Below are 554,381 nucleotides of genomic sequence, written 5' to 3' on the forward strand. Positions count from 1 at the left end.
ACGTACAGTACTGTACTGTACTACGTACATGTACGTAATAAGATAAATAAAATGAAGTTTAACTTACTTTTGGAAGATGTACTCGATGCTTAAGGAGATGATAGAGGAGGATTTTATATCATGAGAGATTCTTCGTCGTCGCTGGAATCGGCTTCAAAAGTTATTTCCTGCTTCATGGGGACCGGCGTTTCTTCCTCCTCCTCCTCCTCGACACGTTGCTCAGCCTCCAATGAGCTCTCACAGCGCCAATCGTCGGTATTAGTGGCAGAAAGAAGTACTACGCCCAATACAAAATCTAACTTACAGCATTTCTTTCCAAACATTTTTCGACATACTGTACGCGCAGAAATGTTCGTATGTACCGTTGTTCGTAACTCGAATGTTCGTAAGTAGGGGAGCGTCTGTAGTCAATTTATAGATTGGTATCGGGATTAATCGGTTATCGAATGGAATCGTGACTTATGAATTGTGATACGAATCGAATCACCAGGTACTAGGCAATTCACACCCCTAATATATATATATATATATATATATAAATACACACTGGGGGCTATAAATATACAGGTTATGGGTATGTATTCATTGTACTAAAAATATGCCTGACAAGGCCCCAATTATCTTGTAAAGATGAAAGAGCACTCAGCAGCTAGAACCCGGTGTCAAAACTGAGTCTAAAAGCAAATAAGAGAGCAGTCATTTCAATACCAAACAGATGCTTATGCGCGTGTGTTCCTTGTAACAACACCATTTTTCAACAAACCCTCGCCATTGTCACACTGAAGCCATCTTGATGAAATTATCCTGGAGCCGTCTGTTATTGTGGTTTGGGTGTCCCGATTGATCGTAAGACTTCATCTTTTGACTGTGCTTTTTGCTCCTGGCAGGTTAACCTGAGGCAAACGAGCCTCGGGGATAGTCGGGATGTAGAGACGATGTCTCTCAGCTGGTCTGGAAACGCCTCGGGAGCCCGTTCTAAGAGATAGATGAAGAGATTGGAAAGAGGTAAGATTAGCTTGTTGTTGTTTTTTTAAATATATATTTTTGGTTTCAGGTTTTAGGGTATAATTTCTATTTCAGGTAGTGTAAATTGAGACAAATGTACTAATTAAGAGGCCCATTTAAGAGAAAAAAAATACTTTTTTTTTTTTAAGTAGAAGTCATCTAAATAATAAAATGTACCAATGAAATGTTCCTAAATTAAATATAAACTCGACTTGTACAGAAACCATTACGACGATACTAGAGTGTTATTTAGCGTCACAGAATATACAGAAAAGGTCGTTTTATTTTTGCCATAGCATACTTGTTTCCTCTGCAAAGGTATGTATTTCGTTTTCCTCGCGATACGCATTGCAGAGCAAATTTCAAATGAAGTGTTAAATGAATCTATGGAAAAGTCAAGGCTTTTTAATCTTGCAATTGGGTGCTTGTTTATCAGTACCAAAAAGCTATGCGTGATGCTGAAGCAAAGCATTAAAAAGGTGCTTTATACTCACTACGAAACATTAAATCGGAGCCTGAATGGCATTCTAAATTTTATGGTCAGTTTATGGTAATTTTTAGCCATTTATGTGTCATACTTTCACGGAACCACACATTAATACTACAAAGTACAATGTATTAGTGCAAGACTTTATTCACAGAAAAATAACGAGCTTCCCTGAGCATTTTTTTTTTTTTCAGATAAAATATTATGTCAATTTCAACTTTTTGCATAATCCACCGTCTGCATTTAACTCATTCACTCCCAACCATTTTCACTGAAGCAACCCCATTCTTTCCCGTCTGTTTTACTGTTTTTTGACTCATTTTGCAAGTCCCACAGAATATTCTGTTCTACTGCTATAAAAACATGCAACCGACCAAAAGAAAGATTAGAGTCTCTTCTTTTTTGTATTTGTATCTGTTAACCTTTTGCAGCAATTAGCATCAGAATATAGCTAAGTTGCATCATTATTCACAAATCAGTTTAAAACTGTGGGTAAATGAGCTCTTCTTCTTTCTTTTTTTTGCTACATGGCCCTGGTTGATCTCTTATACTCTGCTGGCACCTGCTGGCTGTTTTTGTAATAACTACCATTTCTTCAAGCATTCTCTTCAGTTCAGAGGCTGCATCAAAACCTTCTGTATGCTCTAGCATTAAAAAAAAAAAAAAAAAAAAGCATAAAAAACATATAAATATGTCATTGGGAGCATGGTGATATTTAAAATGAGCAAATGAGTTAAGGTGGTTTTATTGTTATTTTTTAAGAGCGGAAATATTATTTACATGCTGACTACCCAAAAATCGAGGAAAGTACTTGACTTTTTGCTTTACCAGCCAGCTGGTTGTCAAAATAAATACATGTATGTGTTAAAACTATTAAATCACTTTGCATATCCTTACTTTGGACACCCCTGGCATAAACTATTTTCTTTCTTTTTTCCCTTTTTTCTTTTTTTTTTTTTTTATTAAAATGTACATTTATAGCTAATTTTGTTAGGGGCCGATTTTTCTCTCTGTGTGTATTTCTTATCCTTCTGAATTTACAATCCTAAACTTATGTCAAAGTTGCATGACTAGGTCTTAATCTCGTAATACCACGTCATAAGAAGGGGGTGACATTTGCAATTAAATTCTCAGGTGCTAATCTCAAACTAGTTAGGCGAGCAAGTGGATCAAATATTTCCTTCGCCCTCCTTATTTTATAAAGAGCTCGCGTATCGTTCCATGTTCCACTGGCCCGGTCACTCCTCAAGTACGAGTTGGCGAAAAGTCAATTACGTGAGTACAGCACGGTAGACTGACTCACTAATCACAAGCCACTTTTTCGGAAACAAATTATTCCCCAGAATGTTCCCAGTCCTTCGACATCATACTTACATACTAGCTTTTCTGCTTAATGGCCATCTTAAGCCATACGGAGTTAATAAACGGCCGCTTTGCTCCTCCATCATCACACGCAAAATGTTGGAAAAATTGGCAGCATGAGGAAATGCAGGCCTAATTTGTTTCTCCTCACCCGTGTCAATGGGATTGTTTAGATACATTTTTCCGCTCGCCCTCTCAAGTACAAACACACAAATCTGCCTCACTGCAGCAGCTGCTGGGCTTGCATCTTATTCAGTGCGGTATTGATTTCGCTCCTGGCATCTTGCCCTGCACTACCCTCATTATTATGCCAACTCTGCCCAGAGTGGAGAAGAGCCAACAACACCGCTGGGTGAGAAATAGTATCTGTTGAAGAAAAAAAAAAAAAAAAAAAGGAACAAATTTCTATTTTGTACTTACTGCTCACCATCCATCCATTTTCTTAACCGCTTGTCCTCACAAAGGTCGCGGGGGTTGCTTAGACCTTGAACTGGTTGCCTTAAACAGTTCTTGATAATAATATGTTATATGTGACCTCATTGGTCTAAACATGACATTCTGATTCATATAACATTTGTGGAAAAAGAGTCATGAAGCAAAATCAAGCCATTTTTATCCATCTCAGCTGGCGACCATTTTGCCGCTTTGAAAATCAGAGCTCACCTTTTTTCTGAAACTGAGCTATGATTGGTTGTTATCCGAGACCTGAGCAACTGTGATGTAAAGTGGCAAAATGGCCGCCCCCTGAGATGGATAAAAACGGCAGGATTTTGCTGCTTAACTCATATTCCACTGACATAATAGTATCGACAATACTATATTTAGACCAGTGGGAGTGCATAAAACATATTATTGGCAACAACAACAAAATTGGGAGGGTGGCTCCCAAAAACATATAAATACATTCTATTTTCGATATTACCATGCTCCCAAAGACGTATTTATATGTTTTTTATTTTATTTTTTATTTTTTTATGCTAGAGCATACAGACGGTTTTGATGCAGCCTCTGAACTGAAGAGAATGCTTGAAGACATGGTAGTTATTACAAAAATGGCCAGCAGGAGTCAGCAGAGTATAAGAGATCAACCAGGGCTTTCTAAATAGTTTTATGAATAATGATGAAATTTAGCTATATTCCAATGCTAATTGCTGCAAAACGGAAACAGATAGAAATATACTTTTTTTGCCTGATGAAAGAAGAGACTCTACTCTTCCTTTTGGTAGGTTTCGTGTTTTTATAGCAATAGAACACAATATTCCGTGAGCTTTGCAAAATCAGTCAAAATCCAGTAAAACAGCCATGGGCAACCAGGGCCATGTTGAAAAAAAGCTCTTTCCCCAACTGTTTTAAAAAGATTTGTGAATAATGATGAAACTTAACTACATTCTAATGTTAATTATGCTGCACAACAGAAACAGATAGAAAAAAAACATTATATAAATATAATAAAAATATACCCAATATTCTGTGGGCTTTGCAAAATCAGTCAAAACCCAATAAAACAGCTGGGAGCGAAGGGGGTTGCTTCAGTGAAAATGGCTGGGAGTGAATGAGTTAAAGCAAGGTGCGTAAATGTACTAAGTAGCTCCAACTTGGTATCTTGCCAAATCATTCTGTGATGTCGTTCGATATGTGAAGTCTGTGCACATTTTACTGTCATGCAATGACAAAATATTGACAAGTCAGGAAATCTACAATGAAATGATATCGTTACTTGGGAAGTGGCCGAGTTTGAAGTCGATCAAAGGGAAGTGTATTATTTGTATTGTGTTGTTTGACTGTACTGTATGTAGTATAGCAACAATATCCTTTGTTATCTGAGGTTTTGTCATTTAGAGGCCTTCCAGTTTGAAAGAAAATATTACGGGGTTGAAAAGGTTTAGTCAGAAAGCTAAAGTTCTCAAAATGTCACGTAATAGTTTAATTTAAAGCTCGTAAAAATTTTGACAATTTTTGTGTTGAACCTGCCTTTGAATATTAAGCAAATTTAAAACTACTGTATATCACAAGCTTCTTCCCTTCTGGCAAGGATTAGCCATAATGATAAAATAGCTTTTATTGTTCAATGTCGACAGTTTTAGCAGTGGAACATAAATCTTTTTTTTCTTTTTCCCAGGCAACATTTAACGTATATTAAATGTCTTCTGTGTTCTCTGGAGTGATCCATAATCTTTTTTGGCAACCTCACATTCAGGTGACGAAGTACTTCGGTTTTCTGCTTGGTCTACAGTTTCTTCTCACATCCTCAAAACATGCACTGTGGCTTAATTTTAGACTCTAAATTGTTAGCGTTAGGAGCACAGTCGATTGATAAATCGGCCAATTGGGCCAAACTTTCCCCTTAAAACGTTATCATAGAAGAAAAACAAAGTTTACGATGCTGTGAAAGTACCCTGAATGCACCATTTTGCTTGTGTAGCATTAGCAGCTAACAAGTGTGTAGCATATGTTATTCTGGTTATTCTGTTGTCCCTAAGCGTCCTTTAAGCTGTTTAACGGCACCCCAGTTGGAGTTAACTGTAAAACTAAACACACAACAATAAGAATTACATCCAGTGTATATTTAAATTCAAAACATGCTTCGTTTTTAAAACATCGCTAGCCTAGCGCTAATGCTAAAAGTGAAGGGAAGGTCCCATTCAAATGCTAACAGAAAGTTAGCATTGACTGAGTATTCGCACACAATTCTATGCATTAAATATCGGTCGGGCCCTAATTCAGAGTTAACAATAAAGTTTTGTTTGACACCAGCAAGTGTAAAAAGTGAAGGTTTGCTTTTGTTGACGTTTGATGGAATCGAGCTTGCCTTCATCCTCCAGGTCACGTTGGCGCTAAGAATGACATCCGCTGTATATTTAAGTGCAAAACATGCTTTGTTTTTAAAACATCGCTAGCCTAGTGCTAATGCTAAAAGTGAAGGGAAGACCCGATTCAAATGCTAACAGGAAGTTAGCATCGACTTAGGGAGTGTTTTTCCTTCAAATAATGAATATTTACACACAAATGCTGCGGGAAAACAATTTTATGCATTAAATCTATATTTTTAAATAATCAGCAGATTAGTCGGTAATCTGTATTTTTTTTTTTTTCTGCCAAAAATCAGTATTGGCATCGGACCCCAAAAAATGCATTTACAGGCAGATGTGTCAAGTCCAGGTCCAGAAAGTAAAAACCCTGCCACAATTTGGCTTTAGCCACAAGTGGCTTCTACTCAACCGGCAGGTAAACAAACTTGCGGAACTCATTGACCTGCCGGTTGAGTAGAAGCTCTTGTGGCTAAAGCCAAATTGTGGCAGGGTTTTTACTTTCTGGACCTGCATGTGGGACCTCTGGTTCCAGGTTGCATACTGAATACAAGCACTGTTTGAAGTCCGTCCCGGAAAGCAGAGGGGGACTGAATTAATGCGAGGATAGCCGAAAACCACCGCATGCAAAATCACCATCTGCGGGGAGGAAGGATTTGTTAGTCTGTCACAGTACACTGCAGTTCCGTGGCTTAATATACTCTTGTAATACTTTTGAAAGCTGTTAAAAGGCACCAGAGACAAAATAAATAATTTCCACCTAACATGAGGATGAAATATACCCAACAGTTTGCCATTAGTGTCGACTCTGTTTGTGATTTAGCACATTACCTCTCACAGATCACAAAAGTGAAAAGCAATCCGGCGTGCTGTCCAAATTGTTTTAAGGAAATGATATCTTAAAGCCATTATTTAAAGTAGGGCTCGGCAATTCATTGATTCATTTATGTTTATTCGTCATGATGATGGGATTTTTTTAATCCGTTTTTTTTTTCAGCGACTTCTGTCGGTCCGTCCGTCCTCACTGACGTGCTTACGGCGTTGTTGAAGAATGACGTTTTCATATTCTCTACAAAGAAAACAAAACATGTTCCGTGCAAGTTAATTCTGTCGTATGTTTTGTATCAGGAGAAATAAATCAAATCCCAGAAGAGGAAAAGACAAAAATAAACTTCAGCATTCCCACATATGTTATTGTGATTTTTATTCTCCACACTTTTTTGCCATGCAACTCCCACATAATTTTTCCGATTTACACTGTTCGAATTTCAACTTGCTTCGAAAATTCACGCCATCCTGAGTATATATGGTCTGATTCCACATTACTTACAGTATTCACGCAATTTAACGTTAAATAAAAACGTTTCCCTATTCATTTTCAATGGGACTGACATTGAACTTTAGCACAGTTGGTAAAGTGCATTGTCCAATGTCCAGTAACCAGGAGGTCGCGGGGATCGACTCCCTCTTGAAGTTCCTTACCGTTAATGTAGTTTTCTTTGTCTTTTTTTTTTTTTCATTTTCCTGTAACTTATCTTTAGATTTACTTTACAAGCATTTCTCAAGCATTCCCACATTCAGCTTTTATTAACTTTCCGCATTCCCATGCAATTTCTGTAGAAAGTGCACTTTTTCTAGTTAGTATATAATATTTTCATAAAATAAAAATCTGATTTTTTTGTTCCTGTCCATATCGCACTGACCTAGCACAGGGCTTGTTGTGTGTGTGTGTAAGAGACCAGAATTTAAACTCCTTTTTAGGGATGTCTGTTTCTTTTGCAGACAGAACTGGGAAGCCAAGCAGATTCATCTTATGTTACATTAAAATTTTAATCCCGCACTGAGCTTCGAGTGGGACTAACCAAGTATAAGCGTCTCATAGTTCAAACAGCATTCCGTCCAATATCCTTGGACGGGGAGTGCCAACAAGGCTGGTAGAGCAAAAGTTCTTTTAGTCTTTAGCTTAATTTCTGTGTCACTTCAAACTTGTTGAAAAACTTTTTCGCGCCGCTTTGCTACTTTTAATGAGCGCCAGATATTAGACACACTGGTTTTGTGCTGGCGGTGGGAAGACGGAACATGGCTAAATCTCCCCATTCCCTGTTGAAAGCTCTATTTTCACTCTCTACTTTTATCTTGGAGAGCGCCATTATCTTTCTCCCACTCTCTCGTCTCTCCGTCTGCTTCTGTTTCTCACTCGCTTGTCTTGTCCGACGCTCACTCACCTGTCCATTTACTTTCCTTATTTACAGTACCGGTTCCCTGCTCACTCGCCTTTTTTTTTTTTTTTTTCTTGGACCACAAATGTATCCTTCTGTGTTGTCACGGGTTTCTCACCTCTGCTCACCTGCGTGTTTTCATTCGATTTGAAAGGCGTCTGGGTTCCAATTCTGCTCGGTAACAACCTCAGCTCTAAAATGACACGCCACGGTTTAGGTGAACGCTATGGGATTTTTTTAATAGGTTTTAAGTGAACTAATGAAAAAAAAATTGAAAAAAAAATTTGAAAAAAATAATAATAATAATAAAATGACACGCCACTTTGAGCATTGCCTTGAGGACCCACGCAGTCAAGCAGTCGGTGTCTTTTTTGCAAAACACAACCGGGGGGGGAAGCGGAGTCAATTTTCCATCATAAAAAGTTGAGGGGTAATGGAAAAAGAATTGAATTGGAAAAAGCGTTTTGAGTTTGATGTTGTTCGCTTTAATGTGGATCCATCTTAGATGTCAGTAAAAAGTGGACTCGATAACCCAAGCTCTTCATTTCAGTGTTAAACGCGCTAGCTGTATCGATCTTAGCAATTAGCATGGCTTCTGCTTTTCTTATCTGATGATGACTGACTTCAGAACCACTCCACAACGTGTTTATGTGCACTAGTAGGCAGCTGAAGCTTGTTGCTAGCTAGCTAGCTAGCTAGCTAGCTAGCTGCCACGGCGTAAGTAACAGAGCTTTCCCTCAACTTGCGACTACCCACAGTAGGTGACGTGAGCCCTCAGCACAGCAAATTTTTCTAGAACCATCTTTTTTTCTTCTTTTGATTCTCACGTTTGCTATTTGCTGCGTCTTGATGAGGCGCTAAATGCTAATTTCGCCTGGCAAACCGTGATGCTAAACCGCTTATTTGGAGCCTTTTATACTGTATACAAAAAAAAAAAACGACATGTACACGTGTATTCAATGAATTCCGAGGAGTAGTTACATTTATTCTAAACTATTTGGTTACAATTATACTGTCTTCGAGTTGCATCCGGCCCTCTGAGGGCAACCATTATGGTGATGTTGCCCTCGGTGAAAATGAGTTTGACCCCTCATTCCTTATAGTCAAGCATTGCGTTGTGCTATTTCTTCAGTTGCTGAAGTTGTTAAGCATCTCAAATTGAATCATTTAAACCTTTACTCGCCCTTCATGTGCACTCTCAGCAAATAATTCTCGGCAGTCCTAATTGTTTTAATGTGTTTCCCGATCAACACATCAGCTGGGAAGAAATCAACATTTTATCCATCCAAATGGTCTTAATGAGTTGATTTGTATTGGAAACATGTTGAATCTCCTTACAACGATTTATTTGCCCTTAGTTCTAATTAGGCAAATGAAGATTCACAGAGTAGGCTCTTCATTTTTAAGCTTCATTAAAGATCTTGATAGGAAATGTCATTAAATTACAATAAATACAGTCTATGACCTGTTGATGAAATATCATTCGACAAAATCGTAACACGAGTGGAATGTTAATGTTATTTAAATGGCAATATTAGAGCGTCTGCACGTCAGTCAACCTTGTCGTTTTGGATTTAAAAAAAAAACGTTACACCCTTATTCTGCTCAGCTCCATTTTCTCCTCCACATCACAGTTAATTAGGCCACACACCCATTTTTTTGGGACTGTAATCTCACGGAAACATTAATAAACCGTTTCTCCACCACTTTTCTATCTTGTGTGATTCTTTTATGAGCATCCGCGACGTCCACGTTTCAGTCAAATCATTGCGGCTAGCTATTAGCTTGCACTTCACATCCTGCTATCAATTTCAGGCCAATTAATGCCTGAAAAGGATTTTAATTTCAGATGGGAAATGTAATTCTATCAAAATATAATCCATGATTGAGGGCATACACACAAATCAATGACTTTGGGGATGACGCTCTTAAGTGCCACGTCTTTATGTGTAAATTAAGACGATTATATCAGTCGTTGACAACAGTGACCTGTTTAGGTCAAGTTAAGCAAGCATGCTAAAACATTTTCCTATCACCAATAAATGAAATAAAGTTTCGATTTTGCATAATGTTGGTACAAAATCTAAATGACAATTTCGCAACATCCAAATGTAACGGACCAAGGTGAACAATATATTATACTTTGCTTTGATTATGATGCAAGATGATAGAGTGTGTGTGTGTGTGGGGGGGGGGGGTTACGCCAAACATCGCAGAATTAACTTTATTACTGATCATTTCAATGAATATTTAGCACATTCACTCTCACAGGTCATGAAATTGCATGAATAGCAATGAACTAATTATTCACGTTTCATTCTTGTTATTTATTATCCGTTGCCATGAGTAAGAAATTGTGTTAATATGATTTAGTGGAAAAGTTCAGAATTGCATTACAAAGTAAGCATATTCAGACTTGGATTATATTACCAAACACATTTCCAAAAGCAGCAAATTGATGAGCTTGTCGATCGAAATTCTGCAAAAGACAAAAGAAAAGCAAACAAAAAGAACCTCGCTACGTGGTGCTATTCCCAATTGGCAAACTTGGAAACTAAAATAAAGATAACAAAGTTTTAAAAGAAATGGTGCTTTCCTCATCTTTAATTGATTTTTTTTTTTATCATACAGTACATTGTAGAGGACTAAAGATCGGTTGACAAAATACCACAATGATATTGATTCATGATTCACATCAGTCTTTTGCACCGAGATGGTGTCGTGATATTTTTCGACAGTCACAGTCAAGACAAAATGAATCGCCTTCTGCTGTTAATTTCCTCAAGCGCTGTGATCCTGGCGGGGGAGTTCAGATGACTAATACATGGTCGGACAGGTTTAATCCAATCTGTTTTTTCACATCTGGCCTTTGTCGTTTCCTTCTTTCTCTCCTCAACCTGTATGACGCGTTCAATGAGGTTGATTTCTACAATGATTCAGAGGTTTTGTTGAACGCTGTTTGTTATTTTGAAATGTGATGACATCCACCGCACAGGATCTGTCTGCCTGTATCTCAATCGAAACCACCTGCGCCACAACTTAGACCTGGTTTCACCTGGTCTAAAATCTCAGCTACCTTCTGTCACAAAATTGTCAGGTCCATTGGGCGAAGTACTGCTTGCCAAATTCCCAAACATTAGTTGAGGTTTCCATCCAATTGCTTGGAATTTTTTAAGCGAATTTACTGAAAAAGCGCAAAAAGGGGACTCGTATACACCATTAACTCATTCACTGCCATTGACGGCTATAGACGTCAAAAACTCATTTTAACTCTTTCTATTCGTTTAACTTTTTTTCCCACTTTTGTTAATAAGAGTATGAAAACCTAGATTTTTTTATTGTATATTTAGAACAGATATAAAATTTGTGATTAATCGTGAGTTAACTAGAGAAGTCATGGGATTAATTAGGAATAAAAAAATTAATCGCCTGATGCCCCTAATTTTTTATATTTTCTTTTTTTTTTTTTTTAAGAAAAGATTATTAAAAATAAAGAAAAATACTTTTTTAAGAAGATAGGGGCGTAGGCGATTAAAATTTTGCGTAATTAATTGCATGACTTCACTAGTTAACTCACGATTAATCACAAATTTTATATCTGTTCTATATGTACAATATTTTTTTTATTAATTAAAATTTCAAATATTACACTCCACAATTACAAAATCAGCATAATCGTAAACAAAATAAAAGATTATTAATACAAATTTTGTGTTGTTTAAATTTATTTCTTTAAAATTACAAATGTAATCAATCTTGCTTGGTCCAAAATGAACTTGCATAATTATAGTATTTCCCAAAAAATTATTTGTCTTGTTTATGCATTTTCTTGTTTTGTACCAAAAAACGTACCAAAATAATCGTGTTTGTAATTACTACCAAATTAATCGTGATTAATATTTTCTTCATAATCGAGCAGCCCTAGGCTGCATAGTGTGCATAGTTCGATAGCACCTAACCTGAGGGAAGGAACTGGAAGAGGTGGTGACCAGGATGTGCAGGGTCCAAAATAATTTTGCCTGCCCTTGTCTTGGTTCTGCATGCAAGCCCCAAAGAGTGGGTAGCGGTGTACCAATGTTTGTTTGTTTTTCAGCATTTCACCATCTGTGATTTTTATTTTATTTTTTTTATTTCAAGCCAATCACCCGCTTAGTGATGACACCGCTGGATGTCTCTTTCCATAAAGGTGCCGACACCCGCCTGCTGTTCCGCGGTGCCTCTCCAACCAGTCTTGTCTTGAGTTTTCCAGGCTGTCAAAGTTCTTCCAGCCTGCTGCCGTTGTCACCTGTGTGGATTGTGAGCTCTCCGCACGGTTGCTGCGTACTAAGACCCGCCCCTTGGTGGGGAAATGGCCACGTAATTATTGAGTGGCTTATTTCATCTATTCTATCTTCCTCCCACAGAGCTTTGATTGTTTTATCCTCCCTCCACTTCTTGTCGATGGCTGACAATAATTAGGTTCTGCTGCTTCAACGCTCAACCTCAATCATGATCTGGACGCACAGATTATCACTACAATCTGCTCTGCCGCCATCAGCATACATTTATCGAGGATCAGCGAGGGAACTGTCCATCAGGTTTCACGGAGGTAGCCAGATTTCTACTCGCCGCTCTAATTGCCATCAACGGTTTGCCACGTTTGATGGACGATGTTGCTTTTTGATCCGTCAGCAGCGTGACGCTGACCATAAGCTTTCTGATGACTGAGTTATCTGGAAGGATATTCATTTTGCTCCCCACCACACCCTCCTGTCCAATTATGAAATGAAAGTGTCTTTATTGAAAGCCGCCCCGCCCCGCCCGCCCGCCGCAAATGTGAGGACAAAGCACTTCTGACTTCGTAACCTCGACGTCTCTCTGTGGGAATACTACATGTGCGTGCGTGTCTACAAAAATAACTTCAGGCTCACTTCATTAACCCCCATTCAATGTATTTCATTATCTTGCAGGCCCAAAGGGAGATTTATGTTCAAGTCAAGTGAGGTGAATGTTGTTAGAGCCTAAAGAGCACACATTGTTCTGTTGAAAAGACGTGGACAGCCCCTCTGAGGTTTGTGGTGTTCAATTAATTAAAAAGAAATTCGTGCGTGAGATTAACTGTGCCACTATAATATCATATTTGGTAATAGTATTTGCATTTGTTGGTCCCAATGAGCTTAATTCTACTCGTTAAAAAAAACTTTTTCTTTCCTGCTACCAAAATCTAGTAAACAGGACAAAAATACGCCACCACAACCAACCAACAGGTTGCCTTTAAAGTGAAGATCCAGAATTTTAAATACAAACTTTTTTCACCATTATTGAAAGATTTTTCAAGAGGGGAAGTATAAACGCTAGCAATTTGAAATTCAATCTTCTACATTGAGCGGCTTTAAGGTGCTTCCGATGAACCCCAAATAAAAATCCGATTTTCTAGTAATATGATAATACTCCTATAAACTGTTTCATAAACCGTACACATTGGGTGTATTAAAATTAGTAGTAATACATTTAATAATAATGCATATATTTGTGGAGACTGGGGTCAAGTTGTATTTTACAATTTTAAAAATGTGTACTTCATATTAAAGATTACATAGCTCTTAATATGAAAAGAAAAATGCACTGAGCTGTCACCAATGTCCTACAAATGCAATTATGCCATCTAGTGGCAGAAAAATGACCAACACAAATTAATGTCACACTCGTTTTTACAGTACTGTGTATCTTTTTAATTTGAACTCAATTTTATGAATTATTTTGAAAACTGTGACTACAATGACTAAAAGATGCAGCCATATTTCTATTAGTTCCATTTTTTTCATTTTTTCCACTTTTATGTTAAGAGTATGAAAACTTAGAAAAAAATATTTTACTGTACATTTCATTGTACATTTAGGACAGATATAAAAATTTGCGATTAATCGTGAGTTAACTATTGAAGTCATGCGATTAATCAAGATTTTAAAAAACTAAAAAAATTCCCGCGGAAATTTTCAATGGGACTGCTGCAAGGAGGAAAGACGCATGTATGTAGTACTTGTAGCAATAGTAGTAGTAGCATAGTAGTAGGACACTTGTAATAGCTAAAAAAGTAGTATTTAAATAGAAGTCCATTCCATTTAATTAAAAAAATAAAAATAATAATAATAATGTGTTTTTTTTGAAAATGTATTTAAAAAAAAATGTAAAAATAATCGCCTGACCTGACACCTTTAATTATAATCCAGCAATTTATAATGTATGTATTAGAGGTGCCAGGTTTCGAACCACTGACCTTTCTGTCACTGGACGACCTCTACCAACTGAAGTCATCCAGCGTCGAAGGGTCGGCAGGTCAAATCTTGGCTCCGACTGTCCACTAAGTTTTTTGTTTTGTTTGTATACGTTTAAGATGGTCTTTATATTCTATTTATAGCAGGGAGGAGTTCCACTGTAGTTGACTGAGTTTACTGATAGCATGACAATAAAAAAAAACAACTTCACATTCACTAGTTATTTTTATTCTATTCACAGACTTCTCACCCCATCATCCTGATACCTTTTTTCTTTCTTTGCTAGTTTTCCATATCTGCTGACTTCTACGTTCCAAGCTCTCATCTCAAAGGGTAAAATATTGGCAGAGACGTTGCAGGGGCACAACAATGCACACAAGAACATCTAAGGGTGTCAGCTAAAATCTGACTGTAGAAAAAGGAGAAGGTGCCGTAATTGAGAAAAGGAGGAGACAGAACGTTTTGATAGCAAGCAGAATGAACCAAGGGGAGCAAAAAGACACATGAGGCAGCAGACCTTCCAATTAGTGTAAAACAAGGAACGGAGGCAGGTAGAGGGATGCTCGGCTTTTTTTCCAGACATTTCTCCAAAGACGGCTACCACAACAAAAATAACTTTTTTTTTTAGACATTCTACGGTTGTGAGTGGCAGAGAAAACAACACACAACAAGATAGATGATGGATCAAAGTTTCACAGGAAAATATTTCGTCTGACCCTGACTCCATTCAAAATAACAATTGCACTACATCCAGTTTGCCTTATTATTAACTATGAGCCGCAACTTTCTCCTCAGCTTCTTCAATTTATGTATTATATCGCTTTCTTCACCTTATTATATCTTTACGACCATGCTGTGTTTTTGCTTATCCATTCGTTGATCATGAATCAGTGAAAAAGAACCATTGTCATGATCCATTTTGATTTTTGGCCTCTATTAATCCAATTAAAAAACATCCCCAAACAACTTACCCTTAAAAAAAATATTTGTTTTTAAAATGTAAAATAAAGAATAAATACCGAGCTGAACTTTGTACATGGTGGCTGAATCAGCAGATGCTAACTGTTACCAGGCTTGGGAAGTAACGGAATACATGTACCGGCGTTACATAATCAGTATGATTTTTATTTTTTTTAAAGAGAGAGGGAGTGCGTGAGAGAGAGAGCGAGAGAAGGAAAGGAGGAAATAGCGACCGGTATTGGCTTGCTGAAGGACCGATTCATCTTTAACAAAGAAAGTTTGAGCTGAGAGTCCCGCGGCGTGCTACGCTGAGCTTCATGCTAGCTTCATGCTAACCATAATGTGAGTTACCTTCCAAACAAATCTCCCTACGTCCCACACAATGTCTTTATATGATCAGATATGAAAGCATTCGACGAGTTGAGAGAAAAAAAGCCCTCCTGACACTTCATCGGCAATCCAACATGTCCACCTCACGTTCTTTTCATCAAAGTTGACGGATAAACGCTAGTTTTAGCCCTCCTCGCTCTTGTAGTCCATTAACGCTGCGCCGCTACTTTCCTGCCGCAGTGGGGCGTGTTCAGAGAAAATAGTCATGTGACGTCCGGATCTCTAGAAATGAAGTTACGGTCACAAATGAAAACAATAGAATGACGGCCGTAATAACCGGACCATGAAGTAGTGAAGGAGTGTTGTAATGAGGTTCCAGGCGTCCATTTTATTTCTCGTATTCTCCTATAATGTTGAGCAACACAACTCTTAAGTCATTTTTCAAATTCATACTATTAGTAGCAAAAAAATAAAAAATTATTATTATATTTGTCATTAGAACTTCATTCTCATTATTGACATCCAGCAGTCCACTTAAAAGGAAACAAACATAAGATTCCATATGTATTGAGCTTTCTCTAATAGGAATACAAGATTAGTTGACCATTCCTCTCGTCTCCTCCCCACTCGCTTGTCTTATTTCTTATTGTGATGTTGGCCTTATGTGCCTCCTTGTTTACTTCATTCAGCTTCCTTTTTTTTTTTTCTCCCTCCAAAGCCTGCATCGTCCCTCATTTTCTCTCCTCACTCTCACTCTCTGCCCTTTCACGAATTGGCCCATGTGACACCAACAGTGCTTAGAAATGCGCATGTGCGAGTGGATGTTTCGACCCGGCGTCAGTAAATGCAACAGCCGGCTTCTTCTCCCTTGCTTCTCACTTATATAAATTAAAATCGTTAATCAGATTAAGGCCGAACTCTCAGGTGTGTGGCAGGTGGCCAGCCTTTCCATTTCTCTGCCGAAGGAGAATGTGAAGGAGGTATGGAGGGTGTGAGAGAAAAACAAATTTCACGCAGAGGAGAATAAGAAATGGGAGGGATGCATTTTAATAGCTGTTCTCTCAAGGAGGATTGAACGTATGAAGAAAAGCAAGTTCATTAATATCTCGTTGTGACAGTGGGTGGGTTTCCATCCACCTATTTTTATGCGAATTTTCAAGAATTGCGAAAAAGAAACAGAAATTCGAAAAAAAAGCCCAAAATTCGAAAAAAAAAATCACGCTTGGAGGCGGTGGTTTTTGAAGCGTATCGAAAAAAGGAAAATGCGCATTTTGTCGATGGAAACAGATTTTGCGAATAAGCGACTGACTACAAGACCGGATATACGTCGCAAGTTTTGACCGATACTACGTCACACGCACGTTTGTAGTCACATTAAATGGCGGATGACAAAGTAAGATGTGTTGTGGGAGACGAACAAACACAATTCTTTCTATAATTCATTAAAGAAAGAAAAAAACATTAATGCAATCTTAGATGGCTTTATTAACTCATTCACTGCCATTGACGACTATAGACGTCAAAAATTCATGTGAACTATTTCTATTAATTAAAAAAAACAACATTTTTATGAAAACCTAGAAATAAATTATTGTACATTTATAACAGATATAATCGTGAGTTAACTATTGAAGTCATGCGATTAATTAGGATTACAAATTTTAATCGTCTGACGCTGAAGAGGAATAAAAAATATTTGTCCTCTTTGCGTGTTCCAAAACTTGAAGACAGATTTAATGTAAGAAAAAACACCTTTGCAAAAATGAATTTAATCTAACAGAGATCTCTGGACATCGTAACAGACTCCAATTCATCACTTAACAGGTGGAATTCAGAGCACCGAATGTGTCTCTTCCGCGTGTAAAATTCTTATAGTTAAAACCGACCGCCTCTCTTTCATTTGTAGACAAAACATACTCTCTGGGTACTTTTCCATGAGCGATGGCGAAAACAGAGTCAGGGGTGCGTGTTCAAAACAGATTCTGTCCTCAAGGACCAAATGTGTTTTCCCACAGAGAAGGAACTTCTAGACTAAATAATATGTCCCAGCTTAAGGTCAAATTATACTGAGCTCAACACTACTTGCTTTACACGTCTATAAAACCTTTCAACATGGTTAATATAAAGAATTAAGATGTTAATAATGTATAACAATGGTTAATATATGAAATGAAGCATTAAAACTGTTAATAATATCTAACAACGCCCCTCATTTTTAATAATTGTTTTAAAAGTAGGGGCGTCAGGCGATTACAATTTTTAATTGTAATTAATCACATTACTTCACCAGTTAACTAACAATTAATCACAAATTTTATATCTGTTCTGACTGTACAATAAAAAAAAATTCTAGGTTTTCATACTTTTGCTAGCAAAAGTGGAAAGAAATGTGAAACGAATAGAAATCGTTCAAATGAATTTTTGACGTCTATAGCCGTCAATGGCAGTGAATGAGTTAACATCAGCTCTCAATGTAACGACACATCTTCACTCACCTGCGGGAGGGAAGCCAACAAGACAAACTACTTCCGTCCAGTCCGTCAAAACCAACATTTCCCACCTGGAACTCCCCATTATCCCAAAGTTCCGTCACTACAACGTCATCTCGCGACGCATAATTGCAAAAGAAGAGTTTTGCGCATTTTCACAAAATTTGCATAAAAATTTCGAAACATTTTGGATGGAAACCTGACTAGTGAGGCTCTGTATGGACCGATTTAAAATGTCTCTTTGTAGAGAAGGTTGAGCTCAGTGGTTACATGTCCACAATTGAAGACAAGACGGAAGGTGGAGGCCATACGTGTGTTTTTAAAATAGTTCTTTTAAATTGAAAAAAGATTTTCCTTGTTTTCGATGAACTAAGACTGTTCTGTATTTCTTGTCCCCATTAAGGTCACTTTGAACTAATTCACCAGGTGTGAGTTGTTGTTGTTTTTTTTTAATAACCAGTAACCACTCATGGTTGGATCATTGATTGCCGCAAATTTCCTCATCACCAGTGAGGGAGAACCAATCGTAATGGAGTGTAATTTGTAAAAAATCTGTGCACTGCAGCTATAATGGAATATAATTATATTGTAATGAAGTTGAAGGATGAAGTCGCTAATGCTTGACAGCAAGTCCCGATGAATGAAAGGCAATCGTGAAAAATACAAGTACCATTTGAATGTGCTTACTTTGGACCACTTTCTAAATATAGTGAAACCTTCTTCTTTTTTTTTTCCATTACAATAACTGGAAATTAAACTCATTAGTGCCAACTCCAGAACCAGTTAACGGTTGAGTTCTGCTCTCTTTTAAACCACAACCACTACTAATTAAACACTGTGTGTTCACCGTCACGTGTAATGGTTGAACTTAGAAAATGACATACAGTACATGATGGACGACAACATGTCCTCATCACTCGGCTTGACATATTTTCACAAATTGGAATCAGCGACCTTTTTGTCAGAGCGTTCCACAAAAATCATCTCATCTGCTCCCAGTGATTAAAAATCCTCCCTTTTTTATGCTTAATCTAAAGGATGAATTATTAATGAAAAGAATCAGGTTTAATTTATGCCAGCCTGCATGCCTTTATGTTTGTCAGGTTTTAGTAAGTGCATCATTTTACATTTCACACGTGTAAAATGCAGGAAGGGATAATTAACCCCCATTTCACAATTATCCCTAATTTAGTGTCAATAATAAAATGTTAGCGTTGAATTAAGCTGAAAGGTCGCGTGAAACCTTGTTAGTGGTTTTGTTGATGCGGTGCGTCCACAAAAAAAGTTTGCGTGGCAGCTGGTTCAAGCTTGATGACCAAGGACAACGTTGGGTTATAATTAATCGCATGTCTTCAATAGTTAACTCACAATTAATCGCAAGTTTTATATTGGTTCTAAATTTACAATAATTTTTTGTTTTTGTTTTCATGCTCTTGTTAACATAGAAGTGGAATTTTTTTTTTAAACTAATAGAAATATGGCTGCCTCTTTTAGTCATTGATCAGTAATTTTATAATAATTCATCAAATGGAGGAATTTTTCTGCCACTAGATGGCATAATTGCGTTTGTAGGACATTGGTGACAGCTCAGTGCAGCTATCTAATCTTTAACATGAAGTAAAATTTTAAAATTGTAAAACACGACTTGATCCCAGTCTCCACAAATATATGCATTATTATTAAAATGATTACTGCTAAATTTTGACGTGGGCGTGTCTTCTGCGTTGCGACTGGAATTCCCCCAGTATAGGCTTTCCAAGTAAGGGGCCGTCATTAGTCGCGGGTTAAAAAAAAAATAGTGGCGTTCAGGGATATTATATTTTGGGAATTTTTATTTGAGTTCGTTTTCATTTTGTTTTGAGTTTGGTTATTTAAATCGAATTAGTTTTCAGGGTGGTTATTAGTTTTATTTTTTTAAATGCTTAGATTTAGTTTTAGTTAGTTTCAGTATTTTTTATTTGATTTTTTTACGTGTATACTTGTGCATAATATTTGATAAACACCATTGTAAAATGAAAACATCACTTTCAAACGTCTTTATTTCAGTTAATAGTGAAATAAATATACTTAAAATCACATTTAATATCATCCCTACAGGGTCATGAATTAAATGAATTATCAAAGACTAAAACAAAGGACATTTTTACTATAATTAGTTAGTTTTAGTTAGTTTAGTAAACATAAAATGTAGGTTTTTTTAAAAAAAAAAAAAAAAAGCATTTTCGTTTTTATTTTATTTCATTATCGAAATATTTTTTGAAAAAAAAAAATTCCGTTTGTTTTCGTTAACTAAAATAACCTTATTATCGGTTATAAAATTCAGAATGTGCAACCAGATTTCAAAGTAGCAGTCGACTTTCAAGGTAGAGTACCAAAGTAGGGTGTCAGTTTCAAAAGAGGGTTTCAAAGTAAGGTTAAGGTTTCCAAGTAGAGTTTCCAAGTAGATCAGCTTCTCAAAGTCGAGTTCGGGTTTCAAAAGGGACATCATAAGCCAGCTTCCTTCCTTTTAACGCCATCTATCAATTACTCCCAGACTTGAAATGCACGCCGCTCGTGACCTTTTGGGAAGCTTTAGCAAGGCAAGGGTTGCAAGGCGATAAGCACGCCACGGAGATTGCGGTGCTCGAACCAGGCTCTTCACACGAGTGAGGCTCCACAACCTTAATGTGAGCGTCACCTCCATCCATCCGTGCATCCATTTTGTGCCGCTTATCCTCTTCGGGGTTGCAGGTGAGATGGAGCCTCCCTCAGATGTTGCTCTCGCAGGTGAACTGCTGAACTATTCCGGCTGACTTTTGAGTCATCACTGCTCAATCCCAATTACATTCACACCTACATGACCTAACATGCATGAGGTCTTTTGTGCGTGTGTGTTTTTTTTTTTTTTTTGATGCAGCTGAAAATACTTCTTTAACCTTTATTTATCCAGTTAAGGCAATTGATAACAGACAATCATTTGCATTGCTGTTTTTGATAAAGAATCAGCAATATACATCTCGAACTTAACTTTTTAATGCCTCCATATGAAGTTGGGAGCTACTTTATCTAACTTAACCTCACCTAACTTCTTTTCTAACTCTTACATGTGTCGTGAATATGTGAAGCAGAAGCAGAGCGGCGCCACGCATATCAATATGCTCTTCATCAATTATTAAACCGGTTCTGAGGAAAAGATGGCGAACAGATCCACATTTTCGACTGTTCCGAAGATTATTTAGTCCAGAAACAGAAAAAGTGTGTGTGTGTGTATATATATATATATATATATATATATATATATATATATATATATATATATATATATAATTAATTATTTAATTTATTTGAAGTTTCCTTAACACCACCAATTTTATTTAACGCGCGATTAATGACCGCCTCTTACTGGGGGAATTCCAGTCGCAACGTAGCAGACACGTCTACATGAAAATTTTGCGGTAATAAATTAAAAAATCATTTTAATAATGCATATATTTGCGGTGACTGGGGTCACGTTGTATTTTACCATTTTAAAAATGTGCAGAGTTTCCCAAGTTACTTCATATTAAAGGTTAGATATCTCTTAATATGAAAACAAAAATACACTGTCGCGTCAGCAAAGTCGTACAAATGCAATTATGCCATCTAGTGGCAGAAGAATTATCTCAACACAAATCAATATCACACTCGTTTTTTTTACAGTGCAGTACATCTTTTAATTTTAACTAAATTTTAGGAATTATTATGAAATTACTGTCAATGACTAAAAGATGCAGCCATATTTCTAGTAGATTAACATTTTTTCCCCCTATATTAACAAGAGTATAAAAACCTCGATTTTTTTTTATTGTATTAGAACATATATAAAATTTGCGATTAATCATGAGTTAACTATTGACGTCATGCAATTAATTGTGATTAAAAATTGTAATAATTTAATATATATATAGATACAATTTTTTATGGAACCCTTGCCATAAGACTGCCCATTCACATCCTATAATTATTCTGTACAGTGGGAAAGATTACAAATGAATCATTCCAGGTTGTGTGAGTGCACGTGTGTGTTCCCCTCCTCAGTCTCATTATGACGCCTCTGAACATTCCAGAGGTCATGACCTTGTTACCTGAAGCCACCACGGACACACTTTTAGCGGCTTTATTTTAATTTCTGAAGCTCCTTGGCAATTAATTTCAGTGCGCACACACACTTAACGACGAGTCAGTCATATGTTCATTTACATATGCTTCTAAATTGCAGCGGAAAAGTTACAAAACTTTTTTTTCTACCATATCGGAACTTTTTTTTATAGAGCGCTTTTTTCACGGAACTTTTGGCATTTCCGGTGCAAAGGTCAAATGGCTTTCCAGTTACCGCTGTCAATACGTTACAAGCTACTGCAAAATAACTTCAAATGTGTGATATGAGAGACTCCAGAGAGACTTTTAAAAGGTGTGTACGTACAAAGATGGCAGTGAATAACTGATAAGCGTTCACTGTATGTTATTTTTGATTTTTTTATTTTATTTTTGCACTATATGTTATTGAGTGTGAGCCCAACAAAAAAAGTGTTGAATTCGGGTCTGACGACCAAATGCTCTGCGAGTTTATTTTCTTGAGTTTGATTTTTTTTTCTCTCTCTCTTTTTCTTTCTTTTTCCCCCCAAATGCTGTGACAAAGCCTGTCATCTCTTTTCCCATCTGCCTTAGCTTACCGATGCACTTCTCTCCCTCGCTTCACTCTGTGCCATGTCTGGTTCAGGTGATATAGGTTTGCTGGCAGCTATTGAAACCTGAGGGATCTTGTCAAGCTATTTTAGTGCATTGGGTGAACACGGCAGTATCTCGTGCATCGCCGACAGGCCAGGTTATGTAAGGGGAAATGACAGAGCTACTTGGCTAAGGTGTCATGTTTGTTCTTAAAACCAATGCTCTTAAGGCCAACTTAAAATGAAAAAATAAAAAATACATACACTAAGGCCTAATTTATTTCTTATCATCTATGACTTATGTGGAGTTGCTAGTAGATAAGATAGAGGAACATGGCTGTAGTTCTCCACTGAATAGTCTGAGGACGCCAGGATGCTAAAAAGCAGCTAATAGTGGAATTGTAAACAAACTGCACTTTTCAGTCACAAGTAAAGCAAGTAAGCTTGTGACAACACATGTAGTAGATGCTTTTTTTTAATTATTTTTTTTCTGGAGAGCTCAGTATTGTTCATTCGGTAATTTTACCGATTTGACATATCATCATTGCGCTCTTTATATATATATATATATATATATATATATATTTATTTTTTATAAATTTTTATTTTCTATGTGGGTGTGCATGTGCGTGCGTGTGTATTCATTAGTTCACCTAAAACCTATTTAAAAATCCCATACCGTTCACCTAAACCGAACACTTCAGAGGAGACCCGAGTAAGGACCAAAGAAAGGAAAGTGAAATCCAGCACCGACCAGACACCACCCACCGGGCCACCAACCAAAGTCCTTCACCAACCCCAGAAACATCCAAATTTCATGTAGTAGATGCTAATCTGGGATCTGTTGCTGTCGGTCGTGTATATTATGGACTATTTTTAGGTTTTTGTGCCTCTGACTATGCCATTCCTAAAAGAACCAAAGGGTCCATTTAGATTTTTTTTTTTATTGTGCATTTTGTTCACTCTCAAGCTCAACATTTTACAGTAAATATGAATCTTTTTGTAATGTGTCAACTACTCTTTACCTTACTTTTGTCACTGTTCTAAAATATGTAAGCGCTAGATTCCATTTTTTGTCATTTATTGCCATTCGGATCAGATAAAGACAACGTATCATTTCCCTCGGGGGATTACTTGACTGATTGGTCGCCCCAAGCATCAGCAATGATTGCGCTGGTGACACAGAGGAGAACATAAATGACAAGTTTCATTTCAAAAGCAGGATCAATGTTTTTCCTTTTTGTACAAACATCCGTCCATTTGATGTACTGTTTGTCCTCATTAGGGTCATGGGTCATGAGGGACATGTTGGACGCAAACATGCTGTAAATGACAGCGTCTTTTACGTGGATTTGCTTTTTAAGGAGATGGTCCTGTGTTTATATGCACTCAGTTTGCCAGAGAAATCAGTAAAAGCTTCAACCGGCCTTTGAAATGACGCTTTGATTCGCACTCCTCTCCATATTTCTTCGTGTACAGTTTTGACTAAGACACGATGGGCTAGCCAGCTAAATTATTAATAAGTCCGATTCACTTATTCTGAACTTTAATGTAAATGTTCTTTCATCCATCGACATCAATAATAAGCAACATTTTTGAAATACTGTACAGTGTTAGCAAGTAAATATCAACATTAAAATGAAAACATTTAGCTACGACGCATATTTCAAAAACACTGATTATATATGTTGCAGTCAATCACAGGAAAAAAATCAAAGCGCAACGCAGTGAGCACGAATTCCAAGCAGAAGCTAAATGTTTTGTTGCTAGCATTAGCATTAGCCACTTATTTGTCTCTTTGAGTTTCATGTTACAAGAAGTAGTTTGCTTCCATTGTTAGCTTTGTTTTTATAGTATAAGCTATTGCTAGCTTAAGTTTTATGGAGTGACCAAAATTGCCAAAATTCAAAACAAATACATGACTAAATAAATAAATAAAAGCGAAAATAAAAACGGATATAAAAAAAATAAAAAATAAATAAATACAAATGTATTCATTTATGTGTTATGGTATATATTGGTTTTATTTCCATTCATATATATTTTTTTAAATAAAATTTTTAAATTATATTTTTTTTATATCTGTTTTTATTTTCACTTTTAGTCATTTATTTATTTAGAATTTTGACAGTTTTGGTTCTCCATAATTTTTTTTTTTAGTATAAGCTAGGTTGACCAAACATCCTGATTTAACCGAGACTCCCAAAGTTGTCCTAGCCATTCATACGACTAGCGAACTGTGAGCGTGAACGGTTAACTGTCAATATACGGACCCTGTGATTGAGTGGCAAGCAGTCAAGTGTGTTGTTTGCCTTCCCGTCCCAAGTCAGCTGGGAAATGTCAGAGATTCTGACGGGAAGCCTGATAGAAGACGGATGGATGGACTGATGGACTGTGTTATGTTTCATCTCTCACATCTTATCCTGAACCTGAAATTACAGAACGCAGATTTTTTTTTTTTCAATTATTATTATTTCAATTGTAATGAAAATCCTTTCATTAGATATCAACTTTCTCATTTTACCATATTTAACTTTTTTTCTTGGCAATTAATTTACATTTTTATGAGTGTGGGCTTCTACTAATGTTACTTTTGCCATTTCGAGAGACCTCGGCTTTAGTCGTATTAAACATGTGGGCCAGGCCACTTAACGGCTTCAGTGACCAACAATATTTCTCACTAATTCAGTTACTCGGCTGAGGCTTGGCTAAAATTAACCATGAATAAATAGCTTTAATGATATCAGGATTTGCATAATTTTGCACTTATTTTAGACGTCTTATTATACATGTAAATATATGTAAATTAGCCAGAAGCCACATACGCAAGTAAGGTACACCAGAGACTTACAATGAATTTACTCTAGCTGGTACATACGGAGACAATGTGCCCAAATTATTAAAAGACATTATTTGGACATGCTGTATTTATAAAAGTCCTTTTGACGTCCATTGTGATTTCCATTTGGGTGTTTTTTTTCTCCCCCTTCAACTCAGTTCACCTCTCATTAGCTCCACCGAGTTGTAAATACAAGGTTTGGAGCATAGATCTTACATATTTATTCATCTGCCTGTATGAAGGACTTTTCCTGATGCGCCTCCCCCTATTTGTTTTTTCCCTTAATTCACCCTCATTTTCACTGAAGCTACCCCCTTCGCTCCCGGCTGTTTTCCTGGATTTTGACTGATTTTGCAAGGCCCACAGAATATTCTGTTCTATTGCTATACAAACATGGAACCTACAAAAAAAAAAGATTAGAGTCTCTTCTTTTATCAGCAAAAAAAAAGTATATTTGTATCTGTTTCCATTTTGCAGCAATTAGCATTAGAATGTAGCTAAGTTAGCTCAACTAGCTCAATAGTCACATTCCTGTTGAAAACACTGGGAAAAACAGCTTGTTGCAACATGGCCCTGGCTGATCTCTTATACTCTGCTGCCACCTGCTGGCCGTTTTTTGTAATAACTACCATTGCTTTAATTGACCTCTTCAGGTCATAAGCTGCATCAAAGCCTTTTGTATGCACTAGCATAAAAAAAATGTATAAATACGGATTTGGGAGTGAAGGACAAAGTATTAAAAAAACATATTTATACGTTTTTTGGGTTTGAATGAGTTAAATACATGAATTATTATTTATTAGTTTTTGGAAGTCTATTTTTAAATGTATTTATATTTCTAAATCCTGTTCTCACTTGAGCTTGTTGTGTTCTTGCACTGCTACTGTATGACAGTTGGTATCTTATTTTGTACGATGTGTTTATTTTGTAAACATGACCTTTTAACAATAATAATAATATCGGTGGCCGATGATTATCGGCAATTATCAACCAATTATTTTATTTATTTTATTTTATTTTTTTCTGGAAAAAATAATAATAATAGACTTGCCGCGTTGGTCCATCTGTTGTGGCTCAAGTTGTGTCTCTCCAAAATATTACCCTCGCACTTTTTTGTTGAATTTTTAAAACATGACTCTTTTGTTTTGGCAAACGCAAAATTAGTTACTGGTTGTCTTTGAAGCAGAGATATCAATAACATTTAGCTTCATGGTGCGTTACACAATGTTTCATTGTGTTTGTACTTATAGTAGGACTTTAAAATAAACAAACAATTATCGGCTTACCTATCGGTTATCGACATCGGCACGTTCAAAATTATTGGTTTATCGGTATCGGTTGAAAAGAGCATTATCGTAGATCCCTAATTATTATTATCGTTATTGTTATTATTATTATTATTATTATTATTAGTCATAGTATAATGAACCGCCTATTCCGTTCTGTGAAACCTATCCGTGCCGTGGGTAAGACACACGCACGCCTTGAAGAAATGTAATAAATATTTGCCGAATTCCCCGCACGTAGCGTATGACACGGCGTCTCACCTTGCATGACTTTGACCCCCGCTCCCCCCCCAACCCTCCCTCCTCCCAAGACTTTCCAAAATAAGGTCCAGCCTCTCTGCCGCCACGACCGTGTATAAAGGTTTGATCGTTGCACGATCGTTGCTGTGTTGCAATTTCGTCTATTTTTAGCTAAGTGCACTTTAGGCCAAAGCAAAGAAGTATAAGAGGTTGACTTCATTTACAATTCAAATGACTTATTTAAACTCAAAAGTGCATTCTGGCTGACTGGATGTACGTAAGTTATCACCTTTGTGAGAAGCATGTGCTTAAAACGGAGTCGGGCGTGTCGTGCTATTAAGTAGGCCTCGTCACACACAAAACATGCGGAGTAGTGCTTGTGAACCTGCTTTTTATTTCTTAATAATAATAATCATAATTTGAATTCATCCAGTTATCCGAATAAAAGGCAAAGAGATGATTCCTCTCGGCAAATCCGCGGCGTGTGTGCTTATATGGCTAGTCAAGACGTGCGTGCGTGTTTGGGGGGGGGGGGGGGGAGTCCTGAGGGAACACGAAATGTAATCACAGGAGGTGATTACTTGCTAGCGCTCAGGTGTGTGTCGATGAGAATGCGCAAGTGCTAGAAGAGCAACAAAATATAATCACGGGGGTTACACAACGGCAGCCAGGTGTGTGTGAGTGTGTTTGTGTGCGTGTGCGTGCGCGTGCGTTTAAAGTGATAAAATGGTTCTCATCCGCAAAGTTACAAATTGCTACTCTTGAGTTATGTCAGGGAGGTCAAAAACATCAGTACACACTCCGGATCTACCCGCGTCGGCACTTTGTTTCCTTCTGTGATCTTCTGTTTGTAAGTTCAATTGGAAGCAGGAACTTTCATCCATACATAAATGTGTGTTTTCTGAAAAACTGGGAAGGAGTTTCACTTAAAAGGGGGTTTGTGGGAAAAGGAAAATGCCGTGCGTTGATTTGAGGGCGGTTGAGTTTTACATACAAGAGACATGAAATCAAAACAATGTCAAATCAATAGCAAGCAATGCTACATGATTAGCCTTGGAAAGCGGTATGCTAAACGTATTGTTTGGTTTGGGATGCAAATTAGCGCCTACAATTATGAGGTCATGGTTGTCGGTCAGCGTTTTTCTTTGATTTTAGTTTGTTAACAAAAACGTTTTTTGCAACGCTCTTTTGCTAGTAAATGTATTGAATCAATTTTTTTGTGAGATGTCTTAAATTGACGTTCAAAGTCGACATGGAAATAAAAACTCACTTGTAAGCAGTGTTGGGAATAACAGCGTTTAGAATCACGGCGTTAGGTTCTTTTTTCATTAACGGACTAATGCTCCCCATATTTATTTTGTTACAATTTATTTTGCCCACCCCTGAATTAGAGGAACAGAAAATTGCCCTCTATTTCATGTAATTTGAACTCATTCACTGCCATTGACGGCTATAGACGTCAAAAATTCATTTGAACTATTTCTATTAGTTTAACATTTTTTTCCACTTTTGTTAACAAGGGTATGAAAACCTAAAAACATTTCATTATTGTAAATTTAGAACAGATATGAAATTTGTGATTAATCGTGAGTTAACTTGAGAAGTCATGCGATTAATTACGATTAAAACATTTTATCGCCTGACCCCCCCTAATTTTTAATAATCTTTTGGGGTTTTTTTAAAAGAAAAGATTATTAAAAATAACTAAACATTAATAAAATTATAAAAAAGAAGAAGAATTTATTAAAAATGTAAAAAATATACATTTTTAAAAATTTAAAGAAAAGATTATTTAAAAAATTAAAATAATACAATTATTTTTTTAAAGAAAAGATTATCAAAAAAATTTAAAAAGAAAGAAATTTAAAAAATGTAATTATATTTTTGTCTTTATTTTATATATATTAAAAAAAAGATTATTAAAAATTAGGGGCGTCAGGCGATTCAAATTTCTTATCATAATTAATCGAACGACTTTACTAGTTAACGATTAATCAGAAATGTTATCTGTTCTAAACGTACAAGCTTTTTTTAATAGGTTTTCATTTTTAAAAAAAAGTTAAACTAATCGTAATAGTTCAAATATTTTTTTTTACATTTATATGGCAGTGAATGAGTTCAGATAAATTGCTATATTTAGATATATATAGCTCTTTCTTTGAATCTTTTCTTTTTCTTCTGAATGTGGGTTATGGTACGATAATAGGCTACTGGGTTGAATGTTATTGTATTAGGACCCAGTCTCACTCGTTACGTTTTTTCTTGAGCGCTTGAGTGTGTGCGTGGGCCCATTTCTGAGCTAATATGCCCGGTGAGTTTGAGACAACGGCTCTCCAATTCTAAGCGCAGTCATTTCATCTACGTGTAATTAGCTCTTGCCTATTGCAGGTCATATTCGTCAGCTGAAGAGAATGAGTGTGCAAAATATTATATTTTATATTGTATTTTAGCGTAGTCCATGAACCGCATAACGGAACTCCAAATGGCTCAAGGTTTCATCAACAGACAAAAATATGTACATGTATATGGACATGCATTTGAAAAGGTACACTCGCATGGGCAAGCATGTCGTCGAGTTAAAAAATATGACACACATTCGCACACTCCATGATGATGAATAAGATAATTAGCCTTCTGACAGGCGCTAGCGGTGCATCGGGGCCAGCGCCAACTGACTTACAGACAGCTTCCTCCCACAAGGCATCGCTGAACTTGAGTCACAAATCCCGGTCAACTCTGTACGCATCACATGCATTAACTGCCATTTGCGATGCAAAAATTGAGTACTGTTTGCTTTGTACATTCAACATCCCCCGTCTTTACCGTGACTGTACATGCTGTATAACTTACTGTCATTTGTACTGCATAATTTAGTACGGTTTAAGCATACATTTTAAATGATTTATTTTTTCCATTTTTATTATTAACTCTTTGACTGCCAGACGTTTTCAGAAACGGGATGTCGCCAGTGCCAGCCGATTTAAGCATTTTGACTGATCTTTCAAGGTCCACAGAAAATGTTGTGTTTGGACTATGGAAACACACATACTACCAAATGAAAGATTGGACTCTCATCTTTCATCAGAAAAAAAAAAAGTTTGTTTCTACCTTGTTCCGTTCTTCAGTAATCAACAATAGAAAATGGTTAGTTTCACCGAAATGCTCTGTTTTGAAACAAAAAGCGGAGAAAAAGAGCTTTTTGTGAAACGATGTTATTTCATGCACTCTAGTGAATTGTACACTTCTTTTTGTCCATGAATGATGCCACAAACACCTAAACAGTGCTTCACTTCTGTAAAACACTTACCACCAACAATGAAAAAGTGTTTTTAGATTGCAAAATACGTTTATTTCCATTCAACAGTGTAACAATTTGACAAAACAATTTCGCAAACTATTTACAAATGTGTGCAACTGTGGTACTACTTACAATTATGTGGATGTTTCAAATACAGTTTTTCTTTTTGTAACACTGCCCTGCGTGCAAGGAGATGGAGCAGGATTTGCACAACAGATACGTTTCACTTCGATTGTCCATTTCGCGTGCAGACGTTACACTTTCTTGGCGGCCTTTTTTCCCGGGGAATAGCAAGTAGCAGACTGTACACACTCCTCCGATGAATATGCATTGGACTCGGGGCACTCTTCGTCGTCCGATTGAACGTCCGCCTGAGCGTGCTCGGTTGTGCGCCGCGTTTTCCGGTGTTAGCATCGCTAGCCGGTGAGGCTTTACGACGTGGTCATAGCCGCCGCGTCAACGCTTCCAACTTCGGCGTCAACCTCGGAGCCACCATCATCGTCATCATCGTCGTCATCACTGTGCTCTTTGTTCGCTTCTTCAGCCATCTAGTTCCGCCTCACGTCTTCTACTGCCGCGTCAATGCTTCCAACCTCGGAGTCACCTTCATCATCATCGATGATGATCATCGTCGTCATCAATGTGCTCTTTAGCACTGGTCGATGCTTTTCGTCTGAAAAAAATGCTCAAGCGTGAGCTGCTTGCAACTGGTCGCCATTTTCGCTTCCCATCCCCAGCCATTGTCCCCTCTAGCTCCGCCTCACGTCTTCTACTGATGCCTACCCAATCTTGTCAAAAGAGAGTCATCGCTGCCATCTAGGGGCCAAAAATAGTCATTAGGCTCACTAGATCTGCTTGAAACTTTCACCACAACTGGCCAAGGCTTTCCTCCACCCGTTTCAAAAATAAATAAAAATAAAATTGGAGAACGTCTTTTAACGTCCTTGGCGGCCCGCCATAGGTTTTTACTAAACGTCATTTAACGTCCTTGGCAGTAAAAGAGTTAATATTGAAACACATGATTGGGGTGCTAGCGTTCTTGTAAATGCACATAAATGGATTAATAAGGGGAGCCGCTTCGATTGGCCGGGAGTCGGCTGCGTTCCCTCCCATGGGGTCACAACATTGCAAACGCCTTCTTCTATCTTCGCAAGTCTGGCAAAATACCAAAAGAAACTAGAAAAAGTGGGAATGCTAAAAGGTGATGGATATATTTGCAATGTACAGTCGAGGTGGGATTCAAACTCGCCACTGAGCAGTATCAGAGACCTGGTCAGGATGATCAGCTGTATGTATGGAAATGGGCGTGGAAAGTCTGTCCCATTGAAAAGGAGTTTTTATTTAACGTTAAATTGTGTGAATACTGTAAGTAATGTGGAATCAAACGATATATACCCCGGGAGGTGTGGATTTTTTAAATTTGTTCAAATTTGAACGGTGTAAATCGGAAGTATGATGTGGGAGTTTTTACACGGCAAAAAAGTGTGGAGAATAAAAATCACAATAACATATGTGGGAATGATTCGCCTTGTCCTGGGTATGAAAATTGCATAAAAGTTCAATTTATGCAACTCTTCCTATTGTGGGACAATTAAGTTGATCTTATCTTAATCTTATCTCATTCACTGCCATTGACGGCTATAGACGTCAAAAATTCATTTGAACAATTTCTATTAGTTTAACATTTTTTCCCACTTTTGTTAACAAGAGTATGAAAACCTAGATTTTTTTTATTGTATTAGAACAGATATAAAATCTGTGATTAATCGGGAGTTAACTAGTAAAGTCACGCGATTAATTACGATTAAAAATTGTAATCGCCCGACGTCCCTAATTTTTTATAATCTTTTTCTTATATTAAAAAAAGATTCTTAAAAATAAAAAATAAAAATTTTAAAGAAAAGATTATTAAAAATTAGGGGCATCAGGCAATTCAAATTTAAAATCGTAATTAATCGCATGACTTCACTAGTTAACTCACGATTAATCACAAATTTTATATCTGTTCTAAAAGTACAAATAAATCTAGGTTTTCATACTCTAGAAAAATATGTTAAATTAATAAATAGTTTAAATTAATTTTTTACGTCTATAGCCGTAAATGGCAGTGAATGAGTTAACTTGCGATGATCTTACTTTAATTAGTAGCCTAAAATAAATCTTCTTTTGTTTATTTAGCTCATTAGCTGCAGTATATCAATACATTAAAAAAGACATGCTGATAAACTTCATCTTTTTGTTTTTGCCATTGTTTTTCAACACTTTCTCATTTAGCCCTACTTAAATTTTCCCAGGACTTTGTAGTCAAAGATTAATCAACGTTTGAAATATATGAACCAACCCGTAGCTGCTTAACTAAAAGCGGAGGAATAAAAATAAATAAAATGCAACAGAGGATTTATTGCAAAAAACAGACATCGCACTTCAGTTGGTTGTGGTTTAAATCGTATAAAAGGAAAAGATGAAGTCCATAAAAATCCAACTGGTCACAGAAAAAAAATACCTTGAAATCATCACAGAAAGAAAAATGCCAGGCGACATCTTAATGCCCCAAAAAAAATACACGACTATCAGTGTTGCAACAGTGGCACTGATCTTCAGCGGGCTTTCATCTCGGGTGCTTAAGCAATTTACATGGTGGACTATTAAGTAACACTTTGAAAGCAGCAGACAGCGCACATAATGGGAAATGCAAATGGAAGAAGATCAAACTCGCCATTGAATGAGAATAGTGACACGACTAAATATAATCATTCATGGAAATCCGACTTGTGGTGAAAGCCTATGAAAGCTTAAAAAGATGGCGCGCAGCAGCGCGTTCTGCCACTCACACTCTAACAGCCCTAACTTATTTTATTTATTTTTTTTACATATGAGATGAAAAAGTTTGTTTTCTTTTTTTTTGCCCTTAGCATCCACTCTCCCCTTTAATCGGTTATCCTCTATCACGATTGTTGAACTTAAAGTTTCGAGTGGTTTATGTGTTGATGTGTCAGCTGATATTTATCAGCTGGCGCTGTAGCAGCTAAGAGAATGAGCACCTTTTGCTCATTAAAATTTGTCAAACAAGCACTTCTTCAATCCCCCCCCCCAAAGAAATTAATGATCTCGAGGACACTTAATCATAGCCCTTCATAAATGTGTCGACTATCTGTCACGCTCTCGTAGACAAACTTGTTTGGCAGACAGCATTTACAAACATCCATCAGATGGTTCTCAAATATAATATCTAAATATCAATATGAACTCAAGTGGTCTATGAAATTCCAGGGCTCCTAGCTGGTAAGTTAAAACATCATTCGGGAGGAGTCATTGAGGCTAATGCTAACATGCTATAGAATACAAAACAAATGAAGTGACAAAGCTTCATTTTTAAACATTGACAACCAAAGAAATACAGATAAACAGAGTGTAAATCCTACTTCTACAGCTGTCAAAATTATTCGATTAATCGATTATCAAATTAGTCGCCAACTATTTTAATAATCGATTAATCGTTTGGGGCCATCGTCGAATTTAAAAGCGTCCAAATTCTCCCATTTCAGCATATCAACAGTAATTGTTGACTGTTTTCTGTAGTCCACCATGTACGAAGACTGATTATCTTCTGTGTTTAAGCGAAATAAAACATTTGTAACATCTGTTTTTATTTTTGGAAAGCAATGACCAAATCGGTAACATCACTATACACCATATCATACGAATACGAAGTACCAAATAACCTTCATTCAGCTCATCATTACAAGGCAGTTAATTTCACCATCCATCAATCTGCTTGGCCATTTTAAAATTCTTCACGTTTTTAACTCATTCACTGCCATTGACAGCAAAAGACGTCAAAATTTTATTTTTTCAATGACAATTTTTTTTGTACGTTAAGAACAGATATACAATTTGTGATTAATCGTGAGTTAACTAGTGAAGTCATGCGATTAATTACGATTACAAATTTTAATCACCTGATGCTCCTCATTTTTAATAATCTTTTCTTTAATTATTATTTTTTTGTTAAATAAAAGATTATTAAAAAATTAGGGGCATCAGGCGATTACAATTTGTAATCGTAATTAATCGCATGACTGCACTAGTTAACTCACGATTAATCACAAATTAGATATCTGTTCTAGTACAATAAAAAAATCTAGGTATTCAAACTCTTGTTAACAAAAGTGGGAAAAATGTTAAACTAATGGAAATAGTTCAAATGAATTTTTGACGTCTATAGCCGTCGATGGCAGTTAATGAGTTAAAAAATGATCATGCTACGATTTGTTAGAGTAGTCCATGCTGTCATAACAGGCAATGAACGATGCCCTTTTGAATGAAATCAATAGTTGACCATAGCTTTGAAAATAATGTATTTATTATATAGCGCCATTCTGCAATGATATATTGAAGAGCAACTGATTTATATGCATCTGGAACTGATCTATAGCATTTGTCCGCAGTTTCCCGCAGGCAGGTGGTGCAGGTGACATATTGCTGAAATCCCTTTTAGTGTCTTGTCAGCATGGCGACAGTTAATTTTTTTCCCCAGAATTAATTGAGGAGAGTCTGGAGATGGTTCACACTGGTTTAGTGATGACTTAGTTTTCTCTTGCGGTGGATTAGCTCTGGGATGGGAAACAAAGTTGTGGGCTTTATATATTATAATAATAATATATATTTTTTATAGACAGCCAAGATTCCGATGTCATGGTTGCGCTTCTCTCTTCCGGTTGAGCATCAACGTGTGCGACAAATATCAGCGGCATGTTGTTAAATGGTGAGCTCCGAGTCTCATTCACTGCCATTGACGGCTATAAAATCCGAAATAGTGTTAATTTCGTCAACGAAAACTAAACGCACATAAAAGTAGATTTAAAATCGCCCGATTATTACCCTTCAAACATCTGCCAAAACAATTTTCCCCTTACAGCGTTATTAACAGTATCGAAGAAACCTGAAGTTTCCGACGCTGTGGAAGTACCCTGAATGCACCATTTTGCTTGCGTATCATGATTTAGCAACTAGCAAGCGTGTAGCATATGTTATTCTGGTTATTCTATTGTGCCCCGAGCGTCCTTTAAGCTGTTTAATGACATCTCAGTTGTAATTAACTGTCAAACTAAATACACCACAATAAGAATAACACCCACTGTATATTTAAATACAAAACATGCTTCGTTTTTAAAACGTTGCTAGCCTAGCGCTAATGCTAAAAGCGGAGGGAGGATCCCATTCAAATGCTAACCGGAAGTTAGCATCAACTTCGGGAGTGTTTTTCCTTCAAATATCGAATCTTCACACACAAGTGGTGTGAGAACGCGTACCCTCAGGTAAGATAACACGACACGGAGGCACAAATTCTTCTTAATGTGTGAAAAATGAGTTATTTTAATAGAATTCAGTCATAACTTTCTTCCGTACTCACTTTAAATGTGTACACCATGGATGAACGGCACCATAGTGCCCCCAAGAGGCCAAAACGCACAGGAACAGTCAGTATTTGTTCCTACTGTTTTTTCACTCGCTATTTCACTTTCTTATTTTTATTTTTGTAATTGTCCTTTCAAGTTATATTATCAGTCAGTCAAAGTGTCACTTCCTAATTTTCCAATTTTCTTTTTAATCATTTTGTCTTTGTGTAACCCCGATCAGTATTTTTTGCCGTGGTATTTTATTGAGAATATTGGTGCTATTGAACTACTGAGAAGAGGAAGTCGTGTTGTGTGAAATTCACTATTTCAGATGTAATTATGTCTTGTTATGCACTTTGGCCATGATAGCAAAATAACACCGTTTTTTTTTTTTTTTTTTGCTTGTCTTTATCGTAGTCTTGAAATTGACTTTATTATAGTGTGCATGTAGCGGGAAATGTATAAACCCCGTTTCAATCTTTCTTTGTGAAAACGACAACGTGGTGTGGAGCGCTGGTTAGAAGCGACCCGCTTCTAGCACTTTCCCCAACATCTGCGACCCAACAGCTCATCCCAACGGAGGGGGGAAAAGGTCTATGGGAATTAAGATGGACTGTGCTCACTGATTCGAACCCATTGGAGAGCAATGCTGTGTGTTTAACGGAAACATGGCCGCGGGGGGGGGGGGGGGGGGGGCTTCCCAGATCAGAGTGACTCGGTACTGAGCTTCAGTTCTGTCCGTGGGGACCCGGGCGGGTATCAAACCGACAGGTGGAAAGAAAGCAATAAAAGGCAGTGAGAGGAAAGTTTACACAATGCTTGATCGAGCATTGTCGGGGGGGGGGGGGGGGGGGTGGCACATTACGCAATGCTTCACCGGAGAGGAGAAGCGGCAAAGTGGCAGCTTAACCGCAGGCAATTTTTGGGTGCTTAAAAAAACACAAAGCTCAAAACAGTTTTTGAGATAATATGGAATGATGGTACAAATAGAATGCCATCGTCTGGTTAGAATTGGTGAAAGCATTAAGAAACGTAAAGATGAAAACAAAAAATGTATATTTTGCGTCATTTTTATATATAGTCTACAGTGTTTGGGACCACAAAAAAAAAAAATAATAATAAAAGACACGTCTCCCTTATTTCACCTTGTATTATTTAACTGATGATCCTGCTCCAGTATGGAACCTGTAACCAAAAATAAAATGCTTGAAACTTGCTAGAATATATTTTCAGTTTACAACCCTATAACGTCAAACGTATCATATTCGATGCAAGACATTTTGAGCCCTCAGTTTCATGAGTATCATATTTCCCCCCCCCCCCCCCCCCCCATTAAAACCCTGACGTATACGATCTGACACCTGCATTGCAAGGATCATCCATTAGAGGGCAGTATCACCCAGATGATTGCATTTCCAGTGACCTTGCACGATCGCCCCAATTGAGAAAGGAGAGACACATATGCTTATTAATATTGGGAAATGTTCTTTCTGATTTTTTGGAAATACTAATATGTGTCATGCATGTTTATTATTATAGTTTTGATAGTTATAAATGTACAAATGTATAGCATTGTGACCGGATGTATCAAATATGATACAAATCAAAAGTCATACAAAAAAAAATATATAATAATAATAAAAAAAAATAATAATAATAATTTTGTTTGTTCAAAAGGACCATTAACTCATTCACTGCCATTGACGACTATAGACGTCAAAAAATCATGTGAACTATTTCTATTAGTTTAACATTTTTTTCATTTCATTTCATTTTTTTATGAAAACCTAGATTTTTTTATTGTACATTTGTAACAGATATAGAATTATCATGCGATTAATTATGATTAAATGCCCCTTATTTAAAAAATTTTTTTTTAAATTAGGCCCATCAGGTGATTAAATTTTTAAATTGTAATTCATCACATGGCTTCACCTGTTTTTTGTTTTTTTTGTTTTTGTTTTTTGTTTTTCAGGAGAGCTCAGTATTGTTCATTCGATTTGACATCATCATTGCTCTCCTTTAAAAATAAATAAATAAATAAAAATAAAAAATTATATGATATGATATGATAAAAAACAATTTCAGTAATTAATCGCGTGACTTCACCTGTTAACTAACGATTAATCACACATTTTATATCTGTTCTAAATTTACAATATTTTTTTTCTAGGTTTTCATACTCTTCTTAGCAAAAGTGGGAAAAAATGTTAAACTAAAATAAATAATTACAATGAATTTTCGACGTCTATAGCCATCAATGGCAGTGAATGAGTTAAATACTCTATTTATAAGGAATCGGAATTTCCTCTCATATATTTCATGGTTCAGGCTTTTTTAAGGCTAAAAACTGAGCTTGTTCACATTTGCTTTTATTTGGGCGGTAAACACAGTTTCATGATGTTCTGCCTGCTGGCGTAACAAGTTCACAAATGTTATTTCCATGGCAAGTGTAAATATGGATTCCAAGCTGTCACAGTCACACATCATTATCTGCCCACCTGTTGCACATACATTAGTGCTGTAACTGTGAACACGTCACAGGTCATAAGCTTGATCGAGCTCCGTAGACAAACACAGACATTTCAATGCATTTTGGAACTTGGGGAAACCCACAGCAGATTTCCATGCAAAAATATCCAATATAACCATCATTTGAACTTTTAGCGGTTCTCTTCTATCCAAATGGGCCTGCCAGTGAGGAGTATGATTTGTTTTTTGTGTAAATACACCCAACAAAAAAAAATCAAGAAATGACCTTTTCAGGAACACTGAACTACTTTTACCCTGGTATTAATCAAAATATGAGTTTGTTCACCCATAGGAATATCATAGCCAAGATAAATGGGCATCTTTTAATGCCAAGGAACCCAAAATAGACGCTCATTAGTAGCGGCGCCCGTAGTCAAGTCTTGGTTTATGCTGTTTAGATATTTTTTTTTTTTCCCTCAATAGGTAACGATCCACAACTATCATCACAGCGTGTCACAAACTGGCTTACTGCCAGCACGATTATTTCAGTTGTCTGAATATAACCGTCCTTTTAACGGGGAGTTTTGTGTATTTAGAAATAATTCAAGTGGCATCAAATTGTGTTGTCAAGTAAAATTCTGGGTGCCTTAGGCAGTAACGAGCTATTATTTGATTGTGCTTTCACCATGAATATAAATAAATGACAATTAACGGCGAGGGTCGGACGCCACAGAACATCAATTGAAAGTAACACGTCAGTAAAATATGCAGAGAGGACGTCTTGCTAAAAGTGCCGCTCGCGTTAGCTTACCTAGATGGATGCCATTGAAGAGGGTCTTCTGCCCAGATTTGGTCATAACTGTTTCAATTTCCTTATTTCCTCAGTAGAACTTTTATCTGTGGGTGTGTCTTTGTGAGTGTTGTCGCGATTTCTGCCAGCATGTCTGGGGGGGCCTCCTCTATTTCCACAACAATAGACCATTTGTCTGTGGTTGAAGTCAATGTGTTAGTAGGATGTCTTTAAAGTATCTCATGTCCGGTGAACTCCGGGTGGGCTGTTTGCTGGGGGCTTTGTGGTACCGCCCTTCAAGATAGTATAAGAATGTTGTAAGTCGTCTGAAATCTTCGCACTTGTGAGAGGCTGCAGCCATTGTCTGCAACTCACTTGTGCCCGGAATATTCTGTAGAAATAAAAGCTTCGAAGCAACTGTTCATCGATCTCCAGCCTGCATTCGAATAACCAACATTCTCACTACCCGAAAGAACACGAACACGCGGAGAAAAATATATTTTTCTTCAACACTATGTGAGTGAGAAAACTAGCATGTATGCCGCCATTTTGCAACCTTTAAAGTGCAGAGTGCTGCCTTCCAATTGGACACCTTTTTAAATAATGGAAATGATTTATTGATTCGGTACTTTTGGCTAACCACAGTTCATTGTTGAAGTGAAAGCTTTTGGTGAGACATTTAGACTTGGTCTCAAAGTACAACTACATATTATGAAAAGTAGGTAACAGCTAAAGATCCCGCCTGGATAGCATAACAAGTTGTTGATCATCTGCTAGTTCTTTCTGCTAGCCTTCGCTAGTGTCACAGTGCTGTAATGGCACCTCTGTCGCGGACCTTCATCCTGTGGAAATACTCGTAAATATTCGTCCGCCTATTGACTGACGACTAGCCTTTGTCGGCTCCATGCTAGCACTCGCTACTAGCCTCTATCTGTAACACTCGCTAACGGGAAGATGCCACTGTTTTTACTCTGTCTATGTCAGGTTCAATCCACCTTAATCCTAAACTCTTGAGTTTTGATGTGAATGATGTGAATGATGGGAGTGACTTCCGGTTTGAAACGGAACCGGCATTTTGTTTGACCTGGTTCCGTAATGCACTTTCTATGCCAGCTACAAACTCAAACAAAGTGGGAACATTAGTTTTTGTGGTTTAAAAGAGACAACATTTCAATCCTGAGATGAGGATGATGCTGTTTAAAAAAATAAATAAATAAGTAGCTAGCGACAACGCTTTGCATTGTAACATTGGAAATACACCACTCGAAAGCTCAACTTGATAGGAGGACTACATTTCCCATGATTCTTAGATATAAAAGCTGGAAATAGTTCTAGTTCCGGTTAACGCCTGCTACCGATTGTGATGGGAAGGAATTTTAATGGGTTTATCATATGAATCGCTATGACAACTGTGCGATTGCCATACACAAGGCAAAAAAAAAAGGGACACCGGGACAGGACCTGCATAATATCGGGACGAAACAATGAGGTTGCTGAAATCCTCAGGGATGCGGGACCCAAGGCTCAAAAACGGGACTGCCAGGGTCACCCTAAAAAAAATGTCTCATTGCTACTTCCATTGATTTTCCAAAAGTCACTCCCATCATTTTGTCTACATGAGAGCCCAGATAACAATATTTTCTGCCAAAATGGACGTCTTCACAGAAACCATCTCAACCCGGAGCCTCTGGCCGTAGGTTCACCTACATTACAACCTTGCATAACTGAAGTCTGTCCCCGCTGCTCTTAACGGACTGCGCGACGTCATCACAACAAACAACACACCCGCAGTTGTGTTGACCGATTCTCTACTGCGGTGGTCAAAGGCAGTCGCTAAAAATACATTCTAGGAAGCTTTCGAAAAGGAAAAAGGCCAGCAGCCCTCTTAGGGCCATTTCATTGCATTTGATAGAACAGCTTTGGGGGAAAGTAGCCTGTGGTGCTGTAGCCAGCATTAGTGTTTACTCCTGCACCGCATTGGCAGGTTTGTATTTTCCAAAGCCAATTAGTTTGACCTGACCTCTCAGGTCTCCAACTGGTCGCAGTACATTTCCTGTTGGCCCCCTCCCCCGTCGGGAAACACTGCAACATAGCCGGCAAACGGTTTCCTTTGACGGGATCTGTAGATGCTCGAGAAGTTACAAAGGTAATTTCAAAATGACTGCAACAATAAGATCACTCTTTCACCTTATGGCCCCAATTTGTTTCTGGGATATTATAGCTGCTTTTGTGTGTGTCTGTGCGTGCGTGTGTGCGTATTAGCCTTAGTCAAGCTATTTTAACGCTAAAGTGAGCCACTCCAACCCGATCCAACCTCTTTTGTTTCACTTTGTGTTTTATATCGATTATTTGACACTAGGGGTGTGAATTGCCGAGTACCTGGCGATTTCGATTCGTATCACGATTCATAGGTCAATATTCGATTCAATACCGATTAATCCCGATACGAATCTATAAATTGATTATTGCGATTTTTTATTTTTTTTTACTCATATTTAGAAAATACTAATCAGTAAACTTGTACATGAACACTGTAAGATTTGTATGGAAATGTATTTATCTGAAAATTCAGCTTGCATAATGCTTAATATAGCATTCTTCCATGCTTAATGTGTGAATCCTAAACCTAATTAAGACATTTTGTTGAATATTCCCATAAAAAAAAAAATTATGTTTAAAAATCGATTCGGCCGCATATCGAATCGATTCGAGAATTGCGCGCTGTAATATCGTGATATATTGCCGAATCGATTTTTTTCTAACACCCCTAGTTGACAGCAAAATGAGCCAAATAATTCTGAGTCAGGCACCAGTAATGTTTATTCTCTGGGCCACGTATAAATATCAGGAAGTGTTGTCGCTCTAGCTGCCGTGTATGACGAGAAGTTTAAATTAAGGGTGAATCCGTCTCCATCCTGCCTTTTTATTTTACAAACATTGTCCCATTAACCCAACAAATCCTCACATTAGACTATAGCTATGCCACGTGTATTTCTCGTAAGTTTCTCAGTTTTTTCTCTCACAAATCTGCCACTTTATAAACTCGCAAATTTACGATTTTTTTTTTCTCGCAAATTTGCCACGCAGTGTTTTTTTCTTGGAATATTGCCCCCACCCTCTAAAAAAAAAATATATATATATATATATATATTTATACAGAGCCCTAATACGCTGTCGTACCAAGACATTCATATCCGTTTCTTTTATTATTATTTTATGCTATTTTATTATATTATTATATTTAAAAAATGACATTCCTATCAGTCACATAGTTTAGTTGGCTGTGACCATGTGACCATTTTTTTTTGTGAAAACATGTCAGTGAGCCGACTTTCCGATTTTCATCTGACGCATCTTTTTGTTTCCATTCCTGCTTCTGCTTCTGTGTGTGTGTTTTTGTTTTGCGTTTTCCTCGGCGGGCGTAGGCGGGCGGAGTCGCTTGCATCACACCTGCTGTCAGTTGCAATCAGCGAGGTAAATTAGCGCAGCAGTGATGGGAGGGAGATGTTGGGTTATTTTCTATTGATTGCAGTCATTGCCTCGTTTCTACTTTCACCCTCGATCTTTGCGTGTCTACTTTTTTGTTCAACTTTCACAGCATTTACTGTTTTGGTTTGTCAGTGGTTACGTGAAGTTTTCTGTTGTTTAGCATTGTCGATCCTTTTGTAGAGTGAGTTCTGTTTACTGTTTGTATTAGATTTGGCCTCTTCTTTCCGCTTCATTCACCTTGATTTACAGTTGTTTCTAATTGGTTCATTTTATTCATGTTATACAAGCTCTTTCATTAATTCCAACTCCAACTGTTGTCCTTTTGCCATCCTAAATGCAGCTATCCACTAGCCCTATTTTTATTTTATTTTTTTGCTAAATCCATTGCATCAACCTTAGCTAAGTACATAAATGTTATTTACCATTACAGCTTTAGATAGACAACATTATTTAGTAGGCGTGGGAATCTTTGAATGTCTCACAATTCGATTCGATTACGATTTTTGTGTCTGCGATTCGATTCAGAATCGATGTTCGATTAAGAACGATTTTTGCTTCAAAATGACTTGATTCACAATGATTTTTTGCTTCAATTCATAGATGTGCAAGGAATTGTCATGATCTACTCCAGTCTGACTCGCTAATGCTAATTAGCGCGCTACTCGCGGCACTTTTATCACTCAAAAGAACGGCTCCACGCTGGGGAAAAAAAAAACTTTTATTGGAATAACTTGATTGTGACTTTTTCCTTCTACTCTCTAATGTGGCTACAACTTAACAGTGTATTAGACCGCGTGGAACCACACTGCCCCTCAGTGGCCAAACCGGGTACAACACAAAAAGAGCTCCAAATAAAGGCACACACAGACAAAGGCAAGATAGTATAAAATAATTTAAATAAAATTGATTTTGGGACATTTATAATCGATTCTGAATTGTACTAAATGAGAATCGATTTTTTTAAAAAAAAATCTATTATTTAGGGGGTTGGGGGTTGATTTGTTTAAAAGGTTTTAAAGCTTAGGTCGCGAATATATTACAGAAATGCTAATTGAATATGAACCCATGAATATGAGGTCAGCAGACTCGGGTCAATTAGTGGAGCCCAGAGTTCAAAGCAAACATGGCGCATCGGCAATTAGCTGTTGTGCTGCACACAAATGGAATAAACTGTCAACAAAACTTAGCCCTAAGTGTAAATGATGCTGTTGAAAACAAACTATGAAGGGAGCCATCAGTTGGGGCAGACCACAGTGCTGTGGTCCCCAATCTGTTTTCGTACATTTTCCAAAAAATGTGCTAGTGGCGATGACTGGAGAGTTAATTACCACACTTCATACTTTCACAAGGTCGCCTAATCTCCTTCCAAGTCATACCCTAGTTTGCTGGCCCACCTATTTAAGCAGTATATTGTCCTACAAATGCATATTCATAAACTATGCAATGTGTTGATCCACAGATGTGCTGTCTATTAGTTTGCAATGTGAAATATGAAAGGCGTGCATATGTGTGGGCTTAGTGTCTCAATTATCTAAAGTAATGGTCTGAATAATGATGTTGCTTTTTTTCGCCATCTGGCCTCAGCGGACGCTGACTTTTTGAAATACGCGAGGGAATGCTGAGGCTGGCTGTGATTGTCGGAGTGTGGGCGTGTTTGCCATCTTTCTGGTCAAATGCTGCTACGCTTGTCTCTATTTGAACAATTTTATTTGGATAAATGCGTATTTGCAATTCGCCATGCAGATTTTTTTTTTTCTCCAATATTTAAAAAAAAAAAATCGGGGGGTGAGGGGGTTAATTTAAAAATGTCTCCCCCCATTTATCCCCTATATTTCGTAAAACGTATAATAAATGTTTATCAGCGTTTTTTGAATATATTTTTGAATTGGTAAAAAAAAAAAAAATAGCGATATATATATATATATATATATATATATATATATATATTTTTTTTTATGTTGTGTGTGGCCTACTGGATCCTACTGGTTTCATGGGCCAGAACGCATGTTAGCATTATCGCGCAGCCTTTCCCGCCTCTCTCTTATCTACTCCGCCTCCTCTTTCATCTAAAGGCACCGCACTACACTTAAAAAGGCGCCGAGACTCACAGCGCTGCCTTCCGAGGCAATAAAGTCCCCTCTCCGCTTTTATATCAAGTCGTTATTGCTATCTGGAACTGCCCATCTCTAATCTCATATCTTCGTCGTCGTTGTTGCTCTCTTGTCTTTTCTCTGCCGTTTTACCCTCTCAAACCTTATTTGGGGTTTCCGAGATATATTTATCTATGAATCGATAGGATATAATTAGGCCATTTGAAACAATTAATGCTGCCAGATTAGGACTCACAAACATAGTTATACAATTTAGAGGAGGATTCAGTTAGAGTTGTTTATGCTGGGAAAAAAAAAAAGGTTGCAGTTGTATTGTGAGAATAGTTTCATATTCAGTATGTAAAAGTACATGAAAAATGTGCATTCTTTTTATTTGAGTTCACAGAAGATAAATGGACTCACAATTTATCTCCGCTACATAAGAAGTTTCTACATTTGTAAGGTTTCAAATGTTCCGATTAGCCACTATTAACTGTCCAATTAGATGACATAATGCTAGCTCAACGTTAGCGGTCGTTAGCAATGCTAATGTGATTTCTGTTTAATTGTTTGTACTGGAGCAGTTGGGATGTAAGGCAAGATGCTTATCGCCTTATTGATGCTCCAGATTTGCTAAATACACAAACGGGACAGCTACTGCCTCACCGCTGAAGATAATTAAACTTTAATCCCATTTGATTGGATCGGGCAACAAAAGAATCGTTTAGCATTGTTGGAATGTAAGAAGATTAGAGTTGGAAAAGGAGACGGGATGAAGTGAGAGGATAAATAAGAAACAATAAAATGAAATTAATGATTTTTCAGTTTGACTCAATTGCCCCTCCCGGGTGACTTTGGCAGCACACCTGTGAGAGATGATTGGTTGCTGCTTTCACAGCTGTGCCGGCGTTTTCCAAAGTCGACTCCGTTTGGCAAGATGGCAAGCGTATCACTGCCAACAAGTCGCAGTGTTTTCACACAATAGATTGTTTATGTTGCCGTGTTATTCTACAAGGGTTTCACATTTCTCATTTCAAATGTTCCATTATACCTTTTGGATCCATCCATCCATTTTCTTCTGCTTATGCAGTATCAGGTGTCAGACTTGACTCCCCCCACCCAGAAACTTCATCCAGAACTATTTGGTGAAGGAATCTTTAAAATTAGCTCGTTCTTGTAAGTCAATAGGTGAGTGTGATAACTAAGTAAAAATAAATACTGTGGTGTCACAGTATTAAAATGACAGCTCTAAAATTATCTAATGAAGGGGTCAATAAAAAAAATTATTTAGTGCTGTCACTATCGAATATTTTTAGAATCGATTAATCTATCGATTATTCAATCGATTAATCGACTCGTCAGATTCATTTAAATTTTGCATTTAAGTGTACTACAAAAGCATTTTTTTCCCCTAATTACTGTTTATTGAACAGTGATTGATGTTTATTTTGGTACTTCATATTCTTATAGTGAGTTTTTGTTTTTGTGTTTTTAAAGGGGGGGGGGGGGGTATTGATGTACTATGTTACCGGTTCGGTCATTGTTTTCCAAAGTAAACAAAAAAAGATGATTGCAAATGTCTTATTTTGATTAAACACAAAAGATAATCATTTTTCTTTCATGGCGGACTACAGAAATCAGTGAACAATTACTGTTCATATGCTGAAATCAGAGGATTTTGACCATTTTGAATTTTAAAAAATGGCTCCAAACAATTATCTTAATTTTTTTAAATAGTTGTCGATTAATCGATTAATTTTGACAGACAGCTGTAATTTTATTTTCAAACAAAATATAGAATATTTGGTATAGAAGAAACATGAGTTAGGGTTAATAAATAAATGTGAGCATTTTTTTTGTTTTATTTCTCCTTTGTAAGTCCCAATGCCCCATCACTTATGAGCTATTTTTACAACAGACCGGTGGGCTATTCATGTTGTCCTTGGGGCTAACTAGTACCTGCAGACACTGTTTTCCTTTTTTTTTTATTTCAGGTCAATTCATATTTATATTCATATTTCCACTATTTCCATGCGAAGTCAGTACCGTCAAAAGAACTTGCCATTCCCATCACAGGATCTTTTTTTTTTTTTTGCACTTAATGTGACGAATCTGGCCTCGTCGTTGCATATTTCAAATGTGCAGCTGCTGTATATTTCCTAAACCAGCAGTCAGTGAAGTATTACTGTGAGCATCCTCCTCCCTTTTGGAGCTGACGCCGCAGAAATCAAAACTTTGCACGACGATTGGCCGAGGCTCTAATTTAGCAGTAATTAGAAAGCTAAACTTGGGAAACGACTTTTGACTAAAGGGATCGCACAGGTGCTTCTGCGCGTGCGACACAATTGGCTGTGCGGTTGCAGGTGGCTAATTATGCATCTCTCTGCCTTTTTTTTTTTTTCATTATTTTTTGCTTCCTCATTAGGCATGTCTAATTAAGCTGAAGGCTGTAATTGTCTCGGCCATTACGGCTATTTAGCCCGTATCAACTGCTTAGGTTGTTTTCAAACACTTGTACACGTTGAAGGGGAAAAAGAAATCGGAGACGCTGCTCGAAAAAAAGATTTCACACACTGAAATGACATATTGCTATTTGTTAGTCTATAACAGTGCGAGTTTTCTTCTCGTTTTTGGAGAGTAATACATAAAGCTGACAATGTTGTATAATGTGTGGAGAATAACTTAATGAGCTTCATAAGAAAAAACACGAGCGCTAGAGCAGCTGAATCGTTGTACTCTTTGTCGTTTGGCAGATGGCAGCGAGGGTGAACAGACTTCGACTGGTGGGCGTCCCATATTTTGTCATAGTTACTAAATTACCTCCCACAAGTCAAATGTATTTTCCCCAAAACACAGATATTAGTTAAATATGCAATATACCTTAGAAAAAATATTTTACTTTAAAACTAGACTAAGTACGCATTTCTGCAGAAATGATGTGGGAATGCTAATAGCTGAATGCTAAGTTGAATGCTTAGAAAGGAAATTGAAATATACGTAAATGATGTGACGATTACAAAGTATTGATTGTAGTCGAAAGATAAATGAATTAAAAATATATATATCACCTGAACTGCAATCTGTCAAAGGTGGGATTCGAACCGTTGCCCACATGTTCACTAGTCAAAGCAAAGAGTCGCCCGAGCGGGGTTTGAAATCCGGTGTGGCAGGCAATTGCTCAAACCACAGCAGAATCCGTGACATTGTACATAATTGTAGTGAATACGTCAGTATATACTGAAAACTTGCCTTGAATTCGAATTTTGAATTTATAGAATGGAGTCAAAACTTCTTAATGACAATTATTAGTATTCAATATTGCATTTGTACTAAGGAGTTGTCCAAGCGGGGTTTGAACCCAGGTCTTCCAGAGTGGCAGAGAATTCCTCTAACTTGTCATGAGTGGGATACGGACTTCCAAACATTTAAGAAATCTCCGTACAGGCACAGAATCAAATGGCCGAATAGTTTTAGGATATCAACACATTGAGAAAACTGAATAATTCAACTAAATTGTCTTTGGTTAAATGGTTCAATAAAATAGTGAGCTGCATCTCTATTAGTGACGGCACGTACAATCGATTGTGGAGGCTGTGGATGCCCCCCCCCCCCCACAGATGCATGACAGGGGTTCCCCGCCCCCTGTCGGCCGCCACTTTATGTGGTGCTAATTGTTTTGTGTGCGGCCAAGAGGTATTTGGCCACTCAAGTTTTTGTAGTTTGACATAGTTAGCCAGAAAAAAATCTACAAAACTGAATTGACGAAAAACACTTTAATGTTCCAAATTCATTTGAATTAAAAGGTCTTGATATATGAAAAAGCTAGACGAGGAAAAAAAAAAATTCCTTCCTGCCTTTTTCTGCCTTAATGAGCCGGCAGCGAGTTATTCCGTCTTTGCAATGCAACGTACATTTGCCCAATTAAAACGGACACTCTCTTTTCTTTGTTTACTGACTTCATCGTAAATATTTGCTCACTCAGGATTTTCCTCACTCCACGTGTTTCTGTGGCTCCACTTATCAGCACGGAAAAAACTTTGTACTTGTGGCATGCGTGTGGTGTGAAATATGGTATGAATACGAAAAAGACTCCCATGAATAGGCTTTACTTTAAGTTGTGTGCAACTTTAATTTCAACCCCCCTGTGGCATTGGAATCTCATCTCCAGACCTCCCGAGATTATTCTCTCTGCGCCGCCTGCTTCGTTGTCGCTCCTCTATTTTGGATTGGCTTTCTCTCTGGCAGTGTTCAGCCCTGCTGCCGATCCACCGTCTCCCTCAGCTTTTCAAAGTCACCGTCGCTCGTGTCCCTCGACTCCACAACTTGCGCACGGCTCACAAAAAATAATGCAAATACAAATCGTCTGAGAATCGGCTTTATTCCTGTTTAAAATGTGAGGTTCTTTTGTAGTTCACTTTGTTTTGAAATTTAAAGGGACAGTGTGTATTATTTGTTGCCATCTAGTGGTGAACTAATAATTCATTGAGTTTCAAAACACTATTAATTTCAATAATATGCACACACAAAAGTCCTATCGCATCAACGTACATTGTTGTTCATATAATTGTAGGTCTAGTAATCGGGAACTCATTCACTCCCAGCCGTTTTCACTGAAGCAATCCCCGTCACTCCCAGCTGTTTTACTGGATTTTGACTGATTTTGCGAGGCCCACAGAACATTGTGTTCTATTGCTATAAAAACATGGAACTTACCAAAAGAAAGAGTCTCTTCTTTCATCAGGAAAAAAAGTATATTGTATCTGTTTCCATTTTGTAGCAATTAGCATTAGAATATAGCTAAATTTCATCATTATTCCCAAATCTATTTAGAATAGTGAGTAAATTAGCTTTTTTTTTAACAAGGCCCTGGTTGATCTCTTATACTCTGCTGCCATCTGCTGGCCGTTTTTGTAATAACTACCATTGCTTCAACCGTTCTGTGCAGTTGAGAGGCTGCATCAAAGCCTTCTGTATGCTTTTGCAAAAATAAAAAATAAACATAAAAAAAAACATAAAAAAAATGCATTAATGCGTCTTTGGGACACTTAAAACATTTAAAATAGAGCATATTTATATATATATATATATATTTTTGGAGCAAATTAGTTCATACTACATAGGCTGACATGTTTCGGCGCCATCTTTCTGCTACGAACAACCGAAGGAGAAGAACTCCGCAAACGTAGTTAGCCTCTAGTTGCATATCGTGTCGGACCCAATGGGTTGACCACCGCTTACCTTCCACAGCTGGGACCAGCAGGTGGTCGTCGTTAAGTCCCGTGATTCGGGTTCCAGCTGCTGGTCTCACAATTTGCTCACGCTAGTTTTTGCTAGCTTCTCCTGCTAGCTGCTTTTGTTAGCCGCTCCAGCTAATTCTTGCTAGCCACTCTCATGGATGGATGGTGGTAGGCTTGCACGTGCTTCATAATTGTTGAATTCTATTATTTCACCACTAGATGGCACTAAATCCTACACACTGTGTCTAAGAAGGCATAAAGTTCTTTCTTGTATTCGTAATCAGCTCATGTCTAATCTCATTCGTTTGAATATTCCGACAAATGTAATGCTTCTATAGTAAAACATGTTGTAAAGTAAATAAAGGGTCATGCGCATTCCCACAAACTTTATTTCTCCTTATAGCCTCCTTTGAATCATGAATTAAATAGTTACAGAGCCTGGCGCTGATGAGTTTTCAAGGAGATTTCAGTGACTTATTCCTCTGGGTGTCTGAGAAATATTCTAATTAAAGAACATAAAAAAAATGTTTAAAAAAAAGTCAAGTCTGTGGCTTTTCTTTTCTTTTGCGTCTGGTTTAGCAATATTAACAAATGACAAATATAGCTCATTGACTTTTGTCAGTGTTATTAAAAATACTTTCTTATTACTCATTTTTAGTTGGCAGATATGCAATTAAGATCAGAAGAATGAAAGCAAATGTGTGAAACTGTGTGATTACTCTTCATCCACCAGCACGTCTACTATGTGAACGTTGCTAAATGGCTGATTTATGTGAGCGGCGCAGCCTACAGTTTCCTCACATACTGTAAAGTGCTATGACGTAAGTGATCAGGATTGTTACGCTTGTGCAGATGGTGTGACAATGAGATATTTCTTCATGATTGTATCAGCAATAATTCCTTGCTTCCAAATTTTCTTCATAATCTGGATTGATAATAATCTGATGCCATCTTTGAGCAGTCATGTGTACTGTATTGGGTTTCATTGTTGTATTGAATGAGAAGGTGTGTCCAAACTTTTGGCCTTAGTGAGTTAACTATTTAAGTCATGTAAGTAATTACGATAAAAAAAAAAAATCGCCTGAAACCCCTAATAGATATGTATATGTATATATATATATATTAGGGATGCACCAAAATGAAACAGTTTGGCCGAAAACCGAAACGCCGTAAAAAAAATTATGCCAATTTTTACTATCATTGCATTTATTATAATTAATTAAAATTTGAATATTATTATTATTATTATTATAAATTATTTATTTAGCACTGGCATTTTAACCAAGCACAATATAAATTGAAATGTGCCCACACCATAGACATGTTGGACAACGGTACATTAAACACCAAATGAGGGTTGAGCATTTTCTGGCGGTGCGATTGCACTTTATAGTCAATGTCGTTCGCACAAGCGGGCACGGATGCGTGCGGCGGGACAAGGTGCGGCTCACTTCAAATCGGCACATTCACATATTCGCAAACGTTAAAAAAATAAATAAATACATTTGTTCGTCGCACCGGCAAAGTCACACACAGCGTCTCCTGTACAGGTCGTCACAGCGATAGCGGTAAGTGTTTCCGTGTTTAAAACTGTTGATAGCAATAGTGCTAACATTAGCTAAAGTATTTAGCACGGCCACAGTGGAAGCGTTCGAGGGGCTCTTATTTAAAAAAAAAAAAAAAGGGGGGGGAAGGCGAGAAAGAGTGGCTCACCTGTACTGCAGTACACGGCAGCTCTGTCTTTTTTTTTTTCGACCCGCTTAGATGTTGTACACCAAGCGACGCCCCTCTCCTCCGACAAATGGCAAAAATAGCCATGTTTGGCTGAAAATTTTTGGTGGCCGAATATTCGATGCATCACTAATATATATATATATATATATATATATATATATATATATATATATATTTATAGTGGCCATAATGGACTAATTAGCTAATGAAATTCTTTATTGTAAAAGTCAAGCATTCAAGACAGATTTCATTTGTGCATTGGCAGCGCACAACAGCGCAGGGCAATTGTGTGCAGCCTGTCGAAACAAAGGAGGGGAAATATTGGACCCAATGGTGGATCTGGATCATTGTGCATGACCACACAGGGTTATTGAGTGCGTTTGCTTTCTTTTCTTTCTTTTATTTGCGTCCATATTCAGCCCATTTGGCCCCATTTGAATGATTCTTTCTGTTTTTGCAAAAAGGTTAGTTAGTGTCTGAGCCAGGTGGATGTTCAAATTGTGAATTGGGTTCAATCTGGTTTCTAGTCCAACATGCCATATTAAAATAAGATGAAGAAAGATCCCACTCAGCCAGAAGAAACTAGAAACAGTGACGTTTTTTCTCCTCAAAATATTTAAATAATTCATTATTTTTTATTCATATTTCGGTGGCTCTGTGAAACACCCATCTCAGAGTTCTGAAATGAAATATTCTTTACGTTAATTGAAGACTCTAAATTATTTGTGATTGTGTACGGTCGTTTGTTTATATGTGCCCTGCAATTGCCTACCGGTTCCGTTGGGACCGCTCAAGAAATCCCGTCCTAAACAAATCCCTTCAGCACCTGTCTTCTATCTCTCCTTTCCAGCTCCGTGGTGTCAAGCTCCCAAAAAGCAAATAAATGAGTCATTCTTATAAACATGCCAGAAAAAAAAACATCTCCAGAAAAAAAAAATAATAATAAACATACCAGAAATACGGGATCTATCAGCACACTCCGTTGCAGCTATATTTCAAATATGCCTGTTTTTCTGAACTATTGATTGATAAAATTCCGACAGGGGTTGTAGCAGTTTCGATTAATACTCCAAAAGTCATGCCATAAGATGTATTAATACCTCAAATGTGACCTAACAAATTGGTGTTTTACCCGTTGTTTGTGTTTTGATACGTGGATGTGGATGCACACACCCACAAACTTTATACGAAGAGGATTAATGGAATGTTTTGTTGACAGGCAAAGGTGCTGTTTATTCTGATGGAAAGGGCAGTCAGGTGAATCTGATAGACAAGACAACTTAATGGGGAAGTTGGGATAAAGTCAACTCAAGTGCATTCAGATCGAGTTCCTTGCATGGGGAAATAACTTGAGTGAGACGGAAGAAGAAATAAAAATAAACAGTTTTTCAAACTGTTTTTTTTAAACAGTCCAGAAAGTTTTTCAAGCGAGGTCGGCAGTCATGATTCTATAGAAGGAGAGTAAACATAACCATGGAGCATTTTACTGTCACTCACTCTAAACAATTTAAAAAGAGACGTTTTCTCATTGGCTGTAGCGATTGAAGTATTTTGAACGAAAAATTTGATTTCATTTACGCCTGACGAACTTTGCCGGAGTGGCTACCGGACTGGTCTGGTGTGCCTTGGACGGAGGTGGCAAATCTATAAATCCAGAAAGTAAAAACCCTGCCACAGATTGGCTTTTGCTCCTTGTGCTACATAGCTAGCTAGCTAGCTAGTGAAGAGGGTCTTCTGCCCAGATTTAGTCATAATTGTTTTAATTTCCTTATTTCCTCAGTAGAACTTCTGTCTGTGGATGTGTCTTTGTGAGTGTTGTCGCGATTTCTGCCAGCATGTCTGGGGGGCCTCCTCTATTTCCACAACAATAGACCATTTGTCTGTGGTTGAAGTCAATGTGTTAGTAGGATGTCTTTAAAGTATCTCTTGTCCGGTGAACTCCGGGGTGGGCTGTTTATTGGGGGCTTTGTGGTAACGCCCTTCAAGATAGTATAAGAAGTCCTCTGAAATCTTCGCATTTGTGAGAGGCTGCAGCCATTGTCTGGAACTCACTTGTGCCCGGAATATTCTGTAGAAATAAGAGTGTTGAAGCAACTGTTCATCGATCTCCGGCCTGCATTCTCACTACCCGAAAGAAAACGAACACGCGGAGGAAAAGATCATTTTCTTCAACACTGGCTAGCTAGCTAGCGATCTCCCTAGCAGGTAAACGAGCACCCAGGGAGCTACAGTAGCTAGGGAGTTTACAAGCTAGCTCCTGGGGCTAAAGCCAAACTAGCAGGGTTTTTACTTTCTGGACCTGGATTTGCCACCTCTGGCCTTGGACTGTGTTTTATCTTGCTTCAGCTCAGTGTGTCCAGAGTCTAGACAGTTGAGGTTTGAATTAATCACATTAGTTTTCATTCAAAACAATTTGTACAGTGTCAATAAGAATTTGTCACTCCTTGGCGAAAATTAGATTGTCTCTTTTTATTGACCCCATAATAATCCAAGCTTGACGTGAACTGAACTGGAGAAAAGGGGAATTGTAAGTAGATGGCTCACTTTGTCTGGGTCAGCAAAATGTTTTGCCGAAGGGAGCGTAACGGCAAGACAGAAAGGAAAATTCTGCTTACAATGAAGTTTCTACTGATGCTGACCACTATGTTCAAAATTGTGTGCTTATTGTTCTTGTTGAAGGGCAAAGAGCCGCCAAAGAATTTTGAAGAAGAGAATGTGTGTTTCATGTATGTGTATTCAATGTGGCTTGGTTCAGAATTGAACCTCCTAAAAAAAGTATTGGAACAGTTAGGCAAGTTGTTAGCAAGAAAGTTTTCTTTTTCTTTTTTGACATCGAGTAGTTTCCTTCCAAAGGCCTAAATAATGCAAAACGCATCATTGGGGAAATCAACTTTGGTCATCTAAAAGCTTGCTGAATTTTCTTCCAAGTCCCCAAGGTAGCGTTATTGCATTTCAACAGCCTTTTTGTAATAAAGTGAGAAGAAAATGACTCTTAGTCCTTGGCGGAGGTCTTCACTCGACCGAGCATCGTTCGAGCATCTGTCCAAACTTATTGCTCAAATTTTTTTCAAACTTAATATGAAAACTTTAAGATGATTGCATAATGCTTGGACAAGTGACACTGAAAGTATCACACAGCACAATACAAAATATGTAGGCTCGGACTAAACGCTCCCTGAGGCGCGCTGACCTATGAACCCTCTTGGAGAGAATTTAAGATTACACCGAATACGATGACATTTGAAAAGCTGAGAACTGCCTGCAGAGACGGAATATGACAGATGAACAGAAAGACCAATTTAGAGGTGAGTTGGAACATCGGAGAATGTGACTATCAAGAAGCCAGACAGAGAGGACTAATGGGAACGTAATATCCGGAGGATAAATCTTGCGGCTGTCAGGTGCTCAGTCATCTGATAACATGAGAGACAAAAGTTAAGACGGCTTCCTTCCCGACCTCATGCTAATTATAGAAACATAATGAACCCACAATCAAAGTAAATGAGTGGAATCTCTCATCTTTGTTGGTGGTAAATAGAGCAGGGTATCAAGAACAACATTTTTCACCTTCACTTGGATGCTGGTTGCTAAATGCTACAATTTATGATATCGGTTCTAACAAAAAGAAATTTACATTCGACATTATGGTACAAATCTTGAGGTTTAACTATTCACTATTCTTTTTCTGAATCAACTAAAATCGGTTTCTTATTATATCACCCCCCCCCCCCCCCAAATGAAAAATCCAATTTGAACAAAATATTAAATTTATCTTTATCCATATCCACTTATCTCATTCAAACTTATTAGACTGTAGCCTACACTAGCTCGTTGACGCAGCGTATCAAACCACGGAAATGTTTTTCTTTTTCGTTTAAAATAACTTACTTCAACCTCAAGGATCCCGCACCATACCCTGACCAACGGCAGAACCCAGGATGTTCCCGTTTAAATCCATCCTTGCTGTGTCGTGCAAGCTCCGTTCTAGCTAGCCTAGCGCTAAGCTAGTTTGTCTGGTTTGTTGCTAGGACAGCGTTAGCCGGCCAAATATTCCCATATGTAAATGTAGTGTGTACGTAGCTTTCCCAACATAGAAGGAATACAGGATATTCCTTTCAAACATTCCGCTGACGACATTATGCTACGACGCATTTTGGTACATAGTTAGCAAACGTGTTAGCCACTCCTCCCAATGTGTACAATACACCAGAAATTCCAAAGTCAAACACATTTTTTTTTTCTGAGACATAGATTTTTTTTTAAAAAAATTACATTTTCACCCTGGAGAACCCAAGAACCATTTTCTTCTTTGGAAATTATGAATTATACATTAAATGACTGCTATAAATTCACTGAACACCAAAATATATGTTTTTTTCAATTGTAACCCTTTTTTCCCTAATTTAGGATTAGGGCGAAATTTGACCCTTTTGGGATTTAGGGGTATCATTTCGAAAAATCAGAATAACAAAAACTGTCAGTAAACTATTTAGAATTTAAGAAAATAATCAATCAAATACACAGCTACATTGAACAATATCATTTTTTTGTTTTATTTGTTGCATTTTAGAACTGGATTTTGAATATACAAACACACTTTGGCCAATGGAAACAAGAACACAGTGACAAAATTACTGCTGGGAAAAAAAGAGGTCTTTGTTATTTGAGTAGCAGAATTTATAGGGGCCAAATTTGACCCCGTGGGTTCTCCAGGGTTGTTAAACTTCTCTATTTTTTTTTTAATGTTGGTACTAGAGCGTAACTGCCCCCTGGATCATCAACACCATTAGCATGCAAATGTGTAGATAAACTAAGCATTACAAGGCTGAAAGTCTGACAGAGGAAGAGTCTACAAAACCACGTCTGATTTCATACAGTGTCAATTTATTGTGCCAGTGCACATAATCAATCATGTCAGTTTAGTGTGTGGGAGAGTAAATCCATAAACTTGAGGCAAATTAGTCAGCTTGTTTCTGACAAAGCAGTAGGTTTTCAAAGAGCGCTACTTACAAGCTCATTAGGAACAAATGATCATAGCAAGACTTTACGTATACAAGCACTGAATTGTGTTAGATTTCTAATAACGAGCAAATATCTGATAAAGATTCGCATGACTGACATTTCCTAACCTACGATGAGGACAATCTTGAAGAAGCGAAGAAAGGAAAAACAACTAATGGAACGTCTCAGGTGGAGGTGTGAGTGTCATTGATCCCCCCCCCCCCCAAAAAAAAATCCCTTCAGGCTTGCTATTGAAATTGAGTTTCTGCAATCCCACCAAGATAGCAAGGCAGAAGGCGAGAGGTGCTTTTGTGGTGAGGTGTGCTGAATGAGGACGAATTGGCACGTAGCTGAGGTGATTTGAGAGTCTGGATCACAGGCCGGCAAGTCGAACGCGCAAGATATGAAGACACAAAAGGGAGACATGCGCCCGGAACGGAGGACACGTTTGAGTGTGCTAAATTACAGATAGAGGTTATCATAGAATATTGGAGCGAAGAGCTTCCATCATCTGGCCGCGAGTAAGTCGAGTCAGTGAATTGCAAACTGCTGCGATGAATGATTGTACGCGCTCACAACACCCAGATCGAGGAAACGTAAAGGAAACAAGGTCAAGCATTGAGAATAAAGTTTAGGAATGTGAATATTTGGATGAAAGGACAAATGTCTGATATATATATAATATATATATATATATATATATATATATAATATCAACAAACGGGTCTATTTTAAAATCTTTTCATATCTAAGGCATGCCAGGTTACGCTTTTTTTGTGAAACGTATGTTCAATAGTTTATTCTTTTTTTTCTTTTCTTTTTTCTGGAGAGCTCAGTATTGTTCATTCGGTAATTTTACCGATTTGACATGTCATCATCATTGCTCTCTTTTTTTTTTCTTTTTTTTAAATTTATTAATTTTTAAAAATATATATATTTTATTTTTTTTGTATGTGGTTGAGTATGTGTATGTGCGTGTGTGCGTGCGTGTGAGTGTGCGTGTATTCATTAGTTCACCTAAAACCTATTAACAAATCCCATACCGTTCACCTGAACCGAACACTTCCAGCCAGAGTCGTGAGGCCGTCAGGAGACCCGAGGAAGGACCAAAGAAAAGAAAGGAAAGTATATCAATAGTTTATTCTCATTGTAGCGTATTTTTATTTGATAGGTTTAGCGCTATTATGCTAGCTTATATCGGCTAAGCATCGGGTAGCGTCTGTCGGAGGAAGTGATCCTACGACAGACAAAAAAAAAAGTTTGAACATTGCTATAATCTGGTGACCGGTGGTTGTGTTATTACTTAGCTACCGCTGAATGCTATCTTGGTTGAGAGTTCAACAGCTGTAAACAAGTCATTGCGCACGCCATTATCCAGTTTATTTGCTAGGTCCCGGCAGCTATTGGAAGCTAGCTTTGTCGTTGACCCCGCGTATATTGTAACATTTGAACATCACCAGAAAAGCTCATCAGTTCATGCAATAACAACTGTGTATATAGAACGCTATTGCTAAACATTAGCCACGTTTGCCTGTCATCACATCGATATGCTTTTTGGACATTATTTCTGGCTCTTCTACCAAGGGTAAGTAAGTACGTTTTGTGTTTAAATAGTGTTATTTTGTCATGTTTCATTTATTCGTTTTTTTGTCATTTAAATGTCCGACTCATTTCAAACTTTGTAGTTAGCTAGCATCCCTCCTAAAAAAAAAAACACGTTCGCAAATGGTTTTATTTTTAAACATACCGAAGCCTGACTTCCTGTCCGGTGCGTGTCATTTCTTCATTTTCATGAAAATGCGCATACGGAATCTGTAAAAAAATAGAAACCTTGTGGACGCAGACTATAATGCTTTCTATTCCATGCGGCGTCCGTACGGATGCCGTTTCGCATCCGTTACACATTCAGTGTGAATTGGGCGTTAGACATGGAAACAGGAAGTAGTTGTAGTTCCAGTTTGACCAAAATAGACGTGATTAGATGTGGATGAGAATGAACACCCATCTATACATAAAGTGCTCCGGATTACAAGGCACACTCTTCATTTTGGATGAATTGAAGGATTTTAATACCATAAAATAGACGGTATCATATATATATGTACAACAAATATGCATACGCACATCCAAACAAACAAACCATTTGTGAACATGTGCAATAATGCAGTTGAGTGCCATATCTTCCTATTATTGTTAACGTTCCCAAACAGGCTAGCATACATATCAGTATACAGCTCACATCCTTGAGCATAAAGGTTGGATCTGGCCTAAGGGAGAGACAGATCTTTAATAGCTCGGCAGCATGAGAGAGAGGGTTCAACATTTGAATCCGCCGTGGGAGTCTGGGAATAGAAATAAATAATGTTCGCAGTCCAGCATACTCGTTTTACCTGCCGTCGAATAAAATGCGTCTACCTGCACAAAACTGGCTTTTCCTGGTATAAATATTCAAAGAACAACATGTTGCCATGTTTACGAAACGTGTGTACATGAAACTCTAGTTTTATTTTTTATTTTTTATTTTTTATTTTTTATTTTCTTATTTTTTTATGTTTTATTATTATTATTATTTTTGTCTTATATATTTATTTATTTTTATGTATTCATTTTTTTTTATTTATTTCATTTCATTTTATTTTTTATTTTTTATTTTTTATTTTTTATTTTATATTTTTTATTTTATATTTTATATTTTTTATTTTTTATTTTTTATTTTTTATTTTTTATTTTTTATTTTTTATTTTTTATTTTTTATTTTTTTTTATTTTTTTTTTTTATTTTTTCCTCCAGAAAAAAAAACTCTTCTTTTAAACATCTGATTCAAGACGCTTGACGACAAAGGTCAAAGAGGTCATTGCATTCTACTGCTCTCAACTTTCAAGTTTCTTATCAGATTTCTACAACTTGTCTTCATCTGTGGAATTTTATGTGGAATCACGTGCACATTTAGTGTTTCTGTGACTGCCTAATTAATTCGAGTACCCCCGTTTGGCTAGTTGAGCCGAAGCGTTAGCACATCATTTAGCAAAGTTTGCAGCTCAGTAGATTTCATATCCAGTCTTTTGAGCGTGTCAAAAAGCCGACATCTTAACAGCAGCACCTGACAAGACATCAATCAGTCCCTGAAGCTCCTTTTTTGTTTACTCTTTCCACTGGTTTGTCTTTTGTTTCTTCCCTCTTGTCTTTCCGCTTCTCAACTCGCCTCTCCAGTGATTTGTTCCGTATATTCACACAGCGAATGTGCACTTAACACAATGTCTATTCAAAAAAGAAGAAATCCAAAATCTATTATTGAGCAGCCTTGTGTGATTGAGCGCTCTCTTGTCTGGGTCTACAAACATCCAGTGTCACATTGGACAGACTGTGAATGCAAAAATCAGCCTTGGGAAATAAAAGCTGTGCGTGTGAAAAAGTTCCATTAAAATGATTAATATTTTTTTTAAGTCTTTGATTAACCCAATACTGAGGAATCAATTTTAGTCTAGCTTACTGCTTATCCAGCTCTGGGTCCCAAGGAAGCTGGAGCCTGTTGACGTGATAGGAATCAACTGTTATGTTACACCTATTATGGCATTTCAAACACACGCATACACGCAATGAACGGCTTTGTCGAAAGCACACACGTGTGCAATGTGAAAAAGCTTTTGCACCTCTGCAAAATATGTGGCGTTTCCAACTGATTATTTCCCGCTATGAAAAATACAACTGTGCCTTCCAGAGTAAGATTATTCTCAGTGAAGACAATAGACAGCCCACGCTGCAGAAAATGTGATTAACTCATTCACTGCCATAAATTGATTTAAAAAAAAAAAAAAAAAGATCATTAAGAATTAGGGGTGACAGGCGATTAAAATTTTGATGACTTCACTAATTACCTCACGATTAATCACAAATTTTATGTCTGTTCTAAATGTACAATTAAAAAAATCTAGGTTTTCATAGTCTTGTTAACAAAAGTGGAAAAAGGTTAAACTAATAGAAATAGATCAAATGAATTTTTGACGTTTACAGCCTTAGCGTGAAATTGATATATATATATTTTTTAAATACCTTAATCAAAAAAGAATGAGGGAGAAAAAAACATAATTTTCAAAAACACATTTAAAAGCATTCATACTAGGGGTAGACTTCACTTTCGTTGGCAATTTACACCACTTGCGTGCAGCATAACAGCCAAATGTGGCTTCACCATGTTTGCTTTGAGAGAAAAAAAAAAAAGGCTTTGTTTAGCGCTGTGACGCAAACGCGGTGCAACGTTACACTTCAGTTCAGATCAGGTTCATTCATTTATACCAGTTTGATGAAAATAAATCAAATACAGTTCAAATAAACATGAAATATAAATAAGTCTGTCTGTATGCATGTGCGTGTTGAAGTTTCTCGCCTGTGATATCCAAACTTCACAGCTTTTCCCGAGATATAAGGATTTTTTTTTTTTTTTTAAAGAAGCTCTTTGAAACCTTATTTTAGATGGAACCAACATTTTCACAAATGTCTTGAGGGAACTGTGAACTTTGCATTTGTTTGCGACAGAGACAGCGAGAGTCGGGAAATCCAGCAAGTTCCATCTGTAAGCAACAATTCTGTCATTTTCTCATCTGAGAGGACTATTTGTAGGAGGAAAAAAAAAAGATTTAGAACTGTTTCATTTATTCTTTTATGTTGTTGCATGCATGAGGAGGTATTGGGATGACAAATGCATTCTTGACTGCTTTGGCATATTGAAATAATTGATCAGGTTGCGTGGAATAATCATGTATTCAAATATTACGCTTCTGGACATACTAGTAATGAAAATGAGTATATCAGTAAACAATATATATTTAACTCTTTGACTGCCAGACGTTTTCAGAAAAGGGATGCCGTGGGTGCCAGCCGATTTAAGCATTTTTGACTGATCTTTCAAGGTCCACAGAAAATTATGTGTTTGGACTATGGAAACACACATACTACCAAATGAAAGATTGGACTCTCATCTTTCATCAGAAAAAAAAAGTTTGTTTATACCTTATTTTCAGTAATCAACAATAGAAAATGGTTAGTTTCACCTCTGTTTTGAAAAAAAAACGTCCTTTAACGTCTTTGGCACTCCTCCATGGGATTTTACTAAACGTTATTTAACGTTTTTGGCAGTTAAAGAGATAATTTTTGAAGGGAAAAAAATCCATCCAAATTAGAGACTTTTATTTTGTCGACTTTACTTTAACTTGTAGTTCTGCACATCGAGTTGCCAGGAGTCAATCAATCAAATTGTGTGTGCGCGTGTGTGTGTGTACGTTCATGTCTGCGCTTAGTTAGTTAAATGCTGCCATCCATCTTCATTGAGAGATATCAGGCCAAGAGTGCGACTCCCTTTATCAGCCATATACACGTCCATCTTTCCCTGTCATGGAGACTGATCGGCCGAGAGCCATGCGGTGGATGAACGCCGGCCTAATTTGCCTTGTCCAGGTGGGACATTTCTCATGGGACTACAGTGTGTCTTTCTCGTTTATGCACTTCTAGCATTATAAGAAAAAAGACAGAATAAACCTACTAAGTTGACAAATACTTGTCGGAGAATAGTGAGGCCTTGCTAATGTTTTATTTTCCCGAGCAGTGGCCCATTTTCAATTTTCTTGAACAAACTTGATAACATTCCACCCATTAAGTGAAATAGCCCTTTAACGATTTAAACAAGACGAATAAGTGATGTCTTATCTGTATCATTAACTTTTTTTACGACTAAACGTTGTCCAAAAAACAATTGGATTTCGAGCATTTTCACTCATCTTTCATCAAGATTGGATTCCATTCTCTTTTTAGAAAAAAAAAAAGTATGTTTCGACCTGATTCCGTTCTTTAGCAATCATCATTTGAAAATACGTAATTTGAGTGACAACAAGCGAAAATGGGGGAAAAAAAATAAGGAGAAAACACGCTTTTATGTGAAAAGAGACATTTTTTGCACAACAGTGACTTTAACATTAATATTTTTTTGTTTCGTGATGCAGTGAATGAATCAAATTTTTTTTTAAAAAGATTATCAAAAATTTTGGGTGGCAGGCGATTAAAATCTTGATTGAATTAAATTTTTTAATCATAATTGATCGCATGACTTCACTAGTTAACTCACGATTAATCACAAATTTCATATCTGTTCTAAATGTACAAAAAAAAAACAATTCTAGCTTAGCTTAGAGGGGGAAAAATGTTAAACTAATAGAAATAGTTCAAATCAATTTTTGACGTTTTTAGCCGTCAATGGCAGTGAATGAGTTAACATCAACTGACGTTTTTGGCGGCAAAGCACAAGCACACAAAGTCTCCATTTAGCGTAAGCTAGCCACCAGTGTTAGCCAACTTAGCTTCAAAATTGATTAAAAAAAAAATTGATACGATAAAATGTGAAACTTCATATAAGTAAGACAGAGTTGCTTGATTTGATAGAAGTTGCCGTATTTTGGTTATTTTTCCTTTATTGAAGTCCGACGCGACGTTGGTAAACTTGGCCACTTGTTAACTAGAGTGAGTAACGACATGTACACACCAGAGCGATTAACGATTAGCTCTAATCAGACTTCACACAATTTGTATTAACTTTTTGCCTTTAAGTAAAAATAATGAGACCAACCGCCACTGATTAAAATGTTTTCATTCATTGTCTTTAACTTAGCATAAATAAGTAGCGAGTATAAGCTAACCGGCAGCTAGCTAGCAAGCTAGCCAAAACACACCCATTATATGAGGCGTGATCAAAGAAGAGTGTTTGTGTACGTGAAGTTTGAAACTGCTATTTTGCGGAACCCCTGCTTAAAAGAGGACATATAAATAGATTTGAAAACAACCCCAGTCTGAAATCACTGTGAGTGATGTTACCGCCGAGGTGTTTTTAATGGATATTGAACAGGGATGTGTGTGGCTTTACAGCCAATAAGCCATCAGAGTCCAATATTCTTCATGGGAGCAGACATCCACTCTTCTTCTCTCCTTGTGTTTCCCTTGTGGTTATTCTGCCCCCGCATTCATCTTCTCATCCCTCTCAAAGCCCCCCCAAACCCCCCCCCCCCCCCCCCGCCCCCCACTGCACATCCCCCACACGCCTACAGTCTTCCTTTCTTTCCTTTGCTCTTTAGCTACTAAGGTTGGATATTAAAATAAGTTCATCTTCTCTGCCTACAGAAACACGACAGCGCGTCTTCAACACGGCACACGTAAGACACGTCGGCCTTTCTTTCAAGTCTTCTGCGACCGTCGTGTTCATTCATTCATTCACTGCCATTGACGGCTATAGACGTCAAAAATTCATTTGAGCTATTTCGATTAGTTTAACATTTTTTTCCACTTTTGTTAACAAGAGTATGAAAACATAGAGAGAAAAAAATATTGTACATTTAGAACAGATATAAAATTTGTGATTAATCGTGAGTTAACTAGTGAGGTCATGCGATTAATTACTGAAATTGTTTTTATCCCCTGATGCTCCTAATTCTTAATCTTTTCTTTTTTCTTTTTTTCTTTTAATTTTAAAAAATTATATATATTTTTTTAAAGAAAAGATTATTTAAAAAATAAGGGCATCAATCAGGCGATTAAAATGTTTAATCATAATTAATTGCATGACTTCACTAGTTAACTCAATCAGTTTATTTCATTATTTTTTAAAAGAAAAAAAGACAATAAAAAGCAAAATTCAAATACCAAGTAAAGCAAAAGAATGAAAGGGGACAGAAAGAAGTAGAACTTGTTTTGTCTGCCCCGATCAACTAAAAACAAAAAAACTCTTCTTTTGTTCTTTTTTCAAAAGTAATTTCTTTTTTTTTTTTCTTTTTTAATGATCTTGTCTTTTCTTTTTCTTTTTAAAAAGAAAAAGAAAAGATTATTAAAAATTAGGGGCGTCAGGCAATTAAATTTTTTAATCATAATTAATCGCATGACTTCACTAGTTAACTCACGATTAATCACAAATTGTATATCTGTTCTAAATGTACAATAAAAAAATGTTTTCTAGGTTTTCATACTCTTGTTAACAAAAAATGGGGAAAAAAATTAAACTAATAGCAATAGTTTGAATTTTTGACGTCTATTGCCGTCAATGGCAGTGAATGAGTTAATATGAATAGACGTCTCAATATCGACAATAACTGGATCGCAATCCAAGTTTTTCTTTAATAGCTGAGTGAAAGCCTGCTAGCTTTGTGTGGCAAGAGTTTCTAACTTATTCAATCTCATAAGTAATATGATCTAAATGTGCAAAAAGACGGACAGAAAACATAGCCGATAAAAATATCATCTCCACGTTGAATATACTGTATACCTGAGAAAAACTCCAAACTTGCTTTTTGGTAGCAAAAATGTCCTTTAGTATCTTTACTTTTTTTTGTAGTTTTATTGTTTAGGGTAGCACTTTGTAAGGAATCGACTTTGGATTAGATCAAGAAAAAAAAACTGCCTAATGCGTCACTTGTATCTTACAAGAGAGCAAACGATATATTTAAAACATAAAACGCGTCATTAAATCTAATGGAGTTCCGCAAGAAAAGTGTCGGACCTTTGGAAAGAGCCCGTTATGTGTGTGCTGCACTTTGGCGGTTTTGTGTTTTGGGGTCAATCGGGGCTTGGACGCTAGTGTGATTGGAAAAAAAATCCGATATTCGGTGCCTTCTTTAGAAAAATTATCACCTCAGCCTTTTAATTGCTTTCATACTTTTTTATCAATACTCAATAAAATGCAATTATTGTGATCTTATACCATGAATTCGATAACTATTGCATATCATGGATTACTGTACGTGTTGTGGAATACTGATCAATCACATGCGACCTTTGACCAACTCTAAGGCCATTTAGAGGCTCATCCCAATCCTTCTTGGCACAGGCCAATCTGCATTTGATTGAATGGGATTCATTCCGTAATTCGTCTTGCCATGTAATTGTCAATCCTTACAACAATGGCCTTCCATCCATACACTGCGCAGACATACAAAAATGGAATATACATAATCACAGCAAGCAGATGTGGTTACGCATGCTAACAGGCGCTCAATCCAAAGTGCTGGAATGGGTGCAATGTGATTAGGCAAATGCGTAATCCTGTACGATTTCATTTCATGGAGCGCCATCAAGCCAAAAAGAGAAAAGGTATGACCTCTATTTTTATAGCTTTTTTTATACCACAATTGGATCAGGTTTGCTAATCTATTATCACAATCGTGATGACAGCTTTACAATGCTTGTGCTCAAACTATAGTAGGCCAAAGATACGATCGATTTGTCACTATGAAAAAGTGGTTAAGCATTTCGGCCTCAAAGTTCTGAGGTTTTCGATTTGAGTTCTGTCTCTCGCAAACCACACACATTGTGTAGGATTTACTAATGAACTTGTGAACTAATAGAATGCAATGATTTTGAAGCACACGCACCTCAAAGAGACCACATTTCACATTCCTCCTACCGATTATTTGAAGCGAGCGAGCGGGATCGACGAGCGAAGAGTGGCTAGCAAGAACTCACTGGATCGGCTAGCAAGAACTAGCTGGAGCGGCTAGCAAGAACTCACTGGAGCACCTAGCAAGAACTTGCTGGAGCGGCTAGCAAGAACTTCCTGGAGCGGCTAGCAAGAACTAGCTGGAGCGGCTAGCAAGAACTCACTGGAGCAGCTAGCAAGAACTAGCTGGAGCGGCTAGCAAGAACTAGCTGGAGTGGCTAGCAAGAAATCACTGGAGCACCTAGCAAGAACTTGCTGGAGCGGCTAGCAAGAACTAGCTGGAGCGGCTAGCAAGAACTAGCTGGAGCGCCTAGCAAGAACTCACTGGAGCAGCTAGCAAGAACTAGCTGGAGCGGCTAGCAAGAACTAGCTGGAGCGGCTAGCAAGAACTCACTGGAGCACCTAGCAAGAACTTGCTGGAGCGGCTAGCAAGAACTAGCTGGAGTGGCTAGCAAGAACTCACTGGAGCAGCTAGCAAGAACTAGCTGGAGCGGCTAGCAAGAACTCACTGGAGCAGCTAGCAAGAACTAGCTGGAGCGGCTAGCAAGAACTAGCTGGAGCGGCTAACAGCGGGAGATGCTAGTAAAAGCTAGCGAGAGCAAAACATAGGGAGACAAATAGCGGGAGCCCGAATTACGGGACCCTGCGACGACCACTTGCTAGCCCCAGCTGTGGAAGGTAAGCGGGCTAGCTACAAGCACCGCCAGAGGCTAACTACATTCGCAAAAGTTCTTCTCCTTTGGTTTTCCGTAGCAGAAAGATGGCGGCTATTACCAGACCTCGTGCGTTGACATGATGGGGAAAAAAAATATTTTTTTGCATATTAATAGTCTGGGCTTTTTAAATGAGGAATATAAAAAGAAAAATCGACTGAGAATTTTTTTTCAGAAACGCATATTGCATGGAAAAACAAGCAGTTCAAATTTCCAAACTCTGAGGCGGAAAGAGGCGGTCCTAGAAAAGAGGTGCTGAAGAATCTAATTGGCACAAAAACCACAGGATGCCGCCCTAACAAATGGCTCCATATTGCAGCCTACCAGCGCTGCGCTGTGATACCGACCATTTTTCATTAACGCTGTGATTTATCAACACGGCTGCTGAGACGGTCATAGCAGGGGCTTTTGATTAAGGCCATTAAATATCAGATATTAGCCGTATGATTTTTCATGCAGCTGGGACGGCTTGAATTTTTTTACTCATTTATCTTCTCTTTTTTTTTCTCAGTGACACTAGACAATGATGGGATCTATTTAGTGGCTCAGCAGGTGGATATCTTATGAAAATAGCTGCTATGCATTTACCACAGTGACCTTTTTCTAATGTGTATTATTCCATCTGCACGATGGCACAAAATCTTTTTTTTTTTTTTTTTCTTTTTTTTTTGCACAAATTTTGGCGGATCCTGATTTTGGTATTTAACTTAGCGGCCGAGTGCCGACCACTTTTCCACCTTGTTGCCACTGTAGTGCTTAGTTCATGTTTATTCATTTGCCATTGTTGCTTCCCTGTGGTCACTTTCTCACCGCAGCACAGAACAAATGGATTATTCCGCTCTCGATGGACTTAGCAAAGCGAGCTCAATAAACCTTCTGCTTTTGTTTGCTTGCTACAATTATTTAGTTCATTCCCATTTCCTAAAGACCCCGATGGCTCCGAGTCTTTTTATGTCTTCTCCCTCGCTTACCAATCCTACTTAGCAGAATCCCGGCTATCATTTGCACACAGATAAACACGCGCGGTATCGATTGAGGATGCCATTGTTTGCTGCTGTTTGGTCAAATGGCTGAGAGGAAAATGGGGGCGGGGATTTTCAGGAGCCTCTCAGTTGATTGGAAAGTCACCTTTCTCGCTAACACATTTTTCAACACGGGCGAGTGTGGGCGGGCAAGAGGCTTTGAGAGTCGATAATGAGGCTGAACGGGGTGCGAGAAAAAGAACGAACCAATGTGAAAGGGCTGTTTTTTAACAACCCTATTCCAACTTCTCAACAATGATTAATTATTTTTATTTGGTACAGATTCATATTGCTTTTTCTTGGTCAATTTTTTATTAAAAACATTATGTATAGAGACCAATATGTTTTTTCAGGGATGATACCGATCAAGGTTATCGGTCGTCAAGGATCGATATTTGGAGCCGATATTCACCAAAAAAAGAAAATATCGGTGTCAAAATTAAAAAATAATCATCATCATAAAAATACACAGTAAATTTAGTAGAGTACATTTTACTCTAAAAAAGAGTCTATTTGGTCCCACTCTAAACAGAATAAAATTTACACTTGGAAGTAGGGCTGTGCAATTAATCAAAATAAAATTACAATTTCAATTATTGCACTTCAATATTACAAAATGGGCATAACCGTAAACAAACGTAAAAGATTATTAATACTAATTTTGAGTTGTTTAAATGTTTATATGTATATATATATATATATATTGAAATGACTAATTCAATCAATCTTGTTTGGTTCAAAAGGAACTTACATAATTATAGTGTTTCAAACTATTTTATTTGTCTTAATATTTTTAAATGTTTAAACATTTTCTTGTTTTGTACCCAAAAAATAATCGTTTGAATAACCGTAATTTCAATTAACAAAATAATTGTGATTTTTTTTTTCTTCTTCCCGTAATCGAGCAGTATTTTTACTTTGCATGAGAAAATTGACCTATCCCATGACAAAAACCTAGTATAGTTTTTTTTTCGGCTTAGAAATTCTAAGTAAATTTTAGAAGGAATTATTTTTCTGTATTTTTTATTAGTAAAAAAAGTTACTCAAGGGTTGTGGAACGAACTCACGACCTTCTGCTTGGGTTGCTGATATCCATAAATATACACAAAATATATTTTATATATATATATATATATATATATATATATATAAGAGATCTTCCAAGTGCAAAATTTACTCTGTTTAGAGTGGGACCAAATAGACTCTTTTAGAGTAAAATATACTCTACAAAATGTACTGTGTATAAACTCCAAATATTAACCTAGTGGAAATGTCTATTAGCATAAGATTGAAGAACAATTTTTGACAACAGACATCTTGTTTATGTAATTCATTGGAGACAGTCAGGTTTCACCAAAAAAGACAATTTAAAATAATAAAAATAATAATAATAATACTCGCAGCAAGTCTATTGCGCACTTCCGAGCTCGTGGATGTTTCAAATGTAAGTAAAAAGGGGAATATGATGAGCCGCCACTATCATATGCATTCAAAGAGGTTCATTTCAGACGGAATAAGCTCAAACTCTCCAAGGGGAAGAGATGATTACCTTCTCTCTTATTGTTGTCATGTCTCCCCTTGGAAAATGCTCTTGTTGCGACATCGACAGGATTAACTTGCTTGCGCAATCTTCGGACACTCAGCTCGAACTTCCTTTCAGAGACGGGAAACGCCGGATTAAAAAGATGCTTCCGTGGTAGGATTCTACTGTTGAATTTGATCTCTCTTTATTAAGTGGACGTTTGAAAAGGGAACTTGCCGTCTTATTTTGCCAATCGGACTATGTTAAGATGACACTTAGTAATCCTTAAAGCCAAATAGTTGATCATCTTCATGTTAACTAGCAGCTGAACATGAGACCGATCTTAAAGTCCCTACAAGCGTCATTGCATATTTCTTTGAATCGAGATTGAATTTTTAGACCAACGATTGAACCTGCTTAGAAAATGGGTGCGCTCTTGTTATCCGCCAAACGTAACCGCCCTCCTTTCAGCAAGATCATGGAGTGAGAGAAAGTATTGTGACAGTGCAAGTTGGCCTTTGAATGGGCAAAAAAAAAAAAAAACGGTGAGCTTGCTGTTTGGAGTCAAAAAGACATGAAATAGCATTTTTGTCTACAACCGCGTATACTCTTAAAAACCCTGGCTGTCAGATTAGCACACCCCTTAGCATTAGCGACTGTAAGACGACACTGTTTTGTGTTTGTTTAAGACACGGCCAATTTTGCAAGGCAACTGGATTCACCAGATTATAGCCAAAATACGCAAAAGCCGTGCCAAGAGCAATCAGTGTCCTAGAGATAATGCAGCTGTGGAGTTTTGGGTTTAGGAAGGAAACCCGGTGAGCCGTGCCAAGTGAATGGATAATGTCAAGCTCATATCTATTCGTCCTTTCAAATCTACAAGACAAAAAAAAAAAAAGGACGGTGCTATAGTGGACTGGTTGCCAGTCAGTAGCGGGTCAGTACAATTATCATCTTTGTAATTGAAATGAAATTAAAATATAGTGTATAGTTCATTAACTCATTCACTGCTATTGACGGCTATAGACGTCAAAAATTCATTTGAACTATTTCTATTAGTTTAACATTTTTTCCACTTTTGTTAACAAAAGTATGAAAATATAGGGAAAAAAATATTGTACATTTAGAACAGATATAAAATTTGTGATTAATCGAGTTAACTAGTGAGGTCATGCGATTAATTACGGAAACATTTTTTATCCCCTGATGCTCTTAATTCGTAATCTTTTCTTCTTTCTTTTTTTATTTAAATTAAAAAAAAATTAAATCTTTTTTTACAAATGTGTGTTTAATCGTGAGTTAACTGAAGTCATGCGATTAATTATGATTTAAAAAATGTATTGCCTGACGCCCCTAATTTTTAATCTTTTCTTTTTTTAAAAAAAGAAAGAAAAGATTATTAAAAATTATTAAAAATTATTTAAAAATATTTTAAAAAGTATTGAAAATTATTTGAAAAAATATTTAAAATTATTTAAAATTATTTAAAAGAAATAAAAATTATTAAAAATTATTAAAAACTAAAATTACTTTGAACAAAAGATTATTAAAAATTAGGAGTGTCAGGCGATTAAAATTTTTCGTAATTAATCACATGACTTCACAAGTTAACTCATGATTAATCACAAACGTTATATCTGTTCTAAATGTGCAATTTTTTTTTTTTTAGGTTTTCATACTCTTGTTAACAAAAGTGGGAAAAAACGTTAAACTAATAGAAATCGTTCCAATGAATTTTTGACGTCTATAGCCGTCAATGGCAGTGAATGAGTTAATGTAAGTATAATAAACACTTTTTTCATCCATGTTTTGCTAAGCGAAACTCTATGAAAAAGGCATTCTGCTGAACGAATGTGATCCTCGGTGAAGAAACGGCGCTCCCAGGCTAGATAATGTACATGCAACTTTGTGACATGCCATCTGTGCTCCAATCATCAAGTGACTTGCTAGGATTCATGTGACGCCTCGCTACCCTCGAGGCCAGGTTTTTACATTCTGTTCTTTCCAAACGATGCATCTGTAACTTTGGCTCCGTGCCTTCACTGAAGCCTTTCATTAGTAGCTTTTTTAGCATGTATATTTTCATGGATTGTTTTAAAATAAACATTGTCATGGCGAGATGAATCACATCTGTGACTTAAAAGATGTCGGCTCCGAGCACCTCTGAAAAAATGCTTTTCATATACTTCTTTAATGTTTCTCTCAACCTCCTGTCATCTTACCTTTCCCTAACGCTGCACTGTTGTTCTAAAAAGCTTCAAAATGTTGGTTTAGTTATACCAAGCAAAAGAAGGCTGTTGTGTTTTTCTGCTCGACATCTTATTAGACTCAGATTAGCTTTAGTTGTGACACTAAAAATGGCCTTAGCTGTAAATGATGCGATTTTCTCAGCCTTGCTCATTGATTTATGACGGCGTATTAGGGCCACATATAAATATATTTGTTTAGAGGGCTCGTAAATTTGCGAGTGTATAAAGTGGCAGATTTGCGAGAGAAAAACTCTGAAACTTACGAGAAATACACGTAGCGCAGCTATAGTTTAATGTGAGGATTCGTTAGTGGTTAATGCTGTTTATAAAATGAAAAAGGCAGAATGGAGACGGATTCATTCTTAATTTAAACTTTACTCGCCATACACGGCAGCTAGAGCGACAACACTTCCTGATCCCCTATCAGCTGACTATCACTAGCCAATCAGAAGCTTGCATACTTTAGGTAAATGAAAGTGAAGCAGACACATCAACTTAGCTATTTGTACAAAAAAATACCAAAATGTATGAATGTGTAAATAATAATTCTGTAAACATAAATGTACAAGTAAATATTTATTTTAACAAATTAACCTAAATGCTGGCAGTACCCAACGCTTCAAAGTGTTAATGCTTAACATGATTAAAGCCATTACTATCTCCTTGTTTGATTTATTTTTTAGCACAAACATCCGAGTAGTAAGCTACGTGTATTTCACTCTAAGTTTCTTATTATTATTTTTATTTTATTTATTTTTTATTTTTTATTTTTTATTTTTTATTTTATTTTATTTTTTATTTATTTATTTATTTTATTTTATTTTTTTATTATTATTTTGAGAGAGAGCTCAGTATTGTTCATTCGGTAATCTTACCGATTTGACATGTCATCATCATTGCTTTCTCTCTTTTTTTTCTCTTTTTCTTTTTTTGTATGTGCATGTGCGGGTGTGTGTGTGTGTGTGTGCATATGTGCGTGCGTGTGTACTCATTAATTCACCTAAAACCTATCAAAAATCACATACCGTTCACCTAAACCGAATACTTCAGAATCCAGCTAGAGTCGTGAGGTTGTCAGGAGACCAGAGGAAGGATCAAAGAAAAAAATACAGCACCAATCTGACATCACCTACTTCCTACCGGGTTACCAACCAGAATCCTTCACCAACCCCAGATCTCTCTCTAAATTTCTGAGTTTTTTTTTTTTTTTTTCAGGAAAAAAATTATTTCTATCTGTTTCAGTTTAGCAGCAATTAGCATTAGAATATATATATAAGTTTCATCATTATTCACAAATCTGTTTAAAACACTGGGGAAAAGAGTGTTTTTTTTTTGCAACATGGCCCTGGTTGATCTCTTATATTCTGCTGCCACCTCCTGGCCCTTTTTGTAATTACTACAATTGCTTTAAGAGTTCTCTTCAGTTCAGGGTTTGCATCAAAGCCTTCTGTATGCTCTAGCATAAAAAAACATTTAAAAAAAAAACGTATAAATACATTTTGGGGACCATGGTAATAGTTAAAATAAAACATATTTATACATTTTCGCCATATGTATAATTAGTTTTAGTAAATAAAATAAAAAATTTAAAAAGCAATTTCTTTAACGAATTTTTTTTTTAATTTTTGTTTTTTCGTTAGTTTTCGTTAACTAAAATAACCTTGAACTGGACTGTCCCGTTTGGTCACCCTACACTAATGAGAATGTGGGACAAGAATGCATAAACGAAAAAGTATTGTATTTAAAATGACTATTAGCCACATGAGACTTAGCAACTATTTGAGGACAACAGTCCAGGTTTGCGAGAGTGAGCAACTGGTCTCTTTCCTGTCCAAGATTGAAAAATACATTTGAGGGCTTACATGACACAAAAACATCCCCAGGCACTTTTGCAGAAGTGGAGCGCAAACTGGAGGGCCATCCAGAATAACAAAAGCTTGTCAGGGAAGAAGTTATTTCCCAGTTTGAACCTGCCTGCAGCCAAACGTGTCCATAAACGTTCGCCGGTTCTTGAAGCAAGACAGTCAACTGCCCAGCAATATGTTTTCATCTTTTTAAGCATCCCCTTAAAAGAGTGATGAAGACACCCCCCCCCCCCCCCCAAAAAAAAAAAAAACTGAGAATGGGAGCCTCAGAGCAATAAACTGGCTGTTGCAATATCCGATGTTTTGGTTTGCCTCGGACATGTCTTTCAAGTGGCATCTTCACAAGTGGAAAGCAAGTCAAGTGCTTGTGTAAACTCGATGAGCTCATAAGAGCTGCTAAAAAATAATAATAATAAATAAATAAATGAGAAGTTTATGTTACTGAACAGCACAAACCGAAATCTTCAAGTCTGCAAGGTAGGTAGACAAACTTTTCTTGGTCACTTATTTTCTGGGTTTGGTCATGTGACGTTCCCAAACTGAGCTGTGGATTGGGCATTTTCTGAGCCCTGAGCAACTGTGATGTCATATTTAGTTGACGGCGAGTGTCAAAATGGCCGCCAGATAGATAGAAATGCGTGGATTTTGCTGCCTAATTTATATTCCACAAACACAATATTAATCAGAATTCCATTTTTAGACAGACTAGTGGGGCTGCATAGTACATATTTTTGTAAAGAATATTTTGGACGACTTCTCCATGATAGGTTGTCTGTATTTAAAAATGTAAAAAAAAAAAATTTAAAAAAAGTTTAACTCTCTATTTTGTGTGCAATAAGTTTGCAGACAAAAATTATGTTTTTAAGGATTTTTAAAAAAAATTTTTTTTATCATTGAGCATTTGATTATCTTGTGACCTACAAGTAATCTTCACTATAACTTGTATTTTAACTCGGTGGCAGTTTTTTTAATGAATGATTTTCCACTTCATGAGAACGGTTAAGTAAAAATCAGCGCGATCAGGAGTGTAATGAATGTATTGTTGAGATTTTTTTTTTTCATTATTGTACAACCGAAAGTGTCTCGATTTACTATACGAAAGAAGAAAAAAAAAAAGATCACAAAAGTAATTGAGGGCAGAGAGAAGCAATGCTACGCTGCTGAATGTGAAAGTGAGCTGCGTGGCCCACCTTCTCACGTCAGGATTTTCTCAAGTGTTTATGAAAGGAAAAGAGAAAAAAAAACATTTCAGAAAAAGGGGAGAATAGTTTTGCATTTTTCCTTATAGCTAGCTTTAAATTCGCTTTGAATTTCGTTTTTTTAAATTTAGTTCATTTTAATGAGTTTTTAGAGCAGGTTTGTTAGTTTATCTGTGATCCTTTGGGGACAAAGCACACGAGGTACTTAGCTTGTTTACACAAACACTTGAAAGTTTGAAAGTCTTTTCTGAGAACTAGCTCTTTAAAACAAGTAGTTGGCGCAGGCTAGCTTTGATACTTGATAGCTGTCAATAAAGTTATCTTTATTCACCAACATGGTAGCAGTAAAGTCTGTCTTCACCAATAAACCAGATCATCAATTAAACTGGAAAAGTGGCTCGCTAGTCGTACACAAAAATTAATTGTCTTTCAGTAATTCATCAAAACTTAATGGCTAGCCTGTTAGCTTAGCGCTACAGCGCGCTACATGCACGTCAGCGTCAACAGAGCACGTCTGCGATTAATCTGAGCGACAGCAAAGTTAATTAATTAGCTAATCCCTCAGTGAACTTGTTAACTAGGAGCGTTTCCACCACATTTATTTTGGAATCGCCCTGAGTGAGAGTCTTTTGTAATCCACCTTCAAACAAAAGCATTGGCGACTTCCGTTGTGCTATTCCAGTAAATGTTGGGTTTTTTTTCGTATCTGTAATTAATTGTTCAATAAATAAATAGCAAATATAATGGATTCTACTAGACTTTATCAAGCATTAGACCTTTTTTTTTTAAGACTTTGGTGAGAAATGACTCAAAATGTATTTTATTATCCGAGTTGGGTACAATAACATTGAAAAATCAAAGTGGTTTATGAGGTGAGGATGAATTGTCCATTTATAAAAGAATAAAAAATAAAATAGCGAGCATGCTCTGTCAGGGAGTTATTCCTTTGTTTATTTCTTTAGTAAAGGCGAGAATCCTGATAGATTTTTTTATTGTAATTTTTGTAAAAAAAAAAAAAAAAAAAAAGTTTTATAATAATGCCATTTGTTCTATCACAAGACGATATCATTTTTTTATGTTGTCTTCAGATAACAATCTGTGCTTCTTTTTCTTTTATGGGTTTTCTCATTTGAATTAGATATATTATTGTCCTGAAACTCTTTGTCAAATAAATGCGTCTGGAGTCTGCCGGAGGGAGTATTTCTTTTCCTCCATCACCTCATGCTTGCTCATGCAGGTTTCGTCGGTCTCTTAAAAAGTGACGAGTACGATTTGAGACCTGCTCCGTGTGGGAAAACTCCCCGAGACAGCTTGTGTTGTGATTCGATGCCATACAACAATACGCTTAATAGCGCTCGCGCGTAGACGGCAAACCGGGAATTGAACTGGAAACTGGCTTTTAAGGCACTCGCCGTCGTAATATGATATTTCTTTTGAAGTCAAAACAGTAAACAGTTCAAATTAGGGTTTCAAACTAGGGCTAGGGTTTCAAATTAGGATTTTAAACCAGGGCTAGGGTTTCATATTCGGGTGTAAAACTCGGTCTAATGTGTCAAATTAGGGGTTCAAACTAGGGCTAGGGTTTGAAATTAGGGTTTTAAACTAGGGCTAGGGTTTCAAATTAGAGTTTTAAACTAGATCTAGGGTTTCATATTAGGGTTTTAAACTCAGTCTAATGTTTTAAATTAGGGTTTCAAACTAGGGCTAGGGTTTCAAATAAGGGCTTCGAAGTAGTGCTAGCGTTCAAAATTAGGGTTTTAAACTAGGGCTAGGGTTCAAAATGAGGGTTTTAATGAGTTGATTGCGAAAACAGATGCCCACGATTAAGCAGCAGAACCTTTCGGCCCAGCAGTCTGTGTTGTGTGTTTGTGTACACACAGTTAGTCTTACTGTGACTAACATCCTCCCTCTTATTATTCACCCACGTGCAGATTAAATCATAATTGGAGTCAATGACTCACGTCTGGAGTCTTTAATAGCTCTACTGGGACATTCCTTTGGCCGTCACGACGCACACACTTACATGCACGCACGCTCCAAAAAATAAAAAATAAAAAGTACATGTAAGGCTAAGGAGTCATCAACAACGCAATACAGCGGCGGCACAAAGATAATAATGCTGCGTTTTTTAATTGACACTGTGATACATTGATTTCAAACAAAATGTTTTTTGGAGATTATTGTCAATGCATGTGGTGTAAAAGTGTTTCTAATATACCTCATGTAGCTAAAATAACCAAAATATGTGAACCCAGTATGATGCAGTGCAATTTTCCCTCCTACCAACAATAATACCTCGCTGACAGTGTCAACCCAAACTGAACATTATTACCTCCGTAAAGGCATTTTTCATAGATGTAATTGCTTGTCATGTTGGATTTCATTGGATTTTTCAGGTGTTTGTGAAGTCTGTGTCTTGACTGAGCGGGAGAATGAGTCATTGTTGCTCCTGTGAGATGCCGTGACTCACTTCTTTTTCTTCTATGTCTCCGTGGACCTCCAAACCTTGTGTGAGGGTTTAGTTTTAATGAAACAAGAAATCTCTTCCCATTCATTTCCCGCTAACGAATTATAATGAGTAAACAGTCATTTATAAACCAAACTGAAATCCTTAATGTGAAGTGCTATCTTGGTTGACGGTTCAAGAGCGCTAAACAAGAAAATGTTCCAACTTACTGTTACCCAACCTTTTTTTGCTCTGTTCCAACAGCTATGTGAAGCTGACCGTGCCATTTACCCGTGATGTAACATTGTAAATATACTGCTAAAATGTTCGGCTCGCGTTGTGTGACCGGCGAGCGGTAACCACCGTGGGTAGTAGGACTACATTTCCCATAATTCTTAGATGCAAAAGCAGGAAGTAGGTCTAGTTCTGGTCAGTGCCTTTTAGCTGCTACTGATTAGATTGCGAATTAGAACGCAAACATGAATTTGAAAGTAAATACGAAGGAATTTAATAGTTAAATTACATTTTAACTCATTCACTGCCATTGACGGCTATAGACGTCAAAAATTAATTTGATCTGTTTCTATTAGTTTAACATTTTTTTTCCACTTTTGCTAACAAAAGTATAAGATAAGATACACTGATTGTCACACCCACCTAAGTGGGGCGAAATTCGTTCTCTGCATTTGACCCATCCCCTGAGGGAGCGGTGAGCAGCAGCAGCAGCCGCGCTCGGGAATCATATGGTGATCTAACCTCCCAATTCCAACTCTTAATGCTGAGTGTCAAGCAGAGCGGCAATGGGTCCCATTTTTATAGTCTTTGGTATGACCCGGCCGGGAATTGAACCCACGACCTCCCAGTCTCTGGGCGGACACTGTACCACTCGGCCACTGAGCTGGTATGGTTAGGGTTAGGAAAACCTAGATTATTTTTATTGTACATTCAGAACAGATGTAAAATTTGTGATTAATCGTTAGTTAACTAGTGAAGTCATGTTTTTAAATTACAATTAAAAATGTTAATCGCCTGACGCCCTTAATTAAAAAAATATATATTAAAAAATAAGGGGCGTCAGATGATTAAAAATTGTAATCGTAACTGAATCGCATGACTTCAATGGTTGAATCACGATTAATCACAAATTTGATATGTTATAAATTTACAAAAGGATCATGTATATTAAGGTGTTTATTTTATTTGTTTTATTATTTAAAAAAAAAACGACCATGCGATTAGTAATTTTATTTTCCTGTTTTCTGGCTCACTTGATGGCGATTGTTTATTGAAGATACAGATTTTACAATGATGCACTATGAATGGCCGCTGGGGGCACCCAATCCCTTCTTGCTCAGGGGCCCCTGGAGAATGCTACGCCACTGGCCGCAGTAAGCCATTTTAAAATAAAGGTCAAATGTTGGGGCGTTTTACGTGTTAAAACTGTATCTTCCATTTCAATAAGTTAAGTTTACAAATAAGTACTCGAACCTCATTACAATGGGCCGTCCCATGTGCACACGGTTGGGCGGACTTCCTGAAAGCTATCTCACAGTCACTGCACACTTCATAAGCGCAGAGTGGGAAATAATAAATGTTTATGAAGTTACACTAAGTACATGTAGTGCATTTTGTATACAGTAACTGAATTGTTTCACATTCCGCTTGCGAGCTTGCTGAGTTTTATTTGATGGCAGTTGATGAATGAATGATGACGCCAAATGTCTTTAACCTCATTTAGATCGCAACAGTTTCCAGCAATAATATGAAATAACAGCGTTTAATGAACATGACAAATAGCTTTTTAGTTTTGCTCATTAAACCACTCCGGAGAAACATTAAAGTTGGTTGAATTAGATCAAGCTTGTTAAAATAAGCGCCGCGCTTCACCTGAAGAATTTTATTAGGGGATATGATTTTCTTTTTTTTTAACAGCCAGTGGGCTTTATAGTTATCAGGAAGTCATCTTTTTGTGAGCTGTTTGGATTGGCTAAGGAGGAATGGAAACGTTTTAGGATGAGCGCTGCGAGTTTGAGGGACGAAAAGTGGAAAAGTGTCAAATTAAACATTCATTTAATTAGTTATAGCGGATGTAAAAAGGTGTTGCTGTTTTTGGCTGCATCTTTGGAAGCACGGTCACCAGAGGTGGCAAATCCAGGTCCAGGAAGCAAAAACCCTGCCACAGTTTGGCTTTAGCTCCTAGTGCTAGCTAGCTAGCTCCCTAGCAGTTAAACGAGCACCATGGGTGCTAGCTAGCTAGCTAGCTCCATAGCAGGTAAACGAGCACCATGGGTGCTAGCTAGCTAGCTAGCTCCATAGCAGGTAAACGAGCACCATGGGTGCTAGCTAGCTAGCTAGCTCCATAGCAGGTAAACGAGCACCACGGGAGCTAGCTAGCTAACTATCACTTTGACGCTAAAGCCAAACTGTTTCATGATCTTTACTTTCTGGACCTGGATTTGCCACCTTTGACGGTCACCACCACAAAGACAAAAAAGAGACACGTTAGTAACATACACAAACCTGCCGCATCACGACAAAAACATTGTGTTGACTGCAAGAATCATTTCACGTATTTTCTGCGGTCGTTTGAAATAATGACCAACATGTTGGATCCTGTTGTTTCCTTCGCTCGCTCTCTCTCTCTCTCTCTCTCTCTCTCACTCTTACTTTCATCTCTTGCTCCATCTTATTTCTCAGCCGCTGGTTGCCAGGGTAACTGACATTAATTAATATGACCATCGATTCGCTGCTTTTCTTATCGCTGTTTGCCTCCGAAAGCCTTTGTTTTGTTTTTTCCGAACGTGGTTTTGGGTGCGGGGTGAGGCCCAGCTGGTTTATGTTCCCCGAGGGAAGGCTCAGTGACCCGCACGATGGGAAACAAACCCTCTGATCTAGAAAGCGGCATAAACACCAAGCCGCCGTGGTACGATCCATCACGCATGCACAGGTATCAGGCCCCCCCCCCCGTCCGACCCCCCGTCGGCATCCCCGCCACATACGCACACACACAAGACATCGCAATGTCAGCCACAGCAACCATGGCAACAAAAGAGCAAGAGACTGTTGGGATTCGCAGCCACTTCACACCAACGCATCATTAACGTCATTTAACGCTCCCCTTGGTGACACTCGTCGTTTTCTTCTCCCGCCGCCCCCTCGCACGCCCACCCCGCCCGCTTTCATCTATCCGGAAAGCAAAGTTTGCGTCTTTCACACTCTCTAGCGCCTCTGCTGGTGAGTCACTGGACGTGGTAAGTCGCCACTTGACGCGGTCTGGCACCCTCATTACGACACAGCTGCGGCGTTGCTCTTCGGGAGTCTCCGCAGGGGTCAAACGCTGACATTTGCACATTTGTCGTTTTTTTTGGAACATGAATGATTCAGCGCCGTGCTTTCACTGCAGAGTGATGTCATTGGAAATAAGCAGCAGGAAATGAAGCACGGGTCTCCAGTTCAACTAATACCTGTTTTAGTATACAGTGCACGGCGGGAAACAATTATGCGTTAGCCCTAATATCCAGGTAGGACTGTGCAATTAATCGAAAATTCAATTACAATTACAATTATTGCACGCCACAATTACAAAATCGGCATCATCAAAAATAAAAAAAATTATTCATGTTAATTTTGAGTTGTTTAAATGTTAAATTTTTTTGTCTTCATATTTTTTGACATGTTTAAACATTTTTTTCTTCTGTACCAAAAAACAAATGATTGTCCTAATCATGATTTCAATTTTAACCAAATTAATTATGATTAATATTTTCTTCATAATCGAGCAGCCCTATATCGGCATCATCAAAAATAAAAAATAAAGATTATTCTTGTTAATTTTGAGTTGTTTAAATGTATATATTTGCACCTTTTACATTTAAAAATGACTAATTTAATAAATATTGTTTGGTCCAAAAGGAACTTTCAAAAAAATGTATTTGTCTTTAAAGAGTTGAAAATAGCTTGCTTGTCTTTAATTTGATTGAACAGACATGACGTTTCTGGGGGGTCTCTTTAAAAGTGATGATTTTGGAGGTAGAAGGATGAGGCCCCGTGTCCGCGTCATGTTCATATATTTAGGGACGGGGGCCCGACATTCAAGCTAAACGTCAAGCCAGGACAGATTTTGCAGCTCTACAGCAACGTGAAAGCGGCACAGGTCAGTCACAAGACAATCACTAAACCTACACTGCCACCTGCTGGTCAGTTGCAGTACTACAAAAACAAAACTACCATTAACGAAGTTACAAAAGACTTTCTTTTGACATTTCCATTTTTAAGCATTATATCAATATAATGTACTTTACTTTTACAGAAGGATTCTAGATGGAGAAGCGCAGTATATTACAAATATATTTATCACTTTCATTACAGTATATGTCAATATTATGTAAGTATGTATGTTGAATAATCATACACACACATTTTATGCATTTTTTTTCACACTCTTCCTGGATTATATTTTTTCAATTACTAAAAATAAGAGCTGAGACCCTGAGCTAATTGCCAACGTGATTTTTCCACTGACTCGCTGTTCTACATTTGACATTGAGACGCATATGTTGCTCGGTTACATAAGATGAATATTCCGGTTGACTTCCTGACTTGATGCCGGTACAAGATAAGTTGTACGGAATGTTGTCCACCTCGAAAAACCTATGAAAAGTGACGCGATCCTGTGTCATTTGAATGGGAGGAAAGAGAAAGAAGTGAAGCAGGAAGTTTTGGAGGAAATGCTGATCTGAGTGTCTTGAAAAAGAGAAAAAAAAAGAAAATCTAAAGGGAATTGTGTAAGCAAAAAAATAAACTGTCAACCGTTTTAAACCCAAAGACGGGAAGGAAGTGAAAACATGAGAACATCAAGTGAAACTGAAAGATTTCTGGTCAGACTGAAAGAGACGTGCAAAGTTATCTGTTGAAGGAAGGGGGGTGGGGGGGCAATCTTGCAATCTTGTCTTGAACAGGCCATACTGTACATGTAGGAACTTGTCAACCTTGGCCTAGTATGTAAAGCTTTTCTCACAATGGAACAACACATTGCTGGGTCTGGTTTACAATAGTCATTTTACAAGTTGTTTTTTTTTTTAAATTTTTTTACCACAAGCTATTTCTCTTAGAGGCCATATAAAAAATGGACTCTGACCTTTATGATTGTAAAAGATAAACTCATAACAATCTGCAACTGCTCTACATTGTAAAAATGAAGGACCTTGGAGGGGGAAAAAAAACATACAAAAGAGTCTTTATTCAGATTTACACAGCGATTCACAATATCACCAGCAGTGTAAAAAAAAAAAAAAACTTTTCACACAGCCCAGTTGTTCACGCTTATACTCAAGTAAAAATTGTTCTTTATAGGCCAAACAGATACATCACTTTTTTTTTCATTTGTGTATTCATAGAGTACATTGCATAACATTTTTTTTATAATTAAACAGCAGACAACCAAAGTTGTGCGTATTGGCTGACAAACGGTTAAGAGCACTGCGAGATGTCAAATTTATATGATATTGTCTTTAAAAGGTCAACTGATGAACTCACTTGCTAATTAACTCGTTCACTGCCATTGACGGCTATAGACGTCCAAAATACATTTAAACTATTTCTAGTAGTAGTTCAAAAAAATTCCACTTTTGTTAACAAGAGTATGAAAACCTAGAAAACAATTATTGCACATTTTAAACAGACATAAAATGTGTGATTAATCGTGAGTTAACTATTGAAGTCATGCGATTAATTACAATAACAAAAATAACCGCATGACACAATTAAAAAATATATATTATTAAAAATGAGGGGCGTCAGGTGATTAAAAATGTTTGATGTAATTAATTGCATGACTTCACTAGTTAACCCACGATTAATCACAACTTTGTTCTAAATGTACAATAAATCAATTTCTAGGTTATCAAACTTTTAACAAAAGTGGGAAAAAATGTTAAACTAATGAAAATATATCAAATGAATTTTTGACGTCTATAGACATCAATGGCAGTGAATGAGTTAATTTCACAGCAATAAAACAAACAACAATAACAAACACCCCTTAAAGACAAATTGAAAAAATACAGACATCGAATCAATACTGTCAATTCATCAAAGACGGGACATTCAAAACACGTTAAGGACTCTTTCATTACACTGAATTTGCTTGAATTGAAGTCTACCTAAAATATTGGCAAGTGAGTTTACACGAACTTTAGATGAGAACATTTACTGCATAGTTGATACAATAAACATTACAACAGTTTTATTTGGTCCTTTGAAAAAATCATAATAAATTTGTTACGTTCATATGCCAGCGGTGAGTAAAAATTGCTGACATGACAAAGGAATCAAAAATAAGACGGCACTTTTGGTAAGGCTATTTCATTCAAACAAAACTACTTGCATAATAGAACCATGTCACTTCCTGTCCTGCCTTCGGTCTACTTTTTTCCTCCTTTGTACAATTTTAGCAAGTATACAGTTGAATTTAACGTTGGCTTACATTTTTGCCTAAATGCATACATGTATTGAAATGACAATAACATGTCATATGTGACCTCGCTAGACTAAACATGACATTCTGATTAATATTACAATTGTGGAATATGAGTCATGCAGCAAAATCCAGCTGTTTTTATCCATCTCAGGGGGCGGCCATTTTGCCACTTGCTGTCGACTGAGGATGACATCACAGTTGCTCTGGCACGGGCAACGACCAATCACAGCTCACCTGTTTTCTGAAGCTGAGCTGTGATTGGTTGTTGCTAAGACCTGAGCAACTGTGATGTCATTTTCACTGAACAGCAAGCGACAAAATGGCCGCCTTCTGATATTGATCAAAACTGCTGGATATAACTGATATTCCACTAATATTAATATATTAATATTAACCAAAATACCTTAGTTAGACTAGTGGGGCTGCATAGAACATATTATTGTCGAGATTTTATTATATTTTTTTTTTTGTAAAATGGCAGCGTTTTGGTGCGCATGTTTCTTCATCTGTTCCATATAAAGTTGACACCAGAAGTATTTCAACAAGTGAATTTTATTTAATAAAATTGTCAAAATACTTCCAAGTGGAACTTCAAGGAGGCATGACTGGCTCAAGACACTCGCGTCATTTAAATGACTTTAAATCACTAATTAAGGTGCACGATTAAACAGTTGACGCCCTGAGGATCCTCCACTTGAGGATTTGTTACGTTATAACCTGAGTAACTCAGTGAGGAATATTTGTAATGTCTCTTATACCTGCAATGCTCTTACCTGCGTGCGTCATTCATCGGAGGCTAAAGCAGAGACACAGCACAATTTCCAAGGCACAGATTGTCGTCGTCGTGTGAAATACACGTACGTCCATTTTGGGCAATTTTTTTTTTTTTTTATGGACATAAGTATTTTGTCCATTTTTTTTTTACGTTTATGGGATGAAACATCCCCAAAACATTTTTTATTTTATTTTTTTATGGACATAAGTGTTTTGTCCATTTTTTCTTTTTTTTTTTTACGTTTATGGGATGAAACATCCCCAAAACATTTATTTTTAATTTTTTTTATGGACATAAGTCTTTTGTCCATTTTTTTTTCTGGGCATAAGTGTTTTGTCCATTTTTTTTTACGTTTATGGGATGAAACATCCCCAAAACATTTTTTATTTAATTTTTTAATGGACATAAGTGTTTTGTCCATTTTTTCTTTCTTTTTTTTTACATTTATGGGATGAAACATCCCCAAAACATTTTTTTTTTTCTGGACATAAGTCTTTTGTCCATTTTTTTTTATGTTAATGGGATGAAACAGCCCCAAAACATTTTTTTTTTTTGGACACAAGTGTTTTGTCCATTTTTTACGTTTATGGGATGAAACATCCCCAAAACATTATTTTTTTCTGAACATAAGTGTTTTGTCCATTTTTGGCATTTTTTACATTTATAGAATGAATCATCCCAAAAACATTAAAAAAAAAATAATAATAAAATAAAATAAAAGTGTTTTTCACAGGACGACGACGATATTAAGAATACACACACACACACACACATAAAGTGCAGAAGCAGCTTGCACGTGATATTTACATTTTCCGATAACGAGACCTATTCGTGAGTCTGTCAGTTCATCCGCGTGTGCGCGGGCGGGATTTGTCCTGAGAGAGTCCGATGCACACATTGAAGCAATTCAAGAGCGAGCATTTTTCTGTACGTTTTCCCTTCATATGATGCTGCTTGATTGCAATTTTCCTTATTTCACGTCAGTTATTTTGAGGATTTGGACTATATAAACAGGAGAATAAAAACATATATATATAAATGTATTTTCAAGAACTTACGCTCCAAAAAATAATGCTCGCTTTTTTTGCAGCGATGATGTTTGAATCATTTTTGAATGCAACTGTATGATTATTCCCGCACATACCGTACAAGTTTGCCTACATTTCCAGCACAGTATGATTTCCTCGTGTGATTGTGCCCCGACCACATGGGGTACATTTGCATATATTATGCTTATGATGATATTCCCTGAATGTGATATTTTGCGTTTGAGACAAACAGCATCTCTCGGCGTTCACTCGATATTTTTGGATGGATTTGCAGTTAAAAGTAGCGGCACAACAAAAATCGGTTTCGGGTTGTCTTGTAATAAAAACAAATATTTTCCTTCATGACAAGTTAATTAAACAGTATATCTTAAAAGGAACCCCGACTGTAATGACAAGTTTGCTCTATATTATTTATTTGGTTGTTACCGACATAACTATGAGATTTATTTTTTAATACATTTTGTAGAAACTTTATTTGGACGTACTTTGTAAAAAAAAAAAAAATTTTTATATCTATCTATCAATTTATACATATATATATATATATATATATATATATATATACACAATATAAATACTATATGAGTATACTGGGCATATGTTATCTTATCTTATGGCAAGTATGAACTGGAGGAACGAATACAAGCTGGTCAAACGGGTTTTATGTTTTATGCGTACTGTATAAGGCCAGCCAACTATTGCTTTCAATCACAGTCGTCTCTCGTCTATTATTCTGCCGTGGTCTTAAGAGGCAGATCACGAGCGACTAACAATGTTTTATGAAGCACTCGGTTGAGTCGCACTGAATTCGAAATTCCACGAGTCATGTTTCGATAAGTGCATCGTCATAATTTAGGGTTGAGACTTAAAACAGGTTTCAGGTTAGTTTTGATTATGGAACGCTTCTGATTGTCAAATTCAGCAAAAGCTTTTTGGTTAACATTGTGCTGTAATATGATTCTATTTATCATCAATAGTAAACGTAGAGAAATACTTTCTAATTTGGATCTTGAGCTCAAAGTGTGGGAAATGTTGCATTCATAATGTTTTTAAATAATTAATTGTAGGGATAGACCGATACAGCGCAGCTATTTGGCATTTTGACGAATATCGGTATCAGCCTTTAAAAAAAAAATAGTAATCTGACAGCCGATCAAAAACATTTTAATCTTAGGGACCTTTCAGTTAACTTTATAAGATATAAGGTAGCCTTTTGGTTTTGTTCAACAGTAAAACAAAGAAATGTGAAAGTTTTCAGTTATTTTTAAATTTTGGGAAAAAAATATTTTACTGTAGAAAACAATAGAGAGCTATGGTATTTATAAGTCCCCATTGAACTTTTTAAGACGTACTGATAACCTTGGGAGCTCCCTGAACATTTTGCTGGAAATTTTAAAATGAATGTCTATTGAATAAGATTTTTTTTTAAAAAATCTACATTTTGAAAAGTCTGAAAAATTGTTCACTAAACATGCTTTAAGACATTACAATAAAGTCAAAATTGGCATTTGTATTTTTTTTTAATTTAAATTTTTCTAGGGGTGGGAATCCTTGACTGTCTCACAATTCGATTCGATTACAAATTTTGGGTCTGCGGTTCGTTTTTAAAATTGCTTTTCGATTCAAAAATGATTCTGCATCAATTTATAAAAGTGCAAAGAATTGTCACGATCTACTCCAGCCTGACTCGCTAATGCTAATTAGCGCGCTACTCGCGGCACTTTTATCACTCAAAATTTCGGCTATTACAAAACTCCTCAAGAATGTTTACAGAGAAGCATTTTAACATTACTCACCGGCATATGCTCTTCCTACGCTGCAAAAAAAAAGCTACTTTTATTGGCATAACTTGACATTTTCCTTCTACTCTCTAATGTGGCTACAATTTAACAGTGTATCAGAACGAGTGGCACCACACTGCCCCTGAGTGGCCAAATCGGGTACAACATGAACAGCGCTCCCAATAAAGGCGCACACAAACAAGGGCAGGACAGTATAAAATAATTTAAATAGAATTGATTTGGGGACATTTGAAAATCGATTCTGAATCGTACTAAATGAGAATCGCGATTCTTATGAGAATCGATTTTTTTTGGCACACCTCTACTTTTGACTGAAAATGAATATCGGCTCCAAATATTGGTCATCGGCATCCTAATTATTATAATTAAAATGAATACACTGAACGTTAGACGCGCTTCCAAGCAGCTACATTGGTTATGACGCAAAGTAAACAAAAAATGTCTACCCTCTTGAATGTTGGCAGTGCATAGCAGAGAATGGCAGAAGCCAAATCCAAATCTTGAAGACGCAGAAACCAGATCAAGTGGTGGCCCAATCCCTGCTCGGTAATGTTCGACTTAAATAAAACGAGGCGGTCTTGAGGTTAGGAAGTGGTGACGTCTGAGGTTTTCATAATGACGCTGGCCCGCATCTCGTGAGTGTGGCCGACGGGTACGGAAGACGTGACAGCGTTGTGGCTGTAAGGCGTCGTTGACCAGCTGTCGCTTTGATAGCTGATGAGGTGGTTGGGGTCTCGCGTGGTGGTTATTCGGCAGTACGGTTTGCTTCCTCGAACGAAGGTGGCCATGCCGGGGAGGGAAGAGGGGGGAACCTTAAGAACTGACCTGCCGTGATCCCGCCTCCAGGCTGGATTGACTGCCTGTCAGTCGAAGCAAAGGGCAGAAAATGCAGAGGATGGTAAAAGTGCAAGTGACCTGTGGTGTTCCTCAGGGGTCAACGTGAAGCCCCATGTTGTTTTTACATTCCGCACTTCACATTATTCACAGATGACACAAGTATTTTTGTTTTCTGGTAATGATTTGAATTTTTTTGGGGGGTGTGGTTGAAAAAGAGCAAAAAATGTTGGAAGGAATGGTTTGATTCAAGCAAAGAGTCAATTGAAACAAACTAAATATATTGTCTTTTCAAAGTGACTAATCAATGTTAAATTAATCATATTGAAAATTCTAAAAAAATAATAATAATAAAATAGCTTATGTGAATGAAACAAATTTTAATAATAGCATAAAACGACTAAAAAATATTATTCATTATATAGAGGCAAAATTATGTAAATCTCTCGCAATACTAAAAGTTAAAGAGTTCTTAAACAAACAGATTGTTTATTTTGTATTGTTCCTTTGCTGTATCTACTAATACTGATCCATTTTTTTTAATTATTTAAAAAAGAGGTATGCAAATTGTAAATAAAGTTACTTACAGGGAACACACAAATCTGCTTTTTATTTAGATTACTTTTAAAATCAAAACCGCCGTTGAATTAAAAATAGCACAATTTCTGTACAACATTAAAAAAACAAACCCGTTATTTTATTTTTTATTTTTTTGTACATACGATTCATCTTCCAAATTCTTTAGGTATTTTGTCAATGTTTAATTTTTGAGGAAATGGTGCAGGGGAGTTGAATGTGCGTGTTCCATTCCATGCAGGTACATTGAACTATAAAGTGGGGCTGTTAATGTTTGATAACGAGAGTTCCTGGACAAGGCCATTCTTTTTTTCTTTTTTTCTTTTTTTCTGGAGACAAGGCCATGATGTGTGTGCGTGGGTGTATGTTTGCATTCGTGTCGAACCGTAGACTCACCTGTTGGGTGTCCTCAGTGTCGCTGTCCGTGCCGCTACCTGTAAAGAGACCAAATTAAAATTTGCACACAGCAAATGACGCATTTTGAACTGAGTGCTGGGAAAGAAGAAACTTCACGCAAGCTGAACACCAAAAAAAAAAAAAAAAAGTGACAGGCAGGACATTATCGGCACTCTCATCAATCACAGATCAGATAACAGTGGAAGAAGGTGAAAGGATGGATTGATAAGACTCGGCGAGAAAACTTGAACGACTGCTTATAAAAGTAAAATTTCGACCCCAACAGAGAAAGTAAAATCCGAAATTCCGTTCAGAAATAACACGATACGCTAATTTCGTTTCATCCGCGCTCGTCTGGTTGCGACAAGATGACAACACGAAACTACTGTCAAGCAGTTCTGCTGCGTTTGACAACTAGAAGCGTCGCGTTCCAACCTTGAGATTAGATATGACGAACGCCAGGATCTGCTGACAAAAACAATGATGTCACTTCTTAACTAAGGACACGTAATCAGCCATGTTTTTTTTTTTTTTGCCTCGTGTTCAACGAAACAAGAAACCAAAAATGTTGTCGTCAACGCTTAATCATTAGAAGAACAATAAAGAAACGAGTTTGTGACATCTTCACTCGCTTGCCAATTTGCTGATGATGTCGCAGTGTTTCGCAACTTCTGGCAACTATTGGGCGCGGTTCTATTTCAGGCTTTTGTGACGCTGGCGGTTGAAACGAAGCGATTACAGTCGTCGCCTAGTCGACTTTACGACTCCCACTTCGACATTTAAAGAAGCTTGAAGTCCACTAATCCTGTATTGCACTCGCCACCTTAGTATAAAGCCCTTTTCACACTGCACTTGTTTAAGCGTGAAATTTTAGAAGCTCTGAAAAAAAAAAAGTTTTTTCTTTTTTTTTTTACTAGAAGTAGCCCTTTTTTGTTGTTGTTTTTTTAAATAAGAAAAGAAAAAATACTGTCGTTTTTTTTCCCACTGACTAAAACGGGGAGAAAAAATTCCACTGGCAGAAACGGGACAGTTAAAAGAAAAAGAAAATTTAAAAAAAAAATGTTTATTATCCATTAGCTGCAACAGGCTTCTTACAGGTACAAATAAATAAATAAACAAATCCACTTTATTTTTGCTGAAGTCAACTAATCCTGTTTTTGGCAACTCATCTTAAAATATTAACAGCCTTTTTCACACTGCACTCGCCACCTTAGTATAAAGCCCTTTTCACACTGCACTTGTTTAAGTGTGAACTTATGGAAGCCCTGAAAACAACGTTTTTGTCTTTCTTTTTTTACCGTAAGGAGCCTGTTTTTGTTGATGTGTTTTTTAAGAAATTGACTGAAATTTGGGCAGGACAGTTAAAAGAAAAGAAAAAAATATATACTTTTTTTTCAATCGACTAACGGCAACAGGCTTTTTACAGTTAAAATAAATAAATAAAAATCTTTTTTTTTTTTCCCTGGCAGTTTACAGAGGACTTTCAACTGGCCAGTCTGTTGGCATCACCTCAGTATAGAGCCCTTTTCACACTGCACTTGTTTAAGCGTGAAAGCCCTGAAGAAAAAATGTTTTTGTCTCTTTCTTTTCTTTTTTTTCCACTGACTGAAATGGGACTGAAACTGGCAAAAACGCGAGTTAAAAGAAAGGAAAGAAAAATTCTTTATCCACGAGCGGCAACAGCCTTCTTACAGTGAAAAATAAATAAATAAATAAATAACAACTTTTTTTTTTTTTTTGCTGATGTAGCGCCAGAAAGTAGAGATGACAGGAACTTGGATCGTTTAATCATGCTAAAATAACTAATGTGGACGCGCTTGTGTGGCCTCTCACCTTGATATGAAGACACGGGAGAGATTTGAAAAGGGTACAAGTGGGATGAGCTAACGGTCTCCTCTTCATTCTCGGTTTTCACTTCGATTGTCTGGCAGACAAATGGTAAGAGCTCGCTTGCAATCACATGATCTTCTTCGCCAGGAATGTCTGCACGTGGACACAGACGATAATAAAAGTGACTTCTTGAAAAGCCAAAGGTAACACAAATAATAAAAACAACATTGTGGCTTTTTTTTTTTTTTTTAAAAGCATTCTGGCACCTTTGGTCGTGTGGGGCATCTCGACGGCATTCTGCGATTCCTGCTTCAAGTTGTCGACTTGCGCAACGTGAAAGAGGAGAGACGTCCTGTCAAAAGACGGAGACGCTACCTGAGAGAGAGCGGAGAGGCGGAGTCAGTACTTAAATTGACGCAACTGATGGATGACCTCGACACAAGAACGCCGTTGAAATGCAAGATAATAATCAACGTTACTCGGCCATAACAATATAGGAGCTTAATTTTTTTTACTTCAAAACAAAACAAAACACTGTTGCCTTGACAGCGCTGTGGAGTGCATGATTGTGTTCATCTACCTCTTTATGTCCTTTGGGCCTACTCTCTTTGTTGCTCCTCTTCTTTCCTAAATGCACATCGAAAGGAAAACACTTTTCAGATACACAAGGAAAGTCACGACACGACCTGCAGTGAATCCTCCAAAGTCGAACGCGCCGTTGCACTTATCAACTCATTCACTCCCAGCCATGTGCACTGAAGCAACCCCCTTCGCTCCCGGCGGTTTGACTGGATTTTCACTGATTTTGCAAGCTCCACAGAATATTCTCTTCGGTTGCTATAAAAACACGGAACCTACCAAAATTCTTTTATCGGGGAAAAAAAATGTATATTTGTATCTGTTTCCGTTTTGCAGCAATTAGCATTCGAATATAACCTACGTAAGTAATATGATAAGTGATAAGTTTTATCAATATTCACATTTTTGTCAAAAAGAGCTTGCCCTGGCAGATCTCTTATACTCTGCTGCCACGTACTGGCCGTTTTTCCTGTAATAACTACCATTACTTAATGGTTTTAATTTAAAGTTTTAAAGCCTTCTACGTGTTCTCGCATTAAAAAAACGTATTTATACGTTTTTGGGGTTTGAATGAGTTACTTTTTTTTTTTTTTTTGGTCTCGCCAAATCGTTGATGGCCACCAGCAACCTTACCTCTCCTCATACTTCTCTCAGAAGATGACAGCATCTTGTAGACTCTGAAGGCATTTGTTCCTTTTTTGATGCTTTTATCCTTCACCTCCTCGATATCAGGCAAGCTGTTCATCGCGCAGCGGAAATTTGCCTTCCAAGTCTTTGGGTCGGGCCGGTCTTTTCCTGGCTGGTACTTACCTACGCATACGCAGATGAGACGTAACATCACGACTACGGATTTATGAGCATTGTAACATGCAACACTTTATTTATACATTTATTTATTTATTTATTTATTTTAGCTTTATAAAAGCTTTTTTTTTGTTTTATTTTTGTTTTTTTAGAATCATCCATTCAATCTCCTTAAAAAATATATAATATAATAATTATAATATAAATATGCTAATTAACTCAAATATTTTGTTTCATAACAAATTTTACTTTACCATTAATGACAAAAATAAAGCCAAGTAAATACCAGTATGTATGGCCCATCTCATGAAGAGAGGAGCGTCTTTCTCCAAATCCCATCCGTGGCGAGCAGCGTGCATCCAAGGGATCTGGAAGATTCTTTTTTCCTACACAAAAAAAAAAAAATCATTAAGCATCATCACCAATGATTTGAAGTTTTTTTTCAGTACATTTACAGGCAGAAAACCCTGCCACAGTTTGGCTTTAGCCATTGATGCTAGCTAGCTTAATAGCAGGTAAACAAGCACCATAGGAGCTTGCTTGCTAGCACCTGGTGCTAAAGCCAAACTGTGGCAGGGTTTTTTTTTACTTTCCGGACCTGGATTTGCCACTAATCAAAAGTAGCGGGCTACTCGTGGAAAAGGTGGCGTTGGCCAATCAGCTCCGAGCTGGTTAAAAAAAAAGTGTTGTATCCACGTCAAGTCCTTGCTTTCCTGGCTGCTCAAAACCGCTAAGTGCTAAGCTAACGTGCTCGTCACAATGTTAGCGGTAGTTTAGGTGTACACTTCACACAGAAGTCTGTCTAGAACGGTTTTAATGTGGAGGATAAACATAAAATGAGTCTCACAATGACAAAGTATCTACAGGAGCTATAAGAAGACAACAGCTACGTAGTTAGCACACGCTCGAAAAACCATAAATGAATCAGTTACAGCTCACGTCATTTCACGAAGCTACAGGTCAAATCTATCCTTATCTTTCGCGTTTAGATAACCCGTTCAGAAATACTCACATTTGATTCGGACACTTTTACTGTGAAGGGATTCAATTATTAGACTGATATGAATTTCAGACCCCATCGCTAAGCCCTCAGTTTCTGTTTGAAGCAGTTAAAGTCTTTCAAATCCTAAAATCGTTCAGCCCTATTGTACGATAACGTTTTGACATTTCAATAGCTTTCAGTTAACCATTTATTTCAAGCGCATGCTCGAAGAGGATGTGTGCAAGTGCATGTACTTACTTTGTTAACCCATTTGAGGCCTGGTATCTGGCAAGAGTTGATCTGTTCCTCCAGCCACGGCCGCATCCTCATTCGATCGACAGGCATGGTGGGATCTGAACACAAAAAAATCGATTCTGATAAGAATCGTGATTCTCATTTAGTACGATTCAGAATCGATTTGAAATGTCCCAAAAATCGATTTTATTTCAATTATTTTATACTGTATTCCCTTTGTTTGTGTGTGCCTTTATTGGGAGCACTGTTCATGTTGTACTCGATTTGGCCACTGAGGGGCAGTGTGGTTCCACGCGGTCTGATACGCTGTTAAGTTGCAGCCACATTAAAGAGTAGAAGGAAAAAGTCACGATCAAGTTATTCCAATAAAAGTTTTTTTTTTTCAGCGTGCAGCCGTTCTTTTGAGTGATAAAAGTGCCGCGAGTAGCGCACTAATTAGCATTAGCGAGTCAGACTGGAGTAGATCATTACGATTCCTATAACATCTATGATTTGAAGCATTAATCATTGTCAATCAAATCATTTTGAATCAAAAATCGTTCTCAATCGAAAATCGATTCTGAATCGAATTGCGCACACCCAAAAATCGGAATTGAATCGTGAGACATTCAAAGATTCCCACCCCTAAATAATATGTTTAAAAAATGCTTTAAATTGAAAAAATATATATAAATGAGTTTTTATGATATCTTTGGGGAGCTCCAAGGCAATTAACTGTAGTTGCCCAATTGAAGTCCGTCTTTGTGAGGCAGAGTGCTGCCTCACCTTGTTCTTCCAGCTGCAATTGATCGGCAAAACTAAATATGGTAACACACAAATAATAAATACATTTAACTGACTATGGGAAATTAAGAGTGCATATTAAAAGTGCCTGACATTACCTAACATTGAAAAGATGATGCTCAGTTATTTGCTCATTTTCGGCTTCCCCTGACTGCAAATCCCTGCAACTAAATAAATAATAACACTTAGTTTATGCTAAAATGGTGATTTGGTGGCATGGTGGTGAATCCTGTCTAATTAAAATAATTTTTATTTTATTTTTTTTACATAAGAAGAAACTGCTTGCTTGCTTTAGATGACCCTTGCCTTGAGTTTGGCACATGTATAAATGCATCTGCATTGTTAAAATATAATCAGTAAGAAATCTGAAATGAACAAACAAACAAAGTGGTGGATTTTAACCCCATGCACACTTCATTTGATTTATAAACGTTGGTGTGTATGTGCAATGTGATCTGATTACAGTCCGCCAGATAAGTCAGTGGCACTCCCCGTGCAAAATGGCACTGAACAGGCCAAACAGGGTGAAGCACTAGTTACATACATTCAACTAAATATGTCTTAATTGTTGCGGTTTGGGGGAAAAAAAACAAGCCTCTAGTTAATGCTTCAATAAGACGATGCACTTGTGGTTTAATCATTAACTTATTTTAACCACGGCGAGTTCGCAGATTGCACAATGTGGGACATTTTACGTTTCTTGCAAAAGAAGTGGTGTAATCAAATAAGCGAGGCATTAGCAAATACACATTTACGAACTTTTTTTTTTAGGAAACAAAAAAAAAACTCAAAACAAATTAGGCTTACTATGTATAAAAAATAAATAAACACAACAAATCGTGTACGTTAGTTTAAAATGGGAAACTGACATCATTCACATTTGCCAAATGACACTTCCAATGTTGCAACATCACAAATTACAAATGAAGTCTATATGACAACACCGTTCCCACTTAAACCACGAGCAATAAATCCTCAGATGGCCAGAAGCAAAAGGATCTGAGCCAAAAGTGAAAGCCAGCCAGTCGACGTATAAACAAAAGCGAGCGTAAAAGGAGCACTTTCGCTTACAAGGCGAGGAAGGACCAGCGAGCAGCCTGCTCGAGAACTCTTGTCAAAAAAGTCCGTCGGCGAGGCAGCAACGGTGCTAATACGCGGAAATTGTGTTACCTGCTCACTTTGTGCTGCTTCTGTCAGAATAACATGCGACAATGGCGTGCGGGGCAATTGCAAAGTAGCGGCGGGATTTTTTTAGGTAGTAAAAGGAAAGTGAGAGCGCGGTTGAGTTGCGTTTCTGGTCCAGAGCGAAAGCAAAACAAGGTTAGCTCGGGTACTGCTGGGGGTTCGAGTTGGAAATCCCCCTCCCACTTCCCCGCTCGCCAACGCGGAAGTGCGCGGTCCCCGCAAGTTTGGCGGCGAGATGGCTCACTGTGCTCGTTTTCGCCAAGGCACCGCTAAGCGATTTTTTTTTAATGGAGAGTTGTTTCGAAACAAAAGCGCTGTGGGGTGCGCGGAGTAGAACGGCAGCGAAAGTAATGCTGCTCAAGCGCCATCGTGGGTTTAAAAAAGAAAAATCGAAACGCAAAATGTTCTGTCAGATGCGACGTCTTGTTTGCGTAGGCGATCTTTGAATTGGATTTCATTTTCACTTCCTCCCCTGCAGCCGCTTTGCAGCTTCCCTCTGCTTTCGCTGCAAATGTTGCAGGAAACGAAAGCAGTGGCAAGACTGAGACAACAGCTCATTTCAACCGGTATATTCAAACCAAACGCTGATTCTGAAGTTTAAACTCGGGCCCATGTTACGGTATGACTGCAAATACGTAAACTTAGCACATGTAAAGCGAATTCTCTTACAGCATATTTAAATTAACAGATGGGCAATTTATATGCAGCAGGGGGTCACTCTCAACCAGATGTATGACAAAAAAAAAAAGAGCTCTTAATTTCCCATTTTCATAATACATTTACTCAATCCTGTACAGTGTGAAATTTCCCGCTATCCTAAACCAACACAAAAAGGGTTGAAGCAAACAAAAAAAAAAATACTCTGCCAGTACAAAATACTTTTTTTTCATTAAAATTGCCATTTAAGGACAGCATGCTCATTTTTGTGCATTTTTTCCCCCCACAAAAATTGACTTACGTAGTAAAAGTAGCATGTTTGTCCTGCTGCATATCATTCCAAATGTGCAAAAATAAATAAATAAATATATATATATAGGGCCTACTCATGTGAGCAGATTAAGACTCAACTAAGCATTGTCTGCCATCTAGTGGTAAAAGGTGATATTACAATTTAAAATCACATTTACATATTTATAGTTCAGCACCCAGAAATTTGAATTTCCATTCTTACCAATAAATACCCGAAGTATAACAAACTAGCAGGAAAAAAAAAACTCACAATTGCATTTGTGTTTAAAAATGAGTGTCATATAATTTTGAGTTTTGATTGAGGTGACAAAAAAACAAACAGTTGACATACATTAATATTTACATACAATATTTACCCATTTAATGAGGTACGGGCAGACACGATTTCCAAACTTCTTGAGATTCAAGAAGAGGAAATGTACATTTTCTAGAAAATGATTTTGTCATGATACATGCTAGCACAAAGAGTCACATACACTGCAGTTTGCCAGCCTTTATTGAGGCATTTACATGACAAAAAAAAGTATGAACACTGAAATAATGATCATCTTGTTGTAATTGAACACAAAACGGATAATCTTGCAGGGAAATTATCTTCCTGAGTGAACAGCAACAGGCGGATACACACGTGACAAATTAACCAATGAAAAGCAAACATTATTTTTAACTTTTGTGGTCCAACACAATGATCTTAAGAAACAAATGAATGAAAGTGGATCTGAATTTTTTTTATATTAGCCTTAACTCATGAGATGGGAGTGATTTTTCAAGGTTTGTTGGCAAATGCCACACTTTTCTGTGTGGAAATGGTTGTGGTGTCTTTTAGGAATTCCACAAGATTCTTTTTAAAATAAAAACCCTTGACTTATTGTATCGGCATCCTAATGGACGTTCTTTCAATTGCGTTGTGAAATGTTCAAACCAAATAGTGACAACAACAACAACAACAAAAAAAGATGACCACGCATTCTCACACACTCAATTTCCCTGTAAAGCACATTTTCATTATCAAGCAACTGTATATGTACAGTTGAGAAAAAAGTACAATAAGAGCAATTAAACTAATTAAAATGAATTAATAGTTAAAAATGAAAAACTGCAGAAGCACGACGATTGTGCTCGAGCTCATTAACAATTTTTTTTTTGCAACTGTTCAGTAGTTTTGGACTAAGAACTGCCATAATGGGTTTATTTGGGGAAGTAAACATCTTTGGTCAACATGGAGACGATGCAAGGAATCTGCTTCTTGCCGGTAAAGCCAGGAAGGTTGGAGCTGGATTCGTAGTGCGTCGCCACCTTGTGGTTGACCCGAGTCATGATCTGCATCAGTTCCAACTCACCTTTGAAACGACGCAACATCTCACACAAGGCCTGCATGAACCAGGAGCCGTTTTGCGTGTTCCTCCATGAGTAATAGCCTGTTGGGTCGTTTGCATTGTTAGGATTGCTTCTTTTGACGTTTTTTTTACGTGTCAAGCATGGTGTTTTCGGGCATTTCATATTGTATTAAAAAAAAAAAAGAGCCATTCATAAAAATTGCTCTCCAAAATCTCTATTTGTAAGATGATGCCGGTTACCTGGCGCTGTGGAATAGGCATACAAGAAGTCGGCCTCCACGGGAATCCTCTCAGACGTTTGCTCCTCCACACTGTCGGTTTGGATCCCACCGTCCAGTTCGGAGCCGCGGCACGCCTGGAAAAAAAAGACAAAGAGACCCATTTGGGTTGTCTTCGTGGACTAAATTAAAATAAAATGTGATCATCCATGATGAGTTTGAGAATACATTTTTAGAATTTTTTGTTACCAACTTTGTCACTTTAAAGCAGGCGTGTCAGGCAATTTTATTTTATTTTTTAAATCGTAACTAATCGCATGATTTCAATAGTTAACTCACGATTAATCACAAATTTCATATCTGTTCTAAATTTACGATAAAATGTACAATAAAATATATATTTTTTGTTTTCAATAATTCATCAAATTGCGTTAAAATTAAAAAGATGTACTGATATTTATTTGTGTTGAGGTCATTTTCTGCCACTAGATGGCATCATTGCCTTTGTAAGACAATGATGACGACAGCTCAGTGCATTTTTCTTTCCATATTAAGAGCTATCTAATCTTTAACATGAATTAACTTGTCAAATTCTGCACATTTTTAAAATTGTAAACTACAACTTGGCCCCGGTCTCCACAAATATATGCATTGTTATTACATTTATTACCGCTCAAGTGTGCGCTTGTAAATTGAACATGCAGTTCTTCTCCATGGTCAGTAGAGGGCAGTCACACTTCTTAAAATCTAAATTGTCCCCCACTTTGCTCCACTGCGCAGTAAACTGTTAAGAATATCAGAGGCAGTGCAACCAGCCCCCCCACCTCCCCCACCCCACCCCTTCCACACCGCCCCTCCCTCACCTCTCACCTCCAACGGCCGTTTTTTGAAGTGCTCCGTTTATCACCTATGTTTCCACGCCCTATATTTATTGAAGCTTATCTGAGCAGACGTTGCTTATCAGTGACATAATTAGATGAAGCAACCATCAAAGCGATGCGTATTTATGCTTCCCGCCCCAAAGACCACCGCTCCACAAGTTGGGTCAGCCGCCTCTGCAAACATGTCACATGAAATCACTCCTTTGTCTAAAAATGTATACATTACATACACAACTATAGAAAACTATAAAAGGTCAAGAGTTGAGTCTAGAAAGAAATTCATTTTGTCCAGATGTTATGATTCAATTCAGAAAATAATCAGGAATAAAAAATAAAAAAATTCAATGTGCCAATTTTCTGAAAGTGGCTACGATAGAGCCAAAAGGAGCAATTTATGGTAAACATTTTATTAACAAAGAGTAGAAGACGGAAACAACAAAATATCTCCCGCCCTTGGTAAGTTTCATTCCATTTGCATCAACACAGCTAAGAAGGTAAAAATAAATAAATAAAAACAAAAATAACGAGGTGGCCGCCCGGAGGGGTTTTACAAACCTGTATAAAGAAGAGCTTTGGTTTCCCCACCAGAGTCCTGCAGCGATTTCCTTTGAACGGTTTTGTCAGATTTTCAAGCAATTCAAATCCATCCGTTCCGAAAATCACACCTTCTTCGCCGTGACTTAGCAACACGCACACAAAGGACGCAATGCTGCTGTGGTCCTCTTGGGATACTGCAAACAAAAACAAACAAAGATGGAGTGACGTCGCACCCGCACCATAACAATGACAAATCAATCCATCAATCAATTACCGCTCAACATGAGAGCCTTCATCTGCTTTACGGTCTGATCAGTGGCCACTTTAATGGTATAGCCGAGTTCTGAAAAAGTCTTCATGGCGAAAGCGGCGTCGACGTCCGTCCCGTTACGAGTGCTCATCCCTGCGGAGATACACAAGCACAAATGCGGTCCGTCGGGGACATGTGCCACTTAGGACGGACGGGGGAAAGAGAGGTTGAGAGGTTTCCCCCCCTCCAACACACCTGACTCAAATGATCAGCTCTTTAGCAAGCTCTGCAGAAGTCTGATAATGATCCTGATCATTTGAATCAGGTGTGTTGGTGGAGGGAAACATCTTATACATGCAGTATAATGGCCATTGAGGACCGGATTTGGACACCCCTGATCTACACCAAGGCCAAACTAAAGTGGGGAGGGGGGGGAAGAGAGATGGGTGGTGCCTTTATGTTTGCATATCCAAATCATCAACAAAATGATAAACAGATCAAGGTTATTAACTCATTTGCTCCCAAAAAACGTATAAATACGTCCCATTTGAAATATTACCAAAGACATATTTATATATTTTTTAAAAAATGCTAGAGCATACAAAAGGCTTTGGTGCAGCCTCTGAACTGAAGAGAACGCAATGATAGTTATTACAAACACGGCGAGCGGGTGGCAGCAGGGTATAAGAGATCAACCAGGGCCATGTTGCAAAAAGCTTTTTCCTGAATGAAAATGAAAATTAGCTATATTTTAATGCTAATTGCTGCAAAACGGAAACAGATAGAAATCTACATTTATTTTCCTGATGAAAGAGGAGACTCTAATCTTTCTTTTGTAGGTTCCATGTTTTTATAGCAATAGAACACAATATTCTGTGGGCCTTGCAAAATCCAGTACAATAGCCAGGAGCGAAGGGGGTTGCTTCAGTGAAAGTGGCAGGGAGTGAATGAGTTAACACGATTGAAAACTTAAAAAAAAAAAAAAAACTGAAATTGAAAAAACATTTTTGTTAATGAAGTAAAATAAAAACGAAAGTGCTGCAACAACATCTTACATTTATAAAATTGTTGTATCAATAATTTTATATATGTATGAATAATCTTTGTTTTCATCGTTGCTGCTTATTATCATACATGAGCTTTTGGGATTCATTTTAAATGTATTTATTTTGTCATTTCCCCAAAAATATATAATTTTGTTTATATTGCAAATGACAAATACTGACATATTAAAAAATAATAATAATAACCAAATAAAAAAAAAATTAATCAAAGACTAAAAATAAATAAAAGCTAACAATCCAGCTCTAAAATTGAATATAAATAAATAAAATAAAAGTCCAAATGAAATAAAAAGTAATTAAATAATAAAAAATCCTCAACTATTATAACCCTGATGTAGATCTGCACTCCTGAAAATACCCAATGTAACTGTAAAGCCACTACAAGTCACATGCCATCCAATTGTAATGAGTCGGCACAAAAGGCTGTAAAACACTGTGAGAAACATCGAATGATGTGACAAGTTCCTCGGGGCTTTTTTTACTAATTCGCACCTGTCACACCAATGCCAGAAAACAGGCCTGACTGACAGTTTGGGGAAGTAAAAAAAAATGTTGGACCAGGACTTCACAAAAGATCGATCAAAGTGGCGATGAAGCGAATTAGACAACCGTGTACTCATTAGTGCACCAGATTGATTTCATGTGCGTGTTTACTTGTGCTGCTGTCGAAGTTCTTATTGTTGATAATCAGGCAGATTCCCACGTTTGGGTAGTCCATCTTGTACCCGTATGGATTGTTGGCTGACGCTTTGCTGATGGGCACGGAGTCCATTTCCTCAGCTTCTTGACTGGATTTTGATGAATTCTTCCTGGGAAAAAAAAAGGTCCGCAGTCCGTCACGAGCAACAGACGACGGTTGGGAAACCTGCTAAACGGCTTTAAACTCAAATCTTCTCTTTAACTCGCTATGACAGCTCAGTGGACTAACTGATGAAGTGGTTTTGTCAGAAAGTTGACTCACAGCAGTTGTTTTTTTCCGTGAATAGAATAAAGGCCTCAGGCGCCGATACACGTGCACGTTGTTCTTTTGACGTTTTAATACACTGAGCATTGACAACACAATGGCTAGATTTGCACAGCAAGAACAAGTGTTCATTCCGATTCAAGGATAAAAAATATATATATATTTTTTTACTAGCAACTAATTCATTATCCAAAACGTTAAAAAGGAAGTGGTTGCATTCAGATGAAAGCGCAGTTACTTAAATGACTTCAAATGTCACCAACTCGCGCCTGCAGAGAATTAGTGTGTCATATTTACCTATTTGAAAATAATTTCAAGGCGTCCACAGTGTCCTCAGGCCTCTCCACAGTAAGAGCATCTACGCTTTCAGCCATGTTTTCTTCTGACTGAAATACATGCAGGTGAAATGTGGACATTGAATCTCTTGAATCTTTCAAAATACATTTCATGAGTTTTCATCTAAAGAAAAACATTAAGTGTGAATAAAATATTTTTTTCCCATTATAGTGAGTAGGGTATCAAATACCTGTAATCAAAAATAAAATAAAATAAAATAATCTTATTGCTCTGATCGAGGGAGAAACGTAGGATCCTGCGGTTCATCATGAGTTATTTTCATTTATATAAAAAAACAAAACTTAAGTGTGAATAAAATATTTTTTCCCATTATAGTGAGTAGGGTATCAAATACCTGTAATCAAAAATAAAATAAAATAAAATAATCTTATTGCTCTGATCGAGGGAGAAACGTAGGATCCTGCGGTTCATCATGAGTTATTTTCATTTATATAAAAAAATAAAAATTAAGTGTGAATAAAATATTTTTTCCCATTATAGTGAGTAGGGTATCAAATACCTGTAATCAAAAATAAAATAAAATAAAATAATCTTATTGCTCTGATCGAGGGAGAAACGTAGGATCCTGCGGTTCATCATGAGTTATTTTCATTTATATAAAAAAACAAAACTTAAGTGTGAATAAAATATTTTTTCCCATTATAGTGAGTAGGGTATCAAATACCTGTAATCAAAAATAAAATAAAATAAAATAATGTTATTGCTCTGATCGAGGGAGAAACATAGGATCCTGCGGTTCATCATGAGTTATTTTCATTTATATAAAAAAATAAAACTTAAGTGTGGATAAAATATTTTTTTCCCATTATAGTGAGTAGGGTATCAAATACCTGTAATCAAAAATAAAATAAAATAAAATAAAATAATGCTATTGCTCTGATCGAGGGAGAAACATAGGATCCTGCGGTTCATCATGAGTTATTTTCATTTATTAAAAAAATAATAATAAAATAAACTTAAAAGATAATAACAGTTGGCAATTAAATACAATTCACAACTTTTGAAGAAAGGGTGCGCTGACGTTTTACACAATCGTAACGAAAAGGAAACTAATGTTGCTGGGGAGTTAGTAAATGACTCACCGGCTGACACAAATCGAAAGAACTTCGGGAAAATATATATAATAAGTTTTTTTTTCCTGCTCTGCTTCCTAGTCAGCACAAATGCAGGAAGCATTTCCAATTCCTCAAAAGAATATTCCGACTCGACCAGCAACTTGAAACATTCCTCCAATTTCAGTTCCTGGCAGGTGTTATAAATAATAATAGCTCAATAATTTCTTTATTAAATCGAAACTTTTCAGTAAATGTTGTGAGGACCAACCAGGGTTCGAACATCACTACATAGAACGGCACTATCGAGCGTAACTTAACTTTTGACTGTCGTTCCACATTTGCGCTGCGTACAACACGGCATTACATTTGGAGCGCAACGAAAAAAGTTAAAGACAAAATATTCACAAGTGTTGACAAATACAAAGACGAAAGTAGACGGTACTTACGTGACGCGACTGTAGTGAGATCTACCTACTTGAACGTTGAGCACGACCTGAAACTCTCAGCCAATTAGGCGCCGTTGCAAGTCTTAACACCTTGACTAAAGGAGACACCTGATTGGACGAGTTTGACTGAAAGAAGACACGTGATTGGGCAACAGGGAACCAATCAACTAGCGCGTGAGTACAGGTCGGGAAGAGACGTTTTAAAACGGCAAAGTTTTTATTTTTTATTTTTCATAAGGCATAAAATAAACACAAGCAGACACAATTGTAGCAGATATTACATTTATCATTACAAAACCACGAATAATTAGCAAATGTTGAGTTGACTCCAAGGTCCAGCACATTATTTGCCATTCCTCTTCATTTTTTCCCCTCCAGTTGATCTTGTGCTTCTTGAATATGTTTGGTTTCCAGTAGTAGAGCTGGTAAACTGGACGCAGCATACTGCAAAAGGAAGAAGATAAAACAAATAATTGAATGTGTCACTGTGGGTGTTTATCATGTCTTGGTTGTGTGCGCGTTTCCTACCGTCTCTTTCTCTGCCGGATGTGCAGAGCGGTAGTCCAGATACACTTTGTTGAGTTCTCGAACATCTTTGAGGAAAGCCTGGCTTCTTCGCAGATCTTCTAATCGGAGTTTGAGGTCAGCTTTCTCTTTTTGCAGCAGGCCCAATTGCCTCTCCGCCCTATTGGATAAATTATTAACAGTGTTAAACTGCCTGAAAGACAAGACGTCATTTTTATTGAGATGATTGAAAATGGATGTATTCTTCTTACATTTTCATTCCACTAAAGCAAAATTAATCTGAAAACCGTGTTTAGACTAGTGAGAAGACAATTTTGCCCCGGGTTTGCCTTGAACTCTTTTGGACATCTAAACTGACTGGAAAGTTCCCGTACCTCCACCTCTCCCTCATTTTATCTCATCAATATTGAAAGTTGTATCATTTGTAGTTGATTATTTGAATATTTAAAAAAAAAAAAAAGAAAAAAAAAAGAGAGAAAAAAATGCCTCACCTAATTAGCTCACTCTTGGTATCCAAAAGTTTCTGTGTCTTTTTATCAATCACGGAGCACACCTGACACACAAAATGAAGCAAATGTCGTCATTCACGCAACTTAAAGTCATATGCCGTTTATTTATTTTTTTTTTATGATCATCAATGATACGAAGGGATGAGTCCACGCTATCATCTTGCATCGTAGTGACTTACGTTACCTTGGCATTTCCCCGTTTCAGAACCTTCAACTCTTTATATGACGCAATCTGAAATAAAATTGCATCACCACAGCGTGAGTTTTTATTCTTGCTGAAACAGACTTATTGATCAAGCTCCTCCTTTGTCACAAAAACAGGCAGCAAAGTGGACTGACCTTTTCAAGTAGTTGCTCCTTGACATTGTTGGAGAAGCAATCGATGGACTGCTTGACTGCCGGCGACTTGACAGAATGCCTGCAAAAACACACTTCATATATTCCTCACAAGTCATTTGATCATAAATATTCACGAACCTGGGTGATAGCACGTAAACCGTTAAAGGGGAAGTCGACCCCAACATTCTAAAACTAGTCTAAATATGGTATTCTGATAGTGGAATATGAGTTAAGCAGCAATAATAATAATAATAATAATGCATATATTTGTAAAGACTGGGGTCAAGTTTTATTTTACAATTAAAAAAAATGTGCAGAATTTCACAAGTTACTTCATGTTAAAGATTAGATAGCTCTTAATACGAAAAGAAAAATGCACTGAGCTGTCACCAATGTCTTACAAATGCAATGATGCCATCTAGTGGCAGAAAAATGACCTCGACACAAATCAATATGACACTCGTTTTTTACAGTACATATTTTTAATTTTAACTCAATTTCATGAATTACAAGTATTATGAAATTACTGCATCAATGACCAAAAGATGCAGCCATATTTATATTAGTTTAACATTGTTTTTCCACTTTTATGTTATGAGTATAAAATGTAAAAAATAATATTTTATTGTACATTTAGAACAGATATAAAATTTGTGATTAATCGTGAGTTAACAACTATTGAAGTAATGTGAATAAAAAATTTAAATCACCTGACACCCCTAGTTTTAATCTTATGTTTTAGTCTAAACACGACATTTGCATAATATGAATAAAGCAGCAAAATCCACCCGTTTTTTTTTTAAATCCATCTCAGGAGGCGGCCATTTTGTCACTTGCTGTCAACTGCAGACGACATCAATATTGCTCAGGTAACAACCAATCATAGTACAGTTTCAGAAAACAGGTGAGCTCTGATTGGTCGATGCCTGAGCCTTTAGCATCAGTGATGTCATCTTCAGTTGACAGCAAATGGCAAAATGGCCGCCCCCTGAGATGGATAAAAATTTAAAAAAAAAAAAAAAAACTGCTGGATTTTGCTTTATAACTCATATTCCACAAATGTAATCTTAATCAGATTGTCATGTTTAGACTAGTGAGGTCACATATAACATATTATTGTAACGAAATGTTTAAGCTTGACATCCACTTTTTTTTCCTCACAATTATATTTACGGTATACAAGCTGCTCATTTGGATGCTCTTTAGCAATGACCGTTTTTATGACGATTCCGGGTACCTGTACTCGCCACAGAAATCGACGAAGGCCTCCATCACCACTTCCAACTCGGTTCCTCCCTGAGATCGTTTCCTTGTCTTCTCATCCCTTCGGACCTTGTCTGCTTTAATAAATAAAATATGCATTGTTACATTAATAAACAGCTGGACAAAGTTTAAAGTGAGTCCAAAAATCCGACAGTATGTTTCAAACATATTTTCTAGGATAAATACTTATCGATATATACACACACCGTAAAAGCAGTATCATGACATCAAAACTTTATTAACAAATCAATACCGACAAAGCTGCCATCAAATTTTAACTCATTCACTGCCATTAGTTCATTTAAAAAAAGATTATTAAAAATTAGGGGTGACAGGCGATTACATTTTTCCATCGTAATTAAGCGCATGACTTCACTAGTTAACTCACGATTAATCACAAATTTAAGTCTGTTCTAAATGTAAAATAAAAAATTCTATGTTTTCATACTCTTGTTAACAAAAGTGGATTTTTTTTTAACTAATACACTAAAATACATTTTTGACGTTTATAGCCGTCAATGGCAATGAATGAATAATAATTTTTTAAAAAGATTATTAAAATTCGGGGCGTTTCAATTTTTTTATCGTAATTAATCACATGACTTCACGATTAATCACAAATTTTATATCTGTTCTAAATGTACAATTTAAAAAAATCTAGGTTTTCATACTCTTGTTAACAAAAGTGGGGAAAAAAGCTAAACTAATAGAAATAGTTCAAATGAATTTTTGACGTTTATAGCCGTCAATGGCAGTGAATGAGTTAAGAACAACATTAAACATTAAATCATTGCCTTTTTACCTGCGGACAATTTTTTATGGGTTCTCGCCAGACTTTTTAATTTCGCCTTCTTTGCGCTTGGATTCTAAATAAATCACAATGAAGCACAAGATTAGAACAAGATGATTCATCAACACACAAAAACAAGAAAGCTGAGGTACAGTAAGTATGTACCCAGCTTGTGTCCTCATCCCCATCAGAAGACAGGACTTCATTTTGTCTCTTTTTGGAGCGAGCGCCGGCGTCTGGTTCTCCCTGAGGACGTAACGTTTGCCAACAACGTCATCATCATGGCGTCAGCAGCACTGCAGATACTCAAATTCTCTGTGAAATACGTTAACGCAAGCAGTTGGGCACGTGGGGAGACGGTACCTGTGAGCCGCTTGACCCATTGGCGGAACCGCTCTTCTTTTTTGCCTTTGCCTGCTCATTTGTCAAAGGCCTTCAAGAAAGACATATTGTGAGTAGTGTTTGTTTATCATTTCTCATGTCTGTACAATACAGTGAAAAAAAAACTGCTTTAAAACCTGATGATTTGGCACATAATTCCGATCCACATGACAGAACCTACCTGGTTTCTTTCACTTTCTGTCTGACTTTCTTCCCCACTCGACTTTTTGCTGTCCGGGTCTCTTTAGATTGGTTAAAATCTTCTTCTATGGCAGTACTGTGCAGAGCGTTACCTAGGCAACACAAAGTAGCATCAGCTTGGCATTCACTGTTTTTTTATTTTATTTATTTGCCTGTTGTACATATGATTTTAGACACAAGAAGCAGATCTGACAAGACAAGGTGGAGGAAATGACTGGACAAGCAGAAAAGAAGGACATGACCAGGATATGGGGAAAACAAACCATGCCTGAAATCAGATAATAATAAAAAAAAATCGAACCACAGTAAATACTGAATACCACCAAAAACATATATAATATTTAAAGACTCACCATTTTCTTGCTGCAGCCCTTCTATGAAAATGGCACTATCAATGGTAGACGTTTCGGTAATATCCAGAAATGTTTTTTTCTGGATGCCAAACATATACATTTTCTTTCAACACAAACAAATTGAGTAACACATTTATCATAGTATCAGTGTCTTTCTTTCAAGTCACCTTGTTTCTAAGTGGCGCAACGGGAGCCGCCATGACTCCTCTGCCCTTTCTAGTACTTTGGAAACAAGACATTTATTTATTACTCAGTTCATACCATTTCAAATTCAAAATTCAGGATTAAAAATAGTTATTCATTTTATGCTACACGTGATAGAATAAATTAATTGTAGTAAAACCCCCAAATATATATATTGGAACCTTTTTTAGAGCATAGCCTACAGAATCACCGACATTCCCATCACTACTAAAATAATAATAAACATGCAGCTATTATTATTATAGCAAGTAAAGTAGGTTAATTAGTCCAATAGTAAACAAAACCAAAAGGCATCAACACGGTAATTTTTACAAGGCAGTGATTAATCTGTGCATATACTAAACCAATTGCCGATATAACAACGTGTTCTTGTTATTCGTAAATTTACCTGACCTCATTTTGGGGTTGAAAGTTGACTTTGAACTACTTTCAAACAAACTCGAATCTAAACCAAACGGACAAAACTTCCCGCAAAATCAGTCAAGTTCCGGGTTGTACCATTCCTAAATTGTATAGGGGTGTTTTCGTAGTCGCTAACGTGACTGGGTGGAACATTAAAACATGTCGACGTCGATTTTTTAAAATAAATATACGTATCAACACGCATGGAACTGTATAATATGCATATTGTATTGTATATTTTGTCATAAATATAAACTCTGGGGTAGGTTGGGAAGTTCAGCATGGCAGACGGAAACAGACGTCTTGCCCTACAAAATAAAAATGCATTTGAAAATCAAAAACGTAATACGTCATTACAATTTCATTTTTGGTGCGTAAAATGAAAACTGTTTTTTGTCTCCAGAAAATTGGCCCCACTCACGGACTTACATATGAAATATGTGAATCGGTGTTCCGACAACCGTTCTCCGTGATGCGGAAACGTCCATTTCTAAAAGGGGTCCGACTAGGAACAATGACTGAACTGCTCGAGCTGCCACACTAGAAAGCAAAAATGAAATTTAAGCAACACACACATTCAAATTGTTTTTAATTAAAAACTTACATTGTTAATACATATAAATACATTAAAAAATAATTATATAACTCACACAACTCATTTGGATTAACACACATTTCAATAATAATATGATGCAATTATAAAGAAATGTAATCACGTTTTATATCACATTAGTTAAAATCACAAAAATGTTGGAGTATTTTTTGCTTTGTCCTGTAATTGTTCCTTTCCTGAGGGTTCCTGGTGCTTATAATGATTTATGTTTTTTTTTCTGTTAGTTGTAGCCTAAATCAAGCTTAGTCATACTGTTAAAAACAAACAAATGGAATGTGCTTGTTCATTGTGCATGTCCATTAATAAACTTATTTAGCAGTGCAAGTAAAGGGGATGCATTTCTTTCATTAAAAGCTACATCACAAAGGCCACAGTATGAGGTCTGGAGTAAAAAAAAAAAATCATTTGGAGTGAAATGGCATGTTCCCACATTTGGCATGCGCGTTCCCTTTCGTGCTTCGTTCTTGGCCGTCTTTCCATCCGCACTTCTTCCTGCTCTCCTACATCTTGAGGCCAGCGTATAGCTCATCTATCTGTGATCTGAAGTACTGTCTCAATTCATTCCTCTTGGCCTTCAGCGTCGGCGTGAGCAGACCATTGTCGATCGAGAACAGCTCGGTATGGAGATAAATAGCCTTCACCTGCAAGGCACGGACAAAAATTTTGCTCCAGAAGATAATCACGTCAAGAGGATAACAACTAAAGCATACTGACAGTTAGATAGAACATCAACTATCACGATGGTTTATGATAAAGAGTCTTTTTATACCTGCTCAAAGGACTTGAGGCCCGCTTCCTTGCCGAGTCGCACCATGTCCTCCAAGATGGCCGCCTTGACATCCTGTCCAGACAGAAAAAAAAAGTCGGAATGAGAGGGAGACCGAAAGAGAGCCGATTGTTGTTATTATTACCGCTCTACTGCAAAGTGCATTGTAGCTGCCTTCCACTCCCATGATCCTCTTGGTCCAACCGCACAGGAAGTCAGGGTCCGGAACTACCACTGCTACCAGAAAAGCCTACGGAGAAGAACAGGGACGCGGTTTTGCAAGATAAGATACCTCATTTAAAAATCATGACATAAAACGGAATCGGTGGAATATTGGCACCATGACAAAATTCCAAGTAGCCCCCGGATGCAGAGTGCAGCTTGAGGCGTGCCTCCACGCTGGGTAAGCTTAAATGTTTGACTCCGCCCACACGGATTTTTCAAAATAGTTTAAACAAATTTTTTTTCAACAAAATTACGTCTTATGACGTAAAGTTTTTCTCTTTTTTTTTTTCAACACATTATGGAGTATCGAAAATTACAAACTCTCAACCCTCAGTTAGCTGGGGCGGAGCTAACTAAATGTTTTGAAGAAGAGGCTGAAGCGCAGTACTGCATGTCCCCAGCAGATAGCGCATCCCTGGACGGTTGAAGTTAGTATTTGGGTTTCGGTCAGTTTTTAATTTTTGTTGTTCAATAAAGTGTTTAAAAAAAAAAAATACAGTAATTGTGATGTGGTAGGGTTATGGTTAGGATCAGGGTTAGATTTAACAAAAAAAAAGAAGGCGCTTCGAGGTCGCAAATCCGTGTGGGCGGAGTCAAACGGTTAGGTCCATCCGACGTTGCGGCACACCTCGATCTGCCAGGGCTTACTCCAAATTTTTTTTTTTTAAATAAATTTTTATATTGTATAGATACTATTCACATGACGTCATGTGAACCCCCACACACACACATTGTGTGCCGTTCACGGGTCCATGGAATGTCGAATGGGAACGGACAAAGAAGTGTCCGGAATTGCAAAGATAAATCGAAAGGATTTCCAACCGACAAAGTCTACCAAAGTGTTATTGTAAGATGGTAAAAATTAGGGTTGTGCCCAAAAAATAAATTCTCATTTAGTACGATTCAGAATCGATTTTAAATGTCCCAAAATCGACTTTATTTAAATTATTTTATACTGTCTTGCCTTTGTTTGGCGCGCTGTTCATGTTGTACCCGTTTGGGCCACTGAGGGGCAGTGTGGTTCCACGCGGTCTAATACACTGTTAAGTTGTAGCCACATTAGAGAGTAGAAGGAAAAAGTCCCGATCAAGTTATTCCAATAAAAGTTTGACCCGCCGCCCATCGCGATCCCATGACGTCAGTAAATACTATCCATGGTACTAATTTGACCCCACTTACCTGTAGACTGTCCCCATGCACAAAAACCTGCGCCACTGCGTCACTCCTCACATAAACATTCTCTATCTTCTCCGGCGCTATGTACTCCCCCTGAGCCAGTTTGAAGATGTGCTTCTTCCTATCCACAATCTTCAGCGTGCCGTTCTGCAAACAAACATTTGAATGATACAAATATTACAATATTTTCATTACTTGTCGAGAATAACGGTAGAGGCGAGTGGATTCCAATCCTTACAGGAAGCCATTTCCCAATGTCTCCAGTGTGAACCCATCCATCAGCATCGATGGTCTCTGCTGTCTTCTCTGGATCGTTCAGGTAGCCCAGGAACACGTTGGGACCTTTCACGCACACCTAACGCGCGCACACACACACATATCGTTAGAAATGTGAATCGGCGCTTGCTAAGTTTTCATATCTGTCACCTCTCCTTCGCCGTTTACAGCGAGGTAGTTCATTTCAGCCACGTCTACCAGCTTGATGGAGTTACAAGGCAGAGGAGCGCCAACGTGACCTGGAGGATGAAGGCAAGCTCGATTCCATCAAACGTCAACAAAAGCAAACCTTCACTTTTTACACTTGCTGGTGTCAAACAAAACTTTATTGTTAACTCCGAATTAGGGCCCGACCGATATTTAATGCATAGAATTGTGTGCGAATACTCAGTCAATGCTAACTTTCTGCTAGCATTTGAATGGGACCTTCCCTTCACTTTTAGCATTAGCGCTAGGCTAGCGATGTTTTAAAAACGAAGCATGTTTTGAATTTAAATATACACTGGATGTAATTCTTATTGTTGTGTGTTTAGTTTTACAGTTAATTCCAACTGGGGTGCCGTTAAACAGCTTAAAGGACGCTTAGGGACAACAGAATAACCAGAATAACACATGCTACACACTTGCTAGTTGCTAATGCTACGCAAGCAAAATGGTGCATTCAGGGTACTTTCACAGCGTCGGAAAATTCGGTTTTATTCTATGATAACGTTTTAAGGGGAAAATAATGGGCCATTCGGCCCAATTGGCCGATGTTTGAAGGGCAATAGTCGTCCGATTACAATTGGCGGCCGATGAATCGGTCGGGCCCTACTCAGAACGAGTGTTCTACCTGCAGTCCAGTCACCAGGCATGGTCATGGTGCAACCGGCGGTACACTCTGTCTGCCCATAGCCTTCGTAGAACTGAGATTGAACAAAACGTATGTCATTGTGGATAATTACTCTTAACTCATTCAAAACCAAAAATGTGTAAATACGTTTTTGAATACTTTGTCCTTCACTCCCAAAAACGTACTGTATGTATATGTTTAAAAAAAAAATATATATATATATATATATATATATATGAATATATAAGAGGTGGCTTAAAGCCATGTTGCAACAAGCTCTTTTTGACAGTGTTTTCACCAGGAATGTGAATATCCATTAAACTTAGCTATTCTGATGCTAATTGCTACAAAACGGAAACAGACACAAATATACTTTTTTTTCCTGATGAAAGAAGAGACTCCGATCTTTCTTTTGGTAGGTTCCATGTTTTTATAGCAATAGAACAAAAAGATTCTGCGGGCCTTGCAAAATGCAGTAAAACAGCCGGGAGCGAAGGTGGTTGCTTCAGTGAAAATGGCTGGGAGTGAATGAGTTAATACAATAGCAACAGAAGACGATGATGAGGAAAAATTAAAATTGTGGTTGTCATAAATTAGAAGCCACTGGTTATTTTTTCAATATGAGAGAATATTGTGAGAAACGGCGAACTGTAGTTACCTGACATCCTAACGCAGCTCGGAGGAAGGTGAGGACAGTCGACGAAATGGGAGCCGCCCCCGTTATCATCAGACGTACGCGACCTCCGAGGCTAGCCTGAAGAGGGCGCACAAAAAATGATGTGCAAAAATATGCTCTAATTGACCCCACTAGTCTAAACACTGCATTCTGATTAATATCGCACTTTCACTCAATTTCAGCCATCTCGACATTACAGCGCCCCCTGCTGTCGTCATAACAGGAAGCGAACTAACCTGAACCTTTTTGAAGATCAACTTATCCCAGATGCTGTCCCTCCTCACGATGCCTTTCGACATCTCCGCCTCCTTCCGACTGTACGCGAAATCCAGCAGCCAACGCTTGACAGAAGTGTTGGCCTGCCCAAAGATCTGTAAAAGTACAATTTTTTTTTTTTTTAAGTCATTTCAGGTTTGGACTAAATAAACAAAACGCTTGTTAAGATCACGCACCTTATCATACATTCGGTTTAGAAGTCGAGGTACCACAGGGAACACGGTAGGTTTGAGTGTGCACAGATCGTCCATCAGAAGTCGAATATCTCCCTGGAAATATCCGATCTTGGCTCCCTGGACCATCATCACTCCCTAGAACGTCACATTTAAACGTGGGTGACAAATACAATGTGAAAATATGCATTCGTTACATCCGTCATTAAATGGCAAGAGACCTTTCGTGTGACTTTCTCGATGTTTTATCATTTTTGAATAGAAGTGAATTTCAAACTTTCTCGGATGTCAGAAATGAATCAAACGTGACATTTAACCACTGAAAAAAAAGATTTTGTTCAAGAATAAAAAAAAATTACATTCTGTTATCGTAGTCAAGAAATAATAATGTGCTTTGCCATCTTTTTCAGTTGGTTTGTAATCCAGAAAATTTATTGATAACAATAATGATTTCAATATGAACTCTTCACTGCCATTGACGGCTATAGATGTCAAAAAGTCATTTCAATTAGTTTAAATTAAAGAGTATGAAAACCTAGGGAAAAAAATGTATTGTACATTTAGAACAGATATAAAATGTGTGATTAATCATGAGTTAACTATTGAAGTCATGCGGATTAATTACAATTAAAAATTTTAATCGCCGGACGTGATTTAAAAAAAAAAAAAAAGATTACAAAAAATTTGAGGTGTCAGTTCAATTAAAATTTTTAATCGTAATTAATCGCATAGATTTACTAGTTAACTCACGATTAATCACAAATTTTATATCTGTTCTAAATATACAATAAAAAAAAATTCTAGGTTTTCATAGTGTGGTTAACAAAAGTGGGAAAAAAAATTTTAACTAATAGAAATAGTTCAAATGATTTTTGGGCAGTGAATGAGTTAAAATATAATTTTGGTATTTCCTTTACAGAATAAAACAAATAAATAATATTTTGTAAAATAAAATATTACTGCTTGCGTGGATTTTTGCCTTGTCAGCAAATAGGACTATTTCGTGGTAAGATTTGAGTTTCACGAAAGAAAAAAAATATTTCAATGAAATTATATGAAAGCAAAAATACAATAGAGTTGTTTCTTAATAAAAAAATAAATGAATACACATACCTGTACAACTCTCTCAAACATGTGAGCCAAGGGAAGAAAGGAAATATGAACATCTCTGGGACCCAATGGACAGGTGGCCTAATAAACACAAAGAGGAGATGCACAGGCATTCCCATTGACACAAAGACACACACGCGACAACACTTTTGAACCTAGTCTTACCCTCTTCAATTTGAGGACCAAAAAAAAATTAAATGATATTGACAGTAGCGAAGCCAAATAAAAGTCATTTTGGGCGAGTCACTCATCTGAATAGATGACTGGATAGCCAATAGGCCAAGACTTTTGAAGCCGCGAGGCCGCCATATTACTCCTCCCAAGAAACCGTCCACTTGTTTTTTTTTTTTTTTAACTTGTTAAAAAATAGTGACCACCCAGCCACAAATCCCGCGCCCCGGGCGGGGCCCTATACGATAACAGCCTACGAGAGCTGTATACGTCTAATCTGTACGTATAGTTTATACAGTAGTCTGCTCGTGAGATGGGTGGAGTAAGATGGCCGCCATGTGGCTTCAACGGCTAGCATGGGCGTGTATGGGTTGCTATCCAGTAATGGATACAGAGCAGTGGGGCGAGTGTTTTCAGCGATGCCGATGAGAAGTCTGAAGACTGGACAGGGAACTTCAGTTTACTTTTTGGGAGTAAGAGCTATACTTTATGAAGCTTGTTAAAACATGTTAAGTTGTATAATGACACCGGCGTCAATGCTGTTGTTGTCGCTACGTCTCCTGGGAGGAGGGGAGGGGCGCACTATTGAGAAAAAACCACAAACAGCCGTTGGGCGACTCCTTCGCCGCAGATTCCTCTCCAATCCCTTTAATTCAATCGATGAATAAGTAGCTGCTAGTCATTAACTCATTCACTGCCATTGACGGCTATAGACGTCAAAAATTCATTGGCACTATTTCTATTAGTTAAACATTTGTTCCCACTTTTGTTAACAAGAGTATGAAAACCTAGATTTTTTTGTTTATTGTATTAGAACAAATATAACATTTGTGATTCATCGTGAGTTAACTAGTGAAGTCACGCGATAAATTACGATTAAAAAATTGTAATTGCCCGACGCCCCTAATTTTTAATAATCTTTTCTAAAAATAAAAAAAAAAGATAAAAAAAAAAATATATATACTTTTTTTTTTAAAGAAATTTTTATATCTGTTCTAAATGTAAAATATATTTTTTCTAGGTTTTCATACTCTTGTTAACAAAAATGAAAAAAAAAAAAGTCAAGCTAATAGAAATAGTTCAAATGAATTTTTGACGTCTATAGCTGTCAACGGCAGTGAATGAGTTCATGTCAAATTTGACATTGGCGCCTTACCTGTGTTATTCTAATGAAGGCGGAGCAGTTGGACACAATATTCCGATGTAGCAACATTGCTCCCTTGGGGTTTCCTGAAAGCACAGTTACATTTATTAGCATATATTCCGCGTGTGTGTGTGTATGTGTGTGTGTGGAGAGTACGAGCGTCACCTGTTGTTCCACTAGTAAAGCAGATGACGGCCATGTCGTCAGGTCTGGGAGGCTGGAGACATTGGAATGTTTCAGTGGGGGGGGGGGGGGGGATCAGTTTCTTTTTTTTTTAAATCATGCACAATTTTGTCAAATGTGCTAACAAGCTAATAGCCGCTTACCACGGGTTGATGATAGTTAGCCTTTCCAATGGCCTGCCCAATGACGGGGGAAAAAAAAAAGACATCAATCAAACCAAAATAAAAGCAAACACAAATAGGAAAGTAGTAGTAAACGAGGAGAGCAAAAACAACATAATCAAAAGGCAAAAAAAAAAAAAAGAGTTGTTGCATGGAACAAACAAAAAGGACCAAATATTAGATATTTCCCAGAAATAAACACGTGCACGTCACAAGCAAAAAGAGCGGCAAGAAGCTCGTTGCTAACCTCCATCTCGCGCAAGCTGAGGACGTCGATTCCAGCTCGCTGGCCTCTTTCCACCAGCTCGCCGCTGGGCGTCTCCATTACGACGATTGTTTTCACAGTGTGCTTTCGGGCCTTTACACAGTCCAGCACCAGGATGACTTTTTCGGCCACGTCGCATATAATTGTTGAGATGGAGGCTGCAAGAACAACACATTTAAAAAAATCAAGTCATTGGTGCAATTTATTATTATTTTTTTTTAAACAAATTGAACCTTTGGCAGTTTTTTTGTGATGAGCGTCCATTACCTTTGTCTATAATGTAGTCGATGGCCTCTGCACCGAGTGTGTCGTAAAGCGGGACAGACACCAGCGAGTAAGTGTAGCACGCCAGCTCGGTGATAGTCCACTAAATTCACCCGCACAAAAAAAAAAAGAAAACGCCAATATGACGGTTTTTATTTGAGCGATTTTTATTCAATTTTTTTTTACCTCAGGTCTGTTTTGAGAGAAGATGCCAATGTTGGCGTCGGTGGTCTTGGCGTGTCCTTTATGAAGAAAAGCCGAGCCAAGATTTTCTGCTCGCTCCATCACCTGAAAACACAAACGCAGCAAGTCAAGTGTTGAATGCAGGGTTTTTTTTTCTCGTGTGAATTTTGGTGACGATTCATTAGCGTTTTTTTTGCGTCATTTAGCTTTTGTACATTTACAATTGTGCTCAAACTAACTGGTTCAACATAACTCGAGCTAACTTAATCTAATACTGTCAAGATCAATCTTACCTTTTGGTAGGGCATCCATTCATACGGACCTTTTGGTTTTCTGGAGCCTAGGAAAGGACCGTTATCTAATAAAAAAAAGAAAACACAAAATAAGAGGGGTTTTTTTTTATACTCAAATTTTGAAGCGCCCGATTTGATCTCATAAAAAGTTCATCATATGTGACAATATTATCAATAGCATGTCTCTTAAGTCATTCACCCCAAAATCTGTTGTATCTGCAAATGTAGTAACTGGATCAGCTAAAAGTTAGCCTAGCGTCCTCTATTTCTTCTTCTACTACTACATTTTCCTTGTATTTTCTGTCGTTCTGGAATTTATCAACTTGTTACGTGCTGTCAGATGGATACATCCAATCACTTACTGGATACTTGAGCGCCCCTCAGAAAGAATTCATACATCGTTTTTGCATCCTCATGTAAATGCGTCAAGAGATCGTCGCCATTTAGCAGAGTTGATTGGTGTACAAACTCTCCACCCTGGACGACAAAAAAAAAAAAAAAGGAAACAACATTCATCATCCAGTCATTCCAAAATCGGATTTATTTACATACGTTTCGACATTTAACTCATTTGCTGCCAGCCATTTTCACTGAAGCAACCCCCTTCGCTCCAGATTTTGGCTGAGTTTGCAAGGCCCACAGAACATTGTGTTCTATTGTAATAAAAACATGGACCCTATCGTAAGAAAAATTAAAGTATCTTCTTTCATCAGGAATAAAAGTATATTTCTATCTGTTTAAAACGGTGGCGAAAAGAGCCTTTTTTGCAAAATGGCCCTGGTTGATCTCTTATACTCTGCTGGCACCTGTGGCCGTTTTTTTTTTTGTAATAACTACCATTGTTTTAAGCGACCTCTTCAGTTCAGAGGCTTCATCAAAGCTGTATGCTATAGCAGTGGTCCTCAACCCTGATCCTCAGGGACCGGTATCCAGCCTGTTTTCCATGTCTCCCACAGCCAACACAGGTGGAGATCGTTATCAGCCTTCTCCAGAGATTGCTGATTAGCTGATGATATGAATCACCTGTGTTGACTGTGGGAGGCATGGAAAACAGGCTGGATACCGGTCCTCGAGGACCAGGGTTGAGGACCACTGTGCTATAGCATAAAAAAATAAACATAAAAAAAACGTATAAATATGTCTTTGGCAGCATGGTAATATAAAATTATTATAAAAATAAAATATATAAAATTAGAACATATTTATATGTTTTTGGGAGCAAATGAGTTAATTGGAAACAATAGTGATTGGTTATCGCATCGCAGCCGTTGACCCCGCCCCCCCCCCCGAAACTCACCGGAATCTCGACAGACTGCACTTTGAGATCACAGATGGGTGGGAGGGCCTTTGGCCGCGTTGCCATGTAGAAGGTGGTCGCAGCTGTGATGGCCCCCATGCTGATTAACGTCGACGTGGACAGACCCCGGAAGTACTGGCCGACGGAATCCAGATCCGGCAGTTTCAGCTTCTGCAAAAACTCCTGGCTCAGCATGATTTCTGATGACGAGGGATCAGGAGTGGAGAATTTTGACCCTGTGGGTGGGAGTGGTTTCGGGGGAACCCTGAGTTGAAGGAGTGTTTGAAGCACTTTAGGCCAGGAGTGTACCTGTAATGTTGGTGCGCATGATATGGCATTAGAAAGTGTATGCTGACAGTTTGTACACACGGCAATCACACAATGCAACAAGTCCATTTTTCCATAATCATTTCTTCTTAAATTGGACATAACAAATGTTTACAGGAAAGCATCCTCCCAGCCTCCAAAGTATAAAGTATTATCCTCAAGCTTTTTTGCCTTTTGAGGACGTCTCAAATGGTTCTGGCAAAAAAAAAATCTTGTCGAACAAGCTCACGCGCGTGCATATGAGGTTACAAACTAGAAGCGCAGGGGTGACATTTGTTTGACAATAAACAGATTAGTGGAATGTTTGCATCCATGTATACGCTTGGGATGGGGAAAAAAATGACCTTTAACCCAGATTCAATTGTAACACAACAACCCCGGACAGTATGTTGGTGTTAGTCTCATGTACAAAGAGCTCATTAGAGCTGCACCATAACAGAAAATATGCACCATCCAATACTTGGAGATTCCTTTTCTTATACCTTTCGTCTTCATTTTTAAATTTTTTGTTGTAATTTTTCCAGACCGTTCTTCGTACATTTTTAGACTTTTCTGCCATTCTGTCAAATTTCTGACATTTGTTGCAATATTTATGGGACATATTGTGGTAATTTTCTGCTTCACTTCCTTTTTTTGGATTGTTTATGGCTATCGTTTTAAAAAAAAAAAAAATTATTATTTTGCATATTTTTTGGTGTAATTTTGGGGACATTTTATGGTAATTCTTGAGATTTCTTCTTTTTGTTTTGGGAATTTTATAGTTACGTTTTAAGCATTTTCTTTTCTGTCTTTTTTTTTTTAAATACTTTTTGGACAATTTTGTGTACATTATTTGGTAATTTTCATGATTTCTACTTTTCTTTTTGGAAATTTATAGTTACCGGTACTCTATGAACGTTTTCCTTTCTGACTTTTATTTTCTTTATGAATGTTCTGACTTTTTGGGGGGCAATTCCAAAGAAATTTGTTGGTTAATTTTTGAACATTTTCCTTTCTGCCTTTCTTAAAAGTAACTTTTATGACTTTTTTGGGCAATTTTGTTTTTCCTCATCATTTTTGGACATTTTATGGTCACTTTTTAGACATTATTGGGTTTTAAAAAAACAAACATTTTCATCTACCGTTCGTCTCTTTTTTTGACAACTTACATATTTGGACTCTGACATTTTTGGAATATTTAATTCATGAATTATTTGAAGAAAGAAAGACATTAAGTTGAGTACTGTTTTTCTGTTATCTGTTTATAATGTCTAATTTGCTGGAACCCCCCCCCCCTCCCCCCACAGCGTATTCCAACTCGATCCGACTTCCCGACAGTAATTTATACACTGATCAGACGGCGCATGCGGTCGGCCCACCGCTGTCCGACCCCCGACGTCGGATTGGTGTATCTAGCCCCTTAAGGTCAGACGGGTTCCAGTGAGAGTTCTCATTGGCTGTTTGTCGCCCAATCGTGAGCTTGATTGAATCAAAGATGCGACACATAGAAGTAATGAACTCATCATTGACATCACTGAGATCATAAAATGTCATGAGTACATTTCTGAGCTTCTTATTTTGTCTCTTTACAAAATGCATTTCTAAAGATAAAAAAAAAGAGCAGAACTTTCTTAGATAAGTACATTGAACAAGTCAAAACAAGTTGCGCTGCCCACTCAACTTTACCCCAGTGGCCTCTGACCTCTGTGGTCAGCTGACATGATTAGACACAGCGGGGTAAACAGTGATCATTACGGGACGCAATACAATTGAGCTAATTCAGTGCAGAACTTTTTCGACGCACGTTCACTGAAGCTCCGCCCAAACGCTTGTGAACAGCTTTCTGCGTTACAATTATTTGTCAAGTCATATGATACCTACATAACGACTGATACACAAAAATGCCAGACAAGGTCAGCAGGCAAAAGAAACCATGTTAATTCATGACTTAGGCAAATTCTTTGCTTGCACAACACTTAAGTATTCCAAATCAAAGTCCAACTAGTGCTACGCAATCGCCGCATAATGATTTTATGGGCTTCTTGGATTTTTCTTCCCGGCCACGATGGCTGCTATATCCAATCTCACAGACACAAATCTGTATTTTGATGATTAACCCATGTCTGTAGTGTAAAACAAACCGGGCTGACAGAACAGCTAATTCAGAAACCAGATAACATTTGGCTAATTTCAGTAAATAAATATAGTATGGGAAGGGGGGGGATTCAGAAAATGTCACCTGGAAAACGAGTTCTTAAAATCTGCAAGTACATGATTGGCCAAAAGTAACATCATTAGTGTAGAAGAAAAAAAAAAAGAAGAAAAAGTTGCATACTACTTCTAATGGGTATTATAGAAAAGCTCAATGTCTTTCCATACGTCAGCCAATAACTAACAGGTCACCTTCCGCCACAGCTAAGTGACTTACTTCAGTGAGTGTATTCATTTCCCCCCCCCCCCCCCCCCCCCACGTGCAGTGACGTCATCTGGTCTGATGACTACGTTCTTGCAACTTGCAGCATACTATACCAGCATAAACAATTTTAACAAATACATGAATGTACCTCATTGAGAGACCTCTGCCATCTTTACGACTTCACTACACTTGCAATTACAAAGCACGCCCATAAAAGGTGTTGACCTTTATTTGATGGAAGTGTACAACACATTACGTTCCAAAGTATCAGTCATTTGAACAAGGCCTGAAAAACACAGTGGTCAGTAGGCACAAAAAAAAAAAAGTGTCTCTGATTTTACTAAATCCTAAATAGGCAGTTAAAACTGAAACAACGTGTTGCCTTTACTCCACGTGTGTTACGATTCATCGCCTATTTTACACACACACACACAAAAAGTGTTGCTCACAATATAATATATGAGGTACAATCGCGACTAGCTCATAATTTACTATTTTATGGTCAGTGGCAGTAAAAAGAACACGTTTGAGGAACTTCCCACCTGTTTGCAGCAGTTCTCCGCCGGCTACTTCCTCTTGCTGACCACGCTTACACTAACAGAGGGTGGGCGCGTCACTAAGTACAATTTCCGGTCAAGTCTTTAAACGTAAACTACCATTTCCGGTTAAACTTTATAAAGTAAGAGTGCATTACGTTCACTCAATTTCCTTATCTACATGTAAAAAAAATTAATCAATCAAAATTTGGTTTAAAAAGTTACGAAATGAAATGAATTTTAAGTAACCAGTTTTAGGAAGAACAAAAACAGCTAAAATGCAACAAACAAATTACAGTACATTATATTGGATAAATTCTGCTCATTTTAATTACGTTATTTACAATATATAATACATTTTAGCAACCAAAGATTTAACAAATAAAGACATGAGGACAAAGTTTCCAGGAATTGAAATATGTGGCACAAGTCAGACTGCAATGTTTGCATCACATTTGTATTTCTTAATTGAGCGGCTCTTAGAGCCTTGAGTCACTTTGAGAGTGCTGACAAATGTTGCGTAGTTCACAAATCCTCTCTAGCTTGTAATTCTTGTGCAACATTGACAAGCCCATGGCAAAATAACAAAGAACTTTTAGGGCAAAAATAATTACTGCAGCCCAACTGAAACACCAAACTGTGGTTTAGTATTTTAGTCATACTTGTGATGGGGATTTTTTTGAAGTGGGAGGTCAGTCAATATAATGCAGTAGCATTTTTTTTTCAAGGTAATGAACCAGCTCATTTTTTTTTTAGCTCAACTGGTTCACAGTTTCAGAGCTTAGAATTACTTGCACAGTTATCTTGCCAAAGGTCTTATCACAAAGAACATGATGGTCCTTCCTTGTACGTGCTCTCACGGGCCAAGTGCAAGCAAAGTGAAAGTGTAATCAACGGAACTCAATGTCATTGCAAGAGCCATTTTGCTTTCAGAAATACCATTTAAATATTTACACTGTATATAAATTCCACTTGTGGGACAATATTTTTTTTTTTTCCCCTTCTATATCTAGACAAAACCAATCACAAGATTTTCAAGTTCATTCCCATGTTAAGATGCATTTATTAAAAGGTACAAAGAACCAACAGTGCATAAAAAGTGTGACAACAAAACAGCTCCAGACATTAACATGTCGTCAGTGCATTCGTCCAGCTTTCAGGGATGTGATTTGACCAAAGTGGAAATTATCTGAAAACTTAGCCGGGGGTCTGGGGGCCGTCGGCACCCAGCTAGGTCCAGGGGCAAAGCCCCCCGGAGCTCATGGGTTTTCCGTGTTTTTAAGTACTTTCAATGCACTCACATGACAAAGAAATAGACAAAACAACAGCATAAATTTTCAATGTATATTGAACTATCCCATATAAAATGGCAGTTTTAGTCAACTCAAAATCAGTCACATTCAAAAACATTGGACTGCCTTTGCTTTTAAAAACTATCACTGAGAATATCATCATATCTAACTAATGTGATTACCAAGTTAACACATAAATAATGTTGAAGAGTTCAAATTTCATGAAGAAATAATTGTATCATGACCAAATGAAAAGTAACTCATATTAGAGCATACCACAAATGTCTTTGTTATAGCAGAAGATGTTATCTGTCGGAGTCATGTGCATACAAAAAAAAAAGAAGGAAATTTTAAATTTTTAGAGATAAAAAAAGCGGAATTCCGCGAATTAGCGGAAAAATCACATCCCTGAGCTTTATTCTTTTCGACGTACTCATGCGGTCGCAATTTCAGGTCTGAACAATGCCTAATATTAAGGCATTGTGGTAGCTTTGATTTTACAAACACACAAAAAAAATCTGCCATCTCCCTGAAATTTATAGTCACAGAGCCCAGACTATATATATATATATATATTTTTTTTAATTTGTAAACTTAACTTTCAAACATCATCTATAAGCTAAAGGAATAGCTAAAGGAATATGTGTCGATTGACAAAATTGGGAAATAGTCACGAAAAACATAACCACGTGTTAAACAAGTGACATCATAGAGAATGCTTTTAAATTGGATCTCCATTGATCGAACAGACTCCTGGGCAAACAAATTCACCTTTTCAGTAGCTATACATTAAAATTGCACATTTGTCCAGTGTCAATATAAATAATGTACTTTGACAAACAAGTCTGTTTTGAGTTGCTCAGCCATATTTAACTTAAGGTAAACAGTGACTATTCAAATCTATTACACAAACCAGTCCATAGACAAATACTGTATTACAACCAGAGGTGGGCGCGTCAAATTAAACTTTGACCGTCCGTCATTCGGCAATCGTCATCAGTTCGGAGACTCTTCCGTCATCGTCAATATTTCAAGCCGGACCGCATTGTAACTATCAATACGTCCGTTAATGTGTCCGTCATTCAAAGTGGGCGTTCGTCAACGCGCTGTTATTCGTCATTCCGTCAACAAAATAGGACGTCCGTCATTGACGGATTGCCGAATTTATTGACGGACGAAAACACGTCAATGTTTAAGTTTCCTGTCAATCGCCAACAAAATGGCCGCCCGTCATTGACGGAACGCCCACCGCTGATTACAATTTAAACTTAACTCTTTGACTGCCAGACGTTTTCAGAAAAGGGATGCCGTGGGTGCCAGCCGATTTAAGCATTTTGACTGATCTTTTGACTGATCTTTCAAGGTCCACAGGAAATTATGTGTTTGGACTATGGAAACACACATACTACCAAATGAAAGATTGGACTCATCAGAAAAAAAAAGTTTGTTTCTACCTTATTCCGTTTTTGAGTAATCAACAATAGAAAATGGTTAGTTTCACCTCTGTTTTGAAACAAACGTCTTTTAACGTCTTTGGCACTCCTCCATAGGATTTTACTAAACGTTATTTAACGTTTTTGGCAGTCAAAGAGTTAAGAAGAATAACATTCAAATATATAGTAGTCCTTAGATATTACTGAGCAGACAAAAGGATATCTGTAGAAGGAATGCGTTCATGTACATATAGAATAAAATACATTTATATAAAAGGAAAAAAAATAAAAAAAGATGTTGGTCACTATAAATTGGATCAAATGGTTACAATTGCTGTAAACTAAGGAATGGAAATAGGAAGGAAGAGGAATTTTCTCAAAACACATTTCAGTAAGTGTTTCTCGCATGCTTTGCTGAAACATCTCAACAAACCGTGTTAACGTTTCTGTTTCAGAATATCGTCCATGCGCGGCAACTCCCAAATAAGATCACGGGCCATTCATGGGCAGAAGGAGCAGTGGACGCCCCCCGTCAGGTCGCTGATGGTTCCCTCTTTGATGAGGCTTCTCAGGACTTTGGTCTCCTCGTTCACATTGTGCATCTTCTGCCACAGCATGAAACTCATCGGCAGCTGATCGTAGTAATGCAGCGGAACTCTTTGCTGGGACAGGTTGTAGCCAAAGCCCGCAAGGCTCATCTCGTCACACAGCAAGCTAGCTAAATTTAGCGCGGTGACGCCCAGGGTGGGTACGTTCTACAGAACAAGACGGGGGGACAAAGACGAAACATCGTTACGAAAATCACATTTTCAACATAGAAAAAAATGTCATCAAGTGTCCTAAAATGTGTTCGTTGGAAATATTTAGCTGGCTAATGACCATGATTTTAAACTTTTGGGTAGGTTAGCTTAGTGCTAGCTCGCTAGCTAAAACAACAGACACGACATGTATGGATTTTAAAACTTTAGCAAAAGCAAAAGGAAGCTATTTTAAAACAAAAAGCCAAAACCTTTACGTAGGTTGACATGGCTGCGTTAGCTAGCGCATATAGCCCTGGTAGACTCCAATATGGTTTAAAAAATGCGAGGTCTGGTAAAATGCTCTAAATATAGCGCTATATAAGTGCACTCCATTTGGCATCAGGATCGAATTGGATTTTTCATTTTTTCGACTATGATGTCTTTTTTGACTAAACAACTATCATATGGTGGACCAGGACTGCCAAAATTAAAAATAAATAAATGACTAAATAAATAAAGCACTAAAAGTGAAAATAAAACCAGATATAAAAAATATATAATTTGAAAATGAAATCCCAAATCAACAAATATATATGGAAATAAAAACTATATATATATATATATATATATATATATATATACACACTCACATATACACATATATATATACACACACATATATATACACACATATATATATATATACACACACATATATATATATATACACACACACACACACACACACATATATATATACACACACATATATATATACACACACATTTGTATTTTGCTTTTGAATTATATTTTTTATATAAATTTTTATTTTCACTTTTAATCATTTATTCCATGTATTCAGTCATTTATTTGTTTTGAATTTTGGCAGTTTTGGTCCATAGCGCCAGGACGAAATGTTATTCAAATGAGGGGGCGGTCCTAAGCGTGTTTTGGGTTGGACTCCGCCGTCGCAAACTACCTTTCATTGGTCGAGTGAGCGACTCGGCGAACAAGGAAGTCTCGCCGGCTTGCATTGGAAAACTCCAGCAATGGACGACTATCTTGTCGAGCAACTCAAGTGGCAAGTTGTGGTGACAGTGGACAAGATAGTCGTCCATTGCTGGAGTTTTCCAATGCAAGCCGGCGAGACTTCATTCTACTTCTTTTTTTTTTCCGATTTGACATGTCATCATCATTGCTCTCCTTTAAAAAAAAAATTAGAAATTTTTATTTTGTACGCACTTCTGAGTTCTGTCTGAGCATGTTTGGAGCAAGCACGACAAACTAAGAAGGTGTTTTTGTTTTGCAAAGTGTCCTACCTGGTCCCAGCCCCACAAGCGTGTCGTAGGTGGGGAGAATTTGAGTAAATCCAACGCCGTCTCTTTGATGACAAGCGGATTTAAGAGTCTGAAGCTGTTGCGTTCAAGGGGGATTTCCTCTGGAACATCCTGCCAGAAGAATAGCCAGTCCCACAAAGGCTGCGGCACAAAGCGCATCATATGACTTGCTTCTTAGTCGCATACGCTTGCAACACTGACAATACTGTCGAAGCGCATCACATATGAGTGCATTGGGATATTTTTACATGGTTAATGAAAAGAAAAGAAAAAAGGTCCAGAGTGTATGTAGACCCAAATTATTTTCATTGCTTGTCTTGAATTCCTTTTAACCAATAATACTATTATTGCCAAATTTTTGATATTTGTAGTACCAATAAATGTGTGGCAGGACAAAAAATATATATAAGAGAACCCTCATTACTGCTACTGCTTACTTACTTATTTATGTCTTACTAGTTAACTCATTCACTACCAGCCATTTTCACCGAAGCAACCCCTTTTGCTCCAGCTGTTTTACTGGATTTGGACCGATTTTGCAAGTCCCACAGACTATTGTGTTCTATTGCTATAAAAACACGGAACCTACCAAAAGAAAGATTAGAGTCTGTTCTTTCGTCAGCAATTTTTTTTTCGTTTTGCAGCAATTAGCATTAGATTAGCTAAATGTCATCACTATTCACAAACCTGTTGAAAACACTGTCAAAAAGAGCTTGTTGCAACATGGCCCTGGCTGATCTCTTATACTCTGCTGCCACCTGCTAGTCCTTTTTGGTAATCACTACCATTGCTTTAAGCCACCTCTTCCTGTCAGAAGCTGCATCAAAGCCTTCTGTTTACTCTTGCTTTTAAAAACAACAACAACATAAAAACGTATTTACACGTCTTTGGGTTTAAATGGGTTAAATGCCCACATCAGAATAGTAGTGACTTGGGAAAAATAAACCATAGAAGTAAAAATCACCAGTCCTCACCACAGCGAGCTTGTTAATCATAGCAGTGATCCAGCTGACATCTACACCTTTATAAATCACAGCTACAAACAGAGTTTCTGGGTCTGTGTCAAGCCAGTCAGTGGGCGTGCCTTCTGGATAACTCATCCTGATGCTGGTTCGATTCCCAACGTCAACACTGTACTGTCCCAGGGGCCCGCTGTTCAACCTGGGGTAGCCGGAGGACGGGTCTTGCATTAGCAACACATCACTTCAGTCACATGAACACTCAAGGGCTTAACATTGTGTTTAAAGGGGAAGTTTCTTGACGATATATTATATCGATTATATGTGACCCCACTAGTCCAAATATGACATTCTGATTATTATTACATTTGTGGAATGTGAGTTATGCAGCAAAATCCAGCCGTTTTTATCCATTTCAGGGGGGGGGGGGGGGGGGGCATTTGGCTACTTGCTGTCGACTGAAGATGACATCACAGTTGCTCAGGCAACGACCAATCACAGCTCACCTGTTTTCTGAAGCTGCGCTGTGATTGGTTGTTACCTGAGCCCTGAGCACCATTGATGTCATCTTCAGTCGACAGCAAGTGGCAAAATGGCCGCCCCCTGAGATGGGTAAAAATGTCTGGGTTTTGCTGCATAACTCTTATTCCACTAACACAATATTACCCAGAATACCATATTTAAACCAGTGGGGCTGCATAGTAAATATTATTGTAAAAAAAAAAAAAAAAAAATAGTGGGTTGACTTGTCCTTTAAAAAAATGTATTAAAAAAAAAAAGTGAGGGAAAAAAAAATTCTACTACAGCAAGTTCAAATAAATTATTACATCAATGTTGACTTCAAAGTCAATAAATCATGATTTCATAAACCGTAATGTCTTAGAGCCATAACAACAATACACAAACAATCCTAGATAACATTTTCTTAAAAGTGTACCAACCTTATTATGGTGTCGAAACGATCAATGAAAGGACCCAGCTCCAGGCCTTTCAAAATGCCTCCGTTTCCAATGACCACACAGCGCTGACATGTATCAGGATCCTTTTGAAACACGGCTGCATCGCTTGGCTCTGGGAGCTTTAATAAAAATTAAAAAAAAATTTAAAAAAAGCAACATAAAAAAATATATATAAATAAATAATAAAATATTTTTATTCAAACTGTCATTCATCACTGATATCAGCGTTACGGTAAATATGAAGAATGGATGGATGGATGTTATGGGATACTTAGTACATAATTATGAAACTGTACAGGTATCAAAATGACTGGATTAAAAAATAATAATAATAATAATAATAATAATAATCATATCACCTGCTGAAGCAGAGCCGGCACTTTTCCCCTCAGACCTCTGAAGCCAAAGGGTGGTGGGTACTTGAAGAAGTTGCTTGAAAGTGGCGTGTTCTTCCACAAGAAGGGCTGGGTCATGTGACTGGAAGCGGGGAGCCGGGCCAAAAGCCCCCGCCTGGTGCTCCCGCGGTGACATTCACGTCCCAGTACTTTGTGAACGTGCTGGTGCACCAGCTGCGACACACGTAACGTTATTAAGACTTGCCCATCCAGTTTAAAAAAATTTAAATAAATCATGTGGGTTGAATCCCGATAATGGCGATATATTGCGATAACAATATTGTCATCATCGTGTGACAATATTAAAAAGCTGTACATCTATTTAAAAAAAATGAGGTTGTATTCCACCTGTGCAGTTCTAGCACCCTCTGGTGGTTAGCTTATTAGGGATGTTTAATTTTAATTAGGAATGTTTTGGCCACTGTGGAGGTTATCGCTCCCATAAATCAGTCATACCAGCAAATATTTATCAACAACATTATGTACTTTGCACATGACAATGACATGTGACATGACATGGCCAAGCCTATTTCTTTGTCACTGTTATGTACAAAAAGCACATTCTAATTTTCACATCATTTATCTTTCAATGTACTTCATAAGCGTTCATCTTAACATTCAGCTTTCCCACGCAATTTCTGCCCTTAAACTGTTTTTTTTTTTTATAAAGTATTGTGTCTTTTTATTATTATTATTATTTATTTATTTTTAAATCGCCAAATGCCCCACAATATCGTGATATTTATCGCACCGTGATGTTTGGATATCATTATCCCTATTGCATTCATTTGAAAAATGTGTCTGATATCATAGAACGCGGTTTAGTGACACATTTGGGCTTGTTTTTGCCTCATTTCTTCTTAAGTTCAGGCAGTCTAAATAAAAGTAAATCTGCTTAAACACCGAATAGGGGGGGGGGGGGGGGCAAGGGGGGGCATCCTCACCTTTTTATATTCAGGGTCGACATGCCAATCCAGAGGTTTCAATGTGTCTTTCCCAGACCGAGATGAAACTATCACCAGAAATAACACACAGAAAACTCCCCCCAATAGAAAGGCACGTCTAGACAGAAAAACACAAAACAGAACGAACAAACATTTTATTTATAATTAGCCCCATTTTTGTTTTGCCAACCTTTCATTTTTACATATGGATTAAACGTGTAAAAAAAAAACATCCCGTCATACTTACCAACTCCAGACTTTTTCTACTGTAACAGACGTCCAATGCTTCACGAACAATTCTACTAACCGTCAAATAAAAAAGAAAATACCTGAGATTAAAAAAGTCTAAAGTGGTTAAAGGACTTTCCTGGCATTGCCTCTCCTCCCTTTGCTGAGTATGTAATATGTTACTTTAACTCATTCACTGCCATTGACGGCTATAGACGTCAAAAATTCATTTCAACTATTTTTAGTAGTTTAGCATTTTTTCCAATTTTGTTAAGAGTATGAAAACCTAGATTTTTTTTTTTGTACATTTAGAACAGATATAAAATTTGTGATTAATCGCGAGTTAACTATCGAAGTAATACGATTTATTACAATTAAAAATTTAAGCCGCCTGACGGGATAAAAAAAAAAAAAGATTTAAAGAACATTAGGGTAGTGATGTGCTTCTCGGGTCGAATCCCTGAAGCGTGTGCCGACTAATGTAGATGAGTGGTTCATGAACGGCGAGTCGATCCACGTGTTGATGACGTACGTGGTGACGTTTGAAGCCCCGCGAAGCGGATGTACCACGTGACTGATTCAGGAAATGATTCGCTAGGTTTGAGTGTAGTTCGAAATAAAAGCGACAAAGAAACGCTTCATCAGTACCATGTGAAAGAGTTTTTTCAAAAGCAGGTGAAATTCTCTGCAAAAAAAGAAACCGCCCGAGTCCAAAAACTTTGGAAAAAATATTGTTTTTAAATAAAAATGAATAAGCACTTTATTTTACCTCCTTATTTCACATTTTCACTTGTTGCATAAGCACAAACATAGACAAAGTAACACAGACCAATTCATGTTAAAACACTCTTCAAATATATATATTTTTTGTATTCAGAGCATGATTTACACCCCACCATTTTATTGCATGCACCAAGCATGTTATACATGTTTCTGTCCACATGATGGCGTAGTCGAGGAAATGAATCATCTTGAAGCCCCGACGTGTGTGAAGTATTGCTTGCAGGGCTTTGCTGCTTTATGGGGCTTCATTTTGCCATCACTACATTAGGGGGGTCAGGCGATTCAAATTTTTTATCGGAATTAATTGCATGACTTCACTAGTTAACTCTTGATTAAGTACAAAATTTATATCTGTTCTAAATGTACAATTAAAAAAAATCTAGGTTTTCATACTCTTGTTAACAAAAGTAGAAAAAAAATGTTTAACTAATAGAAATAGTTCAAATAGCCGTCTATAGCCGTCAGTGGCAGTGAATGAGTTAATAACCATCACTCACATCCGGCATTTTTTTTTTTAACAGTCAACAAGACACACCACAGTGATTTTCAAGTAGCTACCTGACCACATTCCAACAAGGCAATAGGTCTGTAAGACTAATTCAGAAAGGAAATAAACAGGTCGTGGTTGTTCAACAACTCACTGGCTATAAATGTAGCAACTAGTCAAGTCATGTTTGGAACACCGAGACCAAAAGTGCTAGAGTATATACAAATACCATAAACAGCTATATTGAATTCATCAGTTAAGAGCATTGAGAACATGTTCAGCTCAAAATGTAGCCTGAAATCAGTTTCCTTTCATTGCATGGTCTTAAAATTGGCTCACATTTGTGTATGAGGTAGCCCGGCGTGAATAAAACATGTTCAGGTTTTTTTGTTGTCCACCTCACCTGTGTGCTGCCCAGCGTTTTGGGAGCCTCATGTTCCCGGCGTTCACACCATATTGGGAGCTGATCTGCTTTCTCTGATCAGGTGAGGATCTTGTCCTTTACACAAGAGAAAGAAATGACAAGTTCGCCATTCATTGATTAGATTGTGTTTGTCCACCTGGTTCCATCCATCTCAGGGGATGGAATCGGATCCGTCAAGGCAGAAATAGACGTCATTTCCGCTTCTAACTTTAAACGGTCAATTAAATACATTATATTCATGTCACTCACCACGGCAAATAAAGTATTCGGTCTCCTACAGCTCCAGAAGTGCCAGAAGCACGGACTTACTTCGTTTGGATAAATCGGAACTATGTGTGTGCCATCGAATGTTCCTACACGGACGTGTATTTTTGAACACTGCAAACTGGCGCTAAACATTGTTTAAGCATTACGAGTGCTGTCGCGTCTGTCTCACATGAATAAGTAACGTGTCACAAACGGTGGCATTTTCGCCATAGAGGCACAATATAACGTGAAAACGCCGCCGAGAAATCGATGTATTTAAGCGAGGCCCGTGTAGGACGGCGCTGCGCATACAAGTCGTGACTACAAAGACCATGATTCCTTGCGAGTGCAAAGAAGCGAAGAGGAAAATGAGATGAAGAAGTTGTGAGCATGCGCACAACGAAAAGCAATGCCCAGTTGATTTAAAGTATTCTGATTCCGTTTATACGAACCAATATTCCGGTTTTGAGAGGAGTAACCCAAGTGGCATAAGAGCATATTCGGGTTATTGCGCGCGTTTACATGGCCTTTCAAAACTGGCAAACTGACACATTCGAGTCACGCTACGTTGAGAATTTGCGGCAGATGTGATCTGATAGGACGAACGTCGAAATTTTTTACCTTTCTTTCCGTCTTTCCAACAGGTAAACAAGTGAAGTCATGATTCAACGTACATTTGTGCGCGTTTCGTCATGTTCGTGTGTGCGTGGGGGGGCTTACCTTACCATGGATCCCACTACTTCATCGGTTCAGGAAGGCTCGATTCGAGATCATTTCTTTTTCCTGCATTGAACCCGCAAGGTCTTATCTCTCTGCTTGGCCGTCATTTACAACCGGGCGTGGAGCAAACCACACAAAACCTCGCGAGATTATGACAATTGCCTTCTTGATAATTACCCGAGTGACGTGGTGCATATGATCCTGACGACTAGTGATAATTACAGTTAGATATTTTTAATCCACATTAATTCAAGACATTCACATGTGCATTTTTTTTAACTAGGTGAAATGCAGTTGTATTTGTAACTAGAATTACAGAGATGTGTGTGACAAACTGGTTCAACAATTAAAAAAAAAAAAAAAAAATCCCTATAAACTTTTTACCAAAGTACCACCTTAAAAATTACTTGGCTCACCAAATATGGACCAGAACTGCCAAAATAAATACATATATAAACCAATAAAGTGTTAAAATTAAAACAGATATAAAAATACCACTACCTCATCCACAAATGAAATATATATTGTACCCAAATAACCATTCTTAAAGTATATAAAAATATATATATATATATTTTCAATGTTAAAAGACAAAATAATCTGTCAGAACGCAATCTTAGGTAGAAACTGTGCTGTACAAACTCACCTTATCTAGGATTCTGGTTATAATTATTTATTCATGATACCCATATGTCACATCTTTTTTGTTTTTTTCATGTGACCTGTCACTGTCCAAAGAAAAGCACGATTCTCCAAAATGTTTACATGATTGTACAAAGCTACTGCAGAGGTTGTTTGAGTTCAAAAAGTCCTGTTCCTCCTTTGACGACCTTCCCAACCACCAGGCAGGCTGATGGCGACACGAGCTGATCACAAGATCCTGTCAAGAGGATACAGTATCATATGACAACAGTGTTCATCAGTCCTCTGCATGCTGCCCTTTTAAAATGTGAACAAGTTCAACATCCACAGTGCGCCAGGAATCCACCAACTGTGACCCAGATGCTCACCCAGCATGGTCGCCTGTTTGAGGAATTTGTAGCTGGTCTCAAAAGTCATCTGCTGCAGTGGGGAGGAGTTGGACCTGATGGCATGCCGGTTCAGTGGCTTGTACACCCCCTCAAAACACATGTAGTCCGCTACGACTGACAAATGTCTGGGGTCCACCTCGATACCTTGAGGAAGACGGAAAAAGAGTGAGCAGAGTAGTTGGGAACTTCTCAGGGATTTTGCAGCGAGTGCGTTTCTGTATACCGTAAACTGCAAACACATCTTTGATTTCCTTCTCTATGACTTTGAGAGCCACTTCAATCCCGTACGTGTTCGCCATGGCATGGACCTCGTTGGAATAGAGCCTGTTGACATCCAGGATCTGGAGGATTGTTTAAAAAAAAGAAAAGATTACTTCAATTGTAAAACATCCCTTAAATGAACTTAAATACAAAGTATGTCCACGTACGTCACTGTGCTCAAACATTTTGTACATGTTGATGCCCTCTGTGTTGAGAACCATCTCTTTTTGTCCGGTCTTGGTCGTGCTCTCACTCAGAAGACATCGAGTCAAGCCCTTGGTTTCCATAATAATGGCGCTTTGGGCCAGTGTTGACACAACTGACGTCAGGTCAAAGTGCACGTTGCTCACTGGCAAAGCCAAGTCCACCTGTCAAGAAAAGGCGATAGTCAGGTAGGGGTTAATGATATGATGGGTGAATTTGTTTTCCTGCCACTTAGAACCAAGAATATTCGTATATAAGCCTGCGGTTATTAATATTTCATTCGTGGAATATGAGTTATGAAGCAAAATCCAGCCGTTTTTTTTTTCATCTCGGGGGGGGCGGCCATTTTGCCACTTGCTGTCGACTGAAGATGACATCAATGTGGCTCAGGGCTCAGCTAACGACCAATCACAGCTCAGCTTTAGAAAACAGGTAAACTGTGATTGGTCGTTGCCTGAGCAACTGTGATGTCATCTTCAGTCGACAGAAAGTGGCAAAATGGCCGCCCCCTGAGATGGATAAAAAGGGCTGGATTTTGCTTCATAATCCTTATTCCACAAATGTAATATTAACTACAATTTTTATGTTTACACTAGTGAGGTCATATATAACATATTTTAAGACATCCCATAATCAAAACTTACTTCACACCAGAGTTCATGCGTGAGGTCATAGCAGTAGCCCTCTATTGCTGGGTGGCAATTCAGAACAACGTTCACTCTCGTCTGATCGTCAGACTCTCCTCCTCCTCCTCCCTGCCCTTTTGCTCCTTTCTTTTTCTTTTGCAATTTCACGCCTGTGGACTCCGTTTTGGACTCCTCCGCACCAATCTCCACGTTCTCTTGCGCCTCCTCTTCCTCCTCCGCATCGTCCTCATTCTCATCTTCCTCCTCGCTGTCATAATCGACCTACAGAGGAAGAGAGTAGAGCTGATTGCAGGCAGTTATTACATTTTTTCCCCCCCAACAAAATATTTTATATTCTAGTACGTGTTCATTCTTCCTCTTACTTCCTCCTCTTGCTTGTCTTTCCTCTTGGCATCTGATGCGTCAGCGTCACCTTCATTCCCTTGGTCATCAACTATTTCTCTCTCAAGGTCTTCCTCCCCATCATCGGCCTGACAATAGAAATATTATACCATGAAAAAGCTAACAGCAACAAGTTTTCAATTATGAAACATATGTCAAGCTATATACCCCTGCTGCGTTGTCTAATCCCTCGCCAAAATTGTCTTTGTCCCTGAAGGTGGCCTTCCTGGCCTCCACAGCGATGGATGCCAGCTTGGCACTACGTTTTTCAATGGCTTTTAGGAGGAGCTCAAAAAAACTGAGGAAATAGTCGATAACAACGGGGTTAGGCGGTTTGAATCATTAAAACAGCTGCTCTCTGTAACAATTTGGTCAAAATATCTTTACTATAGCCTTTTTATTTGACCATTTATGACTGAAACATCTTCTAATTAGTAGATTAGCTGTTCACAATGGGTACTCCTGTGAGCCTCTGGATAATAGTTTTCAGACTGGATTCGGGTTCGAATTTCCCGCCCTCTGTCTGCGGATGTGACGTCATGTGCGCATTGTGTATGTGAAGAAGGGTGTGTGTAGTTAAAAAAAAAAATAAAATAAAAAAAAATAATAAAAAAAGAAGAATTATATATATATAATAAAAAAATAAAGAAATAGGGTGTGTGCGGGTTAAAACTAATAAAAAATAAAATAAATATTTAATAATAAAATAAAATGATGCAAAAATAATAAAACCAAAAATAGGGTGTGCAGTTTAAAAAAATATATAAAGAAATAAAATAAATATTTAATAATAAAATAAAATGATGCAAAAATAATAAAACCAAAAATAGGGTGTGCAGTTTAAAAATATATATAAATAAATAAAAGCTTAAATTATAATTATATATATATATATATATATATAAATATAAAATAATAATAATAAAATAAAATATTATAATAAAAAATAAGGGGTGTGCAGTTTCATCTTCTATCAAAAGGTGGCAGTAGCGATTCAAAATTGAATTTTCTGCAGCCAGTAGTTTTAAAGTCTTAAATGGAAGGATGTTGATGGTAAACCTAGTTTCCATGTAGTGGAGGATCTGTTGAGGTGAGAGCTCTTTATCTTCAGCGTAACGGTCAGGAGGAAGAAAGCTGAAAGTGATCTTAAATGTCCGCATCTTTGACCGAGGGAGACTCTCGATGCGCAGCGTCTCGACCACGTCAACTTTGTGCAGGACCTGCTCACACACAGGCCACAAAATAAATGAAAAACAACCGATGAGGGAAAACCAAAATGAAGGATGTCAGATGTCCCAAAAAAAAAAAACTAACAAGAACATCCATTCTTACCTCAGCCAAGCAGACCCTGGTAAGTTTTCTGCGGAGTTTGTGAGCTCTCTTCAAGGCCTTCTTGCTATTCAGCACAGGAACACTCATCATGGGGGTCTTGATCTTGGAGCTTGCCACCATCAGGATCTCTCGTAGTCTGCGACGCAACCAAAGGTAACCGTAATACTTTCATTTTAACGCATACATTGAGGTAACATTAAAGTGGACATTACCGAGGGATTCCCAATGTGACATTCATCTCTCCCCTGCCAGCAAAGTGGAAGGTGTTGAGGGTCATCTGGGTTGAGGGTTCGCCAATGGACTGAGCTGCCAGCAGGCCAACCGCTTCCCCTGGATCACACAGTGACCGCTGCCACTTGTAATGCAACAGCTGTCTGAGTCTGGAGACAAATAATGCAAAAAATAATCATAATATCTTTAAAAAAAAAAAAAAAGTGATATCAAACATCCCTAATTATCAGTGTCACATACTTGTCCTCATCCAAGACGTGTTCACTCAATGTGCCTCGATTCTGCAAGTATTTCTCTGTGATGTCGTGAAAGTTTTCGGAAACGGATCCAAAGCTTACGTCAGGCCGAAACGCGCTCAGGCTGGGCTCGGGGCAGCGGGAGCACTTTCTTTTGTATTTTGATTGTCCAGCTTCATCAAGTGCACGCCACTGTTCTATAAGCTTGAGAAAGATGGAACAGTGCCGATGAAAATGTGGAAAAGATGAGCATATTTAACACAAAAAATATATATACCGTACCTTCAAAACAGCCTCATCTCTGCCGTGCACATTTTTTATTGCGCCTTGATCGGTCTGCTTCAGTTTGGCCATCTTCTTTTGGGAAAACAATAAGAATGCTCCTGTAAAAGATTACAATAAAATAGGATGACTGTGGTTAGTAGTGGTGGTGATATAAAGCATAACTAACATTTGAAATTGGGAGATTAGCAATATATATATACCTCTGCGAGGACAAGCCAGCTCTCTCTTTGCTTTCCAGCGTTGTATGGCTGAAAAATGTTGCCTGGCACCTTGAGGGTCCAATCGTGCTAACACCTCATCCAAGCCCTGCGACTTACTTATTACCTATAGCAGCAGCAGAATGTTTCAACTATACAAAAGTTCCAAGTAATGGCTCAATCCAAATGAATAATTGACCCCATTACTGCCTTTTCTCGCTGATTAAAAATGAGAAAAATAACTTTTAGCTTCATACTTGATGCTAATTTACATAATGTACAAATACCATGAGTAGAACTAAATCATGCAAAACCTTATTAACAATTAATGACGTTAAGACTTTTAGCGACAACATTTGTGTGTAGTACAATTTATCCCCAATGGGCATATTTCAGCACCATAGGGCCCATCAACGACACTTTCACTGTAGCAGCCATTTTGGCCAGTGGCATACACTGAGGAGGATGCACTGAATTTGACAAGGCTGCCATTTTGTAATGTCTATCAGGAAATTATTATTAACAGTATTTGCATCAAGCGCAGGTTTACCTCAAAGTTGTCCTCTATGAAGGGAAACTGCCTTGGCTGCAGGAACTGCGTCTTCGGGATATCGAGCCCATCTTCACCATACAGGAACTGGACTACAGATCCGTCACTGTCCCTCACGGTCAGATCATACTGCACCACCAAACCCTCCAGATGTTTTATTACACACCTACGGAGGAAAAAAGAAAAAAAATAGAGGAAATTCTTTTCCTCCCAATTTCTGCCTGTCAAGGGTTTAAACGTTTTACCTCTGCAGATATCCTGATCTGGACGTTTTCACAGCAGTATCCACCAGACCTTCTCTGCCAGCCATGCAATGGAAGAAAAATTCCTGATAGAAGCATGACCACAAGGTTAACAGGAAGTTGGTCAACAGTGCTAAAAAAAATCTAATCTTAAGAAACAAACCACACCTGTGGTTTGATGCCTGTGAGGAACCTTCCAGAAACAAAACCCCCAGCGCCCGGTGCTGGGTCATATGGCTGGAAACAGGGTAATGACTTCCCAGAGGGCATCAGCGGAGGTCTGCGACCCTCTAACTCAATTTGACCTAGTAGACACGAGATCTGAGACAAATAATTTACAAGTTTATATAAACACAGTGGAAGGAAATGTCATGAATTTCAATCGCGGAGGAAATTGACCTGCATGGTGTTGACGGTGGACCCCTTGGCGCCTGATTGGACCATCAGTTGGAGGTTGTTGTCCGGAAAAGAGGTGTGAAGGCCAACTGGCATACACACCTACAAGAGAGACAAGATAAGACACTTTAAAGTGAGTTTGGTGGCTTACAACAACTTTTACAAAACGTTTTAACCGCTAAGAAAAATCTGCACGATAGGCGATTTTCTATAGGTGTCCAGCTGCCGCATTTACCGTTTTGTGTGTAGCACATTTTTATCCCCATAGGCCACGTTAGACCACAATGGGGCCCATCAACTACACTTTAATGTAGCAGCCATTTTGGCCAGTGAAACCCACTGTGGGGGGGTACACTGAATTTGACAAGGCTGCAATAGTACTCGGCCATCCCTAAAAAATAGCTCCAAAAGAATTCAACTAAAATTGTAACTTTGACTCTTCTGCTTTGTCTGGTGATAAGTTACAAAGCCAAAGTATAGAAGTTGAACTGTTACCCTGTTAATGTCATTGTTGACTTGGTTGGCCACTTCTTTGAATTTGTGGTCAGCCAAGCTGAAATCTCGCTGGTCTGGGTTGAGATGAGCATCCTGCCAACGGCCCTTGGCCTCCGCTTCCTCCACGTCGGCGGAGAGGTTGAATGCTGACTGGAGGGCCTGAAAAAATGGAAACAAGTCAAAACTGAAACCCTTCCCTGAGTTATTACCACCATCTTGGAAACACATAACAGACTTCGGCTACTGTAAGTTTCTAAGCTATCATTTACGGTTTGTGTGTAGTCCAAATGTATGCCCAGAGGCCACGATGGAGCACAATGAGGCCCACAAACTACACCTTCACTGTAGCAGCCATTTTGGCCAGTAGTACCCAATGATGAGGATACACTGAATTTGACAAGGCTGCAATATTTTACAATCTTTTTGCCATTTGACTGATGACAGACATTATGTTGACGCAAACAAACGATGAGGAGTAGCTGCGTGAACTCACTCTTGTACCAATTTTCAGTGATTCTCGGATAATTTTCCTCCTCTTTTTGTTGGCACCTGCTTTCACCAGAATGTCTTCAACACCTAAAATAAAAACAAAAAAATTAAATAAATTATATTATGATCATTAGTATATAATTTTATTATATAATAAATTATACAATTAATTCAAAAAAATATTTTAAATATAAATATTAAATTAAAATAAATATTTTCAAATATGCCTGTGGGAAAAAGTAAAGAATTTTCTTTATTTACCTAGAGTGAATCCTCTATATAACTGAAGGTAAGCCGTAAAGAGTCTGGCCAGACAGCTGAGCAGTTTGCCGCTAGTCTCCCCTCCATAAAGTTCATAGCAACAATGGACCAGACCGTAAGCAGAGGATCCATAGTGAGCTTTGTCCAGAACGCCCACTAACAGCTCCCCCTGACGGATCACCACCTAGCAAGTACAATACATTTTTTATTTAATTTTAACAACGTGCGGCCATGTTTACATTTCTGAAGCCAACAACAATTTGTGCGCATGCACCTGCGAGTCACACATGGTGTCAGGTTGATATCCTGGAGTCGCTCGTGGGGGAACTTGGATCCATGATTTGCTGGGGATTTTTGATTTCCCAACCAAATTTAAAGGCACAGCCTTTTCTGGAATAACATTGAGGAGGACGGTGGACACCACCTGTAAAGAGGAAAGGCATTGGTTACATCCGCTTTAAATGCCCACTTCATAGCCATTCAACAAAGTTTATGCCTATTTATTTTATTTTATTTTACTCCCAAAAAGATGTGGGGGGAAATACTAAGAAGAATATTTCAATTTTTTATTTATTTAACTCTTTGACTGCCAGACGTTTTCAGAAAAGGGATGCCGTGGGTGCCAGTCGATTTAAGCATTTTGACTGATCTTTCAAGGTCCACAGAAAATTATGTGTTTGGACTATGGAAACACACATACTACCAAATGAAAGATTGGACTCTCATCTTTCATCAGGAAAAAAAGTTTGTTTCTACCTTATTCCGTTTTTCAGTAATCAACAATAGAAAATGGTTAGTTTCACCTCTGTTTTGAAACAAACGTCTTTTAACGTCTTTGGCACTCCTCCATAGGATTTTACTAAACGTTATTTAACGTTTTTGGCAGTCAAAGAGTTAACAAGTGTTTTTTTTTATTTATTATTATTACATAATGGTTAATTATGCCTGTAGATCTGATGATAATGACATTACAATTTAAGAAAGTAAAATTTGTTTTTGTTTTATATCTTCTATTTTCAGGATGATTTTGCAGGGATTTTTTTTTTAATCCTCAATTAAAAACTCAGGTGTCAAACTACCTGCTTTCCTGTCCAGAGTTTCTGTGGCTTGAGTATTGCAGGTTGGATCAGTTTAATGCGGCCTGGTTTGTCAGTCAGTCCCCTGTACACAAGCTCGGTGTACTCATCTTTTGTGAAGAAGCAGCCTCGAATTGTCATGCGTGTGCCTGAAACCATGTGATCCTGAATCAGACCGGCCAAAGGCTTTCCATCCTGATGAAAGAAAGAAAGAACGAGTGATAAGTCAAGTATGTAAACATACAATGCAGTGAAAAAGTATTTAGCCCTTTCCACATTTGAGTCTTTTTTTTCTTTTGTATTTATTACACTTAAAAGGTTCCACTCATCAAGCCAATTTTAAGCTCACAAAGACAGAAAAGCCATATGTGATTTCTAAATTATGATTTTATCTATTAAATCATTCAAACCCAAAAACTTGTTTTTTAATAGTTTGTCCTTCACTCCCAAAAACATATTCATACGTTGTTGGGTTTTTGGGTGTTTTTTTATGCAAGAGCATACAGAAGGATTTGATGCAGCTTCTGGCATGAAAATGTGGCTTAAAGCAATGGTAGTTATCATAAAAAAGGCCAGCAGGTGGCAGCAGAATAAAAGAGATCAAACCAGGGTCATGTTGAAAAAAAAGCAATTTTCCCTAGTGTTAAAAAAAAAAAAAAGATTTGTGAATAATAATGAAACTTAGCTATATTGTAATGCTAATTGCTGCAAAACGGAAACAGATACAAAATACACTTTTTTCCTGATGAAAAAAGAGACTCTAACCTTTCTTTTGGTAGGTTCCATGTTTTTATAGCAATAGAACACAATATTCGGTGGGCCTTGCAAAATCAGTCACGGTTGCTTCAGTGAAAATGGCTACCTTTGGCACAAGATACTGTTGATTCGTGCTGACTAATGTGTAGGCCTCCGCTCTGCCAAGCTCGCTCTGAGGGAAGTGAGCATTCATCTCGTCTCCATCGAAGTCGGCATTGTAAGCTTTGCAGTTGGCATAGTGGAGCCTCAGGACCTTTATTTTAGCACAGAACAAATCAATCAATTTAAAGTAAGAATGTAATAAGAGTCCATAGTGATTGAAAAAGATATACGGACCTTCTCTCCTGGCAAAATGCGTGCGCAATGAGCCTGTATTGACGGCCGATGCAAAGTTGGCTGTCTGTTCAACAACAAAACATCTCCGTTCTTAATATGACGGTTCACCTTGAGAAACAAAGACAAATCACACCACTTGACTATGGCATGGCGGCTTACACAGCATATTTCATTTGATGTCCAAGTAAAGTCACGTTTATGTAGCGGACTGTCCAACTACTGACTCACTATTTTCATTGGCATCTTGTGTGGACCCGGACAAGGCGTCAGCAGCTGCTTAGCAACCGCTTCTCTCTGTGTAAAGTTGCTGGGCGACAAGATGGTTCTCCTGCCGTCCTCGCTAATCACCATCGTAGCACCGGGGTGGACGTTCGGCCCGTTCAGGACAGCCTGACGAAGCTCCTTCACGTTCCACGGCGTGACAGGCTGTGGGTAGGTCAGCTTTGTGGCAAACACCTGCGCGAGCAAACATGACAATTGAAAGTTGTGGAGAAACGATGCGCTCGTGAGCTATTTACAGCATAAGAGTATTATTTTAAGGGGATTAAAAAAAAAATACTCAATCAGGCATACCATGGGAATTCCTATCTCATTGGTTCCGATGTACATATCTGGACAGATGACAGATCGTGCAGCAAAATCAACTCTTTTGCCCATCATGTGTTTACGGAACAGGCCATCCTTTTTCTCCAGGATCTTCAAAGGAAAAAAAGGGACAATTAATCATCAGGTGTAGAAAAGAAAGGCATAAGGCTTTGATGTGGCCTCTGAACTGAAGCAAAAGCATAAAGCAATGGTAGTTATTAGAAAAATGGCCAGCGGGTGGCAGCAGAGCATAAGAGATCAACTAGGGCCATGTTGCAAACCCCCCCCAGTGTTTTAAACTGATTTGTGAATATGGATGAAACTTAGCTATATTCTAATGCTAATTGCTGCAAAACAGAAACAGATAGAAATATATTTTATATATTTTCTGATGAAAGAAGAGACTCTAATCTTTCTTTTGGTAGGTTCCATGTTTTTATAGCAATAGAACAGCATATTCTGTGGGGGCTTTCAAAATCAGTCAAAATCCAGTAAAACAGCCGGGAGCGAAGGGGGTTGCTTCAGTGAAATGGATTGGCGTGAATGAGTTAAGGTACTTAATTTAATTTCAACCATCCATTCAATTAAGGAAAACAATGCTATATTTTCATATACAAGCCTTTCTTTAAAATTATCTGCCATTGTTTTTTAGGGGATACATTTTATGTGTCAAAAGTACTTGTGGTATCTGTACTTGGCATCGGTGATTACTCCAAAAAAAGTGGTATCGAATGTGCCTAATGATAACATAATTATAAAAAAGTAAATAAATAAAATGACTAAATGAAATTTTTTGGGAGGATATTTGTTTGTTTATTAATGTAACTTGGAGACTTGAGACCATTTGGATTACAGGTTGCCTTTTTTCACACGACATACCTGTCTGACCCCGGGGTACTTGTCAGTAATCATTTTGTCCATGTCACTGTCAAAGACAATGTTGACATGGGTCTGAAGGCGAATCCAAATGTTGTAAAGTTTATCTGTTAATGTCATTCCGGGAATCTCTGACAGAAATGACCGGTCTGTCTCTTCCGTTGGCTGAGACTGATAAAAAAAGACAAGACAAAATGAACTTTTATTAGAAGAGAGGGCTGTTTTGTTTTGTTTTGAACACACAAAATCTTACCTCATCCTTCTGAGTACCTTTCTCAGTAGCCATGAGAGAAAGCACTTTTCTTACGATGATACTGTCCTTCATGACAGCTTGCATGTTGACCGTCTGACCGTTGGTAAACATCTGGTCGCCCAGTCGATTGATTGGACGATACCTGAAGAAAGGAGACGTCCTGAAGCAAAACCACGCGCAGGGTTGCCATTAAGAAGGCCGTGTTGTACCTGCAAGGCGGGACCACGAGCAGCTCCAGGAAGAAGAGATCCGGAGAGAAACCCTTTTCCTCTTCATTTGATTCCGAGTTGCCCACCAACCCAGAAAACAGACACTTGAGGAAGAAACCTGGAGAGAAAAGACGGGGTAGGTAAAATTCCATTTCACTTCCCATTGGCAAAACATGGAAGCGTTTGAACAATAGCTGATACATTGAAATAGAAAAAAAAAGTTAAAAAAAAAACACTCTGTTGCCTTACCTTCATTCTTCCACAGGTTGTTGATGTGCTCTCTAGCAGTGCTGGCAGTCAAGTAGGCTCTGTCTCCCGTCAAGAGGTCCCCTACAGAGAAATACAATCAAAATATTCATATCTATACATTTTTTTTTAATCAATCGTCCATTTTCTGGGACACTTTTGTTTACATGAGACCTAACGATCATTCGAAAAGACTCACCATCATTTCTGAGAATGGTTTTCGTATCGGGCGGCAACGTGACAATCAGCTTACTGTTGTGCTCACGTCGTATGGTGAACCGCTTGCTCCTGTTTGCACACACAATTTTCTTTAGCTAAGGAAAAATGTGCCCAATCACTGGGAAGAAGGGCTTCTGATGCTCTCTTAATAGGTATTCAATAGTGAAGCTGACTGGTAATCCTTGATATCATGCAGTTGTATTACCTGCAATGGAGACATTTCCGGCCTTTCATTTGATTTGTCCAGAAATCATTTATCAAACTGCATTTTCTTTCAACGAGGTGTTTTATCTGGGGAGAAATAAGGTCACACATGAAAAGGGGCACTTCCAAAAGGTTTATATTGTTGTAATTCATGTGAATATACATTTATCACAATATTTATTACACGTTCATCCATCCAATATATAGAGAGTGAATGTGTTTACTGACCGGCTTGCTGTTTCCTGAGCTTTCAGTTACGCAAACTGAATCTGTGAACTCTTTGAGCGTCGCTGCAATATCGTCACCAGTGGCTTTGGCATTCCCCTCCAGAAACTAGTACAACATCGTTACAAAAAAAAAACCCACTCAGAACAACTGATATAAACTTTCTGAAGAATAGTGTAAAAATGTTAAGATCATGCCTACAAAAATGAAGTTAAACCTCACCTGGCTGAGAACTTCCTCTATCTGGTAAACCTGCTGCATGGCTCCATGATCCAATAACTTCAGTTGGTTAAACAGCAGGTGGATAGCTGCTCGTGGACATGTTAATAAGTGGCACGTCAGACATGACCCACGAATCAACAGGTACAGTCTCTGAAAGCGAGAAAAACACGCACATCAAACACACAAGTGGAAACCAGAACGGAGTATACATTTTTATTAAGTCTTTACAGAATAATTCCCAGAATTGCCTGTGGTAAATCGGTCTACTCTAGTAAATGTGGATGATTCTTACGTCAAAAAAGAGTGGGTTGTATACAGGAAGTGGAAGCTCTACGTGTCCCAGGTGTCCTGGACAGTTGTTGAAGTCCTGGCAGCAAGTTGAACATGCCTAATGGACAAAAACAACACAATATTGCTTCTTTGTTGTAAAAAATATGGACGGCAACCTCTTTAACACCTTTAATTTACCTCTTTGTTGTCTGCTGGTCCCAGGGCCAAGTCATACAGGCTATTTGGGAGCACATTTCCAACACCATCAAGCAACCTTGCGTTGGTGATCGTTTTTACACTCAACTTCCTAGAAAGGACCAAAATAACCAATTTACTCACAACATAAGCCTGGCAGCTACTGTACTGCATAGTTTGACTCAATTGCGCAGTTTAAATGTGACATTCGAAGGGCGTGAGAGTTAATTCATTAAAATAAGATAGTAGTCCACTTTTAAAATGGTTAGTGACATACTGCAAGTTAGCCCAATGGATTAAAAAAAAAAGAAGTATTTTGTTTATATCAATTTTTGAACTTCAATTTTTAGCACGAAGCCAAAAGCTAACAACCTCACCTTATCTCTTCGGCAGAGTACATGCCAAAAGACATGCCCTCCAATCGCCGCCATGGCACTTCTTTTCTAAATAGCATTGTTGATGATTATCCAGAATTCGGAATGTTTATTATTACAAAATCATTGCAAAGTTTTCTGACCACATGCTACATGAGGTCGCGGTCCTGTTTTCTCCCACGTGCCTCAACGGGACCCACCGACTGTTCAAAGTATGCGGGGGGGAGGTTGCACATATATGGTTAAGATTTAAGACATATGGTTTCAGATTCACAACAAACAGACATTGAAAAGAATGAATAAAATACTCGAAGAAAAATTCTCAGTAAAATATTGTAACGTCATATTTTTTGGGGGGGAAACTATTTAATTTTTACATCTCCCTCCATGTAGTCCGCATGGTTTCTTCCTCCCAGACGCCTTTGCGTGTGTGCAATATGGCGGCGTCCGGGAGGCAAGTAGGAAAGTACATGTACAAAAACAATCGAATTTTGTTGACCAACGTCGAGCAGGTGTTGTTTCATAGGTAAGATACATTCCACATTTGTATTTCTACAAGACTGTTACCCAGACCAGTTTCTTCTTTCATTTACGGCTAGCGTCCTTTGTCAGGAGGTCATCATGCCATTGTAACTCACTGCAGGCTGTCATAATAACCTCAGATCAGTGAGACTAACTTATGGATCTAGCCATCTTATAAAACGATTTCCCCCTTTCTTTTGAAGGAATTTTGGTGGGATCTCAGCTTTACGCCAACAAGCTGCAGAAGCCAGTAAAGGCAAGTTGAAAGGAGATATGTTAGCACATTTTCCATATGTACCCGTATATTCCATATTCGATTTCAAACAATGAATGCAACTTCTGTAACCTACCTTTTTAAAATCTATCTTGCATTAATTGAATGTGTGTAACCCACAACATTTTATTTTATTTTATTTTAATGTAGCAGACTCCTCAGAGCCAATCGCCATCCCCAGAAAGAAAGTATGGTATGTGTTTGTTTATTACATTTTACTAACAGCATTTTTTTTAACATTCAATGTTGGGGTCACCTTTACTCTTAGGATGTCATAGATTCTATTATGGGAAATGGAATCTTTGAAGTCAAAAACCTAACTAACTTTGTACGAATAGAGAGTGCTAAAAACGGACTGAAGTGGCTTGGCTGAGTGCTTGCTTCGATTGTTTTTGCCTGGTGACCAAGAAGTCGCATGTTTACTAATGTTGAATTTGAAGCTGAATACGATGAATACTTGAATTTAGGCACTGAAGTTTGAATTATTAAAATTAAATATTCTAAACTTTTTTTATTATAAACAAATCAGTGTTAAATTTGGTGGTAAAAAATTTCAGTCTTAATGATTCAAATTCAAAATGATGACAATTTCTTCCTTTTTTTTGTTATTTTTTTACTGAAAAGGAGCAACGAGTCAGTATTGGAGGCCTTGGCTATGACTGTGCGCAGGGTGAGCTCCCTTTTTGATTCTTTCTGTATCAAAGCCATTCATATTTGCTCATGAAAATCTGTGGCAGAGTGGTTTAGTATATAGTCTAAAATTCATTACAACAAAGATGATGATTCTTCTATATTTCACAATCCAAATGTTAACATAAATGCCCCCCCCCCCCCCACCAGGATCCTACAACATTTCCCTACCAATTCCAGGATGATCCTTATCTCTCCCCGAGGACCACTGCTGAGTTTGTATGAAACATTCACACTCTTGCACAAAAACGTTTCCGTCTTTGTTGCCATTTGTTACCATTTTTTTTATTACCGTACTTGTGTCAACTTTGAAATTAAATGTATTCATTGATTTAAAAAAAAACAAAACATTAGCAGTTAAAGTAATTTAAATTTAAAATATCGCTCTCACTTCTCTCTGCCTTGTAGAAGCTGTACTCGGTCTCTCAAGAGTCCGGAAGATCTGCAGCGAAATACTTTGTCAACAACTACCCAAAGTTCTTCACCAAAGATTTTGCTGAACCACATATACCAGTAATTAACACACACAATACAATATATTATATAGACTCGTGTTATTCTCATAGTTGAGTGTCAGTGTAAATGAAATGAATGGTTTTGCTTCATGTGTATGTTAGTGTCTGATGCCAGATGACGTATCGTTGCGCCTTGAAGAAGTGAGCGAAGAGGCGCTGAAGGAAAGGATCAGCTTGAAAAAAGTCAAGGCTGCCGTCGATATGTATGATCAACTGCTGCAAGCTGGTAAGTGCAATATGCATATAATGGATAGCGGAGGATACCTTAAATTAAATTATTATTATTCTTTTTTATACACCCCTTATTTAACCCTTCCACAATTCAGAGCACATTATAAATGTATATGAACACACAAATATTGTGTGACGCATAGAAAATAAAAATCATGTCGTGTCATGTATGTTTTTTAAAATGTTATTTGTCGGTGCAATTTTATCACCTCAACTCTGTCTTATAGGGACGTCCGTGTCCATGGAGACAACCCACAACCTGTTAGACTTGATCTGTCTCTTCTCTGACCGAGACCCTGTCCAGGAGGGTGGGACAGGGGACATGGTGAGTCGATGCTGATTCGCTCAGACAAGAAAATGGAAAGACATATTCTATAAGTGAATGTCACTAAATGAAATAAAAAATGTTTAAAAGAGATCGCTTTATCAGAAAATCAGGTAGAAAAGATCCAGGTTCGAATCTTAGCTCTTACTTACAAAATCATTTTACGACTTCAGAATTCACCTGTTTTCTATTTTACCTTTTGCTTTTTCAGGAGGAATCCGGGAAGGACGCGACGAAGAGGAAAGGGAATGTTCGTCAGGCCTCAGACTTGCGGAAGTTGACCTGGAAGGAAAATAACAACGCAGAAAGAATATTTAACCTGCTGCCAGAGAGAGATACTCGATGTTACTCCGCTCTCATCAGAGGCATGGTCAAGGTAAGCTTTTATATCACTCACTGGTTTGGTGCTGCTTCTTTTGACTGCATTAGTTACACGAACCAAGTAACCAACCACAAAATTATCACCATTTTGCACATTGTAATGTTATGCAGTGAAATATGTCAAATCTTTTTTCTTAAAGAAAAAAAGTTTTGGTTGACACTGTTGGAAAGTTAATTATGCAAGCGGTCAAAATGTGGCTAGTTAGTGTTTGTTTCGTCAAACTAGATTGTATAAAGGATGCTTCCGTTGTGAAAATGTGTCTTTAGCATGGAGCATACGCGAAGGCCTTCAGCTTGTACACAGACCTGCTTAACAACAGACTGACTGGTAAGTTGCTTCATCGAACATAATGGACAAAACGCTTGCAACGTCGGGAAGTCAAAACGGAAGAAAATCTTTCTTGTGGTCCATCACGAGGATGTTCCGAAGTGATATTACATTATAAATGACACTTTTCCAGTTAATAAATATACTAGGGTTGAGCCGGTTATTCGTACAACGTGAGTATCCGGTACGGATAATTTATTTTTCCCGGATACAAATATAACACGGATAGACTTCCCTAATATCCGTGCTGAAGGATACAAGGATAAAACATTGAAAACAAAATAATAAAAACATTTTTTGTTTGTCCACATAGCAGGTCATTATTTCCTACCGTATGTGCTGTACTAAAAAACTTGTTCTGTAAAAAGGTTCTTTACGATTGTGATCAAAAACAGTGAATATTCATTTTCAGACTGCTCTGTAAATATTTATTTATTCACACACTTAAAAAGATTCCTGTTCTTAGTTATTTAAAAAGACATGTTCTAAATAGTTCCTTTACTATAGTGATAAAAAAAAAAATCTCAATTTTCAGACTGTTCTGTAAATATTTATTCATACACATACATTTTGTGAGTTTGTAATTTTTTTTAAAAATAGTTATTTTGTGATCAAAGCATTGATTTGAATCTTTAAAAGGCTATTTTGTCGATAGTTTTCAAATGAACAAAAAATATAAAAACTTTTGATCAAACTATATTAATTTCAAACATTTTTTTCCCTTCAGTTTCATGCTAAAAAAAATAGAGTAACATATTGATGTAAGCCCCACCCGTTTTTGTCCTGCCGAGCCTACCTCCAGTTAAGCCACGCCCACTCCAAATACATTTCAATTAGATGGTCATGCAGATACAGATAGTGCTGTACTCGCTCATCCCTAATAAATCCAATGCATGCTTGTTGTTTACGACGCTGCCACCAACCTTTAGGCTCTCTTTCCAGCCGACGTCCACATTTTCAACGCCCTGATCTCAGCTGTTGGAGAAGTCCGAGACAAATACACCGAGAGATGGGGCCTCATCGCTGTAAGGCTTCAGACAAACCATAAAACAATATCGCATCTCATCTTCCGTCGTCATCTTCGTACTACCTCTCATGCTGTTTTTGTTTGCTTGCAGGAGATTTTAAACCAAATGAGTGGACAGAAAATCCAGCCCAACCTGCAAACCTTTAACAGTGTTCTCAAAGCCTTGAGACGTTGTGGCTCTTTAGCCAAGCCGTTGGCGCTACAAACCCTGAGCGAGATGGCGGCGCTGCGGATAGGTCATTTTCAATTAAAGACACTGTTTTTGCTAACCCCTTCTCCATCTTATAATGTAAAGTCATTTGTATTTGTTTGTTTGTGCAGCTCCCAGTTTGGCCACCTTTGACCATGTCCTGGCTATATTTTACAAAGCAGGTGAGGACAGTAATTGTGCGAATGCTGATTCCACATTACTTTACAATTCATTTTCAATGGGACTGACATTGAACTTTTTTTTAAGTCCCACCTCCATCCATACAACTGATCATCATTACCAGCGCTTTCATACAGCTCAGTGGCGCACTTGGTAAATTGCATCCTCCAGTAACCAGGCGGGTTCGAATCCCACCTCCCACTGTACATTGCAAATATGTCCATGGCAATTATGCTGAGGGATATAAATGTATACCGACTGACTATCATAGTTCTACTTTTCCATCTAAATGAATGGAGGGGACTGCATGCCTAGGTGGCGCTATTGAGTGATTTTTTTATTCATATTTCCATTGTACAGTATATCATTAGTTCCTATTTTTTTCATGAATGGAGGGTACTGCATGCCTATGTGGCGCTATTAGGTGATTTTTATTTTTTTTCATTTTCCCATTGGATATCATTAGTTCCAGTTTCCCATCTAAATGAATGGAGGGGTACTTTCAGATAACACTTATAAATTTCAACTTGCTTCAAAAATTCACCCCTACCGGGTTCAAGTGTTGATTTTATTCATTTATCTTTCAACCACAATTAATACTTTGTCATTTTCACATAATTTATCTTTCAATTTACTTAATTAGCATTGAGCTATTAGCATTCCGCTTTCAGCATTCCCAAGCAATTTCTGCAGAAATTGCACTTAGTCTAGTTATTACAGCTGTACATTAAAAAAAAAAAAAAAGTGCAAAGGCCGCAGAGAATTTTTGTCCTGATCAATAGGTTTATAAAGAAAATGGGCTCAAATCCTGCTGTTGGTCCGAAATGTTTTTCTTCATCCATTTTTGAAATTTGCCAAGTCGTATGACAATTTTTTTGTCGTTTAGCAACATCTGGCCAGGGCAACGTGGACATTTTACAGAGTGTGATGTCAGAGTTAGCAGGGAAAAGCCTCACCTGTCAGGACCCTGGTGATGGTACGTAATGTGTGTGATACAAAAATAAATGTAAGAGAATTGATCAATTTCACATAATTGTTGTGTCCTTTTTATCTTCAGTTATGTTCTTCTCCGATGCCATGAGAGTTGTAAGTCACTTTTTTTTCTTTAACATGAGCATTTGCCACTTGTTAGTAAATTGTATTTAAATGTCTTTCCCAGTAGAATTCACTTGTGCTGCTTTTTTTGTATGCGCCCCCCCCCCCCCAACACACACACACATTTATCATTGCAGTGTCTGGATTATAAAGAGCTGGGTTTGGGATATGAAATCCAAAATCTGGTGGATGTTGGGGAAAACTGGAGGCTTCTGGGTGATACTTACCAAGCGAGTGTTTATCAGTAAGATCAACACAAAAACTGTATTCTTAATGCAACTGTTAATTTAGGAGCAAAAAAATAATGAAGTGACTTCCCTTCTTTTGTCTTCAGTGCTCGCTTCTTCAACCTTTTGTGTACGATGGAGAACATTGACGTGGTGCTGATGTGGTATAAAAAACTCATTCCTTCGGTGAGTGCATTGAAAATATGAATTGACTAAAATGTCATTCAGTGTAAAGCGGTGGTTCGCAAATGGGGGGTACGTGAAGGAACTCCAGGGGAGTACGTGAGATACATTAAAATATATTTTAAAAGTATATGTAAATATTACACAAAAAATGTGAGTTCATAAATTCATTTTATATTTAGTAGGCTATTCAATTTCAGTATCCTAAAAACCTAGCATCTCCCCCATACCAGAATGGTTCGACCCGATTTGTCATTATGCTACCTAGAATCACCTGTCAGTCACTTGAAAACTTTATTTAAAATTCAGTTAATTATTTCTTTTTGAGAACAGAGCTTTACTATCATCCCAAATGAGGACACTTAATGTTAATATTTTTTATGTGCACAAATCTTTATAATTAAATTAATTATATATTTCGTTCTTTTTTTTTTTTTTTTAGCTATATCATTTATTTCCAAATAGTTCAAGAGACCACATGAATACAAATAGAGTTCCAAAGTTCAATAAATCAGACAGTGATGGCGTAGCACTCGGTTTTAAGTCTTTTTTTTTTTCCCAATCAGAAATGTTTTGCGCTGATTAGGGGTTACTTTGCTGAAAAAATATTTCACTATTCACTAGAAAAAAGGTTGAGAACCACTATGGCTAACCCCAATTTACATTCTACGTTCGCAATGGGCTGTCATTGGTTGACCTCAGTCTGACCTCCAATGCACTTTGGAGGTCAGAAATTCAAAAACTCTTATCAAATTTTTTTTGTGCCCTGACATATTCACTAGCTTTGAAACAATAACAGAACAGATTTTTTTAAACAATTATTTTAAAACAATAAATAACTCAACCATTGAACAATTAGTGAAGACATTTAAAGTTGTTTTGTGTTACTCTTTTTTTTTTTTCCATGAAAGTTGGAATTGGCACTGCTTTGCTAATACTGACAAATTGTCATCCTTAATGTTTTATCATTCTAGTTGCATTACCTGCACTCAGAGGGACTGAGACACCTCCTGCAGGCCCTGGACACAGACAGCCGCTTGGACATGCTGCCTACTATATGGAAAGGTTGCTCAGAGATGATATTATTGCTAACCTGTACTAACTAATGTGTCTATGTTGGTCACTGATTCAGCACAGATAGTTATAGCTGTGGATTACGCTTAAAAAAAAAAAAAAAGGAGAGAAAGTGACCAGACTGAATTCTCTCTCTTTCTAGATATCCGCTCTCTGGGTCATGATAATAAACCAGACTTGATTGGGGACCTGCTCACCTTGATGGAAAGAGATAAACACAGTCCTGAGGTCAGTCAAGGCGGTATCCAGCACAGCCATGATGATGATGATGATGATGATTTCCTTTTTTAACATGTCCACTAATAATATAAATATGTGCAAAAGGTCCAAGAGTCTTTTGCTGTGTGTGCACTGGAAATAAAGAGTGCGTTTGATGGCAGCAAAAATATCGGTAGGGCCAGTCTGGAGTGGGGCAACGTCACCCTCTCACAGGTTACTTCCTTGCTGCTGCGGGCCAACAAGATCCAAGAGGCTTGGTGAGAAACAAGGATGAATTGTAAATTAGTGTCAAAGTGCACAAGACCTGGTTATGTATTTTGTAGTTAATGTATTGATGTTCATCTTATTTATTATACTGATAATTATCCCTCAAGAGGGAATTTTAAAGTAAAATTGTGTAACTTACAAGTTGCTTCTCTGTTCTATGCAGGAAGATGCTCCAGCTTTTCAAAGAGAAGAACAGAGTTCCTCCGTAAGTGATCTAGTAGAAAATGATCAGCTCTTTCACTTGCTGCTTTTTTCCCGTAGTGACCAAAAACGAAATAATAAAACTAGTGGTGTCAGGCGATTACATTTTTTTTTTTTATCGTAATTAATCGCGTGACTTTAATAGTTAACTCACGATTAATCGCAAATTTTACAAACCGTTTTAAATGTACAACATAGTTTTCATACTCTTGTTAACATAATAGTGGAAAAATGTTAAACTAATAGAAATATGGCTTTTAGTCATTGATACAGTAGTTTCATAATAGTTCATAAAATTGAGTTAAAATTATAAAGATGTACTGTACTGTAAAAAAAAAAAACGTGTGATTATTTTGTGTTGAGGTAATTTTTCTGCCACTAGATGGCATAATTGCATTTGTAAGTCCTTGGTGACAGCTCAGTGCATTTTTCTTTTCATATTAAAAGCTATCTAATCTTTAAAGTAGCACTAACTAATTCTCTCACAGCCATTTTCGCTGAAGCAACCCCCTTCGCTCCCGGCTGTTTTACTGGATTTTGACTGATTTTGCAAAGCCCACAGAATATTGTGTTCTATTTCTATAAAAACATGGAAATAAATATTAGTCTCTTCTTTCATCAGGAAAAAAAGTATATTTCTATCGGATTCCGTTTTGCAGCAATTAGCATCAGAATACAGTTTCATCATTATTCACAAATCGATTTAGAATTGAGTAATTTAGGTATTTTTCAACATGGCCCTAGTTTATTTCCTTTGCTCTGCTGCCACCTGCTGGCCGTTTGTGTAATAACTACCATTTCCTTCAACTGTTCTTTGCAGTTGAGAGGCGAGCCTTATGTATGCTCTCGCATTTAAAAAAAAATTTATAAATCCGTTTTTGAGACATTTAAAATAAAATTATTCATACGTTTTTGGTAGCAAATGAGCTAAGGAATATTTCAACCGTAATAAAATATTTTCATAACTCTTCGGATGAAACATCGACTAGTTGAATGGTACCTTTGCCATGGCCTGAGGGGGTCTGTATCATTTTTACTGGCACTAAGCAACTTTGAGGAGTTTGGTAGGAACGCTGCCACACTTAAGCAGAAAAAAAGTGAGCGATAGCAGCCTCAAAGTTTACAGGTTGTGGCTACCATTAGTGTTTCTATCAAATGTTGTTTTTTCTGCTATGTAATTCACCAGCAAAGAGCTGTTTGAGGACTTCCTGTCCGCGTGCCGGAGTGAAGGCTCAGCCCAAAGAGCCGTGGAGCTCGTTCAGCTGTCGGCCGCCTTCTGTCTACACGTCACACCCAAATTGGCCAAACTGACGCTGGCCGAGTTTGATCTGAGCGAGGAGCAAAGGTGAGGAGGGCAGTGAACAACAATTTTAACACATTTTAGAGTTTTTGTTTAAAAAAATTAAGTTGTTGTTCTTTTTTTTCTTCTATCCAGAATCATATTGTCTGAACTGGAGAGTGTCACAGAGCCTGTTGACTGAAGAAATCATTCAGCATTCATGATGAAAAACTGACTATTGCGCTCAAATATTCCGTGAAAATGAGTTTAGTAGCTATATATCGAAGTCAAAAAAGAAAGAAATTTGTGGACAAAAAAAAAAAAGTACCTAAATTGTGTTGTTGTTTATGTCCACCAGAGGCCGCCATTTCTTCACAAATGACTACATTTTTGGTGTGGTATGCTGTATTGTACAAAATAAAATTAATAATCACAGATATAGTGCTCTAATTTTAAGAGCGGTGATATCTTTGTGCTTTATATTTATAACATTATGCCATGTTGATAGATGATGCTGCGCAACTGGAAGAAAATCTACAGACACAATTTTCTCCTGCCGATTAAAAGGCTAACTTCCTGAAAATAAGAGATTAGCTATTTCCTGCAGAATGTCTGAATACATGTGTATCTGTTCATATCTGTCGCCTTGAAACCAAGCAGTGACGTGTCAAACTAGGGTATCTCCGGACTCGGAGCGGGATGACTTACTGCTTTCTTTTCCCTCCCACTTGAGTACCAATTTTTTTGGGTCATGTTTTTGACACAAAAACAAAATAGGGTTATGGATTGAAAGTAAGTTTTCAAATTAGGGTTAGAGCTTCAAGTAGGGTTTCAAACTAGGGTTTGGGTTTTAAATAAATCTTTTTTTTTTTCAATTTTTCTTTTTTTCTCCAATCTTCTGAGCCATAATGCAGTATTTCACTAAAACCAACCCTATAATAACAAAACTTATTTTTTCGTATATATGTGTGTGTGTGTGTATATATATGTATATATATATATATATGTATATATATATATATATATATATGTATATATATATATATATGTATATATATATATATATGTATATATATATATATATGTATATATATATATATATATATATATATATATATGCAGAAGCTAAATTTGTTCTTGACCAGTTAGCATAGCATCTACCACAGCTAGCATTTACTCCTACTAACTAGCATTAGCATTGATTTGCAACTCTGATCCTGTAACAGTAAAGTAACTTACTTTTTAAAGCAAGTAACCAGTAAAGTAACAAGTTACTTTTTAAGGTAACTGGAAACACTGCCCAAGTGTCTGTCAGCCCACAAAGTTGTCAAAAGCCCAGTTGGGTGTGTACACGTCAACACACAGGTGAGTCTCAAAGCTGAGCGCTCTTCATTTCCTCCACCAATCACAGGCCGAGCTGACGGCACGACCAAATAAGGGCATGTGTTCCACAGAGAGGGGAGTTTGGCAGCTTGGTACTTTTTAGATGGGTGTGGTGTTGCACTCCACTGTGTGTCAAACTACACATTTTGGGACAAATAGGAAGGAAAGGAGGAAAGGCAAACACATTAGTGTACTAACAAGCTTGCAAAAGAAGCCAGTTTGACCAACATTCCTTTCTTTTCATGTCTGGCGCAACACAAACACAGGATGTGATGGCACATCCTCCTGCGATTTTAATACCTCTCCCACGTGTTGATATTCTCTCTGTGTATAGAGCGAACGAGATTTGCTTAGTTTATGGCTTTGGGTTAGGGTTGCAATTGCGTTCGTTGCATCATTCACTTCCTGATATTTAAGATGAGAAAGGGGAGATGAGGAAGTACAAAAAAAAAAAAGAGCGCAGCGTGAGAAAATTCTATGGAAGGTGCCATGGAATAGGATAAGAAATATGAAGTCACAAGAAATAAGGGGAGATGTGATTCCAATTTATAATCAGTGGCCGTGCACAAGATGCTAAAGTCATTGTGTCAAAAGGTATGTTTTTAGAATGAACTGTCAATCGCTGCATATTATTGAGATTGGGCATTGTTGTAGCGACTTGGGTTGAAATAATTCATAGCTGATAGCGTCTCGCAGGTAAATCTGTGTTAAAATTCCGTAATTAGAATTTACTTCCTGGTGGAGAAGTACAGTCTTGGGGTTGGAGTCTGCCATCTAGTGGTCAACACTGTTATCACAACTAAAAACTGCTCATCTACAGGAAGCATTTGATTTGGATCTTGTTTTAATGTCGATATCATCAAATTAAAGTTAAAGCACCTCCTATTTGTTTCTTTTCACATCCATTGTCTTCGTATTTAGAGCCAAAAAAAACAAATTGTGTGGATGTTGTTGACATTATTAACATTTTTATTGTTTTATTTTACATTTTACCTGTTTTATATTTCATTATAGATGTGTTGATGAAGGTGTAATTATGTTGACCTGATATAACCTGTGTGAGTAATGCTTTTGACATTCTTGCTATCTTTTCTACTGTTTTCCCAGAAATGAGAAAGTTAAAATGTTTCTATGTTTATCTAAGAAGTCTAGTTGCTGTTCATCAGAAATCCGGTTGTCAAAAGTTCAAGGACTATCTAGTTTACTGGGAAAATGCAAACTCATTCTGTGCGTCACTGGATGACAGAGGCGTTTCCTCATGTTTTCAATAAAGAGGCTGTGTGGGCAAAAGAAGACACACACATTGGATGACACTGCTTGGGTGATGTCTAACTGTGTGACCAGAGATCTCTGTAATAAACCAACCTTGCAAGGACCCTCTCCACCAGAATCTCATCTTGCAATTATTTGAACACGCAAACGATTACAATTAATGGTAATTCCTTCAATGTCCCGATATTTCTGGAACTGACTGTTTTTGTAGACAAACAGTGTTCTTTTTAAGAGGCAGACAATGATCACTTTGGTGAATGCTTGGACAAAACATGACTTCTTGGTCTTTACTAGAACTCACTGCCAAACAACTTCAAACTAGCATTGCATTAGCATAGACCAAACGACTGTATCGGCTTAAGGAAAATCATATCAGTAAAGTTAATGGGAACAAGTGCTACTCTGGAGCGTAACATTTGCACTCTGGACAAATGGAAAAGGTCATGCGAAGGCAGATTTACAGGGAACTCGGCGTAAGGAGACGGGCGGGTGAAGCGAAACAGCCATTGTGCTTGAATGCTATCCATCCATTTTAGCGCGTCTCCTTGTTAGGGTGAACTGAAGTCTATATAGCCTATTAGCATAGTTACTTAGCCATTTTTAACACAGTGGACTCGCTAAAAATGTTGTTTTCTTTTGTGTAGATTCAGTCATCCAGTTACCATGTTAATCCGAAAACATAACAATGGCAATCGATGCTATTATGCTAACGACATGCTAACGAATGAATGCTTTTTGTTGATTCGTTTTAGTGATAACTTTCTGAGCAGTAAGAACATTTAAAAGCCTCTTTAGTGCGGTGAAGACACGGCTTTTCGACTGCAGACTGAAATAACTAAATAAACGAAGACAAATAAATGAACGAATAAAGCATGCAGAAAATAAGGCCTTCTCAAAAGTGTTTAGTGGGAACCTGCCAAAGAAAGAGGAATTTACTCTAACAAGATTCAGCACATCACTGTGTGTGTGTGTGGGGGGGGTATGAGGAGAATAGGGATGAGGAATTTATGCATGTAGAGACCGGTACAAGCAGCAGCAGGGAGACCATGTTGAAGTCGGAGTTACACAATGTAACATTAACTCAATCACTGCCATTGACGGTTATAAACGTCAAAATTTCATTTGAACTATTTCTATTAGTTTAACATTTTTTTTCCCACTTTCGTTAACAAGAGTATGAAAACCTAGAACAACTTTTATTGTACATTTAGAACAGATGTAAAAAATTGTGATTAATCGTGCGTTAACGAGTGAAGTCATGCGATTAATTACTAATTAAAAATTGTAATTATTTTTTTAATCTTTTCTTTAAAAAAATAAATAAATAACTAGTAAAGTCATGCGATTAACTCATTCACTGCCATAAATTAATTTGAACTATTTCTATTAGTTTAATATTTTTTCCACTTTGTTAACAGAGTATGAAAACCTAGATTTTTTTTTATTGTACATTCAGAACAGATATAAAAAAATTGTGATTAAAGTTAACTAGTGAATTAATAAAAAATGTAATCACCTGTCGCCCCTAATTTTTAATAATCTTTTTATAACATATTTTATTTAAAAAATAAATAAATAAATAAATAGTGAAGTAATGCGATTAATTACAATTACAAAGTTTAATTGCCTGTCGTTGTTGCATTTTTAGAACGTGACTGTTATGTTTTGGCCAACACAAAATCAGTTACTGGTTGTTGTTTTTACGAAATTTGTATTTTTCCAAACATATAGTTGTACATTTTATATATTGATATTTCATTCTCTAGATAAAAAGGTCCATTAATTCTGAAATTAAAGTTATAGTTTTACAAGAATAAATTCATATATTTCTTAAATAAAACATTTAAGGGTGTGCACAAAAAGATGATTCGATACGGTTTTTGATACGTGGGGTGCGAAATGAGTCAAGGACGGTTCATTTGAGTGGGAATACGATTCAATTTGATATGGTGCAGTTATCCCTATAAATATATATTTGGAAGTTAAAATGTGACAATAAAATTGTATGTTTTTTAAATTATTATTGTTCTCATATAATTTCAAAATGATCATTTCAGATTGAAATGATATAATGACTTAAGTTATAATTTTACTCAAATATAGTGGTCTGTTTTCGAGATTAAAATAAAGACACATCAGTATCTGCTGGGTAAAAATAAAAGTCGTTAGAAAAATACAAATGTGGCTAAATGTCGATGCTTTTCTTGGGGGAGGTCACAGTCAAACTGCTGCTGATGTTAGAAAGGAGGATGGAGGGCGCGGTTCGATTTGGATGAAAGGGTGGCGCGGGTGGGCGGAGTTACAGTTCTCGCCGGGCGGTGTCGGATGAGGAAAACCGTGAGCTTCCCGAAGCCGACACAGCGAGGACTTGTCTCCCAGGTGGGGGGGGGGGGATTCGATTTCACTCAATCACTTGGTGGACTTCAGGTAAGAGGTGAAGCTTTCTTTTCCACTCATTCATGACTCTCTTTTGGCATGTGGCGCCTCTCGTTTTACAGTCCAGGCGAGCAAGATGCAAAAGCAGTATTAATTATACATTTGTTTATGTATTCAATTCAAGCATAATTTATGCACGTTGTCTTCCTGCCATTTGTCACTTTACACACTTGCGCCGTGTAAATCGCAGCGTTGAACCGCTAGATCGAGGTGCAACAATGTAAAGGTATTTTTTGTTCTTTCTCTGAATCATACCCTGATAAACTGCCTCGTCACCGTCAACGCGTGTGTGAGAGAATGTGTGTATCAGGATGAAATTGGAACTGCTGTAGTGTGTGCGCGTTATGTTGGAGACAATTTGAGAACGTGATACTTGAATTATTTGGCGTTCCTTGTGCTAATTTGACTTAATGACGTTTGAGCGACGGGGGGAAAGTCAATTACAGTAAAAATATTAAAGTATGTAATTTTATTACATTAAGTTGGTATAGACATACTCCACACTCCATTTCAAGGCGAAAAAACTAAAAATTTAGAGCCAAAAAAAAAAAAACATAAAAAATGTGTTCCTCCTGAAGCAGTGCCATCTGGTGGAAGTCTAAACACATAACAGCATTCGTCACAACCTGGGATAGGCCTCAGCTTGCCCCGACTGCAATAGAAAATGGGATTTAAATAGTTTTGCATTCCCCACCACAAAAGACACACTGTGCGACAGTGCCCTAAAGTACCCTCTGCTTGCTTTCCCATGGCCTCAGGTGTTACCATGTCGCAGCAGATGAGCTCAGAGGAAATGGAGGAGATCCGAGAGGGCTTCCAGAAAGTAGGTGAGTCAATTATTTATAGTGTGCGTTGTTTTCAGGACACGATATTAGTCAGTTATGTTTGAATTTGGGAAAGAAGGAATTACTGGTACATGCATTCAGACTGACAAAGGTGGAAGACAAGACACTTGGGACAAGCACGGACTGGCCCGCGGGGAGCTTGAATCTTTTTTCTTTCTTTTTTTTAAATCTCACTAGTTAGATTTGTGACCTATATGGGTAACTCTGGTGTCTGCAGGTTTGGGAGTAATAAAAACAAGATTGCCTGAAGGTCCTGTAGTGTAAGATGACCGTTTGTGACACCATGGTATAGAAGAAGTGACATAAGATATTCATTCAGCAGCCCGATAAGATGGGACACAGACAAAGAGAGAGCTTTCCCCTCAAACACAAGCTATTTACCAAAATAAGTCTTCCATTTTGTTCTCACCTGCCCAAAGACGTTCTTCCATATTTGTTGTTTTCCCAGACAATGCTTTTAGCTATCTGCACTTTTCCAACAATGGCTTTCATCTTTTACTCATTCCCTCTCAGCCATTTGTCACTGAAGCAACCCCCTTTGCTCCCGGCTGTTTTACTGGATTGACTGATTTTGCAAGGCCCACAGAATATTGTGTTCTATTGCTATAAAAACATGGAACCTACCAAAAGGAAGATGAGTCTCTTCTTTTATCGGGAAGAAAAGTATGTTTCTATTTGTTTCTGTTTTACAGCAACTAGCATTAGAATATAGCTAAGTTTCATCATTATTCACAAATCTGTTTAAAACAGTGGAGAAAAGAGCTTTTTGCAACATGGCCCTGGTTGATCTCTTATACTCTGCTGCCACCTGCTAGCCGTTTTTTGTAATCACTACCATTGTTTCAAGTGGTCTCTTCTGTTCAGAGGCTGCATCAAAGCCTTCTGTATGCTCTTGTAATAAAAAAAAAAAAAACATAAAAACGTATAATTATGTTTTTGGGACCATGGTAATATTTAACTCATTCACTGCCATTGACAGCAATAGACGTCAAAAATTAATTTGAACTATTTCTATTAGTTTAACTTTTCTTTTCTTTTTTTACATTTTTTGTTAACAAGAGTAAGAAAGCCTAGAATTTTTTTTGTACATTTAGAACAGATATAACATTTGTAGTGAAGTCATGCAATTAATTAGGATTACAAATTTAAATCACGTGATGCCCCTAATTTTTTAATAATCGTTTATTTATTTAACTGTTTTTTTCTCTCTTTTTTTAAGAAAGGATTATTAAAAATTAGGCGATTACAATTTTTAATCGCATGACTGCACTAGTTAACTCACACTTAATCAAAAATGTTATATATGTTCTAATAAAATAAAAAAATGTTTTAGGTATTCATACTCTTGTTAACAAAAGTGGGAAAATTGTTAAACTAATAGAAATAGTTCAAATGAATTTTTGACGTCTATAGCCGTCGATGGCAGTGAATTAGTTAATATAGAACACATTTATAAGTTTTGGGGAGCAAATGAGTTAAAATAAGGCCCGATACCAATACCTAATATTGGTACTCACCCATCGAGCATAACCCCCCCCCCCCTCCCCCTCAACTATAAATAAATTCTTGGGACGATGGTAATATTTAAAATAGAACATATTTATATGTTTTTGGGAGCAAACGAGTTATGATTACTGTAGATGGAAGGTAAAAATGAACCAAAAAATAGTCAAAAGCAGAATTTGATATAGTGTACAGAATATGGATGAAATATCAAGGTTGTTGTCCTGATTCAGGAAGGGAACGCGGTCTCACTGACAAAGCGACATAGGAGAAAAAAAAGGCATTTTGAAAATAAGCAATAATTTCTCATTTGTGCTTTCTTTTCTCACTCCCTACCTGATCCGATGTCCGTAGACGTGGACGGCAATGGGTACATCTGCGTCAAGGAACTGGCCGATCTCTTCCGTGAGGTCGGTTGTCCTCTACCAGGTTACCAGATCCGTGAGCTCGTCCAGAAACTTGACCGGGACAAAGACAGCCACATCAGCTTAGAAGAGTTCGCCGCTGTAGGTAACACTAACTAAACAACCGACTAACTAACCCAACTGAGGAAACCTACCGACCAAGTTAATGAGCACTGTTGTATAATGACAAAAATCTAAAGTTAAAGAGTTCAATTGTCGTTTTGAACTTTGCGGACTGGTTCAGATTTTCAAGGAAATGAAGGACGACCGCATCGCGCAAGGGTTCCGAAGGGCTCTCAACAAGAAGGAAGGCATTGTTGCCATCGGGGGCACCAGTGAAATCTCAAGTGAAGGAACTCAACATTCCATCTCTGGTAAGAATGGAAAATGTCTCTTGTGCTAACATCTTGCTTATTTATCCAAAATGAAAATCATCAAACTATTAAAAACTTTGACAAATGTGCCCATTTTTATGGAACCCGTGTTTTCTTCATTCATCATTACTTAAAAAAATAAAATAAAATTACCCACCGTGTCATCATTTCCACTCAGTGTTGGGCCGATTATCGCCCTTCAAACATCGGCCAATTTGGCCTAATGGCCGACTATTTTTCCCTTGAAATGTTATAGAAGAAAAACGAAGTTTCCGACGCTGTGAAAGTACCCTGAGTGCACCATTTTGTTTGCGTAGCATTAGCAACTAGCAAGCGTGTAGCGTACGTTATTCTGTCGTCTCTACGTGTCCTTTAAGCCGTTTGATGACACCCCAGTTGGAGTTAACTGTAAAACTAAACACATGATGATAAGAATGAGACATCCACTGTATATTTAAATACAAAACATGCTCCGTTTTAAAAACATCGCTAGCCTAGCGCTAATGCTAACAACAAAGGGAGGATCTCATTCAAATGCTAACAAGAAGTTAGCATCAAGTGCTTTTCACACACAAATGCTGTGGGAACACATACCCACAGGTAAGATAACATTTGGCAAAAGCTCAAAATCTTCCCAATGTGTGAAAAATGCCTTCTCTAGCTGTTTACTGACCAGCATTTATACTTAAACAGTTGGTGTTTACAAAGTAGCCGTGTCTTCCAGAACAGGAGCGCTACGCCTTCGCAAACTACATCAACTCCACTTTGGAGAAGGATCCGGACTGCAAACACGTGCTGCCCATAAACCCGAACACCGGAGCTCTATTCAAAGCGTTGGCAGATGGAATTCTACTTTGGTAAATTTTTAATGGACAATTTATGTATGGCAGGGTATTTATGCATTATAGTTATAGTAACCAGATGAATATTTCATGGCTAAATGGCTGATGAGAAAAAGTCTTGTAATTCCCATCACCAAAAGTATTCAAGGAGACTGTTTTGTAATCTATGGATGTTTGTTGTTGTTTTAAAAAAATATATATATATATGACTTATATTTATTTGAGCCCTCCAACTTATCATATTAGACGTCTGATTTGTTTGTACAGCAAACTCATCAACCAATCTGTTCCTGAGACCATTGACGAGCGAACCATCAATACAAAGAAACTCACTCCGTTCACTACACAGGTGGGCCGCTTGTTTGGTTAATAGCATATGCAATATGAACAGGGCTGGGTATCGATTCTGATTTCTTGAAATCGATTCTAAATCGATAATTCGATTTTTTAAATTATTTTTTTTAAAACCCAGTCCTACTGAAAATACATGATTTGTCTTCAATTGTGTTCCTCACAAACAGGAGAATCTCAATTTGGCTCTGAACTCAGCCTCGGCTATTGGCTGCCAAGTTGTCAACATCGGAGCTCAAGATCTAAAAGAGGGAAAACCTCATCTGGTTCTTGGACTCCTCTGGCAAATCATAAAGATCGGACTTTTTGCAGATATCGAGCTGAGCCGCAATGAAGGTACTGACACGAAGACATGACATTCCGCAATAAGCTTGGCCCGGGGATATGAGAACTCAAATTCAAAATAAATCAAAACTACAACCAGCTTATAATTGCGAAACTAGTGCAGTTGCTACTTGCTATATCGTCATACTTCTTATCCTACGTACAGCGATTGCGGCGCTGCTGGAGGAAGGCGAGAGTTTGGAGGAGTTGATGAAACTCAGCCCGGAGGAGTTGTTGCTGCGCTGGGCCAATTTCCACCTGAAGAAAGTTGGCATGACCCTGACAAACTTCTCAGGGGATATTAAGGTTAGATAAGATTTCTGGTATGCAAGATTTAGCACTCATGATGTTTAATGAAAGTCAACAAATTGCATATGAACTCATTCTCTCCCAGTCATTTTCACTGAAGCAACCCCCTTCGCTCTTGGCTCTTTAACTGGATTTTGACAAACAGCAATTAGCATTAGAATATAGCTAAGTTTCATCATTATTCACAAACCTATTGAAAACACTGGCAAAAAGTGCGTATTGCAACATGGCCCTGGCTGATCTCTTATACTCTGCTGCCACCTGCTGGCCGTTTTTTTGTAATAACTACCACTGCTTCATGCATTCTCTTTAGTTAAGAGGCTGCATCAAAACCTTCTGTATGCTCTAGCATAAAACAAACAATCATTAAAACAAAACGTATAAATACGTTTTTGGGGCACTGGTAATATTCAAAATAGAACGTATTTATACGTTTTTGGGAGTAAATTAGTTAATTTTAAGGCTTTATTTGAACCCTGCTCTGTTGCTGTGTTACAGGACTCCAAGGCGTATTTCCACCTACTGGAGCAGATCGCACCAGATGGCAGCAAAGAGGGCGTCAAGCGAGTTGAAATTGATATGACTGGACTTTATGTAAGCCGGCAAAGCAAAAAATGTAGAACCTCACTTTTTCCTCATCGATCGTGTCACTGAATAGCAAGGATTGTATGTTGACTTTTGTCGAAAAAGACTTTTTGGTGACCGGCGTAAATCCAGCCATCTACGAAAATAGAGCCCATCATCTCCATCTTTACTTCCGTGTCGCCAGGAGAAAGATCTTGCAAAGAGAGCCGAGCGTATGCTGGAGCAAGCCGACCTTATTGACTGTCGACAGTTTGTGACCGCCACTGACGTCGTATCCGGAAACGCAAAGCTCAACTTGGCGTTTGTGGCCACGCTCTTCAACAAACACCCGGCTCTAGAGAAACCAGAGAACCAAGACTGGAATCTTGCCAGTAAGTAACTGAACATTCGAAATTGTTCGTTGTTGTTTCTTTATGTTGTGGATTTGGATTTACGTTGGATCTGTTCTCTTGCTATAAAAACATGGAAGCTACCAAAAAAAAAAGATTAGAGTCTCTTCTTTCATTAGGAACGAATAAATATTTGTACTTGTTTCCGTTTTGCAGCAATTAGAATATAGCTAAGTTTCATCAATATTCACATTCCTCCATTCAGACACTGTCAAAAAAAAAGAAGCTTGTTGCAACATGGCCCTGTCTGATCTCTTATACTCTGCTGCTACCCGCTGGCCGTTTTTTGTAATAACTACCATTGCTTTAGGCCACCTCTTCATGTCAGAAGCGGCATCAAAGCATTTTGCATTAAAAAAAAACACATCGTTTCTGGGAGTGAAGGACAAAGTATTAAAAAACGTATTTACACGTTCTTGGGTTTGAGATTATACCAGCCGGCTCTACTCAAAAACATCTGATATCAGTAAACCGAGAATCAACAACCCTGAGAAGTTTGCCTCTCTGCTTTCGTTTCTCTTGCACTTCCAAGGTGAGACCAGAGAGGAGAGAACATTCCGGAACTGGATGAACTCTCTGGGAGTCAGTCCGCGTGTTCACCACATCTACGGGTCAGTCTCTCTAACTTGTCAAACAAAAATGTCACTTTGTAGCCGTACTGACACACGGACCCCTCCCCTTGTGCGCGCTCATTACAGCGATCTGCAGGACGCCATGGCTATTCTCCAACTGTATGAAAAGAGTAAGGTGCGAGTGGACTGGGACCGGGTCAACTTGCCTCCATTCAAGGCAGTAGGGGGAGGCCATTTGAAAAAGGTCAATTTCAATCGTGTCGCCTTGTGCATGGTTACAAGTTGACATGTATTGGGGGAAAATAGATTTGTTTGTGTTTGTGTGTGGCAGATCGAAAACTGTAACTACGCCGTGGAGCTGGGAAAGAAAGGAGCCGGCTTCTCCCTTGTGGGAATCGGAGGACAGGATCTCTATGATGGGAATTCGACTCTCACCCTCGCACTGGTGTGGCAGCTGATGAAAAGGTGATTTAGAATTCATGACACCACCGTGAGGCAAGAATGGGTGAATTGTCAAGATTCCAAAACCAAACTTTTTATAGTCTAGTAAATATCATTTTGCTCCGAATCCAGGTACACGTTAAATCTTCTGGAAGACCTCGGGGATGGAGAAGTGGCGGGAGAGGATATAATAATCGCGTGGGTGAACAAAACTTTGTCTGAAGCTGGCAAGACGTCTTCTATCAAAAGCTTCAAGGTAAACGAGACAAAGTGATGCTAAATAGCTGAATGCTAAGATTTGAATGCATCTGCTTATGAAGTAAATTGATTTGTTTTTATTAGCACGGTGCAGCAATGCGGTTTCACTGTATTATTATTATTATTTTTAAATCAAGTTGTTCTTTTCTGCCTTTTCGGCTTCCTTTTTTTTCCATTTATGGTCACTTTTTGGCCATTTTTAGGTAATATATATATATATTTTTTTTTAATCTACCTTTTGTCTCTCTTTTTCGAACAACTTAAAAATTTGGACTATGACATTTTTTAAACATTTAATTAAAAAAAATTTTTTTATTTAAAACACAAATTCATTTGAAAATATTTTAACCAAAAAATAAATAGGCCTATGCAAAAAAAAAAAAAGTAAAGTATTTTCTTTTAAGATCCACAAGGAAAGTTGAAATTTGAATGGTGTAAATCGGAAGTATTATGTGGGAGTTGTTACACGGCAAAAAAGTGAGGAGAATAAAAATCCATTCCCACAATAACAATATTTGGGGTTGGCGGTGAAGAAAAAAAGCCTGGCAGCCCGCCATGTCTTTAAAGCACTCAGGGAAACCCTGCCACAGCACAGTATATGTTTGAATCTTTAAATCTCACAATTGTCTACTAACAAAGTGTGATGTTCATATTCTAAGATTTTTATTGTTTTTGCTATCCAGGACAGGTCACTCAATACTAGCCTTCCAGTTTTGGAACTCATCGAAGCCATCCAACCGGGGAGTGTGAACTTCGAGCTGGTTCAAAAAGAAAATCTGACAGATGAGGACAAACTCAAAAATGCCAAGTAAAGACTCAACTTTTCTCCGCTTTGCATTTTACAGAGTGACTGTAATTCTGATCTTACCCTGCACCAGGTATGCCATCTCCATGGCGCGAAAGATCGGGGCCAAGGTCTATGCCCTGCCCGAGGACTTGGTCGAGGTCAACCCCAAAATGGTGATGACCATCTTCGCCTGCCTGATGGGAAGAGGCATGAAGAGGGTGTAAAGGCGAGACGGATGCCGATAATCCACTTGGACCGACGGACTCTCTCTGCCGGTTGGTTCTGTGGAAGCCAAATGGGTACATGGTGTCAATTTAGCAGCTTGGGGTTTCTTCATATATACATCTTTATTTCAGGAGTAACGTAGTGGCTGAGCTGTTATCAGGGTCATGACGCAAGTCCGCGGTAGTGTAGTTACATTTTTGTCCAGCGCATTCTGGGAAATATTGCAACCTGACTGTGAGTAGAGATTAGCCTGTTGCTGGTTTGTTTTCATGTATTGTACATGCGAATCATTTAAAGTAAGTTGTTATTTTATAGATAACCAAGATAGGCCATGTTTTAATAAAACAATGCAAAACAGTCCTTTCTTGTGTCTCAAATGCTCATTTTTCACGATGTAATAAGGCTGCTTTTTTTTTAATTGTATTTTGAATAATTTTAACAGATTGCTGTGGGTAATTTCTTAACACGACAGTATTGTTTTCGAATCACATGGGTGAATGATTCTAATATTATTCACATTCAATCAGGAACTACAAGTAGGGGGTTTCCAATAACTAGAATACAATATTGTACAAAAGTTAATTTCAGTAGTTAAATTAAAAATACATATATCTTATACATTAATACACTGCAAAGGAAAATATTTTTCAGAATCCAGTTTTGTATTATCTTGTACTACCAATCAAAAATAATCTTTAATGTAATATAATTACTTGGCTTTGTTAATCTTTTTTGTTATTTGTTTGTAGTCAATATAATGAACTATTCCACTTTATGTAGTATTTTTTTTATAATTTATTTAAGCTCCTTATCGCCAGTAAAAAAAAATGCTGTACTGTATTTTTCTTTTGTTGATTTTTGTTTTGCTTTTATTTTTACTGGCGCGAATACATGCTCGCTAGATGGCGACAGTGCCACTTTCGCAGTTGCCAACTACCAACTAACCCAACAAAGAAGTAAGCGAACGAGCCGCTGATTGGCTGCCACTCGTAACGTGACCAACAGCCTGGCGGTGCTTTGAAACGCGTGTTTTGTTACGTTGGTCAAAAGGCGTGTGCAGCAGAAAGTCAAACGGATCCATGGAAACCACGCCGCGTCTGAGACGGGACACCGAAAAGAGCTCCCAAATGCGCGAGCGACGAAGCGCCGCTGTCAAGCGGCTGGAATACCGCAGCAGCCCCCTGAGGAGCCGTTCATGCGTGGGTGACGAGGTCAAGCTGTGGGGCCTGAAAAGCTGCGGATCACCGAACACGGTCCCCATGGCCACATGCGCCACTTCTTCCAAGAAGCCTTCGCGGTTCAACGAGGACTCGCCGCAGCGATCGTTTCTGCAAACCCAATCTACGAACACTCGGTGCAAAAACGTCAGGAAACGAAGACTTTTCGACACGCCGCATAGGGCAACGGTTTGTATTGGCCGTTAACATTCTCAGCATGTGCCCGTTTGAGTTTAGTATCGACAACTATTGCACACTGCTGTTAATTTGGTTGGTGTTTTTGCTTACGGTTTTTTTAATGGTCCAAATTTGTAATTGGAGTTTCAAACCAGACAGATGAGGCAGGTACATCGTAGATGAAAAACAGAATAAAGAAAACTGCATATGAAATAGTTTTCACAAAAATTATATTTTCGTTCATTTATTTACCACAAATAGAATCTAATGTAAAAAACGACTAGTATTACCTTAAGCGACCCAAGAACTTGACTGAACCTTGATGTGTGTATTTGCACAGAGTGTCTTATCCCCGGCAAAGAACTCCAGCCTCACGGTCACCTGCAGGCGATCCCTGTTCAAGAATGCGAAACCTTCAGCAAGGTCCCTCACAGACATCAACAGCATCAGACCTGAGGTCAACTTGAATCCGTTCAGTCCCCTGACCCTCCTTATCCAGTCTCCTACACTGCAGAAGAACGGCCGCAAGAGAACACATGCGTATGTTTTTTTTTTTTTTTTAATCCTTGCCGATCAATGCCCTTCTTCACTTTACAAATACTGTCTGCTTTTGTTGTCCAGATCTTATGGAGAAGACAAAAATAAAAAAAATGCTAAAGGGGATTCTAAGGTAATTACATTTTCTCTGTAGGGCTATTTTTTAAATAATTAAAATTTTTCTTGGACTTGTTATTCATGTCTCAGCAACCGCGTATCGTCTGAATTGTATCTAATCCCCCTTTGTTTGCAACTTTTAGAGGTTGACTGCGATACGAAACGATGTAACGTCCCGGTTCACCTCCGAGTTCCTCGAGCTGGAGACGATCGGCAGTGGGCATTTCGGCGCCGTGTTCAAATGTGTGAACAGGCTGGATGGCTGCATCTACGCCATCAAGCGATCAAAGAAACCACTTATGGGATCAGTGGATCAGTAAGTGGATCATTTTAAATGACAACAAATTGATATTGTGAAGCCGAATGTCCTCCAAATACCGAAACTCTTTGCTGTGGTTTTTTTCCCCTCACGCAAATCCACTTCCTTATGGTTTTCAATTTCAACGCACGTTGTGGTACAATAACAATCAAGCTATCCCGATCCTGTTTTCTCCTCCCATGCAGACAATGCGTCATGCGAGAAGTGTTCGCCCACGCCGTACTGGCCCAGCATCCCAACGTGGTGCGTTACTACTCGTCCTGGCTGGAGGACGACCACTTGCTCATTCAGAACGAGTACTGCGACGGCGGCACGCTAGCTGACGTCACCGAACGCAACGCCAAACGCCCGGCGGCGTCCATGTCGGAAGCGGACCTCAAATGTCTGCTGCTGCAAGTCGCGCGAGGCCTGGAGTGCATCCACGCCATGTCGCTGGCGCACATGGATATCAAACCCGGTGAGTTTTGGCCGTTGCGCTTACGATAGATGCTATGCAAACTGGAAAACTGATGGGAGCCTTGTTTTTGTTCCCAAGGCAACATATTCATATCCAAGAAGTCCAGAAGCAGCTGCGACGAGGATGGCGTGTTGACCACCGGTGTTGTCTACAAAATAGGTTTGACCTTTTCTCGTGCGCTGTTCTGTTAGCTTCATTTTACAGGGGATATGATGTGTAAAAATACAGCATGCTCAAGTTATTGCTGTACCCACACTGTTATAATCTTAACCCCCTTCACGTGCAACAAATCACAAAAGTCACATTTCGGATCGGGTCACGGATCGGATTGTTTTTCGGATCAGCAAAAAAAAAAAAAAAAAGTACTTTGCCTTCATATATTTAAGCGCCTTTTTTATTTAAAAAAATATATATATATTCAAAATGTCTAATATAGCCGTGTAGGATTTAGGAACACAACTTTTAAATGCAATATAAGGCAGAAACATTCTTTTTTTTTTTACATGGTTTATGTGTAAAATAACAAGGTATTAATGTTGTTTTCCTATAATCTAGACAGCTAAGTATGACGTTTTGAGTTGAATGTTTTTCTTTTTTAACGGGCAAAAGTGTTTTATAAAATAAATGAAAACAAAGTTCTATTTATCGTTGTTTTTTTAATAATGAAAAGACCTCACATTCATTCCTTCAAACATGGCGATTTAACATGAGTTCGGGGTAGCGTTGTTGATGTGTGGTCGCAACTACGATAAAGTAACGTCTAAAAGGGAAGTCAAGCTAGTCCATCACACCACGACGTGGGCGAATTTCAAAGTAAAAGTGTACTAAGGCTATTTGCATTGCCGTCAATGTATTACTCTATTTGGTCAACTTTATTTTGAAGTTAGACATGGCGTGTTACGTTGCGTGTGTTTCAGCCTCCTTTGACATGTCAGAATTTTTCTTCCGCCACCAACCAATCAGCGGATCGGGCGTGATCCGAACCGACCACTCAAAAGAAATGTGTGCCTTCTTCCAGGAGATCTTGGCCATGTGACGCAGGTAAACAGTCCTCAAGTGGAAGAAGGTGACAGCCGATATTTGGCCAATGAAGTTCTACAAGAGGTTTGTCATCATTCCCCAAAAATAAATAAATCTCCATTTGAGAAATTCACACTTATTAACATCGCCGTCCTGTTTTGTAGGACTACAGTAACTTGACAAAGGCCGACATTTTTGCACTCGCCCTGACGGTCGTTAGCGCCTCGGGGTCGGAGTCCCTGCCCCCCAACGGACACAAGTGGCACAAAATACGACGCGGCGAGCTTCCCGCCATGCCGCGCGTGCTTTCGCCAGAGTTTCTCAGTCTTCTTGAGGTGAGCACAGTGTTTTTGTACTGCCACATACCGCTACATGTTTGTAATTGGATGGATTTGATCGTCTTTTTTTGGACTATAAGTTTAATTTTTGGGGGGAAATTTGGTTGTTTTTCATTAATATATTCTGTCAATATTGTTTTTCAGTTGATGATTAACCCTGACCCAACAAGACGGCCTTCGACCTCTGACATCATCAGACACCCAGTAATCCAGGCAGCAAACAGATCGACGTTGTAAATACAAAATATCAATAAAACTCTCGTAAAAAAAAAAAAAAAAGTCTTAAGTTGTAGTTTTGCTCCTTGCACATTTGTCTGATTAAAAACAATCCTTGCCTCCATAACCAAAAATCTATTTTTTTCCCCACAAACTAAACTCATCATCTCTCAATGATCGTACTCATCACAAATGCACTTTAAAAATTTACCTATAGCCATTGCTTCCTATAGACATAAAAAGCAGGATTAAAGCAGATGACGTTCAATAATTTTCAACAAAAACTAGGTTGTTTGAAAAGGTGCCCCGACTAATGACAAGTTTGCTCAATATTATTTATTTGGTTGTTACATAACTATAAGATACATTTTTCAAAAATCATTTCCAGAAACTTTATTTGGACGTACGTCGCCATTGTTATTTACGTCGGGACGCATTCAGTGCGTAGTGTTTATGTTTTTAGAAAATTCCACAAAAGGTGGCAACTTTTTAATCATGTTGCTGTTTGTAGCTAGCAAGCCGTAGCATAGCTACACTGATAGCGTGGTCGCTACATGTAACGCATTCTCATGTGGTTCTTTCAGAACAAAATGAGTATTGTATAATCTTATTTTTTATATATATTGTGATATATATACTGCACTGTATGTGACGCCCAATTACATTTTGTAATGATTGCGCAGTTGCTAATGCTACTGTAATCACTTGTAACGTGTTGTAATGATGTCCTTCTCTCCTCGTTTATGCGATTTTTCTGTAAGAGTTTTACTCCAGTTCATTATCAACGGGCGCAAGTTAATAAAAGGAGCATGGAAGCTCATCTTTGCTGGTTCATTGACTGTCTCATCAATGTGAAGGAAAATGGCCAATGAGAACGTCTGGTAGAGAGCAGCTGTTAATGGTTCTGGAGGTGCAAGTGTAGCTTTATCTTACTCAGGTTTTGTAGTCGCTGAAAACTCAAAAAAAAAAAAATGGGTTCACTTCAAGCGATATTACAGACTTGAGCCCAGTGCTGTGTTACATCCCAATGTGGGTCATTTCAGACTTGGTAAGGATATATGAGGTAAGTGAGATGTGGTGTTAAGAGACAACACAATACTCCTCACATCAGAAATAATTCAATTAACAAAACAGCAAATTGGTCAATAAAAACCCTTGAAGGCAACGGAATCGAGACGGATGCAAAAGCACACGTCTGTCGGCAATCGGGAGACAAGGCACACACTCGTGGCTGCGGGGCCACTTCAAACGATGCTCTTGAATTCAGATGAGTAAAAACCCACACATGCACATGCACGCAATTTGCATTCTAAAGGATTCTTTTGTCAAAGCTTGAGTGTCATGTGATCATCCTGAAGGTTTTTTTTTTTTTTTTAAGTCTTCACAATCAGTACTGCCTGAATTCACTTACAGTACGTATTGTTGATGGATGAAGATTTCAGGACATCTACCAGGTGTGTTGAACCACTTTCATCTTTTTTTCTTTTCTGACGTGGAATAACTCGACAGCTTGTTGCTATGCCATCTGGTTTCTACGGTGACGTATGCTACTAAATGACCTTCCTTTTCTTATTGTGGTTCCGCCTTTGAATGCGTTGTTTACGGACTTTCTTTGAACCTCCCTATTGCTTACTATGTCTATGATTTATCATGAGAATTTGTGTACACTATGACATCATTGTTCACACTTTTATAAATGTGAAGACATCTCTATGCGTTTGCGTGCAGTATGCCACGTCCAGTGCCCGATTCCCACAGGTTATCTGTGAAAACATGGGAGGAGGAGGACAGTGACCACGCTGACAGCCCACTTAGCAGGTATACGCACACTTCCTGATCACATTTAACCAGACGTGTTATTTTGGTTATATCACATGATCTTGCACAATAAAAAAAGATCCAGGCGGTTTTCAAGTTAATAGCTGTCACTTAGTTTGTGTGTTTGTTTTACAGTACAAATAGGTTTTAAATATGTATTTTTTAGAGGGCAGTCGATGTGCGACGACACTTCCTCAGAACTACAGAGAATGGCGGCCATTGACAGCAAAGATGTCAATTCACAGAATTCCTTCCATGGCCGAGGTGCTCTCTCCAGGTACGAGGTCGATCCATAATTCAACAGTGTGGACGAGGACGTTTTTGGTGTCTTCAAGTGAGTTTTTTTTTTTTTTTTTTTTTTGTAGGATAGTGAACATGGTGATGACTCTGAGAGAATGGGCCCAGAAGAGCGTGGGCGATGAGACGGAACGGCCGGATTCTTTTTTGGAGCGTTTCCGGGGCCCCGCCCACTTGGACATACCACCCAGCCGTTATAGTCACAGCTGCAATGGCTCTGATACGGATAGTGAAAGGAGACGCACAAGGAGAAAGTAAAAACAAAGACACGGGTGTATTTTCAGAGAAGAGCATCAAGTTGGTTGACTCGATTATTGTCTATTTTAGGAGGAAGTGTAACAATATCATCTTATCGCCATCTGATGATGTGTATTACCACTGGCTGATGGTGATTGGGCCTGCTGTTTTTTATAACTGGACCCTATTAGTTGTCAGGTTGGAATTTTTTTTTGATTTGTTTCCCCACTTATTGTCAAAGATCAACCATTGCGTTGATTCGTCGTTAATCGTAGACCGTCAATGGATCCAGTATGATATCATTTTTCATTGCCTGTTACAAAATGTGAGAATGCGTCTGTTCCTGTAGGGCCTGTTTTGACGAGCTGCAAATGAGGAACGTTTTGGCGTGGCTGGTCATGGACTACATCTGCGACGGGGTCTACATCCTCGACATCGCTGTTCGCCTCCACACGGGTACTCACACATTTGACCGTAAAATTAAACCATACGGAGATTGATCAGCTACGGTAACGTCTGCGTATGATGATATCGCAGTCTGATCCTCGTATTATTCTCGAGTTCATCCAGAACATTTTGTAATAGGATCCATTTGCGTGTATTTTTCAAGGTTTCCTAGAACAGGGACTGATGGTGAAAGATGGCCACCGTTTGAGGGAAACATACATCCGAACCTTGCAATGCAAGCTGGACATCTGCTCCATCCTTCCAACTGATCTGTTGTATTTAACTTTCGGAGTCAGTCACACTCCCCTCCTTCGATTCAACCGTCTGCTGCGCCTGCCCCGGCTCTTTGAGCTCTTTGAACGTACGGAAACAAGAACGGGCTACCCAAATACCTTCCGCATCTGTAAACTTGTGGTCTACATCCTGGTGATCATCCACTGGAATGCCTGCGGATACTACAGCTTCTCCAAAGTCCTGGGACTGGGTTCCGACTCCTGGGTTTATCCCAATGCTTCGGATCCAGAGTATGCCACTCTAACCCGGAGCTACATATACTGCCTGTACTGGTCCACTTTGACGCTGACTACCATTGGAGAGACTCCACCGCCTGTAAGAGATGAGGAGTATCTCTTCCTGATATTTGACTTTCTGGTAGGACACAGCAATTCATGCCCCATTCCTTCTGAAATGTTGTGGTTCTAGTCCATCAAAGCTTTGAATTGAGGTATTGTTTTTTCTTTTTCCAGGTAGGCGTTCTGATCTTTGCGTCCATCGTGGGGAACGTTGGAGCCATGATCTCAAATATGAATGCGACGAGAGCAGGCTTTCAGGCTCGCGTCGATTCTCTGAAACATTACATGCACTTCAGGCATGTCAACAAGGTGTTAGAACAGCGTGTCATCCGCTGGTTCGATTACCTGTGGACCAATAAGAAGACTATCGATGAACAGGAAGTGCTGAGGAGCTTACCCAGCAAACTAAGAGCAGAGATTGCAATCAACGTTCACCTGGACACGCTAAAGAAGGTATAGATCTTGTTATACAGAGTGCAATGTCGCAGTCGAAAGGACATTTTTGTGATCCTATTTGTGCATACGTAGGTGCGTATTTTCCAGGACTGCGAGGCAGGCCTCTTGGTTGAGTTGGTGCTCAAACTTCAACCACAGGTTTTCAGCCCAGGAGACTACATCTGTAGAAAGGTCAGTTTGAAGTACTCTTGGCCTAAGTTTATACTGCATGGTTCAAGTGACACAACTCAGATTTTTAGGGCAAATAATGTTTGTCCATCTGAGACACAGATTTTGTGGCCAGCGTAATAAATCCTGCACGGCGAGTGCCGTATCTCTGCACAGAGGCAGGTTAGACCCTATGTTGGTAATTTTGCAGTTGAGCGCGGGCCAGCGGATCCGTGAGAGGGAGGGCTGTATTGTGCATTACAGTCTCGACATGGCGGAACCATTGAGCACTTTTAGATCCCTCCTCACCCCTGATCATTCGCAGTCGAATTATCGGCTTCACTTTTGTCACTTTTTCGATGGAAAAGGACGACACACTGACGACCCCTAAGGGGACAAGCCAAAAGGAAAAGAAGATACTTTTACACTTGATATGCCGCATTCATGGCGCTCAAATGTGCACAAACTATCCCATAAGTCAATGAGAAATTGATACATGTCAGTCATGCCCACTATCGTAGGTCTGACAACGCGGCGTCCATGATCTACAACGGAAACTTACAAAACCTGTACTTCGTAATATGATTATTATTAACATTTCATTGTTAATTCTCCTTTTTCCAAGGGTGATGTGGGTAAGGAGATGTATATAATTAAAGATGGCCGCCTTGCCGTGGTGGGGGAGGATGGAGCCACGCAGTTAGCCGTCCTCACAGCAGGTAGCTGCTTCGGAGAAATCAGCATCCTGAATATCAGCGGCAGCAAGATGGGGAACCGACGCACGGCTAATATTCGCAGTCTGGGCTACTCGGACCTTTTCTGCCTTTCCAAACAAGACTTGATGGACGCGCTGCAGGAGTTCCCTCACGCCAGGGCTCAACTGGAGCAGAGGGGTCGGGATATCCTGCGCAAGGAGGGGCTCCTGGAAGAAGTCAATGTGTCCGCTGGGGAAGAGCTGGAGGAGAAGGTGGAGAGGTTGGAAACTAGCGTGGATCGATTACAGGTCAGTTGACGCCTGATACTGATGTTGCAGCAAAAGCTCCAACTTATGAGTTTTTCTAGGTACGATCCGTCACTAGATTGAGTTTTAATATTTTTGTGTTGGGAATTTCATTGTGTATTACTTGATACTTTCAAACCGTAGAACACTGTAGAGTGCTATTTTTATTAGCGTAGGAACGGATCAATGGCGTTTCCATTCATTTCAATAGGGAAAGTGGATTTGAGAGACGAGTGGTTTGAGTTACGAGCATGGTCACGGAGTGAATTAGACTCAAGCTAGCATTATATATTATGTTGGATCTGTCATGGATATGTGGTCTAATTTCCAGACAAGTTTGGCACGTCTGCAGAGTGAGTTCAACTCTGCTCAGCTTCGAATGAAGCAGCGGATGGCAACCCTCGAGCACAACGTCACCACGGCGACCACGGGCAGCGGCTTTCTGTCAGACACAGACGGCAACGACAGCGTCTCTGGTGGCGTGGGGATGCGGAGCCAAATAAACATTCGCCTGTAACCAATCCTACAACGGAAACGTCGCCAAGTCTTTTTGTATGGAAGGTTCAATTCATGGACAATTCAAGAGATCATTAAAACATGAATTTGTCAAATAAATAAATAAATACATACAATTCATATTACTAAATGAAATTGTGAATATTTGATTATTACAATTCATAATCAGTTATCATTTTCCATCAATGTAACGTTTGTCATGATTGTATCAGTACAGTAGAACCTTGATGTACACGTTTAATTGATTTACTTGTACTGTATGTGAAATACATTTTACACAACAAAATGAATTGAAATGTCATGAACGCTGTATATCAATGGCAAAAATCAACAAAACTACTTCTGTTGCTTGTTGTAAATGATGAAAGATAGCGCTGTGTTGTATCAAAACAATAAAAGAGAAAATAAAGAAATAAACATAGAACCAGTATTTGTATGTTAAATTGAGAGTGTGACATAATTATAAATGCAATATTAACTATGTATATTATATTTACTAGACAATGTTTACTATGAATGAAATTAGCATTATGCTAAGTTGAACTGTTGTTTTGAAGATGTAAACGAACTACGGAGTGCCCCACCCAGTGCTGCAAATGTCAACATAAAGGTCCTAAAAGCCACATTCAATTTCATTTTGAGGATTCACTATATGGTCAATGCATTCTCTGTAGCTGTGCCAGCCGGTGATTAGTAACGACCAAAGTCCAACATAACATTTCTGGAAGACACCAGGAAGTGACCGTGAGCGACACTGTGAAAAGAGTGACAACGTTGTGTCGAGGAAAAAAAAAAAGAAGCTAAAATACCGGTATGATTGCTAATTCTTACTTTGACTATTGGCTTTGTCCTCATTTCATCCATTTTGCCTTATTGTCTGTGTTGTTGTTGTTGTTGAATATTTCCTTCAATCACTTTTGTGCTAGTCTAATGATTGATTGTGATCACACAAGTGGTTAATTTCTAAGATTTATGCTATAGCAGTCCTGTTCCACAACACTAGAATTTACCCAAACCTTATTATAATTCTATAAGGTATCTAGTAGACCTTACAGAAGTTATATTTTGAATGCTATAATTTACATTGTTGTTATCCATGAATACATTCAAAATAGTGTCGTATGCTGTATTTAAACATTATACATACACATAATAAAAAAAAAATTCTTATTTTCACAGATGGAGCTTTACATTGCGTTGATAGCAGCCAGTGTGGTACCGTTGTCCGCAGCAGAACAGGTAAAAACCGGCTTAGAAAGAGCAAAAATTTAAATTTTGCGCTTCTAAAGAGCAAATAATTATTTTGAGCGAGTGAGTGACTTTCTGCCAAAGAGACGCAGAAGGGAGACTGGTCTGCCAAATTAGCAAACACGCACAGCCTAAAATTACACCAATACAAAAATCAGGATCCGCCGGCATTTGTGCCGACGGCGACTTATATGGAATTATTTTGTGTGTTGCGCTGTGTTTTTTTTTCTTTTCTTTTTTTTTATGTTTGTTGCAGGCCAGCCTCCTTGAAAGTCTCCTCTTGGCCACGATTCAGCGTCCCTGGCTCTGGGGTGTCTACGTTTTCAGCGTCGGACTTCCCGTTATTCTTTTCATTAGCTTCATGTGGCCTGACAAGGTACATCGGACTTGATTTTTTTTTTCCGTCTCTTGCTAAATTAGAAAATGATTTGACTCGGATTTGGTTAGACGTCTAACATCATGCCTGTTGAAATGTAGAGATTTGGCCCCCCTGACCAACAATATTACTATAAGAAGTCTGATGACGTGCAACCAGATGACCCTGAGATGTCACAGGAGAAGCAACCAATGCACAGCGCCGGTAATTCCATTTCAAGTGAGGAGGTTCTCTCTGAAGTTGAATAATACTTGCAAAATAAGGCGCTCTTCTCTTGTGTTAGGAGAAGCTGACAAAACATCGGCAAGACGACGAGACACTCATGATTGCCAGAGTAACTGTCGCTAAGACGCGAAGATTCAACAGATCAATGGACCCCTTTTGTTGTTCTTGAAAGCCCCCCTCCCAAAAATGTGACAAAAGAAGCTGAAGTATCAGCAAACAGCAACTGATTTCTTGTCTTCTTTTTCAAATCGACTCGCTCAAACATAACAATACACTGTCTGGAGCTTGTGAAGTGATTCATAAGTGCGCACCTGTTCTTAATATTTCCTGCATACTTTGAAGGTTTTATCACTGCAAGTAATCCGGCATTTCGTAAGTATCTTGGCCCTGGATTTGTTATGTTGGGAAGAAATAGAAAAAAGAAAAAAAAGGGGAGAAAGAATAGTTTTTCTTCCCCATTTCTGTGGTTTGACGTTTTATGCACAACAAACTCCGACGAGGATGGCCGCCGCACCGCTCCGTCTGCAAGGCCTTCGTTTCACGGTCTTCCTGATTTGCTTTCGTTCCCTCTGTGTAAGTCTCACACGTGTGTATTGTCCTTTATGGACTGTATGGCTAACATGGTCGTATTAAACTAGCACTATTGGAATTTGTGACAATGATACCAGCTCTTTTGGTACACTTGTGAAGGCGTCGGACCAATGTCAAGAGGAAACGATGAGACTGAGGGAACAGGAGAAGCTACTGAAAAGTCAGCTTCAAAGACAAGACTTGCTGCTACGCAGACTACGACTGTTTCACCGCGCTGGCAACGAGGCAAATGCAAGCGTTAACCAAACCCTTCAAACGCAGCACGAAGGTCAGGATTGCTAAAATACGTCAACAAGCTCAAGCATCCGTTTAATACGTCTTTATTGATTTTTTTACAGTGTTGGCAGACTGCTCCCATCTCTACACTTCTGGCACTAAAGCCAGCGGTTACTACAACATCCAACCGCGTGGCTCTTCTGCTCCCGTCAGAGTCTATTGCGATATGAGTGACGGAGGCGGTTGGACTGTGATACAAAAAAGGATTAATGGAGCAGAAAATTTTACCAGGTGTGTCTTTTGTAGCCTCAAGAATGGAATGAATACAAATCAGACTGCATGACGACAAATATCTTTCTTTCTATCTATCTAGACCATGGGTGGAATACAAGGATGGTTTTGGAAACATGGTTGCAGACCTCGGGGAGTTTTGGCTTGGCAATGACAACTTGCATTCTATCACTTCACAAGGTCAGCATGCTTTGATCACGAGCTTTATACGTTCGTTTTTTTTTTACCAAGCATTATACATTCGTTGGGATGTGAAGCGTGCTGCAATTGTTGGTTCTTTGTATATTTTAACAGACTAATATCTATAGTATTTACCTAGTTTTGTCCAACTGTTCAGAGACTTTAGTTGCCAACACGAATGAGTTAGCACTTCATCTCCCTCGCCTCTATTGTCCGGGATTTATTTATTTTTAATTAACAAGACATTTTTTTCAACACTTGGCAAAGGTTTCTACGACAAAATGCAACTTCTAAGTGCCTGACGTGAGGCTAATGCTGAGAATAATGTTCTCTTTGTTCATCTGTTTGTTCTAGACAATTACACACTGAAGATCCATCTGGAAGATTTTGAGGGTAACCAGCGTCATGCCGAGTATAAGAACTTCAAAGTTGCAGATGAAAAGGTGTTAAGATCATTCGTCATCAATCAACAAATCGATCAATCCCACCCTTTTCCTTTTTCTTGACCATACATGATCTTCCTTCAATTCAATCATCCTTTCTGTCCTTTACAGGATCACTACAGACTCACTTTTGGCGCCTACTCCGGCACGGCAGGAGACGCTCTGTCCGGGGATTACCAGTTGGGTGTGTCAAACTGGGCCAGTCACCAGGGCGTCCCATTCAGCACCTACGACAAGGACAACGACAACTATGAAGGCAGTTGTGCGCAGGAAGATAAAGGAGGCTGGTGGTTCAACAGGTATACACTTAATACTTTTTTCTTCAAATGTTGTCTTATGGTGATAATGACTTTTACGCCATCACATTTAAAAACGTTTCTCCCCCCAGGTGCCAATCGGCCCATCTTAACGGCAAGTACTATCCCGGCGGGTACTATCGTGCCCCGACAGATGACGGCGTGGTTTGGTACACATGGAAAGGATGGTGGTATTCCCTGAAAAGCAGCATCATGAAACTACGACCTGACCGTTTCAAAATCCACCCTTTGGACGACCCCAACGTTGTTGGCGGGGATCCTCTGTCTTAAGTCCAACTTGGGTTACGGTGCCTTGACATACGAGTACCGTTTATCTGTCCCATAGACACGGTCACGACTCTTCAGTAGGATGCGGTGATGTTAACCACCATAAGCCTCTGCATGTTGTCATATAATCGGTTGAGAATTTGTTTCAAGAAATGCTTGGAGTTGACATTTTTTGCTCATATCAAAGCACAAAATTATCTGAATGACAGCTTTTATAAAAATAAAAATAAATCACGGATCTCTAGGCATCTCTGTATTTGTAGTTTTTATCATAGTGGATTCACCCGCAAGTGTTAAATTTATTCTCACCGTTCAGTGGATTTATTTGGTCGAAACCTGAATTTAGCCACATGATGAGTTTACACATTTTTACAGCTTGAACACAATACAAATAAAAATAAACCGTTCACAACAGCATAAAGACGTATAGCACACAGTTGTGTATCAATATAATTTCAATTTTGTCTTTTCCTGGTGATTATACAAAGCAAGCCAAAAAATACAGTTCTGTCATGTATACATTATGGCAAGATGAAGCAATAAAACATATCAATACTGCCTTTATTTTGTCTTAGATCATTGATTGTAACATTGCTTGTCAGGTTTCATTTTGGCGAATATGTTGCTGACAAAACGTGCTGAGTTGGATTCTCCTACTCTCCAAAAATTTGGTGCGATTGTGACCGTAAGTGCTTGAATGAGTCCTCCGAAGGAACCCACCTTTTACCTTCATAAAGACAGCAAAGAAAATGGATGGATGACTATATAACACTATATTGTGAATGTTAAGGTAATTGTGGTTGGACTTCCACGTCGAGGCTCTGTCTCTTGCTAACTAGATTTTATCTCACGACTGTTTCAAAGTGGCTCGTCTGCCCAAACCAGGCATTTGACATACCTTGGAGGATGTTGTAACTATTTTTCAACGTTTCTCCAAGCTGGAGCCGACAGCTCGAGCGCCATCGCATCGAGTGGCCTGCGGAATGTTGGGCCACTTCTTTTCAATGGATGTATGAAGATTCTGGATAATGGCAGGAACTGGAAAAAAAAAATCGGGCGTATACGCCCATCCGGAGCCCGCCAAGCATGCTTGATGCGTGACTTGCCCACGCGAGCATGTTGCAATTCTAAAAGGAGCACAAAAACAGATTCCAGTCGAACCTGACGGGGGGGCTCTAGAGTGATTTAACGAATAATATATGCATAGGATACTGCTCTTACTTTCGAAGAAACAGTTGCAACATTTAATAAGCTGCTGGACCGGTCCCGCAGGGGGGGCTTTCAGGCGTGGGGGCGGGGGGGGGGGGGGGGGTCAGGGATGTTTCTTTCCCCCTCTTAGTGGGCGGACCCCTTTTGCACATACCGGCAGCTTTCTACATATACTTCCCCAAAGAAACTTTGGTTTCAGTTTATCTCTCCCCTGACATTGGAAGGATGTCGTCGGTCAACAGATCAAATTAGTGAAATATTATTTCAGCCAGTGAGGAACAATCGGAGTCATCACTATAGAAGTGTTTCAGTACTGGAAGAAAGTCTTGGGCCAAAAGAGGTGAGCGGAACAAACTGAAGTCTGAATTTAAAAATATTATCTAAGTAAATAGTCAAACACACCATGTGTAATCAATTTCACATTTTATGTTTTAACATAATAGGTTTCACATTTTGACGCGATAAATTATGGCGCCAACCAAAACGAAGCAATTCCTTCCAGTTCAGGTCAGGCAGAGTCCGTTTTGTATCTTATCAATCAAAGTTTCTAGTTACGAAACTATGTTAATCTTATATTGATACTGGAGGTGCAATAGGTAATCAACAACTAATCGATTATCAAATGAATGATTAATTGATTAATAGTTTAGATACTTTTATTTTCATTTATTTATTTATTTTTATTATTTATTTATTTTTCTGGAGAGCTCAGTATTGTTCTTTTTTTTTTTCATTAAAAATTTTGCAAATGTTCGGGATTTGTGGCAGCAATATGTCTGTTAAATCGCTTTTCGATCTTGTACTTTACACACGTCAAGAAAATTGAGATTAAACCTAATTAAATTCGATTCGATTTTTAATATATTCACCGTCACGTTCAGAAAATTATGCTAATCAAGGAATGTTTAGTTGAAAAATCTGTGTTCAAAATGCAAAGTGTCAGGTGATTAATTTTTTTAACCGTAATTAATCGCATGACTTCAATAGTTAACTCATGATTAATCTCGAATTTTATATCTAAATGTACAATAAAAATGTACAGTAATATAGTATGTAGTAATATAGTATGTGGTATATTTTTTTCTTCTAAATTTCATAATCTTAACATAAAACATAAATAAAAGTTAAACTAATAGAAATATGGCTACATCATTTAGTCATTGATACAGTAATTTCATAATTCATAAAATTGAGTTAAAATGAAAAAGATGTGCTGTAAAAAAACGAGTGTGATATTAATTTGTGTTGGTCTTTTTTCTGCCACTAGATGGCACAATTGCATTTGTAAGACATTGGTGACAGCACGGTACATTTTTCTTTTCATATTAAGAGCTATCTAATCTTTAACATAAAGTAACTTGTGAAATTCTGCACATTTTTAAGATGGTAAAATACAATTCGACCCCAGTCTCCGCGTTAAAGGAACTTTAAATTAACTCAAAATGAATGCACTTATTTTTAGCAAATTTATAAATGTAGTACTTGCACAACTCCTGTAAAATGGACTGTGACTATGAACTCAGTGAGAGGCAGGAATTCTTTAACAAAGTTTTCAGATTCTCTTCATTCTTTGAAAACCTCGTTGAGTACAGGAAACATTTCTGACAGCAGTCAAAAGAAGGCAGCCAACTCACCTCAATTACAAACGACGCGTTCACCGCAAACTATTCAAATATTGTTGCTTATTTGCAGCTGAATGGCGCGGTGCCACCGCCGCTGGCGTCGAAGGCTGCTCTGCGTGTGCAGCCCGTGCATCTGCCTGGTCCTCCTGTTCCTCTACCTCGGCATCATGGTGTGCGCAAACGTCAATAAGATGGCATCGCAGGTGACCATGAATACAATGCATTCTCTAAACAGTCGACACTTTGTGGCACCGGGAAGTTTGAATCATAATAAAAGCTTTGCCTCCATGCCTAAAAGTTTCTGGAAGCTCCACGAAGAGGCTTTTTGGAACCAACTCCAGGTGGCCATTGACCGCCATTTCAACCCCATCCTGAATCCCCAAAACGGCCCCAGGACGTCTCAGAGTAAGACCTTTCACGATTCCCTTCCGAAGCCGACCTTCTCGGAAGTAGCTGGCTCAGATCCCATGAGGGGAACGCTAGAGCAGCTACCGCAGCAGATGCGAGACTTTGTGAGCCACATGAATCGGAGAAACTACCCGATCGTCATCCGGTCTACAAACGGAACCTGCGGAGCAGGAGCAGTCGACGAGAAGGAGCCGGCGCTGCTCCTCTTCGCCATCAAGTCGACCGAGCAGAACTTCGAGAGCCGCCAGGCCATCCGACAAACCTGGGGCCGAGTGGGCTGGGTGGCCACACGCGGAAACAACAGCAGTAGAAGACAGGAAGTCGGCGGGTATATCCGTCGGGTGTTCCTGATAGGCAAAGAATACCCCCAAGACTCTTTATGGGATGTTTCTAAGTTTCTGCACATGGAGGGAGAACAATACGGCGATATTGTACAGTGGGACTTCAACGACACTTTTTTCAACCTCACTCTGAAGGACGTTCTGTTCTGGAACTGGTTCTCCAGCCATTGCGGCCAGACCCGCTTTGTATTCAAGGGCGATGACGACATTTTTGTCAACACGCCAAACATGATCACCTACCTCAACCGCCAGCTAGAGAAGCCGCGCGCGGAACGCACCATGAATGAATTCATGGTCGGCGACGTCATCGGCGCAGCTGTTCCCAATCGAGTTCACCAGTCCAAGTACTTTGTGCCAGATAGCTTCTATAAGGGACTCTATCCCACCTACGCGGGTGGCGGCGGAGTGGTGTACTCAGGACAGCTGGCTAAACGTCTTCACGAAATCTCTAGGAGAGTTCACCTCTTCCCTATCGATGATGTTTTTGTTGGGATGTGCATGGTCCGGCTTAACGCGCACCCCATCCACCACCCGGGCTTCCTCACTTTTGACTTCCCTGACAAAGAAGAAGAGGAGCCGTGCGCGTACCACAGGATCTTATTAGTCCATAAACGAAGCCCGACGCAGCTGATTAAACTGTGGGATCGTGTGTTGAAGACACGGGACCAATGTGGGCATGTGCCACTGAGGGTTTCTACCAAGAAGGAAAATCAATCGAAAGCATAGTTGCAACACTGATTAGAAACAGGTGACGTTCTAACTAGAGATGGGACGTTTGACACTGAGACTCCGGAGCATGTGTCAGCCGAGTGAGACAGACTGCTCGAAACAATGTATCAAAAGCCTCGATGAAATCTCTGTGATCACGTGCTGATGACGTATGCGGCTTTATGCGCGCTAATGAGATACCGGAAATTACGTAACTGATTCAAACCTTTTGGCGCGGTGTCAGGCGCACAATTCCCTCATGTAGATATTTGCTTCACTTTATGTTCACCTGGAAAAGTTAGTTATTCGGTATGTTTCCAACAAAAGTACTCCCACAATGATGCATTTAAAGTTTCCAATTATGCATTATTTTTTATTTTATTTTTTATTTTTATTTTTATTTTTTTTACAGGAGAGCTCAGTATTGTTCATTCGATTTGACATCATCATTGCTCTCCTTTTTTTTTTTTTTTTAAATCCAACAAATCAATTAAAAAAATTTTAATGTTTTTTTTTTTTTTTTTTTTTTAAATACATATACATATATATATACACATACACACACACATATATACCCTTTTTTTTGTATGTGGGTGAGTATGTGTATGTGCGTGTGTGTGTGTGTGTGTGCGTGCGTGCGAGCGTGTGTGTATTCATCAGTTCACCTAAAGCCCATTAAAAAAAAATCCCATACTAATAATATAATATAATAATAAATTGCCAGATGCAGAAACATCAATGTAAAAAATGCATTATTTTTTAAATCGTGTGTAGAAGATACAGGCTTGACCCAAGTATTTCCCACCGAGTTGCCATAAGCGCTTCTCCAAGACCCTCAGTCACATCTCCCAAAGACTGATGTTGAAATACTTGTCATCTGGCTTCACAGCGCACTTGTGTCATATCCAAATCATGTTTATAAAAATCGAATGAGTAACAGGACATCACATTGAACCATAGTACTGGTACAGTGTCAAAATATTGCAACACGTGTGTCCATGTGTACCTGATGATCATTAGACAGACACAAATGTAAGACTGAATGTACTGGTGTTATGTTGGAATATAAATCAATCAGGTGAATCACTTTGAAAGATTATAGCTGCTATGACTCCAGCTGACCACCAGATGTCACCGGTACGATCTATCTTATGGGGCTTTGAAATCTTCCGACTCTTTTTCCCAAATCAATCAGCCGAAAGCCTCAAAAGCTTCACAAGGCTTCATTGTCCCATCTCTAGTTCTAACTAAAAGGTAGAATATCACCCAAACCACACCTGAATCATTAAATGTTGGTCATGACGTCACATCGTTCCCTTCTAAAAGAATGTCAGAATTTTTTCTTTCTTTCAGAAAACACAACAAAAACTGATCACACTGTACTGTTTATGTGTTAATAATTTCATTTAAGGGGAGCCGATTTTAGCAGCTGAGAAATTTAAGGTAAAAATAATAATTTAGTCAAATATGACTTACGGCTGTTATCTTAAAGAGGGTTACGTTACGTGCGTCGTATTGCATTTCAACTGGCAAGTTTAGTTTAAAAAATAATAATAATAATAATAATAATAATAGCCATGAAGGAAACTCAGACATAATTTACTTTTCTGTTGCTTGAATTAACGACACAAAAGTTTTTTTGTTTGTTTTTTTTTACATTAAAATTGATAGCATCCTGTTAGCTAGCAGGCTAGCCGTACGTTTTGCTAAAATAAAACTGCTCAAACATACAACCAAACATTTTATACACACTGTACCTGTGAGAAAATGTCCCCCGTAACTTCTGTGGCAGGTTTGGGTCCCGGCTGTCCATTTAGAAGTAGAGTTCTTACAAACGTGGATAAAATTCTGACAAGTGTCGGACACGTGACACCGGAAGCTCAGCAAACGGAAATGCTAATTAACTCGTGTCCACCCTAAATAAACACACCAATAAAAAAAAAAACGGAAAATGAAACGTCATCAATATGTAATATAGTTGTATTATTTATTAACTGTTCATTATTTGTGTAACGTATTGTATTATTTTTTTGTACAATTGGCAGTATGCGCATGTTTTGTTATAAGTTTTGTGAAATGTAAGACACGTCACGTGGAAAGTTTGAGCATATTCGATATTCTTGATAGCAAGCGAAAAAGTCAATATACTAGTCATCTTCATACTACTAGTAGCTACTATGAAGTGTTAGTCTGTAGATATTAATGAAAATAATTTTATGAAGTCACGACTCCATTGTGCCATATTTACCATTGTAAATGAGAACATCTTCAGTGGTGTCCAAACTCGGTCCTCGGGGGCCGGTAGTCCCGCAGGTTTTGGATATTTCTCTCCTCCAACACAGCTGAAGCTCATCAGCAAGCTCTACTAAGCCTGATAACAATCCTGTTGATTGAAACAGGTGCGTTGGAGCAGGGAAACCTCCAAAACCTGCGGGACTACCGGCCCCCGAGGACCGAGTTTGGACACCACTGCAGTTCTAGTGAGATTTACCACGATGAAATAAAGTCATTTTGTAAAGAGTTTTTTTTTATATACAATCTCCATGAGTGTTTTGTTTTTATTGCAAAACAATATTGACACAAATACTATACAAACCAGCCTTTGTTCCCATGAGAAAACTAAATTGTAGTAATTTATTTCCCAAAAGGTTGACAAATGCTTCAAAATTAATTAGTCAAGATATAATCAGGAACGAAAATGTTTTTTTTTTTTTGACATAATATGAAATTAATTCAACATTAACACTAAATGGGAATCATTTTGATACAACATAAATTCAAAATAGTTTGTAAGCAGTAAGCAAAAAACAACAACATACCAACACACAATCACATGATTTGTCGTCATTTCCGTGAACCCCCCCAAACAATTTTTAGCTTCATGACATTCAAAACGTGGGCGCCCCCTGCACGACAATTACAAGCAAGAACGAGCCCAGCCGTTAAAGCGTCCAGCGACTTGTGATGTGAAGTTTTGTAAGAAAACCAGAAGCTAAAGGATCCGCAAAAAAAAGCCGCAGAATTGTCCCAAGATGAGTCCGTGGCCTCTCTCACTGTCATTTTGCATCCTCTTCATCGCTGTCCTCTTCATCTTCACTCTCACTGTACTGATAAGTACAGCGGTTGGTGTTCACAAACAAATCATCATCATCGTCGTCGTCAGAGTTGCTCGCGCTGGCCTCCTTTTCGTCTTTCTCCTCGCTGTCGTTTTTCTCGCCTTTCTGTTGGTTGGTCTTGTTTTCAATCGTGAAGCCTTCGGGCCTGGACAAAGTCAATCGGGACAATTTCACTGAGCTATGTTGAGGTGAAAAGAAACAGCACTGAGTGTGTGTCGTGGTTAACTTGCCACACACCAGAAATGCCGTTCTTGTAGGTACACGATGTGATCCTTGTACAGAATGGAGCTGATTTCCGCCTTCACCTTCTCTCCCTCCTCGATAGGATCCACGATCACGTAGTCGCCTGGATGTGAAGAAACAAATACTTAAGTGTCTCACATTTTGTGGCGGGTCAATAACTTCCTGTCCTCCAACTCACCTCTCTTGATCCAAATGTTTTTGCGGAACTTTGTGGGCATGCTCACCAGGAAAATCTCGCCCTGAGCTGTGACAGTTTCATGGAGGTTGTTACCACGGCTACCAGTCACCTACAAGAGACAGCAAGGGGGAATATTTGAGACGGGAAAAGGCTTTATTTCAGTATCAGTTTTGAAAATGATTTCTAAAAAATAAAAACACCCCCCCTCCTCCCACCCCACTTAACATGTGCCATAAAAAAAATACAGTAACACTACTTATTTCTCAGAAAACTGTTGTGTACTTCCGTGCTTTGTTCAGTAACATCAGAACAAAAAAAGAACACCAATTGGTGTTAGCCACATAATAAATCTTGCAAACCTTCACTATCTGCTGGTTCTCCGTTGGCACGACAAAGTCTCCGAGAACCTCCTTGACGACGTGCTTGCGTTTAGTGGCCTGTGACATTATCAATGTTCGCTTTGTAAGCCACCTAAAGAAATAAAACCAAATACGATTAGAACAGTTAATCATGCAATTTCAAGTTAAGCCTACTCGATCTTTCATTTTAAATGTGAATTGTAGCAACTTTGAGGGAATTCCATCGAGCACAGAAATTGACCAACTTGGCCGAGTTAGCGATAATGTTACAAAAAGTACCTTGAAATAGCGGCAGCCTTTCAGTAGCTAATGTGTCCTTGAATCTTGCCAGGGTGCTAACGTAACTTAAAAACAAGCAGCTGTACTGAGAGTTAAATTGAACCACATGCGTTTCTGTCACCGGTCCACTTCACTTCCGGGTAACATTCGATACCTTCTTCTTCGTCGTCTTGGTATTCTTCTTCTACGTTTTTGGAGGGTTGAAACCAATGTTAGGACACATTACCGCTACTTACCATTTTGGAGTTTGGGCCGCAGTCACTTTTATTTATGCATTTATTAAAAATTAAAATGTATATACTGTATATATAATAAAACAAATATTTTTGTCCTACTAGACCTTTATTCCCCACATCGTAAGACAAATATCTGTAATTTATATACCCTCTCCCCCAAAAATAGCATCTTAACTTAAACCTCAACAAAGGATGACACTGCACAAACTCGTTTTATCTACTTGGTTAAAACACGTAAATATAAGTTTAAAACAACAAGAGGATACATTCGTTTTATTTCCACTTTCATTTATTTTCTTACCATTTTCCAGCAGATAAAGCAAACCACCCAGTTCAAAGTTAATGTTTACTCAGCTAAAGATAACAAAATAGAAGGTAAAATTCACAGCACAGTGGCCTAACTATGACAAGTGCCTCATATAGAAATTTACTGTCAGACAAAATGACTTAAATCCAATGTTTGACATAAAATTAAATACAAAAGCACATCAAATATCTAAAATAATTTCAATAGCTTCTTTTTAAGTTAGTAACAGTAGCTCTAGCATAGCATGCATTTCAAGGAACACTAGTCTGGTTTAACAGTAGCATCACGAGGACATGTGAGTGCGGGAATGTTGCGCAATCTAGGTCAAATGAGTGTGATCGCATGGAATTGTCTGTGTGCTGGAGAGAGCAAGAGGGTGCAGTATTGTTTTTGTTTTGTTTTTAGTTGACAACAGCGGACGAAGCCATCCTGTTGATTCCGCACGCATTGGAACCTCTGTACAGGTTGTAGTAACCCTGTGCGAGAGAAAAGCATGATCATACAACAGATTACGTTTTATTATACGCCTATATTTTTTATTAAAGACTGAAAAAAAGACTTCTCTTCTCTGCCTTGGGTTTGTATTTACCTGCTCCCCGTAATCTTCCCCCCAGCTGTTTTTAATGGCCCAGAACGGAATGCCCTTACCTGAAACAACAGAGCACACAATTATTTATGATTAATACTGTTGACAGTGAACACAATTATTGAAATCATGAAATGTAAAATAAGACAAAATAATAAAATCCCTTACGGTCTCCATATCCGACCAGAAGCACTGCATGGTCAATCATCCAAGGGTTACAGAAGATCTTAAAAGGATGGGATACACCCTTCCTGTAAAACTGCACAGTAAGTCAAATTAAAGCAATTAGACATCCTAATCATTTCTTATTTTTAATTAATAAAATAAACGTTGATGGTTTAATTTACCTGCATGGCGAATGCATTCAGAGCAACAGAGATGGGTCCGTTCTCAGCCAACCAAGCTGCAATTTCTGAGAGGCAGGACATTGAAGTGAATCCATCGCATAACATTTTGCTTTTTGCATTGACTTCTGACCTCACCGTTCTCATCTTTGGACAACTCCACAGAGCTGTTGATGTAGGCGGCCACCTTCCTGCTGGTGAAGTCGCACCTCTGCTTATGGCCAGTGTAGGAATAGTCAGTCTCCAACTCCAGACCGCCTTTGCCACACATGCCGGAGGGCCACAATCAGATACACTGGCAATGTGATGCATCGCTCCAGCACAAAGCTCAGTGGAAGTCAACCTTGAATATTTCTTGACAATAATATCTTATATGTGACCTCACTAGCTAAATATGACATTCGGATTAATGATTTATGACATTTGTGGAATAAGAATTATAAGGCAAAATCCAGCCATTTTTACCAATTTCAGGGGGCGGCCATTTTGCAACTTGCTGTCGACTGAAGATGACATCACAGTTGCTCAAGGCTCAGGCAACGCCCAATCACAGCTTACCTGATTTTTTAAGCTGAGCTGTACAGGATCGGTTGTTAGCTGAGACCTGAGCAACTGTGATGTCATCTTCAGTCGACGGCAAGTGGCAAAATGGCCGCCCCGTGAAATGGATAAAAACGGCTGGATTTTGCTGCAGAACTCATATTCCACTAACGCAATATTAACCAGAATACCATAATTAGACTAGTGCACTACTGCATAGAACATATTATTGTCACACAAAAAAATCAGGGTTGACTTCCCCTTTAACTGATTCACTGCTATTGACGGCTATAGACGTCAAAAAATTCATTTGAACTATTTCTATTAGTTTAACATTTTTTTCCACTTTTGTTAACAAGAGTATGAAAACCTAGAAAAATATTGTACATTTAGAACAGATATAAAATGTGTGATTAATCGTGAGTTAACTATTAAAGTCATGCAATTAATTACAATTAAAAAAAACTAATCGCCTGACGCGATTAAAAAAACAGAGAAAAGATTATTAAAAATTAGGGGCGATTATTTTTTTTTAATTGTAATTAATCGCATGACTTCACCAGTTAACTCACGATTAATCACAAATTTTATATCTGTTCTAAATGTACAATAAAAAAAAAATATATATATATAAAGTTTTCATACTCTTGTTAACAAAAGTGGAAAAAAACGTTACATTAATAAAAATTGTTCAAATGAATTTTTGACGTCTATAGCCGTCAATGGCAGTGAATGAGTTAAGCACAATATGAATTACCAAGATTCTCAATTGCTTCGTAGGCATTTGACGGCAACCCGCCTCTGCATGCCTGGTCCAGCCCATCACAGTCAACCAGCTCTAAAAAAACCCAGAAAAATAAAAACCAACTCATGCTTATAATTCATTTGAAGTAAACGCCTTTCAGTGTACACTACCTTGTTCGGACAATGACTGCAAAGTTCCGTTTTTCAGAAACCACTGCCCTTCAATGTTACCCGTGACGGAAAAAGCCCAGCAAGATCCACACATACCCTATAAGACAAACACACATGCACGTCAACACAAAGTAAGGAGACTTCATTTAGCCTTTTATTAGCCACATGCTAATTTAGCGCAACTTCTACTGCCGTGCTACCTGGTTCTTAACAGGACTAACTGCACCATGATCCCTCCAATCCCAGCTGGCAGGGGCGGGGCTTCGAGCAGAGGGGGCCAATTTCATTGGCCGCTGAAGAGTCCACTGGCTCAGCAGCGGGTTCAGGTACGTAGAGCGAAATTCATCCTCTGCAAGCGAAGAGAAAGAAAGCAGTTTATGTATGACTATCTTCTTTTTTTTTTTTTAAAGAAACACTACATCAACAAACAAAATCTAAGATTAAGTTGTGTGGCAGCATATGCCAAAATATGTATACGCACCAGTTAGGTCACTGAACTTGGTGACGCCATACTCTGCAGATCCTTGATCCAAAGACTGGAGTTTTGCCGCGGTCTTGACATTCTCATGGAAGATCTGCAAGCGGCGGTCAGCCTCTACAGAGAGAAATAAATAATACAAATATGATGCATTCACTGTGTATATTTCAGAAACGTAATTTATTTACATGAGATTGCAATGACTACATGGAAAATCACAAGTGTAACATTAAGTTCATATACTGTGTTGATTTTCTGCATTGTAATGTCTACTAAAAGTTCACGTGAACATTTTTAACTCATTCAAACCCAAAGACGTGTAAAAACTCCCCCCCCCCCCCCCCCGATATAAAAAAAAACTATTATGCAGCTTCTGACATAAAGAAGCACTGGTAGTTATTTAAATTTAAAAAAACGACCAGCAGGTGGCAGCAGCGTATAGAAGATCAGCTCGGGCCATGTTGCAACATTCTCTTTTTGTTAGTGTTTTCCCCAGGAATGTGAATATTGATGAAACTTATCTATATTTGAATGCTAATTGTTGCAATTCAGTCAAAATCCAGTAAAAAAAGAAGAAGACGGGAGCGAAGGGGGTTGCTTCAGTGAAAATAGCTGGGAGTGAATGCGTTAAAAGGGAAGTCAACCAGTTTTTTTTTCATTTTGCAGCAATTAGTATTAGAATATAGCTACGTTTCATCATTATTCACAAAACTGTTTTTGCAACATGGCCCTGGTTGATCTCTTATACTCTGCTGCCACCTTCTGGCCGTTTTTTTGTAATAACTACCATTGCTTTAACCCTCCTCATTAGGTCAGAGACTGCATCAATGCCTTCTGTATAATGTAGCATAAAAAACATGGCAATAACTAAAATAGAACGTTTTTATACGTTTTTGGGAGGAAATGAGAAAGCGGAAGTCAACCCTTTTTCTTTTCTTTTTTTACAGTAATATGTTCTATGCAGCCCCACTAGTCTAAATATGACATTCTGGTTAATATTGTGTTAGTGGAATATGAGTTAAGCAGCAAAATCCAGCATTTTTTTTTTATCCATCTCAGGGGCGGCCATTTTGCCAATTGCTGTGGACTGAAGATGACATCACAGTTGCTCAATTGCTGTCGACTGAATGTTACTCAGGGCTTAGGCAACGACCAATCACAGCTCACCTGTTTTCTGAAGCTGAGCTGTGATTGGCCGTTGCCTGAGCCCTGAGCAACTGTGATGTCATCTTCAGTCGACAGCAAGTGGCAAAATGGCCGCCCCCTGAGATGGATAAAAACGGCTGGATTTTGCATCATAACTAGTGAGGTCACATATAACATAATGAATGTTTAAGGTTGACTTCCACTTTAAATCTGATCGGACATTTTACCTTATTGTAAGCCTATAGGAAAATAATTAGTGGTATTATTGCCGAAAGTTACAAATGAAAAGCGGTATTTTCAGATGAGGCCTTGGTGTACAACCCCACATTCCTTCATATGCAGCATAAGACATGTGGAATGTACACCAAATGCATACTCACCCTCCTGTGTGTTATAGACTTTATCGTATTTAACCATAAAGTCTTTGAAAAGGCCCAGCAGCTCCACAGACACCTGGTAAATAAAAAAAAATAAAAAATTGAAACACACACGCTCATCTTATCCTCAGATTCAACATGTTTGGAACTATTTACTTAACAACCACATAGTTAGATTGTCAACTGATTTGAAGCATGACATTTTTTTTCACCTCCAGGGGCTGGTCAGGGGAAGCCTCCTTAACTGCGGTTGTTTCTTCTGGTACAGCTGGTGAGAAAGAAGTTTGAGTAAATAAGTCATTGTAATTGGTCAAATGCAATTTTTAATGTATATAACTGGAAATCATAATGAACACAAGGCCCGAACGGTTGGCAACAACATCTTCTCTTGCTTGTGCTAAAAAAGAAAAAGTAAAAAAAAAAAAAAGTACTGGAAAAATACCAGAAATCTGTTAATAAATAATGAGGAATTGAAGAAAATGCAAGTATAAACATCACAATCCACGTGCCTTGACATAACAAGGGTTATGTAAACACAAATATCATGTAAGGATGGTTTGGAACAAGCAACAATGCAAATGACCAAAAATAAAAAGAACATATTTTTTCTCCTCCTGAGGCAAATTGAAATGTTCATTGTTGTCCATATGGAAATAACAATATGCATTTAAAACTATGTTCATCCCCCCCCCAAACCCCCCGCCTTGGCGGTATTTGCTAAATCTTACTTACCCTTTGGTTGGCACTTCTGTTTGAGCAAATTCGACTTTGACTGCCAGGGGACGTCCCAGATTTCAAACACACAAACCTCGGTCTAGCGGGAAAAACAAAACAAAAGTGCATCCAGAATTCTTTGAAATTGTTTTTTTTTTTTTTCCTTTCCAGCAAGTCACTGATGCAGTGTCAACATTTACATTGAGCTATTTTCTGCCTGTGGAGCTGAGAAAACAATGACGGACTGAAAATAAAATAGCTGAGTGTGCATGTCTGTGGTGTCATGAGATCTGATGTCCAGAAACAACTTTTTTTTTTTTTATTTTTTTTTTTTTAAACCAAAACAGACAAACTACCTTGAGCTGTTGTAACTCGGGATAGAAGTCACAGGTTCGGAGCATGGAGGATTTCTTGCACTGAGTATTACTCATCTCCACTGTTATAGTGTAGCGGATACCCTTAACCAGCTGGAAAACAAAAAAGACAGTTTATTTAGTTTATTTTGATATAACAAAAAAAACTTCAGTCACTGAATCATTTATGCAGATATCTTGTACGAAACAATATTAGGGCCGTAGTGAAAAGAAAAGAAAAGGACATTTGTAATTCCCCCAGTCAATAGTGTATATATTAGATAAATTACAAAGTCATAGTATAGTCATAATAAACTTAAATATAGTAAAGTAAAATTGTGACTTTTTATATCACAAATAGATAACTTCATGATCATAAAATTGCATCTTCATCTTGAAAATATACAACTTTGTCCTAAAAAAATATACGACTACTGTCACCAAACTAATTTCAAGATTTTATGAATTTCTACCGCAAAATTTTTTTTTAATTTCCACAGAAATACTACTTTAAAATACAGAATTTAATCTAGAAAGCATACAATTGTATTCTACTGATTTTTTTTCTTTAATCTTGAAAGTGTGCAAATTGATGCAAATAAAAAAAAAAAAAAGAGAGATGACTTTAATCTCTTAGTGCACATTCTTCAGGTTGGCCCAAATTCCTTTTGTGTTTCACTGCTGAGCTGCAGCCGGAAGCTTCTTTCTGTTGTTGAACTTGATCTGTCGCATGTGACCACAGCGTGACAAAATGCAGTCATTTGGAAACTGTCAATTCACGCCATTTTACTTTAAGTCCTTTATGGTTAGGCAAAACAAGAAACGCATTATATTAATAGTAAATACATATCCCCCCCCCCCCCCCCATAAAAATTGCATTTAGGTCAATCAGCGTGTACGAAGCAGCCTATTTTATTGTTTAAGGTGACTACAGTACAAGCCTGACGCAGTTTTAAATTCCAACAGATAACAATCATAACAGGGATTTATTTTCACAACCTGTTTGGTTGCGGACACGAGTCGGCTGACTCTCCGGAGGTGCATCGCGTTGGAGCCCAAATTGTAGCGCTCCTGAGCGAACTGCAAAACCTTCTTCAAGCCGGGGTCGGACTCCGTCACCCGGATTGCCGAGCCTGGAGGAGCGAACAGAGGCCGGTCCATGTCCTCACCGAGCCCGAACGCAGCGCCGAGTACGGTGGCCAATGCCACCACGCAGAAAAGCCCCCGACACCCCATCGCCATGTCGTTATGAGAAGACAAGAGGCTGTGCTTCCAGTTTGTTCCGCTTATAAATCTGTCAAGTTGTCTTTCTGCCAAAACAATCAAGTTTTTTTAAGCAGTAGGAAGAGAAGCTGCTTGTTGTTGCCAAACAAAATCATGGGACGGCTTTGTGGGAGGAGCCAGTGGTATCAGCAGCGCGGTGCGTTCACGAACATACGCACGTAACGTTACGTTTCATGAAAATGACGAAAGTATTCTTCAACGGGTGCATAATATTGATGATAATAATAATAATAATAATAATGTATAAATTGCATTCTTGCCACACGCACGCTTTCACACAAACACGCTTATTTAGCATCGCAACTTCAAAGGTTTTACATGTTAATGTTATGTATAACACAATTCTTCAAATCTTTAAGGTTATGATAAATTACATAAAATAACTCTTAACAAAGTTATTCTAGGTGTCAACATGCCAACTCATTAGCAATTAGATATTTTTTCCTAAACAAACTACCACATAGTGTCCTCTAGTCCCAATAAGTAGGTATGGAACACAAACAGCCCGAATGATTTACTTTAGACGTTATCAAATAAATCAAGTTTAATTATAATTATTTAATAATGCTGATTAATGTCAATAGATTACTACCTTTAGTCATTGTCATTACTAGTCATTAAAATTTGTCTAAAATTCAGTTAACGGTTTTTTTTCTTCCTGGATAATGCTTTTATTTTGGAAAATTTAGCCCGGAAGTGATCCGGTTCAGGTTATTGGTGTGAATATTCCCTAGCATTGCTAACAGAACCGAATTTTCAGCTGACTCGTAAACTTGCACTCGGGGTTTTATAAAAAGGTTTCGGTCCGAATTTCGTCACACCCTCACGTAATCAATAACTTTCGCAGAGGTTTACTTCCTGCGTGCCCTAGAATGACACGTTTGCTGCTCTAAACGTGATGACCGATTTATTTTTAGGGAGAGGGATCTGGTTGTTGTTTTTATAGCAGTGTCCTCTTGAGTTAACATTTAACTCGACAGACATGGAAACTCCGGTTATTGAAGACATGATCGACTTTAACCGGTAAGTCATTGAAATGTATCGATCATTTATGTAACGCTAGCTACCACATTACACCGCAAATATTAAATATATATGGCCAGAGTATCGTTAATTACATTTGCGGCGATATCATCTTTGCTCAATAGACTCCAAATCTATTAGCGAGATCTCATGTCAAATGTGAGCTAATGCTTCGATACGAATGGGTTGTCCGGCTTGCTACAACACTTGTGAAACGTACACGTATTGCTACGTGTCGAAAGTAAAAGCTGGTAACTGGTTGAAGTGAAAGCTCACCGCCTACCGGAATTTCAAATACATCTAATTAACAGGAGCAGATTGATCCCGTTGGTGAACATTTGATGCCATTTCTCATGTTGTCTTCATTATTGCTCTCATTTATTTTTGCACAGGTTACCCAAAGACACGCTCGTCTTCCTGCTGTTGGTGATTTACTTTCCATTTGGCGTTTGTTTGATGTTATTACGGATTTTTATTGGTCTCCATGTATTCTTGGTCAGCTGTGCACTACCTGAAAGTTTTCTAAGAAGGTGGGTTTTGCATTCTCCGCGTTCTACTTTCTCGCATAGAAAACTTGATTGTTCTGAATGTTGGTACAGTGCTCATTAAAATTATTTTGTTTCTAATGCCAAAGGTTGCTGAGGTCATTAGCTGTTAATCGTCTGTAGCCGACCGAGCAGCTAATGACCCGGATTTTGCTGTTAAATCTCTATCGTTTGTTTTCCCAGCATTCACCTTTTTTTCCCCTCTTTTCTCCGTCCTAACAGATTCATTGTGCGGGTTATGTGCTCAGTCTTGGGAATGCACGTCAGGCAGCAAAATCTTCGATCCAGAGACAAAAATACCAAACTTTACATATGCAATCATGTGACAGAGTTCGATCACAACATAATCAACCTGCTGACCCCCTGCTGCACCGTGAGTCGGTCTTTCTTTGTTAGTTTGTACTCCAATATTTTTTTTTCCCCTGACGTTGCATTTACGATGTGTATTTTTCTTCGGAACTTCAATTTCCTGTTTGATTGTTGTCGTCAAATTTTTCCTATATTTATATACTGAGCATTCTGTGTCCTTTTCTTATTAGCCCCAGTTTGAGGGCTCCACAGGTTTTGTGTGTTGGGCCAGAGGCTTCATGGAGCTCCACTCTGCGCTGGGCAGGGGAGCGATAGGCGAGTCACTTCAGAGGTATTGCTCCACCGAAGGTGCCTCGCCATTGCTGCTTCTCCCTGAAGAGGACACCACAAATGGACGCGCCGGCCTGCTAAAGTTCAGGTCAGTGCAGCCCGCTTGAAGGCCCATCGTCTTCGGATTTGAACTCATCTCTATTTTTTTTTCTTCTTCTCAGTTCTTGGCCCTTTTCGCTGACAGACTCCATTCAACCTGTGGCCTTGAGGGTTGCAAGACCTATGATTTCTTTGGTAATATAATTTAATTTTTATTTTTTTTTTGACATTTATATTAAGTGTGCATAAATATTGTGTAATGTCACCTTCTTAAAATAATGGCCTCAGTCATTGTTTTTGTTTGTTTCAGTAAACATGAAAAACTGAAACAAATAAATATTGATTATATGATATATATTGATACTTTTATTTCAGAGGTAGAATTGAATGATCTGTTTAAATAACAAATTTCAGCTTAGGTGTCCACTGGCCTGCATCTTGAGAAGATGTTTGAAGCACAAAAACAAAACGGAAAACAAAAATGACATTGGCAAATATTTTTAACACATTCACTCGCAGCAATTTTCACTGAAGCAACCCCCTTTGCTCCCGGCTGGTTTACTGGATTTTGACTGATTTTGCAAGGCCCACAGAATATTGTGTTCTATTGCTATAAAAACATGGAACGTACCCAAAGAACGATTAGAGTCTCCTCTTTCATCAGGAAAAAAAGTATATTTCTATGTTTCCATTTTGCAGCTATTAGCATTAGAATATAGCCAATTTTCATCATTATTCACAAATCTGTTTAGAACAGTGGGGAAAGAGCTTTTTGCAACATGGCCATGGTTGATCTCTTATACTCTGCTGCCACCTGCTGACCATTTTTGTAATAACTACCATTGCTTCAAGCATTCTCTTCAGTTCAGAGGCTGCACCAAAGCCTTCTGTATGCTCTAGCATTAAAAACAACAACATATAAATACGTCTTTGGGAGCATGGTAATATTGAAAATAGAACGTATTTATATGTTTTTGGGAGCAAATGAATGAATAAGGTGACAATACAGACATTTTATTTGTATTGTTTGTTTGTAAGCTACTGCTTAACTATTCTGTAATTTAATAAAATAATAAATTGATTGATTTATTTATTTTTTGTCTTCAGAGCACGCCTGAGACCAGCTGGTTGACAGAGCTGTTATGGACATTTTTTTCTCCATTTACAGTGTATCATGTAAGGTACTAAATATCTTGTATCATAATCTCTTGCATCTTGGTTAAACCGTCAAAACACGTACAGTACGTATTTTTCTTTATGGTGAATTTTATAGCGCTCAGCTCATTCAGCTAAAACGACGACCACAATATATGATTTTTTTTTTTTTTCTCGGTGCGTCATTATTGTTTAAATGTCCCCCATTTCTGCCTTCAGTTGGTTGCCACCAGTTTCGCGAGAGGACGGCGAGTCCTCGCAGGAGTTTGCCAACAAAGTCCAGGAGGTAAAAATAAAGCCAGTTGAAAAGAAATGTGCTAACTCTGCATCGCCGCGTTTCCGCTGTGTTAGCATTGCCGCGTTTCCGCTGCGCTTTTTGGCTAGCTCCTGTGTTTGTAAGTGCAAGCAAGGGAATCGCTCGCTGGTCTGTGCTTGCGCGCCAACTCAACTGTAAACACTGTGGGATTTCCACCTTGCAGTTGCTGGCCTGCGAACTTGGCTTGGTCTCAACAAAGCTCACTAAGGCCGACAAAGCCGAGCACATCAAACGGAAACGACGCGCCCTCCCGCAGACGTCAACAAGTAAGCCAATTCATCAAACGGTTGCCGTTTTTGAGTTTGTGTTTTGATGGATGTATTTGTCGTCACTAAGGCATAAGACCTGGCTCTATTGGCCTGGGCTTCATGGTGCAAGGTTTGGGAACGGACGAACGTAGGGTAGCTCAAATGGCCCAGCAGGTGAAGGATGTTCTGCCTCACATCCCTCTGGATGTCATCACAAAGGACTTGGGTATGTATGACACAGTCAGCACGCTTTGACTTGCCGCGTCCTCCTTGTGCTGTCCTTTGCTAAATCGAATCTTGTTTCGGAAGTAATCGCATTGATCTGTTTCGGCGTTATATACTAAAATTGTGTTTTCATTAGGTGTGTCAAAATGAGTGTGTTCATTTAAAGTTCCTTTTTGCCCCTTACTCGGAAAGCCTGTGCTGGGGGGGAATTCCAGTCGCAACGCAGCAGACACGTCCACGTCAAAATTTAGCAGTAATGAATTTTAATTATAATGCATATACTTGTGGAGACTGGGGTCAAATTGTATTTTACCGTTTTAAAAATGTACAGGATTTCACAAGTTACTTCATGTTAAAGATTAGATAGCTCTTAATATGTAAAAGAAAAATGCACTGAGCTGTCACAGTTTTACAAATGCAATGATGCCATCTAGTGGCAAAAAATGATGTCAACACAAATCAATATCATACTTGATTTTTACAGTACAGTTCATCTTTTTAATTTTAACTTAGTTTTATGAATTATGAAATTACTTTATGACTAAAAGATGTAGCCACATTTCTATTAGTTTCAAAATAATGTTAAGAGTATAAAAGCTTCGCAAAAAATATTTTATTGTACATTTAGAACTGATATAAAATTTGCAATTAACTGTGAGTTAACTATTGAAGTCATGTGATTGATTGCGATTTAAAAAAAAATTATCGCAGAATTTCACAAGTTAATGTTAAAGATTAGATAGCTCTTAATATGAAAAGAAAAATGCGCTGAGCTGTCACCATTTTACAAATGCCATTATGCCATCTAGTGGCAAAAAATGACCAACACAAATCAATATCACACTAATTTTTTATAGTACATCTTTTTAATTTTAACTCAATTTTATGAATGATGAAATTACTGCATCAATAAAATTTGCGATTAATCGTGAGTTAACTATTGAAGTCATGCGATTAATTACGATTCCAAAAAATGTAATCGCCTGACACTCCTAGTTTTAAGTGTGTGGGAGGAATAAAGCTATAAAAGGTTTCTGTATATGACAGATTTTCACTTACCAAATTTGGGGCTGGAATGTATCCCGAGTTCACTTTAGTTCGAACCTTTCGGAAATGTGTCGCAATCAACAAAGTGAGCAGATGACAGTCGAGTTGGCCTGCGAAAATAAAAGGTCGGATATGATCTCTGTTCCTTCACGTAAATCTGAAAGTCGCCTTTTGGTTATCTTGCAGCAAAAACCAATTGTGTTAACGTCACAATAACAAACCTGCTGGAAAACAAGGAGGAGTCTTCAGCGGAAGATGTTGAGAAGTCGCCGTTTGGGGCTTCTTCGGGGAACAGCACTTACTCTTCCAATTCGGCTGAGACCTTAAAGGTTTTATCATTGACATTGGGGAATTTCAATAAAGTTTTTTTTTTCTTAAATCAATTTGTCTTTCATTGCAATGTAATTCCATGTTGTCTTCTCCACAGCCTGCTGCAACATCTTTTGGGAAATCACCATCTGACAGGCATTTGTCCCTTCAAGAGAGGAAAGAGGCGCTGTATAATTTTGCAAGAAGGTTTGATTTTCTTGTTCTCAGCAATATTGTGTCATAGTGATGATTACTTCTATATACACCCCTATTAAAGTTTTTTTTTGTGTCTTTTCCAGACGCTATATTGAAAAATATGGATTGAATCAAGGAGACGGTCACTAAACATTTTGGGTCATGTCAGCGTTCCCAACAGAAAGAATCATCCAATGTATCTGTCTAAGTTTGAAAGATGATTTTATATTCAATCAGCTGGTGGTGGTGTTGGAAAACAGACTTGATAAACAGGTCAAGGAGTGTTCTCGCCATATACAGTATAAGTTGGTGGAAAGGTGAATAATGCATGTGTTCAATTCTTCATTCTTGCTGATGCATAATTTTGATAACACTTTGTATTATGATCCACTGACTGACTGTGAATCATCTATTTATTTTTATAATGTCCAGAGTCGTCAATTACAAATAAAGTTCAGTTTGACCTTGCCTTTGGTGGAATTTATTTATTTCACAACACTTGCACCAACAACCGGATTATCCGGACGGGGTAGACTGCAGATCGTGTGAATTGAGGCACTGGCAATTGGTATTGATATATAAAGTTTTATTTTGTACTTTCCAACATTCTAGTAAATATACAACATGGTTAAAAACAAGTATAGTCTGTATTTTTGTCCTAAGTGAGTGTCATTTTAACTTGGAATCAGTGTCAATAGTTGTGGGTTGTTTTTTTACGTGGGGTGTTCACGTCCTGTACGTACAAACAAGTCAGGAATTACTTAATACTGTAACGGACATTTATTTTTTTACAGTACGACAACTGTATCGTCAGTGGGGTGTTAAATTATTGTACGTAAACATATCATTTAATATCGATAAATGACTATTCAACGTGTTACAGACTAACCGCGCGTTTTTCTAATCTACTGTACCAAGATGTCCCACTTAACCTAAATGCATCTTTCAGTCAAACCGGAAATTGCGTTGTTGCCTTCACGCAGCACTGTGTGCTTGACAAGCTAGCAAGTTAGCAATGTCGGGTATTGAGGATATTTCCAACGATTCTGCGACATTTACAGAAGATAACGAGTTTAATATAGAGGCGGGAGATCACGTCGACGATGACTTTGACATTCATCGATATATCTTTTACAGGTATTGTTCAGTTACACTTGTACTTACGTAGTTGTGTCTAACTAGCTAGCGCTCAACTAAATGGAACAGCCACTGTGTCTACCGGTACTTCTGTGTGAATGGAAAAACATTAAGGTTTTACGTACGATATTTACAATTTTGTATTCTTAACATGAAATCACCTAAAGAAGTTCCACTTTCAGCTGTCATAATTCGTGTCCAAATCTCATTTGAAAGCACATTGTATTATTGTTGTTATGAATATTTTACGTCAACTGGAAAGGTTCATGTTGTGTGTTTCAGAGACAGGAAAGAATGGGCCGACTTGGAGCCTGTTCCTCAAGATGATGGGCCGAACCCTGTTGTCAAAATTGCTTATTCCGAAAAGTGTAAGTTTGGTGCACATGAGTGTCAGTGGCTGACAGAGACATAAACTGTCTTGTTGAAATGCCATGTGCAATAAGGCACTAAGTTGCCACATTTCCTCGTCTATTTTTAAGTATAACATTCAAATACCTCAAAGACCACCTCCAAAATGCACTTTCTAAATTACTTTTATTTATTAATGTAAATGATAAACCATTTAAACCTATGCTCCTTTTTGTTTATTATTCTATTTGTTTTGTCAACAGTCTCTGATGTTTTTGACTATTTCCGTGCTCTGCTGAAGAATGACGAAAAGAGCGAACGGGCTTTTGCCTTGACTGCAGATGCCATTGAGCTGAATGCTGCAAATTACACCGTGTGGTGAGAGTTTTATATTTATAACACTTCCCTTTAAGGACATATTTGCAAGTTACTGTAAGCATGTGGATAACGGCGGTTGTGTTGTGTGGGAACACGCAGGCACTACAGGCGAGTGTTACTACAAGCCTTGTCAAAGGACCTGAGGGAAGAAATGAGCTACATCACAGCCATCATTGAAGATCAACCTAAAAACTACCAAGTCTGGTGAGTGCATGTAAACATAAAAAATACTTTGACGAACATAAGCAGGTTTGACGCCACTCCAAGTTACTTAATGTGGTATTTCTGATACGGTTTTGTTTTGAGTGAAAATATTTCACCGTGTCTTCCAGGCATCACAGACGTATAGTGGTTGAGTGGTTGAAGGATCCCTCAGAGGAGTTGGAGTTCATTGCAGACATCCTAAGCCAAGACGCAAAGAACTACCACGCCTGGCAGCACCGACAGTGGGTCATCCAGGTTGGTGGTGCAACTACTTTGCACAAGTGAATGAGGTTTTTAAATATTGGTCTTCATTTTAGATCATAAAAGCCTGGCATACGAAGGGGTGTGCAGACTTTTTATATCAACTGATTATTATCGTCTACATTTGGAAGAGTCCTGTTTCCAATCTAGTGAGCATACCAAAGTAGCAAAATGATCGCTCTCACCTTTTTTTTTTGTCAGGAGTACAAAATGTGGGACGATGAACTGGAATTTGTGGAGAATCTCTTGGATGAAGACGTGAGGAATAATTCCGCCTGGAACCAGAGACATTTTGTCATTTCGCACACGACAGGCTTCTCGGATCAAGCCGTACTTGAGAGAGAAATTGAGTAAGTGTGGCAGCTTCTTCTGATCACGTTTGCTCTCAACTGGAAGACCATGAAAATCAAAAGGCATAAATCTCGGATGGTAAACATGACTTTGTTAATGAGCTGATGTTTTTAAATGATTGCATATTCAATTCGTTACTACCTGTGATTTCATCTTCCTTTTTATTTGCATTTTCATGTAAGATACTGTCTGACCCAGATCAGAAAGGCCCCCCACAATGAAAGTGCTTGGAACTATTTGAAAGGGTAAGGCATTTTCCCAAAACAGCATTTAAAAAAATATATATATTTTTTTTTTTACATGACTGCGTGTGCCTTAAGGAAATGATGTTGGATTGTAGTATGTCATTAGAAATGGAAACATTAATAGTGAAACCTCCATGCCAGGATGCTTCCGGACCGAGGTTTGTCGTCTCAGCCCGGGCTGCTGGAGAAAGTTCTGGAGCTAAAGGAGACGCGTTGCTCCTCTTACCTCCTGGCGTTTCTCTTCGATTGTTACGAGGACGCTTTGGAGAACGGCGGTCAAAAAGGAAAATCGCAGGACGACCGAGTGGAAACTTTAAAAAGAGCTCTAGAGGTAAGTGATTAAAGTGTCTAGAATGACTTTGCAATTGCTGGATTTTGGTTGTCAACCTCGGAAACAGGGTCTAAAAATTGAATAAATAAATTGGACTTCTATTTGAAAACAGAAGGGGCCCCAAAATTGAACCCTGTGGAACACCATACAACAGAGTAGTACTTAGTAGTTTGTGTTGTTGCTGTATTCTTTGAGTTATTGTCAAAAACATAACTGTTGACCAACAAGAATTGTTAATGATTTAAAAATAAAAATAAAAAATCTGACACCTCTGTATTTGCTTTTTCTCTTCCAAGATCTGTCAACTTTTAGCCGAGGAAAAGGACAGCATCCGCAAGGAGTATTGGCTGTTTTTGGGACGTTCTTTAAAGAACAAATACGGATCGAGTGAGCCAGTCGACGCCGAGCTTTCGTCCCCGACGGCCGAGCAGCAGGAGATAAACTAAATGCGCAAGTCGTCCCATGCCACTCGCACTCATCTTATTCTGTTGTTACTGTACTTTACCGTTATATGTATTGCAGTTTTTTTTGTTTTTTTTTTTAAATGCCTGCTAAAGTTGGTCAAGGAGGGAAAATACGGAAGAAGATTAGGACGGTGAAGACAGAGGAAAAAAAGGTTGGCTGGATTCTCACTTTAATCACATAATTCTCACTTTAAAGTCAGAATTCTTTATTCTCAGAATTGTTACTTTAAAGTCAGAATTATGACTTTAATCTCAGAATTATGACTTTAATCTCAGAATTATGACTTTAAAGTGAGAATTCTCACTTTAATCACAGAATTCTAACTTAAAAGTCAGAATCCTGACTTTACTCTCTGAATTCTGAAAATAAAGTCAGAATTCTCACTTTTTAAGTCATAAAAGTCAGAATTCTCACTTTTTAAGTCATAATTTGAATTTTGTGAGCTGTCTTCACCGGCCCTAATCCTCTTCCGTAAAAAAGGAATGAGAAATATCAGATACAGCGCGGAAATGTGTCAAACCCTTCAAAGCCATGATAGAATTACAGTAAAAGACATTTCAGTTCTGTTCAAGTGACTTGTCACTGAAATCCTTCATTGTCTCACCCCTTTCCATTTTTGTTGAAGGTTCAGTAATAATAAAGTAAGGCTAGTTTGTTCTGCTCGGTCCTCTTAAATTGTGCTCCCGCGGCAAAAACAGCGGCCACAAACACACGCATTAGCACCCAGCAACATGCCTCACACGCTGGGAGGTCGTCAATCGATTCACGTGGCTTCATCCATTTGTTTGCCTCATTATAACACAAGCCCCCCCTTTTCAACCAAATACGGCACTTCTGCCTGCTAGCACTCCTGCTTCTTGGCGTTTTTGTACACATAGTCAGCATTCACATAGAATTACCAGATGGTGTGCTGACATGCCCAAAAAAAAATCATCTTGCCATCCAAACGAGAGATCTGCTGCTTACTTGAAAGTATTAGGTGTCAAATAAAGCAGCCAGAAATTAAAGCAGAGTGTGCTTACAGCGCTCCCCGGTGGTTGAACATGGAAGGGTTGCTGTATAATTGAAATACTGTAATGTACTGTAACAAATGATAAATAAAATAAATAACCCTCACACTGTAATGAATTGTGAAAATTGATCAGAAAAATCTGCTTTTCTATGATGTTTGAGATTTGCAGCCATGGTTTATATTTGGTTGCCATTATTTGACATCAATCCATCCTCTTAAAGGCGTAGCTGAACAATGGCGGCGACGGCACTGGATGGGGGAGAAACGCACTTTCGATATTAATCTCGTTTCTGCATCGTCTGCTTCCCCAGACCAGCCTGTCAATGCTTGACTTATAATTGGCTTCAATATTTCTCAGCGTAATTGAATGAAACGATAGTGATGTCAAGTGACCCGACACTGCTCAAGCCTGAAATCTTTTTGGGATTCGAGTCTCCTTGAAAGAGGGGGAGAAAAAAAAAAAGTCACTTCTATTTTACTTTTTTTGCCTTTTGACCTTCACGCTGAAAGTCAGGAAGTACATCGTCGACTCATCGTACAAGCTATTTTTATAATTAAGATTGTGATGTAATTACCGTTTCAATAATTAAATTATTACCTCAGTAGAAATTACGTTCTGCTCTGTTCAGACCAAAAGTAATCATTTAATGAGTCTAGACTTCTCTTGTTGTCATTAGACGGCCCGGCGGCGTTTCAACATTCAATGTTAGAAGTGATGCAACAACTAAAAAAATAAAATAAAAAATCTGCTTGTTGTTACCAAAAATCAAGCTAATGTTGCCCCGATGCTCAGAATGACCTTCAAAAGAAGATTCTCGAGCGGTCATCACGACACTCGTCACGGCCTGTTGCCGCCCTTGTGAACTGCGCCGGACAATCATCCGTCTTCTGACTGTGAACGGGCCTCATACTGACATACTGTACGAGACATACGCTAGGCTGTACTCATCCAATTTACCACACGATTGAATACAGGCATTTTTTACAAAATTCAAATGATCACTCGGACATGGAAAGTTGAGCGGGGCAGAAAAGTGGGCACTTTACATCCACGAGCAGCAAAAGCCTACACAATAAATTCTAATTTAATTCAAGATCATAATTCTGTGGAAAAGCGCTATATGAATGAAGTAGCTTACCATTTATTCATAGCCTTACAAATTAAGGCTATGAATGAAACCTTCGAAATAGGGCTGCGCAATAATCGAAATCCAATTACAAATATTACACTCCACAATTACAAAATTGGCATAATCGTAAACAAAAATAAAATACTATAGAGTTATTTAAGTTTATATATTTACACCTTTTTTATTTTAAAATGACAAATTTAATACATCTTGTTTGCTCCAAAAGGAACTTACATCATGATAGCGTTTCAAATAACGTTGTCCTAACATTTTTAAATGTTTAAACATTTTCTTGTTTTGTGTCAAAAAATAATCGTCTGAATTGGGATTAGTTGTTAGCAGCTAATTGAACAGCGCAATCTGAGAAAATACAGCGACGATTCATAAAAATACAACAACAACAAAAGTGGACTCACGGTTGATCCTTGAGGAACACCTCAGCTGAGCTAATAAATCTGACTTTCAGCCATTCAAAGAAACACAACTGGGGGGCAAAGCCAGGACATGCAGCAAAGCTCACGACTTTTCGATGCCTTTTTAGAAACTTCTGGAGACTCGAGGGCTCTAGAGCGTATCTGCGGCGTGACACAAATGTGGGCAGATCTTCATTTTCGTTTGCCAACTTGGCAGACGAGTCTCCGTCAAGATGGCTGGACCTGGCAGACTGACAATTTTCCGCCGACCAGGCCCTCGTAGACTCAAATGTTTGTCTACAAGCATTTAAAAAGTCAATTTTCTTTTAATACTGGGAAGTAATGTGATGAAATAGGATCCATTACCAGCCGCGCAATCTGTCTAGGGTGTCCCCAGCCTCTAACTGTGATAGGCTCCTGCTCTGTATTTATTTATTTTTTTTAAACTTTTCATCTATAACCTCCAGTGGCAAGCAAGCACAACCACTCTTTTTTTTTTTTTTACCGACTTAAGGCTGCATGATCATCATTTCATTCTCACAGCAATGCGATGACTCATGCACATTGATCTGGACCAAGTAGAACTCCTCCTGCCAATAATCGACCTCGTAATAACACGAGAATCCTCCTCACTTACATCTGTTCCACACAGGGACGCTTTTCTCCTACACACACAAATGGTTTTAATAAGGCCAACGATGGCTAATTTGGATGGGAAGGATTCGCGTGGGCCAAGTTTGGATTCGGGCTTTGCATTTCAGCACCACGGACAGCACTCTCAGAATCCATCCGACTAAGAACTTTGACCGTTATGGGCATTTGATGCATAAGTGCAGAAACAAAGACATCATTCATGTTTTATACTTTTTACCCCTCAGTAGCATTAAGTCAGCTTGAAGCTTCTTTTTAAGATGGGTCCAATAACATAAGTCAATCGCTACATATGAGCTACATCATATGTAGCGATTGATTTAGCCATTGGAAATGAAAGTACATCGGATTATATATAACAGCTTTTCAACAAAAATAAGCATTAATATTCACACTCGCGTGCATAAAGTATAATAAAACGAAACTTACGGCATTGTTGCTTAACTCTTTGACTGCCAAAAACGTTAAATAACGTTTCGTAAAATCCTATTGAGGAGTGCCAAAGACGTTAAAAGACGTTTTTTTTTCAAAACAGGTGAAACTAACCATTTTCTATTGTTGATTAATCAAAAACGGAATAAGGTAGAAACAAACTTTTTTTTTCTGATGGAAGATGAGAGTCCAATCTTGTTTTGGCAGTATGTGTGTTTCCATAGTCCAAACACATAATTTTCTATGGACCTTGAAAGATCAGTCAAAATGCTTAAAATGGGCTGGCACCCACGGCATCCCTTTTCTGAAAACGTCTGGCAGTCAAAGAGTTGATAATTAAACGAGGATGGCAGTGGATTGCATTTCTATTCTACTGAGTGCGGACAAGCTTCGCGCGCAAACCGGAAGTACTTCACCGAAACCGGAAGTACGTCTAGCGATCATACTTTCGTTTTGCATAAATACAATTAGTAATTATATATTAGTAATTATCCATCCAAACATTTAGAAAACCTTTTGAATGGCAAATAATTTTAACCTTATTATTAAACAAGACAAACAAAAAAAATTTGTCTTTTTTTAACAACCTCTACCTGGGGCGGCTCACCCACAAAAAGTGAGGAAAAACACTGTGCTGCCACCATAAAGGGCTTGTATGTATCTCAATATTTTCCTTGCAAGTCATAGCAAAGTGGTAAAAAAAAACCCACACAGAATAAAGGCTTGTACCTAAAAAAAAAAAACATTCCCTGAAAACCACTGAATATTTGTTTTACTGGATTAAAAAAATCTACTTTTTTTCTTTAATATATATATTTTTTCTATGAATAAAATACATTTCATGAACAAATGGAAGAAAAAATCAGGGGGCCGGGGGTGCAATTAAGTTTATTGGCACTTTCTTTCGCTCACTCCACAGGTGTTCAATGGGGTTGCAGTCTGGGGACCGAGATGGCCACGGGAGGAGCTTGATTCTGTGTCTGGTCCACCATTTTTGACCATTTTCAGTTTGAGAGTGCTTTGACAATAAAAAACGAATTTATTTTAAGGCTTTTAACACAACTCTCATATAAAGAATACTTTCTGTGACGTAGAGGGGTCGGTACTGTTGAACAACTATAACATAATGCAACACATGACACAATTCAAGTGAGCACGTTATTTACCTCCACACAAACCAGACTCAACAGAGAAATTTTGGACCTAGGTTTGCAAAATTGATGCACGCGCGCACACTCACTCACTCACGCGCGCGCACCGCACCCCCGCAGCCAGACGACTCTGATGAAGCAAAAGGGTTCAACTTTGCGGGGATAAGCGTGATCAATGCTCGCCAATGGATTATCGACGGGGCGCTAAGTGCAAAGCGGGGCATGCCTTCCTGGCATGAATTAACATTTCAACAATTCTCGTAAAGCGTCGGGAATGCAGAGAGACGCCACATCGGCGCGGACCTCCGCCGCTGCCGCCGCCGCCGCCTCCGAACCGGCCGAGGACAAGAACCGGCCGACGATGACCGCCGGCGACCGGGGCGCTCCCGGACCGGACGGAGGATGAAGACGGCTGCCGGCGGAGAGGGATCGAGAGCGGCAGCGCAGGTGGAATATAATGAAGTTGAGTGGCAAAGGGCTGTGCGCCGTCCTGTCCAGCACGCTCCTCTTCGCGTGCGCCCTCAGCGAACTTGTGCTCGGATTAAGATGCGTCTCGCTGGGCTCCAGCGTCAGGGAACATTTCCACCTCGGCGCCGCGGCCGGAGCCTTTTACTCCGGGCTGCTCCTCGGATGCGGCCAGGTCCTCCTGGGCGTCGCGCTGCTCTGCTGCACCGGGAAGCCGCGCAGCCGGAATTTGGTCCTCCTGGGGGTTGTGGTCTTCCTGCTCGGGGTGCTCACCGCCTTCTCCGGAGCCGTGGTGGACGGGGACACCGCTTCCCTGGTGGAGAGGAAATATTCCCACTACTGTGTCCACTCGGGCCAGGTGAGCCGCGCCTGCGAGGAGCTGAGGGAGTACCAGAGGAGTTTGGTCATCTCCACGGTGCTCAGCACGCTCGAGTGCCTCCTGGGACTCGTCAACCTGGTGCTCATCCAGAGGTACAAAGCGGCGCAGTTCTCCAGGAGCAGGCAGGTTCAGAGGCACAGCTCCGGGCCCATTATCTTCAACGAGGAACGGGACTGCTCCTCGGCGGACTTCCAGCCGGTGTCTTATATCAATTTAGCCGTTTTGAACGTGTTGGACGAGAGCGGCGCGGAAGTCCAGCGCGGGGGGCACCCGTCCATCGAGCTGCCGGGGTACTCGCCCGCAGACCCGGAACTCAACCACTGCTTCCCCTTCTCGTACCCGCTCCCCAGTGAACTGCCGCCGGCTTATGAGGACATCTTCCCCGCGGAGGCACGCGACACATAGCCGACCGCTGCGGGACATTTTCTTCCAGCTGCCCGCTTCACTTTCCGTTAACATCACAGTCGCACTAATGAGGAGCAACAGGCTGACATAAGGCGGGCACGTTACAGCAGCTTGCAGTAAAACTAAAGTTCGTGTTTGAATATTTGCTGTTCAGATTTATACTTGTGAATAAAAAGTGTCTTTAACCTCACGGTCTTGCACGCTTAACTTTGCCAAAACACAATATTGGAATCTTTCTTTTTTCTTTTTTAAATTTTGAATTTCTAACAGGCAGCACCGTGTTGCTGTCAAGTGAAAATGACATCACAGTTGCTTAGTGGTAACAGCCAATCGCGGCTCAGTTTCAGAAAACAGGTGAGCCGTGATTGGTCGTTAACTGAGCCCTGAGGAACTGTGATGTCATTTTAAGTCGACAGCAAGTGACAAAATGGCCGTCCCATGAGATAGATAAAAATGGTCGGAGTTTTGCTTCCCAATCACAATATTAATCAATAATAAATTCCCCTTTAAGTAAAATACAAAACAACAAAAATAAATAAATTGTGAAAATAACACTCACACGTGTAGACTGACCAGTAACGAATTACGCCCTTTATCTTGACTTGACGCATTTGAAAAGGGGTGTGTAGACTTTTTATAACTGCTGTACAAGTCCAATACAAAGGCTTGTTATTCTTTCAAAATTAAGTATTCTTTAGGTGCTTTGACAGGGAATTTACAAGTCATCATACTCATCCTTTAACAGTGCCCCGACGTGCTTGCTAGACAGATGAATGCTGGATACAACAAAGAAATGAAAGAAACATCTGTTCTTCTAACTATAAAAAAAAAAAATACGGTTCCACCTCAGGAATTGTCTTAACAACTCATCAGATGATAAAAGGGCTCCCTGGAGAGAGAATCCAGGGGAAGCACGGCGGAAGATGCTGATAACGTGGAAAAGACAAGTGTGCGTTTAGGCCCTTTCGCAACAAAAGGACCCACAAATGAGCAGCTGTCAGCAGGAACTTTTCACTTGGGATGCCTGTGTTCACTTTTTTTTGTTGATATTGATCCATTATTGATAAGTGTAATTCGTAATACACTTCTTAATTTTTTTTAAGGTTTTGAGCTTGTTTGCTAACAAATCATACACTCTAAAAATAGTTGGGTCAAAAATAATCCAATTTTGGGTCAAAACTGGACCGATCCTCTAGTTGGGTCTTTCAGTGTAAAACAACTCATATATATTGGTCAGGTCCTTTTCTTGGGTCAAAAAATTGGGTCATTTTGTATAAAACAACCCAGAAAGTCGGGTCAAATTGACCCATTAAGTGGATCGGTCCGTTTTTTAATCCATAATTGGGTTACTTTTGACCCAACTGTTTTTAGAGTGTATTTTTGCAAAACTTAACAGATTTCATTTATCGTGCCCAAAAATGTACAGTACATTATAAAATAAAGCTCCAGGACTTGTTTTCTGTAGGCAAAAAAAGAAAGAAGCAGGATTACTAAGGATTCGAGAACATGTAAGCTATGGACTAAAAGTGAAAATAAAAACTAATATAAAATATATAATTCAAAAATTAAATACAAATGTATTTATTTATGTACATATATATATTGTTGTTTTTATTTCCATTTATATATATTTTTTAATTTAATTTCCGAATGATATTTTGTTATATCTGTTTTTATTTTCACTTTTAGTCATCTATTTATTTTGAAATTTGGTCCTCCACAGTAAGCTACAGCAAAAACTAGGCTGAGCTTGAAATACTTCCTGTTTTCACTCTTATCTTTCACATTTACACCATTTCATTAACGCGTGCCTATTTTATTTTGAAAAATGGTCTCCTTTTTCATGTGTTCTGGCACTTTATGAGCCTTATATATTTTTTTCAGGCCACAAAGAAGGAAAATACTATTATTGACTTTCAACAAAAAGTATTTGGAAAAAAAACAAAACACTTCCTGTTCATCCAGGTAATTTTCATTCTCTTAATTGAATAAATGGCAAACAAAATGTCCTCACTTCAATTCATGCAAAGAAGACGTGGTTAGGAATGTAACAACGTTTGTTGTTTGGATTTAGTTTCATCACTACAGCCCGTCTATTTGCGTTTAAATATTCATGTGATCCAAATCTGCCTCCAAAATACAACACACTGCGTTCTTTAATTTGATTTTCCAGTAATTATGACAACTGTGCGCTATAGATGAACTGTTATCCAGGGCCAATGTGATTTCATTGGGAGACCTTCAAGCCTAGACGAGAATATTGAGCGTACTCGATCAACCGATTTCTTATTTCCAGGTCCAAGAGTGAGTGAGCATGTTTTATTTGTGAAGTCAAATTTGGCCGCACAAAGTTGGAGCAACACAATTAAAGTATTCCTTGAGCGTCGTTACACACCCTCCCGGGCACAAATTGATAAAGTACAAGATTGATAAAGTGAATTTGTCATTACTTAGCCGAGCAGCTGCTGAGATTTTGTTGCTAATTTCCCTGTAAAATTTAGCGCTCACACACACACACGCGCAGTCTATTATCATAAAATCAGTGTTCTCCGGGCCCAAGAGGCTATTCTCTCCGCGTGAGGGATCTTTACTTGGATTGCGGAGCCGCATTAGCGTAATGAGCCTCTAGCTGTGGTCACACAAGGTAGCAAATGGCTGACTTGCATTTCCCGACGTCCTCGCTTTGAGGCGTCTGAGGAGCGAGCGTCTGCGCACAAGTGATGGCGCTGCAGAAATTGGGAAGAATGATGGATGTCGATATGTTGAGCGCCACCGAGGGGTGATCCGGGAGACACGTAGTGTGTAGTCACGAAATGCGGTGCTAAAACATGATTATCGCTTTTCAGATGTATGTAATTTGGAAGTTGTTCTGTATGATTCTGAGAAGTGCTGACAAAAATGGGTATTTAATAACTATCAAAATTGAGCGGACCTATCTCGAGGGCAACATTTTTTGGTTACAACGCTTGTAATGGATCTTAGATCAGAGCCAATATTTCGAGTGTCTATCAAGGAAGGGGCGGGGGTGTATACTTGAGGAACCCAAATCAATATCCCTAAAAGCCTTTCATCAGACATGCATCCATTTGTGTGCCATACTGCTGCAACGTGAAGAGAGCTTCAGTGGTTTTTAAAAGCCTAACAATGGGCTCTTGCTGACCAAAATGGGTTTTATTGCTGATGTTCAAGCTTCAGCCTGCATTTTTATTTATTTTATTTTTTATTTTTTTATTAGTAAGCATCTATTGGGGGAACGCTGACGTTTTGGATTTGGGAGTTGCTTTGAGTGAGGAGCTGTTTACTGTTAGGTTCGAAACCATTTTGCAGTTAGGCTATGCATTGAACCACTAAAGCGGGGAGCATAGATATGGTATTTCAAAAATATTTTACCTGGTTCAGATTGGTCTAGACAGGGTTCAATCTCAAAATGGAGAACATCGGGGATTCCAGACCACTCCTGCAAGTAAAATTTGGAACATAGAAATAGTTGAAATTACAGCATTAAAATATATATTTTTTTAATCTACACATTTTAGCTTGTATTGTGAGAGCAAGAGCAGCGGAAAAAATATTTTACAGTGCAATAGTGCCGTAACAAGTCATTCCAATTCATAAATACATTTGTGTTATTAGGAAGAACATTCAACGTGTATTCTTGGGAAGACAGTACAGTACTTTGCAAGTACTCTAGTGGTCAACAACGGAATTACGGCCAATATAAATCTACACATTTAAGCTTGTATTGTGAGAGCAAGAGCAGTGGAAAATATTTTACAATGTAATAGTGGAGTAACAAGTACGCAGCCATTCCAATTTAGAAATAGATTTGTGTTATTAGTTAGAACATTCTCACTTATATTCTTGGGAAGACCATACTTGGCAAGTTGATCACACTAAACAATGCGTTCTTCATGAGAAGTGGCGCTGAAACACTTCCTGTTTTTATTCTTCTTCTTTCAAATGGACACCGTCTCAAATTAATGTTGCGCTGTTTAGTGGTTACCGGTGGAATTACAATCAATATACACGAGAGCTATACTGTACAAAAATAGTTTCGCCCTCTAGCGGTTAACAGTGGAATTACGAGCACTATAAAGAAGGGGTAAACCAAAATAGCTTAACTGTACCAAAAATAAATGAATAATCGAAACAGTTGGGCAGTCTGTCGATCACAATAACTACTTTTTTTGTGTGACAATTCTCCAGTTTAAAAAGAAATTTAAAGAACTAAGTAAAGTGACTAACAAAAATGAATATAAGTATGTGGTTGAAAATATAAAATGAAAGATTGCTTCACAATTACGAAACTCAAGAGAGGGGAAAATTAGCAGTAAAGCAAACAATCTGTGGTCCTTTCAATATTATTTGGCTAGTAATTACAGAAAATATATGTAACTTTTACCTCTTGTACAAGATAGTCAAGAAGAACACAGAAAAATAGGCAGATTCATTGAACAAATATTTGCACTAACACAATCAAATGTCCCTGGTGTCTTTTATTTCTAATATCGTTACATGATGCCACAAGGACATCGTGGTTCATTTTTCACTTCCTGCTCCTTACCTCTTCTCCAAGCTAATGAGGGGTTTTACACAAACATACTCAGGTATGTGCGCGCGCGCAGAATACCCAAACAACAATGGAATGCTTCATTTATCACTTCTATTGCTGTGAGTCCATCTGTCCTGTGGGCTTATATGCAAGGCCTAGCAGCTTCCAAATTATTTATGAGTATTGTCCTAACTTTACCTCTAGAAGACTTAAATTAGCTGTCTGCAGAAGAGCACACAGTCAGAAAAAAAACAGTACTACAGGTGTCCATTTTTGTTCTGTAAGAATTTATTGTTGACATGAAAACATGATTGCGACATCCTGGTCAGTTCCGTTGAATCGCTCCCCGTTGAAAGAATCTCCGTAAACTTGAATGACTCAAAAAAAAAAAAAAAAGCCACAAAAATCGATCATGCCCAGGGTTATTATAGTTTTTGAATTTCATTTTAGTTAGTTTTGATTTTGTTAGTTTTGTTAGTTTTGATTAGTTTTAATTATTTAAAAAAAATGCTTAGTTTTAGTTACAGTATTATTATTTTTTTAAGTTATTACTTGTGCGCAATATTTAAAAAAAAAAAACATGGTAAAATGAAAAAAAGTAACGCATTTCTTACCTTGTGTTGCATTGCGGCTGAGTTAAATGGGAAAACCAGGCAAGCCGAATTGTCGCCTAGGAGTGACGTCATCTGAAGGTGCTTTTCTATTGGCTGCTGCTAGATGAGGTCACTTCTGTGTGACACACTTTCAAACGTCCTTATTCTGGTTAATATAAAGATAAATCTACTTAAAATCACATTTAAAATCATCCCCAAAAGGCTCATGCATTAAATTAATTACCAAAGATGAAAATTCAGGACATTTTCGCTATAATTATAGTTTTAGTTAGTTTTGTAAACGTAAAATGTAGTTTCAGTTAGTTTTCTTTTCTTAAAAAGCATTTTTGTTTTCATTTGATTTTGTTTACTAAATTGTTTTTTGAATTTTAGTCTTAGTTTTTGTTAACTGAAATAACCTTGATCATGCCTGACAGCATTTCAATGTTCTTCTTCTTTGAAATTAAAAAGGCGATATACTGCCATCTAGCTGCGAACAGTGTTATTTCTAGCTCCCCCAGTTTTCATTCTTCTTCTTTCAAATTGACACCGTCTCAAATTAATGTTGCCTCGTCCAGAAGCTAGTAATATAGCCCCTTTTCCTGAGAGTGTAGTGAAAACACGAGTTAAATTTGAACCCATCATCACATTATTTCATTGCAAAAGAACATACTGTATAGTGTATGCAAGCATCAAGTTTGCAAGCAGACAATATTCACTTTCTTGGAACGAAACGTGAGCCAAGGATGCAGTGCGGGGAGGAAGAAGGGAAGCACTGGCACAGTCTTGCGGCCCCACCAGCGAATTGGGCGCTCATCAGCAGCGTGTGCAGCGGAGCCAGCTGGAGACTTGTAATAACCTCTTTGGCTCGCCGCCATCCGCCACTTAACAGACAACTCCTGGAGCATCAAGAGTGCGGCTGAGGTAAGGTCGGTCTCAGGAAAAAAACTCGCAACTCTGCACAACTTCACTTCCAGACATATGGTCAATAAGGAAATTTGTGGGTAAATTGAGACGAGATAATCATTTCAGATACTTAAATGCAGCCTCTACTTTCGCCTTGCTCGTTGACAGCCGGCGATTGGCTAATAAGGCTTCGGTTCGAGCTCACGTCCAGTGTACGGCCCGACTGATTAATTGGGCGATTATTGGCCTTCAAACAATGGCCAAAACAATTGGCCGATTATTTCCCCCTTAAAACGTTATCGAAGAAAACCCAAGTTTCCGACGCTGTGAAAGTACCCTGAATGTACCATTTTGCTTGCGTAGCATTAGCACCTAGCAAGTGTGTAGCATGTGTTATTCTGGTTATTCTGTTGTCTCTAAGCGCCCTTTAAGATGTGTAATGACACCCCAGTTGGAGCTAACTTAACTAAACACACAACGTTAAGAATTACATCCACTGTATATTTAAGTACAAAACATGCTTCGTTTTTAAAACTTCGCTAGCCTAGCGCTAATGCTAAAAGTGAAGGGAGGATGCCATTCAAATACTTACAGGAAGTTAGCATCAATTTCGGGAGTGTTTTTCTTTAAAATAACGAATATCCACTTACAAATCTTGTGGGAACACATACCCATAGATGAGATAACACTATGCAAAGGCACAAATTGTTCCCAATTTGTGAAAAACTGGTTATTCTAATAGAATTCAATCGCAACTTTCTTCCGTACTCACTTTAACTGTGTATGCACGGCACCACACTGCCCCCAAGAGGCCAAAACGTACAGGAACAATCAGTATTTGTTTTTTTTTCAGTTGCTATTATTTTAGTTTATTCTATTCTTATTTCACTTTCTTATTGTTTCATTTTGTCATTGTCCTTTCAAGTTGTATTTAAAGTTGCTATTTCAAGGATTCAATACTGAATGCAAACATCCAAGGATTTTTGTTGTTGTTGTTTGAAGACACATTTCCACATGACATGGCACGAAATACAATCCTCGAGGTCCCAGGTTAGCCTGGTAAATCCCAAGACTTGTGAAAATAACACAAGATAAAAACATATAAAAGAAAAGGTTAATGGTTTACAGTAAGAATGGCTTTATTATAGACACATAAATTTATGCATTATATATATTTTTAAATAATCGGCAGATTATTCGCTAATCTGTATTTTTTCTGCCAAAAATCGGTATTGCCCTAAAAAAAAAAAAAGCATATCGGTCGGCCTCGTCCAGTGATTATGTAGCAGGTTTGAGTGGCAAAAAGAAGCAGAAGGGTTCATCAGTTAGCAGCAGAGGGAACACCTCGCAAACTCCTCGGAGAGGCTGAGTGATTATTCTGGTCTGTGCGAGGTCATTAAACTTCATTATCTGCTGGCAGGCTAACACCTCCGCAGGCAGCTCCGGTCAAAGAGCTACTCCATTTTGTTTTCCTTAAACGATTTTGGAAAGTGGCTCTGAATAGGAAGGGAAGCATGGTAGAAACGTTACAAATATTGAAAGGAATACCAGCAATAAACATGTATTTTCCTTTGGTGCCATTTAACTCATTCATTGCAGCCATTTACACTGAAGCAACCCCCTTCACTCCCGGCTGTTTTACTGGAGTTTGACTGATTTTGCAAGGCCCACAGAATATTGTGTTCTATTGCTGTAAAACATGGAACCTACCGAAAGAAAGATTAGAGTCTCTTCTTTCACCAGGGAAAAAAAGTATATTTCAATTTGTTTCCGCTTTGCTGCAATTAGCGTTAGAATATAGCTAAGTTTCATCATTATTCACAAATCTGAAAATATCCAGAAGGTGAAAGAGCTTTTTACAACATGGCCATGGTTGATCTCTTATACTCTGCTACCACCTTCTGGCCGCTTTTGTAATAATTACCATTGCTTTAAGGGTTCTCTTCAGTTCAGAGGCTACATAAAAGCCTTCTGTATGCTCTAGCATAAAAACAAAACAAAAATATGTATAAAAACGTTTTTTGGGACCATGGCAATATTTAAAATAGAACGTTTTTTAATACGTTTTTTGGGAGCAAATGAGTTAAAGTGGACATCAAGCTTAAACATTTCTTGTCAATAATGTTATATGTGACCTCACTAATCTAAACATGACATGACACATTGAAGCAAAATTCAGCCATTTTGATCCATCTCAAGGGGCGGCCATTTTGTCACTTGCTGTCAACTGACGATGACATCACAGTTGCTCAGAGCTCAATCAGAGCTCATCTGTTCTCATCTCGAGGACAGCACCCCCCCCCCCCCCCTCATTTGAATAACATTTCGTCCTGGCGGTATGCCAAAATTCAAAATAAATAAATGACTAAAAGTGAAAAAAATATATATATAAAAAAAAGAAAAAGATTAAAAACAATAAATACAAAAATAAGTGTGTGTGTGTATATATATATATATATATATATATATTATTATTTTTTTTTATATATACGTTTTTATTTTCACTTTTAGTAATTTATTTTGAATTTTGGAAGTTTTGGTCCTTCATAGAAAAGTGGACAAGAAGTTGATAAATCAGGAAGAAAATTTGTGAGCTATTTTGAAGTAGCTTGTTAATTTACTAGGCTACTAATCACTGACAAGGCACATAGAAGTAAATTAACATTAGATTATTTTTTTTTTCTTGTTGAGAGTTGACAACAACAATCACATTGGTCTCAATTTATGGAAGGTCATTTATTATATGATCAAGAACATACATAACGCAACAATTTGTTCAAATATATTTTTTGATAAACAGCCACCTGCCACTTTTCATTAGAAATTTGATTCAGAACTTAAAAATGACACAAAAAAACTAAACACAAACACAGTAGGTTGCATAGTTACAACAAAATACATGAACAAGCCACAACATTAGGACCATTTGTTCAAAACGGGTTTCACACCGCAGAAAACTACAACCAGTAAAATTAAAGAACATTTTAAATGATTTCCCCTTCGCCTTCTAAGATCAGTGAAATTCCGTTTTCATTGACTACAGTTGTTGTAACGCAGAAGGAAAAAAAAAAAAATCTGAATTTACAACCAGCGCTGTGGCTCCATGCGTATGACTTTTGCAGCGCCGCTGGCGACTTGGGAGGTGTCAGTAATCTTGGCCTCAGGTGAGAAAGTGTTGCAACGCAGCCAGACTCATCTTAGCTGAGTGACAAGTTTGGAGGCGGCACATGCGCTTGATCTTCGTCCCCCCCCAGCGGTGTCAGGTTGCACTATTGCACAATCTTTCACTCGGTTTGTTGGAATCAATATCAGTAGGTGTGTAATCATCTAACGGCTGTGTTTGCAAATACCCCAAACATTTTTGTGGCTTATCATAAAATCTGCTCTTGCCTATTAAAATCTATTACGTCATACTTTGATGGGCAGAGCAGAGTTTTAATAGCGGCCAACTGCAATTTCTATCCTCAATAGTGTGATTTATTTTTGCAATTTCTCTCAAGTTCCTCTTCCCATGTATTTGAAATGATAAACAAATGCATTTTTCAGGAAATGTAATTTTTGTTAAGGGGTTTCACCCATCAGTCCCGTTTTCTTTTCCTGTCCTGAATTCTTTGCTCATGATATTTCCATGTTGTTTGTTTACCAGGTTCCTTCAATTATATGTAATGGCCTTAGTAAATACATAGATACAGTGCTTTGTTCAAGTATTAGCCCCCCTCGAATATTTTGACCTTTTGTTACATACTGTGTATATATATATATAGTTTTTAGAAGAAGAATCAACACCAAGTGGGACACACTCATGAAGTAGAATGAAATTTACATGATATAAATTTTTTCCGATAAATAATTGAAAGTAGGGCGTGGGAATTTATTCACCCCCTTTTCTCTCAGTGCAGCCAACTGACTCCAGAAGTTGACCTACATCACTGATAATGATAGTGTCCACTTGTTTGTAATCTACTACTACCACAATGACCTTTAAAGTTTTTTTTTAATTTCTAATAATAATAATAATAATCATAAAAAAAAAAAATCATAAATTTTGGTCCACTTCACGATTGTATCACACTTTTTGATGATTCTTCACAAAAACAAAAACAAAAATGATCGGTATGTTTGAAGCTGGAAATGTGGCAAAAGGTTAAAGAGTTCAAGGGGGGTTAATACTTTTACAAGGCGCAGTTTTGTTTTTACAATTAAAATTAATTTGTTGCCATTATGTAAAAATCTGAGGGAATATAACCTATGGCTATACAAAATAATAAGGTACCATTTTGATTGACAATCAAAATGGTACATACAGTAAGGTGTTGTTAACTAACAAAATTATATATATATATATATCTACCATATACGTATATGTATATATACGTGTATATATACACCATTTCATATATATATATATATATATATATATATATATATATATATATATATATATATATATATATAAATGGTATTTCTAACATTTTGGTCTCCTCATTTAGCAACATACACTATTGCAAACTAGAAACACAATAATAACTTATTGACATATATTATTAAAGCTTTCGACGGTTTCAGTCAAAGCTGGAAATGATTATATGTTATTGTGATTTTTATTCTCCACACTTTTTTGCCGTGTAACTTCCGCATAATGCTTCCGATTTACACTGTTCAAATGGCTTCAAAAATTCACACCTCCTATGGTATATATCGTCTGAATCCACATTATTTACAGTAACTGTCAAAAAATCTGAAAGATGTTGCATTAAAGGATTTGGAATAAAAAAAAAAATCATCACAAAAAGTACAATAGGATTCATAGTCTATCTCCATACCAGCATATCAAATATTATGTATCGTTGATTAGAACCTTTTGGACTTTGCTAGTTACCAGTGCATTTCCTCAAAATTGCCCAGTAAGGTCAAATATACAATTATTGATTATAATTATTACTAAAGATAGTACATTGAGTAAAAAAAAAAAAAAAAAAAAGATCATCATGTTGTACAATAACTTCAAACAATATGTGCCGTTTTTTTCCCCCCCTTTGAGTCGAATGAACCAAACATCAAATGTTGTCCTGTAAAGCTTAGCAGCCTTTCCGGGAATCCCTGAGATCTTACAATCTTCACGACATTAAAAAAATCGGACTTGTGCAAACTCTCTTACTTGCCAAGAAGCCGGCCTAAGCTGCGGCGGAGGTGCGGCTTTGCTCCACGGTGTTGAAGATGAGACAGATGGCGGCGGTGAGCAGCAGCTGCATGGCCTCGTACAGTAATTTGGGAGAGAAGACGCTCCATATGAACAAATTGTAGCGCAGGCCGGTCACCAGGACGATGTAAGCTACTGTCGGCACAGACCTAAACAGAGCCAAACAGTAACAACCGTGGCCCACCACGACAGGGCTCCTGCGGAGGGAAAATGCGTCAAACGGCCAAACGTTACTGTTTCGGAAATTTAACATTTGTTTTTAGATTTGATATGTTATTGGGCTTCTTTATTCTTATTATTGTGGAAATGCAGGAAGCATTTTTTTTTTCATTTTTCCACTGGATATCATTCGTTCCAATTTTCCATCTAAATGAATGGAGGGTACTGTATACCTAGGTGGCGCTGTTGAGTGATTTTTTTCCCCATTTTTCCTTTGGAAATCATTTGTCGAACTTTTCCATTCAAGTGAATGGAGAGTACTTTCAAATAACACTTTTCCATATAAATTTCAAATTGCTTTAAAAATTCACGCCTCCCAGGTTCAAGTGTTCTTTTTATTCATTTATCTGTCAACTACAACTAATACTTTGTAATTTTACCATAATTTATCATTCTATTTACTTATTTACTAAGCATTCAGCTTAGCATTCAGCTATTAGCATTCAGTTTAGCATTCAGGTTAGCATTCCCACGCAATTTCTGTAGAAATTGTACTTGGTCTAGTTTGTAATTGAATTTATTATGCTCATAGTCATTATGATTTCTCAAGTGGAAATTCAAACACACTCTACAGCGGGAGGTTAGACAAAAGAGATGCCTTCTGATTAATATGAATTGTCCTAAAAATTTAATAAATAAATAACGATATCAATGGGTACTAGTTAGCCCCAAGGACAGCATGACTATACAACAACAAAAAATAGCTCAACCAGTGACGGTACACTGTGACTTACAAAGAAGAATGAAAACAGAAGAGTAAGAAGAATGTTAACATTGATCAACCTGCAGGCCGGCAGAAAGAATGCATAGAAAATTTTGAGGGACAAAAAAAAAAAAAGATGACGAATCAATCTTCCTGCTTGATAAAACGTGCACTGGCGTTTAAATGAGGAGATCTGACTAGGCAGAAATCCCAGGTGAGGGGGAGGACACTTCCAGCAGATTCCAAAGAGGGGGAGGGAAGAACTGGAGATGAAGTAGGAGACGTGGGAAGGAGGCCAGTTTGGAGGGAGAAATTCAAACTGATTGTCAGTAAAAATGTCTTATCGTTACATCTAATGCTATCGGCTATATTAGCATTTCTGATATGTGGTATCATCAACTAGAAAGGGCAATCCGATTCAATTAAATTTAGTTTAATCCAATATGGATTAACATACATATATTTACTCATAAATTCACGGGGGAAGGACATTAAAATAATCGGCTACGAAAAGAGCCCTAGTAGCTAAGTATTATTTTGTCTTTCGACTTTTATTAATTTGTCGACTAATATGCTTGTTCACAGCTGGTTACTCTCCGCTGTGACGCACTTTCAGCCAAATTTATGATTGAATCAGCAAAGCACATATTCCGACGTTACGCAACTACTTTTCACGCTAGCTTAGCATCTACTTAGCGTCTCCATCTTCATGTTAATTACTTCTCGTCCTCCTTTTGTGACAATCATATTTGTTTAAAGTGCAGCTTATTCGCCACCGTGGTGATGATTAGTGGACTTACAGGAATGGCTCTGCACTCTGTTTAGCCGTGCTAGCTAGCCAGTTCCGGTTACAAGCTAGCTGGAGGGGTGAATGATAGCGGGGCAGTACCGGAGCAGCAGGTTTTTCCGTAAAAACGATTTTAGGGCAGGATTTTATTATTATTATTATTATTTATTTCATTTCTTTCAACTAAACATTTAACCCATGTACAGCTGTCAGGTCAGACTTTTCTGTACAAAGAGAACTGGACATTTAGATTCCTTGGCAATCTAACAAGGACGGATTATGCCCTGCATTAAGAACAGATAACGAGCGCCGTTGAAAGTCATATATAGCTGCAAGCAGCACCGTGAAACAGGCATGCGGCGGGCGCAGCATTCATTAGAGGCCACAACATGAAAGTGACGGGCCGACCAAACAACATCCTAACGACTGGTGAGGGAGAGCCACAAAGCGTGTGGTGAGGATCGCTTTAACACAGCTGCTAGGCAAATCAATTGTACTGTTAGACTAAATGTAATTTAGTCTCTGCTTGCCTGGTTGTTACAGACGCCCAAGTGAAACAGATCAATGCCAGAGCGCTGCATTTGAATTTATTTCATTTGTGCCTTGTGAGATTCTCTTGTGCTTCCCCAAATTAATTAGTGAAAGCAAGAGAAGGCTGATGTGAGCAAGTGGCTTTAATCCCTGCATGACTTAACATTTTGGTTAGGGAAATGCCTCCATAGCAACAGTTTTGACGACATTACATACATTTTCTAACGAAAGGTAGTCATTTAATCATAATTCCTCCATTTTAATTAGTAAGTAAAGGAGACATTGTTCTAGGGCAGTGGTTAAACGTTTTTCACCAAGTGGCACCATAATTACCTAAATGTGCAGTAAAATGTTCTTTTTTTTCTTTTTCTAAAAAGTATTTACTGAAATGGGCCTAACTACGACGGGGTATTAGGGCCACATATAATAGTTTTTTTTCCAGAAGGAGGGCGGGGGTGGGGGGGTTGGTTGGTAAAATATAGAGACATTTCTTTCTCTCGCAAATTTGCCACTTTATAAACTCCCAAATGTGCCACTTTACAAAGTGGCAAATTTACTACCCTATTTTTCGCACTATAAGGCGCATCGGATTATAAGACGCACTGTCGGTTTTTGACAAAATTAAAGGCTTTTAGGTGTGCCCTATAGTGGGAAAAATACAGATTTTTTTCTCTCTGAAATTTGCCAATTTTAGTTTTTTTCCCCCCTCAGAATATTGCCCCCACCCGCTAAAATATTTATACATGGCCCTAATACGCCGTCGTACCTAACAGATGTACTCTACTAGATTTAGTTTGACAACACTGCTAACATTATCCATAGCAACAGTTTTGACGACATTACATACAATATCTAACAAAAGGTAGTCATTTAATCATAATTCCTCCATTTTAATTAGTAAGTAATGGAGGCATTGTTCTAGGGCAGTGGTTAAACGTTTTTCACCAAGTGGCACCATAATTACCTAAATGTGCATTAAAAAATTTTTTTTTTCTTTTTCTAAAAAGTATTTACTGAAATGGGCCTAACTACGACGGGGTATTAGGGCCACATATAATAGTTTGTTTTCCAGAAGGAGGGACGGGGGGTGGGGGGGTTGGTTGGTAAAATATAGAGACATTTCTTTCTCTCGCAAATTTGCCACTTTATAAACTCCCAAAAGTGGCAAATTTACTACCGTATTTTCCACACTATAAGGCGCATCGGATTATAAGGCGCACTGTCGGTTTTTGAGAAAATTAAAGGCTTTTAGGTGCGCCTTAGTGGGAAAAAATACAGATTTTTTTCTCTCTGAAATTTGCCAATTTTAGTTTTATTCCCCCCTCAGAATATTGCCCCCACCCGCTAAAATATTTATACATGGCCCTAATACGCCGTCGTACCTAACAGATGTACTCTACTAGATTTAGTTTGACAACACTGCTAACATTATGCACCATTTGAACGTTTAATTTGGTGATTATTTTGTATACCACTAGAGGTTGACAGAGAAAAAAAAAACTGCTGTGATCTCATCACATCAGAAACATGTTGCAATATCAGCTAATCTAACAATTTAACATCAACATACTACATTTCACCGTGATCAAATAAAACTGTTCCCAGAGTTCTGTGACCAATATTTTACAATCACAATCTCTTCATGGAATGTTTGCCAAAATCTTTATTGCCCCAAATGAATTTGTGAAGTCTGTATTATTAATGACATATGGATACATTTTAGTGCAACAAAGATAAAGTTAACACGCATAAGATATACTACACTACAGAGCTTATCAGGTTTTGAACAAAGTAGTGGAAAGTACCACCAGATCCATTTTTATGATGCTACACTACACAATCCCAACAGAGCTGACATATAGTTTATAGAGTCCATATGTGGTTAGCACTTACCTGTGTCTCTCTGAGCTGAGGTAACAGATAAGGTGGCAAGCCCAAAGCAGTGGCCCAGCAAACGTGCTGAGGGCTGTTAAGAAGATGGCAAGACCTTTGACGTAGTTGTCTAAACCAATCATCCAGACTGAGATGTCGACAGTTGAAATGTTGTTGGAGTTACCCTGCAAGAGCACGGAACATTTTATTTTAGCATTGCAATAAAAAAACAACAACAACCAAAAAGAGCAACTTGGCAAATAGAAACAAGCAAAAAGGAAATGTTCAAGATGAAATCAAAGAGACTCAGTTTTAATTCAGGGGAACCCCTAAAAAATACTTACAAATAATAAACAAGATGTATAATATATATATTTTTTTTTAAAAAGTCCAAAAATGCAGAACTGTGAATATCCATTGACTGCAGTTTTTAAGTTGTAATATTATCATTTACCACTAGATGGCAGACATGTTTTAGTTGCAGTCTACAATTCTCGACACTACAACTGAGAAGGCCTAATAATAATTTTAACATCAGTTGCTCATGTCTCAGACACGAGCCAATCATAGTTCACCTGTGTTCCGAAGCTGAGCTGTGATTGGTTGCTACCTGAGCAACTGTGACGTCGTTTTCAGGCGACAGCAAATGGTAAAATGGCTGCCCCTTGAGATTCATTAAAAAAAACGGTGGATTTTGCTGCTTAACTCTTTGACTGCCAGACGTTTTCAGAAAAGGGATGCCGTGGGTGCCAGCCCATTTAAGCATTTTTGACTGATCTTTCAAGGTCCACAGAAAATTATGTGTTTGGACTATGGAAACACACATACTACCAAATGAAAGATTGGACTCTCATCTTTCATCAGAAAAAAAAAGTGTTTGTTTCTACCTTATTCCGTTTTTCAGTAATCAACAATAGAAAATGGTTAGTTTCACCTCAGTTTTGAAACAAACGTCTTTTAACGTCTTTGGCACTCCTCCATAGGATTTTACTAAACGTTAATTAACGTTTTTGGCAGTCAAAGAGTTAACTCATATTCCACAAACAATATTAATCAGAATGTTTAGACTAGTGGCATATTGAAAAGAACATTTTGGGGTTGACTTCCCCCTTTAATTTGGCCATTCCTTGTCCATAGAGTCAAATAATGAAGAAGCAGGTTGAAAGAAGGATGAATCAACTTTGTACTTGTTTACGTGCTTAAATGCCTCCGCGATCTTGCCAAAAAAGGTGACGTTTTCTGTGTGATGACATTATCAGTAAGAATGAGCAATCATAGAGTGCGCTACTTAGCAGAAATCCGACGAGGCTCCACTCATGATGACACACTCTTGATGGCCTTGAGAGAATTTCTTCTGCCTGAATTGTGTTATGTGTATTCAAAGAATCGTGACTTGAGATTTTATTATGAGTCACTGTTGTAAGAGAATCATGTTTGGCCACCTTTCACATCACTGTGGTGATTCATATTTTCTACAGACGGTTGCTCAGTTGCAGCGGAATTCTTCCTCATAGGTCGCCGCTCAACATTTGCACAAACTGGCGCATTCCTCAAAATCAAACTTGTATATATATATATATATATGAAAATGTACAATGATACTTGTGATGTTGGCAACTGCAGTTACATATATCTGAATATATCTGGTGGCCCTAATTTAAAGGAAAAGTCCAACCTAAACATTTCTCGACAATAATATGTTATATATGACCTCACTAGTTTAAACATGACATTCAGATTAATATTGCATTTGTAGAATATGAGTTACGCAGCAAAATCCAGCCGTTTTTAGCCATCTCAGCGGGCGGCCATTTTGCCACTTGGCCGTCGACTGAAGATGACATCACAGTTGATCAGGCCCTCTAAGCCCCAATAAGTTAAACCGATAAGGCATTCTTCAAAACACGACACGTTTTTCCACTTAATAAGTTGAAACCCTTGTTAGATGTAGACATCAGAAACTGAAATGGGGTCTTTATTTGTATTCCCGCCTACCCTCAAAAGAATTCCGTGCAATTTTGTTTTTAAGTGCAAGAGACACTCCTAAAGTGTTTACCAAGGATTGAAGTGGATGCTCAAGGCAGAGGAGGCGTTATCATTCACTTCCCATCGCCACCAGCGTGAAGGCCAATCGGAAAAGTTGTTTATTTGACATAAGTATGTTATGCTGTGAGCCTTGAATGCTACCTCAATGCTCAAACACTGAAATAAAAACTGACATTGAGTTAACGCTCACCCAGGGCCAATATTTGCCAGAAACTGTGCACCACCCTTAAGTCAGTGTATTCAATGTGGAAGTCAACCGTACATTTCATGACAATAATATGTTATATGTGACCTCACTAGTCTAAACATGACATTTTGGTTAATAGTGCGTTAGTGGAATATGAGTTATGAAGCAAAATCCAGCTGTTTTTAATTCATCTTAGAGGGCGGACACTTTGCCACTTGCTGTCGACTGAAGATGACATCACAGTTACTCAGGGCTCAGGCAACGGACCAATCACAGCTCACCTGTTTTCTGAAGCTCAACTGTGATTGGTTGTTACCTGAGCAACATTGATGTCATCTTCAGTCGACAGGCCACCCCCTGACATGGATGAAAACGTCTGGATTTTGGGGGGGGGGTTGACTTCCCCTTAACTCTTTGACTGCCAAAAACGTTAAATAACGTTTAGTGAAATCCTATGGAGGAGTGCCAAAGACGTTAAAAGACGTTTGTTTCAAAACAGAGGTGAAACTAACCATTTTCTATTGTTGATTACTCAAAAACGGAATAAGGTAGAAACAAACTTTTTTTTCTGAGGAAAGGTGAGAGTCCAATCTTTCATTTGGTAGTATGTGTGTTTCCATAGTCCAAACACATAATTTTCTGTGGACCTTGAAAGATCAGTCAAAAGATCAGTCAAAATGCTTAAATCGGCTGGCACCCACGGCATCCCTTTTCAGAAAACGTCTGGCAGTCAAAGAGTTAAACAACCAAAATGTAAACACAACCACGATTAAGCCTGAATATATTCAGATTGGAAAACACATAAAAAGAAAAAATTTCTGTCCACAATAGCGAGTTTTTTTTGGGGGGATTTTTAGCATTTCAGATGACTACAACTTTAAAATCCTACAGAGAAAACTGTAGCAGCATCTTAAATGACTCACTAACAAAAATCATACATTACTCAATAAACAGACTTTTTTTCAAGACAATCTTTCAGCTTAACTTGCCATCATTGATGATTTTCATCGCTTACCTGAAAGAAAAAGAAGGCCTGCCCAAACCAGTAGTGCATGATGGTGGTCTGGGCAGCGTCATAGTGGAGCTTCTTCCAGATGAACTGGGCCATGACTGATTGGATGAGCAGACTGCAGCACAACACTGGCAGGTTGTGGGGACGAAACAAGAGTGAAATCAACAAGACCAGGCCGCTGTAAATCTCCCACAGCCCCCTGTTCTTCAATTTGGCATCGGCTGTGACGATTTGCGATCGCAACAGGTCCTTTGTGCCCGTGAAGAGGATTCCCAAAACGAACACGTAGACGAAGCGCGCTTCCACGGTGCCCCTGAAAGAGACAGTGACAGGGGCATTGATTCCAAACTCTGAAGCCATTTTATTTCTAAAACGGTAGTGAATTAAGACAATTTAGTTGACATTAAAACCATAGCATTCACACAAAGGAATACAGTCATTATGGATTTTGATATCCTGGGACTGTAACATACTCTAGTAACGCATCAAACTGGACCTGCGCTTGCTGCTTATTTCATCATCTTTGTTTTAACACCGTAGTCGATAAAATGTTTGAAATTATGTCGTGCCAGTCGATTTTCACCACCATTTTACGCCATTTCACGTTACAGTGAGTCACTTATTATTCAGAATACATTGTGTTACTGTTCCATCCTTTTGGTCGGTACACACCGAGCCAATATCAATAATTTAAGTGGGAGACTGGAAGACAGTATGAATTGCCTGAAGGAAACAGACTTTGTGTCTATCACCGCACTGCACTCTTTTTAAAACTTAAAAGTGGAAGTCAACCCAATTTTTTGGGGGGGAGATAATAATATGTTCTGTGCAGCCCTACTGGTCCAAATACGGTATTCTGGTTAATATTGCGTTAGTGGAACATGAGTTAAGCAGCAAAATCCAGCTGTTTTTATTTATCTCAGGGGACGGCCATTTTGCCACTTGCTGTCGACTGAAGATGACATCAATGTTGCTCAGGTAACAACCAATCACAGCTCAGCTTCAGAAAACAGTTGAGCTGTGATTGGTGATTGCCATTTTGCCACTTGCTGTCGACTGAAGATGACATCAATGTTGCTCAGGTAACAACCAATCACAGCTCAGCTTCAGTAAACAGTTGAGCTGTGATTGGTCGTTCCCTGAGCAACATTGATGTCATCTTTAGTCGACAGCAAGTGGCAAAATGGCCGCCCACTGAGATGGATAAAAAAATTGCTGTATTTTAACCCCCCCAAATGTTTTATGTAGCCCCAGTAGTTTAAATAAAGTATTCTGGTTAATATTGCATTAGTGGAATATGAGTTAAACAGCAAAATCCAGCGTTTTTTTTAATCAATATCGGAAGGTAGCCATTTCGTCTCTTGCGGAGTGAAAATGACATCACAGTTGCTCAGGTAATAACCAATCACAGCCCTGCTTCAGAAAACATGTGTGCTGTGATTGGTTATTGCCTGAGAAATTGTGATGTCGTCTTTAATCGACAGCAAGTCGCAAAATGGCCGCCCCATGAGATGTATTTTTATCCATGGCTGGATTTTGCTTCACAACTCATATTCCAAAAATGTAATATTGATCAGAATGTCATGTTTGGACTAGTGAGGTCACATATAACATATTGTTGTCAAGAAATGTTTAACTCTTTGACTGCCAGACGTTTTCAGAAAAGGGATGCCGTGGGTGCCAGCCGATTTAAGCATTTTTGACTGATCTTTCAAGGTTCACAGAAAATTATGTGTTTGGACTATGGAAACACACATACTACCAAATGAAAGATTGGACTCTCATCTTTCATCAGAAAAAAAAGTTTGTTTCTACCTTATTCCGCTTTTCAGTAATCAACAATAGAAAATGGTTAGTTTCCCCTCGGTTTTGAAAAAAACGTATTTTAACGTCTTTGGCACTCCTCCATAGGATTTTACTAAACGTTATTTAACGTTTTTGGCAGTCAAAGAGTTAAGGTTGACTTCCACTTTAAAACTTAAGTGGTGGTAAAAGCTAGTCGTTAAATGATTTAAACCGTATTAACAAAAAGCTAATAACTTGCAATCAACATGGTTATTTTCAAACTTCCTAACCGTAAAGCTGCAAAAGTACCACAGCATAATGGCAGACCCTAAAGGAGTTGAGCAAGCAATAGAAATGTATTATTAATCAGTGTGTTTTATGGAACCTGTTACAGAGAAAAGGGGGCAAAGCAATACACTTCATATAGTTCTCTTTATTATTCATAACTCTCCCAACAATATGGCGGATATTGCAGTCATCATTAATGAATACGGTGCAAAAGTAGTGAATTGGCGAGGTCAGTGACAGATTTGAGCTGCTGGATTTACTTAACTGGAATCGAAATCATATTACTAACAATAAATCATCCGACTTATCTCTTGATGACTCTGTTGCCGGGCTCCCTTACGGCTCCATCCATCCCGTTTCTATACCGTGCTGAAGCCTTTCCCAGCTGACCAAAAGGTGAACGGGAGGGTAAACCCTGGACGGAGTGCCCACAAATAGCGGTCTCGACAGTTATGAAGTGTAATTTATTTTCAAGGCACTGTGGTAAAAAGTCATTACCGGTAGTAAATGTGCATTTGTTGATTTGGTCGTGCATTTGGTCGTCCTTTTTTTTTTTTTTTCTTCCTCGTATACTGCCCAGACTACGTCCGTAAGAATTTATAGTTTGCTCACGTGCCATTTAGAAAGTGAGGAAGTTCCAACATCGGACTGTGCAACACATATCAAACTCAAGATAAAATCGGTATGAGAAGTTTTGAACACTGAGGAAAAGCAGGTTTGACATTGCTCAGGGGCTGTCACATTATCCCAATTTTCTTCTACTCCTCATGTCAGTTATATGCATCAAATAAATTGCCTTGTAAACCAGGAACATTTCAAAAAGTCTGATATTTTTTAAGGTTATTAAAGTCACCACTGCATGACAAGGCGAATCAATCTAACATCGTATGGTGTTAATAGTAGCAACAGAGGACACAAAAAAAATTACCTTAAGGTAAGGAGCAAAGTGGCTGTCAGGATTTTATGTTACCTTGGAAACAAGCGCTGATGTGGTTAAGAAAGCTAAGACTGTGGCCAATCCCCTCATGTTTTAAATGCCCTCTTCATAAATCACCTGGACAAAGCCTAACACGCTCAGTAAATCAGCCCAACATCCAACTCACGGCTAAAGGGAGAGTGGGAAAAAGCATTCACAATACACACACACAAAAAAAAAAATAGAAATAAGTAACATAAAATCACTTGAATGTTTGTTTCCAGGCCAAATCCTTTTTCGCAGACTGCTCTTGCTAAAAACATTTGCATTTGTTTTCCTTGTCTGCATGTCTAGTTTACAGTGTTTGGAAATTGACACACTCTAAAAAATGATGGATTAAAAAATAAATAATTAATCATTTGGCCCAACTTTCTGGGTTGTTTAGTACAAAACGACCCAATTTTATGACCCAAGTAAAGGATCTGAAAAAATGCCACTAGAGATTTTCTACATGAATAAAAAGAACAAAAAAATTGCTAGCACATCTTCAACGACTCAAGGTAGACCAATGGCTCAAAAAATTATTTTGTTCAACATTAAAAAAAAATTATTTCATTTATATAATTCTTTTTTCTTTTTTTTTTAATGATGAAAGGGGGCAGAAATTATTTGGTGTTGTACTGTGAAGCCAATTTTATTTGGATGTATATCAAGTAAACTATTTTGGAAAAAATAATGACAAACTAGTTTCAAGTTTAGGATACAATATTTGTTGATTACTCCAGACATAACAAATCAACATGGTTTCTGACAGAAATTTGGTTCCCGCAGTCTTGTTTGGCTTCGTGAGGCCGCATACGTTATTGATCAAAGGGCAAAGGACGGCGAGGATGAAGGACAAAATGAGGGCCATATTGGACAACTCCTCTCAGCCTCTCTGCGATGAGCAGTGACAGATGGGAAGCTTGTTTAGTCAGCGCATCATTCCAACCAGGAGCAGAGCTGAGCGCTTCAGGCACTCCTTTGTGCCCACTGCCATCGCACTGCACAACAGCAGTGTGGGCCACAACTAGTCACTGCATTCCCCTCGTCACCAATATGAATTGACATCACAGAATCGATGCCAATTGTATATCGTAAAGTCATTGTATAAAACTGTTTCGTCTCAGCATGCGTTTTAAATTCTATGTATTTATTGTTATTAACTCTTTGACTGCCAGACGTTTTCAGAAACGGGTTGTCCCCCGTGCCAGCCGATTTTAAGCATTTTGACTGATCTTTCAAGGTCCATAGAAAATTATGTGTTTGGACTATGGAAACACACGTACTACCAAATGAACGATAGGACTCTCATCTTCCATCAGAAAAAAAAAGTTTGTTTCTACCTTATTCCGTTCTTCAGTAATCAACAATAGAAAATGGTTAGTTTCACCTCTGTTTTGAAACAAACGTCTTTTAACGTCTTTGGCAATCCTCCATAGGATTTTACTAAACGTTATTTAACGTTTTTGGCAGTCAAAGAGTTAATTTTTAAGCAATCCGATGTGTGCTGCTGTGTAACAAACTTACTTAAGCATTACCTTTAGGGGCAGGAAAATGTACCGTTTTCTGCAGGTATCAGAAAGTCAAATTTAATACTTTTTAATGCAAATTTCAATACAACTTAAAACTAATTTTATGCCCACGTCGCACTACATATACACACATTTACATAAATGAATACTGTTTTAGAGCCGTCAGTCGATTACAATTTTCAATCATTAATAATTGCTTGATTTCCATAGTTAACTTGCGATTAATGGCAAATTAATTGCATGATTTCCATCGTTAACTTGCAATTAATCACACATTAATCGCACTTTATACTTGTTGAAAACATACAATAAAATATTTTATTGTTTATTTTTTCATACTTTTTAATTAACATAAAGCTGGAGAAATATGGTTAGGCTACCAAATACAAATGAGGTTGGTTGTATATTTTTGTAGACTGATATAGTATTTTTTATAGTAAGTAATTCAGTTATTTCAAGTAAAGAAAAATATACAAAAAATTAAAAGGAGTGTTTAACTGATTCAGATTTGTGTTATTGACATTTTTTTTGCCAGGAGGCGGCACTCGTGTTTCATGTTAGATGTTGGTGACAGGAACAGTACATTTCTCTTTTCCAATTCAAAGCAATTGGTATATGGAACATGAAGCAACTCTTGTACTACAAGCCAAGTTGTTCATTGCAAATTACAACTAGTCACCAGCCCAAACAAATAGATTTAAAAAAAAAAAAATCACATTTATTATTTCTAAATTGTGTTATAGTGTCGCCTTTGCCCAATGTTGTATGCGAAATAAAGCATGAACATTGTAATTGTATATAAAATGTTCAATTCAATGCCTTTAAATGTAATTTTTAATGACCTGCGGAAACCTTGTGTACAATGCCAATGACAGATCCTAGGCAGAGCAGCAAGAGCCACCGTGTGTGTGTGTGTGTGTGTTTCTATGTGTACAGGGTTCACAGGTGTCTCAAGATGGGTTTGAATATATTTCCATTTTTAAGCATTGATCTGTATGCATGGATATATTTGAACTGGAAACAAGCACAGCAGTCCTGTACAAGATGAAATGATTCATGTGTTGCGCAGGTGTGAACTACAAACACACATCCAATACACAGATGAAACAAATACAAAAAGGTCTGGGGGGGGGGGGGGTTGTTTAAGAAGAAAACAGCCCTTCAAATTCTAAGATGACAGTGAATGTAACACCAAACCATTGCTTTGATGGTGACCAAGTTACTAATGCTGGTTGAGGTCTGATAAAAAAAAACTAGGGGATGCGTTAGCTGTCAACATGTCAATCGTACAGTTTGTTAAAGGCATCTGTTTCCTGCATTGCCTCATTCGGGTGTCCTTTTTATGGATGGGGGTGAGAGGTTGAGCTTTTAATTAGGTGAGCAAGGGGAAAGAGACTGCCAAGGAGGATAAGAAAGGTTATGAGAGGTCAGGCAACTATATAGTAATAGTTGTTTCCAGATGTGGTCAACTAGACGAGATGAAATCTTGTGAAAACTGCACACGTTATTTTTAAAAAGATTAAGTAGGCAATCTACAGGGATGTGATTTGACCAAAGTGAAATTATCTGAAAATTTAGCCGGGGGTCTGGGGGCCGCCGGCCCCCCGGAGCTCATGGGTTTTCCGTGTTTTTAAGTACTTTCAATGCACTCACATGACAAAGAAATAGACAAAACAACAGCATAAATTTTCAATGTATATTAAACTATCCCATATAAAATGGCAGTTTTAGTCAACTCAAAATCAGTCACATTCAAAAACATTGGACTGCCTTTGCTTTTAAAAACTGTCACTGAGAATATCATCATATTTAACTAATGTGATTACTAAGTTAACACATAAATAATGTTGAAGAGTTCAAATTTCATGAACAAATAATTGTATCATGACCAAATAAAAAAGTAACTCATATTAGAACATACCACAAATGTCTTTGTTATAGCAGAAGATGTTATCTGTCGGAGTCATGTGCATACACAATGAACTACTAAAAAACAAAAACAAAAAAAAAACGGAAATTTTAAATTTTTATTTTTGGAGATAAAAAAAGCGGAATTCCGCGAATTAGCGGAAAAATCACATCCCTGAATCTACTAACTTATATCTACTGTATCTATCTATTGCACTGACTAAATGACATTAGATAAGATGAATATGAGACCCAAGGTCAGCTTTATTGTCTACTGTTCAGTGTATTATTTGAATCAGTTTTTATGACAGCATTAAGAAACTCAGAAAAGGTGAAATTGGTCGGTTCAAGTGTGATGCGGAATGGACTGAAATCATTCAATGGGCATAGGATGGAATTTTTCTTTCAATGTCATGAGCAATGGTCATGCTCAAGTGGGTCAAAGAAACTTACTTGGACATACTCTGACCGGAGTGTTGCCAGGGAAACAAGACATTGCCGACAGCTGCCCGGTAGCTGTAGACCCCCAAAAGTCCAAGAGCGAGTGCGACCTTGGACACCGACGAGCATCGTCTTTGAATCAGGAAGTAGATGAAAACCAAACAGAGAGCGGACAGCAGGGACAGGACCACTTGGTGCTCAGGTCTAGAAAGAGAAAAAGATAAAAGCTTTTGCGTTTTCCAAACTACTATTGTTTTCCAAACGTTAAAAAAATAAAATAAAATGACTAAGCTACCACCATTTTGATTGAATTAAATTGAGTTCTATTCATCAAAACTGAATGATGAATAGAACTACTGAGCTTGAAGGAGGAAACGGGTCAATGTTACTTTTCAGTTTAAAGGATACACATATAAATGGTTCACTGAATTTAAAGCGATTGGGCAATAGTGCACTTTTGATATATCTAGAAAGAACAGACAAAGCATAAAGTAAGACAGCCGAGAAGAAGTCTTGTTTTGTAGTTGAATCGCAGGGACAGCAGAGCAGTTAACTACTGTGAGTCAAAATGCAAACGTAGATCTCATTATCCGAGCAACAGGCAGTGCAGGTAGGAGTAAAGATAGACGGGGAAAAGGTCAGAATCCATATCTTCATTGGACAGTGGCATGAATGTTAAAGAAGGAGTCACAATGCAATGAAGTGCTGAGTGAATATTAATCAGTCGTCATCCCTAGAAGCTAAAAATAAAAATACACAACAGCTTTTTACTAACAGGAATCATAGACTTTGATGTTTTAATTTTTTTTTTGAAGAAAATGCAAGCCTGCGACCCAAGTGAGAATAAGCGGTTCGGAAAAAAATGGACAGAAAAATTATTTTATAGTAAGGGAGAGGGGGAGAGGCAGAGGGGGAGGCAGAAAGAGAGAGACGGGGGAGAGAGCGAGGGAATGAGAGAGAAAGGAAAAAGAAGAGAAGAGAAGGAGAAAAAGAGGGAAAGATAAAAGTGAGTGAGGGAGGAAGAAACAGAGGGAGGGTAATTGAGAGGGATGAGAAAGAGGGTGGAAAAGAAAGGGAGAGGGAAAAGAGAGAGAGGGAGGTTAGAGAAAGAGGTAGAAAGAGGGAGCGAAAGAGCGTGAGAGAGAAGGAATGCAACGGAGAGAGGGAGAGAGAGAAAGGTGAGGTAGTGAGCGAGAAAGTGAGATAGAGAGAGGGCCATTGAAGAGGAGAGAAAAGAGAGAAAGCGATCAAAATGGAGGGAGAGTGGGGAGAAAAAGAGGGGCATGAGAGAGAGAAAAAGGGAAAGAGGGAGAAAGACAGAGAGAAAGATATAAGGGAGGAAGAAACAGAGAGAGGGTAATTGAGAGGGAGCGGGAGAAGGGCAAGAGAGAAAGAGGGAGGGAAAGAAAGGGAAAGGGAGAAGAGAGAGAAAGAGAAGGTGAGGAAGAGACAAAAGGTGAGGGAAGGAGGGAGAAAAGCGGGAAAGAGAAAGAGAGAATGGGAGGTAGAAAGAGGGAGAGAAAGGTAAATGTGAGAGAGGGAGACGGGGAGAGGGCGAGGGAGGGAGAAAGAAACAGAGGGTGGGTAATTAAGAGGGTCGAGAGAGAAAGAGGCATGGAAAGAAAGAAAGGGAGAGGGCTCTCCATTTATGATTTCATATTTGACTCTTGGGCAATCCCACCTGTTAAGCCAATGGCCCACATCAGAAAGATGAGCCCACTGCACGCCCGTCTGGTTGAGGGAGCGCAGCGGTCGACAGCAGAGCAGGACAAAAAGCGGCGTGGCTAAAGCTAGCCACTTCTCCGAGTCCCTCTCTCCCTTCCGGTTGTCTTTAAGCGGGAGGACAAACTCTTCGTCATCGCTTCCCTGGCCGCGCTTCTCCCTGAAGTACTTGCGACACACGTCCTGGAAGACTGCAAGGCACAGGGTGCTGAGCAGGAAGTACCAAGTTTGATGCTCCTCTTCTATGAAGCTGCTGGAGCCCAAACTGACGGTGTGACCTGCCGTGCCCACCAGCAGAAAAACGTCCAAATCTGACAGAGACCACTCATTGGACTTCAACGATGGCTGGGAAAAGGAAAATGACAATCGTGAGACAGTTGAAGCAAATGATTGACTCTAGAAAGAACTTATTTGATATGCGCCACTGGAAAGTTCCTTTCGTTGTTTTTTCATTCCACTTTTTGCTGTATTTGCAAGTTCGCAGAAGGGAAATGAGACGTGACCTTTAAAGATATACTATAACGAGGAGAGGGATGCTGCAACAAAAGATTTATTAGACCAATTGAAAGAAGTGACCTCAAAGTTTTACCCTTCAAAATAATGCCCAGTAGCATCCTACAGGTTCCTTGTAGTTAAATTTGAAAAAGTAAGTAAAAAAGAAACCATCTTGAAATAGTCCTCCCAATCGGCTGTAAAATAGATTTCAAAATTCTGCTCCTGGTCTATGAATCACTGAATGGTTTGGGTCCTGAATACATTTAATAAATGCTGATTGAAAATGAATCCAGTAGGGCAGATTTGGGTCAATTAGTCGAACCCAGAGTTCAAAGTAAACAAGGTGAAGCTGCATTTAGCTGTTATGCTGCACACAAATGGAATAAGCTGCCAACAGAAGTGAAGTCCTGCCTCGACATTATTGAACATCTCTAATTATTTTTAATTGACAAATTGTGATTCGGTAACTGGTTTGATGCACAACATTTCAGAATATAGGCATGAATGTTGATCATTGCTTTCCAAAGTTTTTTTTTTGTTGAACAAAAATTAATTAGAGAAATCGGTTATCTTTTACTTTTGTGGATCAGAAATTCAGACCATTATTGAACAATTTTAAATTAAAAGGTACCCAAACGATTCATCAATAATCTAAAATAATCTCTTAATTTTATAATCGATTAGTTGTCGAATAATCGTTGCACCTCTAGACAGTACTAAACTGAATTATTTTAGTTTCCTAGATTGAGCGCAACCATACATTCCATTCTCATCCAATAATTACTTTTAAATTTAAACATCTGTACATTTCAAAAGTAGGCTCCAGTGTTCCAAACATTAAGTGCCCAACTCACCTTCCCGTACAACTTCAGCCCGAGGGGGAGTCGTCTTGTCATCATGGAGAGTAGCAAAAGAGACATGGCTGAAGTGAAGGCGATAGCAGCAAATACGAGAACCCAGGAGAGGCTGCAGAAGTAGCAGGAGCTTTGGGTAGATGTGCACACCAGAACATGCACAGACGCAAGCAGCAGGCACAGGAGGTAAAAGGGCAACGAGAGCAGGACCGAGATGACTGGAAGGTCCACAGCCGCCGAGCGGCTCAGGGCTTCGGGCATTGCCAGCAGTAAGAGCAACAGCAGCTTGGAGAGAACAGTAAAAAAATTAGAATGAATAATGGACGGGTACAATAATTACATCTGAATGAGTGTCATTATAAAGTTATTCAATTAATATTTTACGCAGGTATTCTGTATGCTCTAGCATAAAAACACATTAAAAAAAAACATAAATACGTTTTTGGGCCCATGGTAATTAAAATAGAATGTATTTATATGTTTTTGGGAGCAAATGAGTTAGTTATACACAAAATATCTTCTTACTGCTGCAAATGGCTAAATGAGTCAAGTATCCCTTGCAAATTAAATAAATAAATGGTGCCACAGGGTACGAGTTAGCCCAAGGACAACATGAGTAGCCCACAGGTCTGTTCTAAAAGTAGCTGGCCAATGTTGGGACACGGTGAATTACTAAGATTTAAAACAGAATGTTAACATTTAGTTATTTATAGGGGTGTCAAAAGTAGCGTGTTAATTTTGAGTTGATTTAAAGTATCTTTAACGCCACAATTTTTTTTTTAACACGATTAATGACCACCCCTTACTTGGAAAGCCAGTACTTGGGTAATTCCAGTTGCAACGCAGCAGACACCGCCATGTCAAAATTTTGCAGTACTAAACTTAATAATAATGCATATATTTGTGGAGACTGGGGTCAAGCTGTATTTTATAATTTTGAAAATGTGCAGAATTTCACAGGTTACTTCACCCCTAATAGGAAAAACATAATGAGCTGAGCTGTCACCGTCTTACAAATGCAATTATGCTATCTAGTGGCAGAAAAAAGACCTCAACACAAATCAATATCACACTTTTTTTTTTCAATTTTATGAATTATTATGAAATTACTGCATCAATGACTAAAAGATGCAGCCACATTTCTATTTGTTTCACATTTTTTCCCACTTATATGTTAATAAGAGTATGAAAACTTAGAAAAAAATATTTCATTTAACATTTTATTGTACATTTAGAACAGATGTAAATTTTGCAATTAATCGTGAGTTAACTTTTGAAGTCATGACGGGTCCACCAATCAGTAGCGGGCATTTGCAAAGCCAAATTTTCATTTGCCACTGAGTGATATCATTATACCGTCACAATCTAATAATCAGCCCATGCCTACTCTTAAGTCAAGGTAGCACTCTTTAAGGTTCAATACCAGAATCAACCAATGGCATTCCCTTACATGACACTGATTGATTAAAAAAAAAATTATTATTATTATTTTTTTTTTTAAATCCTTAGTTCTTACCTGAAATACAAAGATCATTCCAGCAATCATGGAGTACATGTCGTACTTGCCCTGCTGTTTACTGAGGACTGAGCTCATGGAGGACAGGGCCTCCGAGTACTGCTTCAGGACCTTCTTGCCCATGTTGGCCAAGACCTCTGACGGGTTGCCATCCAGGTAGCGCTTCATCCAGCTCCCGTGCGCTTTCTCTGCCACGCGGTACTGTTCAAAGCTTGCCTCTGGATCAGGGAAAAGGCAGCATGTTATATACGACTGATTTGATGAGTCATGCAAAATCTGAATTGATTTAAAAATAAATAAATAAATCACTGAGTGAGCTGAAATTGCACCGAATTGTCCAAAACATGTTGAAGTTCAAAATGTCATCGTGCAAAATTTCAAAATTATTATTGTCATTATTATATGAGCGAAACAATTTTTTATAGTACACATGGGTAAAAATGTCCGAATTTTGGCCAGTTGACGTTTGATGAGTGAATATTCCAATCTGAGTGTGTTTTTTATATACAGTATATACACAGATAATAGTTAGTTGTGCTCCTAGGACAATATTGCTTTTATTGTCCATAGAGGGCATCAAAAACAAAAATTAATAAAAACTATTTATGTATGGATAGGTCTGATGCCAATAAAATTTTGAGTGGTCGCAAGTAAAAAAAAACATTCAGAAATGACTTAGATATTACACGTCCAATAGTGAGCCACATTTTGGCTAATTTGACTTATGTGTCGTAAAAATATTTTTACGTTACGAGGTTAAATAATCCCATGGGAGAATTACATTTCTCAGTGGTGCTTTTGAGGTCCATTCAAGGGCACAGTGAAGTAGTAATTTAATCTAGATGGCTGCATTAATGAATACTCATGCTCTCCCAAAAATATAACACACAGCACCTCGGCAGCAAAGATGGTGATAAATGGTGACTGGGGATTTGCCAGACAGAGGGGTTGCGAGAAATATTACAACCTTAAGCCACAGGCATGAATCATACGATATCGATATGCCCGGCTCACGTTTCATCAGGCTCAAAGTACAGGAAATAGTTAATAGCCCGTCAAATATGCCTCAGGTTAAAGGCACAAGAAAAACAATAAGAATCTGGAAATTGTAATTATAACTTTTGCCTCACTGCTCCTATGAATACATCTAATTAAGAAATGTTATTTTACCTATTTAAAGTTGTTTTTCACCCCAGCCAGTCAATGCTGACCCTAACAAGCTACTTAATAAACATCTCAGGTGCAACTCCCAACAGTGACAACTCGAGATTTAATATTAGCTGTGTGGAAAACAGAAAAAAAAAAAAAAATCAACATCCAGAAGTAGCTCTGCTGAAATAATTTCCCTCTCATCTCATCACCATGGAAACCTTAGACTAAAATAGAGAGTACAAATGTCAGTCTGTCTCTTGTGTCTGTCCGTCTAATAGGGAGAAGGTGCAAATTCCAAACAGGAAGGGCAAGACGTAAAATGTTCCTCCTCTTTCAATATTCTGGTAGTAATGGTCAGATTTAGTCATCAGTTTTTGAACGGTTATCGTTATTATATTATTTTACCTGCTGCATCTATTGCATCTTATCATTCATTACAGCAGTGAGAGTGAAGGACAAACACAGCGATAGTGAAGAGACGTGGGAGAACGGCTGTCAGGTGGCTGAAGTTGCAAACGGGCAACAACCCACAAAAGATGAAATATTTAAGGAAATCTTTGTTGCCGCACAACCTTTGTGAATTGAAATCTCTGGTTTTGTTCAAGCCCGTAGTAATGTCTGTATAACAAGTCGATTGATTTATTTGTCCTCGAATAACACCATGTTATGTTTTTGCTGCACTTCTCCAGCTCCCCTTTTGGGCACATTCATGGGAGGAGAATACAAATATGTGCTGCTGCAACATCTGAATGGGTCATGTATCTCCACCAGATTGAATAACTTTGTTTACAAAGGCATGTCATTAGACAGAAATGAAATTCACAGCAAAATTAGGCAATAGATGAAATAACTAGTGATAGACTGATATGTTTTTTTCGGGGCTGTAGTCAAGGAGGCCGATAACCGATATTTCAAGTTGATATTTTATTTGCCGTAAAAACTAATTAGCACCAGAATTAAAAAATAAAAATAAAAAATACTTTGTAGAAATACCATTAAGCCTGTTTGCACTTTGAAGTTTTTTTTTTTAACTTATAAAGAAAAGACCGCTTTGCTTAAAAATTATAAAAAAATTTAGGGAACTGTCAGGGTCATCAGAATGTGTTAAGCTAAATTAAAAACGAAGCAAGTAAAGAGCGCCCTAAAGTTCTACTGTAAATAAAATTTTCCAAAATTTCAGCATAATTCTTAATTAATTTTTTTTATAATAAAACGTATAGGGAGTTCCCAGTGTCATCATCATCTTTTAAAAAGTTGAAATTTAAATAATACACAAGTGATACGTTACCTGTTTCTCACTGAGCAAAAAATGCAATGCGAACGTAGCTAATGGGTTTTTTCGTCAGGGTTCTTTGCAGACAGTCAAAAATTGTCTGAACAATTTTTTTTCAACAAGTAAAAACTGTCTGCGAACACCTTCCAAATCCTGATGAAAATCCAAAATTGGCTACGTTCGCAAGCCTTCTACAACTCAGTGAGATACCAGCTGTATATTATTTTTCAAAACGGCAAATAAAAACAAATGAATTTTCCAACAGCATGGTGATCTATTATGTCACGTTTTTAGGGACTTGGCCAAGCAAGGAGAAGGTGGGCAGACGACAACATGCTCAGTGGCATGGAAATAAACAATTGCATGCCAAAATAGCAAAATTAAACATGCAATTGGTTGCAACTGGAGTCCAGTCATCACTTGAAAGTGGCTCTGGATCTTTGCCCAGCCTAGTACCCAATCAGTGGGCGGAGAACCTCAGTGTTGGGCCAATTATGAAAATGAGTTGTGTAACAGTAGAGAGGAGGTTCAGAACGGCTCTCTGACATAATCAGAAATTGGCAGAAAGAATACGACTCACTTGATTGTTGCATTTCACTTTTATAGGTGGACAGACAGACCCAACTATTTGTTTACCGACACACATTTTCCTAATTATGCCCCAGCAATGGGCATTGTTGGCCATCCCAATTAAGCCACCGGATTTGTCATTTACCTTTCTCGTAGTCGGGAATGTTGTCTTTGAGCAGGCAGCTTAGCCGGTGGCCGTTGAGATGCAGATAGCGCAGCTGGTCCCGAAGCGAAGATTCTTCGAAAACACTCGCAATGGCACAGCCCACGCTGTTCTGTGGTATGGGCAGGCCCAGAGACATGGCCAGGGTTGGAGTCAGGTCAACCTGCTCGATTGTATTAGGCCTCTCCATCCCATCTGACATCACGGGCAGAAAAAAAAAAGTTATTCGATTTATTCAGCCTCATACCTGAAAATGTTACTACATCTAAAACAAAGTAAATTGACTGCATTAGCCTTTATCATCATCTATGTTTGTTATTGTATTAAAGGGGAAGTCAACATGACATTTCTTGAACTGCAGGATTTTGTTACTTAACTCATATTCCACTAGTGCAATATTAACTCTTTGACTGCCAGACGTTTTCAGAAAAGGGATGCCGTGGGTGCCAGCCGATTTAAGCATTTTGACTGATCTTTCAAGGTCCACAAAAAAATATGTGTTTGGACTATGGAAACACACATACTACCAAATGAAAGATTGGACTCTCATCTTTCATCAGAAAAAAAAGTTTGTTTCTACCTTATTCCGTTTTTCAGTAATCAACAATAGAAAATGGTTAGTTTCACCTCTGTTTTGAAACAAACGTCTTTTAACGTCTTTGGCACTCCTCCATAGAATTTTACTAAACGTTATTTAACGTTTTTAGCAGTCAAAGAGTTAGCCTGAATACCGTATATTTAGACTAGTGGGGCTGCATAGAACATAATATTGTCAATAATTTTTTTTGTTTGGGGGGGGGGGGACTTCCCCTTTAATAAGTGCTAACATTTTCTATCAATTTGTTTAGAGGAAATCATAATTTTCTACTAATGACAAAAATTTAAAAGTTGGAGTCTGTCACTCGCAGCCATTTTCACTGAAGCAACCCCCTTCACTCCCGGCTGTTTTACTGGATTTTGACTGATTTTGCAAGGCCCACAGAATATTATGTTCTATTGCTATAAAAACATGGCACCTTCCAAAAGAAAGATTAAAGTATCTTCTTTCATCAGGGGGGGAAAAAAAAGTATATTTCTATGCGTTTCCATTTTGAAGCAATTAGCATTAGAATATAGCTAAATTTTGTCATTATTCACAAGTCTGTTGAAAACAGTGGGAAAAACAGCTTGCTGCAACATGGCCCTGGTTGATCTCTTATACTCTGCTGCCACCTGTTGGCCGTTTTTGTAATAACTACCATTGCTTTAAGCCGCCTCTTTAGGTCAGAGGCTGAATCAACACCTTTTGTATGCTCTAGTTTAAAACAAAAACGTTTAAATACATTTTTGGGACCATGCCAATATTTAAAATTGAACGTGTTTATACGTTTTTGGGAGCAAATGAGTTAAGTAATATTATAACATTTTTTGTCACAATTACCAAAGGGAGCATTTATACATTGTCTAGTCAAAAAGGGACAGACTAGTCGCTAAAATCCAAATAATTAATGAAACCTTTTTATTGACGGCACATGCCCGTTCTTACATTCATTTCTACGTGACTCACAGCAACATTTACTTTGAATTGGTGAGCCTACATGGATTCACAGCTACTTGCAGCAGAGTGGCTGATGGAGGGAGAGCTGATGTGTCATAACTCACTGAATGCTGATTCATGGATGAAAGCACTACAGTCGACAATGCGTGCACTGGAGAGCTACCAATAATTCCAGAGGTTAACTCTTCAACATAAGCAACTAATTGTGGCGACTTTTTTTTACTGGCCAAAAAACATGCCAAAAGAGAATACATATATTTAAAGTTGATTACATGTTTACTTGATGTAGACATCTGGAAGAGAATAAAATGTGTTTTGACTTCAATTAATTAATAAATGACAACATTCTGTGTTGCATCCAGCAATGGAGGTCAGCAGCGCTTGAAACAAAACCCAAGACGGATCCTGTTTACCTTTCCTCTTGAAGGCCGGGCTTATGAGCACCAGGGGCGTATTGATTTCTGGTTCTGAGGAGGCTCCGTGGCTACCGGATTCTGCACTCCCGTGGTCTGCACATAGAATCAGCAGATAGGGCAAAGAACCTTCTGCCTCCTGCGATTTATGAAAAACATCACATTTAATGGACAGAATTCTCAAAGCCCCAGGATTAAAAAAAAAACAAAAACAAAAAAAACACACACAAAAACAACAATGTTGATGATCCCTCCCCTGAGAACAACCATGACGACTTACAAAAACAACAACAAAATCAATTATTTTCATTTGTGCACAGCACTTAGGTCGACTGTGTAATTTTTAAAGTGCTTTATAAAAAATGTTGCATTGGACTGGAATTCAAGTTAACCTATGTTCTCTTTTCTAGAGACAGACCGATATGATTATTTCAGGGCCGATACCGAAGTCAAGGAGGGCGATAACCGATATTTGTAGCCGATATCATTTTCAGTTAAAAAAAAATAAAAGGGGGGGGGCTATTATTGGCGTATTTTATTTTTTTTTAATACAATTGCCAATTAATACAATCTTAACTTTGTTGTAATGTCTTAAAGCATTAATGCGTATTAAACAAATTTTCATACTTTTACATACATTTCATACACTTAATTTTAAATCCCCCCCCAAAAAAAAATTCAGGGAGCTCTCAAGGTTATAACCACGTCTTAAAAAGTTAAATGGAAACTTAAACAAGCAAATACCATAGCTTTTTTCCCCAAAATTAAAAAAAAAATCCTGACATCTTGAAACTTTGTCAAACAAAAACAAAAGGTTTAGAAGGTTCCCAGGGTCAGCAGCATCTCTTATAAAGTTAACTGAAAAAAAGGGGAAAATAAATACATAATAAGGTTAACTGAAAATTTAAATAAATAGTCCCTGAGATTAAAATGTTTTTAGCGTTTCCTTTTATCGGTCGTCAGATTTAAAAAAATAAATAAAATAAAATAAAATAAAATAAAACATAAAGGCCGATACCGATATTCGTCAAACTGCCCAACATCTGTGCTTTTATCCCTACTCTTTTCATTCTCAAGTATATACATTTATGTACTTTACTTGCATTACACTGTAAATAACTAATCACGGCACAGCTTCACAAAAGAGGTGAGCTGTGACTGGTCGTCACCTGTGCCGTGAGCATCTGTGATGTCATTTTAAGTCAACAGCAAGTGGCAAAATGGCCACCTTCCGACTTTGATCAAATAAAAATGGTTACATTTTGCTGCTTAACTTATACTCCAAATGCAATATTAATCAAAATACCATGTTTGGACTAGTGGGGCAGCATCAAACATATCGTGAAGAACATTTTTGGCTTGGCGTTAAGATATTACAACTTGCAACATAAGTTGACATATTTTGTCCATATTACAGTACTGAGAAATTGTTCCCACTAAAACAATCTTTATCATTTTCCTTTTATTTCTTTAGCGAGGCCTCGATTTAGAGATTCTAACATCCTCATTTAGTTATAGGGCCCACTTTGACTACTCCCATTTATTTTGATAAACGAAAGAGTTTACATTGCGGAAAACATTAGTAACAGCATCACTTTCACCTTTGAAACGAGGGAACTGTGGATCTTCTTCAGAACATCATCCATCTCTAACAGTTTGAGCTGAATCAAAGGACTGTACGGTCCACTGATATGCCCAATCTTGTCAAGGCCAAGGTAGTGAAGGATCAGAATGTCCCAGTCATCTCTCTTGAGCGTGCTATCCAAGTGGCGGGTCACGTTGTTGTCAGCCTGCATGAAACGCCATGACAAGATAAAAAAAATTTCAAACAGCACAATGATAAGCTGACACGTTTGCCAAATTCATCTCATGATCAGTGACGAACTTACCTCAATGTGGTCATTCAAAAAGTCAACTACGCCATCGTGCTCCATGAAGTGTTTGGGGAAGAGGCGCAACCATGTCCAGTCTCCATAGAAGATCATTTTTTTCCCTGCTGTCTTGGCTTGCCAAATAAGATTATCTTCCAATAAGGATGGGGAATTGAGATTCATCACAAATTCAACAAATGCCGGGATACTGCCGGTGGTAAGAGCCTGGAGAGGGATATGTTGTTGTCATTATCTTCAGAAAAAACTAAAATAACAGTGTTTCATGATGCTGTACAACCAAACACTTGCATCATGTAAATGCAACTAATTGGGACTAATTGTTAGGACTAAGCGGAAATGTTTTATTCATATTAAAAAAGTCATGAGACGATTTCCTTTATTTTGCATCACACAGAAATTCCCACAATACCAAACGTTCTTTTTTGCCACAAATAAAGAAAGACACAAGCGACCAACAAACTATCATGGGAGCAGTACAAAAGCCGTAATACTGAGTACAGCCTAAAATGACAGCTGCTGAACAAATACTGTATCGATGTCCTATGACTTGCCTGTCGTCCATTTTGTGATATATTTTTTTTTAAAAATCCTAGTTAATCACATGACTTCAATAATTAACTCACGATTAATCACACATTTTATAGCTCAATTTATATCTAAATTTATAATAAAGTGTACAATATTTTTTTTCAAAATTTTCATACTCTTGTTAACATAAAACTGGGAAGAAAGGTTAATCTAATAGAAATATGGTTGCATTTTTTTAGTCATTGATTCAGTAATTTCATAACAATCCATAAAAAAAAAATTACAATTAAAAATAGGTACTGTACTGTAAAAAAACAAAACGTGTGACATTGATTTGTGTTGGTCACACCAGTCCCCATAAATATATGCATTATTATTTATGAACACTTTTATTTTGTTAAATTCTCAATGCACATTGATTGTAAAGTGACGCCGCTTTACTGCAAGCCATAGCCGCTCTGAATAAGATAGATAGATAGATAGATAGATAGATAGATAGATAGATAGCGTTATCAAAGAAAACCGAAGTTTCCGACACTGTGAAAGTACCCTGAATGCACCATTTTGTTTGCGTAGCATTAGCAACTAGCAAGTGTGTAGCGCATGTCATTCTGGTTATTCTGTTGTCCCTAAGTGTCCTTTATGCTGTTTAATGACGTTGATGTTGGAGTTAACTGTAAAACTACACACACACACAACGATAAGAATTACATCCAATGTATATTTAAATACAAAACATGCTAAAAATACAAAACATCGCTAGCCTAGGGCGAATGCTAGAAGTTAGCATCAACTTTGGGAGTGTTTTTCCTTCAAATAACGAATATCCACTTACAAATCATGTGGGAACACATACCCACAGGTAAGATAACACTTCACAAAGACTCAAATTCTTCCCAATGTGTGAAAAACTAGTTATTTTAATAAAATTCAATCGCAACTTTCTTCTGTACTCACTTTAAGTGTGTACAACATGGATGCACGGCGCCACATTGCCCCCAAGAAGCAAAAAATATGTATATTTTATGCATTGAATATATATTTTTAAATCATCGGTAGATTAATCGGTAATCTGTATTTTTTTCTGAAAAAAATTGGTATCGCATCGGCCTCAAAAAGTCAGTCGGGCCCTATTTTTAAATCCGGGACAGAAAATATGCTGTATTGAAGTTTTTATCTTCCTGTATTGTTAACACTGACAACCTGATAAACAAACTGACACAACAGTCAATCGCTTCAAACAAACTGAAACTGAGATTTTGCTTTCTTCCTGGCTCGGTTATTTACTACAGCTGTCATTGCAACAATCTTTCTGCTGCCAGGGCCGATACGAGCGCCCTGGATGTGATGGATTACTCCCCCTGCATGTCTTCAAATGCAATTTCACTGAGGTTTGCGGTGTATTCAGACACAGACTATGATTGGAACAAATAAAGGCTGTTGTCAAGATTGTAGAAAAATCATATAAACTACGAGTGCACTGCCCAAAATGTAGGACTAGCTGTAAAACCATAGTCAGCTAAAGAAAACAAGAAAAAAAAAAAAGCATATTTTAAGATTCTTCCAGTTGCCAAATACATTGTGATGCTGGCTCAATGAACTGGACTGGTAGCTCATCAGCATGCTAATTACTGTCCCACAGTGTGTCTCTGCTCACCATGTGCCATTGCTTGAATGTGAAATACAATATCAGTGGGGCGCACGCTCGACTGCTGGCACAGCGGGTGGGGAACTTGTACAGGTGCCAAAACATAGTTGGAAAACACCAACGTTTTTATGTCCGTTGACCACTCAAAAGCACAACCAGGCCGAGAATATCGCAGCTGTGGTCATGTGCGGGAAATATTTAGTTTACAGCTCTGGATGGTTTGAGATGTCATTTACTTAAAAGGGAAGTCAACGTTATACATTTCTTGACAATATTATGTTACCTCGCTAAGTCTAAACGTGACATTCCGATTAATATTTAATTTATGGAATATGAGTTACGCAGCAAAATCCAGCGTTTTCCCCCCGCCCCCATCTCACGTGGCGGCCATTTTGCCGATTGGTGTTGACTGAATATGAGTTAGTTATTTTTACTTTGAATTGTCAGACAAGATCATTCTGCTTATTCTAAAGATACTTATTACTTAATTATCTAATTTAATCAAGTAGAATTGGTATTGAGTGTTAACAGCCATTTTTAAGTACTTTGAGGCTTAAAACATTTCCCCACATTTAAAGATGACTAACCAACATCAAAGGCCCTGAACTGGGGTTTCATAAATTGAATTTTCTGATTTTAAGATTTTGCATGATCTAGTAATAAGATAAATGAGAAAACTACAAGTCTGAAAACAATTAGACAAAAGTGCAATATAGCTTTAACCCTAACCCATAAGCATTTTTTTTCTTGTAAAAATCGTGGTGTTTCGTTATATTTACTAAGCTAATTTAGTCTATTTTCAGTAAATGCACTGCCAGCTCAGTGCTCTAGTGGTAGAGTGTCTGCTCTCAGACTGGGAGGTTGTGGGTTCAATCCCTGGCTGGGTCATAGCAAAGAAAATAAAAAATGGCACCTTTTACCTCCCTGCTTGACACTCAGTTGGCCAAATCTAAATGAATAATATGTAGTATAAGAAAATAGTTATATTATTATTATATATTAAAGCTTGAAAAAAAGTCATTAATTTAAAAATAAAATTTGCAAGACCGCTGTGTTTATTACACTCTAGTTGATTTAGTTATCTAAATATAAACACACAAAATGAAGAAAATTGCAAAGTACACACTTAAATTCAAAGGCACTTTGTTTAGCTTGTTTCCCGATCGTAGCTCGCTCAAGGCTAACGCACAATGGAAAGTGCCATTGACTCGCTAACCCTAATTATCGCGGCACTTATCACTAAAAAAGAACGGCTATTGATACAAAACTCTTCAGGAATACATACAGAGAAGCATCTTAACATTACTCACCAGCATATGCTCTTCCTACGCTGCAAAAAAACAACTTTTACAGGCATAATTTGATCGTGACTTTTTCCTTCTACTCGCTAATGTGACTACAACTTAACAGTGTATCAGAACGCGCGGAACCACACTGCCCCTAAGTGGCCAAATTGTGTACAACATGAACAGAGCTCCCAAAAAAGGCACACAATCAAGGGCAAGACAGTAGAAAATAAATAGTTTGAATTAAATAGATGTCGGGACATTTAAAATGTATTCTAAATGAGAAGTATATTTAAGCAAAATTTTCTTGTTCTGTTGGCAGATTTTTTTTTTATTTTACTTTATTTTTTCTTAAGTTTTCAGGGCTTAGACAACGACCAATCACAGCTCACCTGTTTTCTGAAGCTGAGCTGTGATTGGCTGTTTCCTGAGACCTGAGCAACTGTGACGTAATTTTCAGTCGACAGCGAGTTGCAAAATGGCTGTCTTCTGATATTGATAAAAACTGATTTTGCTGCTTGACTTATATTCCACTAACGCAATATTAACAAAAATACCGTATTTAGACTACTAGGGCTGCACAGAACATATTGTTGTCAAGTATTTATTTATTTATATTGGAGGGTGGGGGGGTGACTTCCTCTTTAAAGAAACAATCTTCAATTTATTTTGTAAATCAATTAGAATTCTTAAAAATCCCTGATTATGATTACCATATGTAGTTCTTGCATTCCTGAACCATAATTTTTTTAATATTAAATCATTTGACTCACCGGAATGTAAAAACAAAGCAATTGAGCCCTTGGTCCTCTACAGTACGTCCACACTCCTGAGGCATATACTCAACTTTTCGACATCCCCAGTGAGTTGCTGTCATTACTGCTGCAGTGATTACCTGAATTTACTGTCAAAATTGAAAACCTCGGAAATAGGTACTGACAGCTGTGCCAGTCGGAGACAGTGAGGCTCAACTGGCCACATGTGAATGACGGAATGGGGAGAAAGCCAATTCCTTGGCAACTTCTTGTTAAGAAGTGGCTTAAATGATGGGAGATTTTTTTTTTTAGAAATAACAACCATTTGCTCATAAATGTAAACAAATGCACTGGTGCCAAACATAATGGCAGCGTCACAAGGCTATGATGAGTTATTGGCACGTGTCAAATAGGCTGCAATGCAGAGACGGGGTAGAATGTGCTAATTGAAGATATGTGCTGCCATCTACTGGTAACAGACTGCGTTTCGATGCTGTAGTTACCAAAAAAAAAACAACACACATTTACCCAAAAGACAAAAAATAAATGAAAAATAAGAGGTGCGGCTACACGTTTCCCTTGATGCTAATTATTCAATTCTATGGTTCCAATTTTCTAGTCACAGTCTGGGGATTTTATTCTGCCTGTGCTCCAGAGCACGATGAAAGGTCCAATGATTTGGAAGAGCAAGACAAGAGCAGCATTACCCATTGTTTTGTGCTCTTGCCATCAGCCGACATGTCATTTACGGATTATGGTGGAACATCCGTCTCACTCCTAAAGGCCAATCTCAATCCCTCTCAGATCATCCCTCCTCTAGATCTTTAGTGACCCGCTTAACAGAACTCCCCTGAATCTTAAAGCAAGACCACCAAAGTGGAATGTCACTATGTTGTTTGGATTTAGTTTTAACTTGTTCGTTGAACCTTGATGCTGTCACGAATGCAAATGGAGGCCCAACAAAGTACTGAGGGCATATGATTTGAATACACTTTTTAGAAGGCCAACATTTCTGTTTGAGATCCTTTTTTGTTGGTTCTAATTTTTTGAAACACTGCAGTTTTAATTTTTGTGTCTTTCTGTCATAATCATCAAAATTGAAACAAGTTGAAATATTCCACTTAACATGCAATTTTCACTTTTTGAAACTTATTATTGAATTAAATAGACTTTTCCTCAATATTCAATTTATTTATTTTTTTTAATTCAAAAAGTCAATAACTTGTATCTTCCAATGTATCACACATCTCGAGGACAAGTTTTCATTAAGGACTCAAATTACTAAATGTGCACTTCTTAACTGATTCTTTGCCTTTGTCTCGACATAAAGTGAGTTTTGATGTCAAAGAGATTTGGTACTGTAGAAGTTAAAACAATTTGATGCCAATATATAAGTTTCCCCATTCCACCCAAAGCTAAAGAAGTACAATTTAAAAAATATTAACAATATTTATCACTGTAAGGAATTTTTGCATTCTAAAATTAACATTGAGGACAACGAATGTACTTTTTACACCAGTAACAGAGAAACAGAAGAACACTTTTTTTTTTACTTTCATTTTTACCAAACTTTTTGGGGACAGCTTCTGTGTATGGGCTGTTTCTAATGATTTGGACACTGTGGTCTTTAACTTACACGGATGTAAAATTTGGAGTAATAATGGACAATAAGGTAAAACAATTTACATTGAATAACTTCATTATTATGGCAAAGTTTTTCATTCATAAATGCAAATTTGGAAAGACTAAGCCGACCTTTATTGTTTTTCCAAAGGAACTTCTTTCTTTTAAGGATTCACTACAATTCTGTAAATCTAAAAAGGCTTTATAATAACATGGTGACCTTTTCCTTTGACGTCATTGTACTATGTGTGTATGTTGTTGGTTTTCACGGTTTAGTTTTTGTACCGCTCAGTGGTATGTTTCAATTTTTCTGTAAGCCTTTAAAGCTTAATTTGTTAATAAAGAGAGAAAATATAGATAGAAGATATGCTTGTATTATTTTGTTCCCCTGTTATTTTAATTTTATTCTTCTTATGTGTCATCTTTGATCTTGTAATTATTACAAGCTTTATGAACGTGTAAATAAACTCAAATAAATAGTATTCAATACTACGGTTCGGGGAAACAACCTTCTTCACTTACTTTGATCCTGGGCATGGTGACTGTTGGAAATTTTGCTCTTGCCACATAGCTAAGTGTTGAGCCTCTCTCCACCAGCTGTCTCGTGTAGGGCATGTTGCTGCGACCATTGGCTCCAAACAGAAAGTCCTGCCGCATGCCATCGATTAACATGATAACTACCCTGTTGAACAAGGGCTGCGGGATGTGAGACGAATTGTGCGAGCCCTCTGTAATTCAAGCGACATACTTAATGAGTGGCAGGTTTTCGATGGTGATTGGGAAGCCGGCTGAATTTACCTGACAGCGGCTCCGGAGGCAGGTCTAGCGTGCTCTTGGATGATTGAGAAGACTTGACGGATTCAGAGAGAAACCCCCTCAGGAAGAGGGCAACCCCCACAACTTCAAAAATTAAAATTAGTGAGGCAAATGCGGACGAACGGACTTTCATTTTTTTTCCAGGTATGATGGTACACTTTAAGGTAAACAGTAATTCAAAGAAGTTGCCTTGGCGAGTTAGCTAACACCAATATAAAGCATCATCGCATATCTTTGACATTACATTACAGCCATACATTCAATTAAGCAGCGATCAACGGAAACAGCCGAGCAGAACAAAAGCGGTATTTATACAATTTATAGACCACAATTTATAGACCTAAAACACACAAATGTGTAGGCATTCATTACAGCTTCCGCGTTTTTTTTGTTGAACTACGGCAAACGCATAGGATCAAATAAGTGACACGCCTGCGTAAAAAAAATAAATAATCCGCATCAGAAAATTCAAGTGTAACAGAAATAGATGGTGAAGAAACACGTACGTAGAAATTTATAATGGGTTAAAAACAGTATTCATTACAGATGTTACAAATTAACATTTGTTTATAGAATGAATTATCTTCATTTGTAGACAATGTATCCAAAATCGGGCAAATGTTTTCTAATGAATTAAACTTTTTTCCCCCATTATTGCTATTATATTTCATAGTATAGTATGAACGAGTATAAAAAGCAATACTCAACACAATTAATGCAGTACCATTTTATTTAGAAGTGATCCATGCAGTCTTTCACTATCAGAGCACCATGGAAACATAGGCCTACTACAGTTTTTTAATATAATGCATTGCAGTTAAATTCACAGTTACTCTATTTGTCTTTTTTCTTCAGAACATTAAGAAAAACATCTTTGGGTACTTCCACATTGCCAATACGCCTCATCTTCTTTTTGCCTTCTGCCTGTTTCTTCAGGAGCTTCATCTTGCGTGTTATGTCACCTCCATACTTGCAACAAAGAATGCTTCATTTAATTTGTGAAAACGTAATTATTAACAACACGGTATAAACAGAAATATAAAAAGACACTTACACATTTTGCGAGGACATTTTTTCTGTACGCCTTTATTCTGAAGGAGTCACAAAATGGGATGTTACTTTGTTGAAAGGCACGTTTTGATTGGTTGTTCAATAACATGGCCTTTTACTCACGTCTCTCTTGCAATGATTTTACTTCCAATAGCTGCTTGTATAGCAATCTCAAACAAATGCCTTGGTATGGAATCCTTGAGTCGCTCACATATGACTTTTCCAGTGCTGTATGCACGTGCTCTGCAAAGCAAACAACAATAGCAAATTTACTAAAACACATTTATTTGATGCCTCATTGTCTTCAATAACCAACATTGCTAGTCCAAATCCACCTAGTATCCTGCCTTGAAATCCAATTGCCTTGAAAGAATGATCAAGACCATGCTGGGCACAAAGTCCAAGGACATGGATGGGAGGCCAGCCTTCATCAGTGATTTGAAAGACTTCAATTACCAAGATGCGCACTTGCTTCTACACTGCGCTTGGCGCATCCATTCAGCACATCTTCTGTGCGTCATCACTTTTGATCTGTGACTCCATTGTCCTTGTCTGCTACGTAATATCGTAACGGGAAATGTAACACTGATTGCCAAGTAGACAGTTTCTTTCTACGTTACCGTGGTTATCAAACACATTAAAACGCTCCGTAAACTCTGACTAATCTTAACAGCAAATGAAGGCCCATTTAACCTTAGTGGGAGTGAGGATGATGATGTAACAAGGTGTATAGGCCAAGCGATAAAAAGGGATACAGGACCACCCAGCTCAGCAGAATGATGACAATCATACCATCACGACAAAGTCAAGGAGGTTCTTAACAGATTCCAGTGTGAAGGCTATGAGACCTCTCATGTACAGCTTTCCTAATATGAATTAAACCCATATGTGGGTGAACTGTTACATGTCACAAGAATGGAAGTATTTAAATGGACTCCACATATCTCATATAGCAGAATATTTCAAATTAAATGACACTGTTTACAGTTTGTAAAGTGTTTGAACTCTTGCTCGTATTAATTTCAAGGAATATTCTCCCGTCGATGTGTGGCTCGTGTTCCCGCCCACGTTGCGTAACCAGCGAATGTGCCGCCACTGAAGGCTGAAGCTGGCTGTAAATTAGGTAACATGGAGTTTACCTGAGATTTGTGAACGCATACTTAAAATCAGATTTTTTTTTTTGTTATTTTATTTTTCTTCATTTATTCCTCGTACGACAGAACGCCAAATTGAGGACCAAAACAAAACATCAAAATATACTCCCTCAGGTTAGAGTTACAATGTTTCGCCAAATCTCCATGGCAATTTACAGAAAACCAATCACAATATATGTCATAATTATATAAAATTAAAAATGTACATATTTACAAGTAGCGCCTTAAAATAGGCATCAACTATACAATATAATATAAGCAAAAATATATATATTTTATGTTGCAGACTATTTTCTGGATTTCAGCAGTCTATTTGCCTTAAATAAAGTGATGCTTCAAACAAATGAAATTAATTAACCAAGGGGGAAGGTTTTGTAAGGCCACACATCTCTTTGTTTGGCTATTTAGTAGAAAAAAAAAAATCATTACAGAGCATCTAACCTGTTCACAATTACGGTGAGTTCTTCCACCGGCCGCCCATTCAATAGAATATCCATCTTTCTAAGGTCAGCCGTCTGGTAGCCTGCATTTTCATAATCAAAGCTATGAAGGAGAAAATCAAAATGGGCGTCATGTTGAATACTTACAATGCATGTGGAGAGTCTGTCTAATAATGGATTATACACTATATGGACGAATACTTGACAAAATGTCAACCATAGTGAAAAATTAGCATTAATTTGATTTATTTTTATTTGACATTTTCTAAATATTTATTGGGATTCATCTTTCTTAATAACAAAATACACATATTTTGAATGGATGACAAAATTTGTTTCTAAACTTCTGTTTCCATGCCAAGGTCTCATATAACAGAATAATTCAAGCTGAAGCAAATCAAATGAAGCTCATCTTTTCAAAGAGGCCACGCTGTTCTTCTTCTTCACAAAATAAAATGACATTGAATCAACACTGCCTCTACTTGTTGCAGCCAGGTAGTGCACTCCATTTTGCCACACTTGTTTCAAGACACAACTGATCAACAATCTATTCCACACTGACATTTTTTTTTTTTAAAGATCATTTAATTAATTTAATTATTACTTTGCTCATCCTTAGCTATAACACATGGAAAACGAAATGAAGTTAATTTGCATCTTGGCCAATTTTCAAGAATGAAAATGGACTTTCATACTTTATTTTACCTGGCATATCCAGAAGACATAGACTTGAGGAGGTCATAGAAATCCACAACAATTTCATTTAAAGGGAAGAGATACTTCATCATCACACGATGTTCATCTACGTACACCATATTGTTCTGGACGCCTCTGCGACTCTACACAAGGGAAACAACATAATGTGTTTTTTTTTTTTTTTGCAAATGACAATGGCAGAAAAATATTCAAAATCTTACCAAACAAAGAGTCATAATCTTGCCAGTGTATGTGTCAGGTGCTAAAATGGTCCCCAGCACCATCGGCTCTAAATACTCCGACACTACCGATCTGTCTGGAAACAGAGCTGGGTTCACTACTGTGATCTCCTCCTTGCCATGTTCCTGTAACAAGTTCCAACAACATTTACGCGTGCAAGTCCAACGAGCCATTTGACCTCATTTCAAATTTCTATTGACGCTGAAGCACAATTTGAAACTTGGATTTAAAAGTCAACGATATGGTCTGGGAGCATCTCTTACCTTGATGAGTTTAGGTGACGAGAGCACCGCCTTATAAGGCACGGTTGGCGCTGTTATGATAACAGAGGCGTTGTATTCCTGCTCCAGCCTCTGATTAAACACCTCCATATGAAGGAGTCCCAGAAAGCCCAGCCTGCAGATTCCAACTAGTGTTACATTATATTCAATATATAAAGAAAGCTGTTTGTTTATCCGCCATGTTTGAATTGGCATCATACAGAATTCAATGTTATGACACGCTCGTGAGTAAGAGATTGGAAAAACCAGCTTGGTAGTTGGTACTGACCTCCAACCAGCTCCGAGAGCCAAACTGCTGTCTGTCTGCACTGTGACACTTAAATCGTTTAGCGTCAGTCTCTCGATGGCGCTACGAAGGCCCGGGTATTCCGACTGGTCCACTGGATACATACCTGGGGAACAAGCGAGCTATAGCTAAATCCAGAGAGTTTGTTTTTGTTTTGGTGCTGGTTCATCATCATCATCATCATCATCATCATCATTATCCTCTCTGAGTTTTTTCTTACTTTAGCACACGTTGTGAAAATACCACATCACACGGGGATATTTCTTACCAGCAAACACCATCGCTTTGGCTGGTTTAAAGCCGGGCAGTGCTTCCACTGGCTGGTCTTTGCAGTAGAGGGTGTCCCCAACTTGCGCCTCCTTTACGTTCTTCATCCCCGCTGTGAGGTAGCCCACCTGTCCAGCAAATCTGACACGCAAACCACCGTAAATCTTTAAACAGGAATAAGAAGCATTTTCGTGAACTAGGGGACAAATGAATATTGTATTTATTCTGTTGTCGATACATGCTTGTTGCAAAGACTTATTGTTCAGACTCTTCGTATTTTATGCAGTAGTGAAAGTTTGCTTCATTTATTAACTAATTTGCTCCCCAAAACCTATAAATACGTTCTATTTTAAATATTACCATGCTCCCAAAGACGTATTCATACGTTTTTTGTTTTGTTTTGTTTTTTAACGCTAGAGGATACAGAAGGCTTTGATGCAGCCTCTGAACTGAAGAGAACACTGAAAGCAATGGTAGTTACTACAAAAACGGCCAGCAGGTGGCAGCAGAGAATGCGATCAACCAGGGCCATGTTGCAAAAAGCTCCTTCCCCCGTTGTTTTAAACAGATTTGTGAATAATAATGAAACTTAGCTATATTCTATTTCTAATGCTAATTGATGCAAAACAAAAACAGATAGAAATATACTTTTTTCCTGGTGAAAGAAGCGACTCTAATCTTTCTTTTGGTAGGTTCCATGTTTTTATAGCAATAGAACACAATATTCTGTGGGCTTTGCAAAATCAGTCAAAATCCAGTAAAACAGCAGGGAGCGAAGGGGGTTGCTTCGGCCAGGCGCCGTTATTGGGCATTTTGACTTCTCCGTGTGACAGATAAACAGCACATGCCACCATTCTATGGTCACTTTTCATTGCTCTTTGGCTACTAAGATACTTTGTTTTTTTGAGTTTTTCCTTGCACTCTTGTGATTCGATTAGGGTTATGTTGTTGATATATGTCAACTGCGGGCATGTGAAGCCCATTGGGACTCTCGTGTGATTAAGGGCTATATAAATAAACTTGACTTGACTATGGTCCCAAAGAAAAAAATAACACAGATGAAAACACGTCATGAGTTTCCACAGAATGCATCTTACAGTTTCTGAGTTGGGTGCTCCTCCGGGCGAAGAAGTCCCAGCTCGTTGACCTCGTAGGTTTTGCCAAGATGTGCCGACACGATCTTGTCCCCTTTTTTGACATGACCCGCAAACACAGCGATGTTCGCCACTACTCCTCTGTAGTGGTCAAAATTGGAGTCAAAGACTAGTGCTTTGAAGGGGTCACCAACAATTGCCGCAGGCCTGAGGGAACATTGAGAAAAAAGCAATGATACGTGCCAACCCAAATATATAACAACTTTCTTGGGCGGCTTCTTACGGTGGGATTCTCTCCACAACCGCTTGGAGAATCTTTTCAACGTTTGTACCCAGTTTAGCAGAAATCTGAAACAAGAGGAAATCACAAAAACAATCATAAATGTGATGGAGCTGAAAAGCGGTGCGAGTGTACGTCAACTTACCCGAATGCAGTCCTCACGAGGAATATCAAACACCTTTTCAATCTGTGACTCCACCCTCTCTGGATCCGCATTTTTCAAATCAATCTGCGTGATTAGTAATTGGAAATACAGCATTAGATCCGAAAGGCCATCATGCCAAGGTCCAACAGAAATACACTAACCAGTGACATATACACACCCACATCTGCCCAAACAGCACAAATAAACTAATTTTAAAACATCATAAACCATTAATCATTCTGTTCATTACCTTGTTAATGACAGGAATGATGGTGAGCTGAGTTTCAAAAGCCAGGTAGAAGTTGGCCACTGTCTGCGCTTGAATGCCCTTCAACGCCACAGATACCAACGATAGCGTGCATCAACTACATATGACCTTTTCAAAAACAACCATGTTGCAGCTCTCGTACCTGATTTGCGTCGACAATCAGCAGGACACCCTGACAGGCAGATATGGACCGAGACACTTCATAGCTGAAGTCAACGTGACCCTATGGAGAGATGAACATAAAATCAGTTATCATCAACTGAATGAATATATTTACCAAGAATAATAATAAATAGTAAACACACTAAAAAGTGGGCACATTTATCTGACCAGCAACCAGAAACAGACCCTCTAAAAAATACTACAGTACAAAAAATAAAAATTGGTATTATTTTTTCTGTCATACATGGTCAAATAAAAAGGCTAATTTAAAGATTTTTTTTTTTAATTGTGACATAGAGCAACTTTAAAATATAATGTAACAAGAAAACCTTTGCACGAGCTGAAACTATTTTCTTTTATTTACATTATCCCCAACGGAATTGAAACAAAACAGCAGTCAAATAGTAGCCAATAATGGATTGTGTTCGACTTTATTACACAAAATCCAATGGAGGACTTACTGGTGTGTCAATGAGGTTCAATAGGTGCTGCTGGCCTTGGTGCGTGTAAAACAAAGATGCCGTCTGTGCCTTCACAGTGATGCCTCTCTCTCGCTCCACCTGGAGCTTGTCCAGCACTTGCTTATTCTTGTCTGTCTTTGCTATGGCGCCTGTTAATGACAACCATTAACTTTAGGTCAACATAATGACAACACATTTTGCATGTATTTTTGAAATTTTGTGCAGATTTTGCTGGGAGGTGCACCAAACTGTCAAACTAGAAGAATGCAATGCAATTATTTGTATTTTTTTGTCATAGCCTATAAGAACAGTTCATCTCAATGATGAAAATCAATTAGATCTACTGTTTGGTATGATGATATGATATCCACTATCCAAATGCTTTTGCAAACAAACCTGTCATTTCCAATAGTCGGTCAGCCAGTGTGCTTTTACCATGGTCAATATGTGCAATGATGCAAAAATTCCTGATTCTATCCACAGGAAACTTGGATAGGTCAATGACTTCCTAAAAGACAGAATGAAACAAAAATATCTTCAATGCTACGTTTAAGTAAAGAAATGGAAAACAATGTTTAATTTCACAGCTGGTGCGGCGTTACCTTGTCACTTTGTGTGCTGAGGTTCGAAAACTGCTGCTTGAAATTATTAGAAAAAACAGGCAGTCTCTTCATCCAGCAACGTCTCAAGACCGAATAACTCGTACTATAATTTAGCATTTTCCTTCTGCACATTTTAAACAGGAAAACACATCGAGGCAGTGGCGTTCCACACCACCGGTGGAATACAGAAACGATCATAATTTAATTAACAATCCCACAGCATTATAAACATAATTATGAGATTTTGTAATCTTTTACAGTCCTGCAATAATCCCGGACACGAACCTCTCGGGCGCTGACATCTTGGTTGACGTTTCAGACGCAAAGGATTCTGGGAAATGTAGTTGATAGACGCATCTACCTTCCTCTGTTTGTGCTCCGCACTGCAAGTAAAAGTGGATAGACAAAAAATATATACCATTTACTATCTACAGCATGTTGAAAGCATTTAATACAGACCAACACTTAAGTAAACCACCTAACACTGAAAACGTCGAACAACCGGAAGCCCATTCAGTTTGCCGAATGAAAAATAGAAACGAATGCCAGTTGCTATGGTAACAAATCTGCTTCCCGGACTACATTCTTTGTGCAATATATAAGCTTTTTAGACCCACTTTCTGTCAGCCTGTCATGCCTCACATTCTTTAAATAATGACTTATCTGTTTTGCTACTTGTACTCAAGACATTTTAATGTGTATTCATGTGTTTCTATGAAGATTTGTTGGTATACTGTAATGACTAATGGTGAGAAAATTATTTATTTACAACATAATGCATCTTTGTTCATGTATTTAAGCCTTATAAATTAATGATTTATAGTTATAAACGCAAAGAACCTGTGTATACCTTTTGTCACATTTTTGTTCATTTGTGTAATGTAAAATATGTACCTTAAAACAACAACCCATAATTCCCTGCACTTGTAAAAGTGTTAGTATTAGCTCTGAAGTGCATTAGTTAAAATCCCCCCAATAACCATTACATATATAATTTCCAGGTGATATGTTTTATTAGAAACAGAGCGCTTCGACCTTGTGAACAATCATTCTTATCTGGAATGTATAAGAATTTGATGTCAAAACAATAAGTCTGAAAAAGGGGAACGCTGGGCAAGATAAGAAAGCAAACGAGATTGTTATGCCATGCAACATTTGATCAAACAATCAACTAAAATAGACTGTTGTTGGGTGGATATAATTGTTGAAAGGGAATGCACAATATGTGGCTACAGATATGGGGCTGGGGCTATTTCGCTTCAGGAAACACAACCTATCCTCTCTGAATGTCAGAAGAAATGTTACACACACCACAACACTGCCATATCCTCTCACATTACAACACTAGCCAGGACCGTCACTTTTTTTTTCTTTTTTTTTTCCCAGTTCAGCCGAAGTCTTTTAATTTCAAGTTACTCCAGCAATTAAAATATAAATTAAAATTCGAAATAAATAAATAAAGCACAGATGTTGTATAGTATATATGAAAACAAGAATATTACAAATGTTTTGGTTTAACCTCGCACCTTGCTACATAACTATTTCCACACACAAAAACAAAGTGATTGATGAAAGTTAACTGGTAATAGTCAGGTTAAGGTAAACTAGCTTACTTGCTACCCAAAATGTTCACCCCACGCCCCTTTCATTTTATTTTATTTTTGTTTGTTTTAAATTCCATCTGACGGGTATAACTTCCTTTTTTTTGTTGCACTGTGTCCTCCCTTAGTGGTCATATGTGGAAATGCATCTTAAGGCTTGTCAAGTGAACATATCTCAGCTTCGAATATACATTGTAACTTTTAACTTTTAAATTTTTGCTAGTACATTTCAGCTTAGAGCACAATGAGTATGTTTGAGTGTATTTTTTAAATATGTTGATTGGAGCCCCATACCGATAGTCACAGCTAATAAAACATTTATTCTGTGACAATACTATACAACTGTGTTTTTGCATTGGCTTGTACAGGACAAGTCAGGACACTTTTGAATGACAAAAGAGAAACCGGTCAAACATAATTAAAATGCAAACATAAAATCTGATTCACTCAGAAAGAAAACAACCATACAAAAACATCAATCAAATGGCGATTACATCAAAAATGAAACAATTTAGAAGTAACTTTTAAATCATCGTATATGTTTGTGTTTACATTGATACTGTATGTACAGTGGCCACACACTTAAACTGGAAACATACTTTCAAGGAAATACACATTCTAATAGAAGTCATCACACAATGAAAAGGGAATATAAATAGACAGACATTTACAAAAGACAGAGTTGTCAAAAGTGCTGCAGACGGTGTAGAAAATAGGCGGAGCTAGAGGATCACACTGCAATCCAGGACATCACTCTGCAAAAGTATGTACACACAGTTGCTGGAGGTATTTGGTTCTCAGGCCTCCTGACCAGAACTTGTTAAAGCTGGCCTCTAAGTGGAGGGCACCATATCCTTGATGACGGGTTCTCTGTTTAAGTAGGTGGCCCAGTAAACTAGGTTGAAGGAGCCGAAGAGAACGGGAAACAGAACCCTTGACATCCGGTCAATTTTGCTAACGCTATTGAATGTCTTCTTGCTATCGGGGACTTTGCCGTCTCCTCTGGCCTTGTTGTGCTCCAAAGTGCCTCCTTTAGCAATGGTTGGAAGTGTGCTTGAATCCTTGGTAATATTAGGCGCGTAATTGGCCACTGCTACAGCATAGGCGTTGTTCTTCTTGATCACAGATGTCCTTTCTTTTTTCTGTTGAGACACCAAAAGAATCAACTTAGACGCTACGGATTTATAATGGAATCTAGATTTTGAAACTATAAAACCACAGATATACAGTGGAGCTATTAAACGTTAAACAATTTGGTCCAAAATCACACAAAAAAGGTCAACAAAGTGCACAAGACTTCATCTTACTATTTTTTTTAAAAAGGGAACTAAAGGCAAAAGAAATGTCATTTGCAATAATATCCTCTTCAGTATGTGCCCCCAACACAGTCAGGGCTGGACTGACCATCTGGCATACAGGGCAGATGCCCGGTGGGCAGGCCTGTTTTGGGGCCGATGCAGTGCTTTTTAATTATTATTTTCCTACATTTTACCCTAAGAGACTGGCCCACAATTAAGAGGGACTAATCCGGTAATCCAGTTGGAATATAGATCACAAACTGAAACATAAATGCTTAGTTTTAGTTAGTTTCAGTAAAAAAAAAAAAAAAGTATATTACTTGTGCGCAATATTTAAAAAAACACCATGGGAGCAATGTCATCTGAAGGTGCTTTTCTATTGGCTGCTGCTAGATGACGTCACTTTTGTGACACAAATGTCCTTATTCCGGTTAATATCAAAATAAATCTACCTAAAATCACATTTAAAATCATCCCCAAGGGCTCTTGCATTCAATTTATTACCAAAGACTAAAACAAAGGACATTTTTGCTATAATCATAGTTATAGTTAGTTTTGTAAAAAATAAAATACGTTTTTTTTTTAAAGCATTTTCGTTTTTTATTTAATTTCCTTAACAAAATAGTTTTTGGAATTTTAGTTTTAGTTTTGTCGTTAGTAAAAATAATCTCATATGTATCGCATAAAAAAATATGAAAAAAAAATATCGTTGGAAATGATTAAATTAACCTGCAATGTTCATTTTTCCTAAATAGTGTTTACTATGTGTAAATGTGAAGAAAAAAAAAAGAAGCTTTTTCTATGCATCACATATCGTTTGTCAAAACTGTTTCTCCTCATCACCTTCTCAGTCACAACACTCTTTCCATCCCAGGCCCAGCCACGCTTGGTGAAGTAATTGACTGTGGCAAACTCAATCAACGCGGAGAAGACAAAAGCATAGCAGACAGCGATGAACCAGTCCATGGCGGTGGCGTACGCGACCTTGGGGAGGGAGTTGCGAGCGCTTATACTCAGCGTGGTCATCGTCAGCACGGTGGTTACGCCTGAAAGCACAAAGAAAACAACTTCTTTTTTTTTTCACACCCACATACAAATAAAAGTAAAAATACAAAATATATATATATATATATATGAATATATATATGGGCAGCACGGTGGCTGACTGGTTAGCACGTCCGCCTCCCAGTGCAGCGGACGTGAGATCGAGTCCGGGCCATCCGGCCTTCCTGGGTGGAGTTTGCGTTTTCTCCCCGTGCTTGCGTGGGTTTTCACCGGGTACTCCGGTTTCCTCCCACATTCCAAAGACATGCATGGCAGGTTAATTGAACACTACAAATTGTCCATAAGTGTGATTGTGAGTATGGTTGTCCGTCTCTGTGTGCCCTGTGATTGGCTGGCAACCAGTTCAGGGTGTACCCCGCCTACTGCCCGAAGCCAGCTGGGATAGGCTCCAGCACCCCCGCAACCCTTGTGAGGAAAATGGATGGATGGATATATATATATATATATATATATATAAAAAATGAGAGCAATGATGATGACATGTCAAATCGGTAAAATTACCAAATGAACAATACTGAGCTCTCCGGGGAAAAAAAGAAAAAAAAAACAACCTTGATGGTAAGTTTCATGATTATATGCGGAAACATGACCTACATGAAGGACAGAATTATGACCCTTGAGGTGGTCTAAATGTGGGAACTAATTTATTGACATCTGGTCAGTTTTTGCAAATACTAATAAATATCTGTGCCGTTATTATAGGCCGTGATAAAAAAATAAAAATAATAAAATCATTAGACTGTATCAAGACCAACATTATTTATTATTATTATATTATTATTTTTATTAAGACCAACATTATTTATTTAAAAAAAAAAAAGAAGAAAAAAAAGACCAACATTATTGATATTCTGATTAATCTTGCCTTCATAAGACGTGTCAGACATTCCTTTTCTTCATGGTCAAGGACCACAAATGATGAATCAGTGAATATGGAACACTCGTTAAACTGTGAGGCTAGTTTGTTATCTGGAAGAGCGATTCTTCCTTCTTTGTGTGGTTTCTTCCTTGAGCAAACCAGTCCTAGGTCACCCATTACTTCCACTTGGGTTACAAACAAGTTCAGCTATATAGAAAAAGCAGTCAAGCATTTAAGGCATGTCTTCTCTTTTCAAGTCCTCCTTTCTCCGGAGCGTCCAGACATGATTTTCATTCATTCCAAAATACCTTCACATGTGTTGATAGTCAAGATTCTTTACATGAGGTTTTGTCGGTTCGATGTACTGCCTGACGAAATGCTGAGCCGGTTATGGAAGAAGGAGCATTCTAAGAGTATTGTCAAGGAGTGATGCACGCACTTACCAAATACGGTTCTTGCCGGCACCGATTCTCTATTCAACCAGAAAGACACTTGGGAGAGGATGACGGTCATGATGCATGGGAGGTACGTCTGGATGACAAAATAGCCAATCTTCCTCTTCAGATGGAAATGAGCTGTCATCACGGTGTATTCACCTGAGCGGAAGCGGAGGTCAGTTCATTGCATCGCAACTGCTGCTGCAGATTTGGATCAGAATAGCAAATATGAATAATTGATGATCCACAATACGGTGGAATGGACGGTGAGCAAATACAATTCGCCATTATGCAAATTCATTAGCCATCCGATATGTGTAAAGTAAGTGGTTTGGTTTTTCATTTTCTATTAATAGATGCTAAAGTGGAAGTCAACCTTAAACGTATTCTGATTCATATTACATTTTTGGAATATGGCAGCCGTTTTTATCCATCTTAGGGGGTCGACTGAAGATGACATCACAGTTGCTCAGGGCTCAGGCAAAAACCGCTCACTTGTTTTCTGAAGCTGAGCTGTGATTGGTTGTTAACTGAGCCCTGAGCAACATTGATGTCATCTTCAGTCGACAGCAAGTGGCAAAATGGCCGCCCTCTGCTGAGCTGGATTTTGCTCTTTAACTCATATTCCACCAGCACAATATTAACCAGAATACCATATTTAGACTAGCGGGGCTTCAAAGAACATATTATTGTCCAAAGAAAAATTGGGGTTGACTTCCCCTTTAAGTACTTTTGGCATTGTCTCCTTTCCCAAATACAGGTTTGTTATTGACAAATACCTTCTCTGAGACAGATCAATAATTCAAAGACATTAGTGAACATACACAAAAAAAATACAGGGATTCCTTCACAGTGTGCAGCGTTAGTCAGGCAGGCCTTGTGGATCGAGGCTGTATCTCAAAGAGAAGCCCCGATTAGACATGAGCAGGAGATGTGTTGCCCGTGGCAACAGAACAGAGAAACATAGCTCATTTGCCGCGATCTGAAACGAAGGCCTAGTTACACGATGCTTCTTGGCAAGAGGAAAGCCCTTTTTTAGAGGTGGAAAGGGAGCGCTGGTATCAATTCCAAGGGCTAATCCTTGAAGATTTTTTTTCCATTTTGTCTTTTTATTATCACTACAAATACGTGTTGCCTGCGAGATAATTTTTTCAGTCGCCGTACGGATGCATATATGTTGTGTAATTGAATTTGCATGGCAGCGTCGAGGCAGCTGTAGTGGATGGGGAGGAGGGGGTGGGGGGGGGGTAAGAGTGTGCGTGTGGAAATAATCAAAAGGAAGTGCTGAATTTTCTCAGGAGAAGCCTGTGATGGCTTGTTGAGAGGGAATATAATAATTAGAGCATCCCACAGATGTTGGAGACAAGATCTCATGTAAGCTCACAATACACGACGCAGAGAGACGGGTGGAGGCCACAACAATTTACAGAGAACATATCTTCACAAGTTATTTCATCATACTCATCTTGGATATATTTTTTCAATGATCATCATTCTCCCGAAATGAATTCAATTAAAGCGCCAGCCCGGTTCAAATGGATCTTTGACGTCTAAAGCCGTCAATGGCAGTGAATGTAACTGATATCTACTGCCTTGTTGTCAGAGTGCACAGTTAAAAAAGTATTTTGTTGTTCCATTAAATCATGTTAGTGCAACAGTAGACACGAGTACCAAACAGAAATACGCTGTTCTTAAAGTTGATTTTCCTTTTTGGAAGTAGTTCAATCTTAATGAAGGTCTTATGTCATTATTTTTTTTCTTAAAGGAGAAGGCAACCTTAAACATTTCTTGACAACAATATGTTATATGTGACCTCACTATTCTAAACATGACATTCTAATTAATATCACATTTGTGGAATATGAGTTATGATGCAAAATCCAGCCGTTTTTATCCATCTCGGGGGGGCATTTTACCACTGGCTGTCGACTGAAGATGACATCAATGTTGCTCAGGTAACAACCAATCAAAGCTCGGCTTCAGAAAACAAGCGAGCTGTGATTGGTCGTTGCCTGAGCCCTGACAAATATTGTTGTCATCTTCAGTCAACAGCAAGTGGCAAAATGGCCGTCCCTCCGAGATGGACAAAAATGACTGGTTTTTGCTTCATAACTCATATTCCACAAACGTAATATATATCAGAATGTCATGGTTAGACAAGTGAGGTCACATATAAAAGTATTGTCAAGAATTTTTTTGGGGGGGGTTGACTTCCACAGAGTTATGAAGCAAAACCCAGCAGTTTTTGTCGATCTCAGACGGCGGCCATTTTGCCACTGAAGATGACATCACAGTTGCTCAGGGCTCAGGCAACGACGGATCACAGCTCACTTGTTTTCTGAAGCTGAGCTGTGATTGGTTGTTACCTGAGACCTGAGCAACTGTGATGTCATCTTCAGTCGACACCAAGTGGCAAAATGGCCGCCCCCTGAGATGGATGAAAACTTCTGGATTTTGCTTCATAAGTCATATTCCACAAACGTAATATTAATCAGAATGTCATGGCCACATATAACATTATTGTCAATCATTTTTTTTGGGGTGGGGGGGTGGGGGTGGGGGTGGGGGTGGGGGTTGACTTCCACAGAGTTATGAAGCAAAACCCAGCAGTTTTTGTCGATCTCAGAGGGCGGCCATTTTGCCACTGAAGATGACATCACAGTTGCTCAGGGCTCAGGCAACGACGGATCACAGCTCACTTGTTTTCTGAAGCTGAGCTGTGATTGGTTGTTACCTGAGACCTGAGCAACTGTGATGTCATCTTCAGTCGACACCAAGTGGCAAAATGGCCGCCCCCTGAGATGGATAAAAACTTCTGGATTTTGATTAATAAGTCATATTCCACAAACGTAATATTAATCAGAATGTCATGGCCACATATAACATTATTGTCAATCCTTTTTTTTTGGGGGGGGGGGTGGGGGGGTGGGGGGGTTGACTTCCACAGAGTTATGAAGCAAAACCCAGCAGTTTTTGTCGATCTCAGAGGGCGGCCATTTTGCCACTGAAGATGACATCACAGTTGCTCAGGGCTCAGGCAACGACGGATCACAGCTCACTTGTTTTCTGAAGCTGAGCTGTGATTGGTTGTTACCTGAGACCTGAGCAACTGTGATGTCATCTTCAGTCGACACCAAGTGGCAAAATGGCCGCCCCCTGAGATGGATAAAAACTTCTGGATTTTGCTTCATAAGTCATATTCCACAAACGTAATATTAATCAGAATGTCATGGTCACATATAACATTATTGTCAATCATTTTTTTGGGGGGGGGTTGGCTTCGCCTTTAAAATGGAATACTTACAGTCCTTTATTCTTTTTTCAAGTGTCAGTAAATCACGACGGTGCAGCAGCGAGGCAGGATTCACATAACCAAGACCCAGAAACTCCCACAACTCACATCCTCCTTTCTATTATTCACGCCCTGAAATGTCAAGGTCCCTGTTAGCTGCTGGATGAAATGACACGATTCCGTTCAGCTGGCTTCAGATGTGTATGTAAAGCACGCTGCTCGCACCCAAGTGTGCAACATGCAAGTGCTATAAAGTAACAAGTAGGACATGAATGTGTGGCGAAATCGTACCAATTTTGCAAGCGCCCGACGTTATGTTCACATGTTTGTGCAAGATGTCCGTCCCAGTGACGCCCGAGAGCACATTAGCTCGTGCCAAATGACCTAGTTTGCAAGTACGCTACATTAAACCCTGACACACCACTAATGAATGATTCATTTAAAGTCAGCCAATCAGATAATGTGGAGCGACTAGTTAAACCAAAGAAACAGTCACGGCCGAGCGTTTCTCTTCCTACGAAGGCATCGTACGCCACTTATCCTCGATAGGAGCGTTTAGTTCATGAAAGGGTAGTCGTAGTGAATGAAATGGAAGCTGGGATTCCCCTGATAGTGAAAGGCAGTCACGGGGGAAATACATTATGCGGGGAAGTGAAACAGTCACGAAAGGTATTGAATTTGAAATCTTGCAAACAAATTGGAACAGCTTTCATGTCAACCTTTTAACATGACCTGTGATAATATGTGCAGTATGTTGAAAAGACTGGTTCTTAAAATCGCTAAATGATTCGGTTTAGGTGAACGGTGTGGGATTTTTAATAGGTTTTAGGTGAACTAATGAGTACACACTCACACGCACGCACACATGCACATACTCACCCACAAAAAACAAACAGAATCGGTAAATGATATGTGGAACATACATAGTCTGTGATGCCATATTCTCTGATAATCACTGAAATTATAATCATAATAATTAATATTATAATCTGATAATCACTAGTACTTTTGATACATAAAATGTATCCCCTCCCAAAAATGAGAGATTATTTGACAAAAGACCAACATACTGTATCCAAATATAGCATTTTTCCTGAAAATTGCATGAAATTAATAGAATTTTAGATTTTTCCATTTCTCATTTCTATTTCCTGATCGGAAAACGTCCACAAGAGGGCAGCGATACCAGTATCGGCCACCGTCACAAGTCAAGTCCAGTCAAGTCCAGTCAAGTCATCTTTTAAAACATAAAAAAAAAAATAACAGCAATACAATACAATAAAATCACAACAAACCAGCATGTCTTCATTCCTACTACATACGACCCGATGACGATACCTGGTATCGGTACTTGCCCATCCCGAATTCATCTGTAGATTATTTTCTCGATTAACCGATAAATTGGATTTTAATTTCCATCCTTTAATTAAAAAATAGGACATTATTTCAAAATGACTTCACTTAATTATAAGTTAATGGTTTGGTACGTCACATGTTAAATGAGCATCCGGGGTTAATTTTTTAAGTATTTAATTTGGTCTTGCTTTACGTCCGACAAGAAAACAGTCAGTCGCAAATCATAATTTACTTTACTTTATTACACAATACTTAGTGACATTTTTTTCACTTTTGCACTTGACAAATACTTCATATATTTAAATAATAATAATAATAATAATAATAATAATAAAGCTAATAAAAAACTAAACTAAAAAGAAGTATTTTTCTACAAAAAAACAAACAAACCTGCTCTAAAAATAAATAAAACTAATTGAAAATCAAAGTCGAAATGAAATAAAAACTATCATGAAAATCCCAAATTATTATAACCTTGGTAATTATTAGCACTAGGTTAACTAAAGTATATACCGTACATAGTGTAGTTGTATATTTTCTTGATGAATTGTACGTTTTTTCATAAGGTTTTTTTTTTTTTCATAATATGTGAGACAAAAACATCAGACAACAGGTGAGAGATTACTGCATTTATCCTGCTAGGTAATCTACTAACGTGGTTGGCATACACACTGCTGACTACTTCAAACGCATTCATACCTTGATACACTTGACATTAATAACGATAATTTCCATGAATAAAAACTGAGAAGCCTATTCCACAGACGGTGACGCAAGACAAATCCTATGAGGAGAACCTCCCAAATAAATGAACGAGACACACAACTGAGCCTTAATACCCATTTGCAGCCTGACAACCGGCTGAAAACGTGAAAGCAGCAGCGATCTCCCAGCGCTGACGACTCTCCCTCGGTGTCATGCTGTTTCCGCAACGAAATAATACTGCTAAAATTAGATCAATGCTGTCTTGAGAATCGCACACAGTTTCAGATCTCTCATCTGCTCCAGAGCCTTCCTTATAAAAACAAACAGCGGATTGTTTTGTGTTCAGAATGACGAAGGAATAGAATTACTGCAAATCTATTGAGTTTTTCACATCGTTTTTCAGTATCACACCCTCAAAAAATAGAAACGTTTTGTCACAACATTCTCGAAATTGGGCTAAATTCAGCCAAAAATCATTCGTTCAAAGTAATTGTGTCATTGTTGTAGATTCCAAGAAGTGCACTTTACTCACAGTAAAGCTTGGCTGTTCAACCAAAAATCATAGCCAAAAAGAGTATTGGCATTTATTACTCCATTACTCCAAAACATTTTTTTTTCTTATTTCTCTAGGTTGAGGGGGTCAATACAAGGGACATGTCATGTTTAGTTTCTGTTATGTCATGTTTAGTTTCTGTTATGTCATGTTTAGTTTCTGTTTTCCTTGTGTGTCTTCCTTGTCTTGTTAATTGTGATCCTGCCCTTCCTCGTGTCATCCAATCAGTGCCCTCAGCCACTTGTGTCTTGCCCAGGTGTGTCTTGTTGTGTCATTAGTGTTGGTGTATTTAGTCTGCTGTCTTCCCTCTGTCTGTCTGTGTGGATTCTGGGTATGTTTTTTCTCCATGTCATGATACCCGATTTGGCATCGGCTTGTCCCCATGTCATGCTGTTTGTTTTTGCCTAGTTTTTCCCCTCCCACGTTTTGGTTCACGTTTTGTTTTGTGCTTTGAAAATCTTTTGGTCATAGAAATTAAATTCTTTTTCGAGTGAACCTCTGCCTCCTCGCCTCGTCTTCCCGCATTTGGGTCCCCAAGCTTCCCCCTCTTGACAGCACAGCTAGTTTGCTAAACTCGTATTTCTTTAATGCAGGAAAGACAAACCTTGACACATAAACCACAAAATTAACTTTCTCTCACTCTTACTTAATTCAAGCCCCAGTTTGCGTGCGCACCAAGTTGTTGTCCTTTTCATTGCCAATTTTAGCCACTAAAAACATTAATAGGCACAGCAGCCATCATTTTCTCCCCTGCAAGCAAGGCACTTCCTTTGTTTTAGTCCAGTACTGCATCAGCATCATTCATTTGTTTTCATCTCCATCTATTTATTCCACCCAACCACTTTGCAACACATGAAACACACAGAAAGACACAGCAACTTAAGACCGCATCTAAAGGTCTGAACATTTTCATTCTCCGTGGGGAGCTTCGGTAAAGTGGAAAGGCTTGTAGGAGCAGCAGCACACCTGTCATGCTGCTTTTGGGTTTCTGATCCGGATACGTGCTTAATTCTTCCTGTGACCTCTGACCATGCTTGTATATTAAATCATCTTTCCCCATTGAAATGAGTAGAAAAATCATTAATCTGTTAACCCAAGGGAAAATAGCACTCTAAAATGTACTTCATAAAAACAGATTGTAAAGCATTAAACACTTTGTGCACTTACGACCTTGGCCACTGGGAGGCAGTATTGTATAATAGTCATGTAGATAGACTATAGACACCAATAAAGAAGAATTTACTTTTACTATTACTCTGTAAGATGCTATAAAACTAATCATTTTTCGTTGAAGATAAAACATGTATACCTGTGAGTATTGTTATATTATGTGGCTAAATGTGTAGCTTACTAGCGTCACTGTTTGTGTTCAAATATCCGTTACTGCATTTCTAAAAACGCAACTATAGATGGATGCTAACCGTTAGCATACCAATTGTATTTGCCATTATAGCATTAAGCTAGCAGTGGCAACGTAGTTTATTTGATTTCAATTATACAACGTGTAATTCTCTTAATTTCATGTAGTTTAGTAAAATTGAACTGGGAATTTTAATCCATTCATGTTAATAGCTTTTTCCTGCGAACATGGAGTTTACAAAATCGTAGCCTGAAAATGTTTGGTGGTGATGGGTGATCATTCATTTATCTGTCCACACATGTAGTTCAGGTTAGTAGTGAAGATCAACAAATCAAATAAGTATCCACATTGATGTTAAACAGAAATGGTTCAGATTTTCACTTTGAATGTGGAGGCTGGGTGAGTGTGAGGTGAAGAAGTCCAAATTTAGTGATTTAATTCCCACCAAACTTTGCCTCATCTGAGCATCGTCTTACCTGTACTCGATTTAATAGTTTCCTGTCCCGCTGTTTGTCCAACTAAGTCATACTGATTCAGACGCGAGCTCTCTCCTTCCACTACTACAGAATCAGAGGCATTCAGAGTCCAAGCGTAAGTCACTTCTGAGATTGTGTAGGCATCTAAAAACAAAACACACCATAGAAGAGAAGAGTGTGAGAGTGGAAAAAAAAAAACATTTAGTTTCCTTCAATTCCAGTGAGCATTATCATCAGTAGCGTAACTCACAGCTGCCAAATTTAAGCGGACAGGAGTGAAAGTCCATAGGGAAATCCTCCAGATGCATCGGGCACTCTGCATGCACTGTTAACCTGCATCCAATTGACAAACAATTATCCTTGGAAAATGCAGATCAACACAAGTTAGGCGTCTTTCAAAAACCCACTTAACCCAAAATCAAACTCACGAGCATCATGCACGATTCAAGACACTACTTGTTTGTAATATCTTGAGACAGAAATAGTTCATCGCAAAAGAACAATGTGGTTCTGTGGACACCATAAAACTCAAATTATGTTGGGATCTTTTGAAATGGAAGTTTACTATACCTAAGGTGGCGTGCGTGTCTGTAAAAAATATTTACAGTACAGTAATCCCTTGTTTATCAGAGGTGTTGATGACAGACTAACCACAAGATAGATGAAATCAGCGAAAAAGTGACAAAATGTTTGATTAATTATTCATAAGGCTATACTTTATATTTTAACACATTCACTGCCATTGACGGCTATAGACGTCAAAAATTCATTTGAACTATTGCTATTAGTTTAACATTTTTTTTCACTTTTGCTAACAAGAGTATGAAAACCTAGACTTTTTTTTATTGTAAATTTAAAACAGATATAAAATTTGTGTTTAATCGTTAGTTCACGAGTGAAGTCATGTGATTAGTTAGCCTGACGCACCTAATATAAAAAAAGGCGAATTAAAAATTTGAATCGTAATTAATCGCATGACTTCAATAATTGACTCACGATTAATCCTAAATTTTATATCTGTTATAAATTTACAATAAAAATGTTTTCTAGGTTTTCATAAAAAATTTAATGAAATGGAATAAAAATGTTAAACTAATTGAAATAGTTCACATGAATTTTTGACGTTTATAGTCGTCAATGGCAGTGAATGAGTTAAAGTGTCAAGCATGTACAGCAATATCAAAAATATATACATGTGAGGTGCAGTAATTGTTTTTATTTACTTGGGTTCGCCATTCTCACATGCTACAGTACTGTATCTGTGACTATGACTGAATGCGTGTGTGAGCTTCTTTTATTAGGTGTGATATGATCCCAAACTTTGGACATTGGCATTGTGACAGAGCACCAGATGCCTGACTGGAACAGTTTTCGTGTCCTCGTGATAATCTGCTAAACTCTATTTGTATTCAAACACAGTAGCATACAGCACGCATAGAGAATTGATGGTTTTTAGAGTTATTGATTACAACATGTAACCATCAGCACGAGAGCAAATCCCTTCCTAAGACGATTAATCACAGCACATTGATTAAAGCTGAATCACACTGCGATGAGTTTGTTTGACATAAATTACCTCATCGTGTACAACAACGTCCCGTCGTCTTTGATCCTCAGCAATTTATTAGGCATGGTCATGTTATGGGCCACAGACTTTTTCCCATTATGGAAGAAAGTGTCTGGGGTCCAGATTTTACTCGCCATAAGGTTGTTGAGAGGCAAAATATTCATTGGTCCATGAAATTTTAATCTCTCATCTTTCCAGGCTTGCCTGAAGAAAACATCGATGGTGTATTCCTGAGGGAAGAGGAAATGTCATCGGTCCAACTGTTGCTGCTCGTGAGTACAGAAAATACAGCAGACTTCCATCGTAAAATGTGAACTAAAACACGTTGTGCTCTCTGATGACATTTCTCCACCTGACACATTAAACCTGAGCATTGGGTGACTTTTTGGATTTGACGCTATTCATTTGAGAGGTGAAGCTTGTGCTCTCCTTATTCCTCATCCATGTTTTTCCTAAGGTGGCTCTGAGGCAGAGAAACCCTTGACCCATAATCCTCTGTTGTCAAAAGAAACGACATAGAACAGTCCAGAAAGCCCTGCGCTATGAAATGTGTAGCCAGTGAAAGAAAAATATCAACCCTGGCTAGTTTTTATCGAGGTTTTTTCCCCCACTGGAAAAGCCTCAGGAGGAGGGTGAAATCCTCCAATAAAACACACTGATGGAAAAATTTAACGTCGGGATTTTAAATTATCGTGACGTGGTCTTATATGACGGGTCCAGATCAATACAGTGATTTCCACAGCAGGTGTGCATCAGGAAATTAGCCATTTTCACTTAAGTGGCCCAACAAATATTTTTTTCACAACAAAGTGTCTTTATTTATCTATCTATGCCAGTGATTTATAGAGACAATGAGATCTCTCTCTAGATGGCAGACGGATTAGGCCCGATGTTGGTAGTTCCGTCCGTCTGTTGGTAACCCTAACCCTAACCCTAACCCTTGAAGAGCAGGTATAATATTTAGATTGACTTTCTGCCATCAATTAGCTAGGGAGCTCGCTAGCTAGCACCTGGGGCTAAAGCTCCCTAGCAGGTAACCAAGCACCGGGGGAGCTAGCTAGGAAGCTCGCTAGCTAGCACCTGGGGCCAAAGCTCCCTAGCAGGTGAAGTGAATCTTCTGTTTCAATTTAATGATAACTGTTTCAATTTAATTATAACTGTTTAGATTTGGACATAACTGCTTTAATTTACTCAGTAGAGCTGGGTGAGAATTTAAATGATGGGAGGGGGGGAGCTTTCTCTGTTTGCACATTCCTGAGCCATTTTGTCTGGGGGAAGCAAATGTGTTAATTAGATTCCTTTGTGTTTACAACCGATTGTGCACCTGTCGGAGTGAAGCCAGGAAGTCTGGCTTGCTGTTTACACATCAATGAATATCTGATCTTCTGTTTTCTATCTTGTGACTGTTTGGGGCAGCAGAAGGAGGGACAGCAGAGGAAGAAGAAGAAGCGGGGCTGTGTCCTGCCGAGGGGCGCGGCTGAGGATTTGGAGGAAGCGGAAGGGGAGGGCTTTTTAGAATGACTGAAGTATAATAGCATTTGCACGTGGGAGGAGCGTCACACATGGGGAAGAACAATGATGGCGTTTGGCCGCCTCTGTGTGTCACAGAAGCTTCTGATAATAAATCCTTCGAAGGAAACCTGATTCACCGATCTCATTGTCTGATTCTGAAAATCAACATTACGAACACGCGGAAAACAAGGAATGTTTTCCAACACAGGTAAGGTAACTGAGCACCCCGGGGAGCTAGCTAGGGAGCTCGCTAGCTAGCAACTGGGGCTAAAGCTCCCTAGCAGGTAACCGAGCACCCGGGGAGCTAGCTAGGGAGCTCGCTAACTAGCACCTGGGGCTAAACCTCCCTAGCAGGTAACCGAGCACCCAGGAAGCTAGCTAGGGAGCTCGCTAGCTAGCACCTGGGGCTAAAGCTCCCGAGCAGGTAACCAAGCACCCAGGGAGCTAGCTAGGGAGCTCGCTAGCTAGCACCTGGGGCTAAAGCTCCCTAGCTGGTAACCGAGCACCCAGGGAGATAGCTAGGGAGCTCGCTAGCTAACACCTAACTGTGGCAGTGTTTTTACTTTCTGGACCTGCATTTGACACCTCTGTTTCTAATGTAAAATAAGTGAGTGTAAGTGTAAGTCAGGTAAGAGTTGATGAATGGATTGTAAATGTTTGGAGTGGCAGAAACAGATGAAAAATGACTTCATAGACAAATGTTTCTCAAGATGAATCACCCATTTGAAGACGGAATGTGAATATTGTTAGTATAGTATTGTATTATATATATATATAGTATTGTAAGTATAAAACAGCAAGTTGAATACATGATTGCCCCTATCTGTGAGTCTCGCCCATCTGTTTTTAAAATGGACATGAGGAAAAATCTGTCCTAAATTCATGGAGAGATTCCCCTCAGGCCGGTCAGATGTTATCAAGATTTTATGTTGACGTTCGTCAAGAGGATTTTTACAATTTGTCTTTACCGTGATTGATTCCTTGTGGGAGAACTGCTCGTCACGACTGTGGCTGTTTGAAATCTCCTTTACATATCATTCAGAGAGGAGAGAATTGAAGAGCTGCATTGTAGCCGTTCAATCAGCTGATCAATCACTTGGAAAATGGGTCCTCAACAAAGGTGGGGACGTTTACGTTATGAGGCGGAGTGGGTCGCATGTCTCAGAATGATAAGCAGGGAAAGCCCCGGATAAACAAAAGACTGCATGAATAACAAGGGGAGTTTCAATAATTCATAAGATGATTATTGTCACATGAATAGACGTCGTGCTTAACTCATTCACTCCCAGCCATTTTCACAGAAGCAACCCCCTTCACTCTCGGCTGTTTTACTGTATTTTGACAGATTTTGCAAGGCCCACGGAATATTGTGTTCTATTGCTATGAAAACATGGAACCTGGAAGATTAGTCTCTTCTTTCATCACAAAAAAAAGTATATTTGTGTCTGTTTCTGTTTTACAGCAATTAGCATTAGAATATAGCTAAGTTTCATCATTATTTACAAACCTGTTGAAAACACTGGCATAAAGAGCTTTGTTCCAAGATGACCCTGGTTGATCTCTTATACTCTGCTGCCACCTGATGGCCGTTTTTGTAATAACTACCATTGCTTTAAGCGACCTTTTCATGTCAGAAGCTATATCAAAGCCTTCTGTGTGCGCTAGCATTTAAAAAATACACACACACACACACACAAAACGTATAAATATGTCTTTGGGAGCATGGTAATATTTAAAATAGAACATATTTATCCGTTTTGGGGAGCAAATGAGTTAAAAGAGGAACACTAGTCCCGTTTTAGTTTGTTGCAATAAAGGAGGAAAAGTAATTTTTGTTGCAGTAATAGAAGAACGTTCATTAAACATTGAAAATATTTCGCCTCTCACCATGTCTGTGTCTGAAACGGGTCCAAAACTGGTGACGAAGATGTCCGTTTTCACCTCAGTGACCCTGTCTGGAAGGCATAGGATAGTTAGACGTTGAACTGAGCAGCAAAGATAACTAGCATATGCTTGAGATAGTCGTACACGAAAGTATAAGCAACGCAGTAGAATATAAAATGACATTATCTAGTAAATTGAGCTCAGCAAAACTTTGCTTTTAACTTAATCCTCGAACCGATTAATCGGTTGATTAATTGAAAAAATATACAATAATTAAGATAATGGTATTGATCCCTTAACGCTTACAACAATAAATATATGAATTTCAGGTAGAACATTTGACTGTTTATAATCAGTTGTCTTTTAGTATTTGTTTACTTTTGCAACAGAGAGAGAAATCTACAAAAATTGACGATTTTTTTGGGGGCCTATTTTGGGCAGATGACTATTTGAACGCCATTATCTTTATATCATGTGTTAATGAAATCTTCTGTCCGCAACACTTCAACAACCCCCTCATGATATTACCAAAGGCGGCATCCATCTTAACACAAGGGTGGCTATAAATTGTCAGTAAGTAAATCATCTGAAAAAAAAAAAAATCTAGGGGGCGCCATACTCATCATGAGCTCACCCCACCAATTCCAGTCATATTACACGACCGCATCAGCACGTCCATTCACCTCTTCCTCACTCTGTCTCTTTCAATAATTACTGAAGCTCGATCTCACGAGCTCGCTCAATTTAAAAAGCTTTCCTTTCCCTTTTTACGCGAACACTCGTACAATCTAAAGAGATCATTAGTCCAGACTAAAGTGCTCTGATGCATCGCAAGGCTGGCGTGTCGCCCCCATTGCTCCATGAAGACACATTACGGGCTGGCTTTCTTATTTAAAATGTATGTGAAAGGAAATGGATGGTAGGAGTCTAACAAGTGCATCCCTTTTATTAATGTAGACCTCTGTGTGATGAATCAAGTTCATACAAAAGATCGGTTGGGCCCTCCATTAGTGTTTTCCACTAATTGTGCTTTTTTTTTTTTTGGTGGTCTACATTTCTTGTTAAGAAGCTTCATAGTTTACTTTGTTCACACAATTTATCCTCCTTAGATTAGGAGATAAATTGGAGTTTATGACAGCTGACAATTTTGATCTAACTTTTTCGACTCGTACACACACAAGATCGGTTGTGCAGGCGGCCGACTACCCTCCACAAGGGGAGGTCTTGCAGTTACAAACATATTTTACACCCGCTAATCTCATGCACAGAGCCCACTGAGTCCATTTTGGGCATCCGCAATTTCTACTTCCAATAATATTGGAATAAGGGGAGCCGCTTCGATTGACACTGGAGTCGGCTGTGTTCCATTCTACAAAATGCCCTATTCTGTAGGGTTGCACTGATCGATTTATCGGCCCCAATTCCCTTAACTCATTTGCTCCCAAACACGTATAAAAACGTTCTATTTTAAATATTGCCATGGTTGCAGAAACGTATTTATACGTATTTTTGTTTTGTTTTTTATGCTAGAGCACACAGAAGGCTTTGATGCAGTCTCTGACCTCAAGAAGTCGCTTAAAGCAATGGTAGTTAGTAAAAAAAAAAAACTGAAAGCAGGTGGCAGCAGAGTATAAGAGATCAACCAGGGCCATGTTGCAAAAAGCTCTTTTCCCCAATGTTTTGAACAGCTTTGTGAATAATGATGAAACTTAGCTATATTCTAATGCTAATTGCTACGTAAACCGATCCAAATATACTTGTTTTCCTGATGAAAGAATAGACTCTAATATTTTTTTTTGTAGGTTGCAGGTTTTTATAGCAATAAACACAATATTCTGTGGGCCTTGCAAAATCAGTCCAAATCCAGTGAAACTGCTGAGAGCAAAGGGGGTTGCTTCAGTGAAAATGGTTGTGAGAGAATTAGTTAATTTTGGGGGAACCGATTTTTTTCCCCTCCCTCCTCAGGGGTCTGAAAGTCAGCCACTGTCCTTCTCCTGAGGAGACTAATTTTTTATTTTTTTTTGAGAGAAATACTTAACACATAAAACAACCCATTTATATTGTTTCACGGATATTGTTTAATGGTTTCCAATAAAACAAGATTAGAACACTGAAGGTGTGTGCTGCAAGATCGGGATCCGCATGTCAGACTTTTTAAAAGATCAGGGATTGGCCAGAAAATTGTAATCAGTGCACACCTACAATTCTGTCTCGAAAATGGAACCCAAAGAATTTAGCGCACACCACAAACCGTTTTTGCTTATTTGAAATGAGTTCTAATTGATTGTGCTACATGGAGGCATTGTTGTAATTGGGGGCTAAGTAAAGAGAAGCTTATTTGAGTGATGGGGTTCTACAAATGAGCTACTACTTCCAGTCACAATTTCTAGTTTTCCCTCTGTGCATGAAAATAAACCATCCTTGTATATTTTGTTGAATTAAAGTCTACATTTTTTTGTGTGTGCAACAACACACAGACGAGACAAAACAAACAGTGCCTCCTTGTTGCAGCAAACTTGGGACAGCCCGGACCCCCTGGAGTAAAATGTTTTACCCAGAGTGCATTTAATGCCTGAGGATGACAGTCAAGTTATTTATAGGAACATGAGAACAATACCTAAAGTTCATTTCTTCAGCAACAACAGCCAAACAAGCTTTCCATAAAATCCTCGTCGCTTGTTACAGATGGGCGCGCTGAACCGCATTTAATTGGTCGGATGAAACCTGCCTCAGTCGTGGCGCCGCGCTGCCCCGCCTGTGAACCTTCCCGAATGTCAGAAAATCCTTGTTTGGATTATTCGCATTCAGCAAAATACAATGCAGAAGCTAACGCCTTTCACAATCTTCACATTTACACAGTTCAAGATGTTGACACTGAGAATAGTTGCTTGAATTCAGTTGTAATTCACACCTTATGTTCACACACATAACAACACCTCCAACGACAAAACACAAGCCTCCTAAATTGGAACTGATTTTGAATATGTTTAACATTTATGACTGTCTGCACCAGAGAAATGTTAATTTCGCCAACAAAAATAATTCATCAACAGGCATTTTTCACCGGACTAAAACTAGACAAGACTAAACTAAAACCCTCATTAACCATTTTCGCTGAAGCAATCCCCTTCACTCCCGGATTTTTGACAGATTTTGCAAGGTCCACAGAATATTCTGTTCTGCTGCTATAAAAACATGGAATCTACCAAAAGAAAGATTTGAGTCTTTTCTTTCATCAGGAAAAAAAAAGTATATTTGGATCTGTTTCTGTTTTGCAGCAATTAGCATTAGAATATAGCTAAGTTTCATCATTATTGACAAACCTGTTGAAAACACTGGCAAAAAGAGACAATGCGGGCCTGGCTGATCTCTTATACTCTGCTGTCACCTGCTGGCCGTTTTTTGTAATAACTACTATTGTCATGTCAGAAGCTAGCATAAAAAAAAAACATTTAAAAAATACATGCTTATAAGTTTTTGAGAGTGCAGGACAAAGTATTAAAAAACATATATATACGTTTTTGGGTTTGAATGAGTTAATAAACAATAACTGGGACTAAATCAGTATGCATTTTTGTTGGCTAATGAAGATGGGGCTAAAATGTACTTTGCTTAACAAAAACTGGACTAAAATCTATGGACATTTGAGTTCATGACAAAAATTATATAAGTTTTGTAAAATCTTGTCTCTTGTCATGTGACACACAGTGACACACCCCCTTTCAAATCTGCAGCTAGCGAGTGCAACATGCACAAACACAGGATTCACGGGGAATGGTAAAAAAAAAGAAGAAGTAAATCTTAGTTATAACGTAACATTATTCCAAAGGCTATAATGTTCCAACAATAATGTTAATGCTAATGCTGGCTAACTTACTAGCTCATAGCATGAAGCCATAGTAGCCACTTGTTGATATACTGTAATTGTGTCAAGTTGTTTTTCATCAAAACAATAAGAGAAAAATAAAATAAAATAAAAAAATATACACAAGTAAAATTATTGTCCTGATTAAATCTAAGCTAAAACGTTGACAGTTTTTGTCAACTAAAAGACAACTAAAAATATGTTTTCTAGGACTAAATAAATGACAAAAATGCTAGATTTATAGTGGACTAAATAAAAACAGGATGAGGTTCACTAACTATGTTAAAAAGGAGCAAGTTTGATTAAAACTGGGCTAAAACTGAGACTAAATTTTAAAATGGTTGATAAAATATACGCTACAACAGAGCCAGTGAAACTAGCTGGCTTTTCTTGATCGCCGAAACTCAAACTCTATTTACTAGTCGCTAAAAAAATCACATAACCATTCGCATGTACTGTGGTCAGTGAGAGGTTTCATGAAAATGTGAAGCGGAAAACCGCAGCGTGGTTAAGCATGGAAGACGAGGAGGTCAATTCATATCAGTGTTCCTTTTGCATGAAGTTAGCTCTCATTCCTGGAATCGTCACGTCATGTGCGGGTGCGGCAAAGCTGAGAAAGGCACCATTTAAAAGACACTCATTGACTGCCGTTGACGGCTGTAGACGTCAAAAATCCATTTTAAGCGGACACTTGAAAGCAAAGCCAAGTGGTACATAAAATAAAAATAGGGTAAATAAAACGTTGACGCTGATGTGGTGATATTGTATTAGCTCGGAGCGAGTGTGCAGATTGAGCCACACTTGACTGCCGAAACAAGAACATTTGATTCCGTCCCTTGAAACCTCCCAGTTGCCTCAAGGGGGAAACGTGGGTTGGTCTTGAAAACCTCTACCCTACATTTTCCCTCTTTCTACTTTTATTATTTAGTCGTAGTGTGGAATGGTTTGAGTCATATAAAAAAACAAAACATATATGTTTAGTGCTAGATGAGACAATAAACTGTAGTCTAAATTCAAGAATCAAACAACGCCCTCTGTTTTAATTTTAGATCACTGCTGCAGCAGATGGCTTTGGATAAAATGGATGTTTTGATGCTGACCGTCAGACTTTAAAATGAGTCAAGAAACCTGTCAAGAAAGAAATATTTTGCTCAAGTAGATGATGATGGAGAGAATAAATGATTGGTTTCATGAATGATTCATGGAGAGGAAACGGATGCGGTGATGCTCTTTTTTTCTATTGCGCTGTATTATACATGTGTTACAAACCAAACTCCAGTGGAGCGTTAACATTCTTGTTCCCCACAGATGAGACATCTCATGTGCCTATTATGTGGAAATTACATCCAAGCCTTTTACTGTTTGGGTAAATGCCGTCTTTGGCTTTCCCAAAAGTGTTTAATATAATACAGATCTACGTACTTGCGGTTGTTCTGTAAGAGACTAGTCGAGTAAAGTTGTGAAATTAGTTTAGGTTTCCGAATCTTTTAAGCCCGTGTCCATCTGTTCTTCTTTTGCGAATATTGAGAGGGGACTCCGCCGCAGCAGGTGGCGCTATACACCATAGAGATGTGATCCACCAGTAATTTAAAAGAAGAAGAAGACCAGGAAGTGACTGCGCTGTACAATGACGTCGTATGAGTTTGCTTTTGTAATTCTTGGTAAACCGTAGCGTTTCTTTGCTGTTTTCCATCTAAATTTGCATGAATATTCGCTCCTTTAATTAATTCCAAAAATATTTCTGTTTCGTCATCCACCCAAACATATCTTTACTTTATCGTCCGCCATTGCTTTGTGACTCTAAATGTACGTGTGACAGAATATCCGGTCAAAACGTGTGACGTGTAACTGGTCTTGTTAGCATTTATTCGCAAAACCTGCTAAAATTAAAATTTGCATTTTCCTTGCTTCAAAATCCACCCTCTCCAAGCATGAAAACTTTTTTGAGAATTTTAGGCCCTTTTTTCAATTTCTAGCGTTTCCTTTCAGTTTTATTTTTGCATTTCTTTTTTTTTTATTTATAATTTATATATATATATATATATATATATATATATATATATATTTTTTTTTTTTTATGTCAAACTAAACCAAAACAATTGCACATTAAGTATTACGTATACAGTCAACTTAGCTTAATGCTAACAACAATGCTAAACATCATACACGGGCTAGCGAATATACCCTAAAAAGGATTGTATTATTCTTTTTAATAGGGGCGACAGATGATTAATTTTTTTTAATTTTAGTTAAAAAAAATTTAAACAATTGTAATTAATCGCATGACTTGAATAGTTAACTCGCGATTAATCACAGATTTTATATCTGTTCTAAATGTACAATAAAATGTACAATAAAATATTTGTATTTACTCATACAGTAATTTCATAATAATTCGTAAAATTGTGTTAAAATTAAAATGATACTGTAATGTAAAAAACAAGTGTGTTATTGGTTTGTGTGGAGGTCATTTTTCTGCCACTAGATGGCATAATTGCATTTGTAAGACATTGGTGACCGCTTAGTGCATTTTTCTTTTAATATTAAGAGCTATCTAATTTTTAACATGAAGTCATTTTTTTAAATTGTAAAATACAACTTGATCCCAGTCTCCACAAATATATGCATTATTATTAAATTTATTACTGCTAAATTTTGACGTGGACGTGTCTGCTGCGGTACGACTGGAAATTCCCCCAGTACAGGCTTTCCAAGTAAGGGGAGGTCATTAATCATGCGTTAAAAAAAAATAGTGGCATTAAAGGAACTTTAAATTAACTCAATTTAATGAATGCACTAATTTTGACACCCCTACTTTTTAAACAATGAAAAATCTAACAGCATTTTAACCTCAGTGTACAATGCTGCCAGGCCAAAAAAAAAAAGATCTGCTCCCCATATGGCTGCTTGTGGGCTGATGGCCCCAGGAATCTAAATTTCAAATGGCACCAAATCCTGAGGGACAAGCTCCACTCTGGGGTGAGGGGCCGACTGGAAATGAGATGCCACCCATAGAAGATGATGCGAAAATTTATAATCAAAATTATTAGATTATAACTCTTCACCACGGGGGGAATGTTTTATTTAATAAATGTTTCACCCATATTAGGATTTGTCTTTTTGACAATATAACTAAAATAATCGGTCCATTTAAAATGCACCACTTTCAATAAACTGCTCATCTGAAAATACATAATTCAACAAGGTCATTAAACAGTAGCCAAAGAAATCTTCTATCTTTTACACGTTTGCTAGCTTCCTTTCTAGGAAACGTTGCGTTATATAATCTCAATGTTTTGTGTACATGGTGTGTTTCTCACTTCACTCTGGGCAGGGAATTTAATGCCAAGGCTTATCTGTGCTACGAATGCTGATTTTAACTCATTCACTGCCATTGACGGTTATAGACGTCAAATGTTCATTTTAACTATTTCTATTAGTTTAACATTTTTTTCCACTTTTGTTAACAAGTGTATGAAAACCTAGAATTTTTTTTATTGTACATTTAGAACAGATGTAAAATGCGTGATTAATCGTGAGTTAAATCGTGAAGTCATGCAATTAATTACGATTAAAAATTTTAATCGCCTAACGTTCCTAATTTTTAATAATCTTTTCTTTCTTTCTTTTAAATCGCGTCAGGTGATTTTTTTTAATGTGATTAATTATTGACTTCAATAGTTAACTCACGATTAATCATAAATGTTATATCTGATCTAAATGTACAATTCCAAAAAAATCTAGGCTTTTTATACTCTTGTTAAGAAAAGTGGAAAAAAATTAAACTAATAGGAATGGTTTAAATGAATTTTTAACGTCAATAGCCGTCAATAGCAGTGATTGAGTTAACTCAAGTGTGTTCAAATAAATCATCTGCCGTTCAAATCACACACGGTTTTAAAACAAACTAGAGTTCAGAAAATTTCGTAAAAGAAAATGTGAAAATAAATATTAATGAACATTTCATATAAATGTTTTGGTACCTCCAAGACCAGGACGCAGACGGTTATCGTAGCCATCCAGCAGGCTGTCGAGGATGCGCGTGAACAGGGTGATGTTGGTTTTGAAAGCATCGGAAGTGGCGTCTGCATTTACCGATCTGGTCAACAGACACATGATAACCACATGACAAGCTGGAGAACCTTTTCGAAAAACATGATTGGATTTCAGATGGACAGGAACCCACCTAATTTCCCCAAAAACACCTCATTTATAAGCCATTTAACAAAGGAGACAAAATGCCATTTAATATGCAAATGCATCCAGAGATGAAAATTCATTGAAATTGTAGTCAGCAAAGCTGAAATAAAACACGTTCTGATTTTTTTTTCCCAGCTTTTATGCTAGCACCTTTTACAGTATCTATTTTCTGACTTCGTTGACAATTAACTCATTCATTGCCATTGGCGTCAAAAACTCAATATTAATACAATTTCTATTAGTTTCACATTTTTTTCTACTTTTGTTAACAAGAGTATGAAAACCTAGATTTTTTTTTGTACATTTAGAACAGATATAAAATTTGCGATTAATCGTGAGTTAACTATTGAAGTCATGCGATTAATAACAATTTTTAAAAAAATTATCGTCTTACGCCCCTAATTTTTAATAATCTTTTCTTTTTTTTAATTAGGGGCATCAGGCGATTAAAATTTTAATTGTAATTAATCACATGACTTCACTTGTTAACTCACGATTAATCACAAATTTTATATCTGTTCTAAACGTACAATAATTTTTTTTCTAGGTTTTCATACTCTTGTTAACAAAAGTGGAAAAAAAAATGTGAAACTAAGAAATAGTTCAAATGAATTTTTGACGTCTATAGCCGTCAATGGCAGTGAATGAGTTAAACTGCATCTCTGATTGCATTTGCATATTGAGTTGCATTTTTGCAATTTAATGACATGGGTCCTATGTCCAAAAAGTTTCAAACCATTTCTGTTTATTTCTCATCTGGAGTGCAGTAAATTGTGGTAATCCTTAAAATCTTTAAAAATAAGAATGGCACTCTGAGAACTATAATGTAATTTCTGGGAAAACTGTGTGTGAATGCTGCAATACTAAACGGCGCAAAACGCATTGAATCATGTGGAGTGATATGGAAGCATATTGAACGAAATGGAATTATGCAAAATTATAGGGAATGATATGAACTGATATTGGTGAAAAATGTGCAATATGTTGATGAAAAGTTTGGGGTGGTATTTAAAGATGTGAAATGTTATTGAATCATATGAAATTATCCTGAATGATGTTGGTGAAGTGTGGATTGATATTAAAAATATGTAGAATGTAGGAAGATTTTGAGTGATATGGAATGAATGTGCAATATGACGGTGAAAAATGTGCAGGCGCAATATTGAATGATATGGAAAGATATTGATGAAAATTGTGTGATACGTTAGTCAAAAAGTGTGGAATTTGTAGTTTGCCAAGATTTTCTAAATGTTAAAAATCGTTTTCAAGGTAAATTGAGTCAACTGAACATAAGTAATTGAAATGGTGTGAATCCGTCGTGTTGAACGCGTCATTGGGAATGAATGCATTTTTTGTTTGATGAAAATGTAGATTGAGTGCATCCCGCAACATTTACACTGAGAATAACGTAAACATCGACGGCTATGACGAATCGCTCATCTCCAACACAACCCATCTGGTTTCCCCAACATGCATGCCTCCAGGTTATGACCAGACTGAGGGCGCAGAAGGCGTAAACCGTGCGCAAAAAATGTGCGTCCACAGATTGTGGAGAGGAGGAAGGTCCCTCGCGCGTGCACTGCACGGACTCACGCAGCCAACGCGCATCTTCCTCTAGGCGTCTCCCTTTCACAAAATCATTAATAATAATAATAATAAATAATAATAATAATCTCACCTGGTTATCCACAAAGCCACGAGCGCCAGGCAGGAGAGGAGCAGAGGCGCGCTCTTGCCGCTCCACATTGCTGCTTCAACACCGAGCAGGACGCCCACTGTTGTGGATTTAACATGACATACAGGTCATTGCATCGAGGAAATATTGAGAGGGCGGGGGGGGGGTTCAAGAGGAAATCAGCTTGGCGCTAATTAGCATTCGGTGACACGTCCCTGCACACAAACTACTCCATCATGTCAGTCCGCGCATTTGACGCCGTTCAGGCCACAATCGCGATGATCCATTTTCAAAAACTGGAAACGTGAATTAGACGCACGGAAAAAGGAAGCGAGATCCCCCACCCCCCCACCCCCAACCTTCTCCCACGCGCTTGCCGCCACAATGGACGTTGCTTCTTTTGTGTCAAAGCGCACTCACCTCGAGTGCACGAAGTAACCACGGCAGCTGCAATCGCCGATGGTGCGAAAAAGACCAACTTAAAGTCAATTCGCAGCTCTCTCCCGGTGTGATGAATGGATGCAAGTGTGTCATGAGAACCAGCAAATCTTAGTCCCAGTCAGATGGAATGCACCGGCTTCCATAGTGGCTCAAATGAGGCAATTAAATGAAAGGAGCGCGTTGGGTATAGTGAATGAATTCAAATAACATTAAAATAACGTAAACAAAAAAAAAAAAAATCAAAACAAGAAGTGACAGGCTGTTGCTTTCAAAAGGTCGTGTGCATCTTCATCTTGTGCCCTCGATGTGAATCGTGAATAGCAAGAAGCACATTGAGTACCCCCCCCCCCCCCATCACATATCCACACAAAAAAAAAATCTACAAGGCTGAGGAGGACACACACTGGGTCCTAGAGGTAGTTTTTCCAATTCACTATCTCTTATAGAACCTTTCTTGGAACGCGTACACTATTAATTGATGCCGCATCCGCTCTAGCTAATCAATAGGCTATATTTATTGATTATGCAAAGGTCGTCGTATTCTGAACTTTCCTGTGATGGAAGCGATGTTTGCAAAAGGCTTTTCCTGCGTGGGCGGAAATACTCTAATGTTTGTGATACTTTTAGCTTTGCTGGAGCAGAAATTTAACCATGGTGAGGAAACTGACGCTCCTGTAGTTTTACGATGAATTACTGTATTTGTCCAGCAGAGGGCAGTGTGTGTGTCATAATTAAATAAAACCTACTGTATTTGCTAATGTTTCAGTTCAAAATAAAAGACAGACGCTTTAAAACAATTCCTGTAGATGTCATAATATTAGGCACACTAATGAGATCCCAAATTTGCACAAAACAACCGCCTCAAAAAACATTGGGGGGAAAAAATGGCGCAAATGACCAAAAGTATCGAATTGGTGCCTTTTTGACCCAAGTTGGGTTATTTTTGACCCTGTAGTTTTTAGGGTGTAAATGTTTAAATGTAGCTACAATGATAACCTGGTAACACCGTTTCTTGGTAGCTTTAAATCATCAGTATGGGTTGATTTTTTTTTTTTTGTTGGTTCAAATCCTCAACCGGATGTGCTGGATATAAATAACCCAGCATTGGTTTTGTTCCTTTTGGGCTCAGCATTATTTATTTATTTATTTATTATTATTATTATTATTATTATTATTATTATTATTATTATTATTTAAAGCAACAAATTAAATCATTGCTATACTCCAAAAACTGTTGGGTAAAAAATGGACCAATCCTCTAGTTGGGTCAATTTGACACAAAATGGGTCTTTCGGTGTAAAACAACTCATAAATATTGGTCAGATCCTTTACTTGGGTCAAAAAAATTGGGTCATTTTGTATAAAACAACCCAGAAAGTTGGGTCAAAATTGACCCATTAAGTGGATTGGTCCATTTTTGATCCATAATTTGGTTACTTTTGACCCAACAGTTTTTAAAGTGTACCATTTATTGGAACAGCTATTAGGACATTTAAGGAAAAAAATAAATAAATAAAAAATAAAAAGGAACAGCTATTAGAATTGACTGTAGGTTGGAAATATACTGTAGGTCAGTGTTTCTGATAGACCAGCAGAAATAGCCTTGCTGGCCCTGACTGAGTGCTGAAATCATACATACAGCAAATAATACTTTATCCATATTCATTGTCAGTCGTTGTGTCAACTGGGACACTCTCATGACATGAGTGAAGGTGATGCAATGCCTTGCAATACACTAAAATGCTGTCAGAGAATGCAACTCAAACCGTCGCTAAAGTCAAAAGCATTTTGTGGCATGAAAAATAGACCACAGGTTTTGTTTCTGAAACTCTTTGCTCCCCACCTTCACCGTTGGACTTGATACCAGGCCCAGGGGGGTCACCTTTATTGAGACGACCGGCATCAACGATCACCTGACAGATTGAATTAGGGCACAGATCGATAGAACAGCGGTGTTCCGTCTGAAGTGAAGTGCAGGGAGGCGGCAATTGTGTTTGATAATTGCCTGACCCCTGAGGTCCCGTCAGTCTGTTTTGATGTGTGAAAGAGTGAGTGTGTGTGTGCTTTTTGCAGACTGCTTTGCTGCGTTTTAAGCGAGGGAATAAACTGACTGAATATCTTCCTGTTGCTGTTTTTATGGTCGGCTTGCTCCGAGACAGTCGCATCAGATAGTAATCAGATAATACATGACTCTCGCCGTTCAGCTTGCTTCTTAAACTACTTGTTACCATGTATTGCTTCGTACGTGTTAACTTATTGTGACCATTGTGACAATAGCTGAATATAGACTCACTATTTTGCGGGTTATATTCCTCATCATTATTCACATTCACATTCCAAACGCTGGCAAAAAGAGCTTGTTGCAACATGGCCCTGGCTGATCTCTTATACTCTGCTGCCACCTGCTGGTCGTTTTTTTTGTAATCGCTACCATTGCTTTAAGCCACCTCTTCATGTCAGAAGCTGCATCAAAGCCATCTGCATTAAAAAAAAAACATGAGAAAAAAAACATATAAATACGTTTTTGGGAGTGAAGGACAAAGTATAAAAAACGTATTTACACGTTTCTGGGCTTGAATGAGTTGGAAGGTTAAAAGGGGTAACAAATAGATTGGGAGCTGTGGTTTGAGGTGTCATGTTTGGTTTCTGTTTTTGGTTGTGTGTCTCCCTTGGTCTTGTTGAGTGTAATCCTGCCCTTCCTCGTGTCAACCAATCGGTGCCCTCAGCCACTTGTGTCTTGCTCCAGGTGTGTCTTGTTGTGTCATTAGTGTGTGTGTGTATATAGTCTCCTGTCTCCCCTCTGTCTGGGTTGGATCATTGTCGCTGTCACCACTGGTGTTTTGTTGTTACTTTGATTTTTTTGGTCTTCTCAGATCTTTGTTGGTTTTGTTCACCCAGTACACCTGTTAGTGTTTTTTGTTAAATAAATCGTTTTCGGTATAACATGCATCCCTGCCGTGGTTCTCCTGCCTCCCTGCATTTGGGCCATCCAACCCCATCGTGACATGAGGAGGGTACGTATATACTAGAGCTCGCTATTAGCATTAAATGATCATATGTTTACAAAGCCATATTCACTTATCTCATTCAAACATATCATATCAGAATGTAGCATACACTTGCACAAGTTCACCTTTTTAGTTTGAAATAACTTTAACCTCCAGGATCCTGCACAATACCCTGGCTAACGGCAGGTCAAAGAATGTTTTTTTAAATGTATCTACTTTGCTGCTAACTAGCCTCATCCTAACTAGCACTAAGCTAGCTCGTCCCTCAGGTTCAATGTCAACGTCTGAAAACTCCTTTTCACTTCGCAATTAATCGCATAACTTCAATAGGTTACTCATGATTAATATCTGTTCTAAATGTACAATAAAATGTAAAAAAAATTAAATAATAAAATCTACGTTTTCATACTATTGTTAACATAAAAAGTGGGAAAAAATGTTCAACTAAGAAATATGGCTGCATCTTTTAGTCATTGATACAGTAATTTTATAACTATTCATAAAATTTAGTTAAAATTAAAAAGATGTACTTAACTGTAAAAAAACGAGTGTGAGGTCATTTTTCTGCCACTAGAGGGCATAATTGCATTTGTAAGAGGTTGGTGACAGCTCAGTGCATTTTTAAGCGCTTTCTAATCCATAACATGAAGTAACTTGTGAAATTCTGCACATTTTTAAAATTGTAAAATACAACTTGACACCATTCTCCACAAATATATGCATTATTATTCAATTTGTTACTGCAAAATTTTGACATGGACGTGTCCGCTGCGTTGTGACTGCAATTCCCCCAGTACAGGCTTTCCAAGTAAGGGACGGTCACTTATCACGCGTTAAAGAAATTAGTGGCGTTAAAAGAACTTTAAATGAGCTCAAAATGAACACAATCATTTTGACACCCCTAATATATGTATATACCTATACATACGCGCACACACGCTGTCCTATGCTGGACAAACACAGTAATTCATCCCACAGATTTAACACAGCGGGCGCATCCGTTTCCTCACCGTGTTTTGATTTTCTGCTCCGGCAGCTCAAAGCCGCCAAGTCACATCTCAGTTTGCTTTCACAGACATCGCATCTCATACCAAGCATGATGTCTGCAGCGCTGTCTTTGATTTGTTGCACGTTCACCAGGTGCATACAAACCACGGCGACGTTTTAGGGACGTGATGGCGCGAGTGAGTGTACATGATGTTGCTGTCGGATGAATGTCAGGCAAAGCTGGGCACTTCTATGGCCTGTTTCCCGGGCAACAAGCCATGAATGGGAGAAGAAGGATATTATGAGAGGCTGGGAAGATGGAGGAGCCCAACGAAGGGGCTCTTAGAGCGACGTCACCCTCAAAATAGCAGCGTCAAATCATTACAGTCAGAAACGCGGCGTGATGAACTCATTCACTCGCAGCCATTTTCACTTAAGCAATCCCCTTCGCTCCCGGCTGTTTTACTGGATTTTGACAGATTTTGCAAGGCCCGCAGAATATTGTGTTCTATTGCTATAAAAACATGGAACCTACCAAAAGAAAGATTGGAAAAAAAGTACATTTCTATCTTTTTCCGTGTTGCAGCAATTAGCATTAGAATAGAGCTAAGTTTCATCATAATTCACAAATCTGTTTAGAACTGTGGGTAAATCGGCTTACATGGCCCTGGTTGATCTCTTATACTCGACTGCCACCTGCTGGCCGTTTTTGTAATAACTACCATTGCTTCAACCGTTATGTGCAGTTGAGAGGATGCATCAAAGCTCTAGCATTAAAAAAAAACAACAACAAAAAAAAAAAAACGTATAAATGCGTCTTTGGGACATTTCTCAAACAGGAATATCTTTCATAGTGAGTGCTCAGAGGGGCGTTGTATTTCAGATCTGGTCCATTTTGCGCATGTCTGTCGGAATCAGCCATCTTTGTTGTTTACATTTGCCTCGAACGCTTTGAGCGTGTAACTGGACTACTCCGAGTGGGAATAAATCCGATTTCAAACCCTCCTTGAATGCAGCGTAAGACCGCCATTTTGACTTGTGACGTAAGATTGGAATTGTCAATACCTAACAAGCAGTGTGGTGTAAGATCAGCTCATTTATTTTAGAGCCTCATATCAACACACGGAAACACACGAGTTCATGTCGAGTTCACGTTGTGCCGTGGGATGTCGTCATCAAAAAATATGCTTATGTCTACATAGCTGCATGCACCTTATATAACACAGTAAATGAATCACAGCCACGTATTGCTGATGAGAACAAAAAGGTCTGTTCCCTGACCTTAGTTGAAGCTGGTTATGTGGCAGTTTGCTGCGCTCACTCGCCTCGGGTTACCAGGGAAACTATGCCGAGTACATTTTTCGGTCGTCATGTCGCATTCTGTTGACGGCGAGTTCAAACAATCGCTGCATTTTTATCCATGGCTAAAATTAACTGCTGTGTTTGTGCACAAATAGCAGAGATAAACCGTGGGATCTCACACGTTTGTCTTCCGCAGCTCGCTGTTGTCATGCTGGGAAACATCTCAAGTTCACATGACAACAGAAGGGAGTTGTTACCAAGGCGGTGGAAGCAAACGCTACTGAGGAAATGACAGATATTACTGGCATACAATGAACTGCTTTAAGAATGATTATTCAAATATGCAGTTGGGGGGGGGGGGGCACATAGTAATAATAATAGGGTTGAGATATAGAGAGGTTACTATTTTTAAGTATCAAATACGTTTTCGTCATTAAGTCAGTGCGGGAAGGCAACTAGGCTGTTATCTTTGGAGGACCAAAACTGGCAAAATAAATAAATGACTAATATATATAAATAAATAAATAATTGAATAAAAGTGAAACTAAAAACGGATATAATACATATATATATGATATATTATTCAAAAAATATATAAAAATAAATGTCAAAATTAAAATTGCAACTGTGGAGCCCAACCCAAGACACGCTTAGAACAGACCCCCCCCCCCCCTTCGTTTGAATAACATTTCGACCTGACAGAGCGTCTGCAGCATGAAATAAATAAATAAATGTTACAGCAAAGCGTTTTTATTTATTGATATTTAATTCTCTTTATATTTTTTTTATTTATTCCAACATATAATTAAAAAATAATAATCCAAAAAATATACTGTAAATGGAAATATATATATCCCTCCCTAAATAAAAGTAAAAATAAATACAAAAATAAAAAACGAGATTAAAAAAAATGCAAATAAATATAAAAATACATTTTTTATATCAGTTTTTATTTTCAAATGTATTTGTTTATTTATTTCAAGTTTTGGTCCTGCATAGGCTATCTGGCTGAACTCAATCTATAGTAAATGAATACTGTAAGTAAGAAGTTTAAAAAATATATATATATATATTTTTTTTTTTTTATTGTTGACAATATTATCAGCATCAGATTAAAACACAATAGGTGAGTTATCCATGTACGTTTTAGAAATGTATTTAATTCTTCCATTGCCTGCCATGTACAGTAGCTTTTTTATTATTTTTTTATTTTTTTAATGTTGCTGATAATGATGTTGCTGCAAACAGCCACCAGATGGCAGAAGAAGACAAATTAGTGAGCAATGTTCACTGAGATTGTCCTCGCCTCTTCTTCTTCTTCTTCTTCTTCTTCTTCTTCTTCTTCTTCTTCTTCTTCTTCTCCTCCTTCCTCTTCTGTGTTAGTAAAAAAAAAACACGAAAGAAAAGAAACAATACAACAGCATAATTCAAAAAACAGGTGCATGCGCATCTCATTATGCAAATCCACATCAGAAAAGTAAACTGACTATTACGGTTTTCAAACTTGCTTGCAGTTGTACAACCAAAAGCAACTCGGTGACAATAAATACCCTTATTCTGTGCTCATTGAAAACATATCTCGATCTGTTTGATTGTGTCAAGGGGCGATGATGGAGCGATGAGAACCGGACATGTAATGCTTCACAGCATGTGGCGATTAAATGCCTGACAGGAGGCAGATGGTAAAGCTCGCAGGAGTTCATGGCATGCTGATTTTTCGACTTGATGTCACCAGCAGTCGCTCTGTTGGACTCTGAAGGTTATGTTTCCATGATGTTCACACACACGCAGACACAACGTGGTCCTTTTTCAGATGGTAACGGAAGGGGAAAGACATTGGCGTTTTGGGGGCGTGTTGGTAAACGTAGTAAACTGTTATGTTATACTTTTTCTGCACTTGAGTCCTCCTTGACTGAATTATGTGCCCAGGCTGTTTCTTTCTCATTTTCTCTTTTCTTGTCGAGTTGTGAACATTGCTGAACTTCTTCATATCTGTTTGGCTGCCCATGCATTGATATATTTTCAATACCGTACGTTGCAAGTCCATCTGTAAGTGTGTCATCCTACTCTCAACCCCGGTCTGTTTATCCAGAAAATAAATGATCCGATCTATATTTATCTCTCCTCCCACAGACTTGTCTTATATGGGAAGCAGGCAGTGATAACGGTTGTGCTACTGCGGATTTATTCAAGCAGGTCTTTATTTACTCAATTGCAAAAGACGACCAGGTGTGTTTTAGGCTTCAACTCACCTGTGAGTCTAATGAGGACAAGCGCTATAGAAAATTGATTGATAACAGTATTTAAAAAATAATAATAATTAAAAAGCATTTTTTTTTATTTCATTAAAACAATTTGTATTATAATATGACATAAAAAATAGAAGAAATAAATTATTATTATCTGGACTATTTCTGTTGCCCATCCAATAAAAACAATGTAAAAAATGTTCTGTTCAGCTCCTCACTAAATGTTGGAGCAAATTATCCCTCCATCCATTTTCTCTAGTGCTAATACCCCAGCTGACTATGGGTGAGATGCTTGAGTTGAGATTCGAACCTAGAACACCCTGAACAGGGCATGCCATCACATTTATTTATTTATTTATTTATTTTAAATAACAAACGGTTTAGAAACAGCCACTGGAAAGTGTTACGCTCAAGGTAATTATATAGGAAAAATAACGGAATAACTCAAATTGAAAAAATAAATAGTTTTGTTAACAAAATAAGACAAAAACAAATATGCTTTTAAATAGGCATGGGCGAGTACCGATACCAGGTGTCGTATCGGGGTGATACCAGGCCTTATTTCAAGGTATTCGCAATTGTGGCCAATACAGAAAATTATGAAAATTATTTGAAAATTTTATGTATCAAAAGTACTAGGGGTATCACTACTTAGATTACTCAAGTTTTGAGTACTTGAACTGGTATTGGTCAGAAAAAAACTGGTAGCAAACTTCCTTACTTTTAAGAAAACAAAAACTAATTGGAACTACATTTTACATTAGTAAAAATTACTAACTACAATGAAATGTCTTTTGTTTTTGTCTTTGTTAATTAACTAAAACTAATACTAAAACTAATTTAAAAAACTAAAGTGAGGCATTTCCAAGAAACTAATTAAAACTAACTGAATGGAAAAAAAGATGCAAATCAAAATGAAATAAAAAATAATATAACCCTTGTTTTTGCGATATATTTAGTGTCTATTTTCCCTTCACGAATGCCCCCATTTTACCGAATTAAGACCACCAAGCTCAGAAACGTCGAAAACACTGAAATAAATAATGACGGGAAGCTGACACTATGATAAATAAAAGCCTCAAAGCTTCTCTCTAGCAGCTTTGGAGGCATTTAATGTGAGAGGAGTCGGCATCTTTCTGGCATCCGGAGCGACGTGCCTGAAAGAAAAATACAACGAAAAAGGGGGGCGAGGGGGGAGTCCGCACAATGCATCGTTGGCAGCTCCATCAATCATCTGCACACTTATTTAGAGCACATAAACAGCCAACATCAATCTGTTGTTGACAAGCTCCTCATTAGGACAAGCCTGGTCTGTGTTTTTCGTGGCGAGATGCGGTAGTGGCAGGTTGGGAGCGAGTGGGAGAGCGGCAGCGGGGCAATAACGGCAAAATCAATTTCGCACATGACTGCGTTCGGGAGAGATGAGTGGCAGCGGGCATCTTGATCTGTCGATCAGCCCGCGTGTCTCTCGCCGGCGTGGCAGCATCATCCCTCGTGTTAGACTAACAGATCGACAGGGGCCAACGACCACAACTACATGGATGAAGGGGCAAGGCGCTCGCCACATGTTGAGTCTGTGCACGTTACAAGTCAGCTCATTATGGCTCGTCTAAATACGCTATTCTGGTTAATATTATATGAGCTAAGCAGCAATATCGAGCTGATTTGATCCATGTCAGGGGGCGGCGGCCATTTTGCCACTTGCTGTCGACTGAAGATGACATCAATGATGCCCTGGTTTCAGGTAACAACCAATCACATTAGCTTCAGAAAGCAGGTGAGCTGTGATTGGTCGCTGACTGAGCCCTGAGCAACTGTGATGTCATCTTCAGTCGACAGCAAGTGGCAAAATGGCCGCCGCCCCCTGAGATGGATGAAAATGGCTGTTTTTTGCTGCATAATTCTAATTCCACAAATGTAATATTAATCAGAATGTCATGTTTAGACTAGTGAGGTCACGTATAACAAATTATTGTCAAGAAATGTTTAAGGTTGACTTCCACTTTATTTTTTTTTTTAAAAATGTATCAAAATCTGGCACAATTTTTTAAAAAAAAAAAGCTATAACCCTTTAGCTCATTTGCTCCCAAAAACGTATAAATACGTTCTATTTTAAGTGTCCCAAAAACGTAATAATAAATGTTTAGGGTTTTTTTTATGCTAGAGCATACAGAAGGCTTTGATGCAGCCTCTCAACTGCACAGAACAGTTGAAGAAATGGTTATTAGACAAACGGCCAGCAGGTGGCAGCAGAGTATAAGAGATCAACCAGGACCATGTTGCAAACCAGCTGTTTTCCCCACAGTTCTAAATAGATTTGTGAATAACGATGAAACTTGGCTATATTCTAATGCTAATTGCTGCAAAACGGAAACAGAAGAAATATACTTTTTTTTCTTGATGAAAGAAGAAACTCTAATCTTTCGTTTGGTAGGTTCCATGTTTTTATAGCAATAGAACACAATATTCTGTGGGTCTCGCAAAATCAGTCAAAATCCAGTAAAACAGCCGGGAGCGAAGGGGATTGCGTCTGTGAAAATGGCTGCGAGTGAATGAGTTAAAGACGAAGATTAAATAAAAAAAATCTTTTTTAGGATATGTTCTATGCACTTCCCTCAAAGTGTAAAAACGGTATTCCAATTAATGTCACGTTTGTGGAATATGACTTAAGCAGCAAAATCCAGCTGTTTTTATTCATCTCAAGGAGCGGCCATTTTTGCGACATGCTGTATTTAGATCCGTTTAAATATATGATTTATGTTAGGTATGAATCGAACTTTCAAATAAATGCAACCCATTCACCACCCAGTCAGCTGACAACTTTATTGTTGCAGTGATGGACTCGCCCAAAACCGTTTTTTTTTCTGTGCCATTCAATAACATGACATGAGGTAAACCCTTGCACAACCCTTGTCCACACGGCCATTGTAGGAAAAGAAGCTTGTTATGTAATATTAATGAATAACTTGACCTTACTACTTTCTGTCGGCCAGATCCTCCAATCGTTATTTTCAAGTGTTTGAATATATATTTGCGTTAATCCAGCTAGTATAACGTTGATGCTTGGTGAGTAAGTGCTGTACAAGATGCTTTTTTAATACTTGATCAAGATCAGACCCAAACTGCTTTTTTTTTTTTTTTGTCTTTCCAATCCAAACTGAATGTAAATCTACTTCAATTAAATTCCACCGTTTTTTTCAACAGGGCTATTTCTTGACATCTTGGGCTCTATTTCCGTCGACGGCGCACCTGCACCGTGGCGCAAATGTCGGCGTATCCTGATTTTTCGTGTCAGCGCAAGGCACGGCGCTTATGTTTGCCGATTTGGGCAACCATCTTTTAAAATGCGCCCAACGGAGGGCGGATTTGTTGACCAGAAAGTCTACTCAGACCATGTCTAAATAGTAGCACAGCTCGTTTGGAGACAGACAGATTCAAAGTTCCCGCCGACATGTATGGTGGATGTCAGATGTATGTCATTCGTAAATACGCCAACATTGTCAAGAAATGTTTACGGTTGACTTCCACTCACAACTTAAGACCACCCTAGTCTTTCTTACATTATAAATGCTTGCTTTTACGTCATTAAGTTCTTAATATTCAAATGTCAGTACTTAATAAAGTCAGTTAGTACAAATAAATCTATTTACATAAATGTACAGTTTCAGAATGGCGGTGCACACGCCCACACAAATTCCCAGATGCAGGATAGAAAAATAGTAAATCTCATGCATTATCTTGACTGCAGTGGTAGCCGGTGACGATCTTTAAATACACATTGAGCAAGATCAAAACCGGTGTGCTCGTTCTCATCCTTACAATGAGTCAAAGACTTCATCCTTTGGCTGATTTGTTCCCATGCTCGCTGTTTATAAAAACGACATGTGTCCTCGCAGGATTTTGGAGGTACTTCTGTTCTGGATTTGGCAGCATAATTCCTCACGTTGCTTATATTCCACATTCGCTCCCCATCTGTGAAACAAAATGCTGCTTCACGCTTGTTGCCAGTCTCTAACCACCTTTGGCCACCATGGTGTCCTTGGATAAGTAAACCACCCAGTAGACCATGTTAAAAGCCCCAAAGGACACTGGGAAGAGGATCCGCGCATACTTGTCAATTTTGCTGGTTCCGCCCATCCCGGCAGTGGTGGGCTGGGAGCACGGCGTCTGTTTTAGCTCCGCTTTGTTCCCCATCATCTGGAGGCGCTCCAGTTTGGGCCCCAGCAGATGCTGCAAGGAAGCGGAGGTGGCGTTCTGCTCGCACGGCGTCCCCGCCGCCACGTCTGGCGTGGAGGCTGCGGCCTGAGGCGTGTTTTTCACAAGCTGTTTTTCTTCCGATGACGAATCCACGCTCGGCACGCTCTCCGATTTGGGGCTGGAGCGGGAGAGGGTGGACGAGCTGCCGTTGACGCCGCTGTTGAGAGGTCTCGGCGGCCGGGCTCGCCCCACTCCTGAGATGTTGCTCGTGGACTGGGCTCGCTGGTGGTTGCGCGAGTCTTGGTGGGAAATGTAATTCATCCGCTTCCTCAGGTTCCCGTTAGTGTCTGGGTTTTGCTGTGAAAGCAAAGAAGATGTCACTTGTATGGGATGCAATAACGAACTGTAACCTACAAACAGTTGCGTTGTTATTCGTATGAGTTCACACTAGTGGTGAGTTTAGGTGGTGATTTTGGAGTCACCAAGGGTTGTTTTATTTCCTAAATAATATTTAACTCACAAAAAGAGACATAGCAACTGACAAAATAATCACATTATCATACATAAGGGACATAGTAACTGCATAAGACTAGACAACCTAAGGGTGGCTAATACATCATCATCATGCGTTATCATTGTGGGACATATCATACATTATTATCATAAATGACATAGTAACTGCATAAAAACGGCAACATCATATTTTCATCATAAGGGACATAGTAACTGCATACGGCTCGACAAACCAAGAGTGGCTAATACATTATCATTATAGGACACATACATTATCATCATAAGGGACATAGCAACTGCTTAAAAAACTGACAACATCATATTTTCACCATAAGGGACATAGTAACTGCATAAGACGAGACAAACTAAGAGTGGCTAATACATAATCTTCATACATTATCATTGTGGGACATATCATACATTATTATCATAAGGGACATAGTAACCGCATACGACTAGACAAACTAAGAGTGGCTAATACTTTATCATTATGGGACACATACATTATCATCATAAGGGACATAGCAACTGCTTAAAAAACTGACAACATCATATTTTCACCATAAGGGACATAGTAACTGCATAAGACGAGACAAACTAAGAGTGGCTAATACATGATCTTCATACATTATCATTGTGGGACATATACATTATTATCATAAGGGACATAGTAATTGCATAAACAATGCTATGACCTGGTCCAAAACACAGTCATAGCACAAGGAGCAGAATGGCTTTTTTTTTTTTTGAGGGGATAGTAAGATACTTTTTCTTTCTTTACTTTGCTTTGTTCATGAATTATTTTAAAAGTACTAGAAGCAAAGGAGAGAGTTGTCAGAAGAGACAGAAAATTATAGATGAGTATGTTAAAGATAAAGTCTATAAGACCATCTTCAAGGAGCTGGATGTTCCTGTGACTACAGTTGCCCACGCTATTCAAAAATGTGTCCATGTGTGCATTTAGTTGATTTCTGAACTGTAAAAAACACAACTTGCATGTCCTGTGTTGGCGCAGTGTAAACCTTTGTCATATTGATCTGATTAGAGAGGCCGTCACACAGATGGCCTTCATCATCAAGCAGACGTCAGAGTAGGCAGATGTCACGTTTCAAGGATTTCACTCATTTCACACAAGCTTAGGACAGAAAGGAGGTAGTACTGCATCACACTGGTTATGCAGTATGGAGTCAAAGAAGCTTATCCTTTGGGAGTTGATGTTTTCCAGCAGGCAAAAGTGCGAAAAGCATTTGCAGAAATAATCCACCCCCACCCAACCTTTGAAACGGAAAATATCCCATGTTTTTGCGTCCAATGTGGACGTCGGAGTCGAGTACGCGTTTGCTTGTCATCATGAAAGGTGTGAAATGCTATCAAAGTCAACCGTTACGCCAAATCTTCTCTAAGGTCAACAGGAGCTGCTTTTGCGTAAAAAAAAACAAAAAAAAAAAAACGCATTTCCGCCCGCCAACAGTGAGGCATCTCCGAAACCTATACAGATGTAAGCAGGCTGTGTTGCCGTGGCAACCTACTTAATCCAGCGAAGTGCTGTTGTCACCCGACTGCATTCAGGCGTGATTACGCCATCGTGGGATTTGGACTGGAGGGGGCAACTTAAAGAAGTCAGAGCGTTACTGATCACTGAATAGTACGGAATTTCAAAACTTTTACAAGAAGCACTTGAATATGACAGAATTGATCTCTCCAATCACATTTCATGTGAACAAAGCTTTACGGAAGCTTTTAATAGCTTATTGATATGAATTCAGTCCTCCTCTTTGTTAATGCTCTCCCGACAGTATTTCCGAAATAGCAACGAGAAATGCTATATCTCATGTGGCGTCTTTAAAGTTAAGAAGCCTTGATTCAGTCCCCCCGCCTTCACATACATATTGTTTTGCTTTGAATAATCTACGGATGGTATGACGGACTGTAAGAGCCTGACATTATTATTAATGATCCAATTTCACTTAATTTGCTAATTATAAACACAAATAACTGTTTTTAACTCTGGAGAACCCACGGGGTCAAATTTGACCCCTATAAATTCTGCTACTCAACAAAGGCCTTTTTTTTCCTTTCTTTTTTACAAATTTAACTTCAAAAGTCCAGAGTGCCACTTCTGACCCCTGCATGGGGCCATCTAGTGGATGAATATTGCACTTACATGAGCCAGAGTGGTGGTGACAAGATGGCTGCCAACATGCTGTTTTGTTGAGCTGGAAACCAATCCAAACAAAACCATCTTCTCAGCAAACCATCAGATGGTAAAATTGTGGTTTTTTTTGTTCATCTATTTCATATCATGTTGCAGAATGCCTAGGAGTATGTTTTTATATATATATATATATATATATATATATATATATATATATATATATATATATTGATAAATTAGCAACTGTGAGCTAGTTCAAAAAAAGGGTTAAAATTGAAAAAACATATATTTTGGTGTTCAGTGAACATATAGCAGTCATTTAATGTATAATTCATAATTTTCCAAAGAAGAAAAAAAGTTCTTGGGTTCTCCAGGGTTAAAGTGGAATTTTGCACCTTTTCATACCATTCTTTTTAAACTGTACATTTATGTCTGTGTTTGCAAAGAAAATAACACGGAGGGCTCTATTTTTGTAACCGGCAAAAAATCCTATGCGGCATGAAGACCATTGAAGAACGAAAAGCATTGTTTGCCATTTTGAAACATAATAATTATATTTATTCATTTTCTACAGCAGACGCGTTGGATTCCAGCTGACTCCAGGAAAGAGGCGGAGCACACCCTAGACTATGTTTCAGGTAAAGATCTGTTTGTTGGCCCAAAAATCTCATCCTTGGCCACTTAAGGTCACTCAAAGGTCAAGTAAGCACATTTTGCAAGAGTTGTGCAGTTTTAGCAAAGCGCTATCAGATTATCTGCCACGCAAAAAAAAAAAAAAAAGATTATCTGCCACGCTTATCTTTGAGGCACACGACATTTACCTGCAATATTTCCTCCAAGTCCTTGACCTTGACCGGCGTGCTTTGGGGTACCGGGGGGCATTTGGCCGGCTTCTTTTTGGCTCGCTCGAGCTGCGCGTTGGTGAAGTAGTTGACGGCAGCAAACTCGATGAGGGCGGAGAAGACGAAGGCGAAGCAGACGGCAATAAACCAATCCATCGCCGTGGCGTACGACACCTTGGGGAGGGAGTGGCGAGCGCTGATGCTGAGGGTCGTCATGGTCAGCACGGTGGTGATGCCTTCAGGGGTTCAGAAAGAGAGTTGGCGGGTAAAGGAAGTGGCAGACGTTAAGTGATGTCGGATGTTAAACTCAATTTGCTTTGGACTCAGCTAACCTGACACATTAAAGCAAGCACAACGGCTTTGTAATGTATGTCTAAAATAGAAACTGCATCAAACGCACTTTTTCAACATTTATGAGCAGCGTTTCAAGCCCAACACTGTGCTTCTACAAATGAGTAATCGTTCGATTTTCCATGCCACATGTTCTTATTAGAGTCATTGGTACACTGGGGTCTATGCTATCTGATTTAGGGCAAGAGGTAGCTTACAACCTGGACTAGTCGCCAGTTAACTCAAAAATTAATTTGAACTATTTCTATTAGTTTAACATATTTTTACATTTTTGTTAACAAGAGTATGAAAACCAATTTTTTTTTTGGTTCATTTAGAACAGATATAATATTTGTGATTAATCGTGAGTTAACTAGTGAAGTCATGCAATTAATTACGATTATAAATTTTAATTGCCTGATGCCCCTAATTTTTAATAATCTTTTATTTTTTATATATATTTTTATTTTATTTTAATAATCTTTTTTTAAAAGGAAAAAGATTATTAAAAATTAGGCGCGTCAGGCGATTACAATTTTTAATCAGAATTAATCGCATGATTTTACTAGTTAACTCACGATTAATCACAGGTTTTATATCTGTTGTAATATAATGAAAAAAAAATCAAGGTTTTCATACTCTTGTTAACAAACGTGGGAAAAAATGTTAAACTAATAGAAATAGTTCAAATGATTATTTGACCTCTATATGAGTTAATCACTGCTTTTAATTCCTTCCACTTCTTTGATAAGCATCTACTTCTACACAATTCAACCGATTCACATCATTCCAATTTAAACTGATTCCAAAAATTCACACCACAGGGGCTAGTATTTTATTCATTCCAGATATTCAGTTTTTCCGAAATTTTTATTTTTTTTTACCCCAAAAGTCACCATTCATTCCCAATGGGGCCCGGTTTCCCCCAGAAGTTGTTAACTATGAATTCTCAAATGCCATTTAACATTATACGTTTACATCATTCCCCTTTTAAAATTTAAATCATTCAGCTCATTACTTCACCCTGGGAATGATTTTCAACATGCCAAAACTTACCCACTGCCCAAAAGTTCAACAATCAATTCTCTATTTATTCTTAAGTCATTTATTCAATCATTTAATTTAAAAGAGATTCACATAAGTTCAAGTCATTCAGCTTTTTCAATTCTCCTTGGGAACATTTTTTTTTTTTAGCATAAAGCTAAAGGACACAATGTAATGAATCTGATGGAATGTCACATTGTTGCTGTCACGGTGCCATGAAGAAATAGACGAGATGAATGCGCATGCGAGAGTGTATACAAGGTCATGTGATGCTCCTACAAAAATAGAAAGATGCGCTCTCTATATGCTAACAGTGCACCACTCGTCCTCTGTGTCTTTAACCAATAGCGATAATTGAATTTAGAGAAAATCTCCTTCACATTGGCAGTCCACAACATTGTGTGTGCCACAGAGTCCTTCCTCAACATAAATGCAACGCCTTGCGTACGGAGGTGACCGCTATATAATTGCATGTCAATCAAAGGCTACCAAATGAGAATTCCAGGTGAAATGCGGCTTGTGGATGCAAAATGAGTATATTGACTTATATTTATAAGCAAAAAAAATTCAACTCATTCACTGCCATTGACGACTATAAACGTAAAAAAATCATTTGAACTATTTCTGAACTATTAGTTTACATTTTTCCCCCACTTTTAAGGGTAGGAAAACCTAGAAATTTTGTTTATTGTACATTTAGAACAGATATAAAATTTGGTTAATCGTCAGTTAACTAGTGAAGTCATGCGATTAATTACAATTAAAAATTTTAGATGCCTGACTAGATGATTGTTAAAATTAGGGGCAAATTACATTTTTTTAATTGTAATTAATCGCATGACTTCAATAGTTAACTCACGATTAATAACAAATTTTATATCTGTTCTAAATGTACAATTAAAAAAATTATAGGTTTTCATACTCTTGTTGACAAAAGTAGAAAAAAAAAAGTTAAACTAATAGAAATAGGTCAAATGATTTTGTTGACGTCTATGACCGTCAATGGCAGTAAATGAGTTAAGGAATGAAAAACCTGCAGTGGTCACTGAAATTTCTTTGGAATTCGCTAAAATGCATATTTGACAAGTCACAACGTTTCTGGGAGAATGTTTTTCAGAAGAGATTCAGTTTGATTGTTTTTACCTTTTGCTAATAGCAGTGGTTAGACAATTTGATTATTCAAATATTATTTAAAACACTGACCATAATATTAGCAAAACTTTTGATGGGGGAAAAAAAAAAGAGTACAGTATTTATATTTAGTATCCCGGGTGAGATTGAGTTTGCCCTTTACATTTCTATTTTTTTTTTTTTTTGTGCTCCTATTTGTCATGACCTGAACTCAAAGATCTGACACTTGTTAAATGTACGCAGTAGGTCTATTAAGCCCAAAATTTGTCTTGAACTTCTCCTTTGCCGAGATAATCCATGTCATGTTTTCCCTCACTTTTTTCCACATCTTGTTTTGGGTTTTTGGACTTTTGTTGATTTTGGTATTTTGGATTATTCCAAAGACGAAGACCATTCACATAGATAAGACTACAATAGGTGAGCTAAAAAAGTCGGAGACATTCAGGAAAATAATTTACTAGAGTATTTATAAAGCCTGAAGTAAACATTTGTGCGTAAGAAGTAGTAAAGGTACACACTGTGGGAATATCTGATTATTATACTTAAAGGTCGCGGGCAAACATTTAAATATAGAATTCGTCTCAAAAACAAATTGTGTACGTTCAACCGAAAAAGTTGTTAAATGGGTTCACAGTTTGTTGTTTGAGCTGCCCCAACTTCTATCGCCGTCATTTTAGTTGGCTCCACTGTACTTAAAAGGTGCCCCGAAATGACTTGTGTTCATTCCTAATCTTAGCTTTCAAAGAACACCGCAGAACGGCTCTTGATATCCGCCGTAATTACACCGAAAGAGGAGGCACTCCAAGCAAATTAACAGCCAGCCAAAAGGTTGGAGACGACGAGCGAGGTCCACGTACCGAAAACCGTGCGCGCCGGCACCGACTCTTTATTTATCCAGAAGGACACTTGGGAGAGGATTACTGTCATTATGCAAGGGATGTACGTCTGAATCATGAAGTAGCCCATTTTCCGTTTCAAGTGGAAGAAGACCGTCATCACCACATATTCACCTGCGGGATCCACACAGAGGAATTAGCACGATGAACAAAACAATCCCACAGATTTCGTGTCATCATAAATATCCTTAAAATCATCATCAATCATCTCGATGCTGCTGAAAACCTCCGAAATGTTTCATAGGATACGCAAAGGCAGCTGAAACGTCCCTCGCGCCAAAAGAAGGGAGCGGACAAGCGAAAAGAAATGCAACACAAAATGGCAGCAGTCATATTGACGACGTGAAAATCCCCGCGCGAGTCTCACCTGTGATGGATTTAATGCATTCGCTGGAGACCGTCTGGCCGATGAGGTCGTACTGAACCAAGCTGGAGGACTCGGGTGGGACCTCTACGGAGTGCTCGGGCCCTTTGGTCCAAGTGTAGATCATCTCTGTTTTGGGGTAGGCATCTGCGCACGGTCAAGAAACATCGGTGGGTGAAAGGTGGCTAATGCTAATATGCTACGACTGAGCAAACTTTCAGGACGTCTCTGACGTCGCTAGCTTGGTTTTTGCCACGGGAACTCGCGATTTGTTTGAAACTTGAAGCCTAAGATTAGAGCTTTATTTTTGGATTTACGTACATATCGACGATCACGTCTGAAAGAAAGCAACTGTGGCAAACATTTTAAAGGCCAGTTAAAAATTTGTGGTAAATATTATGGTAAATATTGATCCACTTTTTCGAAATTTGGATGAAGTGAAAGTTGAAGTAATCTGCCACAACTAATATTTGTCAACTCGTTTCTTAATATGACGCAAACCAATGACTTAAAGTGGTCCTAAATTCAATTCATTAATTAATGCAAATGATCAGTTTTATCTGAAACCTTTTTCTTGATGTTAACCATTTTTGAATGTTGCAGCAAGCTAATTTTTTAGGGTCGTCTCAAATAAAGTTTGAAAGGTGTTTAAATGGGAACAGAAATATTTTTTCAAACAATGGAATAAATAAAAACACCAAATCTGTATGGACATTTGAGTTACTACAATTAGTGAATTTTTCTTATTGGAAAAAAAATTCTGACACTTGTTTAAGTACATTTACTAAAATTTGAATTTATTTGTATTAATTTATACATGTTGTATTATTTGAAGTTACATTTATTTTTTTTACATAAAATGTGAGAAGATGGATGGACGGTGTTTGTGGAATATGATTTAAGCAACAAAATCCACCCGTTTTTATCCATCTGAGGCGGCGGCCATTTTGCCACTTACTGTTGACTGAACCCGACATCGCAATTGCTCAGGGCTCGTGTAACGCCCAATCACGGCTCACCTGTTTTCTGAGTCATGTGACATTCGCAAGCTGAGCCGTGACTGCTCGTTACACAAACAAACCCTTAAGCACTTGTGATGTCATTTTCAGTCAACAGCAAGTGGCAAAATGGCCGCCACCTAAGACTGATAAAAACAGGTGTATTTTGCTGCTTAACTCTTTGACTGCCAGACGTTTTCAGAAACGGGTTGTCCCCAGTGCCAGCCGATTTTAAGCATTTTGACTGATCTTTCAAGGTCCATAGAAAATTATGTGTTTGGACTATGGAAACACACATACTACCAAATGAAAGATTGGACTCTCAGCTTTCATCAGAAAAAAAAGTTTGTTTCTACCTTATTCCGTTTTTCAGTAATCAACAATAGAAAATGGTTAGTTTCACCTCTGTTTTGAAACAAACGTCTTTTAACGTCTTTGGCACTCCTCCATAGGATTTTACTAAACGTTATTTAACGTTTTTGGCAGTCAAAGAGTTAATTCATTTTCCACAAAGACAGTATTAATACGAATATCATATTTAGGCTAACATTATAAGGAAAATGTTCGACACAAGTACTTAAGTACCGAGTTTTTGTAAAAAACCTGCTGACATCTCCACATAAAAAAAAAAATGCCATAACTTATTTCATATCAAGATGTCGTTTTATGTCTCAATGTTTCCCTCAGTGTACTTTGGCCACTCAATAAATGCACAACAAAATGACAGCTGTCTTTGCCTTCCACTCCCTGTGGGACTCCGCACCAGCAGGATACCAACTGTGCTGCCAAAATGAAATGACTCTGGTGTGTCATGGAGTTGCGCACACAAGTCCAGATGGAGAAGCAAAAAAAGAGAGCGTGGGGGAACGAAGGCAGAGGAGAAAGAGGGGGAAATGAGCGCACACACACACACACATATGTACGGCAGATATGGAAAATAGCTGCATAGGTCTTTGCTATCCCGGGGGCACAGGAAGGGATTCTGACCTTTCCTTTGCTTCAGGCCACATCACATCCAGGGTCGTTTCCTCCTGACTGGAGGTGAGCACCAGGAGGACGAGGGGTGGGGTGGGGGGGTGAAAAAGGATGACAATAACCGAAAAATGGGAATTTGTCCTCTACAATGTCATCATGCTGCGTAATTGACGAAGATTGTCCGAGAGCAAAGACAAACGTGATTTCCATTCCTTGTTTCTCTTTCGCTGATAGAATCTCTAAATGGCTGCTTCTCTCCGATAAGAATGAGCTGCTTCTGTTTGAGTAGCTACTTTAATTGAGATAAGGCATTTTTGCTGACCGGTCGACCCGCCATAAACAATGGGCGCTGAGTTGAGCTTTTATTGTTCGCTGCTAAGTGCAACAATTGAAACACATTACGTCATTATTTAGTATTAACAGACTGACATTTATTTTGTGCTTTTCAGCAAAGAATCCATTTCAGCGCCAAAATGGGAACAGTCGTGATTGAGGTTTTTTTTTTCTTTTCTTTTTTCTATGCAGCACGCACACACACACACACACACACAAACACTCGCGCAAAACTTACAGCTTCCAAACTTGAGGGGGCACGCGTGTCCATCCATGGGGAAGTTCACAAGCTTCATGGGACATTCTGCGCTAATTGTCAATCTAGAAAGAAAAAAACGCAATTCCGGCAATAATTAAACACGTGCGGGTTTTTGTTCAAATACCAAAGACACATTTTCACACTGTTACCATAAATGTCAATTCACAGCGGAATACATTTTTCAATAAGCAGCGAAAAATGATGCTCTGCGTTTTGCTAACTTTTAAAGTTTTGAAGCGCAACACTCGGGGATGGCCCTCACGAGAAATCAAACTTTGACCTCTGACAAGCTTTTGATGAGGTCTGAATTTGGTCATATATGCAATTTTTAAGGTAAAGTGACACTATATATTATATCCTAATTATCTTGTCTTTATCAACTGTTCTATATTAACTTTTTTTACTGCCAAACGTTATCCCAAAAACAACCTCGGCAGTGCCAGGCGATTTCGAGCATTTTAACTTCTCTTTCAAAGCAAACAAAATATTGTGTACTTTTGACTACATAAAACTTTCATTCTTTCATTAGAAAAAAAAAGTATGTTTCTACTTTATTCCGTTCTTTATTAATCACCATTCGAAAATAGGATAATTTGAGTGACATTGAGCGAAAATGGAAAAGATGAGAAATCAAGCTTTTTGTGAAAAGATACATTTTCTGCGCAACAGTGACTTTGACACTAATATTTTTTTGTTTAGTGACGATCTGTGAATTAGATTCAATGTAACAAAGGCTTTGATCGTTCACGTCATCCTTAAAAACGTTCTATTTCATCAGATTGGTCATGTTTCAGTGTAATTCCCTACTAATGGGAGCCCATTGAAAAGTGATACAATGCTGCCATCTGCTGGCCACATTTAGCGGGTGTTTGTGATTTCACAAGTCCATTGAGTAGGCAGCGCTGCCCATTGAGGGAAAAAAAACGTACTAAACGTCAATTAACGTTTTTGGCGGCATTCATTTGGATTTTAGTAAACGTCATCAAACGTTTTTGGCGGTAAAAGAGTTAAACATGAAGAAATGCCGGCTGAATTGACAAAGCAACCAAAATGAGTAAATTTGTGATGCACAGGTCATCAGCTGACCGTCGTAAAAATTATTTCTGGACAACTGTAACCCATTAAGTGGATTTAATAGCCATTAAAAAAAATGGCTTTTCAATAAACCATTGTGTTCAGCTTGAATCTCGGCCGGGACTTTGTCATTTTAATTTGATTCTGAGTACTTCGTTTTTTTGCAACCTGACTTGGCAAATATTGACTCCCTAATCTGGATGCTGTTTTAAATAGAAAACCCCACGAAGGCTCGTCTCACAGGACCTCATGGTGTAGAGAATGGTTCCGTTCTTCATGATGCGGAACAGTTTGTTGGGCGCCGTCATGTTGTGGGCCACTGACTTCTTGCCGTTCCTGAAGAAAGTGTCTGGCGTCCAAACTTTGGTCACCATCAAGTTGTTCAGCCTTAAAATCTCAATCGGACCCTCGTACATCAGCCTGCGGTCCACCCACGTCTGACGAAAGAACACGTCCATTGTGTATTCCTAACGCGTGAAAATGGACAAACAAGGCAAAAATCAGTTTACAGTTTACATTTTGTCATTTAAAAAAATATTTTATTAATTATTTATTATTTTATTCTCTCTAGAAAAATAAAAATAAAATAAAAAAATAATAATTTTATGACAACCAAGTCATGTAACTGATTCGGGTCATGGCACCAATTGAAAAGTGCTGAGTATACTTTAACCCGTCCTTCTATACTAAGAGTAACTAACAGAAGACTGCATATTCTCGTAGAGCCCTTTTCTGATGGATGCGGAAGAAGATGTAATCTGTCCAAAATGGTTCCTAATCTTATACTGTTTTGGCCAGCTCCCACACAGAGCTGTTAAATAAACCAAGACGTAAAACCTTTTGTTCATCCAAACCAGGTACTCTGTGATAGTGATGTGGAACGGAGAAGAACAAAAGGTTGAATGCTTGGATGATGTGTCTCCCAAATCGTTCACTCAAAAAAAAAAAAAAAAAAAGACAAGCAAAAGAGGTTGTAAACATGTTGTAGTTATGACTTATTTCTTCTATATCTCACAGGTCTGTCTTGATATTATGCAGTGTTTCTCAAAGTATGGTACTAGTGCTTGGGCACACTCTAGCGGTACGCAAAAGACTTACTGCCCAAGTAGTACAGTTCAGTTGTATTTAACTTTTTAGTAAAATTTTCATATATTTCGGCACAATGTTGTGTAATTTGGGCATAATGTTACGCTGACTTGCAATATTATTTTCATGAAAACTTAGACCTACTTAGGTGGCACTTGGTGTAGCACATACTTGCCAATTTTAGATCATCATGTGTGGTGTCTTTTTAAAGAATTGGTTAACTCAACACTGCCATAAATTCATTTAAAAAAAATGTTTTTAATTAGGGGCGACAAGCAATTACTTTTTTTTATTGTAATTAATCACATGACTTAACTAGTTAACTAATGATTAATCACAAATGTTATATCTGTTCTAAATGTACAATTAAAAAAATTCTAGGTTTTCTTACTCTTATTAACAAAAGTGGGAAAAAAATGTTTAACTAATAGAAATAGTTCAAATTAATTTTTGACGTTTATAGCCGTCAATGGCAGTGAATGAGTTAAGATGTAAAAATAAATTCATTTAAAAAACTGCTGATATGCCAGAAATGCAAGTGTCCCTCAAGATTCCCAGTTTTTTTTTTTGAAGTAATTTTGAGGGAAATTCTTGAAAGTTGTAAAAAAAAAAAAAAGAATGTGCATACCATTTCAACATCTGAGACAGGACCAAAACTTGTCACATAAATGTCTGTCTTGACCTCAGTCACGGGACCTGATGAGACAGTAAATCACATGTTCAACTTTAAATGACCCCCACCAAGTCGCAATCCATTAGTCTTTTATTCACACTTCATATTTTGTGTCAACAGCTCTCATCTCCTCATCGGCCTTCAGTCTGTCAGGATGAAGTTAGAAAGCATGCACTCTGCCACATCCGCCTAATGGATGTTTAAAAAAAAAAAATTTGCTTGAAAAACATAATCCTGTTTGATTTTATTCCCTGAATCAAAGTGGACTTGACTGAAGTCTTTACAGTGGGGATAAAGCTCCGGATGATGTGCTATAATGCAATGACAACATAAACACGTACATGCTTGAGAAACAAATCTGCACTTTTTACACTTGAACTGTCCATTAAGCGTTTGTCCCGCAACGCGATTATGTAACCAAACTGGGAATAAACGTGCGCTCTTCTAGGCCATGGGATAATATACCGTTTAACATTGCGTGGGTCGTGATGTCCCGTTTGGAGGTCGAATTAACCTTAGGTGGGAGGGATGTCGTCACAAAGTTCGAAAAAAAAAAGATCACTGCGTCATTTAATTATTCGATTAATATAATTTATATGAATGCTATTTATGAGCACGGACGTCATTAAAAGTAAAGTTCGTGAGTTCAATGGCTGTCGGTTGTAATTAAATGCTGCGTTGATTTGCCTAAAATGCGTGCTTCTATATGGTGGAAGTAGAAAAGCAGGATATGATTGAAAGCAATTGATACGTACCTCCGAATCCAGGTCTCAGCCTGTTATCGTAACCGTCCAGAAGCCGGTCTAAAATCCGCGTAAAATTCTCCGGATAGATCCTGTCATCCTTCCTTGTCTGTCCTGTGGTGCCCTTAACACTAGACATGAAAATCGAACAATTAAGAGTTTTTTTTTTTTTTTAATGGAAAAGAAAAGAAAAAAAGGAAGTTTTGGAAACCCACGACAAATTTGGGACTCACCAAGTCGCCAAAGAGAAAAAGTAGACGAGGGTCATAATAATAATAAAAACGGGGTGCGTCGCCGTCACCATCGCCTTCGTATTGGCAGAAAGCATCTTCGCATGCCATACTTCAAGCTTCTTCACATCTCCTCACTTCCCGGTGCCTCTTCGGGGAGGACGAGGAGGAACTGAGGTCAGATGGAGCAAGTTCTCCCCCCCGGCCGCAGTCTCCTCTCCTGCGCCGCGGACGCGCCAAATACGCACGCGCCTTCAAACCCGGTCTCACCTCCCTCCAGCCTGGATTTCAGATGCTGCTCCTTTTTCTTTCCACTTGCATCCACGGAAAGAAGCAAATCCGCCTTCTACGTGGTCGTGTCACCCTCCCTTCCTCACAGCATGCCTACGCGGTTCCCCTGTTCTCTCGCTCTCAAACATGCTTTGGTCAAACGTTGCTTTTGCATGAGCCTGACTTTCACAACATAAAGGAAAGAGGCAATTAACATGAGCGAAAATATGCCCTCGCCCTCTCAACACTCAGCTCGGCATTTTTGCTCACACGTGGCTGTGACCCCCCCCTGCTGCTTTTCATATTACGCGTTCTCCCCTCGGAGTTATTTGCGCAACTTCATCCTGGCGTAAAAGGCGCCTGGGGAAAATCAGATACATCTCTTGTACGTTATGTCATTTCAAAAGGTTCGAGTATTACTATTAAGCATTTTCTTTACACTAGTGTGTTTTATGCACCCCCCCACAAATCTAAACACGGTATTCTAATTAATGGGGTAGATGCCACGGACTTCCGACTTCCGGGTTTTACACATCAGCGCCGTGTTCCAACGCTCGCACCCCCCACCCCTCATCGGCGTGAGGGCGTCTCAGCTATCTGAAATGCTTCGGACACTGAGACAGACACTACACACTCGCAGCCTCGCACCCGTGGAGGAAGTACTGGGGATGCGGCCCAAGCTTCGCAAACCGGAAACGGAAACAAAACTGATGGTTGGAAACTCGGAAGTCCCGCCTCCTCTTTGGCATATAGTCCATTTTGCGTTTGTAGAACATGAATAAAGATGCAAAATTTCACGGGTGGCCATTTTGCCACTTGCTGTCCACAGAAAATGACGTCACAGTTAGTCAGGTAGCGACCAATCAGGCTCAGCTTTGTGAACATCACATGACCTGTACAGCGCAGGCCTCCTGGATGATTACAATTATTTAGCAACTTCTGAAGCAAATTGTGTGGACTTAGATAATTTGGACTGTACTGTAGCTTTTGTAACACATTTTCTGTATTCTACGTACGTCTGCAGTCAGTCCGGCCGCCTGGTGATTGTTCGTTGAGGAGTTGCAGGCCTGCTGGATTCCAAATTGTACGTTGAGCGGCAGAGTGGGATTCAAATGGGTCAGTCTTGTCGCAATACACACACACACACAAACGCACAGGTAATGGAAGTGGGACAAGCCACATGCTGCTTCACAGATTTCTCTGCACCTGGGGGGGGGGGTGGTCGTGGGGTCTGTGTAAAATGTTATAATGCATATGTGTGTGTGGTTCTCTAGATGAGGTTAATTCTGCAGTATGAAAAGACTTATTGTAAGCGCGTACGCCGAAGAAGCTGCGCAATCGTGGTAAGTGGAGGAAGCATCTGCTGGATTTCTTACATGCGAAGAACACACATTTCCCAATTCCCTGCGCAGCCACCCACCCCAGTCCACCCACAACACACGAGAACAAGGCGGCACTGTGGGGGATGAGTAATACGCATGTGCTTTCTGGGAGAAGGCTTTCATCCGAGCCTGTTTATTTCTTCTTTATTATTATTATTATTTTTTAATACATTTGATGATTGCAACTTTGAATGGAAAATGACTTTGTTTTTATTATTGTCCAAAAAAATAGATTAAATTATTTTGTGTTATTGCAGTGCAATTTCTTAACATGACGCAAACCAATGATTTAAAGTGGTCTTAAATTCAATTGGCGTCATTAATTAATGCAAATGATCAGTTTTATCTAAAACCTTTTTCTTGATGTTAACCATTTTTTTTTTAATGTTGCAGCAAGCAATTTTTTTAGAGTCATCTCAAAGTTGGAAAGGTGTCATAACTTTAAATGAGAACAGAAATATTTTTTTTCAAATAATTGAATAAATTAAAAACACCAAATCTGTATGGAGATTTGAGTGACTACAATTAGTGAATTTTGAAAAAAAAAGACACTTGTTTAAGTACATTTAGTAAAATTATCATTTATTTATATTAATTTATACATGTTGTATTATTTGAAGTTACATTTACTTTTTAACATAGATAGATAGACAGACAGATGGACCGACAGAGAGAGAGAGAGAGAGAGAGAGAGAGAGAGAGAGAGAGAGAGAGAGAGAGAGAGAGAGAGAGAGAGAGAGAGAGAGAGAGAGAGAGAGAGAGAGAGAGAGAGAGAGAGAGAGAGAGAGAGAGAGAGAGAGAGAGAGAGAGAGAGAGAGAGAGAGAGAGAGAGAGAGAAAGAAAGATGGCTCAATAGCTTGATAACTAACTCAATAGCTAGCTTGATAAATAGCTATCCATCTAGCTAGCTAGCTAGCTAGCTAGCTAGATAGTGTTGGAATGAAGGATTCTTACCATTTGCGTGTTCATGCCGTTGATTAATAAAACATACCATGAGATCAGTGAATTCAGGCATTTTCTTTACATTTATGCACAAAATCGTGGACAGGAGAAATAGCAGCCACCCGCGCCATCTTGTCTCTCTCACTGTGAAGTTTCCCCGCTCCGCCTGTGGGTAATATTCCCTTTGTCCTAAAACGTTACCTCCCAGAGTCACATGACTACGCCCCCATTTGTCACAATGATGTCTCAATACAGTTGGTCAACCATGCCCCCTCCCATCTGTCCTGTAGGAGAATCAACACCCTTTAAACGTTTGAATTGTCACACAAAACTATACTGAGTAAATCAAAGCAATTTTGTCCGATTCTAAATAGTTATAACTAAATCAAAACCAGTTATAATTAAATTGAAACTTGAATATTTCCTTCAATAGATAGATACTTTATTGTGTTTGTGGAGCTAGCTAGGGAACGAGAAAGATACATTTCTTGAAACTCTTCCTACTTTGTAAACTGCACTCCCTGCAGCACAAATAACGGCTACGATAACCTAGTTTTTTTTCCTTCTGTGTGTGTGTGTGTGTGTGTGTGTGTGTGTGTGTGTGTGTGTGTGTGTGAAGGAGGAAGGTAGAATGCAGCAAGCCAAGGCGGCGTAATGCACGGGGTTGAGGGGGCCGTGCTTTAAAGGGTCATCGAATTATCCTATCGGCTCCGTGGAAGGCCTGGTGATGACACACAAACTTTTTTCTCTCTTTTTCTGCTCGTCCTCTCTCTCACATACTCACACGCACAATCCACACACTCTCCTACTGCTAGTGTATTAGACTCGTTAACAGTTGCAGTGTAGTGCATCGAAAGGTTTCATTAAAAGGGCAGAAAACATCAAACAGTCAAATTAGACATTTGCTGGCTAATGAGTTGTTGTCACACGCTGTAGAGAAAAAAATGTTTGGAAGCTTTAAAATAAGTTAACCTCTAATATGAATCATTTAAATTTATACAAACTCATAATTTCTTTTTCTTTTTCTTTTTTTTCTTCTTCTTAGAGAGCTCAGTATTGTTCATTCGGTAATTTTACCGATTTGACATGTCATCATCATTGCTCTCCTTTTTTTTTTTGTGTATTTTTTTTTTTTTGGTGGGGGAATATGTATATGTGCGTGCGTGCATTCATTAGTTCACCTAAAACCTATAAAAAATAAAAAATAACACTTCCAGCCAGAGTCGCGAGGCCGTCAGGAAACAAACTCATAATTTCAATGACAAATCACTTATTGACAGTTGGCAACATTTGGTATGCATTTACCAATGTTGGAATTTGGCGTTCCAAAATTGTATCAAAAAAGTACAACAAATATTAGAACTGGTCTTGAATCTGTTTTTGTTTTTGTCCACCAGTGAACATCAGTGTTGAAAATGAAAGCATTAAAGATGAGAATCAGCCCACGGTGGGTATCAAATGGACAGATGGTGCATCTAATCACCTGCCAGGTGGATTTTTGCGCCTGCCCTATGCTCGTTACAAAGGACGCCTCCAAGGTGGTCTTGAGTGGAAAACCATCTAGTGCAGGTAGACAATAGACAGGAATAATGTAACGTACTCGCCAGGTCGTCATTTGAGTTTTGGTCTGACGAGAGCGCTTATGTCATCTGTATTTTGATTGCATTTGGGTGGTAAATTTGAACTTTCTCATAATATGGTTTTGTTTTGATTCAAAAGGGGTTCTATGTTGTGAACGTCACCAATATATGCAAATCCGAAATACACCAGGCAATATGATATTATGAGATTGTGCGCATGTATCAAGAATCTTGTGGCCTCTCTTACTGAGGTAGAGTCATTTCCTCACAAATATAACCCTTGTCACTCCAAAAGAAATGAAAAAGAGTCAAACGTTTACTGAGGGCGTCGTAGGGAAAGATATGAATGGCTTCAGCCTGCAAAATAATCGCGTGTCCCCTGAAGTCCAACAGCCCTGGATTTCTACCGTCCCAACTTCCAAGTTTAGAACTTGGCCTCATTCGAAGGGTTAGTTTGGTTTGGGAAGCAATTTTCCACTTTACCGGACTGAGTGAAATACGTGACAAATGACATCATCACCGCCTTAGAATTAATTAATTAATTAAATATTTGTAGCAGAAAATAGAATATGATGATACAGTAAATATCATTATGCATGGATTTGGAAATGATTTACTTTCCCCAAAAAAAAAAAACTTGGTTTGCTTCGTTTTGTTCTGGAAATTGTTAATTTAATTAACAAAAGTAGGAAGCATTTTCATCTGCACAAGAGCACATCTGTTGTAAACAGTGGCTTCTTAATCCCCATCAACACAGACATAAAGGAAGCAGTCACACATTTATATGTTAATCCGTGTGACAATTTACAGTAGAATCCGTAGGGGACGCGGCTGGCGGCAGATGCACGATGAAACATGCCTCGGAAGATGCTGAGAAAATGTTTCCTCTCCATCGAAAGCAGTATGTGTAAAAGTTTTGGGATGTCTGATCTTTTCGAGATCGAAACTCTAAATCATCGACACGTACTTGGCTTTGACTTGTGCTCAACTTCCCGCGCTCTTCTCCACAGCAGGCCGGAGTCGACCCCCTCCGGCAGCAGCAGATGCAGCCTGGAGACTTCGCTGATCTGTTTTTTGCTGAGCCATGACAGTTGCGGCAGAAAACGCGGTGATGAAAGTTCCCTTTTTAATGCCATTTACACCTTGGCAGATGTTTGAGTAGAAACGGAAAACAGGCCGGCGTAGCTTGCAGCAATTTAGCAGCAGTATAGCCTGGAGGGCAGGCTTTACCTCACCATAAGAGAGTCCACCAAACTGGGGGGAAAAAAAAAAGCTTCGAACTCAGAGAATCAGGCTAATGACCAATCCGTTTTGTTTGTGTTTGTTTACATTTTTTAAGTAATTATTCGCCAAATATTCCGTAATTAATCACGATTAATAAAATTTTTTACTACTATGTTCTACAAAGCTTGTAACATATTTACTTGTGTCAGAATACTATTTTTACATATAATGTACCAATAACTATTATTAGTATCCATAGACATCTTGGTTATTAATTAATTGGGTTATTGATTAACTTATTCACTGCCATTGACGACTATAGACGTCAAAATCATTTGAACTATTTCTATTAGTTTAACATTTTTTTCCCACTTTTCTTGAAAAAAATATGAAAACCTAGAGAAAAACATAGTACATTTAGAACAGATATAAAATTTGTGATTAATTGTGAGTTAATTATTGAAGTCATACAATTAATAACAATTAAAAAATAATAATCGCCTGACGCGATTTAAAAAAAGAAAAGATTATTAAAAATTAGGGGTGTCAGGCAATTAAGATTTTTTAATTGTAATTCATTGTATGACTTCAATAATTAACTCACAATTAATCACAAATTTTATATCTGTTCTAAATGTACAATAAAAAAATGTAGGCTTTTATACTCTTGTTAACAAAAGTGAAAAAATAGAAATATTTCAAATACATTTTTGACGTCTATAGCCGTCAATGGCAGTAATTGAGTTAATAACCGCTCCAGAGTTATATTTGCACCACTTGCACACTTTACCTCCCCATAAGAGAGTCCACCAAACTGGGGAAAAAAAAAAAGCTTCAAACTCAGAGAATCAGGCTAATGACCAATCCGTTTTGTTTGTGTTTGTTTACATTTTTTAAAGTAATTATTCGCCAAATATTCCGTAATTAATCGCGATTAATAACATTTTTTACTACTATGTTCTACAAAGCTTGTAACATATTTACTTGTGTCAGAATACTATTTTGACATATAATGTACCAATAACTATTATTAGTATCCATAGACATCTTGATTATTAATTAATTGGGTTATTGATTAACTCATTCACTGCCATTGACGGCTATAGACGTCAAAATCGTTTGAACTATTTCTATTAGTTTAACATTTTTTTCCCACTTTTCTTAACAAAAATATGAAAACCTAGAAAAAAATATTGTACATTTAGAACAGATATAAAATGTGTGATTAATTGTGAGTTAATTATTGAAGTCATACAATTAATTACAATTAAAAAATAATAATCGCCTGATGCGATTTAAAAAAAGAAAAGATTATTAAAAATTAGGGGTGTCAGGCAATTAAGATTTTTTAATTGTAATTCATTGTATGACTTCAATAATTAACTCACAATTAATCACAAATTTTATATCTGTTCTAAATGTACAATAAAAAAATGTAGGCTTTTATACTCTTGTTAACAAAAGTGAAAAAATAGAAATATTTCAAATACATTTTTGACGTCTATAGCCGTCAATGGCAGTAATTGAGTTAATAACCGCTCCAGAGTTATATTTGCACCACTTGCACACTTTACCTCCCCATAAGAGAGTCCACCAAACTGGGGGGGGGGAGGGGGGAAGCTTCAAACTCAGAGAATCAGGCTAATGACCAATCCATTTTGTTTGTGTTTGTTTACATTTTTTAAGTAATTATTCGCCAAATATTCCGTAATTAATCGCGATTAATAACATTTTTTACTACTATGTTCTACAAAGCTTGTAACATATTTACTTGTGTCAGAATACTATTTTGACATATAATGTACCAATAACTATTATTAGTATCCATAGACATCTTGATTATTAATTAATTGGGTTATTGATTAACTTATTCACTGCCATTGACGGCTATAGACGTCAAAATCATTTGAACTATTTCTATTAGTTTAACATTTTTTTCCCACTTTTCTTAACAAAAATATGAAAACCTAGAAAAAAATATTGTACATTTAGAACAGATATAAAATGTGTGATTAATTGTGAGTTAATTATTGAAGTCATACAATTAATAACAATTAAAAAATAATAATCGCCTGACGCGATTTAAAAAAAGAAAAGATTATTAAAAATTAGGGGTGTCAGGCAATTAAGATTTTTTACTTGTAATTAATTGTATGACTTCAATAATTAACTCACAATTAATCACAAATTGTATATCTGTTCTAAATGTATAATAAAAAAATGTAGGTTTTTATACTCTTGTTAACAAAAGTGAAAAAATATAAATATTTCAAATACATTTTTGACGTCTATAGCCGTCAATGGCAGTAATTGAGGTAATAACCGCTCCAGAGTTATATTTGCACCACTTGCACACTTTACCTCCCCATAAGAGAGTCCACCAAACTGGGGAAAAAAAAAAAGCTTCAAACTCAGAGAATCAGGCTAATGACCAATCCGTTTTGTTTGTGTTTGTTTACATTTTTTAAGTAATTATTCGCCAAATATTCCGTAATTAATCGCGATTAATAACATTTTTTACTACTATGTTCTACAAAGCTTGTAACATATTTACTTGCGTCAGAATACTATTTTGACATGTAATGTACCAATAGCTATTATTAGTATTTATAGACATCTTGGTTATTAATTAATTAATTGGGTTATTGATTAACTCATTCACTGCCATTGACGGCTATAGACGTCAAAATCATATGAATATTTCTATTAGTTTAACATTTTTTTCCCACTTTTCTTAACAAAAATATGAAAACCTAGAAAAAAAATATTGTATATTTAGAACAGATATAACATTTGTGATTAATCTTGAGTTAACTATTAAAGCCATGCAATTAATTACAATTTAAAAAAATTAATCATCTGATGCGATTAAAAAAAAAAGAAAAGATTATTAAAAAATTTGGCGTGTCAGGCAATTGAAATTTTTAATCATAATTGAATCGCATGACTTCACTAGTTAACTCACGATTAATCACAAAATTTATATCTGTACTAAATTAACAATTAAAAAAAATCTAGGTGTTCATACTCTTGTTAACAAAAGTAAAAAAAAAAGTTAAATTATTAGAAATATTTCAAATAAATTTTGACGTCTATATCCGTCAATGGCAGTAAATGAGTTAATAACCGCTCCAGAGTTATATTTGCACCACTTGCACACTTTACCTCCCCATAAGAGAGTCCACAAAACTGGAACGCTTCAAATTTAGAGAATCAGGCTAATGACCAATCAGTTTTGTTTGTCTGTGTTTACATTTTTTAAAGTAATTAATCGCCAAATATTCCATAATTAATTGCGATTAATCGCAATTTAATCACTTTTTTTTTTACTACTATGTTCTGCACAGCTTGTAACATATTTACTTGAGTAAAATATTGGAATTGACTTAAAATAATCAAATATATTATATATGAAACTGTTCTGTTAGCATTTTTTTTTTTTATCTTTGGAAAAAAAGAGAAGCTGTTGGGGGAAAAAACGATGTAAACAGACTCAGCTTTACAGGCATCGCATATTCTTCTCAAAACTAGTATCTGGTATCCATAGACATTATTATATTTGCACCGAGTGTTCCGTCCACTTGCACACTTCACAAAGCTGGGAACGCTGCATTGATTGCACGGTGTTGCGATGCAGGGCTCAATTTACGTTCCTCATCGCGGAAATCGAATTTGGACCTACGGAAGCTCTCAGTTTCCTGGCCTGATTGCTGGGAAGTTCTCGCTTCGTTTCACCTCTCCATCGAGGCAGTGCTGTATTAATAGCCCCACTTAAAATAGTGTTTATCTCTCAGAGGAGCTCCTCAAGAGAGGACCAATGGCCAAATTTCCACGATGAGATGTAGGCCAGACCCTCACTGGGCTCTGATATCTTACATGGAATCCCTTCACTTTTCAACTACAGTGTTATTAAATAACTGATTTTTTTTTTCTGTTTTGGAGGAACTTTTCCTCCTGCAGCCTAAACTTCCATTCCCTTATTATCCATTTACTTCTGCAGGCCTCATTTGCTCTCAGTGTGCTGGTGTGTTTGTGCGAATGGCAGTTTTTTTCGTTTGTGCGTGAGCGTACAAGCTTCTTCCCCTCCCCGACTTCTTGAGTTGTCCCAATTATGTTGTTCACGAGCAGACATGTTTTCCCTGAAGACATTTGCGTTTTCAAGGTGCTAATGAATCATGACTACACTTCCTTCCATATCTGTGATGAAAATAAGTTGGCATCAGGTCAAATGCTGATCTACAGGAAAATTTGTGGGGCAGTATTTGGAACATTTTGTTGTTTTATTGCATTTGGCTGTGCAATTAATCAAAATTCAATTTCAACACTACACAATTACAAAATCAGCATAATCATAAAAAAAGAAAAGAAAAAAGATTGATACTAATTTTCGAGGTGTTTACATTTATACAGTTGCACCTTTTTTAAATTGTAAAATAACAAATTTTATATTTTTGTTTTACCCAAAAGGAACTTGCATAATTATAGTGTTTCAAAGAACTTTATTTTTCTTAATATTTTTTTAATTATTTTTTTACATTAAAACATTTTCCTTTTTTTTTTTAAAAAAAAACATAAATAAATAAATATATATTATTCTAAATATACATTATTATAAGTTCTGTTTGGTCCAAAAGGAACTTACATAATTATCATGTTTCTATTTTTTTAATTGGTCCTAATATTTAAAAAAAAATACATAAAAAAATACAAAAGCACAGTGCACAAGCTGCATTCCAACTAAATATATATTATTATAAATATATATTATTATAAATATATATTATTATAAATTAGGTTTGGTCCAAAGGAACTTACATAATTATAGTATTTACATTTTTTTATTGGTCTTAATATTTTTAAATGCGTAAACACTTCCTTATGTTGTACCAAAAATAAATCATTGCTTGAATAATCGTGATTTCTACTATTGCCAAAATAATTGTGATTATTATTTTCTCACATTTTCAACATATTAGCAGTAGAGGTCCCTATTTGTCTACAACCTCTCCCGGTTCATATGATCTCTATCTGGATACATCATGACCATAATGTCATTATCATATTGAGGCATTAGCCTCGAAAACTAGCGGTGCACTCACTGTAAATACATTCCCATGTGGGGTTTCCATTTCACATTCCACATTCCGCACAATTGCGATCTTCTCCTCGTCGTATTATGTCATACAGTAATTGCTCCAGCATTCAAATTGTCTTTTCAGAAAATGAGTTCGGTAACTAAAATGCAAAATGCATGACAATGTAACCCCCTAAAAAGTCAAATTATGCTTAAACCTGTTGTACTGTCAAGTCGCATGTGCTGCCTAACTGTCAGAAAGGAGCGAAAGAAAAGGAGACAATTCTCAGTGGTGTAAAACAGAAGCTGAAAAGAATGTAACCCAAATCGCTTTTTTTTTTTTTTTTTGGTCCCTTGAGTGGTGAAGCACTTCAAGCAACAAGGACTTGCTTGCAATTGTCATCTGATTAAAACCTAATCTATTTTTACATCTTGAGGCAGTCAAAGTCCTCTTTCAAATGGAGTAAAAAAAGAAAGAAAAAAGTATTCAATTGAACTGATGAAGTTGTTTGATACGTTTAAAAAAAAAAAAAATCTCCAAAACATGTTTCGTCAACATTTCAAGGAAAATATGTTTTCATGGTAATATGATTATTGAATTCAGAAGACAGTAAACTGTCATAGATGATAGTCGCCCCAGAGGTCCCCAGTTTAACGGCACGTCAGCATCAAACTGTCTTTTTTTTTTTTTAGTTAAAAAACAAAATCATAGAGTTGTCACAAAAAAAGGAGCTTCCAGAGTTAATGGCTTCGGATTTAGGCTGATTAATGGGTTTAAATGAAGTAAATTTGTAGGCCAAGGTGAAAGAACTCATTATCTTTCATCATTAGAGGTTTAGTCAAAGATGTAGATCCCGAGTTCTTGCGGTCTCAATGGCAATTAACGTTTCCAAGGTGGAGAAATCAACTCATTTAAAAAAAAAAAAAAAATGGATAGATGAATATTTCCCATCACGCTCATTTTTCCAGTTAAACGTTTCTATTTTGTCACCCACTTGTCCAACATTTTCTCCCATCCAGACAAGCACGCATCTGTCAGTTGAAAATAATTTTAATTATGTGAGGATTAATTCTGGTGGGATGAAAGCCACCAGGCACAGACGGAATCCTCATAACATGCGGCATTGACTGACCATTTCAAATGGAGAGTTAAATGGAAAAGTTTGCCTTAGCTTTGACTTTTTTGGGTCAATGAAAAAAAAAGAAGTGAGTTTTTGTAGATATACTAACTTGAGAATGCATTTTCTATTTGAGACTTAAAACATAAAATGAAGAAAGGGGTATTATAGTGCAAATATTATACAAATTGATGAAATGCTAACATGCTCACACATTTGATATTTACTTGACATTTACTGAATTAATACTAACTGATGCTAACATTCCAGCATGAGGTATGCTAACATCAAACAAAATAACAACCAGAGTACCAAAGGAGGCAAGTCAGGTCCTCAAGAAGTCCCTCCCAGAATCACATGATATCTCAATACAGTTGACCAACTGCCCCCCACCCCTCTTTGTCCCAAGATGGAAAACAGGTAATCAGGTAAGGGTCGACGTTGCTTACAGAAGAGACAGAGAGAGAGACTCTGAGGAGCCGTCTTATAAACAAAGGGTCTAATTAACACATTCGCTTTCCCCCATTTATACTCTGTAGGAGAGAACAAAGAGAACCAACCCCCTCACATCATTTGAATTCTCACACAAAACTATACTGAGTAAATCAAAGCAATTTTGTCCAATTCTAAATAGTTATAACTAAATCAAATAATAATAATAATAATTAAATTGAAACAGAATATTTACTTCAATATGCTAACACCACAAAATAGCAAAGTAGCGCTAAGGCAGACCCAAAAGGATTTTATATCCTGTCTTCAATTCATTCCGGCCGATCAATTAGAATTGATTGAATGCTAGCCTGAGTAACAAAAGCACTAAAGCTAATTGATAAGAATTTTACATCTTACCTTATATAGGTACGAATTGACGTGGGAAAATTGGTGAAAAGCTAACATGCTAACATACAGCAAAATAGTAGTCTAGTAATATTTTTTAACATATTGCAAGATACTGTAGCAACCTGAGTTAGCAAAAGTGCTAAGGCAGATCGATTTTAAGTTCTTTATTTAATGAGAATTGATCAAATGTTAACACGGATGGATTAGGTGTGCCACCAAGAAATCACCAAGATACTCAGACACATTGATTTTCCTGTATTGCTTTTATGCACAAAATATTTATTCTGATTTCACTGATGATATAAAACGTACTTAATTGTTTACATGGAAATTACTCAAATGGCATTCATATTATCCGCTCATTATGAAATAATCACAACATTTGGATTTTTGCAGCTACATCCTGTGCTACTCGTTGCTCTCCTAATGGGAAGTTGTTACATGAAATTAATTGGACTTTTTGTGTTCAAACACTTCAATTTGACAAATTCTGTTCATACTAGTTTGAAGGGATTGGAATGGCATCTCACTTTCTTTGGTAAATGTCAAAACTGACAATTGAATTTGTTCCCAGTAAATTCTTATTCACAAGGCATTCGCTTCTGAGCACCCTATATTTAGTAGTCGTTCCAATTCCCAATTCACAGTGCAATAATTAATTCCATTAAATGGCATATGAGTGTATGCTACCAATTATAATCAATTGTGCATATTCATTACATTTCAGAGCTTTGACAGACAACATTTTATGGAGTATTATGGTGATTAATTACTATTTATATGCTTGAGTAGATTGCTAGGACTCATAGATTTTATTTATTTATTTATTTATTTTAAATCAGGCTAGTAAAGGTGTGGTGGTTTTCGGAGCATAATCTCTGCCACAACAAACAGTAAGGATATATCTACAAAGCTAAAAATGATACTGCATGCCAAATCCCCTTCTTCTTCCTCCTCCTCCTCCTCCTCCTCGTCTTCACCGTGAGGTCTCACAGCCCTCAATGCAATCAGGTCAAGTGACGAAATGAATTTGATGCTCAAATATGCTGAACAAGGAGAGAAACACTTTTATTTCAAATGGCTGTCACCGTGTCACATTATTGGTTAGAAAAAAAATGAGTTTAACTCAAGGTTCACTATTAGCTGCCACGGCAAAAGCTCAGCTAATAGAACTGTCAATCGGAAAAACTTTTGCAGCGGTTTTGAGAGAAACCGCGAAAGAAAGAACTTAAAAAAAATAGCTGTGTAGAGAACTGCACATTCAATATTTGCATCCATTCATCCATTTTCTATACCATAAAAATGGATGAATGAAATGTAATTTTCTATTTAACTAAATCTAGGAGGCCTTCCTTCAAATGTGAACATATTACAATCCTTGTCTCCTTACGCAACTTGACCTTTTGAGGGCCAACACTCCCCCGTGAGTTTGCGCTATTTTAACCTGGGATTTCCTACGAGTGTTGTGTGTAGGCTACTTTTTTTTCCCTCAGCTGAGATGTGCAGGGTCATGCGTGGATGCGTGGGAGGAACAGGACGCTGTTCTGTTCTATGTATATCCACTCATGCGCAGTATTCAATATCACAAATCAGAGGACTCTAACCACAGCAGATTATGAATATTTCTCATTTCATGTTGGTCCGTACGGAAGCGTATTGCATTCACTTGAAAAAAAAAAAGTCCTGTTTTTCTGACAAATTTTTTGGGGGGATTTTTTTCTGTTTTTTTAAATAATTAAAAAAATAAATAATTTATTTTCAGTTTAAAAAAAAAAAATCCCTCTGTTTTTCTGAATCATTTTTTTCCTTGTTTTTTTTTATATAATTTTTTTCCAGTTTTTTTTTTTTACAATTTTTTTCCCCCCTGTTTTTCGGAATATTTTTTTCTCCTGTTTTTCTGAATAATTTTTTTTCAGCCTGTTTTTCTGAATATTTTTTGGGACAAAAATTGCATATGATTGCATAATTATTCAGAAAAAGAGAAAGAAAAAAAATACTCAAAAAAACAAAGCAACCCCAAAAAATTAGTCAGAAAAACAGGAGGTTTTTTTTTCCCAAGTGAATGCAATAAACTTCCGTAATAATCCATGCCTGTCATTAATTAAAAAAAAAAAACATTTAGTAGAAGGCGTTGTATGCAATCAAAATCACAAGAATCTAGTTCCTGTTGTCCAGGGACTGTTGAATCCACTTGATGAGTATTTACCGCCATCTGGCGGTTACTTAATGTAGTTGCACACAAATTAATCTGCTGGATTTTAATTTCAAATGTCTCCCCCCACAATAAAAAAAAAAAAAAGACCACATCATTAAAAATAAAACGCATAATGTGTGTTTTTGTTTGTTTTAAACTCTATACCATGCACTTTACGTGTGAAGACTAGCGAAATTTAACAGTAAATCCCGGGTGACAGTTACCATGACAACAGTACACAGAAGAGGTTCGAAGCGTGGCTCGTGTACTTTATTCATGGGCTTCTTGTTCTTTTGTCTTGCGGCTGAAGTTAAGGAATTCCTTCGGCGTCATTGTTTAGTAGGTTGGTGTAAAAATTATTCTGAAGCAATGTTGTACGCATTGTTGAATAGTTTGAGGATTGTGTTGTAATGTGTGATGTAATGCTAACGTGTAGCTACGTCATCTAAAATTGGACCAAGACACCGTTATGTGCAGTAATTGAATATGTTGATGAATTAGTCAATATTCCTTGTCACACATTTTTACCTGTAAAACTAAGATGAAAAGATACATTTCTGGAATTCATTTTTTCTGTTTTTATAGTTAAAAAAAAACAATATTAGTAGTAGTAGTAGCATAAATAAATATAATATTTAATATAAATAAATATTTCCATATACCCTCGTTCTTGAATGATAAGGAGAGAAAAAATAACAGTATTGTAAACACTTGAGAAGTACCTTTATAATGTTTAAGATGTCTTTACAAAATAAGTCAATAACATTAATGACAACGATGTATGCATCCTTAGTATTGCCTGGGCTTCCCATGGTGGGATATAATAATGTTTTTGGTCACTGCGCAGAAAGAACTCGTAGCCTACATCAGCAACAGCAGAAGATCCAGAGATGTCCTCAGACAGTCTCTTATCAAAACAGAAAGGAGTCACCAAATCCGGCAACGCGGGTACAATAGCGTGTATGTGTCATTTCTCATTTGATACAAATATTGAATTTGATTGTTGACATTTTCTTCACTGTATCTGTAGATGTTAGGAGGAGAAGGATGAGGAGGGAAACACCCGAGAGTCAGTTGAACTCACCAGACGGGAAAAGCATTCTTCTACAAAGTTTGTTTGAAAAAGATGATGGACAAAATGTGTGTTTGTTCGTATATTATTTATATACGTATATTCTATTCTATCCATTGTTCCTTATCTTGATCTCCATGCTCCAATTTATGAAAAGACAAATCACGCTGCCCGAATGATGGCGGAGCAGAGAAAAGCGCTTTTCAAGCAGCTGAAGGAGGAGGAGGAAGAAGAACAAGATGAAGTGAAAATGCAGAAGCAAGCCAAAAGTAAGCCAACGCTCCAAACACAAACAACCGCAAGACGCGGGCTGAAGACTGCTTTGTTGAAACAAAGTAAGCGAGAACTCGTCTACAACTTCACAAAACTGCCATTTGACCTCATTTACATATTGACTGATTTATTCCTAGAACACGTCGTGAGAGAATGTAAACATGACTTAATCTCCATGGAGCGTCAGAAGGCCGTGTTGGAGGTAAATAACGGCAGGAATCACACTCACGGTTTCATCAACTTGCAGCAATAGGAATGGTCGCCATTCCGAGGTTTCACTGGCCCCGCCCACTTTGCCTTCATGTGCGGCCAATCACCTCTAACCATCCCTCCACCTCCCCACCTCCTCAGATATCGCTGATGACAAAGAGGTCGGAGATTTGCAAGATGGACAAGGCCATTGCGAAAGAGGAGAGGCAGCTGAAGGAGTTGGAGAAGACCATCGAGAAGGACAATCAGAGCTTTGCAGAGTTCCTGAGGGAAAATGAGAAAAAGTCGTTGGAGGCCCAAACATTGTAAAAGCCACCTAGATAGACACTACTCACAAAATGTTAGGATTAGAAATATATTTAAAGCCACTGAACGTAGGATATCCCATTTCGAACCGCTACTGCCACCTGCTGACGAAAAATGAAACTGCACACACCGTTCTTCACAGACACACCACGCACATTGCGTCACACATCCCCACATAAGGCGCGGGAAATTCTAACCCCAATCCAGTCTGAAAACTATTGGCCAGAGGCTTGCAGGGGTACCCATTGTAAACAGCTAGGGTGTTAATCTACTAATTAGAAGGCATTTCACTCATAAATGGTCAAATAAAAAGCTTATTGTAAAGTTATTTTTGGGAAAAAAGTTTGCTTGAAGTATACTCAAAATTAGGAGAGTATACTTCCAGGTGACTTTTCTTGTACTTTTTGAAAGTATACTCCACCAAGTAAATGCTAACTCATTCACTGCCATTGACGGTTATAGACTTCATAAATTCATTTTTAACAATTTCTATTAGTTTAACATTTTCCCCCCCCACTTTTGTTAACAAGAGTATGAAAACCTAGAATCTTTTTTTTGTACATTCGGAACAGATATCAAATTTGTGATTAATCGTGAGTTAACTAGTGAAGTCATGCGATTAATTACGATTAAAATCCTGGCGCCCCTAATTTAAAATAATATTTTCTTTAAAAAAAAATAATAATAATAATAATTTTAATTATTTATTTTAAAAAAATTAAAGAAAAGATTATTAAGAATTAGGGGCATCGGGCGATTACAATTTGTAATTGTAATTAATCGCATGACTTCACTAGTTAACTCACGATTAATCACAAATTTGATATCTGTTCTAATACAATAAAAAAATTCAAAGTGTACTAAAATGTTCCAATTTAGTCCCAACGAGTTTACTTTAAGTACAAGAATAATTACTCTTGAAAAATAAACGTAGGTATACTTAAGTATACTCTGTTATGTACTTAAAGTATACTACTTTTTGGTAAGGGTTAGGAGGAACGTAAAATGCATTATAACCGTTACAGGTGAACTGAAATTGACTCCTGATTACTAAAATTCCTTGTCGTTGTTTCTATTGTCAGTTTTGAACGAGAGGCAAAGTCCAAACAGGAGAAAACTGCTGAGATCCAGAAGTTGACTTCTGAAATATCAACGATAAGAAAGTACTACTTTTCTATTGTGCTGATAACTTTCTGTCGTGACTATGGTCATGTGATCACATTTGGCTCTAAATCAAGTCTTGTCTTATTAGTGAAGTTGCCAACTATGAAGAAATCCTCCAAAAGTACAAGAGATACAGAGAGCTTCTCTTCAAGTTGTCTCCTCCAGAGTGGCGGGAGGCCCACAGGGCAAAACTTCTCAACAAAGTCCAAGTGGATACAAACATCGAGGATGAGCAGAACAAGGAGTTAGAGGACTCAACATTCAAGCAAGGTATTAATAATAATAATTAAAAATATATATTTATAATGCCCTTTTACATCGCAAAATCATTTTTGGATTTGTTTTTATAAAATAAATAAATAAGTACTGAACAAGATGCTCTGAACTATGCAACCAAAGTTCAATAAAATGGACTATACTACAAGAACATCATTATTACTTTTATTTCGTGTTTTGTTATGATTTTTGTTTTATTGCACACACAGAACTGAAGAGCAACATTGCGGTTGCCCAGGCCAGACAATCCTCTGCAGAGTGCGCCAGGTCTTCACCACACATCATTACTACATATACTGACTATTCATGACATTTTTTTTTCTTTGTGCCATTTTAGGGCCACAAGTGACAGTTCAGAGTATGAGGTCAGTTTTATTGAAATTCACTGTGACTTGCTGTTTCCTGACTTGCAACGTTGCATCCGCGCAGGACGATCCAGAGTTGTACTTCACCGATCCCAAGCAACTTCTTGAGCTGATGACAGAGCTAACTGAGCAGAACTTATCCTTGATCAAGAACTCGACCAGGGCTGAGGAGACACTGGAGGAGCTCAAACAGTCCATGGAGGACATCAGGAAGAGGACGTAAGAAACAGCTATCTGGTTGTCGGTCTGGAAATGTTCTCATTGATTTGCATCTTTCACAATTTAAAAAATGATCCAGGTGATCATTTCTGTGACGGCTAACAGTCTAGCCAGTCTCTTTACCTTGTGTAAAGGGACTGACTGTTAGCTAACGCTAATCTTTGCTAACATTACAAGTTGTTTTGCTTACGTCTTGATTTGGACATGATAGTGCTTAACTCATTCACTGCCGTTGACGGCTATAGACGTCAAAAATTCATTTGAACTATTTCTATTAGATTAGCAATTTTCCCACTTTTGTTGACAAGAGTATGAAAACCTAGATTTTTTTTTTATTGTATCAGAACAGATATAAAATTTGTGATTAATCGTGAGTTAACTAGTGAAGTCATGCGATTAATTACGATTAAAAATTGTAATCTCCTGACACCCAAATTTTTAATAATCTTTTCTTTAAAAAAAAAAAGATTCTTAAAAGTAAGAATAATCTTTTCTTAAATAAAAAAAGATTCTTAAAAATTGGAAAAAATAATTACAATTATTTTATTTTATTTTATTTAAAAAGAAAAGATTGTTCAAAATTAGGGGTGTCATTTGATCAAAATTTGTAATCGTAATTAATCGCATGACTTCACTAGTTAACTCAAAATTAATCGCAAATTTGATATCTGTTCTAAATGTACAATGAAAAAAAAATCTAGGTTTTCATACTCTTGTTAACAGAAGTGGATTTTTTTTCATCTAATAGAAATAGTTAAAATTAATTTTCAATGTTTATAGCCGTCAATAGCAGTGAATGAATAAAAAAATAAAAAAAGATTATTAAAAATTTGGGGCGTCAGGTGATTAAAATTTAAATCGTAATTAATCGCATGACTTTAATAGTTAACTCACGATTAATCACAAATTTCATATCTGTTCTAAACGTACAATAAAAAACTTCTAGCTTTTCATACTCGTGTTAACAAAAGAGGAAAAAAATGTTAAACTAATGGAAATAGTTCAAATTAATTTTTGACGTTTTTAGCCGTCAATGGCAGTCAATGAGTTAAAAGTCAATTTTTGTCAAAAAAAAAGAAAATGGATGGATGGATGTCTCCTTTAAGCCAAAAGGAGGAGGAACTTCTGACCAAGCAAATAGACGACATGAACAAGCGAGTCGAGGAAGAGAAAACAAGAGCGTCAAAGCTGAAAAAGAAGGTTCAGCTCCACGTCTTGCTGAACTCAGAAGATGAGGTGAGCAAATGGAAAGCAGGTTTCAACACATCTTTTCTGGACGGACATTTCATGCCGTGGATCTCCGCGCAGGATGACATGATGAGGGCTCTCGGGGAGAAGGTCTCAGAGGTGTACAGGTGCTGTGTGGATGACAGGTTGAGCGGCCAAAGCACTTTGGAGAAGCTGGCCAGCATTGAGAAGCAGATGTCTTCGCTGCTGCACTGCCTGGAGGACATTCCCAAGGAACGTGTGGAAAGCATGCAAAAGATCAAGGACAGCGAGAGGCGGAGCAGGTAGCAACGCCTCGACAGTCGGTGACACGCCAACAAACTACGAAGACAAGAAATTGAAATCAACTCATTGTACCAACTTGAATGCATTACACACAATCAAATGTTTGCTTTAAATTGCTTTTTTTTTTTCCTGAGGCAACGTGAAGAGAAGTTGAGATTACAAAGAGAGAAACAGATAGAAAGGATGAAGAGGTACTTGGAGAGGTCCCGATCCAATGCCAAGAAAACAGTAAGTCATTTCTATGTTTTGCTTTCTCACTCAAATTTGAGCTCCTGTGATCTCCCTTTTTTTTTTCTTTTTTTTTTTAGAGCGGACGTAAACTAATGCCCAGATGCATCCCCGCTGCTCAAAAGGTCAAAGTCAAAAAAGTGGAAAGTGCGCCATCTGATGATGGTTTTAACGACTACTTCTTCACATCTTTAGATTTGGACTGAAGAAGCAAACAAACTATGCAATGCATGTTTTGACTGGAAAGAAGACATCGTTAAAAATGCATACAGCTTATTTGTGTGTGGTAGAGGGAGGGGTGGGTTTTCTTTTTGGATGTTTATTATGTTTATCAGTATATTGAGTTGCATTTTTTTGTATGACAAGTGCTATGTAAATCAAGTTTGATGTTTGGGGGGATTTTTTTTACAGAAGTTCCACCACAATGCATCCCGCACTTGACATCTTCCTTTCTAAACCCATTCAACTCAACATTATCAAATTGATGTATCAAATAAAGTTCAGAGAAAAAAAGTAGTGCATATACTGTACACCTTTAAAACTGCTGGGCAAAAATAAATCAATATGGTTTCAATCTACATGCGTTATATGAGAATAGATGGGGCAGGGCAGACAACAAAAAAATATTATTTTTTATACCTTTTACAATCTCTTACATATTTTGCAAATTGACAATTCCAAACATCCCCGCATTTCTGATATTTCCGCAATTACAATGCAATGCAAACGATTCCTACTCTGCACGGTGAAGAAGAAATGGCACATTGACATCTTAATAATAAAGATTAGGTCACAATTAAGTCAAAATGGCGATCTTACTCGGTTGAAATCGTTGTCAATTGATTTATGGGGATTATTTTGATTTCAAAATGTGATCAAATGTCGTTTGACTACTGTAACAATCTGCCTGGTTTGAATGCTAGTCACATTTTTGTTTTCACATTTAAAAGAATCCATCCATCCATCCATTTTCTTGACCGCTTTTCCTCACTAGGGTCGCGGGGGTGCTGGAGCCTATCTCAGCTGGCTTCGGGCAGTAGGCGGGGTACACCCTGAACTGGTTGCCAGCCAATCGCAGGGCACACAGAGACGAACAACCATACTCACAATCACACCTGTGGAGAATTTGGAGTGTTCAATTAACCTGCCATGCATGTCTTTGGAATGTGGGAGGAAACCGGAGTACCCGGTGAAACCCACGCAAGCACGGGGAGAACATGCAAACTCCACCCAGGAAGGCCGAAGCCCGGACTCGATCTCACGTCCTCTGCACTGGGAGGCGGACGTGCTACATTTAAAAGAATATACAATACAAAATTGTGGAAATATAATAAATGCCTGGATGTTCGGAATTGTCACTACACATCTGCAGGCTGTCTTCTAAATGAGTATTTCCTCTTAAAAATTAAAACAGCAAATATTCCCACACTCAAATGTATTATTCATACCCTAAACGGTCAATATGGATTTAAAAAAAACTAAAAAAAAAAAAAAAAACTATAGTAGAGTAGCTGGAGAAAGAGCAAGAAACAAAAAGATGAGTTTACCTGGCTCCTCCCCTTTCTGCGTTTTCCACAGGTTGGCGTTCAAGGACAATCTCGAATCGATTGCCATCCCCGCAAACCTCCAGAGGTGAACGCTGACACGACGTTTGTGAGAAACGATGACTTCAAATGTAGCTAAAGTAAAGCAAACGCTGTCCGAATTGACAAGCGATGACTTCCAGCAGCTGCGTAAGCAACTGGTGAGCCGAGGATCGTTAAAGGAGGGGGCGTACAGCACCACAGAGGAGCTGCTCACTGGCTTGACTTCGTCGCTGGGCCGGGATGAAGTTTACGACGTTATCGATGCTTTGCTGGAGGAGATTGGTCACATATCGAAGCAGCGATGTACCGGTAACTATTCTGACATTTACCTTTTCTATACAATAACGAATAACCAACAACAGATAGTAAAAAGTGCGACAGGGTATTGTGTAATAAAAGTTAGCTTTCACTTTCGGCTGCGCAACTACGAGTCAAAACGCATTTTAAATGTACAGGAGTCATGAACCGTTTTATTTGCCCCCCCCCCCCCCCACACACACACCCCCCATTACTCCCCATCACAATTACAGACGACCCCTACCTTTCCGTGTGCTTTCACTCAAAAAAAAAAAAAAACATCGTCCAATATACCTTTCAGTATTTACAGTTTCAAAAGTAACCAATACGTGTACTGTTAAAAATATTAGGGTGGTTCAACTTAAAAAAATTACGTTCAATTGCTGTAAATTAAAAACACAAGTTAACTTAACTTAAAAAAGAAGAAGCTTTTTTCAACTCAGGAAGCTAAGTTATAAAAGTTCCCAATTAATAACAATTTAGCATTTGACCTTGATATTCTGAGCTAAAATGAATTACTATATTACGTTATCCATTCAAGAAAACAATTATATGCTATTTCAACTCACATAAATTCAGTTCTACTAGTTGTTCAATTCATGACCAATTGTTGTTTGAAATTAAAACTCTTGAGTTAAAACAACTGACAACATTACATTATCCAGTCAAGAAAACATGATTTCTTTTGTCAAAGGAATGCTTTCAACTCACATTTAAAATTTAAAATAACAAACTATGTTCAATACACTTGCCTTTTCAAATTAAGTTAGCTAATCTGTTTTCAAGGCAGCAATTGAACTTTAAAATTGAAAATAGGGCGCTCAAAATGACCCACAATGCACTCTGAAAAGTAGTGAACATCGATGCTCACGCAACCGGATTGATACAAACCACAATGCATTGCGAGTATTAAAGACAAAAAAACATGGCGGGAAAACTCACATTGTTAAGTTATGTAAGAATGTGTCCTACAGTAACTGCTTGAAGTAAATCATAAACCCAGTAATGAAAAAGAACGTCTGTAAATTTGAAACATGTTTCTAGATGCGGGCCCCAGCGGCACCATTGGCATCGGCGGCACCAGCGGATCCAGTATGCCCAGTAAGTCTTGTTCTGTGTTCTCGCTGACTTTACATGAGCTACTATTTAAATGAGCTAGCGCTTGACGTGACTATGGAGCAAGGAGTTTAAAGTTCTCCCGCGCGTTTTGAGTCAACAATTTGAAATTCATTTCTCAGCATGACAAGTGTTGAGGTCCATTTTGAGGTCTGTGCTTTTGGATAAAGACTACATTCCTTAAAAGTAATTATTATTACAAATAGGGCTGAACAGCAAAATTCGGTTTTTATGATTGTTTTAAATATATATGGTAATGTTTCTGAATGAAAAAGGCGGCTACAATATTTAATGTATATAAAGTAGTGCTGCCAAAGTTAAAGCGTTAACTGATTAATTAATCACCAAAAATTATCGCGTGTATTAACGCAGATTAATCACACATGTTTGTTTATTGAACATATAAACCAGCAACAGAATTACTAAAATTAAAATTAAAATATTTAAAAGAAAAGTCGAGTCCTTCCTCCTTACAAGAAAAAAATAACATAAACTTGCACATATAAACTGAAATTTTTTATGGAATTTTGAGCCTTTAGCTGGCAACGAATACTTTAATTTCACTTTTTAACTTTTAGCAGTAAATAAACATAACTACATGCATTAAAGTAAAGCATTTAATAAATGTTTATGTATGACATTCGGAATATTTTTCATGTCAAAATATTGGGGTCATTTTTTCCCATTTCAAATTATGCAAGTAATTAACTGATTAGAAAAAGAGGAGGATGAGCGTGTGCAGTGGATCAAAAAAGGTCAAAGACGTCCTCATAACATTAAAGGTCGAAAGAATTAACACTTAACAGGTGCTCTTGAAATTTGGCGGGCAAACAATGTTGATTAAAAAATCCTTTTTAATTCAGCGATTAATCAAAATTCTAAGATGTGATTAATTTTATTTTAAAAAATGTCATCGTTTCACAGCTTTAATATGAATTAGAGATGTAATGGTTCACAGAAGTCAACGGTTCGATACATCAGCATCTTGAGCACAACCGACTGGTTTGGGAACAGTATTTGAGAGGAATGGTGATCTTTGAGTTCATCTCGTAACAAATGTTAATTTAATGTTCTCTTTATCTGATATGACTTGACGTGACATCTGACATAACTTTACCTGTCTGCATTGTTCTTCAGATTTGTATGAAAAGTCGGATGTTCAAGATTTGCTTTTTGATCAACTTGAAGAGCAACAGACGCTTCAACAGCATCCACTATTTAGGTCTGACTTAATGTCACACGAAGTTTTATTTAGGCTGATGGATGATCTTGAAGAGGATCAAATCTTGACATCCGGGGAGAAAACGGAGATAACCTCTTCGAACCGTGATATCAGAAGTATGGCGTTTCATCTGCATCATTTGGTCAGCCTGAAAGGTCCAGAAGCAAGCGAGAAGATGTTGTCTTTCTTGAGGCGTTTAGAGCCTCGACTGTTCGGTGAGCTGGAGCTTTCATTAGCCATCTTCATATTTCTGTTTCTCAACCAGACGCACAAATGTGTTTACCCCTGCAACATACAGTATTATTTACATTGTGTCCTTTCCAGTGTGATATTTTTATTATACAGTATACAGTTATGTGAAAAATATTTTCCTCTTTCCTGTGACCTTTCTGTACGACGGCGTATTAGAGCCACGTATAATAAAAAAAAATTAGAGGGCGGGGGCAATATTCAGAGAAAAAAACTCACAAATGTACGAGTTTTTTTTCTTGCAAATTTGCGATTTTATAGAAGTCGCAAATTTGCGAGTTTATATAGTGGCAGATTTGCGAGAAAAAAACTAAAAAACTTACAAGAAATGCTACTACTACTAAATGCGTACTGCTCGACTGTTTGTGCCAATACTTTTTCGGTCGGGTTTCCAAATAAGGAGATAGTAATTGCTTTAGCATAGATTAGGGGTGTTATTAAAAATTGATTTGGCAATATATCGCAATATTTTTAAACATCAATTTTTTTATGGGAATATTCAACAAAACGTCTTATTTAGGATTAGGATTCACCAGTCTTTTTTTATTATTCATTTACTGCCATTGACGGCCATAAACGTCGAAAATTCATTTGAACTATTTCTATTAGGTTAACAGTTTTTTTTCCACTTTTGTCAACAAGAGTATGAAAACCTCAAAAAAAAAATCATTGCGCATTTCAAACAGATATCAAATTTGCGATTAATCGTGACTTAACTAGTGAAGTCATACGATTAATTACAATTAAAAAAAAAATGGAATTGCCTGCCGCCCCTAATTTTTAATAATACTTTTTTTTTTTCAATGAATTTATGGTAGTGAATGAGTTAATACTAAACTAACTGCTACTTTGAACTATTCACAACAAACTGGGATGCGTAAACCGTTTCTCCTCCTTTTACAGGGCACTGCCTTGTTGATCAATACAAAGGTCAAATGAAAACGCTGATGGGCAAGCTGGGAAATGTTGACATGATCATAAATTATCTCATTGTGAGGGGAGTTCCTGTCAGTGATGATATCAAAGCCATCCGCAACCCTCACGAGAAGACGTCCGAAGTCATCGATAATCTGAAATCGGTGGAACAAAAACGGATCTTCTACAGCATCCTTCAGGAACGGTTGCCGCAAACACTAGAGACAACATTAATGGAAATGTAAGTCTTGACTGTGTTGCCGTTTATTTTATTTTGCTTTATACTGAAAAGTTTGGGGTTTGACAAACACAAATTTCTAAACCTTTTGATTTATATAACATGACTAATTATTCTGATTCTTAACCATTATCAGGAAAACTGAACGTAAACGCTTCGAAATGGTCACAGTAAGTACGTCTTTCACCAAACGTTGTCTTGCTTTATATTGATTCTTGACGTGATCCCAAAATGAACAATGAAACCAATTTTTATTCCAAGAAATTCTATGAAAATTGAAGACTAAATCACATGCACCTTTTAATTGCATGCTTCATTTTTTAAACCAGGCGAAGCTGACCACTAAAATCGCAACAGTTGCCGAGGACGAATGGACTCAATTTGAACCGTCGGTGAGCCGTGATGACGATTGTACCTGGTACAGGTGAAAAAAGTTTTCAGTACATCCCATACCGTTCGCCTAAACCGAATACTTCAGAATCCAGCTAGAGTCGTGAGGTTGTCAGGAGACCTGAGGAAGGATCAAAGAAAGGAAAGTGAAATCCAGCACCGGCCAGACATTACCTACTACCCACAGAATGGATTTTTTTTTCTGATGAAAGAAGAGAGTCTAATCTTTCTCTCGGTATGTTCCATGTTTATATAGCAACAGAACACAACATTTTGTGGGCCTTGCAAGATCAGTCCAAATCCAGTAAAACGGCTGGTATTGCTCCAATGAAAATGGCTGGGAGTGATTGAGTTAATGTCCTGACACACCTCATTTTCAGTTTTTTCAATTAATTCATTTTTTCACTTTGAGCGTTAGTTATATCATTGATTTTCTTTAACCATGATAACCTTGTGTCCCACCAGCTTCCTCTGTCCACCGGGTAAATATGAGTGCAGTGTCTCGGGTCTGCGCTGGACTTGTGAGGATTCGCCTATGAGCTTCAAGTACCGCTTTGGCCAATGGTGGGAGCACAAAAACGTAATGGAGAACTTGCAGTGCATGCCCGCAGGCCCCCTACTGGACATCACAGTTACTGATGGGCAGTTTGATGAGGTCTATCTGCCACACTGGATCTGCACAAGTGAGGATGACTGTAATTAAGACATCCCATAGAGTGCAAATTAACAACGGTTCATTTTCTCTTGTGCAGCTGCTAATCCTACAATTTTGGAGAAGTTTGCAGTTCTGCATTTAGACACTGATGGAGATACTGTGGAAAAAGTGTTGGAGGTCACACCATCCCATGTCAAGCTACCACATCCAGTTTTCTCTGCAAGAGGGGTACTCTTCTGGTTTTGCCACTGGTTTGGCTTTCCTGTGCCTCTCAAGTGCAAAGTGTTGATATACAAGACCAGGAAAACATTCCTGACGCTGCATGTTTATGTGATCCCGAGCGACCCTGCTCTCGAAGAGGTAATTATCAGTATTAATGGCACAAGGGACTGCTTCTGCCCGACCGTCACACATTTACTGTTTTAACGTTTGCTGATGTTGAAGCGTCTTTGTGACTGGAGTGTGTTTTTAAAATCACAGGACCTACAAAAGAAAGCAGAAAAGAAAGGCTATGAAAGTATTGAGAATCCTTACCCCGAAGGGATCTTGCAAATGGATGACCAATTCAGACTCCAAAGTGATGTGGATGGTGCATCAATAATCCCAAAAGTATGTTTCAAGCGCCTTTATAGTAGCAAATATGTCAGCTCTGCTCACAATGCATACCACTACCCACACTCACAGATACATTAAAAAAAAAAAAAATCTTTATTCCCAAAATACACACTAATTCTCGTTGAGCTTCTTTTCAATTTCCTGCCCCAAACAACTGGAACGCAATGTAACTGCCAGCTTTTCATTTCACTCGCCTTTGATGTTTTTTTTGTTTTGTTTTTGTTAATCGGAATTGTTTTCTCTTTCTTTCACAGGATTTTAAGTTCAGCTATGAAAGTAGATACCCTAATTACATTTGGGTGTTCATTGAACAACCAGGGAATAAATTCACTCTCACACTTGAGAATGGAGCTGGAACAGTGTGGAGTTGTGAGATTCGACAATGTGCGTGCTTGTCGTTATAGAAATGCAATATGATTGTCCCGTCTACATTACCTACACATTATTATGGTGATGGATCATCTTTTTTTCTTCTTTTTTTTTTGTTTACAGCTGATTACTCAATGTGCCTGAAGTGAGAACATATGGTGACAATCTTTTTGTTCTACTGAAAATCAAAATAAAATATTGCAGAACATTTGAGAAAACCTACTCATTTTTTGCATGAAATTATGTTCTTTGATGGGTTTTCTCAATGATAGTTCCATACACACAAATATGTCAAAAAATCTTAAATGTGACTTGACTATGAATGTTGAGAAGACATTCAATGACGATTGTTATTGGAAATGAAGTCCCATAGTTGAATTACTATATGAACAAAGTGTGATGACGAATCATGTTACGTTATGTTTTTATTCTTCCAGATAAAGAGCTTCTCAGAGTGAGGTCTGAATTTGTGGAACGGGTCAATCCGGAAGTTATCAATCAGTTGTTGGATAATCTTTTGGGTGGAGCCCTGAATGACGGTGAGAAAGAGGCAATATTACAGAAGAACACCAGAGCAGACAAAGCACGCCACCTGATCGATACGATAAGGATGAAAGGACCTGAAGCTTCTCGGAAGATGATCTTTCACTTTGAGTGCAGGGACCGTACGGTTCACAACCTGCTGGGGCTGCCCTCTGTCCAATAAGTCTAAAAGACTTTCAATGTTATGTTGTTCCCTATCACTGCCACTATTTTTTTTTCATTATGAGGTAAATTACTTGACTTAATTTTTCATCCGCTTTATCATCAACCCTTTTGAAATTTTTATGACCTATATCTTTGTAACCTAATGTTTTCATTCAGCATTCCTCAATTAACTTGTTTTTGCTCATTAAACATTGTTATTTAATTATTTCTCATCATACTTAAACTAGACGGTAGGTGGCGGTAATGAGAATCGCGGTGCTGTCACTTGAGAGAGGAAGAATGAGGAAGTGTTGCAGCTCCAGCTCGATGAACAGTCGGACTTCTGTTTGCTGCTGGAGATTGCAAGATCCTGCCTTGGTCCCAAGTGCACACGAGGCAGAGGCATCCTAGTAACATTTGAAAATGCCATGGGTAACTGTTGGACCTTTTGCGTAGGACTCTTTAGAAGAGAGGCTAACAGGATCCAAAGAGGAGGCGGGTAAGTGACATATTTAGCTAACTAGCGTGACAGCATCATTAAAATGGGGGAAGTCGCTTCCTGCTAACGTTAGCTTTTAGACAAACCAGCCGGCTGGCATTTGAGGTTCCTTTGTGCCTTATAAGAATCTCATTTGTTAAAAAATATATAAATATTCAAAAAAAAAATGTCCAGTGGGTCTGAACCTGCAGTAGTCTGGCAGAGCACAAGACCCCACCCCTGTGACCATTACTTTTGACATTGCACTCATTAACTCCGCTGGAGTTACTCGTACTGAGCTCTTGTAACGGTTATTGAACGAATCAACAGAGGGTTGGTTATTCTACCTGTTTGGCTGCCCAAGTTATATATATTTTTTTTTTAAACACTAGCCTTAGTCACAAGTAGACCGTAACGTCACCAAGATACCGGAAATCGTGTTTAATGGTACTTCATTTTATAGAGCGCAAGTTTATTGCTATTTATTTATTTAATTGTAGCACATTTAGCTTTAGCTAACAAATCACCTGCCATGCGACAGGTAAGTCCCCCCCGACTTCTTAGATGAAAATGTAATTTCTCTTCATGGTCAGCATAGTTTATTGCCACTTCTTAGAATCAATATTGCATCATCGATTGTGCCATTGGAGTGCGGAAAACCATTAAACACCTCTTTTAGAAATTAAGAATATTGCATGCAATTAATTTCTCCCTTGCAAGGGGAAGTCGACCCCAAAAAATATTTACAATAAAATGTTATATGCAGCCCTACTAGGGTAAACATGGCATTTTGATTAATATTGCATTTGTGGAATATGAGTGAAGCTGTTTCTCTCCATTTCAGGGGGTGGCCATTTTGTCTCTTCTGTCGACTGAATATGACATCACAGTTGCTCAGGTGACAACCAGTTGCAGCTAGCCTGTTTTCCGACACTGAGCTGTGATTGGTTGTTACCTGAGCAACAGTGATGTCATTTTCAGTTTACAGCAAGTGCCAAAATGGCCGCCCGCTGAGATGAATAAAAAAAAAGTGGTTGTCTGTTTGTTTTTGCTGACATCCTCAATAAACAGAAGACAAACTTGAACACATTTGAAATAAACTGCAAGTGTGAAGTAAACCTCATACGCAATGGTTTTAATGATTAAGAGTAGACCACCCGTTCTCCTTTGTTTCAAATTAACAAATGAACTACACTTTCTTGTTTTTTTTTGTTTTTGTTTTTTAGCTAGCTGTCTGAGATGAGTGTTTGTTTTGCATTATTTGGCATTTCTTTACTAATAACGTGTGTGTTTTTCAGGTCCAAATACTTTCGCAGCAGCACCACCGGAGAGCATTATACAATAGAGGTACAATTTACACTTTGACTCTCTTTTTGTTTTTACACTTTTGATCTAATTGCAGTATTTGTGTTAATTTTGCAGTTTGAAAATCTTGTGGAAAGTGACGAGGTAAGCGTGATTCTCCGTGTTGGTTGCGCTCAGGTTTGTACAATTTTAAGGGCATTTGAATTCAGAGGTCCCGATACGTATTAACACTTTCATTTTTTTTTAATGCAAGTGTGCTGCGATGTGCAGCAAATAGTTCGACAGTGCTGTCAGGAATTGTTGATAAAACTATGTTTATCTTTTTTGGCAGGAAAAAAGCCCTCAGCCTTGCCCAAGGTGGAATATTTCTTCAAATTACTTATTTTAAATGCAAAATTTAAACTTGAAGCATTGACTACCTTTTTGTTGCTGTTATTTCAGGCCCATCAGCGAGGATGAGCTGAAGAACCTTCGAGAGCATCGATATGCGGACATCTCTAGCAAGCAAGTCCTGATAGACCAAAAGCTACGAGCTGAGGTAATATTTTTTTTCTCAAATTTTATTAATTTCCTGTCGGCCCACTTTATTATTGTTTCACGTTTGAGACCTACTTTTGCTTATAATTTTGCTGCCTTGATTTCTTTTCTTTTTTTTCCTCTTCTGTTTGTTAATTTTCTGTTGTGTTTTGCTTCATTTTGTTATGTCACTCAGTTAGAGGCACAAGAGGAGAGGTTGAGGCTAGAAGAGGAGGCTAGAAATGCTGCCCAGCGGGAGGCCGCCAGGTTGGCACGTGAACGAAAAGCGAAGGAGGTGAGGCGACATTGAGCGCTCCTCCCTTCTGCCAGTTGACCGTACCGCTTTGCTTTACTGGCCGGCATGCGAGCCCCCTCTGTGGCTGCTGTTCGTCTTCATGAGTATTTGTCAGGATTGTATCGTGCCAGTCATTTGTTTGGTGGGCTTCAGTATTTCAGCACATTTGGGAATTACAAAAGTACGAGACACACACAAAATGGGAAAATGTAACTTTTGGTCTATTTACAGAAAACTTACAGGAATTTCTTCTCATTTTATTGGGTAAAAATGTACTGAAATATTATGATTTCGTCGTAGAAGAGAGATTACCGTGGCAAAAATGCAAACAATGCCTCATTCCACTGCTCTTCTGTTTGCATATCATTTGCTTACGTGGTTGTAAAGTGGATGAAAGACACAATGTATCAGTGTCTGTATCTGACAATCTTAACTACTCGTGCGGGCTCTTATTCTGCAGTTCTTGGCCCAGAGGACGAGGGGGAAAGCAGACGGGTGCGGCAGCGAACCTCAGCCGAGAAAGTGAGTCACGTCCCCTCATCGGACAACTGAATGATTTTGCAGCTGAGTCGGCCTTTTTTTTTTTTCTTTTTATTTTGCTGTACACATTTCTTGGTGGAGAGACATCCTTTGTCATCCTTATTGCTTAGCAATGAATATAAAGGAAGATTCAGACATGAAGTTGTCCGGAGCAAAATGGTGATGTAGTGGTTGAAATCGGCGAGAAAGTCTCAGAAGTTCAGCAGAGGTCAAGCCATACACCTGACTGTGATTTATTTTATTATTTTAATCACTATGTCAAGCAAAAAATAAATAAAAGTGGCCGGACACATATGTGCAATATGAATTCGAATGGTGTTCCACAGGGTTCAATTCTGGGACCTCTGCTGTTTTCATTGCATCTGCTGCCCCTGGGTTCCATAGCGGTGGTTGTTTGAAAGGGCTCTATAAATATAAAGTGAACTTTAGTGATGGGAGTCAGCATCCTAACTGCATTATTTGCAATGTCAAGTTGAGCAATTCTAGTCTTGCACAACTAGCTATCGAGCAAAACTAAAGGAACGTTTCCTTAAGCTGCATAGAGATGAATCTGATTTTTATTTTTATTTTTTTGTCAATAAAGGGTTTACAAATGTGCATAGGAAGCTGGTGGTAACAATTTCAGAACCACTGGGTTAGAATGTCTCCATCTGCTTGAATTTGTACGATTGAACAATGATAAGAAATAAGTGCGTACACGTGTCACACTTTCATGTCTGTACCCCAGTTTTTGTATTTTTCATTCCAAAGCTGGGAATGTTTTTTACGATTGTCATCCTGACCTGTTTCAGACAAGCCGGGGATGGTTTCGACCCCTCCCTCCAGAATGTCAAGGCGGAGGCTTTCAGAAGCAATAGTGAGTGAACGCAACCACCCAGTCTTATCTAATCAAATTAAAAGTACATAACATCCGCACCAATAGGGAACTATGATTTAATTAAATTTATATAACCGCAAAAAAATCTATTGTGCAATGCTTATGATCTGTGTGTTTCTAGGACTTCCCTCTGACACAAATGTGGTGACGCCTAACACCGAGTGCAGCTGGGATTTCACCACCAAGACGCGCTCCACCAATGATGACGGCACTTCACTGGATCTAGAGTGGGAGGATGAGGAGGGTGAGAGTAAAATCCTATTGTTTAGTTTGGGGACTTGGACTTGCTTGTTTCCAGATGATACTTTTAAACCATGATGCACGGTTCTTAGCATTCGTTTGGGTAAAGGATAGAAAATGCGTAGATAGAGGAATCGCATTAAACATCTGTTATCGCAAAAAAAAAAAAATACAAGAACATTTTAATATGAAATTGATTTCACTTGGGCTGTCATCAAATTATTCCATACAATAATCGCCCATATAGCCTATGTTGTTTTTTAAAAATAATTATTATTTATTTTATATTTTTAATTCACTAAGGTTGAGCTTTAGTTAAATTGAGTGGATATAACGACTCACTATCTTCTGTACATAGCCAGTTTTAACGGCAACAAAATTAGCTAATCGCGAATAGCATTAGCGTACTAGCGATTACCATGCAAGGTAAACAAACGCTAACCAACATCTAGTTCACACATACACCATTATATATATCTACATGAGTTGAATTGAGTGGATATAACTACTAATTATTTATTGTCCTATAGGAATTTATTAAACACCAACAAAATTAACCTATGCTAAACGGTTAGCAATCGCGATTAGCATTAGCATGCTAGTGATTCCCATTAACTACCATTTGCTTCACACAAAATACATCATTATATCTACATTACAGATGTAGTAGTGTCTTAAAAGTCACTTATAGAATATAAGTGACTATAAGTTATAGACGATGCTTCAACAATAGTCAAAAAGGGACAAAAGGGAAGCTGAGCTGCCTTTTAGCTACAATGAGCTCAATAACTTCCTGTCCACTGCGTGCGTCTGCAAAAAAGCTCCGTGTAGAAACATGGACGGCGGCGCAAACACTTGGTCGACTGATTCCATGCATTTATAAAGTGAAAATGATATCAGGCTTTTAGACTTTTTTTTTTTTTTCATTGACGACGTGCGTAATGCTTCTGCTACTTTTGAAGTTTTAGAAAACCGACTGATCCTCAAGCCCTTAAGATGGTAGAAGAGAAGAATGGGTGAAGAGAATATGCATTCATCCCTGTAGTGTTTTCATTTTGGGCAATCAATCCCTGAGTGACGCAATACTTTAAAGCAGAGAAAAATACAAATAAAAATGTGCATCCCTCTAAGGAATCAACCGAGCGCTTCCAGCCTGGGAGAGATCTCGGACAGAAGAGGACATCCTGCGTGCAGCCTTGAGACCCGGCGGCAAGCAAGCGCACAGCGGCCCCACCTCCACCTCCGAGGACTCAAACGCGCTGGAGTGGGAGAATGATTTTGTGAGTACCCACCCGGAGGACAATGCAGAACCGGAATTTGAGGGCTTCGTCAACCCGGTGCTGGACACTCCCTCGGAGGACGCTTCGGACCACGGCCAGGACAGATAGTGTCCGGCACAAGATAAGACTTTTGCCTCGTCACCAGCTCTCCCCCCCCCCTCCTCCATCTCATGAAATAAATGTCATTCCTTACTCTTCATATTGTGGAATATGATGAAACTGATGCTATAGTTGTTTTCAGATGTGCCTTCATTGCTGATCATCTTGCATATTGTAGCTGAACAATGCAGCCATTTACCATTTAAGGAAAGATCTTACCAGGTCACACTGCCCACAACATTTTTATGTTGTCCCATCATAAAATCGCACCTTTTTTCAGGTCTACTCCCCCATCATGTAACTAATTGCATGACAGGAAAGACAACATAATACCAACTGTTTTTGACAATCTGCACATATGCAATATGTATGTTGTCCTCTTTATGACATTTGAATCTACATGATGTTTGAATTGAGTTTGTTCTGGATTAGCTTTAAATTGTGTGTAGAAAGTGTTGGGCAGGGATTATTATCTCAATAGAACACAAATTATTTTGTATCCCTCACAGTTAACAGGCTGACTGTCATAAATATAAATTCAGATTTTTGTTCCGTTGGTATTGCGCTTAATGTAAATTTGGTCCGTAGCTGTTATACACCGCAGCCGCTTTAAGCAATATTTCAAGTTGAACAGGACCAAAGATGGCTCAAACTGAGATGGCTGCTCTCCAAATCTTGCATCTGTCATCCAGACTTCAATTTTCTACTACTTTATTTCATACATATGTTACAGCATGACACCAGTGTTTCATTTGCAACCACAATTAGTTATGTTTGCGCATCACAATGGGAATTTTGAATGTTGATAAAAGGAGTGTTTGGGGCTGCTTAAAGCAGTGGTTCTTAACCATGATTTGCAAGTTAAGCAATTCTAGTCTAGCACAACTAGCTATCTAGCAAAACTAAAGAAGCTGAGAGAGCCAGATTCGATGAAAAGGCTACTCTCCCTGTTCATTTTGTTCACCAGTAAAACCCTACACCTATGTCTTGAATTTGAAATAAAAGTCAATCACACTTTATTTTTCAATAAAGAAGGATTTGGTGAACGTGCATGTAGTAAACTGGTGTGATTCAGTACCTCCAACAAGGTTAAGAAACCACTGATTTAAAGACTCAACCGTTTCCAAATGTCTTCTATTGCTGGAGAATGTAGCTGATACACACAATCTGCAGATTTACTCACAATTTACCATGCTTTATATATTTGTTTCCTTTTTAAGTGAAATATGTTTTATGTTTTGAAGTCAAAATCACTGTACGTCATTTACAAAATGGGCCTAAAATCACAAAACACTGCGGAATGTCCTGCGGAACTGAGAATGCATGGGCTCGCTCAATTAAAGCTGGATATTGCTTAGCTTTGTTTTTAATGTTCGGATGTACACGTACAAAATAAAACACACCAAAGCACACTTGCCAAATTGATTCTTCATCTAATTACCCAGGTTGACCTCCCTTTGAAATTTTTGGGACGGTGAAAACGACACAAATGAACTATCAAAACGCCATTCTATTGTAATAAACTCCCATTTTAAAAATCATTTGTGCATACATGCAGTATAATAAATACCATTGAGGCATCTCATCATTGACATGTTGCCCCCCACTGTCCGATGATGGTCACTGCAATTTACATTTGTGGACGATTTAAGGAGCCTTCCAAACGCTGTGTGCGTCCGAAACAAGCGTTTTGCTGGCCGACCTGCGTGTGGAAGAGTGACCACTGGTCCGATTAATTAAAATGCAATTAACAGCACGGTCGCCAGTGGCGCTTGGAACAAAGGACAACAATATACAACAAACCACAGAGCCCCAGACAGAGTGGAGCCAGCAACTTATGAGGCGTCCCAGAGCCGCAGCACGACCTGCGGAAGAATTCAGACCTCATACGCGGAAACCTTGGATGCGCTTTCAAACTAATTTCATGATTATTTCGATCATTCGATTCATTGTTTATATAGTTTATAGACATTGTACCATATCACATAAACATGAAATATTGATTAAAACAGGTGACCATCAAATGTTCTCTTAACCCCCTGATTTTTTTTTTGCGATTTAAATAAACGGACTCGTTTGGATAAAACATAAAAATGCACATTTTACATCAATAAAATAATAAACCATATGTTGCTAATTATGTGGCGCTGATTGATCCAGACGTAATGTCAAGGCAGGGACTACTTCACCAGCACAGCGGAGGGATATGTACCCCGCCTCTTCTCTCCTTCATGCAACTTGTCTTCAGGATCTGGAGGGCATGGGAGCCTAAACAGGGAAGGCGGCGGAAATCCTCAGAAAATTCTTCTTTTTAAAAGTTAGAAATGGACTCCTCTACAAACTAGATGAAACGCACTTCTTTCCAGGTATGTGACATAGGACTATTTAACGTGCACGAGGGCATGATGTTAGTTGCACGGTACGCCGAGCTCACCAACTTTTCGCTGGGCGAGCTAGCTAGGCTAACAGTTAGCATGGCTAAACTTCGCTGGTGAAGTTTAAAAAGTTGACGGAATGGAGGAAGACAATAAGGTTAACTCGTTTGGGCGTTTTTGGGTGTTTGTGCTTTACTTCCGTTTACTTAAAAATCCGATAAAATCGCAAATTTTGACCATGTTATAAGGTGTTTGAGGTGTACGTTTTCAACCAGTTGCTTGGTAAGTTTTGTAATGTTAGCCTGGCTAAGTTAGCAAATCGCCTTCTCGCACTATGTCATCGTTGGCGTCCTCTTGTGTGTAAACGCAAATCCCGACGAGTGTTTTTTTTTTCTTCCCCCCACGTTGCGTTGACTTTTAGGAAGATCTTTTCACAGCTGTTCGGGATTTGTGCGAGGCGAGCTGCGTGCGTTTCTCTGAATCCATTCGCTCGTCCTCTGGGTGGGGGGGTGCTCACCAAATCGTTCTTCCATATTGTCTCTGTCCGGACTTGTAAATATAAAAGAATCGAGGGAGTCCACTAATACATGTGGGGCATTATTTCATAATTAATTGGTGTTTGTGGATCGAAAAGTGGGAACTCTCCAGACATGCTGTGTTCATTTCTGGCTTACACATCGTGTTGACTTTGTACTAAGCTACTTAAAAAAATAAAAAATAAATCTGATATTAATCATATGAATGACATATTACAGGTCTCTCATCCCACCCGCCGGAGAATGTAAATGTAAAGATTTGAGCCATCCTCTTTCAGAGCACAAAGATCCATCAGTGCAAATGGTTATCAGTTTTCAGAGAAGATGAGCTTTATCTACAAGGTTGGACATCTAGATGCAAATCGCAGAGTGTAGTTGTGTTAAGACCGGCCATATCAACGATCCTCATACAGGATCTTTCAAGGTTTGAAAATGTCGAAATGTTTAACGTCATAGCTCACCTACAATGAATGAATCAGGTATGAATCACCATAAGGGCTTGACTGAGTACAACTGATTGAATGTTAGAACAGTTTGGTGATTATCAGGAAAAATCAACTTTTATGGGCCGGTAATGTCATGTCATGTGTGTGCCTGCCTGCATGCCCCCATTGGAGCTTTTCCAACATTTTTGTGTGCGTGTGTGAATGGAGAACAATGAACCGTGGAAGTAAGTGCTGGACAGCTGTGTGCTGTAAGGGAAGGTTTGAAGCAGGAAACAGCTTTTGGTGGTTACATCCTTTTCTAGCAGGGCGGCTTTCACAAGCCCCCAGACAGCTGCTGAAGGCTACACATTTGATTGTTTGCTTGGACCGCATCACATATCAACACCTCGTACCGTGGAACCTTGAAAGTTGAGCTCAATCCGTGTGTGATGCTGGCTGACGTCCACTCATTTTCTCACAAGAAATCATAAAAAGCAAATTAATTCCCTCCAGGCTACAACTGCTACTACTGTAAACATTTCATTAAGTGCACAGGTGGCTGACAGAATAACATTTTTAAGAGGGTTGTAACAATTAATCAAATAACTAAAACAAAATCGAGGCTTTGCAAGGATCAGTTTGTAAAAGACAGAACGTCCTAAGTTAGGATAATTCTTCACTTCAAGGGGACATCAACCCCAACATTTTCTTTGCAATTTCCCCCCCGCTAATCTAAGCACAGCATTCTGGTCAATATTAAGTTTCTGGAATATGACTAAAGGAGCAAAATCAATCCACTTTTATCTATCTCAGGAGGCAGCCATTTTGCCACTTGCCGTCAACTGAAAATGACATCACAGTTGCTCTGGTAACAACCAATCACAGCTCAGCTTCTGGAAGCAAGTGAGCTGTGATTGGTCGTTAGCAACTGTGGGGCCATTTTCAGTCGACGGAACATGACAAAATGGTCGCCTCCTGAGATGGATAAAAGTGGATTGATTTGGCTGCTTTATTCATATTTTGCTGCTTAAATTATATTCCACAAACGCAATATTAGTCAGAAAACCATGTTTAGACTAGTTGGGCTGCATAGAACATATTATTATAAAGATTTTTATTTGGGTTAACTTCCCCTCTAACAAAGAAGATAAAGCACAATGTGTATGTGCACCATGTCTACAATACCTGTTATGCTCTCTCAAGTGGCACTTCCAATCATTTTATTGAGCAAACAATTTCATAAGAAGCACAAATACTCATACACAAGCTGTTGATTGCTAAAATTCACGCCGACTCGCTCAACAGCCAAACTGGATAACGCATTAGCCAGTTAACTTCCAGCTAGCTCTATTCTCATATTCGCTGGCGCCCACGTCACTCACCAGGCCAGACCCTGTCTTTTAAGGACATACGTACGCCAAGTCACTGATGATAAACGTAAGGATACACTCAATCCTGCCTAATATGACACACTAGGTTTAATGTAGCCATAAAATTGCCCATCTTAGACAATGTTTCATTTGCAATATTCGATTTAAAAAGTAGTGGACCATCTTATTCTTATGACTTGCTCATTTAGGCATAGTTTGGCCATCTGTAACATTTGACCGAGCATGCGGCTAAAAATGGCCATTGGTATGCTTGTAATTAAATTTGAGGAACTAATCCGTAATATAAATGTTTCTGTTGTGTTTTCCGGACGTCTGACGGATGAAAAGCGCGCGGCAAGTGAAAAGGAGCTTGGATGTTGAGCGCGAGCGCCGAGAGCCGCTTCAGCCCGTCTGTCGGACATCAGCGGCGCTCTTCTCTCCGACTGGCCACGCCCCTACCCGCCTTCCATCGCCGGTTGTGACCCGACTCCGGACAGCTTGCTGCAGGGCCCTTCCTGAGCAGCAGCAGCTGCGTCCTGCTCGCCGACTCCTCTCCCTCCCCTCCTTCCTGTGCTCGCTCAGACGAGGCTCCCTCTCCCCCGTCTCACCCTCCGAATAAGTCGAGCGCACCCTCGCCAACACTTAGTGGGAAGTACTCAACCAGGGCCTTGAGAAAAACCTCGTGATCCCTCTGCAGACTTCCTGCCTTCGTTTGCAAAATGACTTCCATGTCCAGTCTCTTTTCCTTCACGAGCCCAGCGGTCAAGCGCCTGCTGGGCTGGAAGCAAGGAGACGAGGAGGAGAAGTGGGCCGAGAAGGCGGTGGACGCTCTTGTGAAAAAGCTGAAGAAGAAGAAAGGGGCGATGGAGGACCTGGAAAAAGCCCTGAGCTGCCCGGGCCAACCCAGCAAATGCGTCACCATTCCCAGATCGCTGGACGGCCGGCTGCAGGTTTCCCACCGCAAAGGTCTGCCGCATGTCATATACTGCCGGGTGTGGCGCTGGCCAGACCTGCAGTCCCATCACGAGCTCAAGCCCCTGGAGGTGTGCGAGTATCCGTTTGGCTCCAAGCAGAAAGAAGTCTGCATTAACCCGTATCACTACAAGCGAGTGGAGAGTCCCGGTAAGCGTGCTTTCATGCTTTTGTTTCACCTCGAAATTCAAATACTCTACTATCGTGTCCATGTGTGCAGCATGACATATTGTAAACATTCACATTTCTGCGTTTGCCGTGCAAATGCACAGAAGGCAAGAAGTGAGCTGGCCCGCTGCGCCGCTCCCTCCACTGCACAGAAAATCGATATGACGAGCTCTTATTAGATAATGTGCCTCGGAGACTCGGAGGGTGCGGCATGAGAAAATGGCTTTGGAGATGTATGAACATCTCAGACGAAGCGCAGAGCGCGTTAGCTCGCTCACAATCCCTAAAGGGTCTATCATCAATATTCAAATGTTTACCTTTTCATCAGATTAAAAAAAAAAAAAAACGTTTTTTTTTTGTTTTGTCTTCAATGTAGAGTTTATAATGCTAGATTGCTTTATGTTGACAAAGGTATTTATTAAAATATGTTATTTAGAAAGTATACAAATCGCAGAAACTCAAAAATGTTTTCTAATCTAAATGATTATATCGGTAATCCAATACGACGGGCATTTCATATTTCACAAGCAGTTGGGATGGGTGAGTACCGGCACCTATTTCAAGGTATCGGTACACACGACAGTGGCCGATACCAGTATCCGCCACTCTCTTGTGGTCGCTTTACGATCAGGAACTAGAAATTAGAAGAGAAAATTTCCATGAATTTCATATTTTATTGGCATACATAGTAGGGATTGGCCAATTATCGGCGCCGATATGCAGCATTTTGACAAATATCGCCATCGGTCATTTTGAAGAATCATATGGACAATGATAAAAAAAAAAAAAATTAAGTGTTAACTTCAGGGAACTAATTAAAATTTGATTAAAACAATAATAATTTTATTTATTTTTAAAGTTGCTGCTGACCGTGGGAACTCTTTGCACCTTTTGTTTGAAATTAAAACCAAGATAAGTAAAACATTTTATTCTTCAGATATTTTGGAATATTTTTTTAACTGTAAAAAAAAACATTGTTTTTTGTTTAACTTTTGAAAACATGCTACTGTCCCTGGGAGATGCCAGGACTTTTTGTTAGATTTTTAAAACAAAGATGTTTATTGACTGAGATTTTTTTTTAACACTCCAATATTTTACAAATCCTGAAAGTTGTTCAGTAAACATATGCTTTTAAATTCTCCTCAAAATTAAGAGCTGGACTTTGTATTTTTTTAAAAAATATATATTTTGATGCCAATATTTTCATTTAGTCAAATTGAATATCAGCTCCTAATATCGGTTATCGGCATCCTTGACTACTAATAATCGGTATCTGTATCGGCCTTGAAAAAAACAACATATTGGTCTAGCTCTAATAAATAGGTCTTTCTTTAAAGTTATCTGTCTGTCTTTTTTTGGGGGGTGGTATGTATCAAAGGTACTAGTGATATCAGTACTTGGTATCGGTATCAGTGACTACTCAAGTTGAGTACTTGTGTTTGTATCGGTCTGAAAAAAGTGGTATCAAACATCCCTAACAAGCAGTTCCATGGGAGTAGTTTGCGAATTCTTTGGCATTAGCGTCCACATCTGTTAATATGAGATGATGTGGATGTGCATCTGATCTCATTCTCGCCCCCCAAAGCGATGAAAAACTTGGGAGTAATTAGGACGTTGCTTGTTTAGATAAGAGAAGAGAAGCCCCATGATTGTTCACACCACTCTGTCAAGGAAAATTAGATTACATCATGGCATTCTTTACACAATCGGGCAAATCACATGTTATGTCAGCAAAGTATGACCACAAAGATTCTCAAAAGAATAAAATCAAGCTAATCCTAAAAATAAAAAAACTGAACACATTTTGGTGCTCCCAAAATTGTGCAACCAGTGCAAAAAGTTATTTTAGGGCCCTGTGGGTGTATATGTTTGTTAAAATGTTGTGTAATCTTCCATTTGTTTCCCTTCTATGTTGGACCGGCCATGCAGTGCTCCCCCCTGTCTTGGTACCGCGCCACAGCGAGTTCAACCCTCAGCACAGCTTGCTTGTACAGTTCCGCAACCTGACCCACAACGAGCCGCACATGCCCCTGAACGCCACCTTTCCCGAGTCCTTCCAGCAGCCGCACAGTGGCGGCGGCGGCGGCGGCGGTGGAGGAGGAGGAGGCGGCTCTTTTCCCATCTCTCCCAACTCTCCGTATCCGCCGTCTCCAGCCAGCAGTGGGACTTATCCCAACTCACCTGCCAGCTCGGGGCCCTCCAGTCCATTCCAGCTCCCAGGTAAACACGTGTGCCCAAATTAAAAAATATTAGGGGTGTCAGGCGATTAAAAGTGGCAATATTTTACATAGAAATATGACTGCATATTTTAATGATTGATACGCTAATTTCATAATAAATTGTCAAATTGAGTTAAAATTAAAATATCTACGGGACTGTAAAAAACGAGTGTATTGATTTGTGTTGAAGGAATTTTTCTGCCACTAGATGGCATAATTGCATTTGCAAGATATTGGTGGCAGCTCAGTGCATTTTTCTTTTCATATTAAGAGCCATCTAATCTTTAATGTGAAGTAACTTGTGAAATTCTGCACATTTCTAAAATTGTAAAATATAACTTCACCCCAGTCGCCACGAATGTAGGCATTATTATTAAATTTATTACTGCTAAATTTTGACGTGGACGTGTCTGCTGCGCTGCGATTGGAATTCCTCCAATACAGGCTTTCCAAGTGGCGGTCATTACGCGTTAAAGGAACTGTAAATTAGCTCAAAATTAACTCATTTCCTGCCAGTCCAATGAAAATGGAACTTTGACGTCTTTAGCCGTCAATGGCAGTGAATGAGATAATTAATATTGACACCCCTAAAAAAGGGGGGGAAGGGGGCATTTATTGTAGAAACACTTACTGGTGTTTTATTGCCACTTATTAAAAGCCAGCCCCCAACATTTTTTATTGACAATATAATGTTCTATGCAGCCCCACTAGTCTAAAGTATTCTGGTTAATATTGCATTAGTGGAATATGAGGTAAGCAGCAAAATCCAGCAGTTTTTATCAGTATCAGATGGCGGCCATTTTGCCACTTGCTGTCAAGTGAAAATGACATCAGCGTTGCTCATGTCTCAGGTAACAACCAATCACAGCTCAGCTACAGAAAACAGGTGAGCTGCGATTGGTCGTAGCCAGAGCCCTGAGTAACTGATGTCGACAGCAAGTGGCAAAATGGCCGCCGCCTGGATTTTGCTGCGTAACTCCACAAATGTAATATTAATCAGAATGTCATGTTTCGACTAATGAAGTGACGTATAACATATTGTCAAATGTTTGAAGTTGACTTCCCCTTTTAAAAGATTATTTTGGGGTTTAAAAAGTTACAATACATTTATAATGGATGTCAATTATGATTTTTTTTGTTTGTTATTCAGTTTAGCCCATCCCTCTATATTTTGCAGTCGTTCACATTTACACGGTACATTCTCTCGTCTTTCCCGTTTTCTCGATGCAGCTTGAAGTGGACGGTACCGTCTCAAACGGCTCATATTGCGTCTCTGTCGGGAATAGTTGGCACGGGGCTGCTCGGCAGTCCTGGGACTTGTGAAATCTGACACCTCTCTGTGGGATTGATAGTGTGCCGATTGTGTGCGCAACGGCAAACATTTACCGGTAGCAACTGACTCGTCTTCACTAACCGCTCGACCCCCCCCCCTTGTCCCAGCTGACACCCCGCCTCCAGCTTACATGCCTCCTGATGAGCAACTGGGCCAGGAGAGCCAGTCCATGGAGACGAGTAGCAGCCTCGGGCCGCAGAATATGGTCAGAGGTGAGCGGAACAGTACCTTGGGCTTGGTAGTAAACTATCACAGTAGATTGATGTGGATCATCGCACAATTTTAGTTTGGTCTGGTTTTGTAGCTCCACTTCCGTTTGATGTCTGTCTGTTGTAAATATCGGCGGCGCGTTTTGCTTTAGACGTGCAGCCCGTGGAGTACGAGGAGCCGAGCCACTGGTGCTCCATCGTCTACTATGAACTCAACAACCGCGTGGGCGAGGCTTACCACGCCTCATCAACCAGCGTCCTCGTGGACGGATTCACGGATCCGTCGAATAACAAGAACCGCTTCTGCCTCGGGCTGTTGTCCAATGTCAATCGCAATTCTACAATCGAGAACACCCGGCGGCACATTGGCAAAGGTGTGACCAACATATCAGCCGTCCCAATTTTTTTTTTTTTTAATGCTAACAGTCAAATGCGTCTTCCGCCAGGCGTTCACCTGTACTACGTCGGCGGCGAGGTGTACGCCGAGTGCCTGAGTGACACCAGCATTTTCGTCCAGAGCCGCAACTGCAACTATCACCACGGCTTCCATCCCACCACAGTCTGCAAGATCCCAAGCGGCTGCAGCCTGAAGATCTTCAACAACCAGGAGTTTGCCCAACTTCTGGCTCAGTCTGTCAACCACGGCTTTGAGGCCGTTTATGAGCTGACCAAAATGTGCACCATCCGGATGAGCTTTGTTAAGGTAGGAATTGTCGACAACACCGTCACCCCGTGTGGAACCCAACGTTGAACGTGTATGAATGTTATCTCTGGTAACAATATGATACAATATATCTCATTCACTCCTAGCCATTTTCACTGAAGCAACCCCCTTCACTCCCGGCTGTTTTACTGGATTTTGACCGATTTTGCAACGTCCACAGAATATTCTGTTCTATTGCTATAAAAACATGGAACCTACCAAAAGAAAGATTAGAGTCTCTTCTTTCAGTAGGAAAACAAAGTATATTTGTATATGTTTCCATTTTGCAGCAATTAGCATTAAAATATAGCTATGTTTCATCATTATTCACAAACGTGTTGAAAATACTGGCAAATAGAGCTTTTGTAAAACGGCCCTAGTGGATCTCATATACTCTGCTGCCACCTGCTGGCTGTTTTTTTTGTAATAACTACCATTGCTTTAAGCAACATCTTTGTCAGAAGTGGCATCAAAGCCTCTGTATGCTCTAGCATAAAAACATTTTTTTTTATGTATTGTTTTTGGGAGTGAAGGTTTGAATGAGTTAATCGCATGACTTCAGTAGTTAACTCAATTAATCACAAATTTTAGCTCTGTTCTAAATGTACAATAAAGTGTAATTCTTTTTCTAATTTTTCATACTCTTGTTAACATAAAATTAAACTAATAGAAATATGGCTGCATCGTTTAAGTCATTGATACAGTAATTTCATAATTCATAAAATGTAGTTAAATTAAAAAAGATGTACTGTTCCTTAAAAAAAAAACGTACCCTTATCCATCCAGGGCTGGGGAGCCGAGTACCACCGGCAGGATGTCACCAGCACACCCTGCTGGATCGAGGTGCACCTGCATGGGCCGCTGCAGTGGCTGGACAAGGTCCTGACTCAAATGGGCTCGCCCCTAAACCCAATCTCCTCTGTGTCCTAATAATAGAGGATTTGGATTAGACTATTTTCCACTCTTGTCCCCCCCCCTTCCCTCATCCATCTGCAATTTTTAATTTAAAGTGGTCTTAACGGCTGAACTGTTTACACTTGTTTGGGAAGGGATGTTGGACTGGAATGTCAGCAGCAGCCACAATCAGTTGTTGAAATGTTTCATGTTACCTGGAGAAAGACAAGAAACCCCAACGAGCAGTGATGGCATGGACCGCCACATCTGCATCATTTGACGCTTTCTTCACCTTGGATACATTTTAAACTTTTTGCATCTATTGGTTACTCCAATTTTATTTCTCTGTATGTTTAATTACGAATTGTGGCGCAATTGACAATTAATTCAGAATGTTATGGAACTTTTTTTTTTTTTAATGTGTCAATGTAAAGAAATGGACATGACAATTTAAGACTCAGATATTGCTGTCTTCTTTCTTTAGTGACTAATTGTAGAAAAAACTACTGCCTTTCTAATCTGATAGTTGTGTTTTTGTTTTGTTTTTCGGATCTGGGAGCTGGATCACTAAGTTCTACCTGCCGTAAGATAACACCATTTAAATGTTACATGTGTTGCAGCAGCAGTAGTCACATAAAATCAATTCTCACAATAAATACAGTATGTTAGGAGTGACTGCATTGTCCACACTCACTCTGCTAATATTGTGCACTCGGATTATGTGGAGGCATATATTAAATGTTGCCGTGGGTTGCAAGACTTTATGTTGATGAATTACTTCATTAGCTCTATTAAATAAACAGGTTATTTGGTTACCAGGTCTTTGTTTACTTTTGAGACATAATCTGTTTCTTGTTTTCCAATAAAAAATGGAATAAATCTGGAAGGAATCCTCAACTCTTCTGGTTAACTATTTTGCTAAAAATAAAACTGATACCTTTTTTGATTATTTTTTTAACTTTCTGTTTTATTGAAAACAAATTATGCTCCTACTAGTTGCTAAAAATAAAACATACCTTTTTTGATTTTTTTTTTTTTAACTTTGTTTTATTGAAAACAAATTATGCTCTTACGAGTCATATTTTTTCTCTTAAGGAAAAAATCCAGTTTTTCTAATAATTTTATTTGGGAGCTTTGCAATTTTGAGTGTTAGTTTAAAAAAAATAAAACTAAATATCTTAAATAAAATAAAATAAACTTATAAAAACAAAACAAAGAGTCAGGGAAACAAGTTTTATTTTCTTCCAAGAAATGTAATACGCTTCAAAGACCAGACAGGCAACTTCCCATTGGTCCACGTTGACTTTTACCGTAATACTCATAAAACGTCTTTGACGTGAATCGATCATAGTGCAGCCAAAACCTAAACATCTACAAATAAGACACCAATGTGACTTATACACAATAAATTCTGAGTTTAAATTGTTTGTAGAAGCTTATAGTTGTAGTCTAAAAATACAAATGCGCTAGTTTATTTGTAGTTGCGTCAAATTACCGTAAAAGCCGGATGTGATGTGGCTGCCAGACAGCAAGCCAAAGATAAACACGTAGCCTGAACAAGAGGGGCGAGAACCAGAAATATCCCTGAAAGGTTACTTCTTATCCTCGAAATGAAGTGATTACCGAGGACGTTGGAAAACGAGGAAACACTCTTCTTGCAAACAAGAAGCGAGTCTTCCGCATACATAGTCTTGGTGAGTACCGAAGAACACTGACAGCTGGAATGCTACCGGCTAAGCTAGCTCATGTTAGCTGACATTAGCTAACCATCTGATTAACTGCCTGCAGTTGTCGTGTTATTTTACGCTATAAATTAATTCACTTAACAAGTGAACGTGTGCTGCTTCGCCGTCGCCTGTTGTTCGTTTTTATTTTACAATTGTATACTTATCTAATTTTCTTGCATGCCAATTCGAGAGAGTAAAGCCCTACGTAACTCCAGATTTTACCCAAATGTAGTCGTGGATTCGCTAAAAGATTAATTGGTTCACGTGACAACAACATTATCAGACAGTTTTTTTTTTAAAGTATCGTTTTCACGTGACAAATGCTAAAAAAAAAGTTATGACTTTTTAAAAGCAGTAAGAAACTTCGAACTTAAATCGTGACGCTAAAAACTTGTCAGCTTAACACAGACAGGCAAGATATAAGTTATGTATTTTTTTTTTATTTCAGGCACAAATAGGTAAATCACAGCACAACAAAAATCTGAATTTCAAAACAAATATTTAATAGAAATTTTCAACACAATAATCTGAAGGTATCCTTTTTATAAAATTAATGTACACATTTATTAAAGTGCACGTAAAATACAGCATATAAGTTATATAATGACCATTATTGTTGGCCATGCATAGAAAAAAACTAGTGTTGCGAATGAAAACACTTGAGGCATTTGGAGCGGATGAAATTCCTGAAATTAGAGTTGGAAGCGACGGAAAATATATCACGAGGGGCCTATGAGTCCAAAAAATGTGTCTGACCAAATTACTTCAAATTTGGCAGAAGCATAAAAAAAAACAACTTGGCACTTTTATTTTGTTTCAGGTAAAATACATGACAGCAAAAGTATACGTTTTATTTTGGAAATCTAATGAAAAAGTTCCCTTTCTCTCTCTATATCCGTGGCCGTGGCAGCCGGTTGTTTCTATTTCTGTTCACATGGCCAAGCCATCTGAGATTTTTCTTGACAGATATAAAAAAAAAATCATTATTCTTTGTCTACAGAAGCTGTTGTTGACTCCAACATGGTGCGAGCAACCTTGGTGACCGTCACCAGTCTGGCATTGACCGGTGCTGTGGTGGCGCACGCTTACCTCCTCAAACACCAGTTTTACCCAACTGTTGTCTACCTCACCAAGAGCAGCCCCAGCATGGCGGTAAGGTGGTCGCGCAAGTAAAAGACAACATATTGCTGCTGTTTTTAGTGACTTTAAATTCGTCGAACTCTGATAATTTTTTGTGTTGTTGTAGGTGCTGTACATTCAGGCCTTTGTGTTGGTGTTTCTTCTGGGAAAATTCATGCGGAAGGTGTTTTTTGGACAGCTAAGGGCTGCAGAAATGGAGGTAGCATGGCTGAACTTAACTTGGGGTCACTTGAAATGCACAGATTCTCGTTTAACAGGTGTTTGAATGTGATTGGATAATTCCGCACACAGCCACAATCCTCAGTTACACATGATCTCAGTTGTTTATTTTTTTTTACAAAAAAAAGTTTTGAAATGATTTACCTTGGTCTTCTTTTTCTTATATCACCAAAACCTGGCGTTTCCACGGGGGTGTGTAGACATTTACTATCCACTGTGTGACGATACTTTCTCTCTCCAAACAGCATCTCATTGAGCGTTCGTGGTACGCAGTGACGGAGACGTGCCTGGCCTTCACCGTATTCAGGGACGACTTCTCCCCACGCTTTGTTGCCCTTTTCACACTTCTGGTCTTCCTTAAGTGCTTCCACTGGTTGGCGGAGGACCGCGTGGATTTTGTAAGTGATCACAACGAAATCGATCATCTTGGAGACATTGGTCGGCTAAAATTACACGGGAAGAGGACCTTGCAAAAAAAAATACTCTCATATTAAATGGCAATATTAACTCAATCACTCCCAACCATTTTCACTGAAGCAACCCCCTTCGCTCCTGGCTGTTTTACTGGATTTTGACTGATTTTGCAAGGCCCACAGAATATTCTGTTCTATTGCAATAAAACATGGAACCCACCAAAAATAAAAATTAGAGTCTCACCTTTCATTAGGAAAAAAAGTGTATTTGTATCTGTTTCTGTTTTGCAGCAATTTGCATTAGAATATAGCTAAGTTTCATGAATTTTCTCAAACCTGTTGAAAACACTGGCAAAAAGAGCTTATTGCAACATGGCCCTGGCTGATCTCTTATACTGCGCTGCCACCTGCTGGCCGTTTTTTGTAATAACTAACCATTGCTTTAAGCCACCTCTTCATGTCAGAAGCTGCATCAAAGCCTTCTGTATGCTCTTGCATAAAAAAACGTATATATATGTTTTTGGGAGTGAAGGACAAAGTATTTAAAAAAAACTTATTGACATGTTTTTGGGTTTGAATAAGTTTAGAGGGAAGAAACACATTTTTTTCTTCAAAATCGTTAAGCCCGCCAGTGGTTACTCGTTTGTATTTTTCAAGCTAGCATATTTTCACTGGCCAGTGATGCTTATTTTCTCTACTGTCTGTGGTGATAGTAAAATAATATTTAATCATATATTTTAGAATCTAAAATATATGATTAAATATTATTTTACTACTAAAATTTAGATTATTCCGTCATCCATCCATAATAGAGCGGAGGCCACGAATAGCGCAAATTGGGTTCAAATCTGTTGTACTTTGAATACTAACCGCAAATAGGTCTGGGATATGGAACTGCATGTGTTTCCTAAATTATATTTTTATTTTCTCTCTGTTCAATCACTCAGATGGAGCGAAGTCCCAACATATCCTGTCTCTTTCACTTTCGAGTCTTGTGTAAGTACGCTAAGATTTCTGTGATTTATTTTCACTTCTCTTTGCCATATACTAAAATGCAAATTTTTGCAAGTAACTTTGTGGATGCAGGTGGCGGAGTTGCGCTCAACTTTTGACTCTGTTGTACGCATTTCACTGCCACGCTGCTGCTGTTGTCAATTTTGTGAATTCAGTTCTCGCCTCTTCTGTTGTGCAGCTCTCATGGGGCTGCTGGGGCTCTTGGACTTCCTGTTTGTTTACCACGCCTGCCAAAGCATCATCACACGAGGGGCGTCCGTGCAGCTTGTTTTTGGCTTTGAGGTTTGTCAGCCGAAATTCAAATGAAAATGAACTAAAATGGCGTCTGCCTAACATGTTTTCCTCCTTTTTTTTGTGCACTTCAGTATGCCATCCTGTTGACGATGGTATTGACGATGCTCGTCAAGTACATCCTGCACACGGTCGATTTGCAAAGTGAGAATCCTTGGGACAACAAGGCCGTGTATATGCTCTACACCGAGCTCTTCACTGGTAATCGTGTGCCTCCTGCATATCTGAATGATGTCGATTGTTATCATTAAAATAATAATTATGTTTAAATTGTCCGTTTCAGGCTTCATCAAAGTTCTCCTGTACATTGCCTTTATGACCATTATGATGAAGGTTCACACTTTCCCCCTGTTTGCCATTCGGCCCATGTATCTGGCTATGAGGTAAGGATTTTCACAATATGTTGGAATATGCAAAAAAAAAATTTTTTAATTAATTTTTTTATTTTTTTTAATTATTATTATTATTATTATTAATTTTTTTTTTTACTTCTACAGATAAGGGCAACTCCGAACAGATTTTGTGCCAAAAATAACAACTATGACTTGCATGATTTTATTATTCTTTATTTTGTTTAATCGTGTTATTATTCAGCTTTTTAAAGTACAATATTATCGCATGCTCAAAAAAACACTACAAAATTGTTGTTGTTTTCTAGAGGAAGGCTTGAACGGATTAATGGCATTTCCATTCATTTCAACAGGGAAAGGTTATTTGTCATGCAATTGTTTTGAGTTACAAGCATGGCCACAGCACAGCTATTATTTTCACTATGTTTATTATTACAATTAACCCTTTTTAGTAATATAGAACTGCCCCAAATCATACTGGAATTTCATTGATGATGTCCTTTTGTTTAGCTAAATCCAAAATATTCAAAACACTGTTGAGTAATATCATTTATTTCCACCACTGACTTTTTAACGTTATTTACATTGCATGTTTTACACAAGTGTGTGTGTGTGTGTGTGTGTGTTCCCTCGCTTTTCAGACAATTTAAGAAAGCTGTAACTGATGCTATCATGTCTCGGAGAGCCATCCGCAACATGAATACACTGTGAGTAATGCAAACCTTTTCTTAATGACATTGACTTTACTTAACTGCATGTGTAAAATGCGAATGACTTTACTAGCTTTAAAAAAAAAAAAAAATTGCCATTTTTGGTTGTTATCTGAATGTTTTTAACTTTATGTATTAATTGCAAATGAAAAATAAAGAATTCATTTTAGACAACATATGATCTTCTTACTGCTGAAAATGGCTAAATGAGTCAAGTAGCCCTTTAACTGATTTTTAAAATGTGAGTGACCACACGACAAACAAACAAAATCTGACTATTACAATGTGTGCAGTCCAGTCGACCTCCTAACCAAATGTCTGTTGTAGTACCAAAACTGGCCTGTAAGAGGCAGCGCAGTGCTATGGGACATCCAGACAGCTGGAGAAACAAATAAAAGAAGCAAACTGTTAGCCCAGTGGTTCTCAAATAGGGGTGGTATGTGAAGACACTCCAGGGGGTATGGAAGATTTTAAAATAAATGTAAAAAGCAGCACCCATCCGGAAATCCTTAAAGAATAATTATTATATTATTATGTAAATATTTTAGAATAACTTAAATTAATAAAATAAAAATGTATATTCAGTAGGTTATTCAATTTCATTGTCCTAAAAACCCAATCTCCTCAAACCAAAATGGTTCGACCCAAACTGTCATATGCCATCTAGGATCACCTGTCAATCAATTGAAAATTTGATTTAAAATGATTGATTAAAAGATTTATTTTTGAGAACACATCTTTACTATGATCCCAAAAAGGTGATAATATTTTTTATTATTATTTATTTACATCTTTATTTGTAACTTAGTTAATTATTATTAATTATTTATTTTTTTTAATTTTTTTTTTAAGTTTTTTGATTTCCAAATGAACTTCAATAAATCAGACAATTGCACCGCACTTTTTTTTTTTTTTTTTCAATCAAAAATGTTTTTTTTTACTGATGGGGGTTAAAAAATATTTGACAGGTGTTACATCACTGAGAAAAGGTTGAGAACCACTGTGTTAGCCTATTTAGAAAATGTCCATATTTATCAAACTGGCCATGAAAATCTTTGATGCCTAACCCCTAACCCTTGGCTGACTTTGACGGGGATCCGTTTCTGTTTGTCCATCAGATACCCTGACGCCACTCCTGAAGATCTGCAGGCCTCTGACAACGTTTGCATCATCTGCCGGGAGGAAATGGTGACTGGCGCGAAGAAGCTACCTTGTAATCACATTTTCCACTCCAGGTAGGTCCTATTTGGAACACGACAAAAAAAACATGAGCCTAATAAGTGAGTTTTTTATGTAATCTGTCTCGCAGTCAAAGAGTTAATGATCACAAAGTGCGTCTTTGTCCGTCTGCGCACGCAGTTGCTTGCGTTCGTGGTTCCAGAGGCAGCAGACCTGCCCCACCTGTCGCATGGACGTCCTGCGGGCGTCTAATAACAATCAGACCGCCACCCCTGCCCAGGCTGCGGCCCCGGCCCAAGCGGCCAACGCGCACGGACCAGCTGCCCCGCCAGCCAACGGTGAGAAGGACAATCCCGACAAAAAAAAATTCGGATCTCAAAGTGATTCTTGCAGTTGGTGGTTTTTAATTTGCTAATGTTTTCTCTCTAGTGGCTCCCGGCATGTTGCCTGGCTTCCCACCCGGGCTTTTCCCCTTCTGGGGCCCGTTCCCCGGCATGCCTCCCCCGGCGGCGGCAGCTCCCGGCGCCGCCGACGCGCCGCAGGGCAACACGGAGGCGACGCAGGCAGCCGGTAGGTTGACGACGCCCGAGCAGTCCAGGCCAAGCGACTTTGCGCAGTTTGCTGAGTTTGAATCCGCGTTTCCGTCAGGTACCGGCCCGTCCACGTCAGCCGGCGCCGACCCGGCCGCAGCTGCCGCTCCGGGCACTGCATTACCGGGATTCCCTTTCTCCATTCCTCCTCCTCCCTTCCCATCGGCGCCGTGGCTGCCCATGCCGCCGCCGCCGCCTCCTTTCAGTAAGCTTGAGCTCCGTTTGCATCGGCAGTGAACCACAAAATGGTCTTTTGAAAGTTTCTTTCATTTCTTGTCGTCAAAAATGAATACTCTTTGTAGCACTGCTATGATACTTCAACTTTTATGTTGGGCTGCTCGATTATGAAGAAAATATTTATTAATCATGGTTATTTTAATATTAATAATAATAATTAATAATATTAATATTATTCATTAGTAATTGAAATCACAATTGGGACGATCATTTATTCTTTGGTACAAAACAAGAAAATGTAAAAAATTATTAAGACAAAATAAAATTATTTGAAACACTTTTGGATGAAACAAAATGTATTATTTTAGAATTTAAAAAAGCTGCAAAATGTATGAATTTAAACAACTCAAAATTTTTATTAATCTTTTTTTTTAACGAATATGCTGATTTTATACTTGTACACTGTAATTGAATTTTGATTAACTCATTCACTGCCACTGACGGCTATAGACGTAAAAAAATTCATTTGCACTATTTCTATTAGTTTTCCACTTTTTCCACTTTTGTTGATAACAGTATGAAAACTCGCCTGACGCGATTTAAAAAAAAAAAAAAAAGAAAGAAGAAAAGATTATTAAAAATTAGGGGCGTCATGCGATTAAATTTTTTAATTGTAGTTAATCACATGACTTCACTAGTTAACTCACAATTAATCACACATTTTATATCTGTTCTAAATGTACAATTAAAAAAATCTAGGTTTTCACACTATTGTTAACAAAAGTGGAAAAAATATGTTAAGTAGAAAGAGTTCAAATGAATTTTTGACGTCTATAGCCGTCAATGGCAGTGAATGAGTTAATTGCAAGCCTTTGTCCATTTTGTATGAGATTAAGATGTTAACGTTTCTAAATTTGGTCATGTAAGCACAACAAAAAGTAGGGATGTTCGAAACCACTTATTTCAGACCAATACCAGTACGAGTACGTGACTTTTGAGTAGTCACAATTTAATATAGCATTTTTCCTTAAAATTGCATGGCAATTTTCTATTCTTCTAATTTCTACTTCCTTATCATAAAACAGCCACAAGAGGACGGCTGTTATTGGCATCTGGTATATTTTATTTATTTATTTATTTATTTATTTATTAGCACTTGTTGCTTATATTAACAGAAATCCGAATAGCCCAAAAAAACATAATGTGTACCAATCATTTTAGATTTTTTTTCCCCTGAGAAATCAGATGTGCTAGGTTAAAAATTAATAATAATAATAAACTCCCAATTTAAAAAGCTGTGAAATCATCCAGTACAAAAGAAAATCTGTCATTCCCGTCTCTTCTTCACTGGCTATTCAGAGCGACCTCCAACTGTTTGTGCAACAGCGCCACCTCAGTTGTAGTTGCAAATAGCACCCTCCTAGCACAACACTCACCAAGCGCTTTCATCGAATTGCTTTGCCAACCGACGTCTCCCCTCTTGGCTTTCAGTGTCGTCGATGCCTCCTCCTCCTCCGTCCCTGTCGCAGCTGTCCGAGGAGGAGCTGAGGGAGCTGGAGGCCGAGGGCCGACGCGGCCTGGAGGCCAGGCTGCAGTGCCTCCAAAACATACACACCCTGCTGGACGCCGCCATGCTCAACATCCACCATTACCTCAGCACAGTAGCCACGCTCACGTAAGGAAAACTCGGGCTCTTCATGTCCTTGCAAAAAAAAGAACGACCATAGGTGGCGCTGTTACTGGGCAAAAAAAAAAAAAAAAAAGTTTTCCTCCATCTGAAGGCCTCCGAGGTCGAACAGCAGCACAGGAGAAGCCAGCGAGACGAACCGCTCCGCTTCATTCCCGACTGCCAGCACCAGCACGGACGAGCCGAGTCAGGAGAAAATCCCCTCCCCCAGCTGTAAGATTTTCCACTCCTGTGAATCACGGGTTCGAATTTCCCTCGTGTTTTTAACCACACCTTCTTTGTGAGCAAGCGAGCAGATCTGCAGTCGAAACGTCCGAATCGGCTTCCACTTCCGCCTCTTGGGACGGCGAGAGAAGAAACAAGGCGGACGGGGGATCAGAGGACGAGGACGGCGAACCCAACGCCGCCGAGCTGAGGCGCCGGCGGCTTCGCAAGCTGGAAACGGCGACGCTCGCGCCTGCTGACGATTGAGCCCGCGCGGAGGCAAATGGCCGCGGACCACCACGGTGGCCATCTTGGCGCCTCTCACCTTCTTCAACCAACTTGAGTCGGACTCGAGCTGCGGGGAGTTTCAAGCCAGGGGATCTTTGCACTCCTGCGTCTAAATGATAGCATTTTTTCCCACCCGTGTTTCACTAAACACAATAAATAGTGTAATGAGAGGACTGCAGGCACTTGTAAGTTGAGAAGAATTTGGTGTGTGTTTAGTTTGGATTCCTATTTGCCAGTTTGGCCGCCATTGTGCTCAGTGCCTGCACAATAATAATTTTTTTTTTTTTAACCAGCTGGCTTCGGTAGAAAGCTTGTCGCGTGTTCCACTGCACAGTGATCTTATGTGATTCTAAAAAGGTTGATCAACATTTTCTCCCCTTTACAAATCAGCACGTTTTTTGTCCAGTTTTTTTTTTTTTTCAACGTTGCAGGTGCTGTAACAGATTTATTTAGTGTACATACTGTATAAAGAGTTTTATTAGGGTGATCTGTACATAAAGGTGAATAAACTGCGACATTTTTGTTTAGGCTATGCTTAAAAGTTCATTCTAGGAAGTTTAACAATAAAAGGGAGTGGAAGTGGTAACTGTTTTGGCATTTTAATGAATTTTGTACAGGCCAAATCATAAGGTGTCCCTCAGGGAGCCGTTTTCTTTTGGAAGTGATCAAATCACCTCATTGACCCTAATGAGTGGTCAAGAAAATGGAGGCTGGATCTGGCCACTGGCACGGGACTTGATGTAATGACCTGGTTTAAATTTCTAGAATTTTATTAGGGCAATTTGCAGCAATTGCACAGTGAGACTCTAGAACACTGAATGGGGATTTTCCTGTTATTTTTTTTACACCTGTTTTGGATTCAACCCCTTCAGACCCGCATTATACCTGCTGGGATTTTATTTTTATTTTTTTAATATCAGAACATAGAATTTTTTTTTGGGGGGGGGGGGTATAATGTGTTTGTTATAGTGGACGCCAGGATAGCTTTGTTGTAACGTGTATGTAAATTTATCAAGCTGCTGCCTTCATGTGCTTTCGAAATTATGGGAAATACCATAGAGTCGAAAATTGCACGTGAACGCCCCTGCATGTATTTTCCACTGCATAACTGGGAATTAATTTTGATACCCAGTTTCTGAGCTGAGAGAACTTTTCAAGTTTCAACATGGCGGAGAGCGCCAAAGGATTTGTGAATGGCAATAATTAAAATATTAACACTTATAAGGGCGTTGTCGTCCGACAGCAGGTTGTTTTAGATTCTACACAATACATTGCGTACACGATTCAACGCCCTGCTCCTTAACAACTCATTTGCCGTAATTGTTCGGTTTTACGAGCAAAGACGTCGACTGGCCGTTTTTTTTTTTCCTACAACAAAAGCACATGAACAGAACTCAGTCGTAATTAGGAGTGTCCGAGTGATAAAGTCCATCTTTCCCATAGCACGTGAAGGCAAACTTACATCATGCAAATCAACTTGCGATTGTGATTGGTTAGCTTGGATCCAATCATGAATCAGAAGTGTTGACGTCATCCAAATGATGCGTTTTTATTGGTTTAGACACGCAAAAAAATAGTCTATGGGACCAAAGTGGTTGATATAAAAGTTATTTAATGTCGATTAGAAACAAACGTCAAACAGCAACAATATGGACAAGCAGATTTTAATTGTTTACACAGTACAGGTGGTCCAGCCAATACCACATTAAAGTCTTTTTTTTTTTTTTTACAATAAGTTAATTCATTAAAATACAAGATAATCACAAAGGAAGAATATAGAAAAATTACTAAGGAAAATGTTTTTTTTTATAAACAATACAATATTTTTAAAAAAATCTATGGGATAGAAAAGAGTGCATTTATGAAAAGCTCCCAGAGATCATAAACATTCTATTCAAGAGGAATGCTATTGAAGCTTTTCAAGGAAATTTAAGAGCTTATTTGAAGTTGATTGTCTTCTAGAAAAGTGACAAAATGCAGCTAAACCCAAGTTCAACCTTGTCAGAGAGCGCCGACTCATGTTGGTTCCCCTTTTTTTTTTTTTTTTTATGTAGATGTTAAAAACACTAGAAGGTGCATATGTAATGTTTGGTGACAATTCCTGAGGTTTTCAGTGCAAAAAAACACATGAATAATACACAGCGCGGATAGGTGGAGGTTCTACTGGTTGGCAAGCTGTTTTCTTTTTTTTCTTTTTGCGCCCACATTCAGTTTTGGGGGGTGGAGTAGAAGGAGTGGTGCTGGTGACTCCGATCGGGGGGGTTCCTCGCAAACAGGAGAGGAGTGGTCTCCGATCCGTACCAGCTGGCGAAAAAGGAAGGACATTAAAGGATAAAATCAAGACGTGAAGTTGACAGTACGGGTGCAATCGGTCGGCAAACCTTGAATGAGGCTGATAGGTGGAAGTCCACGGAGGAGCTACTTCCTCATCGTTGCCTTGGGGGTCATCGAAGAAGTACGGACGAGGTAGGGGCCTGTTGTTGGCGTTCAGGCTGTTTACCTGCCGCCATCAACAAAACACAAGGTGACTTACAGAATCCAGTGACGCCAACAATTTAGAAGTCAACCATCGCTTTGGGTCAAATTCAACGTTAGCTACTGGAACGACCTCCTGAGTCGGCCGGCGAACTCTGAAGATGAGGATGAGCAGACTGCTTGGGAGCAGCTCCCAGATGAAGAGGATGGCGCCAAAGGCCAGGTAGCCCCTATCGCCTAGTTCATTACGAAGGTCAGCCTTAAAAAAAAAAAAAAAAAAAAGACAAATATAAAGCTGCTTTGTTGTAGCATTTTGTTTGATCATGCTGAAAAGTTGCAAGTGAGCTGCCAAGAGGCAAAGTCCGAGTACTTGGTCAGAGACGTTGTACCAGTCAAAGTCAAAAGACTCGACATGGTGGTGTTGAGACAGAACCAGGACGCTCAGGTTGTAGCAAGCCCGGCTGGCAAACAACAAGATGACTGTGGCGCCGAGTGCTGCTGTACGACACACTGTCGTGCCCTGTAATGATATATTTAAAACAAAAAAAAAAATTTAAATCTGTTTGCATTCATTCACATATCAGTATTATACGATTCAAAATTATATTGGGAGAAAAATAGGGATTGAAATTTGAAAAAAAAAAAAATCACAAAAGATGTGGAAAACACAAACAGACACCAGCCCACATACATGAGGTCGTTTGTAATAGTTTTGGATTTTTTGTTATATTAGTTACGTTTAATTTCATTGTGACTTTTTTATTGTTATTTTTAGATGTGGTTTGCTAGTTTTTATTAGTTTCTATTTTGTGGAAAATGCTTCATTTTATTTTTTGTTTTTATTATTTCTTTTTTTTAATTAGTTATTATTAGTTTTAAATTTTTTGTTACCGAACTTTTTTTTTTCAATTTGGGATTTACTTTTTGCTAGTTTTTCCATTTACCATTTATTGTTATTTTTATTAATTGTATTTTTTTTTGGTTACTGAAAATATTTTTTCTTCTATTGTTTACTTTTCAGTTACCAGGGAAAACTTGGGTATGATTCTTAACCGTCTTTTCTTTTTAGATCTGGCTTGCTGTTATTTATTAGTTTCTATTTTGTGGAAAATGCTTCCATTTTATTTTTTGTTTTTATTATTATTTCTTTTTTTTTTTAAATTAGTTATTATTAGTTTTAGTAGTAATTTTTTTGTTACCAAATTTTTTTTTCAATTTCGGATTTACTTTTTGCTAGTTTTTCATTTACCATTTATTGTTATTTTTATTAATTGTATTTTTTTTTGGTTACTGAAAATATTTTTTCTTCTATTGTTTACTTTTCAGTTACCAGGGAAAACTTGGGTATGATTCTTAACCGTCTTTTCTTTTTAGATCTGGCTTGCTGTTATTTATTAGTTTCTATTTTGTGGAAAATGCATCATTTTATTTTTTGTTTTTATTATTATTATTTTTTTTTAAATTAGTTATTATTAGTTTTAGTTGTAATTTTTTTGTTACCAAATTTTTTTTTCAATTTGGGATTTACTTTTTGCTAGTTTTTCATTTACCATTTATTGTTATTTTTATTAATTGTATTTTTTTTGGTTACTGAAAATATTTTTTCTTCTATTGTTTACTTTTCAGTTACCAGGGAAAACTTGGGTATGATTCTTAACCGTCTTTTCTTTTTAGATCTGGCTTGCTGTTATTTATTAGTTTCTATTTTGTGAAAAATGCTTCATTTTATTTTTTGTTTTTATTATTATTATTTATTTTTTTAAATTAGTTATTATTAGTTTTAGTTGTAATTTTTTTGTTACCAATTTTTTTTTTCAATTTGGGATTTACTTTTTGCTAGTTTTTCATTTACCATTTATTGTTATCTTTATTAATTGTATTTTTTTTGGTTGGGTAAACTTGGGTATGATTCTTAACCGTCTTTTCTTTTTAGATCTGGTTTGCTGTTATTTATTAGTTTCTATTTTGTGGAAAATGCTTCATTTTATTTTTGTTTTTATTGTTATTATAATTTATTTATAATTTTTTTGTAACTGAAAATATTGTTTTCAATTTTGGATTTACTTTTTGCTACTTTTCAGTTACCAGGGAAAACTTGGGTATGATGCTTTACCATCTTTTCTTTTTAGATCTGGCTTGCTGTTTTTTTGTTTGTTTCTATTTTGTGGAAAATTTTAGTTTTTATTAATTGTATTATTATTATTATTTATTGATTGTTTTTGTTTTTTTTGTTACTGAAAACATTGTCAATTTTTGATTTACTTTTTGCTACTTTTCAGTTACCAGGGAAAACTTGGGTCTGATTTTTTACCACGTGGAAAATTCAATAACAACACATGTGGGTAAAGAATGCAACGAATTTAAAGCCAAAATGTCATACGTCGTACAATTTTGCAGAACGTCTTCGTCTCTCACCTTGCTGGTCAAGTAGGGCCCGGTGGAGCGCGAGTGTCGCGTGAGCAGCAGCAGCAGGGCGGCGAGCAACACGGCGTCCAGGATGAACAGCAAGTCGTTGACGAGCACTCGCACCAGGACCACAGTCCAGGTGCGCTCCCCCGGCCCCGTGCTTTGGCCGCGGCCCCCGAGAGCGGCGCAGCCCACGTTGACGCAGAAGAAGACGGCGTTGAGTGCTCCGTACATGCAGCGGGCCCGACACCTGGAACAAAATGGAGTCTGTATTTTATATTGAATACAGAGCACTCATTCAAATAATTAGTTTACTCGTCAGATTTTTTTGGGGGGTTAAATACACCAGTGGTCCCCAACCACCGGGCCGCGGACCTCTACTGGGCCGTGGGCACCTTTGGACCGGGCCGCGTCGGGCCGCACAATTGAAAGAATAAAAAAAACGTACTGTACTCCCGGTTAATTGATTAGCCGAGGCTTGAAAATATTTTATTTTGAAAAGTGACCAGATTCTCTCTGTTTCCGACGGAGATGTTAATTATCTCAGTCGCGTTTTGTTACCCTTGTTATGGTAGTGGACTTACGTTGCCGACAAACAGCCATGCACCCCCCCCCACACACACACCCACCCCCAACCCACTGGGTTGCCGGTCCGCCAAAGTTGTGGACATGTATGAACCGGTCCATGGTGGAAAAAAGGTTGGGGACCTCTGAAATACACTATCTAGTAATTTTTAACTCTTTGACTGCCAAAAACGTTAAATAACGTTTAGTAAAATCCTATAGAGGAGTGCCAAAGACGTTAGTTTCAAAACAGAGGTGAAACTAACCATTTTCTATTGTTGATTACTGAAAAACGGAATAAGGTAGAAACAAACTTTTTTTTCTGATGAAAGATGAGAGAGTCCAATCTTTCATTTGGTAGTATGTGTGTTTCCATAGTCCAAACACATAATTTTCTGTGGACCTTGAAAGATCAGTCAAAATGCTTAAAACGGCTGGCAACCACGGCATCCCTTTTCTGAAAACGTCTGGCAGTCAAAGAGTTAAATACAATTTGAAGCCTTCTTTACATTCAATATATGTTTATAAATTTGCATATGTTTACTCACAAGCGTTTTTCTACATCTGAGCTGTAAGACTCCCTGGCTTTGAGTAGCACCTGTGAAACGACACATAACCAAGTTGATCACAGATTTGGTAAAAAAATAAGTCATCTATCGTCACGTAGGAAACCCCCTTGGTCTCACCTGAGTGAAATACAAGTTGATGAGGCTCAGAGTGAAGAACTGCAGGCAGACAGGGAAGCAGTAGAGCAGCCAGTAGACGGCCACGGGGAGGTGGTTGGCCTCCAGCGCGTTTCGAAAGTAAAAGGAAAACAAGGTGGTGCGCAGCGCCGCCCACAGCAGGCAGAGGAACAGAAAGACGCTCTGGTAGCTCCAGCGTTTGTGCCTGTACAGGTGGAGAAGCCAGAGCTGGGCGTACACCACCAGGAAGAGGCCGCCGTACAGCGCCGTGTACAGGATGGTGAAGCCCAGCTGGACCGAGGGGGCCACGGCGGGTCGCAGCGGGACGGGCAGGCCGGTGGAGTTGGGAGGAGGGTGTGTGACTGGCGCTTCCATGGTGGTCTTGACACTTCTAAAGGTCCATGTTTGGCGACCCTTCGCTCTCAAATGGAAGTTAACGTGCGACACCTGACGACAGGTGCATGGACACACTGAGTCAGATGAAATGGGGTGCTGAAATAAAATGTAAAAAAAAAAAAAAAATAGTAGCAGGGTAAAAATGAAACTGTGCAGAAGCAAACATTTAGACCACAGTGGTTGCCATGACAACGGCTTATTGTTTTATTCGCCTGAGACAAATGCCAGCGGACTTCCTGCTCCGGTTTTATTACAACGACAAATCTTGAGTTTGTTATCACTACGCCGGTTAACATTTAGAATTATATAAACATTATATATTTTTAATCATTATTCTGGAGCGGTACGAGGACTTTAAAACAAGACTAACTGACTTATAGACAATATAACCAGCTGTGTCAACAAGGTCGGATGTTTGTGTCAACAACACTATGCTAACTTCCAAGAGCTAAGCTAACCGTTCTTGACATTCACTTTTTATAGCGCAACAACACGAGGATCGGATCATGAATTTCATACCGTCACTCCCGTCATGTTATTGACCCTAAAGTATAAATAATATCACTGGAATATAAGACATTACAGACCTTATTTCACAGGAAGCTGAGTGGACGACGTTCCTGTCGTTACTTCCGCGTTACGTCACATGCTTCAAATGCGATAGGCGGAGCCTCGGGTTTTGATTCCAACCACCAATCAGCAATTAGCAGGAAATCGCGGTTACATTCAGTTGTTGTATACACGCAAAACGGATTTTGATATTGATTTATTGGGTACAAAAATAATCTGGCGGGGAATAATATTCAGCGAACGCATTGGTTCGACAATCTAAATTTAGTTGCAGTGCTTGAATTCACATTCTGCTAACCGTCGCTTTTTATCTTCAAAGTCCCCAAAACAATGCCGATGATTCTGCGACCCAGAAAATCGATGCGCGGCATTGATGGCGACGACGACGAGGCGGACGAAACGTCAGAAACAGCCCAGAGTGAAACATCGGAAACAACCGCAACGCCGAAGAGGAAGTCCATCCGCCTGCCGAAGAAACCCACGTACGCGGATTTCGCGGTGAGGAATATTACTCAACTTTTCCGCCTCAAGCGAGTGAAGAAAACTTCTCGGCGAGCCACGTAGAACGGCGACGGTAGAAGCAGCATCGCTAGCCGACTTGGACGGAAAATTGAAGGAAACGCAAAAGAAGCAGCGGTAGCGGCGGCGTGTTGTAAAACAGTCGCTTTATGCACTCTGGACGTGCACTCGCGCAGCATTTGCTCATCGTCACAAGCTTTTATTGTTGGCTGTGAAGCGTTGCGCGTGAGCGCGTCCACACTCGCAAGCTACCGCGTCATGGTAGGTCGTTTATTATGAGCCCTTTTTTTTTTTAACAGCCAAGAAGATGACTCATCGCTTTGTAGCTTAACCCACACACCGCATTAATTTTTTAGAGGTGGACTGGCCGTACTGACTCTGGATTTTGTTTTTGCCGCAGGAGTTCGAGGACTCTGACTCCGATACCGGGCACGGCGAGGTGATGGAGAAAGTACAGACCGATGATGAAGAATCCGTGGAGGAGACCGATGACACGGTATCGACACACTAAATGCTTGACTATCATCTTTTTTGTCTGAAAAATCTTGCGGAAATATTGATACTACTTGAACTTTTCTTCTTTTCACGTCGTGCGTGTGACCTTACAATCACAAACATGAATGTCATTTGTTGAGATGTTTTGGGGTACATCAAAACGAGGTAAAGGGGGAACGTAAATTATTGTTTACAACATTGCAAAGCGTAAATCTGAAACGCGTGGTGTGCATTTGTATTCAGCCCCTTTTGTTCCTAAATGCAATTTAGTGACTTTTTGGTTGATAAACGACCAATAACACCATTAGTAGAAATATACCTGTTCTGTGAAAGCTTTGAAGGGTTTGTTTGATAACACTAGACCATGAAGACCAAGCAATTCACACAAACCAATTAACCGCTGAATACAAACGCACACAGCGTTTTTCAGATTTGTATTTGCTTCAAATTTTTAAAACAAACCACTTTACAATTATGTGCTACTTTGTGTTGGTCAATCACATACAATCTCTGTTAGAAATATTCAAAGGATATAAATCTTTTACGTGATCTATCAATCCATCTATGTACTTCATCGGTTTATCCACCAATTTGTCTTTCCATGTCCGGCTAGCTAGCTAGCAAGCTAACGTGGGCTATCTTATTAAGCTATCCAGCTGATCTATAAATGTTTTCTATCTAGTCTTAATTTTCTATCCATTTATCTATAATTGAGAAGTGTTAAATAATTTAAGACAAGTGGGACTCAGGTTAACTCAGGTAAGCTTGTTGAGCACGTAGTTCTAACTAATAATGGTAAAGCAACATTTAATATTTATTCTCCAAACTATAATAGATATTTTTGTTTGATGATATGGCCATAAATATTAGGAATTTAGTTTAATTCCAGTTGCAAATGAAATAATACAGTTTTATTTATGTAAAGGCTTTTTTTATACTCTTGTATGTCATTAGATTGTGCAGTTGGACTTAATATTTTGTCTTATAGTAAAGTACAGGGTGTCCCAAAAGTCATTAAAGCGTAACCTCCATTTAACTCATTCACTGCCATTGACGGCTATTGATGTAAAAAATTCATTTGAACTATTTCTATTAGTTTAACATTTTTTCCACTTTTGTTAACAAGAGTATGGAAACCTATAATTTTTTTATTGTACATTTAGAACAGATATAAAATTTATGATTAATCGTGAGTTAACTGTTGAAGTCATGCGATAAATTACAATTTTAAAAAAATTAATCGCCTGACGCGATTAAAGAAAAGATTATTAAAAATTAGGAGCGTCAGGTGCAATTTTTTTAAAATTGCAATTAATCGCATGACTAAAATAGTCAACTCACGATTAATCACAAATGTTATATCTGTTCTAAATGTACAATAAACAAATCTAGGTTTTCATACTCTTGTTAACAAAAATGGCAAAAATTGTTAAACTAATAGAAATAGTTTAAATGAATATTTGACGTCTATAACCGTCAATGGCAGTGAATGAGTTAAAGTCATGAAATGTAGTAAAAGATACATGATGTAAACATCACATTCTAATCAGTATTGCGTCCTTTTAAGGAACTGAAACACTGCAGTGTCGTGCTGGACCGTCTCAACGACACGAGCCGCAAAAGCGCCAAGCCTGCCTCGCGCATCCCGACTTTCCATAAGCGCTCTGCCGCCGCCAGCGCAGAACTGCCCTTCTCCAAAAAGGATCCTCCCGCCAGTGCAGTCCAGCCTGCTGACAAACCCGCAAGCGCTGACTCATCAAAGTCCAAATTAGCTGATGTTTGGGAAAAAACACCCCCGCAGCCATTAGCCCGCACCCCGAAAGTCAGCTCGGAGGCCCTCGCCGTCCCGAGCGGCGAGGAACAAACGACTGCAATGGCTGCCCTCAAAGGATGGTCCGAGACGCTGCCGCTCGGTCTGATGGTCAGCCCCAGGCCCGCCCTTCGACCAGGGGAGGGTCTCTTCCAAGAGGAAAACAAGAGCCAATACGCAGAGATCGATAGCGCCGCAGGGCGTCTTCCGTGTGTGGACCCGCCTCCGGAAGAAAGTCCACAGAGGCCTTATATTGCGGCAAAGATCAATATTGCTCTTAAACTGTCCAAGCATCGCACTTGCCTTCCTGATGTCAGCCAAACGGAGGCCATCGTGGACGAAAAACCACCATGGGAGACCGAAGATCCAAACGCAGCCGAGTCAAAGGACGTAAGGTCTTCGTCAGATGTAGATAGTGAGGACGACGAGGCTTCGGATGATCAGGCTTCAGACGATCCGCCATTGGACGATTCCGGCAGTGCGAAGGACCACGATGAGGCGCGAGCTAGCGAAATGGACAGCGAGGACGTCGCAAAAGACAAAGCTGAAATTGACGAGGAATCTTCCGCCAGCCCGCCGGTGGCAGAGCAGCCTGCCGAAGTTCCATCTACCAAGTCGACAAAGGTGAGCTCGCAGGTGTTAACGGCACTCCCAAAAAAATGATGGATTTCCCGCAATATTGTGATGTGACTTAGTCTTTTTAGTATCGACTACAACAGCAATACTTCGGCTAATGGTGTTTAACTTGACAACAGAGAGAAAAATCGTCCGATTGTTTTTTTTGCCATTTTTGTTTGGGCGTCATTAACTCATTTGCTCCCAAAACCGTATAAATACGTTCTATTTACGTGTTAAGTGTCCCAAAGACGTATTTATACCTTTTACTTTTTTTTTTTATGCTAGAGCATACTGAAGGCTTTGATGCAGCCTCTGAATTGCAAAGCAGGGGTGAAGCAATTGTAGAAATTACAAAAACGGCCAGCAGGTGGCAGAAGAGTATAAGAGATCAACCAGGGCCATGTTGCAAACAAGCTGATTTCCCCACAGTTGTAAACAAATTTGTGAATAATGATGAAACTTAGCTATATTCTAATGCTAAATGCTGCAAAACTGAAACAGATAAAAATATACATTTTTTTCCGGATGAAAGAAGAGACTCTAATCTTTTATTTGGTCTTTCATGTTTTTATAGCAATAGAACACAATATTCTCTGAGCCTTGCAAAATCTGTCAAAATCTAGTAAAATAGTCAGGAGCGAAGGAGGTTGCTTCAGTGAAAATGGCTGTGAGTGAATGAGTTAATCGCGCTTAAAAAATTGTGGTGTTAAAGGAACTTCAAATTAACTCATTCACTGCCATTGACAGCTATAGTCGTCAAAAATTAATTTGAACTATTTATATTAGTTTTAACATTTCTTTTCCATTTTTGTTAACAAGAGTATGAAAACCTAGATTATTTTTGGGGACATTTAGAACAGATATAAAATTTGTGATTAATTGGGAGTTAACTAGTGAAGTCATGCGATTAATTACAATTACAAATTTTAATCACCTGATGCCCCTAAATTTTAATAATCTCTTCTTTAAAAATAATTTTAAAAATTATGAATTTTGACTATTTTTAATCGTAATTAATTGCATGACTTCACTAGTTAACTCACGATTAATCACAAATTTTACATCTGTTCTAATACACACACAAAATTCTAGGTTTTCATACTTTTGTTAACAAAAGTGGGAACAAATGTTAAACTAATAGAAATAGTTCAAATAATTTTTTTTATATACATATAGGGGACATATCAAACTTCACATTTGCACTGAAAAACTGCTCCGCCATTAATTAAAAGGCATTGAAATCGACTATTCTGCCTCACTAAACCCCTTAACAGGACAGGTATAAAAAAAATTATTAAAAAAAGAGTTGAACTGGCCAACCTGCCCGTTGCTATGGCGATCACCTCAACTGAGACCTCTAGATACATGCGTTTAGTCACACCCGCCGCAAACATCTTTGGAACGCTAACACATTCCAAAGATGTTTCTCTTGTCTTATAACTAAGCTGTTGCCAATTTTCCCTCACCGCCCCCTTGAGGTTGAAATCAACAACAACAACAAAAAAACGTCTTCTCTCTTTTTGCAGAAATCGCAATGTGGCAGCTGCGCCTTGTACTTGTTGCTGCCTGCGACTCTGCTGCTTCTCGGTATGCACGCGTGGCGCTTTGGCCTTCCCCTGTCGGTCAGCCAGCTCGCTGCTCACCTGCAGCTGCACTGGCTGGAGGGCGTGGGCCCCGTCATGGAGCAATGTAGCAGAGATTGTAGGTGAGAAAAGAAAGATGATGCCATAACAGCTAAATGCTGCTTCACCGTGTTGGCTTTGAACTCTGGGCTCCACTAATTGACCCGAGTCTGCAGGCATCAGAACCCTTCTGTGTTCATATCCAGCTAGCATTCCTTGAAATGATTTTCCCGTGTCTTAAGAGTCCATCTGGTGGAGAGCATCCCGGCGGGTTTGTACCCGTCCAGCCCGACGCCGCAGCAGAGCACGGAGGCCAGCTGGCTGCGGCTGCTGGACAAGGCCAACAGCTCGGTCAGCATCGCCGCTTTCTACATGTCGCTGCGGAGCAACCATTCCGACTTTGCCGACACCCAGGTGAGGGAAAGCGCTTCGGGCCTCGCGCCGACCCCCCCCCCCCCGCCCCCGCCCCCGCCCACCTCTGACCAGAGATGGCAAATCCAGGTCCAGAAAGTAAAAACCCTTTAGCCCCTCGTGCTAGCTAGCTAGCTCCCTGGAAGGTAAACAAGCACCCGGTAAGCTAGCTAGGGAGCTAGCTAGCTAATTAGCTAGCACCTAGGTTTAAAGCCAAACTGTGGCAGGGTTTTTACTTTCTGGATTTGCCACCACCGACGTCGCCATGTTTACAGGGCAGGAAGGTCTTTGAGCAGCTGAAGCAACTTCCATCCAAACGCGTGAAACTCAAAATAGCCGTCAACGGTCCGCAGACCGCCACTCAGGACACGAGCGAACTGGCCGCGGCAGGTATTTGAAGAAAGACTTAAGTTTTTTCGCTCACGCATGACGATGAGCTCGCAGTGACATTTGCGACTTGTGTTTTTAGGTGCCAAGATCAGGGAGGTGGATCTGAAGTCGATATCTGGCGGTATCGTGCACACCAAAATGCTGGTGATCGATCACAAGCACTTCTACTTGGGTAGCGCCAACATGGACTGGCGCTCTTTGAGTCAGGTAAAAGAGAAGACGGGGAAGCGCCCTGGCGGGATTCAAATTTAAAAGAAGTAGAGCTGCAGCCCGGGCCACGTTGGGGTCCTTGTGCATTGGGGTACTGGCATGATGTGTGTTCATTTTTCATGGTAACAGGGCATCGCCACGGCAACAGCTTTGAAAATATAAATATAAAATATAGGGGTATTATTATTAGTTTAAAATGTTTTCCACTTTTGGTAACAAGAGTATGAAAACCTAGAAAAAACATTTTCTGTTGTACATTTAGAACAGACCTAAAATTTGTGATTAATCGCGAGTTAACTATTGAAGTCATGCAGTAATTACCATAAAAAATGTAAATGGCGCCTGACACGATTTTAAAAAGCAAAAGAAAAGATTATTAAAAATTAGGGGTGCAAAATATAGCACTTTTTCCCACTTTTGTTAACAAGAGTATGAAAACCTAAAAAAAAAAAATTGTACATTTAGAACAAATTTATAAAATTTGTGATTAATTGTGGGTTAACTAGTGAAATAATGCGATTAATTACGAAAAGAAAAAAAATGGCTTAATTTTTATTTTTATTTTTTTTAAAACAAAACAGAAAAGGTCTATTAAAAATTAGGGGCGACAGGCGATTACATTTTTCAATCATTAATCGCTTGATTTCACTAGTTAACTCACAATTAATCACAAATTTCATATGTTCTAAATGTACTATAAAAAGTTTTAGGTTTTCATACTCTTGTTAACAAAAGTGGGAAAAAATGTTAAAACTAATAGAAATAGTTCAAATGAATTTTTGACGTCTATAACCGTCAATGGCAGTGAACGAGTGAACAGGTTTTGGAGCCGACGCCATGTGACTTTGATGTTCCAATTGCGTGACCCGGACCAATATCGTTCTTTATGCCTGTCAGGTGAAGGAGGTGGGCGTGGTCGTGGAGGACTGCAGCTGCCTGGCTCAAGACGCCGCTCGCATCTTCGAGATGTACTGGAGCCTCAACGGATCGCTGCCGCCGTATTGGCCGGCTCGCTTCACGGCCCTGTCCAGCTCCCGGCAGCCTCTGCAGCTCAATTTCAACGGCGTCGCCGCGCAAGTCTATTTGTCTGTGAGTTACGGCGGCGCTTTTGAAATACTCAAAACTCGTTTCTTCAAACGATTTTCGAAAACATTTCCTGTCACGTCCCTCACCGCTCGGCTTGCATCTCGGGGCAGAGTTCACCTCCGCAGATCTCAGCCCGCGGACGCTCAGACGATCTCGCCGCCATCTTGTCCGTCATTGACGACGCTCAGGAGTTCATTTTCATTTCGGTCATGGATTATCTTCCTCTGGCCGAATTCGCCAAGCCGCTCAGGTGACCAACTTCTATTTGTGTTTTTTCAGGGCCGATACAGATACAGATTATTACTAGTTGAGGATTGGAGAGAAGAAAAAAAAAATAATTCCGATTTTAAAGTGAGAATTCCGACTTAAATCTCAAAATTCTGACTTTATTTTGAAAATTCAGACTTTAAAGTTAGAATTGTGATTTTAATCTCAGAATTCCGATTTTAAAGTGGAATTCTCAGATTAAAGTCAGAATTCTGAATTTGGTCTTTATTCTCAGAATTCTCTCCTTAAAGTCAGAATCATTTCTTTAAAGTGATTCTGACTTTATTCTCAGAATTCTGATTTTAAAGTGAGAATTCCGACTTGAATCTCAAAATTCTGACTTTATTTTCAAAATTCAGACTTTAAAGTTAGAACTTTGATTTTAATCTCAGAATTCCGACTTTAAAGTGATTCTCAGATTAAAGTCAGAATTCTGAATTGGGTCTTTATTCTCAGAATTCTCTCCTTAAAGTCAGAATTATTTCTTTAAAGTGATTCTGACTTTATTCTCAGAATTCTGATTTTAAAGTGAGAATTCCGATTTAAATCTCAAAATTCTGACTGTGATTTTAATCTCAAAATTCCGACTTTAAAGTGAGAATTCTGATTTAATTCTCAGATTAAAGTCAGATTTCTGAATTCGGTCTTTATTCGGAGAATTCTCTCAAAGTCAGAATTATGACTTTAAAGTCAGAATTATGACTTTATTCTCAGAATTCTCTCTTAAAAGTCAGAATTCTGAATTCGGTCTTTATTCTCAGAATTCTCTCCTTAAAATCAGAATTATGACTTACTTTTTTCCCCCTCTCTCTCTTCACTGGCCCAAATCCTCTTTTGTATAGAACACATAATGTGTGATACATTTTCTATTAATCACAAATTCATTAAATTAGTTTTAAGGATACATTCAATTAGATTTGAGACGATGTTGGTGGTCTCCCGTCCCGCTCTCAGATTCTGGCCCGCCATCGACTCGGCACTGCGCGCCGCAGCCTGCACTCGGGGTGTAAAAATCCGTCTCCTGGTCAGCTGCTGGCAGCACTCGCCCGCCGCCATGTTCACCTTCCTACAGTCGCTGCTCGTCCTCAACAGGCCGCCGATGAAATGTGACATTGAAGTGGTGGGTGATGGAATTCAAGTGGCCTTCATGATTTGGACACTTCCTGGATTTTGGCAGCACAAGTCTGAACAGTTATTTTTTTTCTATGCAGAAAATTTTCACCGTGCCTTCAACCATTGAGCAGATGAAGATCCCGTATGCTCGAGTCAACCACGCCAAGTACATGGTCACCGACAGAGTCCTCTATATCGGTCAGTCTCTTTCTTACCCGCGACAAAGCCGCTCCTGCAGATGACCAGCAACGGCATTATTTTCCAGGAACATCCAACTGGTCCGAGACGTACTTCACCGAGACGGCCGGAGTGGGTTTGGTGGTGAACCAGACCGACTCGGAGGTCAAACCAGGCCAGCGAACTCTGCAGAGCCAAGCGGAGGAGCTCTTCGAACGAGACTGGAGGTCGCATTACTCCAGCTCGGTGTCGGTCGCCGACCTCCGAGTCTGCCCTCGCATGCCGCACTGAATTCGTCGTGACTAAAGCTTTTGTCTTTGCTGCCTTTCCAACTTCAACGCTGCCTTTTTGCAATTTTTGAACGGTTTGCGACAACTGCGGGAAACTTCTGTGTATAATTTGTTTTCATGGTTGGTTTCAAATTGTGTTCTTGTACAGTTTTTGCACTCAGCGCTGTTGAACTACCAATCTGAGTTGTACATTTTTTCTTTTCTTTTTTTTTGCCTGGAGCAATTTGTATATGTTCTGCACGTTATTTCCCCTGTTAATTAACTCATTCACTGCCATTGACGGCTATAGATATCAAAAATTATTTTGAACAATTTTTATTAGTTCAGCATTTTTCCCCACTTTTGTTAACAAGAGTATGAAAACCTTAAAAAATATATATTGTACATTTAGAACAGATACATAAAATTCGTGATTAATTGTGGGTTAACTATAGTGAAATCATGCGATTAATTACGAGGGGAGAAAAAAAAACGTCCTAATTTCTAATCTTTTTTTTTTTAATTAATCGCTTGACTTCACTAGTTAACTCACGATTAATCACAAATGTTATATCCGTTATAAATGTACAATAAAAAATTCTAGGGTTTCATACTCTTGTTAACAAAAGTGGGAAAAAATGTTAAACTAATAGAAATAGTTCAAATGAATTTTTCACGTCTATAGCCGTCAATGGCAGTGAATGAGTTAAATAACACAAAAAGCTGTAAAAAATGTGAAATGCTGCTGAGAGAAAAAAAATACTCTATTCATTAGGAATGCTGAAACCAATTGTGATTGGTTAGCTACGATCCAATCATGAGCCAGAAGTGTTGGCATCATCCAAATTATACGTTTTTATTGGTTAAACACGCAAAGTGTTGGAATCTTCCAAATTATATGTTTTTATTGGTTAAACACGCAAATATGTCATGTCCACTGCAATCATCTTTGGGTCTGAAGTTTTTTTGTTTTTTTTATTCATTGTACATTTCAAAGTATTTTTCATTTTATATAATCCCAGCATGATGGAAGTTCCTTAACTGGCTACTCGGGTTCATATAATTTTGTCCAAACTGTCATGACTTCACCTGGCCGAGTCTTCTTCATGCATCATTGCAAAATAAACATTTTTGAGGTCCAAACAAGATACCTCATTCCATGGAAAGCTGAACACTATCTGTCTGGCCTTGATGCTGTTGCTGATCATATTTCCGAGCTGGAACACATAACAGAGGACTTAATGTTAGGCCATCACAAAGGAAAATAAACTATCCAATTTCACTCACGTGTCTGAAATTAATTTACAACTTCTCTCTGTTGAATAACATTACATAGATGCCAGCAATGTATCGTGATCGGCAAATTATTCTGCTTTTCGGGACATCATTTTGTTCAGTGGTGTGAGATGATTTCCTAGGGACAATAACGCTTGGCAAGCATTAAATTCAAGCGAGAAAACAAGAGTTGATACCAACCGAGAGAGTACATCTCCAGCTGTTGTCTCAGACGGACTTTCTGCAGGCTGTCGTAGAAGTTGGGCTCTGGGCTGTTCCCAACGCTGGGAGGGAGGGTGAAGATTCGCATGATCTTCCGCTTGTTTCTACATAAAACAAAATATCAGTTGGATGCATCAGTGAAAGGAAATGGTGTCTTTAAAAATAAAAAGGATACATATTAGAGTTCACCAACTCCGGGCCTCGAGGTCCGGAGTCCTGCAGGTTTTCGATGTTATCAACACACCTGAGGATCATTATCAGGCATGCTAATGAGCTGATTATGTGAATCAGGTGTGCTAGTGGGTGGAAACAACTAAAACATGCAGGGCTCCGGACCTCGAGGACCGGAGTTGGTGAACCCTGTTAATTAGACCCATAAAAACTCATTCTGGAAACAAAACAACAAGCTTACTCAAACAGGACACCATATTGATTATTTTCAACTGATAATTTCACAACATAGGGACATTTCACAGTCGTCAGATACATTTTACATCTCATGATTTTTATTTTATTTAATGGTGTGTTGTTAAGGATAACAGTCATTCCAAAATCTATGGTTATATTTTTTGCCCCACCTCCCATGAAATTTCAAATCTATTTTCAAATCAAATCATATATATATACACAGCAGGGAATTTTTTAACGTCCATAACATCCTAAATATGGGAGCGATCGTTTTAATATTATCATCAGATTGAGTAGAGAAGTGCACATTTCTTATAATCAATAGAACAATGTTAAGTAGAAATCGAGTGTGCTCACTTTCTGGCGTACATAAGCAAGCCGAAGCTAACCAGAATAACCAGCAGGTAAACGTTGGTGGCCTCGTTCCAGGCTTCGTGAACAGAGTAGTCGATGGACTCGGGTTCGTTCCCCGAACGGCCGTGAGCCCCCATGGAAACGATAGACTGGCGCAAGAACTGTGCTACTCGAGTATCTGTAAAATACCTCAAATACAATAAAACTAGCTTGCGAATTAGCTTCTCCCCGTTGTAAATACCGTGACGTCACGTTCACGTATTTCCGGTAGATTTTTTTAATTTTTTTTTTAATAGACATTTTTCACAAAACAAAATGACCGAAATTGATTTGGTCTCAATTAATTTATAACAATATATATTTAACAAAGGTCAAATTAATAAGATTTAATAAAAATAAAAAAAAGAATATCCAAATTTAAAATATCGGGTGATACAACCACTGTCACAAAGTATTGGAATGAATCCGCTAATGCAGTAGTAAATTCTACGAAAACCACTATTTTAGGTTATATAAATGAAAAGCAGTTAATACTACAGTAACTAAGTATCTCGTACCACATGATGTATTCATAACCTCGAACTGTTGAGTTACTGCTGTCAACCGTAGACAAGGAACTAGTGCGAAAAAATGTTTTAATTTTCATCCAAGCAGCTGAACTTTCTGGCTCGTGAGCGAATAAACAATAATAATAAAAATATAAAGAAAAAAATAGAGAAAAACCCAGCTGACATTTTTTCCCAACAATTTTAATGTTATAATCAGTGAAACATTATTTACACAATTTCATTGCATCACTTTTTTTTTTTTATCCTTTTCAAAATGATCTTCCTTTTTTTTCTCCAAAATAGAATCTTACTACTGCAACGCAACAGAATATATAAACTGCTTTGAAAAGAATTGCTGCAATTAAAAATCAATTCAGAAGGGATGAGAGCCGAAGGAGTACATGATAAAAATATCAAGGTTGTTAACATAGCAGAGATGGACAGATCAAACCAGTTGTTACTTACAAATGCCATCAGACATATTGTACATCAATTTGTTAGAACCCATGGCTGCCCCGTGTACAGTACATGATCTGTTGTAAGACTTCCAATAAGACCATCAATTCATTCATTCATCTGTGCGTGGCAGAATTACATTCGGAGTGCTATCAGGGGAAAACGGGCATAAACCAATGAAACAAACACAAAACAGGACTAAATATTATTAAAAATATTGCTAACTTTCGATAGCGCCACTACTTTTGTAATACACTCACACAGAGAGCGAGAGAGAGAGAGAGAAAGAGAGAGAGAGGGGGGGGGGGGTCATGGGTCACTGAATGAAATCTTGACCGCTGTGGATAAGCTGAAACAAGCAGTAAATATGCATTTATTTACAGCACACGCACGTTTGGTTAGCGGCTGCATTGGAAAAGGAACAACGCTGACGGTTACTGAATTATAGAGAGGACGCGCTGGCTTTAACATGCAGTGTGTTCAGTGCTCCCTCTGAACCTTGACAGCGGAACGTAACCACAAGCTGGAAGGACAGCGCAGCTCAACTTCAGTCCTTCTCAGTTAGCAGCCAGTTAGCTTAGCGCAGCTAAATTGAGCCTGTCCAAGTTACTAGACTATTATATAGCCAAAGTGAAATAGACATTACTCACAAAAAAATGTAGAACGATTGGACATTTAAAGTGAAATTTCAGGTTGAACCTAAAATGCTAAATAATCTTTACTGTTTTATGTTTCAGTAGCTTTTGGGCAACGTGGCGCTTTGGAGCAAGGAGCTAAATGGCAAACAAACGCCTGGCGTGTCGTGGATACAAATTTTCTTTACGCTATTTTTTTTTTTGGCGCCCCCAACAATTTAAACACAGTATTTTAAAATTAAGCAGATGAAACCATCCAATTTTCCAGGGCATCATGACATCGTTTTCAGTCGACAGCAGAGGGCGGTATAAGACAAAATGGCGGCATCGCCTACTGTATTCATGAATATATTTTCTTTTCTTTCTTTTTTTAAATTAGACTTTGAATACATGTAAATAAATTAAAGATTATAGTGGGTTGTTTTTTTTTTAGACTGAAATTTCACTTGTAAGCCCAACATCCCCCCCTTTTTGTGAGTGTTGTAATGACGGCTAGTCCACGTTTAGCATTAGCTACGAGAAGCTCAAGTCAAAGGGTGTTGTTGCGCGAACACTAAACTAAGCATGCTAAGCTCTACGGTGGCAAGCGCAGGCGTTAAGAGGGAGCACTGATTCCTTCACTGATGTCACATGAGTATGTCCAAGTCGTCTCCGTGGCCGTCCTCCTCGGTCACCCGCAGCGACAGCACCTCCTCGTTGAGGAACAGACCGCTCAGCTGCTCCTTGCGGGCCTGACGTTGCTCCTTCAGCTGGCGCTTGCGCAGGGCCTTCTGCTGGAGCTTGCGCTGCTTGGAACGTTTCTGCAAAGAGGCGGCGAGGGCGGTTACGGAAAAAAAAAAGGCGCTCGGCGAGATGAAAAAGCGCTCTTACTTTTGAATCTCGGATGCGTTCCGCGGCGCTGGAAAGATTGCCGTCGCTGTGGGCTCTGCTAATGTTAGCAACGCTGCTTCCGCTGCAGGCTGAAGCTGTTCCACCTGGAGGGCAACGTGACAGCAGAAATGTTGGGCTTCAAATCAAAACTCAAATACATTGTTCTGCTTAAACTGTGTAAATGTCAATCTCAGGTGCTGAACAGTAAATAGAATCAAGATTTTTGTAGCCTTCCGTGAAAGCAGACTGGCTGTCTTTACGTTTCAGCAAAATAAGAGTTTTGCAAAAATCTGCTTTTACTCTGAAAAAACAATTATCACGGTTTTTAAAAATAAATTCTGACATCTTATGAACCAAGCCATTACCGCTAAATGAATCATAATCAAGTTAATTTTATACACTTGCAAGTCTGACTCGCTAATACTAACTAGTGCAAAAGAACGGCTCCACGCTGCAAAAAAAACAACTTTTATTGGAATAACTTGATGGTGACTTTTTCCTTCTACTCTCTAATGTGGCTACAACTTAACTGTGTATCAGACCGCGTGGAACCACACTGCCCCCAAGTGGCCAAATCAGGTACAACATGAACAACGCTCCAAATAAAGGCATACACAAACAAAGGGAAGACAGTATAAAATAATTTAAATAAAATCGATTTTGGGACATTTAAAATCGATTCTGAATCGTACTAAATGAGCATCGATTTTTTGGCACACCCCTAGTCTCTACCTATTGCAGGTGCGCCTGGAACGATCTCCCTGTTCCGTTAAAAGTTTTTTTTTTTTTTTATGGTGTCCACGGTTTGGTACCTGCGACAGAGTTGGAGGCCGTGGAGCCGGTGGAGGAGCTGGCCGAGCTGACCATGCTGGCGTTACTGCTGCTGGCGCCGCTGACGCCGCCCGCGCTGGCGCTGCTGTGGCTGCTCCTCTTCCAAGCCTCCCTGGTGCTGCTGGCCCTCTGCCGCGGACCGTGCTCCCGAATGTAGTTGCGTACCTGGCAATTGGCGAACACTATTGTACTGCTACTATTATAGGCAATTTAAAATGTCTCGTGTCGCACCTGCTTGAGTTTCTCATCAGTGAGACAGTTGAGCTCGATGATGAACTCGCTATCCGTGGGGGAGATTTGAGCGCACGGGTCGATGATCTTAATGATGTCCAGCTGCTCTCGCAGGCCCATCTCCGTGCTGACCTTACGACTCAGGTACTCGATGTATTCCACCTGAAAGACAGATCCGGTTTTGCTGCTGTTCTGACATGTTCATGACATCTGCCAGCATTACTTGTTCGTCGTTGGTCATGGCGCTCCATGGCAGCTCATCCAGGTTACGGTGAGGGTGGGGCTTAGGCTTCCTCTTGGGGACCAAACAAGGTGAATTGGGGATACTCGGGATGATGTCGGACAGGACGTCGCTGTTGCTGGTGATGTCACTTCCTGGCAACTGGAGGATGGATGAAGAATGAGGCACAAGACCTCAAACTCAGGCCAATTTTTCAGTTTTGTGTAAAAGCATCGGCATCGTTTTTGCACCGCAAACCCACCTGCCACTCAAACTCGCTATCAGACCAGTCCCAGTAGGTGCTGATGGAGGAGGAGACATCGCTGCAAACGCTGCCCTCGGGAAACAGGTCCAGGGACGTCAGTTCCTGGTCGTCCAGCAAGGAGTAGCAGTCGTCCTGGTCGCCCACAGACACGGAAGAGAAGAGCTCCTCGCTGCACTCGGAGCTGGCAACGCTCGTGCCGCAGGAAGTGAGGTTCCACCTGGACAACAAGTCAAGGCATCAATTCAAGTGTCAAGAGCCAAACAATATATTTAATTGTCTCTTGTTAAATGTTAAAACGGGTTCCACATCTCCATGAAGGTTTCCTTGACAACATTGTACTCGCCTGTTGCCGTGGAAGCGTCGTAGGGGGTCCGTCCTATGACAGGATGAGAGCTGACAGCTGAAGTCACTGACGTCCAGGGTCCCCACATCGCTGAGGTTGGCCCTCTGGGAGAGGAGGGGGAAAGGCTCTTCTGGGGCCAGAAACTTCTCATACTCCTCAGGGGCCAGAAATTTTTCATACAGAGAATCCGACATGGTGTAAATGTACCTGAGAAGGAGAAAAAAATCATAGTCATTAAATGCCACCAAAGTCGACGGGAACAAGTTGCCTTAAGTTTTATTCCAATGCTCATCCTGTTATCACCATTTAACAAATAATGACATATTCGGCCAAATGACTTTAAAATACAGCAAAACAAAAATAATTGTCTTGATTAATTGTCCTACCCCAAACAGCTACTAGTTTTAACAGGACTGCTTTTGTTTTCAATGTATTTGTTGCTGATTTGACGTCACCATTTAATCGTCCATTAAAACTCAAGCTAAATCTGCTGCCGTGCAGCAAATGTAATAAAACAAGATATCAATATTTCTAATTCGGCAAATTATTGCTATGTGTTGTCGTAACGAAGCGCTGGCCACAATCGTTAGCTTGCTGCTAATGCTAAATGCCAACGGGGCGTTGACAAAAGCCATCAAATGATCCCAAAGTGATTTCACCAACCCACGAGTTTATAAGAACACATTAAATACAACTTAACTCGGTGTGATGAATAATTTGACATAAATCACTAACCTATTGTTGTTCAAAGTCTAAGCTTTTTACGCGACCTCCATTTGCAAATCCTCCCCACCGACGAGTTTCGTTGTTCACGCGAGAAACGAATAATCGCGAGATTTACTGGAGCCAGAACAAAATCATGTGACGCAACACGGAAGTTGTCACCGACTTGAAAAGAAAACATGACTGTCTTGAGTTTAATTGCAGTTTAGCAACTATTACGTACAAAGTTGAACATTTAGGAATGTCGTTGACCCTAGAAAAGGACACCAGCTTTCTGGGTGGTAGAATACCACCTGAAATCGAGTCGATGTCGAAAAACCTGAAGGATGTGGAACAAGAGACGTTCAGAAAATTACTGAAAGGTACTTGCTAGTTAGTAGGGATGCTATTGGAGTTAATAGATTATCGCTTTAAATAACATGTCGATTTGTATGCAATTAAATTATGTGTTTTGTTTATGCATTCCGTATTTTCAGCTGTGGTGAATGCCCTGGAGGGGAAAGACTGCAGAGACACGATGAAGTCAATAGCAGAGAACAGTGTCTTTGCACAGGAGAAGCTCAGTCACATTGTAGCTGGAATGTACAGATTGTTGTCCGAGGCTATTCGCGTACCGCAATCATCACTTAAACAGGAGGTGAGCCTATTGTCATGCATCGAAATTACACTTTGAGATTACACACATCAATACAGAGCGTTGTTTTAACTACGAAAGCTCTCATAATGCTTCTGTTCTTTGTAGGCCTTCAAAGAAGATATGCGAGAACTGAGGCAAGTATCAAGACGTGTTGATGTATTGCTACTACTTTCTTTTCTGCGTGTAACTTTTATTTTTTTTTTGTCTTGACATCAGGATAGCAGAAGACTTTATCACAGATTTTTGCAGTGTGGTCTTTGGAAATCGGTGTGTATTTACAGTTTAGTCTTTTGGTGTCTTTCCTATATGATTATGTGGTGCCTATCACGCTGTTAATAATAATACAAATATATTTGTGGTGTGCATGTTGATGTTTGAATGACTGCTGAAGGGCTGTGGAGCATTTCATTCAGAATTAGAAATCTTAGTGATAAACCTAGGACAGATGTCTTAATGTTGTTTGTAATATATCAAAATAATCCTCTTGTTTTTTTAAATTTTTTATAACAACTGTAGCCGCGCAGCTCTGGAAGCAGCCACTTCTCAGAGGGATCCCCACCTGCCTACAATCGAAGAATTTAAATGGAGAGTGGATGTTGCTATTTCTACAAGGTAAAAAGCACAAACGGAGGCTACCCGGCTCGCGTACGTTTTTTTTTCTTCTGCTCTGCGACTTGGAGAGCAAATTTTGACACCTGTCTCTCCTCAGCTCGTTGGCCAGAGCACTGCAGCCTTCTGTCTTGATGCACCTGAAACTGTCGGATGGAAGTTTTCAACAATTTGAGGTATTATAACGATTAGTGTTAATTGAATGTGAAATTGAGGCATTGTCAGTGCACAGTAAATCAAACTGTACTGTTACTTGGGAACAACTCAACAATATCACTATGTGCAGTATATTATCATACCAGTAAGGTCAACATATTTAAAGAATTCAGTGATTGAAGATATTTTGTAGTAGACTAAACCTCCCTTGCCAAAACATTAGTTACACTATGTGACATCTTGTGCACTAACTTAAAATAAAAAGTGTTTAAAACTCACTCACTGCCATTGACGGCTATAGAGGTCAGAAATTTGTTTTTTCTATTAGTTTAAAATTTTCCCACTTTTGTTAACAAGAGTATGAAAACCTAGATTTTTTATTATTATTGTACATTTAGAAGATATAAAATTTGTGGTTAACTAGTGTCATACTATTAATTATGATTTAAAAAATGTCATCACCTGACGCCCTTAATTTTTAATATTTTCTTTAAAAAAAAGATTTAAAAAAAAACATTTTTTTATAAAAAAAAGATTATTAAAAATTAGGATTTTTTTCATAATTAATCCCATGACTTCACTAGTTAACTCACAATTAATCAAAAATTGTATATATTTTCTAAATGTACAATAAAAAAAAAAAATCTAGGTTGACGTCTATAGCCGTCGTTGGCAGTGAATGAGTTAGAATGAAACAAAAAATTGTGAGTAAATTACAACGTTGCCCCCCCCCCCGTGTTATTCAAGCACATTACAGAACAGCAGCAGAGCGTCATCATCTGATGAGCAAATGTATCAAGTGACAGGTTATTGTTTTCCCGCGCAGGTGCCACCCGCTAAATTCCAGGAACTGCGCTACAATGTGGCTCTGATCCTCAAAGAGATGAACGATTTGGAGAAGAGGAGCATTCTTCGGATCCAAGACTGACAGATGTGCCGTAGTGTTGAGAGTGATAAGAAAACTTGATCTCCCTTTTTTTTTTTTTTTTTTTAACTTTACCTTCTCATTCTGCCGGACACAACATTAGGTACACACGATACACAATGTAATGAGGCACCGTTCCAAAAATGATTTGATTTCGATGCAGCTGTTGTCGTGATCTTATTGGAGAAGTCAGAAAATGAACACATTTATTTTGTTGTAAACATGACTGAAAATAAAATTAAAATAACAGTGTCATGTCATGTATTTATTTGGACTATGTATTGCACTTTGTATGTGAATCTTAACATGACTTTTGATCCATTTAACTACTACAACAATATTACAAAAAAATATTATTGGATAGTATTGTATTACTGGCAATTTACATTTTGTATGCACAACCAATATTTGGAGCTGTCACTAAAGGCAAAATATTGGCATCAAAATAATAATAAAAATGCTTACTACAACTATTAACTTTGTTGAAGTGTCATGAAACATGTTTGTTGAGAATTTTTCCAATTTGCAACTTAGTTTAGTTTTTTCTTTTAATTTTAGACTACAGATAGACCATATAGGTTATTAGTAGTCAAACAGGCCAATAATTGATATTTGGAGCCAATATTCACGAGAAGGAAATGCTGGCATAAAAAACAAGAAAGAAAAAAATACAAACTCCAACTCATAGTTTGTCAAAATATTTTTAAGCGTAGCAGCTTTTCAGAATTGCAAAAAGTTGATTGATTATTTATTTGTAAGATTTTTTTTTAAATTCAGAAATAAACCAGGGACCTCCCAGGGTGATTGGTATTTCTTTAAAATGTAAACATGTACAGTGGGTTTAAATATTTTTTCAAATTTGTAACATATTGAATTTTTTTTATTATTTTATTTTAGACATACAAAGAATAGACTTATTTGTTTAAAGATGCTACCAACAAATGCAGGGAATTCTCTGTATAAAGTTAATTTTTAAATTAATAATTAAATAGTTCCCTGAAATTAACCTAGTTTGAAATTGCTTTCTTGTCGGTCTTCAGATTTAAAAAAAAAAAAAAAAAAAGGCAGATGCCAATATTATCGTCAAAATAAAATATTGGTGCAGATAATCGACTTTCAGTTTACTGAAATGAGAAAAAAAACATTTATTTCATAATGGTACTACAACTACGTTTTTCTTTTATTAGATGTCTACATGGACACATTTGTGTGTTAAAAATAAATAAATCATCCTTTGCCCGATGTTTATGCCACATCTCTTCCAATTCAGCAAATATTGCAAATGTTTCTTATAGTCTTAATATCAACATTGTTTTTTTTTTCCATTCATTCTGGAAAAAAAAAATCTAAAATGGCCAGCTTCTTTTTTTTTATTTGGTAAAAGCATAACTATACAGTACACTACTATCTAATTGTATTCTAATAAAACATTTTATGTTATCTTATTTTAAGTAATACCCATTTAAGTATTTAAATCTATACATCAATACCATCATGTGTTTTGTAACCACAGCAAGTCGTGCGAGTTACTTTTCGAATAATAAATGCACGATTTTGAAGGTATCAAGTTCCCATCAGCATTAGCATCCGTGCTCTTGCATAAGACCAACCATTTGTGTCCTCATTTGTATAACAGCGTGTCAGGTGGTCCGTGCGTGTCCACCAGCCTTTTATGTCTATGGCAGGGATTGAGTTCACAGGCTAGACCGGCCGACCTATATTATGCGGCTGCGTTACTACGGACACGGGCGCAGATCGTCGTAACACATAATCACACGCGCGGCTTCCAGATTAGCGAACAGCTTGATTGTGAAACGGCGGGAAATGAAATTGGCATGAGGCGATGCTGATCATGCAGTGCCGTTCTTTCTTTTGAAACAATTCCTTCACTGCAATCATCAAACTATGACCTTGAATTCCTGTCTGACGTGAAGTTAAATAGCATGTCTTGTTTATAAATAGTCGACCACATAGTATAAGCAGCATTTCAGGCAAAAGTCTTTATTTTATTATTTTCGTTCTTATGCAAGTACTTGTGCAATCACTGACTAAAGTTCACGTGTGTGGCTACCGTACTGCCTGTTTGTTTTAATTGCGCTTCTTTACATTCTCTTTTGCAGAGGTGGCAAATCCAGGTCCAGAAAGTAAAAACACTGCCACAGTTTGTCTTTAGCCCCTGGTGCTAGCTTGCTAGCTCCCATGGTGCTCGTTTTGCTGCTATGGAGTGTTATACATTATTAACATTTTTAATTCTTTATTTCATATATTAACCATGTTGAAATGTTTTATAGATGTGAAGTAGGTAAAATAGTGTTGAACTCAGTATAATTTGACCTTAAACTAAGCTGGTACACATTGTTTGGTCTAGAAGTTCCTTCTCAGTGTTCTGTGGGAAAACACATTCTGTTCGTGAGAGAGAGCGCACTCCTACAACTATACTACATTAGGAGCTGTCGAGTTCAACTTGTTTGTGAGATTTTGTTATGGGAAGAAGTACGAGAAGTGCCCTGAAAGTATATTTTGTCTAAAAAGAATGAACACAGGTGCAACTGAGAATTCTGTTTTTGTAATCTGTTTTCTTCTCTTATATAACATATTTGCTTATTCATGAGAGGAGGAGGAAGAGGTATTTTTCTTTTAGACTTGATTGTAATAAAAAGCTGGCTCTTCGAGGGAGGAGGGGCATTATTGATCTGAAACTGCTTTGAGTTCTATTCAATGATGTGACAGGAGATCTCCAGAATAAATCATCCTTGCGCAGGGACTCTGTTCATGTCTTATCTCATCATTTGATTTACTGGACACGCAAAAGTATGGATTTTTAATATACACCCTTCAGGAGCTAGCTAGCTAGATAGCTATCATCAGGGGCTAAAGCCAAACTTTGGCAGGGTTTTTAGTTTCAGGTGCTAGCTAGCTAGCTCCCATGATGCTCGTTTACTTGCTATGGAGCTAGCTAGCATCAGGGGCTAAAGCCAAACTGTGGCAGGGTTTTTAGTTTCAGGTGCTAGCTAGCTCCCATGATGCTCGTTTACTTGCTATGGAGCTAGCTAGCATCATGGGCTAAAGCCAAATTGTAGTAGCAGGGTTTTTACTTTCTTAAATTCAAAATCAAATAAAAAAACTTTAATTCAATTCAATAAAAAAAAGTCCTGTCTTTGAAGAACAGAATGCAAATTTAAACCAGATTTTTTTTTTTATCCCATTAATTGGCAAAATAATCGACAGATTAATCAGTAATTAATCTTTAGTTGCCCTTGCTGTAGCCCTTTTTCTGGCCAGGTTCATGTCGCCAACTGGAACATTTTTAAGAGACCATTTCAAGATTAAACAAATAAAATTAAGAGCACTTCAACTCATCTAGAGAAAATGATACAGAAACTCAAGTTGCTTACATTAGTTTTTCAAGTGCACTTATGAAAGCAAAAAGTTGACTTGAAAAACAGACGTTGCAGTCATGACCTGATAAGAATAACTTGAGTTCATTGAGTGAGTGGATGAGAACTTCCAAGTGACCTGAATTGAAAGGAGGCGGCTATTTGGAAGGATGACGTCCTGGTTTATTAGGTAAGACGCCGAAATGAGAGTCATGAAACTTGTGACGCAAAAATACACATCTATATCGCAGAAATGTAATGTAATGTTGGTTTATCGGAAGGCCTTGTAAGTTGTTAAATGTCTGACCCGTCCAATGAGTCGAGAATGCAGGTCAGAGCGGCTGCTGTCCCACAGTCACTCCCGTTCTGGAAGTGTTACATGGCCGATTGTTTTGTAACCGTTTTTGACCCGCTCGGCCAATGAGAACGTCTGACCGGCGTCACGTGACACAACTTTTACGTAACCGTTTTTTTTTTTCCTCCCCTCCCTTCTGTTGAATGAGACGCGTGGTCCGCGGAGTCCCTTCAGTGCTTCCTTCCCATGACATGAGCGGGGATGCTCCACGCGTATGAGCACCGCCATCGAACCCTTGGCCGCCATGGGGACAACAGACAGCGAAAGTATGCTGCAGCTCGCCGCGGAAGCTTTCCGGGCGAAAAACTTCGACCTGGCCGCGGATATTTACGAGTGCCAGCTCGCGGCTCTCGGGGACGCAGAGAGCCGGCAGGAGCTGACCGTGAGGCGGGCGGACGCGCTCGCGTTCGGGGGGAAATTCGCCGAAGCTTTTGTGGCGTATCGGCAAGCCGCGGAGATGGACAGACTGACACCCGCGCACCTGGCCAACCTCGTCGACTACCTGACCTCCATCACCAGGCTGGACAGCGGGGGTGAGCGGGCAGAGGACGCTGCGGCGGCGGCCACAGGTTGCGGGTGCGAGGACTTCTCGTGCCGGATCTGTCTGAGCTCCCTGTTCGAACCCGTCACTTTGGCGTGCGGGCACTGCTTCTGTAAAAAGTGTCTGGAGAGGGATAAGAAAGAGAAGGAGGTGGTGTGTAAGGAATGCCGGCTGAGCTCCGGAGTGGCCGGCCACAGCTACCGGGTCAACGTGGTCCTCAGCAACCTGCTGGCCAAATGGTTCCCGAGGGTGTACCGGGCCGGACAGCTGCGGCGGGAGGGCAACGGACTCTATTCGGAGAAGAAGGTGGAAGCGGCTCTGGAGAAATACAACCAAGCAATCTTGATATGTAAGTCAGGCGGCTTGTTTTTTTTCCTACCACATTGTGTACTACGGCTGATCGATTTTGACAAATAATCGAATCACTTTGTTTTGCGACTGCAATTTCATATGCGATTATTCTTACTTCTTGCCATGCATTTTTTTTTAACAAACAGTAAATTAATCTGTATGATGAAAAACAATGTCAGCAAATTGACTATCAAATTAATCGATAAATATTTTGATAATTGATTAATCATTTTGAGACCCTGTTTAATATATTGTCCAAATGATCATAACTTCAGGCTCTCTCTAGTAAATATTCACATATTTCTGTTGGAAAACAACGATCAACATTTATGCGCTGTCAAAATGAATCGACAAATAATCAATTATCAAATAATCGACAACTTTTTAAATAATCAAGTTATTGTTTGGAGCCATTTTTTAAAATATAAAATTGTCCAAATCATCTAATTTCAGCATATCAACAGTAATTGTTCACTGATTTCAGTAGTCCTTCATGAAAGAAGACCAATTATCATCTGTCTTCAATCAAAATAAGACATTTGCAAACATCTGTTTTTAATTTGGAAAAACAATGACCGAATCAGTTATAGTACAACAATAATTTTTTCAATCACTATACGGTACATGAAGTACAAAATAAACACCAATCATTGGTTAATAAACAGTAATCAAGGGGAAAAAATGCTTTCATAATACACTTTAATGCAAAATTTAAATGAATCTGATTAATCAATTCTAAAAAATATTTGCTAGTTACACCACTACATTTTTGCCCAAATTCTGACATGTTACCAAAAAACAGTAACCAAATATTAACTCATTCACTGCCATAAATTCATTACAAAAAAAAAGATGAATAAAAATTAGGGGCAAGAGGCGATTAATTTTTTAAATTGTAATTAATTGCATGACCTCACTAGTTAACTCGCGATTAATCACAAATTTCATATCTGTTCTAAATGTACAATAAAAAAATTCTAGGTTTTCATACTCTTGTAAACAAAAGTGGGAAAAATGTTAAACTAATAGAAATAGTTCAAATACATTTTTGACGTTTATAGCCGTCAATGGCAGGGAATGAGATAATACATTTTTGCATTTCCTGCACTATCAATTTGAAATAATGTCCTCTTATTTTTAAAGAAAAAATATATATTTGACAATTAGACTATTAAAGTTGCCTAATCATTATTTGTAGCCCCAGATTTATTACATACCACATAAATGTTTTGATAGTCTTAAAGGCAAATGAACTACAATAAAATGAAAGACAAATGATTTATTCATCCAATTCAACTTGTTGGCTAAACACTTTGACTTGTAAGCGTTCACTATGACAACCTCACAAAATTCTACCGCGCATCGCGTCTCCACGTGTTGGATAACAATCTTCTTCATGTTGGCTGGGCCAGTGGGCCAAACATTGCGTAAGCGCGTCACCGCCCCCTTGGCTCACTCGTTGTGTAATGGGAGAATGACACAAATGTAGGTCAAGGGTATTATTGCAGGTCAGCACGAGGAATGCGCAGTAGGCCAAGTTGCGTTCCAAAACGGGCCGCCAGAACTGCAAGATTAGAGGAAACCTTGTCCTGGCTTTCGGTCATCAGGATTGGCGTCGGTTCATTTAGTGTTCACAAAACTTTATTATTCATTTGGTACCTTTTGCCATCCAGTGGGATATTATTTATTTGTTTTGCCTGTCACTAGACGTCGCTGGAAAAACAGTAGCAATGGGCAAAGTGTCGATACCAAGTATCAGTATCGGGCCGATATCAGGTTTTATTTTAAGGTATCAGACTATCAGTACTCACGATGTTGGCCGATATCAGGAACTTGATTTGGGAAGAATAGAAAATTGCCATTTCTATCTGTTTCCGTTTTGCAGCAATTAGCATTAGAATAGCTAAGTTTCATCACTATTCACAAATCTGTTTAGAACTGTGGGTAAATTAACTTTTTTTCAACATGGTTGATCTCTTATACTCTGCTGCCATCTGCTGGCCGTTTTTGTAATAACTACCATTTCCTCAACCTTTCTCTGCAGTTAAGAGGTTGCATCAAAGCCTTCAGTGTGCTCTAGAATAAAAAAACGAAAACATTTAAAATAGAACATATTTATACGTTTTTGGGAGCAAATGAGCTAATTTCATGCAAAAATTTTAGATTGGGATATATAGGTCTTTCTTTAAAATTATCTGTAATTTTTTTTTTTTGGGTGGGGGGTTGATTTAATGTATCAAAAGTACTAGTGGTATCAGTACTTGGTATCAGTATCGGTGATTTCTGAAGAGTTGAGTAGTCATACTGGTTGGTAGTGGTCAGAAAAAAAATGGCATCGAACATTCTTAATATCTGTATCGACTCGATACGGGTACTCATGAAATATGCCGATACCATCCATTGATACCTAATAGTTCATGCTGACCAATCGCGGCTCACCTTGTGAATGTCACATATGCAAACTCAGAAAACAGGTGAGCCGTGATTGCTTGTTACCTGAGCAATTGTGATGTCATTTTTCAGTCAACAGGAAGTGAATGGATGGATGGATCAGAACATCATTTATGTTATTTGTTTTTCTGGCTTCTTTTTCTTCCCATTTTCAATCGATTTCAAAAGGAGCCATATTTGATGGTTATGCGCCAACAACTCTTTAGGCTAAATGTGACATTTGCATAAGTTTGAGTAGTTATGAAACATCGAATGTGGGTGACCTTGATAGTGCCGCATGGTTTTGTAAGGCGGCCGTTTTGTAATATGGCACCTCATCCATCTCAAATACAAATTTGTTCACGTAAAACCCACAACGTACATAACTCTCCTCTAGATCCACTTTCATATTACACATTATATTATATTGTTGCCGTTTTATTGTGAGATGACTCGCCTTTTTCATGTAACATGGTAGAAAATACAAATAGAGTAATTTAAAAGATAATTGCATTTGAGATCAAAGTTACAGTTGCAATCATTTTATCAGTAACAAATAGTCCAAGTATTAGTAAGAAAATGGATTCTCTTTGTATTAACTTTGTATTTTCATACATTTTGCCAGACTTTCGAGATGCCCTTTTATTGAATACAAAAGCAATTATGAAGAAAATATTAATCACAATTAATTTGGTAATAATTGAAATCACAATTAGGACAATCATTTGTTTTTTGGTACAAGAAAATGTTTTAACATGTTAAAAAATATTAATACATTTCTTTGAAACACTATAATTATGCAAGTTCCTTTTGGACTAAAACAAGATTTATTAAATTAGTCACTTTAAAAAAAAAAGAAGAAAAAAAAAGTGCAAATATACATTTAAACAACTCAAAATTAGTATTAATAATCTTTTATTTTTCTTTATGATTTTGCCGATTTTCTAATTGTGGAGTAGGGCTACGCAATTAATCGAAATTCAATTACAATTTCAATATGTATATAATATAATAATATATTTTAATATCGTCCTCCTGCACAGTGCACATGCTGCACTCCAACTTCAAGTTTTTGCCTAAATAAATAAATAATATTATATAATTATAAATTCAGTTTAGTCCAAAAACAACTTCTATAATTATAGTTTTTCTATTTTTTTTTTTATTGGTCTTAATATTTTTAAATGCCTAAACATTTTCTTGTTTTGTACCAAAAAAATCAATAATCTTTTGAATAATCGTGGTTTCAATTATTGCCCAAATAATTGTGATTATTATTGTTTCCTTAATGGAGCAGCTCTATCGTGGCGTGTGTGTGTGGAATTTCGATCAATTGCACAGCCCTAAATAAAATTGTCTTTTTTTGTGTGTGTACTTTTCAGCCCCCACGGACCACATACTGTTCAGTAACCGCTCCCAGATCCACTCCAGTCTCAAACACTACGAAAAGGCTCTGCGAGACGCCGAGATGGCCTGCAGACTCATGCCTCTGTGGTCCAAGGTACGACCGAATAATAATAATTTTTTTGGTTGATCTTTTCATGAATTGATTCCCGATTCAATTTCTTCCATGACTTCCTCATGCGTCCAGGGTCATGTTCGTAAGGCCCAAGCTCTGGTGTCACTGGGCCGGACTGAAGAAGCGCTGAGGGAATACCTTTTATGTCTTTCCATCGAGCCTGACTGCCGACTGGCCAGGAATGAAGCTAACAAGGTAATTTGTTTAATTTCAAATCAATTCATAGCTTGCTTGATTTAACTTATTAAAAGTCGCAAATGAGTGTTTCGAGAATATAAATGGCATCATCTGATTTTGTTTTGCTCAGCTACTTGGTGACCTTTTGGCTCCCGTGACGGACCAGGTGCCTGAACACATCTCGGACTTCCCCAACATTCTGTCCTCTAGAGGTCGCATGAAGAATCGCATCGGCCAATCGCAGGTAAGAGAAGAGAGCGCTCGGGTTTAGTGGCTGGCGGGAATCCGGCGCGGCGTGCGGCGTATGTCTGGACGGAGGCGGGTTAGACCCGATGTTGGTAATTTCGCAGATGAGTGATCACCCAATCATGGCCAATCAAAGTGGCTCCTTGAATTCTGAATCAGAATAGCTTTATTGTTTTTGGTGCAACTGAATTGAATTGGAGTTCCAATGTGTGGAAATGGTAAATAACAAACCAACACAAAAACACCTATTATAAAATAGGCAAAATTATATCAGAATGCGGTAGTAGTATTATTTAGATTTCATTGTGTGAATGTAAAATCTTTAAACTCATTCACTCCAAGCCTTTTTCACTGAAGCAATCCCAGTCGCTCCCGGCAGTTTTGTTGGACTTTGACTGATTTTTGCAAGGCCCACAGAAAAACCCATAAAAACATGGAAGCTACCAAAAGAACGATTAGAGTCTCTTCTTTCATCAGGAAAAAAAGTATATTGTATCTGTTTCCGTTTTGTAGCAATTAGCATTAGAATATAGCAAAATTTCATCATTATTCACACATCTATTTAGAATTGCGAGTAAATGTGCTTTTTTTTCAACATGGCCCTGGTTGATCTCTTGTACTCTGCTGCCACCTGCTGGCCGTTTTTGTAATAGCTACCATTTCCTCAACCGCTCTCTGCAGTTGAGAGGCTGCATCAAAGCCACCCCCCCCCCCAAAAAAAATCCCATAAAACGTATAAATACGTCGTTGGGACACTTAAAACGTTGAAAATAGAACGTATAAATACGTTTTTGGCAGCAAATGAGTTAGCGGCGAAAAGTGAACCGCCGACATTTGATTTCCTGTCTACGAATACGGAGTCCATAGTGTAATCATTCTCTCACCCTTGTCGCTCTCTTTCAGCTCCTCGGTCCTGTCACGCTGTCATCGGAGTCGAGTGTGGATCCCGGCGCCCCTGCCGATAGTAGTGAGGTCAAAGTTCAGGAGGACGGAAAGATGGACCGTTGTCTTCTACACAAACGGAAGCGAAAGATCGCAAAGGATGAGTACGGACCAGACGGGACGGGCGATGCTAAAAAAAGATTGAAGTCTGGTGAGCGCGCACACTCGTATCATCAATATGCTAATAACGCGCCACAAAAATTGAAGTACTAAAATTTATGTCTTAATTTTTTGGGGGTCAGCAGAGGCGAACCATCTGCTAAATTCTGCAGTTGGCGACCTTTTGGACCCAACAGATCTGGAATGTTCTCTTTGCATGAGGTGAGGTCCTCGACACATCCCGGGGCCACTTGCGATTGGTTACATTAGAATATGCTAACGTTCCCTTTTTGGCACATTTGTACCCAGGCTACTCTACGAGCCGGTGACGACGCCTTGCGGTCATACTTTCTGTCTCCAGTGTCTCAAGAGATGTCTGGACCACAACCCAAAGTGTCCACTTTGCAAAGAAGAGTTGTCAGAAGTATGTGAGACTCCACTTTGCTCTCATTAACTGCCATTGACGGTTATAGACGTCAAAAATTCATTTGAACAATTTCTATTAGTTTAATTTTTTTTCCCACTTTTGTTAACAAGAGTATGTAACCCTAGATTTTTTTTTATTGTACATTTAGAACAGATATAAAATTTGAGATTAACTCATTCGCTGCCATTGACGGATATAGACGTAAAAAATTTATTAAAACTATTTCTATTTAACATTTTTCCCCCCATTTTTGTTAACAAGAGTATGAAAACCTAGAAAAAAATTTGGGGGTACATTTAGAACCGATGTAAAATTTGTGATTAATCGTGAGTTAACTAGTGAAGTCCTGCGATTAATTAAGATTACACATTTTAATTGTCTGATGCCCCTAATTTTTAATAATATTTTCTTAAAAAAAAAAAAAAGATTATATATATATTAAAAAAAATACAATTTACTAATAACTGACTTGCTAGCAGAGAATCCTTGTTGAATTCCCTTTCCAACAATACCTGTTCTGTGAAGATTGATTCAGTAATTGCAAAGGGTTCAAAGGAAGGCAGCCACGCCCCTTTTTCTTTTTAACCAAAAATGTCCATTTCGGCGGTCCGTAGCTCCCAAACCCTTTTTCCGATTGACCTCAAAATTCAGATTTAGTGTTGCGCCATCGCTATCAACAAGTCCACCAAGTTTCATTCAAATCGGTTAAACCCATCGGGTGATCTGGCATGGAACGACCCGACCCTAACTGCCAGTTACAACACAGCCGCGTCAGTCAAAAGACTTAACAAAGATGAAGTCAGCACATCACAAACCTTCTCACTCTCACTGAAACTGTCTCCATCCTTCCACAGTACCTCGTCCAAAGACAATACTGCAAGACCACATTAATGGAAAACCTCATAGCGAGGTATCTTCCGTCTGAGCTCATGGAGAGACAGAAAATTCACAACGAGGAGATGGCTGAGCTTTCCAAGTAAGTTTGACAACGTCTTCTTCATTGGCCTTTCCTTTCAAGTCTTATCTTCACATGTCCAATTATGGCGCGCTAACCAGTTATGAGATCCCTCAGGGACAACTATTTATGAATACGTCCCTTTTGCCCTGGCCACGCCCTTGCTGTTGGACTTACATAACCCGCGCTGCAGTTTGACCTACTGCCCCACTGTAGCTCGCCTGTCGATCTGACACACTAACCTCTTAAGTACACCAAGTGTCGAGTATCGCCAGCCACAGGCCGAAGCTAACAAAAATCTATTTATACTCAATAACCTTATCTCTTGTTATATAGGTCTTATGTTAACCGTTATTTTTTTTTTGCCTAAGGCCATTTTGTTTGTAATCATAAATCAAAGTTACTATTGTATTCAATATCAAGTGCTAAACAAACATATTTGACCAATATCAGATTTTATGGTTTATGTTACAAATGCCCTAATTTTACAGCATTGGTGGGGAAAAGAACGTTTTTAGCTTTTAGTTCAAATGAACTGAAATCTGTAAAGCACATTATTATTTCTCGATGAGTTTTTTTTTTAGTTGCGCTCCTGAAGACAACAAGTTTCATTGTATTTTTAAAAAAATTATTATTTCGTTTTGGCTTTTGTTTTAAAAATTCAGTTAGTTTTAATTAATTTTAGAGCAGTTTTATTTTTACAAATATGCTTTATTTATTTTAAATAGTTTGTGTGTGTTTTTTCTGGCACATCAAGTTTAAGATAATATACTGTATTACACTGTTATGTAAAAAAGTAAAAGTAAAATTTTCAAAAAATTACATTTAAAATAAACTAAATAAAAAAAAAAATATATATATATATATATATATATATATATATATATATATATATATATATATATATATATATAAAATAAAAAAATAAAATGAATTAAGGACATTTTTGCTCTAGTTAAAGTTAGTTTTATGAACGTAAAATGTAGTTAGTTAGTTATTGTTTTTTAGTTGCACCCTCATTTTTATTTTTTTGCTAACAATTTTTTATTTTCATTTTTAGTATGGATGTTTGATACTTTTTCAGACTGATATCAGCATGAGTACTCAATCCTCGAGTAATCACCGAGACCAAGTACAGATACCACCAGTGCTGTTAATACATAACATTTTCACACACAAAAAGCATTTTTCTTTAAAATGATGTGAAATTTATGGCAACGTTCCATTCTTCTCATTTCTCATTGTAAAACAGCCACAAGTTGCGAGTTCCGATACCTTGAAATTACTCAGCCACCCCCAATATATTTAATACAGACTAAACGACAGACTTTTGTGTAGCCCGACTAAATAGTTCCCACATATGACGACGCAATCTAACGCATCTTTGCTCCTCTTTTCAGCCTGAACAAAAACTTGCCTATATTTGTGTGCACCATGGCCTTCCCCACCGTGCCGTGTCCCCTGCACATCTTCGAGCCCTGCTACCGACTGATGATCCGCCGATGCATGGAGACGGGAACCAACTGCTTTGGCATGTGTCTGGGGGATGACCTCAAAGGGTGGGTGCGACAGAAACACGCCCCCACACAACCCCCCCCCCCCCCCCCACGTGGCTATCCAGAGAATGTCATATTCTCTATCTTCTCCTCCTTTTCTAGATTCGCAGACTACGGATGCCTGTTGGACATTCGCGACGTGACGTTCTTCTCCGACGGGCGCTCGGTCGTGGACACCATCGGCAGGCGGAGGTTTAAAGTCATCCAGCACAGCGAGAGGGACGGATACAACACGGCCGACATTGAGTACCTGGAGGATGTCAAGGTCAATCTGCTGGCTGAGTTTTTTATTTTTTTATTTTTGTGAAGGACTCGGAATGAACGGATGAATTCCTTTGCAGGTGGAAGGTTTGGCGGTGGGGGAGCTGCAGTCTTTACACGACACGGTGTACGACCAGGCTCTGGTTTGGGTCAACTCTTTGAAAACGGAGCAGAAGGAACGAATTGAAGGGCACTTTGGACCCATACCTGAGAAGGATTCCGAACTTCAGGTATGCAGGACGGACATTTTTAAGACGTTTCGCCCCCTAATCCTGGTGGTCTTGGCGCTTGTCTTTCAGGCCAGCCCGAATGGTCCATCGTGGTGTTGGTGGCTACTCGCCGTTCTTCCGTTAGAGGGCCGAGCCCAGCTGCCTTTCCTCGCCATCACGTCCCTGAAAGACCGCCTGAGCGGCATCCGCAAAGTTCTGCTCTTCATGTCCCGCAGCAGACATCGGGGACACGCCGTGGGCCAAAGGTCGTAGTCCCGCCCACAACTTGCCCCCGCCACCACCACCGACGAGCAGTTGACCTGTTGTTCTTCCTTTTGAGACTTTTGCGTTGATGTGACGGCACCTTCCATATTGTAGCACAATCCACGAAACACTCTCACGTTCTATTCAACTTCCATTCATCCGAGGGCTCATCACACCATGACAGCAATTCATCCTTGCAATCTAAAGACTTTTTTTTTTGGTCTAGATGTATATTTGACATGAAGCAAATGCGCACAACCTCTGACCTGACTCCTGTTGCGACCCAGAGGCACGGAAGTCGATGTTTGTCGGCCTTTCTGCATAGCGCTCCTCAGTCTTCATAGTTCTCCGCGCTTCTAATGTGAGGTCATACATAGAAAGGATTTTTTTTTTTTTTTTTTATAATATTTGACATTCTTCCTCAAGAGTGAGTTGCCTATCAAACAGCTTTAAAGTATTAAAAAAAAGACCCTAATATATGTATGTATGTACAGTGCTTAATAAATTTATTAGACTACCTGTCATAAAAAGGAGCAAACATTAGTAGCATTATGAAGTGCTTTAATGCGGACTTTTTCATTTTCAGTCAGCTCGCTATATTTTACAATTCTGAACAGAAAAAAATGGGTGGTGGTCCAGGGCTTCCCCGTAAAACTTGCCAAGTCTGGCGGTTAGGGGCGGATTTAGACTATTTTTGGGGGGGGGGGGGGCAGCAAAAGCCAAGGGTGATAAAGCACTGGGGGAAACCCTGTTTTACATTTGCAAAGCACTCGATGTATCTAAGTGTACTTATCAATTCTGTGAGAGACCAAACGTAAACTTTTTTTGTGTGTGTGTAAATCCACTCAAGGCAATCAAGTGAATTATGAGATATTTGAAACTTCACTTTAACAAAAAAAAAAACTAAAAAACATTAGTAACACATATAATGAAATGTGTGCTTTTTGCTACTATTTTTTTTTTATGTGTGGCATTTTGCTTTTTCTCCATTATTTATTTTTTCATTATTTATGCAAGCAGTGACTTTGTTTACATTTGTCGAAAGATGCTTATTTGGGATTAAATTCCTGGATTTAAAAAAAAAAAAGGAGAAAAAAAAAAAGAGGACGTTGCTGCTCCGGTGAAAACCAAGATTTCATTTGAACATTGATGTATGATTATTTAGGTCAGTATTGATTCTGTTTTATTTTGTACTTCCATCACAAATAATGAGAATAACTTCCATAAAATTATTTGTAATTATTTGGGCTGTAGCACAAATATATTTTGGAGAAAATTGTGATTGATTGTTGATATTTGACTCATTTTATAGTAGGACCGTAGCGAGCTTTGCCTTTAAAATAGTTTGATTCGGATTTTCTCTTCATTTCGATTGTGTCCGTGAAATCATTTCACAGGCTCTCGTGATGGCATATGCAATCGTACAGAGATGTCACATTTGATCAATTGCCTCATTTTGTATGTCACTAGCTACTTCTCTGATGTTTGATACAGTATTTGCCACTGCAACATTGTTGGGATCAGCCGGGGAAGAGAATCGAAGCTTCTATTGAAATCAACACAATTCTGCAAATACTGTATAATTATCGCGATGGGCCAAAAAGGGAAATGCTTTCAGTCCAATGTAATCACATTGTAAACATATTTGTGAACAGACATGTATTATACCCAATTATTATTTGAATAATATTTTAAGTTAACCATAGTTAGGGATGACTGAGAAAAAAAATAAGCCTAAAAGGTGAACCTTTGAAAACTGCAAAATGAACGATCTTCCATTGACATAAGCTTTAGTGCCTTAAGTTGGATTTCTTCCTCTTATGTAAAAACTGGAATGTGAAGAATTTGGGGTCCCTTCAAATACGTTATGTTCCTTTTTGACTAATTCCATGTCTTTTTAATTTTTAATACTTCCTTTTCTGAACACTGAATCAAATATTTTGTATTTGTATTAATGTTGATCATCTGGCATGTTGCAATAAAATTAGCACAAAAATTCCGAAACAGACAAAAATAAATCAGCTTCAATCAAGGAATCTTTTTGTTCGATGATGACAGTGACTCTGCTCTAAAAATACAACTCGTAACCAAATTAGGTGTTTCAAGTGCCGGGAAAAAAAAACACAAGTGGATAGTGACCAATAAGAAAAGTTTTAGGTTTCATGTTGAAATAAGCTAAGGAGATGCGTGTAGCTTTATTTTTCATATGTAAGTCGAATGAATATAAGCACATTTATAAAAGTAATAAATAATACTTCCATTGAAACTGGTTCAAAGAAGCTTCCTGCACAAAACCGTCAATGAAGCTTCTGGAGATGTCAGTTGAAACTTTTTGCTGCTTCCTTTTGTTTACCGTCAAAATAGATATTGCATTTGACTGTCAAGTAAACGGGATGCTGAAAGATTGTTGTCGCAGCGAAAGTCATACGAAATGTTCTTGTACTGTCAAACTGGCAATGTTGTAATAAAAGTCATCTTGAATTTGAGGTGGTTTACATTCAAACTACAAAGGAAGCTGGTGTAACGTCTGCATTTGTAATGGGAAGTTGAAAATGCAAGATGTTAACTGAAGTACAGAGAGAGCCTCATTGTTGGGGGGGGGGGGCATGTGACGTCCTCTCGCACAATCATCTTGCACAATGAGTGTGACGTTTCCTTTATTTGTGTTGTAAAAGGTTGGCCAGGCTTCCTAAACGGGAACAGATCATATTACTGCTTGCATCTTTAGTTTCCATCAATTATTGAAAACCTTCACTGTTGCCCACGCTAAGGAATAGAAGGAAGTTTTGAAACATTTTGAAATTAACTCATTCACTGCCATTGACGGTTATAGACGTCAAAAAATTATTTGAACTATTTCTATTAGTGTAACATTTTTTTTCCACTTTTGTTAACAAGAGTATGAAAACTTAGAATTGTATTTATTTATTGTACATTTAGAACAGATATCAAATTTATGATTAATCGTGAGTTAACTATTGAAGACTAGCAGATCGGAGAAAGGGAGGTCTGCGCCCCTGTGAGAGTAACCAGAGCATGGTGGCATGCAGACAACCAGTTTTCGCCTCAGTGTGTACAAACTTACATAATGTCATTTTAAAATATTCTCAATTTTAAGTCATCAAATTTCAAGGTGAATTTTTTTATTTTTTTGTATTGCTGTGAAATTTCAAAATTAATCAAATTTGACTAAGAACAGAAAACGGGATTTCCAATATTTTCCTAAGAAACGGAATAATCCAAAATCTGAGATTGAAATTAAGATAATGGGTCAAGGCTAACCCTTGAGTGATTAATTCCTAGATGTTTTGAGACTTTGTGCAGCTATTAAAAGGAACCCGTCAACTCCAAGGTCAACATCCTCAAATGGTCCAATCAATCCCTGTACCGAGCAATCGTGCATGATGGCATTTCACAGATGAGAAAATCAGGAATGGATCAAGTTACAAGCAAACACACAAATGCTGACAATGCTCTCACTCTTGTGCAGCTCAATTATAGCTGGACAGGAAGAGTTTATGCAAGCATGCTAAATGTAGGTCAGTCGTAGAGAGTGGGAGACCAAAACATTTTGAAAAAACATCCCCACGTGTCAGATGATTGGTGTCAAAGCCCCGCCCCCCGCTGTTGTCTCCTCACCTCTGGGTTTCCGATTCTTGCCAAGATTGTCGCTTATATAAGAAGTAAATGAGAAGGTCAGCACCTTAGCAGTCATCTCCATGGATACTTGGCGCACACGCGCACGTCGTCAATCATGACTGGTCCAGTTTGGAGTTGCCTGCGTGTGTGATGTTGCGTCGAGCAAAAGTAGGACAGCAACAGCAGCATTACCTAACTCACCCAGAAAAAAAAAAAAACACATCTGGGATGTTTTCACAGGAGTCCCTCATAACTTTTCTCGGCCATTGATCGCACCTCGAGTCCACTACAGAATATGCCAAGTCCAACAAACAAATCTATAAATACATAACATAATCGACAACTAACTCTCAATAACGTCAAAAGTCAGCTCACACGTAACTCAAAGCATCACTGAATTTAACATAAAAATTAAATACATTTGCTTTTAATCTGTTAATAACTTTTCAACCTTCTACGTAATCTTATATTTTAAGCATAATGTTTGATATGAAATGTATTCTCTATTAATAAAACTTACGTCTCACTTAACGTCAACACATTAGACTACTTCGCTACTGTATTTTAGTAGTGAAAAGTAACTGTAATTGCAACGAGTAAGCCCTGGATGCAGAGCGCAGTTCGAGGCGTGCCTCAACGTCAGGTGGACCTAAACGTTTGACTCCGCCCACATGGATTTTCAACCAGCCTTCTTTCTTTCTTGTAACTTAAACCTAAACCTACCACATTACTATTACAGCATGTTTTTAGCACAGTATTAAACAACCAAAACTAAAAACTGACCGAAACCTAAATACTAACCTTAACCGACCAGGGATGTGCTATCTGCTTCCGCCTCTTCCTCAAACGGTTTAGTTAGCTCCGCCCCGGCTGACTGAGGCTTGAGTGTTTGTAATTTTCGATGCTTCATAGTGTGTTAAAAAAAATAACTTTACGTCATCAAACAGCGCATCATTAAAGCTGCAAATTTCGTTTGAAATTATTATTATTTTTAAACCATTTTGAAAAATCCGTGAGAGGAGTCAAAAGTCCACCCGACGTTGAGGCACGCCTCGAAATGCACTCTGCATCCAGGGCTACTTGGAATCAACAGCCGAGAAGAGAAAAAAGTAAGGCAATACTGCCACCTAGTGCTACACACGCACTACAGCAGTAATAACATCTCTCCAGTTGACATTTGCAATTGTCTTTTCAAATAAAAAATATAAAATTCGGAATATTTTAGATATGTTGAAAATGTTTTCGAAAATTTCCTCTTTAACTCAAGACAAACACTTACCGGCTGTAATTGTCATACAGATGTCTTTTCTTTTTTTTTTCCAGCACAGCTATGGCTTTTGATAGGATGAAGCCGGGCAGCCAAGCAAATAATGAGACTAAACCTGCAATGAGAATGAGGCATGGTGATTTCCAAACTATCAATCGTGGTACTAAATTTGAGAACAACGTAAACATTATTTAAATACAGTTTTATTTGTTAAATAAATTAAAAAGTACCAAAGAAGCTGAAAAGATGAACGCAAAGTGTTGCTTTGAGTACCTTCATTAAGGAGCAGATGATGACCACGTGTCTTGCACAATAAATTCCCATAAATACACATTATTCACTGGCATATGACAACACTTGAATCGGAGGTTTTCATTTCAGGTGAGATTGCAAAAGTTGGATTGGTGAAAGACGATTACATAACATTAAAAGATTGGTGATGGAATATGTCTCTCCCAAGCCGGCACACTGCGTTCCAGCTCAAACTCTCCATGAACAGAAGACTATACAGATAGAAAAAAAAAAAAAAGCAATTTCAAGCCTACATGCATGATTGTCAGCAGTAAAATCATGTGCTCACATTACAACCGAAGCATCACAGGACAAAGCACAACTAATGGGCGGAATGGAATAACCCATTCATTTGCCATCTCCCATACGCACGGTTTAACTCCCCGTGATGTGATTGGTCTATTAACTACAGCACACTGGTAGACATCACGTAACGAGACAATAAATATGCTGCGTCACTTTTGCCTGGTGGAGTTACAGTAAAGACAAAACAGTGCGAGACAAAGTCCAAACTGCTGTATGAATCATGAGCAGGAAACGTATGCGTTAGACAAAAACACACATGTAGATAGTACCACTTTTGTGACAGCCAATGATAACAGATGCCACAGCAAAAGGTAAACGGTTGCTATTTACAGCCTTGGGGACAGCAGGTCGCGCTGTCGCCTTTGAGCAGGAAGTCAGCACGTCCATTTGGAGACAACTCCAGAGGAACAGGATAAACTTGATGTAAGGCTCCCACAATTCTCCCAAGATCACACACAGCAAACATTCATGACAAAATGTTGTCATATTACCATTTCTATTTAAAACGTCAACTCGCCTTGTTGAAATGAAAACGTTTAAATAATAGCCAAACACAACGGATGGTTATAGAAGGTATGAGAATTCACAACATGGACCCCTTTCAACTAAAGCAGCTGGAAAATGGATGCTTTTTTTTGGTGTCCCTTATCAAGAATAGGGCGAAAAAAGTTTGGGATATTCAGCTTTTGGGTGAAACTTCAGGATGAATCTAGAAAGCAGTGTATCCTTTACGAGTGAACTTCATTTGTAACTTCTATGAGAGGTATGCTAGCATAACAATGGAATATAGTGTTTTCCTTGTGGGGGCGTCCATTTTGGGTCTGTTAGAACGAGGACGTCTGGTCTGGAGGCACGGGTCCTTTAAGTCATCAAAAAGTGCATAGCATCAATCACACCTTTCCAAAGTGCTTGTAAATGCAGAAAATAGCAATCCGGGGAGAAGCACAACTTGGTGAAAGCGTTTTCACGTCTAATGGAGGTTCCTAAAAAAAAAAAAAGGTATCTGACAAGTGACGAGTTTGTGAATGTTTACCACCAGATGTCAAATGAACGGAGGGCCACTTGCGGTGCTCAACTGTCTTTGGCTCCTATGGAGAAAGTGTGGAGGAAATCAGGAGGGGAGGCAAGTTACTCTTCATCTCCTGCCATGAGGAAGCCCAAGACAAAGTCAATGGCTTTCTGCCGGTCATGGGACGTCTGTCGGTTCGCCATGCTGGGAGGCGGTCGGATCAGGAGGCTGGCAAAGAGGGTGGCTAACGAGAAAGATACAAACATATTGGATGAAAAAAAAAAAAAGTGTATGGCTGAAAAATTTAGAAAAATTATCTAATAGCCTTTTCCCCCTCCATATTGTGATTGTTTTATTACAAATACATTTCTTTGAAACACTATTTGTGCAAGTTTCTTTTGGCCCAAACAAGATTTATTAAATTAGCTACTTTGAAACAAATGTGCAAATATACACATTCAAACAACTCAGAATTTGTATTAATAATCTTTTATTTTCGTTTACGACTACGCCAATTTTGTAACTGTGGAGTGTAATAATTGAAATTTTAATTGAATTTCGATTAATTGCACAGCCCTATTTTGAGTTAATTTAAAGTTCCTTTAATGTCACTATTTTTTTTTAACGTGCAATAAACTAACTTGGAAATCCTGTACTGGGGGAATTCCAGTCACAACGCAGCAGACACGTCCACCTCAAAATTGATCAGTAATAAGTTTAATAATAATGCATATATTTGTGGGGACTGGGGTTAAGTTATATTTTACAATTTAAAAAATGTGCAGAATTTCACAAGTTCGCTTCATGTAAAAGATTAGAATGGCTCTTAGTATGAAAAGAAAAATGCACTGAGCTGTCACCAACGTATTACAAATGCAAATACGCCATCTAGTGGCAGAAAAATAACTTCAACACAAATCAGTATCACACAATTTTAACTCAATATTATGAATTACTGTATCAATGAATAAAAGATGCAGCCATATTTCTATTAATTTAACACCCCCCCCCACTTTTATGTTAACAAGAGTACAAAAACTAGAAAAAAAAATATTTTACATTTGGAACTGATATAAAATTTGCCATCGTGCGTTAACGATTGAAGTCATGTGGTTAATTATGATTAAAAACTGCATTGCTATTAATTTGATTGTCATTAATTGTTCAGCCCTAATGAGGTGCGTAGGCTGCGACAACTTACTTGTCTTACTTATTGGAGAAAATAAACCCAACGTTCCCGAAATGTGTCTTACCAATGAGGCTGGCTGTGAGGTTGTTGTTGTTCGCGTGCTTGAGCAGCTCCTTCAGGAATCCCATCAAGTAGCGGAACACATTACGGTGAGCACGGGGCAGCTGGGAAATCAACTGAAAATCATAAAATATATGCTTAACTGTGTATTACACAGGGATGTGATTTGACCAAAGTGAAATTATCTGAAAATTTAGCCGGGGGTCTGGGGGCCGCTGGCACCCAGCTAGGTCCAGGGTTTTCATGGGTTTTCCGTGTTTTTAAGTACTTTCAATGCACTCACATGACAAAGAAATAGACAAAACAACAGCATAAATTTTCAATGTATATTGAACTATCCCATATAAAATGGCAGTTTTAGTCAACTCAAAATCAGTCACATTCAAAAACATTGGACTGCCTTTGCTTTTAAAAACTATCACTGAGAATATCATCATATCTAACTAATGTGATTACTAAGTTAACACATAAATAATGTTGAAGAGTTCAAATTTCATGAACAAATAATTGTATCATGACCAAATGAAAAGTAACTCATATTAGAGCATACCACAAATGTCTTTGTTATAGCAGAAGATGTTATCTGTCGGAGTCATGTGCATACACAATGAACTACTAAAAAAAAAAAAAAAAAAAAAAAAAAAATCAGATTTTTTTTTTTTGGGGGGAGATAAAAAAAAGCGGAATTCCGCAAATTAGCGGAAAAATCACATCCCTGATTACACCAAAGTGAAATATGGCCATCATACTTAGCTTCACAAAATGAGGATGCCTAAAACAGAGCGAGGAGGGCTGATGCGGTCACCTGTTTGCAGAGGCGGCTGTCGTGGGCACACTCCAGACATCGTTGGTAAAGTTCGTAGCACACGACCGGTTCCGGCAAGGCCTCTAAGAAGATCAGCAGTGCTTCGGCCACAGAGTGGTTGCAACCAGCTTGATGGAAGCGTTAAGGAGGAACAAGAAAGTGTTCTATCCTGATTAAACGGCAAATGTCAACCATCATTAGAAGATGTCAGATGGATTGAAGGATGAATACCACTTTCCTCAGTTTCTTTGACTTTGAGAGACAACGCCAAATCATTTTAAGTCATTCACTGCCATTGACGGCTATAGACGTCAAAAATTCACTTGAACTATTTCTATTAGTTTCAATTTTTTTCTACTTTTGTTAACAAGAGTATGAAAACCTATATTTTTTTATTGTACAATTATAACAGATATTTGAATTTGTGGTTAATTGTGAGTTAACTAGTTAAGTAATGCAATTAATTACGATTAAAAAAATGTAATCGCCTGACGCCCCGAATTTTTAATAATCTTTAAGTCGCGTCAGGCGATTAAAATTTTCAATTGTAATTAATCGCATGACTTCAATAGTCAACTCACGATTAATCACACATTTTATATCTGTATTTCTAAAAAAAAAAAATCTATAGGTTTTCATACTCTTGTTAACAAACGTGGAAAAAAATGTTAAACTAATATAAATAGTCCAAATGAATTTTTGACGTCTATAGCCGCCAATGGCAATGAATGAGTTAAAAGGCAAGCTGAATGAGTTATATGATTATAATTGAAATCATTACTAGCAAAGTTTGATTTAAGACAAAATACAGCCTTTAACATCATATTCAAAACCTTTTACGAGGAACTCAAAGTACATGAGAAATTTCTCCTTTTTGGGGTAACAGACGGGCACATTTGTTTTGCTCGGGCACATTTCCGTAGTTTAGTTTTTTGTAAAATACCCCCCATCAAAAAAAAAAAAAAATCAGCTTAGACTCCGGAGTGACTTGTGTTTTTTTCTTCGGGATTGTCTCAACTTATAATATGGCACGACATACAGTCCAAAAAATACGGTAATATTACTGCTGCATACTGAGGAGTTGTGAGTCTCCACGTATATCCATATATCTGTGTTATACTGTTCCCTGGTGGCCAAGGTGCATACACAGAGCCACAAAATGAGAATCTACCTTCTATTTAATTAAGTTATTAGTGCATATTTTTATAGAACTCCTGAAAAAAAAAAACAGCACATTTGTGTGTGTTTTTTTTTAGGCTGGAACAAATGAATGCCATTTCCACTCCTTTCAATAGGGAAAGAGGATTTTAGTTAAGACGCCCTCCAGTAAAACTGGCTTCTCATTTACAGTATATCATTTCGTTATTTTCTCCTCTGCTTCGATGAAGTAAATCACAAGGTTCTACTACCTATTAAAGGATTGCTCGTAAGGTTATTTTCAATTCAGACAGGTCAGACTTGTTAATCTGCCGTATGGCATTGTAGAACTGGCTTCACGAATGAGGATACGGACGACATCTGGAATGCTGGTATCCAGACAGTCGATGATGCTCTGCAGTTCCTCCTTTAATCCCGGCGTTTGGAAAAGATCCTCCTGAGAGACGGATGCAACAGATTATGCAAAATTTACATCACATGTGTACCCAGTATACTGTAAACGTGCGCTGTAAAACTGTCTTCCTACATAAGCGATGGTTTTGTCTGTTAAAAGGAGCGTGTTGACCTCCAACCCCACATCTCACCTGATCACAAGCCTTGGTGAAGAGATGGTTGACTAGAATCCACACTTCCTTGGGGATCTTTAGAGGTTTGTCTTCTGTGCTTGCATCATCCACTAACAAGAAGTTCACCTTGGATCTTTCCTGTGGGCGGCAAAAGCCAATAGTTATACTTGCACACCATGCACACTACACTAGCGATTTTACCTTCTCGGTGAAAGTGTCCTCTCCCTGGGAGAGAAGTCAGCCCACAGCCAGAATGCAGTTGGAAAGGAATGATCAAAGGCAAGGAGAGGCGATGAAAGGAAGCAAAAGAAGAAAGAAGACGGCACCGAGCATCAGAAGGGGAAAAAAATAATCAATTGATGATGGCCAGCATAAATCTTTGCATCCACACAAATGCAGGAAAATCGGAAACAGAGGGAAACAAAGAAGTGACAGTAGCGCTATTTCGGAAATAATCCAAAATAGCAAAGTAGGAATTATCACCTAAATGAGTTCTCTCACTTACTCGTTCCCTGTGTCTTTGCTACTTCCTTATTCACTTAAATACACGCTGAAGCATTTCATAGCGTTTAAAAATAGACTCATTGTGTGACAGAGTTTACCCAGAGCGAGTAAACCCTCACGTGTCCTCTTTCTGCCTTCACGGGCCTCAGTACCAAGAACGGCCATCGGATCTAAGCTAGTTTCACAATCTCTCTCTTTGTTGACTAATCTCACATTTCCCCTGCATTTCAAGTTCTCCTCACCAAGTCGATGAGTTTGGTGATGGGGATCTCCCGGATGGGCTTCTTCATCCTGCACAGGGTCTCCAGAGAAGTGCCGAAGCAGCTGGGCAGGTAGTTGCCGGAGATGGTGATGAAGTAGTCCTTGCCTCGGTCCAGGTGGAGCACCAGGATGTCCTCCATGCAGTCCTCGCCAGAGTTGAGCAGCGTGACGGAGTCTTTACTCACGTAGACTTCAAGGTAGATCTCCAGGGTCTCACCTGATCATGAGAAAAGAGATTTAACTCATTCACTCGCGGCCATTTTCACAGAAGAAACCCCCTTCGCTTCCGGCTGTTTTATTGGATTTTGACTGATTTTGCAAGGCCCACAGGATATTGTGTTCTATTGCTATAAAAACATGGAACCTTCCAAAAGAAAGATTAGAGTCTCTTCTTTCGTCAGGAAAAAAAGTATATTTCTATCTGTTTCCGCTTTGCAGCAACTAGCATTAGAATATAGCCAAAATTCTTCATTTATTCACAAATCTGCTTAAAACTGTGGGGAAAAGCGCTTGTTGCAACATGGCCCTGGTTGATCTCTTATACTCTACTGCCACCTGCTGGTCATTTTGTATAATGACTACCATTGCTTTAACCGTTGTCTGCAGTTCAGAGGCTGCATCAAAGCCTTCTGTATGCTCTAGCATAAAAAATAAACATAAAAAATGCATAAATATGTCTTTGAGACACCTAAAATATTTAAAACAGAACGTATTTATTCGATTTGGGGAGCAAATGAGTCAATTACTTGCCAAGAATAACATCCTATATATACCCTAAAAAAAAAAAAAAATAATAATAAATATATACATAAATAACAATAATAATAATGTAAATAAAGAAAGAAAATAAAAAAATACTAGCTGAACCATTTAATAAATTAATATTGTGTCCAGCTGGATTTAAGCTACTACAAATATTAAATGTCAAGGGAAAGCATTTTAATTAAAATGGACATGGAACACTAAGAAATTACTTGGTTCCAAGAATCCCTCGCAGGGCTCGGCACGCAGCCACGACTTGCAGTACTGCGAGTCATTGAGTTTGGGGATGAAGGCGAAGTGGCAAGGGACCTGCCCGTCGTTTTTGATGAGCAAACGTTCCCTCTCCAGCTGCCGGAACTTCACATTCTCAAATGTGAACTGTGGGTAAAAATGGACAGAACGTGTCAGTGTTAACTCATTTGGAACAGAGTAGATACTGGAAAGAACAGGATGAAACGCTAGTACGGTGGTGTGACCACAAAAGTGGAGAGTTGTTGAAAACGTGTTCTATTATGTAACCTCCAAATCCAGTCAATGACGTAGAACTGTACCAACTAGATAGAGTTGGCTTCAATCCCATGCCAAATTGCCTCATAGGAGCTGGACTCTGTTGTCTTCACAAGGTACTTCCCAGCCTTTCTCGTGTTTGTGAGTTTTAGGTATTAACTGAAGGAATGTACCACAAAAAGAAAGAGCAGCTCAAATGGGATTTCTTCAAAGAATAGCCAGCCTTAGCCTAAGCTCCTTTTCCAATGGGTTGAAGGGGTTCGGGCAATTGAAATGGAAGCCAGCGAAATGCCTACCACTGGAGGTATTCCAGTCACAATCAACCAACCCAGGGTCGACCCAGCCTAGGGCATGCTGGTCGGATTATTGAGCTCTTTTCTTGGCCTGGGAATGCCTGGAGGCCCATGAGGAGGAACTAAAATATGTTGCTGGGGAAACGGACACCCTGTTAAGATGCCCGTAAAAATAGGACGGAGCGATTGACATTGATTGGCGAGAGCGAGACACATTTACTTACCTCGGTCCTGCTCAGAGACACAGATGGGAGGAAATCGTTCTCCATTCTGTCCATGGCGCGGACAATCTCCTCAAACACCTTTTTGTGGCGCTGCTCATTAACCACCTTCACCTGTTGCACAAATACAGGAAATTGTGAAAAACTTTAACTCTTAGTAAAGTGAGTCCTCAGTGTGGGCCAAAACATTATGATTGTCATCCATGTAAGATTCATTGCTTATCTTGTGAATTATACCACCATGATTACATTCGTTATGGTGTCTAAGTACTGCACTGTACTTCAGCAAATTGTGGCTGGGACATTTCTTTTCTCAACTATAAATGCAGGGAGGCATTCATTTTGTACACATACATTTTGGTATTATCAAATATTGGTAGCCTAATGGCATATATTCCTAAATCTTTTTTTTTTTTAACTTACTGTAAAAATAACATAAAAAAAAAAAACTAATGTGCCTGCAAAAATGTTTATTTTTATTTTTAAAGTCATTCAGGTCATGGTATTATTCAATGGTTGAATTTGTTTTTCTTCCTTATTTTCCAGTAGGCGAACTGTGAAAGAGGTCTTGATTGGTCCACTTCTTACCCCTATCTTGAAGATGGAGCTGACCGGTTTGTGGTCGCTCGTTTTTAGCTCCATGTGACTGCGATACTTGAGCTGCTTGATATTGTTGCCCCGCCACAGGATCCTGTCACACCACGCTGGAACGCGGCACTTCCCACTAACGGAAACAAAGAGAAAGACTTTCAGGGATGGCCGACCCATACAGACAAAGCTGACTCGGTATCTCTGCATCGATAGCGACGGGAAATGCCTGCTTTGCTGACCAGGCTTAATCCGAAAGGAATAACAACTAAAAATGTGTTGGAGCTGGGCTTGTCATATCCTGGAAAACGTATGTAAACCTCAGTTAAGAAAATATGATTTTACCTTGAGTCCCATCGGTCTGTTTTGGAGTCGTATTTGTAAGTTGGGAGGAAGTTGATCTCTCCTTCCATGAAATCAGTGAAGGCTCGTTTGGTCTGCCGCTGAATGTTTAGCTTTGTATGAAAGAGAGTTATAATAATAATAATAACAATTCATTACATTTGGAAGCCCCTCAAGGACGCTGCACAACAGTTAAAAACTACATTTAAAACAATAGAAAATGATGACAGATTATCCTCACATTTAAATAATCCTAAAAATCCTTTTCAGAGATGATAGTTTTGACGGATCTCTCACCTGATCAAACTCCTGAAGCTTCTTTAGCTCATTGTGGGAAATGAGATGCTTAACTTCAGAAGCATCGTACATGAAGAGACGATAGTTTAAATCGCCAAACCAGATGACGACACTAGAACACACAAAGACCAACCCGAATCAGCCTGGTAAAGGAGTTGATGTAAAAAAATCAACAACAACCTGGAATAAAAATTTATTTGCATGCTGTCTGTAAAATTGTTGGCTATTATGACTGAATTGTAAAAAAAAAAAAAGTATCTGTGAGAATAACAAACAAAGCTAAACAGTGTAAAATAAAAAACACATGCACTCTAGTTATAAAAAGCTGAGAACGAACTCGTGCTTGTGGATACTAAGAGGGGGGTGGTCCAGTAGGTGAAAGGTCATGCGGGCACAAATGTCTTTATAGTCCTGGTTGCGACGCTCAAAGTCCTCCACGTGCGCCGCCAGATGAGAGTTGACGATGCAGAAGCTGGTGTTGTGGAACACAAACCTCACTGCCACGCCTCCTTTGTTCCCCTGCACAAGGCAAACCGCCGACATGAGCTAAACAAGAACAACAATCCTGAAATTTCCAAGTTTAACCAACTAACCATTTTCCCCATTATTCCGGTGCCGACATGTTCTGCAGCTACTTCCGTTACGTGTTTCTTGTGTATCTTATTGATGTAGACCACCAGCATCATCCCAACCAGTCGAATGATCCGCACCTGTCAAAAAATATGCACGTTAATGAGGGAAACATTCTCAAATTTGCTCCTCTACTCACCCTCTTGTACTGCGCTTTAGGGTGTAGGCCTCTCTCAACCGCCTCCACCCACTGTTGCTCCTTGGATGAGTCCATGTAGAAGAACGCTTCAGTGCTCAGGTCCAACTCTTGAAAACTAAGAACCAAAGAATTCAATGAATACTGAGCAAGAATGATACAGTATGTAACGTGCTTGAGAGAGAGTCGAAATAAATCATCACTGACCCCACAGCATACATATCAGGAGGTTCTGCATCACAAGAGAGCCACGACTCAAGGCTGCTGTCTGGAGACTGCCCATTCACATTCCACGTACCGCTGAAAAACCTTCAGAAACAATAGGGACTATTTATGTGCACTTTAGGGAAAAGTGGTGGAAAAACTGTTTTGTAAATAAGAAATGCATGGTCAAAGACAGTCATGTAGTACAGTGGCGTGGTGTAGGTGGTAGAGTGACTGTATCCCAAGCTGAAGGTCATGAGTTCATTCCTCAATGCTTGAGTAACTTTTTTTTTTTTTTTAAATAAACTGTTCAAATGTACTCAAAACGGTCCTTGTAAAATTTACTTAGAATTAGAGTGAAAAAAAACCTACTGTTTTTTTCAAGTACCGGTAATATTACTTTTTTTCTCTCTCACAGCTTTACAGTCAAATGCCCAGCTAGCCGTACAAATCAGAATTTAACCAGATTTATCTCGAAAAATATATCTTCTTACTACTTTGCACTAAAACCACTACAGAATTCCCCCTCCCCCGAAAGGAAGCACTACTACCTAAAGTTCTGGATGTCCACAAATTCATTTTCTTTCTTTCCCAGGCGGTGTTTGATGAGGTATTCTCTCTGTCCCGCCTGGGTGGAGAACATGGCCTGTCTCATGGTGTTTGTGGTGGGACTCTCACACCAGGACGGAGACCTGTCCGCCCGATCGAAGTTCGACCTAAAACTACTACAGGATTTCAAAAAATAAAAAAAATAATTAAAAAAGCAATTTTAATGATTTTTAGCATCTTTCACGATTTTACAAACGTAGCGTGACTCACTCTGGTCTGGTAATGCCAGCGGAGTTGTCTTTGGCCTGAGAGGAGATGGCTCTCTCTTTAGTGAGGGGCGCGGGGGGCAGCTGATAAGTCGGAGTGAATGAGGCTTTGCGGGGAGGAAGAGGAGGAACAGGAGGAGGATCCCGAGAGGCGACTATCCTGTTCTGGTGGTTTTTCTTTTCCTCCACTTTCAAAGTGTGATTAAAGTTATCCTCAAAGCCGAAGTCTGAGGCCAAAGACTGAGCTGGATTTTTGGATAAATGTGTAGAAAGTGTTATTGTGTTATTCCAGTGACAAGCTGATGGCCGTTGCTAAGCTTTTATTACCTGCATTAGTGTGATGTGTGGTTGTGTTGCTGTTGAGGGCGGGAGGTAGTGTGCCAGTCAAAGTAGGTGCGTTGACTCCAGAGTCCACACAGTTGGCAGTCTTGTGTCCTCTCTGAGGCGGAATAGGGACTCGACCCGCCCTTGGAGACATTTGTGTAACGGGATCCATTGCGCCAGGCTTAGCAGGATTTAATTGAACTGGAGGACAGGAAACAAAATGTACAAAAGTGAGCCTGCTGTGATGAACCTTAGTCATATTTACAGATCTCGGAGGCACACCTTTATAAGAATGTCTACTGCAAAATTCAATATTTAACATCTTCTTTTACTGTACTACTAATCCTTGAATCAGAGCAAATAATAATGGTAAGGAGAAAAAGGGTGAACCATTGAAACTGTAAATAATAAGAAGTCTTAATATATACAGAAAGAAGTCTGCTTGCCATGTTTATACTTTGACAGATAGTAACATTGTTTACTATCATACTGACACGTTTCCAAGATACCCCGTGTAGCATAATAGGTTGAATCAAAGACATTTTCAGTGCAGTTGTGCACCCGTGCAAACAACAGAAAAACAAAATGAAATGAGGGAGGTCACTCCGCCTCGCTATGCTGATGAATTCATACAAGGAAATAGAGAATTGTCATCATTTGAACCGAGTGTGACTCATCACATCTTCCTGAATGCTTGTACAACCCATTTTCCGACTGCTCACAAAGTTACTATCATGAACACAATCGACACATCATATTTACTTAAGCTCAGCCAAGTCAAACCCTCTGGCAACTCCAAATTGTGGTCATGAGCACGAGTTACTGTGAATAATAACTATTTTAAGTTAATCATATAAAATATTAACAATATCTATCCAACCATTTTTTATGTAAATCATAAAGCCAGCCTTAGACAATAAATGTTAGTTAAGTAAATCATTTGTTAAAAAAATTACATCATCCAACCGTTTCTCACACACACGCTGACCTACCTTGTTGTTGAGCGCTTATCACCTGGGTGAGAAAAGTCTGCGTGCGCTCATCATCCTGCAGTTCTAACAAAAGTTCTGGGGCTTTGTCTCCTTTTATTCGTATTTTCAGTCCAGCTAAAGGCGGTTGGGCAACACACACATGGAACACCTTTAGAATTGCCACAAGAAATGCAGACTGTCGAGAAAACAAAATATAGTGATTCCACTGTCAGCCCATTCAGAATTCTTTCAGAGAGCCCGGGAAACTCACGACCCCGTGACTGCTACTAAATAAAGATGTAAACACTCCGAGAAAAAAAAAAAAAGCGTAGTTAGGTTGAGCTGCAATACATTCCAATCAGCTTGCTTACGTTGCCACAGTTTGGCACTGGTACCCTTGAAATTTAGACAAAAAAGATACGTTTGGGGTTTTGAAGAGCTAAAAATACTTTAAAAGTACTCACACACTAGGGAGAAGTCAATGAGAAGTGCTTCCTCTCCCTCTGCAGTGACAGAAAAATTAACTTTTAAAACGTTAGCTTGCAGGTCATAGGTCATTTGTGGGCGTAGCTAGCTTAAAAAAGATTGATCTACAAAACAGAACGTTGAGATTCTGACACGTTTGCTCAATCACCAACCACTCAGTCGAGTATACGGAGAACAAAAAAATCCACATACCTTTTACAATTTCAAATTTCCCATTAATGGGTATGGAGAGCTGCGCCACTGGACGAGCAACGACAGCGTCAGGGGTGGCCAGCACACCGAGTCTGCACGGCAACAGAACAGACTCTCGCTTAATGCCAGCTTCCTTAATTATTTGCATGATTTACGGACATTCAAATTCAATTGGTCGATCATTTACACACAGCCGTAATCTATAACGGCAAGTCAGTTTCATGCACAACACTCGAGAAGTATTAGAAGTAATGTAGAGTAATGACTGTTTATATCTGGTTAAACCAGTAAAAAGAAAAAGAAAAAGGACAAATGAAATGATCATGCTAACATGCAGGCATGTCTTGTTGTAATGTACGGTCCTCTTGTTGAAGTTCAGTTCATTTTTGAGGCTGTATTTCCCGGTTCAATTATCTCACTATCGTCCTGTGCACTGCTGGACTGTAGGGCTGTGCAATTAATCGAAATTCAATTATGATACTTCACATCTACAAAATTGGCATAATCGTAAACAAAATTAAATTATTATTAATACTAATTTTGAGTTGTTTAAATGCATATATTTGCATTTTTGTTTTATTTTAAAATAACTAATTTAATATTTTTTTTGTATAGTGTTTCAATTAAATTCATTTGTCTTAATATTTTTTTCATGTTTAAACATTGTCTTGTTTCAAAAAATGAGGGTCGTAATAGTGATTTCAATTATTACCAAATGAATATTGATTAATAATTTTTTCCCCCATAATCGAGCAGCCCTACTGGACTGTATTTTTGCTTTAAAGAAAACTAACATGCTAATATTTGATTTTCTATGCTAATGAGAATTCCAGAAAAAGCCAAAAAAGATCACAGGTGACTTTGGGCGAGTGGCAGTATTACATCCTGGACTGGTTCCCATCCAGTTGCAGGCCATAGATAGACAATTAACTCTTTACACTCACATTTACAAGAGTTCTCAATAAACCTAGCATACACGTTTTCAGGATGAAGGTCGAGTTTCAAATCCTGAACCTCAGAACTGTGAGGCAGATGTGCTAACCACTAGGCCACTAAGCGCTGCCCTATGAGGCATCTGCCAATTGTATGAGGATGATTCTTAGTGAGTCTCAAAATCAACAAACAAATGAGACTTCCAAATATTCCTGTTTTCAACTGTACTAAAATGCACTGTACTACCTCATTTCAGTACACGTCATACAATCACAGGTCCAGTGAGAATAAAGCCTCGGCGGGTCAGTTTCTCCCTGCTGCGGCTCCTTCCAATTAGCTTAGCGCGAAGCTTGTGTTCCCATGTGAGTTTCATTACAGCGTTTAGGAATTCCAGATAATGAGGGGAGGTAGCTGCTAGCTGGCGCAAACTAAATGTTTTGTGCCCCATGCTAGAGCGAGACAACCTGCGCACATACACAAGCCATGTGCATACCTGAGCATTTATTCTGGTTCTGTTCAGCGAGCCATGTTTAGCGTTGTTACTATTGTTTTGTTTCGATTCCCATCTGTCTGGACTACCACCGTAAATTAGAACTTTCAGTCGCTTTACTCAACAAATGGCAGCGAAATAAACATGATACAACACATTCATGCCGACTAGCGAAAGGTTAGCGATTCTAAATATATTAACTCATTCATTGCCATTGACAACTATAGACGTCAAAAATTCATTTGAAATATTTCCATTAGTTTAACATTTTTTTCCCATTTTTGTTAACGAGAATATGAAAACCTAGAAATTATTATTTTTTGTACATTTAGAACAGATTTGTGATTAATCGTGAGTTAACTAGTGAAGTCATGCGACTAATTACGATTACAAATTGTAATCGCCTGACACCCCTAATTTTTTAAAATCTTTTCTTTTTTAAATTAAATTTTTATTTTAAAAATGTTTACTTTTTTTTTTTTTTAAAGAAAAGATTATTAAAAATTAGGGCCGTCAGCCGATTACAATTTTTAATCGGAACTAATCGCATGACTTCACTAGTTAACTCACAAATAATCACAAAATATTATATCTGTTTTAATACAATAAAAAATATATTGGTTTTCATACTCTTGTTTAACAAAAGTGGGGAAAAAAATATTAAACTAATAGAAATAGTTCAAATGAATTTTTGACGTCTATAGCCGTCAAAGGCAGTGAATGAGTTAAATAGTGGCAGCCTTAAGTACTACTTCTGGATTTGGGGTCCCGCGACGTGCTAACTTCCGGTCACTAAAACGCATAGTGATAACAATGACAGCATCAAACTATTCAACATATACAGGATACTAGAATGACATCAAGTCACCATAAATGACGTATTACCTTTTATTTAATTGCTCCAGTTATTCAAGTGTGGGCGAAACAATCAAAGCATCCACATCATATTTAATGAGTCATTCGCAGCGTCACAGTGCACGGATTCTTTGAGATGCTCAACTCCCAACTCAACTTTGTTTAGAGACCACCAAGACAACACCAACTGTAACAAAGTGCTGTCCAGAAAGAGTGAACCGAAATAGAATAGAACGATCTTATCGTCACTGTATGATGCAGAAGCAGCTAAATTGAGGTTATAAAAACATAAAAGACAACAATAATGATGTCTACAATAAAATAATAATAATGACATGCATATACTACTAACTACTAGGATGAGTAATGTTCCCATTGCTCGAGAGTTTCTCCATCCCGTCACCGTAGACGGCAGTGCCGAGTGGTAACACGGAGAGAGAGGAAGAGAGACGGAGGTTCAATCATCGTTGATTCATTGTTGCCATGATGAAATTGTTTTGCAGAATGTCTAAACATTTCATCTCAATTTTGTACCTCGCTCACCTTTCCACTGCAAATGATTATGTGATTTTGAAAATGTTCCATAATTAATAATAAAGTATTACTTGTTACCGTGCAGTAAAATACAGGTTTTATGATTTGTTGGCTGGCAACCAGTCCAGGGTGTGCTTCGTCGCCTCTCACCCAAAGTCATCTGGGATGGGGCCTAACACATCCGCCATGAGGGCGAGTTTGATAGAAAATGGATGTACAGGAAGTTTTGTCGAAAAAAAAACAACAACCAGTCAGCACCCACATCCCTTGTAAGAGATTTATCACCATGTTCTAATCTATAAAAAGGTACTTACACAAAGTGTCCACCACGTTCAATTAGTGACAGCAACCTGGGCTCCTTCTGGCCAGCCCTCAGTTCCAGACCTCTTACAGTGTAAGCAGCACAATCAAGGAATTATTGTGTCTCAACATGAACCCCCCCCCCCCCCCCAAAACAAACCTAATCTAATCTGTAGATCACCTGATCACTTTTCTTTTTGTGTATTTTAAAACACAGTGTCTTTCAGATTGGCAATGCAGTGTTGCTGTCATGATGTGTCACAGGAAGCCATGCTTTTTTTGACATTTGCACAACACAAATCAGTGAATAAATTGGTTAATGACAGATAATCCAAACAACAAAAGCATGACGTTTATAAAGATTTCTTAACACCGGGGCTCTCATTCAAAACAATGTAAAAGTATATACTACAAATTTTCCAGAAAAATATTGCTTGGGTTCATGAACTGTATTTCCTGACATCGACTCAGAACGCTTTTTTATATAACTCGTAGGTCTAGTAATAGTTAATTATTTTAAAGAAGTTGTACCTCACCTGACAGGAGGAAGCAGTACAAGCTAAATCATTGTATAATTATGTAACCTTGGCATTTTATAATAACAGTAAATCATTGAAAAGAAAATAATTAAGACTCTATATTTATGAGTCAATCAAACAATCAAATAAAAAATTGTAAGTACGGCGGTAACTGAGCGTGTATTCTGTTCGTAATCTGGAAACAACGTATGTCGAATGTTTCCGATGGTCACGTTATCAAATAGTCAACATAGCACAATTTGGGCGTTCAGCAGACTTTTTTTTGTTTGCTACAATGTCACATTCCGGATAACCATTGATGTTTATAACTAAAATGAGTTAATAAATGAAACCAATAATGCGATAAGCACGTCATTAAATCGTGTTATTTTATCATTGTTTTGGTTGAGAGCCCCCTAGTGGAAGAAATGACAAGAGTCAAGCGTTAAATGAATTAGTATTGTATGAATAGCAACTCTCATCTTGTTCAAAAATCCTAATGATAACTTTACACGACCATAGAGGACATGCGTATGTTAGCCAGCAAGCTATCGCAACAATTATTTAATTAAATGCCTTTCCCTCCTTTTTTTTTTTTTAAAGGATATTGCCAAGCACTCCTCGCTGCCAATCCCCAAGGAGGAATCCATTCTTACCAAACAGAGACGCTTTTTACCCCCGGGGATGCTAGGTTGCTATCGTCGGCTCCGTCCATACATCCGGGAGGGAGAAAGTTAAATCCCCACCCGGTGCGGCGGCGGTGGCGGCGGCGGCGGCCTTCCGGGTGACAGCAGCTCGGTGGTTGGTCGCCGATGTATCCGGGGAATGGCTTCGGACATTCAACAGACCTTCGAATGTAAAGTGAGCCTCCTCGTCGGACAACGATAAAATTCCCGGCTTGTGTTTTCTTTCCGGTTAATTACACACCACAGCTCATATTTGACGGCAGATGTTGAAGCAAGTTTGAATTCTGGAGAGAGTTGAGGAATAGACTCTGCTGCTGCCGTTTCTTCCTCCCTCGCTCACTACTCGTCCTCATTTCGCACATGAAGCGCAATTAGCGACCTCTTCGTCCAGGAAGCTGCAATGACTGCATTCTTCTTCGTTTATATATCCGGCAGTGTACAGGCTACAAGGCTTATTACTGCCCTCCTTAGATACTATGCCGCAACTACAATTGAATAAGCATAACCCTTTATAATTTAAATTATGTAACCGCTCCACATACTAGCAACTCATTATAAACAAAATTCCCTTTCCCTTACACTCTTGATGCCTGAAGTGGCCTTTTGCCCCCCCCCCCCCCCCCACACACACACACAGTTGAGTCAAATGACATCTGATAAACGCAGATGTTATTTCTGCAAGCATCCCCCATTGGTCATTCATGAATCCTTACTTGTGCCGCTTGAGGGAGCCAGGGGATCACAGGGGTTCCCTCAGGCCTCACTTTTACACATCTTGTGTTACAAATTGAGAGGTTGTGAAAGATTGCATCTGCATACCATCATCCCAAACGAATTCAGAATTCATGTGCCAGGGAGGAATACTTTTAGAGGTCCTATCTCCTTTCATATCGCCGCCTGTCCACTAAACTGATCCCATCTGCTCCTAGAAATTCAAATGAATGATCATTTACATTCCTTTTCAACCATCTTCCTCGCATGACTCGGTGAAACATTGGTGATAACTTGTTTGCGCTGGATTTCTGCCATCCAGAAAAGCATCTGTGGGCCAAGATATAAATAGACAGAGACCCGTGTTCTCCAGCCAAGTGTACAGGCATGCCCTCCTCTTCCAAAAAAGAAAGAAAGAAGAAAAAAAAGACAGCACTCAGCAATTATGGGTATTAAAGTCTTAACTTTCTCAAAAGCTGTGGGGGAGAAGAGCTCTCGCCCCAACTATTAAAATGTAATTCCAGCCAAGTTGTTTTAAACCACTTATTAGACCTTTTAACAGCCGTCTTGTAGCAACGCATACACAATTGAAGGAGTGTTTACACAAATGTACAAGTGCATACATGACTGTGGGAGTACATACATGGCTGTGATTCAATGGCTGTGACGGTACATGCACACCTGTTTGTGTATATTTGCAAATGTGGGTTAGATGCATGAGGTAACATACACGACTGGAGGGCATACATGACGGTGGGAGTCCATACATGACTGTGACAGTACATACATGACGGACCGTGGTGGTACATACTGCACACACGGTGGGAGAAGAAAGCAACTGTGACAGTACATATACAACTGTAGGAGTGCATACATAACTGTAGGAGGAGTTCATACACTTCTGTGAGAGTGCGCATTGTACACCTGCAGGAGTACATGCATGACCGCGGGAGTATATACACAATTGTACGAATGCATAAACGACTTTGGGAGTTTATACAAGACTAAGGGAGAACATACACGACGGTGGGAGTACATTCATGGCTTTCTGAGTGCATGCAAAACTGTATGAGTGTATACACAATGGTGGGAGAAAACACACGACTGTACGGATGTGGCTCCATAGGTGTGGGAGTACATACATGAATGCAGGAGTATATGCACACCTAAAGAACTATACACATCTATGGGATTAGATACGCAAATGTGGAAGTACATACACGACTTTGGGAGAATACATAATGTACTATGTACAGTATATGTATTTATTTGACAAAAGGATTGAATAATGAACATGGCTGTTGGAGTCCATACGCGACTGGGATTCCTTACATTACTTTGGGAGAGCATATACAAATGTGGGTGTGCATACACAGATGTGGGAGTGCACACATGACTGTGGGAGGAGTACATACATGACTATCAGAGTGCATTCACTACTATCGGAGAACATACACCGCTTTAGGAGTCCATACATGACTGTGAGAGTGCATACATGACAATTTTGTTTTCGCAATTAACATTTAGTATTTGTAATTATGAGATTTTTTTTATTGTGTTTTTATTGTGTGTATTCATCTATCTTTTTTATTCTATTTGTATCGATTTCAATGTAAGTGCATGAAGTCATTTGTATTTATTTTGGTATATGCACATGGATTATTTTTGTTTTATCTAACTTTTTAATTCCTATTTTCAATTTTATCTAATCTTACATATGCAGTAAAATTAACTTGAGAAAAAAGAAGATTATGTTAAAAAAATCCAGTATGACATAAGCACAACCAGATAAATTAGCATTGAGCTAACCAAAGAGAAATGTTCCGATTCACATTTCGGAAAAGACCGCAAATATTGTTATTATTTTGAATGTTCTTAGTATTTTACTGACTTCGATACCTCTGAGGGCATTTCAAAGGAAAAGTATAAATGCACTCCCTTCAAGGCGAACGGTATTTATGTTTTGTGCACAAGTTTTATTTCATTATTTCCGCCGAGCAGCCGGCGAAAGCGTTGCTACGCAACTAGGATTTCAAAAGTACTCGCAGTGCAGTGCCAGGGTCACATTTCAATGTGCGTTGGCAGCACATGATGGACGCTAATAGTGCTGCTGCTTTAACTATGTCGCCTGGAACATTCTCCAAATGAGAAATATTCCAGCCAGTATATAATGTAGCTGTGGAAGGAGTGTTCTTTATATGTTGTACATTCCCTATAAAAGTGTTCGTGGAGTGAGGCCAGTTCTTTTGTTGCTTGAGTTTGAAAACGTTTTGGTTTGATATCAATGTACATGATTTAGACGCGTAACCAACATCAATACCAGAGAGCTGTCAGTGGGTGAAAAACAATCAATTGTGAAGATTAGATTCTGGCTTTGGGCAGGAATTACAGTTGTATTTTAGCTTGTACACCTTTTAGGGAATTTACGGACAGAGGTGGCAAATCCAGGTCCAAAAAGTAAAAACTTCAATAACATAACATCATTTCGTAAAATGAGACTACCATTGAAAAAAATAAAAAGTTGAGCGGGTTAAATTAGACCTCCGTAAACAGAGATGGCAAATCTAGGTCCAGAAAGTAAAAACTCTGCCACAGTTTGGCTTTAGCCCCAGTTGCTGGCTAGCTAGATCCCGAGCTAGCACCCCGTGCTTGTTTACCTGCTAGGGAGCTAGCTAGCTAGCATGAGGGGTTAAAACCAAACAGTGGCACGGTTTTTACTTTCTGGACCTGGATTTGCCACCCCTGTCAGTTTTTGAAGGTTAGTCTAATTTTTTGAAATTCCGTTATGTTATTCTAATTTTCAAAATTTTGGGAGGATTTAAAGTATGGTAGTCTTGTTGTAACTTTTAAGTTTTTTGTGTGTGACAATATTATTTATTACCTAGACAATAATCAGGGGTTTTATAGTAATGGTATTTTAAATAGCACAAATTTATGGGATTTATGGTAAACTGATTTATTGTAGTCTTGTTGTAATATGTGCAACGTTTAGGATATTTATTGTTGTCTTACTTGTACCTGTGCAACTTTTGGAGTATTTATGATATGATGTGATTTTAAACTGCATAACATTTGGGGTACAGTATTTCAGGTAGTACTGTCGGAAATGGTTTAATTTAGGGAATTAGGGTTGTCTTAATCTAACCTAAAAAACGTTTGTGGACTTTAGAATGACGTGTACAATTTTACGCTAGTCCTAATTTTAACCACTGCAATTTGGGGGTGTATTAAAATTAATCCTATTTTTAGTTGAACAATTTTAGAGGATTTTTTTGTACAGCGTTCCTCTTTTACCTTACACAGCCTTTGGGTTGTCATCATTCCCTTTCTGATGCCAGACAGGTTCTAAGACGCAGCCGGCTCTTTCTCCAGGCCGACAAAATGTAATAACAGCCTACACGAGCACAACAAATAACCGCCAGAGCGGATAAGATATGGCAGATACACGAGAGTCAGAACATGCTAAATTGCCTGTTTCAAATCTTGACATTGCAGCTTCCTCATCCTCGCCTACACTCCGCAAATTTTGCTTATCGCATATGTAAAACAAATAGGAAGCAATAGCATATAAACAGTAGTCATATTTTTGCACTATATACGTATGTATATAGTGTAAAATTTATATTTTAAAAACAGGATAGTTGATATTATCTTTTAATTTTATTTATTGCAAGCTTTTATCCAGACTTCATCTGTATTTTCAAATGTATGTAATATATTTCTTACGTTATTTTGCCCTTAAGAAGTTCACCGTTTGAGTTTGTGCAACCTTAGAGCGCCCTCCAGGGGTTGCTTTGTTCATTGTTTTGGTGAGAAGAGAGAATTCCAATGTGGCAGCACGCAACGCCGACTCGTTTATGAGCTACGCAACTGTTGGATCCTGTTTCGTTGTTGCTTTGGACAAGAATTGTCCGTAAGTACACGTGATGTTAAGAAAATAACACTGTGTATTCATTTTAGTTAATTTAGGACAGTATTAGAGATAAGTGACTGTTGTGCAGTGTAACTAGCTATTAGCATGAGAGTGTGTCGTGTACAGTTAGCTAATACACATTGTTTGTTATTGTTTTTTTTTTTTTTTAAGTTTTACGACGACCAAAACAAAGTCTGGTTATTTGGAACGTCGTTAACTCGCTGTCTAGCTGGTGAAATCTCGAAGCTTCGGAGCGAGGACAGCATAATCGTGCTTGAAAAAGAAGTAATTACTCTGATTAAGGTGCTTTGTGGCAATGAAGGGAGAAGTACAACCCTCTAGGTGGCACTGTTTCCTTCTGTGTGGGTAAAGTCCTTGGCTGGAATAAACCCCCCCTCCCTGTGCACTCAGCAGGCTGCCATGAAGCAATGAAAAGGCCGACGTGACATCAGAGCACCTGCATTAAATCAAGCCGGTGTGAATCATGCCTTAAGAGAGAGAGAGAGCATTTGAATGCATCACTCTGGTCTCTGTTAACTCCATGTTGTCATCCATGCTGAGGCCTGTTTAATTAATTGGACGACGGCACTTGCTGTAATGAACACCGCTCTCTGATCCCAGATAAGGTACTGTTGTAACTTATAGGAAAAATATAAATACTATGTATACAGAAGTGCAGCAAGAATAGTCATTAGCAGACACACTTTGCCTATATTACTATCGCTAACTTTAAGTAAAGGATATTACAGGTAGGTACAGTAAATGGATTATGGTTAATGTGAACAGCGGCAACAATAGTCAGCAGCATTGTATGTTAAAAAAAATATCTATACTTGGGGAATTTTTTTGCAACATTTTATATAAAAAACAATGTAGTCTCTAAAGGCAGTTTCATTTAGAGACGTAAAATTTGGAAAGCATGTCAGTCAGGCGTAAAAGTACAAAACCAAAATCGCACTTGAGGCCAACCATTTTGGTTTGAAGCGGCCATTTTACGGTCATATTAGTCATGACGCCGTATGCTACAGTACAGACTCCTGCTAGACAATTTAGACCATTGCGACCAAATTCAGATCACTAGTAGTTATGTGACAGATTAATGAAGGTAAATTGTGGGTGGAAGTTGTTTTTGTCGTGGCAAGTGGGAAGCACTTAGACTTTAGAGTGAAAATTTGCCGCGCAAAACCCCACCAAACTCTTACCAGCCAAACTCTTAACAACTCAAGTCCACCAGGTCAGATTTGGACCAAACCACTTCAAGAGATTCAGGTGCCACCTGCATAGTCTCTAAAAATTTATATTAAAAAAATTCAACACTTTAGCCCCCCAAAAATGATTATAGTGAAGAAAGCAGATGCTGCAGGCTTGCCTCTGGATACTTTAGAGAGTAAATGTCCTGCGGTGGTGCTTCTGACAAAGACAAATGGCCATCTCGTTTGTTCTGGCTTTAACCCTTATGCTTCTCACTTTACAGTCTGAGATGCCGTGGCTCTCAAATTAGGGTTCCTGAACCCATAAAGATCTGTGATAAGTAGCTTGAGGGCCAGCAAAATAATTTGCAATAAATCCTGTGGTATAATTTAGGAAGTCCATATGTGGTCAGTTGTGCCAACAAATCAAAGGTAAACAAATCACTCCTCACTACCTTAGCATTTTAATCTAAAAGCCTTATTATTATTGCAGTGCAGGACAGCAACAAATAGCTAGCAAAATAGCTAGCCTTGCAGTTAGCACTTAGCAGGATTGCTACACTGCGCTGGCATATGTAGTTTTCATATTAGTAGATAAATAGATACCTATCTTAACTTTTAAGATAGATAGTTAGCTAAAGCTAGATAGCAAGCTAGTTTTTAGGTAGTTGGAGAGATATTAAGCTAGATAGGTAGATAGCTTTGACGCTAGTTAGATAGCTTTGACGCTAGTTAGATAGCTTAGATAGCGATAGATAGATAGATAGATGGAAAGAAAGATAGATAGATAGATGGAAAGAAACAAACAAAGCAAATCAGGCATGACAAATTACTAACATGGTAAACTATGAAAAATATGGAAACTATTACATGCAATAATATATTTACCATTTTTTCTTTTCTTGAGATATAAATAAAATACAGTTGTGTGGTGAGCAGTGTAACAAACAGGAAAACATTCCATTGAATTCTATTGGCATTTAGGAGTAAATGTTATTTTTTTATGTTATGGATTAGAAGGGATCCTTGGGAAAGGAAACTAAAATGTCGATAAACCCCTCTTCAATGGAATGACTCTGTCATGAGTTCACACAGGTGCGTTTGGGCTTGAACCACTTCAACTTTCGACCTCAAAGGAGTCAGACTCCATGCAGTCATCCTGGTCCCAGGCCAACCTAACAACCCATAAAGAGGGTTTGGCTTCCGAAGTATCTCCGGACCACTCGGCGGGTCTTTAATAGGCCTTTGAACTGCTGCACATATTTAAACAGGCAGCGTTTTCCAGGTCACAGCCGCAATAATAAAAACAGGCTCGGAAAGCAGAGTTGAAAGACGGTTTATTTAAGGCAGGGTGTTGTCACGTCTGAGCAGCTGACTCACTCACCAAATGGACCGTTTCAGTCAGTTTATGCATTTAAGCAGTCACGGAGCTGTACACACATACAGTGGCCTCCGCTCTAATAAACACCCTGAGTCTAATAGTGGCCGGTCTCTCTTGGAAGTCGATTAATACATTAAACTCACCAGATGTTGGGAAAAAAAAAATCTCAAGAAGTCATACCAGAAAAGACACGGGAAGGTAGCCATTTTTGTTTACAGTGACCCTTTAAAAAAAAAAAGTTTTTTTGTATATATAATGTACCTTATGTGCTCTTTTTTAAAATTAGACCATAGAGACAACAGGCCCATTTAAATGTTCCGTGGGAATTTTCAAGTTAATATTATTGATATGAAACTATAGTAGTCATTTAAAGTAGAGGTAGTATCTGCAAAAAATACACATTTTCCTATCCTCATCTTGTGTTTTCATTTGCCTTTAAAAGCGATTTCATCATGACACAAGCCTCATCAATATGTATGAAACAAAGATGGCACCCACTCTTACATGCCACAAGAGCCTATTTTACCCCATTTCAAGAGCATCTTATGTGATTTTAATTACCCGACAGGACAACCATGAGAGTCAAATGAATTAAACGTCTGGCACCTGTTTGACGTTGGGAGGAGGGCAAAAAAAAAAAAATCTGCGAGACACCTCGGGGGTGGTTGCCAGGCAACCGCCTCCACAGTCCTTCTCTGATATATGAACTCTGCAAATGAAATTCCCAAGATGGGAGTGAGCTTTTCACTCTGCAAAAATTGTACAGACTCGCAAAACTGGCTTTGTATTTATAATCCACAATCCGACATAAACAACATATATGATGATGGACAAGTCGCTCTAGGTCTGCGTGTACGCGCAATTCGGCCTCCAGTCTCCTCCTGTGGGTGCGTGGAGATGTCTGTCGCCATGGCAACAGCATCACAGGCGAAGTATATGCAATCTATTTGTCCTTATACGGTTATACGTATTAGTCAAGTATGAATGAAACATTTGAATGGAAGAAAAAGAACAACAAGTGATATTCCGAGCTGCAGATTTTGAGTTGTTCCCTAAAAAGGATCGAGTCGGCATGTGTTGATAACAATGTGCCTTAGCAGAGTTTACTTTAGCGGCACGCTCTGGGTGCCTTAACACTGTGAGCGATACAGGAAGTACTGTCTCATTAAAAGAAAACACCTCACTGAGACCCTGATGTTTTTATAGGCAGCGCTCCTCTTATTTTGCATAATTACGAGCCGGCGAAGGAAGTGTGTGTGTGCATGTGAGTGTGTGTTAACCGTTGGTTGCAAACTGCGTCCATGTGTGTCGTGTTGAAGTGGACTTTGAAGAGCGGGAATAGGACTTGCTAGTTGGATGTGTGTTCGTGTGTGGGGTGGTGACTAACGCAGAGGCAATCGGGCAAGTCCAGACATGTCGAGAGGAAAATACATCTCGTGTCTGCTGGTGAAAACACTTTTCCTTTCCTTTTTTTAAGTTCATGAGAATGATAAGCTAAAAAAAGGTCATGCTTGTGTCATTTTGAACGATTAACTATTAACATTTTATGTTAACGTAAAATTAAAAAGTTGGAAAATTATGCAAACAAAATCTAACGGTGTAAAAAAAATTACAGAAGAGGATTAGGGCCAGTGAAGAGAGAAAAAAAGTTTGGCAGGATTATCACTTTATTCTCAGAACTTTAAAGTTAAAATTCTGACTTTAAAGTCAGAATTCTGATTTAAAAGTCACAATTCCGACTTAAAAGTCCTAATTCTGAGTCAGAATCCTGCCAACCTTTTAATTCTCCTCTTCACTGGCCCTAATCTTCTTCAGTAGAAAATGATGGTAATACTAAAGAGAAAACAGTTGTAATGTTGCAAAAATACATAGCACTGGTATTTTGCGAAATTTAGCAGGCGGTCCCATTTTATCAAGAACGTCACAATGCTACGAGAATAAAGTTATAAGAATAAGTTGGAAAAAGTTGTAATGTTGCCCAAAAATATTCCAAGTTAAAACAGTTGAATTGTTAAGAAAAATGCATTCGGATACTATTTAGATAAAATGTAATATTATGATGAAAAGTTGTGGAATAAAGTCGTATTTTGGGGGAGACAAACCAAATCAGTATCACATTGTAATATGAATGAAGTTGACCAGTAACCTGTTGTTATATGACATGAGTACCGGTTTTTATCTTTTTAAGAAAAAAGTTGTAGCAGAAGTTGTAGCAGGTTAAGTTTTATTTAACCAGAAAAAGCTTTTTTTTTTTGCGTTAAAAAATCTCACTATTATGAGAATAAACTAATATTTTTCAATAGTTATGTTGTTCACAATTCACAAAACATTACAAAAATAGATAATATGATTACAACGATAAAATCAACATTTTTAAAATATTTTTTTACAAGCTAAATAAAGCAATTTCATTGTTGCTGTCCACTTGACAAATAGTTATACGTCCTTGAAAGCTTGCATGTCTTTGTGTGATGGTGAAAACGGTTAAGGTGAAAGGTGCAGTTTGCTTGAGGTCAATTGGGCTCATTTATAGTCTTTGTGTGATGAAATGTTGGGGAGGGTGTGAGTGCCTTTCACATTAATCGGCCATTGTGTGTGCAAGGGGAAAAGGCTTGGAGTGGAATGGCATCGGGCCACAATGGCAGAGACGCGTTTATGCGTCAGCATCTGTCGCCATCCCGCACGCCTGCCAAGGAACGCATTAGATGGAAGATAAGAACTTTCGTGCGTGGGAAGAGTTACAAAAAAAAGAAGCATTAAATCATTGTTTCTTTTTTTTATTATTCATTTTATTTTACATTATTTAGATTTTTTTTTTCTTAAATAAATGTGTCAGGTACAAATGACTTTTTATTGATTGTTGAAAAAATAAACCTTAAAATAGTAGAATTTTGTTGAAGATACTATTGATTTATTTTATAAGAATTAAAAAATATGTAATTAATGATTTTACATGAAATAAAAACAATATTATTAAATACATATAAAAATTATGTATTGAAGATTACATTTTTTAAAAGGGGTTTCTCAAATAGTTTGAACAGCAAGTACATTGATATAAAAAAAATACTACTGAGTTACATAAAAAAAATGCATAATTAGTAATATTTTAAATATTGACATTAATTTTTTCCCCCTCTTTTGTTCTCAAGAATCATTCGATAAAAACTTATATTTCGTTGAATATTAAAATTACAATTTTTTTGAAAAAAATGTTTGGACAGTGAGGTAAATTGATATATATATATATATATATTTTTTTTAACATTACAGTACTTCTATTTTAAATTATTTAATAAGAAACTTTTAGTATTTAGTTTTGAAGTGTACTTTAGGAAATAAACATTTACAGCATATATGATGTTGGACATTATATATATTATTTACACAAAAATCCTGTCTGTATTTCTCCTCAAGTTTACTATTTCCATTAATGGCACCCACAATAAGAAACGAAAGACTTTATTTCAGAATTTTAGTACAATAAAATAAAAGTTGTTGCAGAGGGGAAAATAGATAAATAACTGAACATGAGTGAATGAAAAACATATTTTTAAAAAACTTATACAGGTAGAAAATGGAGGAGAGTCTAACTGTACAACGAAATTGGATGTTTTACACTTAAATGTCTTTTTTTTTTGACAAAGAAATAAATATTCGAAAGACGTAACTGACTCAAATGAAGCACCCACAGTCTCTTTGGTAGGAAAAAAAGGCACCCCGGCAAGGAAAGAAAAGCAAATGGAATATTTACACACGATGGAGGCTTTAGGATGATCCCTCGTTGCCAAAAGTTTTAGAACAGTGAGGCCATTTTGTTTACTTTTGCCATAGAATGGAAACAGATGGGTTGGACATAAAAAAAGAAAAAAGAAATATATCAAAATAGTGTATCAATTTAAAATTTACATTATAGAGTGGATATAAAAAGTTTACACACCCCCGTTGAAATGCCAGGTTCGTCTGATATTAAAAAAAATGACACAAATATAAATAATTTTAAACCCTTTTCCATTAATAATGTGACCTACAACGTGTGCATCAACAAACACAACAAAAAAGCAACTCTTTTCAAAACTAGGTTTGCACAAGTGTGCACACCCTCTTACAACACGGTTCGTGGCTGCGTTCAGAATGAACCAATCATAGACGCACACACCTGTCCCCATTTAAAGCACCTGTGATTAACCCCACCCAAGAGAAGTTCAGATGTTCTCGTAGGCTTTTCCCCTAATTTGAATCAGGAAGAAAAAGCCTACTAGAACATCTGAACTTCATTTGGGGTTAATCAGATTCCAAACAAGCACAGGCCCACTTATAAGAGGGTGTGCACACATGTGCAACCACATTTTCTCTTTATGCTTGCCCTCTCAAAGACTAATGATTTATCTTGATCTTATTTTTTTTTTAAACAGTTTTAAAACTGTGTCTAAATGTTTTATATCAACTGTGTGTTAATTTAGTGATTTAATATGACATTTTAACACCCCAAAATACAGTGGCAAAACAACAAAGGAGTTTAAAGGAGTGGCAAGAAGGTGAAGGCATTAGCTTGGCCGAGTCAATCCCCAGACCTAAACCCTATGGAGTGTGCTGAAGATGAGATTGAGGGGAGTTTGTTTTGATGTCAAACCCAGTTGTCGTGCCAGCGTCTGGCCTCTTGGCCTCGCTGTTCCAATACTTTTGGAGTGGAGCCAATCTCAAAAAGCACTCCCAACAAAAGAAGCTCCCATTTTCCGCGACACTATCAGCCCCCAAAAAGGCGAAGAATAGGCAAACTCCTTATCTCAAATTGTCTTCAAACACTTCAGATAGACTCCGGTGGAATTTGTAAGTCTCAGTATTTATTCCACGACGTTCCGCAGATTGAATCCGTCCCAATCTTGGTTTAACTTTCCTCGTCCAATTTGGCGTTAAGCGTGTCCGACGGGTGCGCTATTGTTGGCGTTATCGGCGTCCTTGCACGCGCACGCGCACTCTTCGTGGTGCTCCAAGGCCACGTCGGTCATGAACTTCTGCAGGCCTCGGCCTCCGCTGCGGTGCTTCAGCAATAGAACCTGATGGGAAGAAGGAAATGTGAAAATCATACAGTATACTATATATGAAACAATATTACACAACAATTAGAGGAAGTAAAATACTGTACATATACACACTAGAGCTGTCAAATGATTACATTTTCAAATCAGATTAATCACATTTGATTAATCACGATTCATCGCTTAATTAAAAAGGCTTTTTTATCAACATTTTTTGACCGCCAAATTTGACATAACCCTGTTATGTGTTAAGTGTTTTTTTTCTAATCAGTTAATTATTTGAATAATTTAAAATGGGGGAAAAAATGACCCCAATATTTTGACATGAACAAAATATTCAGAATGTCATACATAAACATTTATTAAATGTGTTACTTTAATGCATGTAGTTATGTTTATTGCTCAAACACAACCTGTGCTACAGTTAACGTAACCATCCACTGTCAAGTCAAGGATCATCTGCGGTTTAAAATGAATAGTGTGATTAATCGGCGTTAATCCATGATCAATGCAATCATTTTTTTGTGATGAATTAATTAGTTAACGCTTTAACTTTGACAGCTCTAATATATACACAAATATACATATGACAAGAACAATAATAATAATAATAATAATAAAGTTATTGCTTATTTCAGGTGGTTAGTGCTGCTGTTTTGGTTAGCAACTGAGTTGAAATGCAGTCAGATCTTTAATAATAATTGTAATTTTTTTCTCTATTTTCATTTAAGTGATTGATTTTCAGTATTTTTATTTTCATAAATAAAAAATATTTTCAAAATTATATCAACAGTATTAAAATTGGCCCCTTCATTGCACAATGATTGAACTTGAATTTAGATTTTTTTAAATTATAGAATTAAACAAATGTTTGATTCTATTTTACTTATATAAAGTGGTATTTATGTTATACTCATAATTTATGCAATATAAAAAAAATTATTTTAATTAATATATTATTAGTAGTACTAAAGTCCTTATTTTGATCATTAGTTTTTATTTTAAAATATTTGTTATCAAATTTTCAATGAATTTATGTTCTTAATTTAAGATTTTGAAATTATTACAATAATTGTGCATTATTTTGATAATTATTCAGCAGTAAGTTGATTCATTACATACAACAAATACAATTTTAATAAGATGATTGTTAAGTTAAATTGACAACGCAACATAAAATTAAGGTTAAGAAAGTTGTAACTTAACCTCATTGAGACCGAATACTGATTGAAATAGTTAACGGGTCAAATTGACCCGGAAAACTGATAGCTAACGAGTTGTAAAAAGATATTTATTTGGCTAGGACATGACTAAATGCGGCTACCTCGTGGTACTTCATGGTGACGCGGGCTGGCTGGCACTGGCAGTCGTAGCAGCGGTGCGCGCAGCAGGCGCAGTTCCCGCCGCAGCGCCTCACCAGGAGGCAGCTGGGCCAGAAAATGGCGTCGGTCCGTTTGAGCTCCTCGCGCAGCGACACGGACAGGTTGCGTGGCGTGCAGCTGTACAGTTGAGCTTCCTCCCAAATCAGGTTGAGGTCAGCTCCTTTTTGGCGGGAAAACAAAAACAGGAAGTCAAATATCAATTCATGTTTTTTTTTTTTTTTAAACTGACAGTACAGTGTTTGTTACACGACTATTTTCGAAATTCCACGAAATAAAGCTTCTCAACTATCGCCATCCTAGTTCCTTGGCGCCTAAACACTAATTTTGTCTAAATGAAGGTCCTGAATTAACTTCCCCATAGTTCCTTCTGTAATATGAAAAAAAAAATCTCCTTTACCTCTGGCTTTCTTGTTATGGATGAAGGATTTGCCGAGCACGTGCCACGTGGGTTTGTACAAGTCGTCCATGTCCAGCCGCCAGCGCTCGGGCTCCAAGTATTTCATCACCTCCTCCACCGTCCTCAGGCCCGACACGGCGGCCGACAGCTCCTGCAGATCCCGCTGGGACGAAGGCTCCGCTTCTGCTGGAATCTGAAAAGAAATAAAAGGTCAGTCAGAAGGTTATACAACTAAAAAGAGCTCCTCTCAGTCAGAACAAGTAGTATGTACTTTTTTGAAGCCATTTTTTGTCTTTTTCCATTTTCTTTTTGAAACATTATTTTTTTGATTAGTCAATTTTTAAGATGAAATTTCTTACTTTGATGATTTTTTTCCGAAGCTTTGCATTGTTAGAATTAATGATGTAACTATTTTTATATTCATATTTTAAACTTAAATTGTACATTAGCTATATGAACATAGATCTTTTTATTTTATTTTACATATATACATAATCTAAAAAATGGCTTATTTAAAAAAAAATCTTTAACAGTAATTTTATTCTTAAAATTCAAATCGTTAAACGATTAACGTGAACAGAGTGTTACAAAATGTTGTATTATTTATATTTCCATTATTTTATTATTTATTTAAAAAACAATTTGTATTTTTACATTTTATTTTAATTGTTACTTGATTTAGTAGTAATATAATAATGTTAAGAATAATACATACAAATAAACTACATGGACAAATATTCTTTAAAAAAAAGAGAGCAAAAACCCTTGAATGTCATCCTTCAACTCGAGCATACTCATTCATCATCAAAATGAAGGGTTGGACACTTGTTTTGGTTTTAATACAAACAGCAGTTAACTTTTTTCCTCCCACACTTGTATGACACTTCAAAATGTAAAAACATTGATGAGATGAAAGTTGTTGCGGAAGCCGATTAATATCCGTTTACAATATTTCACACTGCCTGTCATCTTGTAGGCCCACTTTTCATCCCGACATCTCCCCAAGAGGCTGCCGGACGGGGCGGCTTTATTCGTTTCTTCTCTGCTGAGCCTGCAGGCTACACACCGCAAAAGCGGACATGATTGATACGTGCGCGGCCGCTTCTTCCTAAAGGTCGAGACTCGCCCCATTCAAGCTTTCAGCGGCGTGATGACATTTAAGTCCACCGAGCTTTCTGCTCGGCGCTAATCTCGCGCGAGTGACAGCCGGGACGCAACAACACTGACAACATGGCTGCCTCAGGTGTGGAAGAAATGCTTGGGGGCGGCGTTTTGTGTTTTACGGCGAGTCATCAAACTTTAGCGCCATCAATTGCCCACAAGCAAGAACCAAATTTCAAATGCTTCATTAGTTAGTTTTGCCCATTTGTGGTTGAAATTTGGTAGCAAAAGATAAAGCCATAACCATCTGGAAAAGTGCAACATTATCCTGAACTGGCCACTTCAAACCAAAATGGCAGACCTCCTGTCTCTTTTCGGCTAGGGCTTCTTGAGACTTTTTTTGTGGGTCTATTCTTTATAAACAAGGTTACCAAATTTCAAATAGCAAAATCAAACTGGCTGCGAGGGCTGAATTTTCAAACCCGACTTACTTGAGTATCAAAAGTTCTGTCATCAAAATTTTCCATCAAGTATCAAGTACTTTAAAATGTAGTGCCACCCACCTGTGTAGTATATATGGCTCAAATTTGGTAAGAAAAAAAGGTAATTTGTTTAAAAAACAAACAAAACAAAAAAGCAAGTATGCAATTAGAAAACCCTGGATAAGGCCAAATTGACCTCAAAATGGCCGCTTTGAGCCAAGATGGCAGACTAGTGTGTTTTCAGACATGTCTTCAATATACTTTTTTTGGGCTCTACTAATGATTGACATGCCTACCAAATTTCGTTTAGCTAAATCAAACTGGCTGCAAGGGCTGAATTTTCAAACTCAACCTCATCGCGTTTCGTGTTTTATGCCGAGTCAGCAAATTTGGCCGCCATGATCCATCCCCGTGCAATGACCAAATATTAACTGCTTCACATTTTAAAGGCACCTACGCTCTATTTTACCGGGTTTAAATTTGGTAGCAACCAGGTAAAATCTCTAGAAAATATTGTCTTTTTAGGACCATTGTAAAATGGCCACAATAGAATTAAAAATCTAACCAAAATGGCAGATTTCCTGTATGTTCTCAGGCATGGCCTCTTGAGACTGTTTTTTGTGGGTCTGCTCCAGGGGCTGAATTTGACAAATACCCTGAGATTAGTTTTTCTGTTATTCCCATTGGAGGTACTAATGTGAAAACCACCTCCCATTAAGTCACATATTTACGTTCAAGAATATAAATATCAAAACCACTAATGAATTCCTCAGCTGTCCGAGGTCAGGATGGATATTCGGTGTTATTTTATACATCTATTTAGAGCTGTGAATCAAAACAGTTATTTCCGACCCCTTTTTAATACAGATGAGGTCAAGGAGTCTTGCAGCAAAATTCATACACAGGGTGGGGGCGGCCATCTGCCTCCACAATTAGTTCCAAGTTGTACAATAAAGTAATCAGGTCAATGAGAGTGCCCCACCACACACTGCTGTTGAGATAATAAAAGAAACTAGACAAAGTGCAATTTCTGCAGAAATTGCATGGGAATGCTTAAAGCTGAATACTAATAGGTGAATGCAAAGTTGAATGCATATGAAGTACATTGAAAGATAAATTATGTGAAAATGACAAAGTATTAATTGTAGTTTAAAGATAAATGAATAAAAAAAAACACCTGAACTGCAATCTGTCTAAGGTTGGATTCTGTGCCATTTTTCAGCATTACCACAATAAATAACTAAAAACAATGAAATAAAATACGAAAATATAAATGAATACTAATACAGTAAATATACTGTATAAAACCGAAAAAAACAACAACAACAGAAAACAAAGTAAAAACAAACACATTTTAGACTTAAAAAAAACAACTAATTTCTTCATCCAATCACATTTTCCGTCGTTTATAAAATCGCAGGACAGTTTCCCCTCTTTCCCACATGAATTTATGCATGTGCACTAAACTCCTACATGTTCTCCTGGGATTCCTCCTTAAGAGGCACTGCAAAAGGAAAAAAACAACCAAAAAAACTACACACATCTGAGGCCCATCTGTGCGGTGGCTGTAACGAGAGCGGCTCGTTAAGAAAGCTTCCAGTGTAGCATTTGGTTTCGCCGGAGCCTCGCTGAGATAAATCGACACGAGCGCAGAAGGCCGACATTTCTTGGCAGCGAGTAGCGGCAGTAGCGCGAGCGGCAAATTAGCCCGGCCTTGGCAGAGTCCAGCGACTGGAAGTCATTAACAGCCTATGAATTTTGACGGTGCAATCCTCTCCCAATTAGCGGCGGCGCGCACCCTCAGCCAGCAAGGCCCGCTGTGACTTCTTAACGGCTGCCAATTAAGATATAAACACACAGGCAAAAGACCGCCATTGATTTTGAAGGGTATCCTTTCAAAGATGCAGGAAATGGCCAAATAAGAGCCTAACATGGCCTCTTCAAACCAAGATGACAGTCTTCCTGTGTGCTTTAAGGCACACATTCTTGAGACTTTTTTGTGGGTCTACTCATGGGTAATGGACCTACCAAACTTCATGTTGCTAAGTGAAACTGGCTCCTGGGGCTGAATTTTCAAACCCAACTTATTAGCGTTACCCATTTCATGATGTCATCAAATTTCGCTGTCTCATTCCACTACACTTTGCCAACAAAAAAAGGCAGACTTACTTACTTCTTGTGTCTTTCAGGGTATCGCTTTTTGAGACTTTTTTTTGTGCGTCTACCGTCTACTTATGATTGACATACCCACCAAATGTCATGCAGCTAAGTAAAACTTGCACCGGGGACTAAATTTTCAAACTCAATTTCAAAGTTTGTTTTATATCCATTGGACCAAATTTCCCCTGGAAATTACTAAAATAAGGTTAAAATGGCTTCTTGAGCGTTTTTCTTTCGTGCGTTTATTTTCTGCCGACTAAAATGACGACGACTCGTCAAGAGAGGGCCTATAAAGACACACGTGGACAACTCTCTAGGCCGTTCTCATGCGCCGGCTAACCACTTCCCTGCAATCCGCTTTGCTTCCATTAAGCCACAAAATCTATTGTGCGTGAAATCATGTGGCTTGCGTTTTTTTCTTCTTTCCCTCTCCGTTCACAGTCTGCAATTGAGGTTGGCGTAAAAACAGACTCGGCAGTTTGATCCCGCCAACTCCTGCTGCACATAAGGGGAGACGGCCGACATGGATGTGAGTAATGAAGTACGAGAAATCACTAAACATCACATTTTTTATGATGTGTTTATAAATCAAGAAAATAGCACTATATAGTAAAAATAAACCCATCTTGTAGCAGGTTTCTGCCGACAAACTATGTAGAAGTGCATTGAGGTTCTTCGCTTCACAAAAGTAGTGCTCTGCTGCCGTCTTGATGACAAGGAACTATGTTGACATGAATATTCGCAACTTCATTTGGACAAAAGTAGTGCTTTAAAAGTTAAATTAATTTAAACCGTACGTTTACAAGAGTACTATTTTACACAAGCATCAGAGTGAGTGTGTGTGTGCATGTGAGTACTTTTACGCTGGTTTCAAGTGTCGCCTCCTCCTCCTCAGTGTTTTAACAAGCCGACTGCCAAAAATGGCTTCCTGTCAATGACAGAGCGGCACTTGATGGGCCCCCGTGTGGCTTCCTGCGGGTTCCGGTAGCTGGGAACAGAGCGCCGCTGTTCTACCGGGCAAAGTTCAAAGAGAAGACAGGAGGGATAACATTTTCGCAAGATTTTTGCCCCTGAATGAGACTCGGAAGTCGCTCTGATGGGCAGTGGTGGTGGCTGATAACTGCGGAAATTGATAATGAGTAGAAATAATAATAAAGCAACGAAAATGTAGAAGCAAAAAAGAAAAAAGAAAAAGTAAAACAAACATTTAAAAAAGCAAACAAATTTGCTCAGAGTTCGGGAATAAAAACTCATTTCTAACATATTTTTTCCCAGTTTTCCTGAATGCAACACAAAGATCCAATCACATTGCTGTGACGTCTTCCCATGATAAACAGAATGACAAAATAATCCACAGAATACCAAAAAAAAGTCCACACCATGATTGGTGCAATCGAGTGTCAATATTCCCAGTTTCTTCAACGCAACATGTGAGCTGCATACACTACTTATACAATTAGAGCCTTTAAAAAAAAAATTTTTTTACCCCAACTCTTTCTTATTAACTCTTTGACTGCCAAAAACGTTAAATAACGTTTCGTAAAATCCTATGGAGGAGTGCCAAAGACGTTAAAAGACGTTTTTTTCCAAAACAGGTGAAACTAACCATTTTCTATTGTTGATTACTCAAAAACGGAATAAGGTAGAAACAAACTTTTTTTTTTCTGATGGAAGATGAGAGTCCAATCTTGTTTTGGCAGTATGTGTGTTTCCATAGTCCAAACACACAATTTTCTATGGACCTTGAAAGATCAGTCAAAATGCTTAAAATCGGCTGGCACCCACGGCATCCCTTTTCTGAAAACGTCTGGCAGTCAAAGAGTTAAAAATACATAAAGTAATGTCCATTTTTCCTAGTTTATTGAACACATCATAAGCGTCTAATCAGATTGCCCTGATAAGTAATCCCCCCAAAAAATAATCCACAAAATTATTGGTCAAACACAGCATACAGCACACTCAGGAGCTATTTTTCCCAGTATTCATGAATACAACATATGTGCTGCATACACTAGTGCTTCACCCTCATGACAAAATGTGACGTCCACTGTTGCGATGTTTCATGAACGCTTCACAAGCATCCAATCAGATTGTTCTAGAGTCCTCAAACAGAACAAATGTAAATAATCTATATATATATATATAAAAAAAAAACGTTTACATCTCCAATCAGCCTTTTTCCCAGTTTTTTTTTAACGCAACACGTAAACTGCATACATTGGTTATTATTAGCCCATTTTATAGTCGGTTTCACGCCGCCTTATAAGTGACAGACGAGCCATTGTGACGTCGTCCCATGTCGCTTTATGACTTGAAGAAAGGTGAACGGAAAGGTCGCCCGAGACTATCAATCTCGCAATATTAAGGTGTAAAAAGAAACGGTTGCTGTATATATATTGTATATCACAGAGCTAAAGATAGCAAGACATTAGGAGGGGATATTACTTTGGAGCAGGATCCAAATAATGGACAATTTAGGAAAGTAGTCCAGTCTCTCTTAATGCCCACTTTCATTTCAGGGGTCTCAATAGAAGTCGCGCAGGGTCGAGGACCCTCAACGAGACACTTTGTTCCCTGCACAAGGTCACTGCTTTCATAGGAAACAATAACCTTTGGATCATCTGGATGGTGAGTCGATAAGAGTGCAGGTGCAAGACATTAAAGAGCTTGTTGGAAAAAGTCAATTTCTTGGTCATTTGTACAAAGGAAAGCAAATAGAAATAGGAACTAAAATAACAATAACAAGAAATATAAATAACAAATAAAATACAACTACATGAAAATAAACTCTGAAAATGAAAAATAAATAAATAAAATATGAATAAAAAAAATTAAGAAAAAAAATTAAGTAAAAAGATATGATAAAATACAAAAATAAAAAAAATAACATGAAAACTACTAATGTTAAAATTATTTATAAACGTTAGTAACAGTACATTTACAAACAAAACCAACATCTAAATACTCAAATACAAATAAAACAAATATAAATCCTAATATATAAAAAGATAAAATACAACCTACAAATTCAAATTAAATGCAACTAACAGATATAATGCAAATACAATAAAAAAAAAACGCTAATAAAATAGAAATGATTAAAAAAAACATTAAACTAAATAAATAAACCCTACTAAAAATCCAAAGTACTCGTAAAAATAAATTGATGAACGCCACCTAATAAAAAAAATGTAAATGAATACAACACAATGAAAGAAATACTACATAGAAATAAAAATTAATAGTACTGATAAAAATTAGTTTGAGGTAAGCCCCGTTTCTCAGAAGCTTGAAATCATTCCTGGGAATGTTGACATTCTGGTTTTATCTGCGTAATAAAAACTAATGAGCTGACCCCGTTCGTCCTGTGCAACTTGATGAACAAACTAAACGCACGCTCCGTTTTAATTTGTCGTTCAAATGCTTGGAAGCAGAATCAGAAAAATATAATTGCCAATTTAGCGCACATATTAGACTGTTAATGTTGTTTCCACCTTAGATCGCTGATGAAGTGAAATGAAATCAGTAAATCACGAGCCTATTTTCGACTTCATGCACGCTCAAATGACAATTGGCATGTTTCTGCTGGCATGACGTGATTCTCACCGCTGGCTGGACGGCGTAGCGGATAAGGAAGCCCGGCTCGGATGGGAAGTACTCGTCCGAGACGAAGCGGACGCGGATCTGATTGCTTTTGGAGAGGTGGGCCGCGGCGGCCGCCTGCGACCCGCACCAGCGGCCCAGGATGCTCCCGTTGCTCGGATCCTCCAGCTCCACAAAGTCATACCTTCAAAAAAAAACAAAAAAAACATCAAAACATTGCATTTACACTGAAATTGCCAGCAAAATAGCGGAATAGCTACAAATCGTTAACTCTTTGACTGCCAGACGTTTTCAGAAACGGGATGTCGCCAGTGCCAGCCGATTTAAGCATTTTGACTGATCTTTCAAGGTCCACAGAAAATTATGTGTTTGGACTATGGAAACACACATACTACAAAATGAAAGATTGGACTCTCATCTTTCATCAGAAAAAAAAAGTTTGTTTCTACCTTATTCCGTTTTTCAATAATCAACAATAGAAAATGGTTAGTTTCACCTCTGTTTTGAAACAAACGTCTTTTAACGTCTTTGGCACTCCTCCATAGGATTTTACTTAACGTTATTTAACGTTTTTGGCAGTCAAAGAGTTAAAAATGTAAAAACATTACAAGTCGCTAACTCGATAGCTAAACACATTAATGGTTTGCCAGCCAAAGCACAGTATGGTCACCATAAGCTGTATCAAGCATGCATGTAACTCTAAAAAAAAGTTGGGTCAAAAATGGACCGATTCACTACTTGGGTTAATTGCAACCACATTTCTGGTTTGTTTTCCACAAAACATCCCAAAATTTCTTTGTTTAGTATAAAATAACCCCAAAAATGGGGTCTTTATGCACCCCCCCAACCCCCCCCAAAAAAGGAACATTGGTTCTAATTGACTCAAGAAGTGCAATTTTTTATTGTTATTTTTTACCCAAATTGGGTTATTTTAGACCCAGCAACTAAATGGATGGATGGATGGATGGCTGCTGAATGAATAGATGGATGATGGATGGGTGGGTGGATGGATGCTAAATGGGTGGATGGATGGATGGACAGACAGGTGGATAGATGAATGATGGACGGAAGGATGGATGACAGCTATATGGATGGATGGATGGATGCCAGATGAGTGGATGGATGGAAAGCTAAATGTTGGATAATGGAGGTGTGGATGGATGATGGATAGCTAAATTAGTGGGAGGGTGGATGGATGGATGGACGGATGGACGGACAGACAGCTAAATGGATGGATAATGGATGAATGAACAGACAACTAAATGGATGGATGCATGGGTGGATGGATATATACTGTAGATAGACAGTGGCTAAATAGATAGATGGGTAGTTGGATGGATGGATGGATGATAGAAATCTAAACAGATGGATGATGACTGGATGGCTGGCGGACTGCCTGGATGTATACATGATTGACAGCTGGATGAATGGAAAAATGAATAGATAGATGCCAGATGGATGGCTAACTAGATGAATGATAGGTAAATGGATGGATGAAAAAATGAATGGATAGATGCCAGATGGATAGCTAAATGAATGAATGGATGGATGATATCCAGTATGTAGCTAAATGAATTGTGGCTGGATGGAAAAGGTAATTAAATGGATGTTAATGTAGCCTAATAGACAGCTAGAATGTGATAGACAGAAAGAGATAGCTATATAAATATCTAACTAGCTAGCCCGCTAGCTCGCTAGCCTCCTTGGCGACCATTAAAACCCGTCACGCGAGTGCCGTAACAGGCAACCGCATGCTGCCTCATACCCCTAAGGCCACACGTTCGATCCCCGCCTCCTCCCACAAGACGACACATCAAAGCGTCCTTGAGCAAGGCAATGACCTTCGACCTTTCCCGCTGTCGCCACCATCTGCGCCGGAAACGTGAATAATACTCATAAAACCCCCATAAAAGCAGTGGTGGCAGTATGACGATCGATAATCGCGCCAGTGGAAGTTTTGCAAGACTTTTTTGTGGCGACAGATGGCTCATCGATAATGCAGCACGCTGAGATCATTATGTGCTGGTGAACCACAATGGAACAAATATGTTGACATCAAGTAGCATTTACATTCTTTGTGAGGACATATACAACTGGAAATAATCCACAAAGTAAAAAATAAATAAAATAGCACAATAGAAATAAACAGAAGTGACTACAAACAAGGATTGGAGCCCTTTTGTTGTTGTAAAGCGCCTTAATGAAGCTCCTCAGTGCATGTCAGAATGTGCAGACGAGAGCACTGTGAATGGAATGTAAATGTGTGTGCGTGCGTGCGTGTTTGTGTGTGCAGATGATTGGATGCCGCATTCATCATGCGGCAACCTGGGATGCAATCAAATGCCTCGCGGCCTCACTTGCACTGGGTTGACCCCAGCAAAAAAAAAAGGTCGCTCTTATTTGCCCGACGGCCTCCGCGGTGACGATTACTTCAGGCTACGTCCACATGTGCGCACAGATACTTTTTGGAGATGTTTTTTTTTTGAGGAAAAAAACACATTTATTGCATTTTAAATGTTAATGCCTTTAACAGGTCTTCATTAAAATATTCATATTTCTTTATTCCAAGAAAGTGATAACTTAAATAGCTTGTTTTAACTTTGGCTTAATTTTTTTTCTTCATACTTTATGCATTGTGTAAGTCTTCTCTTGCATGCTTTTATTTTATTTTATTTTATTTCCTGTATCCGCTAATGCTACTGGAACAAATTTTCCCATTATGGAGTTAATAACAATTATCTTATCTGATTATTATTCATTTAGTAATATAACAATAATATTGACTTATTTAATTTAATAAGGTTTGTGGTTTCTGTTTATTTTTTCAAAATTGAAATAAAGAGTATATAAATTAATAAAAAATAAAATAGCCTATTAATATTTGTAAATTAATAATTTCATTTTAGTGAGTTTATGAAATTATGTTGAGTTTATTTTTTGATTTAATAGCTTTTTAAAATGGTTATACTAAAAGTTAAATTTAATATGAATTTAAGTGAAGTTATACAAAAAATAATTTCACAATAATTTCATAATTGATTTATTTGATAATATTTTTTAATACAACATATTTTCTTACACTAAATTGTTAAAATATCTGTTTCATAAAATATGTTATAGTTTTTTTGTTAAAGAAATATTTTTACATTAGCAACATCAAAATACTTATATTTAATATATACTGTAAAGTTATAAGATTAAAACTATATTCAAATATATAATTTAGTCTTTATTTTTTTCTAGTTTATTCTATAAATATTTCCAAAACAATAACAAAAAATATGAAAGCATAATAAAAATAAATTTATGAAAAAAATTTACATACATCTAACACATCTCTTAATATTTGTATAAAACAATTCTCTTGGATATGGGCTCTTGAAAAAAAAATTGGTCCAATGACATCCTCATTTCATCCCGCATTATCTCCTTAGATTAGATGGTGATTTTCTTATGAAGGACAACACAAATACACATTTGACCTGCTTGAAATTATAGGTTGGCCATTGCAGAGGTGAAAATAAACAAGCCTGCAGTATTACTTGTCATCCTTTAGGGGGCTCTCCAGGCGTGAATAGCCTGGTGTTTACCACCCTCAAATCCTTCCTCTTCCTTCTCCTCTTCCTCATCTATCCATCCACCTTGCCCTGATTTGTCTCCTGCGTGACATCCAGTCAGTGGTGATATACTAGCGAAAACGCACACACAACCGCCATTGATTGGCTCCTCCTTTAAATGAAATGGCAAAAGAGGGAAACGCGAGCCGTTATTGAAAATGACCCGCGCGATAAAACAGATGTAGTGTGTATGCACACCCGTGTGTGTGTGTTATTGTTACCCGCCGCTTGTAATAACACAGTCCGAGTCATATACGATGCTGCATAATTTTCAATATTCGCGAGCGTCCAAAGCAACAGGAAGAGGCGAAGTTTTATGAGAATTAGCAGAAGTCTCACAAGACTTGAGAAAGTCTCATGATTTACTGGAAGCCTCAAAAGTTTTTGTTAGAAGAATTATTTCAAGAAAAAAGGTTTTTTTGCATGATTTATGAAAATTCTCACATGATCTTATGCAAGTCTTTAAGAAACTCTTGCAAGATTCAGTGGAATTTGGCTACATTCTTCTAATGTTTGATGACGTATCGCATGACTTTGCAGACTTCTTTCAAGATAAAGGGAGTTTCACATTATTCAGCAAAAGTCTCATGAGATTTCATAAAATTCCGTTTATTGTTTTTTGTTTTTTTTTGCAGATGTCTCAAGACCGGAGAAAGTCTCATGACGGAGCGGAGTTCTTGCAATATTTGAGTAAGTCTTAAATTACTTTGTAGAGGTCTTGCTTAATTTTGCATGAGTCTTATAAGATTTGAGAAAGTCTTTTGTGACTTCTCCCATGATAGAAGTGTTCTCGTAGAATTTAGCAGAAGTCTCACAAGATTTCAGAAAGTCATGTAGCGGAATTCGCTTGATTTTTTTCAAAGTTTTATATGATTTTGCAAAAGTCTCAAGTTTTGGTCAAGTTTAGCAGAAGTTTTAGTTTTGGATTTAGTAGCATTCCCAGTTAGAGGAAGTATTGTGTGATTTAGTAAAACTCTTGCCTGGCTTGATTGATGCAGTAAAACTCTCACAACAGGAGGAAGTCTCAAAATTTCTATTTCTATTACCTCAACCAAGGAATCACCACATCCAAAGGGTGTGTCCTTACTTGCATATTCCGTCCTCGGGGTCTTCCAAGCCAAATTTTTCATCAAAGGTAAGCTGAATCCTCATGTTGCTCGCCGCCACCAGTCTCCACACCAGCACAATGTTTCTGGGATAAGTGCGAGGGAAATCCGGGCTATGGATGGCGCCTTCTCCAGACACTGTGATCACCTTCTCCTGATGGGACTCCTGCACCCCTACAAGAGAAAAACAAAAAAAAACAAATGAAGGGATGCTTGCACCTCAAAATGGCGGGAAACTGTAAAATGATTTTGGCTTCTCAAGGCATGCTGACAGGATATGCTAAATTAGCATGTGTTTATTTCATCATTCGTAGCCGTGTAGCATCAAATGATGAGGTTTCTCAAGTCTCGCCTTCGAGCACAGCATGGCCATGATTGGCCAGCTGCAATTGGTGCGTCTCAAGTGTCAATCATGACAGCAGCACGTCCTCAAATGTTACAATTAAAAGTTAGCCAATTTCAGTCATCCTGTTAGATATTTCTAGTAGAAAGAATTTTAAAAAAATTCAGTAGAAGTCTCACATAATTTAGAAGACGTCTTGCATAATTTAGAGGAAATGTCATGATTTGAGGAAGTTTCGTGTGAACGAGTGGGACCCTTTGTGCGATTTGAAGTTTTGGGATTTAGCAGAATTCTCACAAGACTTAAAAAAAAAAGTCTTGCCTGATTTAGAAGAATAATTGGCAAAGTCCCGTGTGATTTTGTAGCATTCATACAAGACTTGAAGTCGCGCATGAGTACACGGAATTCTCACAAGTGTTGAGAAATTCTTGCGTGACTTGCAGGAAATCTCACACGATTAAGGAAAATCTCATGCGATTTAGTGAAATTCTGAGAATTGTGATATTCTTTTGCAGCACTTGAGAAATTATTGCGTGATATAGCAGAAGATAGATCTGGCAAGATGCAATGAAGTCTTGTAGGATTAACAGAATTCTTGTGCATTCATTTGGAAAAGTCTCACACGATTTTCTAAAGTCTCCTGTGATTTAGTGAAACTCTAAGAATTGTGAAATTCTTGCAACAGAAGACATATCTGGAAAGATTAAATAAAAGTCTTGTATGATTAACAGAAAGTCGCGCGTGAACTTGGAAAAGACTCATGAGATTTTCTAAAGTCTCGGGATTTAGTGGAATTCTCAATTAAGAATTATATTTGATTCAGATGGAATCTTTGTGATTTGCCGAAAATAACATTTCTTCAAGATTTTGAAATTGTACTTCAACACCAAATACATAACAACAATATGATATCAGTGTGGTGTATAAATCACACTTTAATGTACTTATTTTGCTCTTAAACTGTGAACCAAAGCAGCACAAAAGTGTCTTTTTTTTTGCCAGTGAGCAACGACAGTGTCAAACTTGTAATCACTGCAGCGTTTCCTACGCGTATAAACAGCACAAAAGGCGCTAAGGTCACTGGAAACTCTTCAATCAGTGCACTCTCTAAAATGACTGCTCATATTATATTCCTCCAAACAAGCAGATCCATCCTGCTGATGGAAATTGCTATTGGTGTAAGCTTTTTGCCCCCACGGTGGATGCCTTTCCAGACACATTCATAACTGAGAAACAAGTGGCTGTGATTCATTCTTAGCTCGCGTGCTTCAGTAGATAACAAGAGAGCAAAAGCGTTGTGAATAACACACACCAGCAGACCTTAATGGGCAGACTTCGATTGATCAACATCGATTCACGTATCACTAATACCGTGATACAGGCAAGGGTATTGAGATTCATTAATTCCATAGAATGAGATGATCGGATGATCATCATAAAAATGTGTAGGGAGGGAGTAAGCGGAATTCCACCTTTTTTGGGGGGACAATAATAATTGGGCGTATTAGGGCCACGTATAAATATATATTTTTTTAGAGGGCGGGGGCAATATTCAGAGAAAAAAACTCCTAATTTTGCCACTTTATTAAGTCGCAAATTTACCACTTTATAAAGTGGCAGATTGCGAGGAAAAAAACCTCATAAAACTTACGACAAATACACGTACAGAGGTGGCAAATCCAGGTCCAGAAAGTAAAAACCCTGCCACAGTTTGGCTTTAGCCATTGATGCTGGCTAGCTAGCTAGCTAGCTAACTCCCTAGCAGGTAAACGAGCACCATGGGAGCTAGCTAGGGAGCTAGCTAGCTAGCACCTGGGGCTAAAGCTAAATTATGGCTAGGGTTTTTACTTTCTGGACCTGGATTTGCCACCTCTGTAGACGTAGCATACTACTAGGATGTTTATGCCAATACTTTTTGGACGGGTTTTCAAATAAGGAGATAGTAATGGCTTTAACCATATCATGTTAAGCGTTCGCACTTTGAAGTATTGGGTACTGCCAGCGACAAAGACGCTTCACTTTGCGAAGGTTCACACCCTGAGGATCAAGTATTAAAGGTAATTTGTTAAAATATTTTCTTGTACATTTATGTTTCCAGAATAATTATTTACACATTCATACATTTTTAGTAAGTAACTAAGTAAATGTATCGAATTTGCTGCTCTTCGTCATTCACTTGCATTTACCTAAAGTATTCTAGCATCTGATTGGATAGTGTTAGTCCGCTGATAGGGGATCAGGAAGTGTTGTCGCTTAAGCTGCCGTGTATGGCGATTAAAGTTTAAATTGAGAATGAATCGGTGTCCATCCTGCCTTTTCATTTTATAAATAGTATAGGTCTCAGTTAACAACCAATCACAGCGCAGCTTCAGAAAACAGGTGAGCTCTGATTGGTTGTTTCAGTCGACAGCCAAGTGGCAAAAAGGCCGCCCCCTGAGATGGATAAAAATGGCTGAATTTTGCTTCATCACTCATATTCCACAAATGTAATATAAATCACAATGTCATGTTTAGACCAGTGAAGTCACATATAACATATTATTGTAACAAAATATTTAAGTGAGGTTGACTTCCACTTTCAACTCATAAATGTACTTTGGACATAATAGAATTGTTTTATGTTACTTGACAGTTATTATTTTTAATTTAGAACTCCTGATGTACAAAGTAACAAGACAAGCTGTAGCATTTTCTGCAGTGCAGTTATCATTCAACCTCTTTCAATACTTCAAACAGAAAAAGTATGTAAACTTGAATAGGAAAAAAAGAAAAAAATACATTGGATTGCCTTTGATGCTTTCATGTGGGCTTGGTAGCCAGCCAGGTGGGACGCCATCGACTCGCTCCGCGCCAACAAAAACAAAAGAATCACTTTTGCATGAAAAGACTCTTTCATAATGACGCCAAACCAACTTTTGGCGCATCGATACCTCCTGCAGGGCGAACACGCATGCATAGAAGCAGTGCATAATCCCTCCTTTTCTTTTGCGCCGAATCCAATTAAAGCGCTATCGCATCTATTGAGCACGCGCTTGTCCCGGCACGCCGTACTCTGACGAGGTCTTATCTCCATTCTCGTAGCAAGTGGCAGCGAAAGGGGCCGCGTTTAATTAACTGTTGCAGGCTCGGGAGGTTACAAGCCGACGGGTTCGTCTTGGCCTCCAGAAGCCGTGTTTTTAATTACCATCCGCCAGAAGTGACGTTATCGCGGCGGGAGAAAATGGGATTTGCCGGATGGGAGGTTGATGGGAAACAGCATCGAAACAAGGCATCGAAATTGTTGAATGTTGACTGAAACATGTCTGTATAAGGATAATAAACAGCATGGCAATCAAATTTTCATGAATGGTTTCATTACCTCTTTGACTGCCAAAAACGTTAAATAACGTTTAGTAAAATCCTATGGAGGAGTGCCAAAGACGTTAAAATACGTTTGTTTCAAAACAGAGGTGAAACTAACCATTTTCTATTGTTGATTACTGAAAAACGGAATAAGGTAGAAACAAACTTTTTTTTCTGATGAAAGATGAGAGTCCAATCTTTCATTTGGTAGTATGTGTGTTTCCATAGTCCAAACACATAATTTTCTGTGGACCTTGAAAGATCAGTCAAAATGCTTAAATCGGCTGGCACCCACGGCATCCCTTTTCTGAAAACGTCTGGCAGTCAAAGAGTTACAATTTTATTGCTTGTATATAAATAGTTGCCTCTCTCGAGTCTATTTACCTACTTCGGAAAATGCCCTCCCTTCTGCACTTCTTCCCCACTGTGATGTAACAGCAGGACTCATTTACATAATAACCGCCCCTACACTGAATTTCTCTTGTGACATGCCCTCTCAGGCTGGGTGAAGTTCCGGAGCTACTTTCAAGTGACTTGAAACACTATCACGGTGCGGCACAACTATCATATCAAAACCAAAACCAAAAGCTAAGTAGAGCTGCATTGAGTTTTGTTTGGCACCAAAACAGTGGGGAAAATAGCTTTTTGCAACATGGCCCTGTTTGATCTCTTATACTCATCTGCCACCGGCTGGCCTTTTTTTGTAATAACTACCATTGCTTCACCCATTCAGTGCAGTTGACTGGCTGTATCAAAGCAAAAAACATAAATACGTCTTTGGGACACTTAAAACATTTAAAATATAACGTATTTATACATTTTTTGGTAGCAAATCAGTTAATAATGGAGAAATCATTTGGACACATTTGTAATTAAAATTGTCCAAATCCTCAGATTTCAGCATATCAACAGTAATGGTTCACATACAAAACAAAGTACGAAATAAACACCAATCACTGGTTAATAAACTTTATAATCAAAATTAAAATTAATCTAAGCAGTCAATTAATCGATTGAATAATTGATGGATTAATCGATTCTGAAAATATTGGATAGTGACAGCACTAAACCCCAAAGCTTCATAATTGCCACAAATTGGTGTCAAAGCTAATTTAGTGTAAAACAAACCTCGCAACTCATTTCATCATCGTTATTGGCACCAAGATGCCACAAGTTGGCGCTAAACTAGGAAAAAAATGCATCATAAGTCTCCCTTCAAGTAAGAAACTCATTTATTTCCCATTTAAGATCAAGTAAAAGTAGACTTTGCTTTGCATTTCCATCAACAGAGGGTCTTTTCACCAAAGCCCCTCGTCATGGGCGTGTACCATGCGACTAGAAAATGACCTCACCTCTGGGGTCTTCTCAAGATCAGAGGCCCAGCCGTTTCCCCCGGAGGGCGAATTACCTCAAACATGACTTTTCTTTGACCTACTTACCCACCAACCCCTCACGGTGAGGAAAATGGAGGCGGCTATTAATGCAGGAAGTGAACGCGGATGAATAGGCTGGCGTACAGTGCGGCCATTGTGCTTTGTTCGCACCTTCCATTCACGCTGTTGAACATTAACCTTTCCACCGGAGCGCACATACATGCATGCAAGTGGGGAGTTCCAGGGACCCCCGCCCACCTTAACATGGACATGAATGAAGACGGTGGGTATGTCGCTAACAGCGCTGCTATTGAAAATAGCCAATTTCCTCACATAGATGCCGGGCGGTCATCCACTTAACATAAATGAAAGACTACCTTTTTACATCAACAAAAATGGGTAGTAATTACCCCAGTTCAGCCTTTTTGAACTCTGTTGCTAACCAAAACAGCAGCATCCTATAAAGCACAATTAAAGTGCAGAGTCTACATCCTGATTCTTGCCTTTCTAAAAGTGTGTTTGAAACTCCAGTTTCACTTGACATAAATAGTAATTAAGGGTAGGGAAAAAAATACAGATTAATCAGCAGATTATTTTGAAAAATATACATATTGCATAAAATAAATAAATAAATGATAATAATAATAATAAAAAATAAAGCAAAGAAGAAATACAGGTAATATGATTGTACTTTTTTCATGACTAAGACGTCAAAATCGGGTGTTCAGGGTACAAAAGTTGAAAGCTGAGTGTGACATTCTATTAGGAAAGAAAAAAATACTCAAAGTGAACGGCGTTCCTCAAGGAAGTGATTGCAGTCCTTTAAGTTTTCTACAAAAATGTATAAACGCTCCTTTGCCGTTCTCACAACAGTAAGCAAAACAGTAAAAGGCGTTAAGAGTACAACATTTTAATTCAAATTAAGACAAATCTTAACTTGTGCTGTACTGAGTTCCTCAAAAAAGTGTTCGAAGCCCATGAAGTTTTCTACAAAAGGTTGAAATGCTCTTTTGGTCTTGTTCCAAGTCAAAAGCAAAACAATAAAAATCAGGTGTGGGAACAAAATTTGAATTCAGAAGTTGGCAATCCTAGTGAAGAGATAGCGTACCACTGAATTTCCTCACAAGTACTGAGTGGAGTTCCTCAAGGAGGCGTTTAAGGTCCATAAAGTTTTCTAAAAAAAAAAAAAGGTTGAAACGCTCCTTTGGCCAACTCGTAAAAATGAAGTCAAATTAACTCAATTTAGTATACCTGCTTCCTACTGAGTAAATTTTGGGGTGTGAGGACATTTGCTGGGAGCCTCACCTGCTAACGAGACGGCGTAATCCAACAAAGGATGAATTCACTTTTTTTGGTCATGATTATTTCAAGGTTTGATGCCAACATCTGTTGCCTGTTAGGAGTCCTGCAGGTGCAGTCAATTCCTAGGCCCTGCTTAGCTACTATTTATTGCTTTAAAGCTTTTAGTCGATTGCCCGTACATGGCTGCAAACACACGGCGGGAATCTTTGGTAGCATGAAATATTAATAAATGCAGCCCAGTTTTGCGGTGAGTTCATCTGCCTTGCAGCGATGCTGTCGGTATCTAACCAAATAGTGGGAAAATATGAAAACATGTTATTGAGTAAAAAAGTTTACTTTAACTTATGAATTCAAATTTTAGTGACGTAGACTGACAAAATGGCTGGGATTCTATATCTAGAGTGGTCACTTGTTGCCAGGCAGATCAATGGGGGGGGGGGGGCGCAAAATCCAATGCCAAAAGAGACTCAACTGTAATCAGATGGGTTTTACTTAGCATCATAAAATTTGGTAGGCATTTTCCACCCGAATAGACATTTCAAAAAAATCTCAGAAATCCACTCACAGGCACAGGAAGGAAGCCATTTTGGTTTAAAGTGGCCATTTCAGTAATTTTGGACATTTTTCCCAATTCAAAAATTCAGCTCCCCAAAACAGTTTTACTTAGCAGCATGAAATTTGGTAGGCTTATCCATTATGAAAAGACATTAAAAAAAGTCTCAAAAGTCCACTTCGGAAAAGACAGGAAGGAAGCCATTTTGGTTTTAAATGGCCATTTCAGTCATTTTGGCCATTTTTGCCAATTAAAAAATTCACTTAGAAACATTAAATTTGGTAGGCATGTAAATCATGAGGTAGAACCCCCCAAAAATTCTAAGAAATCCACTCTTAGAAAGACACATCAGGTCCGGCATTTTGGTTTGAATAAGCCATTATAGGCACAGTTTGGCCATTTGCGCTAATTTGAAAATTAACTTGACTTAGAAACATGAAATTTGGTAAGCTTGTCTACCATGAGTAGACCCACAAAAAATCTACTATTTGCCCTTTTTACAGCTTTTCTATAGTGTGCAGCTACATCGTTGAAACATATTCATTTTATTTAAGGCTCTAATAAACACACACACACACAATAAATCCTTGCATAAGTGCCACAGCTGCACAATGCTAATGGCGACGACTGCACACACATAGTAATATGCGCTTTCCCCTTCCCCCACCGGGCTTCGGCTGGTCCCCGGGGGCCTGAAACTCGCCACCGCAGACCTTCTACCTCCTTCTGCTGCTCAGGTTGCAAGAGCACCGCACCCCCAAGTGATTTGCGCGAGGTTCTCATTAGTGCCAACACTTGTTGTGTGGCATCCGGCCACGGGAAGATTGAATGTCCGCTGGAATTCCGTGTGTGACTGGATAAAGACTTGGAATTACTTTCTGACTTCTGTTTGAAGATTTTCACTTTTAAAATACACATTTTAATAGCTAGAGTCATAGGCTTATTCATTAGGGACACTTTAACATTAACTCATTCACTCGCAGCCATTTTCACTGAAGCAACCCTCTTCGCTCCCGGGTTTCCATTTTGCAGCCATTAGCGTTAGAATATAGCTACGTTTCATTGTTAGTAACAGATCTGTTTAGAACTGTGGGTAAATTAGCTTTTTTCAACATGGCCCTGGTTGATCTCTTATACTCTGCTGCCGCCTGCTGGCCGTTTTTGTAATAAGTACCATTGCTTCAAGCGTCAGTTCAAAGACTGCATCAAAGCCTTCTGTATGCTCTAGCATAAAACTCCCCCATAAAAATGTATAAATACGTCTTTGGGACACTTAAAATCCTAATAAGAAATTTCCAAGTGAATGTAAAGCCTTGGAAAACGTCCCCATGGAGACAACATTGTCCCTTTAGCTGGACACAACTGCCAAACGGGCCACTTTGAAGTCACATCTGTAAGCGGAGAAATTTTTAGCCGTCGGATTTGTGGCTTGGCCGAACTGGAAGCGGCCACAGCAGAGGCAGCCATTAGGAATGCTGAGAGGATGATTGCAGGCCACTTTACACAAGCACGCAACAACTCCTACGATGCCTTAAAGCAGGGGTGGTCAACCTTAGACCTGGTACATGAGGAAGGATTATTCAAATCATTGACGTACAAAATATTTGTTCGACAACTGCTTTTAACGCTCCTGGCCGGGAGGACTGAGGGGCTTTTACAGGCAGGGTGAAACTATAACTTCTTCACTTCCTGTATGTTGAACGTCCAAATGTCCCAGTACTTTTGTCCATCAAATACATGAACTTTCCCATTCTTTTGCAGATGCTGTTAAAAGTGCTGCCTAACAGGCTAGCGAAAGAACATGGAGAAGGTGTGAAGCTTGTCATCTTCATCATCCTACGCTTCTTCCTCCTCCACTTTCTCCTTGCAGCTGCTTCTAATGAGGACGTTTGGCGGGAGCCGCGCCAGCTAACGAGACGGCGTTGACGAGGTTTGTCAAAGTCCATCTATCACTTTGTGCCTCTCTCAGCCAAAACACACACCTGTTGTCAGCAACTTTTTTTTAAGCTTCTATTCAAATTCTTTTTTCCTCCCAACATGGTTGGAGGCGTCTTGCTGCTGATGGATTTTGTCAAGAGGACGCTTGACGTGTTCCCACTCGCGCTCGCCGTGGCTGCCGCCAACATTTATTGCACGTTAGTATAGTGCTGAGCAAATGCAGAAGACCACTAGTCAAAAACGAATGATGAAACACTTTACTGTATACTCTTTCAATTTCCGTAACTTTGTAAAAAAAAAAACACATTAAAGATCACCTTGCGCACGGCAAACTGCCTTTGCAGTGTTTTATGGGTGCATTGGAACACCACCACCACCACCACCAAAAAAAGCATCCAGCTTCATAAAGTGCTTTAATGCAAATCGTTTCAATTTTGCTTAAGAGGCACACCAAATGCTAGTCTGATAAACTCATGTACAATGCTCGATTGAAAATTGTATTACACCTTTTATTTGTAATTACAAAACCATCCAGGACCATCAAGGGCTTTAATATGAACCATTTCAATTTCAGTTGTCTTGGAAAAGTCCTCATTAAAGAATACTGTATGATGACTGGTTTTCACGCCAGAAAGCTGAATAGGTCGTGCTCAACAAGTGCATTAAACCACCACCACTTAAAAAGTATCAGCATCAAAAAAATGCTTTAATGCGAACTGTTTCGACTTAAGTAAATTCAGGACCACCAGTCAAAGACAAATGATGAAACACTTTACTGCATACGCTTTCAATTTCCGTAACTTTGTAAAAAGAAGCACATTAAAGATCACCTTGCGCATGGCAAACTGCCTTTTCAGTGTTTTATGGATGCATTAGATCACCACCACCACCAAAAAAAAAAAAAAAGCATCCAGCATCATACAGTGCTTTAATGCAAATCGTTTTGATTTTGCTAAAGAGGCACACCAAATGCTACTCTGGTAAACTCATGTACAATGCTCGATTGAAAAATGTTTTACATCATGTATCATTTGTAATCCAGGACCATCAAGTGTTTTAATGCGGACCATTTCAATTTCAGTTATCCTCATTAAAGAATACTGTATGATGACTGTGTTTCACACCAAAAAGCTGAATGGGTAGTGCTCAACAAGTGTATTAGATCACCACCACTTAGAAAATATCAGCACCATAAAATGCTTTAATGCGAACCATTTCGACTAAAGTAGGTCCCAGAAAAGAAGCAAAATGAAGGTTAACTTTGGTCCCGCAAGCTGAATGACCAGTGCTCAGAAAGTTCATTAGACCACCACCAATAGACCACCAAGAATCATGAAGCACTTTCGAAAAAGGCTCACCTGTTCTCTGGGTTAGGTCACTTGACGTTCGCAATGCAAGCCCGAAGGCAGTTGTGACGTCAATTTCAGTCAACAGCAGAGGACGGTATTTGCCAAAATGGCGGCCCCCTGAATATGGATAAAAATGGATGGATTAAGTTAACCATTGGTGTGCTTCCTATTCCGAGTTTACTGAAATTGAAATTGACCGCATTAAGGCTTATTATAATGTGGATGTTTTCTGTATTGAGTTGTGGTGGTGTAATGCACTTTTTTTTTTAAAGGGGAACTAAATGCAAATTTTTTACAATGTTCTTAAACAGATTAAGTCTGTCATACTGAATATACAGTGCTTAACAAATGTATTAGCCCACCTGTCCCAGAGAGACCATCCAGCATTATGAAGCGCTTTAATGCACACTCTTTCAAGTTCTGCAAACCTGTGGTGTTTCATGAGTTCTCCCTGGTTAAGTGGAGGCCCGAAGCAATAGTCTGTGATTAACCTCACTTGTACACTAAAGACTTCTGTGGGATTTAAATCGATTTGAATCTGGAAACTTTATTTATAAATTAACATAAATGTTCTTGTACTTAACTGCTGAGGTTCATTTGCGTCTGATGTGGATTACATCATCACTTTTATCATAATGAGCTCACTTATTATTATTAGCCTTTTGGTACTTTAGTAAATTACTGCAGGAGCCAATGGAAGGTTCAAGGCTTTTAAATACTAGTGGCCTTTGTGAATGTAATGTGCTAAGCTCGCTAGTCCCATGACAGTATAGCATTTTGGTTTATGAGCAAACAACAGCATAGCATTATTTTATACAACTGCATAGTTTTTATCTTGCTTCGTAAAGCATGAGTCAGCATGTGCTGGCATGGTTACATATTTCACGGAGTAAAAAACATAAATGCATAATCGACTTGCCCCTAGCTGAGCTCATTAGCATACATATGAAGGCGCGCTTGTTTTGTGACGCGTTTTAGTAGTGATCAATCACATCCCGGGCGGAGACGTGGCAAAGACGCTCCGCGTTAGCCTGAAGCTAATTGAGCTTCAGTTCATAAATCCTACATATTCATCAGCAATATATTGTAGTATTATCAATCTGGTGACATTATTAATTGGCCAGCCTGATTGCCAGATTGCCTCGTTCACACTTGATTTATACTTCACAGATGGTCCATTACTTCCAGTCGAAAGCGTGTCTGATATCCTGCAATCACATATTTGCACCATCGAATCACTTTAGAACTTGTTCGGATGTGTGACGCATGACTGACTTCTTCGAATGTGACACACCTTGATCACATTTCCTGTGCGTCGTCGAGAAACAGTTCGAGTGGTGTGGCGTGAATACATCCTTTCAGGAAGGAAATGCCAATAACACAACTGGCGCACACACAAAAAACGCTGCACTTAAGAATGAGAAGCACTAAAAAAACAACAGGAATGGAGTAAGAGTCTTCTGTATTTACGTCTCCATGATAAGGAGACACATTTTTATCCAAGAAGAGATTGCGGGCCAGCTGCAGAGAAATTGTGAGACCATGGAGTCGATGGATCTGTTGCAAACACAATGGAGAATGAGGGTCTCTTGTATTAACATCTCTATGTTGAGGAGACCCATTTTCATCCAAAAGCAGACTGTGGGCCTGCTGCAGCAAAGTGGAGACTATGGAGTCTCAGGTCACAGTGGCAGGATAGGGTTAGCGAGAAGTGACACATGCTAACAAAAAAAAAACAATGAAAGGAAATGAGAGTCTCGCTTTTTTACTTCTCTACGGTAAGGAGACACATTTTATCCAAGAAGAGAATGTGGGCCAGCTGCATCAAAATTAGCATACCATAAAGTCAGTGCATCTGTTGCAAACACAATGGAGAAAGATGGTCTCTAGTATGGACTTCTCCATGGTGAGGATGCCCATTTTCATCCAAGAGATTGCGGGCCTTTTGCAGCAAAGTGGAGTCTATGGAGTCTCAGGTTGCAGTGACAGAAAGCTGAGTGGATAGTTGAGTTGAGCAATGAATGACACGTTCTAACAAACAACAATAGAGGGAAATGAGAGTCTCCTGTATTTACTTCTCCACGGTAAGGGCAAATATTTTTATCCAAGAGGAGATTGCGGGTAAGCTGTAGGAAAATTGGAAGACTGTGGAGTAACACTGGAGAACTATGGTCTCCTGTATTTCCCTTTTCACAGTAAGATGATATTTTTATCTGAGGGGAGAAAAACAGCCTGCTGCAGCAAAGTGGACATTGTGGAGTCTAAAGGCACAGCAACGGGCTAAGCTAACGTTAGCAAGGGACAATACATGCAGGTCTTCTTTATTTACTGCTCAAGTGGAGTCCTGTCTGGCTAACCCTAACCATGAAGTTAAGATAAGCTAACTATCATACTGTATGATCAAACAAACAAATGAAGGATTTTTTTTTGGGTGACATATTAAATCTTCATCCAATCACCTCCCACTTGCATCTGCCCTTTTTCAAACAGTTTCCAGGACTTCTTTCCCACACGGATTTGTCAAACAAGCTCTTTAGTGCAAAACCATCTGCTACATTTGCGGGGTCTCGCTTTCATACAAAACTGAAGTGCGATTTGATTAAAAGCAGGCTGACGCACATCCGGATGAGACTACACACACACACACACACACACACCGGCTAACAGCTAATGTGGGTCGTGGTAATGGATACCCCCACCCACAGAGTTAGTGGGGGTTGGAGGGTTCCCAAGTCGTGAAGCATATACACCCCTCCGTGAAAACAACTTTGGGAAAGCCTTACATTCTTTAAATAGCGAGTACGATCGGGTTCCCGCGGCGTGGATCGCTACTCACCATGTGTCGGGTGACATCATCTACTACTGGGACAGGTGCATTGTTTAATTTAATTTCTTAGCCAAAAAGCTCCTGGTCCACTTTTAAATGCTTTTTTTTTTGGAAGCCTGCAGAGTCTAATGGCCCATTGGTGTGGAGACTGCGGAGTCCACACATCAGTGGAACAAGACATACTTACAGACTATGACAATGGAGGAGAACGAAGGTCTCTTTGTCTCTGCCTGTCTGGTCTGGACAGTTCCTGTGAGTCCTAGTCCAAGACTAGTCTCAAAATAGTCTGGTACTAGCCCTGCTCTCCTTTGTACTGGTCTTCATCTAAGACTGGTCCAGCCTGTTACTATGTTTTTAGTCTCAAATTCGTAGGGACCTGTTGCTAGGCTACAATTAGCTGCTGGGACTTCCTAGTCTAGTTAGAATGATTTTAGCCTGGTTCTCACCCAGTTTTAGTCTGGCGCTAGGCTCAAACTAGCCTGTTTTTACAGTAGTCTGAGTCTAGCCTGGTATCTGCCTGATGCTTGCGTGGCACTAACTATGATCTGAACTTACTTTGAGTCTAGTACTAGCCTGAGTCTAGTCTGGTTATAACCTGGAGCTAATCTGGTTCTCTTCTGGTACTAGACTAGTCCTAGTCTACATTTAGCCTTGTTCATGCCTGGTAACCAAGTAAGATCACATAAATCTCGTTGTAGTTTCTTACTAGCCTGGTCTTTGTCTGGTACAAGTCTAAAACCAGTTTGTATATAAGCCTGGTTCTAGTCGGGGTCTGACCTTATTGGGTCTGTTTTAAGTCTGGTTCTTGCACATTCTGGTCTTGCTTGGAGTAATCCAGTACTAGGTACTGTTTTTTTTTTGCCATCTAAGGACAGACGTACTCCCCCCACCCCAGCACCCAAAACCGTACGTTCTTGTCATCTATCAAGTGAGGCTTGCTGATGATTTATGTTGTTTCTAACAATATTTCAAGTTCAAAACAGAATCTGACGACAAAGCTTAAATAGAATGGACAAGCGCTATCCTAGTAACACATTATTCTTCAAAGTGAGTCTTTACTCCAACACGTCTCGGTTGTGTTGCCCTTGAAATGTGAAGATTCCTATCACATCTGCCCCGAGGTGTCAAATGTATGCAGCTGTTCATGCGTGGCCGCGCAAGCTAAAATTAGCAGCAGCGCTCCCGTAAGCGTGAAATGCGCCGCGATGCTTTAGTGTAGTCGCACGCATTCAGGAGCTTTTGCACAACGGTGACGAGGAATTTTCTGTCAGCTTCCCAATTGTTTGTTTGGCAGCCATGAGACAGCTCTTTGGTTTTCGTGTTGGTTAATAAGTCGAAATCTAAAATCGAAGTGTAAATCTAAGTACTTCCAATTCTTTCTTGGGAAAATAAAACATTAGAATTTGCACAATTACTGGATTAGACCACAAGTTTATAGAACACATATAAACATACATATAACATAAACAAAAAAAATCCCAATTAGAACTAAATTAAAGTAAACAAATAAAACAAATATATAATACATAAAACAGTTTATCTGAAAATACATAAATTAAAAAATACTAATATAAAAATACAAAATAAACCGTAAATAAAATAAATATACAAAATGGTGATGATTAAAATGACAAAATAAATAATTAAAATGTAAATCATAATAAATAAATAGCTACAAATAAAATGAAAATGTAAAAACAATTACAAATAAAAAAATGCAATAATTAAAATATATAAGGACTTTAAAAATAAATCAATTAAACAATCTATTAATGCAAACACAATACACATTAAAACAACAAATTTTGTTTTGTAAAAAATAAAATTAAAAAAATATCAATACGTATAAATAACAGTGGAACTACACAAATTCAAAATGAAAAACATTCACTATAATAATACATAATGGTTAAGCAAAATGTTTACCGATATCCCACAGCAATATTCAACCTTCGCATGGAAATTCAAAACAAGATATATTATTATAAAGTGACATGTCATTATTGGATTTTATAGTTATTAGTTTTAGATAAGAGGTTTTACATAAAAATAATATTTATATTCAATCTTGGAAGGGTCATCTTTCAAATTAAGGAAGAGATTTTGTCATTGTTAAACTTCTCTTTTTCGTGGAACCACTTGAGAATGTTTGTGATGGGAATTGCAGGAATTCAAGGATGTTCCTCTGGCATTGGTGCATTTCAATAGCTGGACTGCAGCTATCTGTTTAGTCTAGTTTACGCCTCGGGGCCACACAGGACACAACTGTGGGATTCTTCAGGGTTCCCGCCGAGGTGACGAGATGCCCTCCCGAGACGCCGGCCAAGGTCAACTCCCGGACGAGGAAGTGCGGGGCAGAATTCCGAGGAGTGAGGTCTCGGTCACGGTGAAAGCGGTGTTGTGCTCTGGCGACCCTTCAAAAGCACCCGCTTGATGCAACAAAGAAAGCTTTGTAACTCAAAACTTGACTTGACATGCACACTTTAAAAAAATAAAATAAAAAATAAATCACGCTCATTCATTTCTCTGAAGCATCTTATATAATCAGTCGAGAACTACATTAGTATCAGGCTACAACTAGGGTAGAACCGGTCTAGACACCGCCGGGCAAGGACCAGAATAGTACCAGAATTCAGGGAGTAGCAGGCAAGCGCCAGTGTTCTACAGTACCAGGCAAATACCAGCTAGTAACAGACTAGTACTGAGTATTTTGTTTTTGAGGTTGTTTGCTTTTTTTGGTCAGGAATTTGGATGGTAGTTTGTAAACACTTGTTTTTAAATGTGCTACACAAATAAAGCTTATTTTTTACTACTGGGCTAGTATAGGAATAAAAACAGACGAGTAACAGGATACTACCAGACTAGTTCAGGACTAGAACCGGGCTAAAACCTGATTCAATTAGGTTAATGCCAGAGTACCAAACTCAAAACAGACCAGTAACAGATGAAAGTCAGAATAAAACCAGATTCGGACCAGATGACAGATAGCCAGGTTACTACCAGTCAAGAACCCTTTCAGCAGCATACTAAAACTGTGTTAGTAACAGATTAGTGTCAGAACTAGGTTAATACCAGATTTTTACTAGCTTTAGACCCAGACAAAAGACAGAGTAGTACCAAAAAAAGGTCCAGACAAGTAACGGACTACAATCAGTATAGTGTGAGACAGGTGCCAGACCAGAACCAGACGACTATCAGACACATTTGAGACCAGTACCTGACTAGAACCAGATGACTACCAGGTGCCAGATCGGACCCAGACTAGTAATGATCTACAGTAGCCTACAACTGCTGAAGTCAGACTAGCTCAAAACCAGTACCAGACTAGTACTAGATCAGTTAGACTAGAAATAGACTACTACCAGACTAGACCCTGCCTAGGTCAGGACTAGTTCCATATTGAAACTAGACTACTACCAGGTTAATACTAGGACAGAACTAGATAGAGCAAGACTAATTCAAAACAAGTACCATATTTGAAGCAGACAACAAAAACACTACCAGGCTAGAATCAGACCAGAACCAAACTACTTGTAGATTAAAACCAGTCTAGTACCAGACAAATAACAGATTACCATCAGATTACACCAGACTAGCATCAATTTAGACCAAAATAATTTGAAACTATAAGATAAGTAACAAACCACTACCATACTAGAACCGGACTACTATCGGTTTGAACTAGACTAGTTTGAACAAGTACCAGACACAACCAGGTTAGGACTAGGCGAGTATCAGGCTAGAAGCAATCTGTTAATAGTCTAGAAGCAGCTCTTTCATACATTTGGCACATCATAATGAGTATGATTTATAAGCATTTCTGTGGCGTGTTTATTTAATCAGTCATAACATCTCATTTGAGTTTCAACCAGTTTGTTCTTGTCTACTTTTTTCGCCCAACAACCATCATTTCCCGCTAGTGTGCTAAAAAAAAAAAAGTGTGTCAAAATGGTCAACGGAAGCGTTTTACATAAGTGGCGATACGTTACGCAAGATGTTGTACAAACGGCCTAGCATTAGAGAGAGAAATTAGCGGACAAAAGCGTCAAATTACAGCGCGGGAGCAGGTCAGGACGACGAGCGAACACAAAGACGGGAGAACGGAGGAAGCCACGCAAGCACGTGGTGATTGACAGCTATGTGCTCTGACAAGCAGGCCTGACTGACTGCAGTGAGGCTTCCATGTCTATGCTCAGGCTTTTGGGTTTTTGCCAGTGAAAAACTCATTTGCATACAGATGTTGGAACAAACGGTCAGCAAAACATGTCAACAATTTCGTAGTACCTACAAGTATAAATTCTTAATCCGTTGCGAAAAACGGCTGATATTACTGCAGCTATTAAGTCAATTACAGTAGTTGTGAAAGTCGTCTTTGTTTCCGTATGACAGCTTCATACTGCCCCCTGGTGGCTAAGTCACGCATACCGGAAAAAGACAATGCACAAAATTGTCCTGTCGAAATATTAATAATAAATATCAAAAGGATTTCTCTTTGCAACTAGTTTAAAAAGCAAGTACAATTAATTCATCTTTAATTTTATAAATATTTTTTTTATTAAAATGACTATAAAAATAATTTAATTTAAAACGCACGGCACTTTTATCACTCAAAAGAACGGCTATTAATTCAAAACGCTTCAGGAATTTATACAGAGAAGCATGTTAACATTACTCACCGACATATGCTCTTTATACGCTGTAAAAAAAAATAAAAATAAAAAAAAACTTTTATTGGCATAACTTGACTGTTTCCTTCTACTCGCTAATATAGCTACAACTTAACAGTGTACCAGAACGTGCGGAAAAATACTCCCCTTAAGTGGCCAAATCGGGTACAACATGAACAGCACTCCCAATAAAGGCACACACAAACAAGGACAAAACAGTATAAAATAATTTAAATAAAATCGATTGAGACATTTAAAATCGATTCTGAATCGTACTAAATAAGAATCACGATTTTTTAGGCACACCCCTTATACATTTGACCCTTAAGAAGATTACAGAAGGTAGTAACTGCCCGTAAACTAACAAGTGAAAGCATCTGTGATAATCATCATCCTAACAGAAGCTCGAGTATTTCCCGGGGGCGGGATATTGCCGCCATGTCTTTGCCAAGCAAAGTGTCTTTATCAGTCGTGAGATGTTATTGTTCCCAGTCAAGGGCGATGGAAATGAGGCGGCACAACTATTGTACATCGTGCCCGGGCTCAAGCGATAACCGGGCCCAAAAAGGAGGCGGCCCACAAAGTGCCACATTATTTCATGACATCATTTATCCCGCTTATTGTTTTGGCTTGAGTGCCGCTTTCCTCATGACAGCCGCCCTGCCTGCAAGCTATTTATAGAAACGCTGTGCTGAGTCAGCGCATTCTGCAGTAGTCTGGAAAGTAGGGTAGGATCGTTATGAATGATAGTTGGGTAGTTTGTCCCACGGGTGTTGCCGTACCGCTTTTCAAATATGTCCATTTTCCAGCTTGTGTTAGGGTTTCAAACAAGAGTTAGGACTTCAAATTGGCGTTTTAAGCCGGGGTTCGGCTTTGCAGAAACGTTTCAAGCGCACCTACCAGTAGGTGGCGACATTTTCAGATTCTCATACTGTAAGTTAGCAGTGACATGCAGACAAAGAGTGAACGGCAGCCCAGTGACAGCCGAGCACCTCTGCAGGACTTCAAAAACAACGTCCAACAACTGGCCTTGTGTTCTAGTCGTAAACAAACACAGCATGGCTCAGCCTCTGATTAGCATCCGGTACCCTTTTTTTTTTTTGCAATCAAAACTTCATTTGAAAGTGAAACCGTTGCACTTGGAAAGCGCGGTGCCAAAATGACACGCAGGAACCCTTCCCTGGGCAAACGCCGGCCAAATAAAACACCCCGCGGCCCCTCCTGTGCCGTCACGGGGCTGGGAGACGCCAGGCGCGGAACACACTCGGACCTGTGTCCATACCTTTGCGTTTTTAGTTTAGAGGATATTATTTCTCTTGATGATGTTTGTGCAGGATGAGATGGCTTTCAAACAGAAACCTGATGGAAGTGGGCCATCGTTTTCATGTGATAACATTATTTTTACACCACTGAGATAATTGGCGCCAAAAAAGGACCGAAAAAAATACCTACCTCCCTACAGCTAACATTATAAAGTACCTATATACCTACCTACTGATTACATGGTAAAGTACATACCTATAATATGTACCTAGTACTACCTACCTATACCAACCAACTGTACCTTTTGAAATAGCTACCAAATAAAGTACCAACCAAATAAAGCAAGTGCCTACAAGACTTTACACAGATCCGATTGGGTGGATCGGATCGGCAGATATTTTGCATTTTATGCAAAATTGGCGATTGGCTGTAATGTCATAATTTATAATAATTTAATAATAATAATTAATAATTTAATTTCTAATTTTTTTCAATTCTTTTTTTTTTTCTTTTTCCAGGAGAGCTCAGTATTGTTCATTCGATTTGACATCATCATTGCTCTCCTTTTTTAAAAAAAACAAATAAATTAAAAAAATTTAATATCAATTATTTTAAAATATATATATATATATATATATATTAATTTGGGTTTTATGGGGGTGCGAGGGTGATTGTTTGTTTTTTTTCCGCGTCACTTGAATTTTTATTTGCATTTTTGGGAGAATTTTTAGGGTTTAATTATTGTTTTTTCCCCCAAAATGTTTCCTATTTGTAGCACCTTTAAACTTGTAGGATCTGTAAATTTGTAGGACGTGTAACGTCTCGTACCTACCTACCTTACTTATAAAGTGTCTCGAGTACGTACTTAATGAAAAGAGTATCTACCTACCTAACTACTGAATAAACTACCAGTATGTAGATACAGTATCTACCTAATAAAGTGACTACCTACTGATCAAAGTACTTCCCCAACTACCAAATAATCCACAGCCTACCAATTTATGTACCTATCGACCTCCCTACCATGTCTCAAATGCACCATTACTACCACACCTCCATGCACTTCCTACCTATCCAACGAGACTAAACAGTGATCCCTGGAGCGTGTATTCAGAGCGTGGCATTTACTCAACTAGTACCAGACCTTCCCTAAGAGACAGGTCCTCTTCGGCTCTGATGTCTCAATCCCACTTTCCCCGGCCACCCAGGACTTGGACGCGCTCCAACATCCAATCACGGCATTTACATCTGGAGACCCTGATGTGTGCCCGCAGCACCCCCCCCCCCACTTAAAAAATGTCACTATACGCTCATACGTCTTCCAAGCAGCCACCCACTTTTGACATTTTTTTTTTTTTTAACTACCATAAGAACGTATTTGTCCCCATGGTAATCTAATGAATGCACAATATGCCTCTTTATCTTTAACCCCACCCTTCCATATGAGGATTTCTTTTTCTCCACCCCCCCCCCCCCCCTCCTCCGTAAGGCTTGCGGGTGACCCCGGTCACCCCCTGCCTGTCACTCTCCCAGTTTAATCTGGTAATCTGGAGCAGAACAGCGGCCTCTGTGATCACCAGCGGGTCAGGTTCGGCGCACGCATACCTTCCTCCGGCAGTGCTCAAGGGGGGGGGGGGGGTACGAGGGAGTATTTATGGAAGTAATCCGCATCTCCGGCGGGGGTTTGTTACTAATAAGATCAGGGCCAAGGGGGGACGGCGCTTACGGGTGGGCTCGGGCATAGAGAAACGTGGCCTTGTACGGGAACGTTAACCGGGAACACTTAACTCCCATCTGAAGACTCCCCAAATCTGAGATTAATCTACAGATAGAGCAAGTATTCGGTGGGTATTGATGTCTAATCCCCGATGTTTTACTTTTACATACCATGCGGTGGAAGAGTACTTTTAAAATTGGAGAAATTAAATAATAATTACAAAAGGGCTCAAATGAATGACCATTTAAAAAATACCTATCGACCCGCAAACCTAAAGGTAACAAGTACTTGCCGACAGTACCTACTGAATACAGGGATGTGATTTTTCCGCTAATTAGCGGAATTCCGCTTTTTTTTTATCTCCCCCCCAAAAAAAAATCGTTTTTTTTTTTTTTTTTGTAGTTCATTGTGTATGCACATGACTCCGACAGATAACATCTTCTGCTATAACAAAGACATTTGTGGTATGCTCTAATATGAGTTACTTTTCATTTGGTCATGATACAATTATTTGTTCATGAAATTTGAACTCTTCAACATTAGTAATCACATTAGTTAGATATGATGATATTCTCAGTGATAGTTTTTAAAAGCAAAGGCAGTCCAATGTTTTTGAATGTGACTGATTTTGAGTTGACTAAAACTGACATTTTATATGGGATAGTTCAATATACATTGAAAATTTATGCTGTTGTTTTGTCTATTTCTTTGTCATGTGAGTGCATTGAAAGTACTTAAAAACACGGAAAACCCATGACCCTGGACCTAGCTGGGTGCCAGCGGCCCCCAGACCCCCGGCTAAATTTTCAGATAATTTCACTTTGGTCAAATCACATCCCTGTGAATAACATGAAGTAGTAACATACTTACTATCAAGGGTGGGCATTCCATCAATACTGACGGACGGTCCTTCCCGTTTTTCTGAAAAATGACGAATGATTAGAAACTGGACAGAAACAGGTTTTCGTCCGTCAGCGTGACCGTCACTAACAGGGTCAAGTACCGACGGACCTCTCAGTCAGTCACTGATGGACGGCTATGTCGATGACAAATGACGAATGGCAGACTGACTAAATTCCCACCTTTGTCTATCGTTCGTGACGACAGAAGCGCGGTTGAAATAAAATATTTCTAAAGCCAAACCGGGAGCGACTGGGGGTTCAGTATCTTGCTTGAGGACACTTTGACATGATCACAAGGGCTGAAGATCGAACCCACAACCTTTGGGTTGGGAGACGACCACTCTACCACCTGAGCCATGCCACCCAGAGAAATTACAAAAGGGATTAAAAGGCACCATAACGTTTTTTTTTTTGTTTGTTTTTGCCTTTGCTACTTCAATATGCTTTGATTCAACGATCAACAATATCTAGAGTTGGGTTTACTGATCCTGGATTGGCTGGCAACCATTTCAGGGTGTACCCCGCCTACAGTCCAATGCCAGCTAGGCTAGGCTCGTGACTTTTGTGAGGAATAAGCGGTTAAGAAAATGGATGGTTGGAGGGTTTATTGGTAAGGTTAGGGTGGTTAAAGTTATCATGTTTTTTACCATCTACTGGTATAAAGAAATCCTGTCTCCATTGTTGTAGTTCAACATTTCACTCCAAATCTTATGATATCTTTTGCAGTCAGGGTTAAAGGGTTTACTCAAGATTATGGGTCAGGTTTAGAGTTAGGGATTAGGATTAGAGTTAGAGTTAAGTGTTCGAGTTAGAGGTTAGTGTTCCGTGTTAGAGTTATGGATTAGGTTTGGCTTGGGTTAGAGTTAGGTGTTAGGGGTAATTATGGTAAGATTTTAGGGTTAGAGTTAACGATTATGGTTGCCAAAAACCTCCAGTGTCGTAAATTTCAGCAGCAGGCATATGATATCCTTTAATGTCTACATTTTCATGCGGGGATGCCTCTGTCTAATCTCAAAGATCACAATCCGGCCATCTTTTTTTAACTCATGGCTATCATTAAAGCGAGCCAGGCAGCTGGACTGCTGTAGGGATGGCCGAGCTTTAAGTCAAATTAAAATACGATGTTGGAAGCGATTCTTTTTTGCGTGTGGCGAGTAAGATGGAAAATTGTTACATCAGAAGCGCAACTGGACTGCAATCAGACCACAGACGAGGTCAGTTTGGGTTCTGGCCGGAGGACGTCCTTTCGCTGTTAGCTCTGGTTTTTGAGGCAACAACAAACACGAGTGTGTTTTTAAGCGCAGCTGTGGACGTCCTTTCAAGTTGTCTCACTTTAATAAGTGTGAAACATTATAGCTGAACCGCGCGGCGCTCAGACCAACACGCCATGTGCAGTGCTTGTTATTGTTCATATAATCATCAGCCACCGAGACCGAGAAAGTTTACCACTGCCATGCGTAGAGTTTCCCTTTTTTTAGGACTTCAGACTCATTCTGTGAGTTTAAAAAGACTCCCCCGGCAGCAGCATCCCTCAAAACAGAGTGCTGCTATAGAAGCAGCTGCTTCAACCTTTGCTATACTGTACATCACAGCAGCCATTTCTTCTGGTGAGCAACAAGAGGTTCGGACAAGGCAGTGAACGAGATTTGGAGTTCCACCAAATTCAGATGCTGCTCCATTAAAGGATCTGAAAATGCACCCGTTTTTTTTTTAAATTTATTTTCTTCAAAATGTTAGCAGAACTGGTTTAAACCAAACTCTTCAATCAACTAAAACAGCCTGCCTACCAAATGACCACCAACAAACCTACCGCTCAAATGGACCAACTAACCAGTCCATAACCGACCATGACTGGCAAACCAACAAACCATTAAAGCAAACACCCAGCCAGCCAACAAAACAGCCAACATATCAAACCTAACATCCAACCAACAAATCAAATCCAGCAACTTGCCAAACTTCTAGCCAACAAGCCAGCCTTCAAATGAGCCAGCCAGCCAGCAAACCAAGCAGTCAAACAACCAAGAAAGGACTTGGAAACCAGTCTACCAACAACCAACCCAAAAACTTATCAAATCAACCACCAGCTAGTCAGTAATCAACCAAGAAACCATTCAACCAGCCAACCAGTCAGCAAATGAGCCAACCAACCTATCAAAACGTACCAACCAACAAACAAGCTAGCTAACCTGTCAGCTAACTAGCCCATCAAGCAACTAGTCATCCAATGAGCCAGCCGGTCAACCAGCAAATTGACAACCTTCCAAACAATACACAAACCAATCAGCCAACCGGTCATCTTGGATTTGAACCCTGCCTTTCATGGCATTGCTTTTTTTCAATTAGCCAACTTTGCGCCATTTGTTCAGAAAAGTTATTTTGGTTACTTTAACTATCTGTGAAACCCAATTGTTCTACTTGGGTGACACGGTCAAGTGCATTGCGCTCAATGGACAAAACGATCCAGACTTCCTAATCAGAGGTTGTACAAGACGCCTTGGTTTTCATAATTGTATGCTTCCAGGGGAGCGTGGGGGGGGGGGGGGGTTGACATGGAATTTTCGGGGTAAACTTTAAAAGGTAATTTCCATATCCTGCCTTGTTTGAAGTGAATGAAACGTACCCATTCATTGCAAGGAAACTCAAACAAGATGTGCTTTTGAAAAAGAAAAAAAAAAAACTGGCCATAAGCCCAGGAAGAATGAACATTTGCGTGCGCAGGGAAGAAGAAGAAGAAGAAGAAGAAGAAGAAGAAGAAGAAGAAGAAGCAGAGACGCAAACTGACCGTTTTGCTCCTTGCCGCCTGGAGGGTGAAACTTGCTGACATGACTTGACTGAGCCTGCGAGCCACTTGGTTGCAGAAGCGACGCGAGAAGGATGAGGAATGATGGAGGGATCATTTGGATGAGTTGGCAGGTGGTGGTGCGGCAGTGGGTTCCGGGGGGGACTGGGGGGGGCCAGGGGGGTGGCCAGGAGATCAGCAGGGGCACCGGTGCTGCTTCGGCGCACGGACGCGCGCTAGAATCCGCATAATCTTCACCATCAATCCACCCGGAGGAAGGTGAAAAAGTTGCCAAAAGAATGTGGAAAATTAAATGGAATTATTTGTAAAAATAAACCAACAGCGCGAATTGGTTAGTAGAAATGTTTAATTTTTAAAATGAAAAATAAAATAAAAATTAATCCAGGGATTAAAGTGGCCTTCTTGCGTAAAAGTGCACGTGAAAAAGTGTCATTTCCCACTCGGGTTGGAGTTGCGCTGTAGTCCGTAAAAGTGCTTCTTCTGGGCTTTCTCGGTTTGTGTGCGAGACTGGTCGCTCAACAGGTGCCGGGCAGAAAAAAAAAAGTTGGAGCCGGGAAGGAGGAGGAGGAGGAAGGAGGGAGGAGGGAGGGAGGGAGGGAACTCCCCGGGCATGTTAACCATTGCAGTGCTGCGTGCAAGCGTGGGAGGGGCAGGAGTGAGTGCGCGTTCACTTCTAGCGTTTCCAGGTGAGACAGATAATGAGGAAACTGTGTGTGTGTTCACGTTTCTTGCAAAATCCATCCATTTTCCATTTATTAACTCTTTCACTGCCAGACGTTTTCAGAAACGGGTTGTCCCCACTGCCAGCGGATTTAAGCATTTTGAGTGATCTTTCAAGGTCCACAGAAAATGTTGTTTTTGGACTATGTAAACACACATACTACCAAATGAAAGATTGGACTCTCAGCTTTCATCAGAAAAAAAAAGTTTGTTTCTACCTTATTCCGTTCTTCAGTAATCAACAATAGAAAATGGTTACTTTCACCGAAATTCTCTCTTTTGAAACAAAAAACGGAGAAAAAGAGCTTTTTGTGAAACGATGTTATTTCATGCACTCTAGTGAATTGTACACTTCTTTTTGTCCATGAATGATGCCACAAACACCTAAATAGTGCTTTACTTCTGTAAAACGCTTTCACCAACAATGAAAAAGTGTTTTTTGATTGCAAAATACGTTTATTTCCATTCAACAGTGTAACAATTTGACAAAACAATTTCGCAAACTATTTACAAATGTGTGCAACTGTGGTACTACTTACAATTATGTGGATGTTTCAAATACAGTTTTAGCTCCATCTAACGTCTTCTACTGCCGCGTCAATGCTTCTCAACCACGGAGTCACCACCCTCATCTTCATCATCGATGATGATCATCGTCGTCAACAATGTGCTCTTTCAGCGATGCTTTTGGTCTTTGAAAAAAACGTCTCGGGCGTGAGCTCCTCGCGACCGGCCGCCATTTTTCCTTTGTCTTCCATTCTCATCTCCTGCTCGACGCTCTAGCTCCGCCTCTACTGACGCCCACCCGATCTTGTCAAAAGAGAGTCATCGCTGCCCTCTAGGGGCCAAAAATAGTCATTAGGCACAACAGACAGGCTGGAAACTTTCACCAGACATGCGGAAGGGTTTCCTCTACCCGTTTCAAAAAAAAAAAAAAAATCATTGGATGACGTCTTTTGACGTCATTGGCAGTGCTCCGTAGGTTTTTACTTGACGTCTTTAAACGTCAGTGGCAGTGAAAGAGTTAAAGGGATAATTTTGCCAGGCTGGCCCATTTTTCACTCAGAATGTATTTTTTGATCAGGATAATGAAACTAGCTTGCACTTTAAATTTGATCCATTTGTTTTGGAGAAAAAAAAGTTGATTTGCAATTAAACTTTTGTTTCAGAGTTCTGATATGAAAAATATGTATACCTATTATTGGCATGACCGTTTAATCATTGAGTTGTCTTTTCCATAAATATTTGCCTGCTAATGACTTTATGTTTATGTTTTATAGTCCAAATACAGCATGATTCATACTATCAAGATGTTCTCCTGGTGGTGGTTCCAACCTCAGAGTTGTTGTTTAGACACTTGATTGGAGATGAAACATAAATGCCGGGACATTTTAAGCTTCCACGTGACTGCGCGGAAAGACGATTTTGTTTTTTGTTCGTTTTTAAACCATCTTCACTTTGTCAGATCAAAGCTCAACTGCTGTTCCCAATTTCCTCCCCTGTTGTACATTATGAGCTTGGTTTCATCCTATTGTTGGATCGACAGAAGATTCCATGTTTACAACATGCTGACCATCAATATGGAGATGATGGAAACACATTGAGGCGGATGCGTGAGTCAATATTGCAGCCTTTAGATAGCTCAGACAGAAGAAAGGTCACTAATGCAGTACCCTGCTTTATCCACCAGATGGCACTGCGCTGAAAAAAGCTCAAAAGTAACTCCAAAATTTTGCGCGTGTTTTTAATAAGAGAATTAGAGTTCTATAATATTGTACATTATAATATCAAACATCCATCCATCCATTTTCTTGGCCGCTTTTCCTCACTAGGGTCGCGGGGGTGCTGGAGCCTATCCCAGCTGGCTTCGGGCAGTAGGCGGGGTACACCCTGAACTGGTTGCCAGCCAATCGCAGGGCACACAGAGACGAACAACCACACTCACATTCACACCTAGGGACAATTTGGAGTGTTCAATTAACCTGCCATGCATGTTTTTGGAATGTGGGAGGAAACCGGAGTACCCGGTGAAAACCCACGCAAGCACGGGGAGAACATGCAAACTCCACCCAGGAAGGCCGAAGCCCGGACTCGATCTCACGTCCTCTGCACTGGGAGGCGGACGTGCTAACCAGTCAGCCACCGTGCTGCCCTAATATCAAACAGCAATGAATAATTTTAATAGATTTTTAAGAATTTAACAGGTTTTGCCATAGGTTTGCTTCAATACAATGAACATTAGGATTTTGCTGCTTCTTCTGGTGTGCACACCTTGGCCATCTGGGGGCAGTATAAAACAGACAGAGACACACACGAAGAAGACTTTCACAAATAAAGAATATTTCCTGTATTTGCCTTATTGTCGTTGTGCATGTTTCTCCACTGTTTGTGTTCAAATATGTGTTATTGTGTTGCTACAACTACGCCAATGCTACTCGCTAGCTTGTTGATGTCAGCGCTAATGGCGAAACGTACATGTGGAAGAGGCCTCTCGCTTCTCCACTTCTTCTTCTTCACCTTCTCCTTCTTCTGTTTGTGACTGTTGAGTCCTTTGTCTACACCACAGGATCACATTCCAGCCCGGCAAAGGCCCACAACACATGTCACTACTTCAACATTGTGGAATCCCCCCTACTTTCTCTCTCTTTGTCTCACACACACACACACACATTGATATACACACCGGGGCAGCCCGTAAGGTTCGGTCTGCTGGACTATTTTGTCTGGTTTGATTGGCGCTTTCACGGTGGTCCGGTCGAAACACGTCGGGCTTTGATGCAAAGATGTATAATAAACACAGCAAATTAGAAACCAGGCCTAGCTTTTTATTTTATTTTTTTATTTTGTTTATGAGGGGGTCATGTACGGTCAGAGGGGGCAGACTTTGATGGGAATGTCTACAAGAGGGAGACACGTCCCGTCAAACTAAACAAACACATGGCGGCGACGTCCTCATTGCAGGTGAAATGGCGTTCAAGCAGTAGCTATGTTGTTTATTTTTCATTACATAAAAAAATATATATATGAGGGAATGAAAAAAAAAGGAAAGACATGCTTTATTTATGGATTTATTTATTCTGATTTTAATGTATTAGTTTTGCTGTACATTTACATGGCAGAATTTTTGTTCATTGTTTGAGCTTCAGTGCATTCAGTAGATTGAATTTCCTTTTTGTAGTGCTGCACTTATAATGTCTATTTTATTTATTTACTCTTTTTTTTTTTTGCTGTGTTTTAACAAAGGTCTTATTTTGTTGGTGGAGGATCATTTTTGAAATTTAAATGTCAAAAAAGTTGTATGTACAAAAATACAAATATGACAAATCTAAAAAAACAAAACCCCAACGTAAACAAAAATAATTTTGTTATATTTATGCATTTTATGCACATATTCAAACTGATATTTTTATTTATTCATTTTTATTGCAGACTACTACTACTACTACTGCAGTACACATACATAAAAAAAATACATGTTTCAGATCAAATGGACTATAGTCCATAAAAACATTACATTAATTGCAATGAAATGTTCATCTTATTCATTTATCATTCGGAAAAACAACAATAAAACTTTTAATAAAAGCTTTATGAAATGATTTATGTGTGTACTGTATTGTCATGGTTACGGACAATAATTCATTTTACAGTAATTTATTTGCTCAAAATTGTTTATTGTTTTTATTTATTGACTTTTTTGTAATTTTTTTTTGCAGATTTATAACCTTTTTACACATTTATATAAATATTTCATTTATTTTAGATAATGTTTTTCCAGATATTTGTTGTTTTTAAAGCCCTGATTTTGCAGTTGTTGCGGATACTAAAATGTAAAGTAAAATAAATTTTATATATATAGATAGATAGATAGATATTTTGATTTCACTGTGCCATAACAAAAAAAGCCAAGGGAAAAAAAGCAAAACTTGTTGAGTCTTATTAGTAATGTGAGTAACATTGTTGGGAATTGTTGGCATCTTCACTAAACAGTAATCCAATATTGTGAACTAAACCATCAATCATATCCCTGGATTACATTGAAGGGGAACATCTGCTGATGTTTACACCTTCATAAAGTAGTTTCTTGATATCACTAGTGGAAAGTATGATAACTAAGATTCCATGCTAGCAGGCGCAGTATAAATGTGCGTACGCTTCAGGGATGCAGTGAGTCAAGTGATTGGAATGCACGAGTGAACGATCAATAATGAAAGGAAGAGATCAGCACATGCAGGTTGATGTCGATTTCAATGCACTGAAACAGTCGGCTGCCCTCCTGAGCATGTGGAGGCAAAAAATAAAGACTTAAGTCAGCATCTTATCAACGCTTGTCCTCTTATTTGTTTACAGTTTATTAATTTGCACAGTACAATCCTATCAAAAATTAGAAAGCAAACCTCCACCAAGGCCAAATGATCCTCACGATCTTGATCCCTTTGATTGAAAGTGTTCCACTCCGGTCCTGTAGGTGGCAGCAACACGCACGGCAAAAGTACCACATGCGCCTTTATCTGGATCTGGAACATTCTTGAATGGAATTCTTTGTAGGGATTTTGTGTGATTTATTATTTATTGATTGTTAATATTTAACCAAGACACTAATTTATGGTTTGTTGTGTTAAAACTTTCAGGGTTTCAGAACTTCTGACTTTTTTTCTTCTTTGGTCACAGCAAGAACTCGATTGATTGACCACGTGATGCTGCTGAGGCCAAGGAGCAAATCAATAGTCATTGCGGCTCCTCTGGCAGCCCTTAATTTAAACCGTTGGTATTTAATCGTTCATGGATTTGTGCACTTCTCCGAAAGAAACCTAATTGTCTTTAAAGAAAATCTTAGAGGGGACATATGATGGAAAATGTCTTTTTTTATATAAATTGTCAAAATATGAAGTAAAAAAAATCTATTGATCTGTGATAACTACCAACACAAAATGGCTGAAGTCATATGACCAAATGATTGTCTTATATCTATTCAGTTTTTTATTTATTTCCCCTCAAAATTTTACACACAACACACCTTGTGGTGACAACATAATCGTTTTTTCCCAAATTTGGCAGATTTACGAAAAATACTAATACTAATACAAAGTGAAGCACTCTAAATACTTACGAATTCACTCAGTCAGAGAGTTGATTTGAAATAAAAATCAAATTGATCACTATATGTCCAAGAAATATTATATTGCACTTACAAAGTAAGAGTAAATATGAGTTTAAACCACAGTATCTATAGATAGAATAAATATAGGCTAAATATGATGCACTCTATTCTTTAAAATGATCTGTTGAGCATTTACTAGTATCAAGACTCCTGTAATATTTGTTAATTAAATTAGTAATTATTTTATTTCCTGGAATGTATAAAAAAAAAAAATAATAATAATGCTTGATCGTATTAAAAATCTCAAGTTAATAAAAAATATATATAATTGTAAAATACCTCTGGTGACATATATTTTTAACAATCTAACATGTTTTTCTTTTCTTTCTTTTAATTAATAAAATTGTGGCACTTGAGCACAAACGTGCCCAAGCCTGATCTTTCTACTGTATTCAGGTGTTGCCTTCAGGGACAAGTTGAAAACACATCGCTCTCTCACAAAACACCTGAGTGACTGTTCCAAACGTCCTTATATGTCAAAGTCCAACGTATACATCAAATCCACATGAACACACCAATGAATGCATTATGTACGATCCAATGAATCTCCTTTCCCCACGGAATCCACAACAGTATATTTTAAGCTTCCGACATACGCCTGAAGCATCCGCGGAGTGCGTCCGACCACAGCGAGTCACGTGACCGCTTCACAGCAGCTGGAAAAGTAGCAGGGGGCGGGGCTAGAGGCGCGTTCTCTCTCCTTGGTGCTGATGGGACGAGACTTTCTGCGCAGCTGCTACTGCGCATGTTGCATGACAGGTGCGCGCGCGCGAACCATCCAGCGAACCTCCATCTTGGGCTTCCGTGAGCATCCGAAATCTCTCCACCCCTCCAAAAAAACAACAACAACCCAAACAACAGCACAGAGGTACCGCAGCCAAGATGCCGCATGGGAGCGATGATGTGACTCTCCTTTAAAGACAACAGCTCGGCAAAGAAGGACGCTTTAAAGGCCCCCCCGGGGGAAGGAGGATGGAAAGAAGCGGCAGCGGCTGGTCGGGAAGGCGCCGTTAACGACAATTAGCCCCAGCTAGCTTTCGCCGGTCGGTCCGGAGGGGAGTTTTTCGACGAACGTCTGACAGGTGACGAATCAGACTAAACGTTTTTGACGTGATGCTCGTAATGTTTACGTTCGTGACGTGTGCTGGCCGCCATTTTAGGGAGGGAGGGGGGCTCCTTGTGTACGTGTTTGCGTGTGAAGGCATCCCCCTCTTCACTCCCGTCCCTTCCCAACATGGTGGTCGCTGTTTGCTCTCCAATGCAGCAGCCTCTGTTGTATGGATGAGCTTCAAATGGTGGCTTTCGTTTGTTTATATGTACCCAAGCTAGTCATAACATTAGGCACATTTGCACAAGCTAATACAAGAGCTATGTGGCCTTGCTAGAATAGCACATGCGAGCTGACCTGCGCCAAGGTCCAAAGTTTATTTTATTTTATTTTTTATAATTGTCTATATAAACATTTTAAACTGCAAATACACTGAAAACAATGGTCCAAAATGTGCAGCATGGAGGTTGAGTGGTAAGCAGATTTTGCTTCACAGTTGTTGCTCAAAATCAACTGGCATGTGCTCCACCTCACCACCTAATTAGGACAAGCAGATAGAAAATGGATAGGTTGATCTACATAATTGCCATCGACACCTGAACTAAGGACTCATTGCGTTTTTCGTTTATCAACATGCCGTAAAAAATACTTTGTGTGTGTGTTAGTGCATGTGTCCTTGTTTCATGTCTTTCGCAGGGCTATTTTCAATTGCTCAAAAATGTACTAAGTAGAAAAAGTGAGACTCTGACACAAGCTTTACAGATCGACATTTAATATGGTGGTTGGTCATAACAGGACATGAAAAATTGTCAAGGACTCATGCCTGAAATTAGGGATGGGCGAGTACAGATACCAGGTATCAGTATTGGGCCTATGTACTGTATATATTATTTTAAGGTATTGGATACTCATAGAGGCTGTTGATACCAGCAACTAACACTCAGGACAAAAAAATAAATAAATCTGACATCGCTTAAGTTCTCCTCAGCAGTAGTTGGTGCTATACTGCAGCAGTTTGGCACATCGGCGATTCAGTGTTTCCCACACCATGTTAATACTTGGGTGGGCCGCCCAAGTAAACTGGCCACCACCCAAGAAGTTTTCAAGAAAATGTATTAAAAATATATAAACAAAAAACTAAAAAACGTGTTGTGACCAGATATACCGCATGTAATGTTAGTTCGCCATCACTTTGTGGATCGTGAGGTTAGAGGAGATGTAGTAACAGGACTGAGACCCCTCCATCTCCCTCCTACCGCCCACCGGTGTCCACCTACCCAAGTAGATTTCAAATCTGTGGGAAACACTGCGATCATCTGCATCAGAAAGGTATTTTTCAAAAAAAAATTGGTCATTTTGTTAAATTAAATGTTATGTTTATAAACTCATAAAGGTATTGCTGCGTGAATACTTATACTGGGGTATCGGTCTTAACAAAAAAAAAAGTGGTATCAAACATCCCTACCTGAAATTGACCATTTTGCTCTGAAGCAGCCATTTTGACCTCGTACTTTGGCAAAATTGGACTAGGTAATTGGACTAAATAAGACTCAATTGGTATGAGAGCAAGATGATTGAGGCTAAACTGAGAAGCTTGTTCACGAAGAACAAAATTAGCCTCTGACACTAGTGTCACAGATCGAGTCAAAATTCGATCTTATGTGCACCTCAAAGTTTGAGGATCATTTTGACAATTCTTGGCAAGTTAATACTGTTAGTCCTGACATTTTAGATTGATGTCACTGTTTTGAGGGAATTCCAGGGCTAGACTGACTCCTAATAGGGGATTTGCTCAAATAAGCCTAAATCAGAAGCAGGTATCCTACACAGATAGACAATACTAAAAAAAAAAAAAAAAAAAAAGAAGAAGAAGAAGCTTTTTTGCCTATGCTGTATAATGTAGGCACAGCATTGCATCCAAATTTGATGATCATTTTGAGGATTCGCCATAAAAATGGGGCTGCAAGGGCCCATCTCTCATTGCTGGCAGCTTTAATATTTGTTGGTGCTGGTGGGCATACCTATCATAACAGGACTCACAAAAAAAAAAAATTAAACAGGAAGTCTGCCATTTTAGTTGAGTACAGATTGTACTTTGGCAGATTGCTTCTAGAAAATTCATCCAAATGAGCCCCAATTAGAGGCAGGACAGAGAGGATTGCAAATGCCCATTAATTATTATTTTCAGTAGCTTTATTCTCATGTGTTATCTACAGTACAGTCTTGTCCTTGGGGACTTAATACAACTCATGCTTGTCTGTCTGACTCTGCCGCTCCGTGTGACACAGTCAGCTCTATAAACACTGACGTGATCAAACAGAACGAGGGCGATCTTGTTCATTGGTCGCAGAGAGACGACTTCAGCCAGAGGCAAAGTCACTTGTAAAAGATTTCTGCTTGGCTCGCAGGCTTATAGGCATGTCCAGCCACGTTTTAATGATTTGTCAACAGCGTTTTTTTTTCTTCTTTCTCCTATGAAGTGACAACAAAGCTATAATTGTTTCCTAATTGAAAGCCTGAATGGAATGCTGCCTGTTACTGAGGCGCTCTTGAGTGTTGTTGACCATGTGGGAAATTATCAAGTAGTCAATATCAGGGCTGCTACATTTTTCATTAATTAATTCAATTAATTTTTGGGGAATAGTCTGTCTCCTTCAATCCTATGAACTGAGGTTTTGTATAGAGATAATAACAATTGGAGCTTTTTTAGAATGTACAGTAGAGGCACACTTATTTTTTTTTGGACAGATTTATGACCACCAGTGAGTGCTCGAAATCGCTTTTTATTTCTTATTATTGCATTTTATTTCAACCAATTGTTCAGAAACAACCTTTGCTTGGATATAGTGCATGTTTCTCTCTACCATATTTTAGAGTAACATTCCAGGTCAGCATTGGAAATCAGAATCGGTTCACAATTGCATTATCTGGTTAAATAAAGGTTAAATTACAAACACAAATGGTCATTACTGACATTTTTTTTAACATTCAACTGTAATATTTCTAACAGTCTTGACACACTTTTTCATTTCAGTTATGTGGTGTCTAAGTCGGAACACTGAGAACTAAAGAAGAACCCAAACAAGTAGGAATATCGATGCCATGCTACCTCTTTGTGTTAACTACAAAATGAACTAAGTAAAAAGAAATACAGGACTGCTTTTATAAAATACAGACGCTCCCCACCTTACGAACGAGTTACGTTCCGGACGATCGTTTGTAAGGTGAATTTGTTCGTAAGTTGCTTCAGTGCTATATTTTGTATTATAATTTATGTTTAAAGCCTATATAAGTATATTGAAGGTTTATATACAGTAAGTATGTTTAAGGCTTGTACAAGTAACCTGCATTGGTTTGTACTGAAAAAAACTTTTAATAAAATGGAGAGAATACGTACAGTACTGTACTGTACTACGTATGTTAGAGAGAGAGCGACAGACACACACAGTATGTACATGTACGTAATAAGATAAATAAAATGAAGTTTAACTTACTTTTGGAAGATGTACTCGATGCTTAAGGAGATGATGGAGGAGAAGGATTTTATATCATGAGAGATTCTTCGTCGTCGCTGGAATCGGCTTCAAAAGTTATTTCCTGCTTCATGGGGACCGGCGTTTTCTTCCTCCTCCTCCTCCTCGCCACGTTGCTCAGCCTCCAATGAGCTCTCACAGCGCCAATCGTCGGTATTAGCGGCGGAAAGAAGCACAACGCGCAATACAAAATCTAACTTACAGCATTTCTTTCCAAACATTTTTCGACATGCTGTACGCGCAGAAATGCTCGTATGTACCGTTGTTCGCAACTCGAATGTTCGTAAGTAGGGGAGCGTCTGTAGGCAGGTTTGTAACATTGGTGCATACAAGTACTGTATAGCCATCCGATATACTCACAAATACAGATCTTGATTGAAGCAAAAACAAAAGCACTTCACGGGCCAAGGAAGATATTTTGACATTCTGATATTCCAAAGTTTGAGTTCAGTCGAAGGACAGATCCCACTCCTGTCCTAATTAATGATGCAGCATTGACCTAGCCGAGGCAAGGTGGAGTTAAAAGCTGTGTACTGGGCAATGGCGACGACGTCTACTTATGAATATGATGATGAACGAGCAGCAAGGAGCGGGTGAGGAGGTCTGGGCCAAGAGAGTCCGTCTGGACAATAAACTGCGGTCGTTAATGCGCGGGATGCAAGTTTGGCTGCGACATCCCTGTATTGTTACGGCAGCGACTGCATCATACGCTTGATTTATGACTCCTATTGCTGCGTACATGAACTGCCTCTTAATAGATATGCTGTGTTTGTATTCTCTCGCATGGGGGGGCAGGGGTTGGCTGTACGGTAAACACACACGGTCAAATTGTATTGATGATGGCTTCGCGTGTGATGGAAGTCGCGCACTTGACTGCGCCGCTAAATGGACGCTAATTTGAGGTGCCCCCGTTTGGAGGTCACATTGCTCCGACGAGGACGGAATCGTGAATCGGTCAAGGTACTCAAATTGATTGCGTTTACGCCTGGGGAGTGTCACTTTGATCTATTTGCATTTTTGGATGATTGCTAGGCCCCAAAAAATAGATATTTTTAACAATAGGTACAATTTAGAAGCTGCGTTTTCCGTTCAACAGGATGGTTTGGTTTACTTTCAAAGTAATAGTCACAACATTGTATTATTATTAGTAATAATGCAGTATAATATATAATAATAACTAATATTATAGTATCACTATTATTATTATTAACTCTTTGACTGCCAGACGTTTTCAGAAACGGGTTGTCCCCAGTGCCAGCCGATTTTAAGCATTTTGACTGATCTTTCAAGGTCCATAGAAAATTATGTGTTTGGACTATGGAAACACACATACCACCAAATGAAAGATTGGACTCTCATCTTTCATCAGAAAAAAAAAGTTTGTTTCTACCTTATTCCATTTTTGAGTAATCAACAATAGAAAATGGTTAGTTTCACCTCTGTTTTGAAACAAACGTCTTTTAACGTCTTTGGCACTCCTCCGTAGGATTTTACTAAATGTTATTTAACGTTTTGGGCAGTCAAAGAGTTAATAATAATATTAATAATATATATATATATTTTTACACAATTTCCCAGTTGGTTGATCAATCTAATCAAGAAGCTTTGCTTTTTATTTTTCCTTTTTTCACATTCTGGAAGTGACAGTTCACCATTGACCAATCAACACAATGCACTGCTCCTAGTCCCGCCCATTTTGATATTCTACCAGTAAGCTTGGGTGCCAAAAAGTGGTTGTTATTGGTCTAATTCGCCTTTTGATACATATTTTTGTCCTCCATCTTGACAGCTCTACCTACTTAAAGCCAGAGCATCCTTACGATGGTTTTAAAGTGTTCTTAATTAGTATTTGCATACTCTTCCCAGGCTCCACTCGACTCACAGGATGGGCGTCAAGAAGAAGCTGGTGGTCTTCCTCCTTGTCCTGTGCGTTTACTTCCAGGGGGCATCTGCCAAAGAGAAGGGAACCAAAAAGGGCAAGAAGAAAGGGAAGCAGGTTTACTGCCCGTCGTAAGTACAACAAGGAAACACAACAGCAACATAAGACTTGCACCATTGGTGTGAAATTGAGTAAGAGGTGGTATCATCCTTGCTATGATGGGTGACTACTGATACCAGGTATCGGTATCGGTGCCAATGCTAGTCTTATTTTAAGATATCTGCACTCAAGGCGACAAGAAATTATTTAAATACAAAGTTGCTAGTAACTTCATGCAATTTTAAGGAAAAGTAACATATTGGGATATATATAGGTCTTTCTTTAAAATCATCTGTCATGTATGGTTGGGGAAATTTATTTACTATTGGTATCGGTATTTGGCATCAGTAGCGGTGACTACTCAAGAGTTGCGCACTGGTCTGGAAAAAAAGTGGCAACGAACATCCCTAATCCTGACCATGCGTCATGACGTGCATGTCATCTGTAAATTCAATTGACTCGCTTAGATTTTTTACAGGCAACATATAATAAGTCCATGTTTCATATAATAAGAATAATAGGTCCACAAAGCATTCATTCATTATCAGTCACTCAGGCTGGTGGTGGCGAGCAAATAAGGTGGAGGTGGCCGCCTCTGAATTTTGTACACAGGAAAAACCCTGGTTAGATTAAAATTTTACCAGTAAGTCACTATATATGTTGAGTTAATGTGCCACAGTAATTCCCACATATTTGCGGTTTACTATTCACAAAATGGCACCTATGCCCAGGCATTTACAAACTCCAAGTCCAACACCTCGTCACATTTCATCTTTCTGTAACATCCAAAGATGCCACAAGATGGCGTCTAATAGGAAAGCTGCACTTTGGTGTCGAGGAATTATGTCAAAGTGAGTTTTGTATGACTGAGAGGAGCCAAATTTGGCCTTGGTTATTAGCGGAAGAAGTTACGAGAAAGTCTTACAGTGCATTTAAAAGAAAACAAAATAATACACTTACATGTTCACATTCCTGACATGACTTGAAATTTCCACCAAGTGAAAGTTGTCTCCCAAAGAGCCCCGAAATGAAGTGTGACGAAAGAGTTTGACTTCTTTTGTTTAACCAACTAAAGCGGCAAATGGCTCATCGATGTCCCAACAGGCCTTGTGGTGTATACACAAGTATAAATGTCTATATGTACTGTATACTGTATATACGGTATATTGAAAAGCTGCCTTAAATGGTAACAAATGTAGTGTAAGCTGTATGACATACTTCACGTCTTTTGTGGAGCCACTTGGTTCCACTTTAGCTGCAGTGCTTGTTAAAAGAGCGAGGCTGAGAAAAAAATGGGGAGGTTTATCGGGCGGGAATTATGTGTTTTACTTTGATCATGGCAAGAACGCGCACACACACACACACACACAGTGCACAACATTCCTGGGGAGCGCTCACACCGATTTTCTGTGCGGGATAACGTTTATATAATGACATGTAAAGTGCTTGTGGGGGGGGGGGGGGGGTGCAGGGATTCTTTGGCAGGAGCTTTCATTGCCACCCACGGGGGGAGGCTTTCTCTTCTCTGCTCTATTGCCAGACCTGCTTCTGCTGCCTCTCCGCCCCCGCCATCTAAACATCCCAAACACTCTCTTTACATGTTGCTGTGGCGGCTAGCTGCAAAAGGAAAATATTTTTTTTGGGGTGTAGATTCTTGATAAGCAGAGATCAGACAATCAATCAGATCAAGTGACTCAGAAGATGGTTATTCTATTCCCCATACTAATTTGTCTTCTGCATGTACATTATATATTCATGAGGAAATACAGATTAAATAATGCGTATTAAACTTCCTTTTTTTTTTTTTTTTTAATAAATAGAACAGCTCCCATGTGTTTTACCATGTGACAAGTTACCCTGTTTGTATAGCCTGGTGCACTCCCATAAGGTGGTCCTGTTTCATGCAAATGAGGCAACCCCCTCTGCTGAATTTTGAAAAGATTTTTCAAAAAAGTCATTTGGAGAGAAAAACACTATATTTCGAGAAAAAGTCATATTTTCAATTTAAAAAGTCTAATTGATTAAAAAAAGTATATTTCTTAGAAAAAAATGTCTCTAATGCAATTTTTTTTCTTTGAAAATTGCATTAGAGACAAAAGTTTGATACATTGAGAAAAATATATTTTAAAAAATGTCATACTTCAGGAACACTGGGAATACAGAGTTAAAAGTCATTTTTTTAAAGAAATAAGTTGTTCAAGAAAAAGTCTTTTTTTTCAAGGGGGTAAAACCATATTTGCATTACTGTGACGACTAGGGCTGAGTATCGATTCAAATTTCTTCAATCAATTAGATTTCAAGAGTTCAGTTCAATTCAATTTAGATTTTTGTCCAATTCAATTCACTTAATTTACTTTGACATTGATTAATTATAGAACATCAATTCTTCTTAAATAACAAGGATGTAACAAAACAAAAAAACTCCACAAACATTACATTCCAAATTAAATTTTGGTTATTAAACTGGTTAAATGATTTATTTATTAATGAAAATAACACGTGTTATAATCACTTAAGTGTTACACAAACATTGACATCACCGTGGACGAGATGAAAATGTTTTCATAATTCTAATTCAATAATCGTAAATATAAATTAAAAAGATTATTTAATTGTCTTGAAGTGCAATAAGTCAGGTATTTCATAAATGTAAAAAAATACTTACTTTTAAATTCATGTAAACAATTTCAACAAAACAGTAAGATACGACATCATTTGGCCTCTAAAATTCTATTTTCTTGTTAATTTATGGGAAACAGATATTAAAATAATCGAGTCATGGTTTTATGAATCGATATCACGCTTAAAAAGGTATAATCAATTTGATATGGATTATTCGATTTATTTATTTATTCAAAATGAATATGGACATGATTTAATATAGATGGTAGATGCTTTGATTTTCGCCTTTTGAAGTTATTCAGACGTTCTCTTAGGCTGAAGGACAGATCGCGTCAATTTATGTCCGTTTCAATTGTTTGGGTGGTCCCATTTCAGCCAGACGCTAACGGAATCCACCATCGGTAGTCACTCCTGAAGTCCTAATTGAATCAGAGTGGAGAGCTGCAATGTGACGGCCCTATGCTCTCTTTCTTTCTTTTTTTTTTGTTTGCAGGCAACTGTCATCCGAGGATCTGGCTCGCGTGCCTGCCAATTCCACCAGTAACATCTTGAACAGGTTACTGATCAGCTACGATCCCAGAATACGGCCCAACTTCAAAGGTAAGTCCGAATGCCTCTTCATCTCCGCCATCTGTCTGTCTGGCTTTTTACGAAGGCCGCCGGATTGCCGGTGTCAGGCTAATTTCACAACAACTGCTCGGAACGCCTTCTCGTGGATTCGTCTTCACTCCGTGCGCACATCCGGGAGAGCTCAAGTGTTCCGACATGTCTGAGATTGGCAAGCTGCTGTCTTCGAGTGAAACTGTATTGAGGTCGTCCGTGTTCAAAATGGTCGATGACAATCAGTCAAGCTGGTTGTTGCATTTTTGCTCATTTAATCATGTTTTTTTTTTGGGGGGGGGGGGGGTGAGCAATTCTTTCTCCAATTGTCATAGCTTATTGTAATGTGCTATTATTCCCTATACAGTAAATGGCTGCCCTCAGGTGGCCAAGGCAGGCACACCATGAGGAGCGGCCCAATGTCCACTGAATGAAGTAAAAATGTGGCCAAAGCAGTTTCATTTCCTGACATTCTATTGAATGTAACCATCACTGGGTGCAATTGTTCTTATTAATGTTGTAGTTCCAAAATTCCCCAGAGTAATATAATAAGTACATTTGTGTTCCTTGACCCCCCTCTCAATCCATTATTATTGGAAAGCCAACTCACAGGCAAAATTATCCTATGTTGGTGCAATTAGATCCCTATTGATTTTGGTATCTGACGTATGATGACTAAAGTAGATGTTCCTCGCCACCGATGTTCAAAATAGCACTAAGGAACTTTTCAACCGTATTAAAATATTTTCATAACTCTTCAATGAAACATCGACTTAAAACTAGTTGAATGGTACCATTGTCATGGCTCGAGGGGGTCTGTATCATTTTTATTGGCACTAAGCAACTTTAAGGAAGGTGGTAGGAATACTGCCGCACATAAAAAACTACAAATGTGCTGACTGCTTTATGGCATACATCACTTCCTCCTTTCTCCATTCATTACAAAGCCGGAAGTCAACTTGACTGTCGACGCACGATTACTGCTTTCCTGGCAGAAGCTGCAAAACAACGGAAAAGTTTAGTCTGAGGAAACAAAAAAGTAAAAGGGAAGCTAACCAGATGAAAGGACAGTCAAGGATTAACATTGGCCCGGATTTCACTTGCTTGCCTGAGCTAAAAAAATGACGCTTGTCCTCATGGGAAATGTGGTCTTCCTTCAGGCATAACAATACCACTTTTGTCCATATGGCGCCGCCATAACCAACGTAAACTGAATGTTCCTTAGTGTTGCTTTAAGCCATCTCAAAACAATTACCAGACTATGTTCGGAGGAAGAAGCCTTTTAATTTTGTAAATCGTATCCGTCAAAAAACTCGGCACAAGTTTGCACACTTTTTACAGCGTGCGCTACGATAAACATTCAGCCTCCTGTCACGAACGTTTGACTGATGTCCTCAGCAGTCTTCTTGGGGTCGATCCACAGATACTTTCCGTCCTCGGGGGTCCTTGGCAAGAGTAGTCGCCGGGCCCGTGCTTCCGCCAGCCTAATCGGCCGCCTCCGCGAGCGAAACATCTGCTCTCCATTCCAGAGTGACCCCCCAAAGTCATCCATTAGCAGCGTGTCATGATCTCTCCAAAAAGTGTGCATTCCTTTGACCGAAGCTTATAAAATCCTCCTGCTTTGATCAGGTTGACGCTACTAGAACGTATCTAAAAGCAAAACACATGACCTCACTCACGCCATCTTTTGTTTCAAACGCAGGAATCCCCGTGGAAGACCGAGTGAACATTTTCATCAACAGCTTCGGCTCCATCCAAGAGACGACCATGGTGAGCGTTTACCTTGACAAACCATATTTCAATCAGTCGGGCCTGAAAAAGAGTGTGAGGGCAAATTCTCTCGCCATTGCTCATTGGATGGCTTAATTTCTGATATAGGAAGCATACTTTGAATACTAATGAAGGGATGGGACTCAAGGACAGCGCAGGAAACAACCAAGCAAGGTCTTAGAGTTGACATATGCTGCTCACAAAAAGTTACAAGGTATTATTAGGCTTTTGGGATGAACCTGAAATGGATTATAACCGTTAAAGGTAAACATAAATTGACCTTGATTTAACCCATTTGTGGATCTCACACCTGTTGTGAATTTTGCTGTTCAGCCCCTTTTTAGAGAACAGCAAGCTGTGCAAAAAGTGCTGAAATGTTGGACATGTGCATTCAAAAGTTAAGAGGTGTTAAGTGCCCCTGGAAAGGTTGTAATGCATTTTATATACAGCCTGAAATTGCAACTTTTTTTTTGAATTATGTGTGATGTATTTAAAAAAACAAAAACATTAATATACAATAACATTGTCAAAAAAAAGTGTGTGTGTGTATATATATATATACACACACATTTAAAAACAAAACAAAAAACGCAATGAATAAAATTACTTATTTTTGGTCCCCTAACATTCACAGCTAAAACTTTGTGAATCACAGTCAGGAAATTAATTTTAGTTTTACAATACTTTCTTTAATATTTATTTAACTTAACTACATAGAGAAAAAAATGTCCTTATTAGCACATTCTTTTTTTTTTTTCTGGATTTTTTTTTTTGCGTGGGGGCGTGAATGGCAAATAAAAAAATATATCTGCTGATTTTAAAAGAACTGGTATTCGCCAACTTCCGATTCTATGGTCATGGAACAAATTTACCTCATATCGCAAGGCACTACTGTACTTTATAGGCTTTCGTTTCCATGACAACAGGGGGTTGGGACATTTATCCATGGGGATACTGCTGCAACTGTGACAGCGACATTGCAGAAAACACTCATGCAGTAGGCGACATCTCATTTCTTTTACAGCTACCTTCAAAAGGGGGAAAATGCAGTTAAAGAAAAAGAGTCCGAAACCCTCCAAATGTGCAACTTGCATCCTCCCCTCGTATCCCTCTGCCGGGCCCGCAATGTCACGACAAGCCTCTTCCCATCATTCACCCAATGCTGCCGTTAGCACATCTATTTTTCGCTCCGAGGATGACTAATTCGAGGCTGTGGCAGTTGTTTTTCTTTTACACTGGCTCAATTTTGCGATTTGCTGGCTGTGTTAAATCCCTCCAGAAGGCAAGCCTTGACTCTGAGCCAAAGAAAAGATTGAGTTCCACGGCTTGCTCCTTTGTACAAAGGCGAAAGGTGTGTCAGAGCAGCCCCCGAGTGGACCTGAAGAAATGACAGCATGCCTTTGAAATCTCACGAAAGGAGAAACATACTTACAGTATTGGCACGCTGACTGCACGCTTTGAAGCGGTTTTGTGTAACGGCCTTATGTCGAAACAAAGTATTCTTTATTCCCTGTTTTCTCTCTAAAAAAACAGAAATGACACTACTTAAAACAAGCGCACCGCAACAAAGTCCTGACAAGCCAAGGAACTAAACAGATTAATTTGGGCGATGAGAGACAGCTGGGACGCAAGTGCATCAGAGAAAGTGATTGGCTGACAGAGCTAAAAAATCTCCGCCGGATGACTTGGATGGGGCAGGTGAAATTCATCAGAGTATAAAAAAAAAAATCGCTAAACACACGTCAAAGAAAAGAAAAGAAAAAAAGACTCCCTGGTCCCAAATTGTTGTGATTGCGCATCCAGCCTGTCAAGTTCATGCCAAAGCAACAGGTGGCGCAATACGCACAATACTCCATCTTGTATCCGCGGGAGGTCGAAACAGCCTTGAGAGGTCCAAGAAGGTCTTGTGTGTTTAGAGCTCCTGTCACTTTCAATCAATTCGCCATCGTTCCAATGGGCCAAACATGAGTAGAAGAGCAAATTGTCGTCCTAATCTGTGTATGTGTGCGCGCGCGCGCGTGTGTGTGTGTGTGTGTGTGTGTGTGTTCCCCTGGTAGTCGCGCTGGCCCCCAGCAGGAAGGACAGAACCCAGTTAGTCCAGCTTGTTAGGGGTTATGGGTGTGCACGTGAAGAGGCCGTCTGGTGAGCAGCTGCAGGGCTTCTATGAAGTCAGCAGCGCGTGTGTGTGTGTGTGTGTGCGTGTGCATGTTTGTGTAGGGTTCGAGAACATCAGATAACCTATGTATGCTTCCATGAAGAACACATGTAGGCAACTGTTGCCGCGGCGGTCGCTTGTCGCTATCAAAGCTTGACAGGAGGCAGTTTTAAACGCACGTGTCCTCGTGTCCGTTATTTATGATAACCGACACTTGACGCAGTTGAAATGAAGACCGTGATCAGAAATAATAATAATAACAAAAAATGCAGACAAATTGCTCATTGTCATGCCAGACAACCGCCATCTTGCACAGTCGAAATAACCAGTTACTTGAAATAATCCGACAGGACTACCGAATCAACATCTTCCTACGGCAGCGCTGGAACGACCCGCGGCTCAAACTGCCGCAGGACTTCAAGTCGGACTCGCTAACGGTGGACCCCAAGATGTTCAAATGCCTGTGGAAGCCCGACCTGTTCTTCGCCAACGAGAAGAGCGCCAACTTCCACGACGTCACGCAGGAGAACATCCTCCTCTTCATCTTCCGCAACGGTGACGTGCTCATCAGTATGAGGTATTCCACTTCAATAGTTAGAATTGCTGATGGATGGGAAATTTCTAGATGTTTCTTTTATAACAGGACGTGGGGATGTAACCATATCCAAACATCACGATACGATATCACAATATGAAGGTCACGATATTGTGGGGAGGTTGCCGATATATAAAAAAAAAAGACGTCACAATATTGTAAAAAAATTATCTCCTACAAAAAAAGAAAAAACACAACATTGTGCTTTTGTCCATAACAGCAATGCATATAAAGAATCTAAAATCTCTAATAACGCTTCATATTGATGCACTTACTTGCTAATGCACGCACACATTGAGGTCCTCCCCATATTGACTGGTTTCACAAGCATATTACGTTCCCCTTGATCTGACCATTAGCGTGGATTTTAAACATAGAAGGGCAAAAACATCACGTGTCAAAATTAAATTGCACTAAAAAACTAGCCACCAGAGGGTGCTAGAACTGCAGAAATGGAAATCAACCTGACTTTTTTTAAACAGATATGCTGCCTTTAACTCATTTGCTCCCAAACACGTAAAAATATGTTCTATTTTAAATGTTTCAAGTGTCCCAAGGACGTATTTATACATTTTTAAAATGGTTTTAAGTGTCCCAAGGACGTATTTATATGTTTTTTTTTTTTTAAAAAAAGTTTTTTTTCTTTTTATGCTATAGCATACAAAAGGCTTTGATGCAGCAGTTGAAGCAATGGTAGTAATTACAAAAACTGCCAGCAGGTGGCACCCAGGGCCAAGCAGATTTGTGAATAATGATGAAACTTAGCTATATTCTAATGCTAGTTGCTGTAAAGCGTAAACCGATAGAAATATCCTCTTTTTTTTCCAGATGAAGAAGGAGACTCTTTTACTAGGTTCCGTATTTTATAGCAATAGAACACAATATTCTGTGGGCCTTACAAAATCTGTCAAAATCCAGTAGAACAGCTGGGAGCAAAGGGGGTTGCTTCAGTGAAAATGACTGGGAGTGAATGACCTAACATTGTGACGTAACGACGACGATATTGTGGCAGTTTTAATAGCGCAATATCACGGTATTGTCGTTATTGTTACATTCCTAACAGTACATGAAAAAGTCTCAAGAACCTGAAATTGCATAGGAAATTGGCTTTTTATTTAATTAAATGTTGAGTTTGAAGCAGCAATTATTGATGAATTCCAGGGTGCGTACTTTGGCAAACTCCTACTTGGGAATTTCCCCATTAGAAGCGTGATTCCTACCCACATGCTCAAGGCTAAACTGTGAACTTTTTTGCCTAACGTGAGTAGAACACAGCCTTAAACGATCATTTTGAGGATTTGCCACAATACAAGGGGGCCCATTTTTCACTGCTTGCAGATTTAATGATCATTTTTTTTGTATCAGATCTATTTGGCGAGTGAGTCGACTTGACTGTGTGATAGTGCACAATTACCCTTGCAAAATCTAAAAGTAAAGCAATAAGGTAGTCGGATAATTTCCCCGAGGCGTCTGTAGACAGGTTGTAATCATGTGCGGCTGTAATTTCATAGTTTGTTGATCTAGAATATGATGGCTATTAATCTCTCACAAATGAGTCCCCTGCTTAGGCGCAAATGAGACTGCATTAAAAATGTCCTCCTCCAACCCGCAGGTTGTCCGTCACGCTGTCTTGTCCGCTAGACCTGACGTTGTTCCCCATGGACACCCAGAGGTGTAAAATGCAACTGGAAAGCTGTGAGTGTAAAAAAAAAAAAAAAACATAACCTTCAAAGCCATTCCCATCTGCTTCAGGCGAACATTTTGTTTGTCAATCCAGTCGGCTACACAACGGACGACCTGCAATTCATGTGGCAGACGGGGGACCCCGTGCAGATGGACGCCATCGCCCTGCCCCAGTTTGACATCCGACAGGAAGACATCGACTACGGCAACTGCACCAAGTTCTACTCAGGGACAGGTACCGCTGTTGTGTTGTCATTGCACTGGATGGGGGTTACCAAGGCAACAGGGCCTGTACTTGAAACGGGCGGGAGCGCAAGTCTCATTTGAGATTCACGCTCATGTATTACATCAAACATGCCAAAAATGTACTGTTTAAATCGAAAAGACCTGTTAAATTTTTTTTATTTTTTCTCTTCGATTGATCAAAATGAAAATGTACTCTCGGCTTCAGAATACAGGTGAGCCATGATTGGTCGTTGCCTGAGCAACTGTGATGTCATTTTCAGTTGACAGCAAGTGGTAAAATGGCCGCTCCCTGAGATGGATAAAAAGGGGTGTTTTTGCTTCAACGTTAGATGAAACGATCGCCTAAAAAAAGTCAAAACAAAACAAAAAAACAACAACAAAAACAATAGTTTGGAAAGCGGAACTGCAATTGCCGCGTACTCAAAGTTAAATACAATTCAACAGTACTTGGGCATTTTTTCTTTTACTTACCGCTAGAGGGAATACTTTTGGTCAGAACGCAAACCTAAACAAAATGTTGCTCTTGTTCCATTTTCTCGCTTGTGGTCCGGCAGGTTACTACACTTGCGTGGAGGTCATCTTCACCCTGCGCCGACAGGTGGGCTTCTACATGATGGGCGTCTACGCGCCCACGCTGCTCATCGTAGTGCTCTCCTGGCTGTCCTTCTGGATCAACCCCGACGCCAGCGCCGCCAGAGTGCCGTTGGGTAAGGCGGCTCTTTTCCCGGGTTGGAGCTTGTCAAAAATGCAACACTTGTGCTAGGGTTAGGTCAGGGTTTAGGTGTGAAAGCCCACTGTGTACTAAATAGAAAAAAAAACTCTGGTAATGTGTGTTTTGGCAGATCACTGATTTTTAAAAAAAAAAATTACGACCGCCGTCATTAATCACTTGGACAGCGTGAAGGACTTTATCTAGCAGGCATGCACACGTGCGCCTCTGGATGCCATCGATCAATACATAACAGATGTGCTTGACAAATTGGATTGAAGTCCTTCACAAAGCAAAGCAGGCCAAGGACTATGTACACATTCAGGCAGGTGAATTCTTGAAAAGATAACAACTGGAGCGCAAGATTATTGAGTTTGATTCACGATAAGGTGGCTTCCAAAAGTGTCAGACTCTAAACTAAATCAAAGGAATGACTATTTAGGTTTTTAACTCATTTGCTCCCAAAGACGTATAAATACGTTCTATTTTAAATATTACCGTGCTCCCAAAGACATATTTATACGTTTTGTATGTTTTTTTTATGCTAGAGCATACAGATGGCTTTGATGCAGCCTCTGAACTGAAGAGACGTTTGATGAATGGTAGTTATTACAAAAACAGAGTATAAGAGCTCAACCAGGGCCATGTTGCATGAAGCTGTTTTCCTCATTGTTTTAAACAGATTTGTGAATAACGATGAAACTTAGCCATCTTCTAATGCTAATTGCTGCAAAACGGAAACAGATACAAACAACTTTTTTCCTGAAATAAGAAGAGACTAGGGGTGCACCGATCGATTGGCCGGCCGATTTCCTTAGTTTTGGAAGATTGGTGAGCGGCCGATCCCTAAAATATAAACCGATCTTTTCCACCGATCTCATCTCCCTCTTCAGAGGTCTGAAAAATTCAGCCACTGTCCTCTTCTGCTGAGATAACTAATGGGCTTTTCATTTTTATTTCAGAGAACTACTTAATTTGCAGTTAAAACAACCCGTTTGTATTATTTCACAGATAAAAATCGGGATTGGCAGGTCAGACTTTTTAAAAGATCAATCATAAAATTGTGTTCGGTGCACCCTAGAAGAGACTCTAATCTTTCTTTTGGTAGGTTCCATGTTTTTATAGCAATAGAACAGAATATATCTGTGGGCCTTGCAAAATCAGTCAAAATCTAGTAAAACAGCCGGGAGCAAAGGGGGTTGCTTCAGTGAAAATGGATGGGAGTGAATGAGTTAAGCAAAATGTTAGGGTTTTAGTTAATGGTTATGTTTTTGAATTGGGTTTGCTAGCCAAGCTTTTGTTTTCAAACTACAATTATAGTTTTAAATAGGATGTTTGATACCACATTTTTCAGACTGATACCAGTTCGAATATTCACCCTTCGATTACTTTTGAAGTTCAAATTAAGGTTTAAAGCCAGGTTAAGGGTTTCATGTGAGAGTTTTAAGCTTGGTTTACGGTGTATCGTTTTAAGTTAAAAGTTCTGGCCGGGTTTAGAGTTTCAAGCCAGTGTTCAAAGTCAGGGTTAAGATTTCAAAGAACAATTTCAAGCCTGAGCTAAGTTTTCAAATTAGGGGTTTAAGCCCGCTTTAAACCAGGCATTGGGTTTCCAAATCTCTCAAAGGAAGGTTTTCATCCAAGGTGCGTATGTAGTCGTGCATGACTTGCATTGTCATCCGTGTCCTCCATCCCGCCTGCAGTCGTCCATCATCACCTCCCTCATGTCATCATCACCACCAGTCCGCATGGACGCGTGCTCTTCACTCCTCTCTAAATGGGATCACTGCAGGTCACTCAACACTCAGGTGTGTGCCGCCACTCTCATTTGTTGCCGTGTGTGTGTGTGTTGGAATAGTCCAAAGTTGTATTTGGGCACCAAGGGAATATAGTCACCTGCTGTACACGGGGAAAAAAAGCTGCAGTGTGATTAAAACATGCTCCTGTAATGAGTGTGTGTGGGGTGTGGGGATGTTCATACTCTATGTATTTATTGCGTCCCAGCAGAAACATTCTGTGAATAGAAGGGGAGTGACTCTGGTTAATGGGGGTTAAAAATGCCAAGCTATGCTGCAATTTGGTGGGCTATCACCTACAAAGACGTTAGCAGGTTATTTGAGGCCATCCTAGTAGAGGAACATTCATGAACTCATAGTTTGACACAAGGGTTGGGGTTTCAGGTCAGAGTTTGAAGCCAGCATTTTGGTTTCATATTGGGGGTTCAAGTCAATTTTGGGATTTTGAACAAGGGTTGGGATTTCAACAACAAGACAGAGTTATGGTTTCAAACGTTGGTTCCAAGCCAGCGTAGGGTTTAAAGCCCGTGTTAGGTTCAATCAACCTACAACATTTAATAAACAACAGACCAGGAAGGAAGACAACAGACTTAGATTCTTTTTGCTCGTGAGGAGAACGTAAAAGAAATGTGCACAGATTACAATCTCCTCGTTCTGAAGCATATTCCACCGAATCTCCTCTTTTTATTGGGCAGCCCCTGGTTACATAGCCTATTGCTGCTCTAAAAGGTTTGGGGAAACACATAGCAGCAACATGACAATCATCATGGATATGACTCATAGCGCAGACAATAAGGCAAAAGTTTTTCTTCAGCGCGGAAAGTTTCAATCAAAGTTCAACCGCAAAATGTTCCAGCCGCGATCTTGTCAGGTTCCAGTTCCTGTGTTGCAACTGCAGCTTCTTCTCTATAGACGACCTCAACCCACATGGTTCAAACATAGGTCACACTGCTGAATAAATGCTTTGCAATTACCAAATGAGTAAATATGGGATAACTTATGTACATTTATTCTAACATTAGGGTTTCAAGTCAAATTTGCAGTTTGTAATTTGGTTTTCATGCTAGGGTTTTTAAGCCAAATTAAAATTTGAAGCCAAGGATACTATTGGTAGCAAGTGTTCCAAACAAGGCTTTGGGTTTCCAGCCTGGCGTAGAGTTTGAAGTCAGGGCTTCAGGTCTGGGTTGACATTAAGGATACAACTCAGACTTAAGGTTTTGAATAACTTTAACATTTTTAAATTAAGTTTTCAAACTACAGTTACTATTTTAAATTAGTTCCAAACTAGGTTTTGGGATTCTAGGGCTTCAAACCAGGATTGGGGTTTTAAATTAGGGTTTTGAGTCCAGGCTTGGGTTTCAAATTCATCTTTCAAGTTTGGGTTTGCATTTTTCAAGAGTCCAAAGCAAAATTTGCCATCTCAAATGTTTTGTTTCTTGGCCTGCAGGCATCCTGTCGGTGCTGTCGCTGTCTTCCGAGTGCACGTCCCTGGCCACGGAGCTCCCCAAGGTGTCGTACGTGAAGGCCATCGACGTCTGGCTGATCGCCTGCCTGCTTTTCGGCTTCGCTTCGTTGGTGGAGTACGCCGTGGTGCAGGTCATGCTCAACAGCCCCAAGCGCATCGAGGCCGAGAAGGCCAAGATGGCATCCAAGGAGAAGGCGGCGGGCAAGGGCGCAGCCAACGCCGCCGTCGCCGCCGCCGCCAGGAACAACACCGTCAACGGCACCGGGGGGACGCCGCTCCATGTCAGCACCTTGCATGTCAGTGTATCCCGCAACCACCCAATCGTACCAATCGTTACTCCCAACAACAACGTGTCTGTGTATCGAAACAATCAACATTCAGAAGTGACCCGTCCGTATTGGTCGTACCGCTATCCAAATGAGTTTCAAATTTGGTTTTCAAGACGGGGTCACTATATCAAATTCGGATTTTGAAGTCGGGTTTTAAGACATGGTCAGGTTTTTAACAATTGTGAGCTTTTCAAGTTAAGGTTTAAATTTTGGGTTTCGGGTTTCAAATGAGGGTTCTGGCCAGGGTTCGGGCTTCGACCAAGTGTTAGGGTTTCAAATTGGGATTTTAAACCAGGGTTAGGGTTTTAATGTTAGTTTCATTGAAGGTTCAGATTAAATTAGAGTTTTTAAATCAGGATCAGGGTTTCAAAATGGGGGTTGATTTAATGGTTTAAGGACAATGTTAGGTAAGGTTTCAAACCTGTTAAGGGTGTCAAATAAACCGTTATAGTTTTAAGAATTTAAATCCACACTTACGGTTTTAAGCAAAACGTGTATGTTGGAATGAGGCTTCGTTACAAGTAGTGTTAATTTTATCCGCCATTTTGAAATTTATTCCAGTATCAATCACGCTTCTTAATTTTTTATCATAGTCTAACTTATCCTGTTTTTATTTAGTATTTTTTTTTTAGTTGACTATAAATCTAGCATTTTAGTCCAAGAAATTAGTCAGGACAATCATTTTACCCCTTTGTTTTTTGCCAGCCAATAATATTTATATATATATATAAAACAATTTCCCATAAAATGTTCTCTCATGAAAAATACAACTTGTCACACAATTACATTATATCAACAAGTGGCTACTACGGCTCCATGCTATGAGCTAGTAAGTGAGCCAGCAAGTTAGCAGTCGGATTAACATTATTGTTGGAACGTAATAGCTGTTGGATTAATGTTACGTTATAACTATAATTTACTTCTTTTTTTTTAACCGTTCGCTGTAAATCCACCTCCTGTCTTGTCCCATGTGTTGCAGATTTGAAAGGGGGAGTGTCACATGACAGTGGCACAATGACATTAGCAGAGACAGGATTTTCTCGTCAACAAAAATGCATACAAATTTAATTCCAGTTATTGTTTATTAATGAGGGTTTTAGTCTAGTCTAGTTTTCGTCGGGGGGAAAATGTGTGTTGACAAAATTATTTTTGTTTAGTTTTCGTTAAAAAAATTTACCACTAGTTACAAGCGACTCAGATGTAATCTAAATGCAAAACAGTCAAATGTAATCTATCAGAAAATGTTTGCAGTCTATATGTGACTCAAGTGTGACTATGTGTTTGTCATTCATCCACCCAATTGTGCGCTAATAGAAACGAATGCTCCTCTGGAGTCCACCTTAGTCGTCTTTGAGGAGGATTACACCACTTCCATTGTGCTTTAATGAGCGACGCTTGTCGAAAGCAAATCAACCTAATGAAGCTCAGATGAGTTTAATGGCTTCCTCTGATTACATGCTGTTCACCCGGCGGGCCTTCGGGGAGGTCCACATCTTGATGGTAGGGAAATACCACAAACAAAAATGGCCAGATCCATTGCATTCTGAATTTCACTTGCCACAATGTCAGTCCCACAAACGTGTGCACATGGATGGAGTTCCCCAAGGGTCTACCCTTTGCCCACTGGAATTTACTTCATGTGGACTTCATTAAGCAATATTTCAACAACTTACTACTGCAGATGTAAAGCCTTTCGTAGACCCAAAGTATTTTCAGTGATGTGCTTTAACTAAAAAATGACAAAATGTAGTTAGCCCACTGTAGTTCTGATTGGCTAATTTGTTATCAAACGTTGACATGAGTTACTTTATCTTTGCAGGTGGCGGAGACGCGCTGCAAGAAGGTGTGCACCTCCAAGTCGGACCTGCGCACCAACGACTTCAGCATCGTGGGCTCGCTCCCGCGGGACTTTGAGCTGTCGAACTTTGACTGCTACGGCAAGCCCATCGACACGGCCGCCGGCGGCGGCAAATCGCAGGCCAAGAACAACAAGAAGCCGCCGCCCCCTAAGCCCGTCATCCCGTCAGCCGCCAAGCGCGTGGACCTGTACGCCCGGGCCCTCTTCCCATTCTCTTTCCTCTTCTTCAACGTCATCTACTGGTCCTGTTACTTGTGATCGCTGACAACGGACAACAAACCCCCTCCCCGCCCCAATTAAAAAGAAAAAAAAAATCGGTGCTTTCTCCCCTCAAAAGCGAGTTAATCCCACCCCTACAAAAGTAAAACTATATAATCTATTTAACTTATCTAAATGTTATTTATCATCACTTCTGATGATTTAGTCAACAGCTTTGCCAAATGCACACTTCTATAAAAAGAGCTTATATTAGGGGTGGGCAAAGTATGGGCCGGTGATTTGTTCAACATTTTGTCAGTCATATTCCAAAAATGAGAAAATTATTTTTTTGCGCCCACCAAATTTTAAACACTCCCTGACAACATGAAAAAAGTTTTGTTTTATTTTTTACATTTTATTTTTGCAAAATTATATATTTTCAAGCCCCCCCAAACCTTTTTCCATGATGTAGAAATTTTGAGAAAATTTTCCCCATTAAAATTGGAAAATTAAAATGCTCCCTTTACTTCCTTTTATTATTTTAAACATTTAATAATCGGTTAATTTATTGTAAAAATGAACACATTTATCAGCAAAATAAACAATTTTAAATGACATTTAATATATTTTATATCGTTGTTTTATTTTTTATAATTGGTTTATTATGTAAATAAAATAATGCACTATTTTTTAAATTTCATTGTCAAAATAAAGAATTTCAAATAAAATATATTTATTATTTGTTTTAATAAGTAATTGGTTGATTTATGTAATGAAATTAGTAAACATTGTTACATGCGCATCCAATTCTTAAAGTATTTGTTATGGTCAATTAATTTGTTAAAATTCAAAAACATTTACATTTTATTAAGTATAATTCATTTATGAATAAAATGTACTTTTTTTTTTTTCAAATTAACTTTCCCATACACACATGACTTTTTTTGGGGGGGACGTTCTTTTCATCTGCGGTTTTCTGTTTTAAAAATCGAATCTGGCCTTTGAGGAAAGGTTTGCCCACCCCTGGCTTATATATAAATATTATCTATATATTTATATATATTATATATTATATGTACATAGCTTCTATTTATCATGATGAGCTTATTTCTTTGATTTTCAACACGCCAAGCGGAACGTTACGTTGTTACGTTGCATGTTTTTTAAAGCCAGGCAAGGCATGCATGTGTGAACATTTAAATATATGTAAGTAGGCATTTTAAACGAGACATTTTTCGGGTGGGGGGTTTCCCCTAATATTTTTGCTCTTAAGTGACTGGCCCCTCCGCCGCCCCTCCACTGTGATGTTTTCCACCTGTGTACGCGGGTTGCAAGCAAAAGCTCAATAAAAAGACGACTTTTCACGTAAGGTGATGCACACCGAAAGCCGTCGGGATGCTTATCATTGATGTGACCCCGAAAAGGAGACGTACTGTATGTAAGTTTTTCCCACAGCTGAAAATGTGACATGTTTACGGTTTGTTTACATAAAAAATAATCCTAACGAACAAGACAAAAGACAAATTTGACATGTTTTCGTTCAGGGTGTATTTTTCCGTCCCAACCTTTTGCGAATCTGTATTTCTTACCCTGCAGCTCTTAGCTTTTGGCTTTGACAAAGACTCTGTGGTTGCTTGAAAATAGCAGCTCGCCTAGCCAAGCTTCAAAATCACGAGCTTGGTGTGGGGCGGTATTATGTAAATTTAATGAATTGTTCTGAACTCCATGTCAGTGTTCTTATTTGGGTGGGGATGGGCACCTTTGGGTAAAATTATTCATTTGTGGGGTCACTTGAAAACAATGGATCTTCACCCAGCCTAGCTATCAAATCGTAGGTTCAGAAACTTAATTTGGGGGCGGAATGATGTAATGGAGCTAAATTGTGATGTTACAATCTGGCTAATTTCAATGTTGGAAATGGGCAGATAACTAAAAACTGGACAAAACGATTTGTTTACAAGATACTAAACTAATAATTGTTGTCAAGGTTTAATTAAACAAGACAGATGCCGATGCTGACCTCGAAGTGGAAGTGTGGCAAAGATTGTAGCTTTGGCGGCCATTTTGTGTTCAGGATCGTGGGCTGGAATGAGAAAACAAGACAGCTGATTCATAGGCATGACTAGAATACGGTATGTCTCATTTTGGTTTGTTGTTTCAGATTTTTTTTATGTGATGTAGAAATCTACTAGTTAAAGCCACCAGTCTCTATAATTATCAGTAAAATGAACAAATGAATGGCTTTAAAAATATACATTTTAATTGGGATCGGGTCAATTTGCTCATGTTCCAAATTCCTGCTTCACAGCTGGTGTGAACCAACAGCGCCTCTGCTGGTCACTGCCAAACCCTGCACTCCTATTTTGCCTCTCATACTTCCGAACGATCCATTCAAATCTATAACAATTTGTCTTGTAATCAGTTGTAATACGGATTTAACAGCACATAACAGACGTCAGTATACCATGTCAAAAAAATACGGCCCCTTTGAGACCGCCTTTTAAGTATGTCACGTTGCTGTACGATGACCTGCCTTAATAGACGCTGACATGCTTTGATGCTTCTGCAGTGTGTGTGTGTGTGTGTGCGTGTAGCATTGTAGCGCGCTAACCTATATCACACAGGGCGAGCACTAATCTGACACGACCTCTCACCAGGCCGCCGCCCCGCATGAGGCCAGGATGCAGTCTGTGGTGGGCATCAGCTGAAGATCTCGTGCTGCAATGAAAGCAGTAGAAAAAGCAATGGAGTTGCGTTGAGATAAAATAGGTACATTTTTTTCTTTGTTTTTCACTTTCTTGTTTTTTTTTTTTCTTCACTTTAGTTTCTTTCGGTTTTCTCCAATTTCGGGTGATCGTTCCTGCCTTTCTTTCATTCCCTGCTTTCAAGTTGACTTTAGCTCCTTCCGACTTTTGTCATTTTGGCACAATTTCCACTTATGCTGCCTTCACGAAATTATGTTAAATAGCCCGTGTCGAGTAGAAAATTGCACATGAACACGCCCCTTCATGTCGTATTTTCCACTGGACAACAGGGAATTAATTTTGATAGCCAAGTTTCCCAGCTGAGAGAACTTTGTCAAGTTTCAACATGGCGGAGAGCGGCGGAGGATTCGTGAACGGCAAGAAATATGAACACTTATAAGGACGTTATTGTCCGCTTGCAGGTTGTTTTAGAATCTACACAATTACGCAGCGTACACAATTCAACGTCGTGTCCTTCGCCATAATTGTTCGGTTTTACGAGCAAAGACGACCTCAGTTGCCATGTGTATTTTTTGGTACAACAACAAAAGCACATGAACACAACTCAGTGGTAATTAGGAGTTTCCTAGTAGTGAGGTCCAACTTTCCCAGAGCACGTGAAGGCAGGGTTAGTTATTGTTTTTCTTCTTTTTCCCTCGTTATTTTTAAACTGAACTCATCTTCCCTTTTTTAAACATATATTTTAAATTTTCTTTTTTTCCTTTATATTTTTCTTTTAATTTTATTTCATTACTGTCTGCTTCCCCTTTTTATCTTCTTCTCTATTTGTCTTTTTGCGGTAGACTTTTTAAAATTTTATTATTTTTACTCTTTTTCTCACCTTTTTTACTTTTTCTTTTCATTGTTTTCCCTTTCAGATTCGTATCCCCCCCTCTTTTTTTTTTCCTTACCATTGCCCTTTGACTTCCTGAGCACACTTGCTGACCCCGGGACGCGTCCCTGCTGGTTTGAAGAACTCAAACCCGCATGTGTCAAGGGATGCTTGACGTTGCAACTTGACTGTTATGTATTCATAACACCTCTATGCTTCAAGCTGCAACAGTCTTCTTATACTTACTCAGCCATTTCTAGATTTTCCTACCAAACTTTATTTTTTATTTTTTTCCGATCAGACTCCAGGAGAGATTCCTTAATTTCTTCTACTAGTCTCATACATTGAGGGTTTTCTGCTATCCATGGTGCTGAAAGACGCCCTAACATGGTTTGTGTTAGGATGGATTTTAATGGAGAAATTTAAAGATGGATAGAAATGATGATTTAGCATTTTTCTCTACACTGGAGGGAAAGTATTGGGAGAATCGGTGTAGACAGTCACAGGTTAAAAAAAAAAAAAGTTTCCTTCTGAATCACTAAGTCTTTTTGTCGACAATTCAGGCAGGATTTGGCTAATATTTTTGTTCTAGCTATCGAGTAAGCTAGCTAGCTCATGGCTAACTCCCTAAAGAGCAAGAATCTATCTATCTATCTATCTGAGGGGGGGGGGGGGGTGCAATTACATTATTTTCCCAAATTGAAAAACTTCCCTGTCCGAACGCAGATCATGAAAGCGCACGTTGCGTGGCTGTCGTCACTCGAGCGGACGGCTCTCCTTTCGGCAATCTTCGGCCGCCGCCTCATTAGCATTCGGCTTGAGGAGAAGGGTGGAGGGGAGAGTGGGGGGGGGGGGGTTGTGTGATGCTGAGAGAGGAGCGCCGCACTCGGAGCAGGAATCAGCCGCGCTCGCCGCTCCGTCTCTAAGAGTCCTTTATTCCTCGACTACTGGGGTCACCCCCCTTTTTTTTCCCCCACTGCCAACCTTAGTCGTCGTCTATTGCACGCCCGGCTGCACCCCCCCCCCCCCCCCCCCAAAAAAAAAAGAATGCGTGGGATTTAACGCCTTAATTTTCCGTCTCTCTCCTGGAATATTCCTGCCTCCCCTCCCTGAGTGTGTGTACGGTAGATGCGGACCGCCGCGGCCATGCAGCAGATTGTGCATTTCTCCGTGTCCTTTCTCCTCGTCTTGTGGGGGTGCGCGCACGGAGGCTCGCCCAGCGTCCAAATCGGTGAGTGTGCCCAATTAATACGAAAAAACAACAAACGTGCGGCAAAAAATGAAGCGCATTGCGTTTTGGGAAGACTGACTGGTGCGTGCCTTTCCACCCATACAGGGGGGCTATTTCCGAGGGGCGCGGACCAAGAGTACAGCGCCTTCCGGATAGGCATGGTCCAGTTCGGTACGGCCGAGTTCCGGCTGACGCCTCACATCGACAACCTGGAGGTGGCCAACAGCTTCGCCGTCACCAATTGCTGTGAGTGCTTTGAGGGGAAAAAATTGCATTGCGCCATATGGTATGGACGTGTGGATGGATGGATGCAAGGCGAGAACGGAGATGAGGTGGGGGGGGGGGGGGGCAACGGGAGGTAAAGTTGGTTTCCAAGGCAACGGCTGCATCCATCTTTTCATTCCTTCACATCCACAACGCCATGCATAGCTCGCAGTCTTCGTCGTCAGTGAGGCAAACGAGTGCATCATCATCATCATCCTCATCTAGTTTAGTTGAGTGAGCGCATCCTCGGGTGCCAGTCGAGTAGAGAGCAGGATTGTCGTCCATTTACTTTTGCGAGGGAAACAGTGGATGGAATTTGCACAAAGCCGACATTTTTCAGCCTTGTTAAAATTTATATATTTTTGTCATTTTTATTTATTTTTTATTTTTTCCAATTTATTTAGAATTTCATTTGTATTTTTTTTCATTTATTGAGTTTTATTTGTTAATTTATTTTGAATTATTATTCAGTATTTTAAGCAGTATTTTTCTTCCATCCATCCATTTTTTTTTTTTAAATGTATTATTATTTTATATATATATATATATATATATATATATATTCTTAGTTTATTTCATTGTATTTGTATCATGATTTTACATACATTGTTTTAATTGTTAGATTTATAAAGTTGATATATATATTTTTTAATTATTTATCATTAATTCATTTTTGCAGTCATAGATACAATTATTTGTATTTTTATTTTGTTTGGTTGTTGTTGTTTTTTTTAATTATTGAGCTAAACATACTCTTTTTTTTTTATTCCATTATGTCATTAAATTTTTTTATTTATGTAATTAAGTACGGTATTTTAGTATTTTTTTGTTAGTCTTACGTCTGAATTTTTATTGCTAAATTCCATTTTTAATTAATCAATTAAGTCATCAATTAATCTTGTTCCATATTTAACATTTTATTTTCTCCCACTTTATTTCTCATTGTTATAATTTGTTTTAGTCTGGTTTTAGGTTAAAAAAAAAAAACTATTTACTTTCTGTAGCTATGATATATTTTATTATATATTTTTTAATGTATATTTATTCAATTACACTTTTAAATGTTTCAATAAAAAATAATGATCATCAAAAATAAACTAACTAACTAGCAGATACATTTTTCATGATCATTATTTTTTATTTTACAGTCAGATTTCTCATGCATGCGTTTGGATTGTTTTTACGTAACGTTTTCCCCCACATAGTTCATTTTGAGGCGCTTGGTTGCTATGCGACTGCCCCCTTCAACATAAATCAGAAGCTTGTGATTGGTGCTCGCCGGCGTCCAATCCATTTCATTTGCATACAAAAAATGCTCCGTCTCCTGCATGCGCGCTCACGCTGGGCAGCCTGATGCAAGTGGGCGACCATCATCAAAGTGCTCAGCATACAAACACTGCAGTATAACTAGGATGTGCTCTCAGTGCCATCATGGTTCGACGATAAGAATTAAAGCACAATTGTTTTGCTTAACTGCTTAAGACAGAGCTCCCAGTATGGTGTGTAGCACTACTTCTGTGCTTATTGAATTCCTGAAAATACTAAATGTTGTTAAAAAATGTAGAGAAAAATTAAATCAACATAAACGGTAAGAATTAAAGTACAACTACTTTTCTTGAGCATATGCGGTGCTGTGGAATTTGTGTTATTTAGTTGACAGGATGACAAAATGTTGAAAATTACACAGATCAACACAAACGATAAGAATGAAAGGAAACATGTTTTCATTTCCTTAGTTTATCTAATAAAATCAAATATTGAAAGTTGTAGAGCAAAAGTCAACAAAATCAAACCATTTAATAAGAATTAAAGCCAGCTAGTTGCATTAGGCAGCATAGCACAACTTGAACATATTAGAGACCGCTGTGCGATGTCAGCATTTATTCAGTTGACATGATGTTCACAAAATTAAAACCAAATCAAACAATAACAATTAAAGCTTAATTGATTTGCTTGAGCGTCGTCAAGACTGCTGCGCAATTGTTGTTAATTTAGTTTACATGATAAACTCAAACAATCAAATCAACCACATCTAAATGAACAGTAAGAATTAAAGCACAATGTTTTTTTTCACCTTGATCATATTAGCAGCTGCTAAGCAAATTTTGTGTTTATTCAGTTTACTTAACATGTTGAAAAATGTTTAACAAAGTTAACCAGATTAAAGTAAACAATAAAAATTAAAGCAGACTTTCTTTTTATTTTTTTTGCTTGAGCATATTAGACACTGAATGCGATTTTGGGTTCATTTAGTTTACTAAACGTAGAAAAAATGTGGAACAAAATCAACCAGATTAAAGCGAACAATCATAATTAAAGCACACATGATTTGCTTGCGATTTCTGAGCAACTTCACATAACATTTTAAAATGCAAAACAAAATTAAAGCAAACAATAAGAATTAAAGCACAACCACTTTGCTAAAGAGTTGCTGTTCGCACAAAGTGAAAAAAAATCTGGGTTCTTCTTGCTAATCTACTAGTAACTCATCATGGTTTTGTTAGCAATGCGAGTGTAACCTTAACGCTAAAGGTTTCATTAGCATGCATGCAAGTCATTAGCTTTGATGTGCTTTTCTGGTTTACATAGTTACACCGTGTTCCTGTTAAACTTAGCGTGTGTGTGTGTGTGTCGTAAATGTAAGCGCACGTCTTCAGGCCGTGTCCTTTGAAAGGGCAACATGACTCAGGATAGCTAGCAAGCTAGCGGACGCATTCATCGGGGGCTTGCTGTTGTCTCCTAAGATGAAATCTGCCGTATCTCCACATTTATTAGACCGACTCCTAAAAAGAGTCCATTGGGCATCATGAAGCACTTTAATACAAACTCTTTCATTTTCAGAAAGCTCTAGACATTTTGCCATTTTAAAGGCGTTTTATGCTGACAAAAAAAAATGATGTCCCCACTGAGACGGACATTTTGTGCTTGATTGCTGTTTAATCGCGGGGCTATAAAACGTGATTAAAAACGGCAACAGTATTTTGGAACTGATAGTTGCAACATTTCAGAAGCAATGCAAGAAACTGAGAAAGATTGTCCAGAATTATTTTTTTTTTTTAGTTAAATTGGTTGCTGTGTTTTAGTGACGAAAAATAGCTTAACACTCTGAAAAGCAATGTAAAAATGTCAATATTTCGGAACCGATTCATTTTGAAACGGAGAAAAATAATAGCTTATCTGTCCCCAAACAAGACAGACATTTTGTTTTTGTGTTGATTTTGAATCTGTTGAGTGCTAGTGACGATCCGCATGTAGACGGTGAAAAACAAAAGCCCGTTTATTCCAAACGTGGGTTATTTTGTGCCTTGACCGATGTCGAATCCGTTAATCGATTGCACTCAAGCCTAATAAAAACGGAACATTTCAGAATAATCGTCTTTTCGCGAATCTTTATAAAATGTAACATGCCTTCATTGCTCATTCCGTTCCAAGATTGCGAGAATAAAAGACACAACTTTAAATTGATTAACACTTAACACAAGATGATTTGCTTATTGATTTTCGTCACTCATTTCTGGAGACGATTTGCGAAACGGCCCAATTATCGGATCAGCCTTCACTCGCTGTCTGTCTTAACGTGGAAGGCTAACTGAGCGCAAGGCTTATTATATTTTTTAAAGGGATGGGCAAATATTAATAAATGTTTTGAACTCCTGTTAAAGTACGATTTATCACACGTTAATTTAGTGTTTCCAGCCAATCACTTAAGGTCTTTTTCATCGACTGTTTTATCTTCCTTGCCCGTCCGTCCCTCTCTGCCTCAGCTGTCAATCAAACCAAAACCCTGAACCCCCCCCCCCCCCCCCCCCTCCGAGGCCACCGACATAACTCTTAAAATATGCGCGCGTAAATCATGAAGTCAGCCTTTCGGACGAGGTCAAATGGCGAGTGGCGCCAACAGTGGATGTCGCGCAGTCTAGCAGATGAGAAATAAGAAAACAACAGCAAGGACAGCCATAAAAAGTCGAGTCGAGTCCTTTCAGGAACGATGCGTGAACGATTGTCCCGTCTTTTGGCGGCGGCAGATGTTTCAAAAGCACCCCCGCTGCTATCAAAACAGCGGGAAATGCGCTAGTAAGGAGGCTGCAGAAATGAGACGTTTTCTAATTTCCTCATTAAATTCTGTATGAAAATGAACAAAACACACATCGATTGAATCCAGTTTTGCCGTTTGAAAACTAATATTGTCATAGGAAATGGTTTTAGGTTACATTTGTAGCTGTCGTGCAATCTAAAAATCTTTAACATTTGTTGCTATTTTGTCCTGTTAGCTTACATTTTTAGCATGCTAACTGTTAAGCATTTCATCCATTCTTCTTAAAAAACGGCGCCTCAAATAGTAGTAATAGTGGAAAATGTAAACATCCTTATTAATTTGCTGTCATGTTTTTTTTTCTCAGTACCTTTTTTTTTGCTTACATGTTAGGAATGCTAACTGCTAGCATATTAGCATATCATCCCTTGTTAATTCAAAAATAGTACTTAGAACTTAGTATAGAACAGGGCAAAATGTCAAAATCCAAAAATCCAACTGCTAGCATGTTAGCCATTCATTCATTCTTTTGAAAATAGGATCCGACTTTGTGCTAAAAGGTTTTCCGCAGCATTTAACGCAGTACTGCCAGGTTCCGAAATAGCTTCGTCTCCGAGGCCATCAGAATGCTAAATTGCAAATAAGGACATTAGCATTTTTAACTGCCTCTAAATTGCGCTGCTGTTTTATTTTGTACATTGTGCTCTACGTGACCGCAGTTCTCAACATCCGTATTTTTTAATTACTCCTTCATAGTATATAGACTACATGTGCATTTAAAACTTTATTTATAAAAATGTTCACATTTCTATGCTAAACTAAGACAAATGCTACATTTTGTTGCCTGCACACTGAATGCAGTATGACAGTCTAAAAACCTGATCAACCTGCCAGGGCGACTGTAAACCCTAACCCTAACCCTAACCCTAACCACAAATATGATAAATGTTTTCTAGTAACAAATAAAAAAATAATAAAAAAATCCGTCTAACAACCCTGAATAATCTTCTTGTTATCTTAATGGCATCGGATGCCTACTACTTTTGACCCTGCCCTGCTCCACATTCCAGCCAGCGTGTGTTTTATTTTCACCGTTATTTATGTCACGCATTACATGGAATGACGTGTCGCAGTGAGTTGAAGGCCACGGACAAATGGAGCGTATAAAAGCTCGGGCTCGGGGGTCATACGGAGATGAGACGGAGGTGCAGGCTGCTGTATGTGTCACTTGGCAGGACAATGTAAGATTTTATATTTTTGTCACCGGCGGATGCAGCGTTTTATCACCAAGAGTGATGACATTGCCAACTATAAAACCCCCAACTCCAAGCACAAGCTAACGCTAGTGATCTTGTTAGCTAATGCTAACGTGTGGTAGCGATTTGGCTACTTCAGCTAGCCTGGCTGATCATGTCTTCTTTGTGTCGGTGGTTATTATGCTAATTTGCTACTTTTTTTTGTTACACTGACTCACCACTCAAAGAAAAAAAAAATGCTCTTCACAGTGTTAGTAATGAATATTTAAATGAGGCACTATCAGGCTATTAGAGCAAGCGCCGTATCCAAAAAGAGCAGTAACGGTTAAGCGGAGAGAAGCAGCGGAGTCAGTCCACCGGCGTTGCCACGGCAACCGCCTCCTCCTTCACATGCGCGGCGGCGCTTGTCCGTCTGTTGCGAGATCATTAGGACACACCAAAGTCCGCTTTGGTATTTCCGTTAAAGGTCACAGAGCGCACGTTGTGTGTTTTTATGACAGGAAGTAGCCGCGATTCGCGTATCCCGATCGATAGTTGCTTACGGTTCAGTCAGGTGTGTTGTTGCGTACGCACACAAACACAACGCTCGATTCAAGACGTTTTTTTGTTTCGTCGTGCCTGTAATACATCTGAGCAATTATCCACAAAAAAAGCTTCATATTATCACTATCAACTTTAAAATCGTTAAACATTCCGCAGTTTACAACAATAAAAGCTAGCCAGTTAGCGGTTGCTGGCAGTTTCTTTTGTAACATTGCTAGAAAAAAAGTCAAAATTTTCCAGAGGGCAAAAAAAAAAAAGATTTTAGACCAATTATTGCCCGGGCCGATTATCGGTGCTGATATTTGGCATTTTCACAAATACCGGCATCGGCCTTTTTACGAATCTTTTTACAGACAGTTTTTACTTTCGAACACATTCAGACCATTTTTCACTGTCTGCGAAGATCTTTTTGAAACCTTTTACGAACCCTGACGAAAACCCCAAATTAGCTACATTTGCATGCATTTGTCGCTCAATGAGATACAGGGAACTTTATTTATTTATTTATTAAATTTCCACTTTATAAAAAAAAAATACGCTGACACTGGGAACTCCCTACACTTACTACGTTTAAAAAAAAATATATATAATTTAAAAAAAATAATATTATATATATATATATATATATATATATATATATATATATATATATATATATATATATGGCATTATTTAACAAGACCAAAAAAACAAATATAATATTACGTCAATTATGTTGTGATATTATTAGAAATATTCACAATTTTACATGAAAAACTCCTAATTTTTTAAAAATAGTTTTGTAATATTTCAATAAAATAAGACTTTTTTTTTTTTGCGGGAAAAGCCATTACGACCATTTTTTCCCAGTGCGTTTTACAGTAGTAAACATCCGACTGCTTGTGAAGGACTGTTGCCACGGTGTCACAACAACTACCCCCCCCCCCCCTTCCTCCCCACCCGCTTCCTACTTCCAAATCTAAACGAGGCCACCATCAAAAGAAAGTGGCGTCACACTAGGGGGCGCTAGGCCGCGCTGCGCTTGAAGCCGCTTACGAAGGCTTCATCGCAGGCCATCAGAACGCCTCCAGGAAACAGGTCAGTGCACAAAAGGAGAGCGATGGCGAGAAAGAGGCGGGGGGTGGGGGGCGGGGGGTGGTGCTGGCGATAGAAGTTGACAAGAACTGAGCTGCAGTGTTCTTGTCGAGAGCAGCTGCCGGAAGGACGGCTCAAAGGAGGAGAAAAAAAAAATCAAGCCAGTGTGGCCGCCAGTCACGTCTCCCACAAGTCCTTCTTCTTTTTAATATAGCCGGCAGTCGCCATGGCAACATCCCAGAAATGCACGGCTTTGAGCATTAAATGCATTAAAAGAGTGTAACAAAAAAAGTCCATTTTTCGATTTCCTGCAGAAAAAGAAACCCAACACATTTTACGCAAAATTAAATGAATTTTATGTGTAATATTACAAGGAAAAAAATGCCTCCTACATGAATAATATAGTATTACACGGAATAAAAAATACTGTATAAATTTGGTGAAATCACTAATGCGTGTAATATGAGGGTGGGGAGGGGGGATCATTTTACAAGACACGAAAACATGTTATTTTACATGAAAATTGTTAGATGAATGGGACAAACCTGTAATAACTACGAGAGAATAATTGCACAAAAATGTTGTAGAGAAAAATTACTATTTACATGAATACAAATATTTGGGGGGGTTCAACGATTTTTATATGCTAAACTTAATTTTAGGTTAATAATCTCATAAAATTCTTTAGAAAAAAGCTTTCTTTTTTTTTCAGTAAGTATTTTCTTAATTGTATGAGATTCACAAGAAAGACTTCAATATACTTGAATAACGTCACAATTAGTTATTGTGTGTGTGAATGAAAAAAAGTTACGATTTTACTTGAAAAGACAAAAGAGATTATTTGACTTGAATAATTGCAATATTACAATATAAATAGCTATTTTTTTATGAGAAAAGTGAATTTTATGCAGCTAACGTAGTGCTATGAGACGTCATCATTTGACATGATTACTGTCGTAATATGAGATATCACTTTTTTTATGAGAATAATTGATATAGAATTCCTTGACATATTAAATATTATTCACACAAAAATATATCGGCACATCCTTTTTGATAGCATTGCAATAAATTTTTTTATTTTTTAATTTTTTTTATATATTTTTTTGTAAAGCGCAACTTTGTTGTCATGATTTCTTTGAGCTGTTGCGACTTCGAACCCTGTGGCTAGCGCTCATCGACTGGCTGGTCAGCCTCTCCGGGTCTTTAACCGCAAATGAAACCTAAACGTTCCTTTGGGACTTGTTTGGATGCCGCAGATGAGGTCGAAATTGAAAAAAAAAAAAAAAAAGATTGCGGCCACTGTATCAGGTGACACAACGGGCCGTGTGTTCGCTGGTCCTAGATCAGTTCCACGTTTAAATAGAAAAATCCCTGGCCATTCATTGTTTCCGTGGCGACGCGGTGCTTGAGTGGGCCGAGTCAAATCTGTTCACACTGCTGATGGCTGCTGTGTCACCGACATGTGTGTGTGTGTGTGTGTGTGTGTGTGTGTGTGTGTGCTGATTCATCATTTTAGCACTGCTCAGGGTCAGTTTGTCTTCCATTGTCAATCCATCCACACAAGCTAAATGAGGTTGATTCATGCAAGTGTCCTTTGGTAGAAAATGTGTGTGGGATGGCGTCGCCATGGCAACAAGATGTGCTCTAATCCATACAGAGGAGGCTTTTGCAGTGAGGGGGGGGGTCTTGTCATGGAATTCTGGAATGACGCAAGACATGCATGTGAAGGAAAATGTGATCTTGAAAGAGGTCAAAAATAGTCAAATGGGATGTCTTGACTCCTCACGGACAATTTTAGCCAAATTCTTAATGCCACAACCATTTTTCGTACTATTTCCTATTCAATTTTTCGGTAGGCAGAAAGATTGTTATCTTTTTTTGTATACTTTCCGCACACTTCTGACTTCTTGTCAGAGAGGGTTTTTTTTTTTTAGGGGGGTACAATTTGCTACTAATGTTATCTGAGAAACCAAAGATTGTGCTTATTTGTGGAGCAAAGACTCCTGTGTTTTATTTGTTGGTACAATTTCTAACAAAATTATTGTGAGAGCATTAAGATTTAAACTTTTTGTTTGTGTACATTTTAGTAAAAATGTATACAAAATTTTGGTCAGAACAGAATACCGTGAAATTTTGACTAGCATTTCCTACAAAATTTCTCTTGGAACTGATTTGTTTTTTTGTACAATTTCTAACAAAATTATTGTGAGAGCGCCAATATTTAAACTTTTTTTTTTGGGTGTAAATTTGAGTATAAATTTATTTTAAAAAAAATGTCAGAACAGAATGCTGTGAAAATTTGACTAGCATTTCCTACAAAATTTCTCTTGGAACTGATTTTTTTTGGGGTGCAATTTCTAACAAAATTATTGTGAGAGTGTTGAGATTTAAACTTTTTTGTGTGTGTTCATTTTAGTATAATTTTTTTTTTTTTTTAAATGGTCAGAACACAATACTGTGCAAAATTTGACTAACATTTTCTACAAAATTTCTCTTGGAACTGAAATGTGATTTTATTTTATTTTTTTGTACAATTTCCCACGAACTTCTTGCGAGAACACCAATATGTTTGTGGGTAGAATCTCCTGTTAAATGATTTGCAATAAATTATTTGTAAAAATACAACAAAATTTTGGATGCTTTTCCTACTCAAATGTTGAAAATATTTTTGGTGCATTTTTTGGGGATTATGCTACATTTTGTATATTCACACAAAATACTATTGAGAACACAAAAATGACACAAAATGGCACTATTGTCTTGTGAAATAGTAGACAACAATTTTCCTACAGAAGCTTTTGCAATTTCTTTGTACGGTCCCGTCCTATATTCTTGCGTGCCGTGTCGCGATGAGGTGAAGGTGACGGTTTCATGATCATTTATGCAAATGAGATCTTTGCTCAGCATAAACGGCAGCGTAAAAGGAGACGACGAGGCCCTCTGGGTGTCACGCCGGCAAAAAGCGGGACAGCTAATTGGAACGTCTAAATTTGTTTCACGCCGTTCACCTTCTTGCAAGGTGACAAGGTGGTGTCCAATCTACGGCCCAGGGGCCATTTGCAGCCCACCGTCCATTTTCTAGCGGCCCCTCGATTTATCGAGCTTTTCTAGTTAAGCTAATAAACTATTTACTGCTAAAATAGTAACATTTCTCTTAACTCATTTACTGCCATTGACGGCTATAAACGTCAAAAATTCATTTAAACTATTCTTATTAGTTTCCCCCCCACCCACACTTGTTAACAAGAGTATGAAAACCTAGATTTTTTTTAATTGTAAATTTTGAACAGATATAAAATTTGTGATTAATTGGGAGTTAACTAGTGAAGTCATGCGATTAATTACGATTAAAAATGTTAATCGCCTGACGCCCCAAATTTTTAATAATCTTTTTTTTTAATTCATTCACTGCCATTGACGGCTATAAACGTCAAAAATTAATTTGAACTATTTCTATTAGTTCAACTTTTTTTTCTACTTTTGTTAACAAGAGTATAAAAACCTAGAATTTGTTTATTGTACATTTAGAACAAATATAAAATTTGTGATTAATCGTGAGTTAACTAGTGAAGTCATGCGATTAATTACGATTAAAAATGTTAATCGCCCGACGCCCCGAATTTTTAATAATCTTTTTTTTTTAATTCATTCACTGCCATTGACTGCTATAAACGTCAAAAATTAATTTGAACTATTTCTATTGGTTCAACTTTTTTTTTTCTACTTTTGTTAACAAGAGTATAAAAACCTAGAATTTGTTTATTGTACATTTAGAACAGATATAAAATTTGTGATTAATCGTGAGTTAACTAGTGAAGTCATGCGATTAATTACGATTAAAAATGTTAATCGCCTGACGCCCCGAATTTTTAATAATCTTTTTTTTTTAATTCATTCACTGCCATTGACGGCTATAAACGTCAAAAATTAATTTGAACTATTTCTATTAGTTCAACTTTTTTTTTTCTACTTTTGTTAACAAGAGTATGAAAACCTAGAATTTGTTTATTGTACATTTAGAACAGATATCAAATTTGTGATTATACGTGAGTTAACTAGTGAAGTCATGCGATGAAAAATGTTAATCACCTGTCACCCCTAATTTTTAATAATCTTTTTTTCCATGAATGAGTTTCAGCTTGATTTCAAATGAATTACTAACTAAGAGTCTCCCAAAAAATTGTCATCTTATTACTGTACAGATTTTTCATGTTTTGGTTCTGAACAAGCTGAAAGATCAGAATGAAAAAATCTGCCGAATGGTGAAATTCTGATTTGGTGTTTGTTTTCATGACCTATTTTTAGTAGAATTTTCTACTAAATTCTTGTGGCAACATTGCACTTTACACTCTTACAAAGTGCTATTTTAAATATATATTTTTTGAATCATGTATATTACATAAATGATATAGACAGCATCCAGATGAAGATTCTCAGTGAAGTGAGCGGAACAGTCAAACATTTTGCACGTGAACTTGAGAAATAATAGTCATTTAGTTGTTGCGAGTGCGAGGAGGGATTTGCGAGCAGGATTCATTGAGAGGCAGTCACATGTGACAAAGGCCTAATGGCTTTTCCCACAATCCTTCACTCTTACTGCCAGCTAGCGATTAAGCCACCCCAACTTCTTTATTGTGCCAGATTGACTTGTTTCGCCTCTCAAAAAATACATCTCGGGAACTTTTTAGGCTTCAAGACAATAAAAATAACTATTTAGTAGGGTCTTACTAAAACATTCTCTTTTTTTTTCTTTTTTTTTTTTTTACAATCTAATGTTATTCTTGTGAGTACACAAAGATTGTGAAATTCTTTAGTAAAATTAATTTTGGTGCCATTTCCGACCAAATCTATTGTGTAAGAGCACAAAGCCAATGTACATTTTTCTGTAATTTACTATTAAATTCTTATTAATTTTATATTATTATTATTCTCCTTCTTTTCTTTCTTCTTACTACATAAAAAAAAGAAGCTTTTTTTGTAATTTACAAGGCAACAGTAAAATTATTCTTTGCATGTAGGAAACCAATATAATGAGATTGCCAGAAGGAACATGAAATATCAAATCAAATCAATACAAATGTGATTTAATATCACAAAAGTGAAAGGATCGATCAATAATTGAATTACAAAAGTATGCAAACAAAAAAACATTTTTGTAAAGACAAAAAATGAGGATGCATTTTTGTACAAATTACATACAAAATTCTTGAGAATTTAAAAAAAAAAAATTTGGACGAAAAAACTATTACATTTTCGTACTATTCTCTACTCAATTTGTACTAAAGTTTTTTTGTTTGTTCATTTTCTTCGTAGATTGTTGCGTGAATGTTTTGTACAATTTTCGACTAAATGTCCGTTTTTACATTTTCTGCTACAATTCATACTTCAAACTTTTTCATACAAAATATTAAAATTACAATTTTAAAAATTCTAATCGTTAATATTTGTAAGACTACAAAAATCATCGTCCTTCTAACTGCTAAATTCATGTCAAAGATTGCGCAATAGTTTTTGGGGAAAAGCAAAATGTCATACATTTCACAGCTCTCAGATTGACTTTTCGGCAGGCTGGCCTCTCGGGTTGCCTCCGATCTCCTCTCAATCCACTCCAGCTGCCCCTCGTCGGCAAGTCCTTCCCGTGATATCGCACTAGAAGAAATGCCTCATTACATTAACCACACCACAGCGCGGTCAATAAAGCTGATGAAGCTACATGCCATCGATACGAGCCGCGCGAGCGACACGCTAATCCGCTGACCCCGCAGGGGGCTAACGTTTGAGAAACGGCCGGCGAGCTCAGGACGGCGGGAAAGGTTTTTCCGTCTGTTTCCTGCAACAAAAGCGGCAGCGCTGCATAATGAATGTTCGATGTCGGAAAAAGCCACTTTGCCGTACGCGCCGGGGCACGGCTCGTAAATTATACACCGGAGGAAAGGGCGGTTGGGGTGTGGAGGTGGCGGGGGGGGGGGGGGGGGGGGTGGGGTGGGGGTGATTTTTGCAAAGTCAACAGAATGGAGGATGTCGCGCAAATCACGGGAATGAAAATGTAGCTTACATGCGGCATCGTTGCGCTTCAAGAGAGGTTACAAAGAGCTTGCTAATATGCCAATAGCATGAGGATCATGAGACATAAATGGACAATATTTCGTATATTTCCTACAAAATTCTTGATTGTACAACAGTTGTGCAATTTTTTTTGTAGAATTTCTTCCCCAATTTTTGTGAAAATGCAATTTTTCTGACTCGTACAGTTTGACACTAAATTCTTTCACAAATATGTTTTTTTTTTTTGGTGTGTAGATTTCCCTTAGAGATTTTTGGGTGTATACCGTAAATATTGCGCCATTTCTTATGAAAATTTCTACAACATTTTTACAGATATTTTTCTACAAGACTGACACACTTATAGATGTTGTATTTACCTAAAAGTAGGGCCTGATCAATATAGATAAAAAAAAAAAGATTAACTCATTCAAACCCCAAAACGTATAAATACGTTTTATATTAATACTGCACTCCCAAAAACGTATTTATACGTTTTGTTGTTGTTTTTTTATCCTAGAGCACACAGAATGCTTTGATGCAACTTCTGACATGAAGAGGTCTAAAGCACTGGTAGTTATTACAAAAACGGCCAGCAGTTGGCAGCAGAGTATAAGAGATCAGCCATGGCCATGTTGCAACAAGCTCTTTTCCCCAGTGTTTTCAACGAGTTTGGGAAAAATGAAGAAACTTAGCTATTTTCTAATGCTAATTGTTCCAAAACGGAAACAGATACAAATATACTTTTTTTTCCTGATGAAAGAAGAGACTCTAATCTTTCTTTTGGTAGATTCCATGTTTTTATAGCAATAGAACTTAATATTCTGTGGGTCTTGCAAAATCAGTCAAAATTCAGTAAAACAGCCGGGAGCAAAGGGGGTTGTTTCAGTAAAAATGGCTGTGAGTGAATGAGTTAATTGGCTGATTGATAATAATTAAAAAAAAAAAAATGTAAATCAAACAACTTATTTTTTGGTCCCGTAAAGAATACCACCACAATGATATGAAATACAAGGCAGAGCATTTGACATATAAATATAGATATGCTGATTTTTTAACTTATATTTCGTCACCCTGTTAAAATAATTGCCAGTCTTTTTTTTTTTTTTTTGCCTTAATCATCTCCTCATGATCCAATTTTTTTGTGTTTCCTGAAAAATGTGGGAAAAAAAATATTTAGGCGATTATTTTAAGAAGGCGTCGATTTGCTCTTACCCCAAAATGGGACAAACTAGATCCAGCAGGCTTGGTGGCCTTTAGTGACTTTCTCCCGCATATGTCCTCTTTAGTACACGCAGTCCCCCGGGTGCCGCTAAAAGACGCAAATCAATTAATCAGACGGCGAACACGCCGGATCCCCGAGCCGCGCCGACGGATGTGAAACAACAAACCTTAACGCTTGTTTTTTTTTTTTTGTCTCCCTGCGTTGCAGTCTGCTCGCAGTTCTCCAGAGGCGTCTACGCCATTTTCGGATTCTACGACAAGAAGTCGGTCAACACCATCACGTCCTTCTGCGGCACGCTGCACGTGTCCTTCATCACGCCCAGTTTCCCGCTGGATGGCAACCAGCAGTTCATCATCCAGATGAGGCCTGACATCAAGGGGCCGCTGCTCAGCCTCATCGAGTACTACAAGTGGGACAAGTTCGCCTACCTGTACGACAGCGATCGAGGTCAGGGCGCGCGCCGCTAACGACACGTTTCGTTCGTCAGCTGTGTTGGGATTTGAGTGGACACCATTTTTGTTTTGGTTGTCCCTCACTATTTGGTATTTACACATATGAAGGCAGGACATTTTTTTTTTTTTTTTTTTTTGATGCAGACGGTTGGAAAATTTGTGAAATTCTCAATCTTAAAATGTGAAGTAAATTATGCTAACGTAATAAGAACGTTCTGTTTTTGACAAAAAGGCATAAATGCAAATGTTAAATACAACACATATATAATATACCATATAAATAATTTATGCAACAAACATATATTTATTAGTAATGTAATGTGTAATATATGTGAAAAACACTTTAAAAAATTTTTTTTTTTTAATTTTTATGTTTTAAAAAAATAGACAAAAATGGACACAAGTGCTTTTCACATAGCAGTGGCGATATACAATATATTGTACAGTACTGTATAAATATTTGAATAATTAATACAATAAAAATAAAAATACATATTATATATTATTATTATTATTATTATTATTATATATAAATAGTACAGCACAAAATAGGAGTTGTCAATATTAATTTACATGTACATTTGAATATGCAAATAATATAATAAATATGAATCCAGCTTTCTTTTACAGAAACGTGCTATTCGTGTCGTTTACGGTTGTGGATACAGAGACCACACTGTTCCAATATTCTTAGAACTAAAAAGTTTCAAATTTAATGAATGGATAGAGTTTAACCACCTTAAAATAATGTATAAGGCCCATCATGAATTTTTACCAATTAACATGCAAATCAAATAAAAAAATAAAAAAAAAGGGGAAAGTGAGCACAAATTAAGAGAAACTGATATTTTTTCATCTCAGTCTATTTGTATCCTTTAAAAAAAATGTATAAAAGCACACTTGCAGGACATGCAATTGACTTTTTTTTATTTTATTTTAATTATTACTTTGATAGCGTCTTCTGTCATTTTTTTTGTGTGTGTGTGTGTTGATTAGCGGCAAAATCACAAGTTTGACTTCTTTCTGTCCCTCTTCATTTCTTTTTTCTTTTAAAGAATGAAATCAAAATTTTGAATATCCAAGGATGACTACCCATCAAAATGTTACATTTTCATGACTTTTATTTTTAAATTGCAGTGGACTCCCAATTGCTCGCCGTTCGGCACTCTCAGATTTGCATATTCATGAATTTAAAAAAAACAACAACTTTATTCTCAATAGTTTTACTCTTTTTTTTTTTTTATTATTCTTTTTTTGGGGGTATTTTTGCAGGAATGGGGGTTTGACATATCCCCAAGCGCCCCGCCAGGTCTATAAAGCACTGGGGGAAACCCTGCAATTATAGACAGATTTTTTTTTATTGGTGGACTGGCCCGGTCGCTATCCGCCACGAAGAGTGGAGGTCTACTGTAATCTATAATATAGTGTGATGTAGTATAAACAATATAATATGAATATTTAAACAAACGAATAATTATTGTATTCAGGCATCCCATTGGCTCCTTTTCAGTCTATTTCAGTAAATTCCAAGATGGCTCCAAGGTGTTACTTGGAACTTGCGAGTTGTTGATTTTGTCCTCATAGTGCCGAAAATGTCCTCAAGTCTTCTGTGTTTACAATGTTTGCCCCCATGCGGATGTGTATTCGGACCCCCCCAGGTGCATTTAATGAAAGGGGGCTTGTCACATGCAATCAGCTGCAACACGTCTTTATGAGTTTGTGCGTGTGCGTGTTTTATGTAAAGTCAAATGGACGTGTGTGGTGGTTGTGACATGCAGTGGAGGTGATGGGCCCCGCAGCCGTGGACCGCCGCACTTCTAATCAGAATAATAATGCTGAGATTTGTTTGCAAATGGGAGGTCAACAGGAAATTTGGTAGCTGTGTCTATCGTGAATCGACGCACCAAAAAAAGTCTCAAGAAGCCATGCCCAAAACCACACAGCAAGTCTGCCATTTTGGTTTGAAGTGGGTCATCTTAGTCGTTTTGAGGGATCCTTGAAATGAAATGTTCTCACTGAAGCTAATTTCTCTTAGCAACAAAAAATTTGGTAGGAAGGTGTGTCATGAGTAGACTCACAAAAAAAAAGTCCTCAAAAGCCATGTCTGAAAAGTCATTTAGTTAAGAATGGGCAATTTTGGTGGTTCTCCAAAAATAAATTAAGCCAGTTTGACTTAGGAACATGGAATTTGGTAGCCATGACTGTCACGTGTAGACCCACAAAAAACTCTCAAGAAACCATGTCTGAAAAGTCATTTAGTTAAGAATTGGCCATTTAAGGGTCATTTTGGTGGGCCTTAAAAGAAATGAAGCCTGACTTGGGAACGTAGAATTTGGTAGCCATGTCTGTCATGAGTAGACCCACAAAAAACTCTCAAAAAAACCATGTCGGAAAAGTCATTTAGTTAAGAATTGGCCATTTAAGGGTCATTTTGGTGGGCCTTAAAAGAAATGAAGCCTGACTTGGGAACGTAGAATTTGGTAGCCATGTCTGTCATGAGTAGACCCACAAAAAACTCTCAAAAAAACCATGTCGGAAAAGTCATTTAGTTAAGAATTGGCCATTTAAGGGTCATTTTGGTGGGCCTTAAAAGAAATGAAGCCTGACTTGGGAACGTAGAATTTGGTAGCCATGTCTGTCATGAGTAGACCCACAAAAAACTCTCAAAAAAACCATGTCGGAAAAGTCATTTAGTTAAGAATTGGCCATTTAAGGGTCATTTTGGTGGGCCTTAAAAGAAATGAAGCCTGACTTGGGAACGTAGAATTTGGTAGCCATGTCTGTCATGAGTAGACCCACAAAAAACTCTCAAAAAAACCATGTCGGAAAAGTCATTTAGTTAAGAATTGGCCATTTAAGGGTCATTTTGGTGGGCCTTAAAAGAAATGAAGCCTGACTTGGGAACGTAGAATTTGGTAGCCATGTCTGTCATGAGTAGACCCACAAAAAACTCTCAAAAAAACCATGTCGGAAAAGTCATTTAGTTAAGAATTGGCCATTTAAGGGTCATTTTGGTGGGCCTTAAAAGAAATGAAGCCTGACTTGGGAACGTAGAATTTGGTAGCCATGTCTGTCATGAGTAGACCCACAAAAAACTCTCAAGAAACCATGTCTGAAAAGTCATTTAGTTAAGAATTGGCCATTTAAGGGTCATTTTGGTGGGCCTTAAAAGAAATGAAGCCTGACTTGGGAGCGTGGAATTTGGTAGCCATGTCTGCCATCAGTAAGACCCACAAAAAAAGTCTCATGAAGTCATGGCCAAATAGACACAGGCAGTCGACGATTTTGCTTTTAAGTGGCCATTTTTAGGATCATTTTGGTCATTTTCAGAGATTTGTTACAAAAAATGTATCCCCTGAAGCCAGTTTCACTTAGCAATGTGAAATTTGGTAGGCGTGTCTGTCATGAGTAGACCCACAAAAAACTCTCAAGAAACCATGTCTGAAAAGTCATTTAGTTAAGAATTGGCCATTTAAGGGTCATTTTGGTGGGCCTTAAAAGAAATGAAGCCTGACTTGGGAGCGTGGAATTTGGTAGCCATGTCTGCCATCAGTAAGACCCACAAAAAAAGTCTCATGAAGTCATGGCCAAATAGACACAGGCAGTCTACGATTTTGCTTTTAAGTGGCCATTTTTAGGATCATTTTGGTCATTTTCAGAGATTTGTTACAAAAAATGTATCCCCTGAAGCCAGTTTCACTTAGCAATGTGAAATTTGGTAGGCATGTCTATCATGAGTAGTGATAGATATTGTAACATTTTTAATACTCCATTTCATATATCAACCATTGTTACACACTATTAACATTTTAATTCTTTATATTAACCTTGTCGAAATGTTTTGTGTCCGGTGCAGAGCAAGTGGTGTCGATTTCGGTATAATTTGACCTCAAGCTGGGACATACTATTTAGTCTAAAAAAGTTCCTTTTCAGCATTTTGTGCGAAAACACATTTGGTCCTTGAGAACAGAATCTGTTTTGAACACCCACACCTGACTCTGTTAGCCATTACTCATGGAAAATACCCAGAGAGTATGTTTTGTCTACAAATGAAAGAGAGGAGGTCTTTTAACTATAAGAAACCATTGTACATGCGGAAGAACTACATTTGACGCTCTGAATCCCACCTGTTTAAGTGATGAATTAGAGGCTGTTATCTGTCCAGAGATCTCTGACTGATTAAAAATCATTTTTGCAAAGGTGTATTTTTCTTACATTAAATCTATCTTCATTTTTGGAACACGCAAAGAAGACAAATTAACTTTATTCCTCTTACAGTAGACCCCCCAAAAACTCTCAAAAAACAATGTCTGAAAAGTCATTTAGTTAAGAATTGGCCATTTATGGGTCATTTTGGTGGGCCTTAAAAGAAATGAAGCCTGACTTGGGAACGTGGAATTTGGTAGCCATGTCTGTCAACAGTAGACCCACAAAAAAAGTCTCATGAAGTCATGGCCAAATAGACACAGGCAGTCGACCATTTTGCTTTTAAGTGACCATTTTTGGGATCATTTTGGTCATTTTCAGGGATTCTTCAAAGAAAATGTATCACTCAGCAATGTGAAATTTGGTAGGAGTGTCTGTCATGAGTAGACCCACCAAAAATCTTAGTTTCTCAAAATGGAGCATTATTGCCTTTGTCATGGATCCCATTAGCTCGGACAGGTGTTCCTAATGTAGTGTCTGCTGCATGTACTTCTCAGTAAAGTGGCTCGATGGTGCGACTTGAAATCATCCCCACCGATGATGACTCCCTCGCATCCGTCAGACGCGCGCGCACACGCAAGCGCACACATCCTGCCATCGCTTAGCGACCTGCTCAGTCACTTCCAGCGCTCTCCTCCGCCTTTCCTTCCATCCCTTCCTCTCGCCACACATTGGTTGCCATGGGAACGCGGGGATCACACTGACCTAATTAGACAGCCGAGCGATGGCGGAAATATATGCACTGCGGTCCCCATCGGTGGCCGTCGCGCTAGTACAGTAAGCAGCAGGTTTCATGCGGCATTTTTTTTAGGTAGGCGGATTTGTCCTTTTTTTTTTTTATTATTATTATTATTATCATTCGGAGACAGGTGCTGAGTAGCGTTGTTGAATGGCACGAGAGCATGAAGAGGAGAGATGGGGGGGGGTTGGCGTGTACAGCATGAAAGGCATCCGAGGAGACGCCGTAGATTGCATAGAGGATGCGCGTGTGTGTGTGTGTGTGTGTGTGTGTGTGCGTGTCATGTTAAAGTGTGTGTGAGTGAAATGGAGGAAAGAGCAGCACTGCACTAAATCCTTGCTAAGCCAACAAGCAAGCCAATAGACTCTCTTCATTCATACGAGTGCATTATAGCAGACGTCACGCATGCAGGCAACATGCACAGATTGTAATGGAGGTTTGCGGGAGCGTCCTGCGGCATGGGATTAGGCTTGGTGAAGCAGCATGTGGTTCATCTAGGTGACGTTTGAACGGCCACAGTTCATAGTAACTGTGAACAATTGTATGTTTGTGAGCAGGATCACAATTGATTGTTTGTGAGCAGGATCACAATTGTATATTTTTGATCAGGATAGCATTTGCATGTTTTTGATCCAGATCAAAATTGTATGTTTTGGATCCAGATTACAATTGTATGTTTGTAAAAGCGTGATCACAATTGTAGATGATCAGGATCACAATTGTATATGTTTGACCAGGATAGCAGTTTGTATGTTTTTGATCCAGATCACAATTGTATGTTTGTGGGCTGGATCACAATTTACGTTCGGAATTTCTATCAAATGTGTGGTTACGATTAAAACTCTTTGACTGCCAGACGTTTTCAGAAACGGGATGTCGCCAGTGCCAGCCGATTTAAGCATTTTGACTGATCTTTCAAGGTCCACATAAAATTATGTGTTTGGACTATGGAAACACACAAACTACCAAATGAAAGATTGGACTCTCATCTTTCATCAGAAAAAAAAAGTTTGTTTCTACCTTATTCCGTTTTTCAGTAATCAACAATAGAAAATGGTTAGTTTCACCTCTGTTTTGAAACAAACGTCTTTTAACGTCTTTGGCACTCCTCCATAGGATTTTACTAAACGTTATTTAACGTTTTTGGCAGTCAAAGAGTTAAATGTTTGTGATCAGGATTACAAATATACGTTTGTGATGAAGATCACAGTTTTTAATCAGGATCACATTTGTAGATGATGAGTCTCAATCATTTCTGACTAAGACGACAGCTGCCGTCACGCTTGTAAACATCCGACTGTTACTTAGAACAGAGAAAACCCATCATTGCAAAATGAAACCACATGCTGCTTCACCATGTCCAAACCTCGATACATGATTATCCGAAGCGCGAATGACCTGTTTTTAGCTCATGGGTCAGCCAGAACATCGTGTCCTCATCGTTATTACGACACGTATTAGATCCTTCAAATAAAAGTGCGAGTCTCCCATTTTCCCGCGCCGTAAAAAACTGAAATTGATCGATATTTCACCCCGCCGCCGTCACGCCTGGATTACATACGCCAGGCTTTTTTTTCTTTTTTTTTTTTAAATAAAGCACAACCTGACGATCAATATGGGTGAGATTCAGCTGTGAAATGTCTTTAAGTCGCGGGGAACGTCACATTGATCAAGAGGCATAATTAAACGTCTCGTCCGGGGGGCCGGGAATCTGTTTTGGAGGGGAGGAAAAAGGGAAGAAAAGGCCAAACAAGATGGTGATATAAAGACTGCAGGAGCACATTTGGCCGCTCCGCCGCACACTCAAAGACTCGTTAATCAGATCCGTTACGGACGTTTTGCACACTTGCGGAGAGATTTCATTGGATCTGTCGATTAGTCATCTCGCAGCTGGCAGCGCAAAAATGAATTAAAGTAGAAATATGTCAGAGTTTCACCCAGAGCGAAAACAATTAGAGCCACAATTGTGTCCCTGATTGCTTTTATTAGTGTGCTGCAATAACTCAAAATACAAGTAGGATTACATATTTCAAGGCAAATTATTATTTTTCCTTACTAGACAGTTTTTATGTGAGAGCATTTATTGCTTCAAGCATTTTTACTTCAAAATCTTAAGCTTGGAATTATACTTTGGCACATTTTGCTACACATCGAGAAAATGATCCAACACTCTACTTGAAGCGATCGTTTCCCGTCCCAAAAAATGAGCAGAACTCAGTCGTAAACGGAGCAGATATCATCTGTCAATTAAGGTGTAAAATACTTGACAATAACCCGAGTCGGAAAGTGATGACTATCATAAAATACAGGCAGAGGGTTTTTTTTTGTGTTGTTTGTGCTAGCTTTGCCGCTAACGCTAATGCTGAGAATTGCCTGTACAAACTTTGCTGGACACGAAAATGCTAACATTGAGATGATATTACAAAATTAATCTTTCATTTAGCACAAACTGTACATTCATAGACTTGAATTTATGCTCTTTCGCCTGTAGGGGGAGCCCTTAAGATTGAAACCTAATATTTGTCCTTTCTCTGTTTTGATCTTGTTGACAGTTTTAAGACAACCGAAGAAAGAAACAGAGCAAAAAAAGCAACCACCAGCAAGGATAAGAAATGATGGAAAGTGTACGCAGTCATAAAGTGTTGGAGATCGTTCCCCTTTCACACTTGGTTGCGATGCAGAATACCTGTGACTCAGCCTGACAAGCTTGTTACATAAAAGCACTGAATCACGCGCTTTTTAACGAGCCCGAGATGGCAGCCGATCGGCAATAAACCAACAATGCCTGACCGTGAATATGTCGCGTCTGCCACATTATTGAGCTGATTTCCAGAATCATGACGCTGCTTTCGCATGAGCTCGGGTAGACCGTTGGCTTGCTGTTGGTTAGTCAGTTAGCCATCCGGTTAGTTGGTTTAGTTTGCCAGTTAGTTTGTTGATCTGGTGGTTGGTTAGTTAGTTGGTATGTTAGCCAACTGGTTTGCTAGTCAGTTTTTTTGGTTATCCGGTTCGTCAGTTCGTTGCTTAGTTAGATTGTTAGTCAGTTAGTCGATTGATTGCTTAGCCAGTTGGCTAGTTTGTTGGTCAGTTTGTTTGTTGGTTGGTCTGTTTGTTAGTTTGCTAGTAAGTGACAGTAGTTGGTTAGCTAGGTCGTTGTTCAGTTTGTTAGTTAATTGGTTGGTTTTAGTCAGAAATTTGGTTAGTCATGAAGTCGGTTGGTTAATCATTTGGCTAGGTCGTTGGTCAGTTTGTTAGTTAGTCTGGTATTTAGTTGGTTAGTTTTAGTCAGAAATGTGGTTAGTCATGAAGTTGGTTGGTTAATATGTTGGCTAGGTCGTTGGTCAGTTTGTTAGTTACTCTGGTAGTTAGTTGGTTAGTTTTAGTCAGTAATTTGGTTAGTCATTAAGTCGGTTGGTTAATCAGTTGGCTAGGTTATTGGTCAGTTTTTTGTTGGTTGGCCTGGTAGTTAGTTTGTTAGTCAGTTACATGAGTCTGTTAGTTTTATTAATTTGGTTAGCCATTTAGTTGGTTGGTTAATCAGTTGGTGTGTTAGTCAGTTTGTTTCGATTTCTCACTTGGTCAGTTGGCTGGCCAGTTATTTGGCTTGTCAGTTAGTTGGTAAGTTAGGTAGTTAGTAGCCAGGTGTTGAGTTGTCAATTGGTTGGTTGGTTGTTATTTAGTTACTCAGTTAGTTGGTGGGTCTGTGTTGGTCAGTTAGGTAATAGGATTTAACATACCCATTATACATAGAATTTTGTAGAGCGGAAATGAAGATGTCATTAAATTATCACGCAGATCAAATGATTTGTTGCAGTCCACTTGAATGGGGGCCAAGTGGCAAATTTGATTTTGCGTGTGGAGCTCCACCCACTTTGTCATGCAAATTACCGCCATTTACGGGAGTGAAGCGGAACAGTGAGTCCATCAAACGAATCATGCAGACATGTTTAGGCAGCGTTCTACCATTGAATGTCTTGTTCTACTGTTTGATGTTGAGATTTTGGTTGCCAGGGAAACGAGACCCTGACGCTTGAATGTGATTTTGCGTTCCCCCTTTCATAGGCCTGACGACGCTTCAGGTGGTCTTGGACACGGCGGCCGAGAGGAAGTGGCAAGTGACGGCCATCAACGTGGGCAACCTGAAAGATGAGCGCAAGGACGAAGCGTACCGCTCGCTTTTCCAGGACCTGGAAAACAAGAAGGAGCGCAGGGTGATCCTGGACTGTGAACAGGACAAAGTCAAAGACATCATGGACCAGGTCTTTTTTTTACACTTCTGCTACTATTGCAAAAAATACAAAACTTAATTTGCAAATTGGCGAGGGTTCACCGTAATCCTATAACTTCTCACTTTACGTAATAAAATCGTTATATATGCGCTTGTGTATCAGGGAATTCCAGGTAGACATTCCAGGTTCCATACCCGGGTCGCAGATACAAAATGTCATTATTCAGATCTGCCAGTCAAGCGGGCGGGATTAGCTTCAGGTGTGTCACACCTGTCAAGCTTTCAAACGTTACAAAGCCGATCAATTTTCCGTCTCATTTTTCTACCCGCGTCGCTGCTGCTGTTGATAAGCGAAAGTCGCTTTAGAAATCTCTTTCCGCCCGCAGTGGTTACTGTCAACACCACAGGTTGTTCATGCAGCGATAATGGCCGCGAGCGTCAGCTACGCTAGCTAGCGTCAGCTACGCTAGCTAGCGTCAGCTACGCTAGCTAGCGTGTCGTGCACTTGGCCTTTGGAAGGAATTGAAAAGGGATGTCCTCCTGAAGTTGGGAAATACGCATGGAAAATTCCAATTGGGGCTTAAGGAAGGATGAGCAGGAAGGCCTTAAAATCTCACATTTGAATCGGTAATGATATTACCAATAATCTAAGTTTTGCTTTTTGCCTCTTGAAATTTGCTTTATGGCCCTGGATACCAAACAAGCTTTAAAACAATTAATTGCAACAAGTATTGTGACTGGAACCAACTTCCACACAGCTGATTTACATAAAACAAATGTTTACAGATATTGTGAAAAAAAGGTCTTACAGCATGTAAACGCCATCCTTAATAAAATGAACATTTCAAAAAGTTAATTGTGAAATGAATGAACGAATGTGAAACTATTTTGTTGTCTGTTTCGTCAGAAGAATTACACTCGCTAGTTGCCCTTTCACAAGAATAGTTGCTGGAAGGTTCTTATAAGTCGTTAGGTTGGCACGTTTTGTAAACTAGCTCCTCCCTGTTTGCTGCCACGTTGTTAATGAAAAGAACTGAACGTCAGCAATTTAAACTAAAAGCTACCCCAACAATTTTTTTTTAAAGTTCAGCTAGACCATATACATTTTGTTCGATTAATTGCTCAGCCCGAGAAGATGTTCCTTTCTACACTATTGAGTAAATTCCTTTTTTTAACTCATTCAAACCCAAAAACTTTTAAATACATTTTTAATATTTTGTCCTTCACTCCCAAAAATGTATTTATATGTTTTAAATATATATATATATATATATATATATATATATATATATATATATATATATTTATGCTAAAGCATACAGAAGGCAGAGAGGTGGCTTAAAGCAATGGTAGTTATTACAAAAAACAGCCAGCAGTTGGCAGCAGAGTATACGAGATCAACCAGGGCCATGTTGCAAAAAGCTCTTTTCCCCACTGTTTTCAACAGGTTTGTGAATAATGATGAAACTTAGCTATATTCTAATGCTAATTGCTGCAAAACGGAAACAGATACAAATATACTTTTTTTTCCTGATGAAAGAAGAGACTCCAGTAAAACAGCCGGGAGCGAAGGTGGTTGCTTCAGTGAAAATGGCTGCAAGTGAATGAGTTAAAAATGAAATGCTTGAAATGAAGTATTGACTGATAAATCTACTATTTCAAATTCCAAAAGTAATAGTTGGTTTATTTTGAACAACGGTATCACAAAAAGACCCAAAATGTTCAGTACCGCTACCAAAAGTAGCATTGTTGAGATTGTATGCATGATATCAATCTACAGGTGCTAATTTTAATAAGGGTCTGGTCCTTAATTGATTATCAGAAACAGTTGTGAATCTTGATAGAATCCAGAAAGAAGATTTTAATGTACTGAATTTAGCATTTTGCACAGTGCTTTCCCATGTTTTTAACGGCTCTGATCAATTATTCTGCAGGTCATCACCATTGGCAGACACGTAAAAGGCTACCATTACATCATAGCCAATCTGGTAAGCATCAAGCGACCCTTCACGATTTTCCACTCCAAATCCACAGAAGTAACCACAACTCGTCGCGTTTCCAGGGCTTCGTCGACGGCGACTTATCCAAAATCCAGTACGGCGGCGCCAACGTGTCGGGCTTCCAGATCGTGGATTTCGAAGACGCGCTGGTGTCCAAGTTTGACCAGAGGTGGGAAGCCCTGGAGGAGAAGGAGTATCCGGGAGCAGACAGTAAGATCAGGGTGAGTCTCGGACGTGATGTTGCCTTGTAAGCGGAGCGCGTCCGACATGTGTGTCATGTGCATTATTAAGCAAGTCTGGCCAAGAACACCGTGTCACGGCGTATGCACACCGGCAACGTCCGGCCTCGTGGGCTCGGGAATCGTAATGAATCTCAGGTTGTTCTACTGAGCCGCTTGGAAAACTGTTCAAGCTCACTGACATTGAAAGCGTCTACATTAAAGCGCTTCATAATGCTGAGGAGGGAATGACAGCGGACAGCTGCAAGTCGTTTGAGAATTGTAGAATATATATATATATATATATATATATTTATTTATTTATTTTCTTACTTTACTTAATCCTTATCCATATATATTCCATATGTTTAAAAAAAAAACTGATATAAACTACTGTACTTTTTAAATGAAACCCAAATGCTGATGAATGATTTAAATTGACAAAGACGAAATGAAATGCTTGTTTTCATTTTTAAAGCATTTTTTAAAAAAATATTTAGCAACATTTTTTATTTCAATTTTAGTTTTAATTATTTTGTTCATTTTTGTGAACTATGTTAACCTTAGTCCAGCCCTTCTCAATAGAATAAAGTGTAATTACACATCCACTACAGTAGGCGGCAGTGGCGCTCTCATTGTTATAGAGCAAGGGGTGGGCACACTTGATCCCCGAGGGCCGGAGTCCTGCAGGTTTTGGATGTTTCCCTTTTTCCAACACAGCTGATATATAATCAGCTCGTCAGCAATGATGATAACGATCCTGTTGATTAGAATCAGCTTGTTTGGAAGAGGGAAACCTGTTATCGAGTGTGCAAAGGAGTGTTAGCTCCTACACTGCCATAGTCCACTTCCTTGACACCAAAATGACTCTCCTACTTTCCTATTTGGTTTTCATCTTGTGGCATCTAAAAACACGAATAAGGAAATGACTTAGTCAATTATTTATTTTTGTTATAATCCTATCAACTAACTTATCTCTAAACCTCCAATTTCTTCAGATTGACCTAACTGGTGTTTCTTCCCCCGCCTCCTGCTAACCTAGTACACGTCGGCGTTGACGTACGACGCGGTGCAGGTGATGACGGAGGCCTTCCGCTACCTGCACAAGCAGCGCATCGACTTCACCCGGCGGGCCAACACCGGCGACTGCCTGGCCAACCCCGCCGTTCCCTGGGCTCAGGGGGTGGAGATCGAGCGAGCGCTCAAGCAGGTACGACGTAGCCCCCGCGCTGGTCTGGTGGCGCGTTGCCACGGCAACAGTAAATGTAGCCGCTTTTTGCGAAGGCACGGACGACAACAAAGGCGGCGGGGACGGCGCGGTGAACCGCAACATTTTATGTCAGTCTCTTTCTCGTTTACCCCCAACGAACTCTTCAAAAATGATTGGAGCTGTTATATTCATAAAAAGAATAATGAATCGTTATTTGTTTTTATAGCAAGATCATTCAGACTGTTTAAGCGGTTTCTGTTGCTCTTGTCTGCATTGTTGGTTTCCTGGAAGGGAGACAAACGATTGATGTTGCAATTTGCCAAAAATAAAATACTCAACTTTTTTTTTAAGCAAAATAATTGTTCGCTTTTTTTGTTTGTTTATTTCCTAAAAAAATAAAAAGTTATTTGTGGCTGCACTTTACTAAAAAGAAAAGATTAGTGTTATTTATTTTATTTCATTTTTGTCGTGTTTTGTACTGTTAGTCGGCACCATTTGTTTCTTAAAAAGAAGACAACAGATGTTCCACTTAAAAAAATGGAAAAATGTTAGTGATGTACTATTAAACTTTTTTTAAGTATAAGAATTGTTCACTTTTTTGGGGTTTATTTCCTTAAAAATATATATATTTTTTTATTGATGACTACACTTCACTAAAAAGAAATAATTAATGTCGTTATTTAATATTTTTTTCTTATTTTGTTACTGTTAATTAGCATTGTTTGTTTCTTAAAAAGAAGAGAAACAACAGATGTACTTTACTAAAAAGAGAAGCTTAATGTCATTATTTTTAAAAACAAATTGTCGTTTTTTGTTACTGTCAGACAGCATTGTCTGTTTCTTAAAAAGAAGACAAACAACAGACGTTGCAGTTTACTAAAAAGAAAAGATGGTGTATATTTCTCAATATTATTTTTGTAATTCAGACTGTCTCAAATTGTTACTAAAAAATGTAAGATGATTTACTACTTTTGTATATTACATCCCTAATGACTAAACACGAAGGCTATTTTTTGGTTGTAAATGATTTTGCTTTTCTGGTTTGTGCAAGGCAGATGTGCGCCAACTCGATGTGGATTTTCAAGGGGGTGCTTGTTGTTAAAAAGTTTGAGAAAAGCTACTTAAAGGAGTCGTTTGGGATTATCACTTGGGCTCCATTAAACCCAAAAGCAAAAAAAAAAAAAAAAAGTTTTATAGACTTTCTTCTCTTTTGGGAAGATATATTAAGAACACATTCTCCATCAGCCACGCCAACAAATCAAGAGTATTTCTTTTCTTTCTTTGTTCTTTTTTTTTTTTTTTAAATGTGTGGCAGAGCTCCAACACAACTCTGCTTAGCAATCAATCAGTTTGGCCTTAGCCCCTGATGCTAGCTAGCTAGCTCCCTAAAAAAGGTAAACCAGCATCATGGAAGCTAGCTACGGAGCTAGCTGGGGCTAATGCCAAACTGTGGAAGGGTTTTTACTTTCTGGACCTGGATTTGCCACCTCTGCAATCAATTCCGCTATTCTCTTCAGTATCTTTAAATTCAAAAGACGCATTGTTGCCACAGGTGCGCGTGGAGGGCCTAACGGGCAACATCCAGTTCGACCAACACGGCAAGCGGGTCAACTACTCAGTCAACATCATGGAACTGAAGAACAACGGCCCCGTAAAGGTAAAGTCTCGCTCGTGGGGAGGAGGAGAAAAAAAATAAACACTCTCAAGATTAACGACGTGTGTCTTACTCCGACGGGCGCTCATGACTTATTCCGGCCCGCAGATTGGCTACTGGAACGAGGTTGACAAAATGGCCGTCACCAAATCCGACGTCTTTGCCAACGACTCGACGGGAATGGAAAACAAAACGGTCATTGTCACCACCATCTTGGTAAGTTATCGAGGCGAACGCTTTGACGAATGGCCGCTCTGGCTGATGTAATTGGTTTGCGGGTTGTTTGTCCTTTTGGTTCCTCCGGGTAACATTAAGACGGAAAGAGCAAATGTTGCTCTGCCGTCATTCGTCTGGATTTGCAACACCAACTGATGGGCAGTAATACAAATGATGACTGAGGATCTACGCAGACAGAAAGAAACAAACAATTTCAATTGGTGGTGTCACTATCGAATATTTTTAGAATCAATTCATTTATTGATCATTCAATCAAGTAATCAACTCATCGGATTCATTTTAATTTTGCATTAAAGTGCATTACAAAAGCATTTTTTTCTGTGATTACTGTTTATTAGCTAGTGATTAGTGTTTATTTTGTATTCATATAGTGATTTTTTTAATTATTTTTTTTTTAAAGGAGGGATTGATGTTGTAATGTCTTACAGAAGAAATTTTTTTTTTTTTTTTTCATGAAAGATTCCAGAAATCAGTAACAGTGCAAAACTACTGTGCAGTAGGATGATTTTTTTTGGTACAAAATAAGAAGACAAATAAAAAAAAAAAATAAACACTATAAATATGCAAGTTCCTTTGGCTGAAACAAAATTTAATAAATTAGTTTAAAATTTAAAAAGGTGCAAATGTATCAATTTAAGCAACTGAAAAATTAGTTTTAAATATCTTTTTTATGAATATTCAGATTTTGTAATTGTGGAGTGTAATAATTGAAATTGTAATTGAATTTTGATTAATTACACAGCCCTAACTTGTCGATTAATTTTGATAGCTCTAATTTAAATTTAATTCTGTTAATAATGACTTGGGCAATTATGCTATTTATAAGCTTCCTAAATGATGTCATTTTGCGACGGCCGTCTTTCAGGAAGCCCCTTACGTCATGCTGAAAAAGAACGCCGACCTCTTTGAGGACAACGACCGCTACGAGGGCTACTGCGTGGATCTGGCCGCCGAAATCGCCAAACACTGCGGCTTCAAATACCAGCTGAAAATCGTCAGCGACGGCAGGTACGGAGCCCGGGATGCCGAGACCAAAATCTGGAACGGGATGGTCGGCGAGTTAGTGTACGGGGTGAGTTGTCTCTTCTTTTTTTTTTTTTTTTTTTTGCTGAAAGATTCCAAGACGCGTGAAGGGTTGAAGGTAAAACTTCCCGTGTTTGTTTTCCAGAAAGCCGACATCGCCGTGGCTCCGCTGACCATCACGCTGGTCCGAGAGGAGGTGATCGACTTCTCCAAGCCGTTCATGTCTCTGGGGATCTCCATCATGATCAAAAAGCCTCAGAAGTCCAAGCCCGGCGTCTTCTCCTTCCTGGATCCGCTGGCCTACGAGATCTGGATGTGTATCGTGTTCGCCTACATCGGCGTCAGCGTGGTGCTCTTCCTGGTCAGCCGCTTCAGCCCGTACGAGTGGCACACCGAGGAGTACGAGGACGGGCAGATCCAGACCAACGAGTCCACCAACGAGTTTGGCATATTTAACAGTCTGTGGTTCTCGCTGGGGGCCTTCATGCGACAAGGCTGCGACATTTCGCCAAGGTAGCGAACATCAAATTGTGGCGTAGCTAAAGAGAAGTTACACATATTTCATTCTGCGCCCAAAAAAACAAAACAAAAAACATCCCTATTATTATTTTGCCCATTTTTGTTGCATAAATGTGAAAGGGGGAGAGTTCTTCCAAATTTCTCATTCAAAACAATTCAAACTTCAAAGTATTCACCTATTTGTAACATTTTTCAAACTATTTTCTACATTCTCAAATATACCCTGCTACAGTTTGGCTTTAGCCCCAGGTGCTAGCTAGCTAGCTCCCATGGTGCTCGTTTACCTACTAGGGAGCTAGCTGGCTAGCTAGCTAGCTGCCAAGCTAACTCCCATGGTGCTCGTTTACCTGCTAGGGAGCTAGCTGGCTATCTAGCTAGCATCAATGGCTAAAGCTCAACTGTGGCAGGTTTTTTACTTTCTGGACCTGGATTTGCCAGTTCTGATGGCAACATTTTCAAAATTTGCTTTCTCACGCAGTATCTCGAATGATTCTTCATTTCTCAACTGATTCAAACAACTTCAACTTATTCACTTAATTCATAACATTTCAGCAACTACTTTCTACATTCCCAAATGTACTTTTCTCACAATTTCGCAAAAATCACAAGAATTTTTTTTTAAGGTTTTTTTTTTTTAAGGTTTTTTTTTTAAACCCTAAATTTAGCCTGGGTTACTAAAAGTTACAGCGCTTCTTCCCCGCATATCCATATGCAGTATACGCACATTTCCACTACTTTTTTTTTTTTTAAGCTGCTGTGTTTATTTATTTATGCTCATGTTGTAAAATGAGTTTGGACTTTTTTGTGAGCATAGTTTGTGGTATATTTACAGCCGAAACTTTTTATACAGGCAATGATTTCAACAAATGTACTCGTTCCCGTTTATCAATGTAAACCAGATGGGGCCATTTTGTTGGCTCTCCTAACCTTGTAGTTCCTGCTACTGCACGTATAATTACTTGGTTGTAAAAATTAACTCAAGTCTCACAAAATGAATGACTCTTACGTCATAAAATGTAGCCGTTTGTGATTGTGATTGCGTTTGGGTGGCAGGTCCCTGTCCGGGCGCATCGTGGGCGGCGTGTGGTGGTTCTTCACGCTCATCATCATCTCGTCTTACACGGCCAACCTGGCCGCTTTCCTCACAGTGGAAAGGATGGTGTCGCCCATCGAGAGCGCCGAGGACCTGGCCAAGCAGACGGAAATCGCGTACGGCACGCTAGACTCAGGCTCCACCAAAGAATTCTTTAGGGTAAGGCGTCAAGTTGAACTCATGCGACCATTTTAGACGTGCTGTTCTTTCATTTCATTCTCGTTATGTGACTCCCCCCAAAAACAATAATAATGTTTGTAATGTGTGTCAGAAAAACACTATTTAACATTGTACTTTTTGCTTCAATTCATCGGATATTGTGCTGCTCCTTTTAGTGTGCGTCCGGGAGCGAAGGGAGTTGCTTCAGTGAAAATGGCTGCGAGTGAATGAGTTAAAAATCTGGACAATCGATGGATTTTAAAATGAATTATCCAAATCAACCTAATTCTTAAAACCAGAGGTGACAAATCCAAGTCCAGGAAGTAAAAACCCTGCAACAGTTTGGCTTAGCAGCTAAACGAGCACCATGGGAGCTAGCTAGGGAGATAGATAGCTAGCTAGCACCTAAAACTAAAAAAAACTGCCACAGTTTGGCTTTAGCCCCTGTAGCTAGCTAGTTATCTCCCTAGCAGGTAAGCTAGGAGCTAGCTAGGGCGCTAGCTAGCTAGCACCTGGGGCTAAAGCCAAACTGTGGCAGGGTTTTTACTTTCTGGACTTGGATTTGCCACCTCTGGTTTTAAGAATTAGGTTGATTCGAATAATTCATTTTAAAATCTATCGATTGTCCAGATTTTAACTCATTCACTCGCAGCTATTTTCACTGAAGCAACCCCCCCTCGCTCCCGGCTGTTTTACGGGATTTTGACTGATATTGCAAGGCCCACAGAATATTGTGTTTTATTGCTATAAAAACATAGAACCTACCAAATGAAAGATTGGAGTCCCTTCTTTGATCAGGGAAAAAATATATTTGTATGTTTCTGTTTTGCAGCAATTAGCATTAGAATATACCTAAGTTTCATCATTATTCCCATTCCTGGTGAAAACACTTGACAAAAAGAGCTTGTTGCAACATGGAACTGTTTGATCTCTTATACTCTGCTACCACCTGCTGGCCGTTTTTTTGTAATAACTACCACGACCTCTTCAGGTCAGAGGCTGCATCAAAACCTTCTGTATGCTCTCACATAAAAAAAACATGTAAACACGTTTTTGGTTTGAATGAGTTATTGTACTACTTGCTAATTCTGCCGTTTCCTCATGTACTGTATCTTGTCCTCCCCTTTCCTCGCAGCGTTCCAAAATTGCCCTCTTTGACAAAATGTGGACGTACATGCGAAGCGCGGAGCCCTCGGTGTTTGTGAAAAAAACCGCCGAGGGCGTCCTGAGGGTGCGCAAATCCAAGGGCAAGTACGCCTACTTGCTCGAGTCCACCATGAACGAGTACATCGAGCAGCGCAAACCGTGCGACACCATGAAGGTGGGAGGCAACCTGGACTCCAAAGGCTACGGGATCGCCACGCCCAAAGGATCCTCATTAAGGTGGGTGGAATAGTATAACAATGTGTCCAATGTTGTTATAGTATCCCACCTACCCTGATGTAGCTTTGCTTATGTGTCTCTGGTTTGTATTAGGACAAAAAAAGGTAATACCCCCGACCCACCCGCAAATCCCCGTTGCAATTTATTGTAAGTCGATAAATTGCAAAAAAATATATAGTTTTCTTCACTAATGGGGTACTTTGGATATAGTTCTTCAAAAAGCAATATCAATGACATACGTGCACTGATGAAAAGTTGATAAATTGCCCATATTAAAAAAAAAAAAAAAAAAAGTAAAAATGAACTACACGTCCTATAGTCACATTAAAATTATTCAATTAAATTATTCAATTAAATTAAAACATTTATCTTTCTTTGTTTTTACTATTATATACAGATTGAATATCAATGAATTAAGATCAATTTTCTCTTTTCATAATGTTAAATTTTCAAAAATAATTTCCTATAATTTGCAATGCAGACATCATAAAAGGCCATGAAAATCAAAAATTATGATTGGCAATCCAATTCTTATTTTATTATAGAGTAAAAAATATAAAAAATTTCTGCAATCCTGTTCAATTTATTTACCGCATAATACAATTAACTATATTTATCACGGGAAAATATTTGTAGTAATGGAATATATTGCATATAATATTTCAGTATTTTTTTTTAGCAAAATATATAAATAGAAAAAAATGCAGTTAAAAGCATGTTTTCAATATCATATTATATTTTAATATTGTTATTATATGATATATATATATATATATATATATATAATAATTATTATTATTATTATTACATATGTGTAAAAATTCAAATTGTATTATTATTATTATTATTATTATTAATAATATAATTAACCTTTATTATTAGCATACATATTCTGTAGTACAATTTTAAAATCTTAAAATAAAATTTGAAGATTTTATGTCGATTGAAAGTTAATATTCTTGTTATTATGACACATTTTCCCAAATATGGATACCAGTTTAGGGCGTTTTTTCTCCAGGCTGTAATTCACCTGGATGAAAGCCGTTCCCGTACGATAATCTCGCTAAATTCAAATCCAAATTTGATCTGATTTGATCTTATCTGTGTGTCTGTCAAAGCTTTTGTCCTTTTCTATGTTCCTAGTATGCCTTCTGCTTATGCTCTCTTTCTCACTAACATTTGAATGACTAGTTATTGATTCTAACCATGATGATGATGATGATGATGATGATATTTGAAATGTGTGTAGATGAAATGTGTTTTTAGACTGATTAAACCCTTGCAGTGCTCTCCTTTTTATTTAAACATTTAATGGACTTTTCCTTTGTGGAAACAATTGGCTAGCCACGCCCCCCATCCCCAAAAATCCTTTTTTACTGCACCTTTACGGCGGCACTGCTTGGGTTTCCATGTATATAAGAATGATAATATGTGATGTTGTTCAGTATAGCAGCCATTTTTATGACTCTCTGTGCCCCTCAATGGGATCAGCAGCACAGACGTGGCACTAAGATGTTTTCTTGATCAAAATGTTGCATGTTTATGATATTTTATGATGAGGTCTAACCATTCTCCCCATTACTGCTGTCTCTCTTTTTAGTGGAGTCACTTGCCAGGCACT

At 38.5% G+C, this 554,381-nt stretch overlaps 35 protein-coding genes, 5 long non-coding RNA genes and 3 other non-coding genes across 93 annotated transcripts in view; 22 read left to right on the forward strand and 21 right to left on the reverse strand.

The window, feature by feature from the left end:
* Nucleotides 1–6,850, forward strand: part of LOC144059481 (uncharacterized) — an 88,731-nt gene extending 81,881 nt beyond the window's left edge. Inside the window, exons 2-3 of the long non-coding RNA XR_013295670.1 lie at nucleotides 888–1,005; nucleotides 6,659–6,850. This is a non-coding gene — a long non-coding RNA (uncharacterized LOC144059481). The remainder of the gene's footprint in view (nucleotides 1–887; nucleotides 1,006–6,658) is intronic.
* Nucleotides 6,851–83,755: 76,905 nt separating this feature from the next.
* On the reverse strand, nucleotides 83,756–95,469 carry irf2b (interferon regulatory factor 2b). Of its 3 annotated transcripts, none has more exons than XM_077578406.1 (9): nucleotides 95,269–95,469; nucleotides 93,319–93,413; nucleotides 92,365–92,464; nucleotides 91,908–92,084; nucleotides 91,276–91,322; nucleotides 90,962–91,070; nucleotides 90,699–90,848; nucleotides 88,866–88,903; nucleotides 83,756–87,919 (listed from the first exon to the last, which is right to left on the reverse strand). In XM_077578406.1, exons 2-9 carry the CDS (start codon nucleotides 93,403–93,405, stop codon nucleotides 87,644–87,646), a joined length of 984 nt encoding a protein of 327 aa, XP_077434532.1. In that variant the 5' UTR covers nucleotides 93,406–93,413; nucleotides 95,269–95,469; the 3' UTR covers nucleotides 83,756–87,643. The 3 variants fall into 3 exon arrangements, 2 of the variants coding, with proteins under 2 accessions (XP_077434532.1, XP_077434533.1); XM_077578407.1 differs by having other exon boundaries at nucleotides 95,170–95,469; XR_013295644.1 differs by having other exon boundaries at nucleotides 87,810–87,919; nucleotides 90,962–91,047.
* A 1,261-nt stretch (nucleotides 95,470–96,730) lies between these two features.
* Nucleotides 96,731–103,455, reverse strand: LOC144059259 (caspase-3-like). 2 transcript variants are annotated; one of them, XM_077578216.1, is made up of 7 exons: nucleotides 103,362–103,455; nucleotides 101,801–101,889; nucleotides 101,194–101,348; nucleotides 99,500–99,628; nucleotides 99,244–99,419; nucleotides 97,830–97,944; nucleotides 96,731–97,670 (listed from the first exon to the last, which is right to left on the reverse strand). In XM_077578216.1, the coding sequence occupies exons 2-7, from the start codon at nucleotides 101,875–101,877 to the stop codon at nucleotides 97,441–97,443; spliced, it is 882 nt and encodes a 293-aa protein (XP_077434342.1). In that variant the 5' UTR covers nucleotides 101,878–101,889; nucleotides 103,362–103,455; the 3' UTR covers nucleotides 96,731–97,440. The 2 variants fall into 2 exon arrangements, with proteins under 2 accessions (XP_077434342.1, XP_077434343.1); XM_077578217.1 differs by lacking the exon at nucleotides 103,362–103,455 and having other exon boundaries at nucleotides 101,194–101,344.
* Nucleotides 103,456–103,546: 91 nt separating this feature from the next.
* cenpu (centromere protein U) lies at nucleotides 103,547–108,845 on the reverse strand. Of its 4 annotated transcripts, none has more exons than XM_077578144.1 (14): nucleotides 108,758–108,845; nucleotides 108,320–108,636; nucleotides 107,890–107,938; nucleotides 107,723–107,801; nucleotides 107,350–107,461; nucleotides 107,151–107,220; nucleotides 106,953–107,033; nucleotides 106,800–106,863; nucleotides 105,972–106,074; nucleotides 104,735–104,813; nucleotides 104,580–104,627; nucleotides 104,378–104,439; nucleotides 103,890–104,046; nucleotides 103,547–103,805 (listed from the first exon to the last, which is right to left on the reverse strand). In XM_077578144.1, the coding sequence occupies exons 2-14, from the start codon at nucleotides 108,322–108,324 to the stop codon at nucleotides 103,722–103,724; spliced, it is 993 nt and encodes a 330-aa protein (XP_077434270.1). In that variant the 5' UTR covers nucleotides 108,325–108,636; nucleotides 108,758–108,845; the 3' UTR covers nucleotides 103,547–103,721. The 4 variants fall into 4 exon arrangements, with proteins under 4 accessions (XP_077434270.1, XP_077434269.1, XP_077434267.1 ...); XM_077578143.1 differs by having other exon boundaries at nucleotides 105,972–106,071; nucleotides 107,890–107,944; XM_077578141.1 differs by having other exon boundaries at nucleotides 107,890–107,944; nucleotides 108,758–108,840.
* Nucleotides 108,846–108,900: 55 nt separating this feature from the next.
* On the reverse strand, nucleotides 108,901–121,757 carry LOC144059282 (long-chain-fatty-acid--CoA ligase 1-like). Its single transcript, XM_077578259.1, has 21 exons — nucleotides 121,677–121,757; nucleotides 118,413–118,721; nucleotides 117,478–117,592; nucleotides 117,116–117,180; nucleotides 116,826–116,927; nucleotides 116,643–116,742; nucleotides 116,358–116,533; nucleotides 116,093–116,125; nucleotides 115,932–115,983; nucleotides 115,779–115,852; nucleotides 114,455–114,532; nucleotides 113,345–113,479; nucleotides 113,129–113,263; nucleotides 112,875–112,970; nucleotides 112,217–112,289; nucleotides 111,535–111,623; nucleotides 111,347–111,463; nucleotides 111,112–111,255; nucleotides 109,853–109,957; nucleotides 109,711–109,782; nucleotides 108,901–109,582 (listed from the first exon to the last, which is right to left on the reverse strand). Exons 2-21 carry the CDS (start codon nucleotides 118,605–118,607, stop codon nucleotides 109,442–109,444), a joined length of 2,097 nt encoding a protein of 698 aa, XP_077434385.1. The 5' UTR covers nucleotides 118,608–118,721; nucleotides 121,677–121,757; the 3' UTR covers nucleotides 108,901–109,441.
* Nucleotides 121,758–122,709: 952 nt separating this feature from the next.
* On the reverse strand, nucleotides 122,710–132,781 carry st3gal5 (ST3 beta-galactoside alpha-2,3-sialyltransferase 5). 3 transcript variants are annotated; one of them, XM_077577909.1, is made up of 8 exons: nucleotides 132,618–132,781; nucleotides 131,631–131,726; nucleotides 129,730–129,847; nucleotides 128,750–128,959; nucleotides 128,373–128,509; nucleotides 127,447–127,633; nucleotides 126,455–126,613; nucleotides 122,710–125,150 (listed from the first exon to the last, which is right to left on the reverse strand). In XM_077577909.1, the coding sequence occupies exons 1-8, from the start codon at nucleotides 132,623–132,625 to the stop codon at nucleotides 124,896–124,898; spliced, it is 1,170 nt and encodes a 389-aa protein (XP_077434035.1). In that variant the 5' UTR covers nucleotides 132,626–132,781; the 3' UTR covers nucleotides 122,710–124,895. The 3 variants fall into 3 exon arrangements, with proteins under 3 accessions (XP_077434035.1, XP_077434037.1, XP_077434036.1); XM_077577911.1 differs by having other exon boundaries at nucleotides 132,623–132,762; XM_077577910.1 differs by lacking the exon at nucleotides 132,618–132,781 and adding an exon at nucleotides 131,901–132,260.
* A 54-nt stretch (nucleotides 132,782–132,835) lies between these two features.
* polr1a (RNA polymerase I subunit A) lies at nucleotides 132,836–168,414 on the reverse strand. Of its 6 annotated transcripts, none has more exons than XM_077577895.1 (43): nucleotides 168,266–168,414; nucleotides 162,885–163,006; nucleotides 153,769–153,805; nucleotides 153,341–153,615; nucleotides 150,091–150,198; nucleotides 148,655–148,740; nucleotides 148,343–148,429; nucleotides 145,531–145,639; nucleotides 145,355–145,450; nucleotides 145,063–145,212; nucleotides 144,844–144,948; nucleotides 144,617–144,702; nucleotides 144,392–144,480; nucleotides 144,196–144,276; nucleotides 143,947–144,064; nucleotides 143,738–143,879; nucleotides 143,488–143,655; nucleotides 142,597–142,719; nucleotides 142,252–142,479; nucleotides 142,024–142,131; nucleotides 141,794–141,940; nucleotides 140,935–141,126; nucleotides 140,130–140,279; nucleotides 139,856–140,039; nucleotides 139,599–139,681; nucleotides 139,106–139,264; nucleotides 138,614–138,712; nucleotides 138,383–138,535; nucleotides 138,218–138,300; nucleotides 137,973–138,138; nucleotides 137,426–137,549; nucleotides 137,223–137,323; nucleotides 136,945–137,144; nucleotides 136,686–136,853; nucleotides 136,474–136,609; nucleotides 136,201–136,361; nucleotides 135,310–135,439; nucleotides 135,123–135,230; nucleotides 134,758–135,021; nucleotides 134,077–134,277; nucleotides 133,872–133,989; nucleotides 133,628–133,792; nucleotides 132,836–133,497 (listed from the first exon to the last, which is right to left on the reverse strand). In XM_077577895.1, the coding sequence occupies exons 10-43, from the start codon at nucleotides 145,099–145,101 to the stop codon at nucleotides 133,397–133,399; spliced, it is 4,680 nt and encodes a 1,559-aa protein (XP_077434021.1). In that variant the 5' UTR covers nucleotides 145,102–145,212; nucleotides 145,355–145,450; nucleotides 145,531–145,639; nucleotides 148,343–148,429; nucleotides 148,655–148,740; nucleotides 150,091–150,198; nucleotides 153,341–153,615; nucleotides 153,769–153,805; nucleotides 162,885–163,006; nucleotides 168,266–168,414; the 3' UTR covers nucleotides 132,836–133,396. The 6 variants fall into 6 exon arrangements, with proteins under 6 accessions (XP_077434021.1, XP_077434022.1, XP_077434023.1 ...); XM_077577896.1 differs by having other exon boundaries at nucleotides 148,343–148,469; XM_077577897.1 differs by lacking the exon at nucleotides 150,091–150,198.
* LOC144059774 (small nucleolar RNA SNORA5) lies at nucleotides 137,777–137,912 on the reverse strand. The gene has a single exon (XR_013295766.1). It is a non-coding gene; the product is annotated as a small nucleolar RNA SNORA5 (small nucleolar RNA).
* On the reverse strand, nucleotides 138,848–138,984 carry LOC144059772 (small nucleolar RNA SNORA5). Its single transcript, XR_013295765.1, has one exon. It is a non-coding gene; the product is annotated as a small nucleolar RNA SNORA5 (small nucleolar RNA).
* On the reverse strand, nucleotides 139,376–139,512 carry LOC144059775 (small nucleolar RNA SNORA5). Its single transcript, XR_013295767.1, has one exon. It is a non-coding gene; the product is annotated as a small nucleolar RNA SNORA5 (small nucleolar RNA).
* ptcd3 (pentatricopeptide repeat domain 3) lies at nucleotides 146,304–155,546 on the forward strand. 2 transcript variants are annotated; one of them, XM_077577901.1, is made up of 23 exons: nucleotides 146,304–146,427; nucleotides 146,627–146,679; nucleotides 146,848–146,890; nucleotides 147,322–147,367; nucleotides 147,538–147,606; nucleotides 147,796–147,900; nucleotides 148,005–148,128; nucleotides 148,361–148,458; nucleotides 148,670–148,834; nucleotides 149,107–149,167; nucleotides 150,110–150,192; nucleotides 150,286–150,430; nucleotides 150,516–150,566; nucleotides 151,451–151,540; nucleotides 151,622–151,650; nucleotides 151,797–151,903; nucleotides 151,994–152,072; nucleotides 153,044–153,134; nucleotides 153,286–153,371; nucleotides 153,468–153,619; nucleotides 153,793–153,834; nucleotides 155,017–155,175; nucleotides 155,266–155,546. In XM_077577901.1, exons 1-23 carry the CDS (start codon nucleotides 146,339–146,341, stop codon nucleotides 155,309–155,311), a joined length of 2,013 nt encoding a protein of 670 aa, XP_077434027.1. In that variant the 5' UTR covers nucleotides 146,304–146,338; the 3' UTR covers nucleotides 155,312–155,546. The 2 variants fall into 2 exon arrangements, with proteins under 2 accessions (XP_077434027.1, XP_077434029.1); XM_077577903.1 differs by having other exon boundaries at nucleotides 146,851–146,890.
* On the forward strand, nucleotides 160,075–168,769 carry LOC144059075 (plastin-2-like). Of its 4 annotated transcripts, none has more exons than XM_077577904.1 (16): nucleotides 160,075–160,198; nucleotides 160,959–161,027; nucleotides 162,903–163,054; nucleotides 163,197–163,326; nucleotides 164,051–164,183; nucleotides 164,436–164,517; nucleotides 164,690–164,855; nucleotides 165,010–165,149; nucleotides 165,651–165,746; nucleotides 165,922–166,108; nucleotides 166,659–166,737; nucleotides 166,825–166,942; nucleotides 167,030–167,163; nucleotides 167,272–167,395; nucleotides 168,081–168,205; nucleotides 168,276–168,769. In XM_077577904.1, the coding sequence occupies exons 1-16, from the start codon at nucleotides 160,090–160,092 to the stop codon at nucleotides 168,406–168,408; spliced, it is 1,977 nt and encodes a 658-aa protein (XP_077434030.1). In that variant the 5' UTR covers nucleotides 160,075–160,089; the 3' UTR covers nucleotides 168,409–168,769. The 4 variants fall into 4 exon arrangements, with proteins under 4 accessions (XP_077434030.1, XP_077434032.1, XP_077434031.1 ...); XM_077577906.1 differs by having other exon boundaries at nucleotides 160,080–160,191; XM_077577905.1 differs by lacking the exon at nucleotides 160,075–160,198 and having other exon boundaries at nucleotides 160,949–161,027.
* A 613-nt stretch (nucleotides 168,770–169,382) lies between these two features.
* LOC144059076 (wee1-like protein kinase) lies at nucleotides 169,383–172,914 on the forward strand. The gene is made up of 9 exons (XM_077577908.1): nucleotides 169,383–169,815; nucleotides 170,144–170,343; nucleotides 170,425–170,473; nucleotides 170,601–170,773; nucleotides 170,962–171,233; nucleotides 171,312–171,392; nucleotides 172,252–172,337; nucleotides 172,418–172,588; nucleotides 172,736–172,914. The coding sequence occupies exons 1-9, from the start codon at nucleotides 169,489–169,491 to the stop codon at nucleotides 172,826–172,828; spliced, it is 1,452 nt and encodes a 483-aa protein (XP_077434034.1). The 5' UTR covers nucleotides 169,383–169,488; the 3' UTR covers nucleotides 172,829–172,914.
* A 1,181-nt stretch (nucleotides 172,915–174,095) lies between these two features.
* On the forward strand, nucleotides 174,096–178,358 carry LOC144059073 (cyclic nucleotide-gated cation channel-like). Its single transcript, XM_077577900.1, has 11 exons — nucleotides 174,096–174,261; nucleotides 174,536–174,625; nucleotides 174,792–174,902; nucleotides 174,991–175,176; nucleotides 175,250–175,357; nucleotides 175,509–175,615; nucleotides 175,770–176,257; nucleotides 176,353–176,631; nucleotides 176,707–176,805; nucleotides 177,407–177,784; nucleotides 178,113–178,358. The coding sequence occupies exons 1-11, from the start codon at nucleotides 174,233–174,235 to the stop codon at nucleotides 178,296–178,298; spliced, it is 2,061 nt and encodes a 686-aa protein (XP_077434026.1). The 5' UTR covers nucleotides 174,096–174,232; the 3' UTR covers nucleotides 178,299–178,358.
* A 1,114-nt stretch (nucleotides 178,359–179,472) lies between these two features.
* On the forward strand, nucleotides 179,473–180,282 carry LOC144058758 (uncharacterized). Its single transcript, XR_013295477.1, has 4 exons — nucleotides 179,473–179,536; nucleotides 179,802–179,921; nucleotides 180,023–180,125; nucleotides 180,205–180,282. It is a non-coding gene; the product is annotated as an uncharacterized LOC144058758 (long non-coding RNA).
* Nucleotides 180,283–180,638: 356 nt separating this feature from the next.
* On the forward strand, nucleotides 180,639–182,921 carry LOC144059078 (fibrinogen-like protein 1). Its single transcript, XM_077577914.1, has 7 exons — nucleotides 180,639–180,719; nucleotides 180,837–181,005; nucleotides 181,076–181,244; nucleotides 181,327–181,424; nucleotides 181,779–181,867; nucleotides 181,979–182,166; nucleotides 182,256–182,921. The coding sequence occupies exons 1-7, from the start codon at nucleotides 180,648–180,650 to the stop codon at nucleotides 182,452–182,454; spliced, it is 984 nt and encodes a 327-aa protein (XP_077434040.1). The 5' UTR covers nucleotides 180,639–180,647; the 3' UTR covers nucleotides 182,455–182,921.
* Nucleotides 182,922–185,356: 2,435 nt separating this feature from the next.
* Nucleotides 185,357–186,757, forward strand: LOC144058777 (N-acetyllactosaminide beta-1,3-N-acetylglucosaminyltransferase 2-like). Its single transcript, XM_077577296.1, has one exon. The coding sequence runs from the start codon at nucleotides 185,357–185,359 to the stop codon at nucleotides 186,755–186,757; it is 1,401 nt and encodes a 466-aa protein (XP_077433422.1).
* A 2,526-nt stretch (nucleotides 186,758–189,283) lies between these two features.
* Nucleotides 189,284–191,127, reverse strand: eif1ad (eukaryotic translation initiation factor 1A domain containing). The gene is made up of 5 exons (XM_077578097.1): nucleotides 190,915–191,127; nucleotides 190,636–190,747; nucleotides 190,277–190,385; nucleotides 190,093–190,201; nucleotides 189,284–190,000 (listed from the first exon to the last, which is right to left on the reverse strand). Exons 2-5 carry the CDS (start codon nucleotides 190,720–190,722, stop codon nucleotides 189,796–189,798), a joined length of 510 nt encoding a protein of 169 aa, XP_077434223.1. The 5' UTR covers nucleotides 190,723–190,747; nucleotides 190,915–191,127; the 3' UTR covers nucleotides 189,284–189,795.
* Nucleotides 191,128–191,421: 294 nt separating this feature from the next.
* Nucleotides 191,422–198,298, reverse strand: ctsf (cathepsin F). Its single transcript, XM_077578096.1, has 14 exons — nucleotides 197,910–198,298; nucleotides 196,914–197,024; nucleotides 196,576–196,657; nucleotides 196,056–196,111; nucleotides 195,847–195,919; nucleotides 194,324–194,437; nucleotides 194,043–194,191; nucleotides 193,843–193,939; nucleotides 193,685–193,765; nucleotides 192,526–192,645; nucleotides 192,391–192,455; nucleotides 192,212–192,302; nucleotides 192,047–192,105; nucleotides 191,422–191,933 (listed from the first exon to the last, which is right to left on the reverse strand). The coding sequence occupies exons 1-14, from the start codon at nucleotides 198,150–198,152 to the stop codon at nucleotides 191,859–191,861; spliced, it is 1,416 nt and encodes a 471-aa protein (XP_077434222.1). The 5' UTR covers nucleotides 198,153–198,298; the 3' UTR covers nucleotides 191,422–191,858.
* Nucleotides 198,299–198,876: 578 nt separating this feature from the next.
* On the forward strand, nucleotides 198,877–204,403 carry aup1 (AUP1 lipid droplet regulating VLDL assembly factor). Its single transcript, XM_077578921.1, has 12 exons — nucleotides 198,877–199,217; nucleotides 199,610–199,747; nucleotides 199,985–200,135; nucleotides 200,302–200,489; nucleotides 200,563–200,635; nucleotides 201,548–201,621; nucleotides 201,815–201,881; nucleotides 202,075–202,177; nucleotides 202,248–202,385; nucleotides 203,618–203,760; nucleotides 203,859–203,947; nucleotides 204,040–204,403. Exons 1-12 carry the CDS (start codon nucleotides 199,177–199,179, stop codon nucleotides 204,083–204,085), a joined length of 1,251 nt encoding a protein of 416 aa, XP_077435047.1. The 5' UTR covers nucleotides 198,877–199,176; the 3' UTR covers nucleotides 204,086–204,403.
* Nucleotides 204,404–204,878: 475 nt separating this feature from the next.
* fnta (farnesyltransferase, CAAX box, subunit alpha) lies at nucleotides 204,879–208,771 on the forward strand. The gene is made up of 9 exons (XM_077578955.1): nucleotides 204,879–205,072; nucleotides 205,355–205,440; nucleotides 205,684–205,798; nucleotides 205,898–206,002; nucleotides 206,131–206,257; nucleotides 206,465–206,613; nucleotides 206,797–206,859; nucleotides 207,001–207,190; nucleotides 207,487–208,771. The coding sequence occupies exons 1-9, from the start codon at nucleotides 204,951–204,953 to the stop codon at nucleotides 207,634–207,636; spliced, it is 1,107 nt and encodes a 368-aa protein (XP_077435081.1). The 5' UTR covers nucleotides 204,879–204,950; the 3' UTR covers nucleotides 207,637–208,771.
* A 3,787-nt stretch (nucleotides 208,772–212,558) lies between these two features.
* tmem271 (transmembrane protein 271) lies at nucleotides 212,559–213,813 on the forward strand. The gene has a single exon (XM_077577882.1). It carries the CDS (start codon nucleotides 212,902–212,904, stop codon nucleotides 213,691–213,693), a length of 792 nt encoding a protein of 263 aa, XP_077434008.1. The 5' UTR covers nucleotides 212,559–212,901; the 3' UTR covers nucleotides 213,694–213,813.
* pigg (phosphatidylinositol glycan anchor biosynthesis class G (EMM blood group)) lies at nucleotides 213,033–257,829 on the reverse strand. Of its 8 annotated transcripts, none has more exons than XR_013295558.1 (16): nucleotides 257,439–257,829; nucleotides 257,163–257,368; nucleotides 250,798–251,004; nucleotides 250,510–250,698; nucleotides 248,909–249,047; nucleotides 246,941–247,153; nucleotides 243,801–244,018; nucleotides 242,285–242,569; nucleotides 240,895–241,280; nucleotides 239,226–239,417; nucleotides 232,305–232,614; nucleotides 229,078–229,241; nucleotides 224,903–225,141; nucleotides 218,860–219,004; nucleotides 217,084–217,150; nucleotides 213,033–213,222 (listed from the first exon to the last, which is right to left on the reverse strand). XR_013295558.1 is itself a non-coding variant. In XM_077577880.1 (14 exons), exons 1-13 carry the CDS (start codon nucleotides 257,587–257,589, stop codon nucleotides 224,919–224,921), a joined length of 2,883 nt encoding a protein of 960 aa, XP_077434006.1. In that variant the 5' UTR covers nucleotides 257,590–257,829; the 3' UTR covers nucleotides 220,901–221,240; nucleotides 224,903–224,918. The 8 variants fall into 8 exon arrangements, 2 of the variants coding, with proteins under 2 accessions (XP_077434006.1, XP_077434005.1); XR_013295557.1 differs by having other exon boundaries at nucleotides 213,033–213,288; XR_013295556.1 differs by lacking the exon at nucleotides 213,033–213,222 and adding an exon at nucleotides 213,601–215,152.
* A 339-nt stretch (nucleotides 257,830–258,168) lies between these two features.
* guf1 (GTP binding elongation factor GUF1) lies at nucleotides 258,169–265,279 on the reverse strand. Of its 3 annotated transcripts, XM_077578516.1 has the most exons (18): nucleotides 265,168–265,279; nucleotides 264,883–265,006; nucleotides 264,677–264,788; nucleotides 264,281–264,429; nucleotides 263,800–263,880; nucleotides 263,640–263,717; nucleotides 263,390–263,473; nucleotides 263,248–263,312; nucleotides 262,968–263,171; nucleotides 261,872–262,011; nucleotides 261,586–261,709; nucleotides 261,300–261,432; nucleotides 261,018–261,161; nucleotides 260,806–260,939; nucleotides 260,102–260,203; nucleotides 258,630–258,749; nucleotides 258,511–258,547; nucleotides 258,169–258,425 (listed from the first exon to the last, which is right to left on the reverse strand). In XM_077578516.1, the coding sequence occupies exons 1-18, from the start codon at nucleotides 265,182–265,184 to the stop codon at nucleotides 258,291–258,293; spliced, it is 1,983 nt and encodes a 660-aa protein (XP_077434642.1). In that variant the 5' UTR covers nucleotides 265,185–265,279; the 3' UTR covers nucleotides 258,169–258,290. The 3 variants fall into 3 exon arrangements, with proteins under 3 accessions (XP_077434642.1, XP_077434641.1, XP_077434643.1); XM_077578515.1 differs by having other exon boundaries at nucleotides 264,883–265,239; XM_077578517.1 differs by lacking the exon at nucleotides 260,102–260,203 and having other exon boundaries at nucleotides 264,883–265,225.
* A 594-nt stretch (nucleotides 265,280–265,873) lies between these two features.
* gabra2b (gamma-aminobutyric acid type A receptor subunit alpha2b) lies at nucleotides 265,874–293,354 on the reverse strand. Of its 2 annotated transcripts, XM_077578519.1 has the most exons (10): nucleotides 293,008–293,354; nucleotides 292,591–292,687; nucleotides 290,696–290,811; nucleotides 282,851–282,918; nucleotides 279,461–279,681; nucleotides 278,135–278,217; nucleotides 277,885–278,028; nucleotides 270,149–270,301; nucleotides 268,625–268,827; nucleotides 265,874–267,625 (listed from the first exon to the last, which is right to left on the reverse strand). In XM_077578519.1, exons 2-10 carry the CDS (start codon nucleotides 292,656–292,658, stop codon nucleotides 267,317–267,319), a joined length of 1,365 nt encoding a protein of 454 aa, XP_077434645.1. In that variant the 5' UTR covers nucleotides 292,659–292,687; nucleotides 293,008–293,354; the 3' UTR covers nucleotides 265,874–267,316. The 2 variants fall into 2 exon arrangements, with proteins under 2 accessions (XP_077434645.1, XP_077434646.1); XM_077578520.1 differs by lacking the exons at nucleotides 282,851–282,918; nucleotides 292,591–292,687; nucleotides 293,008–293,354.
* LOC144059432 (uncharacterized) lies at nucleotides 277,291–280,993 on the forward strand. The gene is made up of 3 exons (XR_013295664.1): nucleotides 277,291–277,359; nucleotides 279,650–279,723; nucleotides 280,868–280,993. It is a non-coding gene; the product is annotated as an uncharacterized LOC144059432 (long non-coding RNA).
* Nucleotides 293,355–295,959: 2,605 nt separating the features above from the next.
* On the forward strand, nucleotides 295,960–346,904 carry cfap100 (cilia and flagella associated protein 100). Its single transcript, XM_077578512.1, has 32 exons — nucleotides 295,960–296,042; nucleotides 308,014–308,077; nucleotides 319,712–319,803; nucleotides 319,962–320,030; nucleotides 321,631–321,735; nucleotides 333,892–334,004; nucleotides 334,075–334,184; nucleotides 334,274–334,451; nucleotides 334,527–334,591; nucleotides 334,741–334,904; nucleotides 335,988–336,068; nucleotides 336,158–336,339; nucleotides 336,555–336,612; nucleotides 336,683–336,710; nucleotides 336,775–336,929; nucleotides 338,036–338,165; nucleotides 338,238–338,440; nucleotides 338,576–338,669; nucleotides 338,750–338,794; nucleotides 340,248–340,322; nucleotides 340,396–340,564; nucleotides 341,597–341,653; nucleotides 342,806–343,105; nucleotides 344,043–344,295; nucleotides 344,429–344,462; nucleotides 344,622–344,716; nucleotides 345,148–345,365; nucleotides 345,435–345,697; nucleotides 345,818–345,946; nucleotides 346,207–346,336; nucleotides 346,445–346,479; nucleotides 346,759–346,904. Exons 6-31 carry the CDS (start codon nucleotides 333,935–333,937, stop codon nucleotides 346,468–346,470), a joined length of 3,312 nt encoding a protein of 1,103 aa, XP_077434638.1. The 5' UTR covers nucleotides 295,960–296,042; nucleotides 308,014–308,077; nucleotides 319,712–319,803; nucleotides 319,962–320,030; nucleotides 321,631–321,735; nucleotides 333,892–333,934; the 3' UTR covers nucleotides 346,471–346,479; nucleotides 346,759–346,904.
* Nucleotides 303,384–318,911, reverse strand: gabra4 (gamma-aminobutyric acid type A receptor subunit alpha4). The gene is made up of 9 exons (XM_077578518.1): nucleotides 318,421–318,911; nucleotides 318,200–318,318; nucleotides 317,400–317,467; nucleotides 315,932–316,152; nucleotides 314,591–314,673; nucleotides 312,050–312,193; nucleotides 311,644–311,796; nucleotides 308,261–308,517; nucleotides 303,384–305,128 (listed from the first exon to the last, which is right to left on the reverse strand). The coding sequence occupies exons 1-9, from the start codon at nucleotides 318,513–318,515 to the stop codon at nucleotides 304,586–304,588; spliced, it is 1,683 nt and encodes a 560-aa protein (XP_077434644.1). The 5' UTR covers nucleotides 318,516–318,911; the 3' UTR covers nucleotides 303,384–304,585.
* A 128-nt stretch (nucleotides 346,905–347,032) lies between the features above and the next one.
* ap1ar (adaptor related protein complex 1 associated regulatory protein) lies at nucleotides 347,033–354,050 on the forward strand. 2 transcript variants are annotated; one of them, XM_077578521.1, is made up of 10 exons: nucleotides 347,033–347,507; nucleotides 348,785–348,833; nucleotides 348,909–348,935; nucleotides 349,123–349,148; nucleotides 349,233–349,329; nucleotides 349,504–349,602; nucleotides 350,063–350,124; nucleotides 350,934–350,998; nucleotides 351,141–351,263; nucleotides 352,391–354,050. In XM_077578521.1, exons 1-10 carry the CDS (start codon nucleotides 347,437–347,439, stop codon nucleotides 352,645–352,647), a joined length of 876 nt encoding a protein of 291 aa, XP_077434647.1. In that variant the 5' UTR covers nucleotides 347,033–347,436; the 3' UTR covers nucleotides 352,648–354,050. The 2 variants fall into 2 exon arrangements, with proteins under 2 accessions (XP_077434647.1, XP_077434648.1); XM_077578522.1 differs by lacking the exon at nucleotides 349,504–349,602.
* A 795-nt stretch (nucleotides 354,051–354,845) lies between these two features.
* On the forward strand, nucleotides 354,846–364,657 carry smad5 (SMAD family member 5). The gene is made up of 7 exons (XM_077578042.1): nucleotides 354,846–355,004; nucleotides 357,693–358,466; nucleotides 360,414–360,704; nucleotides 362,144–362,248; nucleotides 362,398–362,619; nucleotides 362,692–362,948; nucleotides 363,735–364,657. The coding sequence occupies exons 2-7, from the start codon at nucleotides 358,064–358,066 to the stop codon at nucleotides 363,876–363,878; spliced, it is 1,422 nt and encodes a 473-aa protein (XP_077434168.1). The 5' UTR covers nucleotides 354,846–355,004; nucleotides 357,693–358,063; the 3' UTR covers nucleotides 363,879–364,657.
* A 707-nt stretch (nucleotides 364,658–365,364) lies between these two features.
* On the forward strand, nucleotides 365,365–374,417 carry syvn1 (synovial apoptosis inhibitor 1, synoviolin). Its single transcript, XM_077578866.1, has 16 exons — nucleotides 365,365–365,536; nucleotides 366,570–366,721; nucleotides 366,816–366,908; nucleotides 367,174–367,326; nucleotides 368,289–368,337; nucleotides 368,534–368,637; nucleotides 368,721–368,847; nucleotides 368,930–369,029; nucleotides 369,638–369,703; nucleotides 370,825–370,941; nucleotides 371,066–371,223; nucleotides 371,315–371,455; nucleotides 371,534–371,680; nucleotides 373,144–373,327; nucleotides 373,434–373,552; nucleotides 373,629–374,417. The coding sequence occupies exons 2-16, from the start codon at nucleotides 366,590–366,592 to the stop codon at nucleotides 373,808–373,810; spliced, it is 1,872 nt and encodes a 623-aa protein (XP_077434992.1). The 5' UTR covers nucleotides 365,365–365,536; nucleotides 366,570–366,589; the 3' UTR covers nucleotides 373,811–374,417.
* Nucleotides 374,418–375,423: 1,006 nt separating this feature from the next.
* On the reverse strand, nucleotides 375,424–381,605 carry gpr137 (G protein-coupled receptor 137). 3 transcript variants are annotated; one of them, XM_077578397.1, is made up of 8 exons: nucleotides 381,443–381,605; nucleotides 379,963–380,451; nucleotides 379,825–379,874; nucleotides 378,722–378,962; nucleotides 376,677–376,826; nucleotides 376,440–376,565; nucleotides 376,213–376,331; nucleotides 375,424–376,135 (listed from the first exon to the last, which is right to left on the reverse strand). In XM_077578397.1, exons 2-8 carry the CDS (start codon nucleotides 380,332–380,334, stop codon nucleotides 376,039–376,041), a joined length of 1,155 nt encoding a protein of 384 aa, XP_077434523.1. In that variant the 5' UTR covers nucleotides 380,335–380,451; nucleotides 381,443–381,605; the 3' UTR covers nucleotides 375,424–376,038. The 3 variants fall into 3 exon arrangements, with proteins under 3 accessions (XP_077434523.1, XP_077434522.1, XP_077434524.1); XM_077578396.1 differs by lacking the exon at nucleotides 381,443–381,605 and adding an exon at nucleotides 380,943–381,167; XM_077578398.1 differs by lacking the exon at nucleotides 381,443–381,605 and adding an exon at nucleotides 380,943–381,058 and having other exon boundaries at nucleotides 379,963–380,406.
* On the forward strand, nucleotides 381,250–391,194 carry pld7 (phospholipase D family, member 7). 2 transcript variants are annotated; one of them, XM_077578392.1, is made up of 12 exons: nucleotides 381,250–381,423; nucleotides 381,845–381,940; nucleotides 383,507–384,373; nucleotides 385,894–386,072; nucleotides 386,232–386,403; nucleotides 386,676–386,790; nucleotides 386,870–386,997; nucleotides 387,898–388,089; nucleotides 388,197–388,336; nucleotides 389,308–389,473; nucleotides 389,565–389,664; nucleotides 389,732–391,194. In XM_077578392.1, exons 1-12 carry the CDS (start codon nucleotides 381,256–381,258, stop codon nucleotides 389,932–389,934), a joined length of 2,526 nt encoding a protein of 841 aa, XP_077434518.1. In that variant the 5' UTR covers nucleotides 381,250–381,255; the 3' UTR covers nucleotides 389,935–391,194. The 2 variants fall into 2 exon arrangements, with proteins under 2 accessions (XP_077434518.1, XP_077434519.1); XM_077578393.1 differs by lacking the exon at nucleotides 381,250–381,423 and adding an exon at nucleotides 381,566–381,705.
* Nucleotides 390,861–392,423, reverse strand: smim19 (small integral membrane protein 19). 3 transcript variants are annotated; one of them, XR_013295641.1, is made up of 4 exons: nucleotides 392,175–392,423; nucleotides 391,389–391,513; nucleotides 391,219–391,281; nucleotides 390,861–391,129 (listed from the first exon to the last, which is right to left on the reverse strand). XR_013295641.1 is itself a non-coding variant. In XM_077578399.1 (3 exons), the coding sequence occupies exons 1-3, from the start codon at nucleotides 392,306–392,308 to the stop codon at nucleotides 391,065–391,067; spliced, it is 324 nt and encodes a 107-aa protein (XP_077434525.1). In that variant the 5' UTR covers nucleotides 392,309–392,423; the 3' UTR covers nucleotides 390,861–391,064. The 3 variants fall into 3 exon arrangements, 1 of the variants encoding a protein (XP_077434525.1); XR_013295640.1 differs by having other exon boundaries at nucleotides 391,219–391,284; XM_077578399.1 differs by lacking the exon at nucleotides 391,219–391,281.
* A 476-nt stretch (nucleotides 392,424–392,899) lies between these two features.
* fam199x (family with sequence similarity 199, X-linked) lies at nucleotides 392,900–397,447 on the reverse strand. The gene is made up of 8 exons (XM_077578354.1): nucleotides 397,306–397,447; nucleotides 396,571–396,777; nucleotides 396,225–396,444; nucleotides 395,966–396,124; nucleotides 395,743–395,904; nucleotides 395,493–395,676; nucleotides 394,681–394,784; nucleotides 392,900–394,610 (listed from the first exon to the last, which is right to left on the reverse strand). The coding sequence occupies exons 2-8, from the start codon at nucleotides 396,762–396,764 to the stop codon at nucleotides 394,437–394,439; spliced, it is 1,197 nt and encodes a 398-aa protein (XP_077434480.1). The 5' UTR covers nucleotides 396,765–396,777; nucleotides 397,306–397,447; the 3' UTR covers nucleotides 392,900–394,436.
* Nucleotides 397,407–400,097, forward strand: commd5 (COMM domain containing 5). The gene is made up of 7 exons (XM_077578355.1): nucleotides 397,407–397,655; nucleotides 397,770–397,930; nucleotides 398,036–398,064; nucleotides 398,147–398,197; nucleotides 398,447–398,542; nucleotides 398,640–398,715; nucleotides 399,522–400,097. Exons 1-7 carry the CDS (start codon nucleotides 397,535–397,537, stop codon nucleotides 399,621–399,623), a joined length of 636 nt encoding a protein of 211 aa, XP_077434481.1. The 5' UTR covers nucleotides 397,407–397,534; the 3' UTR covers nucleotides 399,624–400,097.
* Nucleotides 400,098–403,478: 3,381 nt separating this feature from the next.
* LOC144059361 (LON peptidase N-terminal domain and RING finger protein 3-like) lies at nucleotides 403,479–415,810 on the forward strand. Of its 2 annotated transcripts, none has more exons than XM_077578394.1 (12): nucleotides 403,479–404,242; nucleotides 408,057–408,175; nucleotides 408,266–408,388; nucleotides 408,501–408,614; nucleotides 409,520–409,709; nucleotides 409,801–409,879; nucleotides 409,967–410,081; nucleotides 410,939–411,060; nucleotides 412,440–412,598; nucleotides 412,698–412,860; nucleotides 412,937–413,086; nucleotides 413,156–415,810. In XM_077578394.1, exons 1-12 carry the CDS (start codon nucleotides 403,567–403,569, stop codon nucleotides 413,336–413,338), a joined length of 2,193 nt encoding a protein of 730 aa, XP_077434520.1. In that variant the 5' UTR covers nucleotides 403,479–403,566; the 3' UTR covers nucleotides 413,339–415,810. The 2 variants fall into 2 exon arrangements, with proteins under 2 accessions (XP_077434520.1, XP_077434521.1); XM_077578395.1 differs by having other exon boundaries at nucleotides 409,804–409,879.
* LOC144059364 (uncharacterized) lies at nucleotides 404,058–417,334 on the reverse strand. Its single transcript, XR_013295642.1, has 3 exons — nucleotides 416,969–417,334; nucleotides 409,501–409,627; nucleotides 404,058–404,211 (listed from the first exon to the last, which is right to left on the reverse strand). It is a non-coding gene; the product is annotated as an uncharacterized LOC144059364 (long non-coding RNA).
* Nucleotides 417,335–418,420: 1,086 nt separating this feature from the next.
* On the reverse strand, nucleotides 418,421–435,846 carry ocrl (OCRL inositol polyphosphate-5-phosphatase). 3 transcript variants are annotated; one of them, XM_077578389.1, is made up of 24 exons: nucleotides 435,390–435,846; nucleotides 434,279–434,357; nucleotides 431,153–431,244; nucleotides 430,939–430,977; nucleotides 430,496–430,609; nucleotides 429,507–429,704; nucleotides 429,184–429,424; nucleotides 428,916–429,089; nucleotides 428,368–428,469; nucleotides 428,164–428,278; nucleotides 427,988–428,104; nucleotides 427,732–427,913; nucleotides 427,395–427,506; nucleotides 427,101–427,210; nucleotides 426,756–426,891; nucleotides 426,171–426,281; nucleotides 425,359–425,524; nucleotides 424,366–424,601; nucleotides 423,821–423,844; nucleotides 423,638–423,757; nucleotides 423,405–423,489; nucleotides 421,896–422,023; nucleotides 421,095–421,206; nucleotides 418,421–420,085 (listed from the first exon to the last, which is right to left on the reverse strand). In XM_077578389.1, exons 1-24 carry the CDS (start codon nucleotides 435,430–435,432, stop codon nucleotides 419,961–419,963), a joined length of 2,961 nt encoding a protein of 986 aa, XP_077434515.1. In that variant the 5' UTR covers nucleotides 435,433–435,846; the 3' UTR covers nucleotides 418,421–419,960. The 3 variants fall into 3 exon arrangements, with proteins under 3 accessions (XP_077434515.1, XP_077434517.1, XP_077434516.1); XM_077578391.1 differs by lacking the exon at nucleotides 430,939–430,977; XM_077578390.1 differs by lacking the exon at nucleotides 423,821–423,844 and having other exon boundaries at nucleotides 435,390–435,845.
* A 4,114-nt stretch (nucleotides 435,847–439,960) lies between these two features.
* On the forward strand, nucleotides 439,961–476,958 carry LOC144059154 (uncharacterized). 9 transcript variants are annotated; one of them, XR_013295572.1, is made up of 8 exons: nucleotides 439,961–440,092; nucleotides 449,508–449,691; nucleotides 453,666–453,765; nucleotides 455,744–455,852; nucleotides 461,080–461,134; nucleotides 461,501–461,579; nucleotides 470,225–470,393; nucleotides 476,859–476,958. It is a non-coding gene; the product is annotated as an uncharacterized LOC144059154 (long non-coding RNA). The 9 variants fall into 9 exon arrangements; XR_013295571.1 differs by lacking the exon at nucleotides 476,859–476,958 and adding an exon at nucleotides 470,511–470,824; XR_013295574.1 differs by lacking the exon at nucleotides 476,859–476,958 and adding an exon at nucleotides 470,511–470,824 and having other exon boundaries at nucleotides 439,972–440,092; nucleotides 449,609–449,691.
* Nucleotides 447,019–486,438, reverse strand: pdgfc (platelet derived growth factor c). Its single transcript, XM_077578064.1, has 6 exons — nucleotides 485,912–486,438; nucleotides 461,532–461,724; nucleotides 456,831–457,011; nucleotides 449,482–449,674; nucleotides 449,027–449,244; nucleotides 447,019–447,720 (listed from the first exon to the last, which is right to left on the reverse strand). The coding sequence occupies exons 1-6, from the start codon at nucleotides 486,024–486,026 to the stop codon at nucleotides 447,577–447,579; spliced, it is 1,044 nt and encodes a 347-aa protein (XP_077434190.1). The 5' UTR covers nucleotides 486,027–486,438; the 3' UTR covers nucleotides 447,019–447,576.
* Nucleotides 486,439–492,525: 6,087 nt separating this feature from the next.
* On the forward strand, nucleotides 492,526–516,118 carry glrbb (glycine receptor, beta b). Of its 2 annotated transcripts, none has more exons than XM_077578325.1 (10): nucleotides 492,526–492,892; nucleotides 498,258–498,401; nucleotides 501,485–501,591; nucleotides 503,294–503,361; nucleotides 505,867–506,093; nucleotides 507,724–507,806; nucleotides 507,889–508,029; nucleotides 508,595–508,747; nucleotides 510,450–510,554; nucleotides 511,990–512,135. In XM_077578325.1, the coding sequence occupies exons 2-9, from the start codon at nucleotides 498,277–498,279 to the stop codon at nucleotides 510,521–510,523; spliced, it is 978 nt and encodes a 325-aa protein (XP_077434451.1). In that variant the 5' UTR covers nucleotides 492,526–492,892; nucleotides 498,258–498,276; the 3' UTR covers nucleotides 510,524–510,554; nucleotides 511,990–512,135. The 2 variants fall into 2 exon arrangements, with proteins under 2 accessions (XP_077434451.1, XP_077434450.1); XM_077578324.1 differs by lacking the exon at nucleotides 510,450–510,554 and adding an exon at nucleotides 514,156–516,118 and having other exon boundaries at nucleotides 492,529–492,892; nucleotides 511,990–512,303.
* Nucleotides 516,119–518,814: 2,696 nt separating this feature from the next.
* The window catches only part of gria2b (glutamate receptor, ionotropic, AMPA 2b), a 44,771-nt gene continuing 9,204 nt past the window's right edge, over nucleotides 518,815–554,381 (forward strand). For 3 of the 6 annotated variants that reach the window (XR_013295633.1, XM_077578323.1, XM_077578321.1), the window contains exons 1-13: nucleotides 518,816–519,199; nucleotides 519,305–519,445; nucleotides 533,847–534,086; nucleotides 543,099–543,295; nucleotides 545,199–545,252; nucleotides 545,327–545,485; nucleotides 546,525–546,692; nucleotides 548,245–548,349; nucleotides 548,455–548,562; nucleotides 549,449–549,655; nucleotides 549,752–550,119; nucleotides 551,179–551,377; nucleotides 552,513–552,760. Coding sequence is in view for 5 of the 6 variants with exons in the window: in XM_077578323.1 (XP_077434449.1) it covers nucleotides 519,097–519,199; nucleotides 519,305–519,445; nucleotides 533,847–534,086; nucleotides 543,099–543,295; nucleotides 545,199–545,252; nucleotides 545,327–545,485; nucleotides 546,525–546,692; nucleotides 548,245–548,349; nucleotides 548,455–548,562; nucleotides 549,449–549,655; nucleotides 549,752–550,119; nucleotides 551,179–551,377; nucleotides 552,513–552,760 (2,297 nt within the window). In the remaining variant the exon portion in view is untranslated. Of the gene's footprint in view, nucleotides 519,200–519,304; nucleotides 519,446–533,846; nucleotides 534,087–543,098; nucleotides 543,296–545,198; nucleotides 545,253–545,326; nucleotides 545,486–546,524; nucleotides 546,693–548,244; nucleotides 548,350–548,454; nucleotides 548,563–549,448; nucleotides 549,656–549,751; nucleotides 550,120–551,178; nucleotides 551,378–552,512; nucleotides 552,761–554,381 lie in introns of all 6 variants that reach the window. The other 3 variants (XM_077578318.1, XM_077578320.1, XM_077578322.1) reach the window with 2 other exon arrangements.

This window comes from Vanacampus margaritifer, chromosome 10 (assembly GCF_051991255.1).
Source record: "Vanacampus margaritifer isolate UIUO_Vmar chromosome 10, RoL_Vmar_1.0, whole genome shotgun sequence".
NCBI classification, from domain to species: Eukaryota; Metazoa; Chordata; class Actinopteri; order Syngnathiformes; family Syngnathidae; genus Vanacampus; species Vanacampus margaritifer.

Coding starts and splice junctions, on each gene's coding strand:
- irf2b (XM_077578406.1), bottom strand. CDS start 93,405: ATGCCTGTCGATCGAATGAGGATGCGGCCGTGGCTGGAGGAACAGATC. Junction 91,071..91,275: donor GGCCCAAAGGACATAAAGAG/GTAGATGAACAC, acceptor GCTCTCTCTCAG/GTAGCGTCTCCGTCTTTTGA. Junction 88,904..90,698: donor TCCCGTGTCTTCATATCAAG/GTGAGAGGCCAC, acceptor GTCTCTTTACAG/GTAGCGGCACGGACAGCGAC.
- LOC144059259 (XM_077578216.1), bottom strand. CDS start 101,877: ATGGCTGAAAGCGTAGATGCTCTTACTGTGGAGAGGCCTGAGGACACT. Junction 99,629..101,193: donor GAACTTCGACAGCAGCACAA/GTAAACACGCAC, acceptor GTATCTCCGCAG/GGATGAGCACTCGTAACGGG. Junction 97,671..97,829: donor TGCCTATTCCACAGCGCCAG/GTAACCGGCATC, acceptor ACGACCCAACAG/GCTATTACTCATGGAGGAAC.
- cenpu (XM_077578141.1), bottom strand. Junction 107,221..107,349: donor CAGAAAGTGAAAGAAACCAG/GTAGGTTCTGTC, acceptor TCTTTCTTGAAG/GCCTTTGACAAATGAGCAGG. Junction 104,814..105,971: donor GATTTCTGTGGCGAGTACAG/GTACCCGGAATC, acceptor GTGTTTTTGCAG/GCATTCTGTCAAGTCGCCGG.
- LOC144059282 (XM_077578259.1), bottom strand. CDS start 118,607: ATGCTGAGCCAGGAGTTTTTGCAGAAGCTGAAACTGCCGGATCTGGAT. Junction 116,126..116,357: donor TCAGCTTGCGCGAGATGGAG/GTTAGCAACGAG, acceptor GTCATTGGGCAG/GCCATTGGAAAGGCTAACTA. Junction 112,971..113,128: donor TGATCTTCAAAAAGGTTCAG/GTTAGTTCGCTT, acceptor CGCCCTCTTCAG/GCTAGCCTCGGAGGTCGCGT.
- st3gal5 (XM_077577909.1), bottom strand. Junction 128,510..128,749: donor TGCCGGCTCTGCTTCAGCAG/GTGATATGATTA, acceptor TTTTTATTAAAG/CTCCCAGAGCCAAGCGATGC. Junction 127,634..128,372: donor CGTTTCGACACCATAATAAG/GTTGGTACACTT, acceptor CGGCTACCCCAG/GTTGAACAGCGGGCCCCTGG.
- polr1a (XM_077577894.1), bottom strand. CDS start 145,981: ATGCTATTTAGAAAAGAAGTGCCATGGCGGCGATTGGAGGGCATGTCT. Junction 142,720..143,487: donor AGTACCCCGGGGTCAGACAG/GTATGTCGTGTG, acceptor TTTCCTTTGAAG/ATCCTGGAGAAAAAGGATGG. Junction 134,278..134,757: donor CGCATGAACTCTGGTGTGAA/GTAAGTTTTGAT, acceptor TTTTCTTGACAG/GTGGACTTGGCTTTGCCAGT.
- ptcd3 (XM_077577901.1), top strand. CDS start 146,339: ATGGCGGCGTCCGGGAGGCAAGTAGGAAAGTACATGTACAAAAACAAT. Junction 150,567..151,450: donor GGCTATATTTTACAAAGCAG/GTGAGGACAGTA, acceptor TTTGTCGTTTAG/CAACATCTGGCCAGGGCAAC. Junction 151,541..151,621: donor CTGTCAGGACCCTGGTGATG/GTACGTAATGTG, acceptor TTTTATCTTCAG/TTATGTTCTTCTCCGATGCC.
- LOC144059075 (XM_077577904.1), top strand. CDS start 160,090: ATGAGGAAAACCGTGAGCTTCCCGAAGCCGACACAGCGAGGACTTGTC. Junction 161,028..162,902: donor AGAGGGCTTCCAGAAAGTAG/GTGAGTCAATTA, acceptor CGATGTCCGTAG/ACGTGGACGGCAATGGGTAC. Junction 166,943..167,029: donor GGGGAGGCCATTTGAAAAAG/GTCAATTTCAAT, acceptor TGTGTGTGGCAG/ATCGAAAACTGTAACTACGC.
- LOC144059076 (XM_077577908.1), top strand. CDS start 169,489: ATGGAAACCACGCCGCGTCTGAGACGGGACACCGAAAAGAGCTCCCAA. Junction 171,234..171,311: donor GCACATGGATATCAAACCCG/GTGAGTTTTGGC, acceptor TTTGTTCCCAAG/GCAACATATTCATATCCAAG. Junction 172,338..172,417: donor CCAATGAAGTTCTACAAGAG/GTTTGTCATCAT, acceptor CCTGTTTTGTAG/GACTACAGTAACTTGACAAA.
- LOC144059073 (XM_077577900.1), top strand. CDS start 174,233: ATGGATGAAGATTTCAGGACATCTACCAG. Junction 174,626..174,791: donor GCTGACAGCCCACTTAGCAG/GTATACGCACAC, acceptor TGTATTTTTTAG/AGGGCAGTCGATGTGCGACG. Junction 175,616..175,769: donor CGCTGTTCGCCTCCACACGG/GTACTCACACAT, acceptor GTATTTTTCAAG/GTTTCCTAGAACAGGGACTG.
- LOC144059078 (XM_077577914.1), top strand. CDS start 180,648: ATGGCCGCCGCACCGCTCCGTCTGCAAGGCCTTCGTTTCACGGTCTTC. Junction 181,006..181,075: donor CCTTCAAACGCAGCACGAAG/GTCAGGATTGCT, acceptor ATTTTTTTACAG/TGTTGGCAGACTGCTCCCAT. Junction 181,868..181,978: donor TCAAAGTTGCAGATGAAAAG/GTGTTAAGATCA, acceptor TGTCCTTTACAG/GATCACTACAGACTCACTTT.
- LOC144058777 (XM_077577296.1), top strand. CDS start 185,357: ATGGCGCGGTGCCACCGCCGCTGGCGTCGAAGGCTGCTCTGCGTGTGC.
- eif1ad (XM_077578097.1), bottom strand. CDS start 190,722: ATGTCACAGGCCACTAAACGCAAGCACGTCGTCAAGGAGGTTCTCGGA. Junction 190,386..190,635: donor AGAACCAGCAGATAGTGAAG/GTTTGCAAGATT, acceptor TGTCTCTTGTAG/GTGACTGGTAGCCGTGGTAA. Junction 190,202..190,276: donor AAACATTTGGATCAAGAGAG/GTGAGTTGGAGG, acceptor CTTCACATCCAG/GCGACTACGTGATCGTGGAT.
- ctsf (XM_077578096.1), bottom strand. CDS start 198,152: ATGGCGATGGGGTGTCGGGGGCTTTTCTGCGTGGTGGCATTGGCCACC. Junction 193,940..194,042: donor TTAGTCCTGTTAAGAACCAG/GTAGCACGGCAG, acceptor TTTGTCTTATAG/GGTATGTGTGGATCTTGCTG. Junction 193,766..193,842: donor GCAGTCATTGTCCGAACAAG/GTAGTGTACACT, acceptor GGGTTTTTTTAG/AGCTGGTTGACTGTGATGGG.
- aup1 (XM_077578921.1), top strand. CDS start 199,177: ATGGAAACTCCGGTTATTGAAGACATGATCGACTTTAACCG. Junction 200,636..201,547: donor CAAGACCTATGATTTCTTTG/GTAATATAATTT, acceptor TTTTGTCTTCAG/AGCACGCCTGAGACCAGCTG. Junction 201,622..201,814: donor TTTACAGTGTATCATGTAAG/GTACTAAATATC, acceptor TTCTGCCTTCAG/TTGGTTGCCACCAGTTTCGC.
- fnta (XM_077578955.1), top strand. CDS start 204,951: ATGTCGGGTATTGAGGATATTTCCAACGATTCTGCGACATTTACAGAA. Junction 205,073..205,354: donor CATCGATATATCTTTTACAG/GTATTGTTCAGT, acceptor TGTGTGTTTCAG/AGACAGGAAAGAATGGGCCG. Junction 207,191..207,486: donor CTTTAAAAAGAGCTCTAGAG/GTAAGTGATTAA, acceptor TTCTCTTCCAAG/ATCTGTCAACTTTTAGCCGA.
- tmem271 (XM_077577882.1), top strand. CDS start 212,902: ATGAAGTTGAGTGGCAAAGGGCTGTGCGCCGTCCTGTCCAGCACGCTC.
- pigg (XM_077577880.1), bottom strand. CDS start 257,589: ATGAAAGTCCGTTCGTCCGCATTTGCCTCACTAATTTTAATTTTTGAA. Junction 257,369..257,438: donor GCCTCCGGAGCCGCTGTCAG/GTAAATTCAGCC, acceptor CTTGAATTACAG/AGGGCTCGCACAATTCGTCT. Junction 225,142..229,077: donor CTCAGCTCAGAGAGACACAG/GTAAGTGCTAAC, acceptor TTCCCTCCGCAG/GAGCCCTGTCGTGGTGGGCC.
- guf1 (XM_077578515.1), bottom strand. CDS start 265,080: ATGATCGTTTCTGTATTCCACCGGTGGTGTGGAACGCCACTGCCTCGA. Junction 263,881..264,280: donor TGAACCTCATTGACACACCA/GTAAGTCCTCCA, acceptor ATCTCTCCATAG/GGTCACGTTGACTTCAGCTA. Junction 263,313..263,389: donor CTCGTGAGGACTGCATTCGG/GTAAGTTGACGT, acceptor CTCTTGTTTCAG/ATTTCTGCTAAACTGGGTAC.
- gabra2b (XM_077578519.1), bottom strand. CDS start 292,658: ATGTGGAGCGGCAAGAGCGCGCCTCTGCTCCTCTCCTGCCTGGCGCTC. Junction 290,812..292,590: donor GTGGCTTTGTGGATAACCAG/GTGAGATTATTA, acceptor TCTGTTGACCAG/ATCGGTAAATGCAGACGCCA. Junction 278,029..278,134: donor TCCGCTTAAATTTGGCAGCT/GTGAGTTACGCT, acceptor TTTTGTTTTTAG/ATGCCTACACAATCTCAGAA.
- gabra4 (XM_077578518.1), bottom strand. CDS start 318,515: ATGCTTTCTGCCAATACGAAGGCGATGGTGACGGCGACGCACCCCGTT. Junction 318,319..318,420: donor TTTTTCTCTTTGGCGACTTG/GTGAGTCCCAAA, acceptor TTTCATGTCTAG/TGTTAAGGGCACCACAGGAC. Junction 314,674..315,931: donor ACCATTCTCTACACCATGAG/GTCCTGTGAGAC, acceptor TTTTCTTTCTAG/ATTGACAATTAGCGCAGAAT.
- cfap100 (XM_077578512.1), top strand. CDS start 333,935: ATGTCCTCAGACAGTCTCTTATCAAAACAGAAAGGAGTCACCAAATCC. Junction 334,005..334,074: donor CAACGCGGGTACAATAGCGT/GTATGTGTCATT, acceptor CTGTATCTGTAG/ATGTTAGGAGGAGAAGGATG. Junction 346,337..346,444: donor GAGTTGTGAGATTCGACAAT/GTGCGTGCTTGT, acceptor TTTTGTTTACAG/CTGATTACTCAATGTGCCTG.
- ap1ar (XM_077578521.1), top strand. CDS start 347,437: ATGGGTAACTGTTGGACCTTTTGCGTAGGACTCTTTAGAAGAGAGGCT. Junction 348,936..349,122: donor ATCTTGTGGAAAGTGACGAG/GTAAGCGTGATT, acceptor CTTTTTTGGCAG/GAAAAAAGCCCTCAGCCTTG. Junction 350,125..350,933: donor AGCGAACCTCAGCCGAGAAA/GTGAGTCACGTC, acceptor GACCTGTTTCAG/ACAAGCCGGGGATGGTTTCG.
- smad5 (XM_077578042.1), top strand. CDS start 358,064: ATGACTTCCATGTCCAGTCTCTTTTCCTTCACGAGCCCAGCGGTCAAG. Junction 358,467..360,413: donor CAAGCGAGTGGAGAGTCCCG/GTAAGCGTGCTT, acceptor CCGGCCATGCAG/TGCTCCCCCCTGTCTTGGTA. Junction 362,620..362,691: donor CCGGCGGCACATTGGCAAAG/GTGTGACCAACA, acceptor GTCTTCCGCCAG/GCGTTCACCTGTACTACGTC.
- syvn1 (XM_077578866.1), top strand. CDS start 366,590: ATGGTGCGAGCAACCTTGGTGACCGTCACCAGTCTGGCATTGACCGGT. Junction 369,030..369,637: donor CCCATGTATCTGGCTATGAG/GTAAGGATTTTC, acceptor CTCGCTTTTCAG/ACAATTTAAGAAAGCTGTAA. Junction 373,328..373,433: donor AGCACAGTAGCCACGCTCAC/GTAAGGAAAACT, acceptor CTCCATCTGAAG/GCCTCCGAGGTCGAACAGCA.
- gpr137 (XM_077578397.1), bottom strand. CDS start 380,334: ATGGAAGCGCCAGTCACACACCCTCCTCCCAACTCCACCGGCCTGCCC. Junction 378,963..379,824: donor TCAGATGTAGAAAAACGCTT/GTGAGTAAACAT, acceptor ATTTTGTTCCAG/GTGTCGGGCCCGCTGCATGT. Junction 376,136..376,212: donor ACCTATCAGCCTCATTCAAG/GTTTGCCGACCG, acceptor CTTTTTCGCCAG/CTGGTACGGATCGGAGACCA.
- pld7 (XM_077578392.1), top strand. CDS start 381,256: ATGCCGATGATTCTGCGACCCAGAAAATCGATGCGCGGCATTGATGGC. Junction 388,337..389,307: donor GAATTCGCCAAGCCGCTCAG/GTGACCAACTTC, acceptor TCCCGCTCTCAG/ATTCTGGCCCGCCATCGACT. Junction 389,665..389,731: donor CGACAGAGTCCTCTATATCG/GTCAGTCTCTTT, acceptor ATTATTTTCCAG/GAACATCCAACTGGTCCGAG.
- smim19 (XM_077578399.1), bottom strand. CDS start 392,308: ATGGGGGCTCACGGCCGTTCGGGGAACGAACCCGAGTCCATCGACTAC. Junction 391,514..392,174: donor TTGCTTATGTACGCCAGAAA/GTGAGCACACTC, acceptor TGTTTTATGTAG/AAACAAGCGGAAGATCATGC. Junction 391,130..391,388: donor GCTGGAGATGTACTCTCTCG/GTTGGTATCAAC, acceptor TATGTGTTCCAG/CTCGGAAATATGATCAGCAA.
- fam199x (XM_077578354.1), bottom strand. CDS start 396,764: ATGTCGGATTCTCTGTATGAAAAATTTCTGGCCCCTGAGGAGTATGAG. Junction 396,125..396,224: donor ATAGCGAGTTTGAGTGGCAG/GTGGGTTTGCGG, acceptor TCCATCCTCCAG/TTGCCAGGAAGTGACATCAC. Junction 394,611..394,680: donor AACGCATCCGAGATTCAAAA/GTAAGAGCGCTT, acceptor GCCTCTTTGCAG/AAACGTTCCAAGCAGCGCAA.
- commd5 (XM_077578355.1), top strand. CDS start 397,535: ATGTCGTTGACCCTAGAAAAGGACACCAGCTTTCTGGGTGGTAGAATA. Junction 397,931..398,035: donor AATCATCACTTAAACAGGAG/GTGAGCCTATTG, acceptor TGTTCTTTGTAG/GCCTTCAAAGAAGATATGCG. Junction 398,198..398,446: donor AGTGTGGTCTTTGGAAATCG/GTGTGTATTTAC, acceptor TAACAACTGTAG/CCGCGCAGCTCTGGAAGCAG.
- LOC144059361 (XM_077578394.1), top strand. CDS start 403,567: ATGAGCACCGCCATCGAACCCTTGGCCGCCATGGGGACAACAGACAGC. Junction 409,710..409,800: donor TAAAAAAAGATTGAAGTCTG/GTGAGCGCGCAC, acceptor TTTGGGGGTCAG/CAGAGGCGAACCATCTGCTA. Junction 411,061..412,439: donor GAGATGGCTGAGCTTTCCAA/GTAAGTTTGACA, acceptor TCCTCTTTTCAG/CCTGAACAAAAACTTGCCTA.
- ocrl (XM_077578389.1), bottom strand. CDS start 435,432: ATGGATTCCTCCTTGGGGATTGGCAGCGAGGAGTGCTTGGCAA. Junction 434,358..435,389: donor CAGCGAGGAGTGCTTGGCAA/TATCCTTTAAAA, acceptor GTGCTGCTTACA/CTGTAAGAGGTCTGGAACTG. Junction 429,090..429,183: donor GCTGGCATTACCAGACCAGA/GTGAGTCACGCT, acceptor GAAATCCTGTAG/TAGTTTTAGGTCGAACTTCG.
- pdgfc (XM_077578064.1), bottom strand. CDS start 486,026: ATGATCCCTCCATCATTCCTCATCCTTCTCGCGTCGCTTCTGCAACCA. Junction 457,012..461,531: donor CCCGAGGACGGAATATGCAA/GTAAGGACACAC, acceptor TTTTTTTTGAAG/GTATGACTTTGTGGAGCTGG. Junction 447,721..449,026: donor TCACCATGAAGTACCACGAG/GTAGCCGCATTT, acceptor TCTTCCCATCAG/GTTCTATTGCTGAAGCACCG.
- glrbb (XM_077578324.1), top strand. CDS start 498,277: ATGGGCGTCAAGAAGAAGCTGGTGGTCTTCCTCCTTGTCCTGTGCGTT. Junction 506,094..507,723: donor GACGTGCTCATCAGTATGAG/GTATTCCACTTC, acceptor TCCAACCCGCAG/GTTGTCCGTCACGCTGTCTT. Junction 507,807..507,888: donor TAAAATGCAACTGGAAAGCT/GTGAGTGTAAAA, acceptor TTGTCAATCCAG/TCGGCTACACAACGGACGAC.